Source organism: Lissotriton helveticus, chromosome 10, assembly GCF_964261635.1.
Source record: "Lissotriton helveticus chromosome 10, aLisHel1.1, whole genome shotgun sequence".
Classification (NCBI taxonomy): Eukaryota; Metazoa; Chordata; class Amphibia; order Caudata; family Salamandridae; genus Lissotriton; species Lissotriton helveticus.
Window position 1 is genome coordinate 314,408,202 of NC_136071.1, and position 576,716 is coordinate 314,984,917.

Sequence of the window (576,716 nt, forward strand, 5' to 3'; positions counted from 1 at the left end):
GCGGATCGCCACTGCCATACTGGCGGTAGCGATCTGCCCAACATACTAATAGACCCCTATGTGTCAAAACTTTTATCAATAAAGACATGTGTCCTAGATTTCCCTAGACTTGCCCTTCCTAAAGAATGACCAGCACATACTGTTTTACTCGTTACATCAATAGTTGGTTTGACAGTTTATGTGATGATATAAAATAGATACTTCTACTCATGTGAAGAAGCTGTAAATGACATCCTGACATAACTCAACTCCTTCCTCCTCACTACTATCATATTCATTTGGCACTTCAGGATCATCACTATCCTCTGAGATGTAAAGGATACTGCTTTGCAAGATTTTGTTGTGAAGCATGCAGCAGGCCATGGTGATTGGGCACACCTTATAGGGTGAGTAGAGGGGGGCTCCACAAGTCTTGTCTAGACAGCAAAATCTGGCAATAGGAGCCCAAAACTCAGCTCCACTGGTCTCTGTGTTCTTTTGTGGGCCTCAATTAGGTGAAATTTACCTTGCGTTGTCGGATTCCTCAGCAGTGCCAACAACCATGGTCATTATGATAAGCTGAGTCTCCTAAATTGAACAAAAAGAGAAGAGCCAAGCTATGCAACACCATTTCAGATGATTCACATTGAATTTACTGAAACAATATTATGTCAGATTGTACTTACTGACAAGCCATCTCCTCTCACGTCGAAGTTGTGGCATTTGCAGGAGTATGCTGCTGTTCTGTTCTACAAAGGAATCATGGGGTAAACCAGGAAAACACACACAGACGCTTGTGATGTACAAACCAGATAAGACGACGACTTGCACATTGATTGATGGGAAGTGCTTGCGATTCCTGTAGATTTGCTCCCTGGCATGTGGTGGCACTAAGGGAACATGGGCCAGATGTACGACCATTATGATTTGCAACTCGCAAAATGCAACAAATTGTTTGCGAGTCACAAATCACATTGTACAACAGTGTCCCAGATACTTTTTGTGATTCCCAACGGGGTCGCAAATGGCATGTCTCCTGAATATTTATGAGGCACTCGGCATTTGTGACCCAATTGGGAATGGCTGGCCCTCCCAGGTATGGTGGCCTGCTGGGCTCAGTCGACCTCCCTGTCTGGTACTGCTTTTAAATAAAGCAGTTTTTTTTTTTAAATGCAGCCCGTTTTCCTTAAAGGAAAACGGGATGCATTTATAAAAAAGAAAACATTTAACGTTTTCATATCACTTGTTGGGGGGTAGTGGTCCCCGGGACCACTGCCTGCCCCTAAAAAATATTTTCCTCTGCATTCACAAAGGGAAGGGGTCCCCTGGGGACCACTTTCCATTTGCAAGTGTTGTACCACCCTTCTGAGAAAGTGGTAAACTGCGACTGCTTTGTGACCGCAATTGCGGTCGCAAACCAGTCTTACATAGGGTTCAGACTTGCTATTTGGAAGGGACACCCTTGGAACGCCCCTTCCTAATAGCGAGTCGCTAACCCTATTTAGGGAGTCACAAAACAATTGTGACTCGCTAAACAGCGTTAGTACACGGCCCATTTGTGTTTTGCAATGCAAAATAGGGTCGTACATCTGGCCCCTAAGTGTGCTATCAATGGCTCCAATCAGATGTGGTAGGTGACCCAAAGCATACAACTCACCCTTTACATTTTCAAAATCCTCAAGTTATGGAAACTGGATAAAGCTGTCGATGTGTTTCATCATTGATAAAAGAACTTCTTGTAGCACACCACTGAAAGTTGGTTGTAACATTCCCCCAGATACTGCCACAGTATATTGGATTGATCATGTGGCCACAAAATGAAGTACTGCCATGAGTTTGATAATTTGTATCATAGATGTGGAATTTCGGTTGTGATGCAGAAAATCTGGCTCCAGCTTATGACATAAATCCAGTATAGTTTGCCTCTGAACCGTTTGATAATATCCTGTTCTTCCATGGTGACATGGTCTGGAAATGAACAGTAAACTTGAGTCTGTCATCTCCTCACACCCAGGGTTCAAATGTCTGCATTGGAAGAAGTGTGAATATTTTAAAACATTTTACAAATACACTTTTTTTAAGTATTGCCGCAAATGTAATTTAGTGCTAAAAATATATATCGATTCACAATATTTAAATTCTTTTTTTTTTGTTGCCCATTTTTACTTCACAAATGTCATTTTGTTGCTGACAATATTTTAAGTTTGAAAGATTGTGTAAAGATTACATTTCTAATGTAGTTTTACACTATTTTTTAGTCAAACGAAATACTGTCACTGGCAGTGTAAACAACACCGCACAAATACCATATTTAACCACAGTAACACACTACAGAAAAAGGTTTTTTTCAAATAATGAGTGTCCTTCAAAGTTTGAATATGTAAACAAAGTAGACACTCTTTTTAGTGGTGGTGGCGCACTTAAGAGTCACAAACACACTATTTGCCCTCCTAAATGGCGGCCGCCTGACCTTGGCATCAGGATATTTGCAATCAGGCATTATTGTACATATTGTGTGTTACATTGATAGGCTACTTCAGTACTGAAAGCACATAACATATTACTTGAGGTAAGTGTTACCATTGTGAAATGGCTAAACAAAGGAGACAGACTTTCAGTTTCAACAAATATTGCTACAACATTGCAGTATTTGTTAACACACATTGATTCATATTTTACTTTTAGTGTATATCATTAATGCAGCTTTTTGGAACTTGTACACACAGTGTCCAAAGCTATACTTGGTGTATATCCTAATTGGAGACACAAGTTCAGTATTCTGGAGAACAGAAGACAACCATTAAGGTGTTCAACATTTTCGTTAGCGAAATGATTATAGTTAAAACACAAGACAAGATCATATTTGAGGTAGGAGGTTTCATGGGAAAGGACAGAACTGCAAGCAAATGGTGTCTGGAGATGTATGTTCCCTACATACATGAGATGATGATCTAAAGAACTAACATTTATGAGCCTTGTAGCAGGTTTAATATGGAAACTAGGAACATCTTTCTGCTCAAAGCTGTTGATCAGTTTTATTCACACAGCTACAATAGAACTATTGTATATGTCTTTTCAGCATCATCCGGAGCAGGTGAAGGAAACATTGGCCATGAAGGGGGGTAGCAGCTGGACACTGTGTCTTACCTGCTGAGATCACTGAGGGACATAGTGTCACAGAGGGTGAAGGGACTGGTCAAGCTCAACATCTTCTTCAGAGGCCTCCCCCAAGTGACCAGTCCCTAGAGGTGGCAGACCCTATTGCTCCTGCCACATCTGCATCCTTGCCACCCAGAGTACCAACTCCACCCTCCCTCTTGCTCCTCCCAAGTTGGCTGACCCCGCCCCCTAAAAAGGGTTGGGGTCTCCTTCACTCTAGACACATCACCCTCTGCCTCTGTAACCCCGGCTGCGCTGAGTGAGGAGGGTATTAAACTCCTTCAAAGCATCACTGCAGGCCAGACTGCATTCTTGAATGCCATCCAGGGACTTAGCTGCCATATGCAACACATGCTACCTTACCTGCAAGGCACTCACAGTGGTATGTCTGGCCTACAGGGGTCTTTTCAAGGTATGGCTTCCTCACTGACCACAGCCTTCCAACCATCCCAACCTTGTACCGTACCTACTCCCCCTTTCCAACCCTAATTCTCTATTCCAAGCCCTGTCCTGAGCACACTCACACCTTTGCACACACCCACTCTAACACACAGATAAACACAGATGTCACAAAAACACAGGCATACAACCAAACCTACAGACACTGCAGCCACCACCATACCCACATGCATCACCCCTATCACCAGCACGTCCACAGACACTGCATCCACCCCCACACCCACATGCTTGACCCCCACAAACAGCACATCCACATGCTACACATCCACACCACACCCATATGCACCACCCCCACCATCACAACCACAGACACCTCAGCCACCACCACACATACATGCACTGCCAGCACATCCACAGACCCCTCAGACACACCACAGCCACACCCGTATGCACCACAAACACCTACAACACCTTCATAGCACACTCATCCACACACACTAACACACACATTAGAATTCACACCTACGAACCTCAGACACCCATACATCCAAACAGCAGACACCTATGATGCAAGACACGCGCAAACATGCACGACATACACAACACCCACCAGCACCTGCACCCTCAACAGACACATGCATGTCCGGCACTGCTACTCTATTTACCTCCCAAGCACAACTCCCTGCTGAACGCCCTACACATGTTCCCATAGAGGATGCTCTTTTAACCCTTGCCCTACACTCTTCAAAACCCCAATCCATCCCTAGCAAATGCAAATCTACCATTCCACACCCCAACCCAATCCATTCCTCTCCCATCCCAACCCACCCCTACCAAGTACACATCTTTCCCTTCCACACTGCAGCCCACACCTTCAACATCCCAGCTCACCCTTCCCAATACAGAAACCACCCCTACTAAAAAGCAAAATTACCCCAAACCCAAGAGTACTCATCTCAAAATCAAACCTCCCCCTCCTAAACCCAAGGGTACTCCTCCCAAACACAACCTCCCATGCAAGATCATTGAGGTGTCTGCTCTGCCCACTAGATGCCACTTCCTAGGGAGGTTCACCTTGGCAGTAAATTAGGAGGCAAGCGTTGTGCCACTGGAGAAAAGTGCACAACTGTGGACTTAATGGACTGCCATTTGGCTTTATTATTACTTTGAGAGCCTTATCTCATTTTGTGGAATACATCCATACTTTTGATTTAACCTAATTAGTCCTGGCATTAGTTTTCCTTACAAATTGTTTGGTACCTAGTAATGTTTATGAGTAAAATGTGAAATACTTATGTTTCTTTACCACAATGGCAGAAAATAAAACTCTTTTTTTTATGTTTACCTTGTTAAGTGCATACGCTGGTTAACATAGTATGTGCTAGTTAGTTGAATTTAGGTGCAGGTACCCATCGTTCTTATGGCACTTGCACCAACTAATTGATGTTACAAATTTTATTTGGATGTGTTACGACAGGTGTGTTTGTTTCACCTTGATTTCTGATCAGTGTGAGCACATATGCATTACACCTCAAAATATATTGTGACTATTGAAATGGGATACAGTACAGGACTTGAACTAGACAAGGGCAAATGTTACATGGATGTATATGTTGAATCATTCTAATTTGTGTCTGACATTGATTTTACTGTTTATTTCTGAGGTAAAGGTTACACCTTGTCTAGTGCAATTTCTACATCATGTTACATCACACTTATCCCTGTGATGTGTGTAGCATATTTTTCAATGTGAGATTTTTCAAAATGTCTCTGAATACACCTGGAGGCTTTTTGATTTTTATTCTGATATCCTTTTTGTGCAAGTTTCTACTTTTTTTTAAGGCAGCCTGCACCAAATTTAATATTACAATGTGATCGTGCAGGTGTGTTTCTTTAAATTTCTTGAACGTCAACATTACAGACATATGCTTTGCAGATTGATGTTATTTAATGTAAGCGAGATTTATAAATGCACAAGTCCTATGCAAGTGTTAACAGACAAGTCAATAGGTAACAGGTAAAAGTGGAGCTTACAGTTGATTGCGTCCACAACAGTGTTGGTTTTGTTTGTAATCAAGCACCAGCAGCAGCAGGACTTGAAAGATTAGATACATGGTGGAACAGGAAGTAGGAAAGTGAGAAAAGGTGAGTTTATCCTTATATTACTTCCATTCTGCCAACTCAGGTGTGGAGATTTTACCACCACAGCCACGATGGTGCGGAGGCACATCATAATTGGGCCAGCGGGGAAACTAGCTGTCCTCCCTCTGACAGTCACTTTTTCCTATCCAGCCGTCTACCTGGTTGAGATTTCCTGGCAGAGACAGCAGGATTGTGGCGGTCTCTTATCTATGCAGTCTGCAACATCTAAATATGGCGGGCAGACCGCCAAGCTGGCGGATGGAAAGCTCGCAGATTAATCGACAGTGGGACTCAAACCCGAGCTAGAAAAAGAAATTATCCCCTTATAGTGGGAGAAAATTCCCAGCGTTCCAGAGCCATTTGCTGTGTTTGTTTTTCAGAAACAACCCCTCACTCATCCATTAGATTCTGGTTTGGCAGTGCTATCACCCCACAGTGAGCTCTCACTCCAATTCATGTAGTGCTTCATCATTGAATCCGGTGCCAAGGTACTTGGGTTCAATAACTGCAAAGATCCATATCCATTACCTGCTTTATAGGTATTTGTTTGGTACCTGCTAAAAAAAAAAATCAAGATACAAGTAAGAATAGATTAGCTAACACAAGGAGGGAGGGAGAGGAGGAAGTGTATTCAATCTCCCCTGGCAATTTACATAAACAAAATGGAATCCACTGAAGTGGTGATAGTGATCCCTACAATGGTGGGGAGCACACAGTGTTGTTTTGAATACCCCTCACACACCAACAGGCCCCTTGGTGTCATGCTTCATCATCGGGGCCTTCGCACCCCTCTACGGGATGCGGCGTGCTGCGACTCACGACTACGTAGGAGCACTAAAAGTGAACTATGTGTCGGTGTGTGTAAGAGGAAGAATAAGTGAGTGGTGAGGTGAAAAGTGATAGTTAAAAGATACCTGGCTCGTAGGAGAAAAAATAAAAAAGTTTTTTATTAGGTCCTCGGCTGGTATCATTAAAAAGGTGCAGGGTGAGGTTGTCTGTTGTATATTAAGGAACAACAACCTCAGAAGTGCGTCGACATGTTTCGGAGTGTGGGAACTCCTTCTTCAGGACGAGGATATGCACAACTATCCTCACCTTACTCACATGGGGTGTAAATGTAAAAGTGTATTTTACAAAAATAAATAAGGTGAAATGTACCTATTGGTGTTTATTTAGCGAAAAAGGTCTGTTGCGCCCAATTGGCGTTATTTATACAGAACTTAATGAAAAAGGCTAGCTGGCCTCATGAGCCAAAGCGTAGTTTTGGGGGTTCTTTCTTCCTGCTCAATGTGGCAACGGATTCTGCAAGACCTGGTGGGCTGCCTTCCCCTCAACGCCGACTAGTGACTAGTTTTGTAAGGTGATTGGCCGAGGTTTTTATTGTGTAAATGTGCACCTGTTTCAATAAAGCGGCCTTTTTCACACACACATTTTGTCTGGTGGTCTGCTCGGCCCACCGCCCCCCCCACCCCTCCCACCCAATGTATCATGTTCAGGACTATACTTAAATGGGAATTCTCAGTGCCTCTCCCTCCCTTTCAAAGATAGCAGTTCTACCTCGAATGGTTGTCTTCCTAGCTATTTTAAAGCCTGCGTTACCCTTCAGTTGCTTCAATGTATCACAATATCATTGTAATACAGACTAGTTGATTTTGACATACTGATCAATGCAAAATTAAATGCAGATTTTTAGGCCTCAGCTTCAGGCAAGAAACACCAATGGATTGGAACAAATGTTACCATTTGACATTCTTGCCAGACATTTTACATATTGAATGCGCTCAGTGACTCTCTTAGTCCAATTGCAGGTTTATGTGGATCAGCAGGAGCCGTTCTAATTTCACTGACGCAGCCTGGGGTGGTTTAGTTTGCAATGTGTGCTATCAGAAGAAACTCTATTACTTATTTAGTAGCCATGACATTTCGAACAGAATAACATGAGATGCAAAGTGTAAAGATTTGCCCGTTCAGCAAAAAAACAGGTCAAATCACAATGCACAAATGTAATGAATATACAAACAAAAACCGAACAACTTGTTTTCTATTCTAATGAATACTGCAATACTTTTTTTTTGCTTTCAGTTCTATTTCACGACTATGGCTTCATTATGAATCGCGTGGAAGTACAACACTGCACCATTACAAATTGCCCAGTGGGCAGGATTCTAACACGTACTATCACCCGTGCGACCACTCACTTTTTCCACGGGCAATGTTTTCAGTTCTAGAATGTGCTTTAAAAAAACACGCAGATTTTCTCTGTTTGTGACTACGAGGTCCGCGGTGTTGGTTCCGCTTTTCTCTTACGCATGATCACTCACTGCGCAGCTGGCTTGTTTCCGTGGGCCCAGCAGCTCGTGGTTGCCAGTGGGATCCCAGTCGCGAGCTCTCCCCCCTGTGGAACAGCTGGCCATCATGGGAAATGGAAGGTGAGCCAGAGGTTTGTGCAGGGTGGAATGTGTCATATCACAGAAGACAACCGCTACAGGCTCCTCTAAACATGAACTACGTGGAAACTGTTCCCGCCATCTGGCTCAATAGACAAACGGCGCAGAAAACAGTAAAACTGATGACATGTCGTTCTGCCCACAGACTTGGGGCAGGTTGCTTTTGGCTGCAGCAGTGTGAGGAGTACAGCGACTCTCGGTTGGCTTGCTGGCTCCAATGTACCACAACTGCAGGTCTCTCTGTTGAGCAATTCCATTTTGAAATGTTTTAGTACAATTTTGGGTTTGGCGGATGTGGAAAGTCCACACAAAAAACAGCAGATGTCCTGTAAATTCTATTTAAAGTGCATAGACATATGTGCGCTCTAAAAAGGGCAAACAAAACATTGGTCACTTTTTGGTATTCGTCCCACATCCACCTCAACTTTAGATCCGGCAGTTTGCCTATAGGTGAGGAAAACTTGAATCAGACATTTATTTTAGCTTCTAATTCGCCTTACCACCTACAGCGATGACAGAGCTGCCAATTCACATGGTGCTGCCGTATGGCATAGCCTATCAGTTTATTTCACGTGGTCACCCAGTGAAGAGCCGTTTTCAAGCAGTGGAATACACAGTACGCTGGAGCCCCCCCTGTACACATTGGGTTGGTTTCCAGCTCGTGTTCAAAGCGTCTGCACTGCCGATTTCCATTATGGCTTTTGAATCCCAGGACATTGCCAGTTAACTGAGAAGCTTCGTTTTTGCTGGGGGTCAAGGGGAGGGTCGAAGTGACTCTCCTGTAGGGTGACCAACTGCTTTAGGTGCAAATTCAGGACATTCAGGACAATGGGTTAAAATTCAGGAAACAAATTCGGGACAAAAGGTGCGTTTTACAGGGGAATGAATGCCACATGCTGTAACTGCACAAGGGCCCATTGCAAGGGAGTAGCCAGAAACATAAAATACCCCCTTTATATGGCACTAAATAAAGAAGCAAAGTGAGCTATCCTGGTCTTTCCTTTTCAAGTAAGTGAAAATTGTTCCCCTGATGAAAATGTAGGCCCCTCCCCACATCTGCATCACAGTGAGTATTCTGCTGTGTGTATCTGTTATTCTGTTTTATGCTGAACTGAGAGTACCTGATCAAAGTCAGAAAGGGCCAAGAAACACTTGTATCTGACCCAGCGTCACCCCAACCCTTAAGCAGGTATAGCAGGTGATTCCCTACACCTTTGGCCCATTGTCATATTCTATGTAATAATCATCCACAATCAGAATGACAACGGGCCTGCACACAGACTGAGCGAGGCTGGGGAGGGGCTGCTGAAGCCTCTACAGTTCATAAGAGAAGTGCGAGCTGGCTCAGATTGTCGCAGGTGAACAGCACAGCTTGCTGCCATCCCCAAAATTACAGACAAAAGGCACCCGTTGAAAGAAATCCTCCATGGACAATGGACAAGAGGCCCAAATAACGGATATTCCTTGAAATTTAGGGATGGTTGGTCACCCTACTCTCCTGTCCTGCTCTGCACAAAGCCATGCACCTCCAAGGCTCCCACCTCCATTCACATGGTATATCGTTTTCAGTTCTTGATATGCCTGTGATGTACTCCACTCCAGGTTTGACACACAGATTACATCATAAATGGCATCACAGAAAACATCATCAAGGAAGTTATTACTGCTCTCTCCTTGCAACTGGAGTCAAGCTATCCTGGCTGATGAGGGGTCAAACCCGGTAACTGGTCTAACTCTGCTTGCTTCCAGTCCTGGGAGAACCTGGCCTGGCAGTTCTAACTGGACTGTTCCCATTGGACACAGGGTCGACTGATTTGCATATGGCTGGGTTCAAACTGGAATGGCATGGTGAGCAAAAAAACGATGGATTTAGGCCCAGATCTCTGTACTTGGGTGAATGTAGGACATTGTTCTGCATTCTGTCCATCAATTGTTCTTTTAGCATTTGTCACCCCGAGTGGGACGGGTATGCCCTGACGTGGGTCCCGTGCTCTCCATGCCACTGGAGTCAAGCTATCCTGACTGATTAGGAGTGAAACTCCAAACCTGGTCCAAGGATGCTTCTTTGCAGTCCAGGGAAGACCTGGTCTGGCAGTTCGGGCTGGACCGTTCCCAATGGACACAAGATCAAGACTGATTTGCATATGGCTGGTTTCAAACTGGAACGGCATGGTGAGCAAAAAAACTATGGATTTAGGCCCAGATCTCTGTGATGGGGTGAATGAATGGCATTGTTCTGCATGCTGTCAATCTATTGTTCTTTTTGCATACTGATTCATATGGGCATAAGGATTACATTTGGCCATGCTCACGTAATGATGGATACTGGCGTAAGAGATTATTTGAACTTGTGTTTGTAGAGATAATGAACACATAGCTCAAACATTTTCAATGAGAGTGGGGCTCCACTTGAAATTCCAGTCAGGTTGGAACGGGAAATCAGTTCTGGGAGGCTAGGCAAGATGGCGGCGTCAGGCTAGACGCCGGTTGCTGCTCTGAACGGGTCAGCCGAGCATGCCATAAATCAACCCAGAGTCTTATACCCGATTATGAGGAAATGAATGGAAAACACTGCGATGAGTGTGCCAATAGCCCCGAGAGATATGGACATCAATTTGCGATCTATGCAGCCAAATGAGCTTGAAGTCGTACCTGTCACGGCTTCACTTTCCACAAGAACGCTTTCACTGCTCTCCTCTGCGATTGGATTTGCCGTCCTCCGCCTGCTGATCGGTAATCACCGATCTGTGTGTACACTGCGCTCCTTGTGCTGGCTCTTCCGGTCAGACTTTGCAGACTCTGCAGATACCCTCAACCTGGCGAGTCCCGCGACCGATACGGAACGCCTGAAACCTGTTACCGGCAGCAGCTCACTAACCCCGTCAGCATCAATGGCCCCGAAGAATGCGGCCGCGGTGGCGGCTAAGACAAGGGCTGCACGTCAGGCGCTGATGCGAGATCAGGAGACAAGCAAGACAAGTAAGCAGCAGCAGCGTGGTGCTACAAGTGGGGGAGTGCAAGGAGTGCAAGGAGTGCAAGGAACAGGAATGCGCACTGAGACAGCTGACACTACAGTGGTGGCAGAGAAGACAGTGGGAAAAACGCCAGCCCGGAGGGGAAGCCTTTCAATTAAAACACCACTAGCGTCCCTATCAGCAAAAAGTGCTACAATAAGTTCTCCAACAGTTGCTACATTGTTTCGCGCCGCCAGTCAAAGAACAGTGGCAAAAGAGGCACAGCAGATCACTGAGAAGCAACTAGTGACTGCCCCTATGGAGGATGGTGGTGTGTCTATATGCCTCGCAGCTTCAGGCCAGGCTGAGGGGGGTGCAGTACCAGGTCGGATGGGGGCAGAGAATGCCTCAGTAATGCTATCGGTGCAAGTTTTTGAGACAGAGACTGAGACTGCGACTGTGCCCAGCAGCGCGCCCGAAAAATCCGGTAGTGTTAGCGGGCAGGTAAGCCATCTTACCCCTTCTACCCCTTCTATCTCTGCGCCTCCTAAATTCGGCGCTAGCGTTCAGCTGGGCACTGATAATGAGGACGCGCATAACACTGACTCAGTGGATAAAAGTATTCTAGCTAACCAAGAGGGGGGCAGTAATAACATCCGCAATGTCACTATCAAACCTGCACTAAAGACTATTAGCATACATGGTGATCAGCGGGGGGCTACAATTCTCCCCACTTTACACCCCGAGAGCAATCGGAACGACGGGGTTGAGCGGACTAACCAAGGCCCTGCCGCAGACCCTCGAAGTACCACGGGGATGCAAGCAGGCCTCTTGCCTGAGAGTTTAACAGTCGATGCTCAACCAAACTCATTCGCCGACTTAAATCACGAGTCACAAGCTGGGATCAGCAACCCCCCCGAGAGTGGGGCAGGGAGCGAGAACTTACAAATCTCAGAGGCACTACATCCTGACATGGTAGCACCACAATCTAGCTCCAGAATAGATGTACACCCCGCTGATGCTACCGAGGCTCTCGAGACCGATAAGGACATAACTGATTTTTACTCTTTATCCGAGGACATCAGCTGGTCAGGCGATACGGATGAACTAGAGGATGTGCAAGATCCAGAGAATGATTCAGGTTCTAACTCAAGCTCGGATGCTGAACTCAACCTACCAAAGGAGCAACGCGACAAAAAAAGAACTATATTAAAAAAGAAAAAAACTGGGCATCACGGCGCAAATGATTTATCATGGGACTATACTCCAACAGCCCTAGCATTAAACCAGAGCCATACTCTTGATTCAAGACCTCAAAGATCATCCTCGGAGCAAAATCTAAACAAGGAAACTCTCGAGGCTTCAGGAACCACATTAACTCAAGTAATGGAGACAGTCCTGCAGGCCATAGCATCACACCGAGAGGAAACTTCTAAAGACAGTCGCAAAGCCCGAGCAGGCCTACAAAAGGTTCAAGGAGTGGTCCGCAAACTTTCTAAAACCATGGGCGCATTTACAGAGAGGTTAAACGACATTGAGGATCGCATTGTGGTCAATGAGACAGAAGCCACAGCTACAAACGAACGACTTGAAACCACCGAAGCACAGGTTCATGACATCAGATGGAAGCTAGAAGATTACGAAAATAGATTGCGCAGGAACAATCTTCGAGTGCTGGGAATTCCAGAAAAAATGGAAGGTGAGGACTGCCGCACCTTTATAATACAACTATTTCGTGATACTCTTCCTGAACTAAACACCTGGGACTGGGGTTATGAGGTGCAGAGAGCTCATAGGGTACCTTTAACTTTAAAATCCACGGCACCTACGGGTAAATACCCACGTGCAGTCCTAGTCTACTTTGGAAACTTCCTGCTTCGTCAGGCCATTGCGGAGAAAGTCACTCCTGATAAACATCGTAAAAAGGATTTAATATCGTACTTCGTGCGTCCCGATTTCTGCCACTGGACTGTCGAAAGGAGGTGGCGACTCCGGCAACTCATCAAACCCTTCCAAGAGAAGAAAGCTGTAGTATATTTGAACAATCCAGCAAAACTAAAAGTAATATATATGGGGCAGACTACATTTTTTACATCGGAGGTCAGAGCTAAGGAATACTTAGACAGTCTATGAGAAAACAACTGTTCGCACCTGTGAGTAGGGTGGGGAGGTATTTTGATGTAGGCACGAGATAGAAACAGAATTAGGCTACTAGTTACCGGTCTCACAAGTAGCCTGATACATCAGAATACAAACTGCGTAGCTGATAGTAAGAAAAACAAGAATTAAGAATTAAGAAATCGAACAGATGTCATCCAGAATTTTCAATTATTGATCTTTTCACTCTTCTACACTTTTCTTCTATTTTCTGACCCTTATCTGACCCTTATCTTTTCTATTTTTATTATGTTGTGCAAAGTATGTTTTCTCCATTTATAACTTTCTTCCCGTTTTAGGTAATTGTCATTTCCTGTACACTGTAAATGCATGTCACGCTAGTCCTGAACAGAGCAGGCTAATCCATCACCGCAGACTCTGATGGAGTCTCACTGCCAGGTTCGGGAAGGTAAGGGGTGGGGAGGGTGGAGTGGAGAAGGGAGGGTGGAGGGTGGGAATCTGGGTGCACCGGGTGCACTTGGGCTAGGGGGGGGGGGGACAACAAAAAAATATAAAATGAGCAAACTGATACGTATGACAGAACGTTGGCTAATGAACCTCGATGTAAAAATAATACAATTAAATGGGTAGACTAAACATAGGATGTTGGAATGTGGCAGGTTTAAACGACAGAGGAAAGAGGGCCCAATTTTCTCAAATAATGGCTTATAGCTCTTGTGACATCATTTGCATACAAGAAACCCATATACCAATAGGGGAGATTAACAAATTAAAAATACCTGGCTACCATATTTTAATTACAACAACTCAAACTTCAAGAACTAGGGGAGTCACTCTGCTTGCAAGAACAAGATTTGGTAGCCCGCTACGTAAAAAAGCTGACGACCATGGACGATGGGCCATTGTCCAACTAGATGTGGGCATTACAATATGCTCTGTTTATGGCCCTAATCTTGATGACCCCACATTATTTGTTGAATTGGAATCAGAACTGGCATCATGGCCAAGCACCTTGATCGTGTGTGGCGACTTTAATTTAACGGTTAACCAGACCCAGGCCCTTCAGAACCATTATACATACTCCGGACGGAAGCCCAGGGTGTTCAGAGCAGTTCTAAATCTAATTCAGACCCATAATCTTCAGGATTTATGGTTGTTAAAAAAGGGTAAAGACCCAGGTTACACCTTCTTCTCTTATCCACACCGGAAGTATGTTCGCATAGATTATTTCTTTGCAACACCTGATATTGCTCTGAATGCCCTGATCTTTAAAGATCCAAAGACAATTTCTGACCATAATTCGATTTTCATTACAGTGGAAATATCTGGGTACAATCGAGCCCACACACAGTGGTCATTCGATAGGAAACTACTAGCCAACCAAGAGTACATAACTTATATAACCCAATGGACGAAAGAATTTTTTGACGCAAACCGATATAGTGCCTCACGATTCATCGTTTGGGACAGCTATAAGGCCGCATTAAGGGGGGAAACTGCCACATTTGTCGCCACTCGCAAGAAAGAACGGATGAAAATTCATAACCAACTGATAAACGATTCGACACAACTAGAATACAAACATGCAATCCAAACACAACGTGGCGAACAGGCTGAGTATACCCTAAGAAAGATCCTAGTGCTTAAGGCAGAATTAAATAATGAGTTGGCTGTTAAAGCCGCCGAAACTGTCCAAGCTTATCGAAACAAATCATACGAGGTAGGCGAAAATGTCGGGAAACACCTAGCTTTAAAAACACGACAGACTCAATCCTATAATACAATACAAAGTATTGAACATTGTGGGCATAATTACACCACCCAGAAAGAAATCGCTAATTGCTTCAAGGAATATTACCAAAAGCTATATCAGAATGAAGATGAACACACGGCCTATGAGATTAATGAGTTTCTAGTCAACTGGCATAGCGAAACTAATATGTTACAACCCGCTGACGATAACGTAAGGAATGAATTAGAGAAAGAGATCACTAGAACAGAGGTGGAGTTGGCAATAGCAGAACTAGCCGCAGGGAAGGCTGCTGGGCCCGATAGGATACCCCTAGACCTATATAAGATACTAGGTAATATAATAATCCCATTCCTTCATGACTTATTCTTAGGTATCCAATGGCATGGAAAATCCCCAGAGTCATGGAAACAAACAAACATATCAGTCTTCAGGAAAAAGGATAAACCCCCTGAGTTAACAACGTCATACAGACCAATCTCTCTGATCAATTCAGATTCTAAAACCTACGCGAAGATTTTAGCCAACCGACTTAGTAAGCACATAGAACAACTAGTGTCTCCTTGGCAACATGGGTTCATACCAGGCAAAAGCACCACCGATCACATACGCCGAGTACTAACACTGTTTGACATAATGAAGATAGAGAATGGTCAAATGTCCCTGGTCCTATTAGACGCCGAAAAGGCATTTGACCGGGTCTCCTGGCAGTATTTATGGGAGCTTTTAGCCCTTAACAACATAGGCCCAGGGTTTATAAAATCAGTAAAAGCCCTATACTCAGAACCTAAAGCTAAAATCCTGACCGGAGGCTGCGAGTCCGAAAGTATAACTATCCAGAGAGGGACAAGACAAGGGTGTCCGTGTTCTCCACTCTTATTTTCATTATACATCAACCCATTAATTATCAAACTTCTAACATCACCAGCAATAATTCCAGTAAAAACAAGTATATATAATACCAAAATACTCGCCTATGCTGATGACATAGCGATTCTAACCACCAACCCTATCGAGGCTATAGATGAAATAGAAGCAGTCACTCGAACATTCGGTCTGTATTCAGGCTACTCATTAAATCGAGATAAAACGATGGTAGTCTGTACTGATAACACCCCATACACAGGCCAATATAAAGTAGCAAATGCGAAGTACTTAGGGGTCACCATCTCACCTAATACTAATGACATCATTACTCTAAATTATGACCCCCTAGTGGCTAAAATTAAAAAAGATCTCCTTAGAGTAAACAACCTTCATCTATCCATAATCGGTAGAACCAACTATATCAAAATGACAATCTTTCCAAAACTGTTATATCTATTTCGAGCAATCCCTTTTTTAATCGATAATATCTATATGAAGAAGATAGATCAAGCAATAACATCATTTATTTGGAACTATGGGAAGACAAGAAGGGCAATAACCAAATTGGTGTTGCCAACAGCCCGTGGCGGATTAGCAGTGCCAAATCTAACTTATTACATGTGGGCTGCCATCTTACAACAGATGGCCTTTTTAATCACATCTAAAAAATCAGTCCATAACAGATCTTTGCATAATATCCCTTCTATCTACGAACTCACATTGGGAAATACAGCACGAGGATTACTGTTAAGGCAAATCGAGCCGTCATATTATAAAAAGATTAAATTTAAGATAGTCACAGACGCATATAAAATCTGGACCAGAGCTACAAAAATACTCTCAATACCCAAACATACCAATTATACACCCTTATGGCATAGCTTCATAGTCCCTCAGTATCTCAATGATAACATTACTAAGCGATGGGAAAAATTAGGTATTGTCACTATTGGTGATTTTCTAAACTCAGATGGTAGTACAACATTTGACGAATTGCGTCTTAAATATCAGATTCGCCCCGCAGACTACCTTAAATTTATTCAAATTTATACATCATTAAGACAATATATTACAAATACCGAGCTACAGTCGCCATCGCTACTAAATTTGATGCAAAAATTTTCAGTTAGAATTAGCGATATATATGGGATCCTTATAAATAACCATCCGGACGATCTCGATAGAATAGAAGATAGCTGGGCTAACAAATTAAACAATCCTAACGTGGACATAGATATGGTGCTACAATTATCCTCTAAGGTCATTCTGGCCAGTAATCTAAAAGCCCAAATCTATAAAACGGTATGCAATTTATATTACACACCATTTAAATTATTCTCATGGGGTAAGGCTAGCCACGATAAATGCCCTAGATGCGCGCTTGGCCCCGCAAATTTAATACACATGTTCTACGACTGTCCGAAACTTAAACAACTAAAAGAAAGTATAGGTAAATACTGGACCGAGATTTTTGGTCGGGAGATTCAAACTTCACCAACCCTGTTTATACTAGGCTTTGATAGCTCCCTGGAATTTAACAACTCAGAAATCTATACGATCTTTCTATCTACCGCTATATATAGAATTATCTTAGCAGCCCGTTGGAAGGATACAGAGGCCCCCACATTTCAGGGATGGATAAATAGACTCCTGGCTATATACAAACAAGAAATGGCGATATACAAAACCAGAGGGAAAAAATCAAGAGCTAAAGGGGACTTGATCTGGGCCTCCGTAGCTAACTGGTATGAACAACAAAGGGTCTGACTACAAAGCTATTTAAACTAGCCAGAAATATCTTTCACCTCTATTAAGAGGCGTAGGGTTGGAAAATGAGGTTATATATCAGATGTGTATTGCTATTCTGTTTTAGGTTTACCTTTTATGTATTTGTCACATATCTACAACATCCAAATTGTAATGTTCATTCACAATTGTTTTTGTATTTAACGTTTTACGTTCAGCCTTGTCTCTCCTTCTCATTGTTGTATATCTAAAGATTGCTCAATAAAAAATTAAAAAAAAAAAAAAAAAAAAGAAATTCCAGTCAGGTTTCCAGAACGTTGGAAACTGGTGCAAGTGCAACAAATTGCCCAAGAGAATGCACACGTGCCCAGATTAACAAACCTTTTGAGCTGGGTTTGCTCCACAAAAGTGATGTACACCTGTGCATTTATTTTACTTTCCATTGCAAACTTGTTTTGCCCTGAAATTGTCCTCAAAGTAAAGCAAAGCAGTGCCTAGAGCTGCTTTGCGTTACTCTGCGTCAAGGGCCGTTCCAAGGGTGGTACATCAGCATTCTCAATTCCCATGTTGTTGAATGAGGGGAGGAGGCCCTGACTCACAAGAGGCATCGTTTTGAGTGAGTCATTTAATCAGCAAGATAAAGCCACATTGAAAAGTTCTCCTGACTGTTAGGAATGATGTTTCCATGTTTAAAGTAATTATAGGATGCAATATGTGAGGAAGTAAATAAAATGTTCTCTAGTGTTATTTCTGCTCTACTGTGCTCACTTGGTATATAACATAATCTTTAGAACATGCACACATGCTCATTCAGTGATGTTATAGTTAAGTGGTGAAATAAGTTGAAAACAAATGTTTAAAATCAAAAAGCCTCTGAAATTCACCAGTTATAGTTTAATGAGCTATCTATAACTTGCACCCCAGCCCTGCACTGCTTATGACCTCACATTTTACACCATACATGCAATGTTAAATTACATCATTTATGACTAGCATTTACCATTTTATGATCTCCATCCGACTGTGCAGTCCCTCATTGGTAAAGTATAGGAAAGAGTAAAAAAAGTTTGCTTAACTTGGAAAAAACATGGACTTTTTTAATGTAAAACATTAATGTAAATTAATTTAGATATTTATTTTAACTGTAAAACTAAATAAACAAATGCTACAGCACTATCAACTACATTTTGAAAAACATCTTTCATTTATGTAAATATATTAAACTACATTAACATTGTTTTTAATCAATTTTCTTTTTTATTGTTATCTCCTAAAGTAAATAAAAACAATTCTTTTTATTATGCATTAATAATTATTAAAGGTGAAGTATACAACTAACTAAAGATGATTAATCAAGCCACATTTAATACAAAATATTGTTACTTTTTTAACTACGAAAGGGTTATTAGAATAGTTTATAATTGAATAAGGCATATGTCCTATTTTTTCATAATAAATTATATTTATTTGTTATTTTTCACTGTTTTAAAATGTTAATTTAATTTAACACTATTTCCTAAAGGGTTTTATTTTAAGTCCCTATCTCCATTAATTTCTACAGGGGTTTTGCAGTACCAGTGGTTGGTCAGGTATGGTGCTGGACTTACTTCAGGGTTCCCATTTCAAAGTTGATGGTCAGCTAGTGATCGTGGGAAATTGGGAATAGAATATCATGTTTATTCAAGCATGCTTAATTATCAGTGCATTGATTCTGCATTATTTTTATGTCAATGTATACTGAGTACGTTTGTACTATTAGCCATTTGTTATTAATATACCTGAATTTGTTATGTAAAGATATTATCAAAGCAATGTATACTGTTTAATTCTCACACACTGGTGGGGCAGTCCCTTAATTATTGTGAGTTGTTGTAATCGTGCTGTTCTGTAGCTTGACTCAACTCAACTCCATTTTCCTATAACTGGACCACAGATGCTTATCCACAACTAACTGGCGAGGCAAGAAAATCTAACTTTCTGTCGCAGCACAAATATTTATTGTTCTAGTTAGTTTGAATCACCAGCACTCTCTCCTTGGATGTAGTAACCTTACTTTATTCCAAGTCCATCAAAAATAAACCAATACGAATGTAAATCCACTATTCAAACTAAATACTGCAAACATTAGAGAATATGCATTGATTATGTTTTTGGGGGATTAGTGAATTTGATTCACTGTCATAATTCCAGTTTAAGAAGCATTGTGGAACGTGCATTCATGGGGGAAGGGAAATGTACTATTCTAACTCCAGTCTAACAAACACTGAGGTAAGTGCAGACACTGGGGATGGTCAGATTTACTATTCTGACTCCAGTCTAACAAACATTGGGAAAAGTGCTCACATCGGAGGGGGTTCAGATTTACTATTCTAACTCCAGTTCAATGAATATTTCAGAAAGCACATACATTAGAAAAAGGAGGTCACCTCCAATGTAACAAACATTGGAGAACGTTTATAAATATTAGTTTTCATTTTCAAAACAATCATAAATTATCAGTAAATACCTAAAAGTAACAGAACAATAGTTTTTAAAATGTACAAACATAATAAATAAAACATTTTAAAATAAAATGCCCTCACACACATAATCCAAAATGCCCAAAAACTCTTACTACAATGGAAAGTTAATTTTGAATTCTCAACAGTTTTTTCAATTTAACATTTTTACCTATTAAGTAATTGTACTTTAATGATTTGTTTCAGACTACGCAACCTATGCAATCCCCAATGTACCCCGCAACTGATAAGAACAATTGAAAACCACAAGTTTAATAGAAGTTTATCATACAATCATGTGCTTCAATAATTAACAATAAAATCAATTGTGCAAAACATTTAATTTGATAATTAACATAATTTGTACACAAATCAATCAATATGAATGTATATATATTTTTACTTAAAGAATATGCTACCCAACAAACCAATAAGCCACACATCACAGAAATGAATTGTAATAATTGTAAAATGTGAATAAAGGTCAAAAGTTAAATGTTACAAAGCTAATAAATTAGCCAATTACAATTACTAATGAACACTTTACAAATAGCACTATCCACCCACATCCCAGTACACCCCACAACCCATACAAATAATATTTAAGAAAAAACTTATAAGCAGTTTGGTATTGTGAAATTATTAACATAAAATATTTGCAGTAATCATCCCCCATATATTACTGGTAATCTTAATTACTCCTGGTCGCGTTGTTCTGGTCCCATTCCTTTCTATTTGGAGATGACCATCCCCACGACAAATACAAAGAACAGGGTAATGCTGGGACACATAACACCACCCCCTCCCACTGGGAGTAAATACGCAGTACCTACCCAGAATTCTGCCTGAAATACCAGGCCACCAACAGGAAGGTCAGCTGTTTGGGAGGAGGGGAGCGGTGTATGGAACAGGCCCAAGCGAAGCAAATAGGGGAACCACAGGAAAAAAACACAGGCAGGAGCAAACAACCAGCAACCAAACAACAGGGCTGTACCCCCCAAAACATGCAGGAGATGACTAAGAAGAACAAAACAAGGAGCCAAACCACAGAGCCGACACACAATGGGCTGACAACCGACACACGGAACACCCCAGAGCCAACCACAGAGGAGGAGAACCCGACAAGAAAGCATCAAAGACCGCCCTCACCAGAAGGATAGAGGCGAGACCACCCATAGAAGAAGACCCGCGGTGACCAGACACACCAGGAAGCCAGGGCCACACCAGCAGGGACACAAGACCACCAGCTAAGGCTGAAAAGGAGGCAAACCACAGAGACCCAAGCCCCAAGGGAATCCCCAGAGGGGCCAAAGCAATCAGGCCCCCTGAAACAACCAGCACAAAGTGGCCCAAAAGAAGCGGCAACACTCACAGGGCACAAAAAGCCTGGAAGGGCACCCAACCCATGAGAAAGTCACCAAGTCCAGAAACACCACACAGTGCCACAGACCCAGCAGCAGAAATGACAGAGAGCAACCCCCACCAGACAAGGTAAGAACGCCCAACACTGCCAAAAAAACCTACAACGACCCCACCAGAAAGCCGAGGGGAAGCAAGGAGAGACCCAACAGTCCCCGCCTAAAGCAGGAGACAAAGTTCAACATGGCCAACAACAGGAGCAACCCCAACACACCTGGGGAGGCCCACAGCAGACCAGCCCAGAAAAAAGGACAGGGCCCACTAAAAGAGCCAAAGAACTGACCCGGAGGTCCAACCAAGAGCAGGCCTACACAGAGTAAACCAGGAAGGAAGGGAGCAGCGACCAAGAGCAAGCCCCCCAACCCGACAGACCCTGCCACCAGAGAACCCAGAGGACACCGCCCCTGAAAACCTTGAGAGAAGGACCAGTCCCTAGGGGAGGAACATCCAGCACCAACCACCAGCTCAGACACCGGACAACAGCCTAAACCTGTTGAAGGATTTGGGGCACAGAGACAGATCAACAGGCCGGGACCGACTAACCCAAACACAGGGAACACCCGTACACAAACTTGGCACCCAGCCAAACAAAGGCAACGGAGAGGTCAGACGCACAACCCCCATTAAAAAATGAGGCCAAAGACCAGGACACAGCACCAAGAGTGAGGAGAGGCAAACTCCCCAAGGCCACAAAGACCAGGGAAAGTGGCCATAGAACAAACAGGATGAACAGGGAAGATGCTGCCCAAACAACTCACACTACGGGTGACACCCACAACAACAAAACCCGGTGTCTGACCACAGGCAAGAAACACAGGACCAGGGGAGACCAAGCCACTGGCCCCCAAAGAAGAGCCCAGAACAAGGAAGGGAGGAAACCCCCATCTGAACCAACAGTCAACCAACAGGACCGGACGACCAAGGACAACACAAAGGAACCACCCCAAGCAAGTCATAAGATCAGTCTCAGAAGGACAAAAATAGGAAAGACAAACAGGAGGGCCCACATCTCAACCCTGCAGATATCCCCACAGACACCTGAGAACCCAGCAGACTGAACAACAGACACACCAGCAAGACATTAGGTCAACACCGGCCCAGAAGGAGTGGCACAGGGCCAACAGCCACAACCACGAAACCCCAGCCACCGAGGGCACAGAGAAAGGCACAGGAACCAACCATAGCCAAGCCACACAAAGAACCCAATGTGGCAGGAATACAGGGATGAAGCCATGCAGCCCACAACAGCACGACTATGCCATGGCCCAGCCCGCACCAAGCGAAGGCAGGCACAGAGGAAAGGCCAGAGGAAAGGGCAAGGAGGCCAGACCTGGCCCCTGCTACACTAGGCACAGGACCACTGACAACCAAGGGGCCGAAAAAGCCCCATTCAAACAAGATGCAAAGCGACCAGAGAAAGGGAAGTCAATCAAGGGACACTGGCAAACACCCAAAGGAGACCCCCAAGTTACCAAGGCCCCAATGGCCGAAGCCTGATACAACCAGTAGACAAGGGAAGAAAAGGCACTGCCAACCACTTCAGGCAAACGAGGGGCCAAAAAAAGGGACAGTGAGGCCAAGCCAGACAGAGGCAAAGCCAAGGCCCCACCACCAGATTGGAAGACACGTGGCCTCACCACAGCCCAAGGAGGAATGAGCTCGGAGAACCCAAAGGCGCACAACCCACCAAGGGGGCAGGGACCGGAAGAGGGACAGGGCATGAACAGGACCCCAGCATATCCAGCAACAGCAGAGTCACCAAAAGACCCAGTAAGACCAGGGACCAGGAGACACCACAGGCACAAAACCATCCCCCAAACCAGAATGCACCAGATGGAAAGAAACAGCAGGAAGGCACGCAGGAACACCAAAGGACCAAGCCCAAATGTCAAGCCCCTAATGGTAAGCAACATGACCAAGAAAACACTGCAGGCACCCCACAAACTGGGCCAACGGCAACAAGGTACACCAGGGACATCCCAAGCACAGCCCTCGCGATGCCACCATCCCAGGGCTGTGGCCAAGCAAGAACGGAACCCAAGAAGTAGGGAGGCGAATAACCCCAAGTGCCGATGCAGGCTGCAAGAAATGTAACAGACACAGAAGAGAAAGGAAAAGATGAACTAAAACCACCCAGCCGGCCTTACCCCTGGGGTTGCCACACAATACTGTCAACCCACACCAGCCAGCTGAGGCAGAGGCTATCAATGCAGCGCCGGGCAACAGGAGACTGTAAAAACCCCTGAAAGAGAGAGCCACTAAGAGCGGGGAGACAGTGAACATATACCAAGCATCAGGGAGGCCAGGGACTCCAAAGGCCATGTTATGTTATGTTATGTTAAATTGGCTCTTCTATAGCGCACGGCTACTCCGAGGAGTGTCCCGGCGCTTTGGCGAAGAGTGAAACAAGGAGAGGTACAGCATAACAGTGCTCCAGAAAAGACAGAATTTACAGAGAGAAAAGCCAGGTCTTTAGCTCCTTTCTAAAGGCTAGCAGATTGGTCACCAATCTTAAGGATCGAGGGAGATCGTTCCAGCACCGAGAAGCAAGGTACCGAAAGGAGCGACCTCCGATTCGAGTGCGCCTGATGGAAGGAACCACGGCTTTGGCCTCAAAGGCAGACCTGAGAGCTCTTCTGGGGACATAGAAGGCAATCCGCTTACGGAGATAGTTAGGGCCAATTCGGTGGAGCACCTTAAAAGCCAGAGTCAGGATCTTAAACGTGACTCTCTTGGCGATCGGAAGCCAATGGAGTTGCTCCAAAAGCTCCGAAGCCCGCGCCCTCCGGGGGAGTCCAAAGATGGCTCTGGCCGCCGAATTCTGCACAACCTGCAGACGGGCCATCAGATATTTAGGAAGGCCCAAATAAAGAGCATTCACGTAATCGAGACGTGATCCTATCAGGGCCTGCACCGTAATTCTTTTGTGGTGAAGGGACAGCAAAGGGAGAAATTTCCGTAGCATCTTGAGGATGCCGAAACATTTCCCCGTCAGCCCGATGATCTGAGGTCTCAGGGAAAGGTCGACATCACACAAGAAGCCAAGATTTTTCGCCTTTACTGAAACAGTGCTAGGTGGAGACATATCACACGGCCACCATGACTTCCAGGCCGGATCGGGCGGGCAGCCGAAGAAGAGCAACTCAGACTTGTCTGAGTTGCACTTCAGACTGTGTCCCTGAAACCACTCAAAAACGGCTTCGAGGCATTCCTGAATCCGCCCGCCGTAGAAATCTTCCCCCTTGCCACACGAAAAAAGAAGCTGGGTATCATCCGCATAGGAGATGATCTGGGCACCAAAAGACTCTGCCACCGCCGCAAGAGGGGCCATATAGATATTGAAAAGGGTGGGGCTCAGGATGGACCCCTGAGGAACCCCCACCTCGAGCGGCGGCATTTCGGCGGAGAACGGAGGTGCCCAGACCACTTGCCGGCGGTTGGTCAAAAAAGATTTAAACCAATTCAACACCGTCCCACGGAAGCCTATCTCCCAGAGTCTTAGAAGGAGACCGGCATGGGGCACGGTGTCGAAAGCCGCCGACAAGTCCAGCATGACCAAGATGGCTTTTCCCCCTCCATCCAGTATCTCACGAATGGCATCAGTGATCTCGAGGAGAGCCGTCTCCGTGCTAAAATTAGCCCGGAAGCCCGACTGAGAGTCGTGCAGAATGTTATTACTCTCTATGAAGATGGAAATAGAGAGATGCACGTGCTTCTCAATCACTTTAGCCAGCGAGGGGAGGAGGGAGATTGGTCTATAGTTCGCATGTGCAAGGGGGTCTAAAGATGGTTTCTTCAACAGCGGGAGGATAAGGGCGTGCTTCCATGCATTAGGTACCTCTCCAGAAGTCAGGGAGGCATTAAGCATAGGATTGAGCAGAGTGTTAACTCCCGGTGCAATTTTCCCCAAACACTTAGCAGGGCAGGGGTCAAGCGGCGAGCCCGATTTAAGCCGAGAGAGCAGATTCAAAGAGGAAGCATGGGAGATAGATGGAAAGTTCCAAAGCAAAGGACCCGCATCCTCTGCAGCTGAAAGCCTAGATGCTGGGTAGTCGGCCAAAGGAGAAGGTGCCGGAAAAGAACCCTGGATGAGTTTAATTTTATTGGTAAAAAATTCACCAAGTTGCCTGATCCAGGCTGCGCTATGAGCATGGATAGGTGTGCCGGATACAGGTGACACAAATTCCCGCACAACTTTAAAAATGTCCTTGCTCACGCATTCAGCGGCATCAATTCTACGCTCTAAGTACACCTTTTTTGCCTCAAAGATGTGCTTATGATAGAAACAGATAAGCTTCTTATATTTGCTCTTATCTTCGAGATCATATCTCCGTCTCCAAGCCCTTTCAGCCCTCTTACAGTCTTGACGCATTGTGGCCAAGAGTGGAGTAAACCAAGGGGCCGATATCTGTCGACCCGCAACCTTTCTCGGCTTGCCAGGGGCTAACTCCTCCAGTCTCATAGAAAGCCATTTCTGAAACAGTTCCAGGTCCTGTTCCAGGAAACCTGTGAGCTGACAGGGATACCGACCAAGAGCATCTGCTAGCATGTCCGCCGTAACTCGATGGAAAGGTCGGGACAATCTTGTTGCGTCACTCACCCCTCTAGAGCCAGACGTGACTGCAGCTAAGATGCAAAATTTGATCAGATAGTGGTCGGTCCATAAGACTGGCATAGGAGAAGATGCCTCTAAGATCCTAGTGGAAAAAATCTGATCCAACACATGGCCTTTAACATGAGTAGGATTGACCACATAAGGGATCATCCCAAATGGACACACAATGTCGGAAAGCTTGATGGTGTCAGCGTCTAAGGGCTTATCCATGTGTAGATTGAAATCTCCCAGAAGGATACAGTGCTCAGATCTGAGACACGGCACAGAAAGAGCAGCCTGCAGGTCATCGAAGAAGGTGCCCAGCGGGCCAGGAGCCCTGTAGATGATAATCCCTGAGCAGGTTTGGCGGGGAGACAATTTAAGAGTGAAACCAAGGGCCTCACAACCAGCAATGTTCTCCACCGCGAAAGTCAGGCAGGGGATGCTGTTATCCACTATTATTGCTACTCCACCACCTCTGCCGTTATCTCTATCTCTCCTAAAGATGGTATAATTTGGAGGGATAGCTGCGGCAACATCGGGGGCGGAGCTATCGCTCAGCCATGTCTCAGTGAGAAACAGACACAAGATTTTAGAGTCTGTCAGCAAATTCCAGATGTCTGTGGAATGCTTGCTGAGTGATCTGGTGTTAAGCAGATAACAGGGATACTGGAGGGAATTACATCCGGAAGCACCGTTTTCCTAAGGGAGTAACTTCCATCCACAGCCCAAACAGCCCTTCCTAAGCGAGCGACCGCCCGGGAAGACATGGTGGCAAGAAGGCGCAGAGTGCCTGAGCGCAAATAACTCACTTGACGAGTAGCGTAACATAACAGCCTATATCAGAAACAGTGCTGCCACATGAAATATAAGAACACCGAACAAGCTAAACAGCCTACCACGCCGCCTCGCCGCCCTCCGAGACGCTGACGAGCGCAGACGGGCAGGACTCTGGCACAGAGAAGGCACGCCCGCTGCGCGTCACCGCTGCGCGCCATGAGGCGAGCTTTAAATAGGCAGCTCCCCCAGTCCGCGAGCGTAAGGACGCTCAAAGATGGCGCTCAGAGTTACACACCACTCCAAGATGGCGCTCCCCGCCCTCTGCCTCCCCGGAACCGGACCCGCTCAACAGCGGTGGGTTTACAGACAATTAGAGTGCGGGTGAGTGGCCAGAGACCCTGAGATTAAAACCAGGGGGAAGGAAAAAATAAAATGAAAGTAAATAAAAAACGGGCGTTTAAAATCCAAAGTAGCGCTGAGAGAGCGCGCATGGGCTGCAGCAAAGCGCTGCTGTAATCCTGACCTTAGGTCCAATTCGCCAGGCTGATCCAAAGGTGGCTCCGCCTTAAATAGGCAGCTCCCCCAGTCCACGAGCGTAAGGACGCTCAAAGATGGCGCTCAGAGTTACACACCACTCCAAGATGGCGCTCCCCGCCCTCTGCCTCCCCGGAACCGGACCCGCTCAACAGCGGTGGGTTTACAGACAATTAGAGTGCGGGTGAGTGGCCAGAGACCCTGAGATTAAAACCAGGGGGAAGGAAAAAATAAAATGAAAGTAAATAAAAAACGGGACGTTTAAAATCCAAAGTAGCGCTGAGAGAGCGCGCGTGGGCTGCAGCAAAGCGCTGCTGCAATCCTGACCTTAGGTCCAATTCGCCAGGCTGACCCAAAGGCGGCTCCGCCTTAAATAGGCAGCTCCCCCAGTCCACGAGCGTAAGGACGCTCAAAGATGGCGCTCAGATTTACACACCACTCCAAGATGGCGCTCCCCGCCCTCTGCCTCCCCGGAACCGGACCCGCTCAACAGCGGTGGGTTTACAGACAATTAGAGTGCGGGTGAGTGGCCAGAGACCCTGAGATTAAAACCAGGGGGAAGGAAAAAATAAAATGAAAGTAAATAAAAAACGGGACGTTTAAAATCCAAAGTAGCGCTGAGAGAGCGCGCGTGGGCTGCGGCAAAGCGCTGCTGCAATCCTGACCTTAGGTCCAATTCGCCATAGCCAGAGAAGCTGAACAGGGGAAAATCCGCTATGCAGTACTCACCCCCAGGGCGGGCAGACCCCATAACACACCACCTGCCCCCACCAACCAGCCCAGGAACCGACAACCAACTCAGCACTGGGCAGTAGACCATCTGGAAACACCACCTGAAAGAGAGAGACGACAGAGACCCAAACACAGTCCAAGCAGCAGGGAGGCCGGGGTCTCAAAAGGCCAGTGAGTGAACCAGGACCAGAAAAAAACACAATGCCGTACTCATTACCGGGACAGGCAGACACCATCACTCACTGCTTGCCCCTACCAGCCAGCCCAGGCGCCCTCCACCAGCCCGGCACTGCGCAACAGGAAACGGCCATACCGACCCACCAAGCATTCGAAGGCTACCACCAAGACTGGCCCAAGATACCCCACAGCTATAGCAGCTTGTCTTCAAGACCGGCCCAGCCACAGCAAGATGCACCCTTCAACCTGGAACAGACAGTGTGCACCAGTGCCCCAGCCACAAAGCGCATGCTGTCAACAATCGGGGCTCCTGACAAGCCTAGCAGGCCGGGAACCACCGCACAGCAGCACGTCAAGGACAGCCCAGCAGCCCAATGGCATCTAGAAACAGCAGCAGGTAAGTACAACCAGCAATCATGACCCATTCTGTCAGCAGACAGAAAAAAGAACAGTCAGAATGCTGGGTAGGTATTGCTTAGTGGAAGGGGTAGGGTTAGGTGTCCCAGCATCCCCCATGCTCTTTTTTTCTGTCGTGGAGCTGGTCAGCTCCAATTAGTAAGGAATGGGACGAGGACTGGAGGGACCGGGAGGTAATGCATTATTCAATTATTACACAATTATATATACTCCATTTAACCTCTGCCCACCCAATCCCCCAATAAACCCACAACACGAAATTAACATTTATTTAATAAATAATTAATAATGAAACATGTGAGCAAATAAATAGCTATTCAAATATAATAAATAATTGAAAATTAACCATTTAAAATGAATTAATATTAAATTCTCAAAAGAATTACCCACCCAATTAATTCAATAATTCCAAAGAACCCCAAAAAATAATCAAAGCAATAATGTACAAACAAATCTACAAATAAATTCCACATAAATTTAAACAATGGAATTACAATCATAATACATTTCAATAACGCAAGATAATAAAATGCAATATTATGATAAACAATATTTTACACATCCATATTGTTATAAAACATTAAAACAACATACTTACTTTGACATTTTTGTCCATAATATTTTCATGAAACTTTGCCCATACTGTTATGAGCCGGCAATATTTTTGTATATTTAGTTTGAATACAGCAGAGAGTAAGAACAGCAGTAGCACAACCCAATGTGAAATATGAAGGTTTTAGCTGAGAACTAAAATCATATTATAGGACTACAGCTTGCTTTAAACGATCATTGAAGCCAGGTGTTCTGAACAATACAAAACTCATTTTAGAGATTTACTGAGCTGTGCAAAGCCAATTAGTGTGCCTATGCATGGTTTAGTAAATGCAAAGCAATGCAACACAGTACATAGCGCTGCTTTGTGTTTCTCTACTCAGGGAGGCGCTTCATGGGTACAGCTTGAGTATTCCCATGCATCCACTCATGAATTTTGGTACATTCCCAGATTTATTAAAGCTAGTGGACCTGGGAATGCTTCAAAATGTTATGCCTTGAGGGGTGTGGCTGTGGCGCTGAACATTGCAACTGCTCATTCCTGAGCCCTGCCACTGCCCTGCAATTTCTGCATTCTTTCTCTGGGCCCAGAGGTCAGGACACGCTGACAACAACCAGGAGCATGTACAGCCACCATGTGGACTTTGGGAGGTTCCTGGACAGTGAAAAAGACTCAGAAGAGCTGAGAATTGAGCATGTGGTGCCCCTAGGGCATAGCTAGCCTCTCGACGAGGACAATGTGGTGGTTGGGAAGCAGTAGACCTGGCCCTCCTGAACTTTTCCTGTGGGGCCATTATACTGCTCTTTTTTCCTTTCAGAACCACCAGGGCAAGGGACAAGAAGCAAGACCTCACTGGCATGCAGAGTCTGGAGTGAGTGTTGCGTCATGGCCCAACTGCGACAACCACACCCATGGCCGGACTGACTACCTGGACCTTCCATCGCACCGGGCTGAGGGTGCTCCCAGTGGGTTGACAGTCTTGTGGGGCACAAAGAGTCCTTGGTGGTGTAGACAAATGACGTGGCCCATTCAGGTTGCCTAAAGGGATGTATGGACCACCAGGACTGGGCTGAAGGCATCTGGCTTGGCACTGGGCCCTGAACACTAGCTGTACTCAGGCCATGGCCTGCACAGTGGGAGCCAAGAACCCCAGGGTGCCGAGGGGCCCAGTAATCTTTGTGAGAGTTGAGATGGGGCCAGCATTACATAGACTTTGGTGGTACCATTGATGCCTGGTGCACAGTGGTGCAGAGGTCAGGATTATACAGATGTTAGTCAGGCTTCTTTCTTCTGGCAACTTGCCTCTATGACGACTGCTTTTCTTGTTAGTTGAGATGGCTGCTTGGTGGTGGAAAAGGGTCATCCGGAGTACTAGTTGCTCTTGCACACAGACCGCACAAGGACGCATCTAAAATGTACAACGACACATAATAAGGAACCCCTGCCTCTCTCTGATCAGTCATCCATCATCCTGCAAGCCATTCAAGACTCCCGCTCTTCCTTGTAGTGGAAAATTGGAGCTCTCCAAACAGATGTTTCGCTCCTACGCCAAGACTGCCATAACACTGAGACTGAAAGGGGAAATTGAGGGTGGCCAAATCATCCAGGTCAGACATCCTCCTACTCCAGGAAACACATCTGGTCAGCACTACGTGACCCTTTCTGGTATGGATGGGTTACTCGCAAGTGTTCCCTGCGAGCATCGCAAAAGGGCCCAGTGGGGTGGTGGTGTTGGTCCACCATCACTTGCCACTAAAGGTGACTCAGATTTGGCATGCCAATGGGGGCTGGTATGTGGTGGTAGCTGGCCTCCTTGAGGGTCAACCCTTAACCATACTTAGTGTATATGCCTCCACAATCCTTACTGTTGACTGAAACCACATACTAGTAGAGTCAATTTTGCAATCACGGGCAGCGCCCTGGATCTTGGGAGGGGATCTAAATGGGATGGTTAATCTGAGCCTTGATAGATCCACCTGTGGGACAGGAGCACATGGACCCAACTCATTTTTTACATAGTTTTTTAAGGACTTCAGCCTTTCATACATATTGAGGACCTTCCATTCCAGGAGAGATGCATTACCTTCTATTCAGGGACATTTGAAGTTTTCTCATGCTTAGATTATTCTCTTATGCTATGCTCCAAGACGTGTAGAGTGTTGGAGACACATATACTGGGCAAAGGCCTATCAAACCAGGTGAAGCTGAAGTTCTGGGTAGGTCCAGAAGTGCTGAAAGGGAATTGGTGTCTCAAAGTGTGGTTGCTGCAGAAACTTGAATTTAGATCTCATATTTACACCACCATTGCTCACTATCTGGAGACTAACTAAGTTTTAGTGACATCGCCAATGACACCGAGGGAGGCACTGAAAGCCAGCCGGCGGGGGACATCATCAGTTACGTATAGCGATGGTAGCAACAAGAGGTGTCCAATCTGAAGGCCCACATTTTGTGCTTGGGGAGAGAACTTGCAATGTCCAACTCACCAGCCTGCCTTAAAGACTCTCTACTCATGCAAATGATTCTCCGGTAAACATTCTTAAACAAAGCACAGTCAGGCATATTTATCAGTAGGGACACAAGGCAAGTACAACCTTACATTGGTTCTGCACCAATACTTAGCATCACAAACCCATTGCTTACAGCGTAGACATGGATGGTGCAAAGGTGTCCAGTGATAGTCATATTGTCATTCCTTCACCTCTTATTATGCGGCATTGTACGCACGCACAGGCAAGACTGACCTGCCAGCACTGAGAGACTTTATAGCTGATCTCCTGGTTAGCTCATTTGAAACAGAATACAGATCCACACTTGAGGAAGACGTCATGAAAAAGGAGCTGGCTGAAGAGCTGACACCGCTCCAGTTGGATAAAACCTTGGGCCCCAGTGGGTTCCTGGAGGAATTCTTCAAAACTTACCAGGCCCAACTCCTCGATCCACTGGATCGAGGAGTTGGGCCTGGTTACATTCAACACATTAAAGGTGATCTGAGATGGGGCTTGGAGCCACTGAACGACAACTACTTGAGGGGTGCATTCACCTCTCCCAAGGAGACAGTGATAGCCTCTCAGTTCCAGGTGATCCAACTCAAATATCTACAGAGTTTATTTCTCGAGAGAAACGTTGTAGAAAAGGGGGACAACAGCCTCACCAAAATGCCCGAGATATGACACAGAAAATGAAGATTTTCTACATACTATGTGGGCTTGCGAGAGGTTGTTTGCCTTATGGGAGGGAGTTCGGGCATGCCCGGAAGAGATACTGGGGAAGAGACTACCCAGGGACCCAAAATTCACCCTTCTGCACGTCATCACAGATACTACTGCGACAGGTACCAGACGTTCCTGATGTGACTGGGATTAGTTGTAGCCAAGGTCTGGATGATCGTAGTTTCACTGGGTCTGGAGGCATAGAGGATTGTGCCTCGTCAGATGTTTGAGCCTAGAAATTTCCCATATATGCTGCCGGGGGATGTCCACAGAATTCTTTCAAAATTTGGTCTGACTGAGCCTCCTAGAGGGGGATTCTGGAGAGACATGACACTTATGTTAACTCGCTTGACGAGGAAATTTGGACCAGTAATCAGCTTTAGGGGGGGGAGGTAGATGGACTGTTTATAGTCATGGGAATATTGTCACCAATTTCAGGGTCATACTTCTGCAACAGTGTGTTTCATTGTTGATGTACATGTCTGTGTTGATTTCAATAAAATGTGATATAAAAAAATGCTATACCTCCCTGTACCAGGTGTAATGAGAAAAAAATTATTTTCTCCTCATTACTTCCTCGTTCTATGGGTTCAGTTTCTCTGCAACGAGATTCAAAAGATGAAAATGCTGTTAAGGATTGTTTTTGTACAGGTTGCTATTCCTCCCTGAACAAAAAAAATCCTACCTGTAACACAGGCATTGTTGCACTGTGGTGCCAGGGTGCCTGCATTGGCTCTAGGCAGCACACAGTGAGCCAACACTGGGAGACAGCAGAAATGAGCCATATTTTAGGTGATATGGCACATTTCTACTTTCTTCTTTTCCAGCAATGCAGTGCAGCAAATTTGCTGCTGATCTGCATTCCCTGAAATATAAGTGAATATGTTCCATATGACAGTATATGTACTCCCCAACATTCTAGTCTATTTTGGCTCCTATTACTTATACTTACTAACTTCCAGCCTTGTGTACCTGGACACATTTTAAGAGGTGACCACCAAACACAGCCAGCTGAGCTGAATCCACAAAGCAATATGGAGGGAGACAGACTGCCAACTCACGGATGGCTGGGGGTAATCCTCTATATTCCACCTAAGAAAAGTGGTAAAATTTCAGAGGCTGCTCCATTGATACATTTTGGATCTTTAAGTAGCGTTCCAACAAATTTAAAAAGAAAATGGAAAAATGCTGTGAATGCTTCCTTTAATGTATGATGGTATAGTGTCTGTTATAATCATAGACTTGATAAACATGTGTACCACCAATATGACTTGCTATTAAGAGAGAATCCTTTTGGTCTCCTATAGAGTCTTTATGTGATAATATATTTAGAGATCATAGTACACACCAGCAACATACTTAAGAATTTTCCAACATACTATAACTTCATTTTTTTCCATATCGTATTAATAAATATGTTTATTGTCTCTTTAAAAAAAATGTTTTTATTTTATTTAGACAGTATTTAATATGCAACATTTATTCCCAATCTTAACCATTCATGCTGAATATTCCATAGTGTAATAATAATGAAGTCGTATAACTTAATGTCTTTGACATATGATGTTTTTTTATGCTTAGAAATATAAGATGTCATTTTTATATTATACTTCCCTCTTCTCCTTCCTGCTTTTCCTCTGCTGTGTTTTCTCTTATCCGTTGTTTTGTAGATATTATCAGATGATAAATAGTTTTTTCAATGTGATTTCATTAGTTTAGTGATACAATTTACTGGTGCCTGATTTAGAGTTTGGCAGACAGGTAAGTCTGTCCCAAATGTGGCAGATATCCCATCCCCCATAGTGTATATGTAATTGGATAAAAGGCACTTGTAATACACAGAATATCCAACACCTTTGCGATGTAGTCATCCATACACCAAAGACTAAGTCAGCCACTATGGTATTATAAGTTCTCATCTTGTTTCTTACACTACTGTTAATTTGATATTATAATTATCTGATTGATGTTTTTTGTAACATTGATTTAAACCTTAGAAATATCTCTGATACCTTAAAAAGAATCCTACCATGGGCAAATTCTTGGCAATGGTGGGGCTCCTTCGGTGCTCTGGCTTAAAGAAAAGCCAAAAGGGACCTTGTAACCATAACAAGCACAAAAGTGACAGACACTTTAGCCTTTACAAACAGTCCCAGAGTCACTGAGGAAGCCAGCGAACAACCTTTAACAAAGGGCAATTTTAGGACCAAGGCATTTTCCTTCTAATACCAAGATGTCTATTTGCTCTAATATGAATTAGGAAGCAATTCTGTAAAATATTGAGGTAGATTTAATTCATGCTTTACAGTGGTCTTAAGTACCTGCAAGGGTGGCCAGTGCAATCAAAATTCTTACCTCAAATTTATCCTAAGCAAGAATGAACCTCGTGTACACGGATTCATGTACATAGACATTGATGCTGTAAGTACTTGCATCAATGAAATATGGCAAATCGCCAGCTATGGTGCATTGTACATTTATTAAATTACTGTACCACAGTAAACTTCTATCTTATGTAATTCTCTGTGGCTTGAGCTATCTTTTACTGAGTTGAATACCACCCTTGCCCCCTTTAGTTGAACAAGAGATCTTTCAGAAAATATATGTTTTTGGTTCCATGAAATTGTATAAATAGTGATTATTTTCTTGTGGTTCCCCGATGCTGTGATATGTCAATGTAGTCTCATATATTTATTCCCTTTAACCTTTTCAGTATATCTATACATAATATGTGTGGGCTGTCAATGGTTCTGAGGATCAAAGAAGCAATAAAGCCAAGGCAGAAAGAACACAAGAAGAAGTGGTTGTTTGGGGCTCCCATCCCTTTATGGTGGACAATAACTTGGGTAGAGAAACCTCACCATCATATATTTACAAATTATAAACATCCTCCTAAATGTATTGGAGGGAGATAGACCTCACTTGCCCTTATTGGCTAGATGGTTGACCAAAAAATGTTTTTCAGGATCTTTGTAAAATAACCTACTTGTGATAATTTTCTTCAGCTTCTGTACATGTAGGAACATATCCATGAGAAGACCATCTCACATATGTGGTCTCCGAGCCTCCAGTGTGTGGGAAATAGAGGCATGTCTGGGATTTTAATTCTTTTGTGAAGCCCACAGGCACTTTCCATGTGGAATGCACATGGCATATTTCAGGGGGAAATTGCTTGTAAGGAAGTAGACATGCACCACTCTAAATTGCTAGCCACTAGACAACACAGAAAAGTGTCCCTGATCAGAGTAAATTCTGTAACATGTGAGGACACAGTCATTTATGTTTTTTATGGGTTTAGGTGCTTGAAGTATTTATACTCAATGTAGAACAGATGGCGGGTGCCAGAATGAAATTGGGGGGAAAGGGATTTTCTGAGCCACTTTCTTTTTGAGACAGATTTCAGCTCTCTGCCATTAACAAAAGGGTGATTTTTTTTGGATGAATGTTGGACTCAACCCTTCCTGCAGGGTTACCCCAAACTATATACCTTCACCCTCCTTTTTCTGAAGCCATTTTTGTTGACTTTAAGGACTTTAAGGACTCTGTCCCCGTTTGTCACTTCTAACCCTTGCTAAGGTGCTTGTGCTCTCTCCTTTAAACGTGGCGCAGTTGCACAGGATCACAGGACAACCCTCACGAAGGACTCAGGCTGCAAAAAGCAAATGCACAATCAATCAATCAATCAGTGGCATTTATAGAGCGCGCTACATACCCGTAGGGTCTCAAGGCGCTGGGGGGGGGGGGGGGGGTGCCGCTACTGCTCGAACAGCCAGGTCTTCAGCTTCTTCCTGAAGGAGAGGTGGTCTTGGGTCAGGCGCAGGTCGGTCGGGAGGGAGTTCCAGGTCTTGGCGGCCAGGTAGGAGAAGGACCTTCCTCCTGTTGTCGCTCTTCGGATGCGGGGGACGGCGGCGAGGGCGTGGTTGGCTGATCGGAGGTGGCGTTTCGGAGCGTAGAAGTTGACTCGGCTGTTGAGGTAGCTTGGGCCTTGGTCGTGTAGGGCTTTGTGTGCGTGGGTGAGGAGGCGGAAGGTGATTCTTTTGTTGACGGGGAGCCAGTGAAGGTCTCTCAGAGGTCCGGAGATGTGGCTGGTTCGTGGGATGTCGAGGATGAGTCTGGCTGAGGCGTTCTGGATCCGCTGGAGTCTCTTCTGGAGCTTGGCGGTGGTACCGGCGTAGAGGGCGTTGCCGTAGTCCAGTCGGCTGGTGACGAGGGCCTGGGTGACGGTCTTCCTGGTCTCGGTGGGGATCCACCAGAAGATCTTCCGTAGCATGCGTAGGATGTTGAAGCATGATGAGGAGACGGCGTTGACTTGTCTGGTCATGGAGAGGGAGGAGTCCAGGATGAAGCCCAGGTTGCGTGCGTGGTCCGTCGGTTTGGGTGCGGTGCCCAGGGCGGGAGGCCACCAGGAGTCGTCCCAGGCGGAGGGTGAGGAGCCCAGGATGAGGACCTCCGTCTTGTCCGAGTTCAGTTTCAGGCGGCTGGTCGTCATCCACTCGGCTACCTCTTTCATCCCTTCGTGCAGGTTGGCTCTGGCGGCGGCGGGGTCGTTGGTCAGGGAGAGGATTAGCTGGGTGTCGTCGGCGTAGGAGATTATGCTGAGGTTGTGTTTGCGTACGATGGCCGCGAGGGGGCTCATGTAGACGTTGAAGAGGGTGGGGCTCAGAGATGATCCTTGGGGGACGCCGCAGATGACTTCGGAGGCCTCTGACTTGTACGGTGGTAGGCGGACTCTCTGTGTTCTTCCGTCGAGGAAGGAGATGATCCATTCCAGCGCCTTGTCCTGGATTCCGATGTTGCTGAGGCGCCGTACTAGGGTGCGGTGGCAGACCGTGTCGAATGCCGCGGAGAGGTCTAGGAGGATGAGGGCCGCTGTTTCTCCATTGTCCGTCAGGGCTCGGATGTCATCGGTGGCGGCGATGAGGGCGGTCTCGGTGCTGTGGTTGGCTCGGAAGCCGGACTGTGAGGGGTCGAGGGATCCGTTCGTCTCGAGGAAGGCGGCCAGTTGCTTGTTGACGGTCTTCTCGATGACTTTGGCTGGGAACGGGAGGAGCGAGATGGGGCGATAATTCTTGAGGTCGGTGGGGTCCGCTGTTGGTTTCTTGAGTAGAGCGCTGAGATCGGCGTGTTTCCAGCTCTCAGGGAAGGTGGCGGTGTCAAAGGATGTGTTGATGATGTCTCGCAGGTGGGGTGCGATGACAGCGTCGGCCTTGTTGAAGACGTGGTGAGGGCAGGGGTCGGTCGGTGATCCGGAGTGGATGGAGTTCATCGTGCGGATGGTGTCTTCGGTGCTGATCGGGGTCCAGGCGTGGAGGGTGGTGGTGGGGGGTGGTTGTTCGGTCATGGTGTGCGTAGGTTGGTTGTTGAAGCTGTTGTGTATGTCCGTGATCTTGTTGTGGAAGTATGAAGCGAGGGAGTTGCAGAGGTCTTGCGATGGGGTGATGTCGTTGTTTCCTGCGCTGGGGTTGGAGAGCTCTTTCACGATGTTGAAGAGTTCCTTGCAGTTGTGTGCGTTGTTGTCCAACCGGTCCTTGAATGCTGTTTTCTTGGCGGCGCGGATCAGCTGGTGGTGTTTCCGGGTGGCAAGTTTGAAGAAGGTCCTGTTGTCCGGTGTCGGTTCCCTTCTCCAGACTTTCTCGAGGGCTCGGCAGTTCTTCTTGGAGCTCTTGAGTTCGTCGGTGAACCATGGGGCCTTCTTGCTGCCGGGTCTGCTAGGCGGGGTCCTCAGTGGGGCGAGTTCGTCCGCGCAGTTGCTGATCCACTTCGTGAGGTTGTCCGCGGCCTGGCTGGGGTTCGTTGAGCTGGCAGGAGGGTGCTGGCTCAGGGAGGCGGCGAGGTGGTGTGCTGTGATCTTGTTCCAGCTTCTGCGGGCGGCCTGTTGCTGGTGGTGGTGGGTCGTCGTTCTCTTGAAGGTGAAGTGGACGCAGCTGTGGTCCGTCCATTGAAGCTCAGTGGCGTGGCTGAAGTTGATGTCTGTGCTGGATGAGAAGACTGCGTCGAGTGTGTGTCCGGCGAGGTGGGTGGGGGTGGACACCAGTTGCTTGAGTCCCAGGTTGGCGAGGTTGTCGAGCAGGGTGCTGGTGTTGCGGTCGTTGTTGTTCTCTAGATGGAAGTTGAGGTCTCCCAGGAGGATGTAGTCAGCGGAGGGGAGGGCGTGCGGGCTGACGAAGTCGGCGATGTCCTCGCTGAATTGTGTGCGTGGTCCCGGAGGTCGGTAGATCAGGGTGCCTCTGAGGGTGGTGTTCGGGTTGGTGTGGATCTGGAAATGCAGGTGTTCGGCGCTGGTCAGGGTGTTGTCGGTGCTGGTCGTGAGATGGATGGTGTTCTTGTGGATGATGGCGATGCCTCCTCCCATCTGGTTGGCGTTTCGGTCCCTCCGGACGATCTTGTAGCCCTGTGGGATAGCGATGGCGATGTCGGGAGCTGAAGAGGCGTTCATCCAGGTCTCCGTGAGGAAGGCAACGTCAGGTGCTGTGGCGTCTAGGAGGTTCCAGAGTTCGACGGCGTGCCTGTGGACGGAGCGGGTGTTGAGCAGGATGCACTTGAGGTGGGTGCTGCTGGAGGTCGGCTTTGTGGGTGCTGGAGTGAGGCAGGTCCGGATGCAGGTGAATTTGCAGGCGTGGCAGCAGAAAGGTCCGTGGGTGCGTCGTGGTGTGGCTTGGTGGCAATCTGGGAGTCGGCCGGTGTTGAGAGCGATGAGGGAGGCGGCGGAGTACGTCAGGCGGGTCGGTCGGGGTCTTCGTGGGCCAGGGGTCCTGGCACTGGGCGCGGTCCAGGCTTTGGCGCGCCTTCGGCGCACAATCGGCGCGCCCGCTGCGCGTCAACGCTGCGCGTTCGCACGGTCGCCATTTAAGGCGAAGTGCGCGGGTGGGCGGAGCAGCTGGGAGGCGGGAGCGGGGAGGGTTACAGAAGAGAAAAAAGGGGCGGGGACAAGTGGCGATGGCGGGAAGGGAGGGCGGGGGGTGGCGAGGTAGGCGGACAACAAGGAAGGAGAGCAAAAACACGGGCAGAATGAAATTAAACTAAACAGGCAAAAATACACGACAAAACAAGGGAAAAATGAAGTGAAACCAAGTTAGACAAAACAGGCACAAATGATTGACAAAACCAGGCAAAACAAGTGTCGCTAAGACTCAATTGGACTCCAGGTGCCCACGATGACAGGGCACAGTTTACGAAGGTCTCAGTCTGCCAAAAAGCACACGCACACAGCGTCGCTGAGACACTTCTAGAAGCTTTTATGTTCCTGAGTTTACACAACAGGAAGCCAGCTCACCTCGGGCTCTTGAGGTCAAGTTACTTCAGGACCCAGCACAGCAAAGTCCTTTCAAGCAGGGTGACACAGCACATTGCAAAGTCCCTGTAGCTTCTTTCTTGCTTAAAACAACAAACTGCAGGCCATCCACAGAACACACAACAAGCGTCAGTCCTTTCCTTCAGTCTCTTCAGTTATTTCTCCCTTGGCAAAGGTTCCTCTAGATCACGAAGTAGCTTCAGTCTTGTTCAAACTTGATCAATCCATTTCTGTAAAGATCAGGGGCTTCAGCTCTCACAGTTATACCCATAAATGTCTTTGAAATCTGTGTGTTCAGGAAGGCACTGACCCCTGTTCAAAGCAGTTCTGGGTGCTTCCCTGCCAGTGACACCTTCTTCCTTAGATTAGTGGGGGTATGGATTCTCAATCACTCAACAGGGGGTGGAGCCATTGTTTTATGGCTGCAGCCCAGGCCTCTTCACTTCTAGGGGCTACTCCTCCCCCTGCATTCCAGATGCGGGTCAGCCTGTTTCTGTCTCACCTCCACCTCTGGGTCAAGACCTTCCCCAGATCCTATCACTTTCAAAACCAGACAGTCAATCCACAACCAGGCAGAGACACACAGAAATGTCAGAGCACAAAAACCCAGCCACTTCTAAAAGAGTGGCTTCTAAACATCCAATGCAAAAACCACCTTCATAAAAAGATGTGTTATTACATTGTGAGCTCAGGCATACTAAACGTCACCTCTCCATCTTAATCCATTGGGAAGATAGACTGGAAAACATATTACACAGCCTCCCCATTGTGTCCTATGAGCAAGATGGCCTTTCACCGGTGAAAAACAAAATGGAGATTATTTCACTGTCAGGACATGGTACACACCTTAGTACATGCCCTACCTTTCTCATGCACTGCACCCTGCCCATGGGGTACATTGGACCTACCATAGGGGTATCTCATGTGCATAGAGAGAGATGGGTAAGGTCTGGTAAGTGGGTGCACTTGTCAGAACAACATGGCAGTTTACCAAACTGCGTGCAGGCACTGCAGTGGCAGGCCTGAGTTCTCTCTGTAAGGCTACTTGTTTGGGTGGCACAATTAGTGCTGGAGGCCCACTAGTAGCATTTGCATTAACAGCCCTGGCAGACATAGTGCACTTTACTAGGGACTTTACTAGTAAGGCAAACATACCAACCATTATACTTTAGACCGGGAGCACTTGCTCTTTGACACTGATCAGCAGTGGGAAAGTGCCCAAAGCATCTAAGTTGGCAACACTATGTCAGAGAAAAAGTCTAGGGGGAAAGCAAAAAGTTTAGGGAACTTTAGCCAAAAAGGCCCAAGTCCAAAACCTCTTTTATGATCAAGTCAGATTTGAGGTCATCATTTGGAAAATGGCACTTATAGAAAGTTGGCATTTTCTTGTTCTAAAACTTGAAACAGAGTAGTGCACTCCTGCAAGGTAATCTGGTAACGTAGGTAAAACGGTAGGTGGTGCAATGGGGTGGGTCCTCCTGAGTATGAGGAATAGATAAGCAATCAAAAAAGCGCTGTCCTCTAGGAAAGAGGGGCGTCTCCCACAAAAAATATGTGCAATCCTTAACGTGCTTTTGAGAAAGTTTTTCACAAAACATTTTCTTAAATTAGTTCTTTATTTTTCATTCGTATTTCGGTGTGGTCATGAAGTATCTACCAAGGTTTGTTATTATTACATCATGATAACTGTTGACATTGACCAAATAATTTTTTATGCACAATGCATTTAGGGCAAGCATTCCCTTCTTCAGGGGTTGTACACGGAAATGTAGAAGAAACAAGGTTTCAATACAAGACAAGTGGGTAGACCACATTTAGGACATTAGTAGGGGTAAGGGTCACAAACACGTAAGTGAATCCCCAGTGGTGTGCTGGGGTGACGGTGAGGTCCTGTTTAAAGAGGTGTCACATGATGCGCCAACCTGGTCGGTAAATGTATCATCCTGTGATAAGAAGCATCTTGCATTCAGCTAAATCAGAAGTGAATCGACGTGTCCTCGAAGAACAGTGGTGGGACAGTTACTCAGTGTCAAGCCTGTGTGCATAAACAAAACAAGCAAATAAACAAAAATCATTGAAATCTGGAATAGATAAGTTAAGAAGTGAGCCAGATACCATATCCAAGCAAAGGGTTGTGCGACTAATGTGTTGACAAATCGGACCGTGGTAGATACTTCATGACCACACCGAAATACGAATGAAAAATAAAGAACTCATTTGAGAAAACGTTTTGTGAAAAACTTTATCAAAAGCATGTTAAGGATTGTACATATTTCTTTTAATGCATGTGGGAGACGCCCCTCTTTCCTAGAGGACATCGCTTTTTCGATTTTCTTGTTCTAACCATTTGCTGTCTGAATCCCACGTCACATGACTAGGTGAAGCTCCTAGTTGATCTTTGTGTATTGCTCCTAGACAGCGAGACACAAGGGGAATAGGTGTTGGCAGGATGGGCCATCTCTGACTGCTTAGAGGGCAGAGCCATCCCCACCACCTGCCCATCACAAAGCCTCTGTCTGAGGACACTCACAAAGGGTTTGACATTAGTTTTGTGTGACCCTAAACAAGCTTGGGCCAGGGTATGAAGGCAGGAAATTCTAAGCGCCTCTGCAGGTGACAAATTCCAGAACCTTCTCCTACTTCAAAGCTGGTGCAAAGTAAAAATATTGGATTTTCAGCACCAAATATTCAGTACAGCTCTGGACCCGTGGAAGACTCAGAAGAAGGACTACTGTGCTGCTCTTCAAGAAGGATTGCTACTCTGCTGCCCTGGTGCCTGTGTAAGAAGGACTGGAACTGCATCTGGAACCAACAACTACCCATTGACTCCAAAGGGATAGTTGGATGACTTCCTGATCAGAGCGTCAGGGACGAAAAAGCCTCCAACCACCCTAAACCCAGCACCTGAACTCTGACTGCGGTGAGTCCTACACTCCAAATGGTGCCACCCAAGTCCTGTACCCTTAGAAGTGGGCCTGAAGGTGCTCTACTAGCCCCTCTTTTGTCTCCAAGACAGGAACGACTCAATGCAAGGCATGCATTGGCAGCCCTGCATTGGAACTGCTGCTATCCGGCTCATTCCTGATGCCGGGCATTGCATCACAGACGATAGTCTCAGAACCACTGATGGGTGATGCATGCTTGACACAGGCCATTGCATAGCAAGACCCTTATCTATTGCATCCTTGATGAAGTTGCAGGACTTCACATTGTAGCCCTGCAGCTTCTTTAGAACAGCTACAGAGTGACACATCATCGCTGCAGTACTTTGCATCGCAAGCCTCTTGTTGATGCCATCCTCTATGTTAATGCAGGACTCTGCATCACAACCCTGCAGTTTCCTCATAACTGCAGCTGCACAAGATATCCTCAAAGCAAGATCTCCCAATGCAGATTTGAGCACTTGTTCATATGGCTTAACTTGGTCCCTGTATCTGGCCTGCGCTCCATCGCGGTCGACTTAAACTTGTGACTTTGCCTCCATCCGCCTTGACCAGATAACTAGGGGTGGACGTTGAAGCTCATGGAGTTTTGCCCACTCTGCACTCCGCAAAGGGCTCAGTGTTCTGAAAAACTGCATAAAGCGACTCAGATTGGAGTTTTCCTCCTACTCTGCTCACCAATATTAAGTTATGGAATGAGGAAAATCATTTGCTAGACCACCTGATGGTGAGATTTTTCTTTGTGGGCGGTCGTGGCAGATCGCCACCACTCGAGTTGAGAAGCCTGCTGCTCGCTGCAGAGGTCAGCCTGACAAACACTCTTCATTTTCCAGTCAAGCACCGAGGAGCTAGACATGCGCCAAATGTGCAGATCTCTGGTTGTCTGAGCTCAACTTTGCTGGGCTAAGGATGCCACAGCTGCTGTTTGTCTGGCTACCTCAGCTCATCAAATGTCCTTGAGGCCCTCCCCCTCATGATGAAGGGAATTTTTACTCAATGCATCTGACCTGGGCACTTCAGTTTCAATCCCTGAAGGACCCAGGGCCAAGTGTCAATCAGTGACATCTCATCACAGAGTTGATTTGAGTCAGCAGTCTCACTGACCCATCGCACTCTGTGACAACGTTGGGACTGCTGCCTTCCCTCATTGGCTGACCTTAGTTCAACCAACGAGGAAGGCGGCAGCCTCAACTCTCCAGGTACCTCCCAGGCTTGGGACTGCTGCATTTCCTCATTGGCTGACATAAGGTGAACCAATGAGGAAGGCAGCAGTCCAAACCCTCCTGGGACCTCTGAGGCAGTGATGCAGGTAATTGTGATTTTTTTAAATTAATGTTTTGTGCGTTCATGCATGTATGTTTGAATATTTGGTAATGAATGTTGTGAATGGATGTGTGTATACTCATACATGTGTGTGAATGCATGGGTGTGTATGTGTGCATGTGTGTCCTGTCCATCCCCTCATTCATAAAATTATCAGACACCACTGGGAGGCTCCCAAAACACAGACCCAAGTCAGGGCCTTCCTTGGCTTCATTGGGTAATACAAGAGGTTTGTGAAGTGTTGCGGAACCATTGTGGCCCCACTCACTCACTGAACTTACCTCTAAGAAGCAGCCTATAAATGTCAACAGGACCTCAGGATGCCAAAAGGTCTTTTACACACTGGAAGAGGTTTTGTGCTCATCACCTGTCCTGAAGACACCTGACTATAGAAAGGATTTTATTGTTCAAACAGATGCTTCTGAATTTGGGATTGTGGCAGTGTTGTCACAAATAAATGATGAGGGCCAGGAGCAATCAGTTGCTTATATCAGCAAGTGACTCCTTCTCCTAGGAGAGCAGCATTGGAGTGCCATTGAGAGGGAGGCCTTTGCTGTGGTGTGGTCCCTGAAGAAACTGAGACTATACTTGTTTGGGTCTCATTTCAATGTTCAAGCCTGCCACAGGGCTCTCAGATGGATGATGCAGATTAGAGGGGGAAAACCCTAAGCTGTTGAGGTGATCCATTTCCCTGCAGGGGATAGACTTTACAGTGAAACATAGACCAGGGACTGACAATGCCAGTGCAGATGGCTGTTACAGGTTTTTCCACTTCGACGATGGGAACTACAAGGGGGTAGGTTAATTGCTCATTACTTTTCATCTGGAAGATCATGTTGGAAAGTCCCCTTTTTGGATGTTGACCGCCCCAGTTTTTGCTCCAAATGCTGATGGTTATGACACTGGAGTTTACTGCCCAGACCCAAGTGTCTGTGTTCCCTCTCAAAACAGTTATGTATAAATTGTCAATGCCAATTGGCAGAGACTTTACCCCCCTTATGAGTCACTAGTATATAGTACTGGTGATACCCAGGGCATGGGTGGTAAAGGGGTACCAATGGCTTGCAACACTGTTTGTGCCACCCGAGTGAGCCATATAAACAACTTACAGCAGTTCTGCAGGAGCAGTGCACCATGTGTGGCAAAGTCAATGCACTATCTCTGATAAATGTCAATTAACACTAAGGAAGGATTAGGGGCACAAGACAGGACTGCCCTCCTCCCTGCTCCTCTTTGCTATTGCAATGGATCAGCTGGCGGCTCAAATCCAGCAAAACCACGCCAATAGAGGGGTGGGGGTTTCGACTAGAAGCCTGACCGTTTCGCTCTATGCGGATGATATCCCCCTATACGTCATGGACCCCATAAATAATATCCTTCCCATGCTCCGTGAATTAACCAGATTTGGGGACTTTGGGTTATCCAGGTAAACTGGTCAAAATTGACTACATTTCCTCTGACGGAGGGCACGATTCCGTTCCTGCTGGACTATCCACCCAAATGGATGGAAAGCCTGGTCAAATATCTGGGAATTTTGCTGAGTCAAGATGTGCAGGAGTTGTGGGAGATGAATTTTGGATATGCAGGGAGCTGGCTTGAGGGTAAAATAGATGTTTGGGCGTGGCTGCCTCTCTCTCTTTGGCATGCAGAATAGCCTTAGCTAAGATGATTGTGCTGCCCAAATTTCTATATCTATTTGTCAATCGTCCCATAATTATTACCCAGGCATTCTTACAAAAAACGTAGATCTCTGATGATTAAGTTGGTATGGGCCGGTAAACAGGCACAAGTCTCCTGGGAGATCCTTACTATGCCTCTAAGTCAAGGGGGAATGGGTGCACCAGATATTTCCCTGTGTACCTTCTGCGCGCAGGCTCAATTCTTGCATCATTGTATATTTCCTACCCCAGTTCAACCCCACATAGCTATTGAAATTGATAAATCTGCACCAGTGCCGCTAAACGTGGCAGTGTTTTCCAAATTTAAAAGACCACGGAACAAAATAGATACCACTGAATCGCTAAAATAGGCATGGGACAATTCACTTATTCCAGCTAAACATGACCTGTTATTTGCTATTTCTGCCCCCTTGCCATATAACCCTCAGATGCCAGTGCTGGCGAGTCACGGAGAGGTAATACGAGCTGAAAGGTTGGGGTGGAAGACCTTTGCAGATTTATACCCTGGGGGCATTTTTATTTCCCTATCCAGACAAGGAGGGAGCGGGTGCATCATATTTCTCTGACCTGCTCCTCTACTATAGGATTCGCGCTACTTGTCATACGATGCATAGTTCCTTTCCTGCACCTCTACCTACACTAACCGCGCTAGTGGGGACACTGACACACACCTCTCAGCAACGACTAATCACACGCCTGTACAATGGCATGCAATTGTCCTATCATGTAGCCATACAAATGTCTAAGGAGAGCTGGAATTAAGATTTACCTCCACCACTGACTGTTGATCAATGGATGTTTTGCTGTGGGCAGTTGGAAATGCTTCCCCAAAACTATAAGCTTCAATTAATCCACTTTAAATTCATGCATAGATACTATAGCACTCCCATACAACTACTACGCATGGGCCTCCGGGAAGACACCAAATGTTGGGGATGCAATACACCACAGGCCCACTTCTTGCACACGGCTTGGCACTGTACCAAACTAGCAAAGTACTGGGTGGATGCTTTTACAATTATTAAAGAGATGCTAGACCTTAGGCTGGAGCTGACTCCCCTGTTGGGTATCTTAGGATATACCAAGGACACCCCTGTATAAACTAGCAGCCTACTGCCCGTGCTGCTTCTACTGGCAAAGAGACGGGTGGCCATGTCTTGGGGAGGGCAGGAGCTCCACAGACAAAGACCTGGATTGCTGACATTACACATGTATATTAGATATGAAAACAAATTACGAGAAATCTCATATAATGGCGCATGTGGCCCTGGAAAGAACGCTTTATCAGTACTAAACCTGGGAGACAAAAGGTTAGTGGAGTCACAAGTTTTTGCTATTTAGGCCTGGTGTTTTACGCAAGTAATTCATGGCAGACACAAGTAATCACTGCACATTGGAAACTAGGGAGGGCAGAGAATTCTCTTTGTAATTAGACCAATAAGGATGGTAGATCCACTATTTCTATTTTTCTCAAATTATATAAAATGCATTGGGTGTCTACGGCCACTTATGGAGCCGGGTTTTGGGTTTTTATAATGCTGCCTCAGTCCAGGTGGAAGAAAACAGAATCTGTAGAAGATTGCTGAATCTCCCTCCCTCTAGCACCACTTTTATTTTACATTCTGAATTAAACCTAGAGCACATCCTCAGTATTGTTAAAGTGGCCCCCCTATTGCTCTGGGTCAATATTTGGAATTATAGGGATGCCAGTTTTAACCGAACAGTCATCAACGAATTCATGAGTTTGGAGGAGGGACGATCCATACCCTGGTTATGATACGTGTGAAATTCATTTAAGGATATTGCCCTTTTAGAATTGTTCAGCACCTCTGGTTTGATCAATAAAGCAGGTAAAAAGGTAGTGAAACTGAGATTTATTGACCATGTTTCTTCTCTGCGGTTCCAGGAGACTGCGAACAGGCATTGTGTCTGTTACTATTACGCCATGTTTGCTACGGATGATATCCCCCTTTACCTTACGTTAGAGTTAACCCATTGGGAGATATCCCTCCTATTTAGATTTAGAGCAGGGTCGGAGTGATGTCTGGTTCTTTTCTATGAACCAGAAGGCGTGTGGAGTAAAGAGCTTCCCCAGAGCCCTTGCAATCACAGGGAGGAACAATCTTTGTTACATTTTATGTTTTTCTGTGGCTTTTATCGTCGTTTCTTTCAGTTATGTCTTAAACCCCTAGTGAGAAAATTGGCCTTTCGGAAATGAAGGATTGCATTAACTTGTCTTCAAATGTTAAATAGCCCAGAAATGTGTTTTAGCATTTGATGTTTTTTTTTTAAGATGGCCATCCATAGCAGAAAATCCATGGGGGGGAGGGCATCAGGGCACCTATCAGTTTTTTAGCTGTTTGTGGTGGCATTTCTTATATTAGCATCTGATTAATTGTTATGATTTTAATGCTTTTAATATTTGTATTGCACTGAGTATGATATTTGTGACAATGAGCTATATATGGATTTTATTGTACCATTTTTTTCTGTGTTTTTCTGATCTTTTTTAACAATTGAATAAATGTTTATTGACATTGAAATTGATAAACTTACCTGTATGCAGCACTCTCTGTTCCCCTCACCCATCCTGCTCCAAAGTGCTCTTTGTTCTATAAAAAAGAGACGTTCAATCGTGTGTGTCATGGAATATTTGAAAGCGAAAATTGACTATTGTTTGCACTCTGTTAGTACTCTGCAGTGCAGTCCATAAAGTAAATGTGAGGGATACTTTCACTATTCCAAGCTGTAAGTTAAAAGACTATCTGGCATATGCATCAAGCGAAATACCTCCCGGTAAAATAGTGATTCGGTAAAACAGGCCGATACCGACCGCAATACCCCTAAATGCAATGCATCAACACAAATCGGTAAATATTAAAGAATCGCTAAAAAATTTCCCTCGGTAAATTACCGAATCGCTATCCAGCCAATCGGAAATAACAAATACCAAAGCAGGCCCCGGAAATACCGAATTGCTATTAAAGAATCGCAACGGAATGCATCAAAAATCGCAAATACCGAAAAGCTCAAAAATCGCTATTTAGCATGAGCAAAATAAGGGGAATCTCAACCTGGAGGTAACGTTATACAAATGATGAAAAAAATGAAAAACATTTTTGTCTGACAGGTGCTGACAATCAGTAACCCTTCAAAATGACCCTGGAAACCCTGTTAGTCAACCAAAATGGCTGCCCCCTACGTGCTTGCTCGGTGGAGTAGAATCAATGCCCTGGCCCAGCGAAGGAGGATGATCCAGGATAGGGTCTTCAAGGTGCGCATCACATTGCTCGGGCAAACAGAGGAGCAGGTGTACGATAAGTACAGACTCAGCCCTGCCATAATAATGCGTCAAATAGCAGATCTGGAACCACAACTCCAGCACCAGACCCTTAGGACCCATGCAATACCAGCCCATGTCCAGGTCCTTTGCAGCCTGCACCTGCTGGCGTCTGGAAGCTTCCAGGGGGTAATAGCAGAAGCCGGAGGCGTGTCGCAAAGCGCACTATCACGCTTCTTCCACAGGTTCCTGGACGCCATGCTAGCATCGATACAACGCCACATCACCTTCCCCACGACCCCCCAACAGTTGAACCGCACCAAGCGTGAGTTCTACCAGGTGGCCCAATTCCCCCATGTGATAGGGTGTGTCGACTGCACCCATGTCCACATCTGTCCTCCCTCAGCCACCGAATACATCTACCGCAACCGGAAGTCATACCATTCCATTAATGTGCAGGTTGTGTGCAATGCCAAGCACATCATTACGGACCTCGTAGCCCAATTCCCAGGGAGCACACACGACGCATACATCTTCCATCACAGTGGCATCCACAGGCGCCTGATCAACTGTGATTTTGGAGTTGGGCACCTACTTGGCACGTATTGATGCGACAACATTTAATCCATCCCCACATGTACCATAGCATTCATGCCGCTAACCATTCTCTCCCCATCTTGCAGGTGACAGCGCTTACGCCTTGCGTGAGTATCTACTCACTCCCTACCTCAACCCAGCAACACCACAAGAGCAGCGCTACAACAGAGCACACATCAGCACAAGGAATGTTGTAGAGTGCACATTCGGCATCCTCAAGAGTCGCTTCAGAATATTGCACAAGACAGGAGGTGCCTTGCAGTACGACCCAGTGACCTGCTGCCAGATCATAGCTGTCTGTGCCATCCTGCATAACATCGCAACAAGAAGGGGGATACCCATAGAGGTGTACGGTGGGGACGAGCTGCGTGCACAGCAACCCCCCCCCCAACACCGACAGGCACATGTGCCCAACACAGCAGAAGGGCAAAGGAGGCGGACATACATCACTCGGCATCACTTCTGAGACAGGTAAGAAAGAGCCATGACAAGATGATATGCATTGCAAGGGTTTAATGCCCACTGACACCTGACTGGTGCTGATTAATGTAACCGAAACATGACACAGCGTAAATTCAAACAAAAGAGAAAATGTCCATTGACAACACAGGTGCTGCATGTGGCAGTACAGTTGGCCCATGGTTACCTCACCATGGCCAGGGAGCCATTGCATCATGGCTATTTACGTTTGCCACGGACAACCAGCCTCCTGTCCCGTGACTCCTCAACATCTCCTTGATCACTCACAGTGGCTGGTGCACTGCGCGCGCTGCACCTCCTCCCGCTTGTCTCAGGCATGGTGACGCTGCTCATACTTGAGGCTGCCTCATTCACCTAATCCCTTCCTGCACTGCTGATACTGGCAGTTCCAGACTGCAGATGCTCCACTGCATTGGTCACTCTCTCGAGGGTCCTTGCCACATCCCCACAATAATTACCCATGTCCACCTGCAAGGACACCGATCGGCGGGCTACCACAGCTGTGCTGTTGCACAGCTTCTTGATGGCCTTAATTGTGGCATTGGTACTGAGTGAGTACTGCTCATGTCTCCTGCGCTCACTCCGTTGGCCTGCAGGCATACCTTAATGTCATTGTTGCCCTCTGCAACGGCTGTGGTCAGCTCTCGCACAGCATCAGTCATTGATGTAAATCTGTTGGACATCCTTGTCATGCTAATTTTCATAGCACCCATGTGTTTTGCCTGCAGGCGCTGAACACACAGCATCCGACTCTCCACGACTCCATACACATCTGCAGGATCTAGGGTTGTCTCTGCAGCCCTACCCAGGGATCCGGCCCGCTGTTTAGCTTGCAGATGTGCTGCTGTTCGTGCGGTTGGGGTGACTACAGCCTGCTGCTGTACATTTGTGGCTGCTGGCCTCAGCTCCGTCTCCATCTCCTGCAGGGAGGGGACATTTGCCCTGCGGCTATGTGTGGTTGGCAGGACTTGTGGAGGTGGTGGTGGTGTCGGTGTTGCTGTCCGCGGTGGTGGTGGTGTTCTTGACCACTTCTGGTGGTGGTGGTGATGTTTGCGGTGGTGGTGAAAGAGAAGGACTGCCTCCATGTTCCAGCGTGTGCTCCGCATCGGTCACCACTGGGGTCTCACAGATGACTAGGCGGGCGCTGTCATCTGATTCCATGGGGGAGGCATCTGTGTGTGAAACAGAGCATTGTTATGAATTTGTGGATATTGTAATTTTATGCTTTAGTCATCTACATAAAGGACATATGGGAACTGAAATTTGGCCCTTGACTGCTGTTTTCATGTCATGCACCTCAGGGGTCAGACAGGAACCCTTTCATGTTATGACTACAACTCCCATGAAGCAACACTCTGTTGAGGGATTGTGCTTTAGGCACGGCTACTTTTGCACTGTGTTTGGCTTGGGGAAATATGCAGGGGTTGACAAGTCGCTTCATATGTGCGCTGGCATGCATCTTACCTTGTCCGCCTTCCGCAGCTCCTGAGGTGTCCAGTTGGGTGACCCCCACAACAGCTTCCGGTTCGATTGTCGACTCCACAAGGTCCTCGAGGGCTGTGTTCGGTGTCACATTTGAGGACCCACCACCTGTGCCAGCCGCATCCTTCACCCTTTCCGCGATCTTCTCCTTAGCCCTTTTGCGGAGGTCGTACCACCGTTTTTTAAGGTCCTCGATGCTGCGGTGGGTGACTCCCACAGCATTCACACTGTCCTTGATGCGCAGCCACATCCTGCGCTTCTCCGCCTCTGGCACCTTCAGGGACAGTCTGCCAAACAGTTTTTCATGCCTGCTGCTGACACCCTCTATCAAAATCTCAAGTTCCTTGTCAGAGAACTTTCGTTTTCTCTTCCTGGTGTTGTATTTCCCTTGGGTGCTTCTTTCTCCATGATGCACTGCTGTGCAGGTCCTGGTCACTGCTGGCTATGTATTGCTCCTCTGCTTCTGTGCTCTGTCTCCTCCTCTGAGCTACTCAGGGCACCGAGTGAAGCCTGGCCTGAGCTACTTACTGGTTATGACGTCATCAGCCTGCTTCCGATGCGCCGCGTGTTTTTGCCGATTTCGGTAATACTGACCTCGCTAATACCGAAATCGCAGATACCGATTCAGTATTTGCCAAATCGGTATTTGCGGAATCGGTATCTTGCAGTCATCTCGCAAAGTTTTACCGATTTTTACCGATTCGGTAATATTTAGCGATTTTATTGATGCAGCGCGGTTTGCATGTCCTTATTAGCGATTCCTTATTTTTCGCTAATAACGACTAGGAATACCGATTTTTGATGCATCTGCCAGTAGGCATGTAGGAATCGCTATTAAAATAGCGATTCCTAAACATTCCTTAATTGCTACTCACAAATTGCTACTCGCAATTAAGGAATGCTGTACCATTCATTCCTATGGGCCTACAGGCCCATAGGAATGAATTGGAGATTGCATGAGCAATTTGCGAGTACCAGTAGGTACTCGCAAATTGCTCATGCAATTTCAAGGGTGCAAGGGTGTCAAAATGACACCCTGTTGCACCCCTGAAATTGATCTCTGCAAATATGTTGCACACACACATGCCCTAAGGGCATGTGTGCGCAATATGAAACTTTGAAAAATGCACAAAAGTGCTTTTTTCAAAGTTTTAGCAAATTACCATGAAGTTCAACTTCATGGTAGTTTGCTACTCCTATTAGCGAATTCGCTATTTTTTTTGACTTTCATACATTGCATTTATGGAATCTCAATTTGGAATTCCTTAAATGCAATAGCAATTTAAGGAATCTCAATTTAGAGATTCCTTAAATGCGATTTTTGCATTTGGGATGATGCATCCCAAATGCAAAAATACCGGTCGCAAAGGGGCAGATTCTGAGAATCTGCCCATTTGCGACCGGTATTTACTTTGATGCATATGCCTGTTGAAGGCTGGATATGAGAGATATATTTTTTCCCAAGGAAACTGTCCTAGATCCCGCTCACTCACAATGTTGACATTCTCTGTAGTGTCTTGCATGTGTGATACACTGAATGTTCATCTTAGGTCCTACTATGCCATGGCAACTTCCACATCCTGGTCCATTCCGTCCCCTAGGCATTGAAGCAACTCACAGGCTGAACATAATAGCAGTTTGGGCTACCTGCTGAGTGACGAAACCAATTTAGTTCCTTTTGGCTGTCCATTTAATTTTCCCTTATTCTAGGTGTCACTCTAGCTCAGGATTAAACAGTATCAGTCACATTGAATAGGTTGTATACCATTACCATGCATGAATATTTTAGTTTGTCCATTTAAAAGAATAAGGTGCAACACTGCAAAATGTGTGGTAAAGTCTTGCGTTGTAAAGACTTGCCTGCCAACAGTCTTTACGATGTAAAAAAAAGCATGGCAAATGGTACACTAAGTAAAAAATTCATAAGTGAAGGCTGTTTCCCAAGGCGATGAGCTTCAAAGTCTGTACCATCTCAGATATTCATCAGGGCTAATTTCCAGAGGAGGAAATAGCCCTCCCACTACCCCAGGCACATTTGCACCCGGTCAGGTGGAAAATTAGTAATGCAAGGAGGTGGACACACCCAGAAGGCTAGCCACACCTCCAGGGTTAGCAGCATGGTCTTCATACTAAAATTAGATTTCTGCCATATTTAGGAGTGGCAGAATAGAGGGTTCCGGGTAGGAAAGGTGGCCTACAACCCCGATATGGTCACGGCAAGGGTGGATTTGCTGCAAGGACTAGCAGGCCATTGGCTACTTGCATTTACATACCTAACTCTAGGATTTAAAGGACACCCCAGATACCAGAACCTCAGTTCTGAACAACCTGCATTAAAGAGGACAAAAGAAGAGACCTGTGTCAGTGACAGCCAGATTTGCACCAAGCAAAAGAGAGATACCCTGCAACTGTAGCAACACTCTTGGAACTGCCTGGTCATGATTTGTCCTGGGCTTTTTTTTAGTTCTCCCGGACAAAGGGACCCCTGTGGAAGCCTAAAGCACACTGAGCCTCTCCTGGACTAGTGGCACTAGTTTCCTGCAAACTACAGGTAAAACAATGCTCCGGATTTGAAGAATAACTGGCTATCTGGCCCAATGAGGGATCGTCCAAATCCAGATGGCCTACTGCATTGTGGGAATTGTATTACAGCATTTCATGAAGTTACAGGCAACTAGTGCATTCCCTGGCACCACCAAACGTCAAAGATACTTTCTGCTCTACTTACCACTTCCAAGGCTTGTGGGCCACCAATCCTGCAACCGGCCCCTTTATTCAACTCTGTACCTAGAGGAAATACCATCAAACCTTTGACCAACATCAGCAAACAACCCTGTTTTTGCATCTCCCCCCACCCCCGCAGCATCGTTTTAGTGGTAAAAGAAGCTTTCCAACTTGCTCCTGTTCAGCGGCAGGGCCAGCCAGGTCAACTCTGCACCCGGGCTCCACGGGCCACGTAAAATTGAACTGGCTGCCGTGGCTTGGTCCTGGGACCTGCGTCAGCTTTATCCTGCAAGGGAACAATGCAAATCGACCTGCATGTGACCGATTGTCACTAGTGTTTTTTCCCATTTACCTCAATGTTATAGTTTCACCTTATTATTCTGGACTGATTTTATGTTGTTTCAAAAATCTAAAACCTGGGTTATATGTATGCTATTCCGTTCATTGTGAGGTCTAAATTAAGATAAAAATACACTCTAGTTTTATAAATTGGTTTTGGAACTCTCTTAAGTCGTTTCAATTACTTACCCCCATCTGAGATGCTTAACATGTTCCTCTATTAAAGCCTGGCTGCTCCTTGCAAGACTACCAGGCTTTAACTATGGATATATCAGTGTGGATCCAAGGAGGATCTCTAGGTTATCATGTCAGTATTAATTGGTGAGGACTAGCCCCCATACCACACAATACTCCACTTTTAAACATTGAGCAACAGTCCTCCCCAGCTTTCTGACTGTTACTTAATAGATTAGTTAAAGTGTAGGATGTTCAAGTCCCCACCAGTCTTAACCAAGGGTTTAGGGGGTCTTCTGTGCCACCAGACAGGCAAAAAACTTTTGTTTTGCCGGGGGACTGGAGTGGTGTATGAGCGCCTCTTTCAGAAATTAAGACCAATAGCAGTCAACGGCTGTCCTATTCATTATTGCAAACAGAGCATTCACTCATAGTTTTCATGAAGATGCTGACTAGACAGCTGACTTGGTGTCACAAACTCTACTGTATAGACACTTGATTTGCTGTCACATACTCTAGTTTTAATAGAATGCTGAACAATGTCAACCATTCACCCGGGTGCAAAGATATAGGTCTAAGTCCATTGTTTTTTTACCAACCATGCCGAAACCGGTCCCAGGATGCTTTTTTTCCATCCATAGAGGACCTGGCTTGGTAATTCATGCTGGACGTTTCCCTTGAGGAGCAGGGTCAAAACTTATTTGCATATGGCTGGGTCTAAACTGGGGTGGCATAGTGGGCAAATGAACAATGGATTTAACTGGGGGTGAATGTTTGATTTATTCAGCATTCTGTACATCATTTGATGTCGCAGCACTAGCTTCAATAACAGCAGAAATAGGCCCTGTTCTTGGGCCTGCCAGGTTGTAGGAGATAGGATCTTGGGGGATATGAGCAACCATCGTCCCAATCCTGGTAGAGAAAGGAGAATTGTATGAGCAGAGCAGCGGGTGAGTTCATCATCACACACCTTGGACGAGGTGGGGGGGAATTTTATGTTGGGCAAGGAAGTGGAAGAGGCAATCTTCCCTGACTCTTGGACAATGGTAGTAGAGTACAAAGGGTTCAAGTTGCCTGACTCGTTGACAAAGCAATGGATTGCATTAGGGATGGGCAGGCCTGCAAATCCCTAACTTGCCAACTTAGAAGACCACAGGGGATTTAAAAAAAAAACTTTTCCTAGAGAGTAGTTTGTCAACCTGAACCACAGAAACAAAAATGTCGCCTCTGTAGTTAAGACTATTTAGCTACTAAAAGCCTAGGACTTTTTCCAGGCCCAAATGCTAGTCACCATAAATAAAATTAATTGCAATCATTCGCATTAAATCTTGCCCAAGATCATTAGCCCTTGTTTTGAGGAATGTACTGGATCTGAACACAGGGGATCATGCAAAAATATCCCGCTCGGGTCCTCCCTTTTCCCACAAAACCATATGAGTCATTGGCCCAGCATTGGGGATCGTTTATAAAACTGCCTGCCATTATGCAAGGCAGTGGTTCTAGGTGAAGGAGGATGTGAAGGATCACAGAACCTCTTCAGAGCCATTAGATTAAACCATGAGGAATACATCTGGTGGAGGTGGGCGTGCAGGGCACAATATGCCCTTGCACTATTGGAAGACTTTGCAGGTTGCGCAGTTTAGTCTACATAAGCATGCCATCCTCTTAGACTTAGAAAAGTAAAACAAAACTATTTCCTCTTAGGCGTTGCCTATCCTCACAGAGAATGGCACAATAAAAATACGATTTTACCCTTTGTCATTCCCTCGAAATGCTTGTGACCATTGGTAAAGTTTAAAAATAAACAAAAACGCTGTTAAGATTTCGAAGTTAGGGAAACTTTGCAATTCTAGTTCAAAAACCGCAAATGTGGTTCTTAAACTGCCATTATTCAGCACTTTAATGGGGTTTTATGGTGTTTCAAATTGGTGAGGCCTCTGTGAATCAGGCCAGTTAGGATCAGCTGATCCAAAGGAGGCAAGGTAAACCCTTATGACAAGTGTTGCTGCTGTACTTTAAACACTGAAATCAGACTGTACTGCAGGCTCACTGAATTGCTAACTACCTTCTCTTAAAGCTGTGACTTTCAGGCGGTGGTAAATTTATACAGTCAAAACTTACTCTGGAAGGGTTGGGTTGGTAAGAATGCCATTTGTATCACTCTAAATGAACACAATGTTTCACATGCAATAAATATAATGTACAAGCAGAATTGCTAATTTATGAAAAAGGATGTATGAATTTTATCATCATTATATATTCCCATTAAGTTTATTATATTATGTCATTCAACATACATATGCATAGCTTAGCAGCTCATTTCATAATACTGATGGGCTCAGCAAAGGAGTGAACCAGGAATCAGAATTACAATAATCACTACCACGGCATCTACTTTTGGAGATTGTTGCTTTTGAGTGCTTGATATATGACTATCTATAACTGTCTATTTGCAACATACGGTGGTGGCTGGTTGGCCTCGGATGGGCCAACCAGAGATGGGGACCAGGGTCAGAGCCGCCCAGTTCAGCAGAGAAAAGCGAAATTGGGGTGATGTTGGAGTAACATTTCAGGAGTTGCACGCCCTTCAGAGTACTCTGCTGCAGAACACAGGCAAGTATTTATTTATATATTTATTTATTTATATATTTATTTAATCTGGGTTTTTATATAGCACTAGTTGTCTCATTTTGTTTACTTCCAAACTCTACTGAAAGGCAGAAAGGGGGTGTAAGAGCACAACCAGTGAAGCAAAGGTCTCAAGGTCCCATCTGATATTCGTCACTTCTACAGAGCTGGGGTGGTTAGGTGAATGTGCACTGAAACATTTTTCTTTTCAGGCTGTTCCTGAAAAGACTGCAGTTTGCTTTCACTGGTAGTCTTGACTACGGTAAATTCTACCAATCTGGGTCCCTAGACTATCTAGGCGTTGCTACATCTTTAGGCGCTCCAAAGTTTGATGAGAGGCTTCTTTTCTGTTTTTCATTACAGATTTCTGTTGGGCATAGAGGACAGATATTTTGTGCAGGTATCCTGGGCCTTTGTCTCCTGGGCATAGTTAAACACTTTTAACTTTATTGCTGCATTTAATGGAAGACAGTGGAGCATTACAAAGGTTTCTCCTCTCTAAGATATCTGTTTTGACTCCTTTCTGTCAAGGAAACCCTCTTATAACAAAAATACAATATCAAGGCAGGAGGATATTTAGGCGCAGTTTGCTTACCTGTACTCTAGATGAAAGTGGATTTGAGTATAAATAGGAAATATTTGGAAGTTCTTCTGAAACTGCTTTAGGATCCACACTGATGACACATGTAGATTGTTGTAAATTAATTATTACTGTAAAATCCTTTAGCTTTAAGTCTTACTCTTTATATCCCTTTAAGCAGCCATTCAGAATTTCTGTACGTTCTAGTGCTCAGCCTCAGCCAAGCGAGATTCCAGATCTGACAGTAAAGATCTGGTCAGCTGGCGAGGTGCACATTGTTTCTATTCTGCAATAAATACTACATGAATACCAGATGTGACTTACAGAAGAAATATTGTACTTACAACAATTGGCGACGAGGATGGGAGCCCCGTGCCCATCTAACAAGGATCAGCTACGTTCCTTTATGGGTCTGATAGAGTTTTATGCCAAATTCGTTAAGAATTTTTCAGATAAAACAGCTGTTTTGCAATGTCTACTCAAAAAAGGAGTTACATTTACATGGGATGATTCACACACTAGCTGTTTTGAAACCATAAAAAATGAATTGTGTGAAGCAACGGTATTAGCCCCGTTTGACAATAAATCTAAGTCCATTCTGATGGTTGATGCGAGCAATATTGGTTTAGGTGCTGTTCTATTACAAAAACATATGCAAGGTGAGAAGACCATTGCCTTTGCTTCTCATCCCCTTACAACCTCAGAAAAAAATTACTCAGTTATAGAGAAAGAAGCTCTAGCTGCTGCATGGGGTGTACATTATTTTAGAACGTATTTGTGGGGAACAAAGTTTCAGATCAAACCAGATCACAAACCTTTGGTAAGTGTTTTGTCACCTGGTGGTGCGGGTAAAGGTTCACCCAGATTAGCAAGGCTTGCCTCCAGGTTACAAGAATACCAATATGACATTACCTACATTCAAAATTGGTGCAACGTACAAGCCGATTGTCTTTCTAGGCTTCCAGTAGAATGTTCAGGTTCCAAAAGTGATTTGTTTGAGAATCGAGAAGAGAGTGCAGTCGCTTTAATTCATGACATTGTGAGGTTAGGAGAAGGCACTTTCACCAAAGAGGAGTGGTTTTCAGCTATGGAAAAGGACATGGTTTTGAAGGAAGTGATAGATCTTGTTAAATTAGGAGCAAGGCATGAGAGTGGTGTTTCACCCTCAGAAAGGCCTTTTATCAAAATATTAGATGAACTTACAATTTATGGGGGAAATATTCTTTTGAGGGGTTATAGATTAATTCCGCCTTTTGAATTGAGACCACAATTGTTAAAACTTGCACATGAGGGACATTTAGGTCAGACTTTCACCCAGCGCAGAATGAAAGTAGATTTTTGGTGGCCGGGTATTGATACTCAAACAGCATCCTGGGTTGAAAATTGTGCTTGCTGTAAGGAAGGAGAAAAGAGATTAAAAGCTGTGTGTAAATCTAATACGGGTCACATTTCGGCATCAAATCAGGCTTAGCATAGTGTTTTTCTGGATTTTATTGGTCCTATGAATGAATTATCATCCTCTCATCGCTTTGCAATTGTTGCAATTGATGTGTTCTCAAAGTGGCTTGTTGTTGATTTTGTTAAAGAAATAATCACTGTTTGCAATATATTCTTTCTTAGAAAGTTATTTTTAGATGAATTGTTCCCGTCAGTACTCATTACAGACAATGGTACACAACTGACATCATTTGTTTTTGTCTAGTTGTGGTGTGTCACATCATCGCACCACTCATATTCCTCAACGAAATGGTCTCTTTGAGAGAGCAAACAGAGTTGTAAAAGGCATAATACAGATGACTTGTGCTTCAGGTTCATTTTCAAATGACATTGTTCAAGAAATGGTTTGGGCTTTTAGAAACCACTGCCCATGAAAAAAATGGAAAATGTCCTTTTGAACTCATGCGAGGAAGACGTGCCAGTAAAAAACTGACACCATCTTGGCTTAAGAATAGTCTTATAAAAAAAAATGCGCCATCCTGTGACACCCTTTCGAGTACAATTTCTGTTGGAGATTTGGTGAAAGTTAAGCCAGATAGGATAACAAGGGGTCTTCCAAAATTTAGAGGATCATACTATGTTAAAAAAGTTTTTCCACACTATGTAAACCTAGAAAATGATGAAAAGTGGAGTATTCGTAGAGTGGCTTTATATCAGAAATCAACATCATCTTCTGATAACATCAGTCAAGAATTTCATGATTCAATGTATAATAGTGGGTACATGATTTCCACTCCAGAGGAAATTAATACACCTTCAAGTTCAAATGCGTTGAATCGTAGGGAGGAAGGTGGTGGTGATGCTTTTAATCCTGTTGGTGTACAGGTAAATCCTGATAATTGTACACTTCCCCAAAGTGGTGTTTTGCAAGATTTATCATTGTCTCATAGTACCAGATGTTCACGTTCTCGTAGATTGCCAGTATACTTAAATGATTATATATGGTAAATGTTTCTTAGCAAAATGTTTATTACCCTAAGGGAAGGAGGTGTGTTGTAAATTAGTTATTACTGGAAACATCCTTTAGCTTTAAGTCTTACTCTTTATTTCCCTTTAAGCATCCATTCAGAATCTCTGTACGTTCTAGTGCTCAGCCTCAGCCAAGCGAGATTCCAGATCTGACAGTTAAGATCTGGTCAGCTGGCGAGGTGCACGCTGTTTCTATGCTCTGCAAATAAATACTACTTGAATACCAGATGTGACTTACAGAAGAATTATTGTACTTACAACATAGTTATTAAAGGACATTCATGCAAGGGATGTCCTCTAGTAGAACACTCATCACACCTCTGGGAGGATGTATGACGTTACAACGCATGCTTTTACCACGCATGCTGTTACAACGCAAGTATTACAACGCATTACACTTGGGGGTGCTGGATAGTGAATAGTTTAATTTACTATTCCAACTCCAGTCCCCGTGGACACCAGGGAAGGTGTTGGATAGTAAATTAAAACTATTCCCTATCCTAGAGCGCCCCCCAGTGTAATGCGTTGTAAAGGTTTTCGTTGTAATACTTGCGTTGTAACAGCACTGCATGGTAAAAGTTTTGTTGTAAAGGATGTTTCCCCCTCTGGGATGAGCATTCCACAGACTAATTTGGACTTGTTAACAGTGGGTGGCGAGGAAGGGTCGATTTCATTACAAGATAGATCCAGTGACCCTAGTCCATTCCTTATGTTTGTGTAGTATTATGCCATGGTCCATGGTATTATAAGCAGCTGAGAGGTCAAAGTAGTATTGGAGCTGTTCTTGTATTCATCCAAAGGCTCAGCAGCTCTTCTTTTATACCGACTGGGATGGTTGGGTTCCCTCTGCATGCCTGTCCCCAGATTGGTGATCAAAAAGGATGCAATTTAGTTCAATGTGTTCTTGAAAATGGCAACTGGATTACGTTACAAATTGCAGTTCACAGTGGTTACGTACCATGAATGGGTCACACACACACCAGTCGGATGCCTGCATGGAGGTTGACCATATTCGTAAGAGAGTAGGGACTCACGGGTGTGATTGACACCAATTCTCAGTGCTGTGACTAGTTCACACGTAACTGATTTTTGGTGGCAAGAGTTCTTAAATGGGAACATCACACTCCAGGTGCAAGAGCTCACATTTCACCAAAGAACTAAGTTTTAACTAAGTTACAGAGTTTTCCTCAATGCCTGAAGAGGGTCTTGCTTACTGAGAATGCTACTCAGTGATTTTGGATTATTCTGTTAAAGCTAGGCAACAATGTCATCATGTCTCAGGTATTGGTCCAGCTAAGCAACACTACGTATCTTATGGTGCTGCAGGGAACAACTGCATCTCGAGTTCTGGCAGTGCAATGCAGGTTCTAAGTACTCCAAGCCATGTCCATTCTCAGCCGAGCTCAGCAGCATAGTTCCCTCCTTCAGTCCAAGGGAGTCTACTTCTTATCTCTTAATGGAGAAACCAAGAATTCTGTACTTGGTCGTCACCTCGCACAAAGTGATTGTAAAGATTTTCCAAGTGAAAGAGGAACACTGGTTATGTTGCAGGGGTCTACCTATATTCAGTCTGGAAACAATTGGCCCAAGACTAGCTGTCCAGTCAAATACAGTTAGCCTCAAATGGTTGGGGGGACAAATTTGGCCCTATCACTTTTCTACTTTCCGGGAAGTAAAGCTTCACAGAAACACTATCAGGCGAAAGTGTCATTCAGCGTTTGTGTATTGTTCCCTGACAACTCTTCCCCAGCATCATAACTAAAGATCCCTCATTCTACTTTCCACGGCATGAGGACTTAAGCTAGAAAGTTGTAATTGGCCTCACAAGGAATTCCACTTTGAGAGGGGAATCTAAGAAGCTGCGCAGGGGGCTATTCAGGAAGAATGATATAGCAGAATTAAAACCACTAAACCCCATGGAGCACTTAACCAGCTTGGAGGCTGTACACATACAGGTGGCCCCAACTGTGGCATACCCAATCTCCCAGGTATTCAAGCACTCTTAAGTACATTTTACATACTCCCAGGGTGAATGAGGTGTCACAGGCATGACATACTACACAGAGTGTCCAGGGAGTGCCAGTTGGTAGTCTCTCCACTGGGATTCAGATCAGAGTCTAAGGGCCTTATTATGAGTTTGGTTGCCCGTGGTTGTGGACCGTACGCCGTAAGCTCAGTGGTCCGAATGCTGTGTTATGAGTTTTGCAGGTTGCATTTGGAAAGACCACGGCTAAACGCTAACACCGCCAGCACACTGCAGACCACCAGGGTCAGGGTCAGGGAAAAGCAGCTGCCATAGGGCGTTACAGGGAAGCTTCACCGTCATCCATTGGTTTTTCCATGAGCAGACCGCAGGGGTGAGTATGCCAGCTTCAAGTCAGCAGAAAGGAAGGATTTGGGGTGCATACTCACCATTTCCTGTTCTTTCCTTAGTGTTCGACGTGAATCCCTTTCGTTAGGTCCCCCATTCACAGCAGCATCTTCACCTAGAGGATTATGACCCTGTTTTAGCGATGTACTGGTGAGTCCTTTTTGTAACATATACCCATTGCCTGGACTGCCCACATATGGGCCTGACCCTGGCAATGGGTAGGTGGCATTTTTCCACAGGCATCATGCATATCTGTGCATTCGACACAATTGTAGTTGAAATGTTCATACAGGCATCAATACATATGGAAAAGTAATCACCACTGCTGCCAAATCTCCGCCACTGCTGCCAAATCTCCGCAGCCACACCGTGGGCACCATTGTAAACTTGTAATACGGTGGTCTATAGACCACTGGTGCTATGGTGTCCTGGCGGCCGCTGTGTTTGGGTGGTCAGACTGCCAAATTCGTAATAAGTATGTCCATTCAACACAATTGCAGTTGAAATGCTCACACAAACATCGATACATATGGAAAAATAATCACCACTGCTGCCAAATCTCCGCAGCCACACCTTGGGCACCATGGTAAACTCATATTACGGTGGTCAATAGACCACTGGCACTGTGATGTCCTGGCGTCCGCTGTGTTTGAATGGTCAGACTGCCAAATTCGTAATAAGGCCCAAATACTAATAAGGCAAAATGACAAAATCATCTTTGTCAAAAAAATTGTGACATGGTATGTTGCACTATAAAACATACCAGCTTTAACAAAATGGTAAATGGGTGAGCAGGCTTTCACATGGACACAGGGCAAGGATCTTAGATTTTTTTTTATTTGTGAGTGCAACTGTGCCAGCATTTCTAATTGTGTGTTACGTCAATACCATAGATCTGGGGGCAGTTGGGGCTGCTGTGTGTACTATATTGGACCCGATTGGTTTACAAGTTTTTGCTGATATATTCTATGGTAAAACATTGTTATATATCTGCAACAAAGCCTGCAAAATGTTCGTGTGCTGTTAAGCTTGAATCCAAGAGTCTGTCTTTACCACTAAAATGTATGCCCGTATTTTTAACCCTGGCATGTGTTTTCTTTTTTGAGGCATGCATAATTAACATGTTGTTCTAGGCATGCCTTTGCTCCTGCAAACTATGAAAGCTATGAAAGTATGTGTGTGCTCTCTTCATTTGTCATCTGTGAACACCTGCAAAATGTGACACTAGACTGCAGGATGGAGATTAAAGTGTTTTAGGTTCAACGGGGCGAGGCGGGCACCTCTGTCATGACAAGGATGAGCACCGAGAAGTAATGCCAAGAGTGTGTGCCATGGCGCCTTTCATCATTCAAAAAATAAAAAAAAAGCTAAATTGATCAGTAGGGAGAGGAAATACCATCAAAGTCATGCCTGGCATTTGATGGGTACCGAGAGTGAGACATAATAGACACATACCGAAGAACAAGATAACGTTTGCTACAGAAGAATTGTGAATTAATTGGCAGGAACAACAAAGACAACAGGTGACTGAGATTTTCAAAGGCTAAAAGCAATACACTGTACAATCAAAATGATCCAGCAATTGCTTCATTGGAAGGTGTAACATTAGGAAAAGCGTAATTACTTTTTCCGTTGCCAAAGAGTGAGGTGAATTTATATTAGATTGATATTTCCACAAATTCATCACCTTATGACAGTTATTGGTTTATATTGCATTTCATTATTTTTTTTTGTATTATTGCTATTTTTTTCCTCACTCCTATTAGTAAGTCATTGTTTTTTTGTTTTTAAATGGCCAAAGTTATTTGTGCACGTAAGTTTAGCTTACATATGCAAATAGCCATTTTATGAATGTAAAGCCGTTTCAGAAATTATACAAAATCATAAAAAAACTTTACTTTCACAAAGATTTTTGCGCAACTACATTTGCTCATAGGACATGGAGAGGATGATTCATGGCTGTTTAAGAAAGACACTCAGGCTACCTCATAGAATTCTAACACATGTTTAATGCAGAATAGTCAGAAAGCAACAAAAATAAGCTAAGGGCAAACTGCCACATCAAGAACTAGAGCAGGGAAACTAAAGGTAGCGTCCAAGGAAGTTTGTGCCCCCCCTATCCACTACATGTCACCTCCTGGTGAACAGCAACACTTAGCTGCTGCTTGCTTGACAGAGCACTAACATTCAGAAAGCTGTTAGACAAATATTTAGTGACAGGTTAACTAGAATAAAGGAAAAGAAACAAAGAAGGTGTCCTGCGCCACTTATCTTTCAAAATCTCATCAAAATTGAAAATAATGTAATTTATTAACATTTAGATGTGTGTCGCCTTAGTACATCTTAGTGTACATCTTATTGTATAATTGCTTTGAGAAGCATTACTTATAAGTGATAGTTTTTTAAATGAACTTAGAAACATTCATGCCTCCACCCACCTTGACAACAATGTCATCAGTGAACCAAGAGGCAAGGCATTGGACATGTTATCCCTCTTGGTGGCCTAGTTTGTTGTTATTCTTTGAATAACATTATAGTTTATTAAATCAAACAAAGGACACCAAGGTATTGTATAGCACACACCCTGAACTCATGTACCCCAAGGTGGCTCTCATATGTGATAATGAAGAAAAAGCATGCAACGTGAAATAACACAACGTGATAAATAGAAGCTACAGATGGGTGTTAGTGGACAAGTGCCAGGCTATTCTCGTTGGGAGAATGCAAGAATAATTTGAAAGTTACAGTTTCTCGAGGAAATTTGTGTTACAGTTTTCCCGAGGTACCCAGGAAAGCCATTGTTTGTAAACTAAGAAAATTCAGAAACTATGCATTCATGCACCATCATAAGCAGGCAGGTTCAGATTTCTACATTTTTCTGTAAATTGTGCCTCAATGTGTTGGCTCTAACCCACTAATTTGACGGTTGTCATATTATACTGAAATAGTAATCTATTCTATCTGTTGAACTTGAAACAGAACTTTCCACCTCCACTAAACATACCTTTAATCAAGTTCATGCTGCAAAACCAGAACAGTTCACATTATAAGGTATGCTCTGCCTGCGAACTGTAATTTTCAAAAAATATTGACGTTACTTAATATATAGTAATGATAGGCAAACAGTGCGCTTGGTTTATAGATGCATGGTAATATATACCCCTCTGAAAGACAATAGAACATGATGTTATCCTCAAGAGCAATTACCACTGTAGAATGTTCCATATGTGGAATAATGGCGTTCATGTTGTAGTATGGCAGTGGAAATTCCTCCTTTTGGAATTATCCAATAAAAAAATTACACTTATGGAAGGAATCAATTAAGCACTGTTCTCAGAGAATATCACACTTCTCTAAACCAAGCCATGTATCTTGATGTGTCTTGGTAATCTGGACAACATATGCATGTATTTTCATTAGGTTGTAGAAATCATATGATTGTGGAATGGAATCTTATATACATGAAGTGAGATGTAGGGTTGTACCCTTACGAGGCGCAATTGTACAGGCAAGTAACATATGCAAGCAAAAAGAAAAGAGTGACAAAACCATATACAATTTAAGTCACAACCACTGTTCCCAGTAAGGTGTGCGGGGGCGCGCACCTGTCTCACTCGAGCGCGCAGTGTGCTGTTTGAAGTGCACACAGGTGAGTGCAGCAGTAAGTGTCTCCCTGCACTTGCTGCATTTCTTTTGTTAAAAGGGCATTTTTACGGGACAGATTGTATGCCTTTGTGAAAGTATTCATGTTAATCGCAGCGCCCATCATGCGCTGCAATTAATATGATTAAGGTATACAATCTGTCCCACAGCTGCGTCCTTTTAACAAATGAAAGGCAGCACAACGTGTGCTTTCAGGGGTGCTTGCAGACTTGCTGCATTTCTTTTGGTAATAGAGCGCAGCACACAATCTGGCCCGCTCTATTACCAAAAGAAATGTAGCAAGTCTACAGGCACACGTGTGCTTTCAGAATCACTGCGTGCTGCAGCTCCAATTAACACCGACCCACCAGTGCTCCTTTCCGGACCTGCAATGAGCTCTGGGTTGGGGCCCATTGCCGGAGCTGCTCCTGCTCCTGTCTTGATAGTGTTTTCCTGTGTAGGGTTACCAACTGGCAGGGTGCAAATTCAGGACGGTCATTGTAAAAATTCAGGACAAAGGGTCAAAATTCAGGACAAAAATTCAGGACAGAAGGTCAAAATTCAGGACAAAAATTTAGGACAAAACATACATTTTACAGACATATCAGAGGAGGTGGCATAATAATATATAAGTAAGTAAATAGACAACCAAAATAAATACAAGTCAAAATAAGTTTATATAAGGTTGAGCCAATCGCCACTTCAAAGTTTTTCAGTATGCGCGCAGCTTTGCAAAGCGACATCCGGCCCTTTCTGCAATTAAGATTTGTGCTAGTAACAATAAACATTAATAAATAGTATTTTATTATTTGTATGTTGAAATCTCTTTTAAATGTACAGTGAAAACGGTGTTAGTTATTTTATTTTTATTTTCTCCAGTATGGCACCAAGACAGAAGCGGAATGCTTTGCCCCAGTACCATGCAGTAGAAGGCACCCCACATGCTGTCACTACAATTGGGCCCATTGTCATTCTAAAGTGCTAATCAGCTGCAGTCTCAGAATGACAATGGGCCGCTCCACATTCTGCGCAAGGTCTGGGAGGGGGGCTGCAGGCAGCCAGGCAGCCTCTACAGATTAGAAGATAAGAGCGAGAGGCCCGAGAGAAATCTTTTAAACTCACGGGGCCTCTCGCATGGGGAAAAAGCATTCCTTACTGAGATTTCCCACTTCGATTTTAGTATGATGTCTGTAAGGCGTCCGTAATTTGGGATCCCCAAATTACTGACGCCTTGTGGACATCATACTAAAAGGACGGACGGTCCGAGAAATTTACGGACGGTTGGTCACCCTATCCCTGTGTGGGTCTGGCCTGCTCTATTTAGGGTCCGGCTCTAGGGCTGACTTTGTGATGAGAGTTTTTTAGTGGAAGTTTTAACTCAGCCAAAAGTAGTACAGTGGGTTAATATGGTTGATGCAAAGTATGTGTACTGTGCAGATCACAAAGTGCATATAAGTAAAGAGGTCAGTGTATTTGTCAGAGAGATCCTTTTGTTCCTTGGAGTGTATAAGTTAAATTCCTAATATAGACTAGTAAGCTACTAACTGACATCAAGGGCTGCATGCAAACTGCAAGGTATTTTATTAATACAGCGTTATGCTTTTACCCCCATCCGTTCATTATCCTAACCTTGCTAAATAGGTTATTTTCTGTAAATAAATAAATAAATATATCTAATAATTTCTTATTATTAAATTTAACCCCCAACTATGGTGTTATGAATAAAATTCTGAGTTTGTGCTTCTCCAGACCAAGCACTCTTAAACTATACTGTCTACCAGCTGTCTACCAGTATGGATGACATGTGACTCCTACACCTTGTAGTCCTTAGTCTTATGTAACATTTACTGTACACTGATTTAAACACATGTGATTGCTTGTCTCTGTGTAATGTGTGTGTGATGTAAAGTGCTCTGACACCCTACATTGTTATGAGCAGCGCTATGAACCTAATTCAATGCATCTCAGTGAGTGAGTCGTTATGGAGACGTGAGAGGCACTATTAAAGGGTGGTAGTGACAGAATCCGTGGCGAAGGTGGTCGTTGGAGGGTGCCAACAAACATTGTTGCACCATGCGCCACTAGTGCTAAAGTTAGCCCTCGCTCTGTTTGCCACTGCCCGAGCCTCTGGCACCTAGTGGGATATCTCAGGGCTCTGGATTGGGGAGTTTATGAAAAGGCAAACTGTTCTACACCCATCCTTGAATGAAGCCTCTGTTCTGTGCTTGAAAACAACTCCTACTTGATGTTGCTTGAAAAATATCACCAAATGGTTATTGTTTCTTAATACTGTTTTACCTGCTCATGTTAGCCTGTTAGCCTGCATCCTAGGCTCTGTACTTGCAACATGCACTCCAGTGTTTTTTAAGGCACATAAACAGTGATGATGCTAAACTGCAATAAGAAAACTTTGTCAAAGATAGCACTTAATTTATTGAGGTTTAACAGATCAAAAGAGTTCTAATATTTAAAACAAAATATGTCTCCCTTTAAAGAAATATGCCTTGAAGGGGTGGGTCCTTTTGGATTTCATTGTTTCCAGCCTCACAGTAAGATATACCATGTATCTCTATATCTTAATTTAAGAGTAAAACTGGCCTCATGTACTTAGGTTCCAAAATGTGCTTAGTCTCTTTTGGAATTACGGAAATTATTTCCAGTCACATGGACTGAGATTTGTTCCCTCAATGTAAAATGCCACAGTGTGCTTTGGGCAAAATGGAAAGATGATCTAAATGTTGAGTAAAACCTAGCTGGAAAGCCATCAACACCAGGAGTTATGTTGTTAGCCACCAGCCTAACTTCATGCATACTGTAAGGTGTAGATTAGAGGGTTATGATTTTTTCCCTAGCCATTCATTAGCCTAATGTTGCAAAAAAAGTTCATTTGGGTACAAAGCGACTCTTATGAAAGAGAAACCCTATATGTAATGTAATGTAATGTAAAATTTTATTTATATCGCGCAGCAATCGCTCCAATGGAGCATCTAGGCGCTACCTCCGGCAAATTACCAGATGACATAGTGACTCAGAGTTGGACCAAAAATAAAAGCATGCATCAAACTAGAGTTCTGGCCATGCTATCTTGCAGTTTAAATATCCAAGTTTTTAATTCTTTGCGGAACTCTGTTTCTTTATCCAGAGTTCTCAGGGCGGGGGGCAGAATATTCCAGGCCTTTGCACCCAGTACTGCCAGGGACTTTCCTCCACGGGTTTTTAAACGAAACCTAGGAACCACCAAAGTATTGGAATTTGATGATCGTAGGCTTCTGGTTGGGCAGTATCTTTTGAATTTTTTCTGTAGATATAGTGGTCCTATTTTGTGCATTGCTCGAAATGTTATAATCAGAACTTTGAAAAGGATCCTTTTTACAATGGGAAGCCAATGAAGAGCTTTTAATGCCCCTGAGGCTGACGATCTTTTTGGCCATTTTAGCACCAATCTGGCAGCAGCGCTTTGCACCAACTGAAGCCTGTAAGTTACTTCTTTATTTGTGCCAGCATACAAACTGTTGCAATAATCTAAGCGCGACGTTACCAGCGCTACAGCAACATTTTTCCTCGCCTCCAATGGGAGTATGTCAAAGAATTTCCTCAGGCTTTTAAATAAGCCAAAGCACATTCCTGCCACTTTTATTGCCTGCTGCTTGAAGGCAAGATTGGAATCAAACGTGACCCCCAGGTTCCGAGCAACTATGGTGGTATGAGGCGGTATTTCTGCCCTTTCTGGCCACCATTGCCTGGGAATAAAGTCATTATTAGGGCCTAGCGGAATGATCTCTGTTTTTCCTGTATTACATTTTAGGTGATTCTTCCGCATCCAATCGAAAGTGGCAGTTAAACATTCCTTGAATGTTTCTTCCCATGACTGGTTTTCCCTATCCGTAACCAGTATTAACTGAGTATCATCGGCATATGCTACTACATCTATGCCAAAAGATGATATTAGTTTAATCAGGGGGGCAGTGTAGACATTGAATAATGTCGGGCTAAGGCTGGACCCCTGGGGTACTCCCATCGTCTGTTGTTTTTCCGTGGAGGTAAATTCCCCCAGGGTTACCACCTGTCTCCTGTCCCTTAGGTAGTTTTCCAGCCACTCTAGTACCGTCCCCTTCACGCCAGATGTTTTAAGCCGATCTAATAGGATGGCATGGGAGACCGTGTCGAAGGCCGCCGACAGATCTAATAAAATCAAGACGGCCTTCTTTCCTTGGTCTAGGGCAGTACGAATGGTGTCTGTCGTGTACAGTAGAGCCGATTCTGTTGAATGCTGGGCTCTAAACCCCGCCTGATTAGGATGCCATATCTCATTGACTTCTAAGAACCTGGGGGTATATTATCAAGGGGGTTTATCTCCGCTTTTTTGGCTTTAAAAGCCAAGAAAGCGGAGATAAAATTATCTCCCTATTACCAAGCTGTCGCTAACACCAGTTAGTGACAGCTAATAGGAGATAGCGACCATCTTGGGCCCCACTTTGCATGTCAGTGATATTTATCACTAATGACATGCAAAGTGGGCGTGCCAAGATGTTAGCGACTGGAAACAGTCACTAACATCGCTATCTCCTATTACCAACTTTTGGAGATATTCGCGCTAAGCGCGAATATCTCCAAAAGCTAACACCTGCCCTGAGCAGTTCTTCACCATGTTATCCAATGGGAGGTGGATAACATGGCTAAGAGCATTTGCTCGATAATGCATGAATATCGCTGACTTTTCAGCGATATTCATGCATTGCGGCCGTTTTTTATCGCATTTGCGATAAACCTTGCTAATAGCAAGGTTTATCTGCGATAAAAATCGCCGATGTGCGGCGATAATTTTTGTCTCTAAACAAGTTAGAGACAAAAATTATCGCTAGTTGTTGGTAATATGCCCCCTGGTCAGTTGTTTGTTAACCAGTGATTCAGCGATCTTACATAATGCTGGGAGAAGTGAGATAGGTCCCAGATTGGAGAGGGTCGCAGGGTCAGGGAGGGGTTTTTTCTGTAAGGGTTTCACTGCCGCAAGTTTCCATTCCAGTGGCACATTGGCCGTGGAAAGTGAATGATTTACGATTTCATTAATCATAGGGTTTACTTCATCTACCATGAGATGCAGGAGTCTTATGGGACAGGGGTCAAATGGGGACCCAGATTTTGTGGTTAAGATTGTCTGCCTTGTTTCTTCCAGACTAATTGGGTGGAAAGTTGCTAACTGGTTCATAATTTCATCAGCACTTCCACCTTCTCTACTAGGTTCCAGAGAGGGAATTTCAAAATCTTTAGTTAGACCCTGTACTTTGTCCTCAAAATAATCAGCTATATTTTCGCAGAGGTCTTTTGAGGGTGGAATTTCCTGTGTTAAAAATGTGGGTTTATTAAAATCATTTACAATGTTATAAATACATTTTTGTTTGTTTTTTGCAGCGACTATGGCAGATTCGTAAAATTTCCTTTTTGTTGATTTAATTCGAGCATGATAGGTACTTATAACCCTTTTATATTTACCCCGCTCTTCCATGCTATAGTTTTTTCTCCATCTGCGTTCTGCTCTACGGAGCTCCCCCTGTGCTATTTTTAATTCTTGATTGTACCATGGAGCTGTTTTTTTCTTAGTATTCTGTTTTCGAGTCCTGTTTGGCCGACCTGCCCTATTTTTTAATTCAACCATCCATTCTCTGAAAGTGCTGGGGTCTGAGGACTCTGAGCCTGACACGGTAGGCTTACAATCCCTAGCTATCTCAATATCTAAAATATCAATATCTAAAAACACATGGTGTTGTTTGTGCTTCTCTAGACAAAACACTCTTTAACTATACTACCTACCAGTATGAAAGACATGTCACTCCTACACCTTGCAGTCCTCTGTTATATGTAACATTTCTTATACACGGATTTCATACCTATGATTGCGTGTCTCTGTTTAATGTGTCATTGTCACACAGGCCGCCACCAGCTCTAAGGCCATCCCTGTGCCTCTGAGAAAGTATTCATGCTATTTGCAGCACATGACTGGCGCTGCGATTAATATCAATACTCACACAATCTCCACTTGATATTTGTTACTGCACCCACATGCGCGGTCGGGTTCCTGGCGCACATAGCCTTGGCGGCAGTGCACTGAGACCTTACACTGCAGCACACAGAGGAAACAAATTAGAGGGAACATTGGTCGCAACACTGTAGAACAAAACACTGCTGCAGGGATAGCTCTCCAGTATTTAGCACAGGCCAGTGGCATTTTTTTTTCCTTGAACAGAGAATAGAGAGAATGTGGTGACACACACCATCCTTTCTGTATTATCCCTTATTCTGGGAGTAAGACGTATGTCACGCATGCAGTACCACGCACTTTTTATTAATCTAGTAACCAGCTTCTGTGGGTACCTCCATGAAAGCAGCTTTTAAAAAATGTTTCTGCTTCCTTAAAAAAAATTGTTTCTAAAAGCAGTTCATTCTAATCCTCAAAAATTAGGAGTAGGGGAGGAAGTCTCTTACTCTAGCTCCACAACACGGCAGTATATCCAACTCTCCCAATTGTTCTTCCAGTGATAGAGGTCTGACCTATATTGTACCGAATTTGATTATCTTGGGCCCCTTAATTGAAGTATTGGGGAGAGTCTTGGTTACCATTGTTTTCCACAGGTAGGATGGATGAATTGGTATTACTGCGCCACAGTTGTTTATGGTGTACTTGTATAGAGGTTGCTTAATTTTTTGGCTATCTCTTAGTTTTGGTGGTTATGCATGTGAGGACATTATACTGCAGATGAGCATGCATTACTTAATGCTCCATCCAACTGGCCTCCATCTAGTTGCCCGACGATCTTCTGATGCTGCATTCCATTAATCATTCAAATGGTTGGTACCTACCTTTTGCGCTCTTCTCCACTTTAAGTCATCAGCTCAATCAATCACTTTAATTTTATGCTACACATGGTGCCACTATCCATTGATAGATAACTGTTGTTCCTTTACCTGAGATACAACTCTTAGCAATACCCTTGCAGCACTTCCACAGTGACCACAAGTGTCTACCACTTTATTACACCACAATGACCTCAGCATGGAGGTCGTGTTGCATGAAAACTCACTTAAGCAGACATTATATCCCTTGACTTTTCTTACCTATTCTTTTTTATATTTCCCTTTCCTTCTCTCCTCTCCTCTCCTCTCCTCTCCTCTCCTCTCCTCTCCTCTCCTCTCCTCTCCTCTCCTCTCCTCTGCTTCTCTCCTCTCCTCTCCTCCCCTCCCCTCCCCTCTCCTCTCCTCTCCTCCCCTCTCCTCTCCTCTCCTCTCCTCTCCTCTTCTCTCCTCTCCACTCCTCTCCTTTCCTCTCCCTCTTCTCTCCAAACCTCTCTTCTCCTCTCCTCTCCTCTCCTCTCCTCTCCTCTTCTCTTCTCTCTTGTTTCTCTTTGCAGGTTTCCATACAGCTAATTCTCCTTTTTTTAGTTATGTGGTGTCAAGCATACATTGTATCGTCCCGATGATGATACTGATATTTATGTGGATTAAAATGTCATCAACAATAGTACTCTAACCCTTCTGACCATAAGTAAATTATATTTGGGTGCACCAGTGTTTTGTTCTACAGAGTTATGAATTCCATTTTTTATGATTTTGTCACTATTTTTCTTTTTGCCTGCAAATGTTACTTACGTGTACAATTGCGTCCCAGAGTGGTACACCCTCATGTCTCACTTTATGTGTAAATAAATTGATTTTTTTATATGCTGATTGAACGTTCCCTGGGGGGTTAACTTATATATATATATATATATACCCTCAGTGCATTGTCTAACTACTTAATCTCTGCTTAGGGACCCCTGTTCCTCATAGCATAATATTACCCTTGGTCCTTAGATATCCTTGGGTTTCCCTTGTTTCTCCAAATCAACACTAGTGGGCCTGCAGAACTCATTGTGCCAGTCAATTAAGTGGACCTATAATATATTAAAGTCTGTTGGTGATTTTATGCTGTCAATTTGACTTGGCTAAATAACCCCTTTGCCAAGTCTAAAACTCCCTTTTTAATACATATAAGTCAAGCAAAAGGTGGGGACTAAATAAACCATAGAACAGGGTGCATTGTAATTTAAAAGGTTGGACTTCTACTTTTAAGTTTGATATGTTTTGGCAGTGAAAAACTCACAGAATCATTTTCCACTGCGGTGAAGCCTACCTCTCTCATAGGGTTAACTAATTGCATTTAATGTTTGATAACTTTTGATTGGGGACAGGTAGGAAAGTCAAGTTTGGCATCTGAGGAGTTGCATTTATATACCCTCTTTAATGGTAATACCGTATTTTATGTCACAGTTCTGGAAATGCTACTTTTAGATAATTGGATTTCCTTGTCCCAACATTTTGGAGTGTGCAGCCTATTCCTGAGTCACATGACCCAGTGTGAGTGGTAGTAGGACTTTGTATATTGCTCTAAGAGAACCACAAAATAGAGGGATTAGGTGTGCCAGGATTGGGGAAGAGCTGGGTACATCCTGACTTACACAGCAATAGGCTGTGTCCTACTTACATACACATGAAGGATTTTTACACTAGGCTATTACGTTTGTAGACATGCTGGAGACAGGGAAAGGAGGCAGAAATTCCAAGCACTTCTGAAACAGGGACTTCTTGAAACTACTCCTACTTCTATGAAGGCACTAGGTATAAAAAAGGGACCCTTGGACCCACTCTTCATATGGCTTCTGGACCTGTGGAAGACGCAGAAGAAGGACTACTGTGCTGCTCTGCTGCAAGAAGGACTACCCTGCTGCCCTGCTACACTTCTGCCCTAACCTCTCAATCCAAGAAGGCATAATCCCGGCCTCCTGGAAGGAAGCATTTGTCCGTCCTATTCTAAAGAAGCCTTCGGCCAACCCCCAAGATCTGGGCAACTATCGCCCCATCTCTTTGCTTCCACTCTTAGCCAAAATGCTCGAAAGCATTATTAACCGGCAACTGAGCAGCTACCTTGAAACTAATTGCATCTTGGACTCCTCGCAATCGGGTTTCCGTCGGGGTTTTAGTACGGAAACTGCTCTTTTAGCGGTAACTGATTCCCTGAGGATAACTGTTGATGCCGGAGGATCAGCGATTCGGATTCTTCTTGACCTCTGTGCTGCAGAACTTTCTGACAGAAAGATTTCAAACTGTCATCTTGGGCCCTTATCAATCCAAGAAAACATCATTGGACAAAGGTGTCCCACAGGGCTCCTGCTTTAGCCCTACCCTTTTAATATCTATATGGCACCATTGGCTAAGGTAGTGGAAGCCCTGGGATTCAAAACTATTTTGTATGCTGATGACACCCAGCTACTGTTCAACATCGGCCCAACCATTGAAGCAGACAGACCCCGCTTTGCCACGGGTATTCTAGAAATATCAAACTGGATGACTAACAACTGTCTCCAGTTGAATCCAGGCAAGACGGAAGTCATGCTTCTTGGGAAGGCTGCAGCAGCCTGGTCCAATGACTGGTGGCCAACGCAACTTGGTACCCCCCGTTCCCAAACAGTGTGTTAACAACCTAGGCATAAAGATAAATCAATCCCTTTCCATGCAGGACCAAGTAGCATCCACCTCAGGGGCCTGCTACTATAGGTTAAGATTACTTCGGAAAATGTTTCCATTTATCCCTAAGGAGCACCGCAGAACATTGACCCAAGCCATGGTGATCAGTCGCTTGGATTACGGGAATGCTTTATTAGCGGAGGTTGGGGTGACATTCCTAAACAAATTACAGGTCATCCAAAATACAGCCGCCAGAATGATCCTGAACATGCCAGCTGGCTCTTCATCGTTGCCATTGTTGAGAAACCTACATTGGCTACCCATAAAAAAAAGATCTTTCTTTAAGGTCTGCTGCCTGACATTTAACGCCCTACAGGGTCAGGGTCCGAAATACCTACAAAAGAAATTGGAAAAACATATCCCCGGTCGTCCTCTGAGGTCAAGTTCTCAGCAGTTGCTTCATATACCCCGCATCAGACTCAAACGGTCAGGGGGCATGACTTTTTCATATTTGGCCCCTAAATACTGGAATAGCCTACCTAAAAATCTGCAAGATATTCCATCTTACTGAATATTCAGGAAACATCTAAGGCATTTCTGTACTAAGGCCCCCACCTCCTAGATATCCTCTTGCTGTTTTATCTGAGCAGCGCCGAGATGCCCCAGGGTGATTCGAGCGCTATATAAGAACGCCTAACATAACATAACATAACATTACAATATTCGAATATGTGCACAGTAGTTATAAACTTTAAGAATCACATGTCAAGAGTATGACTGTACTCTTGGGATTCGACAGACTAGGATATAATGTGTTTAGAGCAGAATAGGCAAAATGATCCTCATTGCTTCAAAACTCATCCCTCAAATTATGGTTCTGTCATTGGTGCAAAGATCCAGATGACGAAGAATATGTGAAGTGTAGTCAAAGACACCATTATAACAATACCACCTTACAATTACATATTCAAAAACACAAGAATGAGCATTTCTCTATGAATATATAATACAGCCCACCCTATCTAGGGTGACAACTCTGCATCAAGAAATTACAGACAGTGCCTCTGGTTCTGAACTTTTCATTCACAAACTACTGATTTGAGTTGCGTTATTCTAATTAGTTTATTGGGGTTAAAACAAGGCCACAACTCCCAGAATGCATTAGACTATCACTCAAAAGTTCAGAACTGGAAGCAGTGTCCGTAATGACCTTGAGAAAGGTGGTCATCCTATTGCTATCACACCTACTACATATTGATATCTGGCAACTACAATACCATATGGAAGTCAAAGTGTATGTACAGGTCACATGTATTATTGCCAACTATCATGCAGGATGGCTGACTGCCCACATACCTACTAGGATGGATTATTGCCAACAGACAAAGTCACTGATATTACAGATGTCATAAGAATGAAAAGGAACATGCAAATGGAAAGTTATACTCTTGAGTATTATCAATAGAAAAGCAGTCAAGCACACATCATCCATGTCTCAATGCCAAAGTCCAGCATAAGTCTGGCAAAGGATACATTCACTGTCAAATTATTACCATATCTAATGGTATCCTATTTAGAAACACTGGAGGAGTGGAAGGCTGAACTGATCTCAGTGTTTAACTTGTAAAACAAGTGCTGGTGCCAAAACCTCTCCTCAGTAGCCCATGCCCGATGTAAAAAAAGTTGGAGTTGTCGAACACGAAGAATATCTAGTCTCACTTCCACCTCATGCCACATCTATCCACCACCATACACTTCATACACTTCATGTCCCTCTATCGTACCTTTGCATGTTCTTTTTCATTCTTTGATTATTCCTTTGACCGCTTTTTTTACATCGTTCTCCTCCTTGTTCTTTTCCCCTTTTCTTCTTGTCTCTTCACTTGTTCTGGGCCAAAGTCTAATGATGGAAAAATAAGCACCGGCCCCTACAATGAGTTGATCTCACAGAGAGTGAAAACTCTGCATGTTATAGTATGTCACATTGTTATTATGAATTATGAAATATTATCTTTTTGAGTGGGTCATGGGGTAGAGAAGGGATATGGGCACCAATCTTCATGGTTGAAGTCTTGTGCCACTGGTGGCCCAGGGCACCTCCTGCAAAGGCTCTGTAAACTGGGCTGAGTACATCCTTTTTCTCACTCTAAGAAGACAAGCCGCTGCAGGCTTTTCTAGGAGTCAGTGTGGATGTAAGAGCTCAACAGACCCAATGACATTTTATTGTCCATCCCAGTACGTGTCTTTTTGTAAATGGAAGTACTTTTAATAATACAGCAGAACTAAATCATACACAGTACAATTTGATTAGCAATTGCAGGGTTGCACCCCTGGTTATGATCTCCCATGGGTGCTACACCCCAATCCTCTAGTACTTTCACTCGTCAGATGACCCTATAAATTCTAGTTCACAGTATTCTGTGACAGAGGTATGAATTAGGCACAGGTGCAAATTACTTTATGCTATCTCCACAGGTTCAGATATGCAAAGAGTTCACTTGTTCTAACCCCTTATTATTGATGTGGGAAGAAAAGTCTCAAGTCATCATACAAGCCTTTGGTCACATAATAGTCTCTCTGTTCCAATTGCAGGCAGAGGCAGATGTGTCCTGCTTGTTGGCTCTGCAGTTGTTGTTGGGAGAAGGTCGGTGCAACCCATGTCTTTGGCATACATGGTCTCCCTTTAGGACAATATTTGACAGAAAAATGAAGCATGATGGTTCCTGTCATAGCAGTCATGGCCCTCCACTGACCAAATGCAGATGGGTCCTACAGCGAGACATTTGCAGCCCCACAGGCCTATTTTTCAGTGATAATGTGTCCCTTAAAGTTGCAACCTTCCCAGGCCAACGATTGTATCAACATTGGTGTCAACACAGCTTCTTCTTCCAGCAACAATGGCAGCACCAGATCATAGCCTGCAGCTGCTACCCGGTGGATATGATGGTTGTTGCATCTGTGTTGTCTTTTAATTGCAGCTCTCAGCATGAACAGTCGAGAGAGACTGGGAGGTCCACTGACAGCACATGATCCCTTTGGCTTCACTCTCTCAAGTAGTTCGCTTTCTATAGGTTCACTCAATCTGGAAAAATGTTGGGCGTCTCTTTCTTGACAGGGTCTCTTTCTACAAAACAAATCAGACTCCTTCATTCACTCATTCTCTTCGTTTTCTCAACAGGCAGTCAGGTGTCCATTTGCACTGCAGACTCTTAAGTTCTTCCAGCCAAAAGTACTAACATTCGATGATATTCCCTAACCTCTTTGGGACTGGCTGTGAAGCACAGCCCAGCCTTGGTTGCACATCAGCCCTTTGTGTACCCTGCCATATTCTCCCTTCCTTGGTCATGAAGAACTTGGAACTGGAAGAAAGTGGGGTGGTTTTGCTTTTTAAATCAGGCAGTTTTGGGTCTTGCTCAAAGCAAGGAATACATAATATGTTGGCAGAATGGTGTTAGAGCTTTCTAGCACCTAGCTGTCATTAGATTTCGTGAAGTGGTAATTGGGGCAGATAGAAGGGCAGTCATGCCCTAGAATGTTCCTTGCACTGAGCAACAGAAACTGTAATCCCATCCTTCACCCCTACCATCAACCAAATGGTAGAGCTTAGGAAGAACTAATCAACAGCCAATTTCTGACAAAACCTTTTTGTCATTTAAAAAGGTAGACCTGTCTCAATCCTCAGTGTCTGGATATCTAACCCTCCAGCAAGAATAATGCAGTCATTACATTTCCACTGTCCAGCTGTCCTCATCGTCCATCATGTACTATGCAAAACCAGGGGCATCCAAGATGCATGCCATTGGTTTTAGTGCTCACATGCATATAGAGTGCTACTAATATACAGTTATCAAATTCTCACTGTAGACACACAGACAAACACTCTGGACATAGAAACAGGTTGGCGGCGCAAGCTTGTGGTTGTTACATAACAGTGAAAATGTGTACAACGATGTAAGTAAGACGAGCTGTGTATATGAATTTTTAAAGTTTTAATTAAAAATTGAGCCAAAAAGCACTAAACACAAATGTTAATCTATGGAACAGTAGGCTGAGACCCAGGTATGATTTTAGGGCAACCGTGATGGAGTGCATGTTGGATACTCCAAGCAGGTTGTTTCCGGCCAAAGATTTTACCTTCTGACTTAGTCATGTTCATGAAGCTCAAATTTGTCCAGAGGGCCAAGCTGAATCCAATGAAGATGCATAAAAATAGAACATCTATTCTGTGAGATCCCATTGATGCTCTGGAGGCCTTGGAAGTCAAAAATGGTTTCCAGTTCTCAGGAGTAGCTCTTCTGAGTCACCTCTAAGGTACTCAGAACCTTGAAGACAGCACTTAGGTGCCAGAACTAACTTCAATAGAGAGCATCAGAAAGGTGCAGTCCTTTTGATTCTGGCCAGCTAGTCACTTCAGTAAAATGGCCTCTTGCACCTTGTTGTATCCCTGTGGCCACTCTGAGGGTGAGCTAACTGACCCTTGGTGTATAGTTCTTTGTGGTGGGTTCAAATCAGGTTACAACAAGCAGGGCCCAGTCCTTTTCTGTTCTTCTGCAGAAATTGTTCCAAGGAGGGTTCTTTGGGGTGCCACATTTATGGTTTGCATTAGCCAGTGGTTATAGGTGACTCCTAGCACCCTCAACCAATGGGGTAACTGTTCCCATGGTTAGCCCTCTGAACATTTCCGCTATTTCCTGCTTGCTATACCACAAACAAAACCACATTTCAGCTTACTCCTAAGATCTAAAATGGGGGAACTCTTCCTCCCTTGGTGTGGCTGTAGACAGTAAGAAGCCTACTCCCCTAGGTCCTCTCCAAATTGGTTCTGCTGGAAGGTTCCCTCCCATAGGGTTGGAGCCAGGCTGACTAGTGTGGGCGTGGGAGGCTAAGAATTTTCCCTCCCAGTTATTTCCTTAAAATAAAATATGTAGAGACAGGCTTCACCTCTTTTCCTTTCAATTTAATGAAGTTCCAAGAACATCCCCAATTGTCTTTACTTAAGGTTTAGGAGTGACTAACCCCACACCAAGTCTATCCTGACTGTAGGCCTAAGCCATTGTCCTGTACTGGGAGTGGTTTTCTCACCTCATTAAGGTAAAGCACTGGCTTGAAATTAGCTTCCAAGAAGGAAAAAAGTAACTTTGTAAAGTTCAATTTCCTTAATATTTATAAGTAACTTGAAATGAGCATTCTAGCTGTTTCCTGTCAAAAGTTACATATTAAAGTATTTAATTTGAACTTTAATGTTTTCCAGGATCCAGTTACAATCCACCAATAAAAATTGTTTTTGGGGGCTCGTCACTAAAGGAACATGCCAAAATAGTTATTTTGGGTATGTTTCACTTAAAAATATTAAGCAACCTACCTAGGGGGCAACAAGATGTAGTTAGGGGTGATGTGTTAATATTTGAAAGCAGTGCTTTTTACCTGTCAGATAGGGTTATGTTGACAGGTTTGACAGCAGGTTTGCGGTCTGCTACAGTGAAGCTACCCGCGGTAGGCCTGAAGTCATTATTTATGGGTTCACTTTATGGATGGCATAAAAAGTGCTGTAATCCACAGGTCCAGATTACGTCATGAGTCCAAATTTTTATTATTTTCTTTAGTTGAACTTTCTATTAGTAAATTATTTCACAAATTAATTGTGCATGTATAAGCATTTCAAACGTTAGACATAACAACACAAAATCTTATTACATATTTACAATTTTACAATTTACACACATCCTCTCAAGCATTCATTCTACATTCATCCAACTGTACAAGCATACAATAAAACACCTTTTGTCAAAAAGAGCAATTGAAATAAACAATGAATGATAATCCCTATTTGTATTTAGTAAATGTTTTCAATTAAATGTGTAGAACATTAATTCTTTTTAAGGAAAACCAAAACCTTATTGTAAACAATTTAGTCATATGACAAAAGAGTTCAGTCACTCCTAATGAAGGTCAAAAGGTCGACGCGTTTCAAACCCCCAATTCTGGGGTTCTCATCAGGACCAATCTTTTTCTACAAAAAAGAAGAATTTCAAACAAAGAATTAGCCAGCCAGCTTAATATCGAACTATAAAACCTGCAAACCACCAGTTTCTACCAATGCCATACCTTGTAAAGTCAATCAATGGCCATGCGTATTTCTGCAGGACATTCGACAGGTACACAATGACGCTAGACAAATAGACAGAGATCAATGAATCAGAGTGCGTTTAGGTGAAAGCACTTGCAAAACCACACTGGTCGTGTGCAAAAAGCACTCACCTTTTACAGTGGCGCAGGGTCTCCCTGAAATGGATAAAGAATAAGCTATAATAACTCAAGCCACAGTCTAGATGGAAAAGAAGTGCTGCAGACACTTGGGGCAATGGACGCTTACTGGTTTGCGGTGACTCATGTTACATGTCCGTTCGATGTTGAAAGTTTGCTCCGTATACTTCAATTAGTGGATTAATCTGAAAAACGGAATGAACGGTCAGGGCGTTTTGGTAATGGGCGAACGCGGTGCTGTGCGAGGACAAGTGACGGTTCGTGGCAGAAATCTTACCTCCAGGTCAAAAGCCGATAGCTTCTCACAATGCTGCACTCGGGAAGCGCTAAAGGCATTAGTCCTACCTCGTTATTTACCCGGAACCTTGCAGGGACCACGTGACCGCACGAGGCAGCCAGGCGGATGGCTACTTAAAGTGGTAGTGTCTACATTCAATGCGTGGTGCTTTATTGACAAAATTACAATGATTTCTCGTCTGACAATTAGTGAAAGAATCGTGTCTCCAATGGATCCCATTAAATGTAAAAAGGGATCCTTCAATGGTTTGAGCGCAACATGAACAGTTGCCACACTTACCATTGAAGGATCCCTTTTTACATTTAATGGGATCCATTGGAGACACGATTCTTTCACTAATTGTCAGACTAATTGTCAGACGAGAAATATAGTGTATGGCATTATGTGCCCATGCCCGAAACTTTATGTGGGCAAAACAACCCAAGAAGCAAGGCATCGTGTTACACAACATAAATCACGCCTGAGAAATGACACACCAAATGCTCCACTGGTTTTACACTGGCAGCGTTGCCAGCATCAAGAAGCAGATCTAAAATGGACAGTGTTGTCTAAAGTCGAAATGGACTCTAGAGGAGGTGACATTGAGGGCAGACTAAGTCAGCGGGAAGCGCTGCTTATTATGAAATATGATACTGCATCAACTGGGCTAAATGAAGTATCGGAAATTCTGAGAATCAATTAATTTGATGCGACCTAAGCGCATTCATGAAGTCTGTCTATAACCTTGCTTGCTCAACATCATTGTAATTTTGTCAATAAAGCACCACGCATTGAATGTAGACACTACCACTTTAAGTAGCCATCCGCCTGGCTGCCTCGTGCGGTCACGTGGTCCCTGCAAGGTTCCGGGTAAATAACGAGGTAGGACTAATGCCTTTAGCGCTTCCCGAGTGCAGCATTGTGAGAAGCTATCGGCTTTTGACCTGGAGGTAAGATTTCTGCCACGAACCGTCACTTGTCCTCGCACAGCACCGCGTTCGCCCATTACCAAAACGCCCTGACCGTTCATTCCGTTTTTCAGATTAATCCACTAATTGAAGTATACGGAGCAAACTTTCAACATCGAACGGACATGTAACATGAGTCACCGCAAACCGGTAAGCGTCCATTGCCCCAAGTGTCTGCAGCACTTCTTTTCCATCTAGACTGTGGCTTGAGTTATTATAGCTTATTCTTTATCCATTTCAGGGAGACCCTGCGCCACTGTAAAAGGTGAGTGCTTTTTGCACACGACCAGTGTGGTTTTGCAAGTGCTTTCACCTAAACGCACTCTGATTCATTGATCTCTGTCTATTTGTCTAGCGTCATTGTGTACCTGTCGAATGTCCTGCAGAAATACGCATGGCCATTAATTGACTTTACAAGGTATGGCATTGGTAGAAACTGGTGGTTTGCAGGTTTTATAGTTCGATATTAAGCTGGCTGGCTAATTCTTTGTTTGAAATTCTTCTTTTTTGTAGAAAAAGATTGGTCCTGATGAGAACCCCAGAATTGGGGGTTTGAAACGCGTCGACCTTTTGACCTTCATTAGGAGTGACTGAACTCTTTTGTCATATGACTAAATTGTTTACAATAAGGTTTTGGTTTTCCTTAAAAAGAATTAATGTTCTACACATTTAATTGAAAACATTTACTAAATACAAATAGGGATTATCATTCATTGTTTATTTCAATTGCTCTTTTTGACAAAAGGTGTTTTATTGTATGCTTGTACAGTTGGATGAATGTAGAATGAATGCTTGAGAGGATGTGTGTAAATTGTAAAATTGTAAATATGTAATAAGATTTTGTGTTGTTATGTCTAACGTTTGAAATGCTTATACATGCACAATTAATTTGTGAAATAATTTACTAATAGAAAGTTCAACTAAAGAAAATAATAAAAATTTGGACTCATGACGTAATCTGGACCGTTATGTTTTGTTCATAAGGTGACCATAATAATACCTATTTAAGGGTATCCAGTACTGGCCTTTGTTTTGTTTTTTAGTATCTTTGGCTTAGCCTTGCTGGAAACAGCCAGAACCCTGTGTTGTTTTTTCCAGTAATCCACAGGTGACATTTATCTTCCAAGTCCTGGGTGCATTTTCTACACCATATACTTAAGGTTTGAAGCCATGTTGAGTATGTCAGTTAGGGATAGTGCAATTTAACCATGTTTAAAGTTGAAACTCTGGCACTCCAGTCTCGTTTAGCATGGGTAAAGTTCACAGAGTTGTAATTCCAGCAAGCAAGATAGGGCAAAAATCACGAGACCTCACAGCTGAGCAGTGTGGAGCAGAGGAGGAGCGCAGGAGCACAGGAGCCACACTGAGAATAACTGCCCTCCGCCCGCCGCCGCCCTCCCGTAACCCCTGCTACCCCCGCTAATGAGTTAACAACCATGGGGGGGCCCTTGAGGCTGGCGAGCGTGGTCAAGGCTGAGCCAGGTAATCGACGGCAGGAGCTAGCGGAGGGCTTCGGAGCCTCTGCTCCACCCGACCCTGCCGCCCGAGGCAGAGGCGGCTGACTGGAAACTGTGGGTGTGGTCCCTTGCTAGCTGTTTTCCTTTCCTCGCCTCAACCGGGCTTGATCTGAGGGGCCAAGGCTTGTCCCGCATTTGCCTTGCCTTGCCCTATTTTCTTGCTCCGAGAATGCCTCGAGATTGCTTGTGCCTGGTAGCTGGCTGCCAGGCTCAGCACAGAGACCGGAGTACTGCTGGTGGGGAATGCAGCCCCACAGGCAGACCAAATTGGACTATTTCAGGTAATAACCTGCAAAAAAGGTGCGAAGGGCGACCGGTCTACCTGGAAACATCAGATAAAGGAAAAGGGAAAAAAGGAAGGAAATTCCAACTGGGTGACCAATTTTTTTTTTTTTTTTTTGCTTCTACTCCTTCCCCCTGTGTGGAGTGGCCTACTAGTTTCTGTGATGCTGCAACTAAATCAAATTTCGCCAGCCATAGCCAGTGTAATTGAAGCCTCATCTGAAACCCAAACTACCGCCACAAACACAGCCATAACCACAGACGGTCCTGCAGCCCTATCACAGATACACTAAGTGAAACCTTTTCACGACTGCTCTAAATGGCTTCCCCCGAGGTACAGTCCGCCAAGAGAAACTGCTACCCTTACAGCTTAGTAAAGGTCCTCAATTGTGAAGCCACCAGGAGGCCATACCCCTTCCTTCAAGGATGGAAACTATCTCATAGAATATTTCGCCAACGCCGAACCAAAGCCATGGAAAAAAGGAAGGACCAAAAACCCAAGTTACACAGGCTAAGTCAAAAATCAATCAAAACAACTGAAGAGCTAATGACAATGCATGACGTATCTTGCATGCCATCATCTTATGGTGCAGAGTCTAATCGCAATCGGAACAAGACAAATCACTCGACCTCGGAAATTTTGGTAGCTTCAAAGTCTATCAAAGATACAGTCAGAGTAACAACACTAACACCAAAACTTAAACACACATCAAAAGCTAGGGCCCACACGGACAGCAAAAGGGCCAGCTACAAGAGCAGCAGAAGTATCTCAGAAATCAAAAGGAAAAAATTAATAACAGATTATTTTTAAAATCTCCCCAGTCAGTACACTTCGACTTCTTAGACACAACCAGGAAAAAGGAACCTAACGGAGGCTCGGTTGTCACCCCTACCCCCATCGCTGATATAATATCGCTTACAACCCCGTCTCCTAGAACTAATAGTAATTACATTCAGCCGCTCCAACAATCAATAAACAGTACAGTAATAGACATATTCTCGGGAAGCCTTCAGGACAGTTTGCAGGCAGACATTGATCTATTACCTAGAATGATGGAAACAGACCACAGAGGTGAAAACGACATATGCCTCACAACTAGTCTCTCAACCGCTACCAATTGCCAGTTTAAAGCACAACCCATCTCAAACCAAACTGCATAACCACAACTACTCAGATACACTGCCCAGGGGACAAAAGAACAGGATGTACAGGACAATATGGCACAGTAAGCTGTAACACTGGAACAACTGACCAAGCAGACCACGAACCTCAAAAAGGGGGATCTGACATAGGTCATGGCCAACCCGGGGCTCTTCCTTGCAATAAGGTCAAGGACAATGATACTATGATTTAAACCATGTTTGGTAAAATACCAGAGTAACACAAGCTCCAACTTTCAGCGGCCCAAAGCTCTAATTTGAGTGCGAGCATCGTTGATTGCCTAATTCTATCGGCCACTAAAAAAATAAAATATAATACAGAACAAGACTCTCTACTGGCCTCCATAAATGCCACCTTAGCCAACACAGTAAATGCCCTGACATAGAAATCTGACAAATTGGAACTACAACGTGACCTATTTCACACCTTGGTCATCTCGATATTAAAGATCGAGGAAAACGTCAGCTCCTTGCAGGAGAAGTTAAAACATTTCGAAGGAAAAGTATCCCCTTGTGCATCATGCTCATGCCACCAGATTGTGCAGAAATTATGCACTATGCCTGAAGTTCTTAATCTAATGATAATGGATATAAAATCGGCCCTACAACAAAAAGTTAGTAGCTCCGTCTGCAGGCCTGATCAAAAACGTAAAGAGAAGGAAACCGGACAATTCACGGAACGAGCAACTACTTCTCCAGAGGTAGCCAACAGGGAAACCCCACAGCCGGGTGCAATGCCACCAAAGAAAGCTCTTACAAAATCTTCATTGTATACCTTGGCAGAACCTAACTGCCAGGGGGACGCTCTACCCTCCAAATCGCAAGAATTGGACAAAAAATTGTCAGGCTATCACATTGGGAAAATCCCAACCACGGACAATAACTTGGCTTCTGTCCTATAAAAAAGAGCCAAAAAAAGACAAAAAAAGACCAGAAATAAAGCAGTGAGAGAACGCTCTTCAAACCAGCTTTAAGTCAAACCAGTAAAACTAGACAGCAAATTGCTCAATGTATACCCACTGTTTAAAAGCAGTGGAAAAATTAAGAATGCACCAAGATCTTCCCAAGTCCCTGTTACTCCATCCTACGCTACCTTGGTTTCGCCCCCGGTTCTACCCAAACCAAATACTATCTCTATCACGGTACAAAATCCAGTCACAGAACTCATTATACCAGGAACACACCAACCAGGAACACCCTCACTTATGCAAGACCAGAAGGAAACTCAGCCTAATAATAGTTGCAATAAGCTAAAAGACCTACAACTAGGTCAAATAAATGCTCCTTCACCTGTAATTACAGCATATCAGCTCTCTCGTCACCCAAGAACAAACTAAGTTCCATTATGGCTCAAAGTCGAATATCACGACCCTCAGCTCCTTCTACTCAAACGCAGAGGGCGCTCCATCTCCCAGGACGGGCGGCGTCTCCTGCGACAAATAGCATGGATCCACAAAGACTATCCCCAGGAAGTGATCAAATCAGACTATTCACAAATGACCATCTTCTCTTCGCCCATCTTCATAACGAAGGTCAACTTAAAAAGAGCCCAGGTGAGGATCGACCATCTAAGCTGGCCCTAACTTCACACTATCCTTCAGAAGGGAGCCATGATGTATTGAATTGATCAAACATATTAAGATTGTTCCAGGCAACTCCCACTCAGTCAAAGATAACGTCGAAGGACATTCTGAGTGTGGAATTTAAATCCACCCCAGAGTGTCGCAATGAGAGGGAAGCCACATTCTTAACATTAAAAACAAACCTAATGGCAGAATATATATTAAACTGTAAGGCCATTTTAGGAGAATGGGGCATAGGAGTTCAAAAAATCCAAGCGCCCAAATACCCAGCCCCACTACAAAATTTATTTGACTCAGCCAACCCAAATGCCCACCCCTATAGTATATTAAGGGGGACTGGGCACTCATTTCGTCCCTTATGGACAGACAACATACTAATCGCTTGCACCTACTCATCAACAAAGGACCTAACCAAGAAAACAGCAATAGGCCCCATTAGCGGAGAACAACAACCCAACTGGATTCAGGCACCCTTTGTCTGATTTAGCGAAGCCACAGTTAATACCTAGCAGTGAGAGGAGCACAGAAGAGCCAGATCATTACATACATTTTCTGTCATGGAACGTTGCTGGGTTATCAAGACTTTAAAGCTTAAACACAGAAAAATTACTAACTATGGCATCGGACATCCTCTGTTTCCAAGAAACATGGACTCTAACTCCAATAACAATCGCCGGCTTCCAAGGAGTCCATCAAGTAGCAATAAAAAAAACATCTTTGGGAGGCCCTCCAGTGGCTTGTCAATATACCTTAATCTTAACATGAAACTAACAACACATCCAATTCCAACTCAAGATAAAATGCTTCAAGCACTCCCACCGCATAGCTCCAAGACATTCGCGCAACAAATTAAGATCCTTCTGATCAACGTTTATTTCAATAGCTTTGGGCCATCACGAGCAACAAGGCTAAGCCAACTGAGTGAAATTTGGATCAAATTCTCTGCGATCACCCTAATCATGAAATAATAATCTGCGGAGATAGCTAATAACTTTGAAGTACCAACTCAGACTATAAAAACCTTTAGGGGGATAAGCACTATTGACTACCTGTTTGCCTCTGAAAAACTCATGAACGATCTTGTGAGCTTCGATGTACATCCTACAAACGACAGTGACCACCTTCCTCTTCGCACAACATTTAATCTTCACTTACCTGAATGTAAAAGTCATAAGGCTTTGGGCACCTCTTGTAACGACGAATCAGTACACCTAATTCGGAGAATAAAATGGGGACATGTCAACCTTAGGGAACTAGCATTATGGAAAGCCAACACAGGATAGTCCCTGCAGGCCCAAAGTGGTAAATACTTACTAAAGCATTGGGGATCTATAACCAGGGGCATCCATGAAACAAGAAACTCCCACACAGGTCGAGGGCACCAGCAGTTAAAATCCTCTAACAAAAATCAACTTATACTGATTAGCTCCCGGCGCATCCGAAAGTTGACGAGGACACGTAAGATAACCCAGAACGAACAAGCCAACGCGGTGCTGTTATTGGAACTTCAAGTCACAAGAAAACAATATAAACAATTGATCTGGCAAGAGAAAAACAAGCAGAGGGAAAAGGATTAGCTATATATCTACTCTATAATGAGCAAGCATAACCAGGCCGATTTATGGAGACATATCAAAACTATTCGTAGTTGATCATTCCATAATCTTCCTGTTTGAACATCTAGGGGCTCATTAGGCAAAGCCCGTCCGCCATCCTATCGGAAATAGGGACTGCCCGCCCTAAGGGTGGGGGTTCCGCACGCACCATTAGGATGTGCCCGCCACAGTGGCGGGCACATCCTGTATTTATAGTATTGTGGCGGGCGGAGCTCTCTGCTCCGCCCGCCACAATACTAAAAATGCTTTGCATCATTTACATAATCAAAGCGGCAGGCACCGCGCGGTGCCTGCCGCTTTGATTATCCAAATGCAGGGGGGTACCACAGGTAACCCCCACGTGTGCCACCCCCCTTGGGCCTTCACTCTGGGGCTCAAAGGGTGCCCCCAGAGTGAACACCGCCTGCCTTTCCGTGGCTGCATTGCCGCCATGGAAAGGCATTGCACTCTTGCCATTGTAATATGGCTGGCGGTGTCTCATAGACACTGCCACCATATTAATCATTTTCCGCCCCGGCCGCAATGCGACTGGGGCGGAAAAGTGGCGGGCGGTGTTTTGCTCCGCCGTGGTCCCCCCCGCCATTCTAATATGGTGGGGGGGAATACAGGGAAGGATGGCGGGCGGATTGCCCCTGCCATCTTAATGGACCCCCTAGAGTTTACTGATGATACAAAACACTGTGTCTCCATATATACAAATAACAGCATTCAAAAAGCACTAGGCAAAATAAGAGCCTCAGGCGCACCTGGCCCAAATGGTCTCCCGGCTCAACTATTTAAAGAAGATTTAGCCTTATGGGCTGCAATACTCTCCCCATTGTTCACCACCTGTGCCAAATTCCATCAAGTGCCTGACAGTTGGAGAGGTTCAATAGTGCACCCAATATTTAAAAAGGGGGACAGACAGACTCCTATTAAGTACCGTTTAATAGCCCTATTGGATATTGAGGCCAAGATCTACGCAGCAACACTGCTAAATGAGTTGGAGACTTGAGCAACAACAAATTAAATTATTCCATTCTGCCAAACAGGCTTTCGACCCAACTCCTCCACACTGGACAACATAATTACCCTATCTTATCTTGCCCACCAGGCAATTAGATGGAAATCTACAGTCCTTTATGCATGCTTTGTGGACTATTCGTCAGCCTTTGACCTAGTGGACAGAGGTATCTTATGGAGAAAACTCCAGGTGTGGGGAATTCCAAGCAGTCTGCTTAACGCCATCATTTCCCTATATTCCTCCACTTGGGTGAGAGTCAAGCTGTCAGATACTGCGCTGACCAGGAAGATCCCCACCAACCAAGGGCTAAAACAAGGGTGCGTCCTTGCACCCATGTTGTTTAATTTATACACGGCGGACATGTCCAGGGCTCTGAACAATGCAAGCTCAATCCCTCCAAAAATTGGCAAAACTAAGATGACAATACTGCAGTATGCGTACGATATAATTCTCTTATACAATTCAAAAATAGGTCTACAGAGAGCATTAAATTCATTGCACCAATACAACAAAGCAAACAAAATGATAGTAAACACTTCAAAAACAAAGGTGCTATCCTTTGGAAGGACGCAAAAACACTCAAGCAGCAACTGGTCATTGGGTTATCTAAAAATCTCAGGAGCCAAATCCTACAACTACTTGGGTACATGGTTCTCTGCAAATGGCGCACCTACAGCACATAAGTGCCACCTAAAGGATAAGGGAAAACAAAGGGAGGCTTGGGTCCTATCACTGTCTGGCCTGGACCTCTACAATCTAATAAACAAAAACAATTGGCCCGACAGGTTCTATTTGAACTGCTAGATCACGTGTCATGCTTGGCGAGAAAATGGATGCAGGGCAGTAACTGTGGAATCAACCTTTCCAATCGAAATCTGCGTGCGGTGGCTGCCGCCTGACACTGCTTACAGACCAGGCGAGATTCGCATCCCGTAAAAATAAAAAGAATATCGAAGACCTGAGCACAGAACCTGCATCTACTATTGTTCGTCTGTACCAGTTTTCGCAAGTAACACAGAAGACGTACGGGCAAATTCTGACAATTCACGACCCCCACGGGCTAAAAAAGCAACAACGACCCCCAGTCCATGTCCTGAGGAGAACCCTTCAAATCATAGTGGGATCGAAACGCGTTGACAACTCGCCACCTAAGACAAAGAATAGAAGGGGCTACATAGGGATAAGATAACGTATTCTTGTGCACATCCCATCGCTCATAACCCCTATAAGTAGCACCCTCCATAAATGCAAATTGACGTCTTAGGGTGGTGTAGACAAGGAGGCCTGAATAATAATTAGTTTGTCCACTTGTCAGTTTTTATTTCTATTAAGGACTGGTGCCTCATAACTAATTTACTAAGAGGCATTCTTTAGTTGTGTATGTAATAATCTTTTTGTGATGTTTGCCACATAATCGTTCCATTTATGTTCCACTTTGTAAAATTGTATATATATGTCACTTATTGTGTTTTCTTTGATGACAAAAGAATAATTTTCTGAAAAAATTCTATATAAAGTATGAATTTGTTTAACTAAAGTTGTCCGACCTAGTAATTCATTAAACTAGGCGAGGTAGCAGTTCAAATAGAACCTGTCGGGCTAATTGTTTTTGTTTATTACCTAAAGGATAAGGCGGCACTGATAACAACTAGACTCTGCCAATTACATACAGCCCTTGAAAATCCCACCTCAGACCCAATTAGAAAAGTACTTAGGGCTGTATTACCATCTGCACTTACTTATGGCAGTGAGGCCTTCCCAGTCCAACTCACTAAAACCATTGAAAAACTACACCTAAAGGTCTAAAAAAGTGTTTAAATTGCTGTATTATATCAGAGGATCCTTGGTGAGACTTAAATTTGGCTGGGAGGGCATCACCTGGTCCAGCATGGGGTCTTTTATAAAGTACTTTCATAAATGCATCAGGGCGAGGCCAGGCACCCTGAAATTTATTCTGCAAAACATATTCAAGATCAATAATAACCCGTGGTCCACCTACCTAACAACGGCGGCAGCCAATCATCTCATCGACCTGTCTGTCTTGAATACCCCACTACTAACGCCTACTGCAGTAAAAAGCATATTGAAAAAACAGACCACATTCCTCTCGAAGTCTGCGGACTTAAAAAACATCAAGTCCACCCAGCCACAAAGGGCACTGGCACTATCATACAATAACGATAGCCAAGTAGGCCTTCATGCCTTCATGCCCAATCATACCTTAATTGCACAATTGGAAAAACTTGCCTGACCCAAATTCTGGCAGCAAGGATGTTGACTTTACACATTAAAGACTTCAACCCTAACTGGCCAATGCTTTCCAAGATAGTCAAGTGTAGACTTTGTGGCTACAAAACCGAAACCTTTTTACATCTACTCTGCAATTGCCCGATGTTGCTCGTGCCCTGGCGAACATTATTAAAGCCGCTCTTTTTAACCCATGGTATAAGAACATGCAATAACACAATGAACTGGATTTTTAGTACCATGCTTCCCCTTGAACTGGCAAGAACAGGCACATTTTTCAAAGCTGTGCAGGACCTTCTTAAAGACACACTATTAAGCAAAGCTATGTTAGTGGATTGATATATTTTAGCTTTGGCACTTCAGACATTAAGCATAGTAATGTTTGACCTCCTTGCACTTGAGCCTTAACATCTGTCATGCATTTACTTTACTTTGCGGTTGATTTTAAAAAAATATACATTTTTTGTATTCCTTGTTTAAATAATTGAAACTAGCTTTCTTATCATAGTTTTTAAATACTCAAATATCTTAAATTTAAACTGTCTCTTACCTTGAATGTTACATTTGGGCACCAGGTGCCAGCCACTGCACGGACCCATCATTCTTCTTTTTTATTCTTAGCCTAATATGCTTCTTTAATGTTTTATATTGTTTTGGTTTTAAGTAATCTACACACCGTACTTTGTACTGTACTGATAGGGTAAAATTGGAGGGAAGTCATACCAAAGATGCTAATTTTCTACCATGCAGTATTGGTAAAGAAGCATTGCATGTTTCTCTTGACTACATGGCCACTTGACACATATAAGTCTGAAATAATGCTCATAGGTTTTGGTGACCCTACTAGTCTTCCATTTTAATAGATTTCTCTTTCAGGGCATACCAGTATTACCCTGTCAAACTGTCCATAACCTGCCTGTTCTTCTTGATTTAATTTTTTCTGATTCCATTGGTGAACAGTCTAGGGTAAAATGTGTTTTACTGTTTTTTGCCTTATTAAAAGTATTCTGTTGATTTTGTGTTCTATCCCAAACATTAACTCTTGTGCTATTGTTGTTGATATTCAGAAATGATTCTACATTGGCTGTGTACAACATTATAAGGCCCGCCTCATTCTTGGTCTGAAGTCGATGGACGGCATTCCCACACAGAGATCTCTTGACTTACTCGCTGTCAAACAAATGTGGAGGGATATAATTTGGCCAGTATGCCCTATCCAAAGTTGGAGGAGGCAAGCAACATAGCAAGATCTTAGTTTTACTGGCATTGCATTGTAAGTTGCTGGCCTGCATCCACTGAAAGACGGCCGTCATTCATTTCTTAAACATTGTAAAGGCATCCGGTGAGTTGTTATCCATAGTAAGGAGAAGCTGCATGTCATCAGCATATGACACTATCAGGAACCCAAAGGACTCCGTGAGGGAAGCTTGAGGGGTCACCTATTTATTAAAAAGGGTTGGACTCAAAGCATAGCCTTGTGGGACTCTAAACTTGATCTGTTTAGATTTGGATGTAAAATGGTGCCATCCGAACAGATAGACATCTGTCGGCAAGAAAGAAGCCTATCCAGGCCAGCGTGGAGCTACAGGCTCATATATTTTCGAAGTGTTGAAGAAGGATAGAGTGGGACACCGTATCAAAGGCCTTGGATAGATCAAGTATTATCAATGTTGCCTGTTTCCCTTGAACCACAGCCAGCTTGATGGAATTGGTTACTTCAACGAAAACTGATTTGGTACTGAAATGAGAACTGAAGTCTGACTGGGATTGGTACACCAACTGACCTTGTTACAAATATTTGGAAATCTCACCATTAATAGCATTTACTTTGTTATCCTTCAAAAACCATTTCCCCCTTAGATATCCCCTCAGGTATCATTTTTAATTGGAAAACTCTAGCTTGTGTGATTTTATGCCCCGTGCCTATTTTGTCCTTAGACCCTTCTTTTCTTCCTCATGCGGTCTTGCAGATGGGTGATCTCTAACTCAGTTCCAATAGGAGGGAATGGTGTTCAATAAGTTACACAGTCATAGTCATATGGAGTGTAATCCCTTGGAAATAAGGATGCTGGGGATGCTGCAGCACCCCCAAAAATATATTGCCGTTCAGAATGTGAATGTGCAACACAGATGCCTTAAGATTTTGTGCTTATCTTGCTACATTTTCTGAGCCTTCAAAAACAAAAGACACATGTTATGCTATGTCTTCTGACAAATTGCTGCTTATTCAGAAACTGGTATTTACTTGTATTTCACTAACTGCAACGTGAGAGGACTTTGTAAAAGTGACCTACATGACAAACTTGCTGGGGTACAGGAAGTGAAAACAAAAGCTGGAGTATGTCAGTTTTTTTTTCTAATACACAACATTTAAGTAGCTGTAAATGAACAATACACATATTTAAATGTACATCAGTTGCTTATACATTTTGTTTAATTGATGTTATTTAATAATCTTAATAAAGCATTCTAAACTTAAAAGTACATCAGCAATTTGAAAAGAACAAATTCAACACTTTTTTTGTAATTCTGCAGTGTGAGGGAAGCAAAGATTTTAGTAGGATCAGAACGAATCAAGACTCTTTAATTGCTGATGTGTAAATGATAAGTATTTGCTGAAACCCGATTTCCACAATGCACGTCTATGCACATTTTGTGGCCATTTCAACAGAAAATGTGGTGACTGCAATTACAGTGCCTAACTTCAACAGTGCTCTAAAATATACCATCGGCTACATAGCACACCCATACCATTCTCCTGCTGAATGAACGTGGTACATTTGCTACACCTCTTTTATATATGACAGTTGGGGCATATTTACAAGAACTTATTGCCACCAGAACGGCAATTTTTGTGACATTCTGATGGCGATAAGCCCTTTGCCTTGTTAACAAGGCATAATGTAGCTTAACGCTGCCTTGTGAATAGGGCTCCTTTCAAGCAGCACTTAGTGTGAAAGGGGAGGGCAATGGGCGCTGCGGGGGACGTTTCACCGCAAAATTCATCACTTTTTGAAGCTGCTACCTATTTACAAGATGGGTGTGAATAGTAGGCAGTGCCAAAAATGAGACCAGGGAAAACCTGGTCTTAACCTGGCGAAACAAGGAGAAATTATTCACTTTTTCTCGTTTTTGCTGTTTCTATATCATAGAACCAGCAAATCAACACAAGTGATAGCTCATATGAAGGAAGGTGTCCCTTCCTGCACATAAACAATCATTCAACAATGACGAGTTGCAACTTCATAGAAATTACAAAGCACCATTACAGATTGTTTATGTGAAGAAAGGGACACCTTCCTGCACCTAAACGATCATTCCCCACATCGCTATGGTGAAGGGGTACCTGCAGTGCCAGCGCTAGGGGAAACGCAGGAGTGCACCGCGTTCTTGTAAATACAGTGCATCCCTACATTTTAAAAATGGCGGAGTGCGTCAGTGCGGCATTGGCAATTTTAGCTTTACGTAACGCTCTGAAATTCTCTTGTAAATATCCCACTAGGATTTATCACAAGCTGTGACTTTTGTTATGTAACATAGATGACAGCACACCATTATGAAAATTGTTCCAGCACCACTGTGAGTTTGAGTAGGCGCTTAAGAGAATGAACTGATCCTTGTGGGGGCCTTAAAGTGCCCCATGCTGGAAAGAACAGGGAGGCCCCGGGCACCCAATTCTGGACAACGCAAATATAAATGTACATACAGCAAAGGATCCTCTCCCGGCCATAATTGGAACAATCAAACCATGTTATGTACATGTCAGTGCTGATGTGAGCCTCTGGGATCACACTGGACTGTGCACGTTTCCTCAGTTGAGAACACAATGGTAATTAAAACCACATTTAAAAAGTGAAATAGTTTTACAGTTATGTTAACGAGCAGACATCTGGGTAAACATCTGTAGAGGCTTAGCCTTGTGCGATCTGCGCTATTTTTCAATCTTTGCTGTTGTTTACAATTGGATGTTCTGGAGACAATTTCCTCAAGGCTTATTTTGTATTTATTTCAGGACACGTACATGTTCTATACCTCCCCCCATTAACGTATCGATTTAATAACATCGCTTGACTGCAGAGGGTGACGTCGGCTGTATAACTGGTGCATAATGATGTCTCACGGTTGGTGTCTACCAAAGGTGGGATAGGGGGCGCTAGCACCCTCATTATATGCCTGGAGCTTTTTGTGTTTATTCTTCATTTTGCATTGCGTTTTCTCGGCATCTGCTGATACCAAAGCATTCTCGACTACGCTCTTATGCTTCATTTGCATTTTTTTTATGAATTAAGAACTGCATTTGTAAAGGTATTCCTGTACTGCTGAAAAAGCTCATTTGCACTTATTTTTTGCTCCTTTGTTTTAATTTTGAAAGCTTATCGGGAGCTTCCCATGCAGACAAGGAACATAAAAACACAACTCTCCTCTTATTTCACAAACAGTGCACACATGCATATTACTTGTATATTTATATATATGTTGGGCTATGTCTTCTCTAACAATTGATAGACATTATTTTCTGAATATGTTCCAGGCAGAACGTATCTGTAATAAACCACGCTTGGTATTTGTCACACGTAAAAAAGCATCACAAGTGAGGAGTGACATCTTGTTGCTTGCTCGTCCTCCTGTGTGATACATCAACTTCAAAGACTTATCTGTAACAGCCCTTCATGATCGTGTCTACGGGTGCTGGGAGCTCTGAATACAAAGGTTAATTTGTGCCAGTGAGTGCTGGTGGGCCCGTCGCAATTTATTTCCGGTCCCATTTTGTTCAGCGTGCGGGTCACTCCTGCAAAGCACACCGCACTAAAACAGTGGGGGCCTCATTTATGAGGCTGTGCGTCACTTTTATGCCGCTATTTGTGACGCACCAGTGGCATAAAAAAATGCGCCTTGTTGCCCCATATTTACAAAGTGACGCATCTAGGTAGATGCGTCACTTTGTAAACCACTGTGCCACATTATACCTGCGCCAGGTATAATATATGCAAGGGGGGCTTTTTGACGCAAGAAAGGGTCATGGAAGTGACGCAGTGAAATCTATAAGATTTCACTGTGCCACTTCTAGGACACAAATGTGTCTATTTCTTATGTCTGCCTCACAGCAGGCGTAAGACTGATGCAGGCCCTTCACATGGGGCTTACCCCATGTGAAAGGACACATTGCTGGAGTTGCGTCAATTTTGTGACACACTCCAGCAATGCGTCACTTTTGCGCCATACAGATACGTTAGAAATATTGACGTATCGGTAACTCCTTGCGCCATGATGCGTCATACTGTAAATATGACGCATCATTGGTGTCACAAGGATGGCGCAGTGAAAAGTGACGCATCGCTGTTTTCACGCAGCGATGCGTCACTTTTCATAAATGAGGACCTACATGCCTTACGTTGGCTCTTAACAACGTCAATTAGGAGCTGTCGGGCGTTGCTACCCTACACCCTAACAGAAAAAAAATCAATACACAGCCAACTCTCTGATGGGCGAAAGCATCGGTGGACGGGCCAGGCTGTCCTAGCCAATGGCCGGGTACCATTATGTTTTTGTTTTTAATGTGGCTGTGCCATTGGCGCGTCGCAGCCCCAGTACCGTTGTATCGTACACATACAGGTAGGGGTAGCCCAGCTAGAATTCTCCACTGGTCCCCTCAGGTCAGAGACAGGTAACTGCGCAAATAGATTGTAATTGTCGCCAGGCGTCAGCATTCTGAAGTGAGTGGCAGTTTGAGTTTTTAATTGCACACTGCATTCTGAATCCAGTTCCTCCCTCGTGTTACCGAAAAGTTGTACTAAGTGCTAGCATTTTTTTGCTTTAACACCAGTTGAATATTTTTTTTCACCCTCACCCTTGTGAAACAATCTGAACGAGGCTTGGGGTGTTGGGAATTATTTAAAAAGCACAGACGCATTGCTCTCTGCATGACTGGTATTTCAATGTCCTGCAGGTAAAAAAATCAAAAAAATCACCTGAACCCACTATTTTTCAGTGACTCTGCGGCGGCGTAATCAATGCACCATACAGAGCCCTATTTAGAAAGTGACGTTTCTAGCAGTTGCGGCCCGTGGTGTAAGTGCTGCTGGGCACTGATGTGGGGTGTGGGAGGAGCAGGGTGGGGGGAAGTAAACTCCGGATTATGGCTGCACAAATGTAAGTACACAAACACATCAAAAAAACGAATTTCGTTGTGTGCGCTGCATCGCATTTGGCGATGCAGCGCGCAGTAAGAAATCCATTTAATTTACTTGTTTATGTACTCACCTCTGTGCGGCCGTAATCCGGAGTTTACTACCCTGTTCCCTGCCCCTCACCTGCCCCACATCAGCGCCCGGCAGCACTCCCACCAAAGGCAGCTACTGGTATCTAGGAAGATGTATCACTGTGTAAAGGCCTGCAGCACATTATACCTGTGTCAGGTATAATGTATGCAAGGTGGGCGTTCCCCCATAATAAAGCCTCGTAGAAGTAGAGCAGTGAAATATATGAGATTTTACTGCGCCACTACTGCGACTTGACAGGGTCACAATGCTTATGCCTGCTAAGGAGGGACACAGAGCTTTTCACATGGGACTCACACATGTGTAATGACACATTGTTGGAGTTGAGTCAGTTATCCGACACACTCCAGCAATGCGTCATTAGTACTTACCAGATGCATCGGGATTCCTGACGTATCTTTTAAATCCTTGCGTCATGCAGCTCCATAGTGTAAATACAGCGCATCCATGGTGTTGCAAGGATAGCTCTGTGAAAAGTGTTGCATCTCTGTTTTTGCCCAGCGATGCACCACTTTTCATAAATGAGGCCCTTTGTCAGTAGATACCTCAAACAATAAATGTAAGAATAAATGCCTTAAAAGGTGTTCTACAACTGCTTTCTTGACGATTGACTGAGAATTAAAGTAAACAAATACAGAAAGGCCATGTTGAAAATGAATACAGACAATTTAATATGAAGTTCTACTGAAGAATCATGCCAGCCCTTGGCAGAATCTGAAAATGTGAACAGGTGGCTGGTATTTTCTCTAGGAACGTGGCAACTCTATTACTGGTGTAAGAGATAAGCACAAAGGGGGAACTGACTTTGACAGCAGTCAGGTTTGTGGATCTGCAGTGAATAGGATTTTCATTTGAATATATTCAAAGTCTGGAATCAAACAGAACTTCTGCTACAAACATTTACTTAACTACTTCAGAACCACCATTTTTTTTAAACAGACTTTATTGAGTTTAGAAGCAGCGTCAAACAAAGGGCAACATATGCATTGTATACAATACCAGTAACACAAATCAGCAGCAGTGCCCAGCAGTGCCATAAACGTCCCTTCCCAGCCACCTCCCTGAAACATTCACAGAAATAAACATATAAAATATTCAAGTCCCATTAGCATTAGTCTCACTCAGCCGGTGAAGAGAAGCAGGCTGAAAACTAGATCATTGAGGTGCAGTCAGCCAAAGGTGTGATTGTAAGCATGTCAGCAGCTCTAATCAGTGGTCAGTACCAATGCACTACCAGGAGATGATGCCAATGACAGTGCATACGGGTCCTTTAAACAGTCCACTAATGCTTCCCATGCCCTGGCTATGTCTAGCGACCCACGTACCCATCTAGCCTCCCGGAGTGGCACTCCACTTTCATATCCCCCCAACTCTTGGGCTAACTGCGCCAGGTTGCAACCTGGGGTCAACTTGGGGCCTTTCGATTTCTGGTAATTTTCTTCTTTGCGCCCTAAAAAAGCCCTAGTCTGACAATCTACTAGTGACCTTGGTCTTGGCAGTGTGTGGGAACCAGCTCAACAAACAATGCCCTGGGGAGCATGGAACCTCCCTCATGGTGATGTCAGCAACCATGTTCATGATTTCCTCCCAATAGTCTGTTAGTGACTGGCAGCTCCATAGCATTTGTAGGAATTTTGCTCCCACCATCCCTCATCTTGAGCATGTTGCACCAGCTGTGTTGAAATATTTATTTACTCTCCTTGAGGTGAGGCACGCCCTATATAGGACATTTCTGGATACCCTGGAGGTTTGCTAAAACAAAGTCGCCCTGTTGCCCTTGGGTATGGGAATCCCCGGGTCCTCATCTGATTTGGTCCACAAGGCATCTAGGGGCTGTAGCATGTCTTCTCTAATCGCCCCATTACAAACAGAGGACCGTTTTGAAAGTGCCCGAGGACGTGACTATGTATTGACAGCTTTTATGATGCTGTGGCTCAAACAACATTCAACCCAACTCCTAGTCCGTAGGACAAGTAGGGAACAACACCCCCCATCCAAACTCGCAGTCAGACAGCGAACACTCACTGGTCAACCCATGACATACCACAAACAAAGGAATGAATGCAAATGGACAACAAAAGGCAAGGGGTAACAAGCTAACTGTGTAGGTCAGGCAGGAGGAGCAACAGCAGCACAACAGACCATGCAGGGCATAAGTGAAAGTGCAGGGGCATGGACTCAGAACAGAGGTTAGGGGAGGTTGTCAAGCACAGGGAGAACATGCTAACTGTGGAGATTTAGCGGGAGGGGCAGTGGCAGCACATTGCACCATGAATGGCTGGAGTTATGGGCAAGGGCATTGGCTTCGACAACAGAAGGCAAGGAAGAGGTACAACTGTCCATATTAAATAGTTGTAATGCAACCCTATAGACACATTTTATATAGTAAGGATGTGTATAACTGTAACGTCCCTTTAACATTAGTTTCTATGGGTGAATTTTCTTTGTTCTTTTTTAAACATATGTTAATGGGATTTTTTTGTGTACCTAACTATAATGTCACTTTAGCCTAGTGGTTCCCAATCCGTTCACCACAGCATTCCAGAGCCCCATCAAAACTAGCCTGGGGCGCTGTGCACCAAATCCACAGTTTGGGAACCACTGATGTAGTGAAATTGTGTACTGACTATAATCCATGTAAATATGTTAAACAAACTGAACAAATACATTCCTTTGTTGTCATTGTATGGGCCGGGATTCCATTGTGCTGTTTTCAGAGATCTTGCAGGTTCATGACACACTCTTGTGTTTTCTCTCGGAGACTGGCTGCAGCATACCTCACCCCGGGCTCCTCCAGAAGTGAAAAGCCTGGTGACCCAATGTGTTCCCTTCTTCTCTTCAATCTTCTGTTGTGTTTCTGCAGGTCTTGGGAGCCCTGAGTGGCAGATAGGTTGGTGCACTTCTTCTTACGTATCTTGTGGCCAGACACAGAGGCGTTATAAACCAGAGGGCGGGTAAGTGGAAGTGCTTTGGCCAGCACGTTTCTTGCGTTTCTGCAGTAAAAAGAGAGCAAGGAGTCTTGCGGTGCACCCTGTTAATGCTCTTTCACCGGATACTGACTCATTGCAGTAAATTCATGGGTCTCCTGGCATGTCTGCTGCAAACATGATGCACTCCTAATTATCTTTCTCAAGGTGCACAATAACTCTCTGCTTACCTTGCAGGGTCTACAACTAGCGTCTCCGTTTCCCTGGTGAAATTCAAATACATTTGATGAGAGGCACAGCAAGGGCTCTTCCAACAAACAGAACTGAACAATTTGATGTTTTTATGCTGATCAATTTTGAAAAAGTCTACACAATGTCCAAGCTTTGCAGCATGTTCTAATATCTTAGCAATACCACGCCCTTTGCGTTGGCAAGTGAAAGATTTGACAAGATAACAGCTGGCATCAGCAACCCCTCGGTAATATCTGTCTCCTCAGCTGTCGCTGACATTTCAAAATTTACCTGGCTGTAATCATCGGCGCAGTTTTCTCCAAGGCCTTTCAAATCACAGGATTTAACTTGCAGGAAGCTTGCTCTAACAGAGTGCTGTGCCACACAGTTCTTATATCACATTACATTCAATCATTTCATTTTGCTATGGTTGTGCAGTCCTTTTCTGCAGGAAATTACACAGGTCGCAATGTAGGCATGGATCCCAAAACAGCATTATATCAGGAAGGGCTACATTCACTTAAAATGAAATATCAATGAAAGTCCAACAATCACACATGCCCCAGTGCAGAGCGCTGCTGGCACTGAGGCCAGGATGTGTGAAATTGGCGCTTGTCACATTGGGTTCCTTGGCAGCTCTACAGATACAGTGTCTAGGTGCTTCTGCAAGTTCGGCGGTTTCTGGCTCCTGTTTGCAAGAACGAGAAGTGACAGGGAGGCAGCAGAATGCCTCAGTTTGATGTGTAAGCATTCGCTCTTCACAGCTTCTCTAGGTGTATGTGGCAAGCTGAGAGATCACTCCCTCCACATCTAGCTCAGGACTGCTGGAAGATGTGGGATGAATCAGCAGATACCCTAAGGGTCACTGCATGTAAAAAGAACAGTGTCATACATTCACCCCAGTGCAGAGATCTAGACCTAAATCCATGGATTTTTGCTCAATCCACGTTGGACCCAGACATATGCAAATCAGTCTTGACCCTGCGCCCAATGGGAACAGTCCAGCCCAAACTGCCAGGCCAGGTCCTCCCGGGACTGGAAATAAGCATCCTAGGACCGGTTTCGGGCTTTCAGCCCTCATCAGCCAGGATAGCTTGACTCCAGTGGCATGGAAAGCACAGGACCCACGTCTGGACATACCCGTCCCATTCGGGGTGACAAATGCAAAAAGAACAATTGATGGACAGAATGAAGAGCAATGATGTACATTCACTCATCTCGGCCTGAATCCATCGTTTTTTTGCTCACCATGCCATGCTAAAGGGTCACTGGAAGCAGGTTGTGCAAGGTAGAGGCCATGGAACTTGAGGAGAAAATAGCCCGCGTAAAGAACAGGAGCACGCGTTCAAGAATGCAGATGCAATGGTCAGACATGGTGGTGGTGATAAAGCAATATCAGGTAATACAAGAGGTCTGGCACACAAGATCTTTAGTGGAGGGTTAGCAATGAAAAATATGGAGGTCATTCAGGGGCTTCCTTCTTCTTTGGGATGTGTCCAGACTACCTCTTTGTAAGAAGTTGTTCTACAGCATTGTATTGTTGTTGCATTTGTATGGCAATTCATACCCCTGCAGAGATACTGAAGCCCAGTTATTTGTGGGTACTAAGCTGCTCCTTGGGACTGCTTGGATGAAGAGTAGTTGTCTTTAAATGATCTATATCAGTGGTGTTTTCATGTTGTGCTTCAACATCAGATGCTTAACATGCTCTCACCATGTTTTGTTGCATTGCCGAGCCTTGACGCTTTTTGTGAAAGGGGTGAAAGGTAGGATGCTTACTATTATAAATAGATAGTGTATGGATGGATAGTGTAATGCCCAGCACAAGTCAGCATTCTAGTGCTGAGCCTGTATCTACACTGAACACCCACCCACCACTGATGTCACGGGTCAGGTGACACAGTACTAATAAAAGAGGCCGAGCCCACGTGCTCTGGGACAGTTGCACCAGACCTCCAGTGTGTCCTGCGTCAGTGCATGTGTGCCGGCCAGCATGAGGGCCTAGGGCCCATCACAGCCCTTTACATTGGAGACGAGAGCGGAGCTGTGCCCATGCGTGCCAGCTAAATGAAAACTTCAAGGAAAAGGGGAAGAGAGAGCTGCCTGCTGCGAAGGCACACCCCCAAAGACAGCAAACGGCCACTGAGAGGCCCACGAGGCGTGTGAAGAGCCCCGGGCCTGGAGGAAAAGAAGAAGAGGTGAACGGAGCCCACCCGCACCTCTCCAGCCTGCCGTAGCCCGCCCTGCCGTGGCGGTGCCCTAAAAGGACTGAGAAGCCATCGCGGTGCCCACCCGCGGAAGAACAGGCCCGTCGGCCGAAGGTGAGCCCCGGACTGTACAGCACCAAAAGCGGAGCCCACCCGCAATGAACTATAAACATTAACTGTGCCCCAGCAGTTGCCCGTAATTAAGCAAGGCTCGCAGAGCCCACCTGAGGCCTGCCTGCAGCGTCTGCTGTCCCCCGCTGCGCCGCGTGTGACGAGAGGCGGCCGCGGCGAGGGTGAAAGATATTTAATTAAAGCAGCGCCAGCGGAGCCCACCCGCGGCCTGCCTGAAGTGTCCCCTGTCCCTCGCCCAGCGCAGCGTGTGAGGTGAAGAGCTGCCGCGGGCGGGGAAAGTGAAAGGAAATCAAGCGGAGCCCACCCGCAGCGGACCGGAGTACACCAACAACTTTCCCTCGCCGCGTGTGTACAGCGAGCCTGCGGCGGCGGGGAGAAGAAGGGAGAAGAAGGGTTAACGGCTGAACTAGCCCGTAGTATAAGGAGAGCTGCCGGAGCCGATTAATTAAAGCGGAGCCCACCCGCTGTACAGCGCCGTCACCCCTGCGCTGCGTGTGGCTGTCGCGGTGAGGAGAAGAGAGACGACAGGAAGCGAGAAAACCAACGCCCGGCCCGCAGCCGGTAAAATAAACTCCAGCCGCCCCCGCCTGCAGCGCCGTGAGCAGATCACTAAGGTGCCCGAACCAACACCTCTCTACCGCACGCAGCACGAGGAAGAGGAGTCTGCTGCGGCGTGGGGGGGGACGGGGACAAGTGAAGAAAACTGTGAGGCTCCAGAGTAGTGTGCGCCCCGGAGGACAATGCCAACACCCCTCCCCCGTTGCGACGTGTGTGAATGGTGAGGCTGCGGCAGCGGAGTAATGAAGGGAAAAGAAGCCAGAATGTAGCCATGAGGAGCAGATGAGCGCACAGGAGGGGTCCGTAGCGTGAGTGGCGCTACATGGGGGCTCATCGGAGCCTTACACACACACACACCCCCTTTGTGCAGCCCGGGAGAGAAAAAACGAGTGAGTGGCGGACCAGAGCGCAAATGTCTGCAGCAGCACCCGACCAAGGACACACAAGGCACTTACCCCGCTAAAGAGAAGCATTCAGCAGCCTGGTGGGGTCCAGTTGCCACAAGGTGAGCGATAGCGATCGGTAGAGGTGCCCTTTTCACGAGGGCAGTGAGCACGGACATTGCAGCACATAGAGAGCCACTGAAGCCGGGAAACGAGCACCAGGGAGGACAACAGCCGAGAACAATAAGCTCCACTGCCATCTAGTGGCCACAAGGGAAAAGTGCACCTGCCATCAGAATTGAACTTCACTGCAGGACTGAGGAAAATTTACAAGAACATCACCTCAATTGTGTCAAGTGGAAATAGGTCTGGCACAGCGACACCCCACAGCACCAAAGAAGTAAGGGGAGGATTGAGAGTGCGACACGACCAGGAGCTGCGCAAGTGAAAAGACAGTGAAAGTAGTCAAGCGCAAGAAAGCACCAGGAGTGCCCAAAGTGCTCAAAGAAGAGAGCGGGGAACGAAGGTCAGCACTATGACGCCAGAAGCGCAGGAACGCAACAGGAACTCTCCAGAAAGCGCAAGGAAGACGCCGGGAGACAGCGCAGGTACTCTCCAGAAAGCGCAAGGAAGACGCCAGGAGACAGCGCAGAAATGCGACAGGAACTCTCCAGAAAGCGCAAGGAAGACGCCGGGAGACAGCGCAGGAAAGCGCAGGTACTCTCCAGAAAGCGCAAGGAAGACGCCAGGAGACAGCGCAGGAACGCGACAGGAGTGCATGAATTCCACACCCGCACGACAGGACCGCGCAGCACGGCGCCGGAACGTGCCAGGAATCAGGAGCGCCAAAGTGACGCCACACGGCGACGCGCCAACGCCAAAACACGGGTATGGTGAATAGCGACCAGGAGAAAGATAGTACAGCATGATGACTCATGCCGAAGGTGAAAGCGACCACCCAGTATGGTCGCCAAGGAAAGAAAAGAAGCAACTGAGAAGATAGCGACAACCGGTCCAGTCACTAGAAGAAAAGACCAATGTCTGAGAGCCATGCCCAGAACAGAGAGAAACAGGTGGAGTGCACGCTACCTGGAGAAGACTGGCTGGGAAGACCAAGACAGTACAGTGACCAGATCACGTCGCAAGAAGGAACAAGGAGAAGAAAGGCGTGACGCCATGAAGAAAAGAAAGAAGGAACAGGAGAAAAGGTCGCGACGCTAAACCTGGGAAGTGAGTGACAAGAAGACAGTATCCTAGGACTAGGACAAGACCAGGATGATACGTGCAGAGTGCGCGCACTGCATAGGGAAGCCTGGCCAGAGAAGATGAAGAAAAGGGGACCAGGGTACGTCGTGAGAAAAGAAGAGAAGAAGGAAGATTGGAGTGGCACACCGCCACCCAGGAAAGGAAGAAAGGAGAAATCGGAATGGCACGCTGCCACTGCAAGAAGAAGCCGCCCCTGCGGAAAGAAGCAAGGTGATAAGCACTGGAACACCTGAGTGCAATGGAAGACAAGCCTGGCAAGAGCACCGGCAGCGCAGACCAACGACAACCACCTACGAGCCATCCATCCACATGGCGATCGCAGGATAGAGCAAGCTAGACGGTTGGCGACATCTACCTCTGGGGTTTGAGCGGAGGATTGGATGACGAGACTACTCAGGACTCTGGAAGCTGAGGACCTGACCTCCTCGCACCAGCCCGTGGCAAACCAGAATCAGAGGCCTCGAGGGACTCTGGTGGCAGCAAGTCCCGCACGGGAGACAGGTCTACAGATGCACGTCTGCAGGACCCAAGAGGATGAAAGCCTCGCGAGCAATGAAGAGAGTCGACAACTCAACCTTCAAGTGGAACTAGGACACGATGGTGAGGCTCGTGGAGTGCCCCGCTCACGGCCCGAAGGCTATGGTGGAGCAACACGACCGAAAACACCAGTCCAGTGGAAGCCTGGCAAAGAGGTCCTCCCGGATATCTGGTGAGAGAGGAATACCGGAGAGAGGGACATCCTAGTGAGAGGGATGTGTGCACCTACTCTATTCACCTGCCAAGAGTCAACACTAAAGCCTGCCCGGAAAAATATCACGAAGCCAGAAGAGAGAACAAAACCAGAAGACTGTCGACACCTGTGTCATCTAGTTATCTCTCATCACCAACGGAATGAAGCAAAGGCAGGGCTGAGAACAGCGGACAGACAGCACAGACAAAGAAAGAACCCGCCGAACAACTGCGGACCGTGCCTCCGAGAACTGTTAGTCCAGAATACAAGAAATATACTGCCTGCGGCTTGCAAGCAGTCAAAGAGACTCATTTTGAAAGCGCAAGTCCAATGGTATTTTCTGTGTTTTTCTTTCCCCCACAAGTTTTTGGACTTTTTATGTTCGGGTTAATTTTTAACCAATTTGGGAAGGGATGTAATGCCCAGCACAAGTCAGCATTCTAGTGCTGAGCCTGTATCTACACTGAACACCCACCCACCACTGATGTCACTGGTCAGCTGACACAGTACTAATAAAAGAGGCCGAGCCCACGTGCTCTGGGCCAGTTGCATCAGACCTCCAGTGTGTCCTGCGTCAGTGCATGTGTGCCTGCCAGCATGAGGGCCTAGGGCCCATCACAGAATTTTACAGATAGTAATGCATAAATGGAGTTTGGCCTGTATAGGAACTCTTTTGGTGTCATGTGTGCATAGCATGCTATGCAGATGGTGTCCGTGTCAACATGTGCGTGTGGTTGTGATTCAAGTGAAATGAAGGAGAGTGAGATACAGCCAAAAATGTGGTTGTGCCTACTATCTTCCAGGTGAAGTGCTCCAGTTCTCTGTTACCCTGATGACGTTGCCATCCGTGAGCATGAAATACCAGTTTGTCATGACCACTGTATATATGGACAGCATTACAACTGTATGTGAAGTATATTTCAGCTAAATCAAATAAGAGTTTGTTTTTTGTATGGTGTGTACCCTGAACAAAATTTCTTCATGGCGCTTTCATATTAGTTAGCTAAGGAAAATTGGAGTGTGAAGTAAAGGGATTTGACTAAAATGTCTCTGTACTGTTAAGTGTAGGTGCAGGAGATCCCATGAAAGCAGTGCTCAGATTACCACTCTTCAACCGATCAACTTGAGTGTTCAATACATGTTTTTGTTTGGATTCCGGTTTCCACTCAGTTGTACTGTTTTCAGTGTTTTTTGCATTTTAAGAAATAAATTAGGGAGGAATAGAGGCTCTGTCTGGGATGCTGTGTCTGACTCCTTTGAGGGTCACTAGTTCCATGGGCAATGGCAGGGACAGGGTAGATATTCAACTTGATCCAGCTTCCAGTCTTGTCTGGTTTGCCCATCTCTAGATGGGAAGAAGTTTGCACTGCTGGTTTCCTACAGCACCATCAGGTCACTAATGGAAGGAAGATAATACTGCTGGGGTCATACAGCACTGGGGGCAGGGCAGAGGACTCAAAGTGCTATAGTGAGAGTACTGAGAGGGCACTGCTGGTAGAAAGGTCACACTGCTGCTCAAAGAGAAGCTGCTCGAGGAAGCTAATGTTTCTGGGATCCTATGGGGTACACCGCAGGAGAGGTCACTGCTACAGTCTTAGCACCCACAGGGCACTGCTGGGAAAAAATCATATTACTTAAAAGTATTCTCTGCTCCAGGCATTCTACATCACAAGCAGTGTCTGTCCCTCAGTCAGAACTGGATTTTCAGCGCTGATCTGAAGATCAGCCCCACCAGGTATTTGCCAAGAAATACAAGCAATAAATAGTCCAAACCCAAGTCAGGAGCATGAACCAATCCCAATTCAGACCCCCATCTTTCATATAACACCAAGTTACATGGATTCACCCTGGACGCCAACCTCAGTGTCAAGGGCCACGCTGCCAAAGAAACAAGGACAGCCTGGCACCATTAAACTGGAGGCAATAATGTACAACAAAGAAATTACTAGACGGCAGACACAGACCTCCCCAATAAATGTACCCAGGATCTGAAACAAAATTCCTATATCTATCAGGGCCTTTATAAACCCTGCTCAGAAACAAGCTATAGACACGCCTCTTTTAAGAGCACTACACCACAGTGCAGTAACAGTTTTCTTTTCTGAGCACTCCATTTCAATCTAATCAGTTGTTGACACTGCATGGGGCTCTGAAGTAGGGGTGGGCGGTAAACTCCGCTATGCCGGCAGAGTTTGCAGAGTTTTGGCCACTATGCTCTCCACTTACAGCGCAGAGTTCCAAAACACTCTACATAGCTGTGTGGAGTCGACGTTTTTCTCTTGTGCAGCTCACCAACATTGCGTTGGTGAGCAAGAGTGAGGAAAATCACATGCTATATCACCTTCCGGTGAGATTTCTCAATGTGGGCAGTCGTAGCATGTCGCTACCGCTCGTGTGGAGAAACCTGACGCTCGTGTTGAGGAAGCGGCCACTCGAGTAGAACTTTTACTCGAGTGACAGAAAGAAACAGTGCCCTCTTGCACTGCGCATGGTGTTGACAAACCACTGGCACTTAAAATCAGTGTGAGCAGCTGGACTTACAGCACTCAGTCACTTGCAGAACTCCGCAGAGCGTGGAGGAATTTTTTTGACACTTTGCGGAGTTCCTCATGGAAGAAGTGGGTGTCAGCTAAAATTGTCACCTACTGAATATGTACGAAGACCTTTGCAGGCAGTACTTTTAAAAAGTACTGTCCCACATCATTGGGAAAGTGGAAGCACATGAGAGCTTGCCAATCCAAATGCCTTGCCAGAGCAGAGCAGAAACATGATGCACAGGTGGAGTCTGCATTTACCTCAGTACTCTCCATCACACCTGGGGACACTGTTCCACCCCAAGTGCTCCAGGTGCACAGCAACACCAAAAGTGATTAGTAGCACATAAGTATGTACTGTGGAAAGTGAAGCAAAGTAATAATCTTGGAGAGCAGAGTGTGTTGTCCGGAGAGAAGTTGAGCTTGGAATACCAGTGTTGAAAGAATATTTTTCTTGTCTTTATCTACCAGTTCAGATGCCAGTTTTAGAATAGACTTTGTTGATTTAAAAACAGAAAAAAGTAATGTTGTCTGTCATGTGTGTCTCTATATGTCAAATGTATCACAACAGTCGGCAATAGCATTCTTTAAATAATACTAAAAGTAAAGTCTACTGTTATAAGTAAAAAACAAGCACTTTTAACAACAGATTTCCACTAGATTTGAAAATATTTTGCTTCAGGTTTGAGTTACTTTTTTAACACAGACATGACACAAAATGAGACAAAAGCAGACTCTCCATAACTGAGAGTAACACTCCTTTGCAACTGTAGCAGGGTCCTGCCCACACCCACAGCAGTATTTACCATGCAGCCTACATTCAATTTCTGCACTGCCCCCAAAGAGGCCAAAATGTGACATCCTAGCTGACCTTATAATCAACCTTGACCTAGACCTGCCAATACTCACTGAAACATGGCTGAATGAATTCTCATCCCCTATACTAGACATCCTAGTTCCAACCATCAATTACATCATCCGACTGGACTGCACAGGCCACCACGAGATGACACAGCCTGCATCAAGTTGATCCATCTCTCAGTAAAACAAATCTATACTCTGCCAAAGTCCTCATGCTAATATCTGGGGATCAACATTTCAACCAAAAACTCAAGCTTGGAACAGCCCTACTGATAATAAAGGGGCCACATTAGATGTATACATAGCAAGGTGAACACCATCCAAATTGACTTTATCCTACCATGTAACTGTACTGACCACCATTGCATCATCTTTTTTTATAGCTGAAAGGGCAGCTATCGCCAAAGGTCAACTAGTGAAAGCCAAACAGTGGGTTAGAGAAATCCATAAGAGCATCTCAAGCATGCTGTCTGTATCAGTCACAGTATCCTAGTGCCTCCCATCAACTTGAAGGGGGGTTGGGAGCGAACTACCTCACATTCCAGCACAGTTTGCCCCTTTGCATTATGGTAAAGGCAGTACATTATTAGTGCTTACTTCAGTAGTAACTGTAGTTTTCCCCAAAGTTGGTGGAAATGGAAACAGTGCTGTACATCTTTAAACACGTGTTTCTGGATTTCATCCTTCATCAGTAGAGAACAAAAAGCAATTTCTTCTGAGGTTGCTTGAAAGGCTACCAAAGTCTTCACAGGTCTCAGCAGCACTACTCACAGGCACACAAGTGAGTCTCTAAAGCTCATCAGCTTGCTGGCTCAAGGGAGCCTTTTAAACAAAAGGGGGATTGGGAGCACACTGCCTCACATCCTAGCACTGTTCACCACTTAACATTATAGCAATTGTAATACACAATTAGCGCTTACTTCAATATTAACTGCTGTTTTTCACAAATGTTGTTGCAGATAATGCTATACATCTCCAGACACAGGCACACAGGTGTGTCTCCAAAGCTCGTCAGCTTGCTGATTGAAGGGAAACAGAAGGAGAGCAACCCCAGATAAAATCATTTTTGTTCTCTACTGATGAAGGGTGAAATTCAGAACATATGTGTGTGTAGAGATGTACAGCCCTATCTACACTAACTTTGGTGAAATATTAGCCTCTGTCTTAGACTTGCGGAAGGAGCATGGAGGCTGACCCCTTTTCCGATGCTCTCTATTTGAACTGGCCATGGTCATAGACCCCTCAGTTGTCTCCATAAGCCACACTTGGCACTACCAGACCTAAGGATAGACAGCGCTCTGCCAGGTCTATTTCTTTTGAGATTACTCCTAGAACTCACACAAGAAATGAGTCTGTAGTAGTGCGTTTCGTATCTGCTACTGACTTTGTACTCCCAGACTTGCACTTACCCATGGTGGTAAATAAATCCAAACCAATAGTGCTTTAGGTTGTATTAGCAATACCATTGGCAAGCAACCATCTGGGCCACCTGCCCTCCTGATGAGTCAAGCAGCTCTGAGGTGAACCCCATCTGTGCTGCCCCTTCTAGTGATCCTCTTCCCGGATCATGTGACACATGGTCCCTTATTACTCACCACCCTTCCAGATCACCCTGTAACTCCACCTGCAACGAAAAAAGACAACATTACAACATTCTCTGCCTCCTGCCACAAACCACGGCGGGTAAGCAGTAGGGTGGGAGACGGCGTGTCTGGCGCCAGAAAGAGGACGTCCAGATGGTGGAGGAGGCATATATACCCCTTCCCCTGTCCTCACGCACAGGAAGTGAATCTTGCCTTGCGCACCTCAACAAGGCTGGAGGGACTCCTCCCTGAGTCCCTGCCCGTAAGGGGGTGTGGGGTGCCCCGATGGCACTAGAGGGCTGCCCTCTTTAGTGGCCCCCTGCGGGGGCCTCGGACAGCTGCAAAATATTGGAGCCCTCCGTGCAATATATCCCAGTTGGGCACCAAAGGAAAGAGACAAGTCCATGTGTTATGTTACAAAAGTACAGAAATGCAATTCCCACATACTTCCTGGGTAGAAAGTCCAAGGCTGCAAGGCAGGTCACAAAATGATGGGAGGCCAAACTACGACAATAGGAGGCAGAGCCGAAACAGAGCCAGAGCTAAAGGAGTAGGCCCAACCCAGCCTAGTTTGGCAGCGGATGGGTGCAGACGAACCTGCTTTTGTCTCGATATTCGCTCGGGCAAATGCCCATGTGAGACCTGTGCGCGTCTTTTGCTAGTGGACAGTTCTGATGATTGTATAGCACTCCGGCAACCGGTCAGCCCCCACGTGATGGCCTGGAAAGCTGGGGGATGTGGCCTCACCCCATGGAGTAGGGCAGGGGCGTGATGCGCATTGCAGGACAAAGTCAGGGTGAGATGAACAAGGCTCCTTCCTGCGTTGTGCGATGCCTCCAAAGATTTCATGGCGCTCTGGCGTCTGGTCAGCCCCACAAGTACGGCCTGTGTGCTTTGCAGGACAAAGATAGGGGCGCGATGAACAAGGCTCCAGAGAATCGCTCCAATGGAGAGTTAGCGTAGGAAACTAATGTAGGTCCTTGGTGAATCATGCAAGGAGCCTGTGACGTTGACATATTAGTTTGGGTCAGAATGCAGTGAGGTTGAGTGGAGTCTTTTGGTAGGTCATGGCCCCTTTTGTCTGACAGGGTCGTGTGGAACATGATGGGTTGTGGTCAGGGCTCGAGTCAGGGTGCCACGCGGGTGGACGGCGTCCCCCCACTTCTTTTACCGGGTGTACGCCGTCCCCCCTGATCCGAGAGGCCAAGAGCTTTAAAAGTGATTTCAGAGTAAGCTAACGCAACAAAGAACAGGCAGTGGAATCTGACCCTGTGACCCCGGGCTGAGAGGCAGCATGAGTCACCGAGCGTGGAACAATCGCATCTAGGGGTGAGCGAGGGGAGGCAATGAGCCCACTGGTGCAAGCCACCTTTCGTGACGTCACTTCCTGTTGTGACGTCACGAAAGGTGACAGCGTCCCCCACTTCTTCTTTTAGGACTGGTGCCCTGGTAGTTGTGGTTACGATCCTGCTTGCGCTGTTGTCCTTTTATTGACTGCAGAGCCTGTACATTGCCAAGTAAATCATAAGATTATATATTTTTAATTCATGGTTTGCATGGGTTTTACTTCAACGAGTCTTTGGTTCAAGAAAAAAACGCTTTTTACAAAAATGTTTTTTTTTTTTTTTTTTACAAAATCGCAACATTTCGACAAGATTGAAATGTTCTTCAGTGAGCGTATTGTGCTGCTTAGCACAAAAATATCAGTAAAGAACCTGAAAGCAGCAGCAACACATTGCATCAACTAGAACTCCCACTGAGACACTAATTAAAGCTTACATTTAAATTACAGAGATGAAATGAAAAATGTTATGATTACTAGTCTTCTAACCAATCGATGACATCGCTTTCCGTAGTTGTAATATGAAAGAAAATACCGCCACTGTACAGAGAAAAACGTGTGCTAAACATTGCCATAACTTCAACTCAGAGATAAACCTTTAGGCCCCCGTTACCCCACAGTCTAACTAGAGGAACACTCCATATGTTGCCTTTCCTGTATTTTGTAATAACATGAACTCGATGTACTTTTGCCTAAGAGCGGAAATTACATTTGCTTTACACTGATTGAAGCTCCCATTTCAAGCCTGAAAACATTGCATAGCTTCTTAAATTCAGTCTCGTGTGCTCATCCCGTCGGGGTGTGTTAGTAAGTGGGAGGTTTGTTCCTGCTTCAAGCTGTTCAGGTGGTGTTTAGTATGGAAATGAAATGGTTCTACATAACATGAACCGAGCTTGCATTGTCGGTGCCATGCAGAAGAATAATATAAAACAATTAAAGAAACACAATCTTTTCACCCACCACAAGCTCTCCGGTAATTCTTGTCTCATTGATTTAATAATATGGTAGCGGATTTCCTTCTGGAGATTAAATAAAGCATTATTTACCATAAAAACATGTCATTTAAAGCTAATGTGTAAGGTGGTGTTCTGTCTGGTAATCCATCTTGGCAATGTATATGTAGGCACAAACCAATTATTTGGACACACAAAACTTTTCATGGCTAATCTAAAGTAGTTTTGTTTTTCAAGGGAAATTTAGTTTTTTATTATGGCTGACAAAACAAATATCTGCAGAGCTAATCAGAAGTAGTGGAGTTTGCAGAATGTGTCTGCTTACTGCTGTGCTTATTCTCGTGCGCCTTTCCACGGAGATACTGAAACTATCCTGTACAGCTTCTAAAAAACTAACATTCGTGCGCCTAAACACAGACACCCTATTGCAGTTGGGACTTGGAAGAGTTTCAAGTGGGTACTTGATGATCAGGAGTTTAAGTAAAATCATTGTATTTTTTTTTTTTTTTAAATAAAGAGAAAAATCAAAATGGAAAATGTCCAAAAGCCAAACTGACACTTTCGGTACTCATGATAAAATTACTTTCATTTGTGTACATCAGCTAAAGTCCTGAAGCTGCGCGACCCCAGCCATTTGGTACAGAGGCCAGCACCCCCGAACAAGATAGCAGACTCTGATTGGCATCTGTGATTCAACATGGTGCTTCCAGTACATATGAAAGGTGCAAATGTGTTCCATACAAAACATTTCTGTTTGTAAGACTGAACTACTCTTCCTTATACTGCATCATCTTCTAAATTTTCTGCTCATGACAAAAGGTACAAGTACTTTAGAATTACATTCAGTGCCCACATTCTGCCAGGAACTTGTGTCAATGACCAGAGGCCAAGGGCGTTGGTTTTAGGCAGGTTATGTATACATCTTCCTTTCCTCTGCCATAGCCATTTCGCTTCCAGCCATATTTTTTAAATGTTTTATTGTATAATTACTCTGTTAGGACATAATTACCTGAATTCTTTTCTGCAGAAAAGGTTTTGGTATTTTGTTCTATTAGCTACATGTTCAAGAACCTACTTTTGTTTTGTTATAAGTACAGAGGGCAAAATCATAGTTTCACTTTCCTGTGATCTATTTGTAGTGTCAATGTTTTGTCACATTTGCTTGGGATTGTTTTTCAGGGAACAAAAAAAAAAAATATGTTACACATTTACACTGGCAGCTTAAAGAATTTGCCCCAGCAGTTTTGAAAGTTTGTTTTCAAGTCAGGTGACTGACAGTCCTGGCCCCTATGTGAAAAAATGTTGCATCGCCCTGAAGTGTTGTCCCGATCCAAAAGACTATCACTACTTATCTTACTCTTAACGACATGTCCGAGCAGTGCTTAATTTGTGCCGGTGCTTTCCGGTGCTTAGCACCAGCACTTACATTTCAGGGCCGGGTCTACATGCGTCTGCATGGCTGCATGTCATATATGACATGTTGTTAGCTTACTGACTATGCGCAGAGTGTTCTTCTAACTTCTCGGTCTCCCCGAGTCCCGGTGAGTGCTTCGGTTAAGTCACGGAGTCCCGGAGACTACATTCATTGAGCAAAGATTACTACTTACTGCATTGAGGATATATGTGATGGCGTCATGGCGGCCCTTAATTCAGTGCTGCCGTTGGTAGGCGGGAGTCAGACATTGATTGGACTGTGCTGGATTTGGTTGTGTGCGCTGCGCACAGTTTTATTTCCAATTGCCAAGCCCCATGCACATCCGTTCCCCATGAGTCATCAGCCCAACCATGTTGAAGGCAGGCAGCGCAGCAGTAGCAGCACCAGGCGGCCTATCAGGTACTAAAGGCAGTGCCCGGCAGCCCCGGTCGACCATGAGTGTAAGCGTAAGTAGCACTAAGCACAAAGTCATCATGCAATGCCATGTCCATGGCCGAACCAACGCCCGCGACTTTTTTTTTTTTTTAGCGTGGGGACATGACCGCAGAAGCTCCATGTTCTCTCCACAAGAGTCGCCCCACGGAACACATTAATACAGTGCAGAGCCCACATTGTGGCCCTTGGCACAAAGAGACCCTTGATGGGTGAAAGGCAGGATGGAGGGAGCCAGGGGGGGGGAGAGGTGGCTGAAGAGCAGTGTTTACCAATAGGGTGCCCAGATCCTACAGCCCGCAAACCCGGTAGCTTCAAACCGGACTGGCATGCAGATTGGAGAAGAGCCAGTCACAAGTAAGGTGCCAGCCTCGCCCGTGACTGACTGCTCCACCCCTGCTGGCCTCAAGGGTCTCTGGCTTTCCCGCCCTTTGCACCTGAGTGCCAGAGATGCTGCTGACGGGAGCTGTGTGAAAACGGCAGAATGTGGGCAGAGGCTATCCGGGTGTGTAATAGAAGGGATGCAAACCTGCAGGATGTCTTTCAAAGTTCTGCGGGAAAAATTCACATTAATGTTTGTTAGAAAGAGAAACATAATGAGGTCAGACCAGTGCATCAAACTGCTCTCCCCACAATTATTTTCAACATTCCTGGAGAACGATATCTTAAACTAAATCAGGTCTCTGTGTCCTCTTCATGCAATCTTTTCTATAGCTAAGGTTTGTGAAGTCATGGTCTGAGCCTCCCTCACACACCTCCCCTCCCACACATACATCTCTTATCAGCGTCGCTGTGGTTGTTCACTGTAGCACCTCCCATTATTAATTCAAAATACATTAAAAATGACTGATACCTGCTCCTCAAGCCATTCTTATAGATTTGGTGGCCAGGAATAGTTAGCACTGTGACACTTGTGGGAGTGTGGTGGTTAGCAGTTGTATTGTTACTGTCATTGGCAGCACTGGCAGTGGCAATGGGTGGTGCCAGCTGCAGTAGCCTCCTGACGAGAGCCCTGGCACTTATCTTATTACAAATTAAGCACTGTGGCCGAGGTCTTCACCGCGGCCCTTTGGGAAGCACTGAATATGGTCATTAGAGGGTGAACTAATAGATATCTTTGCGGCCAACAACAAATTGCGTAAGGAGAAAAGAAAGAGCATTTCTGCCCAGGCCATAGAGCTGGAATGCAAACACCAGCACACTAGTGTACCGAGAATCTGGCACCAACTAACTGTATTGCCTTCCCAGTTAGCTCGCCCAGATCTAGACCGGGTGGAGTACGCACCACTCCACCTCCGCCACTCCTATTATGTCGGAGGGAACAAATGTGTCCGCCTCCTGGCCAACAAACTGTGTGTCCAACGGCATTCTTTGGGAATACTCTAATACATACAGACGATAAAGGACATACCACTAACGATAGGGACAAAGGAGACTCCTTTAAAAAACCTTTTAAAATTCTATGCGCAGCTATATTCTTATCAATGCCTAGATCCTGCAGGTATTGCTGCCTATCTTCAAAATGCGAACACACATTGCCTAACACTAGATCAAGCAGAGGCACTAGATGATGACATATGCCCTGAAAGAGTTCATTTTGGCTATATCACGCTTAAAACTCGCAAAATCACTGGGCCCAAATGGATACCACCCATCTTCTATAAAACTTACTGACAGACTCTGGCTCCTATCCTCACCAGGCGTTTCAACTCCATTGTTGCTCCTAATGCTATTGCCGCCTCAATGCTGACTGCGGCCGTCACTGTGATGCCTAAACCGGGCAAGGACAAGCAGCACTGTAGTTCCTACTGGCCTATCTCTTTGTTAAATGTGGACCTTAAACTGCTCACATGCATTTTGGCTGGCAGACAAGGCCTGCTGTAGTGGTTTCATCTGTACTATGGATTAGCGAGAGTAGGCTCGAGCTAATCCATTCAAATTCTTTATTGTAATGTTAAGGGAGACTTGTATTTGAGAGTGCAGTTGTCCCAGCTGTTACTCTCTGTTGGTCGCTGCGCGGCACCTGTGCTTAATAAACTCTCTACTACATCTACTACAAACTGCCTGAGTACATTATTACTACAGAATATTGTGGCGACGATCGATTTTTAGAAAAGCACAGGAGTCAGAAGAACCCACGGACAACGTGAAAGACGAAAAGTTTACCTTTAATGAGGAAGACGAGGTGAAGCTATTCCTGTACTCGTCGTGAAGAAAATGTATTTTCTGTCACACTTAAAGGAGTTTACCTTTAGCGGCACCGGCAGAAAGAGGCAAGTTGTTAATTTTTATTTATACTTCGGGACAGACAGTTACGGCCTCCGTCACTGGAACGCAGATGAAGCGCAGGGTAACGTTCAAAATACGTGATGTACACACCATTTTGGACTGGAATGCCGGGCCCCGGGGGAAGCAAAGTCGCAGACTAGTCTTCCCCCGGGGTCATTCGCGCTGATAGGCCAGGTAGGGGAAAGGGAGGAGTTAGGGGGTGGGGTATATAGGCGCAGGGGAGGAAGGGAACTTCCTCTTCCTGCGCCTGGCACCATCGGGAGGGTTACGAAAGGGAGGTTAGTGGTAGTCGGGGCCCTGCTTGGTAGTGTAGCCGGGTGGTTTGGGTTGGTTTGTTGGTCGTCGGGGGCTGTTTCACGGCAGCCGGTTTCAGTTTCGCCCGCCGGAAGCGTGCATTTCAGCATGATGTCGGGCGTTTCATCGCAGGAGGTCCGGGAGGCCTTACTGTTGTTAGCGAGGGCCGGGCGGGAGGACCTGCTGCGGCCGGGGGTTCTGGGCCAGGCCTGGGTGGGGGCCACCAGAGGCACACGCGCTGCCTCGGCCGGGGTCTCGGCAGCGGTGGTAGCGTGTCAGGAGGACGAGCCTGACACGGTTGAATGCGGTGTCGAGCGGAGGGGGGGCAGAGCACCCAGGGACACGGCGAGGGGCGGGAAACGCAAGAGCCTGCCCCCGCGTGTTTTCCCTCCGATCAATTTTGTGCCTGGGGCGACAGGGGCCGCTGTGGGGCCCGCGCCCCCCGCGTTTTCACTTCTGGACCCCCTGCAGGTGCTGGCTGGTGCCGAGCAGGAGGTGGGGCGGGAGGACATTTCTCCTGGGCCTTCTCTGGAGGTGGAGGGAGCCCCGGGTCGGGCCGTGGCATCTGGGTCTGGGGTGCAGGTTTCTGCCGCCATCACTGGGGCCGGCTTTACAAGGGCCATCACTGGGGAGGACGGGGGCCTGGGGGAGGTGGCCCCTATCGACCTGTCCACTGGGTCTAGGGCGGGCACACCCGCCCCGGCAGGGCAGGCGGCGGTGAGGGCCACGGGGGGCGGGGCTGGTCGGCCCACCATGTTTCCTATGACTGGAGGGCCCGGCTGGGCCCCGGGTGTCTATCAGGGGGGTTTCTTCCCCCGGGGGATTTTTATGGTTACTGCCGCCCCCGCCACCACAGATCTGGGGTGCTGCTTCCTGGGAGGAGAGAGCGAGGGGGGAGAGGATCCTGGAGCAGATTAGGGAGGCCAGGCGGGCTGAACAGTCCGGGGCCGGGGTGAGTGCAGTTTGGCACCGTGATTATGATGAGTGCCCCTCCCCGACCTCTGAGGAGGAACGGGAGGCTGAGAAGGAGGAGGATCTCAGGAGGGTCAGGGCCAAGAAGTCTGTGGAGGCCCCCCCTCCGCAGAAGGTTGAGGCAGGTGTAGGGACGGCCGGGATGGCTTTGAGGCCCGATGGTGCCGGGGCCCACTCAGGCTGGAGCGACCTGAGGGGTGGGAGGGGATCCAAGCCGGCGGCTGCTGGCAGAGCCCGGGGGTGCCTGGCGGAGCGCAAGACGGCTCCGAAACGCAGGACTGAAGTAGCAGGGCAGTCTGCGGCGGCTGTCCCTCCATCGAGGGCTCGGGCCCCTGCGGCGCGTGTGGAAGTGGGTGTGCAAGTTCGGAAGGGTGTGCAGAAAGGTGTGAAGAGAGCGGTGAAGGAGGTTGAGACTGTGCGTGTGGATCAGGAACCGGTGCTTGAATTGGATTATGGCGCGGAGAGTGATGACTTGGAGGAAGGGGAGGTGCGGGATGACTTGGCAGGCGTAGGGAGCGCTGCGGACAACGGCGACCTTGGTGTTTTACAGGCCCCGGCGTCGACGCAGACTAAGGCTCGGACGACGGTGGCCCAGGTGACGGCGCCCAGAGGACGGCCCGAGGGACGGACGGAGACACTCACAGGTGAGGGTGCATGGTGGGCTGCCTGGGGTGATGGTCCCTGGAGCGGGGAGGGGCGCAAGAGGCCTTGCAGGTCTGTGGGGGTTGGTGATGGGTCTGTGCGGGGGGGGAAAAGCCATCGGGCAGTCCTCCTGCGGAGGGTAAACAGGTGGACGGTAAGTTGGTGACGCTGGGGGTGCAGACGGACAAGGCTGGGGAGAAGGAGGACAAAGGGGTGAAGGTCCCGAAGAAACTGCCATACATGGGGCTGGCTATGCCGCTGGGGTCACACCTCTCGGAGAAGTTGAGGGAGCGGATTTGGAAACATGAGTTTGTGGACGTCTTTAAGTTGCTCCATAGGGAGGTGCAGGCGAAGGAGGGGTCCAAAGAGGAGGAGTGGGAGCTGACTCGGCGCCCTAGGGTGCCGGTGACGATGGAGAATTGGACGTCGGCTTTCTTAATCTTTGCCAGTGTCTATTGCCAGAAGTATTCGGATAGGGCGATTGCGCTGTTCAAATACATGGATGTCATTCGTAAGGCCCAGATGCAGTTCGGGGGGTTTGCGTGGCTTAGCTACGATGAGGAGTTTCGAGCCAGGGTCAGTGCGAATCCGGAGAAGTGCTGGGGGGAAGTGGATCGGGAACTTTGGATGCAGTGGATGGCGTCGTCGCACTCCACGGCGTCCACGCATACGGCCAGTGGCCTGCCGGTGGTGTATCGTTCTTTTCAGCCGCGTCCCGCCCAGGGTGGGGCGGGGGGAGGCTCTGTGCCCAGCAACATCGTCTCTGGGCAACAGTCCAAGCCGGGAGGTGTTTCCACGGGAGTCTGTTGGAGCTACAGCAGAGGGTATTGTTCCCGGTACCCCTGTAAATTCAAACACGAGTGCTCCAAATGCGGTGGGAAGCATTCCCTTACCCAGTGTCTTACCCTTTCCACGCCCTCGGAGCAGTGGAGGAACGCTAGGGGGCGTGGGCACCCTGGACAGAAGGGTGCCTACTCCGGTTAGGGTGGAGGCGATGGCCCCTTGGCTCTCTTGTTACCCGGATCGGGAGGCTGCTGCGTGGCTTTTCTGGGGGTTCACGGAGGGTTTTAGAGTGGGCTATCAGGGTCCTAGGGAGCGATGTTGGGCCGACAATTTGAGATCAGCGAAGGAACTGCCGAGTGTTGTGGCTGCGAAACTGCAGAAGGAGGTGTTGGAGGGCAGGGTGGCTGGCCCGTTTCCGGACTGGCCTTTGAGCGATCTAATCGTCTCTCCGTTAGGGGTGGTGCCGAAGAAGGAAGAAGGGGAGTTCAGGTTGATCCACCATCTGTCTTGGCCGGAAGGCAGGTCAGTGAATGACTTTATTGCGGAGGAGGACTCTAGGGTGCTATATGCATCAGTGGACGATGCGATCCGACTGGTGAGGGTTTGTGGTCCGGGGGCGGAATTGGCGAAATGCGACATCAAGTCGGCCTTCCGTCTACTGCCTATTCACCTGGCGGATTTTTCGCTCCTGGGCATGCAGTTTGGGGGGGACATCTACGTGGACAAGGTTTTGCCCATGGGGTGTGCCATTTCCTGTGCTCTCTTTGAGCTCTTTAGCACTTTTCTGCAGTGGGTCATGGTCCGGGTCAGTGGGTGCCATGAGGTTACTCACTACTTGGACGATTTCCTCTTTCTGGGGAAGGCGGACTCCGGGGATTGCGGCAGGGCCCTGTCGTGTTTCCAGGAGGTGGCCTTTCGTTTCGGGGTGCCTCTGGCGCCGGAGAAGACAGCTGGTCCTAGCTGTTGCCTCACTTTCCTGGGGATTGAGTTGGATTCGGTGCAATGGATGGCGCGCCTCCCTGCGGCCAAGGTGACGGAGATACTGGCATGCCTGGACTGGGCGGTGGGGGAGTAGCGGATTCCTTTGCGGGCAGTTCAGAGACTTCTCGGCTTTCTCAACTTTGCGTGTAGGGTTGTGCGGGCAGGACGGACGTTCTGCAGGCGGCTCGGCATGGCCATGTCGGGGGCAGTACTTCCACATCACAGAGTCAGGATTTCCATGGGAGTGAGGGCAGACTTGAGGACATGGATTACTTTCTTGCAGGATTTCAATGGGGTGTCCTTGGATTTTGATGAGGAGAGGGCGGTCTGGCAATGCCAAATTTACTCCGATGCGGCTGGCTCGGCGGGGTTTGGTGTTTTCTGGGACGGGAGGTGGTGTGCGGAGGTCTGGCCGGCTCCTTGGTTGAGACAGGGGAGGAGCATTGCCTTTTTGGAGTTCTTCCCTTTGCTGGTGGCGCTGGAGGTTTGGGGGGAGGAGTTTCGGAACAGATCTGTGCTTTTCCATGTGGACAACATGACTGTGGTGGAGTTGGTGAATCATCAGAGGGCTCGGGACCTGAGAGTGCTGCGTCTGTTGCGGAAATTCATGTTGACCTGTCTGCGGTTGAATGTGGTGTTTCGGGCTAAGCATGTCCCTGGAGCGAATAATGACATTGCGGATGCTTTGTCTCGTTCGCAGTGGCAGCGGTTTCGACGCCTGGCACCGGGAGTGGATACTTGCAAGACCGAGCTGCCGGCCGGCATCTGGGCCTTGGGGGAGTGAGGATGATTGGACTGGTGGAGGGTTCGCTGGCTGAAACTACGAGGAGGACATATCGTTTGGCATGGTCGGAATTTAGTGTTTTCATGGGCTGGAACGTGGATAGTGTGGTGGGAACCGAGTCTGATGTGAGGCAAGGGCTGAGACGTTTCGTGTTGGTTTGTGTTGACAGGGGTTTGTCTGCGGCTACGATCTCTGGTAAATTGGCGGGGATATCCTTTTACTGTGTGCTGTTTCTGGGGTTTGATCCGACCAAGGATGTGATCGTGAGCAGGATGTTGCGGGGTTGGGGCAGGGAGCGTGGGAGTGGGGGGGGTAGGCTGCGTGAAGCAATCACTTTTGAGTTGCTGGTTCGGCTGGTTGGGGTGTTGCCGGATTGTTGTTACGACCTGGTTGAGGCCGGCCTTTTCCGTTTGTGTATGGTGTGGATGTTTTTCGGGGCTTTTCGGGTATCGGAGTTGTTGGGTTCGAGGAGAATGTCTGGCCGGTTGTTTGAAGAGGTCCGAGTGGATGGGGGCCGCCTGGGGATTTGGTTGCGGTGCTCGAAGACTGACCAGTTGGGCAGGGGTAAATGGGTATGGCTGAATGAGACTGGGGGTGGGGCGGTGTGCCCAGTTTCTGAGTGGCGGTCTTTCTTGCGGTCGGTGAGTGTGGAGCGGGGGGAGATTTTTGTTCATGCATCTGGCGCGAGAGTGACGGCGGGCCAGTTGCTGGCAGTGTTGCGCAAGGCTCTGCGGAGTCTGGGGCTGGATGCATCTGGTTTCGGGACTCATTCATTCAGGATTGGGGCTGCGACAGCTGCGGCCAGGCTGGGGTGGTCCTGGGACAGGATAAGGAGGATTGGGCGTTGGAAGTCCCGCTGTTGCGAGAAGTACGTGAGGAAGTGAGGGTGCCTGGCGGTTGTTGTTGAGCATGTCGTTGTGTTCCTGTTTCTAACATCTTTTTCTTCGTAGGTTGCGTGGGTGGACCGGGCAGTAGGACGGTGACGTGGATTGTTGGGCACTCCTTCGTGCATTGGGCATCCAAATATGCGGAGCGACAGGTTTACGGCCGTAACCTGGGACTGAAAGGACATTTGCACGAGGTACAATGGTGGGGCAAAGGTGGCATGCGATGGGGGGCACTACTGCCCTGGCTCGCGAAGATGGTCCCACAGAGGGGATGCCCTGATTTGTTGATCATACATCTGGGGGAGAACGACCTTGTGCAGCTGTCAGGTTTGGCTCTTTTGCAACTCATGCAACGGGATCTGGATGTGTTGAAAAGCAGGCTTGCAGGGACCTGCATTGCCTGGACGGAGTTGGTCCCCAGAAAAGTGTGGAGAGGGGCTATGAAACATGGGGCGATCGAGAAGGCACGAAGGAAGCTCAACAGGGCGATGAGACTTTATTGTGGTGACAAGGACATTAAAGTGATTGCACATGCGGGGATTCGACTTACGGAGCCGTTAGTTTTTAGGGATGACGGGGTGCACTTGTCACAGTTGGGCAATGCGTATTACATGATGGAGATGCGAGACGTTGTGAGTGAGTTGTGGAATGAGGCTATCTGGTGTCCCAGGGTATGAGTGCTGGCGAGTGCGGAGGACCGGTGCCCCTTGGGAGGGGGGGGTGGGGCAGTGAACCGCCCTACGAGGGGTTTCACTGGTTGGCGGTACTTGAAGGGACAAGGGGGTCAAGAGCGGGCACACCCATCCCTTGGGGGGGAGTTCTTAGGGGGGATAGAAGCGTGAATGGCAGGACGCAATGAGTGGGATGGATGACAAATGATTGAGGGGCAGGAAGAAAGCATGGTATGGAGCCTCCAGGGCTTTGTGATGAGGTGGAACGAATGAAACGAATGAGAGGGGAGTGTGAGTGGGGGTTTGATGTTATATACTGTTATGTTTACTGTTTTTGTACAGATTACGCAGTTTCTGGTCTAATAAAATGGCCTTTTACGCTGACACTGCGTGGTCTGTTTATTGCGCGACACAGCTGAAGCGCAGCGTAACGCTTAATATACGTGACGTACTCATTATTTTGCGACACATAGTTAGTGCTGCGCAAGCTGGGAAGTATCTGGCATATCTTGTCGGACATCTTACGTTTGTCAAGGTTGACCCGATTCGAGGTTCTGCATTTAAGAAAGCAAATTAACATAAAGTTATTATAAAAATAATCTGCCGTGACAAAAGTATTTCTGAAAACTGAAGAGTGACATCTGCTTAAAGATTAAAGCTCAGGCTGCACAATCTGCGCATGTAAAGCATTTTTCATTGGCAAAACATTTTAGATTTAAAAGACTCTTCACATATTTAAAGGCGCATATTGTATTTCATTTTTGACAGTGAGAGGAAAGCTACATATTTCACAGTGACACGCACACTGAGGGGAAAGCGTGTCGAGCAACAGTGATACGCACACTATGTATCAGCACATTTGATTATATTGTTGGGATATGCTCATTTAAAGCTACATATGACACAGTGACACGCACACTGATGGGAAAGCGTGTTAAGCAATACATATGACACAGTGACACGCACACTATTGGCAAAGCGTGTCGAGCAACAGTGATACGCACACTATTGAATACTTATTTGTTTTGGGGAAGCGTGTTAAGCAATACATATGATACAGTGACACGCACACTGATGGTAAAGCGTGTCGAGTAACAGTGATATGCACACTGTTGAATACCATATTTGTTGTTTTTTGGGTTTGTAACCAAATTTCTGATACAATTACATGGTGCATGAACAGTGATGTGTACACCGAAAAAAAAGGAAAACCTATTTCTAGTGTAAAATCATTTTGTGTGTTTATCTACAGTGACACACACACACCTATATTAGGAGGATAAGTGGTGATGTGTACACCGAACTGACCTGATGGTACACATTTGCACATAGCAATTACCTTTCTCCTGTGTTATGGTAAATATTTTAAGAACAATGTTTAACGTATTTTTGAAATAGAGAGTTTTGACAGTCTACGCTATTTAAGTGATTATTTTTCTGGTTTTAGTGTATACTTCATTTTTTTAAGATATCAGATAAAATATGCAGTCAGTATCTCTACCCACACCTTTCCTCGAATTACCATGTAATCCACCCATACAATGGAGGAACTGGTATGATGCTTTTGTGACCTATATCGGTGCAATAGGAGCATCAAGGTTCAGGGCTGAACGAAGAAAGTATCTTCTCCTCAATTAATTGGGTTTTGAGGAAAGATCAGTGTATAAACATCTATCTGATTTGGTTTGGAATGCCAATGATGAAGAGCTAGATGAATATGCTGAAGCTGTTAAAAAATGAGAAATTCGATTTGACATCCAGCCTAGCATTGTGATAATTAGACATACATTTTTTAAAAGAGAACAAAAACCAGGTGAAGACGTGCAAACATATATCTCTGTTTTAAGGAAGTTAAGTGCTGATTGTCCGTTTGAAGGGTTCAATGAGCAATTAATAAGAGGTCAATATATTTGAAAATGTTTGGACAAGAATATACAACAAAAATTGTTGTCTATGGGCAATCCTACCCTTGAAAAAACAATACGTACAGCTAAAAGTAAAGAGCTTTCAAAAATGTCTGTGAAAGAGTTGGATGAAAAAGTTGTTTCTAATGATAATGTTATGGTTGTTCGTACAAAGGAAACTAAAAGTAATTTTTCTAACAGATTTGAAAACAAAGCTTTCAAACAGAGTAACATATGCTATTGTTGTGGATATCTTCCACATTTCAGGTCTGGTCCTGCTAAAAATTTTGTTTGTAGAGTTTGCAGAAGATTGGGGCATTTTGCAAAAATATCTCAGAGCAGTAAACGTGTCTTACCTGAAGTTAAATAGTCATCGTCTTCTGTTGCTAATGTGTCTGTTAATGAGAGCAGTGATGTAGATTTTCTTAGAATACAAGATGATTTGAGAGATATGGTTGCTGTTGTTGGAGACATGTCTGGTACTGCAGAAGATTGTTCTGAGTGTGTTGATCTATATAGACATCAATATTGGTGTAAAAACAGTCAATTTGCTAGTTGATTCTGGAGCGCGAATCACTATGATAACGCAGGAACTATTTACAGAAGTCTGGGGTTCTCGTCCTTTAATGCCTCCAGATAGATCCCCAGTTTCTTACGAAGGAAGGAAAATTGAATTGGCTGGTTTCTTTGAAGATTCTTTGGAATTTAGAGGAAAAACTATACATGGAAAAATTTATGTCACAATCAAGGGATTGTTAATCTCAGGATGGTATCATCAGGGCTTGTTCAAGATGGTGTTACGACCGGGTACTAAAGATCAAGTTTCTGTAGTTGATTCTGATGATTTTACTGTTAAGTTGTCTGAGCACTACCCATCAGTTTTCAGTAAAGGTCTTGGAAAGATTAAAGATTTCACACATGTTATCAAAGTGAAGGAAGGTGTGATTCCTGTGAAGCATTGATTGAGAAATGTACCCTTTAGCGTAAGAGACCAATTAGAAAAAGAACTCAATGATTTGTGTAACAAAGGGAACATAGAACAAATAGAATCTTCATTATGGTTGTCCCCATTAGTAGTCGCAAAGAAAAAAAATGGTGACCTTCGCGTATGTGTGGATTTGTGCAGTTTGAATAAGAATATTTGGGTGAATTGCCATCCACTTCCAAAGATTGCTGATATGTTGAGTTTGATTTGTGGTTCAAAATTGTTTTCAAAATTAGATTTAGTGTCAGCATATCACCAGACACCTAACAGCTTTTGTATCACCTTTCGGTTCTTATCAATATTGTTGTATGCCTTTGGGGTTGGCCTCTGCTGCAGCAGTCTTTCAGAGGATAATGTCAGGGATGCTCAAGGGTATCAAGGGCATTGTTGTCTTTCTGGATGATGTTCTGATCCATGGTGATTCACATGATGAGGCACTCTACCGTGTGCTTGAAGTCATGCAGGATTGTGGTGTGGTTTTGAAACAAGAAAAATTTGTATTTAATGTCAAAAAAATTGAATATTTGGGGCATATTTTGTCAGAGCAAGGTATAGAACCAAGACCTGCACTCATCAAGGCCATTGTTGACAGTCCAGCTCCAAAAGATAAGAATGGTCTTAAGTCATTTATAGGTCTTTGTGAATGTTATTCTCGTTTTGTGCCAGATTATGCCACAAGAGCTCAACCCCTTACCAACATGCTAAAAAAAGATGCTCAATTCATTTGGGATTCTGTTACTCAGAAAACCTTTGAGTGGATTAAAACACAGCTTGTTTGTCCAAAGATTCTAAAGCCTTTTGATCCAAGTGCTATGTGTACTATTACTGTGGATGCTAGTGGTTTGGGTTGGGGCTGTTCTGACTCAAGTGGTTAATGGAGTGGAAAATACATTGGGATTTGCATCAAGAGTCTTACATGGTACTGAGTTAAATTTTGCTTTCATTGAAAGAGAACTGCTGGCTTGTTGGTGGGCAGTAAGGAAGTTCAATCCATACATTTAGGGAAGACGTTTTCAGATACGTACAGATCATAGTCCTCTGGTCTCTATTCTTTCAGGAGAAAAATTGAGGGAACAAACACCGAGAATAGCCCATTTATCTAGAAAGCTTCTGCAATATGATTTTGATATATCATATATCCCAGGAAGTAAAAATGTGAGGGCTGACTATTTTTCAAGGTTTCCTGTTGAAGAATTAGAGGTAGATCTAGAGGATGAAGATGAATGTTTTATTGCAAGTCTGATACAGGATGACATGTATGCTTTCAGCGAGAAAGAATGGAGAGTTAAACTGGAAAAGGATCATTTACTTTCTTGTGTGATTGAGCATGTCAAGGAAGGTGGGCCCAGGGAGAAAAATGTATCTTCTGCATTGCAAACGTTTGTGAAAGTTGCTTTAGAAATTTCCATAGAAGATGGATTGTTGGTACGTAAAGACAGGCTAATTCCCCATGAAACATTGAAATTGCGTTTGGTTAAAGGAGCACACGAAGAACATTTGGGGAAAACACTCACTAAGAGGAGGTTACATGAATATTTTTGGTGGCCTCAAATGGATAAAGATGTAGATATGTATGTGGGTGATTTTGTAGTTTGTTCGGGAGCAGAAAAAAACTTTATTGTAAGAAAACCACCTTTACAACCTATTGAATTGCCAGATTCACCATGGAATAAGATTGGCATTGATTTGGTTGGTCCGTTTAATGTTTTTCCATCTTCCTTGAGATTTGCTATAGTAGCAATTGACTTTTATTCTAAATGGCCAGAGGTGCGATTCATTGGCGAGCCAAATTCAAGGAATGTAATTGATTTTCTGAAAGACATATTCTTATGTGAGGGGTTTCCATCAACCATTGTAAGTGACAATGGTGTACAGTTTGTGAGTCATGAGTTTTAAGAATTTTTGAAAGAAGGTGGTATCAATCATTGTAAAAGTTCGCTTTCTCTCCCACAAACAAACGGATTGGTTGAAAGAATGAACCGTGTCCTCAACAATTGTATTCAGTCGGCCCTAGCAGAAAAATGTAATGTGCAGAATGTTATGGTTTTAACGTACAACACTGCATTCATCTACCAAAGTTTCTCCTTATGAACTTTTACGTGGGAGAAAACCGTGTTCAAAAATTTGTCCAGGTTGGATGTCCAAATGGGTAAAGATGAATTCTATTGCTGACATAGACAATGTTGTTAGAGAAAATGTTTCTTTAGCACAATCCAAGCAAAAAAAACATTTTGATTTCAGAAAAAGGACAATTTCAAATTCATTTGCTGTTGGTGATATAGTACGTGTAAAGTTTCCTATGTATAAAAAGAAAGGAACATCAACATTTTCTGATCCAATGGTTATTGAAAGAATTCAAGGAAATGCTGTTAGAATGACCAACACGCAATGGTGGAATGTATCAAGGATTGTGAGAAATTTGGGGTGGCAAAGGAAAATCTTCTTGTGATGGTGAAATTTCTTCTGATTCTGGTCATTCCCTTACTGTTTGCGCAAAAGCAATTGACAACAATTTGTTCCTGCAAGATTTCTTTAGAGTTCTACTTTGTAATTATCTTTTGTTTGTATTGTGTTTATGATTAATTTTTTTATTTGTTTTCATTTTTTTTGTATAAGGAGGAGGATAATGTAGTGGTTTCATCTGTACTATGGATTAGCGCGAGGAGGCTTGTGCTAATCCGTTCAAGTTCTTTATTGGAATGTTACTCTCTGTTGGTCGCTGCGCGGCACCTGTGCTTAATAACTATCTACTACATCTACTACAAAATGACTGAGTACATTATTACTACACCTGCATATGCCCTTGATTATAGATTCAGACCAGGCAGGGTTTATTTCCCACAGGCAAATGGGAGACAACACCGAACTCATTCTACACATCATCAAGAAGGCATCTAGCAAGCTCATGCTTCTAGTGATCGATGCCACAAAGGCCTTCGACAGAGTGTACTGGTCTTTCCTAGTGCAAGTCCTAGTTTACTTTGGCCTGGGAGAAAAATTTAGGACGCGAGCTCTGAATTGCTATCACTTGCCCACTCCTTCGGTACGGGTTCACACCTATATATCTGACCCCTTCCTAATTGGCAGGGGCACGTAAAAGGGGTGCCCGCTATCACCCCTTTATTTGCTCTCTACATAAAGACCCTAGTCCAGAGATGATCCTCAGATCACAGGAGCTGTCTTTGGAAGGGAACACCATACAATAAACATACATGCAGATGATGTACAATTGACCCTAGATAAACCGATAAACCAGCCACAGCCTTGCCGGCTTTCTTGATGGAACTAGAGGTGTTTGGCCTGGAGTCAGGCCTCCAGGTAAAGCTAGATAAATTGCAAGCCGTAGGTCTTTATATATCTCCAGTGTTAGAGACATACTTAATGATGCAGCACCCCATTCAGTGGAAGACTACTGCACTCATGTACCTGGGGATCAATCTGGTGCCCACACTCCAGTTGACTTACTTTAAAAACTATCAATCCCTCTATCTACAGGTTAGAAGTGAGTTAGCTAGCTGGGGACATCACCAGATATCTTGACTGGGCGGAATAGAGGCACTCCAAATGACCAGACTCCCCATACTCTATCTATTTCAAACACTATTGCTTGCCCTACCAAAGAGAATGCGTACTAAACTATAGACTGAGTTACTCCAATTTATCTGGATGATGAAGAAACCCCGCACGAAGAAAGAGCTAACATACCTCACACCCAAAGAAGGGGGACTTGGCATCCAGGATCTCCACTCATACTGCAAGGCAGTTCAGATGTGGTGCCTGGTGGACTGGCACCAAACCGAGTCTGAGAAACCTTAGCTATCCAGGACAGGACGGTAGTGGGCACCTCTCTTTGGAAGGTCTCCTTTCTTAAAAAAGCACACAGATAGGGAAATCTATACCTCTCCCCTATCACACATGTAACAATGGAAGCATGGGATCAAACGAGTACCAAATGTGGACTGACATCCTTCCCCTCTCCTACAACACCATTGCTTGATAATCCAAATTTTACACCTGGGCTCGACCCAGGACCGTTTATGTTATGCAGGTAAATAAAGTGCTGCTCAATGGGGCATATGCTAGATGAATAAGGGGTGCTTCCCTTCCCACAACTAAGCACAGACAATGCCCTCCCTGAATCAAAAAGACTACATTACCTACAACTCAATCACTGGCTATTACATCCAAGAAACAGCCAAAACATTAAGAGGCACCTCAAGCCATACGAGAAATGGCTGATCACCCATTCTTCTGAGAAACAGCTCGTCTCTGACATATACACATTCCTGAACAAGCGCAATAGACACACTTCTAAGGCCAGTCAATACAGATGGGAGCAAGACTTAGGTCAGCAGTTGAGTGATGGGGAATGGGTGGACATAGTCTATAGGGTGAGACACACCGCCCACAATAACTCTTTCACCAAATCATTTGTAAAAATCACTTCATATTGGTATTTTACACCTGTTCCGTTACATAGAATGTACACAGACTGTACAAATGAGTGTTGGAGGAGCCGTGAAGCACAAGGAACCTTAGTCCACATATTGTGAGAATGCCTCAGCTCCAGTCATACTGGACACAAGTAGTCGATGAGCTGGACACCAACCTTAAAACGCAAATACCCAGATTCCCCTCCTTTATTGTATAGGGCATGCCTAACGCTCTCACATACCCCTTGAAGCCTGTACAACGCCTCAAAAACCTCAGGATACAAGGAAAAGCACTGGACTGGATCATCTCGTTTCTCGCCGGAAGAACCCAGAGAGTACGCCTCCCCCCTTTCAGGTCAGAGGCCACCGAAGTCATCTGCGGCGTACCACAAGGATCATCGCTCAGTCCCACCCTCTTCAACGGCTACATGAGCCCCCTCGCATCCATCGCACGCCAACACAACCTCAACATCATCACCTACGCCGACGAAACGCAGCTGATCCTCTCCCTCACCAAAGATCCAAACACTGCTAAAACTAACCTACACGAAGGGATGAAAGACGTTGCCGAGTGGATGAAGAACAGCCGCTTAAAACTGAATTCCGATAAGACGGAAGTCCTCATCCTAGGATCATCACCCTCCGCATGGGACGACTCATGGTGGCCACCGGCCCTGGGCAGCGCACCCAAACCAACAGACCATGCTCGCAACCTGGGATTCATTCTAGACTCCTCCCTCTCGATGACCAGACAAGTCAACACCGTCTCATCATCATGCTTTAACATCTTACGTATGCTCAGAAAGATCTTCCGCTGGATCCCCACCGAAACAAGAAAGACGGTCACCCAAGCACTTGTCACAAGCCGACTGGACTACGGAAACACCCTCTACGCCGGAACAACAGCCAAATTACAGAATAAACTCCAACGCATTCAGAACGCCTCCGCCCGACTTATCCTAGACATACGCCGTCACAACCACATATCCGGTCACCTAAGAGACCTTCACTGGCTCCCAGTCAACAAGAGAATAACGTTCCGTCTCCTCACCCACGCACACAAAGCCCTTTACGACCTGGGACCCAAATACCTCAACACGCGCCTGACCTTTTACATCCCCACCCGCCAACTTCAATCGTCCAATCAAGCCCTAGCCGCGATGCCACGCATCCGAAGAGCCACCATGGGAGGAAGATCCTTCTCCTACTTAGCGGCCAAAACCTGGAACTCTCTCCCCACCCACCTCCGCCTTACACAGAACCACCGCTCCTTCAGAAAACAACTCAAAACTTGGCTATTTGATAAGTAACGAACACCCCCCCCCCTCCCTCAAGCGCCTTGAGACCCTCTGGGCGAGTAGTGCGCTATACAATTTTTTTTTACTTGACTTGAATGTGGCAGACAGATAGGCTTAGCTGTAGGGGCAGCGCTACAGAACATTCTAACACACTGGGGTTCAATGCAAGTGCACACACACATGGGTTGGCAACACCTGCTATGGAACATCCTTGGCATGGAGAGACTTTCTCTAACGCTCATCAATCAAGGTGCATCATTTGAGAAATTGTGGCTCCCTTATCTGTCATTCCTCTCACAAGATTTCAGGGATTTAACATGCCCAAAGTATCTTTGTCTTCTGAGATTGTCAAAAATTAACCTTAGTGCCTAACTAAACGAGATTTAGTACTGTGTTTGATTGTCATTTTGTGCCTACGAGAACACATGTGAACTGGGTCTGGGGCTTTGGGGGCAGGGACTGGGCTTGGGGAAGTTTTCCTTTTTCTTGTGTATTTTAATCAATGCTACAATAATAAAAGTAAGTGCTCACCCAAGACACAAGATATGATGCATATATCACTGTCATTGGCATTGTTTGAAATAAAGAGATTTGAACCATAAATGTCCATAGTACTCCTGATATGCTTCTGAACAAAGAAGTTATTTTCCCAAAAGTTAAAATTAAAATATCTTGGTATACTTTTTTCCCACTCCATAAGACAATCAATGCCTTTAAATTGTGATTCTAATCTAGATCATATTAAGAAGATATTCATAAAATGGTAAGCTTTACATTTAACTTGGTGGGGTAAAATTGATGCTATTAAAATGGTGTTTGCTCCAAAAACCTTCTATCTTCTTTCTATGATACCTGTTCCATTTCCACTGAAGATTTATAAGAATTTGGACAAACTTCTTTCAAAATGCATTCGGAATAATAAGTCTCCTAATTTGAGTTATAAAAAAATTAAACTAGCAAATTGTAATGGTATATTTGGGTTATCAGACTTTCTTTATTATTATAAAGCGTTTATTTTAAAACCAAGCACTTTATGGTTTACTGACCCACTTTCATGGCTTCACATTAAACAAACATCTATTTCACCATTTTCTTTACCTGTGTTACTTACTATGACTAATTCAGTTCCTCTGCTAAAAAGATCAGTTATAAAGAATTCTACTAAATTAATACTACATGATTTAGATTTAATTTTTCAATCTCCTTTGTCCCGAACATTACATTTATTGCTATGGTATAATCTTATGTTAAAGCTAGGTCTCCACTCAAAGTTTTTGCAATCTTTGACAAAGGTAGGTATTTTTATTTTATAAGATGTTTATCATAACAATGTATTTTTTACTTTCTATGAATTACATCTAAGATTTAAATGACAGTCATCAGATATTTTAAATGTGAAATCTTATGTAATTCCATCCTTGATTGTTTCCAAATAAATTTCCTTTTAGCACTACCTCAGATTTAGAACTGTAAATGCAAACAATTGCTTCACCATCGCATGCTGTGTCATTGTTATATTAAAAATTAAGTGATGGTGCAGGAGACAATATTGACTTTCTCTCTTCATTTTGTAATGCAGATCTAGATATGTTGTTATCTCAAGAAATTTGGAGGAAAATGTTTTTGAATAGTATTTTGGGGTTGCTGCCTGTTTCTTTATACCAAAGTAATTGCATTATATCCGCTTCGCTGTGGCGCGGGAAACATCCTTTACGACGCAACTTTACCACGCAGTGCCTTTACAACGCAGGTTTTTCAACGCAAGTCATTACAACAAATTGCGCTGGGGGGCGCTCTAGGATAGGTAATAGTTTCATTTACTATCCAACACCTTCCCTACTATCCACGGGGACTGGAGTTGGAATAGTAAATTAAACTATTCACTATCCAGCACCCCCAACGCAAGTCGTTGTAATGACTTGCGTTGAAAAACCTGCGTTGTAAAGGCTTGCGTAGTAAAAGCATGCGTTGTAACAACATACATCCCTGTGGCGCACATTCCGCCGCAGTGTGGGGAAATCTGACGCAAGCGCAGATCGGAGTGCCCCCGGCCGTCCGACGCACACTCCCACCGTGACCGTGGAAGTGAGTATGATATAATGTCTATGTACTCCTGTATGGATATTTAATGCAAAACTATTAGATTCACCTACTTGTTGGAGTCGTTCTTTAAATATTAGGTGATTATGACATGTACTTTATGAGTATCCTATTATTAAGAAGTTTTGGAATAAGGTTTGCAAAATTGTCACTAAAATATTGAATATCTCAGACAATTTATCATACGAATTATGAATTTGTAAGTCAGCTTTACTTACTTCCAAATTATCTGTTATTAATAGCAAACGTTTAGATTTTTTGATAACCACAGCTTTAAAATCAGTTAATACCAATTAAAAAAATGGCTCAATATTATCAAATCATGCATGGTGGGATTGCCTTTTTTTTACCAGAAACGGTGCAGATTTGACTTTATCAAGCATAGTCCATAATACTAATAACTATCAGCTATTCTTAAAATCAATTGATGACTATATTTCATTTTATTTTTAATTAGGATTTACTAATAATAGTTTGTAGTTTTCTCTAATAATAAGTATATTGGTTGAATTTGTTACTCTGTTAATTATAGTATATTATATTGCTCGATAGTTCAGTTATTTGATGGATATAATTTATTATGTACCTTCTCTGGTGCTCTTTTCTGTATGATGTTTGGGCATGTACTTTTGTTTGAAACATTGAATACAATATCTTGAACATAAATCTGCCTTATAGCCTGCAGTGTCAGGCCCAAGACATGATTTAACAGACTATGTTAGTGGGTAGGAAAAAAGTCCTGCAGGCCAACTAGTAGAATTTAATTTGCAGGCATGGGTACATAAACTACCATTTACTATGGACTGATAAGTTAATTAAATGTGCCTGTTATATGCAGGACAATTTTACCATGATTGAATGAGTGATCGCATGTGCTTCAGCACTGGTTAGCAATGGTAAAATACACAGAGTCCTAATGCCAACAAAAATGAATTCAGCAAAATAGGAGGGGTGAAGACAAAAGGATTGGAGGAATACCACACCAAGGCTTCCTGGTCTAGCACTGCACGTTTGAAATATTACAGTTTAGCTCTCCCATTGAAATTGCAGATTCTGTTACCCTGCACATGCCTTGTCCCACTTACTACTAGCCAAATTGAACTTCTCATCTTTCAGTACTTGTGCATATTCTCAGTGCTGCTTTCATTAAAACATCCAATTCTTACACCCTATTCCATTCCACCCACCCTATCCTTCCCCCTATTGCATTTAAGCATCTTCCCATCTCAGTCTATCATTCTCCACTTTCCCAACCACAACCTGCTCTTTAGTTCACCACTTCTATTTACAGTGTCTTCTTTAACATCTTGTCCTATGCCCCTTGCCTTACTGTCATCATTTCGCTCATATCTTACACTCTCGACTAACAACTGGCACCTCATACAAAAGATGTTCCTTCACATCAAAGTTCAGTCACTATGACTTACAGAGTCAAAAAGAATTTGCTGGATTCAAAGTTAAGATAATCACCACTGTAAAACCCTAACCTCAAAGAAAATCTCTCAGTTTGAAAGTAAAATCTTCCATACAGCCCTGATTGCAAAACAAAACTATACAAAAATGTGATCGATGGAATGCTTGAATTAATCGAGCAGCATCCCAATCCATTGTTATTTTGTACACCATGCCACCTCAGTTTGGACCCATCTAAATGCAATTTAGCATGAACCTGTTCCAGTGGGAACTATCCAGCCTGCTCTACCAAACCAGGTCCTCCCTTAACCAGAACACAAGCAACCCAGGACCGGTTTCACCTTAGTTAGGGCTCATCAGCCAGGTATAGCTAGGTTCCAATGACACAAGGGGCACGAGACTGACGTCTGGGCATACCTGTCCAACTTAGGGCCACAAATAGAAGTATACAAAAAAGTGATGGAATGCTTGAATTAATCTCACCCACTGGTAATTGCTCTTGTTGCATCCTAATCCACATTATTTTGCACACCGAGCACCTCAGTTTGGACCCAGTTATATTCAAAACAGTCTTGTCCCTACCCCATTGGAAACATTCCATTCCAAAATGCAAAGCCAGGTCCTCCCTGAACTGGAACACAAGCAAACAAGGACTGGTTTTGCCTTATGAGTTCCTCATCAGGCATGTATATCTTGGTTTCAGTGACACAGTGTTTCTCTGAACCCAAATCTGTGCTTACACGTCCCACTTAGGATGACAAACAAAAGTATACTAAAAATTGATGGATGGAATGCTTGAATTAATTTCAACCACTGGTAATTACTCAGGCTGAATATCAATACATGGTTATTTTCACACCATGCCACATCAGTTTGGATGCAGATATATGCAAATCAGTCTTGTCCCTGCTCCACTGCAAATAGTGAAGCCCAATTACCAAGCTAGATCCTCCTTGAACCGGAACACAAGCATCCCAGGACGTTTTTGCCCTAGAAAGGTCTCGTCAGCTGGGATAGCTTGGTTCCAGTGACACAATGTGCACAGGACAGGGAGAGGGGTGGACCCAGTTCAGAGAGGACTTAGTTTGGCAGTTCAGGCAGGATTGTTCCCATTCAAGCAGGGTCAAGACTGATTTGCCTTTTGGCTGGATCCAAACTGAGGTGGCATGGATGGTAAAAACGTATGGATTGGGATCAGGTCCAAATGATTGACAGTGGCTAAGATTACTTCATGTATTCCATCAATCACCTTGTTGCAGTAGTTGATGCCCTAAGTTTGACGGGTAGACCCAGACATGGGTCCTGAGCTCACTGTGCCACTGGATTCAAGATATACTGGGCTGTTGAGCCCTTAACAGGGAGAACGCATTCCTAGGTTGTTGTTCTTGTTTGTATTCTGAATCAAGAAGGACTTGGCTTGGCAGTTCGGGCTGTTTTGTTCCTGCTAGAACAGAGTCAAGGCAGAGTTACATGTGGAAGGGGTCAAACTGAGGTGGCATGGTGGGAGAAAAATGATGGATTGGGGTGTGACCCGAGATATTGCCAGTGGTTGACATTAATTCATGTATTCCATCCATTACCTTGTTGTTGTTGTAGTTGATGCCCTAAATGTGAAAGGTATGGCCAAGCATGGATCCTGTGCTCATTATACTAGTGGATTCAAGCTATACCTGGCTGATGAGCTCTTACCAGGGATGAAACCGGTCCTAGATCGCTTTTATTCTACTCTAGGGAGGACCTGGCTTGGCAGTTCAACCTGGACTGCTCCCGTTGGAGAAGGGTCAAGACTGATATGCATTTGGCTGGCTTAAAAACTGAGGCGGCATGGTGAGTGAAAAAGAATGGGTTGGAATGCGACCCGAGCGCTTGCCAGTGGCTGAGATTAATTCAAGCATTTAATCCATCACTTGTTGTCCTATCTGACACCCTTAGTGCAATGGGTATGCCCAGATGTAAGTACTATGCTTGCTGTGCCACTAGGGTCAAGCTATACCTGGTTGATTGGTCCCTGTTTGGGCAAAACCAGTCCTAGGTTGCTTGTATTCCGGTTCCGGGAGGACCTGGTGTGACAGTTCAGGCTGGACTTATCTCACTGGAGCAGGGTCAAGCCTGATTTGCATACGTCTGGGTTCAAAATGAGGTGCCCTGGGGGATTGCAGTGGCTGACATTAATTCAAACATTCCAACAATCACCTTATTTTTGGTGCTGTATTTGCAAAACAACAGCTTGGCCTACTCCAATCAGTGTCCAGCCAGCACTTTCATTTAGGTCCCTATAAAAATATCCACTGCATCTCTCACAAGCTGAATTGCCATGCATCATTATATTGGGCAATCTTTCAGTTTTTTTCACTTTGAAATTGTGTTTAGTTGATACATTTAACGGTTAGTGTTTGTGTATCTTTTCTTCAGTCAGCCCCATTATTTTTGTATTGTGGATGTTTGCTTCCTCCAAGCCTGGAGGTCAGCCGGAGCTATAAAATGATTATTGTAGGACACTTCAAGGTGTACTTTTAGCATCCTTCATGTGTTATCTCTAACATGGGTGTTGTGGATCTGAGGTGAGGCATCTCTCTAAATCTCTAGCCAAGTGAAGTGCAACATTGTTCAAGGAAAGGCATGGTTATGATTAATTGTCAATCCAACCATTGACCATTAAGGTATATTGATAAACATGTATGTGATTGTGATATCATTTGTCATTGTAAGAGTTCTGAGGATCTGAATTTATGGAATCCTTGAAGACATTATGGGGCCTATTACGATGGCGGGTGGACTTTGTACGCCCGCCATAGCATCGGAGCACGGGACCGACCGCCGATGTTGCGGCGGTCCGGCCATTCAAATTAGGATGCTCCCGCCACACTGACTGGCGCATCCCACATTTTTTACATTGCGGCGGGCGGTGCTGTAAGCAGCACCCGACGCAATGTAAAAAAAGCACATTGTGCCTTTGCATGCACAATGTGACAGGCACTGCGCAGTGCCTGCCACCTTGTGCATGCAAAGGTAGGGGGGTTCCATAGGTACCCCCCCATGTGCACCCCTTCAACACCCTGGGGGCATGCAAGGAATGAAATAAAAATCAGTATTACCATAAGTTTGGTTGCTAATGCGGGTTACCTTCAATATTAGAAAATAACTTTTTGTGATAGTTTTACATTCAAGGGGATATGTGGTCAACTATAACATGAAAGACATTTGTTAATAGTGTAAATGTAGTTCTGCTCATAATCATATATACTTTTAATATCTTTGATGTCAATGGGCCATACAATAAGGCTAATGTGTTAATAGACATTGCATTTTTTAATAGCTCATAACCCATACAGGTAATTCCTTAAGAAGTAAACAGAAGGAATAGAGTTCCTAATCCTAAAATGAGTCTTGGGAAACAAAAACAAGAGAACTACACAGTTAGTACTTCCTTTGAACTACTCCTTGTGAAATAAATGAGCTCCTTAAAGTTCATAATCCCTAAGAATGGCTGCCCGTGAAAACATTATTTTATGTGAGATGCTACTCTGTGTGCAAGATTTCATTTGTTGACTTCAAGAAGAACAGAGGAAAGGATTCACACAATCAGTCCCATCTGCAGCAACAATGTATCATGATTGCCTAGCACGGATGCCATGGACCATGAGGAACATAGAATCTATGGTTTCAAGATGGTTGCTGATGAGAGGCTTGTGGGCTCCTGGGACATGCAGTCATACTTATCTCAGGTTTCTATTGAAACATATCCTGAGACACATGACTTTTGTTCTAGCCTCACCAATGCTCTACTTACACTACCCCACTCCTCAAGACATGCACACTCATGAGCCTCAGAGCAGGATACTGACTGTTGGCTGTATTTTTGGTGAGATGTAGGGGTGGAGAGGAATCTGTATGCACTTTTTGCCATCAGATATGTACTTCAGCTGTTCTGCTTCTACTTATGTCTTAAAGTCACAAGTGAGTGCTGTTTCTTGTGGAGCTGTCAGCACTTGATGCAAAAGCTGGGTGCTGATTGAACTTGAAGTCATGCTCCTTATGTGACACCTTCCTGAGCCACCTGGCCAGTGTGTCAATATGAAAGGCACTTTTGATTGAATTATAACATTTCACACACTGGCATTCTTGTGCTTGCCTGACGCATCTGGCCAGTACATAATGACTGATATTAAAAAAGTTTCTCCGGATCCTTTTGAACAGGTTAATCAGTCAAAATATTGAGTTGGAAATGTCGACTTCCACTAATATTGAGTTTTAAATATCGTGACACAGAACTATAGACAGCAAGAATATTGTGGTCAAGAATATCGCCACTAAGGTAAGAAATATTGATTTTTCTTTTTTTTTCCCACCGGGTCCTATGATTATGCCTTTTCTGCTCCATGGATCAGTTTAACTGGTCTCCCAGGCAAACAACATGGTCCGACAGGTTGGAAAATACCTCGGTGGAGTAAACTAGTCTACCCTCCAACTACGGATGCTCCTTCCGCCAATTAATCAATCGTGTCTCGGTCCGAGCCATACAAAGACCCCTGAACTTGTTCAGAAAAGATACGCAAGGTGGTTGGAGTGCTCTATAAGAGGGTTAAGGCAAATGACAAAAAAAAAACATTATAATATGTTTTTATTTTTTATATTTTTAATATTAAATATATTTTTGTTTTTATTTTTAACATATTTATATTTTTTTAACTTAATTTTAGAAAAAATATTTCTATTCTGTTAATTATATTTTGTTTGTTTTTAATTTTGAACTGACTGGAGTGAGAATAGTACATTTTACCCCTCCACAATCCAACACTTTCCCTATTGATGCACTGACTGGAGTGGGAATAGTACATTTTATCCCACCCTAGCCAACACTTCCCCTACTGTTCCACTCACTTTTTTTTATTATCATCTGCAAAGTTTTTTATTCTGTCACGGTCAGAAAGACGAGAGTTTATGCTTTAGGACGAGGCCAGTGTTAAATAATTTATTGCAGCCACAGCACCTTCACCTTACATCATTTGCTTTGGAATTCAGAGTCCCGTTTTGTGTTTTGGGAGCACAATGGATGCCCAAGGCTGATTTCTGCTCTTTCCCGCCAGGCGTCTTGAGGAACCCTATCTCTTTGTGCAGCGGCCGGGCTTGGCTCCGCCACAACTATCCTGCAATCGACCGGCCGGGCTTGGCTCCGCCGGTCGAACTTCAATTCCCAGCAGCCTTCAGGGGGAATTGACGACGCGTGTATCCAGCACGCCAGGAGGCGCATAAAGTACCGGCAGGGGCCGAGTTCCCCGTATTATTTCTGCTCTTTCCCGCCAGGCGTCTTGAGGAACCCTATCTCTTTGTGCAGCGGCCGGGCTTGGCTCCGCCACAGCTTTCCTGCATTCGACCAGCCGGGCTTGGCTCCGCCGGTCGAACTTCAATTCCCAGCAGCCTTCAGGGGGAATTGACGACGCGTGTATCCAGCGCGCCAGGAGGCGCATAAAGTACCGGCAGGGGCCGAGTTCCCCGTATGATTTCTGCTCTTTCCCGCCAGGCGTCTTGAGGAACCCTATCTCTTTGTGCAGCGGCCGGGCTTGGCTCCGCCACAACTTTCCTGCATTCGACCGGCCGAGCTTGGCTCCGCCGGTCGAACTTCAATTCCCAGTAGCCTTCAGGGGGAATTGACGACGCGTGTATCCTGCGCGCCAGGAGGCGCATAAAGCACCAGCAGGTCCCTCGTCCCGCGAGGACACGCGCGGGACGCGCCGGACTAAGCCCGGACAAAGGGCGGGCCCTCTGTGGCCCTCAGTGACTGAAGTAGGCTGGGCTGGGCCTACTCTCTTATATTATTATTTATTCTTTGCAAATATTTTGTGTTTAGTACTACATGGTATAATATGTCAGCATAGACATTGTACTTCTGTACAGGATCTCTTCGTGTCTTACCTCCAATTATTTAAATTTTTATTGTAACTGTTATTAATCATATTCATCGGGGCTACGTTCCCCCTTTTTCTACACGCACAAGGATGACTGCTAAAAAATTACGATCAGGGAGATTATTGGGGGGAAGGTCCTGTATGAAGACAAGATCCAACCCCCTTAGAAATAAGGATTCCAATAATTTGTTATTAAAGGGTCAATGTCAGCTGTTACAACTGTGGGAAAACCCCAGGATAAGGATTTGTTAAACGCCGCAAACAAAGCTTCTGATATAGCTTCCCCATCTGGCATAGCCCATGCGGTGGTTAAGAAGGTCCCTTTTCTGGTGAATGAAGAATATTCGAACTCCTTGATTACTGAGGAGCCTTGTCCAGTGTCCTCTGAATTAACTGGTGTTATTAAACTCTCTGTTCCCAGTTCTGAAGGCGGCCAACAAACAAATGTAGCTTCAAACCATAAAGTGTTGTATTCTAATGCTCAAATGGGAGATTCACCGCCAAAGTTGGAAGTGAGGGGGGACTCCCATTTGTCGAGTATTGATCTGGAGCTATGCGGTCGTTACCTAGCTGATGCTACTTTGAAATCATCAGAAGCGATTAAGTCTCTTATTGGTGCTACTCCATCTGGTCTTTTGCTTTATAGTAGTACCCCCTCCATAAAATCGCAAGATATTTCCTCACAGTATAACATATCGAAGAGCCCATTGCTTAATATTTCTGGCATTGGTCCCATAGGTCCCCCAGGCTCTGATAAATTGGAAAAACCTATCTCTGAATCTATGATTGCATTGGAACATCTGTTGGCATCTATTTTATTGTTACTGGGTAAATTTGTGGGTAGCTCTGATTGTATTTTGGAGTCGGTTACTCAGATATTAAATGTTTTACTGTTAAAGCTTCCGGAAAAGGGCCGTAATTTAGATCCTAAGGCTGGATTGCATGGGTCTGAGTTGAGCAGTGACCACTTAGCCGGAAATGTTAATCCAGTCCAAAATAAACATGTGGTTATCTCTAAAAATGAGCCCTCTCTAGTACCTACATCTTCTGCATTTAACTATGTAAAAAATTCTGTCCTTGAAATTGAAGAAGAAAATGTTGATGTTACCGCTCCAAAACTTGAAAAAGAGCTATTTCCAATTTTTGTGCCTGAAAGTAAGGTGGTAGGGGGTGCAGAAAAAGTAAAATCTGGAAATCACAGAAAAAATAAAGTAAAAAAGAGAAAACCAATCCGCAGATATAGGAAAAAAAAGCAGAGACAAATAATTTTTGAGGATTCCCATGTTCCTGATATAATTGAATCTAGTACTCAAGAGCACGTGAATGGGTCCTTGAGTCAGGAAGCTGCCGTTCATTCCTCTGACAATTTGAATCCCTCTGCAGCAGATATTAAAACTTCTCCTAAGTGCACTATTCTTCCTGCGGGAGACCCCTTCTTAAATGTAGCAGGTTTGACGATCCCTCCCCCCGCAGTAGAGTTGAGGGAGTTAGGTCCTACTGTATCAGCGGTTCTTAATCCATTTGCTCCCGCTTTTCATGCTACTGGTGACGACGCTATATGGCCTCACCATCTGCCCACAAAAGTATCAGAAGCTTCCGTTGATACATTGACTTTCGATTTTCTATCGTTATTTGATTCTGATCAGCCTTTAAATAGAGCATGGTTACTCAAATGTTTTAAAAGCATAGAGAGTTTAAAGTTAATCCAAACAAATGATATTGACTTAGTTTTCTTATCCGGAACAGCTGCCTTGCCTTATGCTAGGGTAAAGTTCTATTCTAAATTTATAGTAAATCTTATATTGCAACAGGCTGAGAATTTCCAGAGTAGGGGAATTGATGTTTTACCTGTTTTTTTCTTCTTAAAGAGACAGTCTCTCTTATAATAGACTTCCCCAGCAGGGCAATGGTAAAGATGGTCCCACTTCCTCTTATGACAATTTAAAAATATGGGTATCGAAAAACACTCGTCTGGTGACACATGTAATGCCCCCCCCCCTTAATTCAAAATAGTCTTCCAATAGAAGATAATCAGCGGTGGAATTGGCTGCCCGGTGCATTGTCTAGTAAAGCCACAGACAAACCTAAACTTTTTCAACATCTTTAGCAGTAATTTGAAAATTATCTCTTGGAATGCCGCCGGGATAAACAGTAGCCCTGAGAAATGACAGTACTTGTTCTCTTTGAACGCTAGTGTGATTTGCATCCAAGAGACCTGGTGCGCTAGTAGATTGTGTGCAGGGAGAGATTATTTTGTCCTAGAGGCTGTGGCTGCCCCGTCGAAGAAAGGGCGTGCAAAAGGGGGGATTGCGTGCCTTCTGTCTACTAGTTTGAAGTGGAACTTCACTCATTATGTTGACTCAAGCAACCTATTTCAGGCAGTTTCCCTTTGTAGCTTAACCAGTAGGGGAAACTTTAATTCCCTGGTAATAATAAATGCTTACATCCCCCCGATGAATGTTTTAATAATCTATTGAAGCAAATGTTTTCATATATTAAACAGATTAAAGATGTAGAATTTCCCCCATATGTTTTGCTAGTAGGTGATTTTAATTGCAAAGTTTCTAATTCAAGCTTAGAGCTATTTAGAAACAAATGTAAAGAAGAAGCTCTTCTTATTCCCCAATCCCTCTTCCCCAACAAAATTAAAACTAATAAGAGAGGGAAGCTGTTGTTAGAAGAACTTTTAGCGGCGGAGGGATTAATAGTGAATGGTAGGCTTCCCTCCGATGTCCCTGCTAAATATACCCATAGATCCTCCCAAAGTGAGTCAATTTTGGACTATGTAATCACTGACTATTGTACTTTCTCCCTATTGAAGGATCTGGTGGTCTCGTCAACCCTATTTAGTGACCACAATGTGATTACTATAAGCCTCTCATTTCACTCTCCTAAATCCGATTCATGGTCCTTTAGCAGTGACATAGTTAACTTTCATAAGGACTCGGGTAGATGCTTCTGGAATTTTAAAGCCAAGAAAGGCCTGGAGGGTATACTCGATAAAATAATACTAGAACTGAATGTTTGGCAGGGTTCCGAAATAATTCACTTTGAGAATTTTATGAAGGAGGTTATCTCTGTTGCCAAAAGGTCTAGCTTCTCTGTAAAAAAGATCTATGTTCCCAGACCAATTTTCCTCCTAAATAAGGAAATAAATAAATTGTTGCGGGAGCAATTTTTATGCAGAACTATCGAAACAAATAAGAAAATATATTTGCTAAAAAAGAAGGAGAAATAGAATTAGGATGAAACTTAGAAAAGAAAAAGACTCTCTCTGGATAAGACTTCGGGAGGCCGTTGTTTATGGCAAAGTAAGACAATTTTGGTCTCTCATTGGCGAGGGTTGTGGAGCAAGAGTCAGCTCTCTCCCCATTCCCATTGCTGAATTATCATGGGTCATCTACATTTCCAACTTGTATGCTGGGAATATTGCAATGGTAGATTGTAAGGAGACTATTAAAGAAGATGAGTTTCCTATTGATTCTCCCTCTGAGAAAACCATTGAATTGGCCATTAGGGATATGCGCTCCTCTGGAGCAATGGGGCCTGATGAACTTCCCATTTCAGTATTGAAGCAGGATCCTATTTCATGGAGTAAGATTCTTTTCCCTTTATTTAGATCTTGCTTCATTAGCACAATTGTACCCTCTTCTTGGAAGGGGAGCATATTGGTCCGGCTATTCAAAAAGGGCGATAGGGATAATCCAATGAATTATCGCCAGATAGCCCTCCTTGATGCCATTGGAAAAGTCTTTGCCAAATGTCTCCTCACTTTAATAACGGATTGGGTTGATGTGAATCAGATATTACCCCTTGAACAAACTGGCTTCCGTAAGGGACATGGTACATTGGATAACCTTGCAGCCCTTCAGGTTATTACGGACAAATATATAAGAGTTCGGGGGGGAGGAGTGTATGCTGCTTTTATTGATTTCTCCACAGCGTTCGACAAAGTTGACCGTCCCTTGCTGTGGAGAAAATTGTTTGATTTGGGCATGCCCCCTCTCCTACTAGATCTGGTGCGATCCCTACATACGAACACCTGGTGCCGAGTTTTACAGGGAGGAGAAAGTGGTTTATCGCGGGTTATCCCCTCCATTAATGGACTAAAACAAGGCTGTCTTCTTGCCCCTCTACTCTTCTCCCTGTACATTGCTGATCTTCCTGCTACCCTTTCATCTTGTGTTGGCATAGCCATGGTAGTGGGGGGTTCTCCCATTTCCTGCTTCCTTTATGCAGACGACATTCTTATCCTGGATATGACTCCCAAGGGATTGGCCAATCGTCTGCAGGCTTTACATCTTTTTGCAGAGTTTCATTATATGAGGATAAATGCCTCAAAAAGTAAAATCATGTGCATTACAGGGAAGACAAAATCTAAATCTGAGAATTTTGGTTGGACAGTAGGCGGTCAGAAACTGGAGGCGGTTAAGACATATACCTTTCTAGGAAAAATAATTTCCGCTAACTTGAGTGAGAAGCCTCATATTGATAATAATTCTCGTAAAGCCAGATCCCAAGGCAAACGTCTGAGTGCCCTCTACTCCGCCACAGGGAGAAGACATTTTGCCTGTTTACTGGAGGATTTTAGGGCAAAAATTCCTCCAACTCTCCTGTATGGAATAGAACTGGTTGATATAAAGCATTGGGGCTTTCTGCAGACGGTAGAAGGAAAATTATTAAGGTCTATTACATCCCTTAACCCGGCCTGTACTGTGGCCGCCTGCAGAATGGAATTTGGTCTCCGTAGCAGCTGGGCGCAGGGCCTATCAGCTTTAGTTCGATGGGTTGTTAGCCTTGCCAGAGGAGAAACGGGATCTTTGAGATTTCTTCTTAAGGGGGAATTGTTGGGTAATTTAAGAGAGTACTCCCAAATTGTTAAGAACTTTAGAAAGGCTGTGGCACTTCTTGAATTAGAAGAGAGTACTCTCTTTACTATCTCTCCTAACCAGTTAAAATCCCTCCTGAAACAGGCGTCATGGGATTTATGTTTTACGTTGGATAAAAAGTCTATGCAAGTAAAGAGGGGAGGTGATCTCCTTGTCAACTCATATTCTATGAAGCTTGCCCAACCCTATGTTGCCTGGAATTTACCTCATGGTATTCGGAGATTCTGGTTCCTTTTACAACAGGATTTGTTACCCCTGAACATTCTCTTGGCAAAATGGTATGGGTCTTCTTCCAGATGTAATTTTTGTAATATATCTGTTCAGGATCGTTCCCATATATTGTTTACATGCCATGCATTGCGTCCACTTCGGTCGAAGTGGTTAAAACCAATATGTCTGCAATTGGGTATCCTTAATATGAATTCTTTTCTACAGGCCTTATATACTCCTCCTAATGAAATGTTTTGCTTCAATATTTTTAACTTTTTTAAATGTTTTTTAGCTATTTATTGATGAAATATGGAGGTATGTGACGTTGATTTTCTTGTTTAGTGGAAAATGTTGTAGTTGTCATTTTATTTTGAGAAATGTATATTTGTATTTGTTGTCTCTTGTCTTATGTGGCCCTCTTTTGAGAGCCAAAACATAATAAAATTGAATTGAATTGAATTCCACTCACCGGAGTGGAAATTGTAAATTTTGTACCTCCGCTATCCAACACTTTCCCTATTGTTGCACTCACTGGAGTGGGAATAGTGATTTTTACCCCTCTACTATTCAACACTTTCCCTACTGTTGCACTGACTGTAGTGGAAAATGTAAGTTCAAAGATTTTTAAAAAGTTTACTGTTTTAATTTATAATCAAATTTGTTTTAATTGGTTTTATGTGTTTGGTATATGTATATATATTTATTTACTACATTTTTATATCATTTTAAACTTATTAAATGCATTAAAATGATTAGTTTAATAATTGTTTTAAAGGAAATATATATGTATATATATATCCACAGAGCAGTCCCATTTTCGCAAGGAATTCCAACTTATGCGCCAGTCGTGGCAGATGGGGGCCAAAGTCAAACCGCCAGAAAGAAAAGAAGACAGGTGAGGCGAGGAGGATTCCACAGAAGAGAATCGAGGTGTAGCCTCATACACCCGAAGCAAGAGAGGGAACAGACGATGACAACTCAAGAAGATCTCACAATCGTCAATTTGACATCATACAAACTCATTAAAAATGTAGTTCTAAAAAAAGTACTCACTTTCTGCCCATCACACAAGTCCGAGTACACCCAATCTAGAATTGATCTTTTCAAGTTTTGCAGGAAGCTTAAACATTTGAAATGTAATAAGCTTAAAGTCAGTGCCAATGTAAACACCCAGACTGTGGCTATATATCCTGATTTGGAAAATTTAGCTGGAGATGATCTTAATCTATTACAACTGATGGCAAGTCAACCAGAAAGTGATCCATAGATGAGGGTGGTAGAAAAAGGCGGTTAAATTTGCTGTCAATCAAGAAAGAGCCAAAGACTAATTTTAAACCACGATCCAAATTTATTCCATCAATGCCGCATGACATGATCGATGTATTCGAAGAAATAATAAAAAGTGACTTGATCAAATTGAGATTGCAAAATTCACCTAAGAGGAGCAAGCGGCAATGGAATTTGACTGTAGAACAACAAAAGGCTTTAGAAAAATGTAAAGCAAACACTAATATTGTGTGTAAACCATCTGATAAAGGTGGGAACATTGTTCTTCTATCTCGAGACTACTACTGCACAGAAGCCTTACGTCAATTGAACAATGCAACATGTTACAGTAAGATCAGTAAGCACGAGTATGATGATAGCATTACCCAATATCATAATCTCCTTGACAAATGGGCAACCCAGGGCATGTTAAAGAATGATGAATTGAAATTTGTAACTTGTTTACAACCGATTACACCGACTTTATATCATTTGTTGAAAATTCAAAAAAATGCTACCCGTCCACCGGGAAGGCTGATCATTTCTTCCAAAGGTAGCCTGATGGAAGCAATTTCCCAATATATTGATTTCTTCCTAATTGATTTTGTGAAAACATTGCCCTCGTACATTCGGGACTCTACTGATTTCATTAGAACAATTTCCGACATTATATGGGAACCAGAAATGCTAATGATCGTTCTGGATGTTACAGGACTGTACAATTGCATTGTACATCATCAGGGCATCCAGGCAGTACAATACTTTCTTAAAAGTCGATAGTTGAAGTTTGGATTACATAACGGGATGTTGACGGAATTTGTTACCTTCTGCTTGTCTAACAACATTTTCTTATTCCAGAAACAGTATTTCAGACAAATCAGAGGGACGGCGATGGGAACCTGCTTCGCCCCTAGCTACGCAAATGTATTCGTCGGCTGGTGGGAGAAGCAGGTGGCCTGGGCCGATGACCCACAATAATGGGTCCAATCAATTATTGGTTGGCATCGATACATCGATGATCTTTTCATTTTCTGGAAGGGCACTAAGACTCAGGCAGAAATGTACATCAAACACTTAAATAACAACAATTTGAATTTACACTTCAGTGGACAGATCAGTGACACAGAGGTTGGCTTTCTGGATTTAAAAGTTACAATCAGGGAAGGGAAAATCTGCACTTCTTTATTTCGTAAACTACGGCTGGTAACTCAATTTTGGAGGCAACCAGCTGTCATCCTAAACCTCTCAAGAGGTTTTCACATAATGGTTCGTGTGGAGCATGGTCCACGTTAACGTCATCCTCAACAGATATGTCTTTTCTTAACAGTACATGTTTTCCAGACAAACAAGGTCTTCCCCACAGAACAGGGTTAGATCTAGAAAATGAAGTTTATAATTTAGGTAATTATTCTTCGAATTTCATGGTCCTGAATGTTCAGTCTGATACTACTCCAGACTACCCTGCTATATCAGTATTACCAGTCAAAGGCGAATTATGTGTCCGAAAGAATGGTTCCGTACATGTAGGACATAGTGATTGTACTACTATTGTCAAGTATAGTGACAGTAGGAAATCTATTTTCAAAGCTTCACGTCATTCTTATTTTGTTTGTGGTCAGACCGCATATGTTCGTCTGCCCCTCAATTGGGAGGGAACCTGTTACATTGCCTTCCTACTGCCACCAGTTTTTCTAGCCCCACCTGACTATCATAGGAATTCCCACCTAGTACATACTAGACACAAGAGAAATCTCCCGATTGTCGATTATACTGAAACTGCTCTAGAACAATACATAGATATCAATAAAGGTGTCTTCCCCTATTTAGGTACTGTCGTGAATAGTAAACTGATACGTAGATTAACCAGAACACTTGAAGCAGTAGTGATTGAGACTACCTCTGCTCTAGGTAACTTAACCGAAGAGCAATCCTTTATGAGAATTGTCGTGCTCCAGAATCGTCTCGTCCTTGACGTCATACTGGCCGATAGGGGCGGGGCCTGTAGAGTCATCGGATCTAGTTGCTGCATTTTCATTCCAAATAACGCGCCGTCTGTTTATTCAGCTATTACCAGACTCCATAATATTGCCCATATGTTACACCAAAATCCAGGCACCTGGACATGGTCCGGTTGGTTCTGGAATATAATTTCCGCCTGGGGATGGAAAGTATTGTCATTTCTAGGTATTGCAGTAGCGATCATATTCAGTTGCTGCCTCTGTATACAATGTGGCCCTGCGATTTGCGGCATTTGTGCTACCTCTTGTATTCCTAGTCCCAAGTCCCGTTCTAAACCCCGTTCCAAGAAAATTCGAGACGAGCAAATGATACTGTATGAAATGATAGATGGTATCATGAATATTGATGTTTCCTGATGGAAACGTAGTGACAAGGAGGGAATGTGGAAAAGTAAATTTTGCCATGTTCTGTGTCCCTACGTGTCCCCCATCTTATGTTATGTGTGCATGATTAATATGCATATGTATTCCCCATGTTTGATTAAAGACGCAATTACAGTTGTGTCCATCTCTAGTATGCCAGTTCCCAGTTCTCGTGAAAGCTACGAGTATTAGGCCTGTGTAAAGCTACGTTGCCACGTTTCCCAGTGTGCACGTTATTTCATTGTAAAGTCCCCGTTTCTAGGCCTCAAAAGGGCCCGGACACCAGATTCAGCTCCTGTCTCCTGAATCCTCGCTGAGGAGCGATACAGCCCCCACCTGTATCCTCGACCCTTCACTTACTTCCTGCCTCGCAGTGCCCGGCTCGGCCTGGCTCTGCCTACGAGTCTGCCAAGAGTATGTTATGATTCTAGTAATCAGTCCAGCCCTCCTTCTCTGCATTCCTAAGCTACTGAATCGCATCAATAGTTTCCGTCATTGTCTAGCCTTTACGTCTCCATGTAAGAGAAATACTGCATTTAATGGTCATTTAATATTCTTCAACACGCACTACATGTAGAATAATGCATGCTCCAGTCTTAGAGTCTGTTAGCCTCTCCCCTCCTGACTCTTAGTTTATATCAACATGTCCTCTAAACATTAGATACTAGATAGGGTTTAGGTACATGTCGCCCTGACTCTCCAGACTTCAGTCTCTACTCCTAGCGCAGAGTTCATAGCCCCCAGCTTCTCCTAGTAACACGTCATTGTCAGTTTGCGCGCACCATTAGGTTAGAGGTCCCGGCTCCTTAGGTAGCCCCCTCCATGTTTCCGCCCCATTTATGACATATTCTGTTACGTTTACATCACATGTCTATGTATACGCCTCCTGTTACACCTACTTTCACCCTTATCTTTCACGACTGTTATTGACCACACCCACTGCTCCGCCTATTGTATGTATTGCAATTGCAACTGTTTTAGTATATATGCTTGTGTATTGTTATTAAAGTTAGCGCGCTCATTCCAGATCCTGCCCGACAGCTGTCGGGGCCCCCCTGCCGGGCCCTGCCATCCTATTCCTGTGCAGGTTGTCCTGTTCCTGTCCTTTATGCTGTATTAAACCTGCAAACTCCTACTACCTCGAATCTTGACTCTTATTTATTGAGCTATCTGTTATTACTATGTACAGTAAAACCTAGATCCGGTATTATTTATTTATATACCACAACATGATCGATGTATTCGAAGAAATAATAAAAAGTGACTTGATCAAATTGAGATTGCAAAATTCACCTAAGAGGAGCAAGCGGCAATGGAATTTGACTGTAGAACAACAAAAGGCTTTAGAAAAATGTAAAGCAAACACTAATATTGTGTGTAAACCATCTGATAAAGGTGGGAACATTGTTCTTCTATCTCGAGACTACTACTGCACAGAAGCCTTACGTCAATTGAACAATGCAACATGTTACAGTAAGATCAGTAAGCACGAGTATGATGATAGCATTACCCAATATCATAATCTCCTTGACAAATGGGCAACCCAGGGCATGTTAAAGAATGATGAATTGAAATTTGTAACTTGTTTACAACCGATTACACCGACTTTATATCATTTGTTGAAAATTCAAAAAAATGCTACCCGTCCACCGGGAAGGCTGATCATTTCTTCCAAAGGTAGCCTGATGGAAGCAATTTCCCAATATATTGATTTCTTCCTAATTGATTTTGTGAAAACATTGCCCTCGTACATTCGGGACTCTACTGATTTCATTAGAACAATTTCCGACATTATATGGGAACCAGAAATGCTAATGATCGTTCTGGATGTTACAGGACTGTACAATTGCATTGTACATCATCAGGGCATCCAGGCAGTACAATACTTTCTTAAAAGTCGATAGTTGAAGTTTGGATTACATAACGGGATGTTGACGGAATTTGTTACCTTCTGCTTGTCTATCAACATTTTCTTATTCCAGAAACAGTATTTCAGACAAATCAGAGGGACGGCGATGGGAACCTGCTTCGCCCCTAGCTACGCGAATGTATTCGTCGGCTGGTGGGAGAAGCAGGTGGCCTGGGCCGATGACCCACAATAATGGGTCCAATCAATTATTGGTTGGCATCGATACATCGATGATCTTTTCATTTTCTGGAAGGGCACTAAGACTCAGGCAGAAATGTACATCAAACACTTAAATAACAACAATTTGAATTTACACTTCAGTGGACAGATCAGTGACACAGAGGTTGGCTTTCTGGATTTAAAAGTTACAATCAGGGAAGGGAAAATCTGCACTTCTTTATTTCGTAAACTACGGCTGGTAACTCAATTTTGGAGGCAACCAGCTGTCATCCTAAACCTCTCAAGAACAGCGTTCCCTATGCGTAATTGCTGCGCTTGAAAAGGAATCGTTCAATAGAGAAAGATTTTGAGACAGTAGCATCTGATTGTCTAGAAAGATTTAAAATAAGGGGTTACTCAGACCAGGTCTTAGTGAAAGCTTTGGAGAAAGTCAAGAAAATCCCTAGAACATGTCTCTTAAAAGTCAGAAGGAAACAAGAAACAGTTACGAAAAGCACTATTCGTTTTATTACGACTTTTTCTCAAGATTCTAAAAGCATCCAGCTAATTCTCTCACGGAATTGGCATATCCTCAAATCAGATTGTACTATAGGTAGTGAAATCTCTGAAATTCCACAGATAACATATCGATGCAATCGTTCGTTGAGGGACTTATTTGTATATAGTCACTTTGATCCAGTACCCAGAACTTCCAGATTAGGGAACCTTACAGGGTTTTTTCCATGTCATCGATGTAAAGCATGTAAGAACAGTCCCAAGGTCACTCATTATGAAATCCCTGGAAGTACCTTAAACAGAAAGATCAACAAATTCATGACTTGCTCTACTCCCTTCTGTGTATACTGTCTAGAATGTCCTTGCAAGCTGCACTATATAGGCAGTACTATACATCCCATAAAAAGGAGAGTATTGGAACATGCCAGAGCGATTGAACACAATGACCCGAATTATCCTGTAGCTAGGCATTTTGCCCTAAAACATCAGAGTAATCGGAACCTCCTCCGTTTCTTTTGTCTTGATCACATTGCCACCAAAGATCGTGGGGGGGACAGAGAATTACAATTACGCAGGCTAGAATCTAGATACATTATTGACCTACAAACTAAGACACCTGTAGGTCCCAATATGGAAGAAGAACTATCAATACATCTAGGTTAGCGTACTTCTGTCCCTTCAAAATAGTCAACCTACAGGTCAGGATCTGAGGCTGGCATTCAGAAACTAGGTTAGTGCCTATCCAAGGCTTGATTTCTTTCTAATATTCAGATGGTAAAAAAGCCGATTCACGGCTTAATCAGGTTTTTGTTCCTGTGTTCAGGAAAGTACTGACACATGCAAGATGGCCGCCACATGAATTATTTATGTCGAGTGCATTATTTATTTCAATGAAAGTAACACAAAATTATGTTATGGAATAGCATATTTGATTTAAATGTCGGTATTTGAATGAATTTTGAATATCTGTATTGTAAATATTGAATTATGAAAGTGATAGACTAATCATGGTGAAATAATGATTTTTGTCCCTATATTTGGGATTGCACTAAAACACATGTTAAGATGGCCGCCACATAATTTAGTCACGATGAGTGCATTATTTGTGTTTATGAATTATCAGGAAATGATGTCACGAAATTCAAAACTTTATTTGAAATGTCTGTATTCCAATGTGTGTCATACCAGTAAGAAGAAGACGCAAAACCGAAACGCGTCCTGTTGTGAACTGACAGAGTAATAAATCCGGTCTTTAATTTCCACCAGTGGAGTTCGGTCGATTCTTTTGTTGCCGAAGGAATTATCAGCTTCATATATGTAAATATATATACATTAATTATTATGTATGGGTGTTTAACTTTTTTAATGAAATGTATTTGTTATATTTGGTAGTATGTATATTACATCTAATTAACTTTTTTTAATAAATTGTATTCTGAAATATATTTAATATTTATTAATTTATTGTATATATATGTATTTAAAAAATGATTATTTGCACAACTATATTTATGATATCAATATTTTATTCACAATATTTGTGTACTTACTATTATGAGTATAGGATGTGGATATTTTTGAATTTCAATAGTTTTCATTGGCTGCATGTAGATATTATTGATATCGATATTTTGGTCAATATATTTTTGTATGGGGATATATTAAGTGTCGATATTTTGTCAGTGTACCCTTGAACAGTTCACTCTTCTTTAATTATCTCTGAACCTACACTGCTTTCAACCAATACCCTTAGGGGCCGATTACGATGTTGTTTGGAAACTGTTTGGAACAAATCGGTGTCAGAATCATTCCTGAACGAATCAGGTCCTGCGAGTCCGAACAACCGATTATGGAGCTTCCCAACATCGTTCTGTCGGACTCGCATTGACTTCAAAGGATGCGTGTATTCTGAACGAGAACACAGGCTCCATTGAAAAAAAGGGTGGTTGGGGAAAAGCCTTGCACCCTGTGGCAGGCACCCCTTGGTGTCTGTAATGATCAGAAGAAACTAACTACTACTTTCTTCTGATTATTACATATCCCTTGGGGAAACAAACTAGCTACCCTAGTTCCTAACTCTCTTCTTTGAGTCCCAACCCCATGGTGTCTGCCATAATGTGCATTGTTGGGAAGAGGGGTCCATTGGGTACCCCCAGGGGTGCCAACCGGATGCCTCCGGGTGAAGAGGGGCCCATAACAGGCCCCCCAAAGACAGCTTCCAACAGCTGTTTTGTATTGGGATTCTCGAATCTGAACGGTTGTCCAAATCAGTCATCGTAATCACTCATTTGGACACTGTGCCCATAGAGCTGTACCAATCGGCTCCGAAGGACTTGGGCTGTCCGAATGCCTTTCAGGACCGATTCTGCTGCCCTGATTTCCGGACTTACGCTGGTTGTCATGCTGCGCCATCTACTTTCTTTAAATAAACTAAAGATATACAACGCATGGACGATTGCTCTCCTGCTCAAATACGAATAATTCAGCTGATTTTAAATATATGCATGCATCATAGAAGTCAGTGTTAATATTGACATTTATGACATTTGATCCGTCTCATGGTTTTTGGCCACATTCCACTATCCATACAAGAGTCTTTTTCTAGCAAACACCATTGTCCTGACAATTGTCTAAAGGATTGAAGCCACAAGACCGAAACGTCGACTCCACTTTCTATTCCGGAGAAACTGTGTTAATCTCTTGCGACATACATTTTCATTAGGAGATTTGTCGTGTTATACATTTTGTTGGAATTGTTGTTAGTCATGAATTGCTAGGATAATTTTATTTTGACTTCTTTTTATGATCTTTTGCTGATTCAATCCATGTGTCTGTACTCCTTTTTAATCATTGCTCTATATAAACAAATTTGTACCTTTAAAGAATCAGGATCTCCTGTGTTCGCTGTGCTTATCAAGTTCATTGGTTGAAGTTGTCTAATGACACATTAGGGTTTGCTCCAGATGGACTAACCCTTGAAGTAACTTTACATTGATATAAATCCATCGCAAATAAATTCCCTTGTTAGCACCTATTACCTATTATTAAAATGATTTCTGGGCATCATATTCGGTCATTTGGAAATGTAAACGAATCGTTCAGAAACAAGGGTTTTGAATCAGATTCTGCAATACTAAATCCCATTCAGATCCATTCCGAATTACAACGTAATTGGCCCCCTAGTGTGTAACTTCAAAATCAGTTCCCTCTGATATCTGTTTACCTGCAGAAATACCTGTGTGCCTGCCTCCCATTTCTGGTTTCATTTGCTGAAATACAGCTATGTGACGATAACATCCATATGCTTTATGCATGACTTGTGTTTGTACCGCTTGTGGTTGGTTTGGATCTTAGTGACTGGTTGAGTCATTGTTGGTCTATATGTATGGCTTTCCCATCAGATGTTTCTAAGTTGACATTTTTATTTTGCAATTACGTTCAGTGAGGAACTTAAAAATGTAGTGCATTTATCTTGTGTAGCATTTTAATGTGGTGTTTATTTTTTGCTATTTTGTTTTGTGGGACTGTGTTTTTGCACTGCATTATTGCAATGGCATGTTGTGCTGTTCTATTGTTGTGTTGTGGTTTTTTATATTGTGCCCTATTGGATTTTAATTGTGATTTTATGTTGCTTTGTGCTAGTTAGAGTGTTCTGTTGTTTACTTTTGGTATCTCAAAAATGCCATTATAATTCCAGCCAAAACTAGCGGATGGAATTCAATTCAATAGACTTTGATAAACAGATACAAACAGGGTATGGGGCAAAAGACGACTGCAATAATCCCCTAAGTTGGGTGTTGTAGTTAAATCGGGTGCCAGGGACCTGAGACACAATACCACTCCGTCTCCTATGGAACACTCCACAAAACAACAACTTAATAAATAGTGATCCGGCACTCCATTTAGTCCTAAGAGCATTGTGTAAAGGAACACATTTTCAGAAACAGAAAGAGCAGGTCATGAAATGACATCTCTATTCAAAATTCTTCTTATTTTGTTTTAAAAAACACGAGGTAGCCAATGCGTTTCATCCTTACAGACTTCTACAGGGCTACAAACAAATGCATATAGACAAATTTAGACACTATATACATCACATCATATATACAGAATATATACAATAATACAAAACTATACATTTAAAATACCATATTGAAAAAGTCATTTTAAAAGAAATTTTCTGTCAACTTCATGGGTTCACTTATGTCATTTGTTTGAACACAAGCGGTGGCGAAACACATAAGCCACAGGAAGCCTGATATTTTCCTACTCACAGCCACATTTATAACAAATTCAGACCTGCTGATTCAAAAACTATACATTACATTTTCAATGTAAAAAGGAAAGAGAAAGAAGAGGGTCAAAGGGCCATATATCAATGCTTTATAATTTCTTTCATGTCAAATACAGCTAAGCTCACCACAAAACACAATGGAGAGGACATTTCCTGATGTTATGGTTAGCAAACGAACATGAAGTACCCTGGGAGACATCACTGTTGCTACCAGTCGAAGACACCCGATCTCTACATTTATTAGGCTATGAATGAGCGCTTACCAAATTTTGGGAAATTAGTTCTTTTCGTCACTAGATGGGTTAATTTTCATAAGGTGCGAACGTACTAGTTTCCAATAGTTTCCTAAGGGACAAATATCAATTATATAATGTGTGTCAGAGTTTTCAATCTATTTAAGACAGAACAGATATGCCGATTCATCCAAGGATGCACATACCTCAGTAAAATAAATGAGAAATGTTGCAAACAATGGTGAAGACAAATATTTCTCATTTCCCCATGAATTCATCTACAATGATAGGAGATGGTAAGTTAAGAGATCAGAAAGTAAAACCAACCCAATTCTTCCTGGACTATAATAGAGGGAATACACAGTGGTAGAAATAAAAGTCGTTTTATAAAAGTATTTTCAACAACTTGGATTTCCTCATGCTCCAAATGATGGAGCAATGACTCGTGAAAAAGAGACTTGCTAGGATGCAATCTTCTCATATAACCACGTAACTAAGTATTAATAATGTCTGTTATACTAATTACACACAATATTCTACATTTCTAGAAAAGAGGGAAGCTTGCCTATGTGTCTTACTAACAAGTAACCTGAGTGCAACTAAAGGAGGCTGCTAACGTGGGAAAATGAACTGTGCATGCGTCAGCTGCATGACGTCTTAACGCTTGGAGGGAAAATCCTGCTTCTGCGCAGTAGCATCTAAAATGGCTGCTTAAGAACTCACATGCTAAGCATCTGCTCTGCTGAAATTAAACTATGTTATATACTAAGTGCTAATGCATAAATCGTCTTTATAAGTAAATGGGATGAGAGTAGAGATAGGTGGTATAGGGTGAAATCATTTTATTTGAATCTTATACTTTGTCTTTTTGACCTCTGTATTAGTTTATATTTGGCCCTGCTAGAGATGGTAAGGTCTGACACCCACATGGGTCTATCCGCATGAGCAGAAGGGACAACTCAGAAACAGTGACCTCAAGTCTTGGAACCCGGCCAAGGACACTCTCTCTACATGTCCTGGGAACCAGCTGAACATCCTGAAGATTCAATGGACAACTGTGAAAATTATAAACATTGTTGTTGATACATTGTGAACATGGGTGGGAAATAAAGCTTGGGAGAAACAAATTATTGGGCGGGAATATAAGACAATGCTCTTAAGAAAAAGTATTAAACTTAGCATGATGTGATGATAATCACCTCAGCTTGCCCAATCAGAATTAGGAGTTTCATAAGGTTGAAACATTTGGGGGTGGTACTTGCCATTAGAAGGTATACTTCGGGTAGTTAGTTAAAATAGAGGGAAGCAGTCGCTGCCAGAAGGCTGAGAGATAGAGATGCTGTCCGAATGCTGATCAAATACCTGAAGAAGCAGACTTAGAAATTTAGAATTAGAAGAAGATTGCAGAAGAATCGAGGAGGTAATAGATTAGAAGAAGATCACAGAAGAATCGAGGAGGAAGTTAGTATCAGAGAGAGGTGAGATGCAGACGTCGAATACAGAAGAGGTCACCTGTCCTAACCTCTCCTATTCATGTTCTGAAGAACCTGTCACCTGAACTTTCTAAGGTGCCCATTAACTCTTGGCCAGAGGGGTCTGATTTCGCACCATCCTAGGGAAATATAAATCTGTGTATTATGTCAATGTGCCTTTTTTCTCTATCCTCTCTTCCTGAGGTACTTGTCATTAAAGACCTTAGTCTAATTTTGGTAAATCAAGTCTTACCTCTTCAGAATGATGGAGTTAGCACTGTAATTTGTCTTCGTTCATATGGTAAATTCAGATAAAACAATTAAGATTTAACCGAGTCTGTGGTTATTTTAATAAGCAAATCAGGTAAATGACTAATGTCATAATTATCAAACATAATCAAAAGAAATGGATCCATTTGTAAAGAAATGGCTTAGTATTAAATAGACTCAAAGACTGAGAAGCAAAACGGACGTTTGAAATTAGCGCCAATATTGGTCCCCAGCGGTGTTCATTGACCAAATAATGAGTGAGTGTGTTTCATGGGCCCAAATGAGTATTTAGTGGTAATTGTCCGCAGGTTGGTGGCCCGCTAGATCACAAGTAACCCCATATCTTGCTACCATAAGGCACCTTAGTAATGCACTTGGCCTTATAGATCTTCAAGAGGGCCCCAATAGGTCTGGTGCCCAGCCTAGATGCAAAATTAAAGATGGCAGTATTGCCCTGACATAGTCCCATTTTTTCCTATGGATGAGGGGGCGTCAAGTCATGGTGGCTTCAAAAACTAATCCTAAAAATGAGAAGACATCGGTCATGGGAACTGGCGTCGATCCAACTACAAATGTATAGGGTTTTCTGGGGTGTGAACCTACTTGCATTCCAAAGGATTTGTTATTGTTCACTAGCAGGTCCAAGTCTTCAATAAGTGGGCAAATGAGGTCAATAAAGTTTGCAAGGCACTGACTGTCCTGGCGATGAGGACGGCGGCGTCCGAGTACAATAGTACTGAAAGGCTCTGCCGGACCACTTGTGGACAGTCAGTTTTCATCTTCACAAGGTTCTGCTCCAAGTTATTGTTATGGAGATTAAAAATGAAGGGGGCCACAGTACACCCCAATCGGACCCCTGTCCCAGGTGTGAGCTGGTGGATGACTCTCAGATCCTTAGTGATTCGAACCACCACCTTGGTGTCACTATGTAAATCCCTCAAAAATAGTACAATATCTGGGCTAAATCCTAATGACAACATGGTTTGCCAAAGCTTCGATCTGGTAACTAGGTTGAATACTGAGGACTGGTGCATGAAGGCTAAATAAATGGTGCTGTGGCGTGCAAAAGTGTACTTGTTAAGTACCAACTACAAGTTTAGACTTTTGTCCACTGTAGATTGACCTGAGCGAAAACCATATTGGGCGTCAGGCAGAATGTTATTGTCCTCTGCAAAGATAGAAATCCTATATTAAGAACTACGCGACCTACCACCTTTAAACCGAGACCAGTAGAGAGATAGGTCTATAACAATGGGTACTGTTCTGATCTCCCTTTTTGAAGACGGGAACAATTGTAGATAGAGCCCAAGCAGATGGACACCTGGACACAGTTGCGGCTTTAATAACCGCGGGAAGGGTCGGGACCCAGATGTCCATATCTGAGATATAAAGATCAGGTGGCCGGGACAAGGGCCTTCTTCTTTGTCAACCCTGCTATATCGGTTTTAACTTCCTCAAGAGTAAAAGCCATGTAGAGAGTCCCCTCCGCTAGGTGTAGGTCTACCATTGTGGCAGAGGGGTGTAAATACATATCCTCAAAATGCCTAGCCCATTCGTCTTCAGTAATATGCGAGTCCAAGTGATTGGTGTCATCTCCTGCCAAGAATGTAGTCTTTATAATACTCCAAAACTTAGAGTTGTTCATCAGGGTACTGGCTTCTATAAGATTTGCCCAGGGTTCATCCTTTAAAACAGATTTACTGGTAGCCAGGGCAGCTTTATGGAGTTTATAAAAAGCCTTAACAGTGAAGGGATCTCTTAATTTCATGCCAAGGGCTACTCTCAAGTTCTGCGCGGCTCATGAACATTCATAGTCGAACCACCTTGGTACTACAGAAACTTGCTGCCCCCTCCCGGGGCCTTTAGTAAAGTAGCAATTACGCCTGAAATGGTGTTGAAAGCCCCCAAAAGATCCAATGGGATAGCCATATTATCTATACAGAATGGGGGTTGGGAGCACACTGCCTCACAATCCCAGCACAGTTCACCCCTTTACATCCTGGTAAATGCAGTACACAGTTTAAACTTACTTCAAAATCAGCTGGAGGTTTTCACCAAAGTTGGTGCAGACATTGGTGTATATCTCTAGACACGTGTTTCTGGGTTGCGCCCTTTATCAGTAGAGAGCAGTAGTTTTAGAGAGCAATGAAAAATCATCTGGGCTTGCTGGAAATGCTGCCAAGTTCCTCTCAGGTCACAGTACCACTCACAGGTAAACAGGTGCATCTCCAAAGCTCGTCAGCTTGCTGGCTCAAGGGAGCCTTTTAAACAGAATGGGTGTTGGGAGCACACTGCCTCACAGTCCCAGCACAGTTCACCCCTTTGCATCGTGGTAAATGCAGTACATCGTTCAAACTTACTTCAAAATTAGCTAGAGTTTTTCACCAAAGTTGGTGCAGACATTGCTGTATATCTCTAGACACGTGTTTCGGGGTTGATCCCTTCATCAGTAGAGAGCAGAAGTTTCAGAGAGCAAAGAAAAATTATCTGGGGTTGCTGGAAATGCTGCCAAGTTAATCTCAAGTCACAGTCCCACTCACAGGCACACAGGTGCATCTCCAAAACTCGTCAGCTTGCTGGCTCAAGGGAGCCTTTTAAACAGAATGGTGGTTGGGAGCACACTGCCTCTCAGTCCCAGAACAGTTCGCCCCTTGGCATCCTGGTAAATGCAGTACACAGTTCAAACTTACTTCAAAATTAGCTGGAGTTTTTCACCAAAGTTGGTGCAGACATTGCTGTATATCTCTAGACACGTGTTTCTGGGTTGAGTCCGTCCTCAGTAGAGAGCAGCAGTTTTAGAGAGCAAAGACAAATCATCTGGGGTTGCTGGAAATGCTGCCAAGTTCCTCTTAGGTCACAGTACCGCTCTCAGGCACACAGGTGCATCTCCAAAGCTCGTCAGCTTGCTGGCTCAAGGGAGCTTTTTAAATAGAATCGGGGTTAGGAGCACACTGCCTCACAGTCCCAGCACAGTTCGCCCCTTTGAATCCTGGTAAAGTCAGTACACAGTTCAAACTTATTTCAAAATTAGCTGGAGTTTTTCACCAAAGTTAGTTCAGACATTGCTGTATATCTCTAGACATTTGTTTCTGGGTTGAGCCCTTCATCAGTAGAGAGCAGCAGTTTTAGAGTGCAAAAAAATTCATCTGGGGTGGCTGGAAATGCTGCCAAGTTCCTCTCAGGTCACAGTACCACTCACAGGCACACAGGTGCATCTCCAAAGCTCGTCAGCTTGCTGGCTCAAGGGAGCCTTTTAAACAGAATGGGGGTTGGGAGCACACTGCCTCACAGTCCCAGCACAGTTCACCCCTTTCCATCTTGGTAAATGCAGTACACAGTTCAAACTTACTTCAAAATCAGCTGGAGTTTTTCACCAAAGTTGGTGCAGACAATGCTGTATAACTCTAGACACGTGTTTCTGGGTTGAGCCCTTCATCAGTAGAGAGCAGCAGTTTTAGAGAGCAAAGAAAAATTATCTGGGCTTGCTGGAAATGCTGCCAAGTTCCTCTCAGATCACAGTACCTTTCACAGGCACACAGGTGCATCTCCAAAGCTCGTCAGCTTGCTGGCTCAAGGGAGCCTTTTACACAGAATGGGGGTTGGGAGCACACTGCCTCTCAGTCCCAGCACAGTTTGACCCTTTGCATCCAGGAAAATGCAGTACACAGTTCAAACTTACTTCAAAATAAGCTGAAGTTTTTCACCAAAGTTGCTGCAGACATTGCTGTATATCTCTAGACATGTTTTTCTGGGTTGTGTCCTTCTTCAGTAGAGAGCAGCAGTTTTAGAGAGCAAAGAAAAATCATCTGGGGTTGCTGGAAATGTTGCCAAGTTCCTCTCAGGTCACAGTACCACTCACAGGCACACAGGTGTATCTCCAAAGCTCGTCAGCTTGCTGGCTCCAGGGAGCCTTTTAACCCCTTCCCTGCTGGTGACGGAACCGCTCCATTCTCAGACACGGCTGCGCTGTGCTGATGACGGAGCGGTTCTGTAACGGCCCGCTCGGAGCGCCTGCGTGGCAACGATTCCACTCCTGTGCTGAACGTTCTTAAGAGCGGGCGGGGCCGTGACGGAACCGCTACGTCATAAGCACAGCGCAACCGCGTCTCGTGACAGAGCGGTTCCGTCAGGAGTACGCGAGCGCCGTGCGGCCGCCCCACCCCCTTAGCGCTGCAGCAAAATTGCTGCCGCAGCGAAGGGGTTAAACAGAATGGGAGTTGGGAGCACACTGCCTCACAGTCCCAGCACAGTTCACACCTTTGCATCCTGGTAAATACAGTACACAGTTCAAACTCAATTCAAAATTAGCTGAAGTTTTTCACCAAAGTTGGTGAAGACATTGCTGTATATCTCTAGACAGGTGTTTCTGGGTTGAGCCCTTCATCAGTAGAGAGCAGCAGTTTTAGAGAGCAAAGAAAAATCATCTTGGGTTGCTGGAAATGCTGCCAAGTTCCTCTTAGGTCACAGTACCGCTCTCAGGCACACAGGTGCATCTCCAAAGCTCGTCAGCTTGCTGGCTCAAGGGAGCTTTTTAAACAGAATGGGGGTTAGGAGCACACTGCCTCACAGTCCCAGCACAGTTCGCCCCTTTGAATCCTGGTAAAGTCAGTACACAGTTCAAACTTACTTCAAAATTAGCTGGAGTTTTTCACCAAAGTTAGTTCAGACATTGCTGTATATCTCTAGACATTTGTTTCTGGGTTGAGCCCTTCATCAGTAGAGAGCAGCAGTTTTAGAGTGCAAAGAAAATTCATCTGGTAAAGCCCGAGGGGCAGACAGGGTACCGGTAGATATTTATAAAACCAATATCAATTTATGGGCACCCCTACGACCAACGTCTTAAATAGCAGTAATCAAATAGGGTTTTTACGTTCTTGGCAAGAGGCTATTGTGGTCCCGATCTTTAAGAAAGGGGACCAAAATTATCCTAAATGCTACAGCCCAATTTTGTTATTGGACTCCCTGATGAAAGTGGCAGGAAGAGTCATACTAAATAGACTGCAGATATGGGCAGAAGACTCTGGAGCGCTTTCCAAGTTTCAGTACGGTTTTAAAACAGGATTGGGCACTGTGGAACAAGGGTTAAACCTGGCAATAATTATAGGTAAACACGTAGTAGCAAAAAAGGGCAACTTATTTTTAACATTCGTCGACTTAAGCTCGGCTTTTGATTGCATGAGCCATGAAATATTATGGGATACCCTGACACAACTAGGCATTGAAACAAATATTTTAAATTTTATTAAAGAGCTTTACGGGGGGCTGGTGCAAAAGTACGTTTTGGAAGTAAGGGTGAATGTACATCTAACTTCCCTATAAGAAAAGGAGTCCGCCAGGGCTGTATATTGGCGCCCTTTTTATTTAATCTTTATATAGATAGCATCGCAACACATCTTACGAGAGACAAACAGGACTTCCCTCAAATTAATTGTTGCCCTGCCCCCATTTTACTTTATGTGGACGACGCAGTGATCATGGGCAGGACCCAAGTAGGCCTTCAAAGAGCCCTCAGCACATTTTCAGAATACATGGCTGACAGAGGTCTAAAAATCAACATTGGTAAAACTTATAGCATGTGCTGTACTAATAAGAGTAAGATCCAGTGCAACATTTTCGTAGCGAATTCAAAGAAAGAATCAACTAATACTTTTTCATATCTGGGGATTCATTTTGATAAGAGAGGTACCTGGGCATCAGCTGCTAACACAAGGAAATTAGCTTTCTCCTGAGCAATCAGGGTGGTACGACTGTTTGCAAACAAACTAGGGGGCAGACCAGTCCCCATTTTGGTGGACATCTATAAAGCAAAATGTGTGTCAACCGCTTTATATTGAGCTGGTATACGGGGGATCACAGATATCCGTGATATTCAGTCATGTGAAAATATTTTTAATTGATACCTATTAGCTGTTCTGAAGTCAACCTCAACATATGTTTGCCAAACGGACTACATCACAGACCTTATTAAAGTGAGTCCTGTTTTGTTGTGGCACAAGGTATGGACTTCTGACAAAACTGAACTTAATAGGAACATAATTCAGGATTGCCTAAAGCTTCACGGGGCACTTAAAATTAGCTGGTTTATATATGTTAGAGGCTTCCTAAATGAGATAGGGCACCCTGAATTTTTTGATTCCCCGAATAAACTAGCAACTATTTCAAGATGGAAGCTTAAAGAAATTTGCCTTCTCTTGCCAGAGGAAAAACGATGGCAGGTAGAGGGTAAAAAGATCTCGGTGAGAGAAAATCAAATAATTTCGCAGGGTCAGGGAATCCAGACATATCTAATCTGTACACAGAGTAGTTATACCCGGATGCTACTAACACGTTTCAGGGGGGGTAGTTTCTTTAGAATAATCACATTTCCGGAAGCTAATATCTGGTCAAAAATCTGATCTTATGCCCCTGCGATGATACATCACTCCAGTCAACGATACACTGTTTTTTGTTTTGTAAATTCTATTCACTGCCGAGGAAGAAGTACTTAACTTTGTTGCTGAAAAGTTGGGGCCTGAGACAATGTACACCTGCCTTATTGAAACTGCAAATGCTGCAAATGCTGGAAGATGAGATGTCCATGTATTTGGTAGCAATGTTTTTAAAAAGTGCAATTAGATTCAGACTAACTATGAATTAAACTTTAAATAAGTCTGTGATTCAGTATTGTTTTTAAATTAGTCATTTTAACTGCTTTAATATGTAAGTATTTGTGCTTTTGTGATTTTTTCTAAATGAAATCGAATAAAGCTACTTTTTGACTTTATCTTTGACAGTAGAGAGCAGCAGTATTAGAGAGCAAAGAAAATCATCTGGGGTTGCTGAAAATGCTGGCAAGTTTCTCTCAGGTCACAGTACCACTCACAGGCACACAGTGCATCCCCAAAGCTCGTCAGCTTGCTGGCTCAAGGGAGCCTTTTAAACAGAATGGGATTTGGGAGCACACTGCCTCACAGTCCCAGCAGAGTTCGCCGCTTTGTATCCAGGTAAATGCAGTACACAGTTCAAACTTACTTCAAAATTAGCTGGAGTTTTTCACCAAAGTTGGTGCATACATTACTGTATATCTCTAGACACGTGTTTCTGGGTTGAGCCCGTCTTCAGTAGAGAGCAGCAGTATTAGAGAGCAAAGAAAATCATCTGGGGTTGCTGGAAATGCTGCCAAGTTTCTCTCAGGTCACAGTACCACTCACAGGCACACAGGTGCATCTCCAAAGCTCGTCAGCTTGCTGGCTCAAGGGAGCCTTTTAAACAGAATGGGGGTTGGAAGCACACTGCCTCAGAGTCTCAGCACAGTTCGCCCCTTTGCATCCTGGTAAATGCAGTACACAGCTTTACCAGCTGCACTTTCTGTTATGGCTGTTTCGACTTCCAGCAGGGTAAAAACAATATCTAAAGGAAACAGCTCCTGTGAGTTGTTCTCATCGTTCCTAATATTTCCACGTGCCTACTCCCTGCTAAATCATCTTTTTTATATCATTCAGTAAAGTATCTGTTTTTCTGTATGTACAAAAAAGGTACGTTCACCGCCTTCCAAAAACCAGTGTTGTCTTTCAAGATGCACGCTTGATGTAAGACTCACCACGCATCTTGCTTCAGTTCCTTCTTCCGCTTTTTAATTACTGTATAGTAGGTGGCTCTAGCCTTTCTTATCTCACAAGGATGTTTTGGTTCTTTTTTAAGTGATGTCTTCAGAGCTGTATGTGCTTTACTACACTCTGAATTGAACCAACCCTCCGCCTTGGTTCTTGAGCTCTTCTTCAGAGTTCTTGTAAGAGCTTTACTTATTTCTACTGAGATATTACGAAAGGCCGAGGTAACTGACGCACAATCATTGTTTTCTGCTAAGCAGTTCATAAAGTCTTGATACTTATTTTTTACTAAGCTTTCAAGGAAGGCTGTGGGCTCTACTCTATTCCAATTTATAGAGTAACCATTTAATCTTGCTAAGGTTAGCCTATGACTAAATAAATTATCAATGACCTCATTATTCTTACTGTTTTTTGAGGTAAGAATTAAGGACCAAGTGACAGGAAAATGATCGCTTATTGCAATGTCGCTTATTTCAAAGTTAAAAACATTAGAAAATTGATTATTTCACACCAAAGCAAAATCTATCACTGTATTGCACCCCCTGCCGTTAAAGGTGGGAGTAAAAGCTACCTGTGGGTTACATAATTCATTTGCGAACCCCAGATCCAATTTAAATAAGAACGTGTTATAAATATTCCCAAACACAGTATGTACAAAATGGGTACAGGGGTCACCTTTAAGGTATTCCAGCCCACAAACTCCTGAGTGACTATGCGGGCATAAATAACAATGAAAATCCCCCATTCAAATGATACAATTCCCCACAAGACTATCATCATACAAATGTTGCATACATTCTGGGAGGTCATCAAAAATATCGGTTAACACTCCCATTGGAATATTATTATAAAAATTAACCAAGTTGATGATTTGATTTCCACCCACCTTAAGTGTCAAGAATTGGAAATAATTCGACCCGGTATTGCAATTTTTAATCGTGATGTTTGCGGTATTTGATAGGTAGGTACAAAGACCCCCTGAATTTCTACCCCTCGTTGACAACTTGGAGGGAGAATGAAAAGTTTGGAAGCCGTTGATATGAATGGCTTCCCGCTCCCAGCACTCCTGGAGGCAAATGATAGAAAATTTCTCTATGAAGGGCAGGAAAACTGGGTCCTTCAACTTAATAGAAAGACCCGCTACATTCCAAGACAGGAAGGTGAGAATATCACACTTATCTGTACGCTTGCTTGGGCCCTTAGCCTTCTTGGACAGAGCTAAACTACTATCACATAATATTTGATCAAGACGAGCTCCAGGGTCCTGTTGTTGGTCCAGCAAAACTTGTTCTTGGTCAACAGCTAAGTAGGAGGCCAACGGATTCCATACAATATCATCAGAGTGCTCAACATTATTAAGGGCGCACCTCACAACTCCTTCACTAATTTCAGAGCGTATATATTGGGAGTCCTCATCAATGGTCCACATGGGATTGAAGTTTTCTATTATGTTATATGTCTTTGGGGGATTATGATATCCTCGTCCCTCTACCTTAATTGTTTTAATTTCTCTAGTCGGTTGTAGTCAGTCCACCAAATCTAGACTGCTAAACCTGTTTTGGGTGGGTATGTCTCTCCAATCGTTAAATAGACCATTCCCTCCATTTTTCCTCCTGCCCGATCATGATGCATAATCCGAATCCAGTCACCGCCATGGTCGGGTAGGTTAGTTGATGGATAGAAATAAGAGAGTGGTCGGGGTTCTATGGGCGACCTTATATTTTGATTTAGATTTCTCCAGGTGCAAATGTATTCCACCTTGCGAGGGTCCCTGAAATTTACCAGGACACAGTCACCTGGGATCGTTTTTGTGCTATTTCCCACGCAAGCAGTTCTACGTACCATGAGTATTTCACTGGTAATATGTGAGGGAAAAAGAAGATTTACATTAAGCCAGTGTGTCGCCTTATTTTTCAAAGACATAAAGGATTCCTGGTTGGGGGTACTTAATTCTGGGACTCCTGTCAGTACAACCAGTTATGGGCTAGCTTCTGGTGGTAAGTTAATGCTGTGGGCCCTCTGAAAAGTCCCATCTGATGAAACCCCTAGATGCTCTATCTGATTGGCTTTAGATGTTAAAGATCCTCTAACGGAAGACTTAGAGAGACCAGCAGGATCTATAGGGAGATTTGCGATTGGTTTATTAAAATGGATTAAATTGGGTTGGTGAGTCGGGTGCGGGGGTTTATGATTTGCTTGTACTTCAGGCACCATATTTAACTGGAGAGTCCCTGCGTGTGACATCTTCACCTTAATGATATCAGACAAACCCCTAGTAGTCGATTCCAACTGGGAGAGCTGTTTCTCAATATGTAAAAGTCTAGACTCCAAGGGTTTAAGGGAGGATTTTAACAAGGCCCCCAGTTTCTCAAACAGGGGATCAACTGCCCCCTCGATTTCGCCCACAATGTTAACATCACCTTCGGAAAGTGAGTCTTGGCTCAGTATAACCGGCAACGAAAGGGCATGCCTACTCGGGGTATTCCGGACGTTGTCCCCCTTTAACTTGTGGGATATGTCACTCTTATCCGTGCCTCTAGCTACTTTAGATTTTCTGCCTCCATTAATTGTCGTATTCACCCGCTTTCTCTTTGGTATTGCTCCCTCACGTCTCTCCCGTAATTGCCTAGTATTAGGTATCTCTTGCGAGCTATTCCTTATCGATTGTGGTACCAGCTCTAATACTGCTGGTACTTGAGGGATAGTCGCTGGCAGGGTATGGGATTGTACCCGGGAGCTGGGAGGGCTACTTATTAATGCTTGAGTTTCAATGAGGTTAGCTCTTACGGTATGCTCAGGTGTACGGGCTGTCGCAAAATGACCCAGCGAAGATCTCTTAGCCATGGCCAAATCCTGCGACACCCGATGTTCCATTAAAATAATCCCTTGATCAATTACAGAATTAGCTCTTGTTATAAAATTGTCCAGAGTTCTGGTTAAAAGCGTCCCTGCAGTTGTGGCTTTGGTCCTGCTCTCTCGTGCAGACATAATGAATAAATAAATAAAAAGCCTCTAAACAAAATGTACTACTTTGTCAAGATGAACACAAATTTACCTAAGACAGGCGAAAGATGGTGGGCCCGGTCCGGTCTCTTTCGGTCTAGAACAGGCTAAAACGGGCCCGCCCTTGGCCCGGGCTTCGCCCGCCGCCCACCCGCGCGTCGTCCCGTGATACGCGGAAGTAAGAGTATTTAAATATAGGCGCGAGTGGGCGGGAAGAGTCCCAGGTGCCAACGATGATCTCGCGCTCGGGCTGCTGGTCCTCGTAGTCCCGCAGCGCTACTCCCCAAAGCGGCGGCAAGTCTCAGGATTTCAGGCATGTTTAAAACCAAATTCAGACCCACAGTGCAAACTGCTACGAGCGGCTCCCGCAAAGCGGGGGCCGCGAGCAGTTAAGTAGTGCAGGCGGAAGTGGGCGGGAAGAGTCCCAGGTGCCAACGATGATCTTGCGCTCGGGCTGCTGGTCCTCGCAGTCCCGCAGCGCTACTCCCCAAAGCGGCGGCAAGTCTCAGAATTTCAGGCACGTTTAAAACCAAAGTCAGACCCACATTGCAAACTGCTACTAGAGGCACCGACAAACTTGGCAGCATTTCCATCAACCCCAGATGATTTTCTTTGCTCTCTAATACTGCTGCTCTCTACTGAAGACGGGCTCAACCCAGAAACAAGTGTCTAGAGATATGCAGCAATGTCTGCAGCAACTTTGGTGAAAAACCCTAGCTAATTTTGAAGTAAGTTTGAACTGTGTATTGCATTTACCAGGATGCAAAGTGGCGAACTGTGCTGGGACTGTGAGGCAGTGTGCTCCCAACCCCCATTATATTATCTTTACAGGTTGTAAACTCTTTATGACGCAGGGAGAGCAGGAACTCGTAAAACTTATCTGGAGAAATCTGAACCCACTTCAAATTCCTCCCACCATCCCGTCACTAACAACGACACCTTGGTTCCCCCCCTCTTGGTTTGAATACACATACCCACAGGGTTACAATCACTGTGCTCACTCTCCTGATTGTAAAAGTCCAAGATGTGTACAAAAAAGGGGGAGAGGCAAAAATAAAATCAATATTTGATTCACACCCTCTACTGGTGAAGTTAGGATTGATGTCATTGGACTCCGGGGGCAGCTTATTTATCGATTGCGTTAAATCATACTCATTTGTTGATAGCATTAAGTAAGTCGCCCTGTGGCATATGCTACATTTGCAACCCGGACAACCATGCACAGCCCATGTATTCAATCCCTCCTCGCCTCAAGTGCCCACACAATTGAATTTTAATATCTCCTTCAATCACAAAGTTAGTGTGACTCAGGATGTCCAAACGCTGGTTTCTCAAAAAAGAGACGATCCGGGAGATGTTACAGCCTACAATGTGTGAAGGTGCAGCATTATAGATGTTCAAAACCAGAAACTTTTTGGGCCCCTTAGAAAATATCAAATCCTCTAGGGTGGAAAGATCAGTGGGGGCTGCTGGCAAACTGCTACAAACAACCAAGGAGACAAAACTGATCAAGCCACCCTTGGCTCTACCCCAAGTTGAGGGAACAGCCGGAACAAAAAACATTTTAAAGCCTTCCAATAAAAATCTTTTTTGGCAGTAGCCCATGTTTCCTGCAGGCATATTACTTCATGCTGTTTTACAAAAAAGTATCCAACTTGGATCATGAAACTTGCTCGCCAACCCAGCGATATTTCAGGAGACAAATTTACATTCAGAAGGATCCAAAATTGTATGCCTTGAGGCCCGTTTATCTTCTGAGTTGAAAGAAGCTTAAGTTCAGGTGGGGCTCAAGCGAGCAATCAATCACAACAGTCAAGCGATCCCACAGGTGCAACCTTGTTGTATGTATCAAAACCAGGGACCGCCACCTGCCACGTCCCCCAAACTGCAGTGTTGGGTCCACACTTGCTCCTGGCTCTGGGAAGGGACATGTAAATCAATGGCCTGTAAAAATAACCCAAAGGGAGGGCCATGATTGCTGAAGTAGGTCCAGTACTGGAAAGCTGCGAAGTCGATGCAAGTATTCTGTCCACGAAGGGACAATTGTTAAAGTTAATAACAATACAGTCCCCAATCCACACCTTCGTGACCCTTCTCACCCAGCTTATTCTCCTCAGCATGATGATTTGACTATCCACCCTCTGTCCTGGGGTGATGTTGGAGTTCAGCCAGTGCACAACCTTGTTCTTGATTTGGCCGAAATCCTCCTTTGCTCCCGCTGGGAGAACTGGGACGTTTGCAAGGACTACTATGAATGGATGGATTCTGGTGGCATGTGTAGGGTACTCAAACATCGAATGGGGTAATGGTATGACTTCTGACTAAAAATGAAATTTGCCTCTCCTGCCTGCGTCGCAACTGAGATGCTCACTGCATCTTCAGGATTATGCTTAGGATAAGAAGAGAACACCTCTTTCGTTGTTATGGGCAGTGGTGGTAAGTTGGTACAGGGTAAGAATAGACATGGACAGATCGAGGTGTCATCTAGTACTAGGCCCTAGTGAGGGTTGGAGCTGAGACGGATAACTTCTGGTGTTGTGTACCTGTGCACCACAGCTCACTGGGAAGGTTGAAGCAGTTTGAACCAGGAACCCTGCACCTGCTGCCCTAGTGTCTATCCCAGTCTCTGCTTGAGGAGACAAGTCAAGGTGGAAAGGTGACTTTCTACTGCTGATAGGCATTTAACAATAGGGTCTAGTTTAATGTCCAGAACAGATGCAATAGAAGCCACAAAGGGCTCAAGCAGGTCAGTTTTGCATCTAACTGTGGTATCAGGGGAAAGGGCATTCACCCCACCGCTCTTGTGTCTTTTGGCATCACTCCCTGTCTACTTCCTTTTGAGCCTCGCTCCCTTCCCTATTTCGGGGTCCTGTAAGGTTAACGTGGGTGATGCAGTGGCTGCCCCAGGTGTAAATTGATTCTGCTACCCTCAGACATGTCATTATGAGGTTGTTCACAAACTGATAAGCTCCAGGTGAGCTGGGTCTGAGAGGGGAGAGGTGATCAGGGGCCTGGTTTTCTGGGGAACAAGAGAGGTGTCGAGCAACCATCTCAATCTCCTTATCCAAAATGCCAACTGCTCTTAGTAAAAATCGTCCATGGTTGATGCTGTGCTCGTGGGCGTTTTTGCCAGTCCTCCTGCTTGCCTATGTTTCCCCATACCGACGTGCCCAGAAAAGGTTCAGGCTATATGCTATATGGTACAACTGCTTACAATCCTTACAGGACTAGGAGATGCTGGTCGAACTAGTTGTAGCTTAGACTTACAGTGACTGCTCACAAGCGAGAAGCAAAGAAAGTGAGGAGGTCATAGCATGGCAAAGCTGGACCGATGAAGTAAGTCTATTTGTTAGAATGCCCCCCAGTAGGGAGGGGCGGCGACAGAAGGCACCTGTACTTGAAAAAAGACAGTGATGAAGTGGCAGTGGTTGGCCTACAGTAAAACAAGATAGAACATCAAGTCCCTTCCTTCCTCTGCTTGGGGTTCTGGAAGCCCGCATTTTCTCCACGTAATCCCAGTGCCGCTCCTAGGCCTGGACCGGTAAAATATCACGAGGATCTCCAGGATCAAAAGCCCAAGGGGTGGCCCAGCCCAGCCGCCTCTGGGCTCTGACGGCCGCAGGGCTGCAAAATTGAATTTAATCGAATTTAAGTGAACCTGACATCACTGGGGGACTGGGGAGTCTGGTAGACTGAGTCCTCCCCTGGCCCAGTCCCAGCCTCAGTGCTCGATGCTGTGAGTTTTGGCAGGTAAACTTTAGGTTTCCCAGGTACTCACTGAGTCAAACTTGAAAGAATGGGCTGATGAACCATAGAATCCAGGGGGGCGGCCGGCAGAGTACCAGGAGAATTGCACCACCACCCCAAACCGCACCCCACCAACGCCCCTCCTCACCTCCGCGGCGATGTTGAGCCTGCAGCTATCAGGCACACCAAAGGTCACTGAACAGGTTCCTGTGCATTCATCTCGTCATGAGCCGCACAGCAGGGCTCCTGGTGATCTTGTCAATGGGCCCCAGGTGGTCTCGTCGACAGGCTCAGCAGCACTCTCCCCGGCCGATACAGCATCCTCAGCTTCAGCAGGCGGAGTGCACATGCTCCGCAAAGTAGCAGTGCAAGGCCTTACAGCCACAGCTGTCCCCACAGTGGCCACAGGTCTTGCACCAAGGAAGCGAGCAGGAGATACTCCTAGCGGCCGAGTGGGCTCAGCACAATGAGTGGGAGACCTTTTGTCATTTCTTGCTTGGGCACGACACACCGCAGGGCACAGTATCAGCGGCCTCCGCCTTCTTGACCATGGCAGCGCCTGCAGCCCAACTCAACATTCTTCTGCCAACAAAAGTCATTATACTTCCAGCCAAACCTAGCAGATGGTCGAACATTTCCTTTGAATGCACCAGAACCTAAGGTGGTAAAACACACTGGTAAAACACACTTATTGAAGAGCTTCAGCTCTTCACCTATATGAGACACTAGCAGCCCGTCCCGACGTTGTCCGGGTATGAAACAGAATGTGTGTAATGTGTGAATTTGGCAAGGGCAATTTATTTTAAAATCTCGCAGTAGACAACATTTTTTGTTTCATTAGAATAGGGACGGAGAAGGCCCAGCTGCAGCCCTGGTTGATGTTAGCAGGCGCGTATAATTGGTGTAGTGATCCGCCGCCTGAGCCCGGCTACAGCCCTGGTTGATGTTAGCAGGCGCATGTAATGGCGTTGAATGAGAGAGTTATCAGCTGCGGGTAAATCAGTTTAATGAGAGAGTTGAGTGAAAGCGAGTAGGAGAGGCTGCAGTAATTGTCCCCGCAGACACGCTCATTTGCGTGTTCCCCCGCTTGAGGCCCAGATGCAGGCCTGTTTGATGTTAGCAGGCACGTGTTCCCCCGCTTGAGGCCCAGCTGCAGCCCTGGTTGATATTATCAGGCGCGTGTATTTAGTGTACTGAACCGCCACCTGATCCCGGCTAGAGCCCTGGTTGATGGTAGCAGGCGCGTGTAATTTCGTAGAATTTGAGAGTTCAGTAACAGCACGCAGGAGAGGCTGCAGTAACGTTACTTACCAGGCCTCCAGGTGAATGCATTTGTCATGCCCCCAGCACATGGCCACAGCAGACGATCTTCTGATTAATGTATGACCCACATGGCATGAAGGGCGGAATGTAGCACACGCCCCAAGCGTTTCTCACACCCCCAGCGTGCCCCTTCATGCGGCGCAAATGCGTTCACATGGCATGAAGGCTGGACACACGCCCCCATCGTTTCTCACACCCCCAGCGTGACACGCCCCCAGCGTGCCCCTTGATGCTGCGCAGCAACGTAATTGGCGCTTGTATGTACGACTCACATGGCATGAAGGGCGGACACACGCCCCCAGCATTTGTCACGCCTGGGCGTTTGTCACGCCCCCAGCACACACCCACAGCCCACGATGTGATGCCCGTACCCATGCCCCCAGCGTTAGTCACGCCCCCAGCCCACGCCCACAGCACAATGCAGACACGCCCACAAGGGACTACTTTGCTAGCACGGTTCTTTTACCTTTTAAATGTATAGAGGAGTTGGCCTAACGGCTAAGGTGCTCGACCTCGGACCTGGGGATCTGGGTTCGAGTCTTGGTAACGACGCCAAACATCCTGTGATTCTGGGCAAATCACTTAATCTCCCCGTGCCTACCAAAAAGGAATGCGTGTCCTCATGTAACGTAACTGGTGCTATGTAAAGCGCTCTGTTACCTGATTCAGTTCGGGTCAAGTTCGCGCTATATAAAACTCTGCATAAATATATATATATATATATATATATATATATATATATATATATATACATACATATATATATATATATATATATATATATATATATATATATATATATATATATATGGTGGCCGTCTGCATAGCCAATATTCTTCTGCTGCAACTGCCCTTTCCAACGCTGTATTGGATGTTGTGATTGTTGCTGTGGTTACTGAAATTGTCCCGCCTCAAACGTTTGGGCTCTCTCTTTATAATATTAGTATGGATAATTTAACTCCAAACTGTGGCAGAGACCTGTCTTACATTAGCACTTCTAATGCTCATTGTATGTCATATGGCCCCAGATAATGAACACAATGTAGAGTGGTACATATTTATTGCTATTTTTCTAGTCTCTGTGGAGCACACGAGGAAGTTGCAGTCTTAGTGTAGAAGCTTTGCCAATTATTTGGTGGCTACAAACGTCTGGATGTTCTATTAATAAGGAAAAATAATCTTCCTTCGTAATATTTAGTGAAAGAGAGTCAAGTGGTTTTTGCGGTGATTTAAGAAAAGAAGGGTGGGGTGTAAATATGTTGGACAATTTACAGAAGGTATCTAAAGGTTAGAAAATCAGTTTGCCATGGTGGAGAGACATCCATTCCATAAACTTATGCAAGAGCCTCACGTGACAATGTAACCCTTCTTTGTAGCTGTGAAGATGTTGGCCAAAAGACAGATGTTTGTGGATTCATCTGCAAGAGTTACCATTACTATTGAAACACTGTTTAATAGGTGCTGAAAAGGTAATAATCATTTGGTGCTACCACATGCAGTATGTTTGGATTGTAATTCTAGCAGCATTATAAGCTTAGATTTTTTGGGCTGTGCTCATATTCAAGAGTTATAGGGTGGAAAGGGTGTGTATGTCTCTAAGGGAGATCTGGAGTTGTTTTGGTTGAAGTAATCATCTTCCTGATGTCTCGTTTAAAAACGCAGGTTTTGGAAGAACAGGAATAGGACTGATTTCAAGACATAATTTCACAATTGCAAGACGTCTGCTGTAAACTTGGTAAGCTAGTTGTTTTTCAACGCAAAAACAAGCTGATGTAGGGGGGTGCTGTTACTGTGAGATTTAAATTGTGAAATGTCCCCACGGGTGTCAGGTGAGGGCTTCCAACATTCTGGAAGTGCTGCATGAAGATATGGTCACTGAGCCTATAGAATGTACATTATGGCTAATTCCTGTTTGTATATGAAGATGGGCAATTTCAGGTTCTGTCTGTATCTACTCAGCTTAATTTACATCATTTTGTAGATTGCCAGCCCTTTCCCCAAAATAAATGGGCTCACGCTCACTATATATTCTGCCTACTATTATTGAAATGAAAGCCTCAGAGCAACATTTCACCATTAAGGTGTGATTAGATTCCTGGGTATTGAGTCTATTCATCTCTTCTGTGCACGTCATTCTGTTTGGCTTCCGCCTCTGCTGTATTTCAGTATTATGCATGAATTGCTTGGTGATAAACAATGTGTTCAGGAATGTAAAGGTGCTGCTCTAATCTTTGGTGCTAATTTACCCTAGATACACCAAAATCCCGAAGTCTGTAGTCTGCACCATTAAGTCATGTAGCATGGCCATCAATCAGTAAATACAAGTTTGTGGTTTTAACTGATGAAGTTGAAAGTTCAAGGGAAGGTATCAGGTCCAAACCAGACTGAGTTACTGCAATGTGAGATGCTAGATATCCTATAGTTTGAGAGAAGTTAGTTTCCCTTCCTGAGCTTGTGAATATTGTACAGAGGGTGTACACAATTTGACCGGACTGAGAGAGCCACTGAAGAACTTTGTTGGAAAGGGGTGTGATTTGAATGGAATGCCAGGAGACAGGAAAATATTATGCTTTCTGATACTTTACTGTAGTTTACTTATGGCTGCCCTTGTGTTATGACTCCTAATGCCAGGGCATATGAAAAGGACAGTGTTTTAATCAGGTGAGGACAGTGGTAGAAGTGGGTGGGATCAGAAGGGCACGGCGTGCCCCTACTTTTAAAAATTATTTGTCTGTTTTCCTACTTCTTTGTTTTAAAAAAAGCGTCACAGGACGGCAGGCATAGTCCAATTTAAAATGTATAACATTTTCATTCAGCCTGTGAGGTGCACATCAAGGAAGGCCTCTGCAGTGCCCACGACCCCCTCACCCTTCCCCTCTGTATCTAGGGGCCTGCAATGCAACACTGAAAGGGCCATCAGTCTTAGGTTAGCGCGCAAAAACGTCTACCTCTAATGGCCCTGCTGCTGCCGTGATTCACACCTCATTTAGGGGCCAGATGTAGGTAGAACTTATTTACCGATTCTTAATTACCGAATTTTACCGATTCGGTAATTAAGAATCGGTAAATAAGAAGGGGGGGTATGTAGGAACATCCAGATGTTCCATTTACCGAATCGGTAAATATCTGTATTTACCGATTCGGTAAATACCGACCGGTAATGCTCCATTCATTCCTATGGGCTTTGAAGCCCATAGGAATGAATGGGGCATTACCGGTCGGTATTTACCGAATCGGTAAATACCGATTTTGACAAGGGTGCAGGGGGTGTCACTTTGACACCCTCTAGCACCCCCAAAAAAGGTTCGGGGGCCATGTGGCAGGCATACCTGCCCTAAGGGCAGGTCTGCCTGTCATATGGCACAGGTGTGCATGCACACATGTGCATGCACACCTGAATCTGTATTTTACCATCAAATTGAATTTGATGGTAAAATACCGAATTTGTAGGGCTTGTGGGACTCAGAAGAGTCCCACCTACATCTCAATTTTACAGATTCTGTAAAAATACCGGTCGGTAAATTTACCGACCGGTATATTTACCGAATCGGTAAAATTACCGAAATGCCCTGTTGCAATCCCCCTACATGTTGAAAGCCAAATACCGGTTGGTAACGGCCGAATTCGGCCGTTACCGACCGGTATTTGGCTACCTACATCTGGCCCTTAGTGAGGACGCTACCTGCCTGCCCTCCTGACATCAGAATGCTTTGGTGCCCCCCACCCCCTGACCTCCTCTGCTCTTTATTTTCGAGTTCACACAGACTGACACCACCTGGAAAAGAAGAAAAGGGCTTCAGGGAGGCATTTGTGGCTTGCTGTAAATCTGCTCTTCACCAAGCCAGAACTGAAAATAGGAGGACAACGTCTTCTGTAGAAGAGGCCCTCCACTGTAACCACAGCTGATCCAGCACCACCAGCCTCTCCTGGAAATTGTTCTGTGTGCCTGCCTAGAGGTCCACAACCCCTCCTTTACAGCTTTGTTCTTTTCTCTGCACTGGGACCTGCAAGAGGAGCCTGACCTGCCTCTGAACTCCTCACGTAATGGGGAAAGGTGCATTTTTGTTAAATAACTGGAAAATGTTGAATGTCTTATCAGCTGTTTTTCTTATGTTATTTTTTTTTATTTGCACCACCGCTTTGTCTATTTTCATGGATGTGATCTTTTAAAATAAGCATTTGCAATGCAATAGGTCTTGCAGTACTGAAAGTTTGATCAATTGGCTTTGCAAATAATAATGCAACGCCAAAAGCTCAAACTTTCAGTAATGTGAGGCCTATTGCATTGCAAATACTTGCTTTTTTAGGCACAAAGAGACTAAGTGGTTTGCCCAGAATCAAAGGATGCTTGAACCTCCTACCAGACCCAAACCTGCTTCCCAGGCACCAAAATATGTTGATTATGGCTACTTCTAGAGTTACCCCTCAGTAGCAGCCTCTTTCACTCTGAAGCAAGGTAGAGGTCAGACAGACAATGGCTGACAAAATACTGTAAATAAGAAAAAGAATCAGTTTCCAAACTTTTGAGCTGTGCAATTGCAAAGCCAGTGTTGCAGCACCAGCCTGTGGTTCTGATAAATTGCAACATCAGTTCAACTTGACTCGTGTACACGTCAATATTAGTTGCAAAGCGGATTATACCACTTATGCCGTTCCTAAGCATTATGTATCCAATCTAGCAATACTAAATTCACCGACCTGGGAAGGATTAATTGCTTTTGCCAGCCTGCTCCATACACATGAGACGTCAATGATAAGTATTAATTTACTGAGGTATGTTGGCACATTAGAAATACTGTCCATAGTGCCCGCTAGCTGTTTCAGTGCACTTTGTGTTGGTTACAAGGTGGAAGCCATGCGTTGCAAACCCTACCACAAGGGGTGCACAGATACGGAAGAGCGCATTTACTCAGGTAGAGAGGGGCACAGGGGTGGAACTTTATTGAGAACCAGGTCAAGTGCAAAATCATGTGTAATTAACCTGCTGGACAATTGTGTACAGGTTTTGACAACATTTTACAGTGATAGTTGCACTGATGATCAGTTATAAATCCAAATTTGATAAATCAGCTAAACATAAAATTTGATTTTTCTACTAGTTAAAGGGCCCAAATATTGGTAAAAAAATTCCCAGCATAGCGGAAAAACTACATGCCACTTGTGCAGATCATGAGGCCTGGTCCATAGTGTTTCTCACCTGAGCCTCTGCGCTCAAGACAGCCATAAAGTTGACTGTGCTGTCCCTGCTCAGTTCATGATGAAGCCTGCAACAAGTGCTTAGTTTGAGTCGGTGGTTGCAGATGCGGGTATTCAGCAGCATGGTTCCATGAGTTAAACACTCCCACCACTGAGATCTGTGGGCCATTACTCGTGCAGCTAATGACTCACTTTTAAAAACACACAAATCAGTGCAGAGTTCCTTGTAAACCCAGTCGTTTTCTGCAACAATAAAAGTCTTAAGATTGTTTATCTTCCTGCTGGAGAGATAATGGAGTTTTGTTTGTTGGCAGTTTTGAATCATCTAATGAAGCGCACAGGGTTAAAATGCCTGAAGGTGCACCATACAGATGGCAAAAATGCTGTCAATGTTCCAAAGTTCTAATTAAAGAATGGGCAATGGTAAAGCTAGAACAGTAGCTTGCAGCTGTCAATAATTGATTAATGCTGATTAAGCACATATTTTATGGGGACCTCAAAAACAAATGTTGTTAATTTCTGTGAAATACACAAAACATTTAGAAACTTCATATTATTGAATGCATAAAGATAAAGTAACCATTGCATATCTGCAGCATTGCATTGAAAAAGGCTTTACTGTAACTAAGTCGGACATGCCGTTCCAGGCATCAGGCGTTTCCCAGGGCGACTGGAAGGGTAGGGGGCAGGAGTTTTAAAAAACACTGCAAAGTTCTTTGCATATTCAGCAGGTTTCGGGCAACAATGAAAGTGTCAAGATAACTCTGGTGATCAATGTACCTGCTGGAGAGAGATGGGAGGGGAGTTTTGTGTAATGGCTATTTTGACTCATCTGAGGTAGCGCAGAGGGTTAATACGCCTGTTGCAAAGAACTTGTACCATGCATATCAAAGAGCAATATTTTATATGCATAGCTCAGCATGTTAATGCTTTTTGTTCACTTCCAGAATAAAAATATAACTTTGCCTTATACTGTCAAGATCTCTCATTTTTTGTGAGTAGAAGAGTTGGCCATGCAGGACAATTCAAAAGGTATCCTTTGCAGGACACTTGATTACATATGTACTATACTATGTTAGAGCAGCTAGCTGTCTGACATGAATATGAAGGAGCCCTTTTGGGTTTCCGTGAGTCAGATCAGATTCTCCTGAAGAGTCTTTTCTCGTCTGAGCCCTTCTTAACATGTGTACAAGAGGAGCCCTGTATTCATGTCCTCAATCTTTGAGACAATAAACACTCATTTATTTTTTAACAATGAGAGTAAAAGTGTTACGGTAACGTGTCGTTCCTGCTTATATTTTGAATGCTTTACACAATACTGCATTCCCTAGGAGTGTTTGCTTTTTCCAGAGTCTTGTTACTTTTTTTCAGGCAGTGCATAATTTGAATTGAGTCACATCCAGGTGTTTATAATGGGGCAGGATTGGGTTGTAGCTGAAGACAGTGCGAGTTTCACTCGGTGGGGTAGAAGAGTGTTCGGGGGGGATAGGATGTGTCACTATGGCCAGAGCTACCGAATTTGGAACCGGGCAACCTGGTTTAGCCTTCATGACTAGTCCATCAGACCACTGTCTTGAAGGAGCACATTCCCCTATTAGACCTTAGAAGGCCCTTCTACACCGTAGAAGGGTGAGCAGTCAAAATATCGAAATTTTAATATTGACCTACACCATTATCGAGTTTTTAATATCGTAGTGACAGAATATCGAAGTCAAGAATATCGTGACCAGAATATCGACTGCAAAGTAAGTAATATCGATTTATTTAGTATCAAACTAAGTAATATCGAAGTAAATAATATCGTTAGCAAAAATATTGTTGTAAATATTATCGAATTTTTTTTAGTGTTATGTATTTAAGTATGTATTTTATATGTATGTTTAACATTTTTTTAAATGTTTTTTCATTATTTTTAAATGCATGTATTAAATGTTTTGAAAATAGTAATCTTTTAAAACATTTTTTTTGTGTTTTAGTATTAGAGCGGGTTGTGGGTTTATAGGGGAATAGGGTGGGAAGTAATTTAATTATAATTAATTAATTAATATGTTTTTATTTATTGTTATTGATTGTTAATTTATTGTTAATGAATTATTAATTGGTAATTACTTTTTATTAGTTGGTTAATTTTAAATTATATTAATTATAATACAATTTATAATTACTTTTTATTTTCTGTTATTTTTAACTAAATTATTGTTAATTAATTGGTAATTAATTTTTATTAATTGATTAATTGATCATTAAATGAATTGTGTTATTTTTTATGTGTAGCGCGTTGTATGTTTATAGGGAATAGGGTGGGAATTATTTTAATGTTATTTAAGTAAATATTAATTTAATTTAATAGGTATTTATTAATATTTTTTGTTAAATAATTATTAATATGTTAATTATTTTATAAAAAATGTTTAAATTATAGTATGTTCATTTAACTCCTAAGCTATCCAACACTTTCCCTACTGTTGCACTCAAAGGAGTGGGAATAGTCATTTTTATCCCTTCGCTATCTAACACTTTCTCTACTGTTGCACTCCCTGGAGTGGGAATATTAATTTTAACCCCTCCGCTGTCCAACACTTTCCCTACTGTTGCACTCACTGGAGTGGGAATAGTCATTTTTACCCCTACGCTATCAAACACTTTCCCTACTGTTGAACTCACTGGAGTGGGAATAGTCATTTGTACTCCTACGCTATACAACGCTTTCCCTACTGTTGCACTCACTGGAGTGGGAATAGTAATTTTAATACCTACGCTATCCAACGCTTTCCATACTGTTGCACTCACTGGAGTTGGAATAGAAATTGTAACCCCTATGCTATCCATTGTTTTCCCTACTGTAGCACTCACTGGAGTGGGAATAGTCATTTTTACCCTTACGCTATCCAGCGCATTCCCTACTGTTGCACTCTCTGGAGTTTGAATAGTAATTTTTACCCCTAGGCTATCCAACACTTTCCCTACTGTTGCACTCACTGGAGTGGGAATAGTAATTTTTACCCATTTGCTAACCAGAGCTTTCCCTACTGTTGCACTCTCTGGAGTTGGAAAAGTAATTTTTATCCCTACGCTATCCAACACTTTCTCTACTGTTGCACTCACTGTAGTGAGAATAGTAATTTTTACCCCGAGGCTATCCATCGCTTTCCCTACTGTTTCACTCTCTGGAGTGGGAATAGTAACTTTTACCCTGACTCTATCCAACGCATTCCCTATTGTTGCAATATGTGGAGTAAGTATATATATTAATTTATATGTAGATGTTTAATTAATTTTAACATTATGGGGCCGAATCCGATATGGGTCGGAAAGCACTCCGACCGAACCGGATCTGGGGTGTTTTCCGACCAAACCAGACTCCTGCAGTCCAACCGAGCGAGTACGATGCAGCCTTATGCTGTCGGACTCGGTTCGGTCGGACTCCCATAGAAGTCAATGGGAGACGGTCGTACGGGGCGTATATGGGCTCCTATTGACTGAATGGGTACATCGCGGACAAGTGCGCCCTCTACAGTGGGTACTCATCAGTGCCATCCACACCATACACGCCTGTGTTGGAGAGACCCATAGGTAGCCCCCTGTGTCCGAGTCGTAAGGCTACGGGAAACAGGGGGTCCGACACGGACCCCCAAAGTCCAACTCCGGGAACTATTGCGAACTAGATGCTCCGACTCGAGGCGGCTGTCCGAATCGAGCATTGTACTAGCTCGGTCGTGAAACGTCTCCATTGCGCGCCACGGTTTGCTTTTGACCGAGTCGTACGGAGCAGTTCGGACCCGGAAATGATTCGGAAGGAGATTTAGCGCTTGTTCACATCGTACTTCCACGTCCAGACCCGTGCACGACTCGGACGGAAATGCAGCCTCCGATTCGGATCCGCTAATGCTGACCCCGATTCAGTGCCCTTCTGACCGAGATCGGAATCTGCCCCTTAATGTCTTAGTTATTATTTTTTTAATTTGTTTTAATATTTATATCTATATGTTTTAAATGATATGTATTATTTACTTATTTTTACATTATTATTAAAAAAAAACAACGATATTTTTAACATCGATATTTTTGACAACAGTATTTTTTGTCGATTTTTTTGGACCTACCTTTATGTAGATAGGACATCGATATTTTTGTATTTGATATTTCTGTGTCGATATTTTTGTACGTCGATTTTTTTGTCTGTCGATATTTTGTCAGACATTCCCTTAGAAGGCCCTACTAGACCATTGAAGCCCTGGTCTCTTAGCACCAGCCAGTGGACCCTACAGGTGGCCATTGTAGGTTAATCTTGAAGCCCTGTCCACCACAATCCATACTGAAGTTCACCTCCAGTCTTGCAGGCAGGCCTATGAAGCAGCACACCCTAGAGCATCAGTGACTTTACACTGAGGCCAAGTTTGGCTTTGTTCCAGCAGTACTAATGCAACTCACCAGGGATTGGCAATGCAGGATTTGCATGCACACCAGACTAAGGGGCATTTTTACAAGAGCCTTGCGTCATGCTTGCACTATGCAACGTGGTACATGCACAACACAAAGCTCCAAGTCATATTCGTAAAGCCACTTTGCATGTCTTTTGATTGGCTTGATAAATATGGAGTAATGCAATGCAGCACAATCTGCTGCATTGCCTTATTATGCGCAAGGGAGGTGTTGCATGGGTGTTGCGTCAGAGACTGGGTTTGTAACTGGGGACCGGTTTTGCAGCAATGCCCCCTAGTAACAAAACCAGCGGAACAGTGCAGCATACTCACTCACTCTTAAAAACACATAAATCACTGCAGAGTTCCAGGTAAACCAAGTAGTTGTCCTGCAAGAATAAAAGTCTCCGAACGCAACTCCCACAGTTTTTGACGCATTCACGGATTTACAAGGAATTGTAATACTAGGAATGCATCAAAAACTTTCGCCTCCCTAGGGAGGCATAACAAGGAGAAATATCTGTATTTCTCCTTGTTTGTTCCTCTTTCAAAGTGTGCTTTGTTCTGCAGCAGACATAGAAAGAGGAAGAAGTCTCTCAGGATTGTTTTATGTACATAAAGAGGCCCCTTACTGGACACAAATGATCATTCATGCAACGGAGGCACCCTAGCACCATGGTGCAAGGTTTTCTACGTTGGTGCTAGGCTTCTGAAATATCATCAGCGCAGAGAGAAAAGACAGGAATGCACCATATTGGATAAATACCATGCATTCTTGCCCTTTCCCTGTGATACTGGGCAGCGCAGCAAAGTAACTTGCTGTGCTGCCCTGCGCCATGATTACCATAAATATACCCCAAAGTTCACAAACGTCATGGTCTCTCTGCTTCATGCACAAGCACTTTAAGCATTTGCTGCCTGCTTTATGTTGCAGTGTTGACTAAATTATGCAGCAAAAAAGACTGTAGTGTACTGTAGTACATTTTCTGATACTTTATTAATTTGACATTTTTACTCATACTAACAGTCTCTGCACAGATTTTGCCTCATTAATGCCAGTGTAACATGCAAATGCAGCGGTGAGAAAGGTGACCAGTCAACCTTTGCACAAGGCCCTCCACAAGTCATGTTGTTTAGTAACTTTTTATCTGTTTGTGCTACACATGTTTTTTTGTTAAAACCATCAGATTATGCAGCAGATGTATCATGTGGCAAATGCGGCAGAGCTATAATTATGTGGAAAGCATCTGCAAACTAGGATATTTTACCATTCATGTTTGAACTTCTCTCATGCAGTCTCTGTTGGGTGGTATTTCTAGACAGCTACTGTGCTCGCGGTGAGACAAAGGATGAATGTGTCTAATAGTGATTGAAGAGGATAGTAGTTTGAAGGGGAGAAAGTAACTGATTGAGATAATCTGAGGACTACTACCTATTTCTGACCCTACTAATGTTTGTTTGGGTCTCATAATTTCAGAATTGATACATTTGTAAATTGAGTAGTAATTTCACAAACTTCAAATATCAATGGGGCCGATTACGATGGCGGGAAGTCTTTCACCGCTGGGCCGGCGGTGAGGACAGCCGGCCCAGCGGTGGTGGACTTCCCGCCATCACCCTGAATATTTCCACCACTAAATTAGGATGGTAGTGGGAATGGGAAAGGTACCGTGGCAAACGGAAAGACCGTCCGCTGTGGCCCGCAAGGCGGGCCTTTTCCGCCCGCCTTGCGGGACAAGGTACAATGGGGCAATGGCGGCGGTGCCGTGCAGGCACGCCGTGGGCATTAGGATGCCTGTCTTTTTTGGCGGCGATGCCGCTGAAAAAAGACAGGCGGAGAATGCCTTTGCTGGACCGTTGCAGTGCCTGTCACGTTGTACATACAAAAGCACAACATGTTTTTTAACATTGTGGCCGATGCTGCCACCCGCTGCAATGTTAAAATACAGAATGCGCCCGCCAGTGTGGCGGGTGCATCCTAATTCGTATGGCGGGCGGTCCCTTTTGCAGCTGTGATGATGGGCGGACGTAATTGGCCCCATAGTTTTATCTCATTCATCTGATACTACGAAAAGAGCCTGCTAAACCAACAGGCCTGGGTTGTTTTAGGTATTAACTTTTGAGTGCTATGTCTAGATGCAACAACAGGAAACTAAGATTTCTCTAATGCTGGCCTCGTGAAAGCTGCTTGAAGCACATAAAAAACATAGGACTACGACTTTGCATTGGTCAAGTGTCACAGAATGACGTAATCAACAGTGCTCCCAACACAGAAAACACTGATAGTGAGGTACAAGCGTTAATAAAATGTAACTATTATGCACAGCATTGTCTCAGCTAACTAAAATGCTTTATGCCAGAACTTACCAACTGATTATGTTCCATGTCTGGTTTACCAGCTGCTATAAGATGTATACAGCAGTAAGACATCTAGGGAGATTACTTGGCCATTCAGGTAGTCCCTACTTTATTAGAAGGTGCAAGAATGGGCCACAGAGCTCAATTGTTATAACAGTGGTCTTTAAACCGGGATTTACTGGTGTCTTGAAGTTTTTTGTCCCTGAACTTATTTATGGAACAATTTAAAATTGAGCAGTTCCCATTCTATAGATACCAGTGCAAAGTGATCAGTATTTTCTAGCGAATTCATGTAAACTTTTATTTAACATTCCCTTCTTTAATTGAAAGATTTCTCAGATCGTGCTGTTGCAGACACTCAACAGGAAACCAGAGGAGGGTGTTTATGTTCTCAAACCAAAAAGACGGGTCATCATCAAACCATGGCACTGCAAGGCCAGAGGGGGATCAGGTTCACTGCTAGACCGGAGGCAAAGCAGTGTCACTTCTGCTTGTCACATAAGTTGCTGCTAGTCCAATCCAGAACCTTCACAGTATTCAGCTTGCTTCAATTCAACATCAAGTTTTAAACAGGTAAAGAGCCTCAGCCAGGTTCAGAGACTATCCAATGTATTCCCTCACATTTATTGGGACCTGCTCATTGATACAAGCATTGTAGCATTTCATTCCCCCATGATTCCATTGCATAAATGCATGTAAAATAGTTTTCAAGTAAATTCCTTAACTGTGGGCTGACACATTTTCATTTACACCTTAATTGTCATTGTCAAATGGCTAATATTCAATATAGTGTAAACTGTGGTATTAAAAAATGACATTGACTCTTTCTTCAGTTGTGTTGTGGAAAATCCCAATTCATATCGACAACCAGCATTTAAAATATATTGTGAGTTTTGGTGCAGTGCCTATTTCAAAAGGTATGTATTTACACAATTGTTTATGTAGATGCTTTAGTGGCTGCAGAAGAAAAATGCTCCCCCAGCCACATCCGACGAAAAACACAAGTCCCCAGGCTCCAGATCGGAAGGACCAATGGCAAATGCAAATCAGGGTTTTGAAAGGCAAACAAGTGAAAGTGGCAGGATGCCCGAGAAGAGAAGAAGAGTGAATTCTGAAGGCGAAGTATTGTTAGATGGCTGGGGCACCAATGACAGTCGCATACTCCTCCAAGGAAATATGGTGGAGAATGTGAATCAAATTGATCAAATTAACAACAAAAGAGTGGAGCCAACATGAGGCAAAGAACAGAAAAAAGGGACACTCTCATTAGTTGGTGACTTGCTTCATCATTGGGTGCCCCCCAGAGAGGTCGAATACCACTCTGGGGTGCTACAATGCCTGACTACAGCGGAGCAGGATTTTATGGGAAGTGTAAGTGCAAATAGTGAGTGCAAAAAGGTGATTTAAAAGGTGCCTATGTTTTATCCCAGAAACTTTAATGGAAGAAAACTAGGCATCAATAAAAACAAGTGTGTTGGATGTTCCTGTACTAACTGGTCAAATTGACTAGATACATCCTAATATGAAAAAAAGGAAAAGATTGGTCAATATGTTTCTGCTTCAAATGATTATTCACAAAGCATTCATCAGGACCAGCACACCACGGCGGTATGCGCATGCTAAGGCACACCCTAACCTGTGGTGGGATGAAACGAATAGACTCACGGTTATGATGTACACCCCTCAGGACTGCTAAAAACCATAAATGTATGAAGTGTTATGGAACTTCACAGCATGGGTCCCGGTGGGGAGTGGTAATTTCTAGTCACACTTTCATCAAAGTTACGCGCCTGCATAACACCTACATGCTACCTTCCGTGGACCAAATTGATCACCCAACCTGCTGGTCTTGGGAACAACTCAAAATGAAACGTAAAAAGTATTCATGGCTCTTATTTTCCAATGGAAAGCTTGGATGTAAAGTGTGCAGAAAGGTAAATGTTAAAACAGTAACAAGTCAAGGTATACATTTTTCCATGAAATGGATAGATTAGATTTTTGTCCCTTATGGCCCTTCTAATGACAAGGAGCAAGTTTCTATGCGGCAAAAAATATTTTGTCATAAGAATAGCTCCTGTCATCTTAAGGCACTAGCTATTTTAGAACAGAGGGCTTGTGAAAGTATTCTTCTGTACAATTTGAAAATGCAAATGAAAGAACAGGAAGAGACATGCCGAGTTTTCAGAACTGCATACAAAATATGTAAACATGAGCGCCCTTTTTCTGATATGCCGTTGGATATTGATGTTCAAAAGGAGAATGGTGCAGACTTGGGCAGAGTCTTGCGATAAAACGGAACTTGTGGTGACGGGTGGTTGCTCCAGTCCCTGGAATTCTTTCTTTTGGCCCCCCTCATTTGGTTCTTCTCCTACTCCTGTTTCCTCTGTTAAGACTCTCGGTATTAAGTTAAACAACCAACTTACTATGCACTCCCAGATTGGCTCTGTGGTTTCTTCTTGCTTTCTTACTCTCCGCACTATCCGTTCTATTTCACGTTTCTTCTCTTTTCCTGCACTTAAGCTTATTATGTCCGCACTGGTCCTGTCTCGCCTGTACTACGGGAACATCCTGTACAATGGTATCCCCCAGTACACCCTCCGTAAATTGCAATTAGTGCAAAACCAGGCGGCCCGTCTTGCCTTTGGTCTGCCTAAATTCCACCATTCCTCCCCCCTACTGAAAACCCTCCACTGGCTCCCGGTGCGGGAACGCGCCTTGTTTAAATTAGGCTGTGTGGTGTTCCAGGCCAGGTCTGGCCTGGCCCCCTTATTTATTTCCTCAGCCATCAAGGCTTATGTCCCTGGCAGAGACCTCCGTTCTTCGGCACAACTTCTCTTGACCGTGCCCCGTTATCGGAAGAAAAGACAGGGGGGCTCAAAATTCTCCTTTCTTGCCCCCACGTTCTGGAACTCCCTTCCTTTTGATCTCAGGTCTCTTACTGACTATTCCGCCTTCCGCAAAGCTTTGAAGACCTTTTTATTTCTTCAGGCTCTTCTTTAGCAAACTGCCTATTCCCCAGCTGTTGTTTTTAGTTGCTGTCCTCGCTCAGTAAGTCGCCTTCTACTTTAGCGCCAAGAAACCGCCCAGGTGTACGTTGCGCTCAATAAATATTTTAAAACTTAAACTTAAACTTGCATTCAGATTACAGCTGCGCTGACACAATAGACTATATTGCTGCTACAATGAGGTCAAGGCTGATTCATTTGGAGCTTGCAGAATGAATCAAATGTAAGCCTCATGATAGATGAATCTACCACAGTTAGTAAACTGACCACTCTAATTATCTGCGTAAGAGCACGTATTGAAAAACACAATGAGCCACTGGCCTTTTTCTTAAACCTTGTTGAGCTGCCAAGCACAGTAGCAGATATAATCTTAGATACCTTATTGGCATGTTTATAGAGACATGGTTTTACTGATGAGTATTTAAAAAGGCATTTTGTTCAGCTTGTAACAGATGGTGCTTCCCACATGATAGGTAGGAAATCCGGTGTGGCAACTCTTCTGAAACTGAAATATTCACAGTTGAGTGCATGGCACTATGCTAACCACAAGCTGGAGCTTGCTGTGGGTGATGTTTGGAAAGAAGTCACTCGCAGTAATCAGCTCAAAGTTTTTTTTGATAAACTATATACCACCTACCATGCCTCTCCGAAAAATCTGAGAGAGCTCGGGGAATGTGCTTTGGAGGTAGATGTAAGACTTCTGGCAATTGTAAAGGTGCTAGATGTACGTTGGGTGTCCTGAAAGATCTGTGAGAGCTGTTCAGAATAACTACAAAGCACTTAGTAAACATGTCATGGTATCAACGAGGAGTGACATCGAGCAGAAAAAATATGCTGGTTTAAACCATATATTTACCTCCCTGGTGTTTGTTGAAAATGTGGGCATATTATATGATGCTCTCACAGAATTGGGTGACCTATCTAGAAGGCTGCAGCGGCGTGATATGACCATATATGAGGCTGATCGTTCAATACAGATGCAGATTTTAGTGTTTGAATCAATGCCTGATTCACCTGGTTCCTTTGATACAACTGCATAAATGCTGCTGAATGGATGCAGTTTGCTGGTGTAGGACTGCAACAGGACAAAGACTGTGTTAGCATCAATAGGACACAGTTCTTTAGGAGCTTAGCAAATAACCTGCAAAAAGGATGCAAATGACTAATGCATCAAATGTTTCTAGACGCACAACCACAAACAATCACGAAATAGAATACAAAGAAATGGTACATAGAATGAAACTTCTACAACCAGTTTATTGGCCAGATCCAGTAGAAATCTTATATGGTGAGGGAGAATTACAAAGCCTTTGTAGCAGGTTGCATGTATTTAATACCAGGCAGTCCATAATTGGTTTCAGAGAGTACAAACCAAATAGAAATTGCATCCCTGAAAGCCTGAAACCATTAGTGCACATTATAGAAACCTTTTATACATCCACTGCTGAATGTGAACGGGGCTTTAGTGTAATGAATGATGTGCTCACACCACTGCGGAACAGAATATCAATCAATCGTCTGTCTTCTATAATGTTTATAACAAGCATGGTGCCTCCTGTCATAGAATTTAAACCTGAATTGTATGTTCAGAAATGGTTAGAAAAAGGAAGAAGAAGTGCTGATGAAAGAAACTGTATGGCTCGGAGTCAAGCGGCTTATGATTCTACATATTTGCGACATTCTGTGATTAGAAACATGTCCCACATTGTAAATGTATTTTAATGTAAACAACTTAAATATTAAACCTCAAATAAACATGTTAATCCATTGTTTGAATTAAATAATGTTATAAGCTGTAACTGGTCAGTGAAATGCCAAATGTACAAAAAATTGGTATGTTTTGCTATTTCTAGCCACACCTCTGACTCCGCTCACTGATCCAATCCTCGGGTTTTTCCCGCCCCCTGATTCTCCACCCACAGTTCCCTTACTTTTTTTCCCCACTTCGACCACTGGGTCAGGAACAATGTTGAACATATCACTATGAGGGCAGGACTTGCCTTATATTCCATCAACCATCTCCACGGTGGGCTGGAGTCATTGGAGGTCTCTTCTTAAAGCCTAGGGCTGCTGTTGGTGCCTGTCACTTTTTTCAGCAACCTAAGATGTATTGCTGCAGGTACCGCAGGGGAGAGAATGTGAGAGATCAGAGACAGAGAAGGAGAGAAAAAGAATGGATGGATGGATGCAGCAAGGAGAAGAAATTGGACAGAAGAGCACGGAGAAGAGCATGGAAAAGGAGTGTGGCTGGTTGGAGTATTTTTGCTATGGCTGTTTTTGGTTCCTCAGTCATATTTTCTACTTCTTGAATGCTTTGATAGGCCAAACAGAACTATTTCAACACTGAAAAATAAATGTTGGTATGCTGTTTGATTGTGGATAGTTTAAAAATATTTTGGGGGGACAATATTTTATGATTGTGATGGTTCACAGCGTTTTTTATATGTTTTCTGCAATGGTGGAACTAGTAAGACTACAGAGGTATTATGGAGATTCCATTCACATGTCTGTGTTTCACTTCTGTGTTAACAATTTCCTCCGGGTATAATGTTAGGGCTCACTGTGCTGAGCACATTCCCTTTGGCACTGGTGAATATGGCGAGATGGACAAATGCAAAATAAAAATGTTAGTGTATGCTCCCCCTCCCACAAGCGCCTTGAGACCCTATGGGTGAGTGGTGCGCTATACAAATTTCTGAACTTGAACTTGAACTTGAACTTGTGTTGAGTATTTGAGAAGAAATAGAACCTCGTCATTGATTAGTTTGAAGAACTGAGGGGCATATTACCAAGCAATAGCGATAATTATCGCTATTGCTTGGTTAGAGAGAATATTTTACCGCTAAGCTGCGCCGATTTTTACCGCAGATCGCAATTGCGATAAAAAATGGCCGCAATGCTCTTAGCCATGTTATCCACCTCCCATTGGATAACATGGCTAAGAACTGCTCAGGGGCAGGTGTTAGCTTTTGGAGATATTCGCGCTCAGTGCGAATATCTCCAAAAGTTGGTAATAGGAGATAGCGATGTTATCGACTGTTTTCAGTCGCTAACATCTTGGCACGCCCACTTTGCATGTCATTAGTGATAAATTTCACTGACATGCAAAGCGGGGCCCAAGATGGTCGCTATCTCCTACTAGCTGTCGCTAACTGGTTTTAGCGACAGCTAGGTAATAGGGAGATAATTTTATCTCCGCTTTCTTGGCTTTTAAAGCCAAAAAGGCAGAGATAAACCCCCTTGATAATATGCCCCTGAGTATGGTGGCAAGTACATTGTGAAGAGGTAGCCAAGGGAGCTTGCTGTAGCATTTGTTATTCAGCCTTCTGTCAAAGCCGCTGGTGTCCAAAGTTCTCTTCAGGCACAAACGTTCAAGAGTTAATAGAAAAGAATAATTTTTGTTTTCCAAAAACAAATCTCTCTAAGTGGATGTTGATTTAGTAAAAGAGATAAGAAGTGTCCCTGAAGCACTGAGAATTGTCATGCTTATACCCAGCATGGTTATGTGGCGGTTGCAAACGTGAATAAAATATCCTTCGTAGAATGTGTCCAAAAGAGGGAGAACATTCCGATCCATTGCTGCAGACTTCCCTGTGAAAGATGGGCTGCTGTGTAAAGATTTCCAAGTCAGAAAAACGAAAACTCCACTTTTGGAAAGCTGGCAGTCCCTGCGCCTCCAAATAAGGAGGGGGAAACGGTGGCTTGGTGGACAGGGCATCTGCCCATTTGTCAAACTCTAAGTAATTGCCTAAAGCTACTTCCAATTTAAGAAATGTCATTTCTTTCAGGAATATGATGGGCCCAATAACATAGAAATGAACAACCAACTCCAGCTTGAGAAATATGAGTTTAATTACAAACAATTTAGTCACAATCTTTTTGGGTTTTTATGAAACAATGATAGATTTTATACTCAGGTTCCATACAATAATTTTACTATATGATATTTCTATTCCAAAAATAGTGTCGAGCTAACACCTCTTTAACAAAGAACACTGATGTGAGTGTGGATTTGAGAATTCATATATCGTACATGGTAATAAAGGGCAGCGAGGGTTTTATCGATGATAAAAAGAGCTCGACTCTATATATATTTTTAGGTGGAATACATTACTGAATGTCAAGACAATTTTGATAGCAATGTGTATTAAAACTCTCCCTCAATTTACTGTGTGCCTGATAAACAAGAACCAGCGTGCATGAGATCTTGCATTTAAAAGGCTACCATCGTTAAAAACAAATGACAGGATGGGAAGTGCACATTTTCATGAACCTACCAAGTGTAATTTGTGAGCAACCAATGCGCCATCTTGTGGAGGTATAGACATTATATTTTGTAGTGAAATCCACTGGCAGTGTGCAGTGTCTTCGAAGTGATGTTCTTCTTGTGGCAGAAAAAACGTTGTAAAAAACAAATAAATCACTGGAAGGTTCGGCTTAGCAATGTGAAATTCCAGAAAAAAACACAGCGTGAACTTCTGAAGAATCAGGATCCATCAGGGCTGTATAGGAAATGTCTTATCCTAAAAAAGAAATACAAATGAACATATTTGTAATAGTATTGATGAAGCTTTTACACATCACTCTACAGAGGGAAGGTCACAGGGTTTTCAGTGTAATCATATTATAGTGCACATTTAGCTCCGTCTACTTTAAGGGCCTGATTGCAAGGCGAGTGATTAATTCCATCCTGTTCTTAAACCCCTGTCTAAGCAAAGTCCGGAATTACGAGTTTGGTTTTATGTAATGCATCCAATAGTGATCGAATGCATTAAATAACCCAAGGTTCATTGAATTCGGCTGGTCAAACCTGACGAAATTTAATAGGGGAAAACATACGGGGTCTCATTGATTACATTTTGGTGTAGAGCAGCGCCATAGGCCTTCCTGCTTTGCTGCCCTGCATCAAAAGAAAGGGGCAGAAATGCAGGTCCTCATTGGCTCATTTTTGGTGTAGAGCTGTGCCGCAAGATTTCTTGCTTCACTGCCCTGCATCAAAAGAAAAGGCCAGGATTGCACTGTATCTACGAAATACATCGCTTTCCTGTCCTCTTATACTGCGCTGGTGCACCAACTACTACGCTGCATAGCACCAACGCAGGCACCCTTGCGCCATAGCGCAGGAGTGCCTGTGTTGAAATTTGGTTGTTTTTGTGCATAGAGTTCGTAAGTATATGGGAACAATCCTGGGCTCAGGGTGAATTGGGAAAAGTCCACATTGGCACCAGTCAGAGGTGACTTTCTCACAGGTGGGGTAGATGTCAGAGTGTGGAGATGGACAATATTTAGTACGTGACTATGATAATAGCACACTCCCTCAATGCTGTTGGTACCTCAATATCTTGCACTTTTGGCCAAGGCTTGGAGTGAATTTAAAGTCTGGGCATCAATGCAACTCTCCATGGCAGGTTATGAGGCCATTTTAAAAATGATCTCCCTCCCCAATTCCTTTTCGTCCAGCAGCACTACCCACACCTCCTCTCTTCCTCATATTTATTTCACCGACTATCAGTAAGCCCTTAACACTTTCTTTGGAGCAGGAAAGGCACCCTGGGTGTCTTTTGCGAAGTGCAGACATTCACCATACATTGGGGGCCCGGGCTGAGCAGACATCCAGCAATACATGTGGGCCTCACAGATGGTTCTGATGAATGTCTGACTGCATTGGGACAGGCACAGTCCTACTTACACATTGGAGTGGGAGTGCATTGAGGCCCTAGGTATCCTGCATCTACTATACCGTGGAACCCCACCCCACCCCACTCAACTTTTTACCACCATGTCCAGATACTCCCTACTTTGCTGGTGAGTAGCACTTAAGCACATTAAATGGCATCAAATCCTAACAGCCATGACTCTCCTGGGGCAGTACAAAAGGGGGTGGTGATGGACAGAGCATCTGAACCAATCAAACATTCACACCCAGTCAAAAGATCTGTGTTTAATCCATCACCGTTCTTTAGCCCACTCTGCCACCCCAGTTCAGACATGGCTATATGCAAATCAGTCTGACCCTGTGCCTCATGGGAACAGTCACCACCCCCTTTTGTACCGCCTTTGGCCGCCACAAGTGTGGCAGGATATGCTCAGACGTGAGTCCCTTGCTCACTTTGCCACTGGATTCAAGCAAGCCGGGCTGAAGACGGCTGGAATGCCAGAAACCGGTCCTCGGAAGCTTGTTTCCGGTCCAGGGAAGGCTTGGCAGTTCGGGCTGGACTGTTCCCATGAGGCACAGGGTCAGACTGATTTGCATATAGCCATGTCTGAACTGGGGTGGCAGAGTGGGCTAAAGAACGGTGATGGATCAAACCCAGATCTTTTGACTGGGTGTGAGTGTTTGATTGGTTCAGATGCTCCGTCCATCACCACCCCCTTTTGTATCTCCTGGGGCAGGGCACCTGGTCATCTCTGGCTGCGAGGCTCCAGAAACATTCCTATGGCACCTGATTGGTATCATTACCTTAGAGAATGTCTGGAAGGGGGCTCACATTAAAACATCTAATGCACTGTCAGTGGAGTTTCAGTTGTTCAAAATGCAATTCTACTGCTATCTACAGTTAAGATATACACTAGCCATCTTTTGAGACAGACTTACTTAATTGCCTGACCACAGCTCCCTGGAGGCTCACCTGGTGTCGGATAAGCTTGTAAAAGGGGGTATCTCTCAAATCTACAAACCATTGTGTGTAATTCGCCAAACAAACTTGAGAAATTGAGGGAGGATTGGGAGGCAGACTTGAGAGAGCTGGAGGACACTGAATGGACTGACACCAAACTGGCACCTTGAGTGCGCTCTCCATGCGTTTCAGGCTCATCCAGTTGCAATACTTCCACCACTACTACTATTGGCCTGCAAGGCTGCAGACTATGTGTATGGCTTTCAATCTGAACTGCCTCAGGTGAAGAATGTTGCCTGGAACATTCTACCACACGGTATGGAGGTGTGCAGTAGTCCAAAGGTACTGCCATATGATAATCAGGAATCTAGAGAGTGTCATAGGCACGTCGCCAGCCCTAGATTCAGCTGGGGTTCATGGACACCTTCAGCAGCCTGTTTGGTGTCTGTACCTTAAAGACCATAGAACACATAACATCACAGAGAGCTTTAGCACCACTGGTGGGAGAGGGAACCCCCATGACTACCGAATGCATCAGAGGGTTGGATCATTGTGCCAAATTCGAAGAATTGGCTTACCAAAACAGAGGTGCAAGTAAGAAATACACCAAGATATGGCATCCTCGCTTAAATCAATCTCCCATGTGATCGTACACATTACCTGAGACCTGTTGACAGCATCGTGGGGCACGTACGTACCATGATCATGCCACATTTGTCTTGGGCTGTAATGCGACATGGTGGGTTGATATCAGACACTATTATGCTTTTGTTTTATGTTTCATTTCAAGTTATGAAAATGCAAAAATCAATATAAGGAATTTATTTTAAAAATATCAGCTACATATGGATTTACCGATTCGGTAAATATACCGATTCAGTATTTTACTGAATCGGTATATTTACAGAATCGGTAAAATTACCGATTCTTAAAATAACATGCCCCTACATCTGAAAACCCTAATACCGGTCGGAAACGGCCGAAATCAGCCGTTTCCGACCGGTATTAGGGCTCCTACATCTGGCCCTATATCCGGTACTTGTAAAGTGCACGACTCACCCCCAAAGGGGTATTTCGGTGCTGGGGGCCATCGGGAAGATTAAGCAAGCTATTGCCTAGAGTCGCATGGTGCTGGGAAGACCCCTGCCGCCAGAGCCGGGGATCGAACCGTGATCCCCAGCGTCCAGTGTCAGTCACCCTGGCCGCAGCGCCACACCTATCATCACTGATTTGACCAGTGGCCTTAACACTCCAATAAACTCATGTGTGAATGACAATATGTTTTGCTGTACATCTCTCTACTCCACACTCCAAATCATCGTGCTGCAGCTGTGGGTCCCATGCTCACTGCGCCACTGGATTCAAGCTAGCCTGGCTGATGAGGAGTGATGCCCCAAAACCGATCTAGGATGATTGTTTATGGTCCAGGAAGGGCTGGACTGTTAGCATGAGGAACAGGTTCAAGGCAGAATTGCATGAGGCTGGGTCCCAACTCGGGTGGTGTGGTGAGCAAAAGAACGATGGATTAAACACAGATCTTTGTGGCTGGGGGTGAATGTTTACATTTTTCAGCATGCCGTCCATCATTTGTTCCATTTGTTCTTCTTCATATCATCAGCAGCCATGGCTGCTCTAGTTTAATAATGTGCTTCTGTACCATTTTCTTTGTAACACACAAAGAGGATTTGTAGTAGAAATGCATACTTATAGATATACATACAATAGATACAATTGCATTCTGATTTTTAAGGTTACATTGTTGACACACTTGAACAATTATTTTTCCTGCCCATTGAGCTCTGGTTTTCTCAAAGGACGGGTAAGTACTTCATTAAACATCTGAGGCCCCTATTACAACTGTCTTGGAATGGGCTGTGGTACTCACACCATCCGTAAACATAATTAACCCAGGAAAGAGTATTTACCATGTGCGATAGATCTTCCCTCTTACTCGGTTGTCCAGGAAAAATGAGGCATAACATGGAGAACCAGTGATTAATGCACCAAACTGCACGGATTTGTGGTTACCCAACTATTACCCATCAATTAAATTTGCCAGAAAAAAAACCTGCAGGTCGGGGGGTTGTTACCACATGTAGTAACTGCTCCCCTCGGCATAAACTCCTCACTGCTCAAAAACTTAATTTTCGCTTAAATCAAAATCAGGTTATTGAAGTTTTTGTTTTTTTACCCCAAGACTAAAATTATTAGCTATTATTGTCTATGCGGTCTCGCGTTTCTTAAGTTCAATGTGGTGGGAAAGGGCGAATTTTCTCAAGGTACAAAGCTAGAGATCTGGTAATGTGACTGACCTCCTCCTCATTATTTTTTTTCTCAAGCATTTAAAAAACAAAAAAAACAGTTTTTATCTTTTTTTAATTCTTTTAAAATGTTTTAATCTGATTTGTACATACCTGTGTCTGTTCTTTTATGGTTAATAACCGAAATAAAGAAACATATGATGATGATGATTAAAATTATTAGCGGAAGCATGGTTTTCTGTAATTTGATGGTCTCAGTGCAAGTGGTCGACGGCGATTCAAGTAGATGTCAGGTAGCATCTACATTCGTACTACTGCTGACAAGCATCATTTTAATAGGTTTGTGGGAAAGACTCCATAACATTGGAGTTATTTGATGCAAAAATCACAAAAGCCCAAACCACCACGAACTGCCCTGAATTTAACCATATACTATTACATAAACTATATAATTTGGCTTCCAATGTTTATAGGCCGTTTAAACAAGAATATGCATTCCCGAAGGTGCCTATAAAAGAAAAAGGTTTTATTTTATGCAAACTTGGCGATCCAGTTTTGGGGCTCAACTGTGTCTAACTTGAAGCACAGAATGTTTTGGCAGTTTGTCAAAATTCAAATCACCATAATTGTGTTTGATTCAGGTTTAACCCAATTAATTTCTCCCTGGCCTTGCCACTCCACTCCACTGAACATGCAGGCAAAATATTGTTCTATAAAGATGCAATCCATATCGAGAAAGAGAAATGTAAACATTCTTTATGAAGGTATCATCCAATTATGTTTTTACAAATACCAAGGAATATTTGAATGAATGGTAATAAATTAATTTAAATGTGCCTTGTTCAAACAAAGTCAGTGAAAACAAACGTAAATGGAAATAGTTGGTACCAATTACTGTTTTGCTATATTAAAACATAGCGCTAAGAACCCTAGGAAACGTATGGTGCTGTTGTGAAAGAAGGTAAATTAAATAAAAAAGGAAGTGCGAGAAGAGGGCCAGTTATGGAGGGGAAGAGAAAGGAGACAATCTGTTTCCACTGGAGACATGGATAGAACTGAAAAAAAACACTGATTGCAAAAGTAGGAAGGAGAGAACAGTTCTGAAACATAGAGGGGCAACTGGAGATTACCCCTGCATTAAGGAGAAAACCCAGCAAGTTCCACCGCACCAGTACTTATTTCACAGGGCTGGGGCCAGTGCTTTAAATGGGCAGGTACTGCCCGGTACGAAGTACCTTCACTTTTTTATTTTGAGAGTGAGAGTACCGGCTCTTCTCAAGAGAGATGTAATCTTTTTATTTGAGAGTACCGGCACTTCACAGAAACGAGCAGGTAGTCTGGTACAGAATACCTGCACTTCTACTTTTCCATTTCAAACACTGCCCGGGGCTATAGAAGTTTTCTCCCATGGGCATTGGTAATTTTACTCATACTGATTGGATAATTGTGGCTGAGCTAGGCTGAGGCTGGCTGGGACAGCACAGGCGATGGACGAAGGTTTCAGCAAGGCACAGCATATAAAGAGCACATTAAACGTGCATTTGCACATTTTGATTGCCTGGCTGCCTAAATACGAAATATTTTGGCCATAAATAAATCCACCCTTGATAGTGTGCTCGTCACCCATCACCAACTCCAGTCGGACCTTTCTGCCCATTGGTGTGCTGCACAGGCTGCACAACACTTAGTTGCCAGCACCCTAACTGCTGCTTTGCGCTGTGCGATTTTATCAAGGGCAATATTACAAGGAGCAGCTGAGCAACGGGCACCAGCATGGGATGTTGAGATGAGTAGTGGACACCCACCTGCACGGATTAATTTATCACCCATCATGGAGGAGGTTAGAGACGAAAGCCATTGGCGACGCTAGGCCCTTGCTGCTTCCTGGATCTTCTTATCCGTGTAAGTGTGTGTGAGACACGGGAAACCAGTCCACACTCGAACACTGGGCTTAGCAGCCTGTGAGTCATCAGCCTCCTGGCATATCTGGATGTCCATTGATTTATTATGATGGAATTGCACAGTACAAAACAGGAGAATATGGGGTCGGTTCCGGTTTCCTGCTGGATCAAATCATGTAGGCATAGGCAAAGACAGAAACTATTGAAGACACTGGGCTCTTGCTGTAATCTGGATGTGCCTTGAAAGAACATAATAAGATAGTTGGTGTTTTATGGAAGTCTATTTGGAGTCTACACATGTCCCGCAACCATCAAAGTTAAGTAACCACCTCTGTCTTCTCCAATTTCGGTACACGGTAGGGGCGGCTCCTCCATGTGTGCGGAGAAGTGTCGCTCCACTGCTTTCTCTGAGTGCGAGAAGCAGAAACATAAAATGATATTATAAATCTGTTTTATGTTTCTGCTTCTTGCACTGTGAGAAAGCAGAAGGGTTTGGTTGAGGGCAGTCGGGTCTGCTCTAGGGCAGGGGAGGAGTGGTTTGCCCACTGCTGAGGGCGCTGACTATTTGGTCGGCCCCAACCAGCCATGCACACTCTGCCTTTCTCCATGTAGGCTGCGTGCCCCCATCCTGAAGAAGGAGCACACGCTCCGAAACATGTCGACGCACACCAGAGGTACTGTCCATAGTCACGACGGTTAGCTACCTCACTCTGCACTTCTTTTAATAGTACCAGCCCGGGGTTGCGAACAAAGTTTTTCCTATACACCCACGAGCCAGGTACTTTTTAAACCTTCACCATACCCCACCACTCACATTTAAATACCCCCACCACTTGCATCACACACACCACACATAGTCCAACCTTTAGTGCTCCCACGTAGTCGTAGGTCGCAGCGCGCCGCATCCCGTTAGAGGGGTACGAAGACCCCGATGATGAAGCATGACACCAAGGGGCCTGTTGGTGTGTGAGGGGTATTTTACAAAACACTGTGTGTCCCCACACTTGTGGTAGACACCCTTCCCTTTCCACTGTGAGTAGGATTGCTTTTGTTTATGTAACAGTGCCCGTGGAGTAAGAATCCTACCCCTGTACTCTACCTCCCTCCTATTGTTTTTTTCATTCTGAATGTCCCCTCCCCAGGGGCCACCAAACAGCATGCACAGAGATCTGCGTCTGGGCAGGGAGGATAACTTAAAGTCTGAGGAGTCACAACAGCACTGCCTGTAGGGTACCAGGAATCCCCAGCTGGAAGAATTCTGCAGGTTGGTGATGGTGTTCCAAGGAGCCTCTTCGAAATGCAGCCATCTCCTTGCGATGCAAACTCTACAACCCTGATCAGCCATTATTTGTGTCCCTTCTAAAGCATCTGCGTAACTAATCTCTATGAAATGTTCTCTAAACTCAACAAAAAATACTTAAGCAATCAACATGATCATATTTTACTACAAGGGATATGCGATGTTGTGGTAATTGACTGTGATAGTTCACTGTGCCCTGTGCGTCACTGGAACAGATTGGTAATATCCATTACAATAAATTTCACAGAGTCTTACCCCATATTAGAAGTATGTGGAGTACTTTATGTCCATAACAGAAACCAGATCGCCTCTTTAACAATATATAAATATTGAAATCCCATGGAGTCTAGTAATTACTAATAAAGGTAGGGCACTCTCGTTAACTTTATAACCATTTCTTTAAAGCTTTAAACCATTGTGCTAACATTTAAATATTTAGAGTTAGTGTACTGTTAAAACAAGAGAGTCCCGTAGGCACTATCAAGAGTGTAACGAGGAGACACTTTAAATGGAGCGGAAGTGACATCAACCAATTTTAGGCAAATGCCCCACGTGTGTCGAATTCTACATTAAACAACACAACAAAATCTCATAAATTAGCTAGGAAACAAGCTGGGAATGACTGGATTTTTGACCATTTTACTCTTTAAACTCCAGAAAGCCATTTACTGAATAAAATGCTTTGATGTGTTACACTGTCAATATCCTGTATCCAGCTTGATTCACGGCCTCACGCTCCATGATTGAACGAGTCGTTCATTTGGTGACTGCAATTAGCTCTCTGTATCATTCAGTACATTTCTTTATTTGAGAATTACCCCAAGGTGAAAGTTCTCTGGCAGCAGTGCTTAAAAATAAAAAAATATTGTTATTTGGTTGTGTGTTTTGCAATACTTGGTTTATTTAACGAACAGCCTCATTTCCAGCTACCCTCCATTACAAACAGGGTGTACTACTTACTCGGTTTGCGCCATGGAGCACCTTTAAACAGGTGCGTCGGGAGTAAACAGGAGCAGTGCATCCTATTATGATGAATGCACAGTGCCCGGGGCAGCCGCAAACTTGCACTGCCCTTGGGCAACACATTCAAGTGAAATACAGAGCGGCTGCTTCAAAGCTATTCTGTGTTTCTCTGTTCAAGTGGCAACCCACCTGCACTTTGAAGAGGGACTAGAGATCCATTGCAGGGGGGTACAGTGAGTGACTACACTCACCTGCAGGTCGATGTTTGGAAGGTTCTTCGGACCCCCATTTACCCATTGAATAGGGTGCCTTCAAATGGGTTTCACTGACAGTGTGACATCTTTTTGTGGCAGATTTTCAGTGCGCCTCCTAAGGGCATGTTTGCCTCTGCACATTCTTCACTAAATGGCATGTGCACAGGCAAAGTGATTCCTTCATTTGCCTTGGTCCATGGACCCATGCAAATGAAGGTACACCCTCTCACAATAGCACTGGCGCTACATGTGCACATCTGCTATCAGTATGTCAGAAGGGGCTCCACAAGTGTTTGCAGCCCTTAATGTAATACCAAAATGCCCTATTGGTGCACAAAGTGGGAGTGCATGTCCATTACACAGTTGGGCACTTTCTGTAATACAGCCCCTGATCACATCAAAACTAAGGGGCAGATTTATGTTGGGAATGCGCCACGTTTGCGTCACGCAACTGCGGAGTAAACGTGGTGCATCCCTACGACCCATTTACAATGTGACGCATCTAGGCAGATGCGTCACGTTGTAAAGCTCTGCGCCACTTGTGGGCGTTCCGGCGCAGGGTGGGCGTTCCGGGGCAGGTGCGCCTCGCAAAAGTGGCTGAGTGAAATCTATAAGATTTCACTCAGTCACTTTCAGGCCAATGCTGCGTCAAAACCCTGCGCCTGCTTGAAGCAGGCGTAGGTCTTGACGCAGCATTGTAAAGATGGGGCACCCCCGAGCCTTCCTGGAGCTGCGTCGCGCTTGCGACGCAACTCCAGCAATGCGCCACCTTCACGGCACAGATGCGTGACGCATCTGTGCCGTTTTTGCCCCATGGTGCGTCGCATTGGAAATGCGGCGCACTATGGGTGGCGGAGCAGCGGCGCAAAATAACTGGCGCATCCCTGGGGATGCGCCAGTTATCATAAATCTGCCCCAATGAAAGGATGTTTATGATTGAAAACTAATGCTGAACGCAGTGTTTGATGTAGTCAGATCTGGTGATCATTAGATCTACTGCAGGGATCGGTGGCTGACCTCATGGCCACAGGTTAAAGTTCTGGTTGGTCTATTCAGCCTTACATCCTTAAGTGAATGCCATTGGTTGGGTAAGAATTCACATCTGTTTTCTGGAAATAACCTACATAGCCATCAATGTGGAAATTGCTCTCAGCAAATAATCTTGATATCTTATATTTCTGTACAATTTAGAGCGAATAACAACAACCACTCTCAAAAACAACACAGAAAACGATAATAGGATGGGACAATTATACATAAAACCCTTTTTCATACAGAAACAAAAGGAATGTAGAGAACTTCTGCTATACAAAGGCGCTTACCATATGTTCAGCTGGCCATGATGTGCTTTACAAAAGCTGGAAAAGTAAACAAAAGAGAGCAGTTAAAATCTGTCAGCCCCCTATGATGTTAAAGTACTTAGGTGCCTCAAGGCACTATTCAGTAACACTTTGCTCACCCGTGTGACACTAGAATGATATTATATTCGTTTTTGTACATTAGCGTCACGCTTGTTGAATAAGTGACTGGACTAATGTGCGTGGTATTCCTAAAGCAGACTAATCTATGTGGTTCCACCTTTGGCGTGTGTCACGCTTAGCGAAGGTGCAAGCATTTTACAACCGGAAAAAACACATATTGTCCACTGGAAGTGCATCTTAATTTCCTATTTTTGAAGGGGATGGTGTAACACACGTTGCACGCTTTTAACAAGCCTGTGGAGCATAGTGTAAAGATTTCCAAGTAGAAACAGTGTAAGTGAAGGGATAGACAAGAAATCAAGCAGGCAGACATATTTAACACAAACTGATGCCTAGACCTGAGACAGAGGCCTGTGACAAGCCTGACGATGAAACAGATTTTTGACAGAAAGATACCTGGGTGATGGCTGTTTGGATAACTGGGTTGATGAGTGGATGAATTATGGATGGATGGTTGAATGAATAAGTGGCTGAACTGAAGGACTTTGGAAGGCTTTGTGGATGGCTAAGTAGATACATTGATGGATAATGGAATGTGACGTGTGGTGATAAACTCCTAACAATATATGGAAAGCTATAGTATTCTGCTCTGTTTTGGCCTGTCATTAGGTAAGATCCTTTCATTTTATTAATATTATATAATTATATACTTCCTTGTAGGGGCTTTCAGCCAGCCCTGTTAAACCAATGTTCTGCTGTTTTGTTATTCACATCTTTATTCCACCCACTACATGATATTGCATTGGGCAATAAGTCAGACTATTTCAGTCACTGGTTAAGTTCACTGTGAGTGACAGCAATCTGTTCTTTCAAAGAACATCTGTACACAAAGTAGTTCCCTTCAGTGCCAGGGACTACCATGGCAATGTGTGTTTTTCGAGACTAAAAAGCTGCTTTGCCTTTACCCAATGTTTTTTTCTCTTTAATATTGGTGTGGGCGTGGCAGCTCATCCAACAATAACATTTTGCAAATCCCGTGATAAAATAAACCAAACTTTAACAAAGCTAGATTCATGCCACCAATGTCAGACCTATTGGCTTTTTGATGCTTGTTTTAGACTAAAAAAGAAGTGCTTCCGCACTAGAAGAACAATGCTCAAGATTGACACCCTATTCCTGTTTTAAGGGAGACTGAGATTTATCATTGAAAGAAAGAATAAGGCTGGCATATTGCCACAAACTTGAAGACAGTGAGGTGGAACCCTCCTAAGCAGGTTTAGTGAGCCAGGTGGCCTTTCCTGCTGCAAGTGCTGCTATTCGTAAGCAGACTTAATCCATCTGGCAAGCCAGTGGCAAAGGTTTTTGGACATTTTCAAAGTGGTTCCATCCATTATTTCAAACATTGCACTTGTCAACCACTTTCTGGGATATGTAGTTGACATTCTGGAACAGTGAAATGTTTAGTGACCTTCTTCTGCTGCTAGGTGATTGGGGAGGGGCTCCTTTTTAGATGAATTGCCCTCCAGAAAAGGTCAGACTGGCCGCAATTGTTTTCAATGATAATACATAAGTAGATTGATAAATGCAGCCTTTACATTCAGATCATGGGATCTAGGAGAGCATTTACATGGGTAGTTATCAAATTAACTCGTGCCAGAGTTCTACCTGGGTGTTACAAACTGGCAGGTAACCAGCTATTGGTGTATCTTTAATTAATCTGACACTAGATTCTCAGAACAACTGCACTATATGTTACTTGTTCTGTGGGTATTTGTTAGTCAAATGACTACCTGAAGACTATTCTACACTTGCCACTTCTTTGAGATTTGGGCTGAATATGTTTCTGAGGTGGAGTCTTTTCTGTGTATTAGGTTCTGTTATGCTGAAATAACTGTTGATGATGTCAAACCTTTTTTTTATATATTGATCTAAGAAAATAAATATAACACAAGGTCATTGAAAAACACCATGAATTTAAAGTAACTCATAGCTCTCAGAGAGGTACTATATTCTATATAAAACTTTGAATAAATAATCCTCAACCATTAGATTTAACCCGATTGTGTTTGGCTTTAAATTATTGCTAGCATCCCGCTACAACTTGTTTGGTTTCTTTTTTGACAACCAGTTACCCCATTACAATTGTTTTTGCCTTGGGATTCACAGCTTACTATAGATGGTGGGTTTAAGCTTTAAAAGGCACGGTACAGTATTTACTACAGCAAATGTATCTCTCTTCCTGGAAACCTGCTTTATGGGGAATGTAAAACAATGGACAGACAGATAAATGTCCTTTAAACATTCTGCCTGATAACATGCAGCACCTTTAGTTTGAACTGGATGGTACTAGGTACATCATATAATGCACTTTCAGTGCAATCAGGCCACACAATACATGAAGTGTGTTCCTGAGTTTACAATTCTTTAGTTTTTTTTTAGCTTAGCATGTCATGCAGATATTGCATGATTGTCTTGTGATATTTATATAGTTTCTCTCTACAAATTGCTGTTCCATCTCTGCCACCTTTTGTTGAACACCAATGATGTTTGCTGGATAGAACTGATGTAGCGGAAATCAAATTTTATTTGTATGGGTGCATTCTAATCACACATTTAGAGGGCTCCCACAAATAATCCTTTGTTGTAATACCATGAAGAGTTATTATTTTGAAATGTATTAACCTGAAACGTGAAGTGATTAGGCCATTTTAAAGTAACATGGAGCAGTAATGTGGAAAGTAAATGTAACCAGCAGAAAACATTAATGTGAAGAACTCGTGTCGTGTAACTGACAATTATTTACACACTAAATGTGTTATTAATTGTGTCGTTTTACATGTAGGTAAATGCATTATTTGAAGGTGCCTTATATTTTTCATGCAAATTCATAAAGCTCATATGCTGTTTTCTTATGTTAGCTTAATCTTGTTGGCCTGAAATGCTGTTCCCTGGAAACTCTTGCTTTAGACTAAACAGTTTGAAATTCATATGCTGTGGAATTTGTCTTTCTCATGTTTTGTGGTGCAGGAGAAAGACACTTTCTCGTAAGCTAATTTAATGTCACAGATTTGACTTTATGCTAATACCGATACATTTTTACACTCTTGTCTTGAGGTGCCTTTATGTTCACTTATTTTTGGATTTGTACTAAATCAAACACATTTTACATAGTTGTTTGTGATTACTATGTGCCCAAAAGAACTCTTGATTAATTCATTAGCTTAACGAATGTTCTTCCCTCTACACTTCCATGCTGCAAAAAAAGAACCATCAGATTGTGTCTCTAGAACAGGTTCAGAACTCATTGGCTTTCAGAAGCAATGATGGTCCAAATATAAGTGCTAATTTATTGGATCATCTGAATATGCAAGCATGCCCCTTGCTGATTTAGAATAAGTAGATGAAGTATACAGGTAGGCTTAGGTTAACATTGTGTGTTTGATATTCCAGCAATAGTATATCCTTTAGTGTTAAGACAACATCGTCATTTCGATTGGATATTTGGGGGTAATTTGATTAATATCTGAGATGTGTGATTCCAAAAAAGCTGCTCCCCCTCATTCTTTACCAACAATATTACTACACTTGTAAGCAAGATTTTAAGAATTGACTGACTCCTGTTCTTATTTCCTAGTTGAATTACCACATTGATACTCTTTTTATGCCCCAGAATATACAGAACTGCCCATACAACATTTTCATGATTTAATTAAAACACAGTTTACTCAAAATCAGCAACACTCATGGAAGTAAAAATTATTATCGCTGTGCTCAGTGGATTAATAAAGTGAAGTTTGCCTTTCATCCTGCAGCTAGACCAGGGGGAAAAAGATGCAAATGGAAAAAAAAATGTTGGTAATTGTGAATGCAGGCTGTGGCTTGTGCCTTGCAAAATGCCATCCCCTGTGCTAAACCGGAGGACGGTGGCATAGCTGCAGGATTAAGCTCGCCCCACTGTGCATAGACAAAGTTCAGAACTGTGGATTCTATATGTATGGGAGAATGCCCATGGAACTAATCGGAGGCCAGGCCCTGCTCACATCCCTCGTTGCCCACAGCCCAGATTTTATGATGTCTAGGCCTGCACTCAGCGAGTGTTGTCATAGCCTGGTGCACTGTGTAGTGTCCAAATTGGAGCTGAGAAAAGGGCCATGATGTCACTGACGTGGCCCATGGTAAGGTGAATTGTGATGTAACCAGTTTTGTCGTTGATGATATGATGTATGCTTTCATCTGTGGCAAATGTACAGTCATTGGCAGAAAACGGGGGAAAGTTTTGGTTGGGTGGCTAGTCACAATTTCAGTAGATTTTTAAAAATCGAATAATAATTTCCACTCCTTTGAAGTTTTCTAATGGTTTTTAACAATTATTTTTCAATTTTCACAGTGTTTAACCTTTAACTATATATTCCAAAAGATTTAAAGTACATCAGTTGGGCTCAACGTTTGTGAATTCACAGTAACAAAGAGGCCTGTGCTCATCCTTCCAAGACTTGGGTAACATCAAAATACAAACAAGCAGTTCTGCATTCATGAATGCAACTATATTTGATGTATAGTCCAACATTCAAATACAGACTCTAGGATTTGATAGTATTGTTTGCACTTCAAATGTAAACTTATGCTTTCGATGACTACCAAGAAAGGTAGCTATGATCATGCATATGTATAATCTAGCATGGTCACATACCACTCCAGCACCTTGAGGAAATGGAGGAAGTATTATCTAGTGACAGAGAACAATGGAACTATGCTCACAGCTTATTAAGACCACAGTGTACAATTATGTGCTGCCTGATAAATCTAGTGAGGGATATTTGAGCCCCACACTAGGATAGGCAAAATACACAGCAGTATTTTCTGAAATGATGAGCATTAATGAACAAGCACATTTGCACAAGTGTATATTGTGTGGAGTGTATAACTTGTGAAGCACTTGAGCATCATGAAATATGTTCAATGTGATATATATTGCAGTGAAGTAATACCTTGTCTTCAAATAATATACAAACACAGTGAAGTAAAAATGTGGTGAAAAACACATTAGGTGAGTCATTGTTTTGTTAATCCAGACCGTGGTCATTGTCCCACAACGTAAAGCAATAAACCAATGAATTCCTCACCAGATGATAATATATATTCTTATAGAGATACAGTTCATTTCCTGACTTAATGCTATGATGGCACAGAAAACATTGCCATTTTGCTACTATTTCAGGAGATGGGTAATGGATCCTAGGTGAGAAGGAAGCACATGCACTCGCGAAGGATAACTAAATGACTGCTTCATTTTCATTCACGTGTGAGGTAGTAGTGTGTTGCAGTAGCTGGTGATGTTGTGGACGAGTGGTGGGCCATGCGGGGTTAGTGGTGCAGGTAAAGGAGTCACGGGACGGCAACATTAAAACAATAATATTTAAAAAAAAGTCTCCTGCAGCTGTCGGCGTTATGCTCTTCTACTCCGCTCCTTGCAGCCACAGGCTCCCAGACTTCCTTGCGGCCAATCCTGAAGTTGCTCTCAGGCATGAGAGCAGCTTCAGGATTGGCCTGCGTGCCCTTAATTTGCGCTCCTAGACAGACTCGGACCCTGTGTATGCTTTCTCAAACCGGCACTGCAGCTCGGGTTGAAGAGAGCTTCAATGTGCATGACAGTTTGCCCGGCCTGAGACGGCTGACCAAACTGTCATGTGCTCTGACAACAGTTCCCATGACTCCTCCTGTCATCCCCTATTGTCCCGCCCCCAAAGGCATCCTCAGGAAATGAAAAATAAAATGATGATGAAATGTGTTTATTATCGTTTTATTTTTTCTTTCCTGACGTTTTTGAGGTATCTGGCATAGCAGAGGAGCCGCGGCTGTGTTGTGGTAATTATGGTTGGGTTGCAAATCATAATGGACGCATTTCAGTGATCTTTGGATTTTGTATTACGAATACCATTCCTTCACCTGAAGTTTTTCACCAGAATTTCATTCGTTTTCAATAGTGAATGTTTACTTTTTTTGAGTGATAAAATCACAATTCCGATTGACTAAGCCTGTGAGATCTTTTAAGCAAGCATAACCTCGTGTACATTCCTATAATTGTACTTTGTTAATTTTGCATATTTTTTGTTTTTCCTCATGATTGTTATTTTTTTCATTCAAGAGTCGTATTTGAGTAGAAAACAATAAGCATTGGATAAGTGCCTCATATGATTTTTTTTTTTACCTCAGGGAATATTTCAACTACAATTTTTGCAAATACAGCCTCTGGGACTTTAATACACTTGGGCTTATCTTACATACACTTTTTTTGCAGACAACCACCCAAGTGAAAATCATGTAATACTCATAATGTTTGCAATGATTATGCCAATTTTTATATGTTTTAACAATGGATTTTCGTTGATTTTGGCTTGATAAACACAGGTACATGGGCAATGTAAGAAAGTACTGCACACGACCTTCAGGACTATATATCAAGGTCAAGGTCAAAGAAACTTTATTAGGCGAATGCCATACAAGCATATCATAAGAAAAAAAAAATAATAACTTTAAGAATGCTTTGCACATATCAAAAAGGGATACATGAAATATCAAAACCAATATCAAGCAAAATACATAAAAGTGCTTAAGTATTCCTAATATAAAATGCAGTTTGGATCAAATTTAAAACAGCAGAGCACAGCTCCCGCAAGCCTAAAGATTGCAAGAATATTAACCCTTCATTATGAGATCTCAGATTTGAATTGCGAAGGAAGGGAACCAAAAGGGAGCATCTCAGCTCCATATATAAGGTACAAAATAAGATAAAGTGACTTGTGGGTCTGTGCTGGAATACCATCACATCTGGATGGTGGAGGATCCATGCTCCAGACCCCTGGAATAGGAATAGCACATTTAAAAATCAATGTTTCCAACCTGAGTGTTGAGAACCAGTGCTGTTGAGTTGAGTTCTCTTTCCACCCAAGGTATGGCTCCATGCTATATGTTGTAGGTATTGGAAGATTTAAAACAATTGAGGTTTAATACTGAGCTTATTCTAGGTGTAAATGTATGCAGTGGTCAATATAACGCTGTTTAACACACAAATTAAGGACGCTACTAATCATGGATGGATTATCATACAGGTCTGTATGGCCTAATGCAATAAAAGTATTTTTTATGAAGGTCCAACTCCTTTATAAATGATAAAAATAGATCTAAAAGCATCTGCAACCCAATTGCTCTAAAGGCGATCAATACCACATTGTCTACGTACAGCAAAATAGGGACCAGTTTGGTCCCGATTTGCGTGACATCCTTCCACTTTTTCCTTCAAAAAAGAATTTATTCCATTTATATATAACAGAAAGGGAGCCAGGATGCATCCCTGCCTTATGCCCCTACAGGGCTTAATACATGAGGAACATTCGCCAGAGGGTCAGTAGTGCACCCTTACTGTAAAATCTTGATGAAGCCGGTGTATTAGAGTTAAAAGGTCCAGTTATCACAAATCACTCCCATGAGGTCCCAAAATGTATTGCGATTCTCAAGATCAAACATGTTAGCTTGATCAATGAAGGAAAAATGTACTGATAGTTTTTGGCCTTCGTGTATTTCCTCAAGATCAAAAAGAGATTTAAGCATTGTTGAATTGTCCCCAAACTGGGTCTAAAACCGAATTGGGCCTCAGATAGAACACTTATTGCCAAGGCCCATTCTTCTAAACAGGCCAGTAAAACTCATACCAAGATTTTTACACTAAAATCAATAAGCCAAATCAGATGGCAACATGACGGTTGAGACCTATCCCCTTTTTTAAAGATTGGGACCAACAGGGCCCTCTTCCATGAATCCGGGATGGGGCCCTGGGTTATTGATCTAAGCACATTTGTTTAAAGTGGGGCCCAGAGGGAAGTGTGCGACTTGAAGATGTCCACAGGGACACTATCTGGGCCCGGGGCCTTACCAGAGATGGTCTTTTTTATGGCAGTGATAGCTTCATGTACAGTGATGGAGGTTTGTAAATCGCTGCCTGGTAAGATAGGAGGGGACCAAGCTGGGCATTGTATGAGTGTTGCTTCATCCTGTGAAAAATCTTTAGAGTAATGGTCTACCCAAACATCTCCCTCAATATTAGTAACTATATTTGGGGCATCCAATGCTTTGAAGAAAGGCCTATTAATCACTTCCCAAAATGTTAAACTGTCCTTCATTTCCTTAGCCTTTTTAAGATCTTCCCAGACTCTTGACCTGATTTTGCTTTTCCTCTCCTCAAGGACCACTTTATAAATGGCTCTAGCCTGCTTAACGTTGCATGCTACATGTGGACAGTTCTTTAATGCAGTCATCAATTGATTATGGGACGCCGAGCATGCTGCGTTAAACCAAAAGCAAGTTTGCAGGATTTTACTACTGCAACCTTATTAACTTCCTATACAAAATATTCCATGTAGGACATGGCATATAAGGATATGTTGAATTACTACTATGGCTTACCTTCATAGTTGATACAACCATTAGCATCCTCCTGCCCAGCCATCAACTTGTCCACTTCTTCTTCAGTCATCCTTTCACCTAAACAAAAGGATATCCTTTAGTTCCATAGATGAATGAGAGGGAAATGGCTTCATAGACAATTAAATATTTCCACATAAATATTTGCTAGTGACATTTAATGTTCACAATAGCTGCTGGTGAGTAACACCACTGAAGTTTTAGAAACATTTGTCTGATTCGAGGGGCTGGTTTGCTTTGGAGTAACCAATGGTGTTAACTAAATGCAAATGGTGGTGTTAACTTAATCTGACAACACCGTCCCTCTATTCTAAATGAACATTTCAAATATTTGCAAAATGAAAGTACAGTTACATTTTAACAGCAAACATTACAAACCTGAAAAAACAGATCAATGGAAGTCGAATGGAAGGCGGGTATTGTCAAAAGGCGGTCATATTAGGTGCACACAGATCCAGTTATAGACAATGAAATAGGAAGCACTCCAAAAAAAGTCTTGTGATTTCAGAGTCTACCTATTGCTTGTCCAGAATCCTCACAAGAAGGCAGCATTTGGCAAATGACCCGATGGTGGATCATACTCTATCTCCTCCATTAGGTCCTGTGAACTGGATGGCGATGGAGCGACTTCCCAGTCGAGGTTGACTAGTCCAACACCATGTTTAATGGTACTTCCCCAGTCAAAGTTAATTATTCAAACAACAGTGATTTTTCACTGGAGGCTTCATGGTGTTGTCCTAAAATGCTAAGAACGTATCCCGAAAAAACAAGGGTGGCTGGGCCCAATGGGAAGGAGGGTAGGCAGGGCCTCACTACTATGAACTAGAAATATTTGCCTATGCCTCCGAACTAATTACGGTACTCACAGATTCATGTACGAGTAAACAATAGTTTATTAGTTTACCCAAACAACAGTTTATGTTTTTCAATTAGTATTCAATTCATAAAAAAGATATTCAAAAAGCAGACCTGAGACTGCTATCAACTTCATGTCATAGCCATACACACTTTCGAAAAACAATTTGTGCATATATACAGTGAAACAACAAATAATTGACTTTTTCAACAAAAAATGACAAAAAATGACTTTTACCGTAAACACATTTCACCACAAAAACAGTTGAATAACATGGACAATTTGACCATACATGAAAGAAAAACTTTTTACAGAAAAAAGAGAGAGACAAGAATGTTATTTCAAACAAGTTCAACTCCCAGGTCCTGAACCTTATGTAATCAGTTAAATATCAGGAACATTGCTCATTTTAGCATCATTAACATTGGCCAACTGGCCAGTGAAAAAGAGAAGGGGGGTGCCGACGCGTTTCGAATCCAGATTAATGAATTGCTGGATTCTCGTCAGGGCAGTATGATTCAAATCCGTGGGAACTGTTTAAAATGAAGAACAAAACAGAATGTTTGTCAAAAGGTGGGTCCTCTAGCCACTCCTCACGCAACTAATTTGGTAACAGAATAAAGCGTACCTTGTAATATTCTGCCCACAGTCGCTCCTATTTACATGACAGGCTTGACTAAATTATGCGACAAGAAAAGGCTAATTATGCAGAACTTATATAGCACCTCTTTTCATTAAAAACTACTCAGCATAACAGTGTAGTATATTTCATAATTTTAATTTATCCACGTCTCTTTAGGAGGTTCCATATGATTCAAGACATGAGACCTAAAGAAGAGCTACATCCTACTGTAAGCCTCCTAAGCATGAGGGTCTTGGTGAAATGACTGCAACTTTAAGAACAGTTTCTTTAGTGTAAACATGCATTTGTATTAATAGTGAAATTAATAATAAATATCGCAAAGATGTATTCATTCTGCACACTGTTATTAAATTACATTTAAGTCTTTACGATTTCTGTTCCCTCTACCTAAACTTTCCCCAGTCTATCAAGTAGGGATGTCTACCTTATCTAGTGAACACTGACAACTTGTTAAATGGCTGATTACAGCCAATCACATCCTTGTAAGCAATTATTTCAAGGGAGAGTTCTTCAATGTCACCACGCCCAACTTCTAAACACTTTTTTTTAATGATGGCAGCTTTGTAAACTTTACAAAATTGCTGAACTTCTATTAAAATGCAGGTATATATCCTCTCTGAGTGGGTGATTGTTAAAGAAAATCTCATCAAGCAATAATTTTTATGAATGTATTCTCATGCAAAAAAGGTTTTGCAGGAGAGCTTTTCCACTGGAAAGAGTTAGTGGAATAGTCCTATCACAGCAGTGTTTTTTCCATGTGAAAAGTAGTACTACGGCGACAAACATAGCAACTTCACCAAGTTGCAAATTCATGAAATTCAAAAATCTTTGAGTCCATAATTTGAATTATGCTGAGTTCTGGTCTTTATTGACTCTGGATATTAACAAACAAAGTCAGTGGTTATAGTGCCAAAAAGTAAATGTATAAGTTAATAAAAATAATTAATTGATAGGCTTAGGATCAATTTGGGCAGTGTCTGATTACACTGGGTTCATTGCTAGTCTCTCCTTCACTAGGTTTTCACTCAATCAGGATTTTGTAGAGTGCACTACTCACCCATGAGTGTCTCAATGTGCTGGGGGTAGGTGTGTTTTGCTCCGTCTGGGTCATTCAACGAGCCAGGTCTTGAGGTCTTCTCTGAATTAGTGCAGTGTCGGGCTTCATGGGAGGTGAAGGTGGAGTTAATTCCAGGTCTTAGCTGTGAGGTAGGAGAAGGATCTTCAACATGCTCTGGTCCTGTAATAACGTGGGACGGTGGCTAGGGAGAGGTCAGCTCAGTGAAGGTTTCTTTTGGGGGCGTGGACGGAGAGTCGGCCGTTGAGCAGTTTGAAAGTTATTCTTCTTTCAACTGGGAGCCAGTGCAGGTCGTGGAGGTGTTGGGCGATGTGGTTGTGTCATGGGATATCGAGAAAAAGTCTGGGTAAAGTGTTCCGGACAGTATGGAATTTGCGGAGGAGTTTTTAATTGATTCCCACCTAAAGGCCGTTGCCTTAATCCAGTCTGCTGGCGACGAGTGCATGTGTGACAGTTGTGGTGGAGTCGGGAGGAGTCACTTGAATGTCTTGCGAGGTATGCAGAGGGTGTTGAAGCATGCGGAGGATACAGCGTTGATTTGGCGGTGCATGGTGAGTGATGAGTCGAGTATGATGCCGAGGTTGGGTGAATGGTCCGTAGGGGTGGGTGGGTTTCTAAGGGCAGGGGCCGCCAAGTGTCACCCGATGCAGTGGGAGTGGAGCCGAGGATGAGGACATTTGTTTTCTCTAAATTGAGCTTCAGGCAGCTGTTCCTCATCAGGTCACAATAGCTTTCAACCCTTTTTGGAAGTTGTGCCTGGTGATGTCAGGTTTCTTGGTGAGGGATAGGATGAGCTGAGTGGGATAGGATGAGCTGGGTGTCATCAGCATAGGACACGAAGTTGACTCAGTGGTTTCTGATGATGGTTGCTCGGGGGGCCATGTAGACATTGAAGAGTGTGGGTTTGTGGAAGGATCCTTGCAGAACTTCACATCTGATCAGATCTCTGTGGGTCCTGAGAGGAAAGGCAGGAGTCTTATTCTCTGTGTTCTGCCTGCGAGTAATGATCGTATCCAGTCCTTGGATGCCGGCGTCGTGGAGCCTAGTGTCTAATGTGCAGTGGGAAACGGTGTTGAAGGCTGCTGATAGGTCCAGGAGAATGAGGGCTACCGTATGGCCTTGGTAGAGGAGGGCGCTGATGTCATAGGTGGCCACAAGGTGGGCAGTTTAGTGCTGTGGTTGCTGCGGAATCCGGAATGAGTAAGTGTTGTAAGTGATGTTCCAACATACAGTTGAATGTGACTCTAATGTCCGACAAGTGGAAGATGATTCAGACTCTTTCCTGTAAATTATCTTCTAAACGTTTGACTGTAAACTTCACATTTCGCAGTGTGCTGGAGACATCACTTAAACCACAAAAGCATATGAAATTCCGCTGTATAAAATGCTTCTTATGATATGAACAGAGTTTTTCCTGCTGACATGGAAGAGCCGCTGAAGGGGAGAAAGTCATGAAACATATTCCACCCTTTCCTTGTCATATTGTAGAAATCCTACACATTTAGGGTGGAAATATACCGAAAAAGTGGTAGTATGCTGTTAGCATTCATATTGCTCTTTCACGGACATGCTGGGATACGTTCTTATGAACTAGAAATATTTGCCTATGCCTTCGAACTAATTACGGTACTCACAGATCCATGTACGAGTAAACAATAGTTTATTAGTTTACCCAAACAACAGTTTATGTTTTTCAATTAGTATTCAATTCATAAAAAAGATATTCAAAAAGCAGACCTGAGACTGCTATCAACTTCATGTCATAGCCATACACAGTTTCGAAAAACAATTTGTGCATATATACAGTGAAACAACAAATAATTGACTTTTTCAACAAAAAATGACAAAAAATGACTTTTACCGTAAACACATTTCACCACAAAAACAGTTGAATAACATGGACAATTTGACCATACATGAAAGAAAAACTTTTTACAGAAAAAAGAGAGAGACAAGAATGTTATTTCAACCAAGTTCAACTCCCAGGTCCTGAACCTTATGTAATCAGTTAAATATCAGGAACATTGCTCATTTTAGCATCATTAACATTGGCCAACTGGCCAGTGAAAAAGAGAAGGGGGGTGCCGACGCGTTTCGAATCCAGATTAATGAATTGCTGGATTCTCGTCAGGGCAGTATGATTCAAATCCGTGGGAACTGTTTAAAATGAAGAACAAAACAGAATGTTTGTCAAAAGGTGGGTCCTCTAGCCACTCCTCACGCAACTAATTTGGTAACAGAATAAAGCGTACCTTGTAATATTCTGCCCACAGTCGCTCCTATTTACATGAAAATGTCGTCTATGCCGTTCAGTTTACGCTGCAACAGAGTGAGATTTAGTCAAGTCTAGTGGGCAAAACCTTAATTACACATGGATGTTCGTCAAGTGTTTATTACCTGCACTATTCTTGGACACTATCGCAAGTTGTGCCGATGTCTTTCAGCATTTGGGGTTGTGCTCATGTCATTTCTGAAAAAACAGACAGAAGAAGTAGCGTGTTTAGATCCACTGCTCGCTCGATGGCGCACCAGTGATCACGGCCACTAGACAGGAACTTACTTGAACACCGATCCGCGGTTTTCAAAAAATGGGGATTCTGTTTCTTAGGACGTGATAGCCCGACACAGTCTAGCTTCGCAAATCTGGGGGAGTAAGGAGAGAAAGGTGTTAGCGCCCTGTTGCGCATAGTCCTTTCTCATTCCAAACGGTATCGAGGACCGATCTGCTGGCAGATCTAGTTGGCGGGTCTCAAGCTTACCGCAATTGTTCATGAACCTCCGCTTAGTGTCCTCACTCCAAACCGACACACTCAAGTCTGTGGATGTCCGTGGCATTGCCGGTTTGTGAATCCCGGATCATGTGATTGGTGTAGGACCAATCAGAATTCGGAAGGGATTCTAATGCACTCTGGGACCTGTAGTTTCAATAAGTGATTGTTGTATGCACTGTGTATTTTACAGGGGTTATCAAGTACAGATTATGATGCACTCTGGGACCTGTAATTTCACAAAAACAGACAAATGTTTTATGCCCTGTTTATTTCGCTAAGGCTATTCAGACCCTTATTAACACTGTCAAACTTGAGGATTAAGTAAGCCTCCATGCGCAACAACATTGCGTCAACGTCTTGATAATGTTTGGGGTCAATCCAAACCAGTGTGGTCCACCTGAGATCGTTCTCAGAATGATCCTTACTGATAAAGTGTTCCACCATAGGGGCGGTCAGAACTTTTTTCTTTAGACGAGATCGATGCTGGGTAATTCTAGCATTGATGGCCTGGTTAGTTTTCCCTATATACACTCTGTTGCATGGGCAAACCACCGCATAGACGACATTGCGAGTCTTGCAATTAGTGAAGCATTCATGCTTCCATCTAATGCCATTATTTGTGAATGTGTCACCTTCTAGTGTAGTGGAACACGACACACAATTGCCACATTTGTGGTGCCCGCATATTGGTTTCAACTTCCACTGCGCGACAAGGTCACTTTTAGGTGATGGAATATGGCTGTCTGCTTTAATCAATTGTTGCCCAATGCTTCTGTTTTTACGCATAGCAAAAATGGGCTTAGAGAGGGGGTGCTCCAAAGTTTCGAGGAGATGCCAATTTTTCCGAATTATATTCTTGAATTGGTTTGTGTGTTGGCCAAATGTTGTAACGCAAACCAATTGTTCCAAATCCTTCTTTTCTTTCTTTTTGAATAATGTTTCTCTTGGAGTAAATTTGGCCCTATTTTTCGAGTGTTTTAACAATTTTTTGGGGTACCCTCTCTCTGCCATCTCATCGCAGAATCTTGATGCATGACAGTCAAAATCACTTACATTCGTACAGTTTCGCCTAATCCTCAGCAGTTGCCCGTAGGGCAAGTTATTTTTGAGTGATTGGGGATGCGAACTGGTGTAATGCAGGATTGTGTTCCTGTCAGTTTCCTTCTTATGCAAGGAAGTCGTCAACTTTGTATCGCTGGTGCCTACAGTGACGTCAAGGAAAGTCATTTCCTTTGGACTGTGATTCAGCGTGAATTGAATATCAGGGTGCCTCGAGTTCAACCACGCATGGAACTGCTCGAGTGACGCCTGGCTCCCCTGCCACAGGAGCCAGACGTCATCGATATATCTTAGCCATTGAATGATCTGGCCTGAGAAAGGGTTGTCATTCAGGACAAATCTCTCCTCGTATTGTGCCATATAGAGCACTGCCAGCTCCGGTGCATAGGGACAACCCATGGCTGTCCCTTTGATTTGAATGAAGAAGTTATTCTCAAACTTAAAGTAGTTGCTTCGAAGAGTAATCTCTGCCAATGACAAAATGAAACTGGTAGGCACCCGGTGGGGTCTCGCCCTTTGTTCTAGGTAGAGTTCAATGACCTCTAAAGCTTCATCCTGCGGTATTTGGGTATAAAGCGAGGCAACATCCAGTGTCACCATCAAATCAGTCTGTTCATTGAATGTGCGCCCCTCAATTAGTTTAATGAACTCCGTTGTGTCTCTGAGATGCGATCGGACTTGTTGTATACACGGTTTTAAAAAGAAATCGATGTATTTCGATATTGGTTCAAGTACCGAGTCGCATCCAGAGACTATGGGTCTACCAGGGGGTGCCTTTTCATTTTTGTGAATCTTCGGTAAGAAGTAGAGAATGGGAGTTCTTGGCATTTTTTTGTTCAAAAATTCGTGCTCTTTAGGCCCCAAAAAACCTTCGTCCAGACCTTCCTTTGTAATTCTGGAAATTTTATCCTGAATAGCATGGACGGGATCTTCTTTTGAAGGTCTGTACCAATCCCTATTGTTCACGTGTACTTGGCCTTCAGCAAGATACATCGGGCGTGGCCAAAGAACCACTGCCCCGCCTTTATCGGCTTGTTTTATAACTATTGATGTATCAGATTTCAAATCACCAATCGCTTTTTTTATACCTTTGCTGATGTTATTTTTAACAAAACTGGTTTTCTTCTCAAGTTTAGTGAGGGAAGACAGTACAGCTTGCTCAAAAGCAATGATCTGTTTTGGGATATTCGAGGTTGGAGTGAACCGTGATTTCACTCTGAGTCCAGTAGTTTCCTGTGATGACGTCATTTCGGCTCCAGCGAAATAAGTTTTCAACCTTACCTTGCGGCAGAAGTCAAGTGCTTCCAATTTTAGTTTTGTAAAATCAGTTCTTTTGAGACCCAGGTTAAGAAGCATTTCTTCATCTCTAGATAATTCCTTATTAGAGAGGTTCACTATGGTAGACAAATTTAACTGTTGTTGTTGTAATTTTTGTTGCGAGTTCGCATTTGCCATGGTTGTTTGAAACGAGGTCAGAAACCTGTTTTTAGATCTACCCTGGAATGTATTTAGGGCCCCTCGTGACTCACCAGAAGTATAGAAATCCTCTTTTAGAAAAGGATATACCCGATCTAGCTGAAAAGATTTGGAGTCTTTATCAAACTGTGCTGATTTTGTATTAAGAGTGAAATCTTTAAATGTGGCAATTTCCTTATCAATTTTGTCCAGGAGTGCCTTAGCTTCAGTTGTAGTCTGGTTCTCATTAATGGTTTTGATCAAGTCTTCTAACTCCCTTTCTTCCTGGCTGCAAATGCGTTGGGCAGTTTCAATAGTATGTACCATTAAATCTCTACTACATTTAGTACATTGTACCTGCTTTTAAATGCTCCTTTTTTGTCCAGGGGCGGCCAAACGCGACCTCGTTTCAAACAACCATGGCAAATGCGAACTCGCAACAAAAATTACAACAACAACAGTTAAATTTGTCTACCATAGTGAACCTCTCTAATAAGGAATTATCTAGAGATGAAGAAATGCTTCTTAACCTGGGTCTCAAATTTGTCCCCACCAAAAGAACTGATTTTACAAAACTAAAATTGGAAGCACTTGACTTCTGCCGCAAGGTAAGGTTGAAAACTTATTTCGCTGGAGCCGAAATGACGTCATCACAGGAAACTACTGGACTCAGAGTGAAATCACGGTTCACTCCAACCTCGAATATCCCAAAACAGATCATTGCTTTTGAGCAAGCTGTACTGTCTTCCCTCACTAAACTTGAGAAGAAAACCAGTTTTGTTAAAAATAACATCAGCAAAGGTATAAAAAAAGCGATTGGTGATTTGAAATCTGATACATCAATAGTTATAAAACAAGCCGATAAAGGCGGGGCAGTGGTTCTTTGGCCACGCCCGATGTATCTTGCTGAAGGCCAAGTACACGTGAACAATAGGGATTGGTACAGACCTTCAAAAGAAGATCCCGTCCATGCTATTCAGGATAAAATTTCCAGAATTACAAAGGAAGGTCTGGACGAAGGTTTTTTGGGGCCTAAAGAGCACGAATTTTTGAACAAAAAAATGCCAAGAACTCCCATTCTCTACTTCTTACCGAAGATTCACAAAAATGAAAAGGCACCCCCTGGTAGACCCATAGTCTCTGGATGCGACTCGGTACTTGAACCAATATCGAAATACATCGATTTCTTTTTAAAACCGTGTATACAACAAGTCCGATCGCATCTCAGAGACACAACGGAGTTCATTAAACTAATTGAGGGGCGCACATTCAATGAACAGACTGATTTGATGGTGACACTGGATGTTGCCTCGCTTTATACCCAAATACCGCAGGATGAAGCTTTAGAGGTCATTGAACTCTACCTAGAACAAAGGGCGAGACCCCACCGGGTGCCTACCAGTTTCATTTTGTCATTGGCAGAGATTACTCTTCGAAGCAACTACTTTAAGTTTGAGAATAACTTCTTCATTCAAATCAAAGGGACAGCCATGGGTTGTCCCTATGCACCGGAGCTGGCAGTGCTCTATATGGCACAATACGAGGAGAGATTTGTCCTGAATGACAACCCTTTCTCAGGCCAGATCATTCAATGGCTAAGATATATCGATGACGTCTGGCTCCTGTGGCAGGGGAGCCAGGCGTCACTCGAGCAGTTCCATGCGTGGTTGAACTCGAGGCACCCTGATATTCAATTCACGCTGAATCACAGTCCAAAGGAAATGACTTTCCTTGACGTCACTGTAGGCACCAGCGATACAAAGTTGACGACTTCCTTGCATAAGAAGGAAACTGACAGGAACACAATCCTGCATTACACCAGTTCGCATCCCCAATCACTCAAAAATAACTTGCCCTACGGGCAACTGCTGAGGATTAGGCGAAACTGTACGAATGTAAGTGATTTTGACTGTCATGCATCAAGATTCTGCGATGAGATGGCAGAGAGAGGGTACCCCAAAAAATTGTTAAAACACTCGAAAAATAGGGCCAAATTTACTCCAAGAGAAACATTATTCAAAAAGAAAGAAAAGAAGGATTTGGAACAATTGGTTTGCGTTACAACATTTGGCCAACACACAAACCAATTCAAGAATATAATTCGGAAAAATTGGCATCTCCTCGAAACTTTGGAGCACCCCCTCTCTAAGCCCATTTTTGCTATGCGTAAAAACAGAAGCATTGGGCAACAATTGATTAAAGCAGACAGCCATATTCCATCACCTAAAAGTGACCTTGTCGCGCAGTGGAAGTTGAAACCAATATGCGGGCACCACAAATGTGGCAATTGTGTGTCGTGTTCCACTACACTAGAAGGTGACACATTCACAAATAATGGCATTAGATGGAAGCATGAATGCTTCACTAATTGCAAGACTCGCAATGTCGTCTATGCGGTGGTTTGCCCATGCAACAGAGTGTATATAGGGAAAACTAACCAGGCCATCAATGCTAGAATTACCCAGCATCGATCTCGTCTAAAGAAAAAAGTTCTGACCGCCCCTATGGTGGAACACTTTATCAGTAAGGATCATTCTGAGAACGATCTCAGGTGGACCACACTGGTTTGGATTGACCCCAAACATTATCAAGACGTTGACGCAATGTTGTTGCGCATGGAGGCTTACTTAATCCTCAAGTTTGACAGTGTTAATAAGGGTCTGAATAGCCTTAGCGAAATAAACAGGGCATAAAACATTTGTCTGTTTTTGTGAAATTACAGGTCCCAGAGTGCATCATAATCTGTACTTGATAACCCCTGTAAAATACACAGTGCATACAACAATCACTTATTGAAACTACAGGTCCCAGAGTGCATTAGAATCCCTTCCGAATTCTGATTGGTCCTACACCAATCACATGATCCGGGATTCACAAACCGGCAATGCCACGGACATCCACAGACTTGAGTGTGTCGGTTTGGAGTGAGGACACTAAGCGGAGGTTCATGAACAATTGCGGTAAGCTTGAGACCCGCCAACTAGATCTGCCAGCAGATCGGTCCTCGATACCGTTTGGAATGAGAAAGGACTATGCGCAACAGGGCGCTAACACCTTTCTCTCCTTACTCCCCCAGATTTGCGAAGCTAGACTGTGTCGGGCTATCACGTCCTAAGAAACAGAATCCCCATTTTTTGAAAACCGCGGATCGGTGTTCAAGTAAGTTCCTGTCTAGTGGCCGTGATCACTGGTGCGCCATCGAGCGAGCAGTGGATCTAAACACGCTACTTCTTCTGTCTGTTTTTTCAGAAATGACATGAGCACAACCCCAAATGCTGAAAGACATCGGCACAACTTGCGATAGTGTCCAAGAATAGTGCAGGTAATAAACACTTGACGAACATCCATGTGTAATTAAGGTTTTGCCCACTAGACTTGACTAAATCTCACTCTGTTGCAGCGTAAACTGAACGGCATAGACGACATTTTCATGTAAATAGGAGCGACTGTGGGCAGAATATTACAAGGTACGCTTTATTCTGTTACCAAATTAGTTGCGTGAGGAGTGGCTAGAGGACCCACCTTTTGACAAACATTCTGTTTTGTTCTTCATTTTAAACAGTTCCCACGGATTTGAATCATACTGCCCTGACGAGAATCCAGCAATTCATTAATCTGGATTCGAAACGCGTCGGCACCCCCCTTCTCTTTTTCACTGGCCAGTTGGCCAATGTTAATGATGCTAAAATGAGCAATGTTCCTGATATTTAACTGATTACATAAGGTTCAGGACCTGGGAGTTGAACTTGGTTGAAATAACATTCTTGTCTCTCTCTTTTTTCTGTAAAAAGTTTTTCTTTCATGTATGGTCAAATTGTCCATGTTATTCAACTGTTTTTGTGGTGAAATGTGTTTACGGTAAAAGTCATTTTTTGTCATTTTTTGTTGAAAAAGTCAATTATTTGTTGTTTCACTGTATATATGCACAAATTGTTTTTCGAAACTGTGTATGGCTATGACATGAAGTTGATAGCAGTCTCAGGTCTGCTTTTTGAATATCTTTTTTATGAATTGAATACTAATTGAAAAACATAAACTGTTGTTTGGGTAAACTAATAAACTATTGTTTACTCGTACATGGATCTGTGAGTACCGTAATTAGTTCGAAGGCATAGGCAAATATTTCTAGTTCATAAGAACGTATCCCAGCATGTCCGTGAAAGAGCAATATGAATGCTAACAGCATACTACCACTTTTTCGGTATATTTCCACCCTAAATGTGTAGGATTTCTACAATATGACAAGGAAAGGGTGGAATATGTTTCATGACTTTCTCCCCTTCAGCGGCTCTTCCATGTCAGCAGGAAAAACTCTGTTCATATCATAAGAAGCATTTTATACAGCGGAATTTCATATGCTTTTGTGGTTTAAGTGATGTCTCCAGCACACTGCGAAATGTGAAGTTTACAGTCAAACGTTTAGAAGATAATTTACAGGAAAGAGTCTGAATCATCTTCCACTTGTCGGACATTAGAGTCACATTCAACTGTATGTTGGAACATCACTTACAACACTTACTCATTCCGGATTCCGCAGCAACCACAGCACTAAACTGCCCACCTTGGGCCACCTATGACATCAGCGCCCTCCTCTACCAAGGCCATACGGTAGCCCTCATTCTCCTGGACCTATCAGCAGCCTTCAACACCGTTTCCCACTGCACATTAGACACTAGGCTCCACGACGCCGGCATCCAAGGACTGGATACGATCATTACTCGCAGGCAGAACACAGAGAATAAGACTCCTGCCTTTCCTCTCAGGACCCACAGAGATCTGATCAGATGTGAAGTTCTGCAAGGATCCTTCCACAAACCCACACTCTTCAATGTCTACATGGCCCCCCGAGCAACCATCATCAGAAACCACTGAGTCAACTTCGTGTCCTATGCTGATGACACCCAGCTCATCCTATCCCACTCAGCTCATCCTATCCCTCACCAAGAAACCTGACATCACCAGGCACAACTTCCAAAAAGGGTTGAAAGCTATTGTGACCTGATGAGGAACAGCTGCCTGAAGCTCAATTTAGAGAAAACAAATGTCCTCATCCTCGGCTCCACTCCCACTGCATCGGGTGACACTTGGCGGCCCCTGCCCTTAGAAACCCACCCACCCCTACGGACCATTCACCCAACCTCGGCATCATACTCGACTCATCACTCACCATGCACCGCCAAATCAACGCTGTATCCTCCGCATGCTTCAACACCCTCTGCATACCTCGCAAGACATTCAAGTGACTCCTCCCGACTCCACCACAACTGTCACACATGCACTCGTCGCCAGCAGACTGGATTAAGGCAACGGCCTTTAGGTGGGAATCAATTAAAAACTCCTCCGCAAATTCCATACTGTCCGGAACACTTTACCCAGACTTTTTCTCGATATCCCATGACACAACCACATCGCCCAACACCTCCACGACCTGCACTGGCTCCCAGTTGAAAGAAGAATAACTTTCAAACTGCTCAACGGCCGACTCTCCGTCCACGCCCCCAAAAGAAACCTTCACTGAGCTGACCTCTCCCTAGCCACCGTCCCACGTTATTACAGGACCAGAGCATGTTGAAGATCCTTCTCCTACCTCACAGCTAAGACCTGGAATTAACTCCACCTTCACCTCCCATGAAGCCCGACACTGCACTAATTCAGAGAAGACCTCAAGACCTGGCTCGTTGAATGACCCAGACGGAGCAAAACACACCTACCCCCAGCACATTGAGACACTCATGGGTGAGTAGTGCACTCTACAAAATCCTGATTGAGTGAAAACCTAGTGAAGGAGAGACTAGCAATGAACCCAGTGTAATCAGACACTGCCCAAATTGATCCTAAGCCTATCAATTAATTATTTTTATTAACTTATACATTTACTTTTTGGCACTATAACCACTGACTTTGTTTGTTAATATCCAGAGTCAATAAAGACCAGAACTCAGCATAATTCAAATTATGGACTCAAAGATTTTTGAATTTCATGAATTTGCAACTTGGTGAAGTTGCTATGTTTGTCGCCGTAGTACTACTTTTCACATGGAAAAAACACTGCTGTGATAGGACTATTCCACTAACTCTTTCCAGTGGAAAAGCTCTCCTGCAAAACCTTTTTTGCATGAGAATACATTCATAAAAATTATTGCTTGATGAGATTTTCTTTAACAATCACCCACTCAGAGAGGATATATACCTGCATTTTAATAGAAGTTCAGCAATTTTGTAAAGTTTACAAAGCTGCCATCATTAAAAAAAAGTGTTTAGAAGTTGGGCGTGGTGACATTGAAGAACTCTCCCTTGAAATAATTGCTTACAAGGATGTGATTGGCTGTAATCAGCCATTTAACAAGTTGTCAGTGTTCACTAGATAAGGTAGACATCCCTACTTGATAGACTGGGGAAAGTTTAGGTAGAGGGAACAGAAATCGTAAAGACTTAAATGTAATTTAATAACAGTGTGCAGAATGAATACATCTTTGCGATATTTATTATTAATTTCACTATTAATACAAATGCATGTTTACACTAAAGAAACTGTTCTTAAAGTTGCAGTCATTTCACCAAGACCCTCATGCTTAGGAGGCTTACAGTAGGATGTAGCTCTTCTTTAGGTCTCATGTCTTGAATCATATGGAACCTCCTAAAGAGACGTGGATAAATTAAAATTATGAAATATACTACACTGTTATGCTGAGTAGTTTTTAATGAAAAGAGGTGCTATATAAGTTCTGCATAATTAGCCTTTTCTTGTCGCATAATTTAGTCAAGCCTGCCAAAAGAAATGGCCCTCAACTACTGATTGATTCGGGCAGCCCTAACTATATTTTATCAGTAGTTTACAAATGTTTTTTAGAATGAACTTCATACAGTAAATTATAGTCTATGCAAGCTTAGATTTAGACACAGATTTGTTATTCACACACCTTCTTTAAGAAAAGTGAATACAACTATAAGAGGGATGTATGACGTTATAATGCATACTTTTACAACGCCTACCTTTACAATGAAACTTTTACAACGCAAAAACTATTACAACACATACATTTACAACGCAATTTTTTACAACGCATATACTTTTACAACGCATACCATTACAACGTAAGTATTGGAAGTATATAATAATTTTTTTAATGTAATATAAGTAAAATTAATATCATTTAATTTAATTTAATTTAATTAATTTATTTTAATTGTTTTTTTTTACCCTGTACCCCTGTACCCCAAAAACCCAAAACTTACCCAGAACCCTAAAAATACCCCTTTACCCAAAAACCCAAAACTGACCCTGAACCCTAAAAATACCCCTTTACCCAAAAACCCAAAACTGACCCTGAACCCTAAAAATACCCCTTTACCCAAAACCCCAAAACTGACCCTGAACCCTAAACATACCCCTTTACCCAAAAACCCCAAACTGACCCTGAACCCTAAAAATACCCCTTTACCCAAAAACCCAAAACTGACCCTGAACCCTAAAAATACCCCTTTACCCAAAAACCCAAAACTGACCCTGAACCCTAAAAATAGCCCTTTACCCAAAAACCCAAAACTGACCCTGAACCCTAAAAATACCCCTTTACCCAAAAACCCAAAACTGACCCTGAACCCTAAAAATACCCTTTTACCCAAAAACCCAAAACTGACCCTGAACCCTAAAAATACCCCTTTACCCAAAAACCCAAAACTGACCCTGAACCCTAAAAATACCCCTTTACCCAAAAACCCAAAACTGACCCTGAACCCTAAAAACACCCTTTTATCCAAAAACCCAAAACTGACCCTGAATCCTAAAAATACCATTTTACCCAAAAACCCAAACCTAGCCCTGAACCCTAAAAATACCACTTTACCCAAAAAACCAAACATATAACATTTTAAATATAATTATATACTTACCAATACTTACGTTGTAATGGTATGCGTTGTAAAAGTATCTGCGTTGTAAAAACATGCGTTGTAAATGTATGCGTTGTAATAGTTTTTGCGTTGTAAAAGTTTCGTTGTAATGGTAGTGCATTGTAAAAGTTGCGTTGTAAACGTTGTATACCCTATAAGAACATTACTAAATGATGACATACTTGTGTGACCATAGTTCTAACCTAAGATGCAGACAGCAAAACTTTTCAAAGATCACTGCTAATACTGTATGCCTGCTTAATACGAAAATATGGATGGGTGCACATTGCCAAAGCAGATTAGAAGAGATGAGAAGGAGAGAGAAGCAATACGTGCATACAGGGGAAAGAATTCCACAGATCCCTTCCAGAGTACAGAATACACAATTTGGAATAAAGCGATTGAAGTTGTTAAGTAGGTAGGTGTGGCTGTGCTGGATCTATTGTGAGGCAGAATTGTTAGCTGAAACAGTGATTTCCATCAACCATAGTTATTACATTGAAGCCATCTTTATGTAGAATTCCAACATTGAGGGAAAAGGTTGTTTATTCACAATTTGAAGGAACACCCCATAATTTCCCACATATGCAGAGAAACAAAGAATAGCCATATACATTATGTTCCAGTAACAACACAAATGTCTGTTTTTACGCAATGTGGAAGAGTGCCCAGTATGAGCCACTTTGCCAAACCCACTCTTTCACTCAACAACATGTCTGCAATCTATTCTATTGTGGATCAGTCAAGTAAGTTGAGGGTGATGGCTTGTTCGCATTTTGACTTTTGAATTAGTCTATTGCAAATACTGTGGCATGAGTTGTGTGTCAATGTTAGCAGTACAATGCTAGCTCCATCGTTAGTTGACATATTAAGACCCTTGTATCTATATATTATTTATATAATTATGCTGTATGACATTGATATATTTATAAGAGAGCTCTGCTCAGGATTAGGAGCAGGCTCACACTCTGATCAACAATCTGACATATTTATATTGACAATGTTGTTTTGAGTGCAGACTCATACCTCATTACACATACCAAAACAACTTTTACTACTAATCTTTTTGCAGCTACTACTAATACTTAAAGTGCAGTGAGCAGTGATACAAGCACCAGCATTATGACTGTTATGAAAACTACTACTGCCACTGTAGCTGCTGCTGCTACTACTAATAGTACTATATTCTACGACTACCTCTACCACTACTTCTACTACTACTTCTACTACTACTCATAATAGTAATAATAATAAATCATTATAAATGGAGAATAATGAATAATGGCAATGTTTTTCACCAAGGGATTCTGTGAGGTATCAAATAGTCAACGAGGGCAAAGCTTGGGTTGTCTATAAAATCACTAAATTATCATGGTGAAATTCATCCCTTTATTCATCAGTCTACAATGTTATATTAGCTATGGCCTGCCCATATCATCTGCTCCTGCTTTCAACAGATATACATGGCTACAGGAGTCCTGGGAGAGCAATACCGAGCAAGGCCTAACACACCTTATGCCACTAAAATATGATGCACCTGATGTCCTGCCACCCTTCCACAACGCATTCAAAATCCTCTCACTGTCCAAATTTGAGAAGGAAATACTAGTATCCTACCACCTGCATCACCTTTCTTCTATCCAACCTTTTCAACTCAAAGATACTCAAAAAGAATACCTGGCTTTCAGGCCATCACCCCTACTACCCTCTGTGCTGTTGCTCCTCCCCACTCAAAGCTGTGACCTCTGCTCTCTGTCAGAACGGAGATATGCCATGGCTTTACTGAAAATGTACCTGAAAGTCCTGCATCCTGAACTGGAGTCCCTTGTCTTCCAAAGTTACTATGTCTTAGCAGTGAATAACCAGGTTAAGAATCTGGTATTTTTGATGGTGGTGAGACCCACACATAGCAAGGTTGTTTTTAACTAAAGGTTTCATACGATATCTTGTTCAAGAGTTAAGTTTCCATAATGCCACGTTGACCACAAAAGTGGAAAACACATCTTTATCGACACCTTGCAATGTACAATGTAATGCTCTGAATGTTCTCCTCAGGAGCACCTCCTACTGAAACTAACCCTAAGGATCAGATGTGCTTGGGCAGAGACATTTGCAGAAGCCATACAGAAAATGAATGCCCTTCCTCTCCACCCCCTCCACTTTTAGTTTCCTTCCATTTTCCCATATATAAAAATAAAATATCCAACCTCTTGTTACCCTCCACAGCCTTCCTCTGGCCTTCCAACCCCTTACCTCCTCAAAGCTTTCTTATGTGCTCTGAATCAGAGTGCTTAGAGCAGACACCACATTGGCAGTGGCTCTGTCAGAGGTAACAACATTGATCTGAGTATGGACGGGGAGTGGTGATTGGCAGCTAAAAAGCATCACTTTCCATTCCCACTAGCCTTGGATCTGTAGAGTCACCAAGGAAGTATCATTAGACAGGGGTGACTACTCTTCAGCAGCAGACAAACACAAAAAAAGAAAATGGCATTTCACTGCCATTTTATTTATTTGCCACTACAATGGCTTGCGCTGTGTACAGCGTGAGGGTGGGGGGTGGGACTGAATCCTGCAAATGCAGGATTACAGCACTGGTCAACACAGCTCATGATTTATTAGCCAGCCGTCTTGTGACTGCCAGCCTAACATGAGCACTGTGGACCCAGCAATTCAAAGGCCAGGAAACAGCCTGGGAATTGCTGGCACAGGCCTGCAACCTCAAAATTAGCGCTGGGTGAGCCTGCTCCCACCAATCCTGGAGTTGCTCTCACAGCATGAGAGCAGCTCCTAGTTTGGCTGGAGTTGCATTCCATGAGCAGTAAAGAAGTCCTTCCATTTCCTGCTTGTGGATAGCTCACAGTAGTACTGCACCAGTGGAGCTCCCGAATTAATGGTGCGTTGTGCACCTTTGCATGCCACCATTTTTTTTAAGCTAGTTGCCACTGACATTGGATGGTGCCATTCCACCAACACCAAAGCCCTTTGGAATGCTCGGTGGTGGCATATCAGTTCTGAGACTTCCAATCATCCATCCTGGTCTCCAGTGAGTCAGTTGAGGGCAAATAAATCTGACAAGTAGCTTCTGTCCCAATTGTTTTCACAAAAGTTTTTCGCTTTAGTGCAGAAACTGGATTTCGAATCTAGAGGTCCATTAGGATGGCGGATGGACAAAGTCCGTTCGCCATCCTGTCGGGGGCCGGTACCGTCCGCCACAAGGGCAGAGGAACCGTGCCCCCAATTAGGATGCATCCGCCACAGTGGCGGGTGCATCCCGCATTTTTTACATTGCGGCTGACCGTGCTTGAAGCACCGGCCGCCGCAATGCAAAAAATGCAAGTTGTACATTTCAACGCACAACATGACAGGCACCGCGAGGTGCCTGTCATGTGTACATTGAAATGCTGGGGGGTACCATAGGTACCCCCCATGTGCAACCCCCACCCCCGCTTCACCCTGGGGGCCAGCAACGGTCCCCCAAAGCAAAGATCGTATGTCTTTCCGTGGGGGCATTGCCGCCACGGAAAGGCATTCCTCACCGGCCATCCTAATATAGTTGGCGGTGTCTGATAGACACCGTCACCATATCAGGCCTTTTCCACCGCGGTCACAAGCCAACCGCAGCGGAAAAGCGGCGGACGGTCTTCCGCTCCGCCACGGTCCCCCCCGGCCATCGTAATATGGCGGGGGAAGAAAGTTGGCGGTTGGGCAGGGATGGCGGACGGATCGCCACCGCCTGCATGGCGGTGGCGATCCCTCTGCCATCCTAATGGACCTCTAAGTGTTCACAATCAAAACTGCCAAAGGAAGCCATAGACAACGACAATATTAGCATTATCTATGAAAAAAAAAGAAAAAGTTTGTATGTGGTTTCAAAATTTCCAATCTAAATACAATTAACCAACGAACCTCGGATTCATTTTTATTACTTTGGAAAGATGAAGAGTTGAGCCATCGCTACTCTAAATTCATACTTAAAAATGTTGCCCCTCATTTATGAAAAGTGACCCATCGCTGTGTGAAAACAGCGATGCAACACTTTTTATTGCTCCCTCCTTGTGACGTGATGGATGCATCATATTTACTGTATGATGCATTATGTCGCAGGGAATGACTGATACATCAGTTTTACTGACGTATCTGTCAGAAGCGTGACACAACTCCAGCAATGCAGAGGGGAGGGCTATGGATATAATACTGCGTCACCCTTACACCTGCCATGAGGCAGCCGTGAGGTTTTGATGCATTTCCGTCCTTGAAGTGGCGCAGTGAAATCTCACAGATTTCACTGCGTCACGGCTTACTTGGGTGGGAACGCCCCCCTGCATACATTATACCTGATGCCGGTATAATGTAGCGCAGGGGTTATACAAAGTGACGCATCAGCTTAGATGTGTCACTTTGTAAATAGGGCGCAACAGGGGGCATGTTTTATGCTGATGATGCATCACAAAAAGTGACCCAACGGCAGGGCAAAACTGTCCACAAGGCCTCATAAATAAGGCCCTTCAAACTTCATGTTATGCAAGGATTGTTGTGTTAAGCACATTAATCAATCACATCAAGGAGAATAGCATACTTTTTTTTACATAAGAACCGTATAACCATTATGCATTGTGCCTCCTTTGACAAATTGTGTGGATCTCAAGAAAAATATATTTACTTTTGTAGGAGGGATACGAAAAGATTGAAAAGATTTGCTTCTCGAGATGTTTGTAATTTAGCTGTCGCACTTGGTGACAGTGATCTGGAGGTTGAGATGGGTTGTCGCCTCTAACCTCAAAGCTGCGGTGCAGAGAACAGTGCATAGTTGTCTGAGACTCCCCTGGAAAAGCCAGATCCTGTGGTTTGAGCCCATTCATCAGGCTTCGCCAACACCACACTTCCTTGAAAGAGGCCTTTTGAGTAAGAAAACAATTTCCATTGGCTTGATAGACCCCCTTTCCTGGCAGTGCCTGTTATTAATGAAAGCATGTTTATGTTTTTGTGTACAGTCTTACCTAATTACTGTTTTAGGGGTCTAGGGCAAAACATTGCTTCGTAAGACTTGGAGTTCATAAAATTGCTCATGTATTCAACATTGTGTTTGCCTGCAATCACCTTTTCCTAATATTTAAATATTTACTTTCATATACTTTATTATGTTATGCATTGTGTGTTTAAAGAATTAATACATTACGCAGAAATAATCGAATTCATATTTGTAGTAATTTGTAGCATTTTCTTTAGGAAAATCTCTAAGTCTGCATGTAATTTTTAAGCTTCAGCTAACCTCTTTCTACCGTTTTGTTTTATTAGCCCGTGCGAAAATGTGATAGGCTATTCAACAGGATAATTTCCCTTCTGCGGTCATTAATAGTTGCTTGTAAAACTATGCTCATAAAAAATGTCTTAGGGCCATATGTATCAAGGCCAAATGGGTTCGCAAACGCCGAAATTCACAGAATTTCGGCGTTTGCGAACCTATTTTCGCTAAGTGGTATGTATGAAACAATTTGGGTGCAAAATAAGCAATCGCAAAATTTGCCATTCCTTATTTTGCGATTGCATTTAAGGAATCGCAAATTTTCCGATTCCTTAAATGCAATGTATCAAGGAAAAATAAATTCCAAAATGCCCATAAGGTGCCATGTGCCATGTGATGCTCATACATGCCCTTAGGGCATGTGTGTGTGCCATATGCCCACACATGTCATTTTCAGGGTTGCAGCAGGGTGTTCTTGAGACACCCTTGAAAATATCCTCAATTTGCGACTAGCAAATTGCGAATCGCAAATTGAAAATAATTTCACATTCATTCCTACGGGCCTCCTGGCCCATAGAAATGAATGGGAAATTATTCCTTAATTGCAATTAAGGAATTTTAAGGAATCGCAAAAAAATTGCGAATTTCTTCATACATACCATTTTGCGATTTCTAAATAGCGATTCCTTAAAAATCGCTATTTAGGAATCGCAAAAGGGTATGTTGATACATATGGCCCCAAATTTCTTTTTCTATATGTTGTCTCCTTTACTTTTGAAAAAAGTCCTTTTTATAGTGAAATTTCTATTATATTTTTTTAAATGCTCGCAGAATTATTTTTTCTGGTCTTGATTATAAATGTAATGAAAGCTGCCGACATTTTGAAGACATATTATTTTCATAAGCTACAAGCAAAGAAATAAAAAAGACAATGAACACTTCTGCAGGTTAAGTGAAATGGACATGTTATAAATAGAGACCGTGTTTTGAACCTATATGTGTGTTTTTGTTATCTTTCGGTAGTACAAGTCACAACCAAGACTGCAGCATAGATCCAACTCCATCCTTCTTGAGACCGCCATCATAATCCCCACTCCAAAGAGTCACAGGCCTTCGCTGTGTCCAAAAAAGACCGCTGCCATTTTTAACTACAGGTTTAACTGTTGGACGGTTATGAGGAATGTTCATAATTTACACAGCGTGGAACATCCTGGTCATGCTGGGCCAGTCATGCAGGACCAGATCAGGCACAAAAGAGTTTGGTAAATTGGCAATGGTTTTTACAAAAGTTTTGGCATTGATATTAAGTAGTGACAAGCTTCCATATGATGCACTGTTGTCCTAATGCTTCGTCGTGCAGACCACTAGAGAGCAGCAGCGAGCAGAAACGCCGGAACGCCAGAATGCCAGAACGCCAGACGCAGGCAGCCGTACTGGTGCAGCGAGCGGCGAGCTGGCTGTGCCTTGGCCGCTCACCAGAGAGTTAATACGGAGCTTCATCCGCTACTAAAATTTCCCCGAGCCTGAGCCTCACAACCTGATTCCTCTAAAGGGGTTCCAGAGCTCTGACGTGAGAGACGGCCGGTGGAGGGGCAGTGCGGCGCAGAGGCAGTGCGCTCTGAGCTCTGTGCTCAGTGCTCTGTGCTCCCGGATCCTAGTCTCCGTGTCTTCTGCTCGATGACGAGAGAGCTGCTAGAGCGAAGCAGCAAGAGAGCAGCAAGAGAGCAGCAAATGAGAGGAGAGTGGGAGAGCAGCTCCGCAGATCGCGATCAGCAGAGTGTTGACAGACGCTGATAGACGCTGATAGACGCAGATAGACGCCGCCCAGTTAGCAGTTAACAGCTACCGGTAAGCTCTGGTACCCTGCATAACAGTATAACAGTATTGGTCCTCGGCCCTCGGACCCCGGACCCCGGACTACGGACCCCGGACCCTGGTAAGAGGTGCCCCTGTTGGCGAATCACTAAACTGATTGTGATTATGATTGGCGCGTCTGGGCACCTGTGGGGTCGCTGGGGAGTGCAGGAACAACTACAGTGGACCACTATAGTGGTTACCATCGAGGATTGTAGACAGCGATTGTTAGTCAAGATTGTCAAAAGGGTCTGCTAAGGAAGGGTGGCATAGAGTGAAGCCAATTTAGTGAAGCAGTGACGGGTTTTTCGTTCTTCCTCACCCACAGTCCCAGTTGTTTGGCACCTGGCGTCCAGATTACCAGCAACCTGCCAGCTTTCATCATTCATCTGCAAGAAAACAGCAAGTAAACAGCCATCAGAGTGCGTACCAATCAATTTGATCTTGTCCCGTAGGCCCCCAGTTCAGCAACCAGCATCAGATAAAAGGCTATCCCAAGACAAAGTTTTCAAGGAGTAACAAAACGGAACAGGAGTTGCTGAAGGAACTTTCTCCCTGACATCTGAACTGCTGGTAGAAAAGGGCTGTCTCGGTGGCGTACTTGGCAGTGTGTGAATTAATCTATTCCCTGGCTATTAAGTTTGAGTGTTAAGTTAATAAGTCTTGGGAGCACAAGTACAATGAGTAAGTGAGGAAGGCACCAGGTGATAAGACATCTGCCTCAAGGGGGGCACTCAAACGAAAAAGAATTGACAAAATGAACGCAAACAAGGCAAGCAAAACAATACAAAATCCACTAATTTCACCAATAGCCTCCCTATTTGAAAAGTCTATCTCAAATAAGAACTCTGCGATTTCGTCATCTCCCATCGCCCCCATCGCTCTGAGTACCCCTGAAAAAAATTCTGCAGTCACTGTTCAACAGTTGGACGATGCTACCTGTACATCTGCCCCAGGAAAACTAAGTCTTCAATCATCTAAAACCTGTGTTTCCCCTAAAGGGTCAGAACAATTGGATAACACTGTCTATAAAAAAAGGCCATCAGGGGAAAAAAGAGGCACAATTACATCAGCAATAGTACATTCTGCCTTTGATGAGGCTAAATTCATAACCACACAGCTACAGTCTCCAATAAATTCAATACATCAAATTCCAAGCTCAGAAACATCAATAACATTCCAACTTGACCATACGCTAGCATTGGATTCGAGCCCTGATGAGCTTTCCCTCTTTTGGCCTAATCCAAGCCATTTACCAGACAAAAGTAAAGGGAATGATGCATCGGCTATTTTAAATTCCATCAACGAAGAATCAGTTATAGTAGCTGAAAAGGGGAGTAATGAAGAGGTCAAGCCACTGGCCAGTATGCATCTTAAAGAAATTTCACATAGGCCAATGGGCCACAGTGAGGCACATTCACCAACAGCTAATGTAGGGCACAATAATCCATCAAATGATGAAGCAAAGACCAATTTATCTAAGGACGCGGCATTGCTGGATCTAGTCGCTCCACTTTTACAAGCTCTTCAAATGTCAATAACAACTCTGATAATGCAATCTGACAAGTTGGACATTCAAATTGATTTGATGAATATTATGGCTTCTTATATTGCGGGGATTAATACGAAATTAGATAATCTAAACAGTCTAATAAATAGAGCACAAGCAAAAACATACCAACTTCAATCCACCTGTTTTTGCGGACCAGTCCTTGAAAGATTGAGCTCACTACCGATCATTCTAGAACAGATACTCACTCTAAACCAAAGAGTTATCAATTCTGATATGGAGTCCGATAGACTGTATATCCCTAAAAACAATCACTATTTCCCAGTCGAAAAAAATCCAGTATCAGAGTTACTCAACAAAGAAGACAGCCGTGGACCCGGAAACATTAAAACGAGTGAAGACCTAAATGTAATAGCCATTACTGAGGTAATTATTGCAGAGTCAACAAAGCAGAACCTAACAAAGAGACAGAGGAAAAAAGAGCAGAAAGCTAGAAATAAGTAATGCGATACAGACCCTCATTCAGGCAACGGAATATACCCCATTTTCTCAAATTTAATCCCAGGACTAACAAAAGAGGATTGTGCTAGTGAAAGTTGCTCTGAGGTGATAGATAGAGATGATATATCTAATAGAGGCATGCCGATGACCAAAAAAGAACCTAACAGCACCCAATTACCAGGCAGTGTGATTACTCCCTTGCAAACTGCAAAAAATCAGCAGAATGAGATGTCAAGAGGGAATCATTCGTCCATCCCGACTTTCGACAAAAATTACATTATAAATAGTGATCTTGGTTCTAAAGAGCGCCCGCAGTCCAAAGTTATTCGGAAGAGTATGTCTCCTCAAGAGTCAACTACAGTCCGGGAAAAATACAACAAAGAGCGGAGTCTACAATTAACCGGTACTATACCAAAATTAATACCACTAATATCGCAAGTTGCTAATCACCAAGCAGGTAAAAACAGGACTTCTGATTGTATAACCAGTCATGCCCAAATACACCTGGGTACTGAAGCCGGGGCAAAGGTATTGTCTGTCTCTTCTACACAAACAGTGTGAGAATCAGAAATCCCAGTCATCACTGATAATCCTCACAGTGAGCTTCAAGGATCATCGACAGAAATTCAGAACAATCTGATTCAGGGGAAATTACATTTTTGTGTAAGGAACAAAGAAACTATTCAAGTAAATGAGGCGGACGGCATCAAATTAAGGATGGATTCTTCCTACTCTGGCAAAGAGTGTCATCAATTTATTTGGTCTCCAGAGTATAAAACACAGGGCCGTCACAATATATTGAATAGGGGCAATATTCTGAAACTCATGGCTGAAATTGAGGAGCTCAGAGATATTCAATGATATAACAAATGAGCAAACATTGACCACATGGAAAACTCTAGGAACAGTGCAAGCAATCCTGGGAAGATCAGACCTATTTCAAACATGGGGCATTCAATGATCACAGCCCACTTCCCCACGTTATCCCTTTCCATTGAAGAAACCCAGCGGTGTGCAACTTACCAGGAAAATCTGAGAATTTCGTTCATATAAGCCAGTCTATTCAATTTTACACAACGCCAAAGGTAGAAGCGACACAGCTCATACTTGGGAAGGATTGGACGCCGATAAAGTTGGGGAATTACAATCATCCAAAGATAACTGGAACTGGCTCCCGAGTACGTTAAATGAAAAACGGAAGATCTGACCGATTAAAGATAAGTCGAATCAAACAGCATATAATAATATACATGTTTTATCATGGAACATAGCTGGCGCAAAAAGATTATTGGAGGAAGGATTCGCACTGGATGAATGGGCGGAGTGCGATATGATCGCGTTACAAGAAACATGGCTACAAGAAGAAATTGCTCTGGTTGGCTTTATACACTACACTGTTTCTGCGGAAAAATGTAAGATCTATGGTCGTGCCATTAGGGGCCTTTCTGTATATGTATCAACATCTTTAAAAATTAACTCTGAACAACTAAAATCTCCTGATCCAAGTATCCAACTAATTAAATTAACAGGGCAAAATGCAAGCAATATCAAGTCAACTATCCTGATTAATTATTACACACAACCTAAATCTCAAGTGAAAAAGATAAAGAATGAGCTACTGTGTACTATAATAAAGGGATTTCGTACCACTGAGCCACTGACGAACATTATAATAACTGGCGATTTTAATTCTAACTTGATATACTCCCCTGAGGAAGATGATATAATAACAGCTGATAACATGCATTGGTGTGTTCCACAACAGATTCAAGGTGGGGTAGGAACTCAAAAGGACCATTTAGGGATCCAACTAGTAACAGAACTAGAGTACTTAGGCATGCGTGTCCTGAATGGGAGGACAGAGGAAGATCAACCACCAAGTAAAACCTATTATGGTCCACGGGCCCAATCAACCTAGAATTTATAATTGTAAGCCTTTCATTAATTCCTCTAGTAATCAGTTTCTATATTGAATATACCCTGATGAGCGATCATACAATGCTACATTCAAAATTCAACTTCAACATGGAAAGAACACAACCATCGTACATGTTAGAAGGTCATCTATATACAACTAATTTAAAACGCATAAATTGGACTAATGCAAAACAAATATAGTGGTTCTCGATAATAGAGGACACGTTGAATGACTTAGGTAATGCCCCAATGAATAAGATCCAAGCATTGTCTCTATTTCTGGATAAACTAAGACCCAAAATGAAGATACCTGATATGAAAAGTAACAGAGATGGCTCACAGAAAAAACTATGGAAAGAACTACAAGACCTACGAAGGTATCTTCGAAGAACCCGCAAGAATTTGCAGGCGAACGACGAAGGTGCATGTCAATTGGTCACTTTCTTGCACAAAGGATTTATATAAAAAGAAGGTCTGGGAGTTTAAAAAGAGGATACATGAGAGTTTCTGGTCCAAACTGCTCTTTAGTTCAAAACTCCCTAATTCAAATACATTCTGGAAAACTATAAAACAATTGATCAGACCTCCTAACGCTCTTACATCAAATGTGCAGGAAACCGAATGGGCGACATTCCTTTCGGCAAAATTGAAAGTAATTTCATTGAAAACCTCAGGTAATGAATCTGTTTTTAAAAATCCAAACAAAATGATAACAGATAAAGAACAAGGGATTCAGTTATCATCCAGTAATTTATGCAATGTTTTAGGTTCTGAAATCTCGTACGATCCTTACACTGCAGAGGAGATAATAAAAATAATTAAAAAGGGCAAAACCAACGGGGCACCAGGGCCTAATGGCATCCCGCAAGCCGCTTACAAATATGCACACGAATATTGGAGTTCACTCCTGGAGAAACTGTTTGCAGATGTGCAAATTTATAACCAAGTTCCTGAAAGCTGGCAAGGCTCTATAGTTATGCCAATATATAAAGGTGGAGAAAGAACTAACCCGATTAATTATCGATTATATAGCTTTGCAGGACGTGGAGGCAAAATATTTTGCATCACTTCTTCTAAACGACCTGGTTAATTGGACAAGTGAAAGAGAATTGATCCTTAATAATCAAACAGGGTTCAGAAAAGGGATCGGAACAATATCTAATATCTTATCCATCAATATGATAGCGGAAAAATGCTTACGCAGTACACAGGATTTGAACTTGTGCTTTATAGACTTGCAAGCTGCTTTCAACAGTGTGGACCGAAATGTATTATGCAAGAAATTAAGAGCATGGTCTATACCAGAGAGTCTCCTAAGGGGCCTGTTGCTATTCTACTCTAACACCTGGATTCAAGTGAAACTGGGGGATGGCTCCCGTTTATCGAGAAAAGTGTTTACATCAATTGGTCTAAAACAAGGGTGCGTCCTTGCTCCTCATCTATTCAATCTTTTTATCTCAGATCTTTCCGGGAAACTAAATATCTGTAATGCACACCATCCGAAATTGGGCAATTTACAGCTTACTCATCTGGCATATGCTGATGATATTGTTCTTATGAGCCTAATGAAGGTTGGCCTATCCAGGTTACTAATAGAACTCTCAGCTTTCCTGTCTGCAAACAAGCTGGCCCTAAACGCAACTAAAACCAAAACAATGTTAATTACCAACCGCCGTTTGACTCACCATAAGATCTGGCTAGAAGGAAAACAGTTGGAGAAGGTATCAAATTATAAATATCTGGGATTTTATATCGACGATAAGCTCGCCTTATTAGACCAGAAAAAATATCTGACCCAAAGAGCAGGAGCCTTAATATTTGGGCTAAGCACCCTGTCGAAGAAATTGGCAGGTCCATCCTTAAAACCACTATTAACAGTGATTGCAAATAAGGCCCTTCCCACTCTGACATATGCAAGTGTAGCTATGCAAGGAAAGGATTCGGACCTCTTAAATAATTTAATAACCAAAATTTACAAAAGGGTCCTTCGACTTCCCAATTCCGCATCTCCAGTGCAAATGTGCCTAGAATTTGGCATAAAAAACGAATCACTGGGAAGACTCTATTCATATATCAAGGTGTGGTACCAGATCAGGAAGAAAGGAACTAATAATAATCTTAATAAATTCCTATGGCAGGAGCTGGAAACTCATAAAAAGTCAGAGGCAAATAAATATTTACTATGGGCATTGGAGGTAACATGCTCTGTAAATCTTTGGGATAAAAATTTGCCATATGCTTCATTCAAACAGGCACTAAACGAAGCGGACAAATTTCATTCACTGATTACAGATAAAGACATTTTTTCCCATCGCTCCCACTCTTGGGCCATGATCAATAGTTACAAGACACTCACCCCGGCAGCCTATTTGGATACAACTTATTCTATCTTTATCAAAAAAAGCTGATGGCCCTGAGATTTGGTAAATTTCCAACCTTAGCAGATGAGTCCGCTTGGAAACAGTCCCAAGTTGTCACTTGTCGTCTCTGTGGTAGTACAAAAGAAGATTTAATTCATATAATATGCCACTGTAAAATGTTGATCAGGGAACGAACATTCTTCTTAAAGAATATCCTTCGGATTAAGAGACTACGTACTTGTAGAACTGCCATTATTGGAGGCCTGGATTCAACGGACCCTTAAATTAACTGCAAGTTGGTAAAGTTCCTGCAGGCTTTTGAGAAACGCCTCAAAACTATTTGAGTCTATCTATGTTAATAGTCTAAGTCCTTGTCTCTTTTTCCTTTAATCTGATTTTAGAATTAGAAGGAAAATTATTAAGATTTTGTCTCGTTTATACTTAACTATTTTATGACTTCTTTTTCTTTTAATGAGTCTTTAAATTTTAATATTGGTTGTGTACTGTTAACAAAATTGTTATGGTTTTAATTAACTAAACAATAAAGTTTAAATTAAAAAAATTCATAATGCTTCTTCGGCTTCAGAAGGGTGAAAATGGTGGCCTCCCTGAGAGAGTGATAACAATCTGCCATTTTCATGCAACTCAGAGAACACTAAGTGTGACATTTTAAGTGTATATAGGGTTCATTCATCCAACCGCTCTTAATAGAAATCTGCTGTTCGCCTACCTGCTCTTGCCACTCGACTATTGAGCGCATCGCCCTCAGCCTTCCTGATATCTTCTAAAATGATAGCCAATGATTGTACGTCTCTGTCTGAATCCTCCAGCCATGTCAGAGAGAGGGCCATATTTATCAAGGATTTGGTTGCTTTTGCACCAAGCAACGTGGTGCAAATGCAAAACAACACCTATGATGCGCTTTATCAAGCCACTCAATGCCCCTTGTGTGGCCCTGAGCGACTGGATAAAACCAGAGTAATGCAATGTAGCTGAAATTGCTGCAATGCATTATTCTGCCCCAGGGAGGCTTTCCATGGGTGGTGCATAGGTGTTCCCATGCAACACCTATGGATTTTGATGCATTCCTAGATTTACCATTACTGGCAGACCTGGGAATGAGCCAAATTGCTACACCTTCCCAAGGGAAGAGCAACGAGGAGAAATATCTTTATGTCCCTAATATTTTCCTCTTCCTATGTGTGCCTCATTCTGGAGCACGCACAGAAAGCGGAAAATAATGCAGGGGATTGTTTCTGTACAGGAAGGGACCTCTTCCTGCACAAAAACAATCCTGTTGCTACTCAGACACCCTTGCATCATGGTGTAAGAATGCCAGCATTGGCGCTAGGCAGCACATTGTACGCCAGCACCGGAAAAAGGCAGGATTGGGCCGTATAATGCTAAATACCGTACATTCCTGCTCTTTTCCTGTCACGCAGCGCAGTAAGATGACTTGCTACATTGCGCTGCATCACATCTTGATATATAGGGCCCTGAATGTCTAAAAGAATTGCAAAACTTTTGAGTCAGCCTAGGGAAGCTGCAACAAGTAAAACTCCTAATAGCAATTCCTAAAAAACTGAATTATATAAGGGAATCTTATCATACAACCCATTCCTATTGTCGATAGTGGTTATGTCTCATGCAGTCCAATCCAGGTGCAGAATTCTAGACAGTATCTTCCTGGATCTCTCTCCTTCCTCATATGCCCTGGCCTCCGCATTCATGGTGAGATATTTAACTTCCCGGTCAGCCCATATTTCTGAATTTGTCCATCTCAGTATGCATTTCTACAAGCAGGTGGGCATCCTTGTTACAGCTTGCCAAGACTCCATCTCATGGAAAGCTATCTTCAGTCTGTCTAGACTGCAATGCTTTCATTTTAGAGCCCTTGTACTCTTAGCCACATGTATGACCAAAGAGTATGCATTGCACGCTTCCCATAAAGTTCCAGGTATTGTCACTTAACCTGAGGTAATGATAAAGCATTAGGTTCCAGCGGTTCTCAATGCTGTCTGTGCTCATTAGGGCCTATGAAGGGAGGTTGAACAGAAGGGCTCAGTAGGTCAGCAAAATCAGTGTGACTTTTCTGACAATGTGGACAGTAAATGTTTACAACTGTGTGCCTACCCATATGTCTCATTTTACCAACCAGTAGTTTTGATGCCAGTGCCAGCACAGACTGAAAAATAAAGGGTGTATTTAGACATAAAAAGGAGCCTCAGTCTCCAATGTCCACCAGAGTGCTATTATATATTATTTGATGAATGGCCTTCAATTCAGCCAAAGCCCTGTGAGATGTTCTATGCATGTCTATCTCTTTATTCAAAATTAATTTGAAATCTCTGCCTCAGATACAGTAGCGGCTGCTACCGGATAGGGGTGGTGGGTTGGGGGGGGAGAGGGTGGGAAATAATAAAATATTTAAAAAGCACTTACCTATATCCCCGGCTGCCACGTCTTCTTCCTCTGTCCTCCCTCCTCCTTCTGAGAATCCCCTGACCATTCACAACACTGCCTTAGCAGCATTGTAATTGGTCTGAGCGCTGTGGTTCCGCACTCAGACAGAGGCTGGCAGGCTGTGCATGTTCACTATGCAGGCTGTAATAAAGCGTACATTGAGAACATGCAGATTGAGGATTTGGCAAGCCCAAGCTGGCCAAACCATCATGAGTATTTTGGGTGCTGACATCACTACTCCCACTGTGACTTGGGGTGCCAAGTCCCGCCTCTGCAAACCTAGCTTCAGCTGCAAGCTGAATACAGAAAACAAAATGATAATAAAAAACATTATTCTAATTTTATTTTCTGTTTTTAGCTTGCAGTTCAAGGAGTGGGGCGACGCTCCTCCGCCTTAGCAGAGGAGCCAACACTGCTCAGATGATAGAGTGTGGCTCCAATCCCGGGTATATCGTGAACAGTTTGGTGTTGAATTGCAAGGTGTAAAAGTTGGGTACCTGAACATTAACCAGCATTTATATGTTGCCCTCTATAACCCCTTGGATTATGTAGTATCTCCCTTCAGGGACACTAAGCTCTCTAATCAGACAGAACAGGGTACTCCTCCTTTACCTTACCACCAGGGCCAGACTGGCTGTACCAGGCATCGAGTGTTTCCCCAGGAGGCTGGAAGAAATGAGGACAGGTTTTGCAGTGGTTGGGACCGGTTTTGTTACTTGGGCCGGTTTTGCAGTGGTGCTGCAATATTGCCCCCAGTAATAAAAGCAGCACACAAGTGTTTCCCGCCTCCTGCAGCCAGGCATTGGTTCCCCAGGGGCTGGTACTAGACACTTGCAAGGGCCGCTTTGGGTTCCCAGTCCGGCCCTGCTTATGTTATGTTATGTTATGTTAGCTGCTTTTGTACCGCGCACAGCTGCCCCAGCCAAGGGGCGTCCTGGCGCCCAGAGAAGGTAAACACAACATTGCAAAAAAGCCGCAGAATCAAAGATTTTTATTAAAAAGAAAGGTTTTAATAGCACGTCTAAACTGGAATAGGTCATCCAATGCTCAAATTTCAGCAGGAAGAGAGTTCCACAGTTTTGCGGCTACCACTCGAAAGGAGTGGCCGCCAGTCCTACTCAACAAGAAACGTGGGACAACAGACAGGTTCTGACCCATCGATCTCAGGGATCGAGAAGGAACATAAGGGGTCAGTAAATTCATCAATATAAGGGGGGCCGTGCCTTTTAAAATTTTAAAAGCCAGGCAAAGCACCTTGAACTCGATCCTCCGAGCAACTTGCAGCCAATGGAGCACCTGCAGTGTTCTTGAGACCGAACATCGCCTAGGCAGTCCTACCACCGCTCTTGCTGCGGTGTTCTGCACTCGCTGCAGCCGCTTGAGTTCCGCCTGGTTTGTTCCTGCTAGCAGAGCACTGGCATAGTCTATCCTAGATAATACTGAGGCCTGGACCACAAGCTGTCTAGTGGGGGCATCGAAGAATTTAAGTACCGGTCTGATGCCCCTGATAATGCCAAAACAGGAGGCGGCCACCCTCTTAGTATGGCAGGTGAAACTAAGGGTAGGGTCCAGCCAGACTCCAAGATTTTTTATCTCCATTGCAGGAGAAGGGGTCATTCCTAACTCGGGAGGCCACCAGTGATCATTCCACCATCCAGGCTGCTTTCCAAACACCATGACCTCTGTCTTCTTAGTGTTCAATTGGAGACAGTTCTGATTCATCCAATTGGCCACCGCACGAAGCCCCTCGCAAAACTTGAGGGCCTCCACAGCTGAGTCCCCACTTAATGTGACCGCCAGCTGCGTGTCATCCGCATAGGAAACCATTGTCAGGCCCCAGCGTTTGACTACAGCAGCCAGCGGTCTGACGTATAGATTAAATAAAGTGGGGCTCAAAGATGATCCCTGTGGGACCCCCAGTATAAGCGGGTGAGAGGTAGATTTACCGGGTGGGATCGCGACCTGGAATGATCTATCAGAAAGGAAGGAACGGAACCAGCACAAAGCAGACCCCCTAACGCCTGCTTCCTCTAGCCGCCGCAACAGGATCTCGTGGGACACCGTGTCGAACGCGGCACTCAGATCTAATAACAGGAGTGCCGCTGTTCGTCCGGTGTCCAGCACGGAGCGCAGATGTTCAGTCATAAACAACAAGGCAGTCTCCGTGCTGTGACCTGCACGAAATCCATTTTGAGTGGGATCCAAGATGTTAGCTTTGGCGAGATGGTCAGCCAGGATCCCATTCACGTGGGCCTCGGTGACTTTGGCAGCCCACGGCAGCAGTGAGATAGGGCGATAATTCTCAGGTTTTACCGGATCTAGGGAAGGCTTTTTTAAAATAGGTATACTACCGCTTGCTTCCACCTAGTGGGCACAGTCCCTGAGGCCAGCGACAGGTTGATGAGAGCTAGCATGGGTGTGCGACATGTTACCTGCATGTTCTTAAACTGGGCCGGTTTAAGCGGGTCCACTGGAGAGCCAGATTTGATTTTTTGGCTCAATAAATCAAACCCCTCCTCAGAGAGGGGGGCCAGCAGGTCCAGAGTCACATCATCGCCCCTCGGACAGCCATCTGAGACCGAATATTGCATATTAGTTGGAAAGGTGCGGTAGATTGCTTGCACCTTTTGAACCACTACCACTAACTTACCACCACTCCCCTAATTCACATGTTCTAGGAAGCTTAGAAGCTGCAGCTCACCCTTCATAAAGGTCAATGCTCTTTCAATCTGTTGGTATAAATGCATTTTTAGAACAAATGCTACATTTATATTGTGTTCATGGATCGCTGAGCCCTCACACATTTGGGGATAGTCATCATATTGGCAGTGTGCCTCGTGTTTCAGCGTGTCTGTGTAATGTATCCTCATCTGAATATGAACTGGTGCGTGTTGCCACGTTGCACCAAAGTTGTGCCAGTTGGATAATGACAAATGCCAGATGTCATCATCAACAGCATCAATGTAAGCACCCCCTCCCACCTTACAGGTAATCCTCATTGTTCACAGGTCCCATCTGCTCCTCCTCCTCTTCACTCTTGGTCAGTGTCGCCTTTCTCCTCAGAATCATTTTGAACAGCGTTTGCTGCTTGTGGGTTGCTGAGTATATGCATCTTCAGATTACTTTGAATTAAGGCCAGTCTCAGTAGAGCACTGTGTAGGGTGGGACCAAGGTCTGCAACTTTTTCTTCACACAAGCATATGATCTGCAACCTTCCAGGAGAGATATTGCGAAGTCTGATAAAGAAAAAGATAGAAAACTCACTGTAAATGTGGTCTCACTTTTCCTGAGACAGTTTTAGGCTTCGTTCTCTGTTGTTGTAGTTCAGCTCCATGATGAATATCAATAGAGAGCTAGCTATGTCAAACAGCTATGAAGGTTACTATATTTTCAGTGTTTGCAGATTCCGACCAGATGCAATTCTGCTGACTCACATGGTTATCAGGCCTCAATTAGGATCTTCCTGTTTCCAGTATCACGACCCAGCCATCTCTTTGTCAAGTCTCCTGAATTCAGCGACCTCAATGTGGCAGCCTGTGGGTCAGCAAAAGCACTGGAGGGGCCCTTTGCCTTCCCCTTGCCCTGTGCTCCATGAATCTACCCATCTGCTTCTCCTGATGACAGCTGGTGCCTAATCCCAATGTCTCAGATTGGGACAACCGCCTGGTGAGGCCAGACATTCCTAAGTGTCCTTGGGGGTTTCAGATCATCCTTCAAATGCTTATGTCTCACCTCAGCCTACTTGCATGGACAAGCAACCAGGCCACAAGACGGGCATCAATGTTGGTTGCTTAGTAGAGCCAGAACCTCAGCTCCCCTCAGGGTAGGCCCCATCATCCCAGATCAGATGCACGACTTCTCGGCTACCATTCCACAGGGCTTAGAGTCACGTTTCAATGCAACCAAACAAGGAAGCAGAATGCAGGGTCAGTGTTGGAGCTCACAGGTGCCTGATGAACCATCTTGCTCAGAATTTGTTTCAGATTTTGTGAGTGAGCAGAACAGCCGTTTTACAACATGGCCATCTTGGAAGCTCACAGACTCCACCCCACACTAATGGAACTTCATTAAATGCAAAACATACATTTCAACATTTTGCACACTTTTCTCTTGACTGTAAAGACAGATGTCACATCCAAAACACACACCCTATCTTCTGTATAGATGGGGTAGGTTGAGTGAAAAGCACTACTGATCTCCCTTCTCCAAGGCTGCTGACTTATTTACAAAGCCAGGACCCCCACGGCAAGAGCAGCCTCTTTTTCTGCCCCCTATTCAATTATGGAAGTTTTGTTCCGGCATTGAAATGCCATAGCAGACTGATCCCAACAGGTAGAGAGCTGAAAAAAGCCTAATGTAGCAACACCTGAGATATTAGCACCAGTTCTGTCCTCTGGCACTGGGAGCACCAGTCTCTAGCACAATTAGCACCCCGCCCGACCATCGCTCCAAGGTCATAACATACCAATATTAGGAATAAAGGTATTAACCTTGGTACAAACGTAATGAAAAAGAGGTGGCACATATTTCACCAGGTCTGAGAAACCAGGTCAGGTCATAAGTACCTATCATCCCTCACGTGTAGGGCTAGAAATGCAGTGGGCTTGATATGTATATTACACCCACTCTTAATGCATCAGCTTGGCACATGATGCATCAGGCTCTAGCACAAATGCATTAGCCACAGCAAGCACTGACCAAGCCTGTACATACATGGCTGGATGCCAGAAGATATTATGCAGACATATCATCTGATTTAAATATTGTGTGTTTTTCTGGTTTTAGGAAAGAAGGCTGCAATGGAATTCCTCTCCATTCCACAGCTCCCTGACCGCTGCCGCCGGCATCCATCATGCCGCAATATGTGAGCACTGAGCTAAGGATTCCTCTGCCATGGCTGCTTTCAGATGTGCTTACAGCCTGTTCTCCCGCGCAGATGCTGCAGCTCTATGGCTGTCATATATATGGTTGCATCCGACCTGCAGGTTACCCACGATTAGCAGTATTCCTGCTAATTCAACTTTACAGTGAGTGGTAGCCCCTATCTGCACAAAGTGCTTATGGCCCCACAGAAGAGGAATGCTTCCCGGGTGACCCGGGTGCCCGCGGTGCCCATGGGGGGCCAAAGCATGCACTATTGGAGTACAGGAAGGGCAGGAGGAGCAGTTGCAGGATAAGGGGGCAGCCCAGTACTTCAACTACACCTCTGGACGGACTCAGGTACCTTGCAAGTTGGAAGCCCTATCCTAATACTACTTCAATCAATAATGATGAGGGTACTATTACTAGCAGCAGTGAAAGAACCTTCAATCTCTGGTGAATAATCATTAATGGTGGATACGGTAATGGCAGCGGCTATTCCTGGATGTCCTGCTATTTCCTATGCCCAGAATCAGGTGAAAGGCGGAGACAAGTCTGCTATAACTCTGGAGAAATCTCAAGTTTACAGCAATGTATTAGCAATCGGCTGAGCAGACTCCCTGACCTACCTCCTGTGCCCCCTCAAGGTGGATATCGAGTAACACAAACTGTGAGTACTTTCTTGAATACGTCAGGGGCCTGGGTGGGGGGGGGGACTCTGCTGCTAAAGAAGCTTTGGGGAATACAGGCTGCGATGCAGATTGTGATGTGGAAGGTGATGTAATGGATAGTTAAAGGGCAGCGGCTCAGCGTTATGACAATTTAAATATCCCTCCAAAGGCAACCAGTAGCAATCAATATTCATCCACCACTGCTACTCTTGGTGCTTCATTCTCCCACTCAGATTCAGAAAAGGGGGTGGTGATGAACAGAGTGTCTGAATTAAGCAGACCACTCTTACCCAGTCCAAAGATCAGGGCTTGATCCATCACTGTTTTTTAGCTCACTGCACCATCCCAGCTCAGAACCTGGCTACATGCAAATTAGTCTGTTCCTGTCCCAGTGCATGATGGGAACAGGGCAAACCAAACTACCAAGCCAATTCTTATACTGGGAAGGAAACAAGCTTCCGGGGACCGGTTTCTGGCATTACAGCCGTCGTCGGCCCGGCTTGCTTGAATCCTGATGGTGCAATGAGCAAGGGACTCACATCTGAGTATACCCTTCCACGCTTATGGTGGACAAAATGATTCAGAAAAGGTGGGTGGTGATGAACAGAGTGTCTGAATTAAGCAGACCACTCTTACCCAGTCCAAAGATCAGGGCTTGATCCATCACCGTTTTTTAGCTCACTGCACCATCCCAGCTCAGAACCTGGCTACATGCAAATTAGTCTGTTCCTGTCCCAGTGCATGATGGGAACAGGGCAAACCAAACTACCAAGCCAATTCTTATACTGGGAAGGAAACAAGCTTCCGGGGACCGGTTTCTGGCATTACAGCCATCGTCGGCCCGGCTTGCTTGAATCCTGATGGTGCAATGAGCAAGGGACTCACATCTGAGTATACCCTTCCACGCTTATGGTGGTCAAAATTATTCAGAAAAGGGGGTGGTGATGAACAGAGTGTCTGAATTAAGCAGACCACTCTTACCCAGTCCAAAGATCAGGGCTTGATCCATCACCGTTTTTTAGCTCACTGCACCATCCCAGCTCAGAACCTGGCTACATGCAAATTAGTCTGTTCCTGTCCCAGTGCATGATGGGAACAGGGCAAACCAAACTACCAAGCCAATTCTTATACTGGGAAGGAAACAAGCTTCCGGGGACCGGTTTCTGGCATTACAGCCATCGTCGGCCCGGCTTGCTTGAATCCTGATGGTGCAATGAGCAAGGGACTCACATCTGAGTACACCCTTCCACGCTTATGGTGGACAAAATGATTCAGAAAAGGGGGTGGTGATGAACAGAGTGTCTGAATTAAGCAGACCACTCTTACCCAGTCCAAAGATCAGGGCTTGATCCATCACCGTTTTTTAGCTCACTGCACCATCCCAGCTCAGAACCTGGCTACATGCAAATTAGTCTGTTCCTGTCCCAGTGCATGATGGGAACAGGGCAAACCAAACTACCAAGCCAATTCTTATACTGGGAAGGAAACAAGCTTCCGGGGACCGGTTTCTGGCATTACAGCCGTCGTCGGCCCGGCTTGCTTGAATCCTGATGGTGCAATGAGCAAGGGACTCACATCTGAGTATTCCCTTCCACGCTTATGGTGGAAAAAATAATTCAGAAAAGGGGGTGGTGATGAACAGAGTGTCTGAATTAAGCAGACCACTCTTACCCAGTCCAAAGATCAGGGCTTGATCCATCACCGTTTTTTAGCTCACTGCACCATTCCAGCTCAGAACCTGGCTACATGCAAATTAGTCTGTTCCTGTCCCAGTGCATGATGGGAACAGGGCAAACCAAACTACCAAGCCAATTCTTATACTGGGAAGGAAACAAGCTTCCGGGGACCGGTTTCTGGCATTACAGCCGTCGTCGGCCCGGCTTGCTTGAATCCTGATGGTGCAATGAGCAAGGGACTCACATCTGAGTATACCCTTCCACGCTTATGGTGGACAAAATGATTCAGAAAAGGGGGTGGTGATGAACAGAGTGTCTAAATTAAGCAGACCACTCTTACCCAGTCCAAAGATCAGGGCTTGATCCATCACCGTTTTTTAGCTCACTGCACCATCCCAGCTCAAAACCTGGCTACATGCAAATTAGTCTGTTCCTGTCCCAGTGCATGATGGGAACAGGGCAAACCAAACTACCAAGCCAATTCTTATACTGGGAAGGAAACAAGCTTCCGGGACCGGTTTCTGGCATTACAGCCGTCGTCGGCCCGGAATCGTTTTTGGCCACTATAGGTGTGGCAGGGTATACTCAGACATGAGTCCCTTGCTCACTGCTCCATCAGGATTCAAGCAAGCCGGGCCGACGAGGCTGAAATGCCAGAAACCGGTCCCCGGTAGCTTGTATCCTTTCTGGTGAAGAATTGGCTTGGTAGTTTGGTCTGCCCTGTTCCCATGATGCACTGGGCCAGGGACAGACTAATTTGCATATAGCCAGGTTCTGAGCTGGGATGGGGCAGTGAGCTAAATAACGGTGATGGAACAAGCCCTGATCTTTGGACTGGGTAAGAGTGGTCTGCTTAATTCAGACACTCTGTTCATCACCACCCCCTTTTCTGAATCATTCTCCCACTCAGGCAATGGCCTTCTTACTGAACCCACATCCGTTTGGGGGCCAGTCGACATTCTGTTCAGTTGGGACAGGACTATACTAAGAAGAAGAAACCTACAGACCAGGCTAATCCATACCAACTACCTAAAGCTGCAAAGCAGCAGGAGGCTAGCAAGGTTGGTGACCAAGGAGCTAGGAGTATTCCACTCAGGAAGTGGGTCACTTCAAAGGGGGAGGTAAAAGCTCCTATGTATTGCTTATCAGCAACACTTCCAGGGCCAGAGATGGACAAGCAGCCTACAGTACAACGCTCCCTCCCTAAATGTTCTTCTCCAAACTCCGACGCACCTCTGAATTATCCTTTGATACTCTTTCTGATCATTCACCTCTATCTACTCCAAAGAGAATTGTTTAAGGGTCAATTCACCGGAACCCTCAATAAGAGCAATTTTGCAAGCCCTCCAGACCCAATGCCCAGAGACTCAGATACACTATGCTGAGGCTAGAGCAGACAATGTGAAAATGCAACAATCACTGGATGAGGTTTCAGGGCAGATCACTAGTCTTACAACAGAACTTACTGAGTTGCACAAGAGAGTTTCTCATACTGAGGAGGCTACAACTACAACAGTGAAGGCAATCAAGAAATATGATGCCCTGCTGGAATATCTTCAATCTATAATTGAACATATGGAACACCGCCAGAGGAGAAAAACATTTCAGGATATTTGGAATCCCGGACGGGAAAGAGGTCTCTGACCCTCTGCAGTATATAGTGCAAATCTTTGGGAGGGCCTTTATCTGATCTGACGGATTGGAACTCACAAATTTACTGTGCCCATCATCTCCCCCTCAATCATAACTCCTCTAATGCTAACACAGCACAGCCTCATCCAATCTAAATATATGTTGGGAATTTTCTTCGGAGGCAGGCGATCTCCATCAAAGCAAGTCCTATAACCCCAGTTCGGATTGATAGTATGTCAATTGTGGCTCGTTCAGACCTCTGCAGATACACAATGGACTGAAGATGGAAGATGCACCAACCTGTTGATACTCTGAAGGCTGTGTGGGTCCAAGTTTTCTTGCAGGAACCAGCCCCCCTCAAGATTAATATGGATGAGCGAATACAGATGCGCTATCCTGAAGAGGACGTGAAGCAGGGTTTGGATTGCTAGGGGGGCGTCAATAACACAGTCTCCAAGTAGGACTATGGTCTGAAGACATGTTTTCTTTTTCTGTGTCTTTCTGCTTTAATATCTCTTCTTCTCTTTTTTACTCTATTATGCGCCTGGGTTTTTTTTCTTCTTCATTTCTCTTTTTTTGCCCTCCATGGCTATTATAGACCAGTCATAGGAATATAGGTACTAGCCTTAGTACAAACATAATGAAAAAGAGGCAGTACATATTTTACCAGTTCTGAAACATAAGAACCTGTCTTAGGATATAAGCACCTAATATCCCTGACATGTAAGGCTAGTAATGCAGTGGACTTGATACATATATTACACCCATTCTTAATGTATCAGCTTGGCACATAATGCTTTAGGCTCTAGCACATATGCACTAGCAACAGCAAGCAATGACCAGGCCTGTACATACATCACTGGATACCAGAAGATCATATGCAGACAAATCATCTGATTTAAATATTGTGTCTTAAATATCCTTGACAAAAATATCAGCCTATTCGGTGTGGATTTTCTATGATTAGCTCAAATTTGATTATAGTTTTGTAAAATAATTTTAGGAAATAATAGTAATAATTGTGTGAAACGTTATTATGACAGCGATATTCTGCAACCATATCCCATAGATGGCATACCACATCTGACACATAATATACTAACTCTTATACGCAGGTACCACCTGGTATTTCAGCACCAGCTTTGTCATTTAAAAGGCAGACTGGTACACATGCGCCCTTCAACCCGTATATTGAAACACTAGTTCTGGCACTGGAGCATCATCCATAAATCATCTGCCATTTCTGGAGTGTACCTATCAATAAAGTGTAAAGACACTTTGTAGACAGTGTGATCATTCTGTTTGAATTGTAGATTTATGAAAATGGCTGCCTTGAGCACTCTTTGTGCATGGTTTTCAACTATTTCGTTGCTGAAAGTGGTTGCCATGATGTTCAGGTACATCTCATTGCAGTAGCATTGCCAGAACATTATCACTAGAAGAATGAGAGCAATCTAGAAGTAAAGTGCAGCATGAAGAGGATCAAACACATTTAAATTGAAGGCGAGAAAGTCTTCTTTGACATTACTTTCACTTGGACTTTTATTATAACAATTTCATCCAGGGTTTTGAAAATACTTGTTTGGAAATGCAGGCAAAATGAGGAGTCAGGGTCAGTCAAGAGTCAAAGAGGTAGGGTCAGCTGGACCCTCAAGCATGATTTAGCAGCCATGTTTAAGCAGTTCTGATTTATTGAGTACACAATAAGCAGCTTCTATGTCCAAAGCACCTAAAAAGCAGTTTTTACTCATGTCAGAAAATCCAATTGAGGGATATCTATGGTACCTTCTTAGAGAGAACCCAACTTATTTCTCTACTAAGGATCAGTGAAGTGAGCAACTTGTATTGCCAGTCCTTTGAAACAGTGCGTGGCTTCCCTGCATTCCTGCAATCCCAGTGAGAATGTTGTAAAGGCTCCTAGGACCTTTATCGTACTATTATTTTCTATTTTGATTTTAGCTCTAACAAACGTATGCAACATTAAAATTAACGATATGTTTTGATTTCCATTGGCTTGGCATACCTTCCCATAAATTTTGACTATGGAATTAACCTGAAAGATTAGGCTGGTACCCTATGTTCATAAAGGTGTCTGAAGAAAAGAGACACGTTGGACTCTATGTCCAAATAGAAATCAACACTTTGAATAAATGACTGTAAAAAAAACACGTTGGTAGCATACCATGCTTTGTTACACGTAGAAGGAAAAATAAACCAAAGGAAAACATTTTGGAAATTAGTTGTCCAGTAATGCCACACATTGACCAAGAAGCGCCCTCAACACCTAGTCATCAACTGAGAAGATTGTGTGCCAAGATATGTGTGTGAGTTCAACCAACATTATCTGGCTTCATCAGACACAAAGCAGAGTTCCCTCTGGAGTTTGGCCTACTTGAGAGTTTTTCATCTGTATCAAAACCAAGTCTCATGCAGTGTGTTCCACTGGCATCACGCATTGTGGGCTTCCAGTCAATGCACGGATTAAGCCAGATCCACCACGAGAGTTGGGGATTGTCAATATTGGCACTCCTGAAATTAATTTTTATCAACTTATTTGTTTTTCTAAGCACTTTCAATCTTGCCTGCCCAACATTTTCGTAATGTTTTTGCCATTTTGTTTATACTAATTGGTGTTTCTTTATTCAAAGCATCAAATTCATATTTCTCTTTCTTATGCCATGCTTTTCTTTTTATTTAATAAATAAATCTGACTTTATTCTTCACTGGTTTGTGAAGTGTGTTTTTTTTTTACTTGGACCATCACGCTTGTAAAGTGAAGCATTGTTCTCCGTTCTCTTCTAAAGTACGTAGTATTGATGACTTCGATCCTATGATGACTTTACTATTTATTTTTGACTATTGATGCCAGGTTTCAAGCAACAGTTGTTGTGGCTCAGCCGCAAACATTTAAGTCCAACAACTCAGTGTAGACAGACTGGAATTTTCATACTCTGCTTGCTCAGAACATGGTTTGTTTTAGATGTGAAACAACATTTGGGCTTCAGGCATTGCTTATTGTATGTGTTTGATACATACCGCTCTGTAGATTGGACAATGTCAATGTCTTATTCCTGCCAGATGGATTCAAAATGGTGGCAAATTGATAATGTTTCGGGAGAGTTGTATTGATCCGGGTATATTAGCAGATTCTGACTCCAGCAGTATTGCAGGGGTAGCTCAGTAATACCTGTCGGAACAGATAATTTAACAGGGAGTAGGCGAGGGAATTGCAAGTGGAGGGGATGGGGGTGAAGATGTAGGTGTTCCAATGTTTTTTAACCGCATGCGTGCGGCCGTTTTTCCCGCGGTATGCGGCATTTTTCAAATTACCGCGTTACATGACGAGCTCAGCTCGTCATCAGCACACGGTAGGTAACGCTGATGACGAGCTCAGCTCGTGATCAGCATGGGAGGGTGTCATGTTGTCTCTTTAAATATTCTTAGAATTGTTTTCTTTCTACATTCTGTGTTGTGCAGGATTCTCTTCCTTGCCTCTGTGGTGGCAGTTGCTGGGGAAGAAGTCCTGCGTAGGCTGTTACCTACCTTGCTCCTGTGCTTTCTTTAATAAACCTCCTATTCTACTATTTATGCGTGGAGTCAACTTTACAATTTTGGTGACGATGGCAGAGAAGCACTAGGAAACCCTCGAACCCGCGAAACCTCATTTTAAAGATTTTCCTCGTTCAACTGATTTAGAGGAAATGGAATTCTACATTTATCTTTTGACTTTTAAAGATAATATTTTCATTTTATTGTAGAATTGAACACTCGTTCGTCCGATGTTGAAGCAAAACCAATTGAAATTGATTCGTCTCTATGGTAATTGATTCGTCTCGGAGGAAATCACTTTCCGTGAGTTGCTTTCATCAGGTATTTTCTTTTTACTTTTGCGCATTTTGGAATTGACTTTCTTGATTATTATCTACTTTGCGCAAGTTAAATTTTGTGAAAGGCTTTTATTAAGCGTTGCTTATCATTGTTGCATCATTCAAAGTTTGGAAAAAGCGGTTACCTTCAGCGCGCACTCCAGCGCGAACGCAGTCTCTTGTGCATTCTTCTCCTTGCTGCATTCTTCTCCGCGCTCCAATTTGCTATTCTGATGACAATGCATGTAGCACGCTACGCTCGACGTGATGCACGCTGCGCTATGACGTAAGACGCAGAGCCGCCATTTTGGAATTTACCATAGCAACAGGAACCGAGGAAATAGTTTACTATTAATTATCGCTTCACATCGTCATTTCGCCTTGAAGTACACTATTAATTTTGGGCTTGTTGAATTCTACATTACAGCGCTTTATGGATTTTTGGTTTACCTGATTTTTCATCTCAATTTCAAGTAAGGCGATTTATTTTCATTTTTTTTCAAATTTATTTTCAAGCTTTAGTTTACCTTTTTGCCTTTGACTGTTCCGTTTTATTTCAACATGGCCACGCAAAACTTTACTATCCAGTCACCACAAGCCTTTTGGCCTTCTGGATTAGAACTCTGTATGAAGTGGCTTCAATGGAAAGCATATTTTTTAAACTTTATTGACACCATTGATAAAGACGGAAAAATGAAGCCAGAAAGAAAGAAAAAACTGTTTTTGCATTCTTTAGGTGCCGGTGGTTTGAAGGTTTATGAAGAAATGTCAAAGTGTGCAGGGGGTGGTGATTCAAATGTGTTTACTAATATTTTGAAAGATTTTGATAACCACTTTTCTCCTAAGGTGTGTATAGGTATCACCAGATACAAGTTTTTTCGCAAGAAACAACAGCCTGATGAAACTATTGATTTGTATGTGGCTGAGCTTAAGAAAATGGCAGAAGACTGTAAGTTTGATCATCTCCAAGAACAGTTTATAAGGGATCAGGTAGTTATGCATGCTTCGGATCCGTCAATTCAAGATAGATTTTGGATTAATGGAGATTCAGAACTTAAATAGGTTCTGGCTATTGTTAGAAAGGCAGAACTCTCAGGTCGCAGTGCTAAGGCTATTAAAGTTAGTGAAAAGTCTACCACTGAACAAAAGATGGTCTCTGAACAAACTATTTCTAAAGTTCAAGGTAAATCAAATTATAAGCAAAGATATCCTGTTAAGGTTAAACCTGCTGAAGTAAAAAATAATGATAAACTTAAGTGTTTTAGGTGCGGTAGCAGTTCCCATTTGGCTAATTTCAAATCGTGTCCAGCGATTAAGGAAAAATGTTCCAATTGTGGGTTAATTGGGCATTATTCCAGAGCTTGCTACAGAGCTAAGGGAAAAAAGGTTAAGGTTGTTTGTGATTTATCTTCAAGTGACGATGATGATATTGTTAAAAAAGTTATGCATTGTTCAAGACGAATGAGTTAAGAAAGTTATGTTTTGCTCAGTCGGTGATGAATGTATTCAAAGACCTCTTGAAAAAGTTTATATTTTCAATATTAATGATTCCTATAAGAAAGATTTTCTCAAAAAACCCATTTGTAATATGCACATTGGTGGAGTTCCTATTAACATCTATGCTGATTCGGGTTCTCCCTACACCATAGTTAATGAGAAAGTGTGGAAATCTAATTTTGTACATCATCTTGGAAATAACCTTTACATTTCAGACATTGCTCCTGAAGGATTTTCAGGGGAAAGAATTGACATGATTGGTTTCAAACCTTTAAAGTTTAGATTCAAGGATAGGGAATCTTTTGGAAAACTTTATGTTGCAAAATATGGTCCTTCTGTTCTCGGATGGAGAGACCAAAGGGATTCGGATATTATATTAAATCCCAATAGTCCTGAACCTGTTTTGGTTATTAATGATGGCTCAGAGATTGGTGATTCTATGCTTAAAAAGTTTCTCAAAGTTTTTTGTGGTAAAATTGGTAATTTTCAAGGATTTTCTCATCACATTGTTTAAAAAAGTAATGCCAATCCCAAAACCTTTAAAGCTAGAAACATTCCCATTTTGGTACGTGGTGATGTAGAAAAAGAATTGGATAAACTAGTTAAGGAGGATATAATTGAGCCTATAGAATCCTCTGAGTGGATTTCTCCAGTTGTAATTGCCAGACGTGCTAATGGTAAAATTCGTTTATGTGTTGATTTACGCCATTTGAATGATAACATCGTAATTGATAAGTTTCCTTTAACAAAGATTTCCGAAATGTTGTCTTCAGTTAATGGTGCTACTATTTTTTCGACGTTGGATCTTTCTGCTGCATATCATCAGATTTCACTCGACAATGACAGTAAGCATCTTACGGCGTTCATCACCCCCATGGGGTGTTATCAGTTTAAGAGAATGCCATTCGGTCTAGCTTCTGCGGCTGCCATTTTCCAACGCATTATGCACATACTTTTTGGCCAAATTTCCAATGTTAAATTTTTCAGGATGACATCTTAGTACATGGGAAAGATAAAACTGAACATAATTCCATCCTTGAAGAAGTTTTAGGCATTCTTGAAGAAAAAGGGTTAACAATTGAATTTTCAAAGTGCCATTTTGGAGTTAAATCTGTAACTTATTTGGGTCATGTGTTGTGTTCAGATGGTGTATCTACCAAACCCAAATTGGTTGATGCTATTAAAGAAGCTCCTCCCCCTTTAGTAAAGATGATGTTCGATCATTCTTAAGGATGGTAGAATTTTATTCAAAATGTATTAAAGGTTTTTCCAGCAAAGTTTATAATATAAGACAACTGTTGAAAAGTAAGGTCATATTTGAATGGTCTGCTCTTTGTGAGGATGAATTTAATAGTATTAAGACCGACATTATTAATGCCCCCCGTGTTGTCTCCTTTTGATCTTGATCTGGATTCCGTGATTACTGTAGACGCCAGCAATAAAGGTTTGGGCGGTGTACTTTCACAAGTTGATAATTTTGGCAAAGAACGTGTTGTGGCGTTCGCATCCAGGGCTCTTTCTGTTCCCGAGAGTAAGTTTTCTGTTATTGAGAAAGAAACACTAGCCATTGTCTGGGCTTTAGAACATTTCCGAAGTTTTGTGTGGGGCAAGAAATGCGTTGTTAGGTCTGACCATAAACCTCTGACTAAGCTTCTTTCCACTGATGGTCTTTATAATGCCACTGCTAGAATAGCGAGAATGTCTATGTGTTTGCAGGATTTTATAATTAAAATTGAGTATTTTCCGGGCAGAAACAATGTGATTGCAGATTTTCTTTCGCGCATGCCTTCTGATTTACAAGAGTGTGAGGTGAGTGAGTGGGACTCTTTTCAGATTGCTCTTATCCATGATGAGAATCCTTTTTGCATTGAGAAGAAAGTGTAGAATGAAGAGTATTTGAAGGACAATGTCTTAGTCACCGCAGTTTCATTTATTCATGAGGGTTGGGTGGAGAAGAAAAAGTTAAGCTCAGATCTCAAACCATTCTGGGAAGTTAGAAGCGAACTTACTGTTTTGGATGGTACTATTTTTCGTGGTGATAGAGCGGTTCCTCCCTCATCCTTGAGGAATTCTATTTTACAGTTATGTCACAAGGATCATTGTGGCATAGTCAAAACTAAACAGAATGTGAAACAATGGTACTGGTGGCCTGCTATTGATGTTTTTGCTGAGAGGACTGTACGTGAGTGTATTACTTGCTCAAATTCAGATAATGTTCTTAACACTCTGAAACCTGAAATGTGTGAACCTATCATTCCTGATGGCCCTTGGCACACTGTGGCCATTGACATTATGGGGCCTATAGGTGTCAATCATAAGTTTGTGATTTCCATTATTGACATTTTTTCTAGATGGCCTTGCATTACCATCGTGGATAAAGTTGATTTGGCCGCTGTTTTAGATTTCATTGACAAAGTGTTCATTGAAGAAGTTCTCCCTACCCAAATTATCAGTGATAATGGTGTTCAGTTCATGTCTAAATTGACTAAATCTTATTTTGACAGAACTGGCATCATCCACAAAACTACTTCGTTATATAATCCTAGTGGAAATGGGTTATGTGAGAGATTCAATAAAGTTTTGAAGAATGCTATCCAAATTGCCAATCTAAATAAAGAAGATTGGGAAACTTGCGTCTACAAAGCTGTTTGGTCTTACAGGACCAATATTCATGATGCTTTGAAAATGTCACCTTTTGAGATTATGAGGGGTCGTACTGCCAGAACCAAATTTAATCCCAATTGGTTGCTTAAGAATTCTTGTCGGGACATATGTATGAATAAAGTTAGAACCAGTATCATTGAGAAGCATTTACAGTATAAAAAATGTTTTGATGGAAAATGTAATGCTTGTACTGTGGATGCCAAAGCTGGCATGTGGGTTAAGGTAAAAAAACCTTGGAAGGTTCGGAAAGGAGAGTCTCAATATTCAAAACCATTAATGATTAAGAAAGTTTTACGCAATGCAGTTTTATTAACTGATGGAAGGGTGTGGCATTTGAGGAGAATTTACAAAGGAAATAAAGATTTAACTACTGAATCTGCTTGCTCTTCACATTCTTCTACTGTTATTTCTGAACCTCATTCTGTTCATAATGGGGATCATGGTGGATTTGTTGTTTCAGAAAGTATTTCTGATGAGTGTGTTGACTCTGCTGACAGTATTGGTGATGTTACTGGTTCATCTTCCAACTTGTCCAATGAATGTACTACACTGAATCTCGACTCTAACAGTTCTACTGTGAAAGAACCTGATTGTATTAATAATACTGTAGTAAGTGAAAAGCGTGTTTGCTCCAAACCCAAGTGGTTACAAGATTTTGTTTGTTGATCTTTTGTTTTTATTTTTGTTTCATAAGGAAGAAGATGTGTCATGTTGTCTCTTTAAATATTCTTAGAATTGTTTTCTTTCTACATTCTGTGTTGTGCAGGATTCTCTTCCTTGCCTCTGTGGTGGCAGTTGCTGGAGAAGAAGTCCTGCGTAGGCTGTTACCTACCTTGCTCCTGTGCTTTCTTTAATAAACCTCCTATTCTACTATTTATGCGTGGAGTCAACTTTACAGAGGGATTATTATCTTTGCAACGAAATTGGCAAATGGCTTGAACCGGGAACATTTTATTTGCTTCGTTGTCTTTGTACTTTGCCATTTCCTCTGAAAAGATGCGATAAGCAAGTGTGGTGTGTTACTGGTCAGATTGGAGGGAGTGGTCATAAGTGAGGAAGCCACCTTGGAAACTCTGAGTCTGTGTTGTTGTATTTTGGTCCATTTAGACGTTAACTTGCAAAATAAGTAAGCTTCTGACATTGATAGGTGCCATGGGAAATAAGTTAAGCAGGCGAAGTGAAGAACCCTCATTGGTTGCGACGTGGAGAGCAACCTGGGTGGTAACATACATAAGTATTAATGTTGATGGTGGGTGAGATGGTAATGAGGTTTGAGGATTGCAAGGCATGAGGTGATTAGTGTAATTGAGTTTTTGTTATGATGACTTATTATCCTTCCTGAGAGGAAAGTCTGTTTTGTTGCTATATTTATTTTGTCACTAGATGTGCTTTTTTGAGTGATTCTCCAATTACTAACAGGGAGTGTTTGTTACTACGATTAAGCTTCCTTGTCTTAGTTCTTACAACTGAGATAATTCCCCTCCCCAGGGACCAGGTGACCCAGTTTAAAAAAACTATCCCTTAACCTCTCTCCCATTCCTTACCTTTCTTACCTGGAGCCATAAAGGAGGGGTGTGGCCATCAGCACATACTGTTATACTACCCACTGGGAATGCACCATACAAGTGGGAGGAAGGAGGAATGCAAGCACTGGTATAATCACAGGAAATCGAAATAATGAGGACCTGAATGTAACCAGAACATTACCTCTTCAACCATTGCCCTCATCAACGTCCTCATAATTTGAGAATATACCTGAACAAAATGTTAACTAAGGTCCTCATTTATGCCATTTTGGCATAGGGCAGCACAGCAAGGCACTTTGCTACGCAGTCCTACGCCAAAGTGGAAATGAAGGAATGTACTGTATTTAAGCAATATGGTGCATTCCTTTACATTCTACCTGCTCTGGTGCTATTTCGGCATCCTAGTACCAACATAGGCACATTTGCACCATGGTGCAATAGTGCTTTCATTGCATGTAGGCTTGTTTTTTTTTAGCAAAATGGGGCACTTTCCTGCACAAAAACAATCCTATGAGGCGTTTTAAAGATATTTCTCCTCATTACGCCTCATCTCGGGAGTGATACGAATTTGGCACTTTCCCAGGTTTACATCACTTTGTAAATCTCTGGCAGCGTCAAATTCCATGGGTGTTGCCTGAGAATACCTACAGCAACACCCATGAAACACCTCCCTGGGGCAGAGTAAGGTGGCACAGCTATTTGCACTGTGCGGCCTTAGTCATGATTCATGAGGCCTCTCAAAGCCACGCATGGTGGCTTTGCATGTCTTCATAGATCTTTACGGGAGTCTTGCGTCATGCATGTACCACTTTATATGGTGCTAAAGTGATGCAGGGCTCTCATAAATAAGCCCCTCAATACCAAAGAAATACTCATAGCTCCAAAAGATTGGAGAAGCCAGAGGAACTTGAATGAATAACTAAGATAGGTGTTGATATTATCGTCACCTAGAAGGGCACACTCATGGAAGACTGTTGGAGACTATGTTGCTGATATTATTTCTGGTAACGGTGGGATTTGACTACTATGGTGTTAGGTTGTGTGGACAATGATTGGTGTGGAATTAAGTTGTGCTAGCTGTTCAATGCATTCAGAGAATCTGCAGAAAAGTAGTTTTGAAGTAGTCATGGAGGTGGCCATATAGGCAGGGAGACTGGTGAGGTCAATTTAGTTTTGGGAAGCTCTCAATGCCATGTCTTTTCCATTTAGGAATATATATTACCTAGTGGCAGTTGTAACTAGGAAGTTAAAGTTAGGATCGCTTTTCCATAGGAAAACCGTTTTTATGTGTTGCTAAAAACTTTGGCACAGTTTGACAGTTCTCCTGCAAACGTTCCAAGAGATGCTACTTTTTGACTAGTTTGAAAGTTTCGGAGTGATCCATCAAGTGGGGACCAAGAAAACAAGCATTTGCAATGCAATCGGTCTCGCCTTTGAGACCTACTATGTATTTAGCTATGCAGCACATTAGCCTGGGTGCGGAAACATCTTTTGTTCTTTAACATGGAGGGAAAGAAAGCACCAAACTGCATGACACGCCAGGTATGGGAACGCATTGAGAGAAATATTGCCTTTCAGTGGGAAATGGTATGGTCCAAAGCTCTGTTTTTAATATAAAATCAGGGCCTTCGGGAGTCATATCACTGAAAATAAAAGATTTGAAAAAGACTTTTTGTCTAAGGGTGCTCGTGGAAGAATTTCCATGGACTGGAATGTAGAGAATGCTAAAGTGATCCTGGTGCTGACAGAAGGTACATGAAGGCTGGGTTTGTTTTGAGCGTGAGGTACCAAGAGCACCTATAGCTGAGTCACATCTAGACATCTGGTTCAAGCTTGACTCGAACCTTTTGTGGCTCACCCACCTCTATCACATAATGACAATTTAGAGGACTAAGGCATCGGAAGAATATGATTTGAACCTCAAAATAACTTCACGACTCACTGTCCACGCCACGTACATGCTATGATTCCCCCTATGTCCTCCTTACAGCACACCTGACCCACACCCTGATGGCATCAGTGCGGTAGTCGGCCATGCAACAGGCTGTACTTTTTTGCCCCAGGGAAAAATGTTTTAGAGTACCCTTGTCCTATAGAATCACTTAAGTTGAGGAGTCTCCATTTTCGTCAGGGTTGTGCCCAACTGAGATGACGTTATCTAGAGGTAAAAGCTGCTGTTCACCAATGAGGTTGAAAAGCGTTAGGGGCTGCTGGCAGGCCAATGCCAAAGAACTGTGACCTCGCAGTTGGGGTTCAAATATGTTCTGTAGTGTGGGACATCATTAATTTAATACAGTCCGCCACCCATCACATAGGCAAAGACATAGAAAAGATAGAAACGATGGAAAGGAATGCTACAAAGAGGAACTCCCAGTCGTTGAGATGTGTTGGCTCAAAAAAATCATGCATCAATTTGGGACCTCAAATCTACACAATCCCTTGACTAACTCTGCAAATAATGCACTAGAACGCTGGCCAATAAGCTTTCCCATCTGTTATAAGGAAAATAAGGAGAGGAGAACGACCCTCAAAAGAGTCATTGAAGATTATGCATGCACATTCATGAACAAAGATCTAATAAAGATCCAAATAAGCAATGTGATAGTAAAGGTATCAAACTGATGTACAACTGATGTACACACATGTATGTTTCTGGAGTTTTTGGGGGTGCAGGTTCCCTGCCCAACCAAGGTCGACTCAGGAATACACAGTGTAAAAGAGTGAAACACCCTGTTCAGCTTTGTTTAGAGATTAGTGGCCGTTCAAAGCTGCCTTACCGATGTTTGAGATCTCGTTAGTTGGTGTCAGTTCAGAACAGACCCGAGGCCTCACTCGCAATGTCCCCAAAAATTTTCAAGGGCATGCGACCTTTACTTTGCTGGGAAGGTTTAGTATTGGCCCTGAATTGTTTACCTAAATTTTGCAACAGCAGACCTTGAGCAGTGGGAGAAGAGACTGGGACAAATATCTGCTGTCATTTGCAGAAATACAGTGGGCGCTTTGCCAAATTGCACAAGCAGACAGTATTTTTTTTTTCAAACAACACCATAAACCTGGGATGCTTGACCGCGACTGCTTTATTGCACATGTTCTCCAACTGGAATGCATTACACTAATACAAGTTGCTTAAATGCACTAGAAGTATATAGAAAAAAAACAAATGTGGCTACAAAGATCTCTATTTGTGTCGTTTTTTTCTGTCTTTCTCTTCCTGTCTTTGCAATGTGTGTGTTTCCCTCTTGCTCTCGGGAAATATCTGGGGCGGAAAAAGAAGTACCGGTGGCACACACCTACAGCATTGGGCTCAAATCGAGCACTGCCTGCAACCCCATACTGTCCTACTGCCCTCTTCAACCCACTCAGGCAACAGGGGTTGTGAACTATACTTTCTTATGAAGTGCATTTCACTTACTCATGGTTATGTCAAAGTGAGACCACGCTCCATATCTGTGTCAGCTTTGACTCTCTTTGAGCAGGGCAGAGGGGTGTAATGGAGGAGCTTTGGATCAAGGGTGAAGGAAAATTATGAAATAGAAGCTAGAAAGCCGAGGAGCAAGCATCGGGAGGAGGCGGTGAGAGACAACGAGAACCACATTAGTCTAACCACCCATGCATGGTAGTTGGCAAGGCTCTTCAACTCCCCCAAATTAATCATTTACAGCCCTGCCTGTCCTAATTCCTAAAACAGGTGCAGGTACTCACACAGAGACGGTCTTGCTGCTTAGCACCGCTGTTGTAGACATGGCTAGGTAGAGAGTGTTGAGAGTCACTGCAGCTGCTCTGCTCAAAGGCTTACCGATCCTGCAACAAGTCCCTGCTTCTGCTCACACTCGTGGATCCTAAAGTTCCAGATCTAAAGGCATGTGCCAGCCTAAGCTAAACAAGCAAAGGGTACGTCCTTTCGGGTACCGTGATAGGGTCAGGAGAATATTTAATCACCTTCACCAACAAAACGGTGAAAGGAGTGATTACTCGAGTCCCTGCCCGCGACATGGCCACTATTGAATGGGCATGCTTAGCGTCCCACAGATGAAGCGCCCTAAAGAAGAGAGCATATTCTACTCTTGGCGCCAACATGGAAGAGGCGGGTTCCACCTGGGACTGAAATTTGAAGCAGAAATAGTTAAAAGTCGTATTTTCTCGGGTGCAATATTTCCCCCTAAAAACGTAGGCACTAAGTGAAGATGTATATAAACCAGCTCTTTAAATAACCAGCAAGATGTAAGTGTGAACAGAGGCATGCCGGGATGTCCAATCCGCCTCGTACTTCACAGAAAGGACTTTATAAGCAAGCATTGAAAATGCAATAGGACTCGCATTTACGTGAGACCTATTGCATTAGGATCGGAAGTGCGGGTGGGAAGATGGCACAAACGGGAGTGGGGGGGCTGGTGTGGTCTGAGAATTTATGGACTGCATGAGGGCAGGGGGAAGGCAGGAGAAGGAAAATACTGTTGTAAGTAAAGGGGCTGGTAGCCGTGGAAGGATACAAGTGACAAATGAGGAGGGACTACAAAGCCTCAAACCAATAGAAAGGCAGCATTTAAGACAAAAGCCAATGGGCAGAGAGTGGGCGGAGCTTCTACAAAGCTTCCACAATACAGTATAAACTGCATGTCTCGCAAAGCGATGGCAGCACGTTCGAGCTGCAGCGCTAGGCGAGACCTAAAAAGGAGTCCTAAAACGTAAAATCCACATACATTTTCCATAGATGAGCTACCTCAAAAACTGCTGAACAGAATTACACCAAATTTGGGAGAAAGCTAGATCTTAGTCGGTAGATTGTTATTATTATGATTTGGTGTAAATTAGTTTAGCAGTTTTTGAGAATCTAAGGGTAAAGTATATCTGGATGATTTGGTCCGCGACCCTTGAGAGAGTGCCAGTTTAAAAAAAAAAGGGTGTTGTGATTTGCCCAGGGAGCTTTATTTCCCTTGGGCAACCTCGCTCCTGACTATTGATTTATTTCCCTGCCTGCACTAATGCTGACCTGGAGGGGAGCAGCATCAGTAGCTGCTCCATCCAAACAGTAGCAATGCCAGCTCTCACTGCATGCGAGGAGCCACCTGGGGCTGCTGGGCCGTTGGGGCTCCCCCCGCAGCCTCCAACAACTATGTGGTGGGTACCATGGGCCTAACAAGGCTTGGGAGGGGAGGTTGCATGGCCTCCCCCCTCTTTAGTTTTAGTAACGGCCTGGGGAATAGGGACCCACAGCCTAACAAGGCTAAGAGGGAGGGGCCAATGTGGCCATGTACCATTTAACAAATAAAAGCGCTAGGGTAGGAGGTCCAAGGGCCTAATAAGGGGAAGGGAGCCATGCAGTCTTCTCCCTATTCATAAAAAAACAGCCCTGGGGGATGGGCTCCCAAGGGAACAATAAGGCTCAGGCGGGAGGGGGCAACGCAGACCCCACCCCATTCATAAAAAATAAAAAATAGACCTTGGGGAATGTGGTCCCTAGGGCTTAACATGGCCCAGGGAGTGGTAGGGCATATGCCCCCCTCCCCTTTCAAAAAAAATTCGACCCTGAGGAATGGGGTCCCTAGGGCCTAGCAAGGCTCAGGGAGGGGGGCAACATGCCCCCCCATTTTCATAAAATAATGGTTGTGGAGGATAGGGTCCACAGGGTCTAATAAGGTTCAGGGAGTGGTCCAGGCACTCCCTCCCTTTAAAATAAGGAACTGGTTATGAGGTCGCCCTACCCTTTAAAAAACACAAGGCTCTGGGGTCCCCAGGGCCTAATGGGCTTTATTATGCTCGGGAGGGGGGCATATGGCACCTATCCCCTTTAAAAAACATAAGGCCCTATGGCCAACCCCCGACAAATCACAGTTGAAGGTCATTCGAGGCGGGGGTTAGCTTTAAATATGGCAATAAAATATTAATTACATTAAAAAGAATTGTAAAAATTCACTGGAAAAAACATGGTAATTTAACGTTGTAGTCAGGTATTATAAAAAGGTCTGTTTTTGTTTTAAAAAAATCCTTCAGGACATTTTCACCAACCTACTGGGGCTTTGATGTTTTTTCAGCGGCCACACGCAAACAATTCACTTGAATATAACTACCCAGCACTACCTAGACCAGAAGTCAGCACACTGTCTCCGCCCACTTGGGAGAGTGTCACGAGTATATGTAGAGCTGGGATTACTGTTTGCTGTTCCTGCTTCAATCAGCTCATGAGGAAGTGCGGGAGCGTACGAAACGCGTAGGGCACATTGACTTTCAAGTAATCTTTGGGTGTTCTGCCTTGACTCAGCGCTGCAGCTGCCATCATTAAAAGCGCTGAAAACTTACCTGCTTGTGTGAGCTGTTTCTAACGAGGGCATCTTTGAGGTGGATTTGTTTGTAGTGTAGTTCCTATTATACCAATAGGCTCTGCGCATTGGAATAATATCTTCAATAGTATAGACCTAGGACAGAGGTTAACTAGGTCTTCTACTGACGATATTAGACTTAAAGTTTTGTGTTTGCCAGCTAGCTCAGAGTTCACTAGAAACTTTCTCGAATAGGCAAGGAGGATTTTAACCTCCCTGGATAGACAAGAAGGGATTTAGTTTCTGACAACCATAGAACATGACAACTTTGCTCTCCCCTAATCAAGAGTGTATCTCTAGAGTCGTGTGAAAACAAAAGACAACTTATTTCACTCAGTCAGTTCAGTGCATTCTTAGTTTCACCAGATTGTAGAGAAAAGGAAGAGACGGGCGTGTTCAATAAAAGATGGTATTTATTGATCAGTCTCTTTTCTCGTACAAGAGAAATGGATCGCTACTATTGTAATACTTAGAGTTAAGTAAAGTGCATATAGTAAAAGCAGAATTATAAAATAATACTGTAAAAGCATTGATATGGTTTCTAAGCCATATGATATTTAAGATGGATAAAATAGATACATACATATATACATTGACTAATCGTACTCAACTGGTGCTTCTAACTATGCCTACCCCAGTGTACCTGACCTAGGCCTAATACGTGGGCGGGAGTAGATAAGTAGCAGTTTAAGTTAAGTTTGTTTTGCCAAGGGTCTGACTCAAGAATTCTCTGCAAGGGGTTATTCAGTTCTGTACCTGAGATCTAGAATGGTGGAGGGCTGGTATCTCTTATCCCAGGTCTTGATATTCCAGCTGCCTGCGAGGGCTGCTTGGAAACGCCGTAACTGGATTTCTCGGCAGGAGAAAGGCAGCGTCTCTTTCTCAGCACGTCAGGAAGGCGGGGCAGCGCCTGTGGGCTTCGCTCTCTGGTGGGCTCCTCGGCAAGTCTCGCTGCTCCAATCTCGTCACCACCGCGTGTGTTTGCTTAAGGCAATGTCGGTAATATTTATACCTGAAAGGTGCCGAGATTGACGTAAGGATGGACATATATACGGCAATAAGGATGTCATACGAACGGGTTCGTTCGCACATTCTTTTACTGAAGTTCTCGGTGAAATCAAAACAATGGCTACGGGAATTTCCCAGGTCGCTGTAGGTTTGATTTGTTTTGAGAACTCCGTATGCCTTATCAGGGGCTGGAGGAATAGTGCTTGCCTAATTAGATGGCATGCGTTATGACCTAATCAGATAACGCGCTTCTGTGCCGTGGTGTGGCTTAATCAGATAACGGTTTTTGCACCGTTGGATGGCTGCTAGTTAATTATTAACCAAACCAGGGTCAGGAATAGGGGGATCGATACAGTACCTATAGAAATACATCACACCCACTCCACGTAGACTATGTCCATATTTACAAATCTAGGCATAGTGAAACTAGTAGCGTTTGTGTATACCGTACCACCCCAAAATACATTCATATGCATTCGGAAAATTGGAATTATGAAATATACGAAACACAATCACATGTACTATATGCACAAGCAGTATAATAATGCTAAACATATAACGCATATTTCAAACTCAGCATGAATAAATTGTGAAAACTACACATGAAATGGCTCTTTTATACAGAAGAAAAGTGCGAGACCATTTCATCACAATCATAAAGTTTTGTATGAAAATGCTAGAGGGTAGCTAATGTCTCTTGACTACCTAAAATAGAAATTCAGTTCTCTAAGAATAATGTCTACTTTAAGCAGAAGATAATTGTCCCAAAAAATTGTAAATATTTTGGAATTGAGGGAGGTGAGAGGAGAAAAAAATATTGTTCCATTTCATTGCTCTACTTTTAAAGTTGAAGGCCAAATTCAAGTTTGCAGGGAACTCCGTGTGCTAGCTTGCTCAAAGTCATTCCTTCTGCTCTGGTGAAAACATCATATCATTTAGACTGTCGAAAAAACTGTCAACAGCTTCTTGCGAAAGTTCCACTAAGTCTGAAAAAGTTGTTACCATGCATTCTCATGAGCATGATTGCCTTCACTGATGTTTTGATCAGCATAGCTGACTGAAGGTCGTACCTGATCGATGCTGCTTTCATCTCGTACTTCACTACCCCTCAATCGTAGTGGTGAAGTCTCCACGAATGCCGTCATCAGGATAGGTAGCCGCTGGGGGCAGCACCATGCATGAGCCGTTACCGGACCCAACAAGGTTTCTGCGTCCAATGGCACATCCGATTGTAGTGTCAAACAGGTGTCCAACCCGCATTCTTCGCCGCATAGCAAGCACCTTAATACAGGCATAACACAACGTTGCCACATTGGTCTAAATGAAAGAAACCAAGTCATGTTCAATTCCCGTAGCCGTGCTAGTCCAAGGACTCTAGTTATGCGGTCCTGGTAGCCAATGGCTAGGATCGTTTCTTCCCTTGTCGCAGGTGTTTTGTCTGTGACATGAATTGCCATAGCGAAATAACAGGATCAAAAATAGGATGCCTGCCACCAGTCCCAAAAGGAGAGGAAGTCCGCCAAAGATGGAATGGACAAAGTCTGGAAAAATACCCAGGATGGCTTTGAATGGGGTTAAAGCTCCTGAAACACTGTCTTAAATACATTTGAGACACCACTGGTATCAGAAATATGTAAGATTTCATTCAGTATTTCTGCGAAATGTATGGGGGAATTTGTTGATAACAATGAATGAATCTCTGCCGTTGTCCTTGCAACTTGGAGATCATACGTTTCTTTTGATGACGTTAGCCTGGTCGGCGTCTGTAGGAGCACTGTCTTCATTCTGCTTAAAGTATCAATTTGAATAGAAGCAATTTTCAAATTGGGCCATAACCTTGCCTCCCTGTCTGGAGAATCGTTCGGGAACAATACTCGTTCACAGCACATGACCTTCCTAGTCACGGTTATGAGATAAGGTTTTCCGGGCAGCAAACTACAACATCTGCGATCTACTATTAGAATGTAACTCCCGTTCGAGAGTCTCCTAAAGAATGGTTCTATTTGTGTTGCAGGTGTGCCTAGCTGGTAACATGAAAGGTTATTAGAAGTCCCTTCACAGGCTCCATGCAAGCTAATACCCTGACACAGAAGTGTACCGCTTAGTGATCTTGCACAATTATTGCCACTAAGAAACACTTTCTGGCCTTTATTACTGACACATTCGTGTGTATAGGGCAAGTTCCATGTTGACTTAATGTACCCTTTACCCAACCTTTCATACTGGCCTGCCTGTATATATTTTTGGCAGCATTGAAACCTGAAAGTAGATATCGGAATATTTATTATCCCATGTATTATCCATTCAATGACAGGTCGTTCTGACATTGTTAATGGTAATCTTTCTAGTTTTTCAATGCTCAGGATTGTATAATCAGCACCCTTCTGTGCCATACTGATTTGTTTATCAGTAAGGTTAAAGATATTAAATAATGACGTTGTGTTGATTAAACGCCAAGGCACATAGCCTGAACGTAGATTTTGTAACGTCCAGCCAAGCTGTACAATAGAACGCAATTGGGACTGACCGTGTTGTAACATCAGTAAGTCTTGCGATATTATATCGATTGCTGAAGACACAATGCTGTCCAGAGAATATATTCTGGAGGACAGAGTCATTAACCCATTGTCCACCACAGAAAGTGATTTTTCCAAATTAATACGGTCAATTTCCCGTATTTTCTCTGCTGTCTCAATTTGAGTTTCTTTCCAGGCTTCGTTATAAGCTGCATATATAGAGGCCGCTATGAAACGTTTTTGACGCTGTTTGCGTGGTCCCATAATGAAATCACGCAAGTCAGCACCTTCTGTAAGTAAAGTTAGGTGTTGCTTAATTTCTCTACACCAAACCATCTGATAGAAACACGATGTTGCATTTTAACAGTTATCACCCTGGTTGCCAGAAGAACAATATCCCTTACGGGCAATTCCTCAGATTGAGGAGGAATTGCACCAGGAATGTGGATTACGATAAACATGCTGAGATATTAACACAGAAATTCATTGACAGAGGATACCCGAGGAGACTAATCAGACACTCGTACAAAAGAGCAAAATATTTCAATAGGGAGAGCTTCTTTGAGAAAGAGGAACAACTTGAAAGTAAACCATTACCCCTGACTTTTGTTACTGACCATAGTAATCTCAGTAATAAAATAAAAAACATAATAAACCGGAATTGGCACCTAGTGACCAATAAAAACAATGTGATCCTACCAAAACCAATGTTCTCCTACAGAAGAAATAAAACGATAAGGAACAGCTTAGTCAAAACATACAGAGAAATCCCTGTTCCAAAACAACCGAGCATTGTCAAAACTCCACTGCCAACGGGAACATTCCCGTGTGGCAATTGTGGCATTTGTGACCACATTATCAAAGGGCCCACAATATCAGTAAATGGCGCCACCCACAAGATAGGTGATTTTCACAACTGTAGATCTAAAAATGGAATATGCCTGATTAAATGTCCCTGTAATCAAGCCTACGTGGGCGAAACCTCTAGGGAGATTAGAATACGTATCAATGAACATAGATCAGCAATCAGGACCTCAAAATAATCAGCACCACTAGTAGACCACTGGATTACTTTAAAACATAAATTGGAGGACCTCCAATGGTGTATATTAGAAACTACTAGAAGCACTATACGAGGAGGAGATCTTACCCTCAAGAGAAAAAGAAGAGAACAGTTTTTTATGTCAAAATTCAACACTGTACGGAAAGGACTAAACTCTAAGGAGGATTGGGAGAGATTATTACGCTAGACCAATCCTGCTCCTGTCCTATTGAAACATACCAACTAGCGCTAAACCAGATAAGCGATGCCACTGAAAATTCCATATTATAACTAACATATAGCCCTCGAAATTGGACCATTAACTCATCCTAATAGCCAATGTACAGGATACCTAAAATTATTTCCATATCTAACAGCATCAGTCACTATTGAATAAGTTATTGACGTGGATTATTAAAATATGTCCGCTCCAAGATGACCGCTCCGTTTCCATAACCTAAAGGGGGCCACTCGAAGGACTAAACCCTTACCTATACTAAATATATTTTATAACAAGTTATTTAAATAAAAAATATCGTCATCCCTAAGTGTGTGAAATAAACGTTTGCGATCTGGGTAAAACACTGTATTGCAACACTCACTTATATTAAAATCTAGAATAACCTACGATTAACGGATCATAAATCCAATACCATGTTATCGTTGTAACAACCCTAAGAATCAACATATTAAAAATACGGGTGGATCTATGATAGGAAACCAAGAATTTAGACATAAATAAGGTTGAGTCTTATCCATTTCAAAATGGCCGAAGCGTTGGATAACATATGTGGGGGCTTATCATACATAAAAAACACGAGGTAAAAATTATCGAAAATTTTAGCATTATCTTTCGCAGACTTGAAACATATATACAACAGCGAGAGAATCGTCTACCGCAATGAGTTAATAAATTTCCGTGCGGTGGCTGATATCTCTGGTAAGTTTTGTTTACCTGACCCCTGACCTCCGCGAAATCCCACATAAATAGCGGGAAAAAGGGAGAGTAGTGACTATCGGGACCCGGAAGCTGTATGACGGAGAAGGCAGAGAGGCCGACACTCGCGCTGAAGGTAGGCGGCGAACAAACCCTTAACCCCTGGGGATAAACGGGACACTCTCGGTTTTTTTAAACGTCTAGGGACTGTTTATTCGTAAAATAACCTCTTTATTTTATAAAATACCCGCTTACCCCACCCCTTACTACTGGGTGTAAATAGTATAATGAGAGGACAAACTCATAGACCTGAATCACACGATCTATCTCCCCGTGGGGTTAGTTTTAAAAATAAACCCTTTTAAAAATAACCCTTTAAAAATAAATCCATCTCCCCGTGGGGTTAGTTGTAAAAATAAACCCTTTAAAAATAAACCCAAAAAATCAGAATCAACAAAGGATACTGAATGGATATCGCAAGTATAGCGAATGAATATCAAAGGCCCGCACTGTTACACCAGTAAATCATGAAAATATTTTGATACTAAGCTTTGAGAATACACACACCTATAGACCTGTGTGATGCCTCATCAAAACAGCTAGTGGTAATCTTTATATTCCGCTAACGATACGCTAAGACAAGTTGATCAAAACGACAACAAAAGACAAAAGAGGACGTTAACCCCAATGTCTTCCTTTTCCCATATTTCCCCTTCTGGACAGAATACCGCTAATTCCAAAAGGCAATTCCAGGCGAAAAAGTAGAAATATACAATACTACTTGCCGAACCTTGAAGATAGAAGTCCCCATGATTAAAATACGGCGACTAATGAGGTAACAATCTTTCTGAAAATATTTTTTGGTATTCATGAAGACAATTGAAGACAAATTTTCTTGAACAAAGGCTTGTATTTCTGTTCAGGTGAAATTACTGGGAAATTTCAATCAGTAAGAAAAAGATACGGTGGCCATTCTCCATACAGCTTCATTACCAGCCCTGATTTTTAACAACAGGTATGAGACAGTATTATTTAAACATAAAATCAGACGAAAGCAATGTTACTCTGGACGATGTGGCAAACATTATAAAATGTACATATTGTCTCAATCTAGGTGTCATTTTTACCTATACAAAGTGGAAGCCATAAGAGCACTTTCCCTGAAACCAAACGGAGTGATCTCTTACTTGAACAACATTTGTTTTTAATTAACAAGGTATGTCAATAGCCCATCTCTGTACAATGTATTGGTACTTGAAGAATAGGCCTGAGGGAATTGATACTCATACACTACAGAAAAGGATTAAAATGTGAAGCCTATATCATTTACAGAACTCTAATTTGAGTTTCGCCTGTAGAAAGCAAACATGTATATACACTTTGGAATTAGTATACAATGTATTAGTTGCACTGTATCTAAGTATTGATGTATTTGGCAGGTATGTGAGGTTTAAGAGGAGTCTATGTATTAAATATGTATAAATATTTTTCCATTAGATTAACCGTCCTGAAGAAGGTGTCGTATCTTCATGCAAGCACCGAAACGCCGCGTCGACTTTTTTTGGTTTTTCTATGAAATTATTGTGAAATTTTAACATGTTTTTATTCATTCTGTAATAATGTATATTGCATTTTTTTTCTCTGACTGAGGCTATCCCTCTTATGTTTTTTAATAATAAAAGTAACACAATCTTTTAAAATACTTACATGTGGTCGTATTTGTTTGACATAGAACTCCCCTCACAGAATATATTTGTATGTGCACTGATATTGTATTTTCAAACTTCGTGCCTCCATTATGGCCTAATGGTTACTTTGATAATCATTATAAATTCTGAGACACAAGGTCTCTTTTACTCACACATTGAGTTGCTGCCACATAGCAGATACTAGGTGGGACTTCTCGTTGTTGTAAAGTTGCTTAATTTCTGCCAGTGTGGACGTTTGTAGCCATTGAAGGCAGAGCTTGCCCACGCTGTAGGTGGTTACTATCCCTGGATGTTGTCTTTGGGAATATCTAGAGTCTGGCCTGGTCAATGTGAACCCCTGTATTTTGTTCAGGAATCTGTCTTGACAGTTATTTGTATCTGTGGGCCAGATCAACCATTGTTTCCATTCAGGATGTGTTCTGTTTTGGTTTAGTATATGGTTTACGTCTATCTCAACATCTATAGAGCTATTATCGTTCACTGTTGGCTTTGGAATAGACGGTTTGTTTAAATCTTTGATTTTGGCTAAGCCAAGACAGGTAGTTAATAACTTGAATAGTGTCATTCAAAAATATAATTTGTTCTGGGATCATGCAGGCTCTAAACAATGATTCTATACCTTGTACTTGCCAATCTCTTGTACCCCAAACAGTTTTTGCTTCAATATTATTGTTCCAGAAATCAAAACCAAATGTATTCATTTGCTCAAAAAATGAATCTGAATATATCAATTTTGTGTTTGTAAGCATGGTCTTCATACCTGTCTTATTTGACAATTTGAAATAAAATGTTTCTGCATTACTTGTGTTAAACCCTGAAAAGTATGAATATTTATCATAAAATGTTATCGAGCTACCTTTTGGAGGAGTAGCACAATGTTCCCATTGGTTATAATTTAAAACATTTCTAGGTTGTGCAGATTTGTGTAGATAATGGTTACCATAGTGGTTGTAGCAGAACATCTGATCATAATTAGACGAACCCTGCAAATAATCATGTTCTGTAAATTTAGCAGACATCACAAGATCAGACATCATATCATTAATACTTTCAAAGTCCCAATCATCAGCAAATGTGCTTGGTTTTACAAAGTCACTCAATGAGATCTTGAATTGGTGTGGATACTTCAGGATTTCAACCGGACCATAGATTTCATAATCAGTTTTGTCCCATGCTACACCGCCTGGTATAGGATTGGCTGTGAAGTTCACTGAAGAAAGTTCTCTTTTCTCGACGTGTGAAGATGTGTGTGGTTTAAGGACCAAGTTGATTTTCTGGCTTGCTGTGTCCATTTTAGCATATTTTCCTTCAATGAAATGTCCCAAGCATAGTACCATGATGAGCCAAAGTATGAGGATAAATGCACCTAAGGCCACCCAAAATTCAATCCATGGAGAAATCAGATAGGTTTCTTTCAGCTGTTGAAAAAGTTCCTTAGCTTTATCTTTAAATGTTTTTGTTGATGGCTGTTTCTTAGATTCACTCAGATCTTCAGATGAATCATCGAAGTTGATGAAGTAGCCGGATGCTGTTCTGTCAATTGTTCCAATTGCTTCTGGATTACTTTTTGTTCTAGAAGTTTCCTTTGTTTTATCAGCATACTCATATGTTACTTCATTGTAGGTTGGTGTGTCTCGACTAAATGTTTTTATTTGGGTTTTTAGAGGTTCAAGTTCCATTGCTTTGTTGCATATTCCTTGTTGATGTTCTGTGGGCATTTCGAATGTGATTAGCCTCTTAGTTTGAACCTCTGGATTTGTAGCAAACATCGGTGTTCTACTACTTCTTGGGAGTCCACTTGGCCTACTGTTTGTTATCGGCCACATGATTGTGGTTTTACCAGGTCGATGGATACAACTCTGTTCTCCTTTTTACCAGCAAGGGGCGGTAGTACTACTGATCTTGTCCCGTTGATAGACAAGACAGGAACTGCTTTCCTGTAAGAAGGCCCAAATTCCTTCTTTACCGCGATCTTCTCTCTGACTAGATCCCCGACTTTTGGAATCCAGACAGGTCTTGCTGGGACAGGTGGTTTCTCTTCAGTGGTTGTGGGCTGTTGTTTCAACTTTATGTTGCTCAGGTCTTTTCTTGTTTCATTTAAGTCCTGCAAAATAGCCAAACGATCTTTGATATCAAAGCTTTTGTCTTTAACCACTGAAGTCTGACTGTCAAGATCTTGGATCATCATTCTAGTCCCAAACAATAGTTCGTACGGACTGAATCCCCTCAGAGAATCTCTTGGCAGGTTATTTAGACTACGTTGGACACTTATTAGATGTTTGACCCACCCAGCTCCCGAACCTAATACCTTTGCTGTTATAGATTGCTCTATGCCTTGGTTTTTTCTTTACACCATCTCGTATCCCTCAGGAAGGAAGTGAGAAGAGTCCCGCTATGCAATGCTCATTTGGCCATACCTCCTCATAAGCTTGAGGGTTAAAGGGGAAAATATTGGTCCAAACGTAGCATGCTCCTAGCGTATATGCCATTATAGACTCGCAAATCTTTTTATAACAGTCCAGACGTCAGCCGAGCGCTGGGGTCTACATTATAAGTGAAAGTTAGTCTTTTTGTGTTAATCTGACGCTTTTTTTTTTTTTTATATTCTTTTTTGTTGGTTTTATTGACTATTGTCTAGCCCTTCTGGAGTGAAACGCCATGGTAATACGCCGTTTCTCTCGCCGCTGCGATCTCTGTTGCAGTCTGGGCAGTTTTTTACAAAAATGTGGTGATGCAGGCTCATGCCTGGCCACCAGTACACTGATTGTAATTCTTCCAGAGAATCTTTAAGCTTGAGGTGACTAAGACCCTCACCCATGTGTGCGTCCGCTATTAACAAGCTTCTCCTATCCGTGTTTGGAATTACTCTATCCCCCACTCCAGGTATTCGAGCAAAAGGAACGGAGTTTGCATCGATTATGTATGTATAGTTGAGTGGGTAATTGATCGGTAGCGCTGAGCAGTCGCCCTTTGATGACGTTTTCACCGCCAGCACTGTTTCACCGTCAATGTTTTTTACTGTACGCTTTTTTGTAGCTACGGAAGCCGGTTTAGTTGCTACCGCTGTGGCTGTCTCAGCCAATGAATTCCCTGCAGCGTGAACGCCATCACGCTGATGACTCAGTGAATGTATCACGTGAGTCTTTGGTAGTTCTTTCTTTAAAAGAACTACATGTTCCCAAAGCGATTTTTGCTTTATTGTTGCACCTGTGTCATCTTTGTAACCGTTTACAACCCATTTCTGTAAATCGTTGTTGTATGATTTGACGCAGTAATACGAATCGGACACTATAAATGTCGGGAATTCGCGATCGGCATTATCTAGCGCCATTTTCAATGCTATTATTTCAGTCTGTTGTTCTGAATTAGTTTCTACTGAGTGTGTTTTTATTAATAGAGGTCTCAGTTTTCCTCCACGCCATACTTCTTTTGTAATTTCACATGTGGGGTTGTACGCTTGTTCTCCCCACCCAGGTGGTTGAGCATCTGTATAAATTACACAGGCGTACTGTCGTAAGGGCAGAATGTCGATTGGCAGAGTGTATTCTCTCTCATATTCTAGATATTTTAATTCTTTCAATTCTGGATCAAAATAGTATTTTACTTTGTCCGTAGCAATTGAATTTACCCATTGTATCCATTCTGGATTCAATGCTGTAGTCGGTAAATTACATGGGGTTGTTAATGCCTCAAAGGCTGATTCTGCTGTTCTGACTGTAATACGTCTACCGTCAGCTTGGTCTTTTTCTCTTGCTACAGCCGTTTGAACCGAATGAACAATGTTTTCTTTAATGCTGAACGTTTTTTCAGCTTCTGTGTACAAATGTGATTTGTATGCAATTGGTTCCTTTTCTCCCTCATTAGAGATCAGGTATGTGAATCCGCATCTTCCTGGGATGACTCGAATCACAAGGTTGCGTGTGTTATCACGTGTTTGTAATTTTGTTTTAATTAACATGTCTGTTTGTAAAGATCTCAAAATTTCTGTGTGTTTTTGAGTCCAATTGATTCTTTTAAAATCTGGTTTTATTAGATCATAAAGGGTTTTGACCCTTTCTGCGTAATTTATAATGTAAGTTCTTCCGAAATTCAGGAAGCCTAGAATTGATTGTAGGTTTTTTAGTGTTCTAGGTGCTTGGATTACAGCACATTTCTCTAGGAAATTGTCAGCCAGGCTTTTGCCTTCACTTGATAGTTAATATCCTAAAAACAGGACTGTTAGATGGGCAATTCTTGACTTTTTAAAGTTGAATTTGTAACCCTCTGCTGCGAACCCAAGTATTATGGTGTTCACTCTCTTCAAGTGAGTATCCAAGTCATCGTCTGTTAGATAGATGTCGTCGACATAAGATAATGCCTCGTCATCATATGTTTGTAGTAATTCTGTTACTCTCGCTGAGAATAATCCTGGGCTGTTCTTGAACCCCTGGGGCAAACAACAGAATTTTTTTTGCGCGCCATTTATTGAAAACGCGGTCAAATATCTGCTTTCTGGTGCTATATTCTGACAAAAGAATCCATTAGAGATGTCTAATGTTGTTTTGTATTTTTTGCGCACTATGTTATTCATTAGTGCAGCACTATGCGAGTTTTGTACTGCAAAGGTTTTGCAACATGAGTTAAGATGTCTGTATATGGGGGCGTGGCTTGGGCGCCGATGGTGATGGTCGCCTGAGAGCTCGGCTCCGGGACTGAGCCCGTGATTATCCTGTAAATCGGAGGCTGCGGGGCACCCCGAACCCCGCATTCTGCTGGACGGACCGACGACGACCTGCCAGGGCCCTTGCTGTGACTCGGATGAGTGGTGATCCGGCGTAAAACCGAAGTTTGCGGATCCAACATGGCGCCCGGACTTCATTGTCCCCCTAGCCGGATCCATTGAACTGGAGGAGCGCCGCCGGCGGCGTCTAGCCCCCGGCTTTGCCATCCCCGGCTGATTTGTGCACTAGATATCGGTCGGATCGGACTTTCCACAACGAGAATGCACTCGGTTGGGTAACCGGGCGGATGCCCACGTTATAGTGGATCCCGTGAGCGGACGTCTGGAGAACCAGGCGGTGGCCGCGCTCACGACGCCGCACCTGGCTACAGTTTCCTGGCCTGTCCACTCCCATGGGAGGCGCGACACTCTGGCGCCACAAATCGTCCAGTGGAGTTGGTGACCCTCACCCCGGGACTTTAGCGGCTGTGCGGGCCTGCCCGACCTGGCGGCGGTTGTCTCCACCCCCTTATCGGTGCCCTCGGACGCCGTGGTGGTGGCGCGAGCCGAAGCGGAGAAGTTCCCACAGGCCCTGGAGAAGGAGGTCTCCGATACTCGACTTAAGATCCAGTGACCGGGAGGGTCGCGGTCGGCATCTGCCCCCGGAGACGCATGCTCCTGGACCATCACGGAGTACCCCCGGCGACATGGGGAAACCTAGAGGAGCCAAGGGGGCTACCCCAACCGCCTCAGACTCGGAGACCCAGGACAGAGAGGAACATGGGGACCCAAAGAGTTCTGGTGGTGCGTCGATGCAACAGCAGTTCGACCGCGTCCTGGAGGCGATAGCGACCACGCGATCGGCCCTCCAACAAGACATTGCCCAGGTGGCGACGAGCCTTGGTCTCCTTAGAGCGGACCACGGCAAACTGTCGGACCGGGTCAAGGAGGTGGAGAGCTCGGTGAAAACCTTGGAGCCGGCGCAGCGAACCTTGGCTGCGTCTATGAAGGATGCCTTGTCCCGGATTGCGACCCTAGAGCAGAGAGCGGAGGATGCGGAAGGCCGCAACAGGAGGAACAACATCCGCGTGGTGGGCCTTCCGGAAAAGATCGAGGATGGCGACATGGTGGCGTACTTGGAGGCCTGGCTCCGTGACACGGTGGCCCCGGAGGGGCTATCCTCCTTCTACACCTTGGAGCGTGCCCACAGAGTCCCGGCGCGGCCACCGCAGCAGGGGCTTGCCCCGAGACCAGTGGTGGCGCGGTTATTACACTTTCGGGACAGAGACTTCATCCTCAATGCCGCCAGGCATAATGGCCCATTCAAAGTGGCGAACAGTCAGGTGAACATCTTCCCGGATTACACCTACGAAACTCAACGCAGGCAGTTCTCCTTCCTGGCGGTCAAGCGGGAGCTCAGGAGCGAGGGCATCCAGTACTCGCTACTCTATCCTGCTAGGCTCCGCATCATTGTCGATGACAAGACTCAATTCTTCGACACCCCGGAGGATGTCTGTGCCTGGCTCGAGCTTTACAGAGCAGGGAAAGATGGCTTCGGCTCCTCATCCCAACAGGCGGAGGGGCCGGAACAGAGACGGCGATCCAGGAGGATTAGGAATCGTCGTGGCCGCTCAGGGGGGCCCTCAACTGCAGAGACGTCGACGGAGCGGAGGGGAGTGCTGGAGATGTTATCTGAGTTGTCTGGCGCACGGGACGATGCCATTGAAGAGGAGGCGGACCCGGGTGACGAGAGGGCACAGTCGGACTCCGAGGACTCGGTGACCGATAGCGCCCATACACCGGTGATCACACCGAAGTCGGCGGAAGACCTTCTGGATGGACAGGGGTAACGGGTTAAGCTACCTCATTTTGGGAGGGGGCCCGGCAGGGGGGAGGCGGTTGCCGTCACTTGATGCTGACAACGAGGGCGGGGAGGGTGGGGTGCCCCTGTTTTTGCCCCGAGGGTCTTTGGTACTGTTTTGGGCTTGTTTTAGTCCTGGTAGCCTGAGCGTCGAGGGCCCACTGCCTCCGCCCGGCCCGCACCTGGCCCTTAAGGCCTTCCTACGGTGGCGACCGCAGGATTAGTAGGGGTTATTGGGTTGTTAGAGGGCAAGGTTTGGATGGGATCTGGATGGTGCTGTTTGGGTCCTGTTCTGGGGAGGGTGGGTGGGGGTTTGGTTCGTTCATGGGTTGTTTGGCCTTGGTTGGGGAAAATGGCCGCCATCAGTGCTGGGAGGTATGATGTACTTTTTTTGTGGGGACCCGGTTGGGGAGACTGTGCGAGGACAATATGGGACAATGGCTGATGTTGCTAATTTGAAATGTGTTACTTGGAACGTGCGGGGGCTTCATACTATGTCCAGGCGCCACAAAGTCCACGCTTATCTAGTGCGTAGGGGAGTGCAAATGGCGCTGCTGCAGGAAACTCATCTGAACAAGGCGGAAGGGGCGGCGCTACAGCGTAGATGGAGGGGGCAGGTCTTCTACACATCATACTCCGCGTATGCCAGGGGGGCGCTAATTTGGGTTAGAGCTGGGGTCCCCTTCCAGGTCACGAACACAGTGATAGATCCAGAGGGGCGTTATGTGGCCATTTCGGGCACTTTAGGAGGGAGGGACTTGAACGTTTGCTGTATGTACGCTCCTAATATAGACCAGACTGCCTTCCTTTCCAGGTTATCGGGCTCGTTGGCCCACTTCTTTTCCGGGCCCCTTTTGCTTGGAGGAGATTTCAACTCAGTAGTGGACGTAGACACTGACCGCTCACATCCACCCCTTCCCGATTCTCCGGTTCGTCGCACGGCTAAGGGTCGTAAGGATTGGCAGACCCACTGGGGTCTGACGGATATCTGGAGGGCGCATCACCCCACATCTAGGGACTATTCATACTTCTCGAGCCTACATGAGTTGCATGTCAGACTGGATGGATTTCTTGGCTCGCCCGAACTGGTTTCGGCAGCGGTCCGATCTGAGTACCTGTCCAGGACCATTTCGGACCATAGCCCCCTCCTGCTGGACCTTCGCTGGCTCCCCGGGGCGCCGGCGGTGCCCACCTGGAAGTTACGACCCGAGATTCTTGAGGACAGTGTTTTCAGGGCGGACCTGGGGGATAAGGTATCGGAATATTTTGCGTCCAACAGCGGCACCGCGAGTACAAGAGCGTTAGAGTGGGACGCTTTTAAGGTAGTGGTGAGGGGTTACTGCATCTCTAAAAAGGTGGGCATGAGGTGAGTTATCCTAGCTGACTTAGACGCAGCGGACCGGAAGCTCCGCGAGCTGGAAGTTCGCCGCCCCGGGTGCCCGGAATTACAGGTACACACGGCGGGGGCGAGGGAGAAGGTGGCGGCGGAGGTCGAACGGCTTCGCTGTTTTGACTACAAGGCCTACACGGTCCGGTCCATCGCGGAGGGGGACAGATCGAGCGCGTTGTTGGCATGGCTGGCCAACCCTACGCGTCAGTCCTCATTGACGACAAGTATGCGTAAGGCGGACGGAACCGAGGTATACACCCAACCGGAGATTCTCAGCTGCTTCCGGCATTATTACGAAAGTTTATACCGCAGTCGCTCCGCCCGAGACCCTGACCGGCTCGATAATTATCTGCGCCCACTGGAGCTCCAAACAGTGGAGCGCGAAGTGGCGAAAGCCCTGGGGTCCGACATAGAATTGGGGGAGATCCGCGGTGCCATTAAACGGATGGCGAGAAATAAGACCCCGGGCCTGGACGGCCTGCCCGTGGAGTTTTATGCAGCTTATGCTGACCTCCTGGCCCCTAGGTTGTTGGTGGTCTACAGAGAGGCGAAGAGGCTGGGGCGGCTCCCGAGCTCGATGTGTGAGGCGTTGGTGGTTCCTCTCCTCAAACCAGGAAGGGACTCGTCCGACCCGGGGTCTTACCGTCCCTTATCGATGCTGACGGTGGACTATAAGATACTGAGCAGTATCTTGGCCTCGAGGCTGCTGGGACACATGAGTTCCCTGGTGCATGAGGACCAAGCAGGTTTTATCCCAAGGCGTAACACGACTATGAACATTCGCAGGTTGTTCCGTTTGCTAGGGGAACCGTTTGTGGATGCCCCGTCCCCGGTTGTCTTATCGGTGGACCTAGAGAAGGCTTTTGATAGCCTGGAGTGGGACTACCTTTGCACGGTGCTGCGGAGATTCGGCCTCGGAGAGGGCTTCATCAGATGGACCGCGGTTCTCTATGCCTCTGCATCGGCCAGGGTCCGGGCGGGACCACTGATTTCCTCGCAATATCCGGTGGAACGAGGCACGAGGCAGGGGTGTTCGTTGTCCCCACTTCTCTTTGCACTGGCGGTGGAACCTCTCGCGCTACATCTTCGATCAGGAGCTCACTATATGGGCCTGTGGACGCCTTCGGGCCCGCACTACGTTTCGCTGTATGCAGACGATCTGTTGCTCTTCCTAGAGGACCCCCTCGACGCTTTACATGGAGCGGCGACGGCGCTCACGGAGTTTGGGGAGGTTTCGGGCCTCCGGGTGAATTGGTCCAAGACCTGTCTTTTCCCGGTTCGTAAGGGTGCCCCCGCCCCTACTCTAAGTAGGGAGATTAGATGGGAGCCCGACTGCTTTAAGTACCTGGGGGTATTCGTCTATCACGACCCATCCGACCTCCTGGATGGGAACATTGCCCGCAGCACTCGAGCACTTCGAGGCTGCATGGACTTCTGGGCCACGCTGCCGCTCTCGGTGGGCGGGACGGATCGCTCTGCTTAAAATGGTGGCGCTTCCCAGGCTCTTATATTATTTCCGGACACTACCGATCTGGGTCCCACCGGCCACGTTTCGACTATTACGATCTATGATGGTCGGATTCCTCTGGGGCTCGGGCCGCCGTCGGGTGGCCCTCAAGACCCTGATGAGGCCGAAGGATGAGGGGGGGCTTGCGGTGCCGGACTTCGAAAAGTATTATCTGGCGGCGCAGCTCCAGACCTTCACCCAGGCGATCGCCCGGGAATTTCGAGGCCCGGAAGACAGACGGGGGACGGGCATGGCCAGGCATGTTCTCTCCTTCATAGTGCTGCGACAACGTTTGGCCCTGCGGGATTTGTCGTTGGAGGAGCGGACCGTCCGCCTATGTTGGAATCGGGCTCACGCCCGAGGCCATCTGAGAACACCATATGCGCCCGAAATACCTTTGGGGATGCTGACGGCCCTCCCCCATGGAGGCGATTGGTCGCGATTGGCGGCCTGGGAGGACGCTGGCTTACAGCTGGTTGGGGATCTGTATGGGGACGGGGCGCTCTTGCACTTCCAGGATCTTATCGACCGCTTCGAGATCCCCCGTGGTGACTTTCTGTTGCACTCGGCCATTGTTCGAGCGATCCAGGCGCACTGGAAGAGCGGGCAGGAGGAACCCACCTTATCTCTGGTGTGCCAATACGTGATGATGTCTGCGGGCACGGTGAAGGCGGTCACTTGCCTTTACGGCAGATTGATCAACGAGGGGTTGGCTCCTCTCACTACTTTGAGAAACCGCTGGGAGGAGGACATTGGCAGGGAGATCCCGGAGACGACCTGGTCCCAGTTGGTGCGGCGAGCCTGGAAGGGCACACGCCACGCCCGTTTTCAGCTGGTCCACTATTACGTTCTCCATAGAGCATATCTGACCCCAGTGAAAATTAAACGATATTTTGCCACGAATTCGGCGGATTGCCCTAGGTGCCCGGCTCAGGAGGCGGACCTCCTCCACATGTTATGGGCCTGCCCGGGATTATCATCCTACTGGGTGGAAGTGGGGAAGACCCTGGAGGAGGTGACGGGGAGATCCTTATCATTTGATGCGGCGGTGGGACTCCTACACTGGTTCCCTCATACCCCTAAGAATAAAATCTCCAGCAAATTTATCGACCTAGGGCTCCTTCTTGCTAAGCGAGAGGTGACCAGGAACTGGAAGGCACGAGTGGGTCCGACAGGAAGTCGATGGCACAGCGAGCTCTTGAAGTGGGCGGCGGGGGAGAGCACCCTGAGATACCAACTGGCTGGGAGGCAGCGTAATGAGAAGACGCAGGAGGCAGCGTTGGAGTGGGAAATGTTAGTGCAGGCCCTCAGGGATTATTGCGCCCCCAGCGACTCTGAAGGTGAAGAAGCGACTCGCCCCGAGTCCCATTAAAACGTTTGCACTATTATTCCTGTTGCTTTCCCCGTGGGTCCCATAGTAGATCCTGTTGCGGTTGTTCTCAGGCGCTGATGGCGGGGTTGGGTGGGTTTTACTTTGGTTAGTAGTATTTTGAGGGTGGGGGGTTTTTTCTTTTGGGTTTATAGGCTTGTTTGGAAAAGCAGATGACGGACAGTGGATCATCCGGACCAGCTCTGACATCCTTCTGAGCCCCCATTGAATTTCGCCGCCCGACCCCAGGGTTGTGGGCCGGACGGCTGTGTACGGAACTTACGGTGCGGGGACAGAGGGTTGTATTTCGCTGATATTGCTTGTGTTATTATGCTGGTCGATTTTGTACCGATTTACTAATTCCTGCAATAAAAATATATTTAAAAAAAAAAAAAAAATGAGTTAAGATGTCTGTAATCCAAAACAAGACAATATGAATTGTCTGGTTTGGAGACAGGAAACAAAGGGTTGTTCATTTGTGAGGTGCAAGTTTCAATCACCCCCTGGTATTCAAGTTGATCTAGGATCTCTTTTACCTGTTTTTTAGCTTCTTGCTTAATCGGGTACTGCCTCTGTGCAGTAGGTTGTGATTTTTAACTGGATTTTGTGAGGAGGAGAGTCCTCATCCCATCCCACATGATTTCTATATAAAGCAGGAGCTTGAGCTACTGCCCACTTTCTTGCAAGTGTATATTTTTTATGAATTGGAATATGATTTGAGAAGGCAGGCATAATTATTTCTTCGCCATGTGGGCACTCCCTGACAAACTCGGGTGGCCAGTCTCGTTCAGCTAGAAGGATGTCATAGCCCTCGGAGAGGTTATCCCAAAATAGATCCCTTATTTTTCTAGTCTTATCCCCCTCTATACGTAATGTTATTTCATATATTTTATGAGGTTTGCTAACTCTGGTATCGGCAGTTTCCATCTGAATGTATTCATTCGTGTCCACTGTCTCCAGATGATTCATAAGGACTTTGCGAGCAATGCTCACTTCTGCTGCGCTGTCTAGCATTGTCTGAGCCCATTCTCCGTTTTTCAGCTGTGTCCTCAGTATTCTCGGCATTGTTGATTACTTTAATACTGGCTACTTTCTTTTTGGAAATTGTAATTTTTTATTCAGATGAGCAGGTTCCTTGTCTTTGGACTTGACGTGCTCTTCCCTGTGTTCTGATCGTCCTCTTCTTTCCGATTTCTGCGAGGAAGTCTGAAAAGATTGAGAGGGACGTGTATCAATATCTTGATATCTATCAGGTTTTTTTATATTATCCCTATTTCTAAGGTTGTATTCTTTCACAGAGGGCTCCCTTTGGGGAGACTTGCGTCCTGGGTCAGGAGATCTTTCTTTCCGCCGAGGAGACCTTCCTCTGGACTGGAATCTTTTTTCTTTAGGATTGGATTGTTTATTTCCATCCCAGCTCTTTTTTTGAGTGTTTAAATTATTTTTAATAAATACCTTTTCAGGACTTTCAACTAGTTGGGGTTTCACTGGTATTCCACCCAAACTATCTCTTCCTAGTTCTTCATAGGATTTTTCTATGATTCTGGCAATTTCAGATGGTTGGTCTACTATATTTGTCTCTTTTAACCTCTGGCGGATCGCCACATTTGCTGCTTCTCCCTTTATGTTCGCTAGTAATATTGCCGAGACCTGCTTGAAGTCTTTCAGTAATTTCATACCGAGAGTTAAAGCGGGTTCTGGACCGTATTCATCTTGAATTTGTTTTAGCACATCTGGTATTACTGACATGGATGGTACACCATGTGTTTTTGTGTAAATGGAAGCAAAGACTGTTCCCCAAGTGTCACAGTCCTCCACGTGTGGTGCGATTCCCATTGGAAGACAGATAGTCAGAATCCTGTGTTTCTCAACAGAGGTGGTATCTGGGAACACAGCCTCTATTTGAGTGATTTTTTGTGCTAGCCAGAAAGGTATTTGTTCCCGTTTTGCGGGTACTTTACCTAGACAGGACTGTATGTTCTGTGGTGTAATTTAATTTGTGTTCCCCTGATGAGGGGTCAGCTGTGGAATTTTAATTGCTGGTTGGACTGTTGAAGTCCGCATTACATATTGGACTAATTGTCTATGTATTTTTATTAATTGTTTTAGCTGTGCTAAAAGGTCTGCTGCAGGCATTTCTTCAATGTCTGGATGTGGTGTGTATCCAGCTAGGACCGGCCACGTTGCTCCTGGTCTACCTAGTGGACCGAGCCTGGTGATGTGATTATTATGTTTTAGGGCGCCATTAACCAAGAGCAGGTGCTCTTGGAATTTGAGTGGTATTTCCACCTCCTCAAAAGGAATGTACTCATTAGGAGGTTCCTCTGTTTTGTAATAGTGGAAGACCTTTGTTACAGCGTTTGCTGCTGGAAAATGTATCCATTAATAGAATACCTCTGTCTGCCGATATTCGTGTGCCTCAATTACGAATATGACTGTACCACCTCTCGATGTCAGTCCATTTTCTATAAGTTTTAAAGTTATAGATTTTCTTATGTTGACCGGGATCAGTATTATATCTGGGTCAATTCCCTGGATAGTAGTATCAGCTGCTACAAGTTCAGCTGCTATTCTAACTGTCTCTCTTTCTTCTTCACTGTCTGTCATTTTACCGACAGGAAGGTTCTTCTGATTGTTTACAGATCAGGTTTCCACGGAAACAAAGATTAGATGCACAATATTTTGGAACAGTGTATCCTTCAACGTTGAATAAACCAAGAACCATACATAGGAGTCTCCTCCTGCGAAGTTTGGCGGATATGACCTTTCACCCACTCCAGACGTCTTTGGAGTATTATGGGAAAAAAGGGGCTCTGTGTGAAAAAGCACGACTGAGTTACTCTAATGTCTTGCGTTAGTTTTATCGCCTATCCAAACGGTTGGGCGCCATGTAGTGTAGTTCCTATTATCCCAATAGGCTCTGCGCATTGGAATAATATCTTCAATAGTATAGACCTAGGACAGAGGTTAACTAGGTCTTCTACTGACGATATTAGACTTAAAGTTTTGTGTTTGCCAGCTAGCTCAGAGTTCACTAGAAACTTTCTCGAATAGGCAAGGAGGATTTTAACCTCCCTGGATAGACAAGAAGGGATTTAGTTTCTGACAACCATAGAACATGACAACTTTGCTCTCCCCTAATCAAGAGTGTATCTCTAGAGTCGTGTGAAAACAAAAGACAACTTATTTCACTCAGTCAGTTCAGTGCATTCTTAGTTTCACCAGATTGTAGAGAAAAGGAAGAGACGGGCGTGTTCAATAAAAGATGGTATTTATTGATCAGTCTCTTTTCTCGTACAAGAGAAATGGATCGCTACTATTGTAATACTTAGAGTTAAGTAAAGTGCATATAGTAAAAGCAGAATTATAAAATAATACTGTAAAAGCATTGATATGGTTTCTAAGCCATATGATATTTAAGATGGATAAAATAGATACATACATATATACATTGACTAATCGTACTCAACTGGTGCTTCTAACTATGCCTACCCCAGTGTACCTGACCTAGGCCTAATACGTGGGCGGGAGTAGATAAGTAGCAGTTTAAGTTAAGTTTGTTTTGCCAAGGGTCTGACTCAAGAATTCTCTGCAAGGGGTTATTCAGTTCTGTACCTGAGATCTAGAATGGTGGAGGGCTGGTATCTCTTATCCCAGGTCTTGATATTCCAGCTGCCTGCGAGGGCTGCTTGGAAACGCCGGAACTGGATTTCTCGGCAGGAGAAAGGCAGCGTCTCTTTCTCAGCGCGTCAGGAAGGCGGGGCAGCGCCTGTGGGCTTCGCTCTCTGCTGGGCTCCTCGGCAAGTCTCGCTGCTCCAATCTCGTCACCACCGCGTGTGTTTGCTTAAGGCAATGTCGGTAATATTTATACCTGAAAGGTGCCGAGATTGACGTAAGGATGGACATATATACGGCAATAAGGATGTCATACGAACGGGTTCGTTCGCACATTCTTTTACTGAAGTTCTCGGTGAAATCAAAACAATGGCTACGGGAATTTCCCAGGTCGCTGTAGGTTTGATTTGTTTTGAGAACTCCGTATGCCTTATCAGGGGCTGGAGGAATAGTGCTTGCCTAATTAGATGGCATGCGTTATGACCTAATCAGATAACGCGCTTCTGTGCCGTGGTGTGGCTTAATCAGACAACGGTTTTTGCACCGTTGGATGGCTGCTAGTTAATTATTAACCAAACCAGGGTCAGGAATAGGGGGATCGATACAGTACCTATAGAAATACATCACATGTTAGCCGCTCATACGGTCGCGGAAACAGCCCCGCCGTGGTTCACGGTCCAATCGCAGCGTCAACCTACGCTGTGGTTTGTGGCAACAAGAAGGGACGCTGGTGGCAGTGTTATGGTGCAGCCCTCATTTCAGGACATTTTCACCAACCCACTGGGACTTTGATATTTTTTTGGCGGCCACATGCAAACAATTCACTTGAATATAACAACCCAGCACTACCTAGACCAGAAGGCAGCACACTGTCTCCGCCCACTTGGGAGAGTGTCACAAGGATATGTAGAGCTGTTCCTGCTTCAGTCAGCCCATGAGGAAGTGCGGGAGCGTATGAAACATGTAGGGCACATTGACTTTCAAGTAATATTTAGGTGTTCTGCCTTGACTGAGCGCTGCAGCTGCCTTCATTAAAAGCGCTGAAAACGTACCTGCTTGTGTGAGGCTGTTTCTAATGAGGGCATCTCTGAGGTGGATATCTATATATATATCAAATGGGGGTGGGGTTGCACACTACTCACACACTGGCAGTATCGCCCCTAAGGACTATGGTTACGTGTTCCGCGATGCATCTTCTTTCAATTCTCTGCTATCTTCGCTGTCTTCGCCATCCCTGGACACGTGTTTCGGGGTATCACCCCTCGTCAGCAGGGATAGGCCGTGTTCTGGGGTTCTGGTGGCTGCCAAATATCTGCCAGGTTTAGTACCACTCAGACGCGCAGGTGCGGGGTCCTAGGCTCGTCAGCCAACTGCTCAAGGGAGCTTTAACATTACAAATGGGGGTGGGGTCGCACACTACTCACACACCGGCGGTATCGCCCCTAAGGACTATGGTTAATGTAGTTACGTGTTCCGCGATGCATCTTCTTTCGATTCTCTGCTATCTTCGCTGTCTTCGCCTTCCCTGGACACGTGTTTCGGGGTATCACCCCTCGTCAGCAGGGATAGGCCGTGTTCTGGGGTTGCCGGTGGCTGCCAAATATCTGCCAGGTTTAGTACCACTCAGGCGCGCAGGTGCGGGGTCCCAGGCTCAGGGACTTTACAAGAAGCACACACGCTGAATCGAACCGCATTGACCATAATGCTTATGGGCGAACCCGCTGGTGGGTGGAGCAGTGTGTGACCCCATGGATTACAGTTTATTAAGGCTCCCTTGAGCCGGTTGAGCTGTCGAGCTCGGGATCACCCACCTGCGCGCCGTGGAGAGGTACCAGACCTGAGAACACTTTTGGCAGCCTACACAGCAACCCAATACGTACGCCTATTCCCTGCTGATGAAGGGTAACGACCCAGAAACACGTGTCCAGGGATGTCCAGCAGAACGGTGAACACACTCGGGACTTTACAAGAAGCACACACGCTGAATCGAACCGCATTGACCATAATGCTTAGGGGCGAACCCGCTGGTGGGTGGAGCAGTGTGCGACCCCATGGATTACTGTTTATTAAGGCTCCCTTGAGCCGGTTGAGCTGACGAGCTCGGGATCACGCACCTGCGCGCCGTGGAGAGGTACCAGACCTGAGAACACTTTTGGCAGCCTATACAGCAACCCAATACGTACGCCTGTTCCCTGCTGATGAAGGGTAACGACCCAGAAACACGTGTCCAGGGATGGCCAGCACAATGGTGAACACACTCGGGACTTTACAAGAAGCACACACGCTGAATCGAACCGCATTGACCTTAATGCTTAGGGGCGAACCCGCTGGTGGGTGGAGCAGTGTGCGACCCCATTGATTACTGTTTATTAAGGCTCCCTTGAGCCGGTTGAGCTGACGAGCTCGGGATCACGCACCTGCGCGCCGTGGAGAGGTACCAGACCTGAGAACACTTTTGGCAGCCTACATAGCAACCCAATACGTACGCCTATTCCCTGCTGATGAAGGGTAACGACCCAGAAACACGTGTCCAGGGATGGCCAGCACAACTGTGAACACACTCAGAACTTTACAAGAAGCACACACGCTGAATCGAACCGCATTGACCATAATGCTTAGGGGCGAATCCGCTGGTGGGTGGAGCAGTGTGCGACCCCATGGATTACTGTTTATTAAGGCTCCCTTGAGCCGGTTGAGCTGACGAGCTCGGGATCACGCACCTGCGCGCCGTGAAGAGGTACCAGACCTGAGAACACTTTTGGCAGCCTACACAGCAACCCAATACGTACGTCTATTCCCTGATGATGAAGGGTAATGACCCAGAAACACGTGTCCAGGGATGGCCAGCACAACGGTGAACACACTCGGGACTTTACAAGAAGCACACACGCTGAATCGAACCGCATTGACCATAATGCTTAGGGGCGAACCCGCTGGTGGGTGGAGCAGTGTGCGACCCCATGTATTACTATCTATATATATATATATATTTCAGCACTGTGCATATAAGAGATGACATTATTTGCCAGTTAATGTATTTGCACAATCAAAGTATTATGTATTTGTACATTTGAATAACTTTACATATTTGGCCTTTTAATGTTTGCACAAAAATGGCTGCTGAGCATTTGCACTTTATACTGTATATATATTCAATGATTCATTGTATTTGTACAGATAACATGTTATGTGTTTGCACAGTTAGTAATTTTGCGTATTTGCACTTGCTGTATGCTTTTTACTAATGGCTGCTAAGTATTTGCACTTTATAAAAAGAATTCCTTGCTCTAGTTGTCAAAAGCTATATCACAATCCCGGGAATATTGGGTAGACCTTTGAATGTATGTTAACATTGATCAATGTCATACAAAACTTCCAACTTGGCTCCGTTGCAAAATGGCCGTACTATTAATTACGTACATTGCTAGTGGGTTTCTGCCTTAGTCCTCTTTTTAGCCCAATGCAAATGCAGGGGAGTTTTGGCGCGTTTAATCAATCAATCAATTAACTAATGTATTTAAATGATTCATGTACCGCTTACCCGCTGACAGTGAGCAAGGGCGTTCACGCCCGAAACGCGTCTGTTTGGCAGTGTGTTGCACCTCTGCACTTTATATGCAATAAAGGACGAAGAAATATCCTAAGAAAGTCTGGCTGTGGATTTACTCATCTGTGTCTGCGCACTGGGTTTGATGTGGAAGCGCCGCATCGACTTTCCGGTTGGAATTTATATATATATATATATGTATATATCAGACTTCAAATCCTTTCGTATCCGTACAAAGGAAAACGCCACTCACGGGGCTTAGATTTCAGCAGCAATCCATTAGTAGGGCCATTAACTACCCATAGGAAGGCCCGCTCCTTAAAAGATAGTCTGGTACATAGCCCCTTGGAGAGTATTCCACAAAGACAGGGAACTATTAAAGACATGAAAGTTTTTTTTCCATGCGGGAGGTTTAAGACTTGCGCCTTCAGCAAAAGAGTTTTAACATATCAAATCAAAGGTTTGAAATCAAACAAAAAGATCAATACATTTATGTCATGCCAGACTACACATTCAGTCTACTGCCTCCCTGTGGACTTAGTTACATAGGGAGCACTATACACATGGTGAAACTAAGAGTGTTAGAACATATGTGTGCTATAACTAAAAAGGATTTTAATTATCCAGTAGCACGCCACTTTTCTATTAAACATAACAGTAACAGGGACCTGTCACAGTACTTCAGCATTGATTTTGTACCCTCACATGTTAGAGGAGGAGACAGAGTGTTGAGATTGAGGAGATCTGAGTTTCGTTACATCATAGATCTAGGAACAAAATCTCCAAATGGATTGAATAGTGGGGAGGAATTGACAGTACATTTGGGTAATTAGAAACTGCTAAACAATGTTAGTTGATATAGTATGATCTGACTTGATTTAAACGGGAATGTTACTTCTGAACATTACCACCTTTTTTCCCTTTTTCTTGAAGTATGAATCATGAGCCGATACACAGCACTATTATATGGAACTCAGGATATATGCCTGCAACTGGCTTAAAGTTTGCGAGTGCTGATCCAAGGCAAGATCTTTTGTAAAAAGAAATGTACAGTGCAATAATCTTTCAATGTCAGGTTGTATATTTAATCTTCTTGACGTGCATTTAATTACATTTATTTTGTAAAACAATATGAGATTGACTCTTTTAAGATGGCGCTCGCCAAATGGCGACCTTGCGCAGGCCCTTGTTTGTTTCCATGGTGGGATAGTTGACGTGCTTTAAAAATGGTGCCCGCCAGTGAGTTGCAAAAACACTGACAAAGGAAATTTTCCGAAACGCGCCTGTTTGGGGAATAAATTGCTGCTGAAATGTAAGCCCCGTGAGTGCCGTTTTCCTTTGTACGGATACGAAAGGATTTGAAGCGTGATATTTTTTGCGGCGCGTCGCTGCAATACCGGCACCCGTCCCTGGAATGCCCCGCATTTGGCGCAACTTGTAGCAGGATATATATATATATATAGAGAGAGACCCGCCCTATGTATAAGGTGAAGGGTCACCGAAACGCGTCAGGGCACGATAATTGGACGAGCTTAAAGTGTGCTGCTTTATGAATAAAAGTTTCGGTTGAACACCCTGTTGTTGGAGTGGCGTCGCTAAAGCTCTAGGGCAACTCGGGAGAATATATATATATACATATATGTATATATATGTGTGTGTGTGTGTGTGTCTGTGTTTGTATATGGACCTAAAAATAATAAATTCATATACATATACTTACCTTCACAATAAAGTGGTAATTGATATTCACAAGTGATTGTTCACTAACACAATCAAACAGGGGGATACAAATGGAATGCAGGAGGCTAGACGTGTCTATAATGTTACAAGAGACTAGAGCAGCTTGGGAAACAGGATTGTGGGAAGATTATCAGAAGCAGCTACATCTAAAGTCACAAAGTTGCCCATTGGGGCTGTAAAGGGTCTATGAAACTAGAGACCCATATTCAACCCCTGGAGTGAGTCACATACTTTAAGGGTTTCTATACAGCACCCCTGAGGGTAATACTACTGACACCTACACTAAAAACTATGATAACATCCTCAGTTAAAATGTGTTCCTCCATACCTTTTGAGGGAACTACCGCCAACATCCCTATTAAAATCCATTGTGATACTGCACATCCACTACAATGTGCCCCCTTACATTCTCTATGTCTAACACTCATCTAGCTGTTTGCACCCAGAAAATAAGGAAGACCCCTGGTTTAGATAAAATCACAGCTGATGTGTCATATTCAGACCCTTTGTATGGGTACCATATAACAATGTACTTTCCATGCCATAGCAGGTTCTCCAATTCCTGAATCATGGAAAGTTGCAGAGATAATCCCAATCTATATGAAGGTTTGTCGCAATGTACGTGGCAGCTGTTGGCACATTCATTTAAATGATAATATCCAAAATATGTTCTGCATACAAGTTCTTGACAAACTGGGAGCCTGGATGTTTGAGAATGAGATCCTAAGTCATTTCTCGATGGAATTTAGATGAAGCACAGGCACAGTGGACCAGGTCTTCCACTTCCAGATGGTGGATGTAAGACAGTGGCTACTGATTGGGGCAGCTGTTGTGTATTTTGTCACCTTAAGGGCTGCCTTTCATATGGGACCAAGAGGGAAGCTCTGGAAGTATTAATGGGGCTGGAAGTCTCATCTGATCTATTAGATATAATTATCTACTTGAATACACACAATTTTGTGCCAGCACAATGGGAACCAAGTAGGGAACTCCCTGGGAGCATTGCAGTTAACAAAGGTGCAGAACACAGTTATGTCTTGATGCCCATTCTATTTCTCCTTCTTGTACATTGTTGCATTGATCACTTAACTATCTGCAAGAATGATTGACCTACTATGGCTTGCGTGAAAATACATGCCTTACTGTTCAAGGATAATGCTTTATGAATGTCAAAAACTCAAAGATGGTTCCAGATATTATTATAGATCTCGATAGCACCCCTTTGATGAATCATAGATCTTCAGTTATAAACAGGTGCACCAGGCACTGTAAAATTCATCCTGTTGACCCAGCCCTTAAAATATTTAGAGCACAATCAGTTAGTGCAGCCCTTTGTGGTTAGGAATGATGGGGGGCATTGTAATGTGGTGTTCTTGTATCCACTGAAAATAATTTTTGGAAACACGCTTTTGGCAAACCCTGAAGCCAGAAGACAGCAGAGAGCGCATTACGCTCACTAGGAGCTTTTACAGCTTGATTTTTAATATTCCCGTTTTTATTTGTGTTAGGTGAATGATTTGATTTGTTTACCCTGTTTTTAAAGCGCCACTTACTTGCACACTAAAAATTAATAAACACCGCGTTCTGCCACTTGAGAAGCTAGCAGCTTCATTTCACTCGTTTCACACGATTGACTGCCATAGCGGCGGCCATCTTGGGTGGGGGCTGAGGCTCTGCACGGTCTAGTCGTCACAAGGACGCTAGACCGGTACTTAAGCCGAGCAAATTAGGCGGCCTGCTACTTGGAAACACGCTTTTGGCAAACCCTGAAGCCAGAAGACAGCAGAGAGCGCATTACGCTCACTAGGAGCTTTTACAGCTTGATTTTTAATATTCCCGTTTTTATTTGTGTTAGGTGAATGATTTGATTTGTTTACCCTGTTTTTAAAGCGCCACTTACTTGCACACTAAAAATTAATAAACACCGCGTTGGGGCAGCTCCTTCTGCCACTTGAGAAGCTAGCAGCTTCATTTCACTCGTTTCACACGATTGACTGCCATAGCGGCGGCCATCTTGGGTGGGGGCTGAGGCTCTGCACGGTCTAGTCGTCACAAGGACGCTAGACCGGTACTTAAGCCGAGCAAATTAGGCGGCCTGCTACTTGGAAACACGCGTTTGGCAAACCCTGAAGCCAGAAGACAGCAGAGAGCGCATTACGCTCACTAGGAGCTTTTACAGCCTGATTTTTAATATTCCCGTTTTTATTTGTGTTAGGTGAATAATTTGATTTGTTTACCCTGTTTTTAAAGCGCCACTTACTTGCACACTAAAAATTAATAAACACCGCGTTGGGGCGGCTCCTTCTGCCACTTGAGAAGCTAGCAGCTTCATTTCACTCGTTTCACACGATTGACTGCCATAGCGGCGGCCATCTTGGGTGGGGGCTGAGGCTCTGCACGGTCTAGTCGTCATAAGGACGCTAGACCGGTACTTAAGCCGAACAAATTAGGCGGCCTGCTACTTGGAAACACGCTTTTGGCAAACCCTGAAGCCAGAAGACAGCAGAGAGCGCATTACGCTCACTAGGAGCTTTCACAGCTTGATTTTTAATATTCCCATTTTTATTTGTGTTAGGTGAATGATTTGATTTGTTTACCCTGTTTTTAAAGCGCCACTTACTTGCACACTAAAAATTAATAAACACTGCGTTGGGGCGGCTCCTTCTGCCACTTGAGAAGCTAGCAGCTTCATTTCACTCGTTTCACACGATTGACTGCCATAGCGGCGGCCATCTTGGGGGGGCTGAGGCTCTGCACGGTCTAGTCGTCACAAGGACGCTAGACCGGTACTTAAGCCGAGCAAATTAGGCGGCCTGCTACTTGGAAACACGCTTTTGGCAAACCCTGAAGCCAGAAGACAGCAGAGAGCGCATTACGCTCACTAGGAGCTTTTACAGCTTGATTTTTAATATTCCCGTTTTTATTTGTGTTAGGTGAATGATTTGATTTGTTTACCCTGTTTTTAAAGCGCCACTTACTTGCACACTAAAAATTAATAAACACCGCATTGGGGCGGCTCCTTCTGCCACTTGAGAAGCTAGCAGCTTCATTTCACTCGTTTCACACGATTGACTGCCATAGCGGCGGCCATCTTGGGTGGGGGCTGAGGCTCTGCACGGTCTAGTCGTCACAAGGACGCTAGACCGGTACTTAAACCGACCATGCTCACGCGCAGCGGTCACGCGCTGCAGGATCGCCAGAGCATCGCTGGAGTCACGCCAGAGTCCAGCCCGTCTGCACCCGTCCGCGTACAGGCGGGCTCGGGGGCTCGGACTCCTGATCATCGCTATACTTATACGGCGGAAGAGCTTCATTGTTTAGATAATGGTCAGTTGTTACTCGATCAAGGTGCTATTGCTAGGCTAAAAAATTATGCCATACTGCAGCCTTACAACAGAAGTTCTAGAACCCAATATCCGGTACTAAAGATAGCCAGTCTGAACACTAGGTCCCTTCACAGCCATCACGTGGAGATCTACACCCTACTTCAGGATAGAGACCTGGATGTCTTGACACTCTCAGAAACCTGGATGGGTGAAAACTCCATGCCGGACATCATTGCTGCCCTTCCTAATGGCTATGACGCAATATGGCAGAACCGCGCTGGGTCGGCACGGGGGTGGAGTAGCGATTCTATTAAAAAAAACCCTATCTGTGGAGAAACTATTATCAGAAACAGTGGATCTAGCTGATCTAGTAGGAGTAAAGATTTCCCTAAACAACTCCTGCTGGGTGATTCTGTCGATTTATCGTCCGCCCAACTCATCCCCACTTTTTAATGATTTATTTGCCCCCATCATATCAGACCTATGTACAAGATACAAGAAAATCGTGATATTAGGAGATTTTAATTTGCATTGGGATAGCCCTCAAAGGGACTTGGCAACACGCCAATTGGACACTATCATGTCCGCCTTGAGTTTTAGTCAACTCGTGGAAGTACCCACACACATCAAGGGTCATACGCTTGACTTAGTATGGACCACAGACCCAAATGTTCTTCTTAGGGATGTGGTTCCCTGTGTCTGGACTGACCATTACTTGGTGATTTGTGAGGTAAATGTTAAAGACCACTTAAAGCACTTACCCCGAGGTACTAGAAGGATCCGCAAATGGATCGAGGTTGATTTAAAAACCTTGACCTCGGTGTTCCCGAAGACGGCTTGTCTGACGAATACAGATAAAAGCATGGATGTAGAATACGCGGACTTAACCCAGGACCTGAACAGAGCTATTGATCAGATAGCGCCGGAAAAAACTCAGTTAATAAAAGGACCTGGTAAAGAGGCACCATGGTTTACCCCATTATTAAGAGAACAAAAAAGAAAACTTCGAGCTCGGGAGAGAATCTGGAGGAAAACTAAACAGGACACAGAAAAGAACCAATATAAAGACTCACTCCATCTGTATAAAAAACTTATCTCACAAGCTAAGGCGGAGTACTATGAGTCTCGCCTACAGAAGGCTAGGAATACCCAGAAGGAGACTTTCCAAATCCTGTCGGAGTTGAGTAAAAAACAGGAGAATTCTGAGTCTCCCATAAACTGTAACACCTTCCAGGGGTATTTCTTAGAAAAAGTAAAGACCATCATCCTGGAAATCAAGAATAGTATGGTGAATAGTGAAACTATACATTCTGAGGCCCATAATCCTGCTCACTGCTCTATAGTACAGTTCCCTGAGCTGGATGAGCTGAGCCTAGAGCAGCTAATAGGTAAAACCAAATCTGGCTCCCCAGCGGACCCATGTCCCCCGAATGTTTTCCGTGTGGCACGGCCGCTACTGGAAGCTCGGATTATCTCTCTCCTCAATAGGTCCCTAGAAACAGGGTATTTACCAGGTGATCTCAAGGAGGCGCGAGTTAGACCCCTGCTGAAGAAACCAGGCGCAGACCCGGCTGTCCTGAAGAACTGCAGGCCAATTTCCCAGTTGCCTTTCCTTGCAAAGGTCCTAGAGCAACACGTGCTGAAGTCCCTGTCCCTGTACCTCGAATCCCATGGCTTACTGCATGAGCGACAGGCGGGGTTTCGAGCACACCATTGCACCGAGCTAGTGTTGCTCTCGGTGTTAGACGAACTGAGAGGCATGGCTGACAGCAAAAAACCGAGCGCCCTGATCTTATTAGACCTGTCAGCGGCGTTCGATACCGTCAGCCATGACCTGCTCCTGGGAAGACTGGAGGCCTTTGGGATCAAAGGCTTGGCCTTTAAGTGGCTGCAATCCTTCCTTTCGGGAAGGACACAGAGGATACAACTGGGGGAGTCGATATCTGAGGTGGGGTTCTTAGAGTGCAGGGTACCACAGGGCTCCGCACTGTCCCCACTTCTGTTTAATCTCTACCTGCAGCCTCTGATTGCATCCTTGGCCGAGATGGGCTGTAGAGTCTTCAACTATGCTGACGACACTCAGCTTGTGCTGAGTATCGATAACACAGGGACAGCACAAATCCAAGCTCAAAACATCCTGAGGTATACCGTAGGGTGGATGACGGAAAACCTACTAAAGATCAACCCGGATAAGACCGAGGTATTGGTAATTCCATCTACCACCTCACCGTGGAGTGATCTGTATTGGCCTGCAGAGCTTGGAGTAGCCCCAAAGCCTAGTGCCAACGTAAAGAGCTTGGGGATCAAACTAGATTGTGATCTGTCAATGTGCAGCCAAATTTCCACCGTTGTTGGAATCTGCACAAACATCATCAGACAACTAAGAAAGCTAGTCCCCTTCCTCTCTCATTCTATGATGCGCTCAATTGTAGCAGCAACCGTCATCTCACGGATCGATTATGGGAATGCCCTGTATCTTGGCCTCCCAAAAATACTGACCAACAGACTCCAGGTCGTAATGAATGACGCCGCACGACTGATCTTCGGATTGCCCAGACGAACAAAGGCCTCCCCTCTACTTCAAAACCTTCATTGGCTCCCTGTTAAAGAGAGGGTTGAGTTTAAGAGCCTTTGTATAGCGCACAAGGCGATCTATGGCCATGCTCCGGCCTACATCAAAGCTCGTCTGGAAGTATACAACCCAAAGAGAATACTTAGATCATCGGATTCTCAGCTACTGGTCTGCCCCCGCTACAAATTAGTGACTAAGGGAGGGAGAGCCTTCTCTGTTCTGGCCCCCCAGTTATGGAACAAGCTGCCTGAGGGGCTACGCAGGGAGGTGAATCTCCTACGGTTCAGGAAATCACTGAAAACTCTGCTGTTCGGAAGAGCCCTGATCGCAATGTAGCCTTGTAGCTCTGTCTCTCTGAGGAGTGAGCCAAGTTATTGTAATAACATCGATTTCCAAGCGCTTAGAGACCTGCAGGTGATTGGGCGCGCTATAAATCTAAAATAACAATAACAACAATAACAATTTTATAAGATGTTTAGTGCGCTCCCGAAAAGTGCACTTCCATTGAGACTTGACCTAGCATTAAAACTAACTATTGGGTTTCTCAAGTTGAGGTCCTTTCTTTTTTGGTTTCACATTTGGTCCACAGATGAGCTGGAAACTTAGAGGAAGGGCTTATGTGATATTTTACTGAGACTCCAAGCATTAACAATCTCTTGGCTGAGGTACATTAAGACCTCTCTGGCAGCCATGTATTTAGGAGATTACTGGCATAGCACCTCCTTGATTTCTTCTATCATGCGTAATACCGTAAAATAAAGATTTTAATGTTGCAAATGGGAGAATTTGCAATTAGTCTTATGCTTGGACAGTTGGGCAGGCACAAGTTTGGGCCTGAAAGGCTAAGAGTTCCTGAATTACATCAATTCTCCTTCACCAAGATGTTTGTAAATTAATTTGAGGTTTAGAACTCTTTTGTAAGCCTTCTTTACCAGCAGGTGGAGGCACAATCAATTGAATTATAATCAGTGTCCCACCTGCCAATTAAACGAGCAAAGCGACTCAAGACGGAACTAGATGGATTGAAGCACTTTGTGACTTGATGGGTACAAGATTATACAAAGTACTGAGGATATGTAAATCCTACACTAGTCCTCGTGTAGCATTCCCTGCCTCTAAAGCCTTAGACTCAGCTAGGCATGAGAGATCTAGGGCCTTGAGATGGGAGTGTCTGAGGGGTTCATTGTGTGATCTTTTTATTTTGTAAATAATATTAATAATAATATAATAATAATAATAATAATAATAATAATAATAATAATAATAATAATAATAATAATAATAATAATAATAATAATAATAATAATCCACATTTGTAAAGCGCGAACAATCACCCATAAGGGTCTCCAGGCGCTGGGGGCCATCGGGAAGATTAAGCAAGCTATTGCCCAGAGTCACATGGTGCTGGGCTAATCTGCCGCTGGTGTCGGGGATCGAACCGTGATCCCCAGATTCCAGCGTCAGACGCCGCGGCGCCTCTCCCCGGCCGCGGCGCCACACCTCCTATTAATTAGGAACTTTTTAAATTTAGGAATTTTTTTACTCAGTGCTTTATATGTAAATATTCTTTAAATATGTGTATAATCAGTTTTTATCAATGGAGTTGATCGGATGTGACAATAAATATGTGAAATTAAATGCTATTCTTCAATCAATATTTTTGGAAGGTGATATTTCTGTCTTCGCCGTTGTTGTTGTTCTATACAATCAGTCATGTGTACAAACCTTTTTTGCACCTATTTTCACGGATTCATCCACTTTGTGGACAGGAATAAGTAGAATTTGCCCGCATCTCCTGACAGGCTCCAATTTTAAATATCATCTGCACGTGTTCTAACACCAGAACATGGTTCTAAATAGCGCTTTGAATTTCCATAAACATAGAAGTGCCCTCACTGAGGTCCGTATTATGTGCCCTTCTGAGGGGATACAGTCAGTAAATAAATATATCTTCAAAAAACAGAAGTTTACATAAAAACATCGAGGCTTATTTGCAAGCCCCTTGCGCCGCCAGTGTGTCACTGTTAACATGGGAATCCCCATTATCCCAAGACTTGCAGGTCGATGACGAATCCAAACAACCTCAAATTATCATTTTGTCTCCAAAAGCTTGGCAGTATAGGCAACATTTGAAACCGGAAGCCTTATAGACGAATTTGGTACAGCAAAGTTTTAGTATCAGGGAGCAGAGGAAAAATAAGTGTCCTTGCAAAATACTGTCAAACATCAGCCTCCTCTAGAAGGAGGATGTTCTAGCTACAGGACCAACTTGGAAAGGAAGTGAACCAATAGAACTACCCCTTATCGGCCTGGCGCAGAGTGGTGCTATGATGGTATTTCAAGGCATCACCGTCCCTTATGCAGTACATGTGCTCCCACAGTTCCTGAATGAAATGTCTTGTTCTGTGGTAAAAGGTGCAGGTTGTAGGGTATACAAAACAGTCTTTGGTCCTGATTCCGAGTTTTTTTTGTGCACAAGGTTCTACTTATCATACCTGATTGCTCACCTGCTGTTTTATACTTGTTGAAGGCGTTTTGGACTGCGAGCATCAAGGACTCGCTCTTCCTATTTGAGGCTGCTGTTTTATCTTTGTCTTAGCCTTCACCTCTCGCGGAACCCGCTTCGCGGGTCCCGCTTCGCCTGCATCTACCGGAGATAGCGCTTTGAAAACTCCAGCGCTTCAGCTTCTGAGGTGGTGGGGAAAGCAGGGCTGCGAGCGAGGGGAGGCGCAGGACTTCCAGTCCCAGGAGCGCCTTACCCTCGGCATATCCAACAGCTGACCCGCTCTCCCTGCTGGCTCCTCCCACACCTCAGCGCAGCTAAAGGCTGCTCGTCTCCCGCCTTGGCTGATTGCTCACCTGCTGTTTTATACTTGTTGAAGGCGTTTTGGACTGCGAGCATCAAGGACTCGCTCTTCCTATTTGAGGCTGCTGTTTTATCTTTGTCTTAGCCTTCACCTCTCGCGGAACCCGCTTCGCGGGTCCCGCTTCGCCTGCATCTACCGGAGATAGCGCTTTGAAAACTCCAGCGCTTCAGCTTCTGAGGTGGTGGGGAAAGCAGGGCTGCGAGCGAGGGGAGGCGCAGGACTTCCAGTCCCAGGAGCGCCTTACCCTCGGCATATCCAACAGCTGACCCGCTCTCCCTGCTGGCTCCTCCCACACCTCAGCGCAGCTAAAGGCTGCTCGTCTCCCGCCTTGGCTGATTGCTCACCTGCTGTTTTATACTTGTTGAAGGCGTTTTGGACTGCGAGCATCAAGGACTCGCTCTTCCTATTTGAGGCTGCTGTTTTATCTTTGTCTTAGCCTTCACCTCTCGCGGAACCCGCTTCGCGGGTCCCGCTTCGCCTGCATCTACCGGAGATAGCGCTTTGAAAACTCCAGCGCTTCAGCTTCTGAGGTGGTGGGGAAAGCAGGGCTGCGAGCGAGGGGAGGCGCAGGACTTCCAGTCCCTGGAGCGCCTTACCCTCGGCATATCCAACAGCTGACCCGCTCTCCCTGCTGGCTCCTCCCACACCTCAGCGCAGCTAAAGGCTGCTCGTCTCCCGCCTTGGCTGATTGCTCACCTGCTGTTTTATACTTGTTGAAGGCGTTTTGGACTGCGAGCATCAAGGACTCGCTCTTCCTATTTGAGGCTGCTGTTTTATCTTTGTCTTAGCCTTCACCTCTCGCGGAACCCGCTTCGCGGGTCCCGCTTCGCCTGCATCTACCGGAGATAGCGCTTTGAAAACTCCAGCGCTTCAGCTTCTGAGGTGGTGGGGAAAGCAGGGCTGCGAGCGAGGGGAGGCGCAGGACTTCCAGTCCCAGGAGCGCCTTACCCTCGGCATATCCAACAGCTGACCCGCTCTCCCTGCTGGCTCCTCCCACACCTCAGCACAGCTATATATCCTGCAATTGGTACCGCAACGCGGGAGCGCGCGGGAGCGCGCCGGGAGAAGCCCGGGACAAGGGCGGGACCGTCTGAGGCCGTCAGAGGCTGCAGTAGGCTGGGCTGGGCCCTCTCCCTTTGATTTCATTTTTGTTATTTTCTTATTTGGTATTTTCTCTGGTAGACTATTATTGCTTTACATCACTGTACCTGTCTTATGACGGCTAAAAAATTACGTTCTGGTCGTGTCCTAGTAGGGAAATCTGGGTCTAAAACTAAATCTAATCCCTTACGCAATAAAATTACATCAGCCATGCAATTAAAAGGCCAGTGTCAGCTTTTTAATTTGTGGGACAAAGGGAAAGAGAAGTTACCTGATGTGCAAACCCCGAGGGAGGGTTCTGAACACAATATTCTGGAAGCCGTTAAGACGATTATTAATATCTCATCCTGCCCGAGTTTGCTACCTAGTCAATCTTTGTTATTACCGCTTAGCCCCGAAATATTAAGTGGTTCAGGCTTGTTGTCAAATGGATTTCAACCAGGCCTAATTTCTGCTCATGAGTTGGTGGGTGGTAAGGTTTTGATTCCAGATAGGATTATTTCCCCCCATGAGTCTCCAGTGGAAGTTTCTAATGCCATAGTAACAACTGGCCCTTTGCCTTCTTTATCTGTTAATTTGCCGCTCCCTGACAATGATTTTACATTACCTGACATCAATTTAACAGCCCACAAGAATCGGTTGCTATCACTTCAGGGGAAAGCTAGGGCAATTTTAAATTCTAATGAAGTTATAACCATCTCAAGTACGGGTCCTTTAAGTAGTACCCCCTCTAACAAATTAGATTTTTCACCGACTCAATTAAACTTCTCTTCTTGTTCTGGTCCGATTCTGAACAATGTAGTGGAGGATTCTCCAAATGTTGATGGGAGGTTATTATCCAAAACTTTGTTTTCTTTGGAATCTATACTTTCTTCGATTTTGGGTCTACTGGAAAAATTTGTTGGAGGTTCTGAATGTATTTTTGATACGGTAAATCAAATTTTAAAAGTGCTTCTGCAAAAGAAGAATGGTCCGGAGTCTGATTGCCCTCATTTGTTTACCAACTTGATGGAGCTCCCTAAGAAGAGTCCCTCAAGTGATCAATTAGACCTGGACCCTGTCTGTCCTGTTCTCCTTATGGACAGCCAAAAAACTTTGAATTCAGTAGCATTTTCTGCTGATCTTAAGATCCGCAAAGCGGCTTCGGCCGGTTTTAATTGTATAACTTCTACTAGTGATAAACTTGAGGTATTATCCTCGTCCCCTGTCGTCCATAAAATTGATACTCCCTCTCTTTTTCCAATATTTTCCGTTCAGTCTAAAAATGAGGAGATCTGTATGGAAAATATAAATACTGGTATAGTTAATGAATCGATCCCCTTAAAACATAAAAAGAGTAAAATAAAGAAGAGAAAACCAATTCGAAGAATCTCCAAAAAAAGACAGAGAAAACTCCTATTTGATAAAAGGGCGGAATCTAGTTTAGAACAATCCCCTAAGGTTGTCCAGTCGCCTGTTCCCGTAGAAGCGATGATTGCCTCCCCGAAAGGGGAGTTCGCCTCTACGGGTCTAGGTCCTATTAGTTCTACGAATCCTTTTTGCCTCAGGGTTACCTCACCCGTAGTTAATCCCTCCCTTTCCTGTCTTAATCCATCCGCAATGCCTTTTCAAGAGGTTCCTAAGGTCACTTCCTCTGTTGCTAATTCTTGTCGCCCCTCTCTTAACCCTTTAGCACGACCTCCTTCAGAGGTACCCCCAACTGTAGTTAGTCCTATTAAAGAAAAAATAACTGTAGATACTTTTTTTCTGGATTTTTTGCCTTTGTTTGATACTGATTTAATTTTAAATAGATCAGCCCTACTTAGTTGTTTCAAAGAGATTGTAGGTTTAAAATTAATTCAAACGTCTGATTTGGACGTAGTATTGCTCCTTAACTCTGTGTTGGGGAGATCTACAAGGGTGAAATTTTATTCAAAAATAGTGTCAAACCTAATTCTACAGTGGGCTGCAGAACTGCAAATTAGAGGAATAGATGTTATTCCATATTTTGGGGAAAAATGTAATTCTCAGGTACTCCCCAATTTGTCATCTTATCCCCATTTGGGTTTGAAGCAGACGGAGTGGTCTAGTTCTGGGACAGAGGATTTAAAAATATGTGTGTCCAGGAATGAAAGGCATTTGTTGTATAAAAATCCCCCCTTGAAACAAATGTTGAAGGATGATCAATCTAAATGGAGTTGGCTACCGGGAGTCTTAGCAAGTAGGGCTTCTTCTGGCCTTAAACCGCATTTAGATTTTTAACAAAGAGTTGAAGATCATTTCGTGGAACACAGCAGGCTTTAAAGATCACAAGGAGAAACTAGCCTTTTTGTATTCACACAAGGTGGATATAATTTGCTTACAAGAAACATGGGTGGAAGGGAGGATAGCGTTGGAAAAGGATTTTTTCGTTTTGGAAAAGTGTGCAACCTCCTCTAGAAGAGGTCACGCAAAAGGAGGAATAGCATGTTTGTTAACAAATAGAATAAAATGGAATTATTCTCATTATCTCGATCCAGGGAATTTGTTCCAAGCAATTACCTTAAAAGATGTTTTTGAGGATTGCCCCAATAGATCGTTGGTAATAATAAACATCTATATCCCCCCAAATCGCTGCTATAATGATGGTCTCAAGACGTTATTTTCCTTTTTAAATGCTACGTTGGATGTTGTTTCGCCTCCTTTTGTGTTATTGTTTGGGGATTTGAATTGTAGTATATCCAATTGCGGGCTAGCTCTTTTCAGAAACAAAATTAGGGAAGAAGCTCTAAATATCCCATTGGCCCAGTTCCCTGTCAAAGTCAAAACTAATAAAAGAGGTAAACTAGTATTAGAAGGTCTACATAAAGCTGACTGTTTAATAGTAAATGGGAGGCTTCCTTCTGATACCCCGGCAGCTTGTACGCATAAATCACATAAGGGAAACTCAATCATTGATTATGTCATGGCTGATTATGCTCTATTCTCTAAGTTGAAAAATATGAAAGTCATTGAGTCTAATCTTAGTGACCATAATGCGTTGTTGCTTATAGTCTCCGTTAGTCTGCCGAAAGTGGACTCTTGGAGTATGGAGAGGGATCTGGTGAATTTTAACTCCACCTCTGGGAAATGTTTCTGGAATTTTCGTTGTTTTGAAAATTTGCTGCCCCTTTTGAATCAAACTGTTAAAAGCTTATCTCTCTGGGAAGGGAGAGAGCTGTTAGGATTTGCTAATTTTCTAAATTTGGTAATTACAATAGCGAAGAAAAAACCTGGGGTGAAAAAATCGCTTGCGGTCCCTCCTTCTTTGCGGGCTTTAAATAAAGAAATTAATAAGGTAATAAGGGGGCAATATTTATTATTTACTCAAGAAGCCAAGCATAAATTGTCCATTTTAAAAAGAAGGAGAGCTAGGCTTAAGGCCCGTCTAAAACGTGATAAGGAAGACTCTCTCTGGATACAACTGAGAGAAGCCTCTTATAATGGTCAAGTAAAAATTTTTTGGTCTTTAATCGGCAAGGGCTGTGGGACTAGAGCCAGTGCCACTCCGATTGCCATCGAGGAACGGATTTGGGTCCAATACATTGAGAAACTGTACAGTAATAATAATGTGCAAGTACAAAGGGTGGAACTCAATGATGGTTCATGCGTATTTGATTGTCCCTCTGAAAAGGAAATTGAATTTGCTATCATGAACATGCGTTCCTCGGGCGCGATGGGGCCAGATAAAGTTCCCATCTCAGTACTGAAACAACAGAGTGTACTCTGGAGCAAGATTCTATTTCCAGTTTTTAAGTTCTGTTTTCTTAGCGGAACAGTCCCCCCCTCCTGGAAAGGAAGTATCATTGTCCCCTTATATAAAAAAGGGGCGAGAGATCTTCCCCAAAATTATCGCCAAATCGCTTTGCTTGACGCCATAGGTAAAGTTTTCGCAAAATGTATTCTCACTTTAATGAATCAATGGGTAACTGAATTTAATATTTTACCTATTGAACAAACAGGTTTTAGACAGAATCATGGAACTCTTGACAACCTGTCAGCTTTACAAGTCATCACAGAAAAATATGTTAAAGTTCGTGGTGGGCAGGTTTATGGGGCTTTCATCGACTTTTCCACCGCATTTGATAAGGTGGATAGGATATTACTGTGGAGAAAGCTATCTGATTTGGGTATGCCCTCATATCTCATTAAGTTAATTCGTGCACTCTATTCAGATACTTGGTGCAGAGTTCTATTGGGAGGTGAACGTGATCTATCCAAATTAATTTTTACCTCTAATGGATTAAAGCAAGGATGCCTTTTGGCCCCCTTGCTATTCTCCCTTTATACTGTCGATTTACCTGTCGCCCTTTCATCGTGTGCTGGTATTGCCCCTTCCTTGGGGGGGGTTCCAATTGCATGCCTCATGTATGCAGATGACATCCTGATTTTGGACCTTACCCCGAAGGGCTTAAATAATCGCTTGCAGGCACTGTCTGAATACGCCGAAAACCATTACCTATTGATAAATACGGCAAAAAGCAAAGTGATGTGTTTCTCCGGCAGGAAGAAACCTAAATTTCTTAATTTTCCTTGGTGTGTGGGGGAGGAAAAATTGGAAATTGTGAAATCATATACCTTCCTTGGTAAAATTGTCACAACTAACCTCAGTGACAAAGCCCATATAGATAACAACTCCCGAAAGGCTATTTCACAGGGAAAGAGTTTAATAGCCTTGTATAAAGCTACAGGTAGAAGGCATTTCTCAATTCTCTTAGATGTATTTAGAGCAAAAGTCCCTGCCTCCCTGTTATATGGCTTAGAGTTAATAGAGCAAAATCAATGGAGTTTCTTATCTTCCACGGAAGGAAAAATCTTGCGTAGTTTACTATCTGTTAGTTCTGCAAGTTCGACTGCTGCTATGAGACAGGAACTTGGCCTTCGTAGCAGCTGGGCTCAAGGTTTGGCTGGCTCCATTCGTTGGGTTGTAGGCTTAGTAAAAAGTGAGTCTAATACCCTGAGATTTCTTATAAAAAATGAATTGCTAGGCAATCTAAATGAACATTCTTTGATTGTAAAAAATTTTAGATTTGCTGTGGCTCAATTGAAATTGGATGAAGAAACTTTATTTTCTTTATCCTCTTATCAATTAAAATCTCTATTGAGGATTTCTTCATGGGAATTGGGGTTTTGTCATGACAGAAATTCCCGTATGTTAAAAAAAGGTTGTACTCCTGTTATTGATTCATGCATCTTGCGGAAAGCACAACCGTATATGTACTGGAATATCCCTCATGGCGCTCGTCGCTTAATGTACTTAATAAGACAAAACCTGCTTCCGTTGAAAATTCTTTATGCTAGATGGTATGGTCACTCTCCACTCTGTGATCTTTGTCAGAAGCATGTTCAGGACTTAAATCATGTAATTTTTGTTTGTCCAGTCCTGATGTCTTATAGGCGCAGATGGTTACGTTCAATTTGCTTACAACTTAATATTCTTTCTGCACAGTCATTCCAGATGGCCTTGATTAATCCTCCTAATGAAATGTTTTGTTTTAAACTGTATGGCTTCTTTAAATGTTTCTTGGATTTTTATTAATATGTCATTTTTTTTTTTATTTTTTTTTTTACCTGTGTTTGGTGTTATATGGACATTGTATGCATTTTTTCTTTTCTGTATGTATATTTGGTTTTATGTGGACCTCGAAAGAGTTCCTTTATCATAATAAATAAAAACTTGAATAGACTTGATAAGTAATGATACCATGGCATATATTATTTCTTGGGTGTGATAAATAGCACCTATTCTGACTTTTTGGTGCACAACGCACCAATATCCGAATGGTACAGTAACTATCTTACAGTTTTCCCCTGCTAAATTTAAAGAAGGGTGAAATATTTACCATACCCGGTAGTTACCAGGTGGGGTAAGCGGCGCGGGCTCCTCCGCTATGAGAAGAATAACACCCTCTGCCATCAGCCTCATAAAAATGAAATATAAAACGATAATGAACCTGAGTTTTGTATCGTTTTATTTTGTTTCATGGCCAAAGTCTTTGGGAGTGGGCCAGGGGCAATCACAGGCACTGAGGGGGAATGGTTGCACACTCTGCCTTTAGTGTGCATGTGGGTTTGGCCGGTCAACTCAAGGCGGCCAAACTGACATGCGCACTGAAGCTGCCTCCAACCTGAGCTGCGTTGCTGGGTTGGACTCAGCTGGCACAGGCTCTTAGTCTCACTGGGAGCACAAATTGAGTGCACTCTGGCCAATCCTGATGCTGCTTTCATGCTGCCGAATTAGAGTAAAGAGACACACACAACAAACAAAATTGTCTCATTTTATATGTGTCCTTTGTTGTTCCTTTTGTTTCTGTACTGATAACCTTCAATTGAATATGTCACGTTTTTCACTGTAAATATGGTTACGGTCACTACACTTGGGGTTATGTGAATCTTCTTTTAATGTTTTTCATTGTTCTTATGTGAAGTGTATATAAATTGTTGACTATGTAGAAATAAAGTGCCTAGTTCGGTGAAATAGGCTATAACCATTTGGATGTCTAGTGAGCTTGTCAGAGTATATATAACTAACCTAAAATAACTAGATATAACCAGTATATAGTTTTTCTATCAAGCAGGGCAATTAATTAAATTGCCATTAATTTGTTATCAAAAATGTCAAAATGAGTTCCTTGTGAACGTTGTTCTTTCAGTACAGCAGCATGAGTGCAGCATCAAGATTGGCCACAGGGGAGTCTGGGAGCCGGTGCCTGCAGTAGACTGGAGCCAGAGAGGAGCGGAAGACCGAGATGCAGCAGGTAGTTTTTTTTTGTCTGTCCATCATCCCCGGTTCCCCCGCTCCACCACTTTGCCCAGACAGCGGCAGCTCCTGCGAGTAAATACCACCAAAATCAAATTTACGACCCCTGAACACGAAGGGGTTTGTGCAGTTGTCACTAAACTGCGATTAAGTTGGAATCAGGTGCTTAATGTGGTACGAAAGCATTGGTGAGTGATTAGTAAAATGCATCGCACATTTAGAAGACCCAGCACTCAAATAGGATGATATACTTAAATATTTCTGACTCAAAGAGAAGACTGCCTAATGAACCCATTAAGGTACTTGTCGTTGTTGTTGTTGCTTAAATCATTATTAAATGAGAAAGCAAACAAATCTACTTGTTGAATACAAACGTCTTTAATTAAGAAAATGTATTCTAAAAAGTGCTGCTGCCTCTGTGCAAAAGTAGAATTTCCCCTGCCCCTTGGGCGGTCAAAATTTCAAAATACAACATCAGTATTGGCCAATATGGTCGTAGGAGTACTCAACTTAAAAAAAAATGGAATGCATTATATTTGTCCAGCATGAAGCATGGCGTATTATGTAGCCTCTTCAAGAACACAACACTCCGCAATTATTTCTTTATTCTAGATATACTCGATAAGTGGAATCTAATCAAGCATTTGAGGTCGCATGTTGCACTTAGATCCATAATTCAAAAAATAATATTCACGAATGGTTTACGATGAGTTCCACACTTATCACAAATTCAAATAGCACCAATACATGCTGGGAAATGTAGGGGCATATTATCAAGAACGGGCGTTACATTATCGCCGCTTTTATCGGCAGGAAACTGCTGATAAAGCGGCGATAATGTGCTTGATAATATGCTCTATGAATTCCAATCGAAGCCCATGTTAGATGGGAAGACATCTAACATGGGCTTCGATTGGAATTCATAGAGCATATTATCAAGCACATTATCGCCGCTTTATCGGCAGTTTCCTGCCGATAAAAGCGGCGATAATGTAACGCCCGTTCTTGATAATATGTCCCGTAGATTCTTCAATGATTCATTCACAAAATAGTTCTGACACAGTGGAGGATAGTGCAGAGGTGAGAGATAGGTGTAATGGATATGGAATAGTTGGAAGAGAATTAGGGAGTGAATTGAGGCCATGGTACCTCCGGAGATTGGTAAATGTGGTGTAAATGGAAGAGAGAGAGAAAGAGACAAGTATAATGTAAGTAAATAATTCCATTTCATACCTAGAGTAGCCAAAACATGGCGAAGCTCGGCCCCCATGACGGTGCCATTTCCTTCCTTGTCAAAGACTCGCAGGCCTTCCACAAAGTCCTCGAAGGTGCCCTTCTCTTTGGACTTGGACACATGTTGAAGCATAGGCAGGAAGGTCTCGAAGTCCATCATTTTACTGTTCATCTCTGAAGAACAACAAGTCATGGTCAAGTGACTGGGAAAGGCCTTTGTGTATAAAGATAGCAATAGTTAAAATAACCCAGCATTTGGGTCGCACTGCTACACAGCTTTAACTTCAAATAACCGTGAAAAACATATGATGCTATTAAGCATTTTGCAGGAGCGAACTTTTTGAAACCGCTCAGCAAAAGCTAGTGACAGCAGAAAGCATTCCCATGTTAAGATTGTGTCTACTCAGCAATAAGCATTGTCCCAGATAGTCCGATCATGCAATGTGGCACATACCCGCCAACCGGCAGTGCCATCTTTCTCTGTCTCTTTTTTACCAATTAGCTGTAAGTGGGACGTAGAACTGACCCCGCAGGGGTGGTGAAAGGAGAGAGTGTGAGAATCCACCCTTCAGGCAGTGCTTAATTTGAGCCGGTGCTTTCCGGTGCTGAGCACCGGAACTTAATTCGTTACCGGTGATTGGCACCGGCACCTAATTGTCAACACCACACTTAGGGCAGTGTGCCACAAGGTGGTGCTGCTCACGTAATTTAGAGATGAGCAGAATAATAGTTGTTTAGAAAAACTATTTACATTTAAAAAATTGTTAATAGCTGCCTCCCTAGCCATTCCTTTGGGGACCTGGAATAATCTGAACTGTCTCATTTACATGCAAGAGTGCTGGTTAGTAGTTGTTTTGGCAGCAATGACAAGGGCGATGGGTGGTGCAAGCTGCAGTGGCCTTCAAGTCAGAGCGCTGGTGCCTAATATTTTATAAATTAAGCACTGCCTTCAGGGGTGGTGAAAGGAGAGTGAGATAACCCACCCTTCCGGGGTGGTGAAAGGAGAGAGTGTGAGAGAGTGTGAGAACCCACCCTTCAGGGGTGGTGAAAGGGGAGAGTGTGATAACCCACCCTTCACGGGTGGTGAAAGGAGAGAGTGTGAGAACCCACCCTTCAGGGTTGGTGAAAGGAGAAAGTGTGAGAACCCATCCTTTAGGTAGGGTGAAAGGAGAGAGTATACTAACCCACCCTTAAGGGGTGGTGAAAGGAGAGACTGAGAACCCACCCTTCAGGGTTTTTGAAAGAAGAAAGTGGGAGAAACGACCCTTCAGGGGTGGTGAAAGGAGAGAGTATGAGAACCCACCCTTCAGGGGCGGTGAAAGAGTGTGAAAACCCACCCTTCAGGGGTGGTGAAAGGAGAGAGTGTGAGAACCCACCCTTCAGGGGGGGTGAAAGAGTGTGAAACCCCACCCTTTAGGGGTGGTGAAAGGAGAGAGTGTGAGAACCCACCCTACAGGGTTGGTGAAAGTAGAGAATGTGTGAACAAACCCTTCAGGGGTGGTGAAAGAAGAGAGTGTGAGAACCCACCCTTCAGGGTTGGTGAAAGGAGAGAGTGTGAGTACCCACCCATCAGGGGTGGTGAAAGGAGAGAGTGTGATAACCCACCCTTCAGGGGTGGTGAAAGGAGAGAGCGTGAGAACCCACCCTTCAGGGTTGGTGAAAGGAGAGAGTGTGAGAAACTACCCTTTAGGGGTGGTGAAAGGAGAGAGTGTGAGAACCCACCCTTTAGGGGTGGTGAAAGGAGAGAGTGTGATAAACCAGCCTTCAGTGGTGCTGAAAGGAGAGAGTGTGTTTCTTCCTCTTTGAATCAAAATATAATTCTTATCCCAACAGGTACGAACTGTGGCAGAGCCTCTTTGAGATAGGGCAAGGACTGTCAGCATAAGACATGCATAACACCTACTTTCAGGCGATTAGGTAATACTCTTACTGCTACTGCCGCTGCTGCTACTACGACTACGACTAATAATATAACAATAATAGTAATAATAATAACAACTAATATTTTTATTATTATTATTATTTTATTATTAATAGTCGTAGTTTTACTACTAGTAGTCGTGTAATTGGTAGTTGTTTGACAATACTAATTCAGCTAGAAATACTACCACTACTAATATTAGTACTGCTAACAATAACAATAATACTAATACTCTTCAGCCCACTTTGTACAGGAAGTGGCCGTATAGCACTGTAAACAAGTAACATCTATAATATTATCAAACCAATTGGTTTTAATTATACGCCCACCTGAAGATCACAGGACATAGTCACCAGCCAAGATTCAAATCTGCAATGTGCAAGTGGTGCAGACTAATCAACATGAGAGGCAAATTTATTGTTTTTCTCACAACACAGCACAGCAACGAAACATGCTGCTCTGCGTTGCAAGAAACGGAGAGAGCAGGACAGCGCCATATCTCTAAAAATATGGCGCTGCTGCTTTTCTCCTAAGTATTGGTGAAATTTCTGGGTACCTAACGCCACATGCACACCTGCACAGAATAGTTCAGAGGTGTGTGCATGAGTCTAGCATAGGTTTTTTACTAGCAGGATACCCTTCCAGTGCAAAAGACTATGTTGAGCCTTACTTTTAAATGTTCCCCTCCGTGTGCTGTAAAGCTTACAACATGCAAAGTTAGAATCTTTTGGAGAAAAGAAAACGTTTCCCCTTCTATGCTCCTGCCTCGAGGAAGTGTATTTTTTAGGGTAAGACCCTGTCTACAAATGTTAGTAGGTAGGGATTTTTTTATTAAACAGATGAGTGGTTGCTTAGGAATAGATGTACATCACCAATGGGCAGGCGCGGTCAGTGCAGGTAAGAGCGATGGGTCAGGGGGACGGGGTGGGGGGTTTGACAGATGAGGCAAACTTAAATGTAAATAAACAAAAAACACTTACCTTACACTCGCTGCATTGCCAAGCCGGTCAATGGGGCGAGCACAAGGATAATGGTTTTAATTTTTTTTAATTTATGTTTACCTCGTCGTCGTCTGTTGACATACACCGCTCTTACCTGCACATGCTGCGCCTGCCTATGGGATGCATCTCAAAGCAAAGCAGTGCAAAGAAGAGCAAAGCTCTTTCAGACCTGTCAGCCTTAGGGTAGTCTTTCCGCAAAATGTTTGCTTGCCCCACTTATTTTTGCTGATCTATGGCCAGATGTACGATCATTTCATTTAGCGCCTCTCAATTTGTGACACATCGCGAGTGGCAAATTGCGAGGCGCCAAATGAAATGTAGAATAGTTTGTTTAACACTGTTTGCAATTCCCAATGCTTGTCGCAAATTGTGAGGCTCATTATTATTAATGAGCCTCTCGCAATTTGCGAGCCCATTGGGAATGCCAGCCCTCCCAGGGATGGTGGCCTGCTGGGCTCAGCAGACACCCATGTCTGGGACTGCTTTTAAATAAAGCAGTTTTTTTTTTAAAGCAGTCTGTTTTCCTTAAAGGAAAACGGGATGCATTTTCAAAAAAAATAAAAATGAAACGTTTTCGTTTCATTTTTTAAGGGCAGGCAGTGGTCCCTGGAACAACTGCCTGCCCTTAAAAAATAATTTCACATGTATTTGCAAAGGAGAAGTGGTCTCCTGGGAACCCCTTCCCATTTGCAAATGCATTACAGGTGGTAATTGCAAGTGTTTTGCAACCGCAATTGTGGTCGCAAAACATTTGTACATGGTTTTGAGACTCGCTATTTGAAAGGGAATGCCCCTTCCAAATATCGAGTTGCAAAACCTATTTAAAGAGTCTGAACAAAATTGCGAATCGCTAAATAGGCTCTGTACTTGGCCCAATAGGTTTTTGCATGCACAAACGGGTTCGCAAATCTGTTCCCTAGTATTTGCTTGCCTTAGGACTCTGTGCACATTAAAACTGCTACCCAGTGCTAAAGTGCTTGAGGTCCCTGCTTAAAACATGGTAGCATTGGCTTATCCCAATTAGCAAATTTAACTTACTTGTAAGTGCTTAGTACAGTGTTACCTCATGTACCCAGGGCCTGTAAATTAAATGCTACCATTGGCCTGCAGCACTGATTGTGACACCCCTTTAAACATGTCTCAGGTCTGCCATTGCAGTCTCTGTATGAAGCTCTAAACTGCTATTTAGAGCTTGCAAAACAAATCTTTAACCAGGCCCAAACCTTCCTTTTTAATATATATGACTCTCCTAAGGTAGGCCCTGACAGCTCAGAGGCCAGGATGCATTCTATTCAGGCTGCTTCGGATCATCCCTGTCTTCTCTCCGGTGAGCTGGAGAGAGATTTGGAGTCCCTGCAAGCATGGCTTTCCGATAGGCTTAACGACCTGGCCCCGGTGTTGCCCCCCCGCTTGACACCAAAGCGGGTCTCGGCCCCTTGGTTTACCACTGCACTGTGGGCTAAGCGGCAGCAGTGTAAGGTAGCCGAAAGGGCCTGGCGGGCACACTATGATAGTACGGACAGGTTGGCCTACAAGGCTGTGGTTAAGGCTTACCACCGGGATATCCGCCTTGAAAAAAAAGCCTATCTTGCGGGGAGAATTGAAGCAGCTTCTAATTCCAGCAAGGAGATCTTCACCATAGTTAGAGAATTTATTTCTCCTCGGACCATCACATCGGTAGAGGTGCCCTTAGAATCCTGGGCGGCGGACCTTGCTTGTTTTTTCACAAGCAAGATAAAACTCATACAGGACTCTTTTCCATCGGGAGCACCTGTTAGGCCGTTTACATCTGAGGCCGGTATGTTCCCTCCGGCCTCGCAGGACGTCATATTGGCTACATTTCCATCTTTGCCAGCCCCAGCCTCTTTAGCGCTTATGGGCAATTTGAAATCTGGGTCTCCACTTGACCCTTGCCCAGCCAAGCTTTTGGGTAAGTTGGCGGAAGTGATCAATCCACTGGCGAACCCTCTTCTGAATCTCTCGTTGAGTCAGGGAGTGGTTCCGCCAGTCTGGAAGCAGGCAATGGTCATCCCGCTGCTTAAAAAACCGGGTCTTGACCCGAAGGTCCCAGCCAATTATAGGCCGATTTCTTTGTTGCCGGCTCTCGTAGAAATCTTGGAGAAACACGTTCAGTCGGTGCTCTCCAACTTTTTGGAGACCCACGAGATCTTACATGACTCCCAGTCTGGCTTCCGCTCAAATCGTAGCACCGAGACCGCGCTCCTTGAGGTTTCTGAAACTATCAAAGGGGTGTTGGATACCGGGGGCAAAGTCATGTTGGTGTTGTTGGACTTGTCGGCGGCTTTTGACACCGTTCCCCATGATGGCCTTCTCGCAAGACTCTATGAGATCGGCCTTCGGGGGACGGTGCTCAGCTGGTTTTCGTTTTTTCTAGCTGGCCGCCGGCAAACGGTCTGGACATCGCCTGACACCGCCGTGATGCCGCCTTTGGGAGTCGGGGTCCCTCAGGGCTCTATATTGAGCCCGACCCTCTTTAACATCTTTATGACCCCTTTGGCGGCGGTGGCGGAGTCGTTTGGTGCCCGGATCGTGTCGTATGCCGACGACACCCAGCTCCTCTTTTCTTGCGAGAGAGGGGCAGACTTTGACAGGGAGAGTATCCGGAATTGCCTTGGGGCTGTGTTCACATGGTTCCAACTGAACAGCCTCAAGTGCAATTCCGATAAGTCCGAGGTACTCTTCTTCGGGTGCGACACGGAGCCCAGCTGGCAGGCCTGGTGGCCCATTGATATGTTCCCTCCGTCCGGTTCTTCCCCTATGGCTAAGAACTTGGGGGTTAAGATGGACAAGGGGCTGACAATGAAAGCCCAGATCCTTGGGGTGACCGGCACCTGTTTCGGTCTATTAAAGATGCTGCGGAGGTTTTTGCCTCTTTTGTCGGAGGAGCACAGGAGGCTGACTGTGCAGGCTCTGATAGGCTCCAGGTTGGATTATGCCAACATTCTTTACCTGGGCCTACCAGAGTACCTGTTGCAGCGGCTTCAAGTTGCGCAGAATGCGGCGGCCAGGGCAATTTTTGGTCTAAACAGACGTGCCAGCGTCTCGGGTCTATTGTCGACGCTGCACTGGCTCCCCATTCGCAAACGGATCGCCTTTAAGGCTATGACTTTGGCCTACAAGGCTCTCCACGCTGTGGGAGCAAAACATCTCCAAAAGAGACTGGCCTTTTACCATCCGGCTTGCTCTCTGAGGTCAGAATCTCTACTCCTGGCGGTTGTCCCTCGAGTTAAGAGAGCGCGCCTGGGCGGCCGTTCCTTTAGCCTGCTGGCTCCACAGATGTGGAACTCGCTTCCGCTCCCACTTCGGGGGGCTACTAGTCTTCTTGACTTTAGGAGAGGTCTTAAAACCTGGTTGTTCACCCAGTAGGCCCCCCAGCAGTCCCTTTTTTTATCTGTTTGTTCTGTATTCTCTTTTTACTGTGTTATGTTATTGCGAATTAGTTCTCCTTACCTAAAGCGCTGGGACCCTCTTTTTGAGTAACCGTTGCGCTATACAAAAGAATAAATAACATAACATAACATAACATATTTAAAAGGTAGGCCCTGCCCGTTTTCATATATACTCACTTGGAATAGCTGTGGAGGAGTATTCTTGGTCTTCCTTGTGAAGCCGTGGTTGATTGAAAATTGGAGTGAACTAGATCTGTTCAATATCTTGTGCAACATATAGTCCTGAGGATGGTCTTGGTGAAAATTATACGTTAAAGACCGAAACGTCGACGCCCTTATACCACTTGGTTTACATTCATCAATGAAAGGATTTGTATAAAAAACTGATGGATTAGCTGACTGATGTCATAAGAGCACGCTATGTATATATATGTATAATACATATTGTACCAATGGTATATTACACTACTGACAAAATGTACTGAATAATGTAGTGTTGTTTGTTGCCTAACATATGTAGCTTTAATCTTGTAAAAAGCCTGAAGATTGAGTTATCATACTATACATAAAATTGTTTTGAGGTATCACGTCTCTTATGTTCCTTTTCTAATTGATGTACTTATATAAGACTTAACAGAAATTAATTGAAGAATTCTAAATAATTCCTCAAGGAGCTTTTTTCTATTTAATTAACGTTACCCAGTTCCTTGGGGATTACTGGGTTGCCCTATTTCTTGTGACCATACACAATAAGAGATCCTCCCTAGACCCTGCCAACTACAGGCCCATTAGCCTTATTGACATCACACAGAAAACCTGCAAGGTTATACTTACCAGGCTTCAGCTTTGGTTGGGAAACCATGTGGTCTCATGTCCCCTTGCAAGCAGGCTTTCAATCGAATACTGCTACGATAGATCAACTAATTAGACTACAGGTGATGTATTGGAAGACAGTCATTATTAATAAGGAAAGCTCTAAGTGGTATTCATAGATCTCAAAGCAGCCTTTGATATGGTCCCAAGGAATAAATTGTGGCAGGTGCTCACTAAAATGTGAATTCCATGAGTACCTACGTAGCATCATTCAGAGAACACATGTAAATAATTTTGCACTGGTGCACTGTGGGATGTTGGGAGAACTGACGGATCTAATCTCCCTAGGAAATGGAGTTAGACAGGGCTGCGTGTTAGCTCCACTCTTTTTGCATTGTATCTGAATGATCTTGTTGAGCATCTTAACACATGTGTAAATGATGCCCCCAAGTTGGTAAGCATGTGGGTTCCGGCCCTCATGTTCACAGACAACACTCTTCTCTTGACCAGATCCCCAATGGGAATTAAAAAAACACTGAATAAGTTTTCAATAGGTTTTGCGTTCTTAGAGGGTTGGAAGTAAACATTAACAAAACAAAATATATGGTATTTAATCCTTGTTGTTCCCCTTGAAAGGGTGCATTTATTTGATTACTTGGGGAAGACTCTTGATGAGAATTTGGTTTGGGGCACCATGTCTCAAAACACAAGCTAAAGTTAGGACTCTATGTAAGGGGCAGCTGAAGCCACATAAGTGGTCCCTTAGTAAACTTGTTTCTCCAGCTGAGATGCGGGGTTACAAAAATAAAAAAAATCTAGAATTAGAGGAACATTGTTTTTTGAGGCTCTTATTGAGCCTCCCTGTAAGTACCCTCTTGATTCTGCTGAGACTTTCCATGGGGATTAGATCAATCTCAAATTTGATAGAAGCCCAACCATTAATGTTTTGGAGAAGACTCTCGGTTACCCCTGTGTTGTCATCATACCGCAGAGGGCGAGAGGAAATGCTTAGCAATCCATAATCTGCCAGTTTTCCTTCGATAAAACGGATAAGAGACTCCTTTGTGAGGATGGGATTAGATATTTGTGGTCTGATCCACCTTGGTTTTTGCAGTTTCAAGGTTTTTAATGATATCATGGGTTATAAGAAGTAGTCTCATTTCTGCACAGAAAGAACCAGTTGGGAAGTCGAATGACAGCATAACTAGATAATGCACCTTACAGATTACAACATGATTGTTATATAAAGCCAACTGCCTAGGGCCACAGAACGTTTTCTATACTGTTTAACTGTGATGTAACATTTATATATTTATTTTTTTAGAATATTGTTTTATTTGATAGTTTCATTGAACTATTTTACACGTTGATGAATTGTAAATTTGTATGCTAATATATATATATATATATATATATACATATATATATATATATATATATATATATATATATATATATATATTAATTTAAATTGATGTATCTCTTTTGTAGTATTATGAAACCGAAATAAAGGGTATTTTGATTTGATTTGTATTGATTTGGTGTTATGGTAAGTTAAAGTAAATACAGTTAACTTTTACAATCTGAACCAACAAATCACTAAACGTTTTCAAAACATACAAACAGAACAGTAGCAAATCTGAAAAAAATGCTGGCAAAAATATCACTTTTTGAATTTATTGGTGCTTTGTCTATCCCAAATTTGACATAGCTTCCTGCTGCAAATGCAGCTAGGTTAGTGTAATTTTGCATACACTTCACAAAATTGTGTATTTCACTAAAATATTTCTCAGTTTCGCCCACTTCTACTGAAAAGTGAAAGCGGGACAAGAGACAATGTTATAAGTTCTTGACCAATAGCATTTTTTATATCCTGATTGTACCCTAACATAAACATTCTATCTGGTGTTTGCGCAGATGTTTCTCACCGCGCGCTTCTCAGCGGTAGGGATAACTCAAAAACAAGTCTATTAGCAGAGGCCAGATTTTTGGAACCTTGACATTACAAACACGAACTCACCTTCTTGCTTAGGCCGCCCCAAGACTTTCAAAACCTCAGCGTTGGTTGGATTCTGTCCCAGGGCCCTCAGGACGTCCCCGCACTGCGCGTAGGTGATCTTCAACTCGTTCTTTGGAGTCCGATCAAAGAGAGAGAAGGCTTCTTTAAACTCTGAAAAGAAGGAGGGAAAAGACCAATGTTTACCTTGACCTGATGCATGTTTTCAAAACTGATCGACATATTATTTCACTACAATTTCATATAATTTAGGTGTCATCGCCATTTTGATTTATCATCAGCGAAGTTTCAGTGGGAAGCTGAATTTGTGGGAAAGGCTATTTCACTGTGCCAATGATGAATCAAACTTGGCTCTCCAAATGTATGGGTCTGGGCTTGTGGGGATGGCGGAGAAAAGGGGAGTGCTTAATTTAGTATTTTACATTTTCAAATAGCATCTTAAACAGTTGCACTGCATAAAGTGAGGTAGTCGTGTACTCTGCTGGCTCTATATATTTAATTGCTCACGTTTCTAAAATCTAATAAACACAGGATAGGTACACACTGTGCCAATATTTACTTATTCCAGCAATAGCAGATATACTTGCTGAAAATGAATAAGCTGTCAAAAACAATAATGAGCTCCAGAACAATAAAAAAAACCTGGAAGCCTGGCATCATAGACCAGGTCCGTTATTAGAAAGTTGGAATGTTGTGAGCTCCGTTGAAGATAATGGCGAGGCTCCAGGATTATAATGGCTGGTACAAGCCTTCTGCTCCTGCCTTTCCATGTTTGTCTGTTTGCTCCTCCTTTTTTAATTTAGAACCTTCTATCCTTAGTGGGTGAAATGTTCTAATAGCCTTACAGCCATTCTGCCGTAGGATATACCGGTTGTTAAAGGCCCTCTCCCTTGTTCTAGGCCAATAACTCGGGTTCAGGCCTTTAACAACTGGTATAGCTTTTGGCAAAGGGCAATAACAAATGGGTATTCCTGAAAGCACTATGTGGAAGACTACAAATAGTGTGGTGCTGTGGGGCCAGAAATAGTGGAATGGGAATTATTGAGTCTTGCATGCACCCTCCCCAACACCACCCACATTACACCGCCTCTCCTATCCCCGCATTATGCCATTGTTAATTATTTTGGCCAGAATGGGCAATAACACAAAGGATCTTCATTTAACTGGCCCACGCCCACGTTTTCCTAGAGTCTGTCACTGTTTCCACACAAGGAGTTTCCTGCTATCAGCAGATTAGCACCAACGCCAAACAATGGCCACCAAAATAGCGAAAGCTACTGTGGATTCTCAGCAAGTGTAACTTGTTGTTGAAGCCCACATATTTAAAGCTGATAACAGGCGTATAAAATAAATCATAGATAGATACTGATAATGTATATGTTTAACGAATTACCAGGGTCTGCCTTGGCCTAAGTTTTTCAAGATGATAATAAATATGTTAATTGAAGAATATCTAGAGAATGATAATAGATTTGTTAAAGACATTAACAGTGTTTGGTCGTACCTTGTGCAATGCCTAATCACTGTCTATATCTTCAAAGGTGAAAACAGATATGTCCAATGAGTTAATAGGTTCCTGTTTTTACCTCTATAGTGAGCCTAGCACACTTTATAGTTGCATTAATTATGATGTTGCTATTATTACTCCAAGGTCCCGAGGAATTATATTTTAATGCATGTGTGACAAAAGATAAAAGTTGAGTATTTGATATATTTATTATAGAGAATGTATGTGTGCATTATATGCAACATGATGCAATGAATGTTAATATGAAGGGTGCCGTGCATATTTCATGAAAATGACGCTTTAGAAGTCTCTGAGCACCCTAATTTATAGATCACAAGGGATATGCAGTCATCTTTATGAATATGGCTGTTTACATGTTTTGTCTTGAGAAGATCGATTTTGGAAAAGGGGGTGGTGATGGACAGAGTTTCTGAATGATGCAGAATACTCTTACCAAGTCAAGAGATCATGGTTTTAATCCATCACCTGTTTTTTTAGCTCACTGCACCATCCCAGCTCAGAACCTGGCTATATGCAAATAAGTCTGTTCCTGTCCCAGTGCATGATGGGAACAGGGCAAACCAAACTACCAAGCCAATTCTTATACTGGGAAGGAAACAAGCTTCCGGGGACCGGTCTTGAGAAGATTCCACAAGTCTTTCATGTGGGGTTCAGTGGCCTCATGGTACATAGTGTGCAATTTATTACTGTGGACCACACTTAGGGCCCAAGTTAGATCTTGGCAGAGCATGGGCGTTCCCATGCACCCACCCATGGATTTTGATGCAAACCCAGATTTACTAAGGTCAGTAAACCTGAGATTGCATCTAAATGGTACTTCTTTCCAACAGAGGTGCAACAAGGAGAAATATCTTTATTTCTTCTTGTTATTTCGTCTTATCTTGTTTTTCCATTTGTGCTGCATTCTGCAGCACAAGTAGAAAAGGGAAATTACCTCAGATGATTTTTTTTGTGCAGGTAAGAAGGTATACCTTCGTGCTCAAATTCAATCCTGCTTGTAACACAAGCACCCTTGCACCATGGTGCAAGGGTACCTGTTGGCGCTAGGCAGCCCTCAGTTCGCCAGCAAAGGGAGAGAGCAGGAAAGCAGAGATATGCCGCAATTCTGCCTGCCGTGCAACGCGGGGCAGCAGGTTGTATTGCTGCATTGCATTGTGTGACTTTTCAATAAATGTACCCGAGTGGCGTAACAAATTTTTAGGCCCCCCCCTGCAGGGTACGTGAAGGGGCCCCCTCCGGACTCAATCTCGAGCTCCCCAGCAGATGTGCGGTGCTGACGGGGCCCCCTAGAGGGTGAGGGCCCCCCCCGCACCGCGGGGGCTGCAGGGGCCTGTGTTACGCCCCTGATGTACCCGCCCTCGCCTTTCGCTAGAGTGTTTGCCTGAATCGATAATAACCAATGACAGTATACCAACCAGCAGCCATCTTCCCCAGGCAGAAAAACATCTTCATGTTGATTGGGAAAAACAGTGTCTGAACAGGCCCGAACTGGAGGTTTTTCCCCAAAGAGCATTTCCGTAGTGTCCTGAGGTCTTTGGACCTTTTAGGGCAGTTTTCCAGATAATGGGAGGCGAGGGAGAGAGCGAGAGATTTTTTCGGGGGCTGTTTTGTGTTTCCATCCCAGCCCCTGTATTGACAAAATGTATCTGAATGCTACCTCTTGATTTTACGGGCATGTCCAAAGCTAGCGTAAAGGGTGCCTTGCTTTGTTTTGTTCGGTGCACTCTTTCTGGTTGGAACAGATCTTTTTCCATCTGTGTTTGAATATAGAGCCGCAGGTCTGCTTCAGCAGTGCTTGGCACATGTACACATAAATGAACAAACAACATCATGCACTTCAAACGAAAACATACAAAATCACATTAGGAATGTCAAAATTGAGTAAATGTTAAAGAACAGAGCACAGAAAGAGTTTTTCAAGAAACAGTTTAATTTTTTTAAATAAAAGCTGCAGGCATCTTGTGAATTGAGATATTTTCCCACTGCATATTAGGAGTAATGGAATATTTTAATATGTTTGCCAATTAAAACGAAGCTCCAGATCGCATTTTCTATACAGAAAGGAAATGAATAAATGATAACTACGGTTTGTGACAGATTCCTGAAATGTAGATCAACATTAGCTGAATATATGAAACATAAATTATGGAATATGTTATACGTTTGCATGTTTCATAGTTTAATAATGGAATGAAAAGTTTAGACCTTTATTTTCATCCCTAGATTACATTCAAAGAAAGTCATTACACGTGGAAAATGTATAAAAATGGAAGTGAAAAAGAGTCTTTTTTGTTATGTGCACAGTTGTGCCACGTAAATGGAATGCTTTCTTCGAGCTTTTTTCGAGAAAGACAATTCTCGCCGAGCTCTCCTTCTCTTGCCTGACATGTTCTTCTTTGACATTCTATCACCGCCTCAGTCCTCACCTGCTTTTACATATGGGCGGTCAACATTTTTCACGAAATATGCAACATTTTGTCAAAAATGATGTGAAATTATGCCTATTGGGTGAAATGCACTTGGCCAATAATTTTCATGAAATTTGAACATTAAGAATTACTTAACTCAAGAACAAAAGACATCACGTGACATGCCAGCAGGAGAATGGTTTGGGAAAAAATGTCTGTCGACTAGATTTTTACAGTTGTTTCAAGGCATTTTCTGCTTAAAACAGTTTCCCAGAGGAGAAAATGACACAAGATAGTGCAACTGCAGAATGGCAAAAAGATTTCACAAATGAATGAATTTTACACGATTTCTGCCTCCTTTTAAATCTTTCACTGGGGCCTACTTTTATGTGGCTCCCAAAAGGACATTTTTTTTAAACTATACATAAGTGCTACTCTTATTAATGTTTCGACCTCGGAATTCTGTGTTCCCTTGTCCTGAAAAGTTGCTTTGATGATACAACTGGTAAAAAATATATATGCACATATCTGGATAAGCATCTTGGCCAGTTTTCATCCAATTACCACCAGTCCTGGCTAAACGAGTTGAGAAAACGGTGGTAGAGAATTGCAGTTCATGTATCTGCACTTCTGTTTTTAATGCTTTACAATCAGGCTTTAGGCCTCTTCATGGTGCTGAGACTGGATTGATGGCTTTCTAGTGCGATTCTTTCAAATGTGTGGGTGAGGTACATGCACTTGTCGTGATAATAAGATTCTGGTGGTCTGACTATCCATTTTTGTAAATGTGAACACCACCACAAAGAAATGGCTATTCTCTTTTTAACCAAATGAAGACCACCCGAAAAAGGCATACCCTTATTTCTAGGTCAATACAAATATATTCATGAAAAGTTGGTTCAGCCCTGTCATTGACATTTTTTAATGCATATCTGGTCCCCCTATTTGCCACCATTGGTTTTTTTTTTCAGTTAATTGTCAACCACATACTGATGATGCACTGTTCTACATTAGGTGAAGGGTGTACAACATTTTTCTGTCTCTTTTGTTTCAAAACGTTGATGAAGAATAATATTTACATCTTAATACTTCCAAGAAAATGTCAAGTTTTCAGTCAGAAATGCAGACCACCATTACAAAACATCACTAGGTCTGGAGTTGTATCCACGCTCTCGAAAGATGAAAAACCTACGAATAATGGGGCATATTATCAAGGACAGGCGATACATTATCGCCGCTTTTATTGCCAGGAAACTGCCGATAAAGCGGCGATAATGGCCTTGATAATATGCTCTATGAATTCCAATCGAAGCCCATGTTAGATGTGTTCGCATCTAACATGGGCTTCGATTGGACTTCATAGAGCATATTATCAAGTCCATTATCGCCGCTTTTTATGGCCGTTTCCTGCCGATAAAAGTGGCGATAATGTAACACCCTCACTTGATAATATGACCCAATGTTCCATTCAGATATGATCCTACCCTTTCAGGTAAGAACCGTAGTTGGAAACTTTTGTTTTGAGGTGCATTCGTTCAAGAAAAATTCTGGCAATGCTATCTCAACTCCAAGGGCTTTGACTACCTGCACAACAGCAATCTTAACTAGAATTGACAAATGATCCTTTGCACAAGAATAAATCCAAATGATTTCCAATCCTTTGAAAGACCTGCCTAGGCCAGCATGATAATGACCCAGACTCATCATTACAAATTTGAATGAGGAATCGAAACTAAATATTGAAATCGTATTTATGAATCTTCTGGTAAGAGTTCATCGCACCCAATGTCCAGAAATGCAGTCACAAACTGTACCTTTTTTCTTTACTAGGGAAATTAATTTGTATTGTGCTTTAGAATGAGTATAATCAAAAAGTTATCTTTGGAGGGCAGACTAATTTGTCATTTTTGCAGCTGAATTTTATGATATAATAAATAAAGATACAAAATGGTGATCTTTCCTTCTGTTTTCTTCATAAGAAAGTTTTGAAAATAAAAATATCTATATTTTCATCAATGAAATAGGAAAAACAGAAGTGGCCTCCTAATCTTTGTTACCGAATATGACAATACAAGCTTTTACATTCCCTGATCTTCAATCGCAATGACAAGATTACATGTTATTAATAAGTGATTGATGACGTAAATAAATACGTAGTTACACAAACTTAGCAAAAACCATAAGCATATTTACATTAGAGGGGGTCACCATTCACATTGGTAGTCACGAGGTAGCTTCATGTCACTAGGACACGTATTTTCCGGGGACCTGTTTTCATTTAATACAACTCTACATTCTGGATGTTGTATTCAATGAAAACAGGTCAAACTGGATGTTGTATTCAATTGGTTCCATATAACAAATCAAACTAGCACTACTGAAAATAATAATTTGTGAAAGGAAATCTCAGAACTGTAAAACCAGAGTCCTCCTGACATCTTGAAATTAAGGTTTAATCTGCATATTGGATAAATAGCAGGTAGACTAAAACAGCCTTCATGGTTTGGAAATAACAAATTTAGGTCTGCAACAGCATCCCTCTCATTCAATATAATTTGACATAATTAATGATGAGCTGAAACCTGTTTTCCATATACCATATTCCCTTTGCATTTCTCCCCTTCTGCTTCTCGCCCACAGGGCAGGATCTCATGTAACATAGATTGCGTTTGTAGAGCTCAAACAGCTGCTTCCTGAGAAGCCTACCGGCTCAACCAGCAGGTGATCCACTCTCATTCAGCAAATATCTAAAGAGGAAAGTTTTCAGACCTTTTTAGAAATAGACTTCGGAGGTATAGTTTCTCAATGCTGCCGGAAGTTCATTCTTGACCTTCTCTGCCAGGAAAGAGAAGGAGCGAACACCCCTTTTTATATCTGTGAATTTTGAGGATAAATATACGGCCCTGATTGGCCTATGGTAAAGATCTGGAGGGCGTGTTTTTTTTCTGAGCTTGTCACCGAAGTAGGTGGTTCCCTTATTATGGACAGATCTAAAAGTGATGAGTAAAGATCATTGTGTTCGCCAGCAGTAAATGTAATTGCTTTAAATATGGAGAGATGGAGTGCCATCTAGGCATCTTGAGAATCAATCTTTCAGCATTATTCTTGGATAGCTACAGCTTGTTAATAATTCCAGTCAGGTCCCCTTCATACATCTTTTTGAATAATCTAATCTAGAGGTTACCAGGGTATGCACAATCGTTTTGCCAGTATGGACTGACAGGAATTTTAAGGTCTTCTTTAATGATTTTAGTAGGGTAAAACAAGCTGCAGTGATGCCATGGATCTGATGTTTGATGAAGAGCTCACGATGGAAGGGGCAGGGAGTTCCCCTAGGTCCTTTGGCCATCAACTCAGTAGCTCAGATAGTGGAGTGCTTCTGAAGAATAGATTCTCTAAACTGTTTGAGTTAATTTAGCCACTGCACTCATGCAGCCTTAGAATGTCCCTGCCACCATTTTATCCACCTGGTGGCAGGAAAGCATAAATTGTGTGTCATTAGAATATGCCACCTTGACTGGATATATATCTATATATAGTTTATCATTTTCCTTGCTGTTCGCAACTACAAAATGGGTAACATTCTCAAAATCAGCATTGATTCTCCATTTAATGCATGAAGTCATGGAGGGGCACATAAAGAGGAGACATGTTTGGGTCCCCCTGGACATACTGATCTTGATAAAATATTTCAGCGGCACGGACAAGCTGCAGAAGATTCGCACTACCGGGGAAGGAAGCACACTGAAGCGCTCAAACACAGGGGACCAGTTGGAGCATTTTTTTCACTTAAAAAACCATAGGTTTTAGGCACATTATAGTGAGGAATTAGCATTTAAAAAACCTTAGAAATTCACTGAAAAAAACATAGGTTTCAGGGGCGTTATAGTTAGCTGGACATTTCACTCGTACAAAACCATTGAAATTGCACCATTATAGTTAGTTCAGCTAACTATAACTTGTGCGCCCGCAATGCACTGCTGATTACGTCACATATTACATCACTCATGACATGGTCAGTGACATCACTCATGACATCAATAATAACATCATCCAGTGAATGTGTGTTTTTCTTAAAATTAAATATGTTTTATATAAGTATATCTCAAGGGCGATGGAAGAATAAGTGGGTATATAAGTGTCTAAATGGATGACTTTTTTTGAAAAATTGATTGTATAATGGGCTGATTAAGTGTATCTTAGTGAATACATGGGTTAGACAGTAATTTTTAAATATGTAAATATCTGTACCAGTCTCTTACTTTGTGTATGAGTGGCTGCATGGATTGGTGAGTAGCTACATGAGTGTCTATATAGGTTATTGGTTGTTTTTTCGAGTATCAGTATGAGTGTCTGAGTGTCTGTATGGTTCAGTGAAGGGTATTACTTAGTGCATAGATGCATGAATGAGTGCGTCACTGTTGTATTGGGTTGAGACAGTATGTGTGCAGGACTGTATGGGTGGAATAGTGTGTGTATGGGTGTGTTAGTGAGTGAATGACTGTCTCAATATGAGTAACTACATGGGTTTCAAACCAGTATATGTGAGTTTTGGTGTAGATAAGTGAGTATATGTGAGAGTGAGAGATTGGTAGAGTTCCTGTATAAATTAGTCTATGTTTGTATAAGTAATTGAATAACAGAGTAAGTATGTGTACGTTTCTGTACCAGTAAGTGTGGTGGTGTGTGTATAACTGTATAAGCAATTTAATCGATGTTTGATACTTTGTTTACATGTGTGACTCTATGGAAGAGTGGCATTGTGTAATAGGATGTACAGGTGTATCAGTACATATGATGAGTGAGTACATGTATGAGTGTTTGTATAGGACTGTTGGTGAATGAGTGGATGTGTGTGTAGATCTCGGAATTACTAAATAGGTGTGTTGTAAGTGGTATTGGTATGTCCATTGTTTGGAAAATCTTAGTTTCTATTTTTGCGTGTGTGTATCAAAGGTTATATTAGGCTGAGAGGAGGTCAGCCACTCTATCACAAGGATGATAACATCAGTGATGTCATCAGCGATGTCATTTGAGGTGTCATCAGAATTGTCATGAGTGATGTCACTGACCATGACATGAGTGATGTAATATGTGACGTCATCAGCAGTGCATTGCGGGCGCGCAAGTTGTAGTTAGCTGAACTAACTATAACGGTGGAATTTCAATGGTTTTGTACGAGTGAAATGTCCAGCTAACAATAGCGCCCCTGAAACCAATGGTTTTTTTCAGTGAATTTCTAAGATTTTTTAAATGCTAATTCCTAACTACAACGTGCCTGAAACCTATGGTTTTTTAAGTGAATTTCAAAGGTTTTTTAAATGCTAGTTTCTAACTATGCCTACAGAGGTACAACGTGTGAAAAAAGAAGAAAAAACACATAGAAAGAAGGAAAAGAAATGCAGAAAGAAGCAACAGAAGTCCTCAAAGACGAAGAAATGTTCAGGAAGAAGGAAGACGTGCAGAAAGAACAAACAAAGGAGCAGAAAGAGGCCTTGTAGCAAAATCATCTTGTACCCTCAACTATTTCAGATGGTTACTGGTGGTAACTGACTCTGACAGTGCTATGCTAAAAGACACTTAGAATAAGTTAAAACACCTACATACACTAGGGAGCACTATGTGTTGGGGTACCCCTGTTATTAGCATGACCTCCTCTGTAAGCCCCTAGTATATAAAAGGGCAGGCGGATTAAAATGACCTCTTAAAATGCATGACAGGGCGCGTTTGCACACTGGTGAAGGGAGGGGGCAAACATGCTCTGTGGCCATTTTAATTTGGTGGCTAAAGTACCCTTGAATCCTGAGTGTCCCTTGGCTTCAAGTAGCCCAACAGGTATCTCTAGTTAGCACCACAGAGCTGCATTGCAGAGTGAAGGGGCACGGCCCATACCATCTCTCTGCAACGCAGCGCAGTGTTGCCTACTGGAAGCACCTGGTGGACTAGTTGGCCCCCATGGGCCCTCAGGATTGAAGGGGAATTATTTCCCCAACTCAAAATGTGTCACAGGGCGTGTGGGCACAGTGTCACATTAGGCCCCGTTCCCTCCCTTCACTGCTGTGTAAACACGGCCTGTGTCTGTTTTAAGTTGGCTGATTAAGTTCATTTGAATCCCGAGGGTCCCTAGGGGCAAACTAGCCCACTAGGTACCTCCAGTAAGCGCCATTGCAGAGAGGTGTAAAAAGTGTTACAGCCTGGCCCACCTCTCTGCAAAGCAGCGCAGTGGCGCTTACTGGAAGCCACTGGTGGGCTAGTTACCCCAATGCGCCCTCAGCATTGAAGGGGAATTATTTCCCCAACTTAAAACACGCCACGGGCGTGTTTGCACACATCACCTCAGGCCCCGTCTCCTCCCTTTCCCACTGTGTAAACACACCCTGTGGCCGTTTTAAGTTGGGAGATTAGGTCCCCTTGAATCCTGAGGGTCCCTAGAGTCAAACTAGCCCACTGGGTACCTCCAGTAAGTGCCGTTGCATAGAGGTGAAAAAGGGGCATGGCCTGCCCCACCTCTCTGCAACGCAGCGCAGTGTCACTTACTGGAAGCACCTGGTGGGATAGTTGGCCCCCAGGGATCCTCAGGATTCAAGGGGAATTAATTCTCCAACTTAAGACAAGCCACACGGCGTGTTTGCACACGTCACCTCAGGCCCCGTCCCCTCCCTTCACGACTGTGTAAACACACCCTGTGGTGATTCTAAGTTGGGAGATTAAGTCCCCTTGAATCCTAAGGGTCCCTAGGGTCAAACTAGCCCACTAGGTACCTCCAGTAAGCACCATGGACCTGTGTTGCTGAGTGTTGTAAAATGGGGCTTGGCCTCTGAACACCTGCCTGCAACCCAGCTCCCTGGCGCATACTGGAGATACCCGGTGGGCTAGTTGGCCCTCAGGGGCCCTCAGTATTAAAAGAAAGTTTATTCCCCAACTTGAAATGCGCCACGGTGTGCGTTTGCACAGTGGTGAAGGAAGGGGGCATGGCCTGAAGTGACATGTCTGCAAACAGGCCCGTGGTGCGTTCTGAATTGGAGAATTCATTCCTCCTCAATCCTTTCACGACTGTGTAAACACACCCTGTGGTGGTTCTAAGTTGGGAGATTAAGTCCCCTTGAATCCTAACGGTCCCTAGGGTCAAACTAGCCCACTAGGTACCTCCAGTAAGCACCATGGACCTGTGTTGCTGAGTGTTGTAAAATGGGGCTTGGCCTCTGAACACCTGCCTGCAACCCAGCTCCCTGGCGCATACTGGAGATACCTGGTGGGCTAGTTGGCCCTCAGGGGCCCTCAGTATTAAAATAAAGTTTATTCCCCAACTTGAAATGCGCCACTGTGTGCGTTTGCACAGTGGTGAAGGAAGGGGGCATGGCCTGAAGTGACATGTCTGCAAACAGGCCCGTGGTGCGTTTTGAATTGGAGAATTCATTCCTCCTCAATCCTGATGGTCCCTGGAGGCCAAGAGAGCTGCGTTGCAGAGAGGTGTTCAGAGGCCACGCCCCTTTTTACAACACTCTGCATTGCAGCTCCGTGGCGCTTACTGGAGGTACCTGGTGGGCTAGTTGGCCCCCAGGGATCTTCAGGATTGAAGAGGAATTAATTCCTCAACTTAAAACACACCACAGGGTGTGTTTGCACACATGTCACCTCAGGCCCCACCCCCTCTCTTCACCACTGTGCAAACGCGCCCATGGCACGTTTTAAGTTGAGGAAAGTAGAGCATTTCATTCCACCATCATTACTTAATCATGAGGTTTTCATATTCATTTTTCATTTTCATTTTGCTTGCAAGAAATGTATGATAATCCTTTCATAATCAATAAAAATTTCAAATTATTCACAATTGTGCCCTTAATGGTCCTACATTTCTTTGAATACTTCTTTTTTGCATAATTTATGCGTCCCTCTATGGCAGAAAGGGTATTGTTTTGACTGGGTGCTCCCTTGTGTCTGGACAAAGCTATACCTCTCTGAAGAGCTCTAATGAGAGTAAAACTCGTGTCAGCCCCCTACAACCACGCTCAGCGCTTTGACTCCAATTAGCACCGAAGACACCGTCCACGCTATGAACACCATCCACTCCGGCTCTCCCTCCGACCCATGCCCTCACCACATCTTCAACAAAGCCGACACCATCATCGCTCCCCACCTACGGAACGTCATAAACAACTCCCTTGCGTCCGCCACCTTCCCAGAGAGCTGGAAGCACGCCGAGATCAACGCCCTACTGAAGAAACCCACAGCAGACACAGCCTCTGAAGAAAGGAAAGCGGATTCCTGAAACGCGTCAGGCTAAAGGCTAAGAATTTTATCGAAGGGGACTGCTGTGAGGTCTTACGCATGCCTGCTGCCATTAAAATTGAAGTGTAACCGAACAGTCTTCCTGTGGCCCTGTGCAAATGGCTAACCTGCAAACGATTTGATATTTACAGCTGACCTCGGTCGTGTACGGAGGCCCATCGCGAAAAGCGGATCTCTTCAAACCCCGAAAGGGGTCTGATCATGGAGAAGGAAGCGGCTGGCACCTTATGCGGGAGGATGCTCGCCTTCACATAATGACAGCAACAAAGCAGAGTGTGAGACCACAACTATCCCGCTTCCACCCACTGTGGAAAAACAATGTTTTGAATTTGGACATGATGAAAACACCCACATGGGTAAAATGCAAAAGTGAACTACAACACCCAGAAGGCCATGTTTGAAGGGCCACGCCCACTAGGACAGGTGTTGAGTTTAAAAATCACGTGTGCAAGAAAATGAGCTCATCAAAGCCAGAAACTATGCCTCTGCAGAAAGGAAAGCGGATTCCTGAAACGCGTCAGGCTAAAGGCTAAGAATTTTATCGAAGGGGACTGCTGTGAGGTCTTACGCATGCCTGCTGCCATTAAAATTGAAGTGTAACCGAAAAGTCTTCCTGTGGCCCTGTGCAAATGGGTAACCTTCAAACGATTTGATATATATATATATATATATATATATATATATATATCCAACTCAAAAAGTTGCCTGTAACAGAGGAGCCCACGAGCAAAGTGAGATTCAGCTTCTGATCTTTATTGGGAGCAGCCACGAAATGGATGCAAATACAGCAACAGCAGCATATTACTCCAGCCTTACGCGTTTCATGATGTACTCTTCCTCAGAGGCTCGGACATCTTCAAAGGCACAGCATTTTGATTGCTTCCACATGGTAATTATACCCCGCCTCAGTCGGTGTGGCCACCTCAGTGGCCTGATGGTCTCTGTAGTGCCGTCTTTTACTTCAGTGAGTTGCGTGACCTTGAAGACTGTAAAATAAAATAAATGTGTAACTCCAGTGGGATGTGTGGCAGAACACCTCAATGTCGTAGCTGTCTCTTATCTCCCAATAACTGCTCCTTGCTCCCCAAATCGGTGGCGTATTAAGCGTCTCCGTAGGTGGGCTGAACACAGCCCCAGGGCTAGCTCTCGGCTCAGGCAGGCCGCCTTAACATCCAACTCGAAAAGTTGCCTGTAACAGAGGAGCCCACGAGCAAAGTGATATTCAGCTTCTGATATTTATTGGGAGCAGCCAGGAAATGGATGCAAATACAGCAACAGCAGCATATTAGTCCAGCCTTGCGCGTTTCGTGATGAACACTTTCTCAGAGGCTCAGACATCTTCAAAGGCATAGCATTTTGATTGCTTCCACATGGTAATTATACCCCGCCTCAGTGGGCGTGTCCACCTCAGTGGCCTGATGGTCTCTGTAGTGCCGTCTTTTACTTCAGTGAGTTGCGTGACCTTGAAGACTGTAAAATAAAATAAATGTGTAACCCCAGTGGGATGTGCGGCAGAACACCTCAATGTCGTAGCTGTCTCTTATCTCCCAATAACTGCTCCTTGCTCCCCAAATCGGTGGCGTATTAAGTGTCTCCGTAGGTGGGCTGAACACAGCCCCAGGGCTAGCTCCGTGGCTCAGGCAGGCCGCCTTAACATCCAACTCGAAAAGTTGCCTGTAACAGAGGAGCCCACGAGCAAAATGAGATTCAGCTTCTGATCTTTATTGGGAGCATCTTAGTAACAAAAGAATTTATATATATAACACACCCATCGTGGGTGTGTTATATATAAAATGGGGAAGTGGGTCGGCGGTTGCGCACACCGCTTCCGTTAAAGCCCCTGAAGAGAAGCAAATGGAGCTTCGAAACGCGTCGGGCAGATCCCGTACGGAGCGGCGTCTACGAGTGGATCCCCATCCTCACCTATACATAAACCAAGCTGCTGTTCGCATGCTACTCAAAGGTGGACACCTTTGAGCATTGATTTATACGCGGCCGTCCAGCCGCGGAGTATGCACCACCCCGGCACCCTGGGGGTCACTAAAGTGAAGCAGCAGTCGTACTTGGAATCGAGGACGGGCCCACTTGTGGAGTCCATACAGGACTTGATTGTGTTCTTCCCGGACCACACTTCCCAGAATGCACAGTCTCATTTGAGCCTCCCATCGGTGGGTGTGTTATATATAAAATGGGGAAGTGGGTCAGCGGTTGCGCACACCGCTTCCGTTAAAGCCCCTGAAGAGAAGCAAATGGAGCTTCGAAACGCGTTGGGCAGATCCCGTACGGAGCGGCATCTACGAGTGGATCCCCATCCTCACCTATACATAAACCAAGCTGCTGTTCGCGTGCTACTCAAAGGTGGACACCTTCGAGCATTGATATATATATATATATATATATATATATATATATATATATATATATATATATATATATATATACATATGCAGAATGGAGTCCCCAGGGCCTAAAGGGGCTTGGGGACGGGGTTCATGCCCCCTCCCCATTTCATTAAAAAAGAAACTAGGTGATGGGGTTCCTCCGGCCAGGTCCTGTGGCCAACCTCCACCATGCATGGCCAGAGGCTGTGTGTAGTGTGGTGTTAGATGCCTTTGGGGGGGTTGGCCACTCGGGCTGCAGCAGGCTTAGCCATGTGACCAACCCCTCACTGTGCACATCCAAAGACTATGTGCAGTGTGGGGTTGGATGCATGCCAGAGGTTGGCTGTAGGCCAGGCCCTGTGGCCAAACCCCCCCCAAAGGCAGCCAACACCATACTGAACATGGCTTTTGACCATGCTTGGTGAGGGGTAATTGATTTAAGATGCAGATTCAGTCCTTCTCTCTCAAGCATGATGACAGCAAGGCAGCAGGGCAGCAGGTAAGTAGTTCTTCTTGCAGAACAGCACAGCAGTCATTCTGAGTCTTCCATAGGTCCAGGGGTGTACTGAACAGTTGGGTCTGAGTGTCCAAATGTATACTTGGTGCCAACTTTGAGGTAAGAGAAGCTTCTAGAGGTCCACCCCCACAACTGCTTGGAATTTTATGCTACCCTGCCCTGGACCCATCTTGTGTCGGGGCACAAAGGAGTAGTGGCAAACCCTCTGTTAGTGTGCTCAGGCAGAGGCTTTGTGATATGCAAGTGTGGTAGATGATAGCTCCTATCTCTCATTGAGGAAGAGAGGGCCCATCCTGCCAACACCAATTTCCCCTTTGTCTCACTGTCTGGGTGCAAAACACAAAAACAACTTCCAGATACACCTAGTCATGTGAACCATGACTCAAGATGCAGGCACAAAATGGTTGGGACAAGAAAATGCTAACTTTCTAAATGTTTATTAAAAAAGAGCACTCCTGTCGCACTGCAAGAAAGTAGGAATCGTTCCCGCCAATATGTTCCATTAATCCAAAGACTCCAATGTAAACTCTTGCAACCCCATAACCTTTTTGTTGTCCATTATTATGTCAATATGCTGTTTCTCTTCATCACAAAGGAGACAGTGCGATTGAATCTGCAATCTTTATTAAACTCTTTCAATACCAGCTGCACGCCACACCAGGCTTTTTACACCGGTATGTACAGATCAATCTCAATTAGAAGTTGACTCGGCATGTAAATACCCAATGCATTTCGAGCCCTCTTGGCTCTTCGTCAGGGGTTGCTAAAACAAATACAATGAACAGCTTAGCTAATCACTTGATTATGAACAATATTTGATGTTTAAAACCAAAATGTTAACTACAAAAAACACACATAACCACCTATTTGTCCCTGATTCTCATCCAACATAATTTAAATGCTGATGAATTATGCCCCTGTGCCTCACCTTACTCCACCCAGAACTGTGATTGCTCTAAAAATACTGTTAACACAAAAAAGAATGTCCTAACACTCATTCCTCAAAATTCCCTTTCCCCCACTCTTAATCCTTCCATATTCCACAACCCCTTCCCCTACCCACTCATATACCCTCCTTGTCCATGTCCATAGCTATTTTACCTTTTGAAATCAGTCACTGCCAGAAATCTGATCTCCTCGTACTAATCTCCATGAGTGTACTAATTCCGCCCTCTTCCTGGCTGTTAGTCCATGATATCAGCTGCACTCGCTCTCGTGCTCATCAGTAATAACGTACAAAGCTCATGTCTGAGACATTAATCATTCGGCACTGGGAAAATATATTATCAATATTACATTGGTGCCCGGGGCATTGCATCTATAGCCCTAATGCATTATTCGTGTACAGACATTCCAAACTGATTAAGCCTTTTTTTAAATTTTTTTATTTCCGAAATTCTTTATTGTATATAAAAAAATATATCTGGCAGCCCTGCATGATACACTCAGGGGATCACTGTTGGTAATCTTACGTGGGGTGGCCACTAATGTAGTCTTATAGGATGTGGTCATGATGGAATTAATAATATTAATAGCTTGGAATGATTTTCATTATACCTAAGGAGCTCTTATGACAGAAAAGGTTGGAGACCCCTGCCATAGCGTATCCTATAGAGTGCTCCACCAAAGCTGCAAGTAGACTAATGGAAAACCTTATCAATAGCACAAGGGCTGCAGATTCAAATAGAATTGCTTGTCTTTCATTCCAACAATAATGAAATGCACCTGAAAGGTAGTCAAGGGTATATTCATGTATGTATTTGTTTATTTATTTTATAATTTTATCATCGTGATATTTCAAACAGAAATGATGTATAATGGAGCAATGATGATATACAGAGCAACTAAGATAGATGACTATGTAACAGAAAACCAACATGCGAGTATGTGATGAAAGTAACTGAGGCTGTTCGTGAGTACGAGGTACAAATGCAAATACACATAGACATGCTTGCAACACTAATAATACCTACATCAATGCAATGCTTGATGGTTGTGGTGGTGATAACATGGCAAAATTAACAGGTGCCTCTAATTCCAAGAGATGATCCCTTAAAGGTATATTAATTTCTTGAATGGAGAGGCTGACCCTGATGACTTGGAAAAGTGAGTTCCAGTGAAGGGAACTGAGTAGGTAGAAGAACCAGAATCTAGAGGTGTCACATGGAGGTTTGGATGAAAATAGAAGATTCTGACTGGAAGGTTGTAAGATGAGGGTGAGATTATTGTGGCTCAGAGTGGTAATAAAATATAGTCAGGTGCTAAACCATAAGCAACTAGCCAGCCTTATGGTGATAGAAGTTAGACAAATTGATATGCATGATTGGAGGAGAAACAAGAAAGTTGGAAAGAACAAAGATATGTGGATGTCATCAGTGCAGTAATGGCACAAGAAACCAAAAAGGGCAATGATATGGCAAACTAGGATGGTATTTAAAGTAAAAAAGAGTGGATGGAAGACTGACACTTTAGGGCCTCCTTAATGATAAAGCAGTGGATAAGAGTTATAGGAATTCCACAAACTGAACAATATCCATCCAGGGGGCAGTAGAAGAACCATTTGAGCGCAGAGTCACAGCTACCTAGGTAGCAGAGGGAGGAATGTGGAGCTAGGTGATCAGCTTTGTCAAACGAGGAGGATAGATAATGGAGTATCAGGATAGAATGCTATGAAATGTTATGATGACGATGGTTACATTTAAAAGTACAGTTTGCGTAGAGTGGAGTGCGCAGATGTCTGATTAAATGGGAATGAGCAGGTTGAGCTAGGATAGATGCAGAGTAAGGCAATGAAAATAAGGTATTCAAGTATTTTTGAGAAAAAGGGGAATGAGAGATATTGGGTGGTAGTTAGAGTGAGTGGAGGGGAGTAATGATTTTTTTTGGGCATTGGTATTACCCAGTGCTTAATATGTCAACAAATAAGTGCCAGGGGCCTCATCATGAGGCCTCTGTGGCTTGCAGCACCCATTGCCCCTACCAGCGCTGCAAGTGACACTCTTAACACAACTACTACTCATCATACACCTACAAGTGTGACATTTTGGACATTTCCAGGCCCTCAAAGCTACATGAATGGCTTTGTTTGCAGGCACTAGCAATTTTTAATGTATATTGAATTAATAAACAACTCTTGTGCTGATCTCTCAAATTAGTCAAACAGCGCCACCATGTGTCTTAAATTTAGCACTGGTATTACCATTCCCGTTATAAAAGCACTAACTTTATGTGCTAGAAAAAATGGAGCAAATTAAAAGGGAATCAAAGCAAATGAAACTTAATTGAAGAACAAGCACTTTGATGGTGTTTGAGCTGAACAGGGCGGGTGTGGTGCCTTAGTGGACTAATGCGTCCACTGTTTAGGCCTGTGGTCAGAGGTTAAAATCCTGGTGGGTCCACGCACCCTTTCGTCCTTGTGAGGTCAATAAAATGAGTACCACTGAGTTGGGTAACTGCAAACATCTGCTATTCAGCGCCAATATGCCCTTGGGTGAATCTGCGCTTTCCAAATACACATGTTAACAGGCCAGATGAGCACGAGACGGATTACCTCATTTGATAAACGGTGTGATCTCTGTTTTTGAAGTGACGATAAGTCCAAAATGAGGAACAAAGTGGATCAAGGGTGTTGAGAGGGAGAAGGAGCCTTAGATGTGGAGAGGTCAGTAAAAAAAATAAGAGTTTCTTATGGTGAATTTTTACAGAAAGTATGATACAGTCTGGCACCAAGAGGGACAAATGTGACATAGGTATGGTAGCAAGAGAAGGCTGTTGGTAGTGGAATTTCAGTGATGTCATCAATGATGTTATTCGAGATGTCATCAGTGATGTCACAAATGATGTCATAGAACACGTTATGAGTAACGTTGCATTAGAGGTCATCAGAAGTGCATGGTGGGAGCGCAAGTAATAGCGCTGCTAACTAAAATTGTTTAATTTCTGTGGTTTTTTTTGTCAAACATTAATGCTGACACTGAAAAATTCATCTAACCATAACATTACTTTTTCCTCTGTTTTTTCCAGTGACTGTCTAGGATTTTTTTTAATGTAAATTAATATTTATTTACCACATGTAAATGCCACCCCCTGCCATGCATAACGATGATGCAGGACTACGCATCGTAGCCCTGCAGCTTCCTAGTAACCGATTCTGCATGACAAATCCTCAACACAGGAATTCGCATCACAAACCCTCTTCGTCGGCATCCTCGATGACGACGCAGGACATTGCATCACAGCCCTGCAGCTTCCACAAAATGGCCAAAAAGTGATAGTTCCTCCACATGGGATCTAGCAATGATCTACACCCAGGATTTAAGGTACTTTGTTCAGCGGGCCTAAGTCAGTCCCTGTATTTATCATGGTCAGCCTGAACTTGTTACTTTGTTCTGGTATGGTGTGGGTGTGACCAGATACCCACAATTACCAGTTTGTGCTCCTGAACACCTGCTTTAATTAAATATTGTCCATGGTCTAGCACCTACGCAGGGAAGCCCATTAAGGTATTGATTCATTTACCCGGCTTTTGGCTGGAGCCTGGAGGAGGGTCTGTGTTGATCTTGGATATTTCTGCAGGGCCATGCCCAAACATATTGGCTCCCCCCTCCTGTTTTCTGAACCCATTTGTGTTTGCTTTTAGGACTCTGAGCACTTCACCACTGCTAACCAGTGCTAAAGTGCTTGTGCTCTCTCCTTTAAACATGACAAAATTGGCTTACATCCAATTGGCACATTTAATTTACTTGTAAGTCCCTAGTAAAGTGTTACTACAGGCACCCAGGGTCTGTATATGAAATGCTAAAACACAGATTGGACCGGCATCTTGAACCCAAGACCACCAGAATGACTCCAAGGTCTAGTTCGGTGGCCTCTTGATCAGAGCCTTAAGGACAGAAAAGGCTCTGCCCACCTTGAACCCTGCACCTGTACTCACTCTGCTGTGAATCTTGCCCCCAGGTGGTTCTATTCCAGTCCTGGATCCTTGGAAGTAGGCCTCAAGATGCTCTGCCAGCCCAGCACTAGTCATGTGGACAGAACTGATGCAGGACAATGCATCTTCTCCACGACGCTTTAGAACCACCTCTGCATGAAGCATCCCTGATGCAGGACCCCACATCATAGTCTGTAGCTACCTCAGAACCACTGCTATGCAACGTATCCTCAATGCAGGTCTTCATATCGCAAATCCCTCATCGACCCCAATGATGATGCAGGACTCGGCTTCACAACCCCACAGATACCTTGGAACTGCTGCTGTGCGATGCATCCTTGACACAGGGACTCGCAACTCTCCACAAACAGGATTTAAGGCACTCTGTTTAGCAGGCGTTACTTGGTCCCTGTATCCGGTCCACACTCTATCATGGTGGGCCTGAACTTGTGACTTTGCCCTGGCCCAGGACAACCAGATACCCACAGTTGACACTTTCTGCTTCTAAGCACTGTTTTGACCTAAATCTTTAAAATTGCATTTCTCTGGTTGTACTGACTGGACTTTTGTAGTTCTGGTAAATAATTTATTACAGTTTACTCTATTTATCTGAATTGGTGTGGGATTTTCCTTGTGTTGTATTTTCACTTTATTACTGTCTGAAGTGCTGTGTAACTGTATTACACATTGCCTCTAAGTTAAGTCTAACTACTTTTGCGCTAAAATACCGAAGGGTTAAGCACAGGTTAATTTGGGATTTGTTTATGTTTCACCCTGACCAGAATTGTGCTTGCTGCTTGTGTAGGGTTTCATCCCCCTCAACCAATAACTCAAGTTCTTGCACTTACATTCTGTACACTGTCTGAGAATGGGTACAGGGTCAGCCTGTCTAATGCACTGTGGTGTAACGTGTCTGAAAGCGACCTTAAATCTTTTCTTTTATAGAGATGTAACTAATTAAAACAACAGTGTTGCCTGGATCGTCATGTTAGGTTCTGACCTCTGGCTGTTTTACCATATGACTTTTATTTTACATTCATTCTTTGAGGTTGCATTGCAAAACAATTCTGGTTGGGCTTTGAAAAAGTAAAGGTGACTCATGCGCCCAGAAGCAAAACAAGATCAAACATTAAAAGGAAATAGAAAGCCCACCAAATCAATGTAGCCAAATAATGGTTTTATAACTTTTAGAACAACTCTTTCAACATCCCCATGCTTTTTTTAAACCCATCACAGATAGGTCTGGAACATGCAGTGCACCCCTTTTACAGATTGTCTGAAAATGCATCTGCCTGTCAGCGGTTCCCAGGAGAGGTTTATTAAGGCGTCCGCGGATCGGAAAGACTTTTATATTATTATTTCAGTGTAATTTCAATTTTATATAGTGCTGCACTATCCCAGGAGGTATAACTGCACTTTACAAATAACTAGACATCATACAATGGAATTACTGCAGAAAATACCAGTGTAAAAGAAAAGTAGACAATCTTTGAAGAAGTGTAGGGAAGATGGAGACAGCATAGCACGGAGGGTAATGGGCTGTATTTGTTCAGATAAAGATGGAGACAAGCAGCCAGGGGGATGTGGAAATCACTCAAGTCAAGTCAAGTCAAGTCAAAATTTATATAGCGCACTACATACCCAGAGGGTCTCAAGGCGCTTGGGGAAGGGGGGAGGTTTACTTATCGAATATCCAGGTTTTAAGCTGTTTTCTGAAGGCTAAGTGGTTTTGAGTGAGGCGGAGGTGGATGGGAAGGGAATTCCAGGTTTTGGCCGCTAAGTAGGAGAAGGATCTTCCCCCCATGGTGGCTTTGTGGATGCGCGGGACGGTGGCTTGGTTGGACGACCGCAGCTGGCGGGTGGGGGTGTAGAAGGAAAGGCGTGTGTTGAGGCAATCCGGTCCAAGTTCGTAGAGGGCTTTGTGTGCGTGGGAGAGGAGACGGAACGTTATTCTTTTGTTGGCGGGGAGCCAGTGCAGGTCTTTCAGGTGAACGGAGATGTCAACACATACCTAGATTCTTACGAACCCCCATGAATCCCCACAGGTAACCGAAGGGCATATTACCAACAACTAGCGATAATTATCGCTAAGTTGGCTTAGCGGTAATATTTCTATCGCCGCCCTTCACCTATTTTTATCGCTGAGATACCTTGCAAGGTTTATCTCAGAAGTGATAAAAAACAGGCGAAATGCGTGAATATCGCTGTCAATACAGCGATATTCAGGCATTACTGTGACAATGCTCTTAGCCATGTTATCAACCTCTCATTGGATAACATGGCTAAGAACTGATCAGGGTAGGCGTTAGCTTTTGGAGATATTTGCGCTTAGCGCGAATATTTCCCAAACTAAGCCTGTGTTCATCATAGGCGATAGCGATTGCAGCGACTGTTTTCAGTCGCAGACATTTTGGCACGCCCACTTTGCATGTCATTAGCGATAATTATCGCTGACATGCAAAGCGGGCCCCAAAATGCCTGCTATCGCCTACAAGCTGTCGCTAACTGGTGTTAGCGACAGCTTGGTAATAGGGCGATAAAATTATCGCCGTTTTAGCGGGAAAAAGTCTCGCTAAAGCAGCAATAATGGCCCTTGGTAATATGCCCCCAAGTCTTCCCAGTGATAAACCCCCTGATCCCCCGACCCCCAGTAGGTGTAATAAAGGAACGTAATGAGCGCTATCACTTTGGCCCTAAAGATCGGTTGGACTGACTCGACTGCCCAGATCGCCACAAACAATCCAGTGATGTGGCGGCTTGGTCAGGCGATTATAAGTCTCACAGATACAGAACCTCTCTTGTGTCCTTCTCTTCAGCTTTCTCTATCTTTCACTTTCTTTTTTTCCTTCTTTCTTTCTCTCACTAAGTCAGGTGGGGATAGCCAACCACATGTGTTGAAGCAATTGTAAACACTGTCATACAAGCCACGTATGGCTAATCCTGTAACAGAAATGCTCATGTCCTTGAATATAAAATCAATAAAATACTTGAAATTAAAAAAAAGATGGAAAATCGAATTTTCAACACCTTCTCTTGAAGATCTGGTTCTGTCCTGACTGAAGGCAGTACAAAGTTCCAGTAACTGGTTGCAGCCATTGGCAGACTTGGTGAGTTGCCAGCATTCTCAAATCCATTGGAGCCAATAGAGAAGTCTGCTCATCAAGGCTGAAAACCACATGAAACTCCATGTAAGTGTCCCAGATTCACCCATTTTTATACTCAGTCGTTTTTATGCCTAATACAAATAAAACAGTGGCTATTTTAGGAGATGGCAATTTTTTAAATTATTTCAGAGCCGTCATGTAAGGAGCAATTTAACAGTTGAGTCAAAACCATTCTATTTTAAATGTTATACCAGATGGCCTCAGCCAAGCACTGATTGCTGCACTGGTTAGTTTAAACTAAGCAGTAACAAAATTACAAACTGAGGGGCAAATTTATGAATACGTGTCATTGGGCTGCACTGCGCTGCCTCACTGGGAAAAGGGCAGGTATGTGCCATATATAAGGCATAAGAGATATTTCTGACTTTTCCCCCTGAGCTGGCTCACAATGGGCTGGCTATCCATGTCTGTAGGCTTTAAAGTTGCTTTCAGAAAGTATGAGGAAGGCTAGTTTTCTAAGAGGTTTTTCACAATAAAAGTGTATCAATATTGCTAACAACTGTGATTCTGTGTGAAGAAGAGGCTAATATTTTTATACTGGCACGAATTGAAGAGGAAAAATACTTGAGCTGACTGAGGCTTGACAATCATAATTGATTGATTGATTGAGCTATTTATAAAGCACAGGGGTTTCCTAAAATAGGTATACTGGCACTAACCAAAGGGAAAATGCCAAGGTGTAATGAGAAGATGATTTAATGAATATATAACCAGGTTTCAAGAGTTTTCCTGAAGTAAAAAAGGTCAGGAATAGATCTGAGAGAGAGAGGAATAATTTTGTTTTTGATAAGTTTAAATATTTGCATTCCACTAACATTGCATAATCTTCCAGGTGATGGAACCAACCAAGCAAATACTACGTTTTCTGTGCCAAACCAGTAAAATGTAAAACTGTGAACATCATTCTCGATTAATTTCTGAGTGTCCTTAATTGATGCTGAATGAATTCCTGTATATTTAAAACTACTGATGGGGTGCTTTCAATACCGGTGTTGTTGCACCCCCAACTATTTTTTAGTGTCAAGCCTGCGAGAGCATGTGCGTGCGCATTTGTCTTGCTTGCAAGACACTGTTGTATACTTAAAAGGGATTGGAACCTGCCTGTTATTAACCATTTGTTGGTAGCATGGTACTTTTCTTTACAGCCCCATAATATGTCAAGGCAGGCTTGTCATCATATCCGTTCCTCTCTGTGGAGCAGGGACCAAGCACTTAATTAGTGTCTGTCCACTGCTCTTGACGTGATTGAGGTACGATTTTGTTCTGTTTAACTTTTCTTGCCCAGCAAACAGAAGGTGTGTGACTGGCAGAAACGTGCCCAGCAGGACAAACAAAATTCCAAAGATGTATTTTCTATAGTTAAGCTTTTTTTTATTTTGTCATGTATTCTTAATCTGCCCTACTCAATCCATCCCTCTCCAATTCTTCCCACTCCATTCCAATGCAATCCATTTCACCCCCAACCAACCCACTCCATCCCAATTCACCCCACCCCACCCCAATCCTTCCCAAATCCACCCCATTCCACTCCCTCCCCAATCCACCCCTCTTCAATCCAAAACAATCGGCCTTAGTCCAACCAGCTCCACAGCAATCTGCCCCACTCAATTAAAAACAATCTGCCCATATCAATCGAAAACAATCTGCCCCATGCCAGTCCAAAAAAATACCTCACTCCAATCCAAAACAATCTGGCCCACTCCAATGTGCCCCTCTCCATTCCAAAACAATATGCCCTTCTCCAATTTGCACCACTCCAATCCAAAAAAAGCTGCCCCACTCCAATCTGGCCCACTCCAATACAAAACAATCTGCCCCACTCCAATCTAAAACAGTCTGCCCCACTCCAGCCTGTCCACTCCAATCTACCCCCACTCAATCCAAAACAGTCTACCGCACTCCAATCTACCTCACTTCAATCCAAAACAGCATGCTCCACTCCACTCTCACCACTTCAATCCAAAGCAATCTGCCCCTCTCAATCCAAAACAATATGCCCCACTCCAATCTGCACCGCTACAGTCTGCCCCACTTCAATTCAAAACAATGTGCCCAACTCCAATTCAAAACAATCCTCCCCACTCCAATGTAATCCCCCTCCCAATCCAATCCGCCTCACCCTAGTCCTATCCACTCCACTTCAAACCACCCCAATCCAATCCACTCTGATCCAGCCAAATCAAATCTACCCCACTCCCACCCAACCCCCCCTCCAATCCACCAGACCACAATCAAATCCACATCAACCCAATTCTCTCCACCACAATCCATTTCACCCCACCCCACCCTAATCCAATCCACCCTACTCAATATAATCCACCTCATTCCAATCCCATCCACCCACAGCAATCCAATCTACTTCACTCAAATCCATCACTTACCAAACCAATTCACCCCACTCCATTCCACCCCACTCCATTCCACCCCACTCCACTCCAATCCACCCGACTACAATACATCCCACCCAAACCCAATCCACCCCCATTTCAATCCACCCCACCCCAATCTAATCCACCCCATCTATTCCACCCCACTCCAATCCACACTACTCCACTGCAGTCCAATCCACCCACTCTACTCCATCCCACTCTACTCTGCAAATACAATCCACCCCACCTCAGTTCAGTCCACCTCAGTCAATCTGATCATCCAGCCCACCACACTCCAAACTGCCCCGCTACAGTCCAATCCACCCCTTTCCCATCCAATCCACCCCACTCTAATCTAACCCTCCCCACTCCTGTCCGGTCCAATGCCCCCTTCCACTCCACTCCAAAATACCATACTCTAATCCAATTCAACCCAATTCAATCAACTCCACCCAAATCTAATCCACCCAACTCCAATCCACCCCAATCCACCTCCACATTTCAATCCACCAGTCCCAATTTAATCCACTCATCTAGTTCACTCACTCCAATCTAGCACACTTCACTCAATCCAACCCCCTCTACCCCAATCCAATCCCACCCCTCTACTCTAATCCACCCTACTACCTCAATCCACGCCATCCCCCTCCACCCTATTCCAGCCCACTCCACTCTATGGCACTCCTTTCTATGCCACTCCACTCTATGATTCTGCAATCTATGACACTGAACATTACAATTCTCTCTGCCACTGAACCAATATACTCTACTCCTCTCTACTCAACTCTACAACACTCTACTCACCTTACTCTACTCCATGATACTCTACTCCAACATATCCAGTCTATGACACCCACACCACTAATTTTTACCCATGCTGAACAGCAGGTTCAGTAGTGTACAACATGGCAGAAACAGATTACCAAAGCCAATAGCACTTGTATAGGTGAGACCTATTGGCTTTGCCAATGATTGTTGACTGTGCAGCTGATTCTATGAATGGGCTTTACATGGGAACTTGAGTCATTGGAAAGCCATGCACTACATGGCCTCACCTTCTTCTGCCCACTGTACCTTACTATAGTTTAAAATAAAATACAAACATAGTGTTCTGCGGCTCACCTCCACTGTATTCATGATTTCTTCCCCTTCAAAAATAAACATTCAAAAATCTTCATCCTACCACTCTCCCACGCTACCCTTGATAATAGCCTCCATCATCATTTATCCACCCTAATATCTGAAAACGCCCAATACCAAGTAAAAAAAAAACACTTGAAAACCGCGCTCCACTACCCCACCGAGACAGTAAAACAAAAAATAGCTTGTCTGCATGTGCCCTCCTACACCACCCTAAAATAACTCTCTCGTCCTATCCAATATTAGAAAAAAAAAACCTGGTGTCCTGCCACCATCCCACAACACACTTATACACACACCCACCCACACCCATCCCATAATGTAAAAACTCCATTACCTGGTCCTATGCCATTTTCGCTCACCACCCTCTGCAGCTTACCACACCAGAAGCCGTGCTCTCTGCTCTCCATCATAGCAGGGAGGTAGCCCCATTGCTTTGAAAGAACAGCTTGTATTCCTATGTGAACGGGGGTTGATGCAGACTCTCGCAGACAGAGGATAGGGGTAATAGGAATCAGGCGCTGCTCCTCCACTATGGCGGAGGAGCGTCGCCCCACTGCTAAAACGCAGCAGTAAAAATTAAAATTAAATGACAATAAAACTATTTTATTGTCATTTTATTTTTACTTTCAGTGTGCCGAGTTAGGGGCGGGGCAGAGCCATGCAACAGCGTCACACAGCAGGGGAAGTGGTGTTAGGCAGGCACTAAAAGTGCGCATGTGGGTTCGGCCGGCCTTGGATAGCCGGCCAAACCCACATGCTCACTTGGATATCTCCAGGCAGTTCCCTTGGCGATATCCTAGTGCTCAGAGGCACAGGCTCCAAAAAGACCCTGCTAGAGCGCAAAATGGGCCGACTTTCAGCGTTTCTCTCATGCTAGAAGAAGCACTGGAATTTAGTGGGGTTTGGGAGCCTGTGCCTATGGGAATTGTAGTGTCGTCAAGGCGAGAGCAGTGGAGCAGTGTGGCGTGGGAGGAGAAGATTACGGCGGTCCACAGGAAAGGCAAGTTTCTATTTTTTTTTCTTTTTTTCTTTCCCACCCCCTCACCTCGGACCGCAGCCGCCCCTGATTTCAATTCTCCTGCCTTTCTCAGTCTGAGGAGATAGGCAGGAGAAAGTGGCAAAAATAGCAGATGATCACTAGCCATTCTGTCCTATCCCTCAGGTCTATAGGGATCTGCTACAGTGAGGGAATACAGAGTAAGAGAGGCCTTCATCTTAGGACATTACAACAGTGGAAACAACATTTCAGCTTCAGAATCTTGAATTCCTGCTAAAGTATTTCTATGAGAGTCACACGACAAAACAATTTATTGCTTATCACAAAGACCTTTCCAGAAAGATTAAAACCACTCTGCAGGTTGTCAACTCCACAAGAAAGTTGGCCCGAGATTGTGCCTCACGCATGACAGCAATGCATGACATTCATTAAGATTAACCAACTGGCAGTCAACACTGTGCATTGTGGCTCTGACCCATATCCTGACATCACGTTTAGAAACAACTTCAAACTTCATCAGGTATGCATTAATCATGCTTCACAATTACAACTATAAAGTTGTCAGTTGCAACATGAGATTCATTGGCGCCTGTACTTTGGATTTGTGCGGTGGGCTACAAAATCGGCTCAATGTTTCCTCTAAAGGCATAACTACTCTTGGAGGGACATCATAGCTGCAACTGATGGAACCAAAAGTTACGGAGAGGGTTTGGAAATGGAAAGAGTCAAAAAAGAACATGTGGTGGAGATTGTGATGCTCCTTTATTGCTAATGAAAGAAGCATGCGCTCTTGTGTAAAAATATGCTAATGGCGTCTGGCCCCTAAACCAGAAGACTTGACTTCATTAAAAAGTAAATTAGAAATCCCCAAATGTATCGTTAGGATTTGGAGCACGGCTTTCTTACAGAAAAACGAGGAAGGAAATGTGCAAGCCCTGTGTGCCCAATCAAGCATGACTTGGAGAACATCTGCAAACTTTTATAAAAGAAAAGAGAATTGGACATGGCGGGCTCAATAAAGAACTCTCAGCAGCGTGAAGCGTGCTATAGGCTCCCCTCAAATTCTACTGCCCTCCTAACAGGGCAGACTGCTCAGTCACATTGACGAAGTGATCATTTATAAGCCCTAATCGCAAAATAATGGGGCGTGTTGCTGTTTTTCAAATTTGCGAGTTCGCTTAACATATGCTACCAATCATGCAGTCCATTTGCCTTAATTATCACTTTCCCGGGCCCTCGAGGGCCGTTTGTACAACCCCACTTGATGTGGACTTGGGCCCTTAAGCAGGAAATCAAGGCATGTGCTGTACTTCCGAAATTACAAACAATTCACTGAGGTCACAGTAAAGCTTTCACAGATCAGAGAAGACCCCATAATTGCTCCCATTAAGGAAAAAGATAAAACAAACTATCGTTAACTGGTGAAGGGCGAAGTAGTCTCTCGAAACCTAAAGAATTGCACCACCTTGATATTTTGTTTTCAGTTTTTTCACTATACGTTACTTATAACCGGGGCTGTAATACATAAAGGGGCATATGCATATTTACAACAGAAGGGAGAAGCGTGGCGTTAAGAAAACATTGCTAACGCCACACTTCTCCATCCTGAAAACGCAGGGATGCGTCGTATTTACAAGAATACAGCGCACACCTGAGTTTCCCCATAGCATTGGCGATGAGTTCAGCTGCCTAGCTCCAACTCAGGCACCCTTGCACCATAGTGCAAGGGAGTCTGCATTGGGGGAATGATTGTTAATTTGCAGGAAGGTCTCCCTTCCCGCACATAAACAATAATTCATGGCGTTTTGAAATTTCTATGTGTGATGCTTAACGCAGCACACATAGAAGTTGCAAAACGTCATTTTTATTTATCTGATTGTTTATGTGCAGGAAGTAACACCTTCCTGCACGTAAACAATCAAAGGCCAATTTGCTTTTCTATGTGTGCTGAACAAGGCAGCAGCCATGGAAACAGTAAAAAAAAGGAAAAATCAATAATTTCTCCTTGTTTTGCCTGTTTAAGACCAGGTTTTCCCTGGTCTTAATTTTGGCACTGTGTCCTATTTACACAAACCTTGTAAATAGGGGACAGTGTCAAAATCAATGGGTGTTGTGGTGGAACGACCACCTATTGCCCTTCCTTTTCACTCTAAGTACAGCGTTAAGTGGCTTAACGCTGCCTTGTAAATAAGGCGAAGTCCCTATTGCCAAAACAACGTCAATAAAAGTGACATTGTGGTGGCGATAGGGGCTTGTAAATATGCCCCAAAGTGCTCCAGGAAGTGTGCACCCACGTTCTAGGCACCCAGGATAATTAGGCATTACAGAGGGGCCACAGATGCTTTTACGGCCTCTTTTGTCATTCAGACCGTGCTGGCACACATGTACCACCAGAGTGATCCTGAAGGGGCATTCTTTCATTTTCGTGGGGTCATGGGCCTATTCACATGAAGGAAATATTTTGCATCTGCACTGCGCCATGTTACGGACATGAATGCAGAGGCAAAGATGTTTCCAGAGAGCCCTTTAACAGTCCACCACAAAATAGTCAATGTGCCCCACCCTCCAGGACCCTCTGAAAGTGGGCAATAGGGGCTACATGGGCTCCCCAGATGTCCCACTAAGTGCGGATGCAGTCACTCACTTTTCCCATCTAAGAGTACATCTGCTACCACTTTGTACACCAGGCAGGCGATGCCTGGATTGTAAAAGACGAAGGAGCTACATTGAAAGTCGCCCGAGCTATCACTAAGGCGCTGTGTCCATTCCCTAAACCCTCTCCCCATAACCACCTGGGTCAGCTTTGAATTCAGGACTACCCTGGGGACAGTGCATTATCTGTAATAGGATGCACTCACCCTGTATGAGCCCGGTGAAAAAATTAAGGAACAGGAGAACTGGAGTGTTGTCTGTCAGAATATTGTATGCAAAGATATCATCTGTGAGTGTCATGTCCTCCAAATCGTTTACAAAAATATTATCACAATGAATGTTCATTTCCTATTATTAATTCCAATGGCGCAATAATTTTGTAAATTATATTTGAGACACAATATTCATGCAAGGCGATATTCTGCCTATGATATTCTGGTACCACACGGAGTTTGGGTTTTCTTATAAAGATGGAAAACAAAATGTGCAATTATGTCCATGAATGTCATGAATGACAAATCTTTGGGACATATTTACAAGGAAAGTGGAAAAGTATGTCTTTAAGCCAAGAACGCTAACAACGTGCCCCGTCACTTTAGAAATGAAGGGCTGTACCATATTTACAAGAATATGGTGCAGCCCTACGTTTCCCCCGGCACTGGTGCTAAATTTAGCTGCCTAGCGCCAACGCAGGCACCCGTGCACCATTGCGCAATGGTGAATGCGTTGAGGGGAGTGATTGTTTATGTGCAGGAAGGTGTCCCTTACTGTACATAAACAATCTGAAATGGTCATTTGAAACTTCTATGTGCGCTACTTAATTCAGCACACACAGACGTTGCAAAACGTCATTTTTATGATTGTTTAAGGACAAGAAGGGACACCTTCTTGCACATACACAATCAATTGTGTTTTGCTATTTCCTTGTGTGCTGCACAACGTAGCACACATGGAAACTGCAATAAACGAGGAAAAATTAAACAGTTCTCCTTGTTTCTCCAGGGTAAGACCAGGTTTCCCTGGTCTTAATTTTGGCGCCGCCTCATATTTACGCCACCCTAGTAAATATGGGGCAGCGCCAAAATCAATGGGTGTTGCTGTGGAACGCCCACAGCAACACCCATTGCCCTTCCAGTTCATGCTAGGTTTAGCATGAAAGGGTGCCTTATTTACAAGGCAGAGATAAGTCACATTAAGTGGCTTAACACAGCCTTGTAAATACGGGAAAGCCCGTAGCACCACCACAACATCTTTAAAAGGTACGCTGTGGTGGCAATAGGGGCTTGTAAACATGCTCCTCAATGTTACTAAGGTTTGAAAAAGAAATACCCACAAATTGACATGGGAGCATCCAAATAACACATTTGATAAGCAATGGGCATAATCATGCATTTTACTTTGCCTAAAATGCCTAATTCCCAGGAGTTTTATGGGTTTACATGTATTATGTGAGGGGGGTATCCACGTGAAAACTAGGGCTCTTACAAGGAATTTTTAAGAGCAATATCCTCCTTACACCAGGTACCTACAAGTACAAATCCCAACATATAGCTTCGGCTCGTGAGAGTCCACCGTTTGAGGTAAAGGACTGTGAGGTTTGCACTTGTGTACAACAGGTCCCATGCGATACCTGTGTCTACACAGACTCTGTAAATCACACAATAAACTAGGCTAGTGCAGAGCATGTGGCTGATTCAGTTAGTGCAAGACATTTTCTTAGATAAAGTTACGGTCATCATGAAAAAAACAGAAATCTTGGTATATTCTCTTGTGGAAAAAAAACGCACATCTCCTATTGAACCCTGGCTAAGCATTTTTATGACATCAGGGCAGAAAAAAAACGTAAGTTCACTTTTACTGCACTTACTACAGCAGCAGTAAAAACTGGCCCATCATTTGGTGCTCTGGTGGATGCTGTACTAGCACTTCCTTCATGTCCAAAGGGTCTTTTATCACAAAACACTAAACTCTAAATTCAAAACTGCAAGTGAAATTCACTATCCCCTCAACAACACGTGTTCGTATTTTAATATTTGTCTGTCTGGTTCTCATTGAGTCTTCGCTCTCTTAATATTTCCAGCTGGCATCCAAGAATGAATGTATAATAGGTGCACATTCGCCACTACTTCCTTATTGATCGCTCGCTGTGCTTCTTTCCACATGGGTAAGGATTCATTTCTCACCTGCTCCACAAATCCTGGAATCAACCTATCATCCGTAAATAAATTGCATTGCCTTAAGCAGTTTGTTTTCCCTTTATTTAACTTGACCTTGGGCCGACAAGAGAAAGCATGAGTGATCGATTCACTCATTGCATTGATGGTTAAATTTTTTGGGAGAAACACATTTTGCCCCTCTCTGGCCAGACTGTACTGGAGTTAACCAACTAGTATTCAACGCTTCCTAACCACATGGGCTAGAGAGGTGTGCAGTTTTTTCTACAGGCACACATTTTTCCAAGATAGCTTAAAAACCACCCAGTGGATTCACTACTCATTCGTTAATAAGGGCAAAAACGAGACAGCTAATGGTGCCAAGGGAAGTAGTAATGGCCGACTATAGGATATACATGCTCAAGGGTGCAATCGTCCTGAAGGTCATAAAACACACTCCTAGTATGTCAGCAAAAAAGTCTTGGATTGCCACAAATGACATGTCCTTGAAGGTCCACCTGGACTATCATTTCAGCTGCCATTTTATTCTGGTGGTATTCACGCTGCCAGTGTGATCTTGCACCGGTATCAAGACATAGTAGTATGAAGACACTTACCCTTCCTTTCCAAGTGAAACACCATCGGTTTTTTTACACATTGGAGACAGGCAGTGTAAGAAATATATAGAGGCAGTCCTTGGGATACACCCAATGTAGAGTATATTGTATTCTACATGGCTAGACATCCACAACCGGGTTATTGTGCTACTGAAGAGTTCCAAGTCACGTTATGCACAATGATATTGAATCTCGAGTTGTCTGTATTGTAACTTAAACGTCAGCATGGAAAACATACCTATGTTAGTATCTATCCTTGTACAGTTTTAGATTCTTTATATTGTTTCTTGGAGCCCCTATCCCCATTGGTTGATGGACGAGGTTTTGAGGAGGGAAGAAATTATAGGTACATAAAATATAAAAATATTTAGGGGCAGATTTACAAGCCCTTTGCGACACTTTTGCGCCACCGTTGAATCACTTTTGTGACACAGCAGCGGTGTAAACAATGTCGCTGATTTACAACGTGACGCATCTAGGGAGATGCGTCACGTTGGAAAGCCCTGCATCATATTATACCTGCGTATAATGTATGCAGGGTGGGCATTACCACGCAGGAAAGCCCCGTAAAAGTGATGTAGTGAAATCTACAAGATTTCTCTGCACCACTTCTAGGACTCCACTGCCTCAAAACCTTATGCCTGCTTGAAGCAGGTGTAAGGAGTGATGCAGTACAATAAGTATGGGCCTCAACATGCATTGATGGAGTTGCGTCATGCTTGCGACGCGACTCCATCAATGCGTGACTTTTGCGCCAACAGATGTATCCTAATTTCTGAAGCATCTGTCAATCCTTGCGCCATGGTGCGCCGGTTTGTAAATACAACACATCCATAGTGGCGCAAGGGTGTCACAGGCTGGTGCAGGGAAACTGACGCATATCTACAGATACTTCAGTTTCTTGTAAATCTGCCCTTCAATGTTTTAGAAACATATGTCCTTCATGTACCCTTCCCATCTCACCCCTCAGCCAAATCATATAAGTAAATGTGCTCGAGAAAATGTCATCCTCACCTTTCTCCGAGCGTCCCTTGAACTTATTAAAAAAGAATAACTGATGTCCCACAGTCATTGCACGCTCTGTCTCTCTCCCTCGTTGGTTCCTATATTTACAAATGTATAAAATATGCTTGCACTCTCTTTCACCTCGCTTTTCACTTAACCTACCTCATTTAAAAAAAATGATCTCTGCCCTGCATCCTTGACACCTTCACATGACCCGCCTGACATTTCCATTCCTTAAGAGAGCCGCTTTTGCTCTGACTCTTTCCAAGGGAGAAGGAGCAAGCACCATTCAAGGTGGTAGCTGTCACTGTGAGTTGTTGCTGTGCATGGCAGCAATCTAATGCTACCTATATGCCTTCACAGACCAGCTGCAGGCAAGGATGGTGCTAGGTGCTAGGAGAAGCGTGGCTCAGTGGTTAGAGGCGGCAGACCTGGAAGCTGAGATCGACCGTGGACCAGGGTTCGATTCCCCGCCTCGGCGGGTCTCGGGCTCAAAAATTCCACGGACTCGACAATTCTCGCTCTGGTGCCTACTCAACCCACGGGGTCACACTCTGCGACTCTGGGCAATAGCTTGCTTAATCTCCACTACGGCCCCTCGCGGCGGGATGCCTGGCTTTCACCTTGTGGACACCCTGCCGGGGTTTCTCACAGGGGAATACGAGGACGGGTTCCCTAAGCAAGCGCCGGGACGCTCACGGGCAGCCGTGCGCTCTACAAATCCAGTACATTTACATTTAGGTGGCAACCCAAACATACACCATGGATAGAGATATATGTAGTGCTAGCGAGATGTGATGGGACATAGAAAGAGATACTCACACAGTTTCTGTAGTAAAAGGAAAGTGAATCTTTCAAACTCTGTATCAAGGGGGAAACAGCCTTCACAACCAGGTTTTTACCACATTGTGCCTTTACCATGCATTTTTTAGCCGCATGTTTTACCATGTGTATGTTTTCACAACGTGTGCCTTTATCACACATTTAAAGTAAGTTGTGGGATGTGGGGGGCTTTCCCCTCACAAATACATTGTTTTGATACATATAAATAAAGCGTGGTAATGACATATGCTGTAAAAGCATACACATTGTAAACAAATGCTGGGTAAGAAATGTGGGGTTAAGGCATACATTGTATTTCCCTGTGTTGTTCCAACGTACAACCGTATCAAAGATACAGCTTTAAATTACATGGTAATGCAGTTATCACCTACAGAGCACCATTAAAACGTGGCTCAATGTTATTGAACGTACCTAACATTTAAAGCAACATTCACATTTATTTTGCCGCATGAATAAAATAACAGTTATAATTATAATATTGATACGGATTCATAATTCATTAAGGCTACTCAGAAAATGCATAGCTAAGGCTCGAAATGCTTATTTGATTCTTACCTTCGATCTGATCTGCTGTAAATTCAATCTGCAAATCAAATGAATAAAGCATTAGTTAATGTTTATGATACAAAACAATTAATCGATTTCTAAAGTTTCTTTACTACTATAATTTGAATTTAAAAACATTCTAACGTAACAGTGGTCTATATAGAAGGACTCCAGTCCTGAGTACTTTTGAAAATGTAAGCTCTGCTGCTTGGTAGCCAAGACACATCAAGTGCACAAAAACAGTACTTCATACACACCATGAATAAAAACTAGTACATGCGCAACACAGCTATAAAATGAAAAATCATGACACAATTAATTTACTTTGAAGCTGAAAGAAAATGGCACTAAATCACACTTTATTATCCAGACATCTCCAAGCTCATATACTTGTTCCACTGAAACAGCAGATAGAACTAAGATAATGATCATATTCATTCAGGAAAACTCTTATTTTGTAATGTCAAATGATCCCTTAAGTTCGACAAACTATATCTAATGGCATTTTTGTATCTTCAGATAAAAGATTCTAGTGCTTAAATAGGATCTTTAGTCTAAAACAATTGGAATTAAGAAATTCGAACAAATGTGAATTACATGCTGTGCACCTAACTCACCCTTAGCCTACATCACGTTAGTTGGTTGCGCTGTTTAGCATACGTATGAGTGTATTTGCGAGATCGATGTATGTGTGCCTGTGTATGGTACAATACATGAAGCCCTGTATGTTCCATGTTGGGAGTGGCATGTGGAAGTGGAGGAACCATCCCAGACAGATTTGTGGATCTCCTGCATCCTTAAGAGCTGGATGGGACACACACTCTTGTGAAGGGAGCACCACTTGTAAAGGTCACTGGTCCTTGTCAAATGAATTGGTGCAAATTCTGTATATATGCATAAGCACACAGACACATTCAATCATGTGAAATACCAAAAACAATATTGTTAAAAGTATTTCCTCACTCTCATGTCCTTGTAGTTTATTACATATTACCGTCCACAAAGCAAAATGTAATTACAAATCTCCAACACCGTATTTTTAGGTTTCTCCTGCACAGCGCTTGCACTTTGCTTGCGAAATTTATTGTATTTATTATATCTTAAAAGGTAATTAAAGGTACTTACATCCCGCTTTTACTTCTTGGTTATCAGTGTACGTGTCACTTAACTTTTCCTTTGCTTCGATTAGTTGTGGCGGTCTATTACCTGTTGTTGCTTGTGTGTTTCTCTTATCAGTCTCCCGTGGCCCAAGTACTCATTTCCATTCGCCGCTTTGGTGGGTGGAACTTCTTTCATTTGGTTTTGGGCCGCACCGTGTTTACTGTTCTTACTGTTGAACTTGACTTTGCTTTCTCTGGCTACACACATTGAAAGCATGCTTGATTAAGGTAATGTCATCCTGTCAGCACCATTTTTACTGAGCTTGTTGAAGACCTGGCACCGCCCCAAGTAGCAGAGCACCACTCGCATGCATTGGCAATAGTTACGTGCTCAAATAATGGCTCAATGTTATCCTGGTAAAATATTTACCACTTGGGACATGCATTCTAAATGTGCTTGAGACATTGGGAGCATTCAATTGTATCTCTCTATAGAGCCAAACTTAGGTTGAGCTAGGTGGTTTCACTTCCTGTGCTCTTGAAGCGGCCACGAAAAATGCCAGATGTTTTTTTCTTTTTTTCGAATGCCCGATCCTCCTGTGTATTGATAATGCCTTCAGTTCCAAAGCAAAGAACACCCGTCTGCAAGTATCCAATTATGGAAATATTAGATCAGTCATGACTTATTTCACATAGCAATTTGACTGGTCACGGACCATAATTCACAAAAAAACATACAGTCAAGGGGAGTAGACCATTGCGAAAGCAGCTGCAGCGTTTTTAGTCAGCTCTCTCTTTTGTACGCTTTAGGTGCAGGTAACTATATTGGATGAACCTCTGGGCTTTTGTTTGACTTTCCCGTAAGAACGAGCGGCACGCAATATTCTTAAAAGTGCAAATATTTCGAGGGGCAGAGAAGGTATCATGTCATATCATGGTGCCATGGAAAGTTTGTCTCCAGACATGGTTGTAAAAAGAATGTCTTCTATATAGACCAGGAGTGTTTCATCCACTGGTGCAGCAGCTACAGTGGCGCAGGGGCATGGAGGCATGGGCAGGCCATTTAACCCAGAATATCGCAAATTTTTACAATTCAAACGTGACTGCAGTCCATTTCTTCCTTGTTTTCATTTGAGTGGACTTTTCCCACAGGAGTATCTGGTATAAGACGCATGAGGCAGTTTGCAGTCCGCTTGGGCTTTCTCAGAAAATATAATCTGCAAAACCATCAAATTTCTGAAAATCTCAGGATCACTGGGAGGGTCTGGACAAGTGGTGACCGGTGACTGACTCAGGTTCTTGAAGACATCAATGGCCCTCCTTGCCTGTCCAATTACCACACTGGGAGTGTTGACAGCCTGATGGAATGCAACTGACGTCCGATACATTCCACATGACTGAGGTAGCCAGCAGCTCCAAACTTTTCCCTGCTCCTGTGGCTGTTTAAACAAGAGCACGCTTCGAGGAAAACAGTATCCGTGCCAATGTCTCAGAAACTATGCATCTAAATTGTAGCATATATTGTAACTGTCTCTGAAATAGAACAACATGTTATCCAAACCCTCAATTGTCATGTCTGTTGTTGGCACCAGTATTTTAGCTGTTTTTAGGTTCATCTTAATTTAATGTTGGGATATAACAATACTGACATAAATTACATTTATTTGTATTGTCTAAGTGATGGTGCTCATAGGACTACAGATTGCGTCTCCCTAAACAGCCCCTTCGTGGTGAGAGGGATTCCCTCTGCATCTTATAGCTGGCTGTCAGAGAAGGATCGGTTATATATTGAGCGCGGCACTTCACTCCTATGGCAAAGGTGGGTGATCTTAGTGCTATCAGCGGTGAAAGTCCTCAGTAAAAGAAATGTTTTCAAATTGGTGGTGGCTCTTGCATTTTGCTGGAGTCTCATGTATGTGCAATGAGATCCAGAAGAGGGCAGCCACGACCCAAGTGGATTGCCTTTCAGTTTTATGGGTAATCTTGTGGGGTTGGTATGCTTTGCTTGGGCTCTACTTTCAGTTGTGTAGGATGTAACATAGTCTGAAAGCAATTAGGGCTTCATCTATTGCATATTCACATATGTTTTAATCATATTTTTGCACAAATGAGAAGTACTGTTGTTCTTTGTAGTGTTTGGATACTGTGCAACGATTGATGTCAGACTCGGAATGGTTGCTTGAGTTCGTGAACATTGGGGACTACATATATTTATTGACGCAGGCGCGTCTGGTACAGGGGAGAGCTGAGGGGAGGTGGGGTATGGCTGGGGGTAAGTCGCTATACGACGGATAGGGAACATAAAATAAATAAATAAATAAAACCACTTACTTTGCAATCGCCGCATCGCCGAGTCGGCGATGCAGCGAGCACAATGTGGCGAGCACAGGTAAGTGGTTTTATTTATTTTATTTTCCCTATCCCATCTAATCTCGACTCCTCCTACAGCCCCACCAATCTTATTTGTACCATCCATTCCTGGAAGCAACAAACATGAACGAAAAGTGGTCTGCAGTACTTTGTTTTATTGGAAAAGGTGATTGAGAAACTCATAACTTGGTATTTAGAAACCATGGAAACAATGTGACAATCTTCAGACTTTTTTTGACATTTCTGTAGTAGGGATTAGTAGAGATGGATAAGCCACCAAAGGAACAGGGAGGGCCTCTGTCGCAGTTTTTTAGCTTGTGCATGAGCCCTATAAATGTTTGGTATGTAAATCATACGCTAAACATCACATAAGATCAAAAAGGTTTCTTTCTTCAACATGTGGAAGCTTATACATTAATATGTCAACAATACACTGGGAAGTTCTTTATTAAAAGTGATGGTTTTAAACCATGAACTGTTAGTGAACTGACAGGCAAGGCAATTGTCATGTAAGCCCTGTAACTCCAGATTGTGATAGAGAAACATAATAGTCTATTATATAAATCACAATAGGTTTTTGTACAACTCAGCTGAGTTCACATATTTGAAAGTGCATCATTTAGATAATGAAGAAAATAAAGTTTTGCTGCAATAAAACATGTGTCTAAGATCACACAGTTTAAGTGGGGAACCCGCAATTTATCCAGGGTTTCTGGTGTCACTTTGTATATATCAGCCAGCAAATGGCTATCTATTTGTCTTTCCTTGTGTTAAAGCTTTGTTTTTTACCACGTTGTGGACTTTTCTGCAGTTTTTTTTTTTATAAAACTTTTATTTTGCAATATATCAGTTGAAAATAGAAGGGGGGGTAGACAGTAAGAGGGGAAACAGAAAGGAAAAAGAAAGATAGGCGACATGCCGCCATAAAACCCCACACAGGGGGTGCAAAAAAGGGGGGAGAGGGGCTCATCCAAAGAGGAAGGGCGGTATGGTTCCATAGTCCGCAGGCAATGAGAAGCTCAAGTCCAGTATAGGCACCCTCAGGTCGACAAGACCGCCCGAACTCCGCTCACGGCCCAGTGGCCCTCCCAAAGCATAGCTAGTCGCCGCGAGAGAGCAGCAAGGAGGAAGAACTAAAGACACTTACCCCAACTCCCCCCCACCCTCGTCCCTCCCCAACATCACCCTCCCCCCAGTGGCGGCGACCAACAAACATACCAAACAATTCAGACATCCTGGAAATCAAATTTGGAAAAGATGGAGAGACCGCAGCGTTGACGGGCATACAGCCGAGGGCAAACCTCGGGACAGAAATCGCACAAGTGAGCCCCAATTGTACATGAAATTCTTGTAGTTCCCCAGGAAGATGTCAGAGAGGCGTTCCATGCTCAACAGACGCCACAGTCGAGCATGCCACAAGGAAATAGCCGGGGTAGATGGGGACTTCCACGCTGCCGCCAGAGTCACCTTGGCCGCACCCAAACACAACCACATGACACGCTTATCCGCCCTGGTCTGGTATTCAAGCAGTGGATCCCTAAGCCCTAATAGGACAAAGTCCATGGAATTCGGAACCGGATAACCCAAAATGTCTCTAATGTGGGACAGAATCTCAGCCCAGAACGGCTGAATGGAGGGGCAATCCCACCATATATGCTTAAAGTCTCCCAGCATCCCACAGCCCCGCCAGCACCTATCCGAGGTGGCCGGGAATATGCGGTGTAATTTGGCGGGGTACATGTACCAATCAAAGACGAGTTTCATATGTGCTTCTCTGAGGTCAGTAGAGTGATTGTTCGCTGTCACATCTCTCCATAGGGCCCGCCATTCGTTGGCAGAGATGTCCCTCCCCAGAGTGGATTCCCAATGGTCTTGATAACGAGGACGTGGAGACACGGCAGTATCTAATAACAATTTGTACAGGAAAGAAATCGTACCCCTCATGGTAGAAGTGCGAAGAAGGAAGGACTCAAATTGTGACAAGGGTCTGGTGGCTGCATCTACCACGGCAGGCGATGTCGCCCAATGTAGGAGTTGGAGATGCCGAAAGCGTTCCGTCGGGAGGATATCGTAGTCCCTCATACAGTTGTGGAAAGTGAGGGGTTCGGCGCCATGGAACAGGTGGGTGAGGGCCCTACAGCCCCCTTTCCTCCAAGCGTCGAAGGGACCCTCCGCGAGGGCCGGGGGGAAGGCCGGATTGAAGTGAATCGGGGTGAATGGGGACGGGAACGTGGTCCAACGGTCGTCACCGCTTACCGTGTCCCACACCTTCAGCACCGTACTCGTGGGGGTGCTAATGTAAGCATTCTTGGGGCGGTCTGCCTTAGGCTTCCAGACCAGATCCCAGATGGAGCGGCCCGCAATGCTACGATCCATGTGGAGCCAATGTTTTTCCGACTCCTGTTGGGACCACTCCACGATGACCCTCAGTTGAGCAGCCTTGTAATACAAATGCATGTCTGGGAAGCCTACCCCCCCTTCCAAGCGTGGGCGCCTCAGGACGTGGAATGGAAGTCGTGCTCGGCCTCCCTGCCAGACAAACTGTAGCATCATGGTCTTCAATCGGCGGAAGTAGTCTAGCCCTACCGGAATAGGCAAGGCCTGAAATAAATACAACAGTTTGGGAAGGAGCACCATTTTAAGGGCGTGGATCCTGCCTAGCCACGAGATGAATTTAGGCTTCCAACGATCCAGCTCAGTCCGTATCGAGGAAAGCATCGGAGGGAAATTAGCGTGGAACAGGGCATTCACGGAGGAAGTCAACCGCACGCCCAGGTAGAGCAAGGATTCCGTCGCCCAAGCTAGCGGAGTGAGCTGCCTGGTCATTTGTGCCTCCCCGGCCGAGAGGGTCAGGTTCAGGATGAAGGATTTATCAAAATTAACCTTAAATCCCGCGACTTCCTCGTAGGCAGAGAGCACAGAGTGGACATGCGGCAGCGACAGCGCCGGCTCCTTGATAGACAGTAAGACATCGTCCGCAAAGAGCGAGATTTTGTGCTGCTCGCCCGTAAAGGGAAGTCCCAGAATCCTCTCGTTGTCTCGCACCGCTAACGCCAATGGCTCAATGCTAAGAGCAAAGAGAAGGGGCGAGAGGGGGCATCCCTGGCGCGTCCCTCGGGAGTGGCGAAAACTCGCGGATCTATGGCCATTGATAAGTACACGGGATGTGGGCCCACTGTAATTGGCCTCAATCATCCTCACGAAAGAAGGCGAGAAGCCGAAGGCCAATAGCGTCTGGTGCAGAAACCCCCAGTCGACGCGGTCGAAAGCCTTCTCTGCGTCGAGCCCTACTAACACCGCGGGTATGCGAAAACGCTCCGCCTTTTCGATGAGGTGTATGACGCGACGTAGGTTATCGTGGGTCTGTCTGCCCTTAATAAATCCCGATTGATCAGGATGGATCAGGGCAGGCATCAGATCCTGCATCCTGCCCGCCAATATAGAAGAATACAGTTTGGCGTCCAGGTTGAGAAGTGCTATCGGGCGGTAGGACGTACAAAAAGCAGGATCCTTCCCCGGTTTGGGAATAACACTGATCAAAGCCTCAGCCATAGAATCCGTGGTCCTGCCGTCAATCGCCATTGCGTTGAAGAGGGAGACCAGGTAGTCGCACACTTCAGAGGCAAACGTTTTGTAAAAAAGGGCCGTGTAGCCGTCAGGCCCGGGGGCCTTGTGCAGCTTCAGGCCTTTAATGGCATCCAAGACTTCCTCCCGAGTGATGGGGGAGGATAGGGACTCGTTCCACTCCCTAGAGACCTGCGGGAGAGATAGGCCTTCCAGGAATCTGGATTGTGCGTCAGGATCGAGAGCATCGCTTGAGTAGAGTGCCGCATAAAAGCGCCCGAAAATGGCCGCTTTGTCCGCGTCTCTATGCAGAACAGAGCCCGCAGGATCACGAATGCCCCCGATATATTCCTTCTCGCGTTTGTCCCGGAGTTGCCGGGCAAGATGGCGCCCGATCTTGTTGCCCTGGGAGTAGGAGGTGCGTCGAAGTCGCAAAAGAGTGAATTCCGCCCTGTTATTATAATGGGCCCTCAGTTTCCCTCGGACCGCCGTCAGGGGGCGAAGGGTCACCCTGGAGGGGTTCGCCTTGTGGGCCTGCTCTAAGGTAGCCAACTCCAATTCCAGAGCCTCCCTCTCTTCGCGCCTTAGCTTGTTCAGATTTGCGTTGAGGGCGAGGCACGTGCCCCGTAAGGAGGCCTTGCACGCATCCCACGTGGTATACACCGACGTGTCCGACGGCGGGTTAAGGAGGAAAAAATCACCAATTGCCTTGCGTAGGGTCTTACACGACACCTCATCTCGCACTAGCGCTGCCGGGAAATACCACTTGCGCCAACCATCCCCCCCGGCGGCCCAGTGCAGTCCCAGAACCACAAGGCTATTATCCGATAACGAGAGTGGAAAAATGCTAGCTAATTGTACGTCCCCTCGAAGGGCCTGACTCAGCAAGATATAATCAATGCGGGAGTACGAGTGGTGTACGTTGGAAAAAAAGGTGTAATCTCTGGTCTGCGTGTGGAGAAAGCGCCAACTGTCGATCAGTCCCAGGTCTCCCAACTGCCTTTTAGTATCGTCTGAGAAGACGCCAGTGTCTGCCCTGCGGCCTCCAGAGCTATCCAGGCCCCTGTCCCACACCATATTGAAATCGCCTAGCAAAAGTAAATGACCCTCCACAAAGTCCCCCATCTTGTCCAACAGATCCTGCAGAAAGCTATTCTGTCCCGCATTAGGGGCATACAACACAGCAAAGGTACACAAGCGCCCCCGTAACAATCCCTTCACCAATAGCCACCGGCCGTCCCTATCCACACTCATTCCCATGGGCTGAAAATGCAGGGAAGCCCGAAAGAGTAGGGCTACCCCCCTGTGCTTTGTGGCCGCAGAGGCCCTATAGATAAGGGGGAACTGCCGATGTCGAAGCCTCAACTCATCCCTCCTAGCCAGGTGGGTCTCCTGGAGAGCCACCACATCCAAATGGTGATCTAGGATGTACTTCCAGAGTTTCTGTCTCTTCTGCGGAGAGTTAAGACCCTTCACATTCCATGTTCCTATGCTGACAGGCATAAGGGATTATACAGACTCCACGCCATGCTCACAGCCAAACAGCCACGGCGCTCGCACCGGACCCACACGCGCTCCTCAAGCCAAGCCCAGGGGAGGTAGATAAACACGGGGACCCTAGGGAAGAACCCCAGCCCCAACCAACCCAGAAGGCCCGCCCGGTCATTCCGCAAGCCCCGTGAGGCATCCATAGTCCCAGGTAACGCAAGGATCAACAAAGGCGGTTCCCCAAGCCATACACAAATCACAAAAAAAACCATCGACCAAGGCCCTCTCCACACACACTCGTCACACAACGTCGCCGCCACTCCCCGAACTTCCCTCCCCAACCCAAAACATCCCGCCACGACACCCATGTTCAGAGCGCCAACAATCCCACCCCTAACCCCCCCAAGAACAAAGAATAACAAAATGCAACTCAATGCACTGAACCTGAACCACGCAGTCTTCAGTTCCAGAAGGTCCAGGTCCAAAAGTTCCCCGCTGGTCCGGGGTTGGGGCAGGGGGGACCACCTGGGGACCCCCAGGTCCAAGTTCCGGGGTGTCTTCTCCAAAAGTACCATAGTACCCCAGGGACCTCAGGCCAAGAGCCCCTCCGACGCCACTCCATAAGACCGGGGTCACGCTGCTCCAGAGCTCGTCTGAGAATCCGTCATAGTGGCGGAGGCCACCGAAGCCACCGCCTCCCCCCTCTCCTGCTCACTAGCTGCCGGATCCGGCCGCCGCCGCTCCGGGGACGGGCCCACCCTGCGCCACGAGGAAGAACGACGCCGTCTCCGGAATGTGGAGCCCCGCGGCTCCTGCGACGGCTCTGTGTCCTCAATGCCCAGAAGCTCCTTCGCCTCCCGCAGGGAATGGATCTGACGCAACCGATTCTCCCATCTAAAGATGATCCGGAAAGGATGCCCCCAGGAGTAGGATATGCCACGCTCCCGGAGAAAGGCGGTCACAGGACGGAAGTCCCTTCGTTTCTGCAAGGTCGACGCCGCCAGGTCCTGGTAAAGCTGGGGGTGATGGCCCCTGAATTGCAGCGAAGCAGTGGTCCTCGCTTTCCTCAATATCTTTTCCTTCAACTGGAAGTCATGTACGCATACGAGGATATCCGGCGGTGGACCCCCGCCCCTCCTGGGCAGCCCCACTCTGTGCACCCTATCCATCTGGATGTCACGCATCTCCTCGTCCTCTAGGATCTGGAGAAACAGCGCCAGGACATATCCACGCAGGTCTCCCGCTTCCCCGTCCCACGGCACTGCTTTGATGCGAATGTTATTTCTTCTGGAGCGGTTCTCCAAATCCTCCGCATGGGTTTGCAAGTCCAGATTTTGCTCTGTGAGGCGTATGATATCCTGTTGGAGTTGGTGCACATCGCTCGCAATGCTAAGGTCATGGTCCTCCAACGTCGCCACTCTCTCCCCAATCCCATCCACGTCCCTCCGCACCTCCCTGAGATCCGAGGCCAGCTGGGTACGAAGCTCTGAGATGTCCTCTTTGATAGTCGCGAAGAGTTCCTTCATGAAGGCTTTAGTTGCCGGCGCCTCATCATCCGATGGCCTGGAGGGACCGCTGGCACCGGGCGACGCCGGTTGCTGCGACGATTTGGGGGCTACTTCCTTCCCCGTCTTCCCCCCTCTGCGCTGTGAGTTGGACATGGCTGCGGTCTGCTCCCACGCACTGCCACCTGGGCCCAGGACAACCGCAGCCGGGAGGCCGAGATGCGGACCGGTGAAGCACCGCACCGGAGCGGTCCGCTGAAGACGCTATTCGCCCTCTCCGATATGAGAGCACCGACCAAAGTGCGGCTCTTCTTCCACCAGGCCACCTCCACGCAGTGACGCCGCTAGTATTCAGGGGCCCTCCGGCCCTAGGGAGGCCCAAACCCCAAGGCTGGTGACCGGCGAGGGTTCCCACTACAGCTTGTGTCCTCACCAGTGCCCAGGACCCGGGAGGGGCCGGTCCGGACGGTCACCGACAGAACCTCTCCAAGGTAGCGCCAGGCGCCCTGCCGCCAGTAGGGCCCACCCAGGTGGGCAGCAGACCAAATGCCCCGCTCTCCAGAACCGCGCTAGCAAGCCGCAAGGTCTCCGCTCCCCCTGGCGCCAGTGTGTAGCTGAAGGTCGCAGCCGCGCCGGCGGGGCCTCCCCCGGGGGGGTGCGTCACAGTCGCACTGGCAGGTCACTCCACAAGGTCCATTAGCAGGGCCACTGAAGAATTAAAGCCCCTCCACTACCACGGGCCAGCCTCCCACGCTGCACGGCATCGCTGGCGTTATGCCGGCGCGTAGAAGATCACGCGCCGGCCTCCCAGCCACTCGCAGCCCCTCGGCCCAAGTATGGAAGGCCTCAGCGTGGCGTGTGTCCCAGGGAGGTACCGGGCCTCGCCACTATGCAGCTCCGCTTTTCCACCCCCGCCGGTACGCTCACCAGTCCGCAGCTCTCCGAGGGGGGGGGGGGGGGGGGAAATCCGCTCGTTCTGCCCCCGCCGGAGCTGTGCACAGCGTCCGCTATCGGCGGTCTCAGGGGCCGCCCTCAAGCTCGTCGCCGGCTCCTCAGTCCACTCCCGGTGGCTCCAGTCCCCGGAGTGGTCCGCCAAAGCACCTTCAAACGCTGAGCAGCCAGTGTTCCTCGGCTGGCGCGGTCCGCATTCCGCCTCACCCGTTCATCGCGGCAAAGCTCACGCCAAAGCCGCTTCAGGGCCCAGGACCGCTCCGCCTCCTCCGGCCTCCGGGGCACGCGAGGCCGCTGCTTCACAGGCCTCGGCCCGGCTCCCTCCGAACAGCTCCTGCCGGGCACCCCTCACCGAGGCGGCGACACCGGAACACTCCGCCAGCAAGCGGCAGCCTCCGCCGAACAAGCAGCACAGGCAGCACGCCTCAGGACCCCGCTGTAAGCCGCTGTGCAGGATCGGCGTCGGAGAGGCTCGAGAAAGCGTCCTACTCCGACGCCATCTTGGCCACGCCCCTTTTTCTGCAGTTTTTAATATACTGCAAACTCGATCCAAATGTATTGGAGAGCTTAACATGAGCACCAGTTACATTACACATGGTCCCCATTAATTGTTTATAGCATTGGGGAGATTAAGGGCCCGATGTAGGTAAATCTAATTTACCACTTCTAAAATACCGAATCATACCGATTCGGTATTTTAGAAGTGGTAAATTAGAGGGGGGGAGATGTAGGTATTTCAATTCGGTATTTACCGATTCTGTAAATACCGAATCGGTATCCCCCATTGATTCCTATGGGCCTTGAAGCCCATAGGAATCAATAGGGAATACCGAATCGGTATTTACCGATTCGGTAATTACTGATTCCTGCAAGGGTGCAGGGGGTGTCACTTTGACACCCTCTAGCACCCCAAATACAGGCATGTGTGCCATGTGGCACACAGACATGCCCTAAGGGCATGTCTGTGTGTCACATGGCACAGGTGTGCATGCACACATGTGCATGCACACCTGGATTCGGTATTTTACCACCCAATTGGATTGTAAATGTAAATGTAAATGTACATGGATTTGTATAGCGCAAATCACCACTGGTTTCTAAGCGCTTGCTTAGGGAACCCGTCCTGGTATTCCCCTGTGAGATACCCCGGCAGGGTATCCGCAAGGTGAAAGCCAGGCATCCCGCCGCGAGGGGCCGTTGTGGAGATTAAGCAATCTATTGCCCAGAGTCGCAGAGTGTGAACCCATGAATCGATTAGGCACCGGAGCGAGAATTGTCGAGTCCATGGACATTTTAGGACTCAAGACCCCGCCGAGCCGGGAATTGAACTCTGGTCCCGGGCTGACCTCTGCTTCCAGGTCTGCCTCCTCTAACCAGTGAGCCACACTAAAATACCGAATCTGTAAGGCCTGTGGGACTCAGAAGAGTCCCACCTACATCTGGAAGGTACCGAATCGGTAAAAATACCGATTCGGTATTTTACAGATTCTGTAAATTTACCGATTCGGTAAATTTACAGAATATGTCAAATCTGGCCCCCTACATCTCAAGATGCCAAATACCGGTCGGAAACGGCCGAATTCGGCTGTTTCCGACCGGTATTTGCCACCTACATCGGGCCCTAAGTGATTTACCCAGAAGCACATGTTTTTGAGCTAACATCGAGACTCAAATATGATTCCCCAGTTCCAAAGTTGACAGCTCTGACCGTAACGCAGCATCCAGGGTACAGGGAAGGAGGCAGGCAGAAGCCAAATGAAAGTTTCGCTTGTTATGGGTTCAAGGTTCCAACGGGACCTAGAGCTGAGCCAGTCCAGGCTTCAGGCTTGAGCCTAACTCAAGCTTTCAGTGGTTCGCTCATCTCTAAGGATTAGTGCTGGAAAATGTCTGAACTATAGCCAAACACATAATATATCAGTTGTATTTGCTGCATTTAGTTTCAGCGTTCCTGAAGTTACTAACTGAAGTGTGTAGTACCCCTGATTTTCTTTGTTCCCTAATTTCAATCTTCTCCACTACTTGTCTTTACTCTATACCACACATTGTTTTGTGTCTCCCATTTGTCTCCTTCAGAAGCATACAACTGCTTGATTTTTTGTTATGTGTAGGAGGCACTTTCATGTATAAGCCAGTCCTATGGGCATCAACCGAGGCTTGTATTTTATATGAAAGTAGATGTTTCACTGCTTGTTCCTTCAGATTCATGAGGACCTTCGAACCCATACTGAGCATAGCTACTGTTGGTGCAGCAGGTATAGTGCACTGGGGCCCAGACTTTCGAGGGTCCCATTGAATCCTGGTGATTGCTGTATTTGTACTCCCCCAACAGCAGTCCAAGGGACTTCATTATATAGGGTCACTGGCCTAGGGTATGCGATGGTGTTCCAAATTAGTCATGAGTAATAATCTGTGATGTATAGACATCGTGTGACAAACTTGTAAAAAGGTTGTCTCAGTGCAGGGTACAATTTGCCATAAAGGCTTCTGGTCTGCTAAGACCCCCCCGGAGACACCAACAAACTGGAAAATACTATTAGAAGAATGCATGTAAGTGGCTGCACCACAGTTAGATGTTGTTGAGTGTAGGCTTAAAGCAGAGCTGAACATCAGTACTTCTTGTCACCTAAGGTATGTGCCACAGATCTGAAGGGTCCAATGTTATGGTGTGTAAGTGGGAATGGATGTTCAAATAGGCGAAACCTATTGACTTTTCCAATGCTTGTTTATTCTTTGGGACTTATTATCAGTACCCCGGTATAGGGCTCTGTATGGCTTCATCTCCTAGAACTAATGGAAAAACAGGAGCATTGGAAGTTCTTGGATAGGAGATTACTGCGCATTGCCTGGTGTGCCCTGAGTGTAATGAAATGAGGAATTATAAGAGGAAAACGAAAAACTGGTAACCAAGCAATAAAGGGCGCTCAATTTATCTTCAGGAAATTACACTGAAATGTAAGTCATTGGTGCATCTAGGTAGGAAAAGGGTGGTTACCAGACTACCCTCAGGTCACACATACGTGTGAAAATAAGTTTAGAAATGGGGGATCCCACCTGCGCTCCTAAATATCAACACACCTAATCACGATACAAATAATATGGGTGACTAATACAGCATAATTGTTTTTCTATATTATGATTATTTTGATCAGTATATACTTGGCGAATTAGGTGTGTTGATATTTAGGAGCGCAGGTGGGATCCCCCATTTCTAAAGGAATTATAAGAGAGTTTGGAATACCACACCCAATTCCCCTACTAATATCTCATTTTCCTCCACAGTCTCACTGGGACATTACCACTGCTTTCAGCAGACAAAGTGTCTAGAAGACCCACATTGGATCCATAGTTTTACTCTTCATATTGTGTTCTTGATGGGGTGGGTAACACGTAATGAGCCCCCAACTATGGCAAGTCAGTTGCATTGCCTTCCTATCCATCTGAACTTTCAAAATGACTTAATTAAGTTGAATGGTAATGTGAGGAAACTGGGAGGCATATGTCCAAGCCCATATCGCCACCACAACGTCACTTTTTTCCGAAGTAGTGGTGGTGATAGGGGCTTAACCTTATTTACAAGGCAGCATTAAGCCACTTGACATGGCGTAACTTTGACTTGTAAATCAGGCCCCCTTTCACGCTATGGTTAGCGTGAAAGGGGTGAGCACTGGGTGTTGTGGTGGGTGTTCCACCGCAACACCCATTGTTTTTTACGCTGCCCCCTATGTACAATGGCAGTGTACATAGTAGGCAGTGCCAAAATTAAGACCAGGGAAAACCTGGTCTTAACTTGGTGAAACGCGGAGAAATGCATTATTTCTCGATGGTTTTTGCTTTTTCAATGTGTGCTGCCTTGTGCATGGAAGAAGCATGGAAAAAGCAAACTGCCATGGATTGCTTATGTACAGGAAGGCTTCCTTCCTGTACATAAACAATCTGTTAAAAAACATGTTGTTTTGTGACTTTCATGTGTGCTGCAAAAAGTGACAACGTGGCATTTAAGGATTGTTTATGTGCTGGAAGGGACACCTTCCTACAACTAAACAATCCTTCCCTGCACGCAGACATCCTTGCATTATGGTGCAAGGGTGCCTGCATTGGCGCTACACTGCTAAGTGTAGTGCCAGCGCGGGAGGAAAGGCAAGGCTGCACCATATCCTTGTAAATAAGGTGCAGCCTTGTGTTTCAGAAGTGGCTAACGCCTCACTTCGCCACTTTCTTTTGCATATCCCCCTGGGTGTCTATTTAATATTTAGGGATAACCATGCATTAACCATGGATTAATTAAGGAAGTCTGTAAAAACATTGCAGAGGTTTTACTGAGTATGTCCTAGGGCTAGATGTAGGTAAATAGGTTTTACAGATTCTAAAACACCGAATTTTACCGATTCGGTATTTTAGAATCGGTAAATCCTATGTAGGTAATTAATCGGTAAAAAATACCGAATCGTTAAGATTCAGTATTTACCGAATCGGTAATTACCTATTCGGTAAAATTGAGAAGAATTCAAGGGTGGCAGGGTGTCACTTTGACACCCTGTTGCACCCCTGATTAGTGCTGGTGTGCACATGTGGCATACATACATGCCCTAAGGGCATGTATGTCTGTCACATGGCACAGGTGTAAATGTACATTTATGCATTTACATAGGAATTCCTTATTTACCACCAACTAATAGTTGGTGGTAAATAACGAATTCTTAACCCGTTGGCTGCGCCGCCCGTTTTGCGGAAGTGCGGCACTTCCGCAAAACGGGTGGAGCCGCGTCGGCCATTAGCCGACAGCAGCACCAGCGAGGTAGTGCTGCCGTCGGCCAATGGCCGACGGCAGCATGGATAGGGTTAAAGCCCAGAAGCACTGTTTACAGTGCTTCCTACATCTCATTTACCGATTCGGTAAATACCGAGTAGGTAAATGATGATTCGGTAAATACCGAATCGGTAAATACCGATTTGTTATGTACCAAATCGGTAAAATAGCCTCCTACATGGGAAAAGGCTTTTATCGGTCGGTAACGGCCGATTTCGGCAGTTACCGACTGGTAAAAGCCTACCTACATCTGGCCCCTAGTTCCTAACATGTCTTAATCGTAATATTTTGGTTGCTACCGTTAACGGTTTTCTGGAGATTGATGGTGGGCATGCACCAAAAGATGGAGTGGTTTGGATGGACTCGACTTACTCCATTTTAAGAGTCAACTCAAAGCTTTACTCTTAGTTTTAATCAATTAATCCAGCATTATCAGACATCTTGCTTCCACTGATGAATTTTGCTTTGCAAGCCTAACAGTAGTTCTAATGACCTACCTTTAAATATGTATTTTGTTACATTTCAGAAAACCTTGCGTATTAAAGAGTTCATGTTAAAGCTAAAAAAAATTGTGTTGTGCAAGGCAAATTAGAATAAACTATGAATCTAAAATAAGTGTTTGCTTATTTCTAATGTGGCGCTCACATCATCACACTTACAAATGTTAGTTGTCATTTTTACATTGAAGGTGTTTATATTCAAACATTCTATTTTCAACTTTTAAGCAGAGGAATGTTCGCAACTGCTTTAAGGACGAGTTATAAGTCCTTTGGGAACTGAAATAAATAACATATTGCCAACAAAATTAACAAGAGGCATTTTCAGCAAACTAAATTTGGAGGCAATCGTAGGAAAGTACTCAAAGCAGACAGGAAGTAGGATACATATAAATTAAAAAAGACGATGGGTGTCCATATATCCCTGTTGAATTTCATTTCTGGTTGGGACACATTTTGTCTAATCCTCATTTCCATTTTCACACGTTATCCTTGTATGGTTGTAAACGAGTTGGAACATGATAAAAGACCCAAGCAAGCCCCTATTGTGCTAGTTCGAATCACAACATGATCCGCAGAGACAAAAGCTCATTTGTAGTAAATAAAGCAGCAATATTATATGGTGCTTCCCGTGAAGACAATAACAACAGCATTACAGAGAGATTACTAGTGGTTTAGTGATCTTAAAAACAAACTATTAAACTAGGAGCAAGCCAGCTATCTCAAGCCATGATTCTGACGTCCCCATTACGAGAGACCTCATAATACCAATGAAGCCAGGAAAAATAGTTACCGACTGCATCAGAAATATGACTTTTTTACTTTCTCCTGCAGTTAAGCAGGTGAAAAATCATGGTGAAAGTCCAGCCCAAAATGAGGAATAACCAGAGGAGTCAGACCCAGAATTACTGATTCAGACAGTAATTCTTACTTCTTAGTAGACCATGAGAGTCCAATTTGTAATGGGTTGTATTTTCCCAACCCTTAGAGTTACCAATTCCACGAAATGACTAATTTCATCATGAATGGAGAAAATCGGATGCCTTTCCCAGGCCACTTGTAATGATAACCGAAGTGTGACATCAAATCTAGATGAATATGGCAATAGAATGTCTACCAAGGATATCGGTACTGCGATGGCATTCCTGCACTTCTTTCTAGCCACAACTGGGCAAAGGTAACTCCCAGGCCATGCCTGGTATACAATCCGTCTCATTGTTTTGGCAGTATCATCAACTCTAGATTATTAGGCAAACCAGTGAGTGACTAGGTAAATGTATACAATTTAATAGTGGCAAAGGTGCAAATGCTTTCCTGCTGATGGTATTTTGAAATGCACTGAAGGCTGGTGTGGCATCCATTTGTGATGTTCAGCATCGCTGTCATTTCTGAGCGAAGGGAGGTAGGGGAACAGCCTTTACAACACGAGCATTACCACGCGCTGCCATTACTACGCTGCTTTTACAACGCAAGTCGTTTCAACGACTTGCGCTGGAGGGCGCTGTTGGACAAGGAATAGTTAAATTTTCTATTCCAACACCTTCCCTACTGTAACGTGGGCTGGAGTTGGAATAGAAAGTTAAACTATTCCACTATCCAGCGCTTACAGCACGCGTGGTAATAGCCCACGTTGTACTGTCATACAACCGGAGGTGGGGTATCTGGGAGTGTTGTTAAGGCTGTCTCCCTAACGGATGTATGAGCATCCTGGCTGCTCAATGAGATGTGTGATACTGACATGATCTGGGTGAGGAGGATTCTATTTGGAGTCCCTGTGAGGGCTCAAGCTGCTTTGGAATGTGTTAGAGATAACAAAGCTCTTGCGTTCGGTTTCTTTACACGGAACCAGTGCTTTATATGGGCGGGTACTGAGGACTGAGAACCTGCACTTCTTTCATTTAAAGGGCGAGAACTTGCACTTTTCAACTCTGCTGCAATACAAGGGCCAGATTTACAAGCCCCTAGCGCCACTTTTGCGTCGCTTTTAACATGGGAAAAGTTTCGCAAAAGTGGCGCAAGGGGCTTGTAAATCCGCCCCTTAATTAGAGAGTAGCTGAACATCTCAGAAGAAACAGGTGAATGAGTACCTGACCTTCTATATTAAAGCAGGGATTTTACGGAAAGTCAAAGTCAAAGTCAAAAAGTTAGTTTATTATGACCATAGTCTTTTAAACAGGTGCAAGTGGCGATATCAAAAGGTAAAATATTCACATCAAAACATTAAAACATTATAACATTAAAATTAATCCATTATAAGTTAAAACTCTTTTACGGAAGCTTTATACTTAATAAATCTTTTGACATTTACTCGCCTGCTTGATAATCTTCGAGTTTACAGTTGGATACATGAGGAACACTGAAAACCACAACCCAGACGCTAGGCTTACTTTGACTTTGCAGTATTATGGTCGCACATTGAATACTTAGACTGTCAGCCATGATTGGTAAAACCTAGCAGTACATGACAGCCATCTCGTTTAGTACAAAGGAGGCCACTTCAGAAGAAAAACTGGATTAGCAGATTATTCCAGTTGTAAACAACTCTTTGTTGGAACCTGTGGTTACAAATTATATATCTTGTGTCGGATTCTGGACTTAAATTTTGGAATTGTTTCTTACGCTGATTTATATATCACTGATTTACTGACTAGTATTATGGAAAACAAAGGTCATTATAGAATTGTTATGAATTAATGTCAACAGCAACAATTTGGCAAGTGCTGTGTGCTTGCAGGGCACCTCTGCACACCATCTAAAATGTTGATTCCACTGAGTGTATGAGGAAGAAAGACCCTGACTATCAGGACAACAGTTTAATCTTCACGAATTTACCTTTGCCCTGGAGGTTCTCCTGATTTTTCGCCATGTTGGTAAAGTGTGAGGGGCCTATGAACATCACCATCAGGTCCCCAAATCTGCAGACCAGATGCCCTTCATAGACATTTTGGCATTTCCTATGTATTCGGAGAGACACTTCATATTGTCTCAACACGTTGTAGCTTTGAGGGAACAGTCCCTTTACGTTTTAGTCCAGGTTCTGCCTGATGGTTGCTATTTGGTATTTTAAGTGCATTACATGCATCAGGAGGCTGTGCCTACTGGCCTCTATTTGTAAATTAATCCCAGTGATGAGCAGCAGATTGGCTCTCTATTTACTATCTTTAATTGAATGTAATTATTCGTGAATATTATGTACCTAGTTTTTGCAGCAGTAATCACAAACACAAAACGATGTGCAGAATATTGTTTGCATTCACCTTTGGTCCACTTGTCATTACAGTAACACTCCAATGAGCCAAATTACCTTTTTTAATTTGTATGGAACAGTGACTGCAAGATGGAAATGGGTGCTGCACACAGAAAAGCAACACGGGCAGCCCAACCCACACCATTTATGCTCCTGCTTCCTTGCTCTCAAGTTATTTTCTGAAAGGACTACACATGTTATAGGACATGATTACGAGTTCTGTGGTTAATTGGACCGCTGAACCCATGGTTGAGGCGGTGGTAGTTGGGGACCGCCGCACCAGTTGTCTGACCACCCTATTAAGAGTTCGGTGGTCAGTCCATTTTGGGACTTCCTCAACCGACAAGGATCCGTGATCTCTGATGGTGGCCAGGTGGTGTGAGGCCACAGTATGCTTGTTGGTGCTGCTGCTGCACCGCCAAGAATAATCTGAGATTCCTCATTGCAACCCTATCCACATCGGTGAGCCTGCCATGGAGAGGGTGATGGTGAGGTAACTCTGTGGGCCCTTAAGGGCCTCCTGGTGCCTCTGTGCTGGGGGATGCATGCAGGGGCACACATGTTTGCCTCCTTGTATGTGTGCACCCCCAGTTCCTGCACAGAACGAAATATCCAACTAGTCTGTGCAGGAACTAGCTTTGGCGCTCCCATTGTGGTGACTTTTTGAAAGGCACCAATGTGGGAACGCCAAAGGACCAGATCATGAGGAAACTCATATTCTGGCAGGCAGCCAGCAGCCCTGTATGGCAGTGTGGGAGCAGGGTGGTGACGTGGCAGCCTACTCCCACACTGCCAAACTCATAATCAGCCCTAAGTAAGAGTGGGCCTCTCATGTTTGTTCCTGCCTGTTGTCACATGGGTGCTAGTCCTTATTGTGTTGTCTCAAAGGAAAGCAAGGCTGGTTCTTCCCAGAATACCCCATGGAGAAGGAATCTCTGCTACAACCTGGTTGTTGGGAATTGCAAACTTATAAGATGTACTGTCACTGATTGGCAGCGTGCTCTTGCCCAAGGGCTATCGAATGGAAATAAGAGCTTGGACACTCCTTTTACAGACCTTGCCTGCTTACAAGCCCTCAACCAGTGCCCAAAATCTAGAAGCACACACAGATAGCACTAAGATGCACCCACTACCATCCACGAAAGACTGTAGGAGAGCTGCATCCCAAACTACTATTCATAATTTTTTCATGGGAAATCCCAGGGACATCAAAAGGTTTATTTTGCCAGTTTGACGTGGCAGTGTAAACTGCACACACAGGCTCTGCAATGGTACACATGGGGCATGGTTAAATGGCTTCTTAAGTGTGTGGCACTATCAGTGCTGCAGGCCCACTAGTAGCATTTAATTTACAGCCCCTGAGTACAGGGAGTACCACTTTACCAGGGACGTATGATTAAATTAAATATGCCAGCGGGAGATTAATTATTATTACCTTGTTTAGGGGAGAGAGCACACACACACTTTAGCGCTGGTTAGCAGTGGTAAAGAGAACAAATCCCTAATACCAGCAAAAACAAGGTAAAAAAAGTGAGGGAGGCGGGCAAAAAGTTGGGGGGAGATCATCCTAAGGGTGTCAGGTCTAAAAGAGGGATTCTCTTGTTCTTCCCTAGAAGCCTCCTAGACAATTAGGCTCCAGTCACAGTAAGAGGAAAAACATGTTTTGACCCTTTTGGGTAGGGGATTGCCCGATAAGCTGAAGATAGCCCTTCCTGGTGGCAGCTGGGTCCTGGCATGTTGAAAAAGGGGGATCTTGGATTATTTTAACTGTAGGGCTAAGATGAAGAGCTGCAAAAGAAAGTTGGGGAACTGTCTAAAAACAGGTGGGATTGGGTGGTAGATTTTCTCCAATCCCTATTTACTGAACATGATAATTTTGGCACCTCAAACACAACCTCCTCAGAAACTGTCTAGACCTGAAAGACCTCACCTGAAGAAGAAGACCCTTCTGTAAGATGGATCCTGATTTCTGACTCCTGCTGGAAGAAGAGGACTTTCTCAAGACCTCTTGAATCCTATTGAGACCCAAATATTTGAACTTCTCTCCCAGAGGCAAGTGGTTGGCCTACTGTTTACCTACTTCAGGGACACAAAAGCCATAACGGCTCCCGACTCCTGGAGTACCTAGCTGATTAAAGAGGAATAGACCCGGCAGGAAACCTGAATGGAAAAAAGCTTTGTGCTTTGCCCACAAGCCTTCCCTTCGGACCTAGACTCATTGTGGTTGGCCTGAAATTGTGCCTTGCTCCCAGTCCAGCGCAAACTGTTGTTTTTCCATAGTGCTTGAATTTTTCTAGGTGCTTTTGCTTTAAAACCTTTACAAATCATATATCTTGTTCCACTTAACCTACTTTGATGTTCTTTGTGTCTTTTGCTCATTTATACATTTTTTATTTTTCTAGATCAGTTTGGGAATTTTTTTTGCATTGTGTTTTATACTTTAAAATTGCTGGTACTGCTTAACCTTAACAAACAGTTCTTAAGTGGTTTCCTGCTGCCAGTGCTTAATTTCTAAAAGAATAAGTGCTGAAACTCACAGTTGTGCTCAGAAGCCTGCAGCCAGTACTATTGAATGTCAGTATGTTGAATATCAAGGCTCCGTAGTCTTGATTCTACCTTAAGCCACTATAATCTTCACGAAACACTCCATACTCCATTATCTCACTCTTGGAAGTTCCTGCTTTATCCTTCTGACAGTTGTTCTGCCTTTTTTTCTTCTTCGTTCCCCTCTGTGTTTGTTTTCCTTCTCTTGCTCTGGGTCAAAGTCTGATGAGGAAAAATAACCCCTTCAATGCTTCTGTCGTCCAACCTCCGTCGCGAGCACTCCCTCTGTAGTGCTGCACACGTCCGTTGGCCGACGCGGCCCCGTCCCCTCCGCTAAACTGCTGCACCGCAGCAGAATTGCCTCCCGGTTAAGAGGATAAGTGCTGATTCCCATAAGTCAGTGTGGGCCTCACCTGTAACCAGTGGCCTGGGGCATCTCCTCCATGTGGGGGGAGGAAAGCCGCCTCACTGCTTTCTCGCTGTGCGAGAAGCAGTAACATAAAATGGTATTATGTTACTGGTTCTCGCACTGTGAGAAAGCAGAAGGGTTTGGTTGGATGCGGGTGGGTGGGCGGTCCTGCAACAGGGCAGAGTAGGAGTGGCTAGCCCAAATAGTGCTAAACTCCTCCTAAGTGATTTAACCATGTTGACATTCATATATCAATGTCTACACCTCAGGAGATGTCCATGCTGGACTCAACCCTTTAAAAAGTCCTTCGTTAGACATTAAATAGGGTTCAATATCAAGACTTTGAGTGTTCCTGATTGCTGCAGCACTCCCTATATATTAAAAAAGGACATTTTAATAGTATTTTATAGCTACGTGCCACCAACACAAGTAGCACCATGAGGATGGGGTCATAGCACATGGAAGCACACGCTATGGTGATAGATTGTGACCAATTTACATTCAGGCCACTAAATGACTTCCAGGAAGTATGACAGCTATGTAGCTACAAATATACATGTTTGAAGTCTTGGCCTGAAGGAATAGGGCCGGACTATACCAGTTTGCATAATCACAACAGAAGTTCCTTAATGAATACATGTACCCATTTAATTGTATAATGGAGCACAAGAAGCAGACCCAGCCCTTTTAGAACGATGACTTGAGATTGTAATAGTTTACTTTAGACTTTTACTGAAGTGTAACCCTGAACTTCAGCGAAAACTACTCTTCTTGGGCAGGGAGTCGGGAAAGTTCACTGCCAGAATGATTTTGGCTCTTAGCAGTCAACGGTAGCAATGCAAGCGCTTTTCCAGATGAACAGAGTTTATTGTGGATGAAATGTGTAGGCCGGCGCTAGCGCGTGCCAAGAGCGCCCATTATGGGGAGTAGGAGCGCCGTTGTTCCCACGCAGCAGTGAAAGAGAGGGAATATGACTTATATTTAACTGCATTTTTCGCATGAAATGAGGCCATTTTATGTGTCTGCTCTGTCGTTTTATGGACAGCACTAATAGGTTTTATGTGCAGTAGAAATGCGCTGCTCTCGCTCACAGACGCTCCGCGGCACGGCACACACATGGCACCGACCCCCCTCCCGGTTGAAAATATGCTTCTACGCCACAAGCCTTTTCCTAGGGCATCACTAAAAAGTTGCTGCTGCTGTGGTCAGCTCAGGAAATTGGCAGTCGGAAACCTTACAGACGTCCCTGCCCCTAGAGCGACCAGAGAAAATATTATTTTTCATGCCACCGTTTTTTTTTCAAACTGTGAATTTAACAAAGGCATTAATTGTGCACCTTAACATGGAATAAAGTGCGTAAATGAAACTTTTGTGTCATCATTCTAGTCGAGGTTAAAAAAAATGCATATTCAAGGGAAAACGTTGTAAATCCAACTAATACAGGGCCTTGTGTGTAGCTGTATCTGTTTACTCTTTGGGGTCCCTAAAGACGTGCATAAAAGCATCTCATAATTATTTGTACGATAGGTCAGAAAGATAGCATTCCCACTTCAGTACTGTTCGGCCAACCTATAAATCATAACTAGAAGGGTGACAAGAATTCACGTAATTTGCTTTCGCATAATTACGTACAATTCCGCAGAAATTACTACATTGTGGTGTGAAAAGCAAACTTCTCTCCTTTTGTTCGTTTCAATAGACTTTATTCAGTCATGATATTGACCATAAATGCACAAGATAAAAACACATTACAAGCAAACAGTAAGTTTAAAAATGTCATAAAATTTAACGGGTGACAGTCTTAAACAATGGAAAGACGTCTATCAAAAAGGATTTTAAACTTTTATAAATTATAACTCTTTCTCAATTTAATCGCAGTAGACATATAATTAAAAACAGCAGAGCAGATGGAGGTGGCGGCTAAACGTTTTAAACAGGTCATCCCTTCTTGATAAGTTGTAAGGTGCTCATACTTTAAAATTGGGCATAAAAAACGAGCTCTCAAAGGGACATATTTACAAGTAAAGTGGCAGAGTGAGGCGTTAGCCTTCCTGGCTTAATGCCTTACTCCGCCACTTCAGAACCACAGGGCTGCACCATATTTACAAGAATATGGTGCAGCCCTGCGTTTCCCTCTGCGCTGGCGCTACACTTAACAACCTAGCGCTAACGCAGGCACCCTTGCACCATAGTGTAAGGGTGTCTGTGTGGTAAATGCTTTCTATATCTTTTCCTCTCTACCACTTTATCAGAATGTCCTGTGACATCATGGAATGTTAGTGTGCCTCACTGAGGTGAGATTGTCAGTTGGTCATCTCAGGCTGAGGAGCTGGTTGCTCTCTCCTGGTGGGGTTTTATCCTTATATCTTTTAATCTTGTAACTTGCCACCTACCTATCTACTAATAAAGAAGAATCTACTACTACACCTGGACTACGCATCATTGTTTGTGTACCACAATTTGGCAACGTTTCTTGGACTAACCTATGCTGCACATAAAGAGGACTGTAACTGAGCACTAAGGAAACCAAGGACTGTTTTGGGACCCAGTCAAAATTAAAACAGAAGTAAGTTAATTTCCTTTATTAATCTGACAAACGCCCAGCAAACCCCACCAGTGTCCTCTTCACCCTGGACAGCCTGCACCCTGAGCGTTTGATAAGTGAAGGAGTCCACTGCAAGCTTACTGTCATCTGAAAAATTAATTTCTCCAGCCACAAAAGCGTGTGAGATTCAGCTGGCCTGATCACCCTACTGTGTCTCTATGGCTTTTGCACAGTGACAGTTCGCCCAGCGCTAGCAGTTTCTTTCTCAACTGTCCACATCAGTGAGTGTCCTATCACAGCTGACACTACCCTTCACTTCAGCCACCACTATCCGTAGTATCGGACCCGACATGAAAAACGTGTTTAACCTGGGTTTTGATGTGTTTTTTTTTTCATCTCTACTTTGATGTTCAATATGGCTCACGCAGTTATGACAGTTTAACTGCCTTCTATCGAACATGCCAGCACATTACGAATTTGAGGCTGTTATTTCTCTGCCAAACGTTTGTTCTCCTCATCTTTGATGACACTAAGAAACTGATTTCAATCTGGTGAGACATTTATTTCTTATTATCTTAAAGTGACTGTGCAGGAGTTTTGTGTGCTTCAACTCTTTAGCATCTGTTATTGTGAGCGAAAGGTCACATAGTTTACTTTGCTGCTTGTACGCTACCTACTTGGTTTGTTAGTTTCAAGCTCAAAGTGCACCAAGTTGTCTGTAGTTTACCGGTTTAGCGTCAAGTCCGTTCTTTCAGCACCAACGGCATTTTTCTCCTCATCAGCTCTGCACTCCCTGCTCTCCTCTGCCTTTCTGATGATGTTTTGGAATGTCCAAGGGAGTTGGTGGAGAGAATCGGTGACGCCTCTTTAAGCCTCCAATCTGGTGTTCTACTCGTCTCCTCCTTTCCGGATGAGGTCACACGCCTGGTTACGTGACTCCTACCAATCTCTCTTCTTTGTTGTGCACACGTCACGAAAGAAGCCATTTTTCATTACCATAGTAACAGGTCTTCTGTGGAAATTCAACGCCGATCCTCTGTTGTGGTCTCAAGTTTACACGGCGCATCTGTTTTTTGGAATTGTTATAGACGGTGGAGGAACAACAACACACGATTTTTACTTCAATGAGATTTACACGCTGCTCGTGTGTATGTTATTAAAAACGTCTTTAGTATCCTGGACTTGCCTGCATATCACTCCACATTTCCTCTTGTGCAGTCACTCATCGGAACTTTTGAACAATTCCAGCCAAGGAGTCCTCGGGTGAGATATCGCTCACCGGAGCTATACTCATTTGGTTTTTTTTAAACTTATGTTCCAGTTTAGTATATCGATGTACAATGTGCACTACTGTGTGTTGGTTGTGCTTAATGGGTTGTTCCATCCATTTTTGGGCCTTGTCTCCTTTTGTGTATTTTTGGTCAGTGGTTGTCTTTTGCTGTACCCTAAATTCCTAAGGCAACGTCTTGCCCTACGGTGTACCCTTATTTAGGTGTGGGTGTGTGGCCAGTCAATGCCATATCTTGAAACTAGGGTGATGTTGTACCTTATGGGGTACCCTGTATATCTTTATATAGGGAATGTTGTAGTTTTGGTCTCACAGGGTGGGTATCCTGTGTTTCACTCTGCTTGTGCAGTTAGGGTGTTTGTTTCCTATTAATTCCCCATCCATGTACTTAGGGTTAGTACTTATGGTGTACCCTTACTTAGGGGAAGTTGTGGGGTTGTGGTGCCAGTCAGTGCCTACATTTTGTTTCCTAGGGTCGTGTTGTTACCCTTTGGAGACGTTACGTTGCGCACTTTTAACGTGGTGTACCCTTTTATTAGGGGAGGTTGTCTGCATGTAACTATTTTGCTCGAAAGTTTCAAAGATTAGTTTTCTTTGTGTACCCTTTTCTGGGGAAGGTGGTCTGCGTTGTCAGCGCCGCCATTTAGTGATGTTATCTTGAACAATTCCTACATTGTTCAATGGTGTACCCTTTTGTTAGGGGAGGTTGTGTGTGTTGGTCTAAGTTGCATCACACTATGTGGGTAGTCGGGTGCGTTGTCAGCGCTACCTCTTGGTGTAGTTCCGCCACTTTTGCTTGTGTGTGTGTGGATACTGTGTATTTTGTTCCAGGGACGTTAGTTTCCTCTGGTGTACCCTTTCCTGGGGAGTTGTTTTGTTCTACAGTTTAAAGGTTGCCTTTCTAGGTGTACCCTTGGAGGGGAGGTTGTTAGTGCACGTCATGCGCTAATCTTTATTACAAGGCATACCCTTTTTTTGTGTAGGTTGCTTGTTCATTTTTATTTGTGCTTATTTCCATCTGCACACATTTTGTCATTTAGTTGTTACACCCTACTTGGTTTACCGGGATCGCTACCTGATTTATTAAGGAGGGTGGATGGGCATGTTACGTAATTTGCATTCTTGTGTTTTGTTCAATCATGACCATTTGTGCATTTTATAAATATATCTCTACATGCCTCTTTTAAGATTTTCTTTGTTTCTGCTTCCATGCTTATGTTTCCTGGTTTTCTTATTATCTCTTTGACTTACTCATATGTCTACAGTCTTGTCTGGATTCTTCTGCTCCGTTTTAACTTCTTATTTGCTGTTGTTCACTAACGGAAGAGGATGTGTGGTAAATGCTTTCTATATCTTTTCCTCTCTACCACTTTATCAGAATGTCCTGTGACATCATGGAATGTTAGTGTGCCTCACTGAGGTGAGATTGTCAGTTGGTCATCTCAGGCTGAGGAGCTGGTTGCTCTCTCCTGGTGGGGTTTTATCCTTATATCTTTTAATCTTGTAACTTGCCACCTACCTATCTACTAATAAAGAAGAATCTACTACTACACCTGGACTACGCATCATTGTTTGTGTACCACAGTCTGCTTGCAGGGGAAGATTGTTTATGTGCAGGAAGGTCCCCCTTCTTGCTAATAAACAATCTTTTAATGTTGTTTAGTAACTTCTATGTGTGCTGCTTAATGCAACACACACAGAAGTTGCAAAACAGCATTTAAAAAAAGTTATTGTTTATGTGCAAAAAGGGGGACCTTCCTATACATAAACAATCATTGGCCTTTTGCTGTTTTCATGTGTGCTGCACAACACAGCACACATGGAAACAGCAAAAATGAGGAGAAATGCAACGATTCTCCTCGATGCGCCAGGGTAAGGCCTGGTTTTCCCTGGTTTTAATTCTGCCACTGCCTCCTATTTACACCTGCCTTGTATATAGGGGGCAGCCTCAGAATCAATGAGTGTTGCGGTGAAACGCCCACAGCAACACCCTTTGTTCCCCCCTTTCACTCTAAGCATAGCGTGAAAGGGGGCCTTATTTACATGGCAGAGTCAAGCCATGTCATGTGGCTTAATGCTGCCTTGTAAATAAGGCAAAGCCCCTATCGCCACAGGAATGAAAAAATGATGTCCCCATGGCAATAGAGGCTTGTAAATATGCCCCAAGGTGTGGTACAAAGTGCAAAAAAAAGCTCCATGGTAGAGATGCAAACCTGAATCCTGTGAGGTAAAAAACAAAACAAAAAATTCTGTTTAGTCTCAGCAATGGTTAAATAAAAATCTATATTCAGGGGATGATGGAGATTGGCATATTATTGAGAACAGTGGCTTGTCTAAAGATCTCTTTATTATGTCCTATTCTCTGTGCAAAATATTTTTTTTAAAATAGTTTTACTGAGGCCTTAGTTTGTAGGCCATTGTTGTCTTGGGAAGCGAAAAGTGTTGTTAAATTCAGGTCAATCAACATTTTCTTGGCGTATGCCAACCACAGAATGGAACTGCTGTTACTTAAATTTAAGCAATCCCCCATGATGCTCCTGGAAAACTCAACCTCGGGGTGCTCCATATTTCAACCCACAGTGAAAGAGGGCAGTTTTTACTTGGTCTTCCAGAAAGCCTGTGCCCAATTCACTGTGTGAGATAAGCCTTGAGATAGATTTGGGAATAGCTAGAAAAACATGCCAAAGAACTTGTTTTCCATTGCCTGCAATCTCTCTAGAGCGTCCTAACCCCACACACCAGCTCTGTATGTTTCAACTGCAAAGCTTTTACTCTTATAAAGTTGAATTATCTCTTTAGTTGGCTTATGGACTCGTTTATTTGCAAATAGAAAAATTGATTGCACACTACCCCTCCATCTTCTGTATTCTTTGATTTATCAACCTGCCCCCTGTCAAACCAACTTCAAACAAAATGTCTATGTAGCTAAAGCGAGTAGGGGTGTGTGGCTTACGCGCCCGCGAGAGATGGCGCTTCCTCCGTGAGCTCCGAGGCGACGCGGGACTTCTTCCAGTTTTCCAACTGTTATCCCCGGCTTCGGAGACCAGCCACACACTTCATTGTACGGCGGAACATGGTCCCCGTGCATTGCGAGATGCAGCGGCTCTTTTAACTACCGCTTTGCATCGTTCTGCCGCTTTATTTTCATCAGCAGTCGCGGGACGCGAGTGGCCGCCATTTTGAGCCGCCGAGCTCGCGTCCCGTTTCTCTCACGTCTCTGCCTCCTCAGTGCCCAGCACTCCTCCTGCAATATCGGTTGGGCTCATATTTACAAGGTATGGTGTAACTGCCCCAGCATGACACCCTGTTATACCTTTATGACTTTTTGTGCCACAAATCCCTTCTTTGCTCGCTGCTGCGTCATCCCTTCATAGCGGCGGCCATTTTGTGGTACTCTCTTTGCGCAATGCTCAACCTCTTTCTCATATCTGCCTGCAAATCTCTGTGGATTATCAACTGACCTCTTGGGCCTTCTATCCTGTGGACGCTATGCTGTTTCTCTGCTACCTCATTGATAGATGGTTTTTTTGCCTGCGTATTGGACTGCTTTTCACTCAATTTCGACGCCTGTCCTGTGGATTTGAGGTATTGCTTCTACATTGCTCTCCTTTACCTCATATGTAACCTATTCCTTCTACTGCATTTCCGATATCTGCATATAGGATCTCAGTTTTATGGTTCTTGTGGTGTGGCTTAAATCCCTGCGTTCCTCCTAGTGTGCCCCTCTGTTGCCACAATGTCTCAACATGGGGGCCACTCGAGCTCCACCATCACTGGTACCAAACCAAAACGCCCCAAAAATGACCCGCCATCTCCAATTCGTTCTTCCTCGAACCCTGTGCTGGATTCCATCCTAGAAGAGGTTCGTGGTTTACAACCTTTTATGTCTGCAACCAACGAGAAACTCAAGCAGATAGAAGATAGATGGGTTGTCATGGAGGGCAAGGTTTTGGACCTAGAGCAACGCGTCAGCGACATCCAGGATGTGTCTACTAAAATTCCCATTCTTGAAAAGGAAATTCAGCAGTTGAAACTACACACAGAGGACCTTTAAAATCGTAATAGGAGGAATAACCTCCGTATTTATGGAATTCCGGAGTCCCTTGAGGGGGCGGACATGGTGTCCTTCATTCGCAAATTCCTTTATGAACTTTTGGAACTCCAACCAGAATCTAATCCTCTGAACATCCAGCGTGCTCATCGTCTGGGCCGTCTTACATCCAACCCGACCAAACCTAGGGGCATTATCCTGCTATTTCTTGAGTTCACTGAATTGATGACTGTTCTTAAAGCTGCACGACTAAAACGTCGCCTCATTTGGTCGGGTCATACCATCTTTATTGCCCAAGACTTATCAAACGCTACGAATGCACGTCGCAAGGAGTTCCTGAATCTTCGCCCTCACATGAGGGACTTGAACATTCAATATGGAATTCTGCATCCATGTCTCTGCAAAATAACTCACAACGGTCGCTCCCGTACATTTGATGATCCTCTGAAGCTTCGAGCGTATCTTCAAAGTGTTTCTACTTCCACTATGGACACCAATGACTGAAATTGATTTTTCGTATTTCCCTGCTCTTACTACATTGATGTCTTGACGACTGTTGTGGCCTTGTCCTGGTCTCTTCTATGCATTTCTTTCCTATGACTTTTCTTTTCTTTATATCTCCTATGTCTATTTTCCCGCGTTTCCTTCGCTCTGTGGGGTTGGCGCCTTCGCAGGCGTCTCCATGCTCCTACTGTCTTGGTATTTTCTTTTCTCTCAGATCTGGCTTCTTTGCCATGATCTGTTTATTTCTTCTCCTCTTCTCTCTCTTTCATCTCTTGTCCTTCATTTCACAGGCCATGCGTGTTCCCCCCCCATTCCTCTATTTTCCCTTCTCTTCCTTGTTTTCTCCGCATCCTTGTTTATTGTTGCTCATCGTATGTTTTCCTGCTCTCCTTTTCTTATCATTATGCTCGGTACGTTTACCCGACCACCGTTTCTCTCTGTTTGCCTGACTTTCCATACCTTTGTCTGTATTTTGTACTGTATTTTGTACTCGATTCTCATTTGTAATGTATTTGTTTGCATTGTCTTGCCTTGTAGTTGTTTTCCTGAAGTGTACTGGACCCAGATGTCACCCCCTTATCCTGCCTTCCGTCATGTGTAATTTTGTAACTTGGAATGTTCGTGGTCTTGGCAACCCTGTTAAACGTCAAAAGGTACTATCCCATTTATCCAAGTTGAACTCTCAGATTGTTTTTCTTCAAGAAACTCATTGTACAGATGTTGAATCGTTGAAACTAAAAAGGGCCTGGGTGGGTCAAGTTGTATTTTCTACTGCTGTTGACAAAAAAGGTGGTGTTGCTATATTGCTTCGTAAAGGTTTGAATGTTCAAATTCTCTCCTCTCAAGCTGATGATGTGGGTCGTTGGGTTATGTCTAAGGTGGTCATACAAAACAAAACGATGGTTCTCCTGAATATATATGGCCCTGTCCGCCCTGACCCTAAATTTTGGTCTGACATCAAAATCCTCATTTCCTCCATTGATTGTCCTAATATTGTTATAGCTGGTGACCTTAACCAATGGTTAGATCCATTTTCAGACAGGCTGTCTTCCAGCAAATTCCAGCCTGATAAGACGCACAAATCCTTTCAGTCAGCCATTGCCTCCCGTCCCCTTTTCGATGTTTGGAAAACGTGTAATCCGGATTCACTGGAATATACCTTCTACTCGAATGTTCACCACACCCGTTCCCGAATCGATTATATTTTAGTCAGCAAGTCCCTTCTCCCGACGATTCAGCAGTCCGAAATTGGCTCTATTTTTCTATCGGACCATGCCCCTGTTTCTGCCACCTTTGACCTTACCCAAACCTCTTCATGTTCTAGCCGATGGAAATTTAACACTTTCCTTCTCTCAGATTCAGTTTTTATGTCTGAAGTTAAGGATTTTATTTCTGAATACTTCTCCCTCAACTTACCTCATGACACATCGATTTCAAACAATTGGGATGCCTTCAAAGCTGCCCTACGTGGCTTCACAATTTCCTATGTTTCTAAAAAGAAGAAACTCAATCGCTCAAAATATACTGCCCAACTTACCAACATCAAGACATTGGAACACTCTTACTTTTCTTCCAAAAATCCCGACGCTCTCCTCCACCTTATCAAAGCTAAATTTGACCTCAATCAAATTGCCACAGTTGAAGCCTGTAACACCCTTTTGAAGATTAAATCTAAATATCATGGGGGTCAAAATAAAGCTGGCAAAATGTTAGCAAATTACCTCAAAATTAAATCTGAACGAAAATCAATTGGACCCATTCTCAATGATGCATCCAACACACTAGTTACCTCCGACGAGGATATTGCAGAAGTCTTTCATAACTACTATAAACTCCTCTACACTGATGACACTCATCCTGAGGATGATGATCTTTCCCATTTTTTCGAAGACCTCCCCCCTCCCCCATCCCTCCCTACAGAGTTTCACCAATTAGAAACTGACATTACACCCCAGGAAATCCTCAAGGCAATTACCTCTCTAAAAAAATCGAAAGCTCCTGGCCCAGATGGCCTCCCTATTGAATTTTACTCTGCCTTGCATTCTATTTTTATTCCTCACCTTTTACTACTTTTTAATTATTTTATTTCGAACGCTAAGGCTTCTGGCTCCTTCTTGAATGCCCTGATAATCATCATCCCCAAGCCTGACAAAGACCACTCTTTATGTAAAAACTTTCGCCCCATTTCCCTAATTAATTACGATTGTAAGATTTTTGCCAAAATTCTAGCTGCCCGTCTCGAATCCCTTATCCCCCTTTTAATCAACACAGATCAAGTTGGTGTTGTGAAAGGTAGACTTGCTGCTGACAATGCCCGTGTTTTTGCCAATGTTATTTCCCACAGTAAACGCTTGAAGACCCCATTAGCCGCCCTCTCCTTGGATGCTGAGAAAGCTTTCGACCGCATTAATTGGAAGTTTATGTTTAAATCATTACAATGGTTTGGTTTTGGTCCCTCTTTTATCTCTTTAGTGAAACTCCTGTACTCAGCTCCACGTGCCAGCGTTTTTGTCAATAATCAATTCTCCAAATTTTTCCCCTTATCAAGAGGAACGAGACAGGGTTGCCCTCTTTCCCCTTTACTATTTATTCTTTGCCTTGAACCATTCCTGATTAGAATACGCTCTAACCCCCAGATTAATGGGTTCCACTTGTCGTCCATTGAGACGAAAATTTCGGCTTACGCGGATGATATCCTGGTTTACATGGCCAATCCTGTCTCTTCCCTCCCTCCGTTTTTGGAAGAAGTCCGCTTATATTCCTCTGTCTCTGGCTATAGGCTTAATCTTTCCAAGACGGAGGTTTTACCCTTAACTTCAACTTGTTACCAATATATGTTTGCTTCCACTGATTTTGCCTGGTGTCCCTCCAAGATCAAATACTTGGGTATTTGGTTTTCCTCTTCATTAGGTGAAACCATTAAATTGACCTTTGCCTCTCTCACTCAAAAAATTCAATCCCTCCTTCAATCATGGTCCCCCTTTTCCTCTCCTGGTGGGGTCGATTAGATACTATTAAAATGATGATTTCCCCGCATATTTTATACACTGTTTCCATGCTTCCCATGAAGATCCCTAATTTATATTTTACTCGGTTGGACTCCACCTGCTCCTAATTCTTGTGGAATAATAAACGACCCCGTATTGCTCTACATAAGCTCTTACGCCCTAAAGCTGAAGGTGGAGTTCGCTTTCCTGATTTTAAATCATACCACCATGCCTTTCTAATCAAGCAAGCTTTCTCACTGGCCTTTGATTTCAATGATACCCCTCTGCCCAAATGGATTGCCATTGAACGGTCCTTGTTAAAAGACTTTACTTTCCAACAATCTCTTTTTATGTCAAATTGTTCATTTTTGTCTAAACACCCAGTACTGAAATACTCACATACTCTACTACACACCGAATTCTCGAAAGGTTTATCCCCCTTGCAATGTTTTCTCTCATCAAGTATATGGTACAACAAATATCTTAAGTATAAGGGTAAATCTTTTTACTTCAAGTATTGGAAAGAAAAGGACATTGTATTTGTATATCAATTTTTTTCTGATTCATCCATCATTTCATTTCCTGCGATGCAAACCATGTTTGACCTACCTGTTCATTTTAGCAAAGAATATGACATTATCACTTCCGCTATCATATCCCATTTGTCTACCCTTCCTACCTTTGCTTCCCTCCCTTCCCTTACTCCTTCCACTCCTCTATACCCTTTGTTTTCCCAACAAATCCCCAAATCCGCTCTGGTTTATAAGCTGTTGTTAGCTAATATTACGCCTAGACCTAAAACTGTTACTGAAACTGCATGGGAATCTGATTTTTCTATCTCGTTATCCGTTGATGTTTGGGATCACTTATGGTGCAAATTGTTTAAGACATCGATTTCAGCTCGCATTACTCAGTCACTTTTTTTTCTGTATCATAGAGCTCTTCTCACCCCTGTTAGCATTACAAAATTCTCCTCCTCGTCCTCCCCCCTCTGTTGGTCCTGTTCCTCTTCCTCCGGCACGCTCAAACATCTACTGTTTGATTGCCCCTCTGTTCTTGCTTTTTGGAACTCAGTTTGGGATCTTTGCTTGCGCATTTTTCATTTTGATGTCCCATACTCATCGATGCACGTTTTTTTAGGCTCTCAATCTGATATCTTAGACTTACATTCATACAATGCTAAATTATTTGATCTTTTCATTGCAACTGCTTTTAAAGTAATTTTGTCCTGTTGGAAGGATAATACTAAACTGTCTGTTCATACATGGTGGAATTTCATATGTGCTGAGCATAGAATTGCAATTGCTTCTTCTTCCTCTGTCCCCTTAAAAATTAAATCTGATCTTATCTGGCTTCCTTTTTCTAACTTCTTATCATCCTCCTCCCCTTCCTAACTTGTCCTTCTTTTTCTTCTCTCCCTTTCTTTTTCTTTTCTCCTCCTTCTTTCCTTTTCCCCTCTCTTCCTTTTTTCACACTATCTGAACCACCTCTTCATCTCCTTCTCCTTGTTTTTTCACATTGGCTCTGATTTTTTTGTATACTGTTATATTATGCTGTATTCTTTCTTACACAAAATAAAACTTTATTAAACTGGAAAAAAAAAGCGAGAAATCTTAGAAATTTCAGTCTCTGCATTAAAAAAACGTTTTGATTTAGTATTCCTGGGACCACATGTTAGGATGAACGATTTTTGATGGTTCACTTTTAAATTTAAATTAGGCATACAATTGTTAAAACCATTTAAAAGGTTTTTAGAGGCTATTTGCTGTTTGTGCTATTAAATCTGCTTCATCTGCATAAAGAAGAGCTGGGACTGGGCGGGAGCCTAGGGATATTGTTAAGCACAAACCCAGGGCTGTATCGAAGGAATTAATATAAAAACAGAAATCGGGCCAATAAACAGCCTTGCCTTACCCCTTATAGCACCTTTATGGGACATGTACACTCTTCATGATGTGTGTAGCATACTTAAGTGGTTTTGTCCCAGTGTAGGCCCCTAATAAGATGCAACATCTTTCTCATTTTGGACTTGAAGATGCTCTTGCTGCAAGAAACCTCTTGCTTTCTGGTTGTTTGTTTTGTTCTCGTGCTCCTGCATGAGGCACAATGGACCAATTTTGAGAATTTCCTAAGTACCAGGTATGATGTCAAATTTGATAAATTACACCAGCATAATGGCAATTTCTCCTGGGTCTAGTATTAACTCTGCATTCTAGTTGGGTTGGATTATTTTTAGGTCTTGCCTAGGCAGCGCATGTGCTGTCTCATCGAGACGTGCTGTATACAGTATAGCGGGGAAGCTCCGCCCACTTTCAACCTATATTTACCTATCTTTTTAATTGGCCACATTTTTAATGCTGCATTGTAATTGGTTTCGGCAAGTTAGTCCCGCCTCCCGACGACCTTGTCGTCATTTTTCTCCTTCCATGGCTTTCAGCCCCTTTACTTTAACAACTCTTTTGTTCCCCTGACTCCCCGTTCCCTCCCGCAATCTGTGACTTCTCTGCCCACCCCCACCCCCCCACCCACTCCCGTTCCTACCTTCTTGGACGCCCGCATTTGTGTTTACAATGCAATAGGACTAGCGTAAATACGAGTCCTATTGCATTTGTACATGCTTTTTCCCCTATGATTGGCTGCCTGCATTCGCACTCTATTTTGCCTGACCTGTCCAGACTCTCACATGCGCGCGATGCTTTACATCATGCACAAGCGCCAAAAGTCTGCCTCTGCCTCTTGTTTTCTTTAACTTCAGACTGGAAGTTAATTTTCACTGGAAACGCATGCCGTTCCTAATGGAAGGAGCTCCAGGTCAGTGTAGGAGGGGTGAGGGGCTGCACTCCATTCTGTAGGGTCAGTGATCAGGTTGGCAATGCGATGACTCTGGTTCTCGTGACCATCTTTTGAATCAGACATACGCTCTCCCGCTGCAATACCTGGTCCCAACCACGTCTTGCATTCGCCAAGTTCAGCTACTTGTGGAAAGACAAAGGCATTCGCAGGTCCGTAATTATAGGCTTCTTGCTTTACAGCAGTCATCCAACGGCCCACAGGCGCTTTCTTCTGAATAATATACGGATTTTGTGAAGTTTGAACCTGCACTGCTGCTCGCAATGCAAATCATTTGTTTACGGGGAAGTAGGTTTTAGAAGTCGGGAGAGTTCAATGTGCAAGGAGTCTTTTATTTATGTTGACGTTAAGGAAATATTTCAGTGTTTGTGGCAGGTTCCAGATGTGGCATTTCTAGAATATTTTCTAACATTAGTCAAACTGTGGAAATTATTACTGGATGACTGAAAACACGGTGTGTGGCAGGGGTGAACCCGCTCCGCAACACGCAAGCATGTAGACTGACATCGACCTGGCAATAATATAAAATGCAATTTGTGCATTTTTAAATGCATCTGTTTTCATTCCAAAACTGAGATTGTGCTTGTCCTTTCTTACTGCTGCTTTCCCTTTCCAGAGATAGGGCTGGCATCCCTGTGAGGGTGGATTTAGCAGCCTCTTCTGCCATCCACGGCGCTTGCTGAGGAATTGTTGATACACAATTGTTCAGACAAATAACCCCTGTTAAACTAATACACCTATTTATACAGAAGGGAATTATAGTCGGGTAGCGTTGGGTTTAGCTGTAGGTTAAGTGACGTTACCAGGGCACAAGTCCTAAAAAAAGAAGTGGGGGGACTCTCCAAGTTAGGTGCGGTCACAGGAAGTGACATCACAACAGGAAGTGACATCACGACAGGGAGTGACATCACGACAGGAAGTGACATCACGACAGGAAGTGACATCACGACAGGAAGTGACATCACGACAGGTGTGAGCAGGACAAATGCAAGGCATGGAGATCTGTTGAATAGGATGGCTCCCAAGATACTGTAGCTGTAGTGTAAATAAAAGATTCCACATTAGGCAACTGTCAGCATTTTCATAGTTGAAGGAATGGTGGCATCCTGCTGTCACCGTCATTCATTCCTTAGAAACGATTCTGAGGCATTCCATAGATGTCCATCAATCTTGAGCACCCAAATGTTTATATTTGAAGAGGTTAAAGCGCTTTTGGATGTTGGCGACACAGCAGTTTGCCTTTAATGAATGCATGGAGACCTTTCAAAAGTGATCATTTTTAACCCTAAACTTAGAAACATCCATGCTTCCTTGCCCTAACAACAATTCCACAAGGGAACTAAGAGGAAAGTCAATTGGAAAGGCCATGTATGATGTGCAGAGGAGCATTGGTCAAGAGAAAAGAAAAAGATACAGTTTCTCAAGCTTTGTTACGCGCTTGTAAAGGATGCTTATGTGTAAGGCTCCCAGTTTTTACAGATAAATACAGACAGAAAACAATGTGTTTACGGTCTACATTTATTTGTAAAAGTGGATAAATACAGAAAATTGTCGTACTTTTAAGTGACTCTCTGTGCTGTCTTTCATAAATTATAGGCCAACAGTTGGACAGCATGTAAATAAAAAAACAGGAGGACATTTCTTTAAATAAAGGCATATATCAACATACATTTATGGTATAATGCTAGTATTTACAGTGGATGTATTGTTATGTAATATTTGCCAGCTTAATAGCTAATACTCGCCAAACAGCAAAGTATGAGTGCTCGCCTATCAGATAAATAAATATGGAAATGTACAGTTTGACAACCTCATTTATATGCAAAGCACAAAATAAAAATGGATAAATACAGATAAAATGGGCACAAGAAAATACAGCCATCGTTGATCTGAAAAATCATTGAGAAAGCAGTGTGCACCAACTCCAAAACCAGAATTATCTCTTCCAGGACGACCACACTGGTGCCACAATATTGCTAGTGAGAATCTCCTGATTACCAACAAGGACAAAGCCAACCCCCTGGCCCAAAGTAACCCCTCTACAGCCTTTGTCACGGTTAACAACTAAACAATAATCTGCCCAGTGGGGAGGCTCTTGCACTTCTCAATGGTTCACTTTCCAAGGCACCATCACCAACATTCCTGTGTTTCCTTGTCGCATAACTTAGCCCTGCCGCATAATTTGGTCACCATCACATAATTTCAGTTGCTCTCTCACATTGCTTCTGTTGAAGTTTACTTCGATACTACTGTAGAAACCCCAACCCCCACCCGCCCCCGTAACAGCACTGCTCCCGCTGGACACTGCATAGCACTGAAGCAAACATACCAACAAGGGGCGCTATATCTGAGGCAAGAGCCCTGTATCTTCAAGGGGCCCACACAGATAGCTGTCGACCCCTTTAGAAATATCGCCTCTGTGAGCATCAAGGTGATGAGTGAATTATTTTAAAATTAACATGCGTTTTGAGATTTTCTTTGTTTACAGACTAAGCTGCATTTAAATGCTCACATTTTTACAAACAAGGGAATGGACCCTCTTATGCCCAAATGTACACACTATGGGGAGAAGCTGGTGTTACGCCCTGGTTCTGCCCACGATCACATACTTTGGTCAAACGGAATAGCTGGAATTATGGCTCTGGCCCCCTGCATTCTAAACCACGCCACCCCATCACCTATAAAATTAAACGGGATAGAGGACTTTCCCCCCAACACTACTTCTAGCTGAATAGAGGGCCGCATATGCGACGGCAGAAATAACAATCCTGCTGCATTGTTACTCTAAAACACGTCTGATACTTTTCACAATATTTTTCTTTTTCTTTTTCTGAAAGCGGAGTTTATTTTCTGGGTGTTAAAGATGTAAAATTAAAAATGTAATTCTTGGAAATACTCGACCTTTGGTGGCGATGTCGAAATAGATGCAGTACTGCTCCTTTTATTGTCTGGCGAGGCACACATTAAATCAGTTAGCAGATGGCTGTGGCAAAAGAATAAGGAACAGGGATGTGATCACGTTTTAGTTTCGGAAGGTCACCTGCGAGACTTGTCAACAGTGATCGCTAATTTTTCTGAAACTGTTTTCTCACTGAGAGCACATCCCCCTCCCCCCCTCCCCCGTTTGACTTCCAGGTACCTGCTAATCTTTTCTCATTAGGGGATGATGGGCCATGTGGGGCATGGTGACCGGCGGCAGTCCGAGAAGATTCAGCCAGACACCCGGAAATGCATTCTTTGTGGACTTTGTGCGCGCTCCTATTTGGGAAGGGTAGACGGCGTTTTGATTGAGCAGGGTGGACGGCGTCCACCCTGGAAAACCCTGGAAAATAAGTGGGGGGATGCCGTCCACCCGCGTGGTACCCCGACTTGTGCCCTGGACGTTACATCGTTAATGAAAGTGCGAGCAAAAACACCGTGTAGCAGAGTGTGAATCTGCTTTTAGACAGTTTGAAGAAAAATCAAGACGTTTGAGCCATAAATCACGAGCTTCTTCATTCTGGAAGCAAAATTTAAAAAAAACACGAGGAAAAAAAACCCTGGACATTTGGGTACCCAGAAAAGAAGTGCTTGTGTGCACAACAGATGTTCCAGCAGGGTGAGAACGTCCACAGCCGTCTTCTCAAGAGAGGGCCCAAAATTAAGAGCCTCTAATAAAGGCACGTGTTTTGTGAGAGGTGGGGTTACAGTCACTCCAGATGTGGTCAAGTCGCATGTCTGGAAGCTGCGCATGAGGTGTTTTTCTACATAAACAGATGTGCATGCTCTGCTTGTCAGCCCGATCAAGCATCCCCCCCAAAAGGGCCTGAGGCTGGAGGCTTCTTTTGTTTTCTTTTGCTTCACTTGCACCCTGCAGGTGCAACAATTAAGAGAGACACCCATGCCGATATTTTCCCCTCTATTGCTACAGACTTAAAACAGCAAATGTAAGAGAAATACGCTTTAAAATGTGTTCTACTGCTGCCATAATGACCCCGACTGATACTTAAAGTGACCTCTGCACCTCTCCCGGTGCTGTTGCTCATACAAGTCTCTATTGAACTAGTCCATGTGAGATCATTCTCCTAGTAACCCCTAGCGCTGCCCTGATCAGCTGATCAGGGGACAGTAAACAATTGTAAAATGCCAAAGGATTGTGTTGTATCAACACCCAAAATGAAAACGTGAATAAATTAAAGGAAGACAAAAAGAGATAGTGGGCAGAAATTTTCCAATTTGCTTTTTTTTATTTGAACATTATGTATTTAATTTATTGCACTGCGGTAGGGACTCGGAGACTTGAACCTGGTTTCCCAGCTCTAAAATCAGCAGCTTTGGATGTTACAGCATGTCCTCTCTCTAAACATTGCTGGTTTTTAATGGCAGTGATCACCACTAGGTGGGTGCGGGGGCAATACCAATCCATAATGTCCTTATGAAAGAGACCGCCTTCTGCAGGGTCACGGTCTTAAGTCCCAGCCCAGGCATTTTTTAATGGCAGCTCTGATTTTAGGGGTCTCGCCAGCAAGCAAGTGTCAGTCTGAAGGAAGGAGAAGGCTAGCACAGGAGAATTAAAAAATCTAGTTGTGCCTGGTTGCAACTGTGGATTTCTACAAACCTCCAGGGTATGAAAAAGTTAGAAGTCAGTCTCAGATTCATTGGAAGAGTTTCACAAAGCAGATCATTGTTGGTAGGGGGTCCTTCAGAACAATTTATTGTAAGGGATTAGCCTTATGGACAGTAATTGTTGTTTAGAAAGCCTTAATATTCGAGTTATGAGATGAGGATGAATAATCTGGACTAGTAGTCAGATAGGCGGCCATGTAAAAGTTTGGGTATCATAAAAAGCTAATATATGTTTGCTCTTTCCTTTACTGGGCGAAATAGATCATATGAACTTAGATTAACACTGGCAATAGTTCAAAGCCCCATGTGTGATATACGTATAAATATATATATATATATATATATATATATATATATATATATATATATATATATATATATATATATATATATATATATATATATATATATATATATATATATATATATATATAACCTACTGGCGGTCGCCAGTAGGTAGTTATAGTTAGGACCTAGTTTCCATAGGAAATCCGCAACATTCTATTGAGAATAACTTTGGCGCCCGTAGACGAATCTTTGCGAATTTCTCAAAGAAGATGGCCTGCTCCGCTCTGCTCCTTCCCTGAAAGTTTGGGGGGGATTCGTCAAGCGGGGGCTGAGATAAAAGGGGGGTCCCAAAACGTGTTTTCCCCATGTTATTTTCCATAGGACGTTTAGACACGGCTACAGCTCGAATGGCTGAATGGATTTATAAGAAATTTGGTAGAAAGGTAGAGTCCGGCTCACAGATTACGCTTTTCTTTGAATGGTGTATATCTGTTCAGTAGTTGCTGAGAAAATTAACTTTGAAAAAATATATATTGGGCTACATTGGGCTATATATATGTTAGAGCCCAAATGTAGCCCAATGTAGCCCAATGTAGCCCAATGTAGCCCAAAAATGGCCACCAGAGACAAAAAAAACAAATGTAGCCCAAATATCAGCCAGATGTAGCCCAACTATAGCCCAATAACAGAATGTCCCAGAGTGTTCTAAAGAACAACTAGAGCGCTAACAGTCTTACTTATGACAAAAGTATGGCACACCTGAAGTCATCTTGATTGGAATAAAGTGTTAACACTTAAAACATTTAATTTGCAAAGGAACAAAATGAGGGGGTACATTTTGCCATAGAAATTCTGATTAGTGCTGAAGAAAGAAAAATTAGGGCACATTTTGAGTGACTTCTCAAATCCTCTTATATTTCATCAAAACAATTCTGATATGCAGTCTCCCAAGATGGCCACCAGAGACAAAAGAGCCCAAATGTAGCCCAAATATCAGCCAGATGTAGCCCAACTATAGCCCAATGACAGTAGTTAGGACCTAGTTTCCATAGGAAATCCGCAACATTCTATTGAGAATAACTTTGGCGCCGGTGGACGAATCTTTGCGGATTTCTCAAAGAAGATGGCCTGCTCCGCTCCGCTCCTTCCCTGAAAGTTTGGGGGGGATTCGTCAAGTGGGGGCTGAGATAAAAGGGGGTCCCAAAACGTGTTTTCCCCATGTTATTTTCCATAGGACGTTTAGACACGGCTACAGCTCGAAGGGCTGAATGGATTTATAAGAAATTTGGTAGAAAGGTAGAGTCCGGCTCGCAGATTACACTTTTCTTTGAATGGTGTAAATCTGTTCAGTAGTTGCTGAGAAAATTAACTTTGAAACAATATATATTGGGCTACATTGGGCTATATATATGTTAGAGCCCAAATGTAGCCCAATGTAGCCCAATGTAGCCCAATGTAGCCCAAAGATGGCCACCAGAGACAAAAAAAACAAATGTAGCCCAAATATCAGCCAGATGTAGCCCAACTATAGCCCATGACAGAATGTCCGAGAGTGTTCTAAAGAACAACTAGAGCGCTAACAGTCTTACTTATGACAAAAGTATGGCACACCTGAAGTCATGTTGATTGGAATAAAGTGTTAACACTTAAAACATTTAATTTGCAAAGGAACAAAATGAGGGGGTTCATTTTGCCATAGAAATTATGATTAGTGCTGAAGAAAGAAAAATTAGGGCACATTTTGAGTGACTTCTCAAATCCTCTTATATTTCATTAAAAAAATTCTGATATGCAGTCTCCCAAGATGGCCACCAGAGACAAAAGAGCCCAAATGTAGCCCAAATATCAGCCAGATGTAGCCCAACTATAGCCCAATGACAGTAGTTAGGACCTAGTTTCCATAGGAAATCCGCAACATTCTATTGAGAATAACTTTGGCGCCGGTGGACGAATCTTTGCGGATTTCTCAAAGAAGATGGCCTGCTCCGCTCCGCTCTTTCCCTGAAAGTTTGGGGGGGATTCGTCAAGTGGGGGCTGAGATAAAAGGGGGTCCCAAAACGTGTTTTCCCCATGTTATTTTCCATAGGACGTTTAGACACGGCTACAGCTCGAAGGGCTGAATGGATTTATAAGAAATTTGGTAGAAAGGTAGAGTCCGGCTCGCAGATTACACTTTTCTTTGAATGGTGTAAATCTGTTCAGTAGTTGCTGAGAAAATTAACTTTGAAACAATATATATTGGGCTACATTGGGCTATATATATGTTAGAGCCCAAATGTAGCCCAATGTAGCCCAATGTAGCCCAAAGATGGCCACCAGAGACAAAAAAAACAAATGTAGCCCAAATATCAGCCAGATGTAGCCCAACTATAGCCCATGACAGAATGTCCGAGAGTGTTCTGAAGAACAACTAGAGCGCTAACAGTCTTACTTATGACAAAAGTATGGCACACCTGAAGTCATGTTGATTGGAATAAAGTGTTAACACTTAAAACATTTAATTTGCAAAGGAACAAAATGAGGGGGTTCATTTTGCCATAGAAATTATGATTAGTGCTGAAGAAAGAAAAATTAGGGCACATTTTGAGTGACTTCTCAAATCCTCTTATATTTCATTAAAAAAATTCTGATATGCAGTCTCCCAAGATGGCCACCAGAGACAAAAGAGCCCAAATGTAGCCCAAATATCAGCCAGATGTAGCCCAACTATAGCCCAATGACAGTAGTTAGGACCTAGTTTCCATAGGAAATCCGCAACATTCTATTGAGAATAACTTTGGCGCCCGTAGACGAATCTTTGCGAATTTCTCAAAGAAGATGGCCTGCTCCGCTCCGCTCCTTCCCTGAAAGTTTGGGGGGGATTCGTCAAGCGGGGGCTGAGATAAAAGGGGGGTCCCAAAACGTGTTTTCCCCATGTTATTTTCCATAGGACGTTTAGACACGGCTACAGCTCGAATGGCTGAATGGATTTACAAGAAATTTGGTAGAAAGGTAGAGTCCGGCTCGCAGATTACGCTTTTCTTTGAATGGTGTAAATCTGTTCAGTAGTTGCTGAGAAAATTAACTTTGAAAAAATATATATTGGGCTACATTGGGCTATATATATGTTAGAGCCCAAATGTAGCCCAATGTAGCCCAATGTAGCCCAAAAATGGCCACCAGAGACAAAAAAAACAAATGTAGCCCAAATATCAGCCAGATGTAGCCCAACTATAGCCCAATAACAGAATGTCCCAGAGTGTTCTAAAGAACAACTAGAGCGCTAACAGTCTTACTTATGACAAAAGTATGGCACACCTGAAGTCATCTTGATTGGAATAAAGTGTTAACACTTAAAACATTTAATTTGCAAAGGAACAAAATGAGGGGGTACATTTTGCCATAGAAATTCTGATTAGTGCTGAAGAAAGAAAAATTAGGGCACATTTTGAGTGACTTCTCAAATCCTCTTATATTTCATCAAAACAATTCTGATATGCAGTCTCCCAAGATGGCCACCAGAGACAAAAGAGCCCAAATGTAGCCCAAATATCAGCCAGATGTAGCCCAACTATAGCCCAATGACAGTAGTTAGGACCTAGTTTCCACAGGAAATCCGCAACATTCTATTGAGAATAACTTTGGCGCCGGTGGACGAATCTTTGCGTATTTCTCAAAGAAGATGGCCTGCTCCGCTCCGCTCCTTCCCTGAAAGTTCGGGGGGGATTCGTCAAGTGGGGGCTGAGATAAAAGGGGGGTCCCAAAACGTGTTTTCCCCATGTCATTTTCCATAGGACGTTTAGACACGGCTACAGCTCGAACGGCTGAATGGATTTATAAGAAATTTGGTAGAAAGGTAGAGTCCGGCTCGCAGATTACGCTTTTCTTTGAATGGTGTAAATCTGTTCAGTAGTTGCTGAGAAAATTAACTTTGAAAAAATATATATTGGGCTACATTGGGCTATATATATGTTAGAGCCCAAATGTAGCCCAATGTAGCCCAATGTAGCCCAATGTAGCCCAAAGATGGCCACCAGAGACAAAAAAAACAAATGTAGCCCAAATATCAGCCAGATGTAGCCCAACTATAGCCCAATGACAGAATGTCCCAGAGTGTTCTAAAGAACAACTAGAGCGCTAACAGTCTTACTTATGACAAAAGTATGGCACACCTGAAGTCATCTTGATTGGAATAAAGTGTTAACACTTAAAACATTTAATTTGCAAAGGAACAAAATGAGGGGGTTCATTTTGCCATAGAAATTATGATTAGTGCTGAAGAAAGAAAAATTAGGGCACATTTTTAGTGACTTCTCAAATTCTCTTATATTTCATTAAAAAAATTCTGATATGCAGTCTCCCAAGATGGCCACCAGAGACAAAAGAGCCCAAATGTAGCCCAAATATCAGCCAGATGTAGCCCAACTATAGCCCAATGACAGAATGTCCCAGAGTGTTCTAAAGAACAACTAGATTGCTAACAGTCTTACTTATGACAAAAGTATGGCACACCTGAAGTCTTCGTGATTGGAATAAAGTGGTAACACTTAATACTTTTAATTTGAAAAGGAACAAAATGAGGGGTTTCATTTTGCCATAGAAATTTTATATATATATATATATATATATATATATTCACTGAAAAAACCATAGGTTTTAAACACGTTATAGTTAGGAAGTAGCATTTAAAAAACCTATGAAATTCACTGAAAAAACCATAGGTTTTACACACGTTATAGTTAGGAAATAGCATTTACAAAACCTATGAAATTCACTGAAAAAATCATAGGTTTGACACCAGTTAGAGTTAGCTGGAAATTTTACTCGCATAAAACCAATAAAATTCCCACGTTATAGTTAGTTGGACTCCCTATAACTTGCGCGTGCAATGCACTGCTGATGACGTCACATATTACATCACTCATGACATGGTCAGTGACATCAGTCATGCTATTTCCTAACTATAACATGTGTAAAACCTATGGTTTTTTCAGTGAATATATATATATTACCTACTGGCGGTCGCCAGTAGGTATATATAGTTAGGATTTTTTCTCTATGGGATTTTTGAAAATTCTATGTCAAATAACTTTGGCGTTTGTGGACGGAATTGGCTGAAATTTTCAGGAAAATGGCACATTTTGTTTCTGAGCAGCCCCTGAAAATTGGGGGGGGGGGTTCGTCCAGGGGGGGTCGAGAAAAAAGGGGGGTCCCAAAACGTGTTTTTAACATTGAGTTTTCCATAGGGCGGTTGGCCTCACTTTTAGCCCGAACGGCTGAATGGATTTGCACGAAACTTGGCAAAATTGTAGGGACTGGTAGCCCGATGTGCCTTTTGTAGGTCTCAATATATGTGCTACAGTGGATTTTGAGAAATTAACGTTTAAAAAAAGATATATATCTGTAACAGCGGACCGGGCAGCGCTCCAGTACGCGTACTTTTCGCGCAACGGAGCATTGTGAAGCGAAGCTGATTGGTTCTCCGGCGTCTGTAAACATTCCAAACAGTCCGTAGCGGCCGCCATCTTGTCTCTCGGTAGGATCGAGAGACAAGAGGAGGCCAAAGCGAAGGGGCAAATGACCATAAGGGGGCATAGTAGATCCTCGCTGACCCCCTAGGTTTGATGTGGAGGTTTTAAAAGGGCCCCGCGGGGCAAAAAAAAAAAATAATAATAATAATCGAACGGCTGAATGGATTTGCACGAAACTTGGTAAAATATTAGGGACTGGTAGCCCGATGTGCCTTTGCTAGGTCTCAATATGTGTGCTCCAGTGGATTTTGAGAAATTAATGTTCAAAAAAAGATATATATCTGTAACAGCGCTCCGCTTCGCGTAACGGAGGTTTGCGAAGCTGATTGGTCATTCTGTCACTGGGCTATAGTTGGGCTACATCTGGCTGATATTTGGGCTACATTTGTTTTTTTTGTCTCTGGCGGCCATCTTTGGGCTACATTGGGCTACATTGGGCTTCATTGGGCTTCATTGGGCTACATTGGGCTACATTTGGGCTCCAACATATATATAGGCCAATGTAGCCCAATATATATTTTTCAAAGTTAATTTTCGTAAAAACCACTGGAGCATATATCTTGAGACATAGCAAAGGCACATCGGGCTACCAGTCCCTACAATTTTGCCAAGTTTCGCGGAAATCCATTCAGCCGTTCGAGCTAAAAGTGAGTCCAACCGCCCTATGGAAATGAAGGAAATGAATGGGTAATTTGTAATTAGCAAATAGCTCATCGCAAACTAGGAATGGTAAAGAATCGCTATTTATTCCTTAAAGTTCGCTATTTAGGAAATGCAAAAAACTTTGATGATACATATGGCGGTTCATCTCTAACAAGATAAGAAGCATAGGGATAGATTTATGATGACTGGCGCATCACCAGGGATGTGTTAGTCATTCTGTGCCGCTGTTCCGTCACCTATGGTGTGCTGCATTTACAATGCGGCGCATCATGGGGCAAAAACAGCACAGATGCGTGATGTATCTGTGCCGTAAAGGTGGCGCATTGCTGGAGTTGTATCGCAAGTGTGATGAAGCTCCAGCAAGGGTCGGGGGTGCCCCTGTCGCAGGGTTTCTGTTCTCACACAGAACTGTGGACAGAGGATTGGAACCTCGGCGAATTAGGGTGCCCCAAAACTCACCTTAGTAATCAAAAACCCCTTAGCAAGCTAGGTACAGTGTCACATTGGATATAACAAACTCTCAATGTTTAGACAATCCAGAATATGAACTTATAGTACCTCAGGATACGTGGAACTCATGAACAGTCGGTCGTTATATATTTCTTAGAAACCAGAACATGGAGTTAAGAAGAACACATGTGTATTTGAAATGTTTATTTACTAATGCCGTCTTCTCAGGCGTAGTATCTTAGATAATACAAGTACACATATTATCAGTAGCAAAATTACCAGCATAGTTACTAGTACATAAAAAGCGAATGGTGACAGTATGTTAACATGCTGTAAATGAATAAGAGTTAGCAACACTTATAAGCAGCCACGGGCCGTGGAGGGAGTTACGGTGGGGCAGGGGGAGGGGGAGGGGCAGGGTGGAGAGGGCTCCACCCTGCCCTGCCCCACCGTAACTCCCTCCACGGCCCGCGGCTGCTTATATCTCACCCTCCCTAATACACATATTATATTATTTGCTAAGAAGGTCTCTTTGTGTTGGTTTAGGGCGTGCCCATACTTTAGTGTCTTAGATTTGAAGGAATCACATCAGCATACACCAGCTCTCTCTTCATGTGAACCGCATCAACTGTTGTGTATGTGTGTTCGGCAAAGCAATATAAAACCCGCCTCATGCCCAGAATTGGCAGAAGCTGCACTTATGTTATGAGTATGAAGTCGTGGAGATCAGACCTCATAACAATTCTGTATCGTGTTGTTCTTGAAACTTCAGCACTCGCTGTACAGATATAGTTTAACAAGCAAAGCAGATAGTAGAGCAATAACATATTATTCTCATGTAAACCACGATGAACTACTAGGTTGAAAGCTAAAGCAACAACTAAGTGTTGTGTGCAGAAGTTGCAAAAAAGGAAAAATGGCGTTTAAACCGGTAATGAGCCCATGCTAACTTAACACGGTGTAAAGATATCCAGGACCTAGATGACACCTCCCCATGATCCGGAAACGAACTGAATAAGATAATAGAAGCGCCATCTCATGAGAGCAGATTGCAACTTTATATGTGGACGGTCCGCAAGGTAAAACATTAAAAACTAGGAAAATTTAATGCTAAAGAAAAATAAAACAGCCAAGTACTTTATCGAGTCTTAAGCCAATAGGCAAGCTAAATAATAAAAACTTGACAAATAAGTCAATGAATTGTCAATGAAATGCTAGTACTCAGCATATCAAACATGAAAAAGGTCTATGACATAACTGTGTATGCAAAATAAGCTGCAGCAGCCTCCAATAGGAAGTCACCGTCTTCATCCGAAAAGAGTTCAGCCATCCAATTTAAAAGCGGAAAAGAGCATACGTGCTCTCCCAGCACCGGATCCTCTATCACCATCAGAGGACAGCTCGGTGGGTTTTCAAGAAAGCTCTGTTCCAAGAAAGACTGTGTTGCCGCCAGTAAATTCCAGGGACCAATTAGTCCATGCATCAATGCCACAGCCATAATCCTTTCGCCAGGACAAACCAACTCGTGAGTAATGATAGGAGTCATCAGCTGATTAAAGTCGACGTCAGGAGAAACCGGTCCGCAGAGACACAAATCAATGGCCCAATCGAAATCACAGGTCAGGCAGTGAAATACAGGCTGGACACAGGTGAAGTAGGAGAATCGAAAAGATAATCCATATGCCGTGCTTAATATCGCCAACGGCATTGTGCCATAATATTCTAGCATGCGATTGCGGAACAGTGTCAGCAGCTGCAGGGCGGGAGCTTGCACAGGAGGGACATCCATATTTAAAAATGTAAAAAAGCACAAGAGCGTCCGCTGGTAATGCAAGTAAAAATGGGAATCCACGAAGCACAGTGGAAAAAAATAGAATGAAAGAAAGCAGGGATGACTCCAAAGATTTTCTCAAATGAAGTCACGAGACCACTGGTAACAACTTTAAAAAAGTGCACCAGGGCCTTTGTGGAGGACGCGTTAAAGATAGTCCGAACCATCTTGCTGAAATGGAAAGGCGAATCAGTATTGAAAAGGGTCTGCACCTCTGTACGGGTGTTCGCTATGTGAAGCACGAAAGTTTCACGGGCCAAACTCAAGGCCACCTCTCTCTGAGACAAAAGAGCTCTTATTCTTGCCATGCCGTTGAAATCTGCTCCCAAGGTTGGTATTTGTGGCCAGATTGAAAACTCCCTATGTTCATGTGTGGGAGGAAATAGAACATTTCTGCAGCAAATAACCCGTTCACTTACTGTTACGATAAAAGGAATACTTTTAATTAACCCAGAACAATCTTCATTATTGAGCATCAAATAACTACCATTTTCCAACAACTTGAACGTGGGGATGATAGCAGGAACTGGCGTGCCTTGCAACACGCAAGCCATATTTGGTCGGTGTTTGTTGCATGAACCGTGTAACTGTATGTGCCTACACATTAGTGAATGATCTGGCGTCTCAGTGCATTCCTCTCCATTCAGATAAACTTCTTGATCATCTTTGAAACATCTGTATGTGTATGGAAGCGACCAGACCTCATGAAGAAAAGCACTACCTAAAGGTTCATAACGACCTATTGGTATATATTTCATACAATTTGAAAACTTATATAAAGCAAAAGGCAGCGTTATTAAACCGTGGATAAGGCACGTTGCTAAAAAACCCGCAATCCTCTGCTGATGATGTCACTGAGCATGTCATGAATGATGTAATATGTGACATCATCAGCAGTGGATTACGGGTAATAGTATCTCTAGTTTACTCCCCTATAGCTGTCTTTCTTTTAACATAAGTGTCTGTTTCCTTCCCTTATACTTACTGTTCTTTTTTTTTAAAAAAAATGTTTGGTTCACTTCCGGTTCGCGTACCGGCGAGCGAACTGGGAAGCGAACTACGAGAAATAGAGGTTGGCACAGTTCCAAATATTGTACCAATTTTTTAATAACGGGGAGGTAGTTCTGAAAAGAACTTTTTTTTTATTGTTTTTGTTGTTTTATATTTTTTTTATTATTTTTCTGAACATTTTTTTACTTTTTTTGAATTTTTCTGAACAGTTTTATATTTTTTTGGGTTTTTCTTGCAGGGGCAATGAAAACGATTCATTGTAAAGGGCTCAACAGGAGCAACAAAACAAAAAAAAAGTATTTATTATTTGGGGCGTTTCGTACAAACTTGCATATGATAGTCAATAGCTCTGTTGATCAGAGTGATGCTTCTTTCTCCGTAGCAAATGAATCCATTGCAATATACGCAGACGTGTTTTACTTCATGAAATCTCGTTTGAATATTTGGCACCATCTCCCTGCCCTCTGGTCCCGTTACTTCCGGTACAACAGATCTTCTGGCCATAATAGGGAGATTATCTGGGTCGTTACGAAACTGTGCAGCACTGTAGTTGTTAGGATGTCACCTAGTCATATGGCGATGCATTGTGTAGTTTCCGAAACTTTATTTTTTGTCGGTCCCTCTGGACAGTCTATCTTGACATATAAGGCAAGTTACGTATCTTGCATTTACTTTTTTCTGACCTTTGGGAATTTAAAAAAATTGCCAAATTAAGTTTTCTTTCCGGTGAGACGTCCTGGGCTCCTCAGGCAAAAAGTGCCTCTCTTCGTGCTCGTCGTCCTGTTCCTCTTCTTCCTCTTCTTGCTGAATTATAACTTGAGCAGGTGGTCCACTCTTCCTTGGATGTGGTGGAGGTGGTGGGGAAGCACCAGCTGAAGCTACTAAAGAAGCCATTGCTCACTGGTAACAAAGGGTCTTTCTCTCACAATGATGAAAGTCAGAGTGAGGAAAGAAGGAGGGATTTTCATCATTTGGGAAAAACAATAGTTCTCAACCAATGAAAAGTGTTCATTTTAGATTATATGACCTAGTCTTACATCATTAGGAAACCAAAAGTGAAATGAACCAATGAAAAGTGTTATTACCAAGTCACATGACCTGCTGTGTTTTCGTTAAGCGCTTTGCAGGGCCTCCCGGTTTGCTTCCAGAAACCTGTGCTTTGCGACTCGGTAAGCGTACCAGTTCGCTAACGTAGCACGTCATATGACGTATCACGCGACAACGCGAAACGTCATGCGGACGGGAGGCGTCACGATGTTGTTTTCTAACGCGGCAGTTGCGGTAAAGAAACGTTTACCGTCTCGCGGTCTATTTCGCGGCATCAAGGTCAGCTAACGGGAATTTTCCCGATTCGCGAAGCGGGAACGAAGAAAAAAAAATATTTAAAATTTTTTTTATTAATAAACATATAAAATATATTTTTGGATTTAAAGAAGAATACATTTTACAGCTACAGATATTAGCTGTTAAAAAACCAATGAAATTCACTGAAAAAACCATAGGTTATAGACCATATATAGTTAGGAATTAGCATTTACAAAACCTTGAAAATTCACTGAAAAAACCATAGGTTATAGACCATATATAGTTAGGAATTAGCATTTAGAAAACCTTATTTTACTCACACAAAACCATTGAAATTCCATATATAGTTAGTTGCACTAACTATATATCGCGCACCCGCAATCCACTGCTGATGATGTCACATATTACATCATTCATGACATGGTCAGTGACATCACTGATGACATCACTGATGACATCTCAAATGACATCACTGATGACATCACTGATGACATCTCAAATGACATCACTGATGACATCATGACACACCAATACCAGTTACTACATACGCACTCACTGATTCCTACGTCTACACACACATTCACTCATTCACCCATACAATCACTCATACATACAGTCACTCATTATTACAACACTATCATATGCACTCATACACCTATGCAGACAGTCACACACTGCCACTCATCCATGGAGTTACTCACACACCAATTCAGTCCTGTAAAGAATCAATCACACTTCCATTTCTTCATCTATACAGTTAAACACAGAACACCATACTTCAATGACATCACTGATGACATCACTAATGACATCTGAAATGACATCACTGATGACATCTCAAATGACATCACTGATGACATCATGACACACCAATACCAGTTACTACATACGCACTCACTGATTCGTACGTCTACACACACATTCACTCATTCACCCATACAATTACTCATACATACAGTCAGTTATTATTAGAACACTATCATATGCACTCATACACCTAGTCAGTCCTGTGAAGAATCAATCACACTTCGATTTCCTCATCTATAGTTAAACACAGAACACCATACTTTTCACACATATACTAACACATACTTACTCTCTTATACAATCACTGATACAAGTACACATTGATATGCACAGCGTCACACAGCTCCCAGCCAGCCACACACACACTCAGTCTTCCATCCATCCAGTCATTCTTCAATATGTAAAACGTATTTAAACTTTACAAAAACACACAGACACTAGATGATGTCATCAGTGATGTCATCAGTGATGTCACTGACCATGTCATGAATGATGTAATATGTGACATCATCAGCAGTGGATTGCGGGTGCGCGATATATAGTTAGTGCAACTAACTATATATGGAATTTCAATGGTTTTGTGTGAGTAAAATAAGGTTTTCTAAATGCTAATTCCTAACTATATATGGTCTATAACCTATGGTTTTTTCAGTGAATTTTCAAGGTTTTGTAAATGCTAATTCCTAACTATATATGGTCTATAACCTATGGTTTTTTCAGTGAATATATATATATATATATATATATATATATATCTTAGCAACAGTACGGAACGAATGCCCAGTGTTTTGGCGGGGGGGGCTGTGCTTGGCAAGGCTGGTTTCCCGTTAAATACATTCACTGATACTCCTTTCTTCAGTAAAGAAAGTGAGCGCCACTTCAGGAGTGAGTTTTGATGGCAAATTATTGAGGCACCCATTCAATACTGTTGCTTGAGATTAGTTTATATTATCCCCTTTTACATGGGTTCACCAAAGGGAGGATCAGGGAGTACATGCCCCATAAACTTAAAGAAAATATTCAGTGACATTTCGGGAGACAATTAGAACTGGACTCATGTAGGCACTTTCAACCTCGCAGTTTCTTTTGTTTCATCCACAGGGTAGATAGCAACACAAAGTGGAGTACTTTTGTAAATACTGCCATTAGCAAGGGTATTTACTATTTATCGTGAAAGGTATTTTGCACTGGAAAAGAGCCTTTTTCTCAGTGGAAAAACAGAGTTGCTCTGTTACTGTGGTAGATCACCAAAACATGCTCATAGGTGTTGATGAATAGCCCGATCAACTATGATAGCTGGACCAGGCTATGCATCAAAAACCAACACCTCCCAGAAGCAGGTGTTAACGAGAGCAAATATATGTTTTTCTAAAAAAAAACTACAAATTGCATGTTTGCTGCAGGGTAATCCAATGCATGAGACTCTTCTGAGTTTTATGGATGGGCATTTATACTGGAATGGAATGCTTCTGGTACAGATCGTATGGGAGGAAGTACATACTCACCACTGCACCATGGTGTGAGTCTGTCCATTGAGCAAGGCAGCCTGTCTGTGCCCCAGTGAAGGGAATGAAATTGGAGCACACCAGTTTCAGCATATAAGGCTCAGCACTGTGTTGTGCCCTATTTGCAATATAGTGCAGTACATTTAGTTGATGCAGTACATTGCATGAAAAATGTGTAAATTCTATTCCAGCACATTGCGCGAGTTAGTAATAACGAACATGGATGATGAAACTATTTATTTATTTATTTATTTATTTATTTATTAAACTTATAGAGCGCAAACAAATACCACTAGTGGTGTCTCGGCGCTAGGCTGATAGAGAGGCAGATAAAGAGAAAACTTCTTTGCATTTATTGACCGAATAGCCAGGTCTTTACTTGTTTTCTAAAGATCATCAGTGACGGGCTGCATTTTATTTGATGGGGCAAGGTGTTCCATAGCCTCGAGGCAGCTACCAAGAAGCGTCTGTCTCCCCATGTAACTGTTCTAACTCGTTGAATACAAAGGGAAGCAGATGAGGCAGATCTTAAAGCTCTCTTAGGGACATAAACCAACAGTGATTCCCTAAAGAAGTCAGGTCCTTGGCTATTCAGCGCCTTGTAGATAATACACAATGCCTTAAACTTAGTTCTTTTTCTCACCGGAAGCCAATGAAGTTGGTAGACAATGTGGGAAATGGGCGCAAACTTAGGAGTTTTGGTCAGGATTCGTGCAGCAGCATTCTGCACCATCTGCAATTTCTTAAAGACCTGCTCCTGGGCATTCAACAGAAGCCCATTGCAGTAGTCCACCTTGGATAACACCAAGGAGGACATAAGTGTTTTCCCGGCAGACAGGGGAAGAAAAGGTAATAACTTTTTCACTTTTCGTAGCGTGTAAAAGGAGGAGGAGACCACTGCATTGGCATGATTGGTGAAACTCAGTTTGCTGTCAAACAGCACTCCTAAGTTTCTCACCTTCGAAACTGGAGTGGGTGGATTACCCATTTCTGGAGGCCACCAAACCGGGGAAAATTGAAATCCCCTCAGGCTCCCTGAAGCCTTTGTTCACAGCCAGAGCTGTGAACAAAGAAACATTGGAATGTTGTAGCTCCGGGCTTATACCAGCCATTATAAGCCCGGAGCTACTCCATTGTTTTCAACGGAGCTTCCAACGTTCCAATGTTCTAATAGTACATCAAGCATGGATTTTGTGAATACACATGTCTAGAAGGCTTTATACATTGGCATCTCCTATTCCATGAAGCAGAGACTTGTACAGTGTCTGAAGAAAGCTTTAGACACACACTAGGCATGTAGACAGGTTTAGATGGGTGGTTACTATCTGCCCCTATCCCTCGCTGATATAAACCCCCTTTATCCTCCTGTTTTTAACACAGTCAAAGTAACCATTCCTAAATGATCAGGTTGGATTGCTGAGGACTGTTTAAGTTAAATTTTGTTTGATAATGAGAGACTTTCTCTCTTTTATAATAAAAAACCCTCACTCCTACTAAAGGTGGTTGTAGACCACTTCAACTCATATGAATTTGTATGGGAATGCCCAATGATGAAGCATGCCACATAATGCGGGTGAGGGCTTTGCAATTCCCAGTGGCATATTTTCTCCTAAATTGGTGCATTCAGATATAATTCTTCTATTAGTGAGAGTACAGTATTGCTGGGGAGGACAGAGGAATAGGTCTTTAGGGCCTCTTCCCCCTCTGGTGAGACCAATATTCACCAAAGTGACATATCGAATGATCTACCCCAGAGGCTATGCTGAAATTCTGAAAAAGCTTTAAGATTCAGGAACGGATTTAGGCGCAGATTTACAAGCCCCCTGTGCCACCAGTACGTCACTTTTTGCGAAGTACTGGTGGCTTATCTTACTGCTCCATATTTACAAGGACAGGAAAATCCACACTGTGTGGCTTTTCCGGTCCTTGTATATATGGCCCCTTTACATGTAGCACTTTGCGTGAAAGGGGCGTTCTATGGGTGTTGCTGTGGAATGAGACGCATTTCCAGATTTACGAGAAATCGTAAATCTGGAAAGGCGAGAAATCGTAAATCTGGAAATGCATGTGAATGCTACGCCTCGCTAGGGGAGGCGTAGGGATTCACAACGAGGAGAAATGTTTTTATTTCTGTTCATTTTTTCCTCTTTCAATATGTGCTGCATTCTACTGCACGCATTGAAAAAGAAAAATGCCTGTAGTGATTGTTTTTGTGCAGAAAGGTGCCCCTTCTTGCACAAAAACAATCTCTCCACGACTCAGGCATCCTTGCACCACGGCGCAAGGGTGCCTGCACCGGCGCATTGGCAGCTGTTTGTGTGCCAGCACAGAGGAGAGCACAGGAAAGCAACATATTGGCTTACAGAATGCACTGAGTCACTTTCATTGTAAATCTGCCCTTTAGAATTTAGCACATGGGATACTCCATCCAAATGTGATGGATATCCCGTCCACTGTGCAACAAGTGTCATGGGATATAATGTACTTGTAATACAGGGATTGGCTATCTGTCACTTTTGTGACTGGTTATCCCATTCACCAAAGTCTAAATCAGGCCGTCTACCTTCAACTCCAGAAAGCAAGGCTCAGTAAAATTAAGAGCCCTGTATAGGGATCTGGGTTTTTTTATGGTGAACCTATCACTCAAGATGCTAATAGAGATTTTTTTTACAGAATGAATTAATTTAAAGGTCGTTGTTTCACAGGTCAGTGTGTGGAAAAAATGGTACAAATGCAACACAAATGGGAGCGAGTGAATAACGCAGCTACAACATGCTCGAACTGAAGTTTTTCAAAGGAAGTCCAGGAAATGTTTTATTTTGATGTAGGAGGCAGAACAGAGACTTAGGCCCTGATTACTAGCTGCACAGCATTGTCGGGTGCCAACTCCGCAGGCAAGTTTAACATTATTGTGTAGCAATAACATGCCAATATTATGCAACTATGAGTTACATTTCATAAAATGGGTATTAACCCCGTGGGACAGGCTTTAATGTTCATAAAACAACACAGGATTCTCACTTCTGTAGGATTATTTTACACATAATTTACCAGCTGTACTGAAAAGGTAGTAAATGTAGCTGTGGTGACCTCTTTGTGAGGTGAGTTTGTATGGAGGATGATGTGGAGATGGGGAGGGAAAAGGAAGTTAATTTCTGGTGAGAAAAGCATTGTATGTGTCCTCACACAGAGAAACGGAAAAACAGGATAAGAGGCTTGGCTGCTACTGCTATAACCCCATGTGATTTTACAATGCTGAAAAACCTGTCTGGGAAAATGGGGTTAGGTGTTCCAAAACATCGAAAAACTGGGTGCAAGAAAATCGGCTCACTCAGAATCAGGCGGTTCAGAACACAATACTCAGCCGCGGCCCGTGGAGGGAGTTACAGTGGGGCAGGGAGTCGAGGAGGGGGAGGGGCGGGGTGGAGGGTGCTAAAAACCGGCATATGGATAATTGCAGGTAAGTAAACAATTTAATTAATTAAACGAATTTCGTAGCGCGCACTGTATTGCATTTTGCGATGCAAGATGCGCTACCAAAATCGTTTTATTAATTAAATTGTTTACTTACCTGCAATTATCCATATGCCGGTTTTTAGCACCCTCCACCCTGCCCCTCCCCCTCCCCTCCTCCGTGCCCCACCGTAACTCCCTCCACGGGCCGTGGCTGATAATACTGGAACTCAGTGCACAGAATCGTGGCCATAATGTAAGCATCTGATTTAACTGACATGTGGAATACACTGCTCCTGCATAAACATATTCAGTGTTTGTGTTCATTTGTTAGGTTATGTTATTATACACTTATAACGCGCACAGATACTCAAGAGTGTCCTGGCGCGGGAAGTGACTGTGGTAGTGAGGAGCTGAAATTTAAATGGGCATATTAAAAAGTAGGGTTTTTAATTGTTTTTTGAAGAGCCTACGTTCCTGAGTATTCCGCAGTTCCATGGGAAGGGAGTTCCATGCTACTGTTGCTTTGACGGAGAGGGAGTGGCCCCCCCAAACGCGTTCTGCGAAAACAGGGGATCACAGCCAGACGTTCCTTGGCTGAGCGCAGAGATCTGTAAAGGGTGGAGTTTAAAGTGAAGCTGTTGCCCAGTCTATCTTTTTCACCTTTTGAAAGAAAACATTTGTGATTTGCTTCAATGTAGAAGACGAGAAGCAGTTGCGTTTTTTAAGTGTATAATCAAATCCCTGTCTGCCATTTTTACATTCATAAATATGGGCGGTACTGTGTCATCAGCCTTGTACCACCCATGGCACGCCACCTTGACGGATATATAGTGCATAGTAGCTTTAGGTAAAGCAAAGCACTGTCAGTGATGTTTTACAGGTTACTTTCCAGCACATTAAAAGTTTTGCACTGGAAAAACAAATACTTTATTAACACTTTGGACCAGTTTGCCTCACTTTTTTTGACTTTACAATGACACAATGTGTTTATAAATCTGCCTCACTATCTGTTAAGAAAATGTTAACACAGTTCAACTATGACCAGATGTAGAATGAAGCTTACATTTCATAATACATGCCAGATGGATATTTTCATATTTCCCTAGATGACTAAACTAATACTATTAGTATCATGTTCTACTTTTTAAAAAAAAAAACACAGAAGAAAGTACCTTTAGTCCTGCCCTGCTGTCCCGATGTGCAGAAAATGTTAACACAGTTCAACTATGACCAGATGTAGAATGAAGCTTACATTTCATAATACATGCCAGATGGATATTTTCATATTTCCCTAGATGACTAAACTAATACTATTAGTATCATGTTCTACTTTTTAAAAAAAAATACACAGAAGAAAGTACCTTTAGTCCTGCCCTGCTGTCCCGATGTGCAAAACATGTTAATCTTAGGAGCTGGAATACCCAATCCAATTACCAAGTCTTTTGATCAACAGTACCAAAGGCTTTTTAAATAAACATATTGAAAATTCAATCTCTTGATGATATGCTTCACGCAGGGAATGGGCTAACCGAGGTAGCTGGGCACTCAAGGAACTGGTGCATGGAAGTAATTTAAAATAATGGCATGTAAAGTATGCACTTGAAAATAATTCCCTCTGCTGGCATCAGTATACCAGCCTTATGTTGTCAAGTGGAAACAACCAACATGGCTTTAGTAAATAGGAGCAAAGTAGTCATTACCAAATTCAATAATTTCAGTAATGTCTGACTAAACACTAAAATGACTGCTGTTGACGAAAACATGGAGTTGTATCAAATTATGTGGGCAAGGTTTTCAGCACATGTTTTGTGCAATGGTAGAGATGATGAGTGTAGGGACTAAATGCAAGCCAGGTTAACTGTAGACCCAGGCAACATTTCTGGTACACCGTCATAATCTCGCATCATTTCCCATTATGCTGGTTACGAGAAATTCCTGAATTTACCCTAGTATACCACGTCATGTAATTATCTGTCATTGGCAGCAGAAATTTTGCGCTAGCACACGGCAACAACACGAATGAACGTGCACGAATGAGTGGCTGCTGCTGGCGACGCTTGTGTTTTTGTCACTATGTTTTAGTAAGAAATGCGTCATTGTATCCAAAATGGATACTAGGACGCATTTCACACTATAATTTAGCACCAGAGGCTGATGTTACATTTTTTGCTGTTATGTATAATTGTGCACAATTTTAAAAAAAATTGGGGAAATATTTCATAATGCAATTAAGAACATTTCACACCGGCCTAGGTATCAGGATGTCTGCAAAAGTCATTCATTTGAATGCTATAAATCTAAACTGAACTCATTAACTAGTCATTAGTTATCATGAAATTGTGTCCTGGGTCAGAATCTCCTAACCTTACATTGGCTATACTTGTACAGTGTTAGGCTGTTTGGAAGGATGTACAAAAAAGGCTTACAGATGGGAGGTACAATATTTACACCTTTGGCTTTGGGAAAGGTATTACTTCTCTTGAAGTCATGTTAGATGAAGGTCTGTTTTTGAATGAAGTGTATTTTGAAAAGTTTGGTGGTCACTCGTTTTAACTTTGTGATTTTCAATCGCATTTTGGATTCAGTTGTTTTGAAAAAGCTGTGATTTTCAAGGCATTACTATATTTGCTGCAACAGTCATTGTCAATTATAATTACTTGATATGAATTTACAATAAGAGCCCGTTAGACCTGGCATTCCTGGCGTGGGTTTCCCTGTCTTTTTGACCTCTACCTCCAGTATTAATGACTGTATGCTGCAGTTCGTTTTTGCTGGCGTTTGAACTCTGGGCACTTTACTCCTGTTGTTCAGTGCTAAAGTGTAAATACTCCCTGTGTAAATGTTGATTAAGATTGGTTATCCGTGATTGGCATATTTGATTAAATGGTAAGTCTCCAGTAAAGGGCACTCTGTGTACCCACGGCCTGTAAATCAAATGCTACTAATGGGATTGCAGCACTGATTGTGCCGCCAACATGAGTAGCCCTGCAAACATGTCTCAGACCTGCCACTGCAGTGTATGCAAGTGAAGTTTTAATATATTTTTAAGTTGCCAGTCTAAACCTTTCCTTTTGGTACATGTAGGGCACCCCTAAGGTATGCTCAAGGAATCCCCATGGGCAGGGTGGTGTATGTGAAAGGTAGGACACATATTGGTGTGTTTTAAATGTCCTGATAGTGTAATACTGCCAATATGGTTTTTCACTATTGGAAGGACTTTCTCTCACATAGGTTATCATTGGAGCTGCCTTGTAAACTGCTACAAGTGTAACTTGCAATTGGGTAGAGATAGAGATTTGGAGTTTGGGTACCCTGAACTCAGGATTTAACAAGTTCCTGTGATGGTGTTTTTTTTAATTGTGTGTTTGAAAATGCTCCTTTCAGAAAGTGGACATGTTCTTGCCTTACCATCCTGTGCCTCTGCCAGCCTATGGAATCCACTGCTGTTTAGACAGTTGGGCTGTTTGTGCATTCACTCTAGAAAGTCACACAAAGGGAGCTGAGGTGTGCCCTACATATCCCGATTGGCCATCACAAGGCTGATGGGCCTAACAGAGATAGAGTGGTGGGAGGAGTTATTACTAACACCTTAATCAGGCAGTGCCTGTCCTCTCACAATGCTGTCTCCACCCCACTGTAGTGTGTCTAAAGCCAGGTCAGGAAATGACAGGATCTATGCACTACTAAGATTTTCCTTTTAAGTATGCTTACTTCAAAGGTACAAAGGGGTATACGTGTTGGACCTGTAAGCCCACATTTTTAGAACACTTCTGGACTGAGGACTCTGTCAAGAAGAGCTGAAGAGCTGTCAGAAGTAGTACTGCCCTTTTGCTGTGTTGCTTTGCTGGGTTGACCTGCTCTTGCTGCTTCTGTCTGTGAGCAGTGAAAGAACTTGACTTTGCTTTCTAGAGGATTTGTCGCTTCATGAGCTGAAAATCCATGCATCACCCTTCAGCTTCGTTTTTCCCTTAGCAAGCCTGCTGTGCAGTTGAAAAACCAATGCCAATGCATCGATGCAGGGGCGACCAAAAAATCAACGCAACACCTGTTTGTGCCTGGAGAGAACCACCGCAGTCCGAATCTAGAACACCGTGTCTCCATCGTGCGAGACACCTGCTCGGAATTCAAGACAGGCCCTGCTGTGCATCTGAAGGAATCAATGCATCACCTGCCTGCGGCTGGAAGAATCAATGCAGCGCCTGCTTCTCCACTGCATCGACCCGGCGCACCTGGATTTTCCACATATCACACCTGTCTGCCAAATTTCCATCGCATATCCCGCAGTAAGGAGTAGCTTTTAGAATCCAACACATTGCTTCTCCTTGCAGTAAGGAATTGACGCAACACTTCTCCTGAGTGCAACAGAACAGACACCTCCACTCCCCTGGGACGTAAGAATCGTTGCATTGCTGTGTTTTCTGATGCTTCCCTCCTTTGCAGCTGTTTTTAGTCTTGGATTTTGATGCATCAAAGGTACTATGTGCTAAAATCATTGCATCCATAGAGTCTATGGACTGAAATACTTAAATATTAAAAAAGTGATATCTTGAGTTGGGTATGTTGGATTTGTATTGTTTTGGTCTTGTTTTGTTTAGCTAAAGATTGTTTTTTTCTAAACTGGTGTGGTGTTCATTTGTAGTTTTTTTTCTGTCTTACTGTGTGTTTGATGTACAAATACTTTAAACATTGCCTCTGAGATAAGCCTGACTGCTCATGCCAAGCTACCAAGTGGGTGAGCAAGGGGTTATCTTTGGAGTGTCACTCTCTTACTATGACTTGAAGGAAGGGTCCCTACTTGGACAGGGTACATACCACTAGAGACCCCCATTTCTAACAGAGTCATAGAGAAATACAGTGGTTTCATGAGAATCACTCACTTTTCATCTGTGGTCAAGAGCTGAAGGTGAATCATACCCAGATCTCTGAGAGGTAACTGAGCAAATGAACCACAAGATCAAATCTTCTACCATAATTATACAAATATGATCATCTAAAGATATGATAGACTTGTCCTGCCTAAATGTTTCAATATGTGAAGGTCGTGTTTCCAAGCTTGATGTTATAAATAAAGGCCCTTCTATCTTAGTACAGGGTTTAGTTTGCTCCTTTATATGTTTTTTTTATTTTAGGCGTCATGTGGCCTCTACATCTGGTGCGTCGTCTTCATTCGGTCCAGGATTGTTAGCAAACAAAACTCAATAAACTATGTTTTTTTATCTCACACATAAAATTGTGAAAGCAGAAGTACACGTCCCACACGGTAGTGCACAACTGTCTAACTAACAATTTAAGTTTATATGGTGCCTCATCCCACATTTGTCCTGCTTCTAAGCGCTGTAAATAACAGGTGCTACTTATCAAGTATAGCAGTAGTCAATTTGCCAAACTCGAAAAAATGTAAGTTTGGATTTGAGTTGTGAAGAAAATAACTTGTGACCTTCAGATCTCTGCAGATGTCACCTCTATGAGCTTAAAAAGAGCACCAATCACGGTAATGTGCAAACTATGGCATATGTCTATCTTGCCACATGCGATATATTACGATAATGGTCTGCTTAATAATGCAAAGGACTCAGATAATTTTTTTACTTTTCAAAAGGTCACTAATGGCCAAGTCTTTGAGCAATAAGAATCATATAAAACATGGTCACTTCGAGCAGGTAAATTGACTGCAATCCTAAGGGGACACCTTAAATCTTCGAAAGCAGGTAAGGTATGACCAAATTTTTAAGGACAAGCGGTGATATACACATCTGTATTTATTAATGAAATATTGATTCAGCTGCCACTTCAACAGTTTAAAGGGTGTCGCAGCCACAGACACCGTATGCAAGGTTTAATAAATCCGAAAGCATATGCACGTATATCATAAACTGCCGCATAAGCACATCTGGCATATTTAAGTACTCACTGGGGCCAAGTGAACGTTTACTACAAAAGTTCAGAATGTTCCATCTGTATCTTGCACACGCAAATAAATGAAAACTATAACTAGCCATAAACATAGTTCACTAACGAGGTTCACTGGGATTGGCATGTTCTGCTTTCTAAACAATTGAGAGAAAAGTTAATCTCAAACATAAAAATATGGGTTATTTGCTTGTTAGACCGTTTTTATGTGCCTTTCTCTCAATGTATGCAGTAGTTTCCCACAACGAAAAAGAACATGCTACATCAGCAGTACAATGGTAAAAAGTTTGTAGACTGCGGGTGGTGTCTCGCAAAGCCCCAAAAATGCCAAAAATGTACAAATTGGCTAAAAATGAATATATGTTCCAGCAATATGATCCTCATTTCCCAAGCTGCCTATTTGAGGCCGACTTCCCCCATATTCTATTATGTTTATTCAGATGTTGAAAATACAAGAAATATAGGAACCTCAAAGGCTGTGAGAGACATGGTTAGGTACAGTGTTTGCCAAATACTGCAAGGAATGGTGGAAAAGGAGGTCAGTCTCTTGAGGGAAAACTTACTGGGAAATGGCTCCACAGACCACTGAAAGGAAAATACCTACCGAATCCAAAATGCACAATATAAACCACGTTGAACAAGGTCAGTGCAAATGCCCATTGCACCCCTTCGCCGCATTCTGTAATATGGCAAGTGATGTCCTAACTGCTTACCAAACATGGGACGAACTATAACTGGGACAAACTTGCCAAAAACAACATGTGTTTCAATTCCCACACACAATGCAACAACTGACTCAGTAAAGAAACACTTGTTGAACGTATCTGCCTAGGAGTCTAGTGATATTTTTAGAAAGACGCTTGAAATATAAGCTGTCCAGAAGGACAACACATAAGAAAGCCCAAATGCCTCCATTTCTCAAAAGCACTTGTGTAACTGACACCTCCTTTAACCCGTTCCTTGCTCCCGTCGGCCAGCAAAACCTGGCTGGTGCTGCGAACAACCGTTGGCCATCGCAGCCCCACGCGTTTCTTAGAACGTTCCACACTGGCGCGGAACGTTCAAAGCAGCTAAGGTGTAAAAACACTTTCAAGGTCATAGTAGCTGATTCCAAGACAGCTACATTCCGCCAATTTTAAACAAGACAACAACCATTTTTGCATACATGGGGTGGGTGGTAGAAAGGTTTAAAAAAGTGAAAATGAGCTGAGGCTTTGTACCAGAAAAATTCTGACTGTCCTGGGATTGTTTCTGCTCTACAATTGGAGTGTTTTCAGAACAAACATATTCGTTTAGGAGTACATTGTAAGAACCAACAGTGACCAAACTGAAAATTGATTGGTCGTAAATGCCTACGCTGATGGCTGAACTTTAAATCAGAGCTTTGGGCCAGATTAGGAAGGCGGACAGCAGACTTATGTCCACCCGCCACCCTATCGGGGATCGGGACTGCCCTACAGGCTGTTGGCGGTACCGCAGTAGGCATTATGACACGACCGCCACCACTGGGGTTGCAAGAGCCTCTAATTTGCATTGCGGTGGGTGCTGCTGGCTGCATTGGTATCTGTACATATACATATATATAAATATATATATTTATATTCACTGAAAGAAACATAGGTTTCAGGCACATTATAGTTAGGAATTAGCATTTAAAAACCTTAGAAATTCACTGAAAAAACATAGGTTTCAGGGGCGTTATAGTTAGCTGGACATTTCACTCGTAAAAACCATTGAAATTCCCTCGTTATAGTTAGTTCAGCTAACTATAACTTGCACGCCCGCAATGCACTGCTGATAATGTCACATATTACATCACTCATGACATGGTCAGTGACATCACTGATGACATCACTGATGACATCTCAGATGACATCACTGATGACATCATCCAGTGAATGTGTGTTTTACTGAAAATTAAATATGTTTTATATATGTATATCTCAAGGCTGATGGAAGAATAAATGGGTATATAAGTGTCTAAATTGTTTTTTTTGTTGAAAAATTGATTGTATAACGGACTGATTAAGTGTATCCTAGTGAATACATGGGTTAATGAGTAATATTTAAATATGTAAGTATCTGTATCAGTCTCTCACTTTGTGTATAAGTGACTGCATGGGTTGGTGAGTAGCTACATGAGTGTCTATATGGGTTATTACTTGGTTTTTCGAGTATCAGTATGAGTGTCTGAATGTCTGTATGGTTCAGTGGGGGGTAATATTTAGTGCATAGATGCATAAATGAGTGTGCCACTGTTTGTATGTGTTGGAGACAGTATGTGTGCAGGACTGTATGGGTGGATGAGTGTGTGTGTATGGGTGTGTTAGTGAGTGAATGACTGTCTCAATGTTGTCTTTATAAGTAACTACATATGTTTTAAAGTAGTATATGTGAGTATTGGTGTATATAAGTAAGTATATGTGAGAGTGAGAGATTGGACGAGTTCCTGTATGAATAAGTATGTGTTTCTATAAGTGATTGTTCAAAAAGTAAGTATGTGTAAGTTTCTGTAGAAGTAAGTATGGTGGTGTGTGTATAACGGTATGCATGTAAATGGTTGTTTGATTCTTTATCAGCATGAGTGACTATGTGTGTGAGTAACTCTATGGATGAGTGGCGGTGTGTAACAGGATGTATTGGTGTATGAGTACATATGATGAGTAAGTACATATATGAGTGACTGTATAGAACTGTTGATGAATGAGTAGATGTGTATGTAGATCTTGGAATTACAGAATAGGTTGTTGTAACTGGTATTGGTATGTCCATTGTTTTGAACATTTTCGTTTCTATTTTTGAATGTGTGTATCAAAGGTTATATTAGGCTGATAGGAAGTCTGCCACTCTATCACAAGGATGATGTCATCAGTGATGTCATGGGTGATGTCACTGACCATGTCATGAGTGATGTAATATGTGATCAGCAGTGCATTGCCGGCGCAAATTATAGTTAGCTGAACTAACTATCACCGGGGCATTTCAATGGTTTTGTACAAGTGAAATGTCCAGCTAACTATAATGCCCCTGAAACATATGGTATTTTCAGTGAATTTCTGAGGTTTTTTAAATGCTAATTCCTAACTATAATGTGCCTGAAACCTATGGTTTTTCAGTGAATTTCAAAGGTTTTTTAAATGCTAATTTTTAAAATTAATGTAACTGAAACCTATGGTTTTTTGAGTGAATTTCAAAGGCTTTTTAATGCTAGTTTCTATCTATGCCTACAGAGGTAGGACATGTGAAGAAAGAAGAAAAAACGCACAGAAAGAAAAAAAACATGCAGAAAGAAGCAACAGAAGTCCTGAAAGACGCAGAAAAGTGCAGGAAGAGTCAAGACATGTGCAGAAAGAACCAATAGAGGAGCAGAAAGAGGCCTTGTTACAAAATTATCCTGTGCCCACATCTTTTTCAGACGGGTACTGGTGGTAACTGACTCTGACTAACCAGGCCTAGAGCCAGTGGTACGCTAAAAGACACTTAGAATACAGTGAAAGCACCTACATACACTAGGGAACACTATGCATTGGGGTACCCCTGTGATTAGCATGACCTCTTCTGTAAGCCCCTAGTACATAATAGGGCAGAGGGATTAAAACTATCTCTTAAAACACGCCACAGGGTGCGTTTGCACACTGATGAATGGAGGGGGAGCCTGAGTTGAAATGTGTGGAAACACGCCCTGTGGGCATTTTAATTTGGGGGATGAAGTCCCCTTGAATTATGAGGGTCCCTGGGGTCCAACTAGCCCACTAGGTACCTCCAGTATGCACCACAGATCTGCGTTGCAGAGAGGTGTAAAAAGGGGCACGGACTAGACCACCTCTCTGCAACGCAGCGCAGTGGCGCTTACTGGAAGCAGCTGGTGGGCTAGTTGGCCCCCAGGGGCCCTCAGGATTGAAGAGGAATTATTTCCCAACTTAAAATGCGCCACATGGCGTGTTTGCACAAGTCACCTCAGGCCCCGTCCCCTCCCTTCACCACTGTGTAAACGCGCCCTGTGACCGTTCTAAGTTGAGAGATTAATTCCCCTTCAACCCTAAGGGTCCCCAGGGCCAAACTAGACCAATCAGTACCTCCAGCTATCGCCATTGCAAAGAGCATGTAAAAAGGGGCACAGCCTGCACCACCTCTCTGCAACGCAGAGCAGTGGCGCTTACTGGAAGCACCTGGTGGGCTAGTTGGCCCCCAGGGTCCCTCAGGATTAAAGGGGAATTATTTCCCCAACGTAAAATGCGCCAAAGGGCGTGTTTGCACACATCACCACAGGCCCTGTTTCCTACCTTCACCACTGTGTAGACGTGCCCTGTGGGCGTTCTAAGTTGAGAGATTAAGTCCTCTTGAATCCTAAGGGTCCCTACGGTCAAACTAGTCACTAGGTACCTCCAGTAGGTGCCACAGAGCTGCGCTGCAGAGAGGTGTAAAAAGGGTTGTGGCCTCTGAACACCTGTCTGCAACGCAGCTCCCTGGTGCATACTGGAGATACCTTTTGCGCTAATTGGCCCTCAGGGACCTTCAGTATTGAAAGAGAATTAATTCCCCAACTTACAACTCGCCACAGGGCGCTTTTGCACAATAGTGAAGGAAGGGGGCGGGGCCTGAGGTGACATGTCTGCAAACACGCCCCGAGGCGCATTTTAAGTTGGAGAATCCCTCTTCAATCCTGAGGGTCCTTGAGGGTCAACTAGCCCACCAGGTACCTTCAGAATGCGCCAAAGAGCTGCATTGCAGAGAGGTGTTCAGAGGCCACCCCCCTTTTTAAAACACTCTGCAACGCAGCTCCGTGGCGCTTAATGGAGGTACCTGGGGGGCTAGTTGGCCCCCACCCAGCGACCCTCAGGATTGAAGAGGAATTAATTCCCCAACTTAAAACGTGCCACAGGGTGTATTTGCACACATGTCACCTCAGGCCACACATCCTCTCTTCACGACTGTGCAAACTCACCCGTTGCGCCTTTTAAGTTGGGAGATTAACTCTCCTTGAATCCTGAGGGTCCCTGGGGTGCAACTAGTCCACCAGCTACCTCCATTAAGCGCCACAGAGCTGTGTTGCAGAGAGGTGTAAAAAGGGGCGTGGCCTCAGAAAAACTCTATGCAACGAAGCCCCCTGGAGCATACTGGAGGTTCCTGGTGGGCTAATTGGCCCCGAGGGACCCCCAGCATTCAAGGGGAATTAGTTCCTCATTTGCAAACACTGCAGGGGGCGCGTTTGCAGAGTGCTGCAAGAAGGGGGTGTGGTCTCTGGTGCAATGCCATTCTTTTATTTCGTTTTTTTTAAGAAGGGGGCTGTGTGGCCACCCTTCTTTTTCTAATTTTTTGGCCCTGGCGACCCCATCCCCCAAGGCCTGCCCCCAATTTTTTTTTTAAATATATAACATTTTTGAGGGGGAAGCGAGGCCCACTTCCCAAGGCTATAATCAGCCCCGGGGACCCCATCCCCTGGGGCATGGCCATTTTTTCCCTCTTAATTTTATTGGAGTGGGGCTTTCCGCATCACTTATGGTGCCAGGGACTCCATCCCCCGGGGCTGGCCCTCTCCGTTGGGGACCGTGGGGGGGTCCCAAATCCCCCTACGGTCCCGCCGGCTCCCCGCGTCCTGCGGGTGCCGGCATTGCTTTTCCACATGAGGAACTACTAAAATGCAGCTCCCCATGTGGAAAAGCAATCAGCTTTGGAATTTGGACGAGAGAGCAGGTTTCCTGCTCTCTCTTCCAAATACCAAAGCAGAGTTTGCTATGGCAGGACGGGAGCCGTGAGTCTCCCGCCCTGCCCATAGCAAACTGCAGTATCCCAGGGGTGGGCACCCCGAGACACTGCAGGAGCCGGCCCTGGGGGATGGCGGTCCCCAGGGCCATAACTGGGCTTCAGGAGGGGGGCCGCGCGGCCCGCCTCCCATCAGTGATAAAGCCCCGGGGAGGTGGTTGTCCCCGGGGCAGGGGTGTCTGTCACGGACCCCCAAATTTAATATTTAGAGCCCCAGGAAGGTGGCTGCCCCTGGGGAGTGTAGGCGTGCTTGAGTCCCCTTTTATTTTTTTACTAAACACAAGCCCGGTGGTGGCGGTACCCTGGGCTTGGGGGGGCCTTTGAGCACAGCACCCATGTTTTTTACAAGCCCCAGGTGGTGGCTGTCCCCGGGACGGGGGGGCTGAGAGCCCCGCAAATGTAATCAGAAAGCTATTACACAAAAACAAAAAGGGATCTTTCTGAACCATCGGCAACCTTTTTGCCAAATTTGGTGTAATTCCGTTCAGCAGTTCGGGGTGTAGCAGTGTCTAAAGTTTCCTATTGGAAATTGCTTGGGGAAAACACATTTTGGGACCCCCCTTTTTTCTCAGCCCTCGCTTGCCAAACCCCCCTTTCAGGATAGGAGCAGATCGGAGCGAGCCATACGTTTTGAAATTTCACAAAGATTCGTCAATTGGAACTAAAGCTATTGGGAATAGAATGTTGCAAATTTCCTATGGAAAATAGGTCCTAACTATAACTACCTACTGGCGACCGCCAGTAGGTAATATATAGATATATATATATGTCTAAAGCACGCTTCCCACAATATCAGAGAAGCGCGACATCGTAGGTTTTAGTCTGACCGCTGTATTAGGATGACAGCGTTTGGAGTGAGACCTATGGGGGATTCCGATGCGCTTCCAATTGACTCAGGGAACCTGTCAGAGTGCTGGAAGGCATACTAATCCCGTAATGATGTCGGTGCCAGGCTCGGCTCCGCTGTCGGAATTATGATGGCACTTTGTGACAGCCATTTCATGTTGGCCTTTGTGTCATGGAAAGGTTGTCTGAAACTGTCGTTGGGCCCCCTAGCAGGGTCCCCTTCCCCCCTGGCCCTGTGATGTGGGGCCTGGGAAGCCCCTATAGTACCCCACTAAACATCTCTGAAAGTGTGGCAGGCTTCATGAGGTGCCTGCCACATGGTGCATGGATATTTAAAAATATCCATTTTACAGCAGCAGCTTGTGCTGCGGGCCATTTCCGCCTACTACATAAGCTGCCATCATAAAATGGATATTTCCAACCGCCCCTAGGGTGGTTGCATCCTAATACAGAGGTCAGAACCGCCAATCTAATTTCGGATGATTTCTGGCCACTATAGTACGTCCACCAGAAAACGTAATGAACCTCTAAATAATAATTCATTAAAATTAAATAATGTCCCACCCTTTCCCTCTACAAACCCCACATCTAAAATTAAACTTACAAAAAATGAATTACACAATTAAAATAATGAATGGTCATTTAAATAATTAATAGTATTTAACAACCAATTATTAATTTAGATGAATTTGCTCACCACCCTTTACCCCTATAAATCCCACAACCAAAACATCCTAAAAAACAATCAATTGCAAAATTAACATAATTAATGATTAATTAATAAATATTATTTAACAACTAATTATTAATGAATTAAAAATACATTACCTTCCACCCTTCACCCCTATAAATGCCACATCTAAAAAATAAAATATTTAAATATTATAAATATCAATTAATTATTATTAATTAACAACTAAATAATAAGTATTTAAAAATAAGTTACTTCCCACCCATTACCCCTATAAACCCCACATCCCACGCAAAAAATATACATTAAGAAAATTAATTGCAGAATTAACATAATTAAATATCAATAAAACAAATAATATTGAATAAAAAATAATCATTGATGTATTATAAATAAATTTCCTCCCACCCTATACCCCTATAAACCTACAACTTGCGACGGAACTAAAAACAACAAAAATATGAAAGTAAATTTAATAACTACTAAAACTGCAATACATATATTAAAATACATAAACACTAATTATACCAAAGATGTAAATCATATACATTTAAAATATAAACAAAAATACATAACAATATTTAAAAACAATATTTTAAACAACTATCTTTTTGCAAACCATATTAACAACTTAGATATTTTGAACATCAATAATACTTACCTTAAAATTGATATTCGTTTTATTGCATGAAATCAGCCCTCTGAGAGAAGCCTCCTCTCAGGGGAGCGTGAAAGAAAAAACATATATATGCACAAGATGCAAGAAGTGCCTGGGAACAGGCATCCTCAACCCTTTAGCACCGCGTCTGGACTTTATTGTTGGGGTAGGCTCTAGGATGAATGTCTTGCAGCCATTTCATTGGCTGTCAGCTGATTGAATGCCAGAAGCACTGGGAGTCCATATTGGATTCTGGCAGTTTACAAATATTTGATATGAACATTCGGCGTGAAGGTGTGCTTTGGTTGGTTTTTTTTAGTTGTCAGAAGGGTGCTTAGCAATGACGGGAAGGTCACGTCCGAATCATCCGATTTCTTCACCAAGCCTTGAATAACCCAACAAAACATTTCACTGTTCCTAAGTGCCTTCCGTCAGCTCAGCCTCTCCTGGCAAGCCAAGCCAAGCCAATTTCTATGGGACTTAGTTTCAGGTAGATATTGGCAAAGGGGAGTACTAAATTCCCTTCATAAGGAATGCGTCCAGTGTTACGCACCTCCATCAATTCGGCTAACGCAAGGGCCCAGGTGCAACACTACCCGCGTCACCAGAGGGTTCTTCTGTAACTGTGACCAGGACTATGAGCTTCCAGGAAAGGCCGAGCTCCATCCCATCCTCTGCCTATCTCCCCTGAATTGCCCTTCCTGCTTTCCCTGCTAAACACCCTGCTGACAACTAGATACAATTGATATTCTTGATAACGATATTCTTGATAACGTTATTTCCGTATTACAATAGTATATCTTGACAATGTACCTTGGTGCCAGATTGAGTATGAAATGAGCTCCGTGTGCGCTCCGTCATTTACCCAGATGTTTAACATTTAGGATTTCGGTCTCAGATGATATTGTGTAAGCTAATATACACTGGTAATGTCAGGATGCTTATTTTGGGAGAGAAAGGCTTTTCTAAAGTTCCAAATTAAGCATTCTCCTTTCTTGGTTATATGAAACCTCAGTGGGTGTATTTATGAAACTGCCATGCCCTCAATAAATTATACGATTTCAGAAAAACCTCATCTCTTGCTAAATGCACATTTCTTTTCAGATTGTAGAATAGCTCTCCAAAGTATGCCTGTACACTGGGTGTAAATATTGCAACCATTTGCAAAAAGACTCCTGAAATGAGTCATGACCCTTGTTTCCAAATTTCATAGTACAAATGAATCCAGTGGACAGGTGGCGAAGAAATTTGGACTAAGGCTTTTGGCAGCTTTCTGAGTGCCGTGGTAACTTTAAAAGCAGGTGCGAACGTTCAGACTGGTTTTACAATCAGGGGTTTGGCACCTGCACTCAGTTCTGAGGTTTTACACACACAGATCCTTTCAGGTGTTAGCTGAAGAAAATAGCGTGAACAGAAAAGAGTGCTAAGCAAAGTATTGTGCTGTAAAACAGTTTTAATCCACTGGCAATTCCATATAGTCCTCTGTGTCTGAAGGTAGTTCCTAGACACCTCTGGGTATATGTAGCACTCTATAAATTCTTCATTTCATTTCTCATGTTATTCTCTGTCGCATTGTGTAAAAGATTTATATGGGGCATAAGAGCTTTACTTTTAATAGGGGAAAATGTTATCCATGGATCAGATTTACAAGCAACTAATGTCATACTCCGAATCGGGGCAAAGCAGTTTTGTAGTCACAATCTCTGATTTGGTCCCTCCAAATGTTTTTGCTTAGGGAAAAACATGAAAAATAGCGAGGCGCTGGTGTCTCATAACGTGTATTAAATTTAAAACTCCGCATTGGTAAATAACAAAGCACACAGAGGTCACGTGACTTTTCCTGGAAAGCCTGAAAAGCTGCAAAGGTGCAGCTTTGTAAATGTCATGCAGATAATGCCAGAGAATACGAAAAATATTCTCTGTTGTCACTCTTTGACTAATCCTGTTCCTAACTATTCCCTACTTCCACTCTCTGACTCATCCCAAACCTTCCAAACTCTTTCATCCTCTATCCACCCTTTATCCTATTCATCCAACTAACATACTCTTCGACTAATCCTCAGCCTCTTTTACTGCTATAAACTTGCAAATAACCTTTCTAACCCCTTCCCCCTCTATCCATCCTCTATCACATTCATCCAACTAACAGACTCACATATTTACCAATCCCACCACTCTCAATAGCAATTTATATTTCCCTCTACTAATCCACCACTAATACACCTTTGGGTTCCAGAGTAGCGTGCTACTTGCCGAAAAGTGCTTCAATGCCTCATCAGGGGTAAAAAGTGCTATATAAATACAATTGCAATTACAAACATAAAGATTTTCACATACTCCTACCTTGTTTTTGTAAATAATGCCATCATGGTTTAAACAAAAACCGGGATCGCTTTTTTTTCAGTTGGAATGCGATGCCTGAACTTGTGACTGTTTTGCCATAGTAACATGAGTGCATGCTGTCACTTGCACCATTTCTCATGTGTGTAATGAGTCTGCCAAGCTGCACTTAAAAACGATTGAAATTTACAGCTGTTTCATTAGGCAACACGAATGCGAGCTCAAGGACAAAGCTATCTAAAACCCTCCTTTTTCAAACGGTAGACTCGGGTCATTGAAAAGTGGCCTGAACAACCCATATGGGAGAGAACCATTGGCAAAGCCAATAGGTCTGGTGTTGGCTGCCAACCATTTAGATTTGTCAATGCTTATTTTGTCACAGTTTTTGTAAAAACCTATTGTTGAATGAATTGCCATGCCCTAACTAGTATAAAAGAAAGAAAAAAAAATAGAAATTGCTAAAAGCATGACAGATTTTGGGCTGCAAAAACATGACTTCACATATTAGTCTATGGCACTGAAGGGAACTATTTTGTGTGCGTGAGTGCTCCTTGCCAAAGCAAAGGATGCTTTCCCTCACAATGAAGTTAGCCTTTGGTTTAAGTGGCCTGATCCATTGACCCCAACTGTGGTAAGCAAAAAATGTTTTAATGACCATACAAAAGACCAATGGATGAACAATGTCGTATGAAAACACCTATAAGTACGTATGTCATATAAATAATTTCAGTGCAATCAAACGGTTAACGCAGACTTAATATAGAGAATGGTCCTGGGGTCTGAAGGAGAACGGACTGCTTGCAGGATAGGCTGACATTATTAGTCAATACAGTAATATAGGGAACCTGCAGGGGAGGCAAGCAATTTTTCTTATAGGCAAATATATAATTTAATGCTGTGGGGAAATAATGCTGCTAGTTTCTGAGCCGCAATCTGACATTTTTGGAAATGTCCCTTTTTGCAGGGTTATCCTAAAGCGTTTTACTTCTTCCTCGTATTTTTCCTGACTTGTTTTTGTTGTCTTTAGGACTCTGAGCACGTTACCACTGACTGAAAATAAGTTCTAAAGTGAATATTCTCTCTGTGTAATTGTGATTCTGATTGGTTATTCATGATTGGCTTATGTGATGATTTACTGGTAAATCCCTAGTAAAGTGTACTGTGTGTGCCAGGACCTGCAAATAAAATTCTATTAGTGACCCTGCAGCACTGATTGTGCCACCCACATGAGTAGCCCTGTAAATGTATCTCAGACCTGCTACTGCATGGTCTGTGCACAGTTTTAAACTGACATTTCGGCCTGGAGAGTGCACTCACTTGCCAGGCCCCCACCTTCCCTTTTCTTACATATAAGGGACCCCTTGGGTAGGCCCAAGGCATGCCCTTAGGCTGGGTGCAGTGTATGTAAAAGGTAGGACATTTGCTCGTGTGTTGTACATGTCTTGATAGTGAAATACTGCCAATATTTTTTTTTCACTATTGAAAGGCTATCTGTCGCACAGGCTAACTTGGGAGTTGTTTTGTAAGATCTGACAAGTATAACTTTCCAGTGGGAAAAAATAGAGAAATGGAATTTAGGCTCTCTGAACTCAGAATTTAATTAGACATCATTTTAGGAAGATTGTTTTTAAATTATATGTTTGAAAATAGAACTTTTAGAAAGTAGGCCTTTTCTTGTTCAAACCATTCTGTGTGCCTCTGCCTGTTTGTTTATTGACTGTCTGGTTTTGGAGTGACAGGGGCTGAGGATGTGCATTCACTGTAAACAGCCACCCATGAAGGGGGTTGAAGTGTGTCCTGCCTTTCCTGGTGACTCATAGATGGGCCGATTAGACCTTGGCTGCATTTATAGTGGTGAAATGATTTTCCCTTGCACCTGAATAGCTGTGTCTCCTTTGCACAATGCTGTCTCCACCCCTTGTGGTCATGCTGCACCAGGAAGGGCAGAGCTGGTTTGGGCTTAGCTCAGAGATTCTTGCCGCAAAGAGAACACAGAGAAACTGGTGTATAAGTATTGTATTAGAAATGGCGATTTCCGGTTGGCTGAGGCTTGAGCCAAAGCCAGGCAGAAACCACCACTCTAGTCAGGGCAAGGAAGTTACCCGCCAAGATAACCCCTGCTCACCCCCTTGGTAGCTTGGCCCGAGCAGTCAGGCTTATCTCAGAGGTGATGTGTAAAGCGTTTGCGCACGCACCCAGCAACAACACCCAAGGCCCACCACAAAGGAAACTCCACACAAGGTTATTTATAAAAATAGCCTTTGTATTATACCAAACACATTAGATAATAAACACACACTTTACAATGTGCCATAGGCATAGGCAGAATTTACAGGGATTATATACATGGGACAGGGCCACATGGACCACTGCCAGGATTAAGCACTTGGTAGAACTATCACTTAGCACATAGAACATATCATAACTGTAGCACCAATTTGCAAATGTAGCACACAACCAGTAACCACTGGTAAACGGTAAGTACCACCTACGCAATCCTAAACACCTTAGGCAAATATTACGCAGGGAATCATAAACTAACTAGCATCACTGTACTAGGGCAAACAACCACCTAGGTATAAAAATATATTTAGGGGTATAGGCATAAAAACATTGCATATGACATTACAATCACATTAGGCAGGAAATCACATCTGCGCAAAATATCCCATAGGGCGTAAACATAGAACCTGTCCAAAGGCCAACCTGGCCTCTCTCGGGCTGAAACGCCCTGTGTCCAGCAATGTCAGGGCAGGCTGCGCAGGCAGCCAAAGGAAGATTGCTCAAAGGTTCCTGGGGGCCTAAACGAAGCAGCTGCCCACTAAGTGCTGGGCAGCTGAACAACCAATGGGGCCAAACACAAGTGGGAGCCTCGTGGGCTCAAGAAACAAAATGTCCCCAGGAGCCTCTCTGGCTCTGACCAACACAATGCCCCCGTCGTTGGAGCCTCGTGGGCTCTGAACAATAATGCCCTGGACGTTGGAGTTCCACCTCTGGGAACTTGAAAGAATGGAATGCCCAGGAGCCTCTCAGGGCTCTAATTAATAAAATGCGCTCGTTGAGCCTCGTGGGCTTGAAGAAACAACTTTCCTCTGGAGCCCCTTGTGGGCTCGAACAACAAAATGCCCCCGAAGTCCGTGGGTGGAGCCTCTCGGGCTCTAAATAAACTAAATGCCCCCTGAGGTCGTAGGAGTCCCGCTCGGGGGACTCAAGATTCAATTGCCTCCAGACATTGGAGTCCCGCTCGGGGGACTCAGTGGAAAATGCACCCACTTCGGTGGAGTCCCTCTCGGGGGACTCGGACTAAAATACTGCTGCCCGGAACCTCTCGTGGGCTCTAACTATAATAAAATGTCCCCGGGAGCCTTGGCAGGCTCTACACAACAGCACTCTGGTGAGGCGGCCCGCTCGGGGGACCCTTACCAAAAGGATGCCCCCAGCACTGCAAAGACAGAGCCCCACTCACTGGTGAGACTGCGGGGCTCCTCTGGCGCTGCTCCAGTCTTGGTCCTCACTGGCGGCTGCTGCTTCGGGGCTCTCTGGAGCTTCCCTGGTGCCGCAGGCGGGGTCGGGCAGTCCTCTGCTTGGCTTCCCCAGACCGGGGGAAGCGGAAAGAAAGAAGAGGCTGGTCCCGCCTATGTCCGGGCGTCTTATGCCTGGCTTCCTGCTACGGAGGGCCGCCAATGGCAGCGCGGCCCTTGGTAGTGAGGCGGGCACAGCGCCTCCGAGACGATCTCCGGGCCGCTGGCGGGGATTTGACTTGCAAAAATACGGGGTTGGCTCCCGTTTACAGGGAGATAACAAAATAGCGGCAAGGTCCCTGGCAGGGTGGGCACCTGCCAGGGGACTTAATAACTTGGCAAATACACAGGGAAATGCAAGGTGGGCACCTGCTCCATTAAATACAAAAAGGGCCAATCAAGCGCTCCCAGGCGCTGGAGGGAAAATAAATTGCTCCCAGGCGCTGGAGTGACACACAGCCACAAGTCCAGGCACAGACCTGTAGGAAGGTAGGCAGGGGGGCCAAGGCTGGGCCCAGGATCCAGCTCACAGGGCCCTCCAGGTAGGGAGGCAGTCCCTAGTGGCGGTATCCTCCTGGTGCCCAGCAGCAGCAGGCCCCCCTCTTCAGGTCAGGAACAAGAGAACCTTTTACAAGAGGTCACAGCCTCTTTTTATACACTAAATCCCTTTGTCTACATGGGTGCAGGCAAGGGGCGAACCAGATGCAACTGGTTCCTGAGCACTCTGTTTTGCTCAGCCCCTCTGCCTATTCACAGGATAGGTAGGGTAATCAGTCGCACCACAGGGGGCGGAGCCAGCATTGTGTGGGGAAAGTCCAGCCCTATTCAGGTCCCAGTTGCATTCCTCCCCGGCCATCAACATGCAGATCTCCCATTCACCACTAGGGCAGACCCATCCTGACTCCTGGAGCCTGGCACACCAGCCAGCTCCAGCCAATCACAAGCCAGCACCTTCACTGCACAAGCACACCAACGTCTAGAAGTGGCACTTAAAACTAGACACATTCACGCCGCACACATCATTGCGCAGCATTCAATCTTACGAGTCCGCCCATACCAAACTCGAGCCTGCACTCCCCACACATCAGGAACTAACATGGTCTCATACATCCCCCATGCATTCCTATGGGAGGGCAGGCCAACCTCACAACACGCACGCACTTTACCCTGGGACACAGTGGTAAATTGTGCAGAAGCCAAAAATCACTAGCACCAAGTCACATATTAACAAGCAAAAAGTTTAGGGGTGAACCTGCCAGAAGGGCCAAGTCCAACAGACTTTAAACCCCAGAGAATTAGTCACTTCTGGACTCAAGAGGAACCTTTAGCCAAGGTGTTAGAAATGGGATTTCTGGTTGGCTGAGGCTTGCGCCAAAGTCAGGCAGAAACCACCACTCTAGTCAGAGTAAGGGGAAACACACTGTAGATAACCCCTGCTCACCCCCTTGGTAGCTTGGCATGAGCAGACAGGCTTATCCCCAAGGCAATGTGTAAAGTATTTGCATTAACACTCACAGTGACACCCCACAAATGTACACTACACCAGTTATTATAAAAATATCAATATCTTTATGTAGCTTAGGTCAGATCAAAACGTCAGAAGGATGCACATATATATAAATAAAGTTACTTCAAAAATCACTTGCTCTCTTGTGATGTTGTTTGTCTTATTCACAGTTCTCTCAGCAAAAACAACCTTTATATGCGCAAAGTACACCTTAGAAATACTCTTTGTATAAAAAATAAATGGGCAAGTTCTCTTGAATGCCAAACTCTGGTTGTCAAAGCGATGCCAAAGGGTATGATGGGCGGAGCATTGGAGCAAATCAAACACTCACCCCCAGTCAACTGATCTGGGTTTAATCCATCATCTTTCTTTAGCTCACTCCACCACCCCAGTTCAGACATGGCCATATGCAAATCAGTCTGACCCTGTGCCTCATGGGAACAGTCCAGCCTGAACTGCCAAGCCATGTCTTCCCTGTACCGGAAACAAGCATCCTGCGACCGGTTTCTGGCTAATCAGCCGTCATCAGCCAGGCTAGCTTGAATCCAGTGGCAAAGTGAGCAAGGGACTCAACCCAGATCTGTGACTGGGGGTGAATGTTTTGCCATTGTGCAACATTCCGTCCATCATCTTGTATGTTTTGCTTTTCACCCTTTGTGGGAAGGGTATGACCAGACGTGGGTCCCTGAGTTTGGTAACAGAAGGCGAGCTCTAGCCAGGCCCTTGGAGACTCTTAGGACACAGCACACAGCAAAGTCCTTTCTCTTCAAGAAGGGGGGCAGCACACAGCAAAGTCCTTTAGCCTCACCCTCAGCAGAATCAGTAAACTGCAGGCCAGCCCCAGAACACACAGCAAGGGCAGAACTTCTCCACAGTTTCTTCAGGTGATCTTCTTGGGCAGAGGTTCCTCCTTGGTTCCAAAGTAGTCTAATTTTACTGGGATTTCAGTTCTTACTTTTATACCCCAAAAGTTTTTGTTCTTACATGTGTGAAGGCTGCAGGATCCAGTCCAAACTAGTTCTAGGTGCCCTCTGTCAGGGCATGTCTTCTTCCTTTGTGAGTGTGGGCCAGGGCCATTGGATGTATGTCGTTTCAGCGCATGCTTTTACCACGCATGCCTTTACAACGCGGGGATTACAACGCAAGTCATTACAACGACTTGCGTTGGGGGGCGCTGGATAGTGAAATAGTTTAATTTTCTATTCCAACTCCAGTCCCCCTGGATAGTAGGGAAGGTGTTGGATAGAAAATTAAACTATTTCCTATCCAACAGCGCCCTCCAGCGAAAGTCGTTCGTTGTAATTCCTGCGTTGTAATGGTACTGCGGGGTAAAAGTTTTGTTGTAAAAGATGTTCCCCGGGCCATTAGACGCTCTGCAGGAACTGGAGCCAGCATTGTGGAAGGCAAGCAGAGCCCTATTCAGACTGAGGTGCTACTCCTCCCCACCGCTCTACATGCAGATGGGTCTATTCAGCCTACTGCTGACTCACCCAGTCTCCTGGAGCCACGCCCAGCCCCTGTCACTCACAAACTAGACAGTCAATACACAAACAGGCGGAGGCACACAGAAAGGTTTACCAGGAAAATAGCCACTTTCTAAAAGTGCTATTTTCAAACACAGAATTTAAAAGCCAACAACCGCAGGTCAGGAAAAACAGGGGAGGAAGAAGCAAAATATGTGTGCATAACCCTGCAAAAAGGGCCATTTCCAACACAAGGAGAGCTAAAAGGAGGAGTAATGCCCCTTTGCTGTGTGCTTTGCTGGGTTGGCCTGCATCGGTTGCTTCTGCCAAGGAAGAGGACACAGACTGGAACTTTGCTGAGAACCTGCTTGAAGAAGAATTTCCAAGGGCTTGTGTGTACTGGCCTCCTGTACTGAAGTCTCAGGGACACAAAGACTTCCCCACCAGTTCCCCTGAACACCACTGCAGAAGTTCTGACCTGCCAGGAAATGCATATTTCCTTTTTGGGCCTCTGGATGTGTTCCTGCTGTTGGGAGCTTGAAGAAACTTAAAGAAAGCAAGGAAAACAACTCTGATGCTGTCAGTGATGCCGCCAGTGACGCTGTGAGTTGCAACGAGGCTGGGGCATTGCTCATGAAGTGCACAACACACCGCTCCGCCACCACCACACCTCTGATGCCCTTCAAAGCCTACAGGTATTGGCCTCCCCGAAGCCGGCGAGCGCAACAACGCCGCCACTACCAGAGCCAGCTTTCCATTACTGTGGAGCCAATAACTGGCAAGGGTGACTTCACAAACTCTTTGACTTTGCATTGCCTCATCGGAACCGGCGTCTCACCGCCAAAGCCACTGACTTCTCCTGTCCTGGACTCAACACATCCAGAGCGGCCCGTGGAGGGAGTTCCGTGGGGCGGTGAGTTGGGGGAGGAGCAGGGTGGGGGTAGTAAACACCGGAATATGGATGAACAGAGGTTTGTTAAAACGAATTGTGTTGAGCGCGCTGCATCAAATATTGCGATGCAGCGCTCGCAACTAAATTTGTTCTATTTATTTAATTATTTACTTACCTCTGTTCATCAATATTCCGGTGTTTACTACCCCCCACCATGCCCCTCCCCCACCCCGCTTCACCGCCCCATGGAACTCCCACCACGGGCCGCTACTGGACACATCGGCTCCTCACGGACACAATGCCTTGCCTCCCCCGTCGCAACCAGGGAGTCTGCCTTGACCTCTGCACTGATGCCTCACCTCCACGATACTGTGCATTGTCCATAGACTTTATTTTCCAAGGTACTGTTGTTTGTAGGTCCGCGTGACTCAGTATCCAATGCTGCGCAGCTCGTGGTTAGCGCCGTACTTTGGATTTCTTACTGTCACAACATCGTAGTAGCCCCAGCTGGAGCTATTTGTTTCTACAAGTGCTATTTCCGCAAGTAACTGGTTTTAGGTGCTATTTTGATATATGTATGAATGGATTTTTGTCATTTTGGTCCTGTTTGTTTTAGATAAAGATATCTTATTTTTCTAAACTGGTGTGATGTCCATTTATGGTGTTTTCACTGTGTTACAGTGGGTTTTGAGTACAAATTCTTTACACATTTCCTTTGGGCTAAGCATGTCTGCTCATGCCAAGCTACCAAGGTGGTGAGCAGGGGTTATTTAAGGTGTGTAGCACCTTACTCTGACTAGAAGCAAGGGTTACTGCTTGGACAAAGGTATCTACCTCTGCCAATTAGAGACCTCCAGTTCTAACAGAAATACTTCAATGTTTTATGAACTTCTTTTCAAAACTATACGCTACAACTAAGGGGCTTATTTACAAGCCCATTGCGCCACTGGTGCTCACTTTCTCCCTTATTAAAAGTGATGCACCTGCAGCGATAGGGGCTGGTAAATAGGCCCCTAAATAGGGCCCAATTGACAAAATATTTGTACTCCTAAATCTATGTTAGGAGTGCAATTGGCATGAGCTATGAGTGCAAGTTAGTCATAAAAGGACACCTTATTCTCATAAATCCACTTACTCATGCACAACATTACCCCAAAGCGTTGCAATTTTAAAATGGAAGTAAATGCCAGGCAACGGTTGGAGTGTGGGCGCCCACAGTGCATGTCTCCTAGGTGCAGTTCGTGTCTGGCAATAAAGATTTTGCAGGACTACCTTTAGTCCCCCAACCAGACTGGCAAATTCGTTACAAAGCCTCAAACTTTGAAAAACTTCCCAGCCAGCGCAGGAAATTTAGCGTATCTGCACATGTTTAACAAACCGTGGTTTTGCTTCCCGTAAGCGCACATGCTTGCCTCTCAACGTCATGTGCCAGACACACAAATTAATTCATAAAAAGGCACTGATGTTTTTTACATAACTGAATTTCTTTTTATATCCCTGAATGTAAATTGCTCTTACAGTACCAGAAATGTTTAAGACTTCCAAGCAGCCAATGTTTCTTAATGAGAGAGGCAGCACCCATACCGGGATCATATAACTAAGCCACCCACCTATGCCTCAGAGGACTGTATTGCAGAGCATTCTCAATTGAAATCAATACACACCAGACATGAAGAATGAACTGAGACAGCCTGGGTGGGTTCAGTGGTGGCTCCTCTGCTAAGGCGGAGGAGCGTCACCCCACTGCTTTTAAGCCGTGCCACGTAAAGGAAACATAAAATGATAATAACTTTAAGTTATTCTCTTTTTATGTTTCTGTGCTGCTTGGTTTGAGGGCGGGCGGGCATATCTGCTCTGCTCTTGGAGTAGGGCAGGGGAGGAGTAGTTTGCCCACGTCCTAAGTGTGCAGTGACTGTTTGGTCTGCCCTCTTGGGTTGCACAAACCAGTCAGGCGCACTTTCCCCGTTCTCCATGCAGGCATCATTACAGACGGCATGGAGCAAATGCCCAGTCCCCCATTCCCTGGTTGAGCGTCAAACCAGGACGCTCAGAACCAATCACAATGCTGCATTGCAGCATTGTCATTAGTCAAGGGAGCCTGGCTGTGCCTCCTGTGCCTCAACCGGAGAGCAGGAGTCGAGACACATGACCCCATGTAGCAAGGTAAGTGTTTATTTTATTTATTTATTCATTTGTAACCATGTGCACCGTTTTCCCCCTTGTTGCGACCACCCCGTGCGCATGTGCCCGCACCTGCCTCGTCACCCATGCAAAATGCTGGCCGCCAGTTGGTTGGTTTCCCACATATTACACCGAGATTGCAAGCCCCTATCTATGAAGGAGCTGCATTAATTAAACCAGTCAGGTGATTTTGTCCTTACGTGGAATAGTAACCCATTAGATATAAGGATAGAGGGCGGTCTCAAATACTGGGAAGCAAAATGTCTCAACCATCTTTAAGAAACATTCAAAACATGGACTCTGCGTTGTTTCTCTGCTGCTAGACCTTGATGGCGTGCCAGTAGGCAACTGAGTCCGCTTTGTGTTTATAATTTCACATTCACAACATGATTGGTGTGACTGGTGGTGAGGACAATGTTTTTCTTGGGCTCTCAAAATGATATCATTGACACAATGTCTATGAAAAATGGTTTATTTGGCAAACAACATGTTTTTCGGGCTGTTTATTGAAGGGTGTAAAGGTCTTGGAACCATGTCTATAAACATATTCTGAGGTTTCGCTCAGATCTACTGAATTGTTAAAATGTGTGTGCTCCTTAGTTCCAACGTGTAAGACCACACTCTGCACGTATCTTATTGTCCTCAAATGCCCCTTGCTCATTCGTGCATTATTTGGCACCCATATACGCCCTGTAGGTACTGTTACATTTTTTATGGAGATTTATACTGGTGTTTAGATTGTTCGAGACACACACGTTTTATAGATTAGGGCACTGGGGCAGATTACATATTTTTCAGTCCCAACTTTCAGGTTTAGGCAGGAACAGCCCTTCTAACACCACTTTCAAGGGTCCTGGGCCTTGAGGGGCAGTTAGATGTCCAGGCATATTGGGTCTTCTTGCCTTGCTGAGATCTGCAGAGAATGGGGTCCCAAGGGGTTTAAGGCTTGGTTTGTTTGTACACGATGGCCCAGAGGGAATCAGTTTTCTTAGTTGCAGAATACGACTGCTCACACATGAAAGTTGGCCATGGATTAATGGATCCCAAAAACTATGTAAACCCTTCTCTTTGCATTATCTAGCAAATAGTACCCCCCTCTGCGTTAAACAGGCTTCCTCCTTTAGTCTTTCCATTTTGATGCTTTTGTTTGTTTTTATCATGCTGCTTTCAGTACCTTATTACCTACTATGCCCGGTTGTTTTTATTTGATATAAATTTAAACAGGAACATTAATTGAATTCTATCTGTAGTCTGATCTCCTTTTCAATGAAGGTGAGTGCTACAGCTGGCGGCCATTTTGGTCTCTGAGACACTCCTAAACGGATTTCCTTAGCTCTTTGTTAATTTGCTTCACTGAATGTAGGCCAACTGAAAAAGCAGGAGCGACACTTGATGGAAGCCTCTAAATATTAGGAGCATTATTTGGATGCTTGTGATATAGGGTATAACAAAGAAAATTACATTAACCATAAATGCCTGTCACATCTCCAATGGTTTGCAGAAAAGATACTAAATAATAAAGTGCCTCTAATTTAAAAAACGGGAACACACTTTTCTCCATTTAGAAACATTAAAAAACTGCTTCCCATTTACAGCTAAAACCTGTAAGACGGCTCTGATACAGACAAAAGTTGTAAAAACGAGGTCCTCTTTAAAACTATACCACTGTCAAAATGCTGGACTATCACCATTACAGGTCCGCATCTTTAAAGGATACACATCAGCCCAAAAACATGGAACACACAGGCCATAAAATGGCCTTTCCTAAGCTTATTTTTAGTGCCTAAGGACCCAGGACATTTCCTCATTGTCCCTGCTATTCCCGAAAAGGTATTATTGAAAAGAAACCCCAAGGAATTTGTATTGATGTCTACATTAAAACTGCTGGGGTGAAGGCCTTGCAGTTGGATATCCTCAATGGACTTGTACAACTTTCACTTGAAGTGCTGATATGACTTTTTCTTTTATTTATATGCTCTATAAAGCCATAATCTGAGAAAGCTTCCAATTTCACAGGCGTCTCCCAAAGGTATGGCATCTTGAGAGCAGCAAGCTCCTGGAATGAATTTGCAGCAGCACGTTCAGATCCCGCCATGCCTCTCCCTGAAGACAGCCGCGCGCGCCCCATAGTAATTGGGTGAAACCACTTCACAGGGCACGCGGAGCTTCCTGCATTTCTAGCCTTTGATATGGAGAGCGAAGTGAGGAGGCCTGGAAAAGCCCAGCTTTTTGCGCCTCCATCAAGCCCATATGGTTTTCTTGTACATTTTTCGTATAAAATGAGACTTAATTGAACACGGTGGACCTTCTGACACCGGGAATTGTCTCCAGACATGTTCTGGCAGCGGGGCGTGCGGGTGTGGGGCTGCAACTGCGACATTTTTCAACTGGCTGGAGCAGGGTAGTGGGGTACTGAAAAAAATTAATGTTACCTATTGCTTGAATATTATTCGATATTTTCAAACTTGAATTTTTTGATGTCCTACTTAATTAGCAGCTTATCCTGTGATGTGTTGCCGGAATCCTTCCATAATAAACTTATGCTGTTTTATGCTGTATGTAGTACTATTAGTTCTGGCAATTTCTTTTTTTCACTGTACGCTTAAGATGTTGGTCTGCATTGAAGAAAATCAACTAAAGCGAGTAGAAGAATGACTACACAGAGTCACCACTTGAATCCTCATTGCAAGTTACTCTTTAGCACCGTGAGTAAGTATTGGGGCAGTAAACAACTATTCCATCTGGTATTTCCATTTGTGTTAACAAGCAGCGCGACTTAAATTCCCCAGAATACTGAATATTGCAGGTTCCTGTTACACAGGTTTTCTTGGTTACAGGAGTTTACCACTGCCATTTGGTGGGGGTGGGGGTGGATGGGCAGGTCATGCCAGAGGGGTGGGGCGGGTATGTCATTTATGGCCATGTCAAGCTGTGGTCTGTTGGGGAAAGAGATATCTACCCGAAAAATGCTGGTGGTGGTGGGAGGCAGGGGCCCGGCCTGTGCCTCTGTCCCAAGCCCCTCTTCAGAAGTAGTCTTACGGAGCCGAAACTGCATCCGGTACATCTAGATCCAGTGTTTTCAGGTGCAGTCATTTCAGGTGGGAAAACCGGACTAGGTGTGTTTGCCCAGAGCTGTATCCCACTGGGGATAACACTCGGGGCAACTTATATGAAGGCCTCATTCTCTACATTCAACATTTTTAAAAAACAGTGTCCTCCAAATTGGAAATATTAATGTAGCCTGAATCTAACCATAGAGGACATTGGACCACGGTACACAGGTCAAGCAGTAGTTTCCAAAGCATGTAAATTCCGAAACCTTTATTTAATGGGGTGTGTTGGTAACACAACGAGAGAAACAGTCAATTGCACCCATAGAACAGTGGTTCAGTAATAGTAGTTGAGAATTTGTGTACGTGATGAGAGGTACAGAGAGAGAAGAAGAGGGATTTGCAATCTTACCTGAAGGTCAGGGTGGAGGGAGTAGTATTAGATGGAGGGCAAATCATTTTGACAAGTTGAGGACATAAAAAGAGATAAGCTCTTGTATGCCCTTCCTAGCATGGTAAAGTCGGTTTCATCAAGTTTGTGTTTGAGGTCATGCAGGGTGTCCATAGATGGAGTTTTATTCTTTAAACTAGGAGCAGATCTTTCTATCAGATAGCATATTGTTCTTACTGAGTACTTTATGTATTTATTTATTTATTTTTGAAACTTATAAAGCGCAAACAAATGCCCTTGGGCGTCTCGGCGCTGTGGAGTAGGCAGAGTACTTTAAACATCAGGCAACAGGCATTCTTAGTCTATGCACCCAGCATCAGACACTACATATTACTTATACCCATCAGGGCAGCACCAAAGCTCCTCCAATGTAGGAGCGAGATGAAGGCACACCTTTTCAAAGAAATCTATATCACACTGTAGAAATAGTCGCCTACTACCTCTGGATCCCAACTGTCCCTCCAATCACTCGATTACTTCATCTCTGCTTTTGACCCTAAACAGATATTTTATAATCTGAGGATGACTGCGATTGAAGTTCCACTTGAAATTGTTTTTATTAAGGCATATCACTCAAAGCACTTTAGAAGAATGAAGACCCATGATAAAAAGCTTTCGGTATATTCTCAGACAGTTGTGAAGTTAATATGGAGGTAAAAAAAATCCATCTACCAGGCAAACTGACAGTTGAATTACTCTGTGACGAGAACACTGGCTACACTCAGGATGAAAATAGCTGCAATTGGAAGCCAAGTGTGCACTATACAAGGACTGGGACAACTAAACCCCGCCCACTTTGTCCATCTTTCATATCTACCTTCCCCCGTTTTCCCTCCATAATGATCACGGACTCTCTATGCTTTTGTAGAAAGACACTGTGCTGACTTCTGTTTCCTTATGCATTCCTGCTTGGAACCCTGCACCCTGGACCAAGTCTCATAGGCCCACCCTAATATAATTCCCTATGCATGCATTCACCACCGCCCTGCTGAGCATTGCACCTTCATTGAACACTTTGTGTGAATATTGCCATGTTTGCCTCACCGTGGTGTGTGCTAGCTCTCCAACCATCACAATGCAAGACACAATGCACACCTACTCTACCCATGTCACCTACCTATTCATCCATTGTGGCTCAGAACCTCCTTCTCCCTTTACCTCATCGCTTTTCTCCATTCCTCTTTTCTTTACTCTGACCATCTCTTTCTCAATCGCCTTCTAAATATTGCTTCTTCCCCACCTTTCAGATTTGTCCCTTGTATCTCTCTGTCTCTCTGTGCATACTCCATCTAACCTTGCTTTATTCCACCCTCAGCTGTATCAGACATGTGTTGCGTGTTACAGAAATGAGGAAGAATGTCTCAGGTAGCAAGCAGACACTATGGGTGGGGGAGAGTTTTATATAGCGCAAACTCGACCCAAAGGTATCTAAACACTTTACATGAGCACCAGTTGCGTTACAGGCGGACAAGCTCATTTTGTTAGAAACAGGATGATTAATTGGTGTTTTGGTGCCAGGGGCGCTCTTGGTACATCACTGCCCCTTCCCCACTGCTGAACAAAACTTTACTCATCACGCCTCATTTGCTTACTGGGGATTGTCCAATAATAACTCCTTTTAAGGGTGAGTGCTTTCAATCTTAGGAATTAGCACACATTTTAACTCGGTTGTTTTTCAGTTTATTTGCGTTGGTGTTTTGTTGGGCTCTACGTGAGATGCGACAAAAATAGCAGTTTTAGTTGCCAAGGTGAGCATTTTATTGGCTGATTGTATAAGATGGCGCAGCAAAGTGGTCTCCAACTGACATGGCCTGGCTCGGCAACAGAAGACCGGAAGTGCGGCCTCAAAACGGGTTTTCTTCAGACCGAAAATAGCAATGTAAGAACTCTCAAACAACTCTCTAAATTATTTTAATTCTGGATAAGGCAAAAAGCATCACATCTAGAGAGAGAGAGAAATTGAGCATTTTTTTCTGTTAAGATTCAAATGCGTGCTTAATGTCAGAAGTCCTTAAAAAGTGCAAGCTGATTAAGTAGACTTCTTTTGAAACAACACAATGAGCCAGTTCACGACGAATGAGGGCACAGATTAAACAAATAGAAACGTTGATTTCTGCCACTACTCTGCATATATTTTGTACATACAGATAAATTAGGTAGTCGTCCATAACTGCGTGTATGGATGTATGGTCTGCACCTTCACCCCCCTCTCCCCCTCACACACAGACACAGATTCGAACAAACACAGTCAAGAACTCGAGCAGAAATAGACAGGAACACATACAAAGAAAGAAGCACGTACAGGGACAAATATAAAGACTAAAGCCACACAATTGAAGGAACAGTCAAGCAAAGAGACAGACATGACTACAGATGGCGGTAAGGGCGTGGATGTTGACACATCAGCGGGCAACATATAGGTACACGAATGGACGGAGGAGGAGACACAAGCAAACACACACACATAAAGACAGACAGAGAGACTTGCGCAGGGATCCAACACATAAAAGATACAGAGCCAGAAACAGATAGACACAGTAAGGGGAGGGGGGAAGATGGGACATAAACAGCTGCACAGACAGTGACGGACACGGGCAGACTAAGACCAAGAGAAAAGCAGATAAGGACGCAGACAGAGACCCACGCCCCCCCACAGGCAGAAATAATAATTACGTGTATGTGCACAATAAAGCAAAGAGCGAGGAACGCTCAGGCAAATAAAAATAAACGCACACAAACACCAACCATTTTTTGTGGCAGAACTTCTGTGCCCTAGGCGTTGTTTTGATACCTACTGTAATTTTGGAAGGATCAAATACGACTTCCTTTGGAGGCTCGGGCTCAGCAGGTGGAGGAGGTTGTGGCTTCGGTGCTGCCTTGGGGTCCTCCTTCTTGGGCTCGGGCTTTTTGGGTGGCATGTTGGCGCAAGGCTGGGACAGAGATCAGGACCTGACAAATGGAAGAGACGGCGGGGGGACAGAGGGCTCAGAGGAGGCAGACACCGAGGGACCCAGTGAGAAAATGCAGCACAGGTCTCCCTGGCCAAGAAGGTCTTTATCTCAGCTCATTCCCCTAAGGTCACACAATTTGTCATTCGCCAGGCCTGCCGCATGCCTGGGATCACAATAGAGGAACTCCTATAAAAGGCCAAAGCATTTGCTCTGCTATTTTTGAACAGATGGGCACGGCATTGTTATGGATTAGCACTTAAATGGGAAGGTGCTCGGGATCTAACTCGTGCCCGTGCACCTCACGCAGAAGAGATATATTATACTCTGACCTCTCCAGCTAACGTCCCTAGCCTGGCAGAGTGCGTTCTCCTATGGAGAATCAGAAACAAATAATCACAGTGTGTTAGACTCCTCTTCTGAGAAATATAGGCTCAGATATGTATTTTTTTTAAACCAAACGTTATGGAAGAATAATGTAAAGTGCTTAATGTCTGATAGAAATACGAGTTTCCATGGTTTTTGGGATACAGAGAGAAGATGTCAATTGCATTTTCACAGAGCCCTAAACATAAATGCATATGTACGCTTAATCCAGTCTAAGTGCGCGGATATATTCCTGTGGGAGTGCAAACGCACTTTATTAAAAAACTGTGGGGCATATTATCAAGCACGGCGTTAACATTATTGCCACTTTTGCGGCAGAAAACTGCCGCTAAAGCGGCGATAATGGGCTTGATAATACGCCGTAGAGAATTCCCATAGAAGCCCATGTTCACACCAGAACATGGGTTTCTATGGGAATTCACAAGGGCGTATTATCAAGCTCATTATCGCTGCTTTAGCGTCAGTTTTCTGCCGCTAAAGCGGCGATAATGTTAACGCCGTTTCTTGATAATATGCCCTTGTGAACTTTCACTTGTGACTGGATATACCTACATGCGTGTTATACTGGTATGCTGTGATATAGGTGTGAGGAAATCTGCTGACGGGGCGGGTGGAGGCATTTTAATACTGGGATGCCTACTTAAGTAGGTGAACACCCACAGCCTCACAAGTGATATCTCACCCTTTATGTGACTATAGCTTGCAAAGGAATGGAGAGACAACAGACGAAAAATTAGAAAAGTTGTTTGAGAAAGGGTTTCTGCATGTGGAAAATATTTTCCCCTCATAAAGACAAAAAAATGCAAATATGCTGGGAAACAGCCTTTGCAACGAGGTTTTTACCACGTTGTACTTTAATCGTGCATTTTTTCGCAGATATTTTTTTTTACCACGTGTATGTTTTTACAACGCATGCCTTTACCACCCATTTAAGGTACGTTGGGGGCATATGGGGTCTTCCCCCACAAATACTTAGTTTATATGTATATATATAAAGGTAATGATATATGTTGTAAAAACATAAGCGTGTAAAAAAATGTTGGGTAAAAAAAAAGTGCTTAAGACATGCAGTGTATTTTCCTACGTTTTTCGGTCGCAAAACCAAATATGCTTGCTCGCTATATTTGGTCATGTGGACCCAAGCTTGTTGAAGGTGTGTGTGTGTAAATACTTGCACATGTGAAGATTCATGGAATACTGTACCAGTCAAAGCTTTAATGGAGTACTACTGAAATTATTTGAGAATTCACATAAAGTGGGCAATTTACTTCAAAACCAAGAGTAAGCATAATTTATAGGAGTTATGTTAAGGTGCAATTTCGCAAGCTAACCCCTGGCTATTGGAATTATGCTGCAAAGGAGTGCCAATTAAAGCATTAGGGTCCACAACATTTTGCGGCAAGAAAAGACAAACTATGCAACATAATGTGGCCCAGTAAGTGTTCTATAATTGTGTTATTTTGTCATTTTTACACATGTTTCCACGGTACGGTCATAGGCTTAGTTTACCACCTAAATACATTGATGAGGAAGCAAAAGGTGACCAGTTCACCTTCTCAAAGATTCTGCAGTTCTGTGGCACCACATGTGGCATTATTTTCGTACATTTTGATCAAGCTGTGCTGAAAATTGTCGTTGAAATCTGCAAATTATACAGCAAGTGGTGGATTATTTGGAAAATCCAGCAACTCGATATTTACATGGAAAAGGCCACTTCAGCCAAGGCATCAAGTACATGAGGAGTCAAGGCGTCACATCCAGGACAAGTTAGGCAGCTGCGGTGATGAGGAATTGGTTCCAGTGAGGCGGTGTGACTTCGAAGAGTATGTGAAGTCACCCATGTCAGTTATTGGCTCTGTAATAAAGTGATACTAGTACTGGCGGTGATGGCATCAGTGTGAGTGCTGGAATGGGAAGGCCGATAACTGCAGGATTTCCTAGATGTTGAAAGGCGTCGGAGCTGCGGTGCAGGTGGGGTGGTGCATCATGCGCTTAATGAGCTGTGCCCCCCCCGGCCTCAATGCAGGTCACTGACGGCGTCGGAGTTGTTCTCCTTGCTTCGTAACACCAACCACACCATTTTTAGGGTCCAGGAATTGGGATTGGCGCCCTTTTGAATACAGGAGTTCATGGAGGATTCCAAGTGCAGGTCAGCGGGTGCAGGCAAAGTCTTTGTGGCCCTGAGACATCAGAACAGGAGGCAAACACACACAAGCGCTTGGAGATTCTTCTTCAAGCAGGTTCACAGCAAAGTTTCAGTCTTTGTCCTCTCCTTGGCAGAAGCAGCAAATGCAGGACAACCCAGCAAAGCACACGCAGAAAAAGGGCAGTACTCCTTATAGCGCTCTGGCTTTTCCCCTTGGTAGGGGTTCCTCTTGAGTCAAGAAGTAATCGAATTCACTGGGGATTAAGGTCCAATACATATACTCCATTTTCTCTTTGTTCTCTTTGGGGCAAAGGTCTCAGAGGCCGTCCTTACCAATATTTCCCTCTCAGGCCCAGCTTCACTTCAGGAGGTGGAGACAGCATTCAGCAAAGGAGACACAGCCTATTCTGGTGCTAGTGCAACTCCTCCCTTTGTTCTAAATGCAGACCAGGTCTATTCAGCCCAGCTATGAATCACCCTGGAAAAGAAGGACAAACCTCATCCCCCCTTGTGACTGTCTAGAGTGAATGCACATCCCCAGCACTTGTCACTCCAAAACCAGACAGTGAATACACAAACAGGCAGGGCACACAGAATGGTTTAACGGGAAAATGCCCTTGTTAAACCTGGCACCTTTGGGGTGGGTCTCCCTTCTACTTTTTGCTGTTGCCTCATATGTTTTTGCTGGTTTTAAATGCTTTTGGGCACTGTGCGACTGCTGTGCAGTGCAACAGTGCAAGTACTCCCTATGGTAAATTGATGTATGGATTAGTGACTCCATTATTGGTTTGATTGGTTTACTTCTCAGACCCTAGTACAGTGAACTGCGTGTGCCCAGGTCTTGTAAATCCAATGCTGCTGGTGGGCTTGCAGCATGGATTGTGCCAGCTTGTAAAGTGTGTCTCAGGTCTGCCATTGCAGAGCCTGTGTGCAGTCTGGTACTGCCATGTTGACTGGGCAAGTGCACCCACTTTCCAGTCCCTGAACCTTCCCTTTTATACATGTTAGTCACCCCTAATGTAGGCCAAAGGGCAGGGGTGCATTGTAGGTAAATGGTAGGACATGCCCTGATGTGTGTGAACTGTCCTAGCAGTGAAATACAGCCATTTTCGTTTTTCACTATTGCAAGGTTAGCTATTCCCCATTCTTTTAGACAACAGTGGTCCTTTGGAAGGAAGAAAGTAGAGAACAATAAAATATAGACTGAATCGTAGCTATATTTGTTTTGACATATCTAGCCTGACAGAGGTCTGATATTTACTTATAAATCAATTGTGAAGGTGTTATACAAAAATATACAAGGTGGAGCACAAGCCTGTGCCCTACTAATCACATAGATATATACAAACAGGAGGAGAAAAACAGGGGGCTTTTAGGCAAAAGCTTAGGGTTAGTTGCACTTAGGATTATGATAATATCAGAGTACAACAAGAGTGAACCACAACACCTTTACACATTTAGTACACATAGTTTAGCTTGTGTAAGGTGTTTCAAGAGTATCAGCGGCGTTTCGATCCACCTTGAGCGATATGCGGATCATCTACAAGACATATTTACTATGCCTAAAGATAGCCTCAATTGCCTACGGAAGGAAGGGAGGAAAAATACAAACAATTTAGGAGTTAGGAATAACCTACATAAATTACAAGTTGAGAAACTGCTACATGCATAGACATAAGGTGAGGAAGGTCATTGATCAACGATGGAATGTCAGAAGAACTGTAAGGTATCAGGAACCAATTCCATAGAGTGTGTGCTGATTAAATTCATAGCTAGGAAATTTAGAAGGTAATATACGCGACCAGTATGCCAACACAGCAAAAGCAGGTACAATAACTCAAAGGGCATGAGACAATTGAACAAAGGTGGACTGCCTAGAGTAAATACAGTGGATTAAACGATCATAAAGGCACCAAGACAGTTGAACAATGAGGGGCTGCCTATGTAATTACAGTCGATTAACAATGATAAAGGTGACAAGAAAATATACATAACATACAGCATCAAGGTGACATGTAATTGATGGTAAGGAAGTACACTCGAACCAAGCCGGACTGCCTATGTAATTACACTCGATTAGCGATGAAAAAGGCACCGAGACAGTATACATAACATGCAGCATCAAGGTGACATGTAAATGATGATAAGAAAGTGCACTCTGGAGTGGTCCGTGAGGTGGGCCAAGGGAGAATCATGCTGTCTTACTGGTACAATGTGAAGGCAAGAACGCAGTGTTGTAATTAAAGGGTTAAGGTAATCCGCTTAATGGGGGACACAACATACAATGTGTTGGAAGGAAAACTTCCCTTGCAGAGAATAGGGAGTGGTGTCCTAGTGGTAGAGTAGATGACCACCCGAATAGGTATTGCGCCACCTAAAAGGAAGAAGGGAACAGTTAAGAGGGGGGTTGGTTGCCTGCCGGAGTGGAATGAACAAACTCGCTAGGGGCATAAGGAGCTTACCGGAATCGATGTTCCAATGCGACGTTACTCCGCATATTGGGATTGGAAGGTCGGCGGTTCAGTGGCCTGTAAGGGGGAAGGGAAGGAGGCAAGGAGTGGGAGTGTTAAGGTGATTAGCGAGGTAGCACTCGGGGGCAAAAGAACGGGACTCACCGGGGACGTCTGCTGCTTCCTGCATGATCAAGGTAGGAGTGAAGTGAGGGAAATGAAATGCCAAAGAAGGATTCACTTGGTAGGGGGGCGTGGCCGCTACTGATTGGATAGCGCTCGGCATGTGATATAAGAGGAAGTGAAAAGGGACTAGGCGGAGGAGGTGATAAGGCGGTGGCCATCTTGGAAGGGAGGCAAGGTTAGCCAAGGTAGTGACTATTATATACTGTAAAATTAATAACCATTGACCCAAGACCAGAGGAATCCAGGGTTTGTCTGATTATATACACTGATTGTGGAAAGTTGAGTGCAGATTCCCATTATATCAAAGAGGTCCAATCCTCAAGAAGGTTCAGTCCTGTATTTAGGCTGTCGGTCTTTAAAATCCATTTAATTTCTTCCTTGTTGAGTGTCCTTGTGATGTCACCACCTCTGGGGGGAAATTTTACGACATTGATTATAGTCCAACGGATATCATTCTCAGATTGTCCATTTTGCATGAAGTGCTCGACCAATGGAGCATTCGCTGTTTTGCATCTTATCCTGCTTCTGTGTTGGGAGATGGGAAGGCTGATTTTCTGGGTGGTTTGACCTACATATATTTTATTGCATGGTCATCTACTCTACCACTAGGAGACCGCTCCTTATTTTCTGCGAGGGAAGTTTCCTTCCAACACATCGTATGTTGTGTCCCCCATTAAGCGGATTACTGTAACCCTTTAATTGCAGCACCGCATTCTTGCCTTCACATTGTACCGGTAAGACAGCATGATTCTCCCTTGGCACACCTCATGGACCACTCCAGAGTGCACTTTCTGATCATCATTTACATGTCACCTTAATCCTGCATGTTATGTATACTGTCTCTGTGCCTTTTTCATCGCTAATCAACTGTAATTACATAGGCAGTACCGCTTGGTGCTAGTGTACTTCCTTACCATCAATTACATGTCACCTTGATGCTGCATGTTATGTATATTGTCTTGGCGCCTTTATCATCATTAATCGACTCTAATTACATAGGCAGCCCCTCATTATTCAACTGTCTTGGTGCCTTTATGATAGTTTAATCCACTGTATTTACATAGGCAGTACACCTTTGTTCAATTGTCTCATGCCCTTTGAGTTATTGTACCTGCTTTGGCATACTGGTCGCGAATATTACCTTCTAAATTTCCTAGCTATGAATTTAATCAGCACACACTCTATGGAATTGGTTCCTAATACCTTAAAGGTCTTCTGACATTCCATCGTTGATCAATGACCTTCCTCACCTTATGTCTATGCAAGTAGCGGTTTCTCACCTTGTAATTTATGTAGGTTATTCCTAACTCCCAAATTGTTTGTATTTTTCCTCCCTTCCTTCCTTAGGCAATTGAGGCTACCTTTAGGCAAAGTAACTATGTCCTGATGATGATCCCCATATCGCTCAAGGCGGATCGAAACGCCGTCGACACTCTTGAAACACCTTATACAAGCTAAATTATGTGTACTAAATGTGTAAAGGTGTTGTGGTTCACTCTTGTTGTACTTTGTCATTATCATAATCCTAAGTGCAATTAACCCTAAGCTTTTGCCTAAAAGCCCCCTGTTTTTCTCCCCCTGTTTGTATGTTTCTATGTGATTAGTAGGGCACAGGCTTGTGCTCCACCTTGGTGTTTTTTTGTATAACACCTTCGCAATTGATTTATAAGTAAATATCAGACCTCTGTCCGGCTGGATATGTCAAAACAAATATAGCTACAATTTATTCTATATTTTATTGTTCTCTACTTTCTTCCTTCCAAAGGACCACTGTTGTCTAAAAGTAACTGCTCCCAAGGTCCTTGGTTGACTTGATTGGGTCCCCTTGTTGTCTTCATATAACCTATTCCCCATAGGCAAGAATAGGCAGTTAGATTACTACATTTTATAATCCTAACTGACTCAGGGAAATAGGTAGAAATTCAAGTTTAGTATGCCCGAAATCAGAATGATAAAATACATCTTTTAGTGGAGTTAGGTTTAACATTCTGTGTTTGAAAATACCACTTTTAGAAAATAGGTATTTTCTTGCCTAACTTTCCAAGCCTGCCTCTGCTAGGTTATGTATTCCTTGTCTGAAGTTTGAGTGACAGGGGCTGGGGGTTTCCAGGAGAGAGGGTGAGTCAGCACAGGGTTGAATAGAGTGATCTGCATGCAGTTGGGAGGGGGGAGTTGCACCTGGGACCTGAATAGGGCTGGGCCTTCCCTCCACAATGCTGGCTCCACCTCCAGTGGTGTGTCTGATGTCCCTGGCCTACACACTGAAAGGAAAGAAGGAGTCTTGTCAAAAAAGTGCTCCAAGACTAACAAGAACTGAATTGGACTAGGCAAAGGCCTCTCTGCCTTCAGAGAGCAAAGAGAAAAGTAGTATAAACATTGGGACCCAGACCCAAGAACTTTAGATCACTTCTGGGAATCAAGACAGACCTTTGTTGAGGAAGGAGAACCAGGAAGCTGAAGGAGTAGACCACACCTGTGCTGTGTGTTTGGGGGTTGGCCTGCAGTGGTTGCTTCATTTGCCAAGGAGAGGACAAAACGACTGAGTGTGCTTTCTATCAACTTGAAGAAGAATTTCCAAGGGCTTGAACTAGAGCTTGCCTCCTGCCTGAAGTCTCAGGGATACAAGACTTCACCAACCAGCTCCCCCCTGCATTTCCTTGCAGGGAATTGAAGTGCCTGCTGTTGTTCTGGGCCTTCTGAGAGACTGTGTGTCACTGGGAGCTGGAAGCTGGTGCAACAGCGAGAAGCATGTCGCCACTGTAGCCGCTGTCATCGCATCACCGAGGAAGCGTGCCGCCGGTGCTGCTGTCATCATCGCATTGCCGGAGAAGTGGGACGCTGCCACAGAGGACATTGTAGCACCACGGGAGAAGCGCGTCACAGGGCCTGTCGCAGCTCCAAAGATCATCAAGTCACCACACGCCCGTTGGGCGTGCACGCATCGCACTAACGTTGTTGCATCACAACGAGACGCCATTTTGTCGCATCACACCAGAGAAGAGTATCGCATTGAGGTGCCAGTCTGTCGCATCGCACCGGAGAGCAGTAAAAAAATGACGCATCAACTACCCACACAGTAAGGAAGCGCGATTCAACTCCCCTGCACAGTAGTAAGGAACCAACGCATCCACCCCCCTGCGTGTAAGTAACCGAGGCATCAACTTCCCTGCAACCCTTATTTTTTCCTTGCGTTACGCATTTAAGGTACATTGAGAGTAAAGTGTTGCATTTACAACCTATGAGAACTGAGCTATTTTATAACATTTAAAGTCTATTTTTGAGTACAGTATTGTGGATTTGTGTTGTTTGGTCTTGTGTTAAGTCTATATAAAAATACTTATTTTTATAATACAACCTGTGTGGTGTCCATCTGTAGTGTTGTCACTGTATTACTGTATGTGTTCACAAATGTTTTACACACTGCCTCTGAGATAAGCCTGCCTGCTCGTGCCAAGCTACCAAGGGGGTGAGCAGGGGTTATTTTAGGAGTGTAGCCCTTTACCCTGACTAGACGCAAGGGTCCCTATTTGTCACAGGTACCTACCTATGCCAACTAGAGACCCCCAAATCTAACATTGGTGGCAGTGGTGGGATTTGGACTTGCGTTTGTGATTCATATACAGTGATTGGTGTACACTGCTAGTGAGTGCAGACCATAATGCAACCACATACTTTGAGAGAATTTTTCTTTAGAACTTCTTTTCTATTTTTGATTCTTGAGAACTGCCAGTCTTTTTGCAAAAATGAGCAAGTCAGCATCCATAGTATCTGCAGACATTGAATTGGAAGAATAGAGCATTGATACCCACACTGTGCCTCATCTCAAAGCTTTGAGCAAGAAATTTAAGATCTCTGTGAAAGGCCTCACCAGGAAAGAGGAATACCAAAAGGCGCTGATGGCCTGGGTAGAATCTAGGAATGCCGGTGAGCATCCTGAGGAGCCAGCAATGGAGGCAGAGAATTTGAATGAGCAGTTTGAGGGGCCAGTGGGCCCAACTGGGGGAAAAGCACCTTCAGGGGTGGGTAGCAGTTTTTCTTCCAAGGGATTGTCCCCAGGAGAGCTGGAGGACAGAGTAAAGGAGAGGATGCGTAAGTAGGAGCTAGCTAGGATCAAAATGAATGGTCAGAAAGACATTCATAGCAAGAAAATAGAGCTTGGAATGGAGTTAGAAATGAAAATGTTAGCCTTAGAGGAAAAGAGAATGCATTTTGAGCATGAGAGAGGATTGAGGGAATTGGAACTCAAGGCCAAGAATTTAGAGGCTCCTCCCTCTGGTGACAGCATACCGCCAGTGCATGTAGAAGTAAGAGCTTACATCCCCTAAGATGTAGTTAAAGATTTCCACAAGAATGACGACATTGGTCAATGGTTTAGGGCTTATGATGCTGCAATGTTGGCCCACTGGGTCCCTGAGAAGGATTGGGGAGGGGGGTTGTGGGGCTGCTTTGTTAGTGATATGAGGGACACTTTGTTGGATTTACCTACAGAGGAGCAGATGTCCTACACCCACATGAAGGGAGCCATAATGTCCAGATTTGGTTTGGCCCCAAAGTTATACAGACAAAGGTTTAGAAATTGCAGAAAACTGGAGTCTACCACTTGGGTGGAATATGTGTCTTTCTTTTCTAGAGCATTGGATGGTTTGGTGAAGGGTAGCAAAGTAGATAAGTTTGAGGCACTCTGTGATTTGTTAGCATGGGAGCACTTGTCAAATAACTGTTTCCCAGACCTACGCCAGCATCTTATTGATAGCAAGCTGACTAACCTAGGAAGCTTGCTGAGGAGGCGGATCGCTGGGTGAGCACCCGGGTCTAGAAGGGTCATGTGGGAGACTTCGCCAAAGGTGGGCAGGGTCCCCAGCAGAGGAGTGTGGGGAACAAAGGTAAACAGAGAGAGTTCCAGAAAGGGCCCTAAAGTAATCCCCAAGGGAACCAAGGCAAAAGTTCCCAGCCACCCCCTGAGAAGAAGGCAGTTGCCCCGACAGATAAACCTGTTCACAAGGTGCCCAAGACCTGTTTTATGTGTGGTCTAGTAGGCCACTGTTCTTATGATGCTAGATGTCCCTTGTATGGGAAGACAGCACCCACTGGTGCACCACCCCGTCAGTTGGCTAGTGTAGCCCTGGGGGAAGAGATGGGTGCCCAAGGTTAGTGGGGTCCTGCAGAGATGTCCCTTGTCTCTTTAGGAGACTGTGAGGTGGTTCCCGGGACCCAGCTGCCTGATAACACAAAAAATACAGGCAGTGGGTGACCACCAATGGCAAGAGAGTGGAAGCTCTTAAAGACACCGGAGCCAGTGTTACAGCTCTCAGATGTCGGCTGGTGTCTGAAAGGCAGGTAGTTCCCAAGGTTTTTTTACCCAGTTGTTGCTGCTGACAGCACAGAGAGCCACTGCACGGTGGCACAGGTCCCCTTTGAGTGGGGGGGATCTTAGGGACTCTTCAAGTAGCTGTGTGGCCAGCCATTCCTGTTGAATGTCTGTTAGGTAACGATTTGGAGAGCTTCCATTGTGCTAAGGTGGAGCAAAGAGCTCATTTAGAGACATTGGGTTTACCTGAGTGGGCCTGCATGACCACTTGGTCTATGGCAGCCAGTAAGGGTGTTCAAGAGGACCTGGAGCCTGAGAAAATGGCCCGGGTGCCTGCCTTAAAGAGAAGAGGTAGGGGGTGCAGGAAACGGGCCCCTGAGATTCCCACGGCCCAGGAGGAAGCAGACCCCGAGGGGGATGCCCTGGACCTACTTGGGAAGAGAGTGCTGATATGGGAGACCTGCCTGAGCTGACCCATTGGCAGCAGGAAGGAGGTCCCTTCAGGGAAGAGTTCTGTGAGGAGCAGAGCAAGTGCCTTTCTCTTGTGGGTTTGCGGCAGCAGGCTGCAAACCAGGCAGCAGGTGATCAGTCTGGATCACATTGGATCTACTAGGAGAATGGTGTCCTGTAAAGTGAGCCTAAGTTTGCTGAGCCTGGATCAGCCCGGGTGCTGGTAGTACCCCAGTGCTTCAGAGCCTTCCTACTGGGGCTGGCTCATGATGTGCCTTTAGCAGGACATTTGGGGAAGGACAAGACTTTTGAAAGGCTTGTCACCCATTTTTATTGGCCCCAAATGCGCAAGCGTTCAGATACTCATTGCAGGACCTGTCAGACTTGCCAGACTAGTGGAAAGAGTAGGAGGAAGTGCAAGGCTCCTCTCCAGCCATTCACTGTGGTCATTACCCCCTTTGAAAGCGTGGGCCTTGACATTGTGGGGCCACTTGAACCAAGACTACCATGGGCAAAGGGTTCATCTTGTTCTTGGTGGACCATGCCACCCGGTACCGGGAAGCCATAACTCTGAGGACAGTGACGGCCCCTGTGGTGGGACGAGCACTGATTGGAATTTTCTCTCGAGTAGGGTTCCCTGTAGAGGTGGTGTCTGACCGAGATACCAACTTCATTTCTAAATATAGGAAGTCCCTGTGGCAGGAGTGTGGTGTAACATACAAGTTCACCACTCCTTACCACCCCCAAGGTAATGGGCTGATTGAGAGGTTCAACCGTACCCTCAAAGGCATGATTATGGGTCTTGAGGAACCCATGAGGCATAAGTGGGACGTCCTCTTACCATGCCTTCTCTTTGTATACCATGAGGTACCACAAAAATCTCTAGGGTTCAGTCCCTTTGAGCTTCTCTACGGACACCCAGTGAGCGGACCTTTGAGTTTGGTCAAGTAAGGCTGGGAGCCATCTCCCAGGAAACCCCCCCTGGATGTATATAGCTACATGCTGGCCTTCAGGAACCAAACTAGGCGTTTCAGAAAACTCGCTGAGGCGAATCTGGAAGCCAGCCAGGAGGAGATGATGCAGTGGTACGACCAGAATGCCACTCTGGTAAAGCTTCAGCCTGGTCAGAAAGTGTGGGTCATGGCCCCAGTGGATCCCTGTGCACTCCAGGATAAGTGGACCGGACCATTTGAGGTGGTTGAGCTCAAGAGTTCGGTTACCTACTTGGTGGACTTGCGGTCTCCCAGGAACCCCTTGAGGGTCCTGCGTGTCAGCCGCCTGAAGCCCCACTTAGAGATGTCCGAAGTGGGCATGCTCCTAGCAACAGATGCTGGAATTGAGGAGGAGACTGAGCCTCTTCCAGACCTCTTTTTCCAACAGAGCAAGATGGGTCAGTGGATGGAGTGAACCTCTCTTCCGCCCTGATTCCTGAGCAGCAGAATGACTGTCACCAGTTGCTGGGACAGTTTTCTGACCTGTTCTCCCTGATTCCCAGTGTCACTGATTGGTGCGTCCATGATGTAGACACTAGGGACAGTCTTCCTGTCAAGCACAAAACTTACAGGGTAACTGACAAGGTGAGAGCTTGCATCAAGGAGGAGGTCTCCAAGATGCTTGTGTTAGGGTTGATTGAGTCCTCTAGCAGTCCGTGGGCCAGCGCAGTGGTCTTGGTCCCAGAGGCTGCCGCACTGGGTGTCATGCCAGAACTGCGGTTCTGTGTGGATACCAAGGGCTCAATTTAGTCACCAGGACTGACGCGTACACCTTCCCCAGAGCTGATGAGCTCATTGATCGGTTAGTGGCTGCCTGGTACCTCAGCACATTTGACTTAATTGGGTACTGGCAGATCGCCTTGACTGATGGGTCAAGAGAGACATCAACATTCTCCCCACCAGATGGGCACTACCAATTCCGGGTTATGCCCTTTGGGATGAAGAATGCACCTGCCACCTTTCAGAGGTTGGGCAACCAGGTGTTGGTTAGACTGGATGAGTTCAGTGCTGCTTACCTGTATGACATTGCAGTTTTTAGCGCCAGTTGGGAAGAACATCTGTGCCACCTCTGGGAATTGTTGATGGTGCTGCGGAGAGCAGGCCTCGCGATCAAGGCGAGTAAGTGCCAGATCGGGCAGGGTTCTGTGGTGTACTTGGAACACCAGGTTGGGAGCGGCCAGGTGGCCCTCCTACAGCCCAAGCTTGAGACCATCCTGGCTTGGGAACCCCCCATGACCCAGACAGATGTGAGAGCCTTTTTAGGACTCACTGGGTATTACATGAGGTTTGTCAAGGCATACAGCACCATTGTTGCATGTTAGACCTGTCAGCCTTAGGGTGGTCTCCCCTACATTTTTGCCCTTTTTGCCTCCCATTTTTATCCTATATTTTGTTGGACTTAGGACTCTGGGCGCCTCACCACTGCTAAACAGTGCTGAGGTGCAGGTGCTCTTCCCTAAAACCTTGTGAGGCTGACATATCTGCCACAAGCCACTGCTACCGCAGTAAGGTTTGATCCTCCATAGGCTAACATTGGGAACCTCCCCTTATGGAATAACTTCTGACAGGGACCTAATAAGTCTATCATGTTTGGTCTTGTTGGACTCGGGGCGGGGAACCCTTTCCAATGATATATAGGGTTTGGGCATTACTACGCTAGGGATCCCACTTTTATAAAGGGGACCTTTTCCTGCCTACACTTAGATTAGGCTGCAGACTCCCCCCTCCCCTCTGCATACTGATAGCCTGCCTGGGTTGGGAGGTGGGAGTGGTGATTCACACCTTCTTCCCTGGGATGAGCTGTGACGGGCTGCCCACTGTAGCCTTAACGGCCTGTCTCTCGTCACTGTGACAGCTAGGTCAGGGAAGGCAGGGAACATACCAGAACTCCCTGGACTCTTCCAGAAGCCCTTGCCCCCAGACCCTTCCAGAGATTTCCACCACTTTCTGGCCCCTAGACTAAAAAGATATATAAGGGAGGGTCCTGGCCTCACATTCTTGTTACACTGCTGGACCTGGAAGAATCCCTGCTGGAGTGAGGACTGCTGCGCAAGAGGATTGCCACTGGGAAGGAGGCTGACTGCTCCAAGGAACTGCTGCCCCACAACCTGCTGAGCTGCCCTACTGTCTGCTGATCCTGCCCTGCATGGGAGACTGCAACATCACCACCAGAGTGTCTCCACAACATCCCAAAGGAACTACTTTTCTTTGAACAGCATTTTAAAGAGTCTTCAACCTTTTAAAGATTGCCTTTTTGGGACTGCACTCTTTTTAAGCTAAAGGAAACTACCTGTCCTTGGACCACAGCGTTTTAAAGACTGCCCTTTGGAACAGCAACAACACTCTTAAGATTTGCCCTGCAACGCTGTGCCTGCCCTCAGCACTGCTTGCCCCGTGATCCTCCCAGGGCTCTGTGATTGCCTCTGCTTCTGGTGCAAGCCCACTGAAACTGGCCCTGAGGTCACCGCCACTGGGACCGGAGCGCGCTGTGTAGCGCTAAGAAGCGAAGCGCTGTGTGGCAGGAGGCTCTGTCGTTGCCCAGGACTTAGAGGCACTGTTAAGCGCTGTGCTAAAGGAGCGCTGTGTGGCTGTGACCCCCACCCGTGAAGCGCCTGCTGAGTCCAAGGCCCCAGGGGGAGAGGAGCCTCGCACCTGCATCCGCAACCACCACCCCAGGTAACGCCTCAGTGCAACCAGGCTGCTGCGAAGGGGCGGGGTGCGGGTTGGCCGGGTACCTGGAGTGTGAGCTTTGTGCTTGGCTGGGAACCGTCCTTCACTGACTGGCCTACGGGGGCATAATTACTTGGTAATTGACACTGGGGCATTTTTTAGCATTACCAGCAGCGCCTGGGCAGTCACACTTCCTGCGCAGGGACCATCATTTCTATGAGAGGCACACTTATTATGCTACAAGGGAACTTTGGCCTAAGAACCTTCCCCCAGTGAATTTTGACCATAAGAACCTACCTCATGTGAACTTTTGCCATCCAAGGACACTGTGAGTAAGACATTACCAGCAGGAGCCCTTGGCACACATGAGCTTTTGGTGATTTGATCAGGCCTGGGAACTGGATTCATTCTTATTGGTTATTGATCTTGCTTGGAAACTGGAATCCTTTTGATTATTGATCAGGCCTGGGAACTGGATTCATTCTTATTGATTATTGATCTTGCTTGGAAACTGGAATCCTTTTTATTATTGATCTTGCCTGGAGCTGGATTTACCTGCTTTTGGTTCACGCATAATTTTTAGATAAAGAAATTCTTATTCTTATACAAAACTGGTGTGGTGTTCCTTTTGTGAGTGTTTTTGCTGTGTCATCGCCGTTGTGTGTTGCACAAGTACTTTACACATTACCTCTGAAGTTACGCCTTTGCTGCTCTGCGCCAAGCTACCAGGTCGGAAGCGGTGGTCCCTACTTGGACTAGGGTGCATACCCCTGCCAACTAGAGACCCCGGTTCTAACATTGGTGATCGAGCGGTGGGAGAGGACTTGTGCTTGTGTAACACCACGCAGCGACGCAGTGTACACCGCAACCCTACACCTGACTCTACTGAATTTTTGTCTACCCTCTCCAATTGGCATTTTTGATTTTTTTTTAAATTCTTCCTGACTTGCTGCTCTTTTTAAAAGTCCTTTTGCCTAAGTCCCATTTGGTTTTCTCTACAAACGTCTGAGGCCCTACCTAGCAAGATGGAATTCGAGCTGGCCAATCTGGAAGTTTACACAGTGGCACAACTCAAGGAATTCTGCGAGGAGAAAGGGGTGCCCTTCAAGCGAAGCGCCAAGAAGGCAGAGCTTCATAAAGCCTTGAGAGCATGGGTAACAGCCCACCCAGAAGGAGATGGGGGCGGGCAAGGACCGGAGAACGACACCACAGGAAATCTTGACCTACTGCACTTGGCGGGAAATGGTAATTTGTTACCAGGTACAAGGGTACCTTCCAGGGCAGGCAGTAGTGTGTCAGTAAAGAGCCTGTCCTCAGAGGACCTGGAGGACAGGAGGGAGGAGAGACAGCTCAAGTTGGAGCTTGCCAAGCTGAAGAGAGAGCGGGAAAGAGAACGGTGGGCCATGGAGCAGGATCGCGAGAACAAGCGACTGGCTATGCGGGAAAAAGAACTTGCTCATGAGCTCAGCTTGAAGGAACTGGAAATCCAGGCCCTAGAAGTAGGGGCCAACAGCAACAAGAATGGTGGCAGCGTACCTATGGAAGCTTCACGTGAGTCCAGGGTCTTTATGCCTAAAGATGTGATGGCCAGTTTTAAGGTGGGGGATAATATTGATAAGTGGTTAGCCGCCTATGAGGTGTCTTTAAGAGCCCATGGGGTCCCAGAGAGTTATTGGGGGTGTGGTTTGTATAAGTACCTACCTCCAGATGTTAGGGACACCCTCCTTTACCTAGAGAAGGAAGACCAGACTAACTATTCTGTCATGAAAGCCGCATTGTTTAAGAGGTTCGGTCTTACCCCTGAGAGGTATAGGCAGAGGTTTAGGAATAGCCACAAACTTCCCACACAGAACTGGGTAGACTTCCTGGACTACGCTAGTAAAGTTTTAGATGGTTGGGTGCGGGGCATCAATGTGCATGACTATGAAGGGTTGTATGACTTGTTTTTAAGAGAGCACCTTCTAGAGAAATGTTTTCCAGAGCTGCGCCAACACCTGGTTGACCGCAAGTTGACCAATCCTAGGAAGCTTGCGGAGGAGGCGGACACCAGGGTCAGTACCATGGTGTCCATCAAGGGTTCTGGGGGGGACTCCCAAAGGGGTGGTCAGGGTTCCTACCAGAAGAAAGAGGGGGGAGATAAAAAGAAAGAGTTTCCCAAAGGCCCCCAAAATAATTCACAAGGGAAAGGGTCTGGGTCCCAGCCCCAATCTGGCCACCAGAAGCCCACTTACCCTGACAAAGGTCAGCAGCCCAGAATTGTCCGGTGCTATGAGTGTGGTGAACTTGGACACTACAAGGGGGATCCCAAGTGTCGCAAGAGAGCACCACAGCCCACTGGAGGTAAAAACCCCGGGGTGGCTAGTGTAGCGCTTGGGGAGGAGCTGTCCCTAGATGATGGGAGTGAGGGGGCAGGGCTTGTCCTAGTGTCTCTGGGAGACAGTGAGATGGTTCCCAAGGTCCATGTGCCCTCAAATACTACCAAGTATAGGCAGTGGGTCACCCTCAATGGTCGGGGGGTGGAGGCCCTGAGGGACACAGGTGCCAGCATGACTATGGTAAGGAGTCAGCTGGTGTCCCCAGAGCAAATAATTCCCGATGCAGTCCATCCAGTTGTGATGGCTGACAACAGGGGGGGTCACTATCCCATAGCACAGGTTCCATTTGAGTGGGGAGGGGTTTCAGGCCTTTTAAGAGTTGCTGTGAGCCCTGCTATGCCAGTGGACTGTCTGTTTGGGAATGACCTAGAGCATACTGCCTGGAAGGAGGTAGAGCTCAAAGCGCATGTGGAGATGCTGGGGTTACCGGAGTGGATTTGTGCTACCACACGGTCTATGGCTGCCCGGAAAGGGAGTCAGCCAGGGCTGGAGCCTGGAAAAATGGCCCAGCCAGCTGCTAAGAAGGGAGGAGCCCGAGGGCGTGGGAAGCCCGCCCCGGGGCAGTCACCCCGTGAGATGGATGGGGCACCTGAGGAGGTTGCACCGGAGTCCACGAAGGGGGACGTTGCTCCCTTAGGGGACCTACCTACCCCTGCAGGGTGGCAGGTGGAAGGAGGGCCCACCAGGGAGGAGTTTTGCCGGGCACAGAAGGAGTGTCCTACCCTTGAGGGCATGAGGCGACAGGCCGAAGCCCAATCAGCAGGCAATGCCTCCGCGAAGTATCATATTTACTGGGAGGATGGGCTCCTTTACAGTGAGCCCAAGGCTCCTGTGCATGGGTCATCAAGGGCCTTAGTGGTCCCCCAGTGCTACAGGGCCTTTCTTTTGGAACTGGCTCATGAGATGCCATTGGCAGGACACTTGGGCCAAGACAAGACCTTTGCTAGGCTTGTCCCACATTTTTATTGGCCGCAGATGAGGATCTCCTCAGATACATTCTGAAGGACCTGTCTGACCTGCCAAGCTAGTGGGAAAACAGGGAATAAGCTGAAGGCTCCCCTGGAACCGCTGCCTGTCGTTAGCACCCCCTTTGAGAGGGTGGGCATTGACATTGTTGGGCCCATGGATCCACCGACTTCTTCTGGTCACAGGTTTATCCTGGTTCTGGTGGACCACGCCACCGGGTACCCAGAGGCTATTCCTCTGAGAACCATCACTGCACCTGCAGTGGCACGGGCCCTGATGGGGATTTTTACCAGAGTGGGTTTTCCCAAAGAGGTGGTGTCCGACAGGGGTACCAACTTTATGTCTGCCTACATGCAAGCCATGTGGAAGGAGTGTGGGGTTACTTATAAGTTCTCCACCCCTTACCACCCACAAACCAATAGTCTCGTGGAGAGATTTAACAAGACCCTAAAAGGCATGATCAGAGTCTGCCTGAGGGCCCGAGGAAAAAGTGGGACATCCTCTTGCCCTGTTTGCTGTTTTCCTACAGGGAGGTACCGCAGAAGGGGGTGGGTTTTAGCCCCTTCGAGCTTTTGTACGGTCACCCTGTTAGGGGGCCTCTCAGTTTAGTGAAGGATGGGTGGGAAAAGACTCCAAGGAGGCTTCCCCAGGATGTAGTGAGCTACATGCTGGCCTTCCGTAGCCAAATGGCTAAGTTGTGGAAACAAGCTTCTGACAACTTAGAGGCCAGCCAGGCGGTAATGAAGGAATGGTACGACCAGAATTCTCACCCTGTGGAGCTAAAACCTGGACAGAAGGTGTGGGTCATGGAGCCTGGTGAGCTTAGTGCCCTCCAGGATCGCTGGACAGGCCCTTATGAGATATTGGAGAAGAAGGGCAAGGCCACTTACCTAGTGGACCTTAAAACCCCCAGGCAGCCCCACAGGGTGCTACACGCCAACCGCCTCAAACCCCACCATGAGAGGTCTGAGCTTACCTTACTGATGGTAACTGATGGGGCCGAGGAAGAGGAAAGTGAACCTCTCCCGGACCTCTTTGCTTCCAAAGAGAAGAATGGATCGGTGGAGGGAGTGGTCCTCTCCCCATCCTTGACTCCTGAGCAACAGAGGGACTGCCGCCAGGTCCTGGGGCAGTTCTCCTCAGTGTTCTCCCTTATCCCTGGGATTACCCACCTGTGTACCCATGATGTGGACACAGGAGACAGCCCCCCTGTCAAGTCCAAGTCTTACAGGTTGTCAGATAAGGTGAAGGCCAGCATCCAGAGTGAGGTCACTAAGATGCTGGAGTTGGGGGTGATAGAGCCCTCCAACAGCCCTTGGTCCAGTCCGGTGGTTCTGGTACCAAAAGCTGCCCCACCGGGCACCACACCAGAACTTAGGTTCTGTGTGGATTACAGGGGACTGAACTCTGTGACCAAGACTGACGCTCATCCTATCCCGAGGGCGGATGAGCTCATTGACAGGCTGGGGGCTGCCCGATACCTGAGTACCTTTGACCTCACGTCAGGGCACTGGCAGATCGCCCTAACAGATGGAGCTAAAGAGAGGTCCGCCTTTTCCACCCCAGAGGGCCACTACCAGTTTAGGGTGATGCCCTTTGGACTGAAAAATGCTCCTGCCACCTTCCAGCGGCTGGTGAACCGGGTCCTCTCCGGTTTAGAGGCCTTCTCTGCTGCCTACCTGGACGACATAGCTGTCTTCAGTAGCAGCTGGGAGGACCATCTGGGTCACCTCCAGGAAGTGCTTCAGGCTCTGCAGCAGGCAGGCCTGACTATCAAAGCTAGCAAATGCCAGATAGGGCAGGGGTCGGTAGTCTACCTAGGACACTTGGTGGGCGGGGGCAAGGTGCAGCCCCTACAGGCCAAGATAGAAACCATCCTGGCCTGGGAGGCTCCCAAAACACAAACTGAGGTCAGGGTATTCCTGGGCCTCACAGGTTACTACCGCAGATTTGTCAAGGGCTATGGCACCATTGTGGCCCCCTTGACTGAGCTAACCTCTAAGAAACAACCTAGAGAAGTTATCTGGACAGAGGCTTGCCAAAAAGCCTTTGACTCTCTAAAGCAGGCCATGTGCACCGCTCCTGTGCTCAGGGCCCCTGACTTCTCCCAAGAGTTCATTGTCCAAACGGACGCCTCAGACCATGGCATAGGGGCAGTACTTTCGCAACTCAATGAGGAGGGACGGGACCAACCAGTAGCCTTCATCTCCGGCAGGCTGCTCCCCCGAGAACAGCGGTGGAGTGCGATAGAGAGAGAAGCCTTCGCGGTGGTCTGTGCTGTAAAGAAGCTGAGGCCATATCTGTTTGGCTCCCACTTCCTGATCCAGACTGACCACCGGCCCCTTAGGTGGCTCATGCAAATGAGGGGCGAGAATCCCAAATTGTTGAGGTGGTAAATTTCTCTACAGGGGATGGACTTCAGGGTGGAACACAGACTCGGAGTAGACCACGCCAATGCTGACGGTCTCTCTCGGTTTTTCTGCCTTAGTGATGAGAACTCCCTGGAGGTTGGGTAGTTCTCCCCACTTTCAGCTGGGGGGGACACATGTTAGACCTGTCAGCCTTAGGGTGGTCTCCCCTACATTTTTGCCCTTTTTGCCTCCCATTTTTATCCTATATTTTGTTGGACTTAGGACTCTGGGCGCCTCACCACTGCTAAACAGTGCTGAGGTGCAGGTGCTCTTCCCTAAAACCTTGTGAGGCTGACATATCTGCCACAAGCCACTGCTACCGCAGTAAGGTTTAATCCTCCATAGGCTAACATTGGGAACCTCCCCTTATGGAATAACTTCTGACAGGGACCTAATAAGTCTATCATGTTTGGTCTTGTTGGACTCGGGGTGGGGAACCCTTTCCAATGATATATAGGGTTTGGGCATTACTACGCTAGGGATCCCACTTTATTAAAGGGGACCTTTTCCTGCCTACACTTAGATTAGGCTGCAGACTCCCCCCTCCCCTCTGCATACTGATAGCCTGCCTGGGTTGGGAGGTGGGAGTGGTGATTCACACCTTCTTCCCTGGGATGAGCTGTGACGGGCTGCCCACTGTAGCCTTAACGGCCTGTCTCTCGTCACTGTGACAGCTAGGTCAGGGAAGGCAGGGAACATACCAGAACTCCCTGGACTCTTCCAGAAGCCCCTGCCCCCAGACCCTTCCAGAGATTTCCACCACTTTCTGGCCCCTAGACTAAAAAGATATATAAGGGAGGGTCCTGGCCTCACATTCTTGTTACACTGCTGGACCTGGAAGAATCCCTGCTGGAGTGAGGACTGCTGAGCTCCGTCGTTGCCCAGGACTTAGAGGCACTGTTAAGCGCTGTGCTAAAGGAGCGCTGTGTGGCTGTGACCCCCACCCGTGCAGCGCCTGCTGAGCCCAAGGCCCCAGGGGGAGAGGAGCCTCGCACCTGCGTCCGCAACCACCACCCCAGGTAACGCCTCAGTGCAACCAGGCTGCTGCGAAGGGGCGGGGTGCGGGTTGGCCGGGTACCTGGAGTGTGAGCTTTGTGCTTGGCTGGGAACCGTCCTTCACTGACTGGCCTACGGGGGCATAATTACTTGGTAATTGACACTGGGGCATTTTTTAGCATTACCAGCAGCGCCTGGGCAGTCACACTTCCTGCGCTGGGACCATCATTTCTATGAGAAGCACACTTATTACGCTACAAGGGAACTTTGGCCTAAGAACCTTCCCCCAGTGAATTTTGACCATATGAACCTACCTCAAGTGAACTTTTGTCATCCAAGGACACTGTGAGTAAGACATTACCAGCAGGAGCCCTTGGCACACATGAGCTTTTGGTGATTTGATCAGGCCTGGGAACTGGATTCATTCTTATTGGTTATCGATCTTGCTTGGAAACTGGAATCCTTTTTATTATTGATCAGGCCTGGGAACTGGATTCATTCTTATTGATTATTGATCTTGCTTGGAAACTGGAATCCTTTTTATTATTGATCTTGCCTGGAGCTGGATTTACCTGCTTTTGGTTCTCGCATAATTTTTAGATAAAGAAATTCTTATTCTTATACAAAACTGGTGTGGTGTTCCTTTTGTGAGTGTTTTTGCTGTGTCATCGTCGTTGTGTGTTGCACAAGTACTTTACACATTACCTCTGAAGTTACGCCTTTGCTGCTCTGCGCCAAGCTACCAGGTCGGAAGCAGTGGTCCCTACTTGGACTAGGGTGCATACCCCTGCCAACTAGAGACCCCGGTTCTAACATTGCACCCTTGACAGAGCTGACTTCCAGGAAGCAGGCCAAGATAGTGATTTGGATTGACACCTGTCAGAGGGCTTTTGATGCCCTGAAGACTGCCATGTGCACGGCGCCCGTGCTCCTGGCACCCAACTTCTCAAAAAAGTTTATTGTGCAAACAGATGCTTCAGAGCATGGTGTGGGGGCTGTTCTATCACAGATTAATGAAGAGGGCCTAGACCAACCTGTAGGCTTCATCAGTAGGAGGTTACTTCTATGGGAACAGAGGTGGAGTGCAATTGAGCTAGAGGCATTTGCTGTGGTCTGGGCACTGAAGAAGTTGAGACCATACTTGTTTGGGACTCAGGGCCTGATTCACAGAATTAACTTAAGACAAAATCCTAAACTTACTACTTTGGGTATTCACAGAATACACTTACTACTTTTGGTATTCACAGAATGCACTTACTACTTTTGGTATTCACAGAATGCACTTACTACTTTTGGTATTCACAGAATGGATTTACGACTACTAACTTTACGTCCGCACGCAGAGGCGGAGCATCTGGCTCAGAGGCGGAGCTTCCAGTCCGGAAATGGAACATCCAGCCCAGAGGTGGAGCTTCTGGCCCGGAGGCGGATCTTCCGGACAGTAGTGGAGATTTAGCCATGGCCGAAATCTCCACCTCCGGACCGGAAGCTCTGCCTCTGGCCTGGAAGCTCCGTCTCAGAGCCAGAAGCTTTGCCTCCAGGTCAGAAGCTCCGCCTCCGGGCCGGTGCGGACGTAAAGTTAGTAGTCGTAAATCCATTCTGTGAATACCAAAAGTAGTAAATGCATTCTGTGAATACCAAAAGTAGTAAATTTAGGATTTTGTCCTAAGTTAGTTCTGTGAATCTGGCCCTCACTTCCTGGTTCAGACAAACCACAGGCCCCTCAGATGGTTGATGTAGATGAGGGGTGAGAATCCAAAGCTGTTGAGGTGGTCCATATCCATACAGGGGATGGACTTCACAGTGGAACAGCGCCCTGGTACAGAACACGCCAACGCTGATTGTCTGTCCAGATTTTACCGCCTTAGTGATGAGAACTACCAAGAGGTAGGGTATATCTCCCCACATTTCAGCTGGAGGGGACATGTGTTAGACCTGGCACCATTGGCGTGGGTCTCCCTTCCACTTTTTGCTGTTGCCTCATATGTTTTTGCTGGTTTTAGATGCTTTTGGGTACTATGCCACTGCTGTTCAGTGCCACAGTGCAAGTGCTCCCTATGGTAAATTGATGTATGGATTAGTAAATCCATGATTGGCATTATTGGTTTACTTATCAGACCCTAGTACAGTGCACTGCGTATGCCCAGGGCTTGTAAATACAATGCTGCTGGTGGGCTTGCAGCACAGGTTGTGCCACCCACTGGAGCAGCTTGTAAAGTGTGTCTCAGGTCTTCCATTGCAGAGCCTGTGTGCAGTCTGGTACTGCCATGTTGACTGGGCAAGTGCCCCCACTTGCCAGTCCCTTAACCTTCCCTTTTATACATGTTAGTCACCCCTAAGTTAGGCCCAAGGGCAGGGTGCATATTAGGTAAAAGGTAGGACATGCCCTGATGTGTATGGCATGTCCTAATAGTAAATTACAGTCGTTTTCGTTTTTTTCCTATTGCAAGACTACCTATTCCCCTTAGGCCAGAATGGGCAGTTAGATTATTACATCTTATAATCCTAACTGGCTCAGGGAACTAGGTAGAAATTCGAGTTTAGTATGCCTGAACTCAGAATGATAAAATACATATTTTAGTGAAGTTCTGTGTTTGGAAATACCACTTTTAGAAAGTAGGTATTTTCTTGCCTAACTATCCAAGCCTGCCTCTGCTAGGTTGTGTATTCCTTGTTTGGAGTTTGAGTGACTGGGGCTGGGGGATTCCAGGAGAGAGGGCGAGTCAGCACAAGGTTGTGGTGTGTATGGTGTCCCTGGCCTACACACTGAAAGGAAAGCAGGAGTCTTGTCAACAAAGTGCTCCAGGACTGACAAGAACTGGTTTGGACTAGGCAAAGACCTCTCTGCCTTCAGAGAACAAAGAGAAAAATAGTATAAAACTTGGGACCCAGACCGAAGAACTTTAGATCACTTCTGGGAATCAAGACGAACCTTTGCTGAGGAAGAAGAACAAGGAAGATGAAGGGGGAGACTACCCTTGTGCTGTGTGTTTGTGGGTTGGCCTGCAGTGGTTGCTTAATTTGCAAAACAGAGGAGAAAAGGACTGAGTGTGCTTTCTATCAACTTGAAGAAAAGAAGAGTCTCCAAGGGCTTGAACTAGAGCCTGCCTCCTGCCTGAAGTCTCAGGGTTACAGACTTCACCAATCAGCTCCCCCATTAATTCCCTTGCTGGGAATTGAAGTGCCTGCTGTTGTTCTGGGCCTTCTGAGAGACTGCGTGTCACTGGTAGCTGGAAGCGCAACGCAACAACAAGAAGCGTGTCGCTGCCGTAGCCGCTGTCATCACATCGCCGAGGAATCGAGCCGCCGCTGCCGCTGTCATCATTGCATCGCCGAAGTGCAGCGCATCACTGGAGAAGAGGGACGCTGCCACAGAGGATATCGTCGCATCACCGGAGAAGCGCGCCTCAGGGCCTGTCGCGGCTCCAAAGATCATCGTGTCGCAGCACTGCCTTCGGGCATGCACACATCACACCAACGTTTTTGCATAGCAACCGAGACTTCATTTTGTCGCATTGCACCGGGAAGAGTATCGCATTGAGGTACAATTGTGTCGCATCGCACCGGAGAGCAGTAAGAATCCGACGCATCAACTACCCACACAGTAAGGAAGTGAGCATCATCTTCCCTGTGCAGCAGTTAGGAACTAACACATCCACTTCCCTGCTTGTAAGGAACCGACGCATCAACTTGCCTGCAACCCTTTTGTTTTTCTTGCGTTACGCATTTAAGGTACATTGAGAGTAAAGTGTTGCATTTACAACCTAAGAGAACTGAGCTATTTTATAACATTTAACGTTTATTTTTTAGTATAGTATTGTGGATTTTTGTCGCTTGGTATTGTGTTAAGTCTATATAAAAATACTTATTTTTATATTACTACCTGTGTGGGGTCCATATGTAGTGTTGTTACTGTATTACTTTATGTGTTCACAAATGCTTTACACACTGCCTCTGAGATAAGCCTGCCTGCTCGTGCAAAACTACCAAGGGGGTCAGGAGGGGTTATTTTCTAGTGTAGCCCCTTACCCTGACTAGACGCAAGGACCCCTATTTGTCACAGGTACTACCTATGCCAACTAGAGACCCCCAAATCTAACAGCCCTCTTTCTACAAGTGACATTTTCCAAAACACAATTTAAAAACCACCTTTACTAAAATATGTGTTATTAAATTCTGAGTCTAAATTTTTCTATCTCGTCCAAATGGAAAGTTATGCTTGTAAGATGTGACAGTGCAGCTCTCATGTTAACCTATGCGACAGACAGCCTTTCAATAATGAAAAACGAAATTCACAGTATTTCCCTATTGGGACTTGTAAAACTCACCAGTACATATCCTACCTTTAACATACACTGCTTTTTGCCTATGGGGGTACCTTGGGCCTACCTGAGGAGTGACTTACATGTAAGAAAAGGGAAGGTTAGAGCTCGGCAAGTATGTGCACTTGCCAGGTCAACAGGGCAGTCTCAAACTGCGTGCGCAGCCACTACAGTGGTAGGTCTCAGACACATTTACAGGACTAATCATGTGGGTGGTACAACCATTGCTAATAGTGTTCACTTTACAGGCCCTGGCACACTCATTGCATTTTATTAGGGACTTACGAGTGAATCAAAAATGCCAATCATGGAGACACAATCATAATTGCAATTTACAAAGGGAGCACTTGCACTTTGACACTGATCAGCAGTGGCTTTTAATTATATGCAGATAAACAGAACACCTACAAACAAGATTTATGCAAAAATGTTTGCAACTTCTCTGCTTGACCATGCGTTTATAACTCCTTAGTTCCTTGGTCCATACGATTCCATAATACTAACTCTATGGTTTATGTTATCCTGCTGGGTGCACACAAGAAGACTTGGGGATCTTCAGGACCGCTATGGACCTGCATAGTGTAAGAGTTTTTCTTCACAGGGCATTTGATTATTGTGGTAAGAATACATGAAGCGTAGACTGTTCAAGTCCTTGAAGTGGTGCAGGTCCTTCATAGCAAATCTTAACTTGGGATTAATGTGTGGGGTTAATATAAAATCCTGAAAATGTTTCCAGTAACTGTCCATTCCTAAAATCACCAACTACTCCAAAGTGAAATAGGATCCGAATGTTGAGGAAAAGTGCCAAGTGCCAATGGGTGAAGCCAAGTCTCTGCTCCAATTAACTGGTCACCAGGCCCTATAACTACTACTGGGAAGAAGACAGTCTCTTACAGTCCAGAGCCAAGTTGAGTATTCCGACAGGACCCTTTGTATCTTTAAGTTTTTACAAGTTTTTTTACTCTGTACAATAGCATAAGTCAGCATTCCATCTATTTTATTCCAGGAGATCATCAAACTTTAGTGACTATATCCCATAAGAGATTGTTTGCAATGAAGAGTTTCCAGAAGTGGGCTGGTCAGGTCCTTGTTAACAACTGAACGAGAAGGCTTTACAAGTTCTACCTGGAACCTTGAATTTAGTGTTTTGAAACCATCTGTAAATATAAATGGTTCTCTGGAACATTGAGGTTCGAAAGATTATTGCAAAGGTTTCAGGTATAGGTTTCACCAAGTCTCACTTGCAAAATCCAACTGCGCTTTCCTTGTTTATAGGTACAACATTTTTCGGAATAGAAGACACAGGAATACTGAGTAGATCTGTGTCACTACATGTAGGAAAATGCTTCTTTTTTTGCTTAGTCATCTCCCTTATTTGCTAGATTGTAATGCTGTTTTTTGGAATCTGTACATTAGGACATGTCTGTCCAGTGCCTAAAGCACATGCTCTGAACCCTAAAACATGTTGAAATTGACTAAACTCCTGATAGACATATTTAACCTACTTAGAAGTCCCAACTATGGGGTACAAAAGTGTACCCAGGGCCTGCAAGTTATATGTATCTAGTGTACTGCAGCACATAATGTGCTACCACTAAAGTGACAATGCAAAGCAGGTCTTGAGGCCCGCACCTGCTGACTGGGTATGCAAAAACTTCCAATTTATTATAACAAAATAAACCCTTTACCTGGCCTAAACCTTCATTTTTAATATCTATAAGTCACCCCTAAGGTAGGCCCAAAAAGCCTATATGGTCGCTGATATTGTGTGAAGTGTCTCTCAAATCTGAGACAAAGAGAGTGAGTTTGACCTTCTCCTGACAAGTTGGCCATCTGGGTAGTGTGCACTTACCTGCCCTTTGGCTGCCTCCTCCTGGACTTCACCCCTCTCCTGCCTCCTCCTCACCGTCCTGCTTCACTAATAACCCCTACATTGTACGTCTTCCGCGTGCGCACTCGCAAGACGTACAACGTAGGGGTTATCACTGCTTATCCTTTCCATTACTGATGTAGTTAAACTGGCCCGCTCCTTTTATGGTTCCGAATATAGAAAAGGGACTCGGTTGGGCTGAACCAAGCTGTAATTAAAGGTATTACTAACCTCGACTGAGCTAATAGTATCCCCTAGCTTGTATATGTTAGGAAGTCTTTTACAAATCTGGGTTTGACCTTTTTGTATACATCACCCAGGGAATGCATGTCTTTTGCTAAGAATAAGCTAAAAGAGGCCTTTATGACCAAATGTGAGTTAGAAAGATGGCAACAAAATCAAAGCAAAGTCACCACACTTTACCCAGAGTGCGTAAGGACCACAATTCATGTCTCTCTTTTGTGACAAAAAATATGCACCAATATCTACTAATAAGGATGAGGTTAAACTTTTTTCCCTCATGGTAGGATACCCAGCTCTTGAACATTCATTAAATAACTTAATACTATGTCCCTGTGATGGCCTATCTACTCAAACAATGTCACACATTCGATTCTTCTGTGGCTTTTATGAGACGGAAAGGAAACAGTGCATCCTCCCTCTGATAAAAAAAAAAAAGAACTGAACCTATATTATTATTCCTCAGCTCCTACAGTTATTTATTCCTTGGAAACCCCCTATATTTGTTTTATGTTAGCGAACTTTTTAAACTCGGTCTTTCGGACTAGGAGAAGATCTACAGATAGGGGTGTTATTTTATGTGATTATTTTTATTAATCGTCGTCAACTTTTAATATTTCTTTTAAGTGAATTGCTGCTAGATTTTACACTTGCCAATTAGAAACTGTCAAAGAACAAGGTAACACCTATGTGAGGGTGATACCATCGTAAATTGATTACTGTAAATATTCCTCTTATAATGTATTGCTGCTAGTTCTAGAATTTTGGATTCATGTAAACTTTGCTGTTTTAAAAAGGAAAATGATAAAAAATACATTTTTACCTTTTTTGAATTATTCCTCGATCAATTCGGACTGTGATAATTATTTTCATTCATTTACTAAATGTGAATAAAGTTATTTGATCGATTGATTGATTGAGAAGCACTGCCACTTCCTGAGTGCCACTATAAGCAAGCAGACTGGGCGTCAGTCCTCACCTTTGACTGATGTTTTGACAGTTTTTTCTAATGTGCTGGTGGTTGGAGACCTTTCCTATTATGTCCACTAGCAAGTCATTAGTGGGGGGTTCTGATTCTATTAAAAGACATTGTTCACAATCATGCCACCCCTCTTTTCCAGTACTTCTCACCACTTTACTGTAAATCTATCCCAAAAACATCTACACCAGCAGTCTTTCTTTTTTTTTTTTTTTTTTTTTTCTGTTGCAATTTTTTTTTTTTTTTATTTAAAAAAACTTTTATTGGCATCAGCACAAGATAACAATATTTCAATGCTTCTTTGTGGAGCTGTTTGTCTCCAAAGAGGTATTGTCCAGATGAAATTAATAAACTCCAGTTGAAAACTTTGGGAGAGTTGATTATTAGGTGCAGTGGGTGGTGATCCTCTTGTAATAATGGCACTATTCCTTACTAGATTCTGTTAGTTCTCAAAAATGTAAACGTGATCTCAACTCTTGGTAGCTGTAGCAAAGAGTGAACAGGCTTTGCTTAAGAGAAATGTGTCAAGAATTTATCAGTTCCAATCACTTACAAAGTAGAAAACATAACACAATTAAAATCTCAATTCACTTTCTTAAAAGAGAAAATATTTTAATGAAAAAATAAACATAAAAATGACAACATTTAGATGTTTCTAGCACTATAGATCATTTTGACCACAGGGAATGATTAGAAACGTGCCTTTTGACTTAGGGCCATATGTATCAAGCCGTTTTTGAATCGCAAAGGCCGAAATTCGCAGAATTTCAGCCTTTGCGACTCGCAAACGGCCGTTTTGCATGTTTTGAGATGTATGAAACATTCCCAAAATAAGGAATTGCAAAGTTGTGCGATTCCTTATTTTGCCATAGCATTTAGGGAATCGCAATTTTGCGATTCCTTAAATGCTATGTATGTAGCATTTTTGGCTAGCGAATTATGGTTAAGAATTCGCAAATTACCACCAACTTTTATTTGATGGTAACTTGCGAATTCTTCAAAAAATGCATATTTTGGCATTTTTTAAGGTGGCATGTGATGCACACACATGCCCATAGGGCATGTATGTGCGCCATATGCACACACATGTACATTTCTGGGGTGCAGCAGGGTGTCTTTGAGACACCCCTGCACACTTGAAATAATTCTCAAATTGCGATTACCAAATTGCGAATTCGCTATTTGAGAATTATTTTGCAATCATTCCTATGGGCCTCCTGGCCCATAGGAATGCATTGGAAATTATTCCTTAATTGCGAATTTGCAAAATGCGAATTCGCAAATAAGGAAGATTAAGGAATCGTAAAAAATAGCGATTTTTTTCATACATACCATTTTGCAATTCCTAAATAGCGATTCCTTAAAATTCGCTATTTAGGAAATGCAAAAGAGTTTGTTGATACATATGGCCCCTAGTCTTTTTCGTGGAGAAAATCCTTATCAACTGGCATGTTGGGTCGGGATGCCAGTTCATCTCAGGAGAAGTTTGTCGACTTCAGCCGACTGAAGAGCAGAACTGCTGTGGCAGCCTCAGCATTGGCAGAAAATTCAAGGCTATCAACTTTGAAAGGGGGAAAATCAGGGCAGGTAAAGTCCGAAGGCCAGACCTAGGCAGGCGGGTGTGGCTTGGCAGCGGTCAGGTAGTACAATCGGTTCTTTTGGCAACAGTCCTTGAAAAAGTTTTTAAATCCCAGTTTTTAGGGTTAGGCAAGAGGAGTACACTCTGACATGACCTAGGGTGAGGACTCAATCCGTGAGAAGCAACCAGCAGGGTTCCGGGCAAGCTAAGGTTGAACTATTTAGCTGCACTCTTCTGGAAGGTGTATTTCTTATAGCTTTTCTGTCCCTGTAGCTTCACAGGAGTTCAACTAACTGACCCCTGGGGTCCACTTCTCAGTACTGGGTAAAAGTAGGAGCACGTCCAGCCTGTCAGGGTTCCCGCATATGTCTCAACAGCAGGTGCGGTCTTTCTTCTGTCTTCCACCGGTCCAGATGTGTACTTAAAAAGATATGCGAAGGTGCCACCTTTATGCTGTGCACTAGCTCGTGGCTGAGGGGAACTCCTTATCCAATAGATAAAATGTTACTGGGGGCAAACCTATACCCACTTTGACATCACTTCCTGAATATATGGTCCAAACAACCCCAGAGTCTTCTGCTTTGCTAAAATCCAGGATGGCAGAATTGTTCTTCCCCATGTCTGACCTCTGAGCATACCCCAGAGGTGTGACTAGGGAAATGGGGAACTCCCCAGCAAATCATTTGCAGTACAGGTGCCCCCACTGGGATTGGTACCACTCTGGGTACTTGGATAATGGCTGGAGCGAGTTACATTGCCTGTGACAGGAAATGCCCTTCTGAAGCTTGGTCAATTGCTGAGCACAATCCCCAGGCCATTTGTCAGGAGGACGTTACACCTGCTCCCAGCTAAGGCCCTTGTGCTCCCTTTCCTGGGAGCCATTCACACCTCCAAGCAAGCTGGGAATTAACTCTGAAAAAGCTAGCAGAAGCTTTAGATAGGAAAGTACCAACTTTCTATAAGTGGGATTTTCAATATAGTAATTTAAAATCTGATTTGACTATTAGGTTTGATTTTAAATTACTATTAATTTGAGTCCTTGAACCATGGTTCAAGCTATTTCCAAACTAAATTATGCATTATAAGATGTTATCATGTAAACAAGTGCTTTTCTATGGAAGAGCCATCATTGCCACAATGAAAAATGACTTGGAGTTTTTTCACTGCCAGGACATGCACAATGTAGAAACCCAAGTCCCTCATTTTATATACCATCTACCCTGCCCTATGGGACATTTAAGGCCTACCTTAGAGGAGACATACAAGTAATACCAAACATTGGCAAATAGGTTAAGAGTCATCCTCCAGCCTTTTGGCAATTCTTGTTTTGTTATGTAATTACTTTTGTAAAATCTTATGGTTTTGGGGGCAATTGGGAATTTGTCAATCTAAAAAAAAATGGACTAAAGGCAAAGAAAATTTCAGCTAAAAATAGTACACTTTACAATAGTACTCTGTGACACTGAAGGGAACTACTTTGTGTGGATATGCTTCTTATGTCAGGGTAGTATGATGTAACTCATACAGAAGTCAGCCAATGGCTGAAGTGGGGTGACATGTTGGCCTTTGGTCCATTTTTGAGTGGGCTGGTGAAAAATGGATGAAGTATAGCAGAAAGCCCCCTACAAGTAACTATGTCGCGCACATATTTTTATTAAAATCAAAAGGTTCTGGATAACACAGACCTACAAAAGCCAGTCATTGTGCCGTTGCCTACCAGCCTCTTGCCTTTGAGAAAGAAAAAAGGAAAATGATAAAAAATAAATTTTTACCTTTTTTGAATTATTCCTCGATCAATTCGTACTGTGATAATTATTTTCATGCATTTACTAAATGTTAATAAAGTTATTTGATCGATTGATTGATTGAGAAGCTCTGCCACTTCCTGAGTGCCACTATAAGCAAGCAGACTGGGCGTCAGTCCTCACCTTTGACTGATGTTTTGACAGTTTTTTCTAATGTGCTGGTGGTTGGAGACCTTTCCTATTATGTCCACTAGCAAGTCATTAGTGGGGGGTTCTGATTCTATTAAAAGACATTGTTCACAATCATGCCACCCCTCTTTTCCAGTACTTCTCATCACTTTACTGTAAATCTATCCCAAAAACATCTACACCAGCAGTCTTTCAAGATAACAATATTTCAATGCTTCTTTGTGGAGCTGTTTGTCTCCAAAGAGGTATTGTCCAGATGAAATTAATAAACTCCAGTTGAAAACTGTGAGAGAGTGTATTATTAGTGGCAGTGGGTAGTGATCCTCTTGTATTAATGGCACTATTCCTTACTAGATTCTGTTAGTTCTCAAAAATGTAAACGTGATCTCAACTCTTGGTAGCTGTAGCAAAGAGTGAACAGGCTTTGCTTAAGAGAAATGTGTCAAGAATTTATCAGTTCCAATCACTTACAAAGTAGAAAACATAACACAATTAAAATCTAAATTCACTTTCTTAAAAGTGAAAATAATTTAATGAAAAAATAAACATAAAAATGACAACATTTAGATGTTTCTAGCACTATAGATCATTTTGACCACAGGGAATGATTAGAAACGTGCCTTTTGACTTAGGGCCATATGTATCAAGCCGTTTTTGAATCGCAAAGGCCGAAATTCGCAGAATTTCAGCCTTTGCGACTCGCAAACGGCCGTTTTGCATGTTTTGAGATGTATGAAACATTCCCAAAATAAGGAATTGCAAAGTTGTGCGATTCCTTATTTTGCCATAGCATTTAGGGAATCGCAATTTTGCGATTCCTTAAATGCTATGTATGTAGCATTTTTGGCTAGCGAATTATGGTTAAGAATTCGCAAATTACCACCAACTTTTAGTTGATGGTAACTTGCGAATTGTTCAAAAAATTCATATTTTGGCATTTTTTAAGGTGGCATGTGATGCACACACATGCCCATAGGGCATGTATGTGCGCCATATGCACACACATGTACATTTCTGGGGTGCAGCAGGGTGTCTTTGGGACACCCCTGCACACTTGAAATAATTCTCAAATTGCGATTACCAAATTGCGAATTCGCTATTTGAGAATTATTTTGCAATCATTCCTATGGGCCTCCTGGCCCATAGGAATGCATTGGAAATTATTCCTTAATTGCGAATTTGCAAAATGCGAATTCGCAAATAAGGAAGATTAAGGAATCTTAAAAAATTGCGATTTTTTTCATACATACCATTTTGCAATTCCTGAATAGCGATTCCTTAAAATTCGCTATTTAGGAAATGCAAAATAGTTTGTTGATACATATGGCCCCTAGTCTTTTTCGTGGAGAAAATCCTTATCAACTGGCATGTTGGGTCGGGATGCCAGTTCATCTCAGGAGAAGTTTGTCGACTTCAGCCGACTGAAGAGCAGAACTGCTGTGGCAGCCTCAGCATTGGCAGAAAATTCAAGGCTATCAACTTTGAAAGGGGGAAAATCAGGGCAGGTAAAGTCCGAAGGCCAGACCTAGGCAGGCGGGTGTGGCTTGGCAGCGGTCAGGTAGTACAATCGGTTCTTTTGGCAACAGACCTTGAAAAAGTTTTTAAATCCCAGTTTTTATGGTTAGGCAAGAGGAGTACACTCTGACATGACCCAGGGTGAGGACTCAATCCGTGAGAATCAACCAGCAGGGTTCAGGGCAAGCTAAGGTTGAACTGTTTAGCTGCACTCTTCAGGAAGGTGTATTTCTTATAGCTTTTCTGTCCCTGTAGCTTCACAGGAGTTCAACTAACTTACCCCTGGGGTCCACTTCTCAGTACTGGGTAAAGGTAGGAGCACGCCCAGCCTGTCAGGGTTCCCGCATATGTCTCAACAGCAGGTGCGGTCTTTCTTCTGTCTTCCACCGGTCCAGATGTGTACTTAAAAAGATATGCGAAGGTGCCACCTTTATGCTGTGCACTAGCTCGTGGCTGAGGGGAACTCCTTATCCAATAGATAAAATGTTACTGGGGGCAAACCTATACCCACTTTGACATCACTTCCTGAATATATGGTCCAAACAACCCCAGAGTCTTCTGCTTTGGTAAAATCCAGGATGGCAGAATTGTTCTTCCCCATGTCTGACCTCTGAGCATACCCCAGAGGTGTGACTAGGGAAATGGGGAACTCCCCAGCAAATCATTTGCAGTACAGGTGCCCCCACTGGGATTGGTACCACTCTGGGTACTTGGATAATGGCTGGAGCGAGTTACATTGCCTGTGACAGGAAATGCCCTTCTGAAGCTTGGTCAATTGCTGAGCACAATCCCCAGGCCATTTGTCAGGAGGACGTTACACCTGCTCCCAGCTAAGGCCCTTGTGCTCCCTTTCCTGGGAGCCATTCATACCTCCAAGCAAGCTGGGAATTAACTCTGAAAAAGCTAGCAGAAGCTTTAGATAGGAAAGTACCACTTTCTATAAGTGGAATTTTCAATATAGTAATTTAAAATCTGACTTGACTATCAGGTTTGATTTTAAATTACTATTAATTTGAGTCCTTGAACCATGGTTCAAGCTATTTCGAAACTAAATTATGCATTATAAGATGTTATCATGTAAACAAGTGCTTTTCTATGGAAGAGCCATCATTGCCACAATGAAAAATGACTTGGAGTTTTTTCACTGCCAGGACACAATGTAGAAACCCAAGTCCCTCATTTTATATACCATCTACCCTGCCCTATGGGACATTTAAGGCCTACCTTAGAGGAGACATACAAGTAATACCAAACATTGGCAAATAGGTTAAGAGTCATCCTCCAGCCTTTTGGCAATTCTTGTTTTGTTATGTAATTACTTTTGTAAAATCTTATGGTTTGGGGGCAATTGGGAATTTGTCAATCTAAAAAAAAATGGACTAAAGGCAAAGAAAATTTCAGCTAAAAATAGTACACTTTACAATAGTACTCTGTGACACTGAAGGGAACTACTTTGTGTGGATATGCTTCTTGTGTCAGGGTAGTATGATGTAACTCATACAGAAGTCAGCCAATGGCTGAAGTGGGGTGACATGTTGGCCTTTGGTCCATTTTTGAGTGGGCTGGTGAAAAATGGATGAAGTATAGCAGAAAGCCCCCTACAAGTAACTATGTCGCGCACATATTTTTATTAAAATCAAAAGGTTCTGGATAACACAGACCTACAAAAGCCAGTCATTGTGCCGTTGCCTACCAGCCTCTTGCCTTTGAGAAAGAAAAAAGGAAAATGATAAAAAATACATTTTTACCTTTTTTGAATTATTCCTCGATCAATTCGTACTGTGATAATTATTTTCATGCATTTACTAAATGTTAATAAAGTTATTTGATCGATTGATTGATTGAGAAGCTCTGCCACTTCCTGAGTGCCACTATAAGCAAGCAGACTGGGCGTCAGTCCTCACCTTTGACTGATGTTTTGACAGTTTTTTCTAATGTGCTGGTGGTTGGAGACCTTTCCTATTATGTCCACTAGCAAGTCATTAGTGGGGGGTTCTGATTCTATTAAAAGACATTGTTCACAATCATGCCACCCCTCTTTTCCAGTACTTCTCATCACTTTACTGTAAATCTATCCCAAAAACATCTACACCAGCAGTCTTTCAAGATAACAATATTTCAATGCTTCTTTGTGGAGCTGTTTGTCTCCAAAGAGGTATTGTCCAGATGAAATTAATAAACTCCAGTTGAAAACTGTGAGAGAGTGTATTATTAGTGGCAGTGGGTAGTGATCCTCTTGTATTAATGGCACTATTCCTTACTAGATTCTGTTAGTTCTCAAAAATTTAAACGTGATCTCAACTCTTGGTAGCTGTAGCAAAGAGTGAACAGGCTTTGCTTAAGAGAAATGTGTCAAGAATTTATCAGTTCCAATCACTTACAAAGTAGAAAACATAACACAATTAAAATCTCAATTCACTTTCTTAAAAGTGAAAATAATTTAATGAAAAAATAAACATAAAAATGACAACATTTAGATGTTTCTAGCACTATAGATCATTTTGACCACAGGGAATGATTAGAAACGTGCCTTTTGACTTAGGGCCATATGTATCAAGCCGTTTTTGAATCGCAAAGGCCGAAATTCGCAGAATTTCAGCCTTTGCGACTCGCAAACGGCCGTTTTGCATGTTTTGAGATGTATGAAACATTCCCAAAATAAGGAATTGCAAAGTTGTGCGATTCCTTATTTTGCCATAGCATTTAGGGAATCGCAATTTTGCGATTCCTTAAATGCTATGTATGTAGCATTTTTGGCTAGCGAATTATGGTTAAGAATTCGCAAATTACCACCAACTTTTAGTTGATGGTAACTTGCGAATTCTTCAAAAAATGCATATTTTGGCATTTTTTAAGGTGGCATGTGATGCACACACATGCCCATAGGGCATGTATGTGCGCCATATGCACACACATGTACATTTCTGGGGTGCAGCAGGGTGTCTTTGAGACACCCCTGCACACTTGAAATAATTCTCAAATTGAGATTACCAAATTGCGAATTCGCTATTTGAGAATTATTTTGCAATCATTCCTATGGGCCTCCTGGCCCATAGGAATGCATTGGAAATTATTCCTTAATTGCGAATTTGCAAAATGCGAATTCGCAAATAAGGAAGATTAAGGAATCGTAAAAAATTGCGATTTTTTTCATACATACCATTTTGCAATTCCTGAATAGCGATTCCTTAAAATTCGCTATTTAGGAAATGCAAAATAGTTTGTTGATACATATGGCCCTTAGTCTTTTTCGTGGAGAAAATCCTTATCAACTGGCATGTTGGGTCGGGATGCCAGTTCATCTCAGGAGAAGTTTGTCGACTTCAGCCGACTGAAGAGCAGAACTGCTGTGGCAGCCTCAGCATTGGCAGAAAATTCAAGGCTATCAACTTTGAAAGGGGAAAATCAGGGCAGGTAAAGTCCGAAGGCCAGACCTAGGCAGGCGGGTGTGGCTTGGCAGCAGTCAGGTAGTACAATCGGTTCTTTTGGCAACAGTCCTTGAAAAAGTTTTTAAATCCCAGTTTTTAGGGTTAGGCAAGAGGAGTACACTCTGACATGACCTAGGGTGAGGACTTAATCCGTGAGAAGCAACCAGCAGGGTTCCGGTCAAGCTAAGGTTGAACTGTTTAGCTGCACTCTTCAGGAAGGTGTATTTCTTATAGCTTTTCTGTCCCTGTAGCTTCACAGGATTTCAACTAACTGACCCCTGGGGTCCACTTCTCAGTACTGGGTAAAAGTAGGAGCACGTCCAGCCTGTCAGGGTTCCCGCATATGTCTCAACAGCAGGTGCGGTCTTCTGTCTTCCACCGGTCCAGATGTGTACTTAAAAAGATATGCAAAGGTGCCACCTTTATGCCGTGCACTAGCTCGTGGATGAGGGGAACTCCTTATCCAATAGATAAAATGTTACTGGGGGCAAACCTATACCCACTTTGACATCACTTCCTGAATATATGGTCCAAACAATCCCAGAGTCTTCTGCGTTGCTGAAATCTAGGATGGCAGAATTGTTCTTCCCCATGTCTGACCTCTGAGCATACCCCAGAGGTGTGACTAGGGAAATGGGGAACTCCCCAGCAAATCATTTGCAGTACAGGTGCCCCCACTGGGATTGGTACCACTCTGGGTACTTGGATAATGGCTGGAGCGAGTTACATTGCCTGTGACAGGAAATGCCCTTCTGAAGCTTGGTCAATTGCTGAGCACATTCCCCAGGCCATTTGTCAGGAGGACGTTACACCTGCTCCCAGCTAAGGCCCTTGTGCTCCCTTTCCTGGGAGCCATTCACACCTCCAAGCAAGTTGGGAATTAACTCTGAAAAAGCTAGCAGAAGCTTTAGATAGGAAAGTACCAACTTTCTATAAGTGGGATTTTCAATATAGTAATTTAAAATCTGACTTGACTATCAGGTTTGATTTTAAATTACTATTAATTTGAGTCCTTGAACCATGGTTCAAGCTATTTCCAAACTAAATTATGCATTATAAGATGTTATCATGTAAACAAGTGCTTTTCTATGGAAGAGCCAGCATTGCCACAATGAAAAATGACTTGGAGTTTTTTCACTGCCAGGACATGCACAATGTAGAAACCCAAGTCCCTCATTTTATATACCATCTACCCTGCCCTATGGGACATTTAAGGCCTACCTTAGAGGAGACATACAAGTAATACCAAACATTGGCAAATAGGTTAAGAGTCATCCTCCAGCCTTTTGGCAATTCTTGTTTTGTTATGTAATTACTTTTGTAAAATCTTATGGTTTGGGGGGCAATTGGGAATTTGTCAATCTAAAAAAAATGGACTAAAGGCAAAGAAAAGTTCAGCTAAAAATAGTACACTTTACAATAGTACTCTGTGACCCTGAAGGGAACTACTTTGTGTGGATATGCTTCTTGTGTAAGGGTAGTATGATGTAACTCATACAGAAGTCAGCCAATGGCTGAAGTGGGGTGACATGTTGGCCTTTGGTCCATTTTTGAGTGGGCTGGTGAAAAATGGATGAAGTATAGCAGAAAGCCCCCTACAAGTAACTATGCCGCGCACATATTTTTATTAAAATCAAAAGGTTCTGGATAACACAGACCTACAAAAGCCAGTCATTGTGCCGTTGCCTACCAGCCTCTTGCCTTTGAGAAAGAAAGACCGAAAGAAAGAAAGAAAGAAAGAAAGAAAGAAAGAAAGAAAGAAAGAAACAAACAAACAAACAAACAAACAAACAAACAAACAAACAAACAAACCAAACAAAGAAGTTAATAAAGAAAGAAATAAAGATAGAGAGAAAGACTAGAAGGAAAGGAAAGGAAGTAAAGAATTAAAATAGCTGGAAAGAAAAAGAAATGAATGAAAGAAGGATAGAAAGGAAAAAAGGAAGGCAAAGGAAGTCACGAAAGAAGAAAAGAGAAAAGGAATGAAAGAGTGAGAGACAAAGGAAAGCAAGAAAGAAAGATGGAATGAGAGAATAAAGGAAAGCAAGACAGAAAACAAGCATTGGTATAAAAAAGGAAAGAAGGAAAAAAAATGGAAAGAAATAGGAAAGAACAGGGAGAAGGAATGACAGAATGAAAGGAAAAGCAAAGGAAGAAGGAAAGATGAATAAAAGAAAGATAGTAAGAAAGAAGGTATTAAAGAAATGAAGAGGACAAAAAGACAGAAAAGAGGAAAGAAGGAATGAAAGCAGGAAAGAAAGAAAGAATGATAGTAAGAGAGAAAGAAACAAAGAAAGGAACAATGAAAGAAACAAAGAAAGAGAGAAAGAAGAGCGAAAGAGACCGAGACGGAGCAAAAGAGAGAGAGAAAGACAAGAGAGAGTTTCGGGACTGTTAGCACCTTTTGAAGCAGTCCTCGGCATTTTTCCAAACTTTGTGCACTCTGTGTTCGGCGGCCTGCCTATCATTTTGGGACTCGTAGCAGTAATACTATTTATTTATTTATTTATTTAATTTGTATAGCGCGTTATAACCACCGGGGTCTCTAAGCGCTGATTGTCCAAGTTACCTAGTGGGGCTCAGCATATTACTTGATCTTGGCAGTGCACCTAGTGGCTGCCCCATGCTTGTTTAAACAAAACAGTTTTTAGGTTTTTTCTGAAGGTTAACAAATTGCGTTCCTTCCTTAGATCAGGGGGCAGTTTGTTCCACAGAGCTGGGAGTGTTTTAGAAAAAGCACGTCCCCCCACCGTAGCCAATTTAAACCGGGGTTGGGATAGGAGAGTAGCATCTGATGAACGTAAAGTCCTACTCGGCGTATAGAGGGATATTCGGGACTTCAAGTATTTTGGTGCATTCCCGTACAGCGCCTTATGCACTATACACAGTCCTTTGAATGCTACTCTCTGCCGAATTGGGAGCCAATGAAGCTCCTGCATCAGAGGGGACGAGTGGGTCATCCTGGGTTTCTTGTAAATCAGCCTGGCTGCGTCGTTCATGACCCCCTGTAGCTTATCCAGCAGCCGCTGGGGTAGCCCTATGTACAGAGAGTTTCCATAATCCAGCCTAGCCAAGATTATAGCTGAAACCACATGTTTCAGGGTGGAAAACGATAGCAGTGCCGATATTTTTCTCAATTGCCGCATTAAGCCAATGCAGGTACCTACTACAGTCGTGACCTGTTTTTCCATGGAAAGTTTTCCATCCATGTACAGACCCAGACTTTTAACTGCAACCGCTGGTTTCGGTGGTACACCCAGCTCTACAGGCCAGAATTTCTCGTTCCAGGGGTTGCCCGTGATGGAAATGGGCAACACTTCCGTCTTGTCCGGGTTAATTTTTAGGGAGTTTTTTGACATCCAATTAACCGTGGCTTTAAGTATGTCCTGTAGCCTGGTAGACGCTCCTGGACCTTCCTCCAGCCGGATGATAATCTGGGTGTCATCAGCGTAGTTATATACTAGGCAGTCCATCCTGTTCAGGAGTGCAATCAATGGCTGCAAATAGATGTTGAAGAGTAGGGGTGACAAAGCAGAGCCCTGTGGGACCCCGCAAGTAATAGGCGCAGAGGTGGAAAGCAGGTCCCCCAGTTGTACTCTTTGTGTCCTACCCTGCAGAAATGATGCAAGCCATGCCAGAGCTGTACCCCTGATACCAAATTCTGATACTATTCTTGTTCCTTCTGCTCCGATATGGCAATTCAAGTCACCATCGACACCCAGATTACCATAGAGAGCACTCTCCTGGCAATGAAGTGTCGTGAGCGCATGATACAAATTCTGGGCTTGGCTCGTTTAAGAGATCTGAATACCACGTGGTTTCTATCATTCCGACCAATCTGTCAAGATTGCATCTTACCTGTTCTACGATGCCTGCTATGTGGAGAAGAATGCGTGTTGGACATCTGTCTAACACTTCCATCAGCACTGCCAACGGATATTGATACTTTGCTTGGTTCGGCAACAGCTCATGCATTTTGTTGTCCCCAGCGGCTACCAATCCTGATGACGACATTCGTTAAGGTCTCACAGATGCAAACTGCTGACAGTGAGATACGTGGATCGACAGGCACACAGGTACCATCTCCATCTCCTTTGAACATTGCTAATGCGGCTGACGGCGAGGCTTCACATTTTTGTGCAATCGGTCTACTTAATGAAGTGGTCAAACTTTCACCTACTGTGGTAGACAAATTCTTTACCAGCTTAGAAGGGTTGATGTTTTTTCCCAAAAATGAGACTGACTTTTGAAAGTAGTACACGGCGTTCTATGGGACTCTGTATTCGACCTTCACTTTTCAAAACAAAACTTCTAACTTTAGAACTCTATTTTTCTACGATTTTACTTTTTCCAAAATTGATTTCCTTTTTTCTTGGCACAAAGTAATCTGCTTAAAGTAGAACTATTCATAGAGAACAAGAAGTCTTTGAATACTTCCAAGAGACAAAATTTGAACTGGTCCACAACCGAAACAATTGATATTTTCTGTATTTAAGAGCCATTTCATAAAATGTAATTTCATGACTCATTCTGATAGCATTTTCAATGTCAAACTATATGCTATGAATGAAAGCATTGATTTTAAAATGCGTACAGCCCAAATGCTCATTTTCGTGTACAACCATTTTGAATGCATTTTATATATTTTGGGTGGGATTTTTACACATCAAGCTTTAGATATGTTTTTAAATGCTTAGAATTTAGTAATGTCGAACATAATAAAGTGGAGTGGGTGTTGTATGGCGTTTTAGGACCCTAGCGAAATTTACCAATTCATGCCCTTATATAGATACAATTCACATTGAAAATTTTATCCCCCAAATATGCCTGGCAGATTATAATTTTTTCTTGTAGGAGTGTAGTAATTCAGTCTACCAATTCCTAATAGCTTGCTCACGGTGGTGAAGACCTTGAAGTTTCCCATAAGGGTTTTGAATCTAACCTTCTTGTAGTACCCACATTTGAGCTGACAACATTGGATTTACTCCTATTGGGACAAAATACAGCCACTGGATTTTGTGTTCTATGGGAGGTTGTTGTATGGCGTTTTAGGACCTGAGCGAAATTTACCGATTCATGCCCCTATATAGATACAATTCACATTGCCCTTTTATAGGTTTAGAAATCATAACCATATTTAGACATAGCCTATGCAGTCCAAATACAGGCATGGCTACTTCCACCCGTTCCAAAAAGCCACAACACTTTCTTGGAAAATTCGGCTTAAGCAGTCAGGGACATTCCCTTACTTGAACTTTGATTTGTCCAAGAACTCATGGAGTTTTCAAAGAATTACCGTTCCCTTGGGTTTTGATAGAGCGCGCAGGTCACCCCACTATAATTTTACCATATACGTATTGGGCCCATACAATTTCAATTTACCATATTTATTAGTCGGGTAACCTTACACTCTACTACCAGTAACCCTGCAACCTTCCTATTTGTATTTTCCAGTGTACCCGACTTACCAATCCCCCGCTACGGGTACCTATGACCACAATGGATCAGGGAGCTAGCTGTAAAAGAAAGGCAGACACCAAAATACCTTTTCTCTGTTTGCACTCATATAATAACCACAAACTCAGGAAGTTTTAAAACCTTTATCTAGATTTCATCAAGATCCGAAAGCATAAGGTTCACAGCAAGTACACTGTCAATAACTAAGATTATAAAGAGCACATATCCATATAGGAAATAAATCAGACCGACCATTTAGGATTCTAAAGGAAGGTAAGAACAGGGAACATGCTACTAAGAATTTCAGGAATTTAGACTAGACGTGGAATAACTAAAGAACGGGGAAAAATAAGGAACATGCTAGAATGTTACAGTTGGTATACTCTTCAAAAGTGGCCTAAGTACGAGAATTTAGTCAGTCTATGGAAACTCGAAAAGTAACATGTAACTATGGGGAAGGTAAAAAGTGGAACACGCTAATATTCCAGAGCAATCATTTCATTTAGCTAAAGGAAGGTAAAGAAAAGGAACATCTATATTTCATGAACTGTATGCAGGAACGTACTTAAAGGATAGGGAAGAAATTGGAACATGCTAGTATAACAACTATAATGTATGACTTTTTCATTTATCAGTGCAAAAAGAAAAGCATGGAAAATCAATATGCAAGAGTACGTCTTTATTAAAGCAAGGAAAAGAATGAAGGATGCAGAATAGATTTCCCAGCACTATATTTACCTAGAACGGTGTGAAGACCAACCCTGGCCACGGGTCAGTTAAGGACAGGAAAAACCCCAAGGAAGGACAGTCGCCATTAGGCAAGCAGGTGCAGAATGGACACCCCAGGACAGGACAGGAAACCCAGATTAGGATCAGGACAGGACCATCAAGGAAAGACCAGCACCCGCAGTTTGGTAGCAACGCCTGCACTACACCCTCTCTGCAGCTATCAGTCAGAACCCCGATTGGGTTATCGAATTCCTCAGCAAAGTGCTCCGCCAGCACTTAAGGTTCTCAAAACCCCGCTTGGGTCTATGAAAATTTCGGACATAGTGCTCCGCAGCTCTCTGTATCAGTCACCTATTGAGTGCGTTGGGTCAGTGACAGGTCAGCTATTCGGACAAGTTGGACAATTTCCCTAGCTAAACCTCGGCTAGTTATACTGTTTTCGGGTCAGTGTACCACCCCCCAAATGTTGCAAGTGTAAGAATCCCCAATTTCGATTGGTCCTCAAGTAGGACAGGTCAACACACCAACCAGGATTAGACTTTTACAAGCCCCAATTTGCATCTTTTGGGACCGCCTATTGAATTTGGGGTTCCCAGGACATGTGCTCTTCTCCTCACAATGGCTAATACAATTTAGTATACAATTGTTACAAATGCAGTACAGTTCAGCTTAATCCTGATGGGTCACAGGTCGGTTCTCATGAGCATCTTGACTGTGGCTGCCAGCTGGCTGAGTTCCACTGGTACAAGGTTTTCTTCCCTCTGCCAGGGTGACATGCGCAGTAGGGACTTCTAAGATGGAGTTTCATGTACTTCCCCGGCCCAAAAGACTTGCCACATGAAAAGTAAAGGAAAACAATTTCAAACATAGAAATAAATGAATACACTGTATACCAGGAATCCCTATATGACTCCCCTTACTTTATTTTAACTATAGCATTAAGGTTAGTGCAAGACGAACAGCAGTGCAAGAAGCAGCAGGGCAAGCTTCGGCATGTGAGAACACAAAGCGGCCATTTTTGAAGCTAGTGCGCAAGCGCAAAGATTCCCACCAGAAATGCGAGTACGTCACGTCACGTGAGTGTGACCAACGCATGCGCAGCAAAATTCCCGCTAAGCAGTGGCCATTTTAGTGGCAAGCGTTTTATGGTTAATAAACACATGTGCAAGCTTCTCTTGGACACCCCAAATGTCAGAATAAGTGGGAAATTAGTGAGACAAACAGATTGATTTAATTTATTAAAGTTACTCGAGGTTCTTGAATACAAGCAAGTCGCTTTACGTGCAAATCCTTGCTCCATCAGTTTCTTTGATGACATTATGCCCGACTTTACGTAAAACTAGGCACCTTCAAGGTATAAATATGCCTACACTTGCTCTAGCAAGGACACGGTGGTTCGGAGCAGCTCGACTATCTACTTGACTGACTCAGCTCGCTACAGCAAGTGCCGCAGGAAGCCGGCCCTCCAGCTGACGCACTGATTGAGATGCTGTCCTTTCTCTCACTTAGAATCCAGCTCCAGTGTTTCTAAGCTCCCCTTGGGAAATCGAGTCCCGAGACAGAGATACCAGACCTCCTTCATTCTTTAACCAAGGTACAGAGCTGGTTAGACCCTAAGAGAAATCTTGCATAGATTCTTGGCAAAGAAACTAACCCTATGCTACACCACACTTACTTCTTCCCTCGTACAAGACTTAGGTTAGGTACATTGGGGTAGGCGTTTTTTAGAAGCACCAGTTTAGTACTTTTAGCCTTTGTTATTTATGTATGTATTTATCTATGGTTTAGAAACCATACAACGCTTTAACAGTATTATTTTATAATACTCTTCTTGCTGTACGCATTATACTTTGCAGGAAGTATTATGATTGTAGAAGTTCCCTTTACTTGGAAGAGAAAGAAGACTGTTCAATAAATTCTTTTATTGAAAACGCCCGTCTCTCTATTTTCTCTGCACCTCTGATGAAACGAAGCATGCACGATTGACTGAGTAAAATATCTATCTATTGTTTCCACAACTCTGAAGATATGTTTATTCTTGGGGAAACAAAGTTGTCATGTTCATGCGGTTATCAGAAATTAATCCCTTCTTGTTTATTCAAGAAAGTTTCTAGTGACCTCTGAGCTAGGTGGCACTCACAATTAAGTCTAATTTATTCGATAGAGACCTAGTCTACCTCAGTCCTACGTCAAATCTATTGGATATATTATTCCAATGTGCAGAGCCTATTGGGAATATAGGAACTACACTACAAGGTGGCTATCAAATATTGAATTGTCAGTAGGGAATGTATCTTATGACCCTATGTGGTTATTAGGTCAGTTCAACTGCATCATACGTTACTGAATTGCATGTAGATGTAGATATTGTAAGGGGGGAGCCTACTACCTTTATGCTGACCCCACTACAATGTTAAAAGGAAAATGAGCCCAACACTAGGCTGGTAATGTCAAAATGTATCAGCATGTTTCTATACAATTAGGCTCCCTTAAATGGGAAAGGACAATAATCAGCACAAGGCCAAGGATTGTTGGCAGTCATTATCCAGGTTTCTACCAAAAACTAAAGTGAGCATATTCTATACAAAAGATGTCACTTGAGATTCTGTTCCTTGGTTATGCAGATTCAATCTGCTGAAGTACCTGCAGAAAATAAAGAAAAATACCCATCAAATGTCTGCAAATTTTCCTAGACTATTCGCAACAGCCATATCCCATATGGGTCATTCTACTGGCCCACATGTCTGCAATTAAGCACAGAATATTCTTAGGGTGCCCTATTCAATGTTACATTTCTCTGGCATATGTGAACAGTAATCAATTATGAAGCTGTTCCACTTCAAGCGCTAGCCAAGTGGTGACCCACATTTCCCAGAGAGTGACAAATCTCCTCCATATTGCAACAAGCATGACCTTGGTAATTTTGTGTCCCACTAGCTCATTTCATATCATATAATTGTGCTCCCGCTGCTTTGTTCCGGTGAATATTTTTGTGTATTTCTAACGATGTAGACATTATCAGGAGGGAAACGAAATATAAGTTTGCTGGTTGTTGCTCATTAGATATAAATAGTCCACATAACATACATTTATTATGGTTTCACACTCAGTCTCTCACACTCAACTTCTATTAGCAATATTGAGCAGTTTGATTTATGCTGTACTTACCCAAGCAGTGGGGATTCTGTTTTGCCAATAGTCCTGTACACAGGAGTGTGGACCAAAGCGTGTGTTCTTTACGGGAAACATCCTTTACAATGCAACTTTTACCACGCAGTGCCTTTACGACGCAACTTTTACAACGCAAACCATTACAACGCATTGCGCTGGGGGGCGCTCTAGGATAGGGAATAGATTTAATTTACTATCCAACACCTTCCCTACTATCCACGGGGACTGGAGTTTGAATAGTAAATTAAACTATTCACTATCCAGCACCCCTAAGCACTATGCGTTGTAAAGGCATGCGTTGTAAAAACCGCGTTGTTAAGGCATGCGTGGTAAAAGCATGTGTTGTAATGTCATACATCCGTTCTTTACATACAGAGGGAATGGGGATTCTCCCATGGCTATGAGGTTTCGCATATGGGGGCAATACAGAGTTGGCATGAAAGTGGTACTTCAAATACTAGAGCAATATGGATTCTGGAAGAGCAGTGATGCTTTATTACATGTGCAATGTAGAAACAGCCATTACAATGATTGTTCTTCATTTTGAGGCAGTCTATACAGGGTACATAGGCACATCTGCGAATCAGTATATATATCACTAACTTGTGAATTTTGAGCCATTCTTAAAATCCTGACTATACTTGGCACACTAAGCATCTCATTGGCACAGTATAATATTTGTATGGTGCTAATATTGCCAAAAAGCAGTGATACACTGTTTAGGGTCAAAGACAAAGATGCAAGAGACTGGAGAGGTAGCTGGGTTCTGAAAGTGGAAGTAGATAGTTATATAGCTGCAATTTATTGTTCTTTAAAGAGGTGTACCTTCAGTTCTCACCTTAATTGAACTAAGGGTGGGATGAGCCTGATAGAAACAAGGATGTTGTTCCGTATCTTGAGAGCTTTGATTTAAAAGGCATATTACTTTGTTTTTTCTTATTTCCATTCTGTCTCCATTTAAATATGTAAGTGCTGTCAGTGTGGCAAGTTCTCAAGCTGGATGCCGGTTGTCATGGCACAGTGAACTGCCTTTGGTATCACCAGTTACTGGCGGTGCCAAGTTAGTGTAGAAGGAAAAAACAACACAATGGCCATGATTTAACTTGGTGGATGTCGGACAAAATTGGCAGATGTCCCTAAAAAGTGTATTAAAATATATATAGACTCTAAATTTTGCCGAGAAGAGATCCATAACATCTTGTGAATATCCTGCATTGGTCAAACTCTAAATGAGGATCATCGTTGTTCAGTTAGGGAGGGAGCACTTCAACTGGCAGAATGACATTTTGTCTGAAGCACTGAAACTTTTCTCATGGTGTCTGTCTGGTAGGCTGGAATATTTAGCATCATGAAATTAGCAGCACTAAGGGCCAGATGTACGACCAGTGTAAATTGCGACTCGCACTTTGAGCTTGATTGCGAGCCGCAAATTGAGAGTCACAATTTACAATGTACAACAGTGTCAGAGACAGTAGAAACCACCGCAATGGAGCGCACACCGCTAGCGCCTCCTCCGGATCGCCCCTCGGGACTCTGGTACTCTTAGTTCAATAGTGGATCACCTAGGTGGGTGCAAGTCGGTACTTGTTGGACTGATGAATCTCTAGACCCGATACATGTCCCGGGTTTTTGGGTATCGCCCGAGACATGGCTCGGGTTTCGGGATAACTTCCCTCATCAGTAGAGAAATGGTTAGGGGTGGAGGAGAAGGCCGCCAAACAACCGTCAACGGCCTCGATGCCCGAACCGGCATGCAGGGCAGCATCCAGGAGCCCGTCGGCTCAAAGCTCAATGGAGCCAATTAGTAGAAACCACTGCAATGGAGCGCACACCGCTAGCCCCTCCTCCGGATCACCCCTCGGGACTCTGGTACTTGTAGTTCAATAGTGGATCACCCAGGTGGGTGCAAGTCGGTACTTGTTGGACTGATGAATCTCTAGACCCGATACATGTCCCGGGTTTTTGGGTATCGCCCGAGACATGGCTCGGGTTTCGGGATAACTTCCCTCATCAGTAGAGAAATGGTTAGGGGTGGAGGAGAAGGCCGCCAAACAACCGTCAATGGCCTCGATGCCCGAACCGGCACGCAGGGCAGCATCCAGGAGCCCGTCGGCTCAAAGCTCAATGGAGCCAATTAGTAGAAACCACCGCAATGGAGCGCACACCGCTAGCCCCTCCTCCGGATCGCCCCTCGGGACTCTGGTACTTGTAGTTCAATAGTGGATCACCCAGGTGGGTGCAAGTCGGTACTTGTTGGACTGATGAATCTCTAGACCCGATACATGTCCCTGGTTTTTGGGTATCGCCCGAGACATGGCTTGGGTTTCGGGATAACTTCCCTCATCAGTAGAGAAATGGTTAGGGGTGGAGGAGAAGGCCGCCAAACAACCGTCAATGGCCTCGATGCCCGAACCGGCACGCAGGGCAGCATCCAGGAGCCCGTCGGCTCAAAGCTCAATGGAGCCAATTAGAGGAAACCACCGCAATGGAGCGCACACCGCTAGCCCCTCCTCCGGATCGCCCCTCGGGACTCTGGTACTTGTAGTTCAATAGTGGATCACCCAGGTGGGTGCAAGTCGGTACTTGTTGGACTGATGAATCTCTAGACCCAATACATGTCCCGGGTTTTTGGGTATCGCCCGAGACATGGCTCGGGTTTCGGGATAACTTCCCTCATCAGTAGAGAAATGGTTAGGGGTGGAGGAGAAGGCCGCCAAACAACCGTCAATGGCCTCGATGCCCGAACCGGCACGCAGGGCAGCATCCAGGAGCCCGTCGGCTCAAAGCTCAATGGAGCCAATTAGTAGAAACCACCGCAATGGAGCGCACACCGCTAGCCCCTCCTCCGGATCGCCCCTCGGGACTCTGGTACTTGTAGTTCAATAGTGGATCACCCAGGTGGGTGCAAGTCGGTACTTGTTGGACTGATGAATCTCTAGACCCGATACATGTCCCGGGTTTTTGGGTATCGCCCGAGAAATGGCTCGGGTTTCGGGATAACTTCCCTCATCAGTAGAGAAATGGGTAGGGGTGGAGGAGAAGGCCGCCAAACAACCGTCAATGGCCTCGATGCCCGAACCGGCACGCAGGGCAGCATCCAGGAGCCCGTCGGCTCAAAGCTCAATGGAGCCAATTAGTAGAAACCACCGCAATGGAGCGCACACCGCTAGCCCCTCCTCCGGATCGCCCCTCGGGACTCTGGTACTTGTAGTTCAATAGTGGATCACCCAGGTGGGTGCAAGTCGGTACTTGTTGGACTGATGAATCTCTAGACCCGATACATGTCCCGGGTTTTTGGGTATCGCCCGAGACATGGCTCGGGTTTCGGGATAACTTCCCTCATCAGTAGAGAAATGGTTAGGGGTGGAGGAGAAGGCCGCCAAACAACCGTCAATGGCCTCGATGCCCGAACCAGCACGCAGGGCAGCATCCAGGAGCCCGTCGGCTCAAAGCTCAATGGAGCCAATTAGTAGAAACCACCGCAATGGAGCGCACACCGCTAGCCCCTCCTCCAGAACGCCCCTCGGGACTCTGGTACTTGTAGTTCAATAGTGGATCACCCAGGTGGGTGCAAGTCGGTACTTGTTGGACTGATGAATCTCTAGACCCGATACATGTCCCGGGTTTTTGGGTTTCGGGATAACCTGGGTGATCCACTATTGAACTACAAGTACCAGAGTCCCGAGGGGCGATCCGGAGGAGGGGCTAGCGGTGTACGCTCCATTGCGGTGGTTTCTATTAATTGGCTCCCTTGAGCTTTGAGCCGACGGGCTCCTGGATGCTGCCCTGCATGCCAGTTCGGGCATCGAGGCCATTGACGGTTGTTTGGCGGCCTTCTCCTCCACCCCTAACCATTTCTCTACTGATGAGGGAAGTTATCCCGAAACCCGAGCCATGTCTCGGGCGATACCCAAAAACCCGGGACATGTATCGGGTCTAGAGATTCATCAGTCCAACAAGTACCGACTTGCACCCACCTGGGTGATCCACTATTGAACTACAAGTACCAGAGTCCCGAGGGGCGATCCGGAGGAGGGGCTAGCGGTTTGCGCTCCATTGCGGTGGTTTCTATTAATTGGCTCCCTTGAGCTTTGAGCCGACGGGCTCCTGGATGCTGCCCTGTGTGCCGGTTCGGGCATCGAGGCCATTGACGGTTGTTTGGCGGCCTTCTCCTCCACCCCTAACCATTTCTCTACTGATGAGGGAAGTTATCCCGAAACCCGAGCCATGTCTCGGGCGATACCCAAAAACCCGGGACATGTATCGGGTCTAGAGATTCATCAGTCCAACAAGTACCGACTTGCACCCACCTGGGTGATCCACTATTGAACTACAAGTACCAGAGTCCCGAGGGGCGATCCGGAGGAGGGACTAGCGGTGTGCGCTCCATTGCGGTGGTTTCTACAGTGTCAGAGACACTGATTGTGATAACCAAAGGGTTCGCAAAATGTGAGCCTCATGAATTTTAACGAGGCACTCGCAATTTGCAACCCCATTAGGAATGGCTGGTCCTCCCAGGGATGGTGGCCTGCTAGGCTCAGCAGACCTCCATGTCTGGGACTGTTTTTCAATAAAGCAGTTTTTTTTAATGCAGCCCGTCGGGATGTATTTAAAAAGAAAAAAAATTAAACGATTTTGTTTCATTTTTTAAGGGCAGGTAGTGGTCCCAGGGACCACTGCCTGCCCCTTTAAAATATTTTCCCCTGCATTTGCAAAGGGGAAGGGGTCCCCCTGGGGACCCCTTCTCTTTTGCGACTGCATTACCACCCTCTTGAAGAGGGCGGTTAATTGCGAGTGCTTTGCGACCGCAATTGCGGACGCAAAACATTTGTACATGGCTTGTGATTCGCTGTTAGGAAGGGAACACCCCTTCCAAATAGCACTATTTTGCGAGTCGCAAATTATTTGCGAGCCGCAAAATAGTGTTAATACATGGCCCAGAGGAAAATTGCAAGCGCAAACCCGTTTGCGCATGCAATTTTCCGTCTTACATCTGGCCTTAAATTTTTAAAGCAATGAGAGCTGCCACAATAGCAGAGATATACATTATACAGCCACAGAATTTTAAATTGGTGCTGTTCCTCACAGAATTTATTTCTGAATGAGCGTATTTATTGTATCTCATAGTACCAAATAGGCACTGCATCTTACGCAGTACAGATAATTATCTAGGTTACACTGGTTCAAAATTGATTTGCAATATTTAATTAGTTTCCCATTAGAAACGTCTGTAAACCCTACCGCATTGTAGTCAATATTTTTCAATAATTGCGCTGTAAATGGTATCGTTCATTTCAAATGTTTTCTAGGAAGTTCTCTGTTTGAGAACTTGGCACAGATCTCTTTGAGAGGGACAGTCGTGCTTGCTACGTTTATTCCCACAGTGCATTAGTCGCTGGTGTGAACATATTTACTAGGACTAGTTTAGGTTTCAAGCCCGTCTATGTGGCCGAAGCAGGCAGGAATAGTTGGTGTGTTGTTTCTCTGTGGCGTGGCTTTGGTACAATATGTGCTAAATACCTTATTCCATACACCCAGCGAGATTTCAACAGCTGTCAGCTGTGCTTCCAAAAACATTGGAGTCTGAGAATTAACATTTGTTAGCACCCACAGGAGAAGGCAATAATTACATAATGTTGCAATTTCTTTCCGGGGCAGCACAAGCGGATTTGTCCCTTCGTGGTTACTTAATAGATAGCATCATTGCCCAGGGGGATTCGTTATAGTACAGTCTTCCCCTCCAACCTCCTTCCAAAAACAAAATGTTGAATTAACCATGCGGGAGTCTAGCCTGAGGCCTGCAGGTCCCTTCAGCAGTCATTTAACTCGACGATTTGTCTTGCTGGCTATTAAATTGAGTGCAATTATTTGGCCGTATTTAGCTTAAATACTGGGAGGAAATCGTATGCCAATCAATTCAGTATTCGTGAGATGCTCCCAGCCAGACCCACCATGTGCTTCTGGGGCAATCAACCCTGGCGATCAAAAGCTTTTAAATGAATTTTTGGAAGCACACTTTCCGAAGCAGCCCCTGGAAAGGAGCAGATATCAAGCAAAGCCACAGGAAAGAACATCTGATCCAAATATAAATGTGTTGAATGATCAGACTCGACAGCTTGAATCCCACAGAGTGGAAACTTGACCCGTTCACACAAGGGAGGTGCAAATGGAATACATTTTTCAGTGTGTCACCCAGTGGCATGCCTCCTACTACTTTACAAGTCTTTCTATGAACACCTGTTAAAGAACAGCAGTGTTATTTGCCAGAGGCTGTATTATGCACTGCCCGTTTACTGCCTTCTAATAGCAGGAAGTGACAAATGTTACATTTATTAAAAAAAAGTACAAAGTGTAGCAAACCCTTCTTGTCCTTTTGAGACTCTACACCTACATTATAGTAAGAAAGGCCGTCCCGCCCTCCACCAATTAGCATCCTCCCTCCATTGCTGCCTCCTTCCTCTGTATGTTCTCATTTAGTCTTATTTGTCACTCTCAATGACATACGTCACGTTTAACGTTTAAAGTTTGCATTTTAATTAGTAATATGTGAGCACTGTCTAGACTGGGTATTCACAAGGCGCATAGGCACTGTGGGAAACAGTCAGTTCCATAGACCATGGCTAGTTTGATTAGTGTGGTTGTTAGTTCTAGTTATGCGTTCAAGAGCTAGACGCACCTGCCTGAGCTGCTGCAGCCCGCCCCAACTGCCCTGCAATCCTGATTCATCGGGCTGCCTGATGCAGACCTAGGGGCTTTTGGCAGTGCATTCCTGATTAGAGGGGGCTTTGCAGCAGATGGTGGCCTCGGGGGTTCGGAGGTTGCAGTCCTGGCCCAAGACTGCTGGTGAAGGCCACAACATGGCAGCCTGAATGATCGTGGTGCACCGTGGCGGCATGCCGACGCACAGGATCTAGAGGTAGGGAGTCGGGGCCAAACACTCTACCCCCTGAGGGATTGTGGCCATCGGAGGGCCCCTGCAGGAGCTGGCACAACATGGAAAGCTGCCTCTTTCCCTTAATTGACTGTGGCCTAAGACACAGTCCGTGTTGGCTCCTTGATCTGGCTTGGCAGCAGGCCCGGTTCTAGCGGGTGGGCCCAGGGGGGCCAGGACCACCCAAACATGAACCTGGCCCACCCAAACAGGAGCCTTGGCCCTCGCAGTGAGGGCTTGAAGGCAGGCGCGCACCGGCATTGACCTCAAAGGGTGTCTGTGTGTGTGTTTGTGTGTGTGTGCGCCCGGACTGAGACAGCTTCCCAGGGCTCAAAGACACATAGACAGTTTGTGAGATTATCGCAGCCGCACCAGGCCCGGACTGGCCGTTTCGGGCACCGGGCAATCCCCCGGTGCGCCGCAAGGGTGAGGGCCGGTTTTGGGCCCAGGGGGCCGTTTTTGTTACAGGGCCGTTTTTGCAGAATAGCTGCAAAAGCGGCCCTGTAACAAAATTCTGCCGAAAACCAGCCCAACAAAGAGCTCGGTCGCACCCCCAGGGGCCCGGCCAAGCACTTTGCCAGGGCCGGTTTACATATAAACGAGGCTTTGTTTATTTTGTCACCCCTTCATCTCCACATGGTGAAAGGCGACAAATCCTTTCTTTGACAATGGTAACCTTTGCCTACTGTTCTGCTGCGTGGATATTTTTCTATGCAGTGCAAGAGAAAAGAGGTTTGTTTATTCCGATTCACCTTTCCTGACTCCTGCAGCTGCTTATCACATCAGGCTGTCTGTGACGCAAAGGGGTCATTATGATGACGGCCGGACTTAGTCCGCCCGCCATCATACCGGGACCCGGGACCGCCCCCCATAAGGGCGGGGGTTCCGATCAGGGCATTAGGATGCGCCCTCCACATAGGCGGGTGCATCCTGTATATGTTCCATTGCGGCAGGCGGAGCAGAAATCTCCGCCCGCCGCAATGGTAAAAGTGCAAGTTGTGCTTTTCTAAGCGCGACATGACAGGCACCGCGCGGTGCCTGCCATGTTGCACCTAGAAATGCGGGGGGGTACCATAGGTACCCCCCATGTGCACCCCCCAAGCCACGGACTCCCAGGGGGCCTGCAAGGGGCCCCCGCAGGGAGTCTCCGCATGCTTTTCCATGGCGGCATTGCCGCCACAGAAAAGCATCAGCAAAAGCCCATTGTAATATGGCGGGCGGTGTCTAACAGACACTGCCTCCATATTAATCATTTTCCGCCCCGGCCGCAAGGCGACCGGGGCGGAAAACAGGCGGGCAGTGTTTCACACCGCCACAGTCCCCTCCGCCATCCTAATATGGCGGCGGGGGAATTGGGCAATAGATGTCGGGCGGATTTCCTCGGCCAGGCTGGCGGTGGCCACCGCCAGCCTGGCGGAGGAAATCCGCCCGACATCGTAATGGACCCCAAAGTTTCACTAATAGAGTAGTAGGTAAGAGAATGTGTAAATATTTGTTTTTCTTTTAAAAATCTACACAGGCCCAGCACCACACATACTTCATGTGCGCTTCATTTAAACCATTTTTATCATTATCATGGCTGATGCAGGACAATAAGACAATACAAAATGCCCAGATAATGCTGGTGATTAATGATCCTGCTGGAGAGCGATCATTTGTCTGTTAGTAGTTTTTAAATGCAGATGAACCGTGTTTTATGTGGAAGCTCAGTGGATTACTGCCTCGGTCACAGAGATCCTTGTGTTACTTGCAGTTCAGAAGGTACAATCCTAACAGGACAGAGACCAATGAACTGTCACCTAAGAGCTGCATACAAACATGAATGGTATGGTTAGAACTTTGCTTTTTTTGTTTTGTGATATAGTTAGAACTTCCCCAGTCTTTCATTATTCTAATGTTGCTAAAATGAGTATGTTTGGGCAGATATTCATTTTTATCAGTAAAGCTGACCCCCGTGGAATACTTTTTAAATCCTAAGGTTGTGTTTCCCCAGACCAAACCCTTTTAAAATATACTGCCCACAAGTATGGATGATGTGATTCCTACACCTTGTAATCCTCATTGGCTAATGTGACATTCCCTGTAGACTGATTTACATACTTGTATGATTCATTGTCTCTGTATAATGTGTGCGTGGTGTAAAGTACTAACACACACTACACTGATATGAGTAGCGGTATACAACAAATGAAATGCATATGAGAGAGTGCCTACGTAGAGATGAGGGCACTGGAGGAGGGTGGCAGTGACAGAATCAGAGGAGGAGGTCCATGGGGGGGCGACGGAGAGATGAGGGGCACTGGTGGAGGGTGGTAGTGAGGGAGTCTGAGGAGGAGGTCATGAGAGATAGGGGCGACAGAGAGATGAGGGGCACTGATGGAGGTTGGCAGTGAGAGAATCCGAAGAAGAGGTCATGGGGTGGAGGGGGGAGCTAGGAAGAGATGAGGGGCACTGATGGCGGGTGGTAGGGAGGGAGTCTGAGGAGGAGGTCATTAGGGGGAGGGGCTACAGCGTGATGAGGGTTACTGGTAGAGGGTGGTAGTGAGGGAATCCGAGGAGGAGGTCAATGGGGGGGCCATGGAGGGATGAGGGGCACTGTTGGAGGGTGGCAGTGAGGGAATCTGAGGAAGAGGTCATGGGGTGGAGGGGGAGCTAGGGAGAGAAGAGGGACACTGTTGGAGGGTGGTAGTGAGGAGTCTGAGGAGGAGATCATGAGGGGGAGGGGCTACAGAGAGATGAGGGGCATTGGTGGAGGGTGGCAGGGAGGAATCCGAGGAGGAGGTCATGAGGGGGAGGGGCTATGGGGAGATGAGGGGCACTTGTGGCGTTTGGCAGTGAGGGAATCTGAGGAGGAGGGAGTGGGAGGGGCTATGGAGCGATGAGGGTTACTGTTGGAGGGTGACAGTGAGGGAATCTGAGGAAGAGGTGATGGGGTGGAGGGGGGAGCTAGGGAGAGGTGAGGGGCACTGTTGGAGGGTGGTAGTGAGGTGTCTGAGGAGGAGATCATGAGGGGGAGGGGCTACAGAGAGATGAGGGGCACTAGTGGAGGGTGGCAGTGAGGGAATCCGAGGAGGGGGTCATAAGGGGGAGGGGTTATGGTGAGATGAGGGGCACTTGTGGCATGTGGCAGTGAGGGAATCTGAGGAGGAGGTCAATAGAGGAGCCATAGAGGGATGAGGGGCACTGTTGGAAGGTGGTAGTAAAGGTATTTACGGAGAAAGAGGTTATTGGTGCGGCGCCAAAAAAGACTTTCGCATCAGCGCTGAAGCCGGCCCTGTCATGGCCTTTCTGTTTTTGTTTATTTAATTAGCAGTCAGGTCATAAGGGCTACTGTGGAACATACTTTAAAGTGCGTGCTAATTATATTTACTGCTATATTCAATGTTTTAAGCTTGAAGGTGATTTTACTAATGTTTTTACCGGGAAAAATAAAAGTGGAGCCCGATGGTGCCTGATATGGGGTTGGGGCCCATTTCAGCTGTGAGATAAGGTGCATTGGAGAGGGGTGGGTATAATCATGCCTGTAAGGGAGTGCGTTGCTGAGTCCAGGGTCAGGTTGGGGTAGGTATGAAGAGGGATTCTCCCTGAAGGCTCCCACAGAGGAAGCCCGTGAAGGGTCACTTGCCTGATACTCCCACCTCAGAAACCACCTCTTCCCATCAAAGGAACATTACATGGAAAAAACACTTTTGAGAGTGATAATATTTAGAAAGAGATTTGGAAAAGAGTGTGTTTTACCATGCCTTGTAAGACTAATAAGAGATAAAGGAGGGCCCTGAAGCAGGTCTGCCTAGACATGTATCCGACAAATCGAGCCCACAGTGGCCTACTCAAATGCACCCTTGGCCCACCCAAATAAAAATTCCTGGAGCCTGGCCTGCTTGGCAGCACTGCCTTCATCTGTTCTGGTTGCAACGGAATGGCAGGTCCCCTGCATACTGATAGTGAGGTGACTTTGGGGCAATTGGGGTGTTCTCTTTGCCCTGGTCCCTGTGATAGTACCCCACTCAGTCCCTGGGGAAAGGAAAAAAGGCAGGAGGATGTGGACAGGCCTAGCCCAATAGGGCTGGATTGACTGCTGGGGCTGCAGGCTTATTCTCCTGGCCCATGGCTCCTGTGACCCGGGAAGGGAACTGCCCCATGACCTAGGACCCCCCTCCCACTCACCGGGCTCTTTCCGTGGGACCGTAGCTCCGAGTGGCTGGCCCCTGGATTTTCGGAGGCCTTGTCCCAGCATCAGGGTGGGGGCTACTGTGGTTGACTTTGCCTGGGCCCTGCAGTCTCTTTGGACTGCTCACCTAGGGAGGACTTGCACCATAGGGGGTGCCCCAATTCTACAGGATCATCACCGTGGCGATATTGAGGGCTGACAGGCCCCCGCCCAGAGAAAGCTTTATGATAAAGGGGATATGGCTAGCTTCCTCCTGGACTGGCTGAGCCGTAGAGTGGGGGAGGTGGGATGGGTGGGAGAAATTATCATTCCACATGGGGAGACGGTGACGGCCAGCAGAAAAATTGGCCAAGAAATTGCCAGACACTATTGTGTGCTGTACGTTGTATGCACATAGGCATCACACCAGGAGGCAGAGCGATTCCTGGCTATTCTGCATCTCCCAGCCCTACTGCAGGAGGATGTAGAGATGTTAGAGCCCGACTTCACGTTGGAGGAGCTGTCGGGTGCGCTCACAGCAATGCAGAGTGGAAAAGTCACAGAGCTCAATGAGCTGCCCCTGGAATGCTTTAAATGACTCGCTGGGCTTATGGATCTGCATCTATTGTAAACATTTGAGGATTTGCGCAAGCAGGGGCGACTACCTCCTGACCTCTGACATGTGATAATCACAGTGATTTCTAAAGACGATAAGCCCAGGAACAGAGTGTAGGTTATACCGTCCAATCTTGCTTCTTAGAATCGAGACTAAGCTGCTGGTGGCTTTCCAGGCTCGAAGGCTCAATGCCGTTGTAACGTCGCTCATTCGCCTGGATCAAAACAGGTTTATGCCTTGTAGATTTACTCAGTTGAATGTAAGGAGGCTGTTCAATTGGCTTGACATATGGAGGGGTGCGGCCCCCGCCCCTGGGTCATCATTACCACAGATCTGGAGAAAGCATTCAACTTCATCCACTGGCCCTATTTGTAGGGTGACCAGATCTTGCAAACCCAAAACCGGGACATTTGGGTAAAATAGAAGAAGGACTACAATTTTTCATCCACGGAATGGCGCAGAATGACAGGTGTCATCAACATAGAATCACAGAAGACGCATTAAGAAAGTAAATCAAATCTAATTTCTACAAACAAAATCATACCTAATAATTAAATTGCTTACTTATACCAGCTGCTAACTAGCAAATCTTTAGAATACCCACAAAAATGCCTCTCACTGTTTTCAGTCAACCCCCTCAAAAAACGGGGGCCTGAGCCAAAATTTCCAAAATATGCCGTGACAGCTGGTGAAAAGCCAGGACTGTCCGGGCAAATCTGGAACGTCTGGTCACCCTACCTATTTGCACTTGGTATTGAGGCACTTTGGGTTCAGTCCCTGCTTTTATAGCTGGGTGGCTCTACCGTTTATGGACCCCACAGCGGCAGTGTAAGTGAACGGGGAGATTTCTGGGACCTTCCCACTAGCGAGTGGAACAAACCAGGACTGCCACCATCCCTCCTTATCTTTGTCTTTTGTATTGAACCTCTGGCAGCTTGGATTAGAATCACCACCTCAGGTGCAGTAATGTCCGGGCAGAGTTTCCCTGCATGCCAAATATGTCCTATTATATTCATTGGACCCCGCAAGATGATTAAACCCCTATTGAGGGTTTCTGAGGCATGTGGAGACTATTTTGGTTAGAGAATAAACTGGCATAAATCAGTTCCGCACTGCCTTGGCATGCGGGGCCATCGTCCCCTGGTGGAGGCCCCTCTGTTGAGGATGGTTTATGCTATTTGGGACTTTAAGTTACCATGAATATGAGACTTGTTCATGGGGACTAATCTGAAGAGGCCTCTTGCTGTACTTAAGACATGTCTATGTAGTGTAGATTACCATTGACCCTTCACAGCTTGGTGGCCAGCTATAAAATGATCTCCCTCCCAAAGTTACTGTTTGTTCTGCAGAACACTCCATATGTGGTCCCAGAGTCCTACTTCCTCTAGAGAATTGAAGCTGCTATTGTGGGGGTGATTTGGATTCCAGGATTTCACCGAAGACCTTGTATCATTCTGTCTATAATAAGGGGATAGCTCTGCTTCACATTTGAGCCTATTACTGGCCAGTTACAATTTGTTAATGACTGGGCCTATGCCCAACATTGAGCCCGTGGTCCACTTGGACCAGTGCACTATTGAGTTCCCTACATGGTTGCACTACTTTCATGGCAGATGAGACAGAAGGACACTGCCCGTCCCCACTCAGGGGCCTTGGACAAGTTGTGGGCCCATATAGGTTGGAAAGGAAGGGTCATGAAAGACCCGCTGCACTGGGTGGGCTTGACACTCAAGGAGATACCCCGTCTCCAGGGTTTTGCCAGATGGGACTTACTCAGGATCACTATGATGCTGAACATTATAGAAGATGGGTGGTTTAAACCTTTGACAGTTAATATGTTTAATATGACCTCATCCACCCTCAATGTTTATACACAACTCCGACACGCACTTCACCCTGAGGGGTTTGCTTGGATGTACTTGCCCAAGTTGGCCCAACTGGAGAACCTCTTACTCAGATTCCCATCGGGCAGGGGGGGCAATCTCTTCACAGTACAAGGACATCATGAATCATATTCTGGATAACTTGGGGTGCTTGTGGCAGCTATGGGAGCGAGACTTATGAAAGATGGAGGACATTGATTGGGAGGTGGCCTTGATGCTTTCCAGTAGGTGGCCGATATGGGCTCCCTTCTGAATGATCCAGCTGCAGATCCTGCTTAGGTTGTATCTGGACTGTGTTAAGTACATATAATGGGACAGGTACCCCTTCCCAGTTATCTTGGATGCAGTGTCGCTGTAGGGTCAATCTATCATATTCTCTAGGGGTGTAGGGAGAGCCAGGAATACAGGGGCATGATTCTCTGGGAAATCAGCACAGAGATCGGGAGGAAAGACCACATATTCCTCATTTTGTTCACCTGGGTCTCCCCAGAGATTTTGACCTGCCAAGAAAGACACAGATGTTCTGTACGCTTGGGCTGATCGTGGGAAAGAAGGATGTCACGCAAGGTTTAGGGGTCACCTGCACTGCCAACGAGATCCCTGTGGATTTTTTGTAATGGATGTATGTATGTGGTGGAGAAAGTCATATATGAAGCTAGGGGTTGCCTACAAAATATTTATCAGGTTTGGGGAATCTGAAGGAACTATCATGGCCTTACACTGCACCCCCCCCATGGCTCTGCTCAGGAGGGCTCTGCTGTGCAGCCCTCATTTTAACTACTGGTGGTCCTCTGTGGGGAATTGTTGGGATGTTATTGGGGGATTGGTACTGCTTCTGATTCGACGGGTGAGCGGGAGGCCCGTGGGGGTGGAGGGGATGGCCCTAGGGCCTGGGCTGGCTTTCCAGGACCAATGTCCGATGTATGTTTTCATGTTGGATGGTATTCTGTAATTGCTTTAAGCATAATGTTGAAGACTCCCGCAGTTTATTATAAGACACTTTCTTTTCCTCTTATTGCCATGTGCATGCCCACCCACATGCACATTCACTACTCACCAGGGAAGGCCAGTGAAGCCGGGGAAGGATGCAGTGCTGTGGTAGCCGTTATTGATAACAAGCCCTCCTACGTCCCTAAGAGGTTGTTGCCTTCGTTGATGCCTTTGCTGTGGAGCCTGTCCACTCTGTTCACTCCATCTCCCCCTCCCGCATCACTCTCTCTGATTCGGCCATCCTGGCATGATTCCCGACATGGCACCCATTGTAGCTACCGCTGACTTTGTTGCTGATGACCTCTGTCTGCAGCCACTGTACTCGTCTCACCCACAAATGCGGGTGGGTACGGCTGTACAGCAGGGTATTGGGGTGGAGAAGGCAGTGAGTGGTGTGCAGAGTTGCAGATCTGTGAGTTCAAGGCTGTAGTGTCAAGGCTGTGACAGGGGTAGAGGTTGCAGCTGTCTGCAGGCTGCTGAAACCTCCTGATTCCTAGTTTTGATCTCCTGGACATCCTGAGCTGCTGGTCTTTTTAGCTCAGTCATCCTCATTATCATCATCATCACACTGCATTGATACCCTGAGCAGGATATGATCGCTATGAAATAAGCAACTTTATCAAAATGTTCATCCGAGTGTGGTGAGGCTGTGGGTGGAGGCTGCTGCTTTCCTTTAGACTGAAGGAGACGAATGTGATCACTTGCTGCTCCTTTAGTTCTGTTTGCATCATCAGAACAACATGGGCTGTACACCTGCCACTATTACAGAAAGTCACAGAAAGTGAGCTTTCATGGCCTCCTTTATTTACTTCTGAAAAGGCGACGATGTGCACACCTCCTTAAATCAGTTTTAATTCATTCCTTTTTTATGTCGATGTTTTACATCAGTCCGCGTGCTCCCTGGAGTAAGTGGTCAGCCCTTTACCACGCTGGGTAATATTGCAAAAGACTTTGGGAGCGGAACTCCGCCCCCATCCGGGTGCAAAGCCAATTGTTTTGCATAATAAAATGCCGCAAGCTTCACCAAGTTTTTCGGTTGTTTATTTTTATAATTTATAATCCAAAGTTAAGCATTTTTGGCAAATTTGTCCATGTCACAAAAAAGACGCTTATGCCTTCACTACATTCTTAATGGGACAGGAATGCCAATCCAGGCCTTCTCCTGCACCATGACCGTGTGCATAAGTTCATTCACGAGCGTCATTTTTAATCACCCAATGCATTTCGAGCCTCAACTCTGGCTCTTCGTCAGGGGTTAAATTCTATAAATGAAAACACATCTGTTAGACTATGTCTGACCCAATGACATTCATTAATTATTACACATTCAGTTATTGCTGTTTACCCAAATCAACGTTTTCCCGCTAAATGGTGAATGGAGTGAAGGCGTAAGCGTCTCTTTTGTGATATGGACAAAGGGGGGGCAGAGTTCTGCTCCCAAAGTCTTTTGCTCCTTTATTTACTGCCACAGGATTGAATTTAATGGCTGATCCTAATTTGGCTCCACAGGCCTGATCTACCTGATTCAGTGTTGCCAGTGAGAAGGGGTGAAATTGTGCAGAAAGAGTCAAGCACTGCTGGGAGTTATATATTCCATCTATCCCTCCCCATACCTACCCTCCCACAAAAGGGCCTGAAGAATCCTGCAGCAGGATAAGTAATCTGCTTGCAGACAAGGCTGTGCCGGATTGACACGAGCAAAGTTGACCCCGAGCAGTTCACAAAGATTTATCAGGGCAATTGGTTCCCCCGGTGTACGACCTAATTTCCCGACCAGTAACACTACGGCTGTCTAATGACTGGACCTTGGACATGCCCACATAGATTTTTTCAATTTCTACTGCAATAGTAATGCGGACTACCCCCTCTTGGGAGCTGTGAGCAATATCAGCCACAGGCACCTAAAATAGGTTGCCCCCTTCCTTCCCCTGTCCTGAGGAAGACCCCGAAGCGGAGGTTTAAAATACCCTCAAACTCATTAGGCAGAGGTCGAAACGTCTACTTTCGTCCCCATTGGGGCCTGTACCATATGTCCCCATTATCCCATCAAACTAACAGATTATACCTCTCTACAATGTTTGAAAAGTGTTTTAAATACCAAAAAGGAAAACAATTATGGACAGGCCATAACGGACTGGTGTTGAGGTTACCTACACTTAGTTCGGATTGTAATAGTTGTAATTACTTACTTTTTTAACTTTCTTCACTCTGTGATTCTCTATTTTCTTCCCTCTTGCACATGATCACACCTCTTTCACTCCGCCCCCCGCCCTCCTTTGGAGCAGCCTCCTAATTTACCCTATAACTTGTTAATGTGCTCATCAACAACAATAACTTTGTGAATAAAACAGATACTTTCCTAAAAAGAATTGATGGGTGCCTTCTCCTTTCTCCCTTCTTAAGGCGCATTTTTGGGAAACTTTCCATTTATTAATTAGCTTGTGCTGATTTGATGCATGAATAAAACTGTATTTGAATTACAAATGTTTTTTTAATTAAATGCATTACAAAAAAGAGTCTCAGACCACTTGTTTTCTGTACTGCAGGCAAGGCTGGGCTGGGAAACCCCTTTGACCCCTTTCATATTACCTTCTAAGGCGACACCTATCTCCATGCAGCTGCTTGGATTTCTGAACTTGGGAAAGCTCAAAGGGGTAGGATGTTCAGGCCCGGGCCTCTTGATGAAAATCCCGTATATACCTACCAGTATTAACACCATGCTCAGGCGCGCAGTTGCAGTGGTATCCAATGAGATCACCTTAACCAAAAAATGGTTGCCTTTGGACCGGAGAGGGCTTAGGAGATGCTTTAGCTGCTCCTGGAGCAACCTTGATTAGCGATACTGGGAGCACTGAGGGAGAAGCTGTTATTAGCATGATTGGAAGCATAACATCTCCTACCCACCCACTGGAGTCACAGAAAGACAATAATGGTGAAACAAATCATGGCCTCCCGATAGGTGATTTGAGGCAGATAACACCATATATTCTACTAAACCCATGCCAAAATAACAGAAGATAAATATAAGGGCACCACAGCCAAACCCCTAAAGGGCCTCAGACAGTGGATAAAGGGGGGCCTAGCACCACATTTCACTCTCGGATAACACCTTTGTGCAGGACATCTATAAGAACTTCACTAATGTGTTTGAGGCAGTTACCTTTGAGCATGCATCATGGTATCTTGCAAGTGCGTACTCATAATGGAAATGCACCTGAAGCTACCCCTCAAATTAGGCATTCACAAAGTTTAGGTGGTATAGCCCTGAATATGGGAACTATCTCACAGTGTCTGGAACCCAACCTCAACCTACTCACTCCCCACTGGTAGTGTCAGGGCTCAGAACATATGCTATCGGAGGCCCTGCAGGCATTGCTCAGGAAGCAAATGGCTCTAAAAGGAGCACCCTACAGGGAGTCTCAAGGGATCAAAGTACCCCAGCTTCACAAGGAGGGGGAGACATGGCCGTGGATAGATTTTCCAGTACTGAAATTCTACATATGTCACCTGATACATGCTCCTATGTCTTGATAATGGTGGGGGTACCCTTACTCCAAGAAAAACCAGATGGAATCATGGTGGGAACTCTGAAATAAGGTTGTTAACTAGTTGAGCATACACAAGTTCTTTGACCCAGCGGATAGCTGTGACATATTAATGGTGCAAAGAGAGTGCTGGGCTAGGCCTTCAAGTAAAGATTTAGATGGGAATTAGGTTGTAGTCAACTTCAGGCACCCGGTCATGGCGAGGAAGCTATTAAACGACCACTCATTGAAAATGTCTAAAAAAATCAAAGATTGCCAAAATCTCTTTAGGGTATTTTTATAAACCTATTACCAAGGGTCTTATCATTATTCAGAAAACCACATTCAGCATGTGGAATGGAGCCCGCACTATCAAAATAGATATGCTTCTCTATCAGGCTGCAATAAGGTGGATGGACTGCCCTTTGTTTACTCTGGAGAACATTCTTGCCCTGTCTCGGAGTGAGGGTCTATCATTTGTAGATCGTGGAACCGCCCCCCACTAGCATTCGATGGAAAACCACTGTCCAGCATTATTGGCGATTTTGACAGGGTAGGTGCCTAGAATGAAACACATTACCCAGTCAATGTGTTGCCCAGTTCCACCTGCTCATTCCATGTATGCTCTGCCCCAACCCATGCTATTTTAACTCTGCCTGCTAAGACATTTGGGATAAAATATTAAGTTGGAACTTAGTTATTAATGCCTAATCTTTGCAAAAACATATGAGGTTGTTCTCTTGGATGAGACCTGGGAAACTAACTTAATAGATTTTGATGATTTTATGTGTTTTAGCCTTCCTGCTACCCGTCCCCCTACGGCAGAGCCTCTGGCGGTCTGTCCATATGGATTAATCTTCTGATAGGTGGCCTCTCAGAGTCTGTAAGCTCTCTGGGCTCTTATTTTCAAGTTGTTGTTTATAAGGGGGGTCTGGTGCTATTTTAGATTAATTTCTACATCAATGATTTTGTGAATGTGCCCAATCAGGAATTTCTCTGTTTATTCTCATACATTCCTTCTCTGGCGGAGGCCAAATCTAATCAGGGTCTGCAGGTGTAACTCTGTCTATGGGGTGATTTTAATGCCAGGATCCCATGTCAGGAGATTGAGGGTAGTTTAGCTGTTGTTAGTCAACCCAATGCATGGGGAAAATAATTGCTGGCTCTAACTGCATCTGCCGACCTGTACTACGTTATGTAGGAGGTTGACAAGAATACACAGGGTCTGTCCACCTTTCGAGGAGGGAATAGTCCCTCAATTATAGATTACATTTTGATCTCTCATAATCTGAGGGAAATGTGTTGGATGGTGCAATTGTTCCTCTTGACTATATGGATCATAATCCAATTGCAATAACCTTAGAGGCACCATACAGGGAGATTTCTCAAGAGATGCTAGCTCCGGAAAACTTAACTGCATCTACTGACAACCTTAGGTTATGTTGGAAGCTGCCCTATCAGTCCAAGGTCCTTAATGGGTCGGTAGCCGTAAACTTGCAGATGGTTCTGGACTGCTTACGAGAGCATAATGCTGGTGGAGCAATTTCTCCCTCCTTTGTTGCCCTCTGTGAGAGGATAAGATTATCTCTCTTTCTCTGAACCCATCAGACCAGAGTCTGGGAGCCCTTGATGGTTTAATCACAATTATTCATTTGGAAAGGTCTATAGCTAGAGGAAAGCCAAAAAATGAAAAGGTGAATATAATTATTTATACCAGCCCACTGTCTCAGGTATTAAACCACCAGATATTTAAATGTAGTCTGATATATTTTATTTGTCACATATATATATATTTTTTATACACATTATTTTCCTTTTTTTTGTATTTTGTATCTTGAAAATATAAATATTTTAAACATTTTTATGGGTACATTTCATGTTATTTGGTAATTAACTTGATAATCCCAGTGAAATTGACAAACAAATCTAAAAGTTACATAACCAGCATATGGACGAACATATAACAAAGATCGATGGAGGCAACGTGGTAGGTAGCACACTAACAAAGCGGTGGGTGACACACTACGCGCGTTTCGGCTTGGAAAGCCTTCATCAGGTGACCCGTCTTTGGCAAGAGAAGAGTGACTCAAATTGAAGATGAATTCAAACATAAAAACACATAATTCGTCAGAGACTCGAATATCAATATTACAGGATAGTAATCTAGTGATGTGATGAGAAAGACATAATTTACAGCTCTCAAATAAATTGGTAAGTAGAGTATGAAGAAAGTTCTGAGGTAGTAACAGATGGTTAGGGTAACATCATGTTCGGAATGGGTTCTTATTCTTAAAAGTGGATTCCACTGCAGAGGCCGGGGGCCAGGAAAAGGTATTCACATACGGAATCGAAGACCCGTTAGATCTAAAGTCAAAAATGGCCCTCCTGTTCTATAACACTATGCAAGGTCTCGCCACCATCTGTTACTACCTCAGAACTTTCTTCATACTCTACTTACCAATTTATTTGAGAGCTGTAAATTATGTCTTTCTCATCACATCACTAGATTACTATCCTGTAATATTGATATTCGAGTCTCTGACGAATTATGTGTTTTTATGTTTGAATTCATCTTCAATTTGAGTCACTCTTCTCTTGCCAAAGACGGGTCACCTGATGAAGGCTTTCCAAGCCGAAACGCGCGTAGTGTGTCACCCACCGCTTTGTTAGTGTGCTACCTACCACGTTGCCTCCATCGATCTTTGTTATATGTTCGTCCATATGCTGGTTATGTAACTTTTAGATTTGTTTGTCAATTTCACTGGGATTATCAAGTTAATTACCAAATAACATGAAATGTACCCATAAAAATGTTTAAAATATTTATATTTTCAAGATACAAAATACAAAAAAAAGGAAAATAATGTGTATAAAAATATATATACATGTGACAAATAAAATATATCAGACTACATTTAAATATCTGGTGGTTTAATACCTGAGACAGTGGGCTGGTATAAATAATTATATTCACCTTTTCATTTTTTGGCTTTCCTCTAGCTATAGACCTTTCCAAATGAGTATTTTCCCTATGTATAGCTAGCGTACCGATATATAGGGGTCCCCTACTTCCTAAACCTTAATCACAATTATTCACAGGCAAACCAACTCTTTAAATACACAGCCCCTGATTGCATCTTAGTGGCCTTTCAGCGAAAAGCCTATAAATTAACTATAAATAGGAAGAGGTTATCTCCCGGCAGTGGTCCCTTCTAAGGACAGCACGTTATTTTGGCAGGCTGTCTCTTGTATGCACTCTTTAAATCAAAGTGGATCAGTGGTTAATTGTCATATAACTGGGGAGGACTGGGTGGCACACGTTGGAAAAATTTACTCTGATCCCAGCCTGGTCAGTTTGCAGTTATGGCTAGGGAATGCACCATCATTTCCATCAATTTAGTTACAGAAAGTGAAGGCCGCCATCCAGGACAGTGCAGTAGTGAAAGCAACCAGGCGGGATGGTGACCGGATTGATAGTATTAAGTGTAACTTGGATCATTGGGTCCAATTGTTGGTGAATGTTTATGACAGTTTGGACAGCTCGTTGATTCCCTGCTCCTGGACTTCTTCAGTCAAAGTCTCCATTTTTTAAAAGGGCAATAGGGTGGAGCTTAAATGTTACTGCCCGATCACCCTGATAGATAAACCAGTTACAATTCTGGGTAGAGTTTTGTGTAACAGAGTATTAGATTGAGTCAGTGAAAATAATATGGTTAATAAATGCCAATGTGGATTTCGAAGTGGCATAGGACAATTGATCAATGCCTCAGCTTAAACCTGATTATTGAGAAATACACAGTGGCCAAGCAGCCTGTTCTGTATTTTGCCTTTATGGACTTGACAATGGCCTTCAACTGTGTTAGCAGGGCTAAGTTGTGGTAATCCTTCATTAATTTGCAAATGGATCCATCCCTAGTTCACCTGATGGTTTCTTTGCATACAGACACTAAGGCTTGAGTCAGGTTTGAGAACAAAGGAGAAGTCACTGATGAATTTAGTATTGGATGGGAGGTTCACCAGGGGTGCGTTTTAGCCCCACTTCTTTTTATTTTGTACATTACGATCTTAGTAGGAAGCTTACTAAGGGCACGCCAGATGTTCCTATAGTGAATGGGGCCCCCATTCCGGCATTATAGTATGCAGATGACAAGGTGTTATTCGCTCGTACCCCCAAAGACTTGTGCCATCCAGTACATTACTTTGTTCATTTTATGACCAGGTTGGATTTATTAACTTATTTTACTAAGCCTTTTATGATGACCTGCGGCCCAAAGCACATGCGCCCCTCAACTATTATGATGGGTAAGTATGTATTACTAAGCAGCACAAGCTTCTTCTCTTACCTGGGTTCCACTTTAAGCTTGGCTGAGACATGGTCTGTGTAAAAAACACAAATTAGGTCCTAGTTCTCCAGAGCTGTTGGGCCGTTGCTAAGTCTTCAGTAACACCAAAGGAGAGAGGGTTCTTACTCCCCTCTTGCACACATATTCTGCACAATGTTTTCCTATAGCACCCTATGGGGCTGGCATATGCGCCGGGGTGATTCCATTACCTTCCAAAAGGAGATACGTCGATTCTGTGGGAGAGTACTGTCAGCCGCTGTGTCAACTTCTAGTTTTATATGCCACAACAAATTTGTGTTAGACTTTCTGAGCGATTCTATTTGTAGCTGGCCTATTCTCTTGTGGCTGTGTATCTGGAGCTCAGAAGATGCAATAATAGCAACAGAGATGGTTTTAGACTTTTTGGAATGTGATAAGGGTCTCTTGATTCTCTGGATAGTATACATCAAAAATCTCTAGAGGATATTGGCTTTACTGATCTGTTTTAAGTAGCACGCTGGAGGCAGCCCCCATTAAAAAGCAAGTGCAAGCTTTGTTGCTAGAGCGAACCAAAGAAGAGAGGATGAGGGCTAAAAGTCAAAAATCTAATGTTAAGCATTATTTATATTTTATCCCCAAGGCCATTTCTACAAACTATCTGCGGAATACCAATAAGAGCTGGGAAAGGCTCCTATTGTTCAGCGTTCGGGTTTGTTTAGTGAAATATTTACTTTGTTTTCCGGCTAGTCACCAACCCCAGCTAGACTCCTGATACCATTTTTGAGGCTTAGGAATCGCCGGCTCTGTATGCAATGATATCATTTTCTAATGGCATTACCAGATATTGAAATGTGGACAAGTGAGTCTACTTCTTAAAACCACAGATCGCTCTGGAGGTGGATGTTCTGTGATTAATTTGAGTAAATTGATTGTATTATATTTTTAATGCCGCAAAAAATCTATTACAGGGACCGTATGTGCAATATCAATATATCCCTAAAGATTTTTAACTTTTTAATATTTTAAAATTGGTTAATTAACTTTTCTATATGTAATATAGTATGTTTTAATGGTAACCAACATTTAGCACTCTATGGTTGTATTGTGTCTTTATTGATTGAAAATCGAAATAAAGACTGATTTGATTTGTATTGTATTGTGTTGTAATTGCATTTATATAGCAGGTTCTACTCCTGACGAGGCCTTGAAGCACTTTTTCGGCGAGTAGCATGCTACTCCGGGACCCATCGAGGATTAGTGTTAAATTAGTATAGTGACACATAAAAGTAACTTTTAAGTGGTGGATAGGTTAGTCGGTTATTTAATTCAGAAGGATAGCAGAGGGATAGAAGAGGAAAAACGGTTTGTATTTATATAGCACTTGTTACCCCTGATAGGGTGTTGAAGCGCTTTTTATTTATTTTTTGGGGCAAGTAGCACACTACTCCTGAAACCCATAAAGGATTAATAGTGAATTAGTAAGGTGAAATATGAAAGTAATTTGAGTGGTGGATATTAGTCAGTTATTTGGAGTGAGAAGGATAGCAGGGGGATAGAAGGGGAAGAAAGGTTTGCATTCATATAGCGCCTGTTACCCCTGATGGATGTTGAAGTGCTTTTCTGGCGAGTAGCACGCTTCTCCAGAACCCATAAAGGAGTAGTGTTGAAAATTAGTATAGTGAAATATGAAGTTATTTGCGTGGTGGATATGTTATTCAGTTATTTGGATAGAGAAGGGTAGGAGGCGGGATAGAAAAGGGAAAGAGGTTTGTATTTATATAGCGCTTACTACCCCTGATGGGGTTTAGAAGCGCTTGTTTGGTGAGTAGCACGCTACTCTAGAACCCATAAGGATTAGTGTTGAATTAGGCTGGTGAAACATGAAAGTAATTTGAGTGGTGGATATGTTAGTCACTTATTTGGATTGAGAAGGGTTGGGGAAGGGTAGAAAAGGGAAAAAGGTTTGCATTTATATAGCGCTTGTTACCCTCATGGGGTGTTGCAACTCTTTATTGGAGAGTAGCACACTACTCTGGAACTCATAAAGGATTAGTGGTAAATTAGTATAGTGGAATATGGAATATGAGAAGTGAACATGTTAGTCTTATTTTGATTGAAAAGGATAGTGGGGGATAGAAGAGTGAAGGATTTGGATTTGTTTATTTTTTGGAGGTCATAGCAGGAGGAGGCGGCTTTTGGGTGAGTAAAAATTGAGTTTTGGAGGGGGAGAGTCAGAGGGAAGAGTTTAGAAAGGTTTGCTTTGCAGGATCGATATAGTAAAAAAGGTGTCAGATGATGCAAGGAGGGGTTGAGTAGGGAAGAGTCTAGAAAGGGTTATTTTGGGGATCATAGTAGTGGGATGGGCTTTGGGATAAAAGAGAGTGGATGTTGATGAATTAGTGTCTGATGATTCTGTTTTAATCCTGCCTGTGTTTATTCCAATTTATTTTTGTTCAGACCATTGGTCTTTAACATCCTAAATCTGAAGATTGTATGTATTTAATTACTGCATTTTATAATTTGTATGTGTTCTTGTCTATTTTGCATTTTTGACACACTTGTATGCCTGTTCACATCTGAATAAAGAGAATTTTGAATTAAAATGTTACTAAAAACAGATTAAAAAAAAAAGAATCTGAGCGATGCATTTTCATACAGACCTTTAATCCTATCAGGCCTTTAAGGAGTGTTTGATGAGATCATCTTTGCTGAAGGACCTAATTTTTGCCTTTCTGTCATTTTTTAACCCAAGGAGTTTAACCATATACAGACAGGAGATAAGTGGTGGATAGGTTAGTCGGTTATTTAATTCAGAAGGATAGCAGAGGGATAGAAGAGGAAAAACGGTTTGTATTTATATAGCACTTGTTACCCCTGATAGGGTGTTGAAGCGCTTTTTATTTATTTTTTGGGGCAAGTAGCACACTACTCCTGAAACCCATAAAGGATTAATAGTGAATTAGTAAGGTGAAATATGAAAGTAATTTGAGTGGTGGATATTGGTCAGTTATTTGGAGTGAGAAGGATAGCAGGGGGATAGAAGGGGAAGAAAGGTTTGCATTCATATAGCGCCTGTTACCCCTGATGGATGTTGAAGTGCTTTTCTGGCGAGTAGCACGCTTCTCCAGAACCCATAAAGGAGTAGTGTTGAAAATTAGTATAGTGAAATATGAAGTTATTTGCGTGGTGGATATGTTATTCAGTTATTTGGATAGAGAAGGGTAGGAGGCGGGATAGAAAAGGGAAAGAGGTTTGTATTTATATAGCGCTTACTACCCCTGATGGGGTTTAGAAGCGCTTGTTTGGTGAGTAGCACGCTACTCTAGAACCCATAAGGATTAGTGTTGAATTAGGCTGGTGAAACATGAAAGTAATTTGAGTGGTGGATATGTTAGTCAGTTATTTGGATTGAGAAGGGTTGGGGAAGGGTAGAAAAGGGAAAAAGGTTTGCATTTATATAGCGCTTGTTACCCTCATGGGGTGTTGCAACTCTTTATTGGAGAGTAGCACACTACTCTGGAACTCATAAAGGATTAGTTGTAAATTAGTATAGTGGAATATGGAATATGAGAAGTGAACATGTTAGTCTTATTTTGATTGAAAAGGATAGTGGGGGATAGAAGAGTGAAGGATTTGGATTTGTTTATTTTTTGGAGGTCATAGCAGGAGGAGGCGGCTTTTGGGTGAGTAAAAATTGAGTTTTGGAGGGGGAGAGTCAGAGGGAAGAGTTTAGAAAGGTTTGCTTTGCAGGATCGATATAGTAAAAAAGGTGTCAGATGATGCAAGGAGGGGTTGAGTAGGGAAGAGTCTAGAAAGGGTTATTTTGGGGATCATAGTAGTGGGATGGGCTTTGGGATAAAAGAGAGTGGATGTTGATGAATTAGTGTCTGATGATTCTGTTTTAATCCTGCCTGTGTTTATTCCAATTTATTTTTGTTCAGACCATTGGTCTTTAACATCCTAAATCTGAAGATTGTATGTATTTAATTACTGCATTTTATAATTTGTATGTGTTCTTGTCTATTTTGCATTTTTGACACACTTGTATGCCTGTTCACATCTGAATAAAGAGAATTTTGAATTAAAATGTTACTAAAAACAGATTAAAAAAAAAAGAATCTGAGCGATGCATTTTCATACAGACCTTTAATCCTATCAGGCCTTTAAGGAGTGTTTGATGAGATCATCTTTGCTGAAGGACCTAATTTTTGCCTTTCTGTCATTTTTTAACCCAAGGAGTTTAACCATATACAGACAGGAGATAAGGGATTATCGACAGCCCTCATGCCTTCACCTGAATAACAGTAAATGTAGAGTGCCTCCGTCTTTATAGTCCTTCTGTTATGAGTCTCTTCTACAGGCAGTGCTGTAAATGGGCCGATACTCACGGGTACTGAGTACGGCACTTCTTAGATTTATCACTTTGAGTACCAGCACTTCTCTACTGCCCTGGAGAATACAGGTACTCATGAAAAGGTAGGCTCATTGGCTGTGCTGGTGAGCAGGAGGGGAACGTGCCTTGCAGCCAAGGCGCTGCTTATGTAGCTCCGATCTGAGCCCAAGCTGAGCTATTCAGCAGGGCCCATTTGAATAATGTCCGAGTGCTCAACATCACACTGTGCTTGACAGAGCAGGGTCCTTCAGGGCCTGTGCTGTCAATCACACCCACACTATCCTGTGCATTCGTTCAAGCACAGGAATCATGTCAGTCCCCTGGCAGTAGCAATCAGGCTAAGGCCAGTCCAGCCCTGGTGGCAAATAAAAAAGCCATGGCAGGTGAAGAGAAAAGATGCTTTTATTGAGGCTTTTGTGTGTCTGCTATGTTTGTGTGTATGCCTGTTTTTATAAGAAAAAAGTGAGAGAAAGAGAGAGAATCAAGACTCTCAGGAGTTATTTAAAAACAAAATGGTGGCACTTTGTTTGTACATGTCTGCTTGGTGACAGAGATTCATAAATAATGTAAAAGGGAGGGTTGGTGGGTGAGTGAGTGGATGGATGAATGAGCAAGGGTGGATGTATAGATGGATGGATGAATAAATGGATGGATGAGTGAAAGCATGCATGAGTGGGTGATTGGATAAAAGGGCGGATGATGGGTGGATAAGTGAAAGATTGGATGGATGAATGAAATGTAGGGAGGATGGACGAAAGGGCAGATGAGGGATGAGTGAAAGGGTGGATGGAATAAAGGTGTGAAGGGGTTGATGGATGGATTAGTGACATGGATGAGTGAAAGGATGAATAGATAGGTTTGGAGATGGATGGATAGATAGGTTTGAATATGAAGTATGGATAGACGGAATGATGAAAAACTGAGTGATTGATGAAAGAATGAATAGATGATAGAACGCAACGGTTAAATGGTGGACATCAGCAGGGAAATGGTAGTATGAAAGGATGAATGGATAGATCAACGAAAGAGACAAGAGATCTTTTCTGGAGAGAGTCGTGTTGAGTTGCTTCAATTGCTTGGTGCCATAAGAGCTTTGGTCCGGCATGGGTCTTTTTTCCGACTTTTCCTACTTGTGGGTTGTAGGAGAGTAGGGTCTGCTATCCTATGGTCACCCCAAATTTTTGCTTTTTGCTTCACTGGTTTTCGACTACTGAGGCTGTGGGCCTGCTAATCAGACCCCCAGCCTGCTGTTCTCTCTCTAAATTATTAATACATGTGCTATAGGTACATACCACAATTGGAAATGGAATCCTTGTCAGCCCCTGTACCATGCACTATAGGTGCACAGGGCATAGGTGCCACCAAGGCCTACCAGGGGCTGCAGCATATCCTTTGCCACCCCTGGCTGGTTCTTAAATTGACACAACTGGCTGATCACTCAGCTGGGGCAAGTTGGTGTAATCACCTCTTGCTTAGATATAGTATACCTATATCTAAACCTATATCTGGACACAAATAAACCTGTGAGTCACTCCTATGGAAGGCCTTATCAATCCTGGAGGCAGAGTGCGTGGTTTAATGTGAGATGGAGCTCTAGCATGAGCTGAGCCTGTCTGCAGCCGTCAGGAACAAATCCCTAAGCTGTTTCAGGATAATGCCATACCATATACTATTAAGTGCATTATAATCCTCGCGGTTATATAGCAACTTTGGTTTGGCTTTATCAAAACATGTCGTGTAAGGTGTCATACGATTTGGAATACTATCCCCTCACCAGTTCTGGTGACGGGGATAGCATTCCACCCCTCTAGAGGGAGAAGACATGTTACTTTACTGAAATGCGGTTAATTTCTAAAAGAGCCTCAGATCCACAAAATGGATGCTTCTGCCACAGACACAAGTCTGACCCCCTGAGGCTGACCGAAACTCAGCCAAGGGGGCCTGGACAAAGGGTTTCCTGTCGCAGGGAGGTGTTACACCACCCCAGACAGGAGTTAGTGGATTGTAGCAGGGAGGTTTGAAAGAAACCAGACACTGCATGGGGAGCACAAGGCTGCCCCTTGCATAATCCGGTCAAACCGGTTCTGGGGCACACCAGCCCCAGTCCCAGCACGGCCTGGATCAAAGGAAAGGGGTGTATCCACCCCCTTCCTGGGTCCCACCCATAGGAGGGGACCTAGCAGGTAATCCAGCCCCCCAGATTCGAATAAGAGTGGGAGCAGTGCCAATGCACTTCAGATTATCCTGATGAAACATAAGAAACAAAACTCTGGACCCTTTGACATCCTACTCAACGTAGAAGACTGAAGAATCTCCCTTGTGGTCAAGGAGTGACCACCCTGTGCAAACAGGCACCATCCAGCACCTTGGCGTCTGCTTTGTTGCAGTTCCCGCCGGAACTCGAGCAACAGAGATCGACGAGATCAAGCTTTCCTGCCTTCTAACAGCCCGATCCACAGTCCCTGCAGAGCTGAGACCCGTGGAGGCGACCGGAAGCGTGGGACACGCCATCTTGAAAAGACCATGAGACGCTGACCGTGCAGCCCACGAGTGACCCTCAAAGCTGTACTCCGGGGTTTGAGAAGCCCTAACCTTGAGCCACTCTTGCACTGAAGTTCAGCCCTCCACACTTGAAGAGTGCTGCGTGGGGCCCTTCTGCTTCTTTTGGCTCAACGCGTTGGCCCGGTCACTTGCCAGCCGGCTTGTGGCCTCTGTGCCGACGAAACGTGAAATACGACTTGTGATTCTGGTTGCTCCAGATTTACACCAGCTCCCCTGAAAAGGAGCCCCCACTCTGACCTTCCTGGTCCGAGTGAGAAGCAATCTCCCAGTTCCGCGTGGATTGCTTTTGCCAAGTGTTGTTTGCTCCAATCTTGAAGCCGACAGCGCCGACAGCGAGAACCTGCGTGGGATAGATCGTGTCCTGCTCCTGGATGTCGTAGATGCCCCAGAGCCCACGTGACAGCGGAGAGAATCTCCTCGTCAACCACCTGATTGCGCCCGACATTGCCTGGTTCCGTCCTGGTTCCACCCTGGTCACTGCTGAGTGACCCGGTCTCTGTCCCCTCTGCTTTCAGGTACTTTTCGACTTGGGTCCACCCTTGGATCCCACCGGACACTTCTCCTTCCCATCGCCTGCAGCATCCTCAGCTTCAAGCACCAAGAGCCTGCGTGACGAAACCCGACACTACTTCGACCCTGTGCACCCGCTTCCTGTGGGTGAGGTAACATTGCAATGCCGGTGTTCCCACACTGGTACACACCTCTAGGGTCTGTGTCTAAAGTTTTGTCTTTCTAGGTTCAGCGGAAGTGTCCTTAAACTCTATTTGTGTAACTTTTACGCACCATTGACTTAACATTGGTACATGCTTGTGCTTTCAGCACTGCACCCGAATCCCGCGGGCTTTTCCCGACTTCAGCATTGCTTGTCCCGACTGCTCCCAGCGATTCCCTAGGCCCTAGGCCTAACCACTGATTGATTGGTATCTCTTATACCATTTTTTTAGTATATGGTTTGAGTGGCCCCTCGCCCTAATCCAAAATTGTGCAACTTTGTATGTTATACTGTGCTTTTGATTTAACGCTTGGGCCCCTTTGTTCATAAAGAATACTGGGGATTATTTTAATTAATAAATACATATATTTTTATAATATATACTTGTGTGGTGTCCTTTCATTTGGTATTACAGGATTGTGATTGGTAAAACAGCTCGCTTAACACGACCTCTTGAGTTAAGCCTTTAAGGCTGCTTAGTCCATGCTACCCCTAGGATAGCTTGTCTAATAAGGTTGACTTACAACCAGACACCATAAGGGTTGTTTGGACTGATACAAGGTCGTTCCAGAATTGGAGACATCATATATCAGGCCAACTTCTCACATTGGTGAGCAGCGGTGCGCATTTGAGCTTGCTGTTGTTTTACCATTGCAATCTTTTTACCAAATTGAAAGATCACATCAAGTACATTAGGTACATATAAATCAAAAGCTTAGCATATTTAAGTTCTACTGAACTTAGTAGTTGTAGATTAAAGGGATTAGCACACCCTGACTACAACTCACTAGCAAGGTACAGTAGGGAAACACTTAGGGCCAGATGTAGGTAGGCTTTTACCGGGTGGTAACGGCCGAATTCGGCCGTTACCACCCGGTAAAAGCAATTTGACATGTAGGTCCCTGTAATTTACAGACTCGGTAAATTTACCGGTAGGTAAATTTACCGAGTATGTAAAATACCGAGTCGGTATCATTACTGATTCCGGACAATTGGTATGTAGGTGGGACTCTTCTGAGTCCCACAAGCAGTACCACATCGGTATTTTACCATCAAATACTACTTGATGGTAAAATACCGTTTCTGGTGTGCATGCACATGTGTGCATGCACACCTATGCCATATGACAGGCAGACCTGCCCTTAGGGCAGGTATGCCTGCCACATGGCACCCGAGCCTCTTTTGGGGGTGCCAGAGGGTGTCAAAGTGACACCCCCTGCACCCTTGTGACAGTCGGTATTTTCCGATGTGGTAAATACCGACCGGTATATGCCCAATCAATCCTATGGGCTTCAAAGCCCATAGGAATGCATGGGCATTAACTGGTCGGTATTTACCACATCGGAAATTACCGACTGTTTCCGATTCGGTAATTGCACATCTGCAATTACCTACATCTCGGTATTTTTATTTTCCGACCTCTTAAATACCGAGTCGGTGTGACTCGGTATTTAAGAGGTCGGTAAATAAAAATTACCTACATCTGGCCCTTAGTGTAGGTAGGTGCATCACTTACACCACACTAGAGTCATGTCTGACACAGGAAAGGCCTCAGGCTCTGCTCCTGTGACAGTTGACCTTACCAAGGCAACTTCCAGCTATGACAAACTAACCCACAAAGACTTGGTTGCCTTGTGCATCTCAAGAGGGTTAAAAAGGGGCAGAAGTCCCACCAGTCCTTCCCTGATAGCCATTCTAGAACAGGATTACTAAGAAAAGGCGAATGCAGTTCCCTTAGAGTCAGGAGATGGAGTGAACCCCCCTGTAACTGATACCACTCCAGAGGAGGAAGAAGAGGAGGAAGAGGAGGAGGAGGAGGAGGACTCAGATAGAGAGGACCTTGAAGATCAGGATCAGAGGGGTAGCCAGGTTGTAGTTGCCAGGCTTAACCAGGCCAACTTAGACCTACTGGGGAATGGAGATGGCCAGCACCTCCCCAGAACCCACCATATCATTCTCCCAGGCAACAGAAGAGTGAGATCTCCATCAGGGGACTCTCATATTTCTAGTGCCTCAAGAGAATCTCAGAGAGGAATGACTCCCTCTCAGAGGAAAGAGCATAGGGCCAGGATGAGGGCTGTCAAACTCCAGATAGAGAGGGAGGAGGTAGCCCTGGCTCAAGCTAGACTTGCCTTGGCAAGAGAACAGAAGTTGTGTGGCTTAGATGCCACTGGTGGCAGCAATAGTCATAGAGAAAAAGACAGGGGCTATGACAATAGAAACCTGACAAAAATTGTGGCCCCTTACAAGGAAGGGGATGACATCCACAAATGGATGACTGCTCTTGAGAGAGCCTGCATGGTACAGCAGGTTCCTCAGGAACAGTGGGCTGCAATTTTATGGTACTCCTTTTCTGAGAAAGGGAGGGATAGGCTCCTCACAGTTAGACCTGAGGATGCCAAAAACGACTCTGTCCTGAAGAGTGCTCTTATTGAAGGGTTTGGCCTAACCACTGAGCAATACAGGTTGTTGTTCAGAGACACCCAAAAAGCACAGACTCAGGACTGGACTGATTTTGTTGATTGTGCCACTAAGGCTCTGGAGGGTTGGTTGCAGGGAAGTAAAGTTTCAGACTATACAGGATTGCACAACCTTATCATGAGAGAACAGATCCTTAATAACTGTACAAACCAGCTGTTGCATCAATACCTTATTGACTCCGATCTGACCTCTCCCCAAGAATTGGGAAAGAAGGCAGACACATGGGTCAGAACAAGGATTAAGCAGAAACACCAGAACCAAGGTGGTGACCAGAAGAAAACAGACCAGAAGGGTGGGAATCAGAAAGATAAAGAAAAGGACCAGAAGTCTTCAGGCCCCCAAACTAGTAATAAGGAGGGTGGTTCCCAAAATGGAAACAAGAAAAAGAAGAATGATGGCCCAAAGAAACCTTGGTGTAATACCTGCAAATCAGTTTCACACTGGGGCAGTGAATGCACCAAGAAAAATCCAGTCCCCACCACTGCAGCTCCTAAAGCACCTGCACCCCCTAGTTCAGTAAGCAGTGGCGGTACACAGCCAAAGGGTGTAGTAGGGTTAACCCTGGGTACTGAGGTGGGACCTGGCCTAGTCAGAGTCCCCACTCAGGCAGTTCTCCTATATGATGTGGACTTAGCTTTGTCCACTACAGTGAGTCCCAGTAACCTGGGCAAATATAGGCAGACGCCTTTGATAAATGAGAAACTGGCTCAGGCCTACAGGGACACATGTGCCAGTGTCACAATGGTGACACCTGACTTTGTGGACCCTGGACAGATTGTACTAGGTGAAAGTTACCTAGCGACCAATGCAAGCAACTCCACTACTTCCCATAGTGTGGCTGTTGTGAACTTCTCCTGGGGAGGGGTAGATGGCCTAAAGAAAGTTGTTGTGAGTGCAGACCTCCCAGTAGACTGTCTGTTAGGCAATGATCCTGAAATCTCAGTTTGGTCAGAAGTGGAGTACAGGACTCATGCAGAAATGCTACGGATTTCAGCACATGTCCTTGCAGTGACAAGGACTCAGGCTAAGAAGTGCCTTCCTGAACCAGTGGTGGATCTTGGAACAATAGACGAACCACAACCCAAGAGAAGGAGCAAGAGGGTTAAGGCTATGTCTTCCCCCTTGCCCCAGGTTGAGGATCAGATTTTACAGGAAACTGATTCTGCAGTCCAAGAGGAGACTGTCTCTGAGGAACTTGAACCTGATCAGGTTGAGTTTCTGGGGACAGGGGGACCCTCAAGGGCAGACCTGGGGCAGGCTCAATTAGATTGCCCTTCACTTGAACCCCTCAGACAGCAAGCTGCTGCTGAGGCTGCAGGGAATGCTCAAGGTGCCCTTAAAGTTTATTGGGATGAGGGACTCCTTTACTCGGAGGCTAGAGACCCCAAGCCTGGTACAACCAGGAGGTTGGTTATACCTTTGAAGTTTAGGGGTTTCCTTCTCACCTTGGCCCATGATATTCCCCTTGCAGGACACTTAGGCCAGAACAAGACTTGGGACAGGCTTGTTCCACACTTTCACTGGCCTCATATGTCAGAAAATGTCAAGGAGTTTTGTCGCTCCTGTGTCACTTGCCAAGCCAGTGGTAAGTCAGGTGGCACAACAAAGGCCCCCCTCATACCACTACCTGTGGTGGGGGTTCCCTTTGAACGTGTTGGAATAGACATTGTGGGTCCCATGGATCCTCAAACAGCATCTGGGCACAGATTTATACTGGTGGTAGTGGATCATGCCACCAGGTACCCAGAGGCAATTCCCCTAAGGACCACCACAGCACCTGTGGTGGCAAAAGCCCTCATTGCAGTTTTCGCAAGAGTGGGCTTTCCAAAGGAGGTACTATCAGACAGAGGCACTAACTTCATGTCTGGTTATCTAAAAGCAATGTGGAAGGAGTGTGGAGTAAACTACAAGATTACCACACCCTGTCACCCACAGTGCAATGGGCTTGTGGAGAGATTCAACAAGACCCTCAAGGGAATGATAAAAGGTTTACCAGAGAAGCTCAGGCGGAAATGGGACATCCTTTTACCCTGCTTGCTCTTTGCTTACAGAGAGGTCCCACAGAAGGGGGTTGCCTACAGCCCTTTTGAACTTTTGTTTGGCCACCCTGTGAGGGGTCCACTGTGTTTAGTGAAGGAAGGATGGGAGTTACCTCTCAAAAAGCCTAAGCTAGATATTGTGGACTATGTGCTTGGTCTCCGCTCCCGGATGGCTGAGTATATGGAGAGAGCATTCAAAAACCTGGAGGCAACCCAAGAATTACACAAAGCTTGGCATGACCAAAAGGCTGTTCTGGTTGAGTTCCAGCCAGGGCAGAAGGTGTGGGTGTTGGAGCCAGTGGCCCCAGCAGCACTCCAGGACAAATGGACTGGACCCTACTCTATCATTGAGAAAAAGGGAGAAGTCACCTACCTGGTTGACTTTGGAACCCCTAGGAGCCCCCACAGGGTGCTTCATGTCAATCGTTTGAAAGCATTTGTGGACAGGGAGGACATGAGCTTGCTCATGGCCACAGATGGGGAACAGGAGGAAGAGAGTGACCCTCTCCCAGACCTGCTTTCTCAGAACCCTGATGATGGTTCAGTTGATGGAGTAGCCTTGGCAGGCAGCCTCACTGACCAGCAGCAGATGGACTGCAGACAAGTTTTGCAAGCCCACAGACATTTGTTTTCACTCACACCCAGTCAAACTAACTGGCGCACCCATGAGGTGGACACCGGTGACAGTCTGCCTGTGAAGAATAAGATCTACAGGCAACCTGACCATGTCAGGGATTGTATAAAGGCTGAGGTGCAAAAGATGTTGGAGCTTGGAGTGATTGAGCCATCAGAGAGCCCATGGGCAAGCCCAGTGGTCCTTGTGCCAAAACCTCATACCCAAGATGGAAAGAGAGAAATGAGATTTTGTGTGGACTACAGAGGTCTCAATGCTGTCACTAGGACAGATGCACATCCCATTCCAAGAGCAGATTAGCTCATTGATAAATTGGCTTCTGCCAAGTTTCTGAGCACATTTGATTTGACAGCTGGCTACTGGCAGATCAGACTAGCTGAAGAGTCAAAAGCCAAGACAGCATTCTCTACCCCTAGTGGACATTATCAGTTTGTGGTAATGCCCTTTGGTTTGAAGAATGCACCTGCCACTTTCCAAAGGTTGGTGAACCAAGTCCTTGCTGGGTTGGATGACTTGTGTGCAGCATATCTTGATGATATTGCTGTCTTTAGCTCCACCTGGGAGAATCACCTGATCCACCTGAAGAAAGTTCTGGAGGCCAGGAAAAAGGCAGGCCTGACTATCAAGGCTACCAAGTGCCAGATAGGGCAGAGCAAGGTTGTACACCTGGGCCACCTAGTAGGTGGAGGTCAGGTTCAGCCACTGGAGAGCAAGATCCAGACCATACAGGACTGGGCTCCTCCAACTACCCAGACACAAGTCAGAGCCTTCTGGGGCCTGACTGGGTATTACAGAAAGTTTGTGAAAAACTATGGGTCCATTGTGACACCATTAAATGACTTGACATCCAAGAAGATGCCAAAAAAGGTTCAGTGGACAGTTCGCTGTCAAAAGGCATTTGATGACCTGAAGAAGGCCATGTGCTCTGCACCTATCCTGAAGAGTCCTTACTACTCCAAACAGTTCATTGTACAGACAGATGCTTCTGAGTTGGGGGTGGGAGCTGTGCTTTCACAACTTAATCAAGATAGTCAAGACCAGCATATTGCTTTTATTAGCAGAAGGCTGACCCCCAGGGAGAAACGTTGGTCAGCTATTGAGAGGGAGGCCTTTGCTGTGGTTTGGGCCCTGAAGAAGTTGAGGCCATACTTGTTTGGTACTCACTTCCTAGTTCAGACAGACCATAAGCCCCTCTTGTGGCTAAATCAGATGAAGGGTGAAAATCCCAAACTGCTCAGGTGGTCCATTTCCCTACAGGGGATGGACTTTACAGTGGAGCACCGCCCAGGGACTGACCATGGTAATGCAGATGGTCTCTCCAGGTACTTCCACTAAGAACATGAAGATTTATCTGGTCAAGGTTAGTTTAATGTCCCTGCGTTTGGGGCGGGGGGGGGTTGTGTAGGAGAGTAGGGTCTGCTATCCTATGGTCACCCCAAATTTTTGCTTTTTGCTTCACTGGTTTTAGACTACTGAGGCTGTGGGCCTGCTAATCAGACCCCCAGCCTGCTGTTCTCTCTCTAAATTATTAATACATGTGCTATAGGTACATACCACAATTGGAAATGGACTCTTTGTCAGCCCCTGTACCATGCACTATAGGTGCACAGGGCATAGGTGCCACCAAGGCCTACCAGGGGCTGCAGCATATCTTTTGCCACCCCTGGCTGGTTCTTAAATCGACACAACTGGCTGATCACTCAGCTGGGGCAAGTTGGTGTAATCACCTCTTGCTTAGATATAGTATACCTATATCTAAACCTATATCTGGACACATATAAACCTGTGAGTCACTCCTATGGAAGGCCTTATCAATCCTGGAGGCAGAGTGCGTGGTTTAATGTGAGATGGAGCTCTAGCATGAGCTGAGCCTGTCTGCAGCCGTCGGAAACAAATCCCTAAGCTGTTTCAGGATAATGCCATACCATATACTATTAAGTGCATTATAATCCTCGCGGTTATATAGCAACTTTGGTTTGGCTTTATCAAAACATGTCGTGTAAGGTGTCATACGATTTGAAATACTATCCCTCGCCAGTTCTGGCAAAGGGGATAGCATTCCACCCCTCTAGAGGGAGAAGACATGTTACTTTACTGAAATGCGGTTAATTTCTAAAAGAGCCTCAGATCCACAAAATGGATGCTTCTGCCACAGACACAAGTCTGACCCCCTGAAGCTAACCGAAACTCAGCCAAGGGGGCCTGGACAAATGGTTTCCTGTCGCAGGGAGGTGTTACACCACCCCAGACAGGAGTTAGTGGATTGTAGCAGGGAGGTTTGAAAGAAACCAGACACTGCATGGGGAGCACAAGGCTGCCCCTTGCATAATCCGGTCACACCGGTTCTGGTGCACACCAGCCCCAGTCCCAGCGCGGCCTGGATCAAAGGAAAGGGGTGTATCCACCCCCTTCCTGGGTCCCACCCATAGGAGGGGACCTAGCAGGTAATCCAGCCCCCCAGATTCAAATAAGAGTGGGAGAAGTGCCAATGCACTTCAGATTATCCTGATGAAACATAAGAAACAAAACTCTGGACCCTTCGACATCCTACTCAATGTAGAAGACTGAAGAATCTCCCTTGTGGTCAAGGAGTGACCACCCTGTGCAAACAGGCACCATCCAGCACCTCAACATCTGCTTTGTTGCAGTTCCCGCCGGAACTCGAGCAACAGAGATCAACGAGATGAAGCTTGCCTGCCTTCTAACAGCCCGATCCACAGTCCCTGCAGAGCTGAGACCCATGGAGGCGACCGGAAGCGTGGGGCACGCCATCTTGAAAAGACCACGAGACGCTGACCGTGCAGCCCACGAGTGACCCTTGAAGCTGTACACCGGGGTTCGAGAAGCCCCAACCCTGAGCCACTCTTGCACCGAAATTCAGCCCTCCATACTCGACGAGTGCTGCGTGGGGCCCTTCTGCTTCTTTTGGCTCAATGCGTTGGCCCGGTCACTTGCGAGCTGGCTTGTGGCCCCTGTGCCGACGAAACTTGAAATACGACTTGTGATTCTGGTTGCTCCAGATTTACACCAGCTCTCCTGAAAAGGAGCCCCCGCTCTGACCTTCCTGGTCCGAGTGAGAAGCAATCTCCCAGTTCCGCGTGGATTGCTTTTGCCAAGTGTTGTTTGCTCCAATCTTGAAGCCGACAGCGCCGACAGTGAGAGCCTGCCTGGGACAGATCGTGACCTGCTCCTGGACATCGTAGATGCCCCAGAGCCAACGTGACAGCGGAGAGAAGCTCCACGACAACCACCTGATTGCCCCCTACATTGCCTGGTTCCATCCTGGTTCCACCCTGGTCACTTCTGAGTGACCCAGACTCTGTCCCCTCTGCTTTCAGGTACTTTTCGACTTGGGTCCACCCTTGGATCCCACCGGACACTTCTCCTTCCCATCGCCTGCTGCATCTTCAGCTTCAAGCACCAAGAGCCTGCGTGACGAAACCCGACACTACTTCGATCCTGTGCACCCGCTTCCTGTGGGTGAGGTAACATTGCAACGCCAGTGTTCCCACACTGGTACACACCTCTAGGGTCTGTGTCTAAAGTTTTGTCTTTCTAGGTTCAGCGGAAGTGTCCTTAAACTCTATTTGTGTAATTTTTACGCACCATTGATTTAACATTGGTACATGCTTGTGCTTTCAGCACTTCACCCGAATCCCGCGGGCTTTTCCCGACTTCAGCATTGCTTGTCCCGACTGCTCATAGCGATTCCCTAGGCCCTAGGCCTAACCACTGATCGATTGGTATCTCTTATACCATTTTTTTAGTATATGGTTTGAGTGGGCCCTCGCCCTCTTCCAAAATTGTGCAACTTTGTATGTTATACTGTGCTTTTGATTTAACGCTTGGGCCCCTTTGTTCATAAAGAATACTGGGGATTATTTTAATTAATAAATACATATATTTTTATAATATATACTTGTGTGGTGTCCTTTCATTTGTTAATACAGGATTGTGATTGGTAAAACAGCTCGCTTAACACGACCTCTTGAGTTAAGCCTTTAAGGCTGCTTAGTCCATGCTACCCCTAGGATAGCTTGTCTAATAAGGTTGACTTACAACCAGACACCATAAGGGTTGTTTGGACTGATACAAGGTGGTTCCAGAATTGGAGACATCATATATCAGGCCAACTTCTCACATTGGTGAGCAGCGGTGCGGATTTGAGCTTGCTGTTGTTTTACCATTGCAATCTTTTTATCAAATTGAAAGATCACATCAAGTACCTTAGATACATATAAATCAAAAGCTTAGCATATTTAAGTTCTACTGAACTTAGTAGTTGTAGATTAAAGGGATTAGCACACCCTGACTACTACTCACTAGCAAGGTACAGTAGGGAAACACTTAGTGTAGGTAGGTGCATCACTTACACCACACTAGAGTCATGTCTGACACAGGAAAGGCCTCAGGCTCTGCTCCTGTGACAGTTGACCTTACCAAGGCAACTTCCAGCTATGACAAATTAACCCACAAAGACTTGGTTGCCTTGTGCATCTCAAGAGGGTTAAAAAAGGGGCAGAAGTCCCACCAGTCCTTCCCTGATAGCCATTCTAGAACAGGATGACTTAGAAAAGGCGAATGCAGTTCCCTTAGAGTCAGGAGATGGAGTGAACCCCCTGTAACTGATACCACTTCAGAGGAGGAAGAAGAGGAGGAAGAGGAGGAGGAGGAGGACTCAGATAGAGAGGACCTTGAAGATCAGGATCAGAGGGGTAGCCAGGTTGTAGTTGCCAGGCTTAACCAGGCCAACTTAGACCTACTGGGGAATGGAGAGTGCCAGCACCTCCCCAGAACCCACCATATCATTCTCCCAGGCAACAGAAGAGTGAGATCTCCATCAGGGGACTCTCATATTTCTAGTGCCTCAAGAGAATCTCAGAGAGGAATGACTCCCTCTCAGAGGAAAGAGCATAGGGCCAGGATGAGGGCTGTCAAACTCCAGATAGAGAGGGAGGAGGTAGCCCTGGCTCAAGCTAGACTTGCCTTGGCAAGAGAACAGAAGTTGTGTGGCTTAGATGCCACTGGTGGCAGCAATATTCATAGAGAAAAAGACAGGGGCTATGACAATAGAAACCTGACAACAATTGTGGCCCCCTACAAGGAAGGGGATGACATCCACAAATGGATGACTGCTCTTGAGAGAGCCTGCATGGTACAGCAGGTTCCTCAGGAACAGTGGGCTGCAATTTTATGGTACTCCTTTTCTGAGAAAGGGAGGGATAGGCTCATCACAGTTAGACCTGAGGATGCCAAAAACGACTCTGTCCTGAAGAGTGCTCTTATTGAAGGGTTTGGCCTAACCACTGAGCAATACAGGTTGTTGTTCAGAGACACCCAAAAAGCACAGACTCAGGACTGGACTGATTTTGTTGATTGTGCCACTAAGGCTCTGGAGGGTTGGTTGCAGGGAAGTAAAGTTTCAGACTATACAGGATTGCACAATCTTATCATGAGAGAACAGATCCTTAATAACTGTAAAAACCAGCTGTTGCATCAATACCTTATTGACTCCGATCTGACCTCTCCCCAAGAATTGGGAAAGAAGGCAGACACATGGGTCAGAACAAGGATTAAGCAGAAACACCAGAACCAAGGTGGTGACCAGAAGAAAACAGACCAGAAGGGTGGGAATCAGAAAGATAAAGAAAAGGACCAGAAGTCTTCAGGCCCCCAAACTAGTAATAAGGAGGGTGGTTCCCAAAATGGAAACAAGAAAAAGAAGAATGATGGCCCAAAGAAACCTTGGTGTAATACCTGCAAATCAGTTTCACACTGGTGCAGTGAATGCACCAAGAAAAATCCAGTCCCCACCACTGCAGCTCCTAAAGCACCTGCACCCCCTAGTTCAGTAAGCAGTGGTGGTACACAGCCAAAGGGTGTAGTAGGGTTAACCCTGGGTACTGAGGTGGGACCTGGCCTAGTCAGAGTCCCCACTCAGGCAGTTCTCCTATATGATGTGGACTTAGCTTTGTCCACTACAGTGAGTCCCAGTAACCTGGGCAAATATAGGCAGACGCCTTTGATAAATGAGAAACTGGCTCAGGCCTACAGGGACACATGTGCCAGTGTCACAATGGTGACACCTGACTTTGTGGACCCTGGACAGATTGTACTAGGTGAAAGTTACCTAGCGACCAATGCAAGCAACTCCACTACTTCCCATAGTGTGGCTGTTGTGAACTTCTCCTGGGGAGGGGTAGATGGCCTAAAGAAAGTTGTTGTGAGTGCAGACCTCCCAGTAGACTGTCTGTTAGGCAATGATCCTGAAATCTCAGTTTGGTCAGAAGTGGAGTACAGGACTCATGCAGAAATGCTAGGGATTTCAGCACATGTCCTTGCAGTGACAAGGACTCAGGCTAAGAAGTGCCTTCCTGAACCAGTGGTGGATCTTGGAACAATAGACGAACCACAACCCAAGAGAAGGAGCAAGAGGGTTAAGGCTATGTCTTCCCCCTTGCCCCAGGTTGAGGATCAGATTTTACAGGAAACTGATTCTGCAGTCCAAGAGGAGACTGTCTCTGAGGAACTTGAACCTGATCAGGTTGAGTTTCTGGGGACAGGGGGACCCTCAAGGGCAGACCTGGGGCAGGCTCAATTAGATTGCCCTTCACTTGAACCCCTCAGACAGCAAGCTGCTGCTGAGGCTGCAGGGAATGCTCAAGGTGCCCTTAAAGTTTATTGGGATGAGGGACTCCTTTACTCGGAGGCTAGAGATACCAAGCCTGGTACAACCAGGAGGTTGGTTATACCTTTGAAGTTTAGGGGTTTCCTTCTCACCTTGGCCCATGATATTCCCCTTGCAGGACACTTAGGCCAGAACAAGACTTGGGACAGGCTTGTTCCACACTTTCACTGGCCTCATATGTCAGAAAATGTCAAGGAGTTTTGTCGCTCCTGTGTCACTTGCCAAGCCAGTGGTAAGTCAGGTGGCACAACAAAGGCCCCCCTCATACCACTACCTGTGGTGGGGGTTCCCTTTGAACGTGTTGGAATAGACATTGTGGGTCCCATGGATCCTCAAACAGCATCTGGGCACAGATTTATACTGGTGGTAGTGGATCATGCCACCAGGTACCCAGAGGCAATTCCCCTAAGGACCACCACAGCACCTGTGGTGGCAAAAGCCCTCATTGCAGTTTTCTCAAGATTGGGCTTTCCAAAGGAGGTACTATCAGACAGAGGCACTAACTTCATGTCTGGTTATCTAAAAGCAATGTGGAAGGAGTGTGGAGTAAACTACAAGTTTACCACACCCTGTCACCCACAGTGCAATGGGCTTGTGGAGAGATTCAACAAGACCATCAAGGGAATGATAAAAGGTTTACCAGAGAAGCTCAGGAGGAAATGGGACATCCTTTTACCCTGCTTGCTCTTTGCTTACAGAGAGGTCCCACAGAAGGGGGTTGCCTACAGCCCTTTTGAACTTTTGTTTGGCCACCCTGTGAGGGGTCGACTGTGTTTAGTGAAGGAAGGATGGGAGTTACCTCTCAAAAAGCCTAAGCTAGATATTGTGGACTATGTGCTTGGTCTCCGCTCCCGGATGGCTGAGTATATGGAGAGAGCATCCAAAAACCTGGAGGCAAGCCAAGAATTACACAAAGCTTGGCATGACCAAAAGGCTGTTCTGGTTGAGTTCCAGCCAAGGCAGAAGGTGTGGGTGTTGGAGCCAGTGGCCCCAGCAGCACTCCAGGACAAATGGACTGGACCCTACTCTATCATTGAGAAAAAGGGAGAAGTCACCTACCTGGTTGACTTTGGAACCCCTAGGAGCCCCCACAGGGTGCTTCATATCAATCGTTTGAAAGCATTTGTGGACAGGGAGGACATGAGCTTGCTCATGGCCACAGATGGGGAACAGGAGGAAGAGAGTGACCCTCTCCCAGACCTGCTTTCTCAGAACCCTGATGATGGTTCAGTTGATGGAGTAGCCTTGGCAGGCAGCCTCACTGACCAGCAGCAGATGGACTGCAGACAAGTTTTGCAAGCCCACAGACATTTGTTTTCACTCACACCCAGTCAAACTAACTGGTGCACCCATGAGGTGGACACCGGTGACAGTCTGCCTGTGAAGAATAAGATCTACAGGCAACCTGACCATGTCAGGGATTGTATAAAGGCTGAGGTGCAAAAGATGTTGGAGCTTGGAGTGATTGAGCCATCAGAGATCCCATGGGCAAGCCCAGTGGTCCTTGTGCCAAAACCTCATATCCAAGATGGAAAGAGAGAAATGAGATTTTGTGTGGACTACAGAGGTCTCAATGCTGTCACTAGGACAGATGCACATCCCATTCCAAGAGCAGATGAGCTCATTGATAAATTGGCTTCTGCCAAGTTTCTGAGCACATTTGATTTGACAGCTGGCTACTGGCAGATCAGACTAGCTGAAGAGTCAAAAGCCAAGACAGCATTCTCTACCCCTAGTGGACATTATCAGTTTGTGGTAATGCCCTTTGGTTTGAAGAATGCACCTGCCACTTTCCAAAGGTTGGTGAACCAAGTCCTTGCTGGGTTGGATGACTTGTGTGCAGCATATATTGATGATATTGCTGTCTTTAGCTCCACCTGGGAGAATCACCTGATCCACCTGAAGAAAGTTCTGGAGGCCCGGCAAAAGGCAGACCTGACTATCAAGGCTACCAAGTGCCAGATAGGGCAGAGCAAGGTTGTACACCTGGGCCACCTAGTAGGTGGAGGTCAGGTTCAGCCACTGGAGAGCAAGATCCAGACCATACAGGACTGGGCTCCTCCAACTACCCAGACACAAGTCAGAGCCTTCTTGGGCCTGACTGGGTATTACAGAAAGTTTGTGAAAAACTATGGGTCCATTGTGACACCATTAAATGACTTGACATCCAAGAAGATGCCAAAAAAGGTTCAGTGGACAGTTAGCTGTCAAAAGGCATTTGATGACCTGAAGAAGGCCATGTGCTCTGCACCTATCCTGAAGAGTCCTTACTACTCCAAACAGTTCATTGTACAGACAGATGCTTCTGAGTTGGGGGTGGGAGCTGTGCTTTCACAACTTAATCAAGATGGTCAAGACCAGCCCATTGCTTTTATTAGCAGAAGGCTGACCCCCAGGGAGAAACGTTGGTCAGCTATTGAGAGGGAGGCCTTTGCTGTGGTTTGGGCCCTGAAGAAGTTGAGGCCATACTTGTTTGGTACTCACTTCCTAGTTCAGACAGACCATAAGCCCCTCTTGTGGCTAAATCAGATGAAGGGTGAAAATCCCAAACTGCTCAGGTGGTCCATTTCCCTACAGGGGATGGACTTTACAGTGGAGCACCGCCCAGGGACTGACCATGGTAATGCAGATGGTCTCTCCAGGTACTTCCACTAAAAACATGAAGACTTATCTGGTCAAGGTTAGTTTAATGTCCCTGCGTTTGGGGGGGGGGGGGGTTGTGTAGGAGAGTAGGGTCTGCTATCCTATGGTCACCCCAAATTTTTGCTTTTTGCTTCACTGGTTTTAGACTACTGAGGCTGTGGGCCTGCTAATCAGACCCCCAGCCTGCTGTTCTCTCTCTAAATTATTAATACATGTGCTATAGGCACATACCACAATTGGAAATGGACTCTTTGTCAGCCCCTGTACCATGCACTATAGGTGCACAGGGCATAGGTGCCACCAAGGCCTACCAGGGGCTGCAGCATATCTTTTGCCACCCATGGCTGGTTCTTAAATCGACACAACTGGCTGATCACTCAGCTGGGGCAAGTTGGTGTAATCACCTCTTGCTTAGATATAGTATACCTATATCTAAACCTATATCTGGACACATATAAACCTGTGAGTCACTCCTATGGAAGGCCTTATCAATCCTGGAGGCAGAGTGCGTGGTTTAATGTGAGATGGAGCTCTAGCATGAGCTGAGCCTGTCTGCAGCCGTCGGGAACAAATCCCTAAGCTGTTTCAGGATAATGCCATACCATATACTATTAAGTGCATTATAATCCTCGCGGTTATATAGCAACTTTGGTTTGGCTTTATCAAAACATGTCGTGTAAGGTGTCATACGATTTGAAATACTATCCCCTCGCCAGTTCTGGCAAAGGGGATAGCATTCCACCCCTCTAGAGGGAGAAGACATGTTACTTTACTGAAATGCGGTTAATTTCTAAAAGAGCCTCAGATCCACAAAATGGATGCTTCTGCCACAAACACAAGTCTGACCCCCTGAAGCTAACCGAAACTCAGCCAAGGGGACCTGGACAAAGGGTTTCCTGTCGCAGGGAGGTGTTACACCACCCCAGACAGGAGTTAGTGGATTGTAGCAGGGAGGTTTGAAAGAAACCAGACACTGCATGGGGAGCACAAGGCTGCCCCTTGCATAATCCGGTCACACTGGTTCTGAGGCACACCAGCCCCAGTCCCAGCGCGGCCTGGATCAAAGGAAAGGGGTGTATCCACCCCCTTCCTGGGTCCCACCCATAGGAGGGGACCTAGCAGGTAATCCAGCCCCCCAGATTCGAATAAGAGTGGGAGAAGTGCCAATGCACTTCAGATTATCCTGATGAAACATAAGAAACAAAACTCTGGACCCTTCGACATCCTACTCAATGTAGAAGACTGAAGAATCTCCCTTGTGGTCAAGGAGTGACCACCCTGTGCAAACAGGCACCATCCAGCACCTCAACATCTGCTTTGTTGCAGTTCCCGCCGGAACTCGAGCGACAGAGATCAACGAGATGAAGCTTGCCTGCCTTCTAACAGCCCGATCCACAGTCCCTGCAGAGCTGAGACCCATGGAGGCGACCGGAAGCGTGGGGCACGCCATCTTGAAAAGACCACGAGACGCTGACCGTGCAGCCCACGAGTGACCCTCGAAGCTGTACACCGGGGTTCGAGAAGCCCCAACCCTGAGCCACTCTTGCACCGAAATTCAGCCCTCCATACTCGACGAGTGCTGCGTGGGGCCCTTCTGCTTCTTTTGGCTCAATACGTTGGCCCGGTCACTTGCGAGCCGGCTTGTGGCCCCTGTGCCGACGAAACTTGAAATACGACTTGTGATTCTGGTTGCTCCAGATTTACACCAGCTCTCCTGAAAAGGAGCCCCCGCTCTGACCTTCCTGGTCCGAGTGAGAAGCAATCTCCCAGTTCCGCGTGGATTGCTTTTGCCAAGTGTTGTTTGCTCCAATCTTGAAGCCTACAGCGCCGACAGCGAGCGCCTGCGTGGGACAGATCGTGACCTGCTCCTGGACATCGTAGATGCCCCAGAGCCAACGTGACAGTGGAGAGAAGCTCCACGACAACCACCTGATTGCCCCCTACATTGCCTGGTTCCGTCCTGGTTCCACCCTGGTCACTGCTGAGTGACCCAGACTCTGTCCCCTCTGCTTTCAGGTACTTTCCGACTTGGGTCCACCCTTGGATCCCACCGGACACTTCTCCTTCCCATCGCCTGCTGCATCTTCAGCTTCAAGCACCAAGAGCCTGCGTGACGAAACCCGACACTACTTCGATCCTGTGCACCCGCTTCCTGTGGGTGAGGTAACATTGCAACGCCAGTGTTCCCACACTGGTACACACCTCTAGGGTCTGTGTCTAAAGTTTTGTCTTTCTAGGTTCAGCGGAAGTGTCCTTAAACTCTATTTGTGTAATTTTTATGCACCATTGATTTAACATTGGTACATGCTTGTGCTTTCAGCACTGCACCCGAATCCCGCGGGCTTTTCCCGACCTCAGCATTGCTTGTCCCGACTGCTCATAGCGATTCCCTAGGCCCTAGGCCTAACCACTGATCGATTGGTATCTCTTATACCATTTTTTTAGTATATGGTTTGAGTGGCCCCTCGCCCTCTTCCAAAATTGTGCAACTTTGTATGTTATACTGTGCTTTTGATTTAACGCTTGGGCCCCTTTGTTCATAAAGAATACTGGGGATTATTTTAATTAATAAATACATATATTTTTATAATATATACTTGTGTGGTGTCCTTTCATTTGGTATTACAGGATTGTGATTGGTAAAACAGCTCGCTTAACACGACCTCTTCAGTTAAGCCTTTAAGGCTGCTTAGTCCATGCTACCCCTAGGATAGCTTGTCTAATAAGGTTGACTTACAACCAGACACCATAAGGGTTGTTTGGACTGATACAAGGTGGTTTCAGAATTGGAGACATCATATATCAGGCCAACTTCTCACATTGGTGAGCAGCGGTGCGGATTTGAGCTTGCTGTTGTTTTACCATTGCAATCTTTTTATCAAATTGAAAGATCACATCAAGTACCTTAGGTACATATAAATCAAAAGCTTAGCATATTTAAGTTCTACTGAACTTAGTAGTTGTAGATTAAAGGGATTAGCACACCCTGACTACTACTCACTAGCAAGGTACAGTAGGGAAACACTTAGTGTAGGTAGGTGCATCACTTACACCACACTAGAGTCATGTCTGACACAGGAAAGGCCTCAGGCTCTGCTCCTGTGACAGTTGACCTTACCAAGGCAACTTCCAGCTATGACAAATTAACCCACAAAGACTTGGTTGCCTTGTTAAAAAGGGGCAGAAGTCCCACCAGTCCTTCCCTGATAGCCATTCTAGAACAGGATGACTTAGAAAAGGCGAATGCAGTTCCCTTAGAGTCAGGAGATGGAGTGAACCCCCCTGTAACTGATACCACTCCAGAGGAGGAAGAGGAGGAGGAGGAGGAGGACTCAGATAGAGAGGACCTTGAAGATCAGGATCAGAGGGGTAGCCAGGTTGTAGTTGCCAGGCTTAACCAGGCCAACTTAGACCTACTGGGGAATGGAGAGGGCCAGCACCTCCCCAGAACCCACCATATCATTCTCCCAGGCAACAGAAGAGTGAGATCTCCATCAGGGGACTCTCATATTTCTAGTGCCTCAAGAGAATCTCAGAGAGGAATAACTCCCTCTCAGAGGAAGGAGCATAGGGCCAGGATGAGGGCTGTCAAACTCCAGATAGAGAGGGAGGAGGTAGCCCTGGCTCAAGCTAGACTTGCCTTGGCAAGAGAACAGAAGTTGTGTGACTTAGATGCCACTGGTGGCAGCAATATTCATAGAGAAAAAGACAGGGGCTATGACAATAGAAACCTGACAAAAATTGTGGCCCCCTACAAGGAAGGGGATGACATCCACAAATGGATGACTGCTCTTGAGAGAGCCTGCATGGTACAGCAGGTTCCTCAGGAACAGTGGGCTGCAATTTTATGGTACTCCTTTTCTGAGAAAGGGAGGGATAGGCTCCTCACAGTTAGACCTGAGGATGCCAAAAACTACTCTGTCCTGAAGAGTGCTCTTATTGAAGGGTTTGGCCTAACCACTGAGCAATACAGGTTGTTGTTCAGAGACACCCAAAAAGCACAGACTCAGGACTGGACTGATTTTGTTGATTGTGCCACTAAGGCTCTGGAGGGTTGGTTGTAGGGAAGTAAAGTTTCAGACTATACAGGATTGCACAATCTTATCATGAGAGAACAGATCCTTAATAACTGTACAAACCAGCTGTTGCATCAATACCTTATTGACTCTGATCTGACCTCTCCCCAAGAATTGGGAAAGAAGGCAGCCACATGGGTCAGAACAAGGATTAAGCAGAAACCCCAGAACCAAGGTGGTGACCAGAAGAAAACAGACCAGAAGGGTGGGAATCAGAAAGATAAAGAAAAGGACCAGAAGTCTTCAGGCCCCCAAACTAGTAATAAGGAGGGTGGTTCCCAAAATGGAAACAAGAAAAAGAAGAATGATGGCCCAAAGAAACCTTGGTGTAATACCTGCAAATCAGTTTCACACTGGGGCAGTGAATGCACCAAGAAAAATCCAGTCCCCACCACTGCAGCTCCTAAAGCACCTGCACCCCCTAGTTCAGTAAGCAGTGGTGGTACACAGCCAAAGGGTGTAGTAGGGTTAACCCTGGGTACTGAGGTGGGACCTGGCCTAGTCAGAGTCCCCACTCAGGCAGTTCTCCTATATGATGTGGACTTAGCTTTGTCCACTACAGTGAGTCCCAGTAACCTGGGCAAATATAGGCAGACGCCTTTGATAAATGAGAAACTGGCTCAGGCCTACAGGGACACATGTGCCAGTGTCACAATGGTGACACCTGACTTTGTGGACCCTGGACAGATTGTACTAGGTGAAAGTTACCTAGTGACCAATGCAAGCAACTCCACTACTTCCCATAGTGTGGCTGTTGTGAACTTCTCCTGGGGAGGGGTAGATGGCCTAAAGAAATTTGTTGTGAGTGCAGACCTCCCAGTAGACTGTTAGGCAATGATCTTGAAATCTCAGTTTGGTCAGAAGTGGAGTACAGGACTCATGCAGAAATGCTAGGGATTTCAGCACATGTCCTTGCAGTGACAAGGACTCAGGCTAAGAAGTGCCTTCCTGAACCAGTGGTGGATCTTGGAACAATAGACGAACCACAACCCAAGAGAAGGAGCAAGAGGGTTAAGGCTATGTCTTCCCCCTTGCCCCAGGTTGAGGATCAGATTTTACAGGAAACTGATTCTGCAGTCCAAGAGGAGACTGTCTCTGAGGAACTTGAACCTGATCAGGTTGAGTTTCTGGGGACAGGCTGACCCTCAAGGGCAGACCTGGGGCAGGATCAATTAGATTGCCCTTCACTTGAACCCCTCAGACAGCAAGCTGCTGCTGAGGCTGCAGGGAATGCTCAAGGTGCCCATAAAGTTTATTGGGATGAGGGACTCCTTTACTCAGAGGCTAGAGACCCCAAGCCTGGTACAACCAGGAGGTTGGTTATACCTTTGAAGTTTAGGGGTTTCCTTCTCACCTTGGCCCACGATATTCCCCTTGCAGGACACTTAGGCCAGAACAAGACTTGGTACAGACTTGTTCCACACTTTCACTGGCCTCATATGTCAGAAAATGTCAAGGAGTTTTGTCGCTCCTGTGTCACTTGCCAAGCCAGTGGTAAGTCAGGTGGCACAACAAAGGCCCCCCTCATACCACTACCTGTGGTGGGGGTTCCCTTTGAACATGTTGGAATAGACATTGTGGGTCCCATGGATCCTCAAACAGCATCTGGGCACAGATTTATACTGGTGGTAGTGGACCATGCCACCAGGTCCCCAGAGGCAATTCCCCTAAGGACCACCACAGCACCTGTGGTGGCAAAAGCCCTCATTGCAGTTTTCTCAAGAGTGGGCTCAATTAGATTGCCCTTCACTTGAACCCCTCAGACAGCAAGCTGCTGCTGAGGCTGCAGGGAATGCTCAAGGTGCCCTTAAAGTTTATTGGGATGAGGGACTCCTTTACTCGGAGGCTAGAGACCCCAAGCCTGGTACAACCAGGAGGTTGGTTATACCTTTGAAGTTTAGGGGTTTCCTTCTCACCTTGGCCCATGATATTCCCCTTGCAGGACACTTAGGCCAGAACAAGACTTGGGACAGGCTTGTTCCACACTTTCACTGGCCTCATATGTCAGAAAATGTCAAGGAGTTTTGTCGCTCCTGTGTCACTTGCCAAGCCAGTGGTAAGTCAGGTGGCACAACAAAGGCCCCCCTCATACCACTACCTGTGGTGGGGGTTCCCTTTGAACGTGTTGGAATAGACATTGTGGGTCCCATGGATCCTCAAACAGCATCTGGGCACAGATATATACTGGTGGTAGTGGACCATGCCACCAGGTCCCCAGAGGCAATTCCCCTAAGGACCACCACAGCACCTGTGGTGGCAAAAGCCCTCATTGCAGTTTTCTCAAGAGTGGGCTTTCCAAAGGAGGTACTATCAGACAGAGGCACTAACTTCATGTCTGGTTATCTAAAAGCAATCTGGAAGGAGTGTGGAGTAAACTACAAGTTTACCACACCCTATCACCCACAATGCAATGGGCATGTGGAGAGATTCAACAAGACCCTCAAGGGAATGATAAAAGGTTTACCAGAGAAGCTCAGGCGGAAATGGGACATCCTTTTACCCTGCTTGCTCTTTGCTTACAGAGAGGTCCCACAGAAGGGGGTTGGCTACAGCCCTTTTGAACTTTTGTTTGGCCACCCTGTGAGGGGTCCACTGTGTTTGGTGAAGGAAGGATGGGAGTTACCTCTCAAAAAGCCTAAGCTAGATATTGTGGACTATGTACTTGGTCTCCGCTCCCGGATGGCTGAGTATATGGAGAGAGCATCCAAAAACCTGGAGGCAAGCCAAGAATTACAGAAAACTTGGCATGACCAAAAGGCTGTTCTGGTTGAGTTCCAGCCAGGGCAGAAGGTGTGGGTGTTGGAGCCAGTGGCCCCAGCAGCACTCCAGGACAAATGGACTGGACCCTACCCTATCATTGAGAAAAAGGGAGAAGTCACCTACTTGGTTGACTTTGGAACCCCTAGGAGCCCCCACAGGGTGCTTCATGTCAATTGTTTGAAAGCATTTGTGGACAGGGAGGACATGAGCGTGCTCGTGGCCACAGATGGGGAACAGGAGGAAGAGAGTGACCCTCTCCCAGACCTGGTTTCTCAGAACCCTGATGATGGTTCAGTTGATGGAGTAGCCTTGGCAGGCAGCCTCACTGACCAGCAGCAGATGGACTGCAGACAAGTTTTGCAAGCCCACAGACATTTGTTTTCACTCACACCCAGTCAAACTAACTGGTGCACCCATGAGGTAGACACCGGTGACAGTCTGCCTGTGAAGAATAAGATCTACAGACAACCTGACCATGTCAAGGATTGTATAAAGGCTGAGGTGCAAAAGATGTTGGAGCTTGGAGTAATTGAGCCATCAGAGAGCCCATGGGCAAGCCCAGTGGTCCTTGTGCCAAAACCTCATACCCAAGATGGAAAGAGAGAAATGAGATTTTGTGTGGACTACAGAGGTCTCAATGCTGTCACTAGGACAGATGCACATCCCATTCCAAGAGCAGATGAGCTCATTGATAAATTGGCTTCTGCCAAGTTTCTGAGCACATTTGATTTGACAGCTGGCTACTGGCAGATCAGACTAGCTGAAGAGTCAAAAGCCAAGACAGCATTCTCTACCCCTAGTGGACATTATCAGTTTGTGGTAATGCCCTTTGGTTTGAAGAATGCACCTGCCACTTTCCAAAGGTTGGTGAACCAAGTCCTTGCTGGGTTGGATGACTTTTGTGCAGCATATCTTCATGATATTGCTGTCTTTAGCTCCACCTGGGAGGATCACCTGATCCACCTGAAGAAAGTTCTGGAGGCCCGGCAAAAGGCAGGCCTGACTATCAAGGCTACCAAGTGCCAGATACGGCAGAGAAAGGTTGTACACCTGGGCCACCTAGTAGGTGGAGGTCAGGTTCAGCCACTGGAGAGCAAGATCCAGACCATACAGGACTGGGCTCCTCCAACTACCCAGACACAAGTCAGAGCCTTCTTGGGCCTGACTGGGTATTACAGAAAGTTTATGAAAAACTATGGGTACATTGTGACACCATTAAATGACTTGACATCCAAGAAGATGCCAAAAAAGGTTCAGTGGACAGTTAGCTGTCAAAAGGCATTTGATGACCTGAAGAAGGCCATGTGCTCTGCACCTATCCTGAAGAGTCCTTACTACTCCAAACAGTTCATTGTACAGACAGATGCTTCTGAGTTGGGAGTGGGAGCTGTGCTTTCACAACTTAATCAAGATTGTTAAGACCAGCCTATTGCTTTTATTAGCAGAAGGCTGACCCCCAGGGAGAAACGTTGGTCAGCTATTGAGAGGGAGGCCTTTGCTGTGGTTTGGGCCCTGAAGAAGTTGAGGCCATACTTGTTTGGTACTCACTTCCTAGTTCAGACAGACCATAAGCCCCTCTTGTGGCTAAATCAGATAAAGGGTGAAAATCCCAAACTGCTCAGGTGGTCCATTTCCCTACAGGGGATGGACTTTACAGTGGAGCACCGCCCAGGGACTGACCATGGTAATGCAGATGGTCTCTCCAGGTACTTCCACTTAGAACATGAAGACTTATCTGGTCAAGGTTAGTTTAATGTCCCTGCGTTTGGGGGGGGGGGTTGTGTAGGAGAGTAGGGTCTGCTATCCTATGGTCACCCCAAATTTTTGCTTTTTGCTTCACTGGTTTTCAACTACTGAGGCTGTGGACCTGCTAATCAGACACCCAGCCTGCTGTTCTCTCTCTAAATTATTAATACATGTGCTATAGGTACATACCACAATTGGAAATGGACTCCTTGTCAGCCCCTGTACCATGCACTATAGGTGCACAGGGCATAGGTGCCACCAAGGCCTACCAGGGGCTGCAGCATATCTTTTGCCACCCCTGGCTGGTTCTTAAATTGACACAACTGGCTGATCACTCAGCTGGGGCAAGTTGGTGTAATCACCTCTTGCTTAGATATAGTATACCTATATCTAAACCTATATCTGGACACATATAAACCTGTGAGTCACTCCTATGGAAGGCCTTATCAATCCTGGAGGCAGAGTGCGTGGTTTAATGTGAGATGGAGCTCTAGCATGAGCTGAGCCTGTCTGCAGCCGTCAGGAACAAATCCCTAAGCTGTTTCAGGATAATGCCATACCATATACTATTAAGTGCATTATAATCCTTGCGGTTATATACAACTTTGGTTTGGCTTTATCAAAACATGTCGTGTAAGGTGTCATACGATTTGGAATACTATCCCCTCACCAGTTCTGGCGACGGGGATAGCATTCCACCCCTCTAGAGGGAGAGACATGTTACTTTACTGAAATGCGGTTAATTTCTAAAAGAGCCTCAGATCCACAAAATGGATGCTTCTGCCACAGACACAAGTCTGACCCCCTGAAGCTGACCGAAACTCAGCCAAGGGGGCCTGGACAAAGGGTTTCCTGTCGCAGGGAGATGTTACACCACCCCAGACAGGAGTTAGTGGATTGTAGCAGGGAGGTTTGAAAGAAACCAGACACTGCATGGGGAGCACAAGGCTGCCCTTTGCATAATCCGGTCAAACCAGTTCTGGGGCACACCAGCCCCAGTCCCAGCGCGGCCTGGAGCAAAGAAAAGGGGTGTGTCCACCCCCTACCTGGGTCCCACCCATAGGAGGGGACCTAGCAGGTAATCCAGCCCCCCAGATTCGAATAAGAGTGGGAGCAGTGCCAATGCACTTCAGATTATCCTGATGAAACATAAGAAATGAAACTCTGGACCCTTCGACATCCTACTCAACGTAGAAGACTGAAGAATCTCCCTTGTGGTCAAGGAGTGACCACCCTGTGCAAACAGGCACCATCCAGCACCTCGACATCTACTTTGTTGCAGTTCCCGCCGGAACTCGAGCAACAGAGATCAACGAGATTAAGCTTGCCTGCTTTCTTACAGCCCGATCCACAGTTCCTGCCGAGCTGAGACCTGTGGAGGCGACCGGAAGCGTGGGGCACGCCATCTTGAAAAGACAACGAGACGCTGACCGTGCAGCCCACGAGTAACCCTCGAAGCTGTACACCGGGGTTTGAGAAGCCCCAACCCTGAGCCACTCTTGCACCGAAGTTCAGCCCTCCACACTTGACGAGTGCTGCGTGGGGCCCTTCTGCTTCTTTTGGCTCAATGCGTTGGCCCGGTCACTTGCCAGCCGGCTTGTGGCCCCTGTGCCGATGGAACTTGAAATACGACTTATGATTCTGGTTGCTCCAGATTTACACCAGCTCTCCTGAAAAGGAGCCCCCGCTCTGACCTTCCTGGTCCAAGTGAGAAGCAATCTCCCAGGTCCGCGTGGATTGCTTTTGCCAAGTGTTGTTTGCTCCAATCTTGAAGCCGACAGTGCCGACAGCGAGAGCCTGCGTGGGACAGAACGTGACCTGCTCCTGGATGTCGTAGATGCCCCAGAGCCCATGTGACAGCGGAGAGAAGCTCCTCGACAACCACCTGATTGCGCCCGACATTGCCTGTTCCGTCCTGGTTCCACCCTGGTCACTGCTGAGTGACCCAGACTCTGTCCCCTCTGCTTTCAGGTACTTTTCGACTTGGGTCCACCCTTGGATCCCACCGGACACTTCTCCTTCCCATCGCCTGCAGCATCTTCAGCTTCAAGCACCAAGAGCCTGCGTGACGAAACCCGACACTACTTCGACCCTGTGCACCCGCTTCCTGTGGGTGAGGTAACGTTGCAACGCCGGTGTTCCCACACTGGTACACACCTCTAAGGTCTGTGTCTAAAGTTTTGTCTTTCTAGGTTCAGCATAAGTGTCCTTAAACTCTATTTGTGTAACTTTTACGCACCATTGACTTAACATTGGTACATGCTTGTGCTTTCAGCACTGCACCCGAATCCCGCGGGCTTTTCCCGACTTCAGCATTGCTTGTTCCGACTGCTCCCAGCGATTTCCTAGGCCCTAGGCCTAACCACTGATCGATTGGTATCTCTTATACCATTTTTTTAGTATATGGTTTGAGTGGCCCCTCGCCCTCATCCAAAATTGTGCATCTTTGTATGTTATACTGTGCTTTTGATTTAACGCTTGGGCCCCTTTGTTCATAAAGATTACTGGGGATTATTTTAATTAATAAATACATATATTTTTATAATATATACTTGTGTGGTGTCCTTTCATTTGGTATTACAGGATTGTGATTGGTAAAACAGCTCGCTTAACACGACCTCTTGAGTTAAGCCTTTAAGGCTGCTTAGTCCATGCTACCCCTAGGATAGCTTGTCTAATAAGGTTGACTTACAACCAGACACCATAAGGGTTGTTTGGACTGATACAAGGTGGTTCCAGAATTGGAGACATCATATATCAGGCCAACGTCTCACATGGGTTCAAAAACATATAGTATTGTGCAAAACAGCAATTAACAGTGTGACATTAAGAAGGTGCAACTATTGCTAAAAAAGGAAATGTTAACATAATATTGCATTTCTCTTTCATTTTGTGTAATGAGTTAACCTGCTTTGTAACTAAAAACAATTCTCATGTGTTTTGGTATGTGCTGCAACTAATATAGAAGTTGTTAATTATCATCATGTCGTGCCCTTAGTCCCGCCCCTAGCCCGCCCCCTCATTACACCTCTAGCTCATTTTAATGAGTACCTGCATTTATTTTTTCCCATTTAAAGCACTGTCTACAGGTAGGCTTGCATCACTCAAGTCATGTTTTCAGTCGGGAGGATTGAGAGGGTAGGGTTGTTGTGGTACCAGAACATCCTTGTTAAGTATCATCTAACATGAACATTGAGTCCTAAACATCGTTTGCAAAAACATTGCCCCATTTGGAATTAATAGTAGAAAATCCACACCCAATGGGACAATACTTTTAAAACCAAGATTTATGGCATTTATGTCAAATTATATTTTGTGTGCAATATTGTGGCATACATCTGTAAGATTACATTATCAAGGTCTTCAATGGAACTTGGCTCTCTCAACCCAGCATTGCCTATGGGGGCATGCCCTCTGCTATTTTATGCCTACAGCTGACCATCCTCTCAGGTGTATTATACGTCTGGATACCTGAGCTATATATCCTGCTCCCCTATTCCGGTTCTCCAATTATTTACAGGAGGGTTTCCAAGAAGTTTAGACGTATCTACCTTATGCATCCCAGTATCTAGTATTTGTCCTTTTAGGGTTCCTTGCCTTAACACTGAGGGGCCGATTCCAATTTCGGCCGGAAGGGCTCCGAACCATGTTCGGAGCCCTTCCGATTGAATCGGTCAGTGCCGGCCGGATTCGTTTCCGACCGAGCCATTCCGATGGGCTCGGTCGGAAAGGAATCCGACTAGGATTTCCGGATTGCGGACGAAAGGCTTGGAGAGCCTGTCCGCAGTCAGGAAATCCCTCAGTACTCCCCCGGTCGCCTCTTTACGACCAAGGGAATACACTGGCAGCTTTTCACTGCCTTTTCGTGCCTGTGTGTCTGGCATAAAAAGGCAGCCGGAAGCTGTCTCTGGGGCTCCTAGCACGGCCACCATGGGTGTGAGGCTGCCGGAAGGCAGCCTGGGCCCTCCATTGATCCCTGCACCAGGTGGCAGGCACCTTGGGGTGCTGGCCACAAGGTGCAGGAATGAACTGCACCCCTGCTTTCAGCAATGCATGCATGCATGCATTCTGCTCGGAATGCATGCTTGTATTGCAAAGTATATGAATGTGACCGAACCCTGTTCGGTCGCATCGTACTAGCAGGGCTGTAACTGACGACAGCAGGTCGGTCGGTTACAGCTTCTGGCCGATGTCGGACTGACTCAGGTCCGTCCGACATCGGAATTGGCCCCTTTGTAGGAGAATAAATACTTGAGACACTTTGTCCATTTGTTTGTCTGATCTAATCCTCCTTGCAGGGGAGCCATGCCTGCTTGAAACTTCTGTGTGAATCTTTACTTACTTTACTTTATCATCTTTATTTCGACAATATTGTCATAAAAGAAATCACATTACATTCAACGATAAAATTTAGAAGACTTTCAATCAATTAATTACCTTAAAAACAACCAACAAATCAAATTCATTGAGCTATAGCATCACAGTGAGATAAAAATTGATAAAAAACAATTAAAACATAATCATCATAGAACCCTGCCCTTATATAATTATGATCCAACTCCCCAAGGCTATATACATGTGTCTACCCGCTTCCAATAGGCTGAGCATTCAGGTAGTTCCGTCTCACGAGCCACATTGCTGCTAAAAATTTAGTTACAGCAAAAACGATTACGGGCGAAAGATCAGACTTTAGTATTCGGAATGCTTCATGGCACTGTCTGATCCCCACATTTTTACAGATTGGAACTATCCACTTTTTTCTTGGGATCTGGTATGTAGAGCAAAAAAATACAACATGCAATTCAGTTTCTAGCTCCGCAGAGCAGCCTGGGCAGTTTTTTGGGGTAGGAGGGCGCCATTTACTTGTGAGGGTTCTAATGGGCAAGGAGCCATGTCTCCATTGGAGATAAAGTTTCCTAAAACCAGGAGGGCTGATGTCATTCAAGACAGACTCTAATTTATAGTAATCCTTAGTCATTAAAAATGTGTTGGACAGGGTTCCTAAATGGGAGTTTGATAGGCGGGCGGATAAATTATATTCAAAGTACAGATTGGCCAGCTGCTTACGTGATATGCTAGTACAAGCTTGCTCCGGGTTACTCCACATAAGAGGGAGGCTCAGCCTCTCGAATTCCTGTCTTATGTATTTTAACCAGGAGAGTTTCCCTGCATTAGGCAGTTTTAGAACCTCCATAAGCTCTTGCCTGTAATTATTGAGCTCTGGAGTTACCCAGAGTCGCCTCCAAAAGGTCAGGGGTTTGAGGCCCAATTCTTCATTAAGAGGTCTTAGACCCAGGTCAAGCCTCAGAGGTAGGAGTGGCGTACTAGATGGAAGTGAGACCAACTGCCCGAGGAACTTATTTTCAGTGGCACAATTATGGCCCCACAATTCACCACCGTAGATTACCGCCCCTTGTGCCTGCAATTTGTAAATTTCTAGCGGTGGTCCTACTGGTTTAACTGTGGTTTTACTTAAAAGTTTGAGGATGCCCCTCGCCTTTTGAGTGAGCTTTAGTTGAGATTTTATTTGATGTTGAGTCCAGGTCATATTCTCATTGAGGGTAAAACCCAGATACTCAAACGTCTGCACTCTTTCAAGCGGGGCTCCTCCAATCACAGGACTTGGGCGCGTTATTTTCGGGGGAGTTAAAAATCTTAAATTTTGTTTTGGAAGTGTTTATTTCCAACCCCTGTTCATTGCAGAAATTTACAAAGGCGTCCAACACTCGCTGAATACCCATAGGGGTCTTTGAAAGTAATAGGGTGTCATCCGCAAACATGATTGCGGAGACCCCAACCCCTGCTAGCCTTGGAGCGTCACTGTTAGAGACTGCATTCAGGTGGGCAATTACCCGTTGACGAAGAGGCAAAACAGGGTGGGCGCCAGGACGCACCACTGCCTCACCCCTCTGCCAACGGGGAAGCTAGATGACAGTTTGCCTTCCCTCCCACACCTGACCTTCGCAAAGTTCTCTGTGTGGAGTCGGATTATAATGTTCAGTAGAGGGGCAGGAATGCCCATGTCTGAAAGCACACTCCACAGTTTCCTACGTGGGACCAAATCAAAGGCCGCACGGAGATCCACGAAAACTGTGTAAAGTGAGCCACCCTTGATTTTAACCGTTTTCCAAAAAAGCATAATTAATCAGAAAATCTGGTCAGTGGTTGAAACATTCTTTCTAAAGCCTGCCTGATATGGACTTAAAATATCAAACTCCTCCATCCAACCCTTGAGGCGATCTAAAATCAGCCTCGCAAAGAGCTTCTGTGAGACATCTATTAGGCTGATCGGCCGGTAGTTGGTTGGGAGCAGAGGTGATCCCTTCTTGAAGATAGGGACTATCTCTGCTCCCAGCCAAGTACTTGGGACCGCCATGCCCCCTAAAATTCCATTAAAAATCAATGTTAAATATGGGGCCCATATCCCGGGTTCATGTTTGAAAAGATCTCCGGGGACCTTATCCAGCCCCGGGGCTTTCCCAGCAGGGAGTCTAATAATAGCGTCCATGACCTCCCCTTCAGTGAACTCGTACTCGGATATAACTAATGCAGAGGTAAGCTCTGTACCGCAACTGTAAAAATTCCCGATAGGATTTTCCCCCTGGTATAGAGTATGGAAATGATCTTCCCACACCTCTGCAGCGATGTTGGGTGCCACTGCCAACTCAGGTTCGGCTGAACCTGTAGTTATAATTTGCCAGAACTTACGGGCATCCTTCACTGCAAGGGCTGATGTTAGGTTAACCCAGTTCTCGTTCCCCCACTCAATCTTGGCACGGTGGATTAGTTGGCGATATGCAATTCTCCTGAGCTTTATGAGTGCCCTGTCATTGTTCTGTTTCAGTGCCTGAAGGAGTTCACTTTTCGCCGGTCTACAGGCTCTATTGTACCAGCTGGGCTTACTACCTGCCCTGCTCCCTCTGAGAGCCGGAGGGTTTAAAATTTCAGCCAGGCTAGTAAATAATGCCCTATTAAGTTCTGCAAGCCTGTGAAAAGTGTCATGTGCCAGTTGTTGCACCTTTAGGACGCCTGCAGCTTCTAGTACAGGGATGAGCCGAGCATAAAGCTCCACCACCTGATCTGGATGGGTAACCAGCTTGTCCCATCTAACCCTGCGTCTACTGTTTGAAAGAAGGGCCCTACTGACTGGCCCAGACTCAAGTGTGGGACTGCCCTTTAAGACACTGGGAAGGGCATAGTCAAGGATCAATGGATTATGATCACTCTCTCCCCTGGGAGTCACTCTGAAATCTAATACTCTGTGCCAGGAACTACATTCTACTAGAATATAATCGAGGCGTGCCTCCCTCCCTGGTTTGTTAAAAGTGTTCTTTGGAGGGATATCCGATTTCGTCCTACCATTGCAGGCCCTAATTGAGTGGTTCAGCGTCAGGGTAGTTATTTGTATTGCCAGAGGGGCCCAAGACCTTACTAGGGGCCCAGCCACCTGAGGGATTTTCCAAACATCATCCTCCTCCTGGTTTACAGCATCCATCAGACCCACAAGTGGCTCAAAGTGGGAGTTAAAATCTCCCCCTATCACATTCAATCAATCAATCATGCCATTTGTTTAGCGCACTACTCACCCGGGAGGGTCTCAAGGCACTTGGGGGAGGGGAATGCCACTGCTCGAACAGCCAGGTCTTGAGTTGTTTCCTGAAGGCGAGATGGTCCTGGGTCAGCCGAAGGTGGATGGGGAGGGAGTTCCAAGTCTTGGCAGCCAGGTAAGAGAAGGATCTTCCTCCGGCGGTGGCTCTTCGGATGCGTGGTACGGCTGCGAGGGCGAGGCTGGTGGACCGTAGCTGGCGGGTGGGCATGTAGAAGGTCAGGCGGTCATTGAGGTACTTGGGGCCCAGGTCGTGGAGAGACTTGTGTGCGTGGGTGAGGAGCCGGAACGTGATCCTCTTGTCGACGGGGAGCCAGTGCAGGTTCCTCAGGTGGCTGGATGTGGCTGCGTCGGGGGACATCCAGGATGAGTCAGGCGGAGTCGTTCTGGATGCGCTGGAGTCTTTTCTGTAGCTTGGCTGTGGTTCCGGCGTAGAGGGCGTTTCCGTAGTCCAGTCGGCTGGTGACGAGTGCCTGGGTGACAGTCTTCCTGGTCTCGGTCGGGATCCAGCGGAAGATCTTGCGAAGCATACGCAGGGTGTTGAAGCACATGAGTCACTCCCTCAGGCATGTCACCTAAGAAGGAGGCGAGCTCCTCAATGGCTATAGACTCGGATGTAACACTCACAGGTCTAGAATAGATGTTAACCAGGGTGAGTCTAGTACCATTCCGCCACTCCAGGATCACACATTGTACATCCTCTGATGCCGTATTCATGACCCTAGCAGTGCAGCCTAAATCGGCTCTTATCCAGATCATTAACCCTCCTGACATCTACCCTTTCCCCCCCACCTTGCAAGGACTGAGTATAAAGCATACCCTAATCGAAATTGTTCTTCCCGTGCCCATGTTTCCTGGAAAAGACATACATCGGTCGTGTCTATAAAAGAGCCCCAGACCGGGCAGGCCAGTTTGTTAGCAAGACCTGCTATGTTCAAGGAAACTATTTTTATTGTAGACGGGCCTCGGGGACTGCCTTGAGCTTGGGTGGAGGGATCATTTTCACTAAGGCCTGTCAGGTCGTGATTAATGCTTACTTGCTGCATGTCCCGAATATCTGTGATGTCCACCCCTGCCCCCAGCTGTGCTGCACTGACACAATCTATTTCCCGAATGTTAGCCGGGATTGTGGGGACAGACCCCCCGACTCTACTCTGGGGACGTCCTTCCCAATGAAGTCAGTCTACCTGGTCGAGGCAGCTATACCTGTTGGTATGGAAATAATCAATAGGCCTAGAGGTTTCATAAAAATTTAGCCTGGAACCTCTAGTATAACCTCTAGGGCCCACCCTGGTCCACCCGTCGTCTAACCCTAACTCCCGAGAGGAGTTTGCGGGTGGGTAGAAAGAGGACAAAGAAAGTGGCTGAATTACTGTATCCCCCGTACTGCCTAGCCAGTTGCAGATGTGTGGAACGATAGCTGGGTTCCTAAAATTTACCAGGATGCAATCCCCCTTGATTTTCTTTGGGGTGTATCCCACCCACGGAACTCTTCGAACCATCAAAATTTCGCTATTAATATTCGGGGGGAGGGGTCTATGAATATTCATCCAACCCGCCACCTTATTTTTCAGGGAAGCAAAACTTTCTAATGCAGGGTCTCTTAACTCAGGGGCACCAGTCAAGACCACTACGTAAGGGGCGGCCTCGGGGGGTAAGTTGACAGCGTTTTTTAAATTTGCTTGGCTTGCGTCTTGCGCAGGCCGAGCATCCGACCCCATTAGTTTCCTTGTCAGCCTGTTGGAGTTCGCAGAGACTGCGGACCCAGGTATCTGCGCTCGACTAGAGAGAGAAGTCTGGACCAGGGTAGTTGCCGGTGTAGGGGCGGTGGGTAAAAGAGCATTAGCTACAGTGGGGGATTGGGAAGACAGGGAATTACTAGGCTAGGGAGAGCGGGTAGAGGAACGATAGAGTGGTTCGGTGGGCGGGAAGTTACTATAATAAATAATAAAGGGGCTTGTAAAGCGCTTGGTGACGCCATCCCGGCGTATCCCCGCGCTGTGGAGAGAGTAGCAGAAGGGGTAGTGACAGGCCTAATGGGTGAACAGATGTGTTTTTAAAAGCTTCCTAAAAACAGTTTCAGTCTTTGCTAGCCTAATTTCGGTAGGAAGAGTGTTCCATTGGTTGGCTGCTAACACTCGGAAGGAGCGGCCACCCATTCTGGCCTTCTTTATACGAGGTACTTTAAGAAGACCCATGCCCATAGAGCGAAGTGCTCTGTTGGGCTGGTAAGGGATGGCTAGGTCCTTCAGATATTCTGGGGCTTTCAGAGCGGTTATCCTATAGCAAATTAAGAGTGCTTTAAATAGGATCCTTTTTTTTATAGGAAGCCAATGAAGGGCAGCCAGAGTGGGTTTAGATGCCGTTCTTTTGGGGAGTCTGAGAACTAGCCGTGCTGCCGTGTTTTGTAGCACCTGGAGCCGTCTTATGTTCTTTTCAGTTGTCCCTAGTAGCAATACGTTAGCATAGTCTATGCGGGAGGTGACTAATGCTTGGGTCATGGTGCGTCTGGCCTCCAGAGGCAGAAGGTCCAACGTACGGTTCAAGGTCTTCATTACCCCAAAGCATTTCCCTACTACTTTGCTAACGTGGCTCTCAAAAGAGAGTTTGGGATCCACCCAGACCCCCAGGTTTTTAGCCTCCTTGCAAGGGATAGGTGTAGGGCCAAGGCAAGGGGGCCACCATTCCTGAGTCCAGCTGGCATCATTTCCCCCTATCACTAGAACCTCGGTTTTTGAGCCATTGAGCTTCAGGCAGTGTTGGTTCATCCAGCCTGCAAGCTCCTGCATGCAGATTTTAAAGTTGGCAGCTGCTAAAGTGGGTGCCTGTGATAGGGAGATGAGCAGTTGAGTATCATCGGCATAAGATACTAATTTTATGCCGTATGATTGGACCACATCTGCCAACGGAGCCATATAAAGGTTGAACAGGGTGGGGCTCAGGGCGGGGCATAGGTGGAAGGACTACCCCCCATTTGCTCCACACATACTGTGGTTGGTCCCCATACTTTTCATAAGGTCCACAATACCCCCGGTGGCCATTTCTAGTGCTTGTAGTCTACACTCAATACAGTCTAGTCTAGCCGCCATGGGGTCCAGCAGAGATTTCAAGGTATTACTTAAAGTGCGGGTGAAGTTGTCCTCCCCTCGGATATGCCCCTCCCCAAACCTAAAAGCAGTAGGCTGTACTGCCGTCGAAGTTTGCGGGGGCAGGCTACATGTATCGTTATCTAATGGAGGGGAGACCCGGTCCGCTGTGGGACCCGTGGTCTCAGTGACGGTAGAGCGTGAATCTAGTTTAAGCTTTTTCCCACCCTTATTCTGCCACCCACGTTTCCTCTTTGGAACAGCCCCTTCCCTCAGCCCTCGCAGCTGGGGGGAGCTGGAGTCCTGGACCCCTTCAGATAATAAACCATTATCAATTGGAACAGCAGTGGCCTCAGAGATAGCCGGCAAAGAATCACTAGGCAGAGATGGACTAGGCCTTAAAACTTGCAAAACAGGAGATATTGTTCGGTCAATGCTGTCAATAAGGGCGGTATGAGAATCATCCCCCTTTTCGGGGGTTTTAGCATTCGCTAATAGACCCAAAGAGGATCTCCTAACACTTTCAATGCCCTGCGAAAGTCTTCTTTCTAAAATCGTTAATTCATTTGCCACCAGTGAGTTAGCTCTAATGAGAAAGTTGTCCAAAGTACCTGCCGCCATGGCAGAGGATGCCGTGGCTTTACTTCTTGTTTCCCTTGTCGCCATTGTCCCTGGTTTGGGTAGATCTCTCGGTCAGGTTGTAGATGGGCTTCACAGAGATCAAGGGCAGTCGACCACGGGCCAAGGGAATGGGCCCGGTCCGGTCTAGCTCGGTCTGGAATGCCTGGCGCGCGCCCGCGCGTGTCCCGCATCGCGATATGCCAAGCCAATGATATAGAGGAAAAGCGGTGTGGGCGGAAAGAGGACGGAGCGCTGCCGCGCGGGCTGCCGGTCCTCACAGTCCCGCCGGTCGCTCCACTGAATGCCCCAACAAAGATTTACCAACTAACTTCCACCAAGCGGCTCCTGCGAAGCGTGGGCCGTGAGGCGCTGTTTTTGGCCTACAGGTGCGGTGGGGCGGGAAGAGGACGGAGCGCTGACGCGCAGGCTGCCAGTCCTCTCAGTCCCGCCGGTGCTCCACTGAATGCCCCAACAAACATTCACCAACTAACTGCCTCCGAGCGGCACTCTATTCCATTACCAAGGCTGACCGATAAGATTTGGATTTTCTGTCTGTTATCCTGTTGTTTGATTTGATAAAATGCAATAACTGTTATGCATTTGAACCTAGTTACAGACCTCTCCTAAATGCCGTTGGGTTTACAGCTCTCTCTCATAAAGTGATGGTGCTAATTCTGGTGTAGGCCAGGCAGTCTATGTGTATTTGAAATGGAGAGACCCATTTTGAACATGTGATTTTCTTTTTGTGAATTTAAGCCATGGCCATAGATTCAAGAAATCTACCGCTACTACTCTCAGTATGTTTGAAACACAGGTAATTTCTGAGGCACATGGGAATGCCTCTTGCTTTGCTTGTCACTCCCATTTAACTAAAATGTATTTTTTCATTATGGGAAGACAAAGTCAAGGTGGACAAACCTATTTTTTGAAGTGAGAAATAAGTTAAACGTACTTGGGTATTTTATTCAACAGCTCTGCATGCTAACCTGGGAAAGAGGCACAATTCTGGCTAGACTGCTCATATATTTGAAAGTTTATGTGCTTTGAGTGGAGTTACTGGATCTCACTTCACTGGCAACAATCACAGAAACTATCCGAATTTGTCAGCTCTAGCTTTGTGGGCTCTTTTTGTTTTTCGTAGGTGGAAGGGAAAATTTGCTGAATTTATTTTAAATGCACTTTCTTCATACACCAGAATGAAAAATAAAATTCCCCCGGCCATAAATGAGAGAGCGCTGAATATCTACTGGACTGCCACATCCACTTTTGTGAATTACCACAGTGTACATTTGATAGAACGATTAGATAAAATAAAGGATGTTCTCTGTTTTAAAAAAATCTAATTTACAGAGTTTTATATAGCACGTACTTGACCCGAATTAGGTATCAGAGCCTTTACATAGGAGCCCTTTCATCACATAAGGACACATTTTTTTGTTGTTGTTTGGCACGGGGAGATTAAGTGATTTGCCCGGAATCACAGGATGTTCGGTTCATTGCCAAGATTCGAACCCAGTTCCCCAGATTCGAAGTCAACTGCCCTAGCCGTTAGGCCAACTCCTCTCCCGTTTGTGATAGGCCACTATCTCCACCGTGAGGGGTCTTTGTCTTGAACTGAGGCTGAAATCACAATTTGTTTAGCATTTCCTTAGCAGTGCAGCAGATTTCACCACTCAGTAACAACAGAGGGGAATACATTGCAAACCATCAAGGTTTCTTAGCAGATTAGTAAAATGATATCTCAAATCAATACAATCTAATAAAATCGATGGGCATCCCCTTTGACACATGCCTCTCATGGGGTCCCTTGAAGACTAGCAGAGCTGATGCCTTCTCCAAATCAGTGGAGGCCGTTCTCAACTGTTTATAAAGCCAGATGCTGTGCTATCACCTCATATGGGGCAGGGATGTGGGGATTTAAAGTTCAGGGTGGCCTTGAGAAAATTGAGAATGGGTTTATCAAGAGATTGCTAGCTGTCCCCCAAAGCACTAGCTCCTTTGTCTGCAACACTGAGTTAGGGATTGGCTACATAAGCAATGTCATCAAAACTCAACCCCTCCTTCTGTGGCTTAGAATTTGGACCAAATCCCAGACTTCTTTTAATAGGGCTGAACTTGCGGACTGCTTAAAACTTGACAACTATTTGAGTATTCCTTGGTTAAAGTATATTCAGAATATTTGTCGCAGTATGGGACGGGAGGACCTGTTTAGCGCTGCAAGCAATGCACTAGCCGGTTCTATCAGGACTCTGAAGAATGTGTTTCAAGAAGGATGCCTCGCGGATAGAATGTGCAGTGCTGTGGATAAATCAATGGTCCAGACGTATATGGGGATCTGTCCGATTGTTAGACCTGTGCCATACCTAGTATGGTTGGGAACTATGCATCATAAATATTTATTGACCAGACTCAGGCTATGCACGGTGCACTTTCTTGCTGCTTTTCCATCACAAAGCACGTATTTTTCACAACTTTCTTAGTACCCTTGTGATGAACAATTCCCACAAACTACCTTTCATTTTATTAGATGTTGAGATAATGTTACTTGCTGCCCATTTTAAGGGCGGCCAATATTCGCTATTGTAGAGCCACTTGTATCTACCTATTAACTTTGTCCACATACAAGATCTGCCTTTCTGCTGCCATATATATTGAGCGCGCAATTAAGCAAGGGGCTACTGTTTTTATGTGATGTTTTACAAATTTTAGGTGGATATTTAATGTATTTTCTGTTTATTGATTGTTGTGTATTTTATCTTTGTACTGATTGTCTGTTATATACTTGGGGGCTCATTTATGAGCCCTTGCGTCACTTTTACGCCGCTGGTGCGTCACTTTTTGTGACACACCAGCGGAGAAAAAATGTGCCTTGTTGCACCATATTTACAAAGTGACGCATCTAGGTGGATGTGTCACTTTGTAAACCCCTGCACCACATTGTACCTGCCCCAGGTATAATGTATGCAAGGGGGGCATTTTGACGCAAGCAAGAGTCATAGAAGTGACGCAGTGAAATCTATAAGATTTCACCGCGCCATTTCTTGGACGCTAATGCGTCAAAATCTTACGCCTGCCTCATTGCAGGCGTAAGACTGACACAGGCGCTAACAACATGGGACTTGCCCATGTGAAAGTACACATTGCTGGAGTTGCGTCACTTGTGTGACACACTCCAGCAATGCGTCACTTTTTTGCCTACAGATACGTCCGAAATACAGACGTATCTGTAACTCCTTGCGACATGATGCGTCATACTGCAAATATGACGCATCGTTAGTGTCGCAGAGAGAGTGCAGTGAAAAGTGACGCATCGCTGTTTTCACGCAGCGATGCGTCACTTTTCATAAATGAGGCCCTTGATATTTTACTCAGATAATCAGGGAGACATAGCGGACCCCCATTGAACTCACTTTTGAGGACTTTTTTGGAGGAATTTGTTTCTGTGGTCTTTGTCTGAGCACTGCAATCACTTTTTTGACAATTGATGTTGTACGATTGTTTAATATATTGTCATGAGCTAAGATTTGTATTTGTAATGATTTAAGTATATAGTCTGTCTTGCACTGTGTACTTTATGGTTCATCGAGCCACAATAAAGTTGATTGATGATGATGATATTCTTTGAGTGGTGTTACTGGATCTCACTTCATTAGCGAGAACCACATAAACTACCCGTATATGTCAGCTCTAGGTTTGTGGGCTTCTTTTTGTTTGTAGTAGTTGGAAGGGAAAATGTGCAGAATTTCATTTAAATGCACTTTCTTCATACCGCACAAAGAAAAATAAAATTAATCCAGCCATAAATAAGAGAGGGCTGAATAGCTACTGGACCGCCCCATCCACTTTTGTGAATTACCACAGTGTACATTTGATAGAACGATTAGATAAAATAAAGGATGGTATCTGTGCCTTGTGCATCTTGGTGGCGCAATCTCGAAACTCCACTGTCTCCACCGTGAGGGGTCTTTGTCTTGAACCGAGGTTGAAATCAAAATAGTTTTAGCACTTCATTGACAGTGCAGTAGATTTTGTAACAACAGAGAGGAATCAATTGCAAACCATGATGGTTTTGTTTCAGATTAGTAAAATGATATCTCAAATCAATGCGATTTAATAAAATTGATAATATATTGGATACAACGTGCAGGAATATAATCCAAGCCATTTACTTTTTCTATGTGTGACTTTAAGGTAATACCAAGAGATGGTGGAAAGGAAAAAAAAGGGAATTTGACGTTCTGTTTTAAATAAAGTGGGTGGTCAAATACCCTTACTCCTTATTACCCCTACTCAATAGGGCCGTCAGAGTAAGTTTTCTGATGGCTAAGCTTGTGGGGGCACCACCATTGTAAATCTGACGCACCACCGCCGGAAAACTAACGGTCCACCTAAATCAAAATAGATTGAGGGTGTGGTAGGCAGCTGCTCCATCGTGTTGTTTGTGATGAAGAACCCTGCCTGCCAAACACTAAGGGGCAGATTTACAAGCCCCATGCGGCACATTTATGCCGCCATTGCTACACTTTTGTGACGCAGCAGCGGCGTAAACCATGCGCCACGTTGTGACCTATTTACAACGCGACACATCTAGGGAGATGCACAAAAAACCTGCGTCATGTTTTTTGTATGCAGGGTGGGCGTTCCATCAGAAGAAACCTCGTAAAAGTGACGCAGTGAAATCTACAAGATTTTTCAGAGGCCACTGCGACAAAACCTTATGCCTGCTTGAAGCAGGCATAAGGAGTGGTGCAGCACGTTAGGTATGAGCGGCCCCTGAGCATTGCTGGAGTTGCGTCGCGCTTGCAACACGACTCCAGCAATGCGCCACCCTTACACCATCAGATGCGACACGCATCTGTCTAAACCTGCTCCATGGTGCATTGCATTGTAAATGCGACGCATCCGTCGTGGCGCATGGGTAGAATTGCATGTTGCATCTTTACAGGCACATCCCTGCTTATATACAGGGATGCGATACAAAAGGGGGTGGTGATGGACGGAGCATCCGAACCAATCAAACACTCACACCCTGTCAAAAGATCTGGGTTTAATCCATCACCGTTCTTTAGCCCACTCTGCCACCCCAGTTCAGACATGGCTATATGCAAATCAGTCTGACCCTGTGCCTCATGGGAACAGCCCAGCCCGAACTGCCAAGCCATGCCTTCCCTGAACCGGAAACAAGCGTCCGAGGACCGGTTTCTGGCATTACAGCCGTCTTCAGCCCGGCTTGCTTGAATCCAGTGGCAAAGTGAGCAAGGGACTCACGTCTGAGCATACCCTGCCACACTTATGGCGGCCAAAAGCGGTACAAAAGGGGGTGGTGATGGACGGAGGATCCGAACCAATCAAACACTCACACCCAGTCACAAGATCTGGGTTTAATCCATCACCGTTCTTTAGCCCACTCTGCCACCCCAGTTCAGACATGGCTATATGCAAATCAGTCTGACCCTGTGCCTCATGGGAACAGTCCAGCCCGAACTGCCAAGCCATGCCTTCCCTGGACCGGAAACAAGCTTCCGAGGACCGTTTTTCTGGCATTACAGCTGTCTTCAGCCCGGCTTGCTTGAATCCAGTGGCAAAGTGAGCAAGGGACTCACGTCTGAGCATACCCTGCCACACTTATGGCGGCCAAAAGCGGCACAAAAGGGGGTGGTGATGGACGGAGCATCCGAACCAATCAAACACTCACACCCAGTCAAACGATCTGGGTTTAATCCATCACCGTTCTTTAGCCCACTCTGCCACCCCAGTTCAGACATGGCTATATGCAAATCAGTCTGACCCTGTGCCTCATGGGAACAGTCCAGCCCGAACTGCCAAGCCATGCCTTCCCTGGACCGGAAACAAGCTTCCGAGGACCGTTTTCTGGCATTACAGCCGTCTTCAGCCCGGCTTGCTTGATTCCAGTGGCAAAGTGAGCAAGGGACTCACGTCTGAGCATACCCTGCCACACTTATGGTGACCAAAAGCGGTACAAAAGGGGGTGGTGATGGACGGAGCATCCAAACCAATCAAACACTCACACCCAGTCAAAAGATCTGGGTTTAATCCATCACCGTTCTTTAGCCCACTCTGGCACCCCAGTTCAGACATGGCTATATGCAAATCAGTCTGACCCTGTGCCTCATGGGAACAGTCCAGCCCGAACTGCCAAGCCATGCCTTCCCTGGACCGGAAACAAGCTTCCGAGGACCGGTTTCTGGCATTACAGCCGTCTTCCGCCCCGCTTGCTTGAATCCAGTGGCAAAGTGAGCAAGGGACTCACGTCTGAGCATACCCTGCCACACTTATGGCGGCCAAAAGCGGTACGAAAGGGGGTGTTGATGGACGGAGCATCCGAACCAATCAAACACTCACACCCTGTCAAAAGATCTGGGTTTAATCCATCACCGTTCTTTAGCCCACTCTGCCACCCCAGTTCAGACATGGCTATATGCAAATCAGTCTGACCCTGTGCCTCATGGGAACAGTCCAGCCCGAACTGCCAAGCCATGCCTTCCCTGGACCAAAAACAAGCTTCCGAGGACCGGTTTCTGGCATTACAGCCGTCTTCAGCCCGGCTTGCTTGAATCCAGTGGCAAAGTGAGCAAGGGACTCACGTCTGAGCATACCCTGCCACACTTATGGCGGCCAAAAGCGGTACAAAAGGGGGTGGTGATGGACGGAGCATCCGAACCAATCAAACACTCACACCCAGTCAAAAGATCTGGGTTTAATCCATCACCGTTCTTTAGCCCACTCTGCCACCCCAGTTCAGACATGGCTATATACAAATCAATCTGACCCTGTGCCTCATGGGAACAGTCCAGCCCGAACTGCCAAGCCATGCCTTCCCTGGACCGGAAACAAGCTTCCGAGGACCGGTTTCTGGCATTACAGCCGTCTTCAGCCCGGCTTGCTTGAATCCAGTGGCAAAGTGAGCAAGGGACTCACGTCTGAGCATACCCTGCCACACTTATGGCGGTCAAAAGGGATGCGCCAGTCCTTGTAAATCTGCCCCTAAATCAGGTCCTCAAATACATGCACTAGATATTAGTATTCAAAATTTGAATTAGTTACATATTACCAAAATGATTTGAGATTTCTGAAAAGCTCATTGGACACCACATGTTTTTCTGTATTATAAAAGAGTTACTTCTTGAGCTAAGCATGCCTTTTACTTTCTATTGTGTTTAGAATGGATGTCTTGAAACCACAAGAAGGAAGGTCAAGAAACGAGCATATATTTGGAACTGCTTTGAAATATAATTAACCTGACCAAAACTTTGAAATAACATCTCTTTACAAGATGCTGGTGCCAGTCTTCATAACACCATTCTCAGACTGCCCTGTGTGAAGAATAAGTGTACATAAACTGTAGTCTGTTAAATTTGTCATTGTAAAAGGAAGACTTCTTTAATCAGGTAGTTGGATGAATTAATTTTGTAGATCTAAGATAGGGATCAAAATGATATTGATTCTGTTTAAGGTGGTATTCAGACCCAGTTTGGGAGCTGCTGCACAGACAAGGACTATTGGGCCTTAACTGCTGAAGCTGATATTGTTTGTCAGTGCTGGCCCGGGGCTTTTTCTACTATGGCTCTGCAAACTGAGACAAGCACAACCTTTTTTGCACCTGCTTCTCAGGCTTGCAATCATAGTTTCTCAGGGAGCTAACACTCAAAAGTCAACCAACAGAAAAAATAACTCCAATGCAGATGGTAGTACTTGTCTTTCAAGGAATAAGAGTAATTTTAATCACAAAAGCAATGCTACCTATTACACAAACCAATAGATCACATGTGATAATGTCCCTAGGTGTGATACTTTGTGCCACGTCACCCCCGATTCCCATTTATGAGTCACAGTCATTACTCTCCAGTTGGTTTCCCCTTCTGGAAATCAGATAAGGAATGACTCAAGCTCAAGAGGAGTCTCTACATTTCCCACAGTCCAATGTGCACTCAAAGCAAGATTGTTTTCGTGTCATACCCCCTTTGGTGCATTGGGTAGGTAATTGCCTATTCCTCACTCGTTGTGAGCAGATCATGCTGCTGTCTACACATAGGGCTGTAGGGCATAAGTGGACAAGGATCTCTCAATACCTTTTAGTAGGCCAGGCACCGGCCACATCAGTCAACCCACCATCCACCCCAGGTCCTGCGATGCTGCCACTCTGGCACATAGGCTGACCCAGCCACAATGATCTCTTTGGATCATTGTCGTACGGCCTTGCCTGGACTAATGGACATTGTAGCCATAATTAGGTTATGAGTTATGTAGCAGCTCCCAACTGGGCCAATGGTAGTCCCACTTGGGCTCACAGTTATCACTGCAAATACAGCCCCTGCCAATCCAATTGTAGAAGCAGTTCAAATCAGGAATATGATGATTAGGGCAGTTGCAGCCCCTCAACGGTTTAACGGTAGATTCAGCTCCAATCGGGCTTACAATGATCATGGCCGAGGCAGAACCTGAACAGGCCAAAGGTACAGCAGCTAGTAGCAATATCTCTGGGTGTGAGATACTAGGAAGACATGCTGTCATACAGGTCAGACCCAGCGCACACTTGGGCAGAAAGTTCTCACTTGGACGTCCCTGGGTATTCTGAGAACACACTGGGCCTCTCTCCTTCTAGACAGTCTTTACTACTGAAGGACCAGGCAGACTGACTCTCAACCTGCCGGCAGGCTTCTAGGTGCTTCAAGCAGATTCACAGCTCCTTTAGTAGAAAATGCAGATTTCAGATGATGCCCCCTCACCTTTGTGAAACTGTCTGTCAAGTAGACTCCAGCCCTGTTTGCACAGCAGTCCCTTGTGTACTGTCCTGAGCACCCCCTTCCCTGGTCATGGAGGACTTTGAGCTGAAACAACAGGCCATAGCTTGGGTCCCACTTTTAAACACTTCTTCTAGACAGTGGATGTGAATATACTGTCTTCAACTGTAAAACCAGTTCTTTCAAGTATCCTCTTCAGGTGGCTTTCCCAGACACAACATTTTGTGTAAATTGATGCTTCTCAAAGCAGGAAGCACTGGGGATGTCTCCACCATTGAGCATTCACAACACAGGCAGTATGAGATGTGATGTTTCTGCACCTGGCTGTCATCAGCCCAACAGAATGAGTAATCATAGACAGGAAATATGGCTGGTCTGATCTTGAAACTGTCTCAAACATTAGAAACTGCAGTCTCACACCTCAACCCTAGAATCCACAAAATGGCAGTGCTCACTTAGACCAATTAGGAACTACTTGCCAACAAACGGCTGTGGATAGCTCTTTCTTCATCCTCCTCACTTTGGTGTCTGGAACTATTCCAGCTATCCACAGTAGTATAACGATTCAAAAGGGGGTGGTGATGGACAGAGTATCTGAATTAAGCAGAACACTCCTACCCAGTCAAAAGAACAGGGCTTGATCCATCACCGTTTTTTAGCTCACTGCACCATCCCAGTTCAGAACCTGGCTACATGCAAATTAGTCTGACCCTGGCCCAGTGCATCATGGGAACAGGGCAGACAAAACTACCAAGCCAATTCTTTACTGGAAAGGAAACAAGCTTCCGGGGACCGGTTTCTGGCATTACAGCCGTCTTCGGCCCGGCTTGCTTGAATCCTGATGGTGCAGTGAGCAAGGGACTCACATCTGAGCATACCCTTCCACACTTGTGGTGGCCAAAACGATTCAAAAGGGGGTGGTGATGGACAGAGTATCTGAATTAAGCAGAACACTCCTACCCAGTCAAAAGATCAGGGCTTGATCCATCACCGTTTTTTAGCGCACTGCACCATCCCAGTTCAGAACCAGGCTACATGCAAATTAGTCTGATCCTGGCCCAGTGCATCATGGGAACAGGGCAGACAAAACTACCAAGCCAATTCTTTACTGGAAAGGAAACAAGCTTCCGGGGACCGGTTTCTGGCATTACAGCCGTCTTCGGCCCGGCTTGCTTGAATCCTGATGGTGCAGTGAGCAAGGGACTCACATCTGAGCATACCCTTCCACACTTGTGGTGGCCAAAACGATTCAAAAGGGGGTGGTGATGGACAGAGTATCTGAATTAAGCAGAACACTCCTACCCAGTCAAAAGATCGGGCTTGATCCATCACCGTTTTTTAGCTCACTGCACCATCCCAGTTCAGAACCTGGCTACATGAAAATTAGTCTGACCCTGGCCCAGTGCATCATGGGAACAGGGCAGACAAAACTACCAAGCCAATTCTTTATTGGAAAGGAAACAAGCTTCCGGGGACCGGTTTCTGGCATTACAGCCGTCTTCGGCCCGGCTTGCTTGAATCCTGATGGTGCAGTGAGCAAGGGACTCACATCTGAGCATACCCTTCCACACTTGTGGTGGCCAAAACGATTCAAAAGGGGGTGGTGATGGACAGAGTATCTGAATTAAGCAGAACACTCCTACCCAGTCAAAAGATCAGGGCTTGATCCATCACCGTTTTTTAGCGCACTGCACCATCCCAGTTCAGAACCAGGCTACATGCAAATTAGTCTGATCCTGGCCCAGTGCATCATGGGAACAGGGCAGACAAAACTACCAAGCCAATTCTTTACTGGAAAGGAAACAAGCTTCCGGGGACCGGTTTCTGGCATTACAGCCATCTTCGGCCCGGATTGCTTGAATCCTGATGGTGCAGTGAGCAAGGGACTCACATCTGAGCATACCCTTCCACACTTGTGGTGGCCAAAACGATTCAAAAGGGGGTGGTGATGGACAGAGTATCTGAATTAAGCAGAACACTCCTACCCAGTCAAAAGATCAGGGGTTGATCCATCACCGTTTTTTAGCTCACAGCACCATCCCAGTTCAGAACCTGGCTACATACAAATTAGTCTGACCCTGGCCCAGTGCATCATGGGAATAGGGCAGACAAAACTACCAAGCCAATTCTTTACTGGAAAGGAAACAAGCTTCCGGGGACCGGTTTCTGGCATTACAGCCGTCTTCGGCCCGGCTTGCATGAATCCTGATGGTGCAGTGAGCAAGGGACTTACATCTGAGCATACCCTTCCACACTTGTGGTGGCCAAAACGATTCAAAAGGGGGTGGTGATGGACAGAGTATCTGAATTAAGCAGAACACTCCTACCCAGTCAAAAGATCAGGGCTTGATCAATCACCGTTTTTTAGCTCACTGCACCATCCCAGTTCAGAACCTGGCTACATGCAAATTAGTCTGACCCTGGCCCAGTGCATCATGGGAACAAGGCAGACAAAACTACCAAGCCAATTCTTTACTGGAAAGGAAACAAGCTTCCGGGGACCGGTTTCTGGCATTACAGCCGTCTTCGGCCCGGCTTGCTTGAATCCTGATGGTGCAGTGAGCAATGGACTCACATCTGAGCATACCCTTCCACACTTGTGGTGGCCAAAACGATTCAAAAGGGGGTGGTGATGGACAGTGTATCTGAATTAAGCATGACACTCCTACCCAGTCAAAAGATCAGGGCTTGATCCATCACCGTTTTTTAGCTCACTGCACCATCCCAGTTCAGAACCTGGCTACATGCAAATTAGTCTGACCCTGGCCCAGTGCTTCATGGGAACAGGGCAGACAAAACTACCAAGCCAATTCTTTACTGGAAAGGAAACAAGCTTCCGGCGACGGTTTCTGGCATTACAGCCGTCTTCGGCCCGGCTTGCTTGAATCCTGATGGTGCAGTGAGCAAGGAACTCACATCTGAGCATACCCTTCCACACTTGTGGTGGCCAAAACGATTCAAAAGGGGGTGGTGATGGACAGAGTATCTGAATTAAGTAGAACACTCCTACCCAGTCAAAAGATCAGGGCTTGATCCATCACCGTTTTTTAGCTCACTGCACCATCCCAGTTCAGAACCAGGCTACATGCAAATTAGTCTGACCCTGGCCCAGTGCATCATGGGAACAGGGCAGACAAAACTACCAAGCCAATTCTTTACTGGAAAGGAAACAAGCTTCCGGGGACCGGTTTCTGGCATTACAGCCATCTTCGGCCCGGCTTGCTTGAATCCTGATGGTGCAGTGAGCAAGGGACTCACATCTGAGCATACCCTTCCACACTTGTGGTGGCCAAAACGATTCAAAAGGGGGTGGTGATGGACAGAGTATCTGAATTAAGCAGAACACTCCTACCCAGTCAAAAGATCAGGGCTTGATCCATCACCGTTTTTTAGCTCACAGCACCATCCCAGTTCAGAACCTGGCTACATGCAAATTAGTCTGACCCTGGCCCAGTGCATCATGGGAATAGGGCAGACAAAACTACCAAGCCAATTCTTTACTGGAAAGGAAACAAGCTTCCGGGGACCGGTTTCTGGCATTACAGCCGTCTTCGGCCCAGCTTGCATGAATCCTGATGGTGCAGTGAGCAAGGGACTTACATCTGAGCATACCCTTCCACACTTGTGGTGGCCAAAACGATTCATAAGGGGGTGGTGATGGACAGAGTATCTGAATTAAGCAGAACACTCCTACCCAGTCAAAAGATCAGGGCTTGATCCATCACCGTTTTTTAGCTCACTGCACCATCCCAGTTCAGAACCTGGCTACATGCAAATTAGTCTGACCCTGGCCCAGTGCATCATGGGAACAAGGCAGACAAAACTACCAAGCCAATTCTTTACTGGAAAGGAAACAAGCTTCCGGGGACCGGTTTCTGGCATTACAGCCGTCTTCGGCCCGGCTTGCTTGAATCCTGATGGTGCAGTGAGCAATGGACTCACATCTGAGCATACCCTTCCACACTTGTGGTGGCCAAAACGATTCAAAAGGGGGTGGTGATGGACAGTGTATCTGAATTAAGCATGACACTCCTACCCAGTCAAAAGATCAGGGCTTGATCCATCACCGTTTTTTAGCTCACTGCACCATCCCAGTTCAGAACCTGGCTACATGCAAATTAGTCTGACCCTGGCCCAGTGCTTCATGGGAACAGGGCAGACAAAACTACCAAGCCAATTCTTTACTGGAAAGGAAACAAGCTTCCGGCGACGGTTTCTGGCATTACAGCCGTCTTCGGCCCGGCTTGCTTGAATCCTGATGGTGCAGTGAGCAAGGAACTCACATCTGAGCATACCCTTCCACACTTGTGGTGGCCAAAACGATTCAAAAGGGGGTGGTGATGGACAGAGTATCTGAATTAAGTAGAACACTCCTACCCAGTCAAAAGATCAGGGCTTGATCTATCACCGTTTTTTAGCTCACTGCACCATCCCAGTTCAGAACCAGGCTACATGCAAATTAGTCTGACCCTGGCCCAGTGCATCATGGGAACAGGGCAGACAAAACTACCAAGCCAATTCTTTACTGGAAAGGAAACAAGCTTCCGGGGACCGGTTTCTGGCATTACAGCCATCTTCGGCCCGGCTTGCTTGAATCCTGATGGTGCAGTGAGCAAGGGACTCACATCTGAGCATACCCTTCCACACTTGTGGTGGCCAAAACGATTCAAAAGGGGGTGGTGATGGACAGAGTATCTGAATTAAGCAGAACACTCCTACCCAGTCAAAAGATCAGGGCTTGATCCATCACCGTTTTTTAGCTCACAGCACCATCCCAGTTCAGAACCTGGCTACATGCAAATTAGTCTGACCCTGGCCCAGTGCATCATGGGAATAGGGCAGACAAAACTACCAAGCCAATTCTTTACTGGAAAGGAAACAAGCTTCCGGGGACCGGTTTCTGGCATTACAGCCGTCTTCGGCCCAGCTTGCATGAATCCTGATGGTGCAGTGAGCAAGGGACTTACATCTGAGCATACCCTTCCACACTTGTGGTGGCCAAAACGATTCAAAAGGGGGTGGTGATGGACAGTGTATCTGAATTAAGCATAACACTCCTACCCAGTCAAAAGATCAGGGCTTGATCCATCACCGTTTTTTAGCTCACTGCACCATCCCAGTTCAGAACCTGGCTACATGCAAATTAGTCTGACCCTGGCCCAGTGCATCATGGGAACAGGGCAGACAAAACTACCAAGCCAATTCTTTACTGGAAAGGAAACAAGCTTCCGGGGACGGTTTCTGGCATTACAGCCGTCTTCGGCCCGGCTTGCTTGAATCCTGATGGTGCAGTGAGCAAGGAACTCACATCTGAGCATACCCTTCCACACTTGTGGTGGCCGAAACGATTCAAAAGGGGGTGGTGATGGACAGAGTATCTGAATTAAGCAGAACACTCCTACCCAGTCAAAAGATCAGGGCTTGATCCATCACCGTTTGTTAGCTCACTGCACCATCCCAGTTCAGAACCTGGCTACATGCAAATTAGTCTGACCCTGGCCCAGTGCATCATGGGAACAGGGCAGACAAAACTACCAAGCCAATTCTTTACTGGGAAGGAAACAAGCTTCCGGGGACCGGTTTCTGGCATTACAGCCGTCTTCGGCCCGGCTTGCTTGAATCCTGATGGTGCAGTGAGCAAGGGACTCACATCTGAGCATACCCTTCCACACTTGTGGTGGCCAAAACGATTCAAAAGAGGGTGGTGATGGACAGAGTATCTGAATTAAGCAGAACACTCCTACCCAGTCAAAAGTTCAGGGCTTGATCCATCACCGTTTTTTAGCTCACTGCACCATCCCAGTTCAGAACCTGGCTACATGCAAATTCGTCTGACACTGGCCCAGTGCATCATGGGAACAGGGCAGACAAAACTACCAAGCCAATTCTTTATTGGAAAGGAAACAAGCTTCCGGGGACCGGTTTCTGGCATTACAGCCGTCTTCGGCCCGGCTTGCTTGAATCCTGATGGTGCAGCGAGCAAGGGACTCACATCTGAGCATACCCTTCCACACTTGTGGTGGCCAAAACGATTCAAAAGGGGGTGGTGATGGACAGAGTATCTGAATTAAGCAGAACACTCCTACCCAGTCAAAAGATCAGGGCTTGATCCATCGCCGTTTTTTAGCTCACTGCACCATCCCAGTTCAGAACCAGGCTACATGCAAATTAGTCTGACCCTGGCCCAGTGCATCATGGGAACAGGGCAGACAAAACTACCAAGCCAATTCTTTACTGGAAAG

The 576,716-nt window shown here is 44.5% G+C and overlaps 1 protein-coding gene across 1 annotated transcript; it reads right to left on the minus strand.

Moving 5' to 3' along the window:
- Positions 1 to 195,157: 195,157 nt before the first annotated feature.
- MYL3 (myosin light chain 3) lies at positions 195,158 to 450,770 on the minus strand. The gene is made up of 7 exons (XM_078662471.1): positions 450,536 to 450,770; positions 360,339 to 360,366; positions 324,791 to 324,940; positions 315,626 to 315,799; positions 214,501 to 214,578; positions 205,942 to 205,977; positions 195,158 to 195,846 (listed from the first exon to the last, which is right to left on the minus strand). The coding sequence occupies exons 1-6, from the start codon at positions 450,656 to 450,658 to the stop codon at positions 205,949 to 205,951; spliced, it is 582 nt and encodes a 193-aa protein (XP_078518597.1). The 5' UTR covers positions 450,659 to 450,770; the 3' UTR covers positions 195,158 to 195,846; positions 205,942 to 205,948.
- Between the last annotated feature and the right edge of the window lie 125,946 nt (positions 450,771 to 576,716).

What these genes read in the sequence shown, in the direction of transcription:
- MYL3 (XM_078662471.1), bottom strand. Translation starts at nt 450,658, where the DNA reads ATGCCACCCAAAAAGCCCGAGCCCAAGAAGGAGGACCCCAAGGCAGCA. An exon ending in TTGATCCTTCCAAAATTACA is followed by an intron (nt 360,367 to 450,535) that starts GTAGGTATCAAA and finishes TTTGATTTGCAG; the next exon opens with ATTGAATTTACAGCAGATCA. An exon ending in CCATGTTTTGGCTACTCTAG is followed by an intron (nt 214,579 to 315,625) that starts GTATGAAATGGA and finishes CCTTTTGTTTAG; the next exon opens with GTGAAAGGATGACTGAAGAA.